This window comes from Mustela nivalis, assembly GCF_964662115.1.
Source record: "Mustela nivalis genome assembly, chromosome: 9".
NCBI classification, from domain to species: domain Eukaryota; kingdom Metazoa; phylum Chordata; class Mammalia; order Carnivora; family Mustelidae; genus Mustela; species Mustela nivalis.
The window spans coordinates 23277883-23848941 of NC_139028.1; the positions used below are offsets into that span (position 1 = coordinate 23277883).

At 48.2% G+C, this 571059-nt stretch overlaps 6 protein-coding genes and 3 long non-coding RNA genes across 31 annotated transcripts in view; 5 read left to right on the forward strand and 4 right to left on the reverse strand.

Moving 5' to 3' along the window:
* Nucleotides 1–9184: 9184 nt before the first annotated feature.
* LOC309840471 lies at nt 9185–13915 on the reverse strand. Its single transcript, XR_014298616.1, has 4 exons — nt 13707–13915; nt 13416–13520; nt 11107–11229; nt 9185–10990 (listed from the first exon to the last, which is right to left on the reverse strand). It is a non-coding gene; the product is annotated as an uncharacterized lncRNA (long non-coding RNA).
* Nucleotides 13916–37316: 23401 nt separating this feature from the next.
* Nucleotides 37317–62631, reverse strand: TRIM29 (tripartite motif containing 29). Its single transcript, XM_082684222.1, has 9 exons — nt 61699–62631; nt 53624–53719; nt 52606–52839; nt 51201–51399; nt 48496–48597; nt 46079–46171; nt 44253–44348; nt 41383–41459; nt 37317–38476 (listed from the first exon to the last, which is right to left on the reverse strand). The coding sequence occupies exons 1-9, from the start codon at nt 62500–62502 to the stop codon at nt 38414–38416; spliced, it is 1764 nt and encodes a 587-aa protein (XP_082540348.1). The 5' UTR covers nt 62503–62631; the 3' UTR covers nt 37317–38413.
* Nucleotides 62632–127336: 64705 nt separating this feature from the next.
* OAF (out at first homolog) lies at nt 127337–145216 on the forward strand. Of its 2 annotated transcripts, none has more exons than XM_082682533.1 (4): nt 127337–128125; nt 141526–141660; nt 142777–142957; nt 144142–145216. In XM_082682533.1, exons 1-4 carry the CDS (start codon nt 127859–127861, stop codon nt 144405–144407), a joined length of 849 nt encoding a protein of 282 aa, XP_082538659.1. In that variant the 5' UTR covers nt 127337–127858; the 3' UTR covers nt 144408–145216. The 2 variants fall into 2 exon arrangements, with proteins under 2 accessions (XP_082538659.1, XP_082538660.1); XM_082682534.1 differs by lacking the exon at nt 127337–128125 and adding an exon at nt 135852–139399 and having other exon boundaries at nt 139629–141660.
* Nucleotides 145217–154577: 9361 nt separating this feature from the next.
* Nucleotides 154578–231262, forward strand: POU2F3 (POU class 2 homeobox 3). Of its 4 annotated transcripts, none has more exons than XM_082682530.1 (13): nt 154578–154708; nt 161317–161385; nt 186002–186036; nt 212163–212267; nt 213448–213550; nt 215840–215922; nt 218192–218374; nt 218791–218932; nt 220529–220665; nt 222344–222505; nt 227685–227751; nt 228853–228985; nt 229943–231262. In XM_082682530.1, exons 1-13 carry the CDS (start codon nt 154681–154683, stop codon nt 229980–229982), a joined length of 1287 nt encoding a protein of 428 aa, XP_082538656.1. In that variant the 5' UTR covers nt 154578–154680; the 3' UTR covers nt 229983–231262. The 4 variants fall into 4 exon arrangements, with proteins under 4 accessions (XP_082538656.1, XP_082538657.1, XP_082538658.1 ...); XM_082682531.1 differs by lacking the exon at nt 154578–154708 and adding an exon at nt 160618–160664; XM_082682532.1 differs by lacking the exon at nt 154578–154708 and adding an exon at nt 161134–161175.
* Nucleotides 206724–219360, reverse strand: LOC309840451. Of its 2 annotated transcripts, none has more exons than XR_014298604.1 (3): nt 219215–219360; nt 209024–209141; nt 206724–208614 (listed from the first exon to the last, which is right to left on the reverse strand). It is a non-coding gene; the product is annotated as an uncharacterized lncRNA (long non-coding RNA). The 2 variants fall into 2 exon arrangements; XR_014298605.1 differs by lacking the exon at nt 219215–219360 and adding an exon at nt 212161–212227.
* Nucleotides 231263–237081: 5819 nt separating the features above from the next.
* TLCD5 (TLC domain containing 5) lies at nt 237082–245286 on the forward strand. 5 transcript variants are annotated; one of them, XM_082683699.1, is made up of 3 exons: nt 237082–237553; nt 239647–239835; nt 241396–245286. In XM_082683699.1, the coding sequence occupies exon 3, from the start codon at nt 241500–241502 to the stop codon at nt 241932–241934; it is 435 nt and encodes a 144-aa protein (XP_082539825.1). In that variant the 5' UTR covers nt 237082–237553; nt 239647–239835; nt 241396–241499; the 3' UTR covers nt 241935–245286. The 5 variants fall into 5 exon arrangements, with proteins under 5 accessions (XP_082539825.1, XP_082539826.1, XP_082539822.1 ...); XM_082683700.1 differs by having other exon boundaries at nt 237421–237553; nt 239661–239835; XM_082683696.1 differs by having other exon boundaries at nt 237472–237553; nt 239636–239835.
* A 2682-nt stretch (nt 245287–247968) lies between these two features.
* Nucleotides 247969–394666, forward strand: ARHGEF12 (Rho guanine nucleotide exchange factor 12). Of its 9 annotated transcripts, none has more exons than XM_082683680.1 (41): nt 247969–249081; nt 316057–316080; nt 317560–317645; nt 319241–319297; nt 330831–330929; nt 332416–332465; nt 335287–335344; nt 337698–337876; nt 339103–339180; nt 339371–339490; nt 341084–341224; nt 346115–346189; nt 348443–348535; nt 350368–350478; nt 350774–350872; nt 356866–356908; nt 357217–357322; nt 357757–357894; nt 358390–358422; nt 358754–358868; nt 359752–359857; nt 361222–361437; nt 366559–366691; nt 367177–367212; nt 367550–367704; nt 369440–369586; nt 370774–370859; nt 373011–373136; nt 374784–374898; nt 376808–376908; nt 380196–380273; nt 381767–381842; nt 382385–382552; nt 383403–383490; nt 383995–384081; nt 384197–384276; nt 384577–384810; nt 387244–387711; nt 388516–388832; nt 389900–389969; nt 390536–394666. In XM_082683680.1, the coding sequence occupies exons 1-41, from the start codon at nt 249050–249052 to the stop codon at nt 390544–390546; spliced, it is 4635 nt and encodes a 1544-aa protein (XP_082539806.1). In that variant the 5' UTR covers nt 247969–249049; the 3' UTR covers nt 390547–394666. The 9 variants fall into 9 exon arrangements, with proteins under 9 accessions (XP_082539806.1, XP_082539807.1, XP_082539810.1 ...); XM_082683681.1 differs by having other exon boundaries at nt 359755–359857; XM_082683688.1 differs by lacking the exon at nt 247969–249081 and adding an exon at nt 289066–289199.
* An 18008-nt stretch (nt 394667–412674) lies between these two features.
* Nucleotides 412675–571059, forward strand: part of GRIK4 (glutamate ionotropic receptor kainate type subunit 4) — a 410487-nt gene continuing 252102 nt past the window's right edge. The window contains exons 1-4 of one of the 6 annotated variants that reach the window (XM_082683690.1): nt 412676–412871; nt 464366–464551; nt 531143–531247; nt 536932–537063. In XM_082683690.1, coding sequence (XP_082539816.1) covers nt 536982–537063 — 82 coding nt within the window. In that variant the 5' untranslated portion in view covers nt 412676–412871; nt 464366–464551; nt 531143–531247; nt 536932–536981. Of the gene's footprint in view, nt 412872–464365; nt 464552–510124; nt 510147–531142; nt 531248–536931; nt 537064–571059 lie in introns of those variants that run through there. The other 5 variants (XM_082683693.1, XM_082683689.1, XM_082683691.1 and 2 more) reach the window with 5 other exon arrangements.
* Nucleotides 484507–488232, reverse strand: LOC309840979. The gene is made up of 2 exons (XR_014298880.1): nt 487927–488232; nt 484507–484759 (listed from the first exon to the last, which is right to left on the reverse strand). It is a non-coding gene; the product is annotated as an uncharacterized lncRNA (long non-coding RNA).

Consider the following 571059-nt stretch of genomic DNA (forward strand, 5'->3'; position numbering starts at 1 on the left):
GTGGTCAAATTCATATCCCTCTTCAGTCTCTGGCCCCCTGCCCCTATTGCATCTGCGGGGGCTGCCTTCGTGTTGCCATGGCAACTGGATTCCCAGGGAGGCGGCCATCTTGGGACAGACATGCAGCCCCAAGATGAGGCCGCTGGAGACAGAGGAAGGGAGTATCCTGTAGGGAAACCGCACTCTCTGGGCTTTTGACTGTTTGAGGCTGGGGAGAGGTTGAGAAGAGACTTAGGCCTTGGTGGCCCACTGCTCTGGGGCTTTTCCCAGCTTGCTTTGGTGAGGGCAGCCCCCCTTGCCAGCACCTGGAAAGAGTGTGGAGGCTGAGAGGAGGCGAGACCCTCTCTTCCCTCCCATCTCCCCAACGGCCCTCTCTGGGAGCTAGTGTAGGCCCGGCCCTGCGCACTGGGTGGTAATGTTGGGGGTGAGGGGTGGGCTGGGAAGGAGAGGAGCCGGAGTGACAGCAGGGGCTAGGTTTCCATGGGGGGGCAGGGCGGCTGGCGGTGACGGGGATCAGGCCGGGTGATGGAGGTGTCAGAGCCCACAGGGAGGGCTAGAGCAGAGCTAAGCTCCACAGGGGTGGGGGGTGTGATTTACCGGGGGGCTCAGGAGGGATTGAAGCGGGAGACCAAGGATTTGCTGCAGAGCCCAGCGCCCTGATGGAGGACTGGACGTCTTGATGCCCAGGCCAAGACTGCCAGCGCAGGGACGGGGTGGAGGCTGATGAAGCACCTTGGCAGGCAGGACTGGCGGGACGCATGCTCCGGGGATCGAGCTGAGGGCTGAGACCATCCGTCTCTGCCGAAGCTGCGGTGACAGAGCCTGCCGGCAGAGGGCCGGCCAACAGGCGGGCCCAGAAGCACAGAGCTGGCCCCGGAATGCAGCCCCCAGCACATTTCGCCCTTAATGTTCAAACCAATTCCAGGGCAGCTTTTCTCCGGAAAAGGAAGCGTGGTTCAAAGAGAACATAATGAATTGGCTGAAATAAATAGCCGATTAGTTGCAGATAACACCAGAAGCTGCAGAGCACAGGGGACAGCCAGAAGCCCCGGCATCCGCCTCCCCGGTGCTGGACACAGCCCGCCTCCAGCCCGAAAGTGGGTCCTGAAGCCCGTGGGCTCGGATAGCAGCCCTTTGCTGTTGGGACAGCCCCCCTGGCCATCACCGAGGGGCCTGGCCTGCTGGGGAGAAAACACAGTAAAAACATCACATGGGGATGGAATCCAGGCTCTCGACCTGCCAACTTAGACCCCCTCAATGGCCTCTCTGCAAAAGGAGATAAAATTAAACTAATATCTGCCCTGAATGCTCCCGGGGCCTTTTCGAGAATCCAATGAGAAAACGCTGGTGTCTGTTATTCATTAGACATGGGTCCCCCTTAGGGGAAGGGGGTCTGTTTGGCTCATTTTTGGACCCCCCCCATAACCTAATGCTTGGCACAAGTATCCGTTGAATGTTCTTGAATAAATGTGGACCATTCACTACCCCAGTGGTACCCCCTAGTCCTTCCCAGGTAAGAGCTGGGGGTCCAGTCTGGGGACATTTGGTTGTGACACCGCTGGAAAGCCAACCTCAAATGATGTTGGGATTGGTCCTGCTGGTGAGTTAGCCATCGCTCTGTCTGCCCAGGAGATAGAGGATGGGGAGTTATTTAAACTTTGATGGAGAAGGTGGGCCATGAACTAGATTTGCCTTCTGCAGTCCAGGAGCCTCGCGTCGAGAACAGAACTGGGCTCTACCCCTCGGGAGCTCCTCTCTCCTGGTCTTTTCCAGCTTTCTGCTTCGGAAGCACAGATGGGGAGGGATAGGGTCATTTTGTGACCTCCATCTGCTATTCAGTCTGATACTTGGAGGCCATACAATGTATCAATCATCTTAAGCTGCAGACGCACTCCACATTAATTATAATTTGGAATAACTGGGAGTTGAGTTAAGTGGCAGTTGACTAGTTGACATGTTTTGTAGACACGTAATCAAACATTTATTAATTTTGATTTTGCAGTTTTCTTTTGGTGTCGTGGGGCCAATCAGCTCTCTTTTCAGGTACCAGATGCTTCTGGAGATCCTTCACTTCAGAGGACCCTGGTGCCCAAGAGGCTGGGGGAAGGGGGGACTGTCTGGGTGCCGGACACCCTATGTTCCTCCAGAAAGGGGAAAAGCAGCACAGCCTGTGGCTTCAGCATTTTTTTAGGAAATAGGACACATGCCTCTGGGCCTATATGCTGTGTGACCCTGGGCAAGCTGTGTGACTTGTCTGGGCTTTAACTTGGAAGCTTTTGAAATAGGGTTTGAGAAACAGGGATGGAGGCTACAGGCCTAGGGTGGTCCTTGGGCCTTCTCTCCCCCAGATCAGAAGATGTGACTGTGAACCTGTTGTGGGGGCTCAGGGCAGAGTGGCCTGTACAACTGCAAGATAAGCTAAACACGGGGTGCCTCTGTGGCTCAGTGGAAGAAGCCTCTGCCTTAGGCTCAGGTCATGATCCCAGGGTCCTGGGATCGAGCCCTACATTGGGCTCTCTGCTCAGCGGCGAGCCTACTTCTCCCTCTGCCTCTGCTGCTCCCCCTGCTTTTCTCTCCTCTCTCTCTCTTTGTCTGTAATAAATAAATCAAATCTTAAAAAAAAAGAAAAGAGGGGCGCCTGGGTGGCTCAGTGGGTTAAGCCACTGCCTTCGGCTCAGGTCACGATCTCAGGGTCCTGGGATCGAGCCCTGCATCGGGCTCTCTGCTCAGCGGAGAGCCTGCTTCCTCCTCTCTCTCTGCCTGCCTCTCTGCCTACTTGTGATCTCTCTCTGTCAAATAAATAAATAAAATCTTCAAAAAAAAAAAAAAAAAAAAAAAAAAAAGAAAGAAAGGAAGGAAGGAAGATGAGCTAAACAAGCCTGCTTCCCCGGGGAGACAAAGACCCTGTGGGGGGAGCGTCAGGAGATGGTACAATGGAACTGGGGTCTGTCTATGGCCTTTTTAGTCTCCAATGACCCTCACCAGTCATTTTATATAATTATTACCCTGCTTCCTGTCAGTCTGCACACAAAGGACCTGGCAAGTTGGGGCTCTGGTAATGCAGTGTCTTCTCTCTGACAGCAACTACATGTGGCTTTTCCACACCACAGCCCATTCTGCAATTCTCTGCAACCAACCGCGCGTCCTATAATTCAACCCTATTGTGACACTAACCACCCAGAGCTAGCTTCAGACCCCGCAGGTTTCAGGACTCAGTCCCACGAGACTGCCCCCACTCAAACACCAGTCACAAAAGACCTGGAGGCCACCTGTCCTTCTGACTGACCTGCTAGAAATCAGGGGTTCTCACAACCTCGTCTCGGGTGCAATCATTCCACAGAATGACTCACAGAACTTGGAAAAATGCTTTATTTATGCTAACAGTTTAGAAAGAACACAGCCAAATGGCAGAGATGCTCAGGGCAAGGTCTGGAGAGGGGCCGGGAGGCCGAGCTTCTGTGCTCCCTCACCCCCCCATTTTCCTAGTACATGAATGTGCTCACCAACCCGGAAGCTCTCCAAACCCTGATGGTTAGGGGGTTTTATTATGTTTTTAAGATTTTATTTATTTATTTGAGAAAGAGGGAGACAGAAATAGCCAGAGAGAGCACAAGCAGGACGGAATGGGAGACGACGACTCCCCAGCTGAGCGGAGAGCCCGATGCGGGACCAGATCCCAGCACCCTGGGATCATGACCCAAGCCAAAGGCAGACGCTTAACCCACTGAGCCATCCAGGCGCCCCTGGTTAGGGCTTTTTATGGAGGTTTCAGGATGGAGGCATGACTGAGTAGATCAATAGCCACTGGTGATTGGAACCCAGCCTCCAGTCCCTCTCCCCAACCCAGATTGAAAATTGTGACCCTCTAATCCAGGCTTGGGCTTTCTGGCCACTAGCCCCCATCCTGAAGCTGTCCGGTCCCCCATACACATTCCAACCCAGCTGGAGTCATCGCGTCAGCACACAGCACACACATTCTTATCACTCAGGAGATTCCAAGGGCTTTAGGATCTGTTGGCCAGGAACCCTGGACAAAGGCCAGAGGTTTTCTTTTTATTTTCTCTCACAGTCTTTTTTATTATACCACAAGCAACTTGCTGTGTTATCCTGCAGCCCTCAGAGGGAGGACAAAGTGTGGGCCGAGCTTGGGTTTCTCAAACAACCCTGCAATGCACATCTTGGGGCCACCAGGCAGACCCCAGGATTTTTTCCCAGATGTTTTCTAAGCCGGCTTCGTCCTGCACGGCATCTGGTGAGTCAGGCCCGAAGATAAAAGACCTAGAGACCCATAAAGGAGAATAAAGATACTCTCCTGTCCCCTTTGAGCCCCTTTCTCAAGGACCTGAGTGTCTGTCCTCCTCTGTTTCCATGTTTCTGGAGCAGGACCCGCTGGTTCTCTGACAAATAACACAGCTAATCCCAGTTTTCCCAGTTCACCTGGCCTGGATGTCATGATGGGAACTTCTCTTCCTCCCCTTCCCACCCAAACATGCAAACACTCTGTCTCCCCAGAGTGTGGAGAGGACAGAAGAAGCTTCTGGGAGTGTGTGGACAGAAAGATGAAAACACACTTGGCCCTTGGTGATTTTCCTCTCTGGGTTTTATAAGCCAGTGCAGTTTCCGAGTGAAATCGGATCCATGTGGGTCCTGATTCATTTGCGCACTGGGGAATGCTTTGTGCATCAGAGAGATGGAGATCCCAGGGGTCGCTTTTAGTTGATTTAACAAATCCCTTTCAAGTTTTTATTTTTTCATTAGGAAGCAGAAGTTGCTTGTTCCCAAACTACACACGTACACACAGGCACATACACCCCTCCCCCACTGGCTTCAAATTCTCTACCTCTCCAGGTCCTGCATCCTGGAATGCCCCCAGGAACCAAGAGTTAGGGGACACTTTTCCATCTCTAGCACCTGCTGAGAAAGAGCCTAGGAAAGAAGTCTAGGAAGAATTTGCAGGCACTGGGTGGAAGGAGGCAGCTGCCCTCCAGCCTGGGGAGGCTGGCACCCAGCAACCTCACGACGGTGGTGGCTCCAGGTCCAAATCTCAAGTCTGGGTTCATTTTCAGTTTGGTGGGAGGGCCCTGGGCTAAGAACAAAGACCCAAAGGGGATGAGGGAGCCCCGAAACACATTCATGTCTTGTGTCCTGAGTGGACCTGGGCGTGCTGCCCTGTGACAGTCTCGTCCTGACTGTCTAGGTGAAAGTGCTCTGCGCACGTCCCGCTGTGGGAGAATGAACTTGGCTGGGAGGGGAGGAAAGCAGGATGCTGGGAAGGTCTCACCTCTGAGGCCTGGACCGCGCAGAGCAGCACAGCACTTCCATCGCCCAGCAAACCACAGAGTGAGGTCCCTCTACTTTCTGCATCAGAAGGGAAAGAATCAGAGCAGCTTTGACGGGTTTTCAAATTGGTGGGTGTGAAAACACACCCAGACCTTGGGCTGTGAAATGTGTCATTTTCATCTGTGCAGTGTGTATCCACTGACCTCATATCGTCCCCAAAGCTGGGGGACTTCCTCACCTCCTCCCTGCAATCTAATCTGCATCTGATTTGCTGGCAGACCTCAGACCCACCCGCATCTCTTGGAGCCATTTCCTTCCACTTAGGAGTAAAGGGTGATGCTAGGGAGCGAGGCTGATGGGAACAGCATTCACCCCGGTGGCCGGCACTCCTTCTGTCTTGCCCTTTTAGGACCTTGCCTAGCAAACACGGAGGTCCCTAGTGCGCCGAGATTTCCAGGCTGCCTCTGCGGCACCCACAATTCAATCACACAACCTGTCTGTGAGCATAAAAACGGATTTTCTCTTCTAATGACTCCCTTAACTGAGCTGATGGCTGCCCTCCCTCAGGGCCCTTCGGGCAAGAGTGCGGGAGAAAGATGGCCCTCTTGCCTCTGTATCCCTCAGCCCCTCCTCCCTGCCATCTCTTCGAAGCAGAGGTGCCCAGATGGACACATTCCTTGAATGGGCCCAGAGCAGGGAAGTGGAGAGAATGCGCTGAGCGACGGGAGGTGGGCTGCGTGGTCCCCACGGGGCTCTCCCTCTCCTGCCAGCCCCATCTCGGTTCCATTAACCTTGCTCCGCGTGCGCTGTGTTAATGGGCTGAAAAGGACAGATCACCCTGCCAGCCTGCCGAGAGGAGGGGCTGCGACTTGTTGCCAACCTTCCATCAGCTCGGAGATCAGGACTCAGGGCACAGGCAGGACCCGGCTTGTGGCCTGGCTCCCCAGTGCTCCCCGGATCCCTGCCCCAGGACCACGTGAAGGGCAGCCCGGCGCTGATGGGGCTGGAGAGAAAAGTCCTGCCCTGGTCTCAGAGCCCCTCGTCAACACCAGGGGAGATTCAATAATGTCAACTTGCTAAGGGCAGTAGGAGTCTTGGAGGAGGAATCCCTTGATGGACGCTCCCACTTCTGCTGAGTAAATCTCATCATTCGCTCGACGCTTGCGGAGAAGAGGAGGCTGTGGGGTAAGTCTTCACGGAAGCCGTGGGACAAGCCATACAGCAAGGTGAATGTCACAGGCTTGTGTTGTGCAGAGACCCAGCATGGGTAGGGCCTCCAGTGCCCTGAGTTGGAGATTTCTCCTTGCCACGTCTCTTGGAGCCATCTCTGAGGGTGGGGCTAGACCCAGTTTTGCTAATTGAGGCCGGGTCGTGGTCTCCGTGGACAAGGAAAGAATAAAGCCATTGGCATGGGCCAGAGAAGTGAGAAGCCACAGAAGAGAAGGCAGGGAGAGTCTGGAAAGAAGAGCCATCAGCGCTGGCCGCCATGGGGCCTCGGAAACAACACCCTGAGGGCTACCCTATAGCCCCTCATCTCACCTCGTCTTCCTGTGTGAGCCCCATGCCCCAGCTCCTGTCCTGGGATGTTACCATGAATAACCCTGTAGTCAGTCTCCAGGTTCTAGATAGGCTCTGGATAAGCTGCGGAAATAGCCCTGGGCTTCCCAAATTGACCTGATTCAAAGTCACATGGCCAGTCTGTTAAACCTACAGATTCCTGGGTTCTTTCCCGCACCAAGGAACAGAGTCTCTAGGATGAATCAGTATATGCACTTTTCACAAATGCCCAGAGGGGGTCTTCCAGCAGGTCCGGGAAGCACTGGCTTACCCTCATCCTCCATCCGTCCATGCGAGTCAGCTGAGTTGAATGCATAAAACCACATTGCTTCAAAAAGAAAGGGAGATGCCCCTGTAGGGGCGCAGCTGGGCAAAAAAACAGAAGTTGCACGCATTTCTGACCCCTTCTGTTCCTCCCCAATTCCAAGGATAGTCCAACAGTCGGAGCAGTTTCCCCCAGGATGGATATGATACCTGTGACGCTCCCAGGACCAGGAATTCACCGCTGCTGGCCTCCCGTCTTCCGTGGTGGGAAAGAGGAACATTCCAGTTTTGTACTAACTCCACTTGCCACCGTATTTCCTTTTCCTCTTCTTCAGTGGTAATAGAATTCTTAGTGGAACACGTAACAGCCCAAATAAAGAATACATTCCCAGCCTCCCTTGCAGGTGTATGTGGCCACACAACTAAGCTGCGGCAGTGGGGTGTGAGCGAAAGTCATGTGTGCAACTGTGGATCCAAGCTCATGGAAAAGGGGGGATGCCCTGCCCTTCCCCTTTCTCCCTTTCTGGTTGGAACACAGAGAGCCATGGGGAGGCATCTTGGTTCCTATGAGCAAGGGTATGTCAGTCAGGGTTCTCCAGAGCAACAGAACCAATAGGGTGTGTGTTTGTGTCTACACACATATGTGTACAGATGGACGTGTGTACATGTGTGCATATACATATATGATTAACATATATACTTGCATATACAGACATACATTATATATTTACTTGTATATATGAATAGACACACCCATAAAGAGATTTATTCTAAGGCATCGACTGCTGCAACTCTGGAGGTTGTTGACAAGTCCCAGGATCTACAGTCTGCAGGCTGGAGCCCGAAGAGTGGAGGGGTTCCTGGCTGAGTCTGCAGGCCCGAGATCTGGGAGAGCTGACGGTGTGCTTCAAGCTGAAGGCTGGCAAGTTCGAGGCCCAGGAAAAGCAGTGCTTCGGTTCAGGTCTGAAAGCAGAAGACCAATGCCCCAGCACAAAGGCAGTCGGGCCGGCAGGAGGGATGCCCTCTTACTACAGGGAAGGTCAGCCTTTTGTTCCTAGTCCGGCCTGCCGCTGAATGGAGGAGGCCCACCATGTTAGGAAGGGCAAATCCGCTCTACTCAGGCTACCAATTTAAATGCTGAATTTATCTGAAAGCACAGAAACACCCAGAATAACAGTCGACCAAACATGTGGGCACCCCATGGCCTGATCAAGTTGACACATCAGATTAACCATCACCACGGGCGACTTTAGGCATGCCGGAGAACAAGACGAAAAGGGTCTAAGTCCCTATATGGTGACACTCCCATACCAGCTCTGTGGTGGGAGAGAGAAATAAACTGTTTTGTACAAGCCATGGTCACTTTGGATTCTGTTATAGCCCACTGTAGTTGACCCTGTATCTTAACTACGGGGTCTCAGTGTAATGTCCACCCACGAAAGCAGCTGTCCCACTTTTATGGTGAGACTCAACCGTCCCTAGAAAGTTCCCCCACATGCCTCCTGTCCAGGAAGTGTCTGACCTGCACTTCCTAGTCCTTGTTCCAAGGGGCAGGATACTGGAAAAAGGAGTTGCCTCCTATGGGATATTCAGTGACATGCTAGCATATTCTATTACCAGCAGATTTAAAAAAAAAAAACCTTTCCTATATTTAAGTTATTTTCAGTAATAATCATGAAATGAAACTAATAATAAAATACAGAAAGGAAACACAAAGAGTAAAAATGTTCTTATATCAAATTATATATATGTATATATATAATTAGTCCAATAAAGCAATAATAATATTTTAGGTAAATAATTTTCTAATAATTAATAAGAGAATTTTAATAAAACCCAAACATTTGCAAATGGTGCAATTTAGGCCATACTAAATTGCACCAATGTTGTTACATTTTATCTTTTGGAATGATTCTTTATCTTTAAAGCCATTAGCAATTAATATTTTTTAAAGAATAATAAATTTGAATTTAAAAGATAATTTTTAATTAAGCAAAATATTTCATCTCTTAAAGTTTTTTTTTTTAAGATTTTTATTTATTAATTTATTTGACAGAGAGAGATCACAGTAGTCAGAGAGGCAGGCAGAGAGAAAGGAAAAAGCAGGCTCCCTGCTGAGCAGAGAGCCCAATTTGGCAGGGGGCGAGGCTCGATCGCAGAACCCTGGGATCATGACCTGATCTGAAGGCAGAGGCTTTAACCCACTGAGCCACCCAGGCGCTCCGATATATTTCATCTCTTAAAAAAAAAAAGAATGGATCAAAGGATTTACGAAATTTTCATCATAGTCGTCATTACTGGCAACAGTGGCATTATATTTTGTCATCAAGTATTGGCTAAGATATTCTTTCCATGCCCGTGCTATTCTAGGCCTGGACAATGAGCAGGGAACAAAACAGAAATCCCTGCCTTCACAGAGCTCGGTTCTGAAGGGAGAGACATGGGCAAATGTGGGAGTGAAAAGTGCTGAGAAGAAAACTAAGTCAGATTCAGGAGGTGGGTGGTGACAGGGGTGCTGTTTCCTCTGGGGCAGGGGCGGGGAGGTCTCTGTGAAGACGGGGCATGGCATAGGAGCCTTGTACCCCATTCCCTACCTCTCCAGCTCAGGTCAGGCCCCCTGGAATCCAAGCCCACAGGCCCTGAGCTGAGCACCTGTTAGCAGGAGTAATGAGCACAAGGGGACCTTCGTGAACCCCAGGGCCCGATTACCCCTGAGTTCAGACACACGTTGCGGGGAGACAGGGGGAGGGAAGAGACAGCCCCTGCCTTCAAGGGCACGGGCAAGCACAGGAGGGAGGGCATAAGGCATGCACCCAGGAGCAGAGGAGCAAACACTAATTAGCGTGATGCAGACTGTCCATCTGTCAGGCAGGCTGCCTGGGCGAAGGGGGAGAATCGGCGGTGTCTGTGGTGATTCCACATCCAAGCACAGGCCACATGTCACAGGCTTCCTCATTCAGCAGGTCAAGAGATGGTTCCACTAACCTGAATGCCCACATCTCAAGGCTCCAAGCTCCCAGCTGTGCAGTGGCACAAAGATCAGTCTCTTAGGGTGCCACTGCTCCCATGGAGCGCCGAGACTCTACGGGGTAGTCCCACATGGGCTCAGAGCCACTCCGGCCTTGTTCTCTGCACCCACCACCCAAGTGCCAGGGCCAGCAGCACCCCTGAGGCATTACTTTCTGGGCTTCTTTCTACTGTGAGTACCGTGATACGGCCAAGTCCACTGACACTGGAGTGAAGGCATAGGCTGGAGACAGGGAAGGCGGCCCCTGATTCTGCCAGCACTGGGGAAGCCGAAACTCAGTACTGAAGCTCTCACCAAGTGAGAAGGGAAATGCTCCCGCACAGAGAGGAAGATAAATGTTCTCCAGTTAGTCAAGCAGCAATTCCGCTCCCCTGGACAGGGGCGGGGGACGGCCTCCACCAGGGCCCCCATCCTGGGTGGCCGTGCCAGAGCTCACAGTCCAGTCCAGGACAGTCCCTGCTCGGATGTGCAACCCGCCCCTGCTTCTCCCGCAGTGGCAACGCTGACTTTGCAAACAGGGCGAATGTGTCTGCTCGCTCAGTCTCGGGAGGTCACACGGCAAGGGTTCCTGAGCTCCCACGGGCTATGGATATTTCCGTTCAAGGGCACGCATTGCTCCTTTATCTCTAATCACACACGTCAGCAAGGGGCGGGGGCAGGAAGATCGAAGCGTTAACCCTCCCCTCTGAGGTGCAGGACTGGAGCCTGAGTCTGGCTTACCGTTCCAGAACCTTTCTCACGCGGGTGGGTTCGTGGAGTGCCCCTGACATTCTCTCACGTGATCTGCTTTCCTTTGGGTCTCATCCCCCACACGGCTCCCTCTAGCTCCCCTGTCCATCGGCTGTGTTTGCCTCCATCCTCCTAGAGTAGATGAGATTTGTCCTCAAATCCCTGGAAGGTCCTGGCCTTTCACATACATGTTGGGAGAGCCCCAGCCCCTGCCTCCCCCAACAAGTCCAATGGTCAGAAACATTCACCTCCAAAAGGAGGGGCGGTGGCACCATGTCCCAGCCGAGGCCAAGATGCTCAGAAATGTCCCGTTGCCCATGATGTGCATTTAGCTTACAAAAGGGAAAGTCTCCACAGTGGGCGCTACCATCCTGAAAAACAAAACGCCTTTAGGGACAATCGTTTGAATATACTCTGGCATGTGCACACAGTGCCTGGCAGCTGTTAAATAAAAGGAAGACGAAATCACTATGAATTGATAGGGAGTGATTTCCAGACGTTATTGTGTGGGAAAGCCAGAGTGCACAAGAGGGTAGGTGGAATGCTATCTTTTGCAGGAGAAATAAGGGAAAATAAGAAAATGTACATAGATCAGTTTAGGATTATAAAAGAAATGCAGGAATGTTAAACCAGAAAATAATGAGGTTGATTATCTGCAAGAAATGGGAAGGAATGGTGCTAGAGATGGACTATTTGTCCCTCCCCAGCCGGATTTTGTATGTTGAAACCTAATCCCCAACGGGACAGCCTTAGGAAGCAGGGCCTATAGGAAGGGAGGAGGCCGTGGGCACAGAGCCCTCAAGATTGGGGAAACCCAACAAAAAAGACCCACAGTCTATGAGCCAGGAAGCAGACTCTCACCACACACCAAAATCAGGTGCAGCCTCGATCTTAGACGTCCAGCCTCCAGAACTGGGGAACTAAATTTCTGTTGTCTGTAAGCCACTCAGCCTGTGGGATCCTGTTAGAACAGCCTGATTGGACTAGACAGAAGGTTATGGGAGAAAATGGTATCTCAGGGTGTACCTTTTTTTTGTTTCAATAGTTTTGACTTTTGTAAGCATGCCCATCGTCTATAAATTCCAAAAATAAATTAAAATGAGTAAGAATGGGGAAAAAGGAAAAGACAGAAACAAATGAACCTAATTATATTTCAATATAATTATATTTCAATACAATGATGAGGATCATAACCACACTGAAGGGGGAAAAGAGAGAAAGAACTAATCCTAGTAACTTATAAAAGTAGTTTTTGACTATTTACCCTCAGTCTGGGGCAGGATAGGGTGTGTGCATATGTGTGTGTGTGCGTGCACATGCTTATGTGTATTGGGGTGTGTTTTGGGGTGTGTTTTAGGGATAAAGAGCCACAATGTATGTAACTTACCACAAATGGTTCAGAAAAAGATGATGGGTGAGGATATCTACAAATAAAACTATGTGTGCATATAGTATTTATAGAGATATATGTGTATTTATAGACATATATTATATATGTATATTATACATATGTATGTGTGTATATGTATATATACATATATGTATGTGTATATCTAGACAATATATACATAATTACATCTCTGTATATATATATAGAGTATATATATACATAGTAGATATGTATATAGGGTAAACTGTAGTTTATGTATATAGGGTAAAAGTAGATCGGGTAAACTGTCAACAATAGGCAAATCCGGGGTGTCTGGGAGGCTCAGGCAAGTTAAGCATCCAACTCTTGGTTTCGGCTCAGGTCGTGATCTCAGGGTCATGAGATCAAGCCCCGTGTCAGGCTCTGTGTTCAGCACAGTCTTCTCCTTGAGAGTCGTTCCCCCTCCTTCTCCCTCTCCCTCTGCTCCTCCCCCTGTGCCCTCGTGCTTTCTCTCTCTCTCAAATAAATCAATAAATAAAATCTTAAAAAAAACCCTAAAACTGTTAACTCTAAGGAGAGGAGGGTTGGCTTTCTATTAAAAATAAACTACAATAGGTAAATCTGGGCAAAGTGTATAAGTGGATGTTCTTTGTATTATTTTTAGGTTCGCGATTCTTGTGAGTTTGAAATTCTTTGCAAATAAAATGCTTAAAAATACCCTTATATTTGCATTGCACCTGACTTTTTTTTGGCAAGCTCCACGGCGCTGGTCCTTCTCATCCTCCTATCCACCCCATGAGACGGCAGGACATGCAATGTTATTCTGTGTCCCATTTTACAGAGGGAGGTAATGAGTCCCATAATTCTATTTCCGTGAGTTTATTACTCAGGCTTTTGAAACCCAACACGGGAGTCCGCTTCTTCTCTGAACCCCTAGCCCTAGTGTCCTCTCCCGTGGCACTCTAGCGGGGCCTCATTCGCTCTCCCTCGGGCTGGGACACACACTTCAGAACGGCTTGCATGTTCTGTCCTTAGGTCCTATTTGTTTCTGTGTGTCTCCCTAAAGGGCAGGGACCAAGTATTGTTCCTCTGACCCTCAGCCCCCAGCTCTGGGCCCAGCCCTGAATGCCGGCTCAGTAAGAGGCTGTGGTGATGAATGAAACCTCCTCTTATTTGACCCAAACTCACCTCAATCAAGTCTCAAAGTGAGCCTTTCATCGTGGAATTGGAATTAAGTAGGATTCATGTTAACACTGTCTTGGCCGGCCTACTTCACAGGCTCCTTTCTCTTTCCTGCAGGGGGTTACAGATTAAGGGTAAGTTCAGGCCATATGGACACAGGATGGGGTCCCCCCGCCCCCAGATACAGTAAGGAAGAGCTTCCTAGTGAAAGTGGTCTAGAGGGGAGCAGAAAGCATCAAGTTCAATGGATCGCATGGACAGAGGAGTAGAAGTCTGAGGGGGGTGAGTAGGACCTACCACTGCCGGAGTCCGGGTTCCGCATGAGTCCAGGCTTCAGCCCTGAGGGAAGTGGGAATTTTGGTGGGACAACATTTAACACAGTCTAGGTGACCGCCTCCTGCACACAAGCAGCCTAAAAAGTAGCCCAAGGGAGACACACTGCATGCCTGTCTCGGGGAACATGAGGGATCCTTGCTTTCCTGAGTCAGCATGCGTGGAGGATGGGCGGCTATGGTCTGTGGTCTTCCCAGCAGAGCTCTGTACGGAGTGTGAGAAGGTAGAACTTCAAAAAAAAAAAAAAAAAAAAAAACCAAAAACCCTGGATTTGAGATAAAGCTAAAATCTTATTTGAAAGGATTTGCTTTCGATTTCATTTTTTTAAATGCATTTTTAATAACAAGAGTTTTCAATCAAAAAGGGGTATTTGACTGCTTGGAACAGCAGTGGGCTCTCCCTCAATGTAATTTGGATCTTTTCCTAAACCCACTTCCTTTGCTTCTGCCAGCTCAGATCTGTCTTTAGTCAGTAACCCACAAAGCCTGTCATCAGTGGTGTGGAAGAAATTCAGTTAGGAGCCTCCGTAAGTACATCCCGAACCCATCCCTGTAAGGCAAAGAGAGTAAGTTCCCACTCACGGGGCACCAGCTAGTGACATCACACAGAAACTTTAAATGTTGGAGGGGAATGGACCCTGGGTCATGTGGGCCCAGCTGTCCTCTCACAGCACTGAGACCCACAGGGCCAATTTTCTGGACCACCCATGGGGATGGACATGTTCCCACCCCCGCGGCTGACTTGTTCTTCTCATTGAACAGGATGCCGGACATTCTTGGTTTTCTGGATCATGGAAGAAGCAATGAGCACTCCAATCTGATAGGCAAGCTCAGGGACTCTTGTATTAACACTCCCAAGGAAGCCAGGGAGACCAGAGGAACGGCTAACCCCTGGGGCTGGGCTGCTCTGAGTCAGTCTTGGTTGGGCCATGGAAGTCAGTTGAAGGTCAGAGAGCTGGAAGCCTCAGACCTCGAACCAATCTGAGTTAGACACAGCAGTTCTGCTCGGATCCCTCCAGTTCAGAAGGGGGAGCTGTGATCTAGGCCTCCGGGGAGAGCAACAGTGTCTATGTGGTGGAGTGGCCAGGGAGAGGAGATGGCGGCAGAGCCAAAGACAGCCTGTAGGACTTGAGAGAACCTGACCAGGGCCAGAGCCTGGCTTTCCAAGCTGCCCGTGGCTGGCAACCTTATGGAGGGGGCAGGAGATGGGGTGAGGGTCGTACCAAGATTGGGCCAAGTCAGCCTCTTCGCTCTTGGGTACAAACGTGTGACGTGTTCAGTTCAGTGTTTTCCTATAAATGTTCCAATCCTAGCAGAGTTTAGATCATCTGGTAATCATAGGCACCTTTTCCTGTCCTGGGACAAGGACAGAGTGAGGACCTAGTCGAAATTCGATGTATTCTCAACACAGTGGCCCCTAGGATCCTAGAAGAGCTCTCCTCTGTCAAACCTCCCTATGGCTTTCCATTTCTTGGACATCATTTCTTGGCCCCATTACTTCTTGGACAGCATCCCTTGTGGCTCCCCCAGTTTGTGGCCTCATCCCAGCCAAGCAGGCCTCCCGCCTGCCCGCCCCCAACTCGCCAGGCCTGGGTGCTTCGAGCTTGCTATTCCCTCTGCCCGGGTCTGCTTCGCCCAGATATCCCCAGGGCTCTAGCCCTCACCTCCTGTAGTCTGCTGAAGCACCGCCCTTTCACAAAGCCCCGCCCCGCCCCCCAATTTAAAATTGCAACACCCCTGCACTCCCTATGCCCCTCCCGGAGTGCAGACCTCATTTCCCAGCTGAGGCACTAGGTGTTGAAATGATCCGCTTGTCTGCTGGGCTCCCCAGTAGAAAGTGAAGCTCTTATGGTTGGAATTTTTGCCTGTTTCACTGACCACTCCCTCATGACATCTAGAAGAGCGCCTGGCACATCGCGAATACACCAAAATAGCCACAGAATGAATGACGGTGACGAAGGGGAACACTACGGGCTCCTAGCCTCACCCGCCGGAACGGCCTGGCCCCCATCTGACTACCTTCTAACAGGGCTCCCTCCCCCCATCTGATCATCTTCTAACAGGGTTCCACCTATCCTTGGCTTAGCTCAGCTCCTGGCTCCCGACCCTGGCCTGCCTTTTGCTCTCTCTGGCCGCCTAGCCTAGCTCAATCCTGTCCCATTCCCCATGATGACAGAGGGGCCGAGACACATGTGCCCAACCTCAGCATTTGCCCATTTCCCAGGGCAGTGGGTCCACCTGTCTCTGTAATAACCTTTCTTGATTTGGAGGCTCAATTAGCAGCTCAGTCCCTCTGGCCTCTTTCAAGCAAAGCAATCCCAATATCGTGTGTGTGTGTGTGTGTGTGTGTGTGTGTCCTGCACCATGATACTCAAGCAAATAAGCCATCAATTTGGTCACAGTGGTGACCCTCTAGCCGCAAGGGAAGCTACCTCCAATAGAAGGCTTTTCAGGGGGCAGATAGGCTTCCTTCCCTATAAAGGCCTGCCTCGTAACCCTCCATCACGGGAAATCCTGGCCAAGGCCTCCTCCCCAAAGACTCATCAGTGAGCCAACACAAAAAAAGAGCCCCTTTCTGAGCCTGCTCCCTAAATCAAAGGAACGTCTGCTTTCAGAACCATAAAGTACGTGATGACCCAAAAGAGGAATTCAGTAGACACATGTCCCACTCTGCCCGAGCAATTCTTTCAAGGCTCACCGATGTTAACATCCAGAGCTGGTGTCTAAACAGCCCCGCACAGACTCAAGGATTCCTCAAAGCAGTAGAGCAAAACAGAAACAGCAGCCATCTGTCTCTTGAAATCTTCTAGGAGGGGCACCCTGTAGCTGGGAAGCCAGGCGAAGGCAGGTTTCCAGGTGGAGATGTCCCTCACTGGGTTCTGGGAGCAGGCTCTTTGGGGAGGCCTTCCTCCGAGGCTCTGGGAGGGAAGCAGGCATATTTCCCACCCACTGCCTGCCCCCCCATCACGCCCCCTCCCCCGCCGCCTCATCCAGCGGTCACAGCCGTGCAGGACCCGGCGGCACCCAGAGAGTCTGCAAGACTGCTGACGAGAGAGATCAGATCCAGGCCCAGCAACGGCCCCAATCATTCTGGGCCAAATTCAGTGGAAATGAGACACTTTTCAAGAACAATTTCTGGGTAAGTGGTAGAGAAAATAAGGTCACCCTGAACACAAGGAGCAGAGAAAAGGAGCAGCCCCACGAGTGTGCAGATGGGTCCTCGGCCCTCTGGGGGGCGGTGGCAGCGGGGGTGGGGGGCACGAGCCCCGACCACAGTTCCTCACACGCCTTCAGTGTGGAGGCACCGGCTTGGACAATGACATGTGTGGGTTGTCATGACGATGAAATTGAAACTGGGATAAACAATAGCCACTCAGCCCACAGCCTCACCTGTGAGCTGACCTGTCATTACGCCAGCAGCTGCCGGGGACGGCGGGGGAGGGGGGGCAGTGGAAGGGTCCCCCTGGCAGGCATCAGGAGATGAGCATCTCAGGGGCAGGCTTTCATAACAGGTGGCCAAACATGTGGCTGGAAGTCAGAGGGGCCTTTTTGCTCCTTCTTGGGCTCCAGTAGGGAATCCAGTGGCCTTCTAGAAAAGGTCCCTGGAGCCTGTGGAGGGACAACAAAGCACAGAGAGTTAATGCAAGGGGCCCAAAGACACACAGCAGGCCTCAGAGAAGGTGAGGAGCTGGCGTCTCATCCTAAATTCAAAACCTCGGAAATCGCTCATGGCCAGCAGTCGGGTGGTTGGGGGTTGGGGGGTGGGGGGTGGGGGCACTTCGGAGGCTCAGCGGGACTTCCCGGCATCCCTCTCTGAATGGACCAACTTGAAACTGAATTATCCTCTCTGTTAGAACTTGAAAATCCCTCGGTGGTCCCAAGGCAGATGGAAATGCAGAGTGCTGTGGCACTGGGTCCCACCCTCACGGCTGGCTCTGTGCACCCTGGACTCCCAGCCTGAGCCCCCACCCACATCTGCAGGAGCTGAGCGCCAGGAAAGAGAATTGAATATGCCCCATAGGGCTCAACTTGGCTTTAAAAAAATGGTATTGTTATTTATATTTAATAGGGCCTTCAGAAAAAGCTGCAAATCCTAGGGCATGGCAGAAATGTAAATGCTAACTGATTGTTATTCTTACAGAAACTTAGCATTCAAAAGTTTAATCATCCTCATTAGCATAATTTGGGTGACATCAGTCCATAACCTTACCCTGGAGTTGATTATTTATGGCGCCCTGAACAGAAGTCGAAAATTAACTTTGATTTAATGTAACAATTCCATCCCCAGTATAATTCATGATGCAGATACATTTGTCAAAAATAAATCAGGCTGCTTCGCCCATCTCAGAACAGGAAACCCAGAAAGGAGTAGAAAGAGAATCCCTGATCTTTGGTTTCTGTAGTTGTTCCGGCTCGCCCTTCCCCTCCTCAAGCCTGCGCCTGCCCTGCCCGGGGACGGGCTTTGGAGTAGGTGGAGGATGTTCTGTGTGCAGAGAGATTTTTGCATGAACACAGACGGGCAGGGTGGGAGTGGAGAGCCCTCGGGATGGACATCTTGCTTCTCCTGAGCATTTTATATCCAAGTAAGCAGTTTTCTAAGAAGATGCAATGAGAAAACAGCACAGGAGGCTAGTCTGGGGGGAAGGCTGTGTTTGGAGTGCATTACCTAATGCCTCGCACGTGTTTGAGTATACCCTTTATCCTGCATTCCTGTGCTCAGTCCTCACAACAGTGGCTAGGGCCGATGGAAACTGAGGCCGGGAGAAGTTAAGCGACTTGTCCACATCCCACGGCTGGGAGGAGGCGCTGCTGGTCCCAGAATGCGGGTCTCCCAGCACCATCTGTCAGCAGCTGGCCCCGGAAGGCGGAGTGCCCATGCACCCCGTCAGGGGTTAGGGCTGACAATGGGAGACCCTGCTCCCAAAGCAGACAGGAGTCATCCTCAAGACAGCACCAGTTTACCAATTTCCAAGAACTCAGAAGGGGCATTCACTACCCTGCTTTCTAGAAAAACCCAGAAAATATAGGTTTCCCACCCATGCAGCAAAAAGTACTGTATAGAACCTCCCCAGAGGGTAGGCTCATCGCCGTGCTGGAATCGCCTTTATCCCACTTCACATAACTTTGCCTCTGAGATGTCCCAAGCTCTCTGCCAAGGAAGAAATATCTGGCCACGGGTGGCCCCAAGGAGCCGGGCTGGCATGGCTGTGCAGGTTCTTCCTCCGTGCTAATTCTCTGTCTGGACAGCTAAAGCCACCCAGACGTGCCAAGTTTCAGTGTCAACAGGTTTGCCTGCCAGTACCCAGCATCCTCTGCTTCCTCTTGCAGGCACCTAGAGGCCGCATGGTGCCAGCACCCCTCTCCGTGCCAGGCAGCGCCAATGTCTCCTCTCCATGGGCAGCAGAGCACTGTGCCAACAACCAGAGCCTTGGCCAGTGACTGGCAGGAAAGTGACCAAACTCAGATGATGCTGTTTGGCTCTCAGGCTTCTGCGGTGGAAAAAAGAACCGGCTGAGAAGAGGTAAAGGCTGTTGGCAAACTATGAAGTTTGGGTTCTCTTGTTCCCAGCTTAGCAGGGATAGTCATGAGCTGGCATGGTTTTACCTTGTGTGAGTGTGTGAGAGTGTGTGTGTGTGTGTGTGTGTGTATGCACACACGTGTCCTCATGCTTAATCCCGTAGCTTTAACAGTTCCAAAGTTAAGAGGAAACCAGGCCACCTGAAATTAACTTAACACTGTGTGTCAACGAACCAAATTAAAATAAAAACTCAAAAAAAAAAAAAAAAAAAAGACAAAACTGCAGCCAAAAGATGCATTGTGAAACAATGCACCCAGGGCCTTGGATCCAACTGTGACCAATCTCGGACTGGGTCCCCAAGATGCCACAACAATGAATTGATTCATCCAATTAGAACCACCAATTCGTTCATCCATTTCAAATACCCACCTGATCCCACCAAGGGGGGAAAGAAAAAGTTAGTTGTTAGAGCTTTTCTTAACCAAACGCTCAAAGCGTTGGCTGAATTTGATGTTTTTACCAAGTAAAGGTTATGATGCTTTGGACCCACCACCGCTGGGGTGTTACTTTGCTCAATGGGAGGCCACTCCTGCTTCTGTGTCTGAAGATGCAACGTTGATGATCACAAGAATGCTTACAGAGTGCGTCGACAACCAGCCAATTCTCTATTGCGTACTCTGTGTATGTTCTTCCCAGTAACTTCACAGCTCTAGGAAATCTGTATTTTTATCATCCCGGCTTTATTTTTTTAATTAATTTTTTATATTTTTTATAAACATATAATGTATTTTTAGCCCCAGGGTTACAGGTCTGTGAATTGCCAGGTTCACACACTTCACAGCACTCACCGCAGCACCCCCCCCCAAAGTCCATAACCCCATCACCCTCTCCCTCATCCTGACTTTAAAGCTGAGTAAACTGAAGTTCAGAGCAGTTGAATAACTTGCCTAAGGTCACACAGATAGTAAGTGACATATTCAAGGCTCAGACCCATATCCATCCAGTTCCCCCTTTACACTTGCTTACATGGATGCAGTTGTCTCCCAACTAGATGGCAAGCTCTAAGGCCAAGGGGTCTGGGTTCCCATATCTAAACCAGCACCAGCATATGGGCCCAGAATAGGCTTTCAATGACTATCTCCTAAGTCAGTAAAAGATTGAATGTATAAATGAATGAGCCCCATCATCACTATGTCATGAAACCAAAGAGCTTCATACCCGCCCACTGACCCAAAGCCCCCAGCACAGAGTAGCTAAGGATGGACATTGAGGTGCAATGCTCCCGGGGTGGGGGGCCAGGAGGGAGGGGTGCCCATACCCTTTGCTTTCTGCAGGGTGCAGGAGCACGGAGACTGCCTGCCGTCTTGTCTCCTGGATATCGCTCTCATCACACTGTGGTGCAAGTTTCCCATCAGCCACACGTCTCCCTGATAGGCGGCTCGTGCTTGATGCCCATTATCGTGGCCTAGGCAGCCACGCTCCGTCTTCACAAAACGGCTGTGAGGCCTGGAGAGCAGATGGCTTTGGCGACCTTGGCTATCGAGCCAGACAAGTTTCTACCTGAACTTTGGCTCAGCCAGTGACTGGATGGGGGAGCCAGAAGGGAGATCTAGAAAGGAAGGTGCCTTCGGGTTTCTCGTTCCCAACCACAAAGAGCCAGGGAAAAAGGGACGCACTAATGACAGTGGGGAAACCGCAGTGGGAATATATACCTGTTTTGGACAGATAGGACGGATGGGTCTCCCATTCATCCCCTTGCTTCCAGGTGTGCCTGCACACAGCTTACCTGGGACAGACCTGTTCTTCCAAAGCCCCCAGACAGGAAACTCTCTGATGTCATATCGATCTGCCATATTCAGAACTGCGGTCCCTCCTTCTGGGCAAGGCCACAGGAGTGGGGAAATCCAACAATCTGACGATTCCCTCCAGGGCTCAGGGTAGAGCCAGCATCAACTCTCAGCCTAGCTTCTCAAAGTGTGTGTTGTTACTAGGGCTGTCTTCAAAGACCCTGACTGTATACATCCGTTCCTTCTTGCTTCTCCTCCAAGGACAAAAGATACTGAATAAAGAAGAAGGCAGGCTTAACCTCTCCCTTGGCAGGGATAGGAATTTGCCAAAGTTGGGTCGGAGCAAAAAGTTTGCAAAACAAATACCCTGGGCTTGCAAAATGCTTTATATTTGACAAAGCATTTTCTCACTGGAGCCCTGCAGCTGTGAGATCGGAAGTCCATATTACAGATGAGAACACAGAAGCTGGGGGGGGGGGTGCTGGGGGGGGCTGCCGGCTAAGTGTCAGGTCAAGATCATGGGGTCCTGGGATGGAGACCCACGTTGGGCTCCCTGCTCAGTGGGGGGAGGGAGGGTCCTGCTTCTTCCTCTCCCCTGCCCCTCCCTGTCCCACTTGTTCTCTCTCTCTCAAATTAATGAATAAAATCTTTGGGGGAAAAAACAAAAGAACACAGAGGCTAGGCCAAGGCCACAAAGGTGTTCTAAGCCGTGTTTCCTCTCCTCCTTACCTAGGTTCTCGGCCCCTGGAGAGAAGGAGGCAGCCGTGCTCACAGACCACATCACCAGCGTATCGCGCATTCAGGAGAAGGACGCACGTGGTTAAGGCTGCTGTGTCCTGCTCGCTGTCCACTCTGTGAGGGCTGGGGCACATAAAGGGCCTGCCCTGCTAATTCTGCATGCCACCGGGAGCTCAGACAGGTAGTGGAACGTTATTCTGGGTGTGTCTGTGAGGACGGTACAGGAGGGGATTACCATCTAAACCCCTAGAGGGAATCAAGCAGACTGCCCTCCCCAGCTTGGGTGGGCCTCAGGCAATCAATCCAAGATGGAAATAGAACAACAGGGAGGAGGAAGAGGAAAGCCCCATCTCGTGTGCCCTGGAGCTGGCATTTCCATTGTCTCCTGCTCTGGACTGGATGGAAACATTGGCTCCCCCTGGGTCTTAAGCCTGGCAGGGCTGGACCGAAGGCACGGGCTCCCCTGCAGGTCCAGCTTGCCCCCTGAGGACCTGGGACTCATCAGCCTCTGTGATCATGTGGGCCATTTCCTTACTGTAACTCTCTCCCTGTTTTGATGTATCTGCATCAATGCCTACTGGTGATTTCTCCAGAGAATCCCGACACTTAGAGGGTCCTAGATGGCTCTGAGTGGGGAGATGAGCTATAGGGCCCGGCTGAGCAGAGGCAGGCCGGCCTCCCATCCTGGCATTGATCAAGAGAGGAAGTGTTTTCTGCTCTGCTGCAAGGACTCCTCCTCAGAAACTGCCCTTTCTCCCACAAAGCATTTCTTCAAAAATATTTATTGACACATGCCTTGGGGCAGGCACTGTTTTTGGAGGATGGGTATATATCCGCGAATGAAACAGACAAAGGCCCCTGACCTCACGACACTGAGTTTCCATGGCAAATGTAATAAGGAAATTAGAGAATATATTACAAGGTAAGAAATAGTCTGAAAAAATTAAAGATCGCCCAGGGTGAGGGGGACCGAGTGCGGCGAGGTGGGGGACAAGTGCTGTGTTGGCTGGTTGATCAAGGAAGGCCTCGGGGGAGTGAGGTTGAGCTGAACTAAAAGAGACCAAGGAGCCAGCCCAGCAAAGACTTGGAGGAAGACCAGTCCAGGCAGGGAATAGCCAGTACAAAGGCCCCAAAAGGAGAGATGACTGGCGGGCACAAGGAATAGCAAAAAGGCCAGTGTGGTAGGCATAGTGAGGACAGGGCAGGCAGGTGATGGGGATGAGGTCGTAGAGGTGGGATGGCACAGGGTCACCAGAAAGCCTGGAAAGGGGAGCCTCGGCAGGGCTTCCAACAGAGGAGGAGATGATCTGCTTTAGGTTTTAAAGGGATCTCTTTGGCTGTCTCCGGACCCCTTGTGCAGGGCGGTCAAGGATAGACGCAGGAAGTTGAATCAGGAGGCTCTTGCCAAAATCCAGACCAGAGATGATGGTGGCCTCACCCCAGGTGGTATCAGTTGTCGTGTCCAGAGGGAGTCAGACAGCAGGTAAAGAGGCCCCCCCGCCAGAGCAGAGCAGGCAAGTTCTCATCTTGGATGCTTCTGCTCTCTGCACAAGAACATGCCCTCCAGACAACTTTGTCCCTAGGTCTCCCTCCAGAGGATATCCCCAGTCCCAGCTAGGAAGAGTTTTTTATGGGCAGAGTTGGGAAGGATGAAAAGGTCACACTCCATCCTCTTCCCAAACATCTGGAGCAGCCATTAAAGCTGGATGGTACCATTCAAGTCCTAGAACCAGGTGGTGGTGTGGGGGGGGGGCGGGATAGCCGTCAGTGGTGTGCCAATACGTGTTTTTGCAAAACTCGTATCTGTGGCCAACCTGTGGTTGCAATTGACAAATGAGAGCAGCTCCCACCTGGGTGTTGGTTGCTATTTGCATTTACATTAATGGGTAAAAAGAGAGAAAAACCACAAAGATGTTCATTGGGAACTTTTTTCTGTTTGTCACCGATGTGAGCGACTTCTTCCCTTGAACTGATAATAGTCTTCAATTGCTGCAAGAATATTTCCTCGATTTGGGGTGCCATTTAGAATGTAATAGCTACACACACAAAACACTTTTAAGTTCAGTCTGCATTATTAAGATTTTTCCCCATCACTGTTTAAGTCTAAACAAATAACAAAACAATGAATGGAGACCTGACTCAAAGCGTGTGCTAATTTCCATGTTGTGAAGACTCCCACTCTGGCTGATTTCAATCCACCAACGTGACATTATTGAATGCGGGTTTAGAAAGAGATGCTTAGCCATGGGCCATTATATAGCGATTCCAACATACAGATACAGTTGATGTAAATAATCTCAGGAGCACAGATAATAGTAAAATGGATTGGGGCACCTGGGTGGCTTTGTGGGTTAATGCCTCTGCCTTCAGCTCAGGTCATGATCCCAGGGTCCTGGGATGGAGCCCTGCATCGGGCTCTCTACTCAGCGGGGAGTCTGCTTCCCCCGCCCCCTGCCTGCCTTTCTGCCTACTTGTGATCTCTGCCTGTAAAATAAATGAATAAAATCTTAAAATAATAATAATAATAATTAGGACTTAGTAATGAGTTTTGAGTATTTTTTACCTCTGTGTTTAATATAACTTACTCAACTGTAAGTTCATATAATTTAATTTTTAATAATGGCCATGTTTCTCAACCAGCTTGCAAAATCACTGAAAGTTGAACAATCGGCCCTTGTGAGCCAATTCAAGGCCGCCCCAGAGCCCCGTCAGCTGTAGGGTGCTTTTTCAGATATAACCCATCTTCCCTACCAAGAGATCCGGTAGCTACCTGTCAAACAGACGGGGCAACTGAGGCAGAGGGGGTGAGGTGAGATGCCGCTGAGGTCCTAGAGCAGGGGCGGCTCCAGGGAAGAGTGGCAGGTCCCGGGGTGGGGAAGGGTGCGGGGAATCCTAGAGAACCGCAGGCAGGTTCAGACCAGGACGGTGAGGTCCCGGAGGTTGTGGGTGCGAAGGAGCTCAAGCCCATGTTCCCATAACCCCCACCCGCACCCCCTCCAAGCTGCCTAGGCCAGCCTCTCCAAAAGGGATCTTCTCAGTGAATCTTCATGGAGAGGCAGCCACACCCACGTTGGAGGCTGTGGTTGATTAACAAATTAGCGGCAAATCACTCGCCAATCAACATACATAACAAGTTCGTCCCTGTGATGGAAGATCTGGCCGTGTCAGCCTGCTCACTAAGGCAGCCTGTGAGGATCCGGCCCCGGGGAGTCAGGTGGAGTGCCCCGCCTTGTGGGCTCAAGGAACTAGTGTTGTAGGGCCAAGAGAGGGGTCGAGAGGCAGGAGCTGCACTGGCCTGGTAGGACCTGCTGTCCCTCATGGCAGCCCCCACCTCGTCCCCCTCAAGCCCTCAGAGTCCTGTTTCAGCTCCCCAAGTCCCTTCTTTACTCCCCAGTGCCCGCAAACTTGACCTTCTAGGTCTCCAAAGTGAGAGTTGTGGTAGCCATGCCAGGCCCTCCCGAGCTCCCCACGCCCACCCAGGACTTGAACATGAAGGGAGAGCAGTGTGTCGTCCCAAACAACCAGAAAGGATGAGCAGTGGCCTTGAGCACACTCATGCTGTGTCTGGCTGAGCTCAGATGCAGAGGGCACGGCAGGTGTCCTCAGGTTCTGGATCCTGTAAGAGGTAAAGGCTGTGGGGAGAGTGAAACCAGGGCCTGGCCAGAGAGTGGCCCACACCCCAGCTTCCAACCACCCAGCCCAAGCCGTCTCTTCTGCATCCATTAGCTGTGTGACCATGGCAGGTTAAAAAACTTCTCTGAGTTTCCAGTTTCTTTGTGTTAAAAAATAAGTTCATAATACAATATATCTGTGGAGTTCATAAATTGAATATATGGCCTTTGTTTGTTGTTGTTTCTAACTATCGGCCTGTTTGCCTGGGAAACACCCACTCACTGGCCCTGTTTGCCTTCCCAGAAGTCCTTGGTCTCCTGCTTTGCCAGTCTTGATGACGGCTTGGGAAGAAGCACCCAATGTCTCCTGGCCTCCTGCTCCCCACTCCTCGGTCCAGAAGCTCACTCCCGCAACAGGGCTTGGAATCTGGGTTGCCTGTAGCTCACGCCTTACCATTGATGGCAAAGCAGCAGGAGCTCCACACCGGGGTCTGCATGGCCCTGAGTGGGCCAGCTCTGCCCACCCTCCCGAGGTCCATGCTTTCCCGACCTTGGGGATGAGGGAACACATAGGCCTGGGAGTCCCTCGGACCGTGGGTCTCGGAGCTGGTTCTGATGCTGAATGGTTACTGAACACAAGCGAGCAACGTGGCTTTTCTGCCCCCAAGCCTCCCTCCTGCCTTTTTCATGAGGGGCCGTGTGGACGATCAGTGGGGACCCCAGAGAGGACTGCCTGCCTGGGACTGGGGGTGGGTCTCCATCCTGCTCTCCCCTCCCTGCCCGTCCCACTGCCTCCCGTTTCCCAGCCACTAGGGAGAGCCCAGCTCCAGAAAGGAGCTGAAATCAGGCCCAGCTCAGCCTTGGGCAACTCCTGGAGGGGAGAGGCAGTGGGAGGTGAGCAGCAGATAAAGAGAGGCCTACGCCAGAACGGGAAAGTAGGAAGGCAGAGCTGACGCAGCACCCGGTCTGCGAATTTCTGCCATAAATCACTCTCAGGAGTAGCCTGCGAGCCCTCCCAGCTGGAGGGAGTAGAGTCTAGAAATCCTGGATTCTAAGCCTAGAACATTCTTGGGGAGCACTGGGAATCTTGGTCAGCTCATTGTTCTTGCTGCCTGCCTCAGCTGACCCACTGCAAAATGCGGAGCGCTAGCCCCCTCCTCTTGGGCTCTGTGCAGAAACGATGTCCCCAGGAGCGCTGAGGTCCCCACACGGAGGTGTGTACAGAAGCAATGGGGTTGTTACTAGTGATTATCGTTCCTGACAGCATTAGTGGAAAAAAAAAAAAGAAAAAAGCCACACCGAGCTCAGGAACATGCTTGCTCTAGGGTGTGGAATCATAACTCATGTTTATGTAACGCCTCACAGCATGAAACCCCAGTCAGGTGTATTTTTCTCATTTGATTCCCACAACAAGGCAGCAATGCAGGTAAGGCGGAGATCTTGCCCCTGGTTTTATAAATGGGGAATGTTCAGTCTCTGGAGGTAAAGGGGCTGCCCCAGGCCACCAAACCAGGTCATTTGGGGGAGCAGGAATGAGAACCCACCTTTCCCCTTTCCACTGCCTCAACACGAGACACTGGGAAACAGGGAACAAGCCGCATCCTGGGAAGGGGGGGCGTCCCGGGACTTTGGGGTCCAGGTGTGGCTCCCCCATGTCCTGCTTACCAGTGGAGTGGCCTTAGCTACTCCCCAGTATGATGGAGGTCACACAAGCAGTCCCCGCCTCCTGGTCCTTGGATGGGTCAGGAGAAATAATGGGTCAGGGGCTCAGCAAACTCGCAGAGTAAATGCTCAGTGAACACCAGCAACCGACTTTCTCATTCTTCAGCTTTAAAGAAAGGGAGGTATGCCCTTGGTTTGCTTGCCAACTAGAGGCCGAGGGTTGGATAGGGTGACTGCTCCCCCCCACCCCCACCGGTTCTCTCCCCATTTGAAGGGCCCAGAAAGTCATTTCCATGGTCTTTCTTGCTTTCCCCTGGCGTCCCCATCCTGGGGGCTCCACAAAAGCTGGCATCACCACAGCGCCAGAGGACATCACCACGGTGATGGGCATCCTGAGCCAAAGCAGAGGGAAGCAGGGATCTAGACCCTGGGGGGTTAAAAAGCTTCTGCTCTCACCCTGGGTTTGGAGCTGATCTGAGTCCATGGCAGGCCCAGGAAAGATCTGCTGCCCACCAACGCCATGGAAGGGAGGAAGCTTGGGGCAGTGCCAGGAGCACAGGCTCTAGGTCCCGGGTAATCTGAAAGCTAACTGTGCCTCGGTTTCTTTAACTGTAAAGTGGGGTTATAGTACCATAGTGAGGGTTGAATGAGTTGTCTGGTAAAGAGGTCCCCTCCCTTCCTTCACTGTGGAGGCCAGATTGAGGCTCAGGAGGCCAGACCAGCAAGCAGAGCTAGATAAAGACCCGGCTCTCTTTCTGTGAATGTCACTGGGTAGGGTTCCCAGGGCTGGGACCCTCTCTCAGGTGGGACTGACAGGGGACTACGCAGGGGCCTCTCCCACTTCTTCAGAGCATGGCAGCTGCCTCTGCCTTTCAGGATGTCCCCACCCACTGGACACTATGACGCTCAGACGCTGCCCTGTCCCCCTCCATGGCTGCCTGAGTGCCCTGGTCCCTGGCCCTCCTCCAGGTCCCCTTGGCCTCCATGCCACACTTGGGCATCGCATGTGGCCTCCTCCTGCCGACCTCACCCCTGCAGCGGGCCAGCCAGTCAGGTGACGTGTTGTGAGACTCCCAGGGCTCCCCTGTTAAGTGGGGTACTTTAGCTTGGGTTCTGTGTTTTGGTTTTGCCCAGCTGCGTCCGTGCGGTTAGATTAATCCCATTAGCTAGCGGGTGCGGGGCTACCTGCTGCTTATCAAGAGTGCTTGTGTGACTCCCTTCTCATATGCAGCCACCTTCCCCGGGCAGAGATGCCTCCAGTTTTCTTCCGCCCACGGGTCCAGGGAAAGGTGTGGGCGTCCACTGAAGAGGCTGCCGGGACCACCCGCGTTCATCTCCCCCAGACCCACTCAGCAGCCGCACGACCTCTTCCTTCCTCAGCCCCCACCCAGGGTCCCACTTTCATTGAACAACCTTGGGTCTGCGGTATCTTGGAGTCTAGAAGGTTCCAAGAATGTGGGAACGGCTGCTTTCCAAAGCCAGCAGGAGGCAGGTGCTCCGAATGTTTGGGGACTCACGCTGACTCTCAGTTTTCTCACCTGTAAGATGGGGTGAATGATACTGGTTCCCACCTAAGCAGACGCTTGCCCTGAGGGTGAAATGAGAGTGTTTGTGGCACTTTGACAGGAGTTAGTGCCTGAGGGTCTTGTCAGGCACAGGCCGGGCAGGGTGCCGCAGGCATCATCGGAAGCAGAGTTGGGCCCTGCTGTGAAAGGTAAGGAACTGGTATTATTCCCATTTTGCAGATGAGGCAACTGAGTTCCAGAGCACTTGCTAAAGATGTGTGACCCCAGACCCGTGGGATTCTGGAGCGGAGAGTCACAGCGGAGTCATGCCTTCCCAAGGTCGAAAGTCAGGGTGTGTTGAATGAATGAGTGACCGCACTGACAGGGACATCCCACCGTGTCACGAAGCAGTCTGCTCCTGCTGGATACTTAGAGTTTCTGCAAAATTCTTTCATTGAGTAAACATGGTCTTCCCCCCGGCCCCTGTTCTGCCCCATGGCAGTCTCCTGATGCCGAGGGGCTTAGCTCACCACGGGGGAACTCCACTCCTGGGATCCAGCGGGGGCCCCTTCCTCCCCAACTCACAGCCTCAGGCACAAGCCCAGGCCTGCCCAGGGACCACGGGGCTGAGTCCCGGGAGCAACCCTCTCCCCCTGGGTGCAGAGAGAGCCAGATCCCCCTCCCTCGGGAGCAGAGGGGAAGGCCTCTGCGGGGAGATGAAGTTCTCGTCACACTGATGTGGGAGCCACGGGTACTGGCTTTGTAACCCCCCTCAGACCCCGGGCCAGGTCATGGCAGGAGCAGGACCCAGGTAAGAGTTGGTGGACGGGAGGGGGTGCCCAGCGGGGAGACGCTCATTCCGAGCAATCCCACGCTTGGTTAGCTGTGCCAGTGACATTGCTTCAGAGCTGACCAGTTGGGGCCCAGGGGCTGACCTGACTAGAGGGCCGTGACACCCAGTCTCAGGCCACGAGGCCTCTGTAGGACTTGGGGGGGCAGGTGGGCCGGGGAATGGGGGAGGGCTCCAGGGCCTGAGCCTCCCCACCCCCCACCAAGGAGGGCCACCTGCCTGTTGTGAAGCCAAGCAGGGGAGCGCCCCTGAGTCCAGGCCCCCCAGACAAGGTGGGAAGCCACCTGCCCGCAGGAATCCTGTTGCCCCCGCCGCCTCACCCCCTCAGGGGGCCTGGGACTGGGGGCCCCTTCTGTCTGCCCTTTGAGGCGTCAGGCTGGGTGTGACAGGCTGAGAATCCTCCCTCCTGCCTCTGGGTCTGAGACCCTCCAGGGTGCCGAGGCATCTCCCCCAGACACGGGGAGCACTGAGAGCCATCCGTTCTAACAACACCCGCCAGTCAGTGTGACAGCCGTGAGCCTGGGGCGGGGGCGGAAGGTGGCCAGGGAGAGCTGAGTTCAAATCCTGCCCCTGCAGGTCACTTGACGGCCCTGGCCTCAACTTGCGTTTCTGTGAACTGTGAATGAGTGATGCTGACTTCACCACGTCACAGGAATCCTCCAAGCCAATCCCAAAAGGCAGCACACCCTGTGGTTCTATATGTTTGGTGTTCTTGAAATAGCAAAATAAAAGAAACAGAGCTCAGGTCAGTGGTTGCCTGGGGTCAGGTAAGAGGGGGGAAGAGGAGGCAAGGAACCCCACGGAAGGACAACAGAAGAGACCCTCATGGAAAGAGTAGAAATCAAGTGGGCACCCGAGTGGCTCAGTCCATTAAGCATCTGCCTTCAGCTCAGGTCATGATCCCAGGGTCCTGGTGTCGGGCTCCCTTCCCTGCGCAGTGAGGGAGTCTGCTTCTCCTTCTACCACCCCCCACCCCTGTGCTATGTTCTCTCTCTCTCTCAAATAAATAAATTTAATTAGATAAAAAGAGAAAGGAAACCAAGGAACTGCTCTGCCCCGGGACCACATCGCCGTCCGCAGCCTGCCATGATAGCGTACTGAGGTTTTGCAAGACGGTGGTACCGGGGGCAACACGGGATCTCATTGTGTTATTTGTTACAGCTGCATATGTGAATCTTCAACTGTCTCCAAAAGCTCCATTTTTTGAAAAGAGTTATTTTGTGTCCAGCAAAGAGTGAGTATCTGTAACATTGCTCTCCATGCTCCCCATCCCCTCGGGTTCCTCTCTGAACCGATGTGGCCTGGGAACTGGCATCCTATAAAATGATCATAGCAAACGGGGAGGGGGAGGTTAGAAGAGCCTGACTAGGTGTTTAGCATCTCTTTATTTCCCTGCCTACCTTGAGTGCCTAATAAATGCAAGTCAACCAGTAACCTCTCAGGGGAGGAAATAAAATGGACTTAAAGCAAGAGATACTTAGGATAGACACAGGGTGGACCTTGGGGCCACCTTACAGGCCCGTCCGAGTCCCCGCCTGGTTGTGGGACCGTGGGGCATGTTGGGGGAGGGGGAGCAGGCTGCGGGTCCGAGGACAGCAGGGCGACACACTTTAATTAGCACAAGAGTCAATTACATCGGACGTAGAGCGCCCCGACTTCTCCCGACGGCGTGGGGAAAATGGAAGCCTAGCATTTTCAATTTAAGGTTTAGTTAGATAATACCTATTGGTGCCAGTAGATTACAGAGTGGATATTAAATCCTGCAGGATTTGGAATCGGAGCGTACAAATGGAATCCGTAAGTAGGGGGAGGCAGCCGGAAGGAGCTGGCACTCTGTCCTCAGCTCAGGAAAAAGCCTCTCTGGGAAAGCACAGCCAGCACAGACCTGGGTCCTAAAGCTCCTACCAGGGGCTCCAGGATGGTGATAGGGGGCTGGGGATCATTCTGGGGGCTCCCTGAGCAAACTCTTCTCACGTTACAGTTGCAGACGCCAGGGCCCCAGTGCACCCCACATTTTAACCTTCAGAATCGGAACTCACACCTCAGCTCCATCCAGCCCTTCCTCTCCACTCCATCTGGTCAACTCCTACATGACCTTCAAAAGGGCTCAAGCCTCCCGCCTCCAGGAAGCCCTGAACTCCACTTGGATTCTTCCCTGAGCCCAGGGAGCCTGGACTTCGGGGTGTTGCCTTCACCGATGGTTATCTTCTTCAAGGACAACCTCATGCCCCCCCACCCCTTCGAAGGGAGTGACATGATCGACTCTCTGGCACCCTCCCTCCCGGGTGCACAGGGAGATCCCACAAACACGGGCTGTGCAAATCAGGTGCTTACTTACATTACATTCGTATTGATTTTTGGACAGCTGATGCATTTTGAATATGTGATACATTCACAGCATTTGGGACTCAAAGAGTCCAGAAGGATCTGGGGCAGAAGTCTCCCTCTACTCTGCTCTGCAGAGTCCCAGCTTCTCCCCAGGGTAGCCAGTCTCTTGTGTATCTCTCCAGACTCCACCCTGCAAGCAGTTGGGGACATTCGTGTCCCCCTTTCTCCACAACAGCAGGACACATCCGGCGTTATCGCCCCTCACCGCCTTTCTTGGTCACTGTTCTCCTCCCTGTCACTGGGGATATCTACAGATTCCCTTCATCTTGGAACCAGGCAGGCCCCGCAGCTCCAGGATGGGGAGCCACTGGGACAGAGGGCTGTGGGGATGGACTCCTCCGTCCCCCTCCTCCCCCAGATGGGCATGATGATGATCAAGACACCTTGAGATGGCCTCTGAGCTGACCTGGAGCAGCGGGCTCGGGAACGTGGATGCAGGGCCTCAGAGCCTTGGGCCGAGCCCGTGCGATGGCAGCAATGGTGGCCATCACGGTCGGATGACATCTCTGGCAGGCCCAGCATGAAGTCTGGGGCTCAGCGAAGAAGGAGGATATAGCAGCTTATTAGTTTAAGCAGGATGAAATGTGTAAATTAATTACCCCGGCCACCCGTGCATGTAGCAGCCGGCCCTGCACGCGGGGAAGACAAGCATTAGCTTCGTTCCTGCGGGCTGGTAACCCTGCCAGCTGCCACTGGGAGGGCCCCTGGCCGCCCATCTACCCGGGGGGAGGCAGGACCCCAACTCAGCCGGCCCCGAACCAGAGCCAGCTGGTCCTGCCGGATGAGCGGAATGCTCATCCTCAGGGAAGGATGATCCCTTCCCTGGGATGCTGAGCTTGAATTCTGCCTCCACCAGCAGCGAAAGCAGGGTTTAGCAGAGAATGGGCAAAGGCGGGGGTAAAGGGCCCGCCCTTTGTCCTATTCTCAGCACCTGAGCTCTTATTTATCAGGTGACACAAAGTGCCAGTCACTCTGGTGACCCTTTACTAGCTTCTTCTCATTTGATCTTCACAAAAACCCCAAATGGGCTCTATTATGAACCCCATCATACAGGTGAGAAAACCAAGAACCAGGAAGAATAAAGAACTAGTTCTACTGATCCAGCTGCTCACTGGCAGTGTTAGGATTCAGATTAAGGACTGCACCCGGCCTCCCAGGAAGACAGACAGGCAAGGGGCGGTCTCTGGGGTCATCACCCAAACGCGCCTTCTCTGCTTCTAGGCCCTGTGGCCGGAGACCTTCCCGCGCCATAACCTGCACAGATGAGCCGTGGCTCCCCTCCCCCTGCAGCTGGGACGTGTTCTCCCACCCAGCTCCCCGCCCCCCAGGGGCCTCCTGCTCTCAGCCAGTTCCCCAAACTGCCCCGTCCTCCTATACCCCTTGCCCCCATGTCTCCACCTGTTCCTCCGCCCGGAATGCCACTGGCACCTCCACCTGCCACAGTCAGCCCGCTCCTCCACGTCTCTGGCTGCCATCGTTGCCCAGCTGGACCGTCACTCTCCGCTCTAGCATCACCCCCATCCATCCCAGAGCACTCTTCTTAGGGCACTGAACTTCACCGGCCTGCAGTGGCAATGCCACCTTTACAGGAAACCCCAACTCTTCATGGGGTGCTGTGTGATGGGACCCTGCCTGCCTCACTGCCACCCAATGTCCCCTCCTCAGCACCCCCAGCCGGCTGGCTCCTGCCCTCCCCACACTTGCAGAACACACTCTCCAATGCAGGTCCCCTGTTGGACGATCTTGCAGAACACACTCTCCAATGCAGGTCCCCTGTTGGACGATCTTGCAGAACACACTCTCCAATGCAGGTCCCCTGTTGGACGATCTTGCAGAACACACTCTCCAATGCAGGTCCCCTGTTGGACGATCTTCACCCCCAGGTCCACCGCCCCCACCCACCAGGAGAACCCTCCTCCCTCGGCCCTGCTCCCCATGGTCCTCTGCAGGGTGCTTATCGCATCCAAATCAGCCCATGTTCATTTATTATGCTTGGCTTCCCAAATGGGCTGTAAGGTCCATGGAGAGCAGTGCCTCCTGTCTCCCCATGCTGAGGTCCTGGCACACCATGAAGATTTGGGACTCCACGAGGAAGCCCCCTCTGTCCCACCATCCTGAACCCTCACCCCAGCCCTTCTCTCACCTGGCCTTGCACAGTGGACCCAACACTGGCCTTCTGGTCATCCAGTCCCATCGCCCTCTTGGCAGGTCCCCACCTGAGCCATCAAAGACCCACAGCCTCACCTCCCAAGGAATAAGCATGAGTCCTTCTCAGGGACAGGCTCTCAAGGCCACGCCTTCCACCGACAGCTCCGCCCTCGCCAAGGGGCCAGTAAGGACCAGGGTTTGCTGCCCATCGAGGGTCTTAACATGAGGATGGAACCAACCTCAGAGAAATGCAGTTTGCCCTCCAAGGCCAACCATGAAAGCAGTGGAGAAACAATTTATCAGGTCACTTAGGATAATTTCTTCACCACGTACGAACCAAAGACCTCCCCATCCTCCCCAGCCTGGCTTCTGTCCTCCCTGGAGAGCCCTAGGGACTGGGGCATCGTTCTCAGCCCCTGGGGAGGGTTCCTGCCTCCCCACCACTCTCCCTCCTGCAAGATGGGTTAGTGATTCCCACGACCCTCATCCCTACCCCCTCCTCCTTGCATTTGCCCTTCTCAGCCTTTGCCTTGGCAGGGTGATGGATTAGGAACCAGGAGCTGGCACGGCACCCAGCAATTAGTGTTTATCTCCCTCATTTATGTGGCTGAACAACAGCTCGTTTTCAAACTTAATAGTCAATACTCAGAAAGATAAAACTGCCTGGGTCCCTCCTGGGAAGCAATTTGAGGATTTGGTGGTAAGACCCCGCCCCCTCCGGACAGGCGTTCCTGGCCCCAGCTTTTCCCCTTCTAATCTCCCCGCAGAGTCCACCAGGACAAGATACAGATCTCCCCACTGTGCAGTCAGGAAATCTGAGGCTAAAGGAAGTCAAGGGACTCTGGTTCTTAGTATTCTCTTGTCTTGGATTTTGAGGACTCTGACTTTCTATGTACCTACCATTTGGCTTGGTGGCCTGCCCTGTACAGATTACCCTCGACGTTCAGGGGTTGCAGAACTCAACCTGACATGCCCACCAGGCCCCCTCCCTCGGCATGCCCTCCTGCAAGGAGAGCCCAAGGGCAGCAGCCCGCCACTTGGAGGAGACCCTTCCCGTGCCCCACCCTGCAGCCCCTGTGCCAGGCGGGCAGGGTGTGGGGCGGGTGAGCAGCAAGCCTCTCGTTCTTCTTGGCAGGGGGACTGCCGGCCTTGTAATCACACATTCCACAGTCTAGGGCAAAGTCTACTTAGCTAATGCACAAGGAGTGGAGAAAGGGGCTTCCCTTGTGGAAAGGCTGTGGGGCCTGGGTTCTGACAGCAGCTTGGGGAAGGATGCTGAGGGCCCATAAACTGAAGTGAAATGCTGCCACCTCCTGGCTAGTTCTCAGACCTGCAGGGAGCTGTGGGGCTGGTTCCGGCTGGAAAAGAGGAATCACGAGCCCGCCCCCACTCCCAGCCACCTATCGGCTGATGTCCAAGGGCGAAAGATAAAGAGGCTGGAGAAATGGAGAAAGGAGCTTGGTCCCAGGTTGGGATGCTGTCATTGCTGCTCTTGTTAATGCGACAGCCATAGTATTTACTCTCAATTACTGAGCACTTGCTGGGGCCAGGTGCTTCCCACGTTGTTCTTGTTGTTTTTGTCCCCAGCAATCCTCTAAGATGCTGTTTGCTTCCGACAGGCTGGGTGGTTTGCCGAGGTCACACAGCTGGTGAGTGCCACACGCAGGATTCTGACTCAGGCAGTCTGGCTCCTAACTGTCTCCCAAAGTCTGAATTCCAAGTGTCAGCTCCCCACAGGAACGTCCTGATACCCCCTCTTTGGCGCCCCTCCCCCATAACTGCTTCTTAGTCTCCAAGGCCTGCCCATAGGCCCACACCCTTCTAGAATAAAAAAGGAACACCCCTGACGACATGGAGTCCATATTGCCATGGGTCCTGGAGATCCAGGCCCAGAGCAGGACTCAGATGCTTCTAAGGCTCCCCAGCAGCCCCCCACTCAATCCCCAGCCCTATCACCTTCCCCCCCCTCCACCCACCACCCGCCCTTGTGAACAGAAAAGGCTTCTTCTTGGGGAGGGGGCCCAAGCCTGACCCACAGAGTTTGGCGCTGAGGAGGGGCAGCTGGGGGTCCAGGGAATTCAGCCGGACTGGGTCCCTCTCCTTCTTCCCTCTTCTGGAACCAATGGCTTTGGGAAGGGTCCCAAATGTGGGGGGCCAAGGTCTTTGCCAGAGAACAGGGCATCCCTGGAGTCTAGGAGCATGACCCTCCTCCCCATCACAGCCACAGGGATTGCAGGTCCTAAAACAGGTCCAGGAGGGCGCAGGGCACTGAGTGCTGGCCTGGGGGAGGTGCTCCAGAGAGCATCGCTCATGGAACCAGACCCGGGTCAGGGGCTGCGGGGAACAGTAGCCAACCCCGGGGGACACTGTTCTCCCGGCTCCAGAGGGCAGGCACGGAGGTGGGGGAGCATGCTGGTTCCATGGGAAGCAGCCTCCCTGACAGTGCTGCACCGGGTCTCCTCCCCTTCCTCTCCTCTCCTCCCCCCTCCTCTCAGCCCTCTTCTTCTGGCTCCTCCTTTTCATTTTCTTATTCTAAGGACCCCCTCCCCAGCTGAGAAGCCTGGCTACTGGCCCAGCAGGGTGGGGAGAAGGAGGAAGAAGGGGGTTGCCCCTCCATGATGCACCGGCAGCTAGCTCATTTACTAAGGGGCAGGGGAGAGGGATGCTCCCCTGGTGTGGTTTGGCCTCAGGTAAGGAGCAGAGCTAAAAAGGACAGTGAGAATGAAGGAGCCTTGGAGGGGAGGTCCCCAGCCCCACCAAGGAAAGCGTGTGTTTTAATTGCATCCTCTTTCTATCTCTTCCAGGTCATGCTTCCTCCTGTCCTGCTTGCCTCCTCCAGGAAGCCTTCCCAGACTACCCTTCCAGGCCTCTCTGGGCTCCCAGGGCCTGGACAGCCTCATCTCCTTCTTGCATGCCCCAAGCCCAGCAGGGTGCTGCCCTCAGGAGCCTGTTGATTCTCCTGCCAGGTCTTGAGTGTGGGGTCCCCCAACCCAGGAAGCTCTCCCCACCACGGAGAAGCCCCTGGTCAGTCTCCACTTCAGCCTATGTACAGCCACTCCTGGGGTCCTGCTCCCTGCTGGGGATGGGGGATGGGGCATTCTGAGCACACACAGCCCTCAGGGTAGTCAATGCACCCCAGGGTGCCCCCATCCTCCCTTCTGTTCCCTGTCAGCTGATGTCCACCAAACAAAGATCCAGTCTCCTGTACGTCACCCCAGGGGCTTTGATGGGGTGACAGGGAGACTTGAAGGAGCCACATCTTCTGGAGGAAAGAGGAGAGGTGACCCCACACTAATCAGTGTTGGGAAAGTGTTCAGAAGGGCTACGGGCAGTCCCACTGGGAACATGTTTGTTTAATACAAAAGAAGTCGGTGATCAATGGTTTATTCAGGAGGGGAAAGCCCAAGCTAAGTGTCCCCCTCCCTGCCCCTGGCCAGCTGGCCCCGCCCCCTTGTCTCCAGGACCCTTGGAAGGGATGGTGAGAAGAGGAAGGGCCCCACATTGCTGCTCCTGCTTTGGTCCGCCTCTAGGCCCTGAGCCCCATGACGGTGTGCCACATGGAAGGTAGTCAGAGGGAGGAGGGAGACGGAAGGGGGCAGTGGCTGAGGGGGGCTGGTGGTGGGTCAGCCACCCTTAGAAGTAACAGCAGCAGTTACCTGGAAATTGCAAGTGACCAGCCGAGACCCAATGTCCCCGGCCTGCTCACTTGCCATCACCAGAGAGGACACAGAACAATGGGATGGCCCAGGACTCCATGGGGGAAATGACATGTCCCTTGGGCAGCTGGGCCAGGAGCTATTTTCATGGATGGATCCTATCACGTTGAGGGAATTGCTTATCCCAGCAGGTAGAAGAGGGACCTGGCTTGGCTAAGACCATCCTTGCAGCCAGGAGAGCCCATCCCCAGGGCCTCAGACTCCATATGGTTACGGTGACACCCGACACGGTCGGGATGATACCGAGATGCTGAGAGGTTCCCCTCCACCGTGGCCCCAGGCTGCGGGCTCCGCCAGGCTGGGTACTTAGGGCCAGTGGTCTGCCGGGGCCGGGCTGCTGGGAAGAAGGTGGGCCCACACGGGTGGGAGATGGGCAGACTTCTACAGACCACATCCTGGGGAAGGAAGCTTGGAGAGAAATGGCCAAGAGGCCTCAAGATGGCAGGGGATGGGCGGGAAAGGCAGGCTGCCCCCATGTGGGCCCCAACAACCCCACCCAAGAGAGGGCAGTGGGTTAGGGGAGAGAAGCCCACCTATCTCCCACCCCTGCGATGGCTGGCCTCTGAGCACAGGAAAGATGGTGGCCATTAGAAGTCCCAAAGCTGGAGAGGAGCCTGGATGGGGCCCGGTTGAAGGCAGGGAGCAGAGGGGGGCGGCTCCCTTCCACCCTGATGAGCACAGTAGCAGGAGCAGCAGGATCAGCCGGGGAGGGCAGGGGTGCCAGGGCCTCGGTGCTGCCTGTCTGGAACTCACGGGGCCTCGTTGGACCCCATCCCGTTGCCTTTGTTGACATAGAACGGCCGGTAGTGAGACTGTCGGTTGTGGGAGGGAAACAAGAGTGGTTAGGGAGGGCAGATGGCAGTGGAGCAAACCAACCAGACCTGCCCGGGCCTCACCTCCCCCCCAGGGAAGCAGCAGTCCTCTGAACTCCCTAGCAGGTTATGGGGCCCGTGGCCCAAACCACAGGCTCTATCTACTCAACGCTATCAGTCTCCATGTTCATAGCTCTTTCAGAGTTCATTGCTGCCATTCGGCTGGTGAGCAGGAACCTCAGCTCCTCATCAGACTTTCTCTCTGTGGCCTAGGAGCCGCCCCTACCCCAGCACCGCCCTAGCTCCTGGTCTCATATATTTTCTCCTCTCCAGAGCTGTACCCTGTGTTACAAATGCTTTGTATGGAAGGACTCATGGAGTTTTTACAGCTACCCAATTAAGTGGGTTCCTATCATCATACCCATTTCATAGACGGACAAATCGAGGCACAGAGAGGCTAAGCCACTTCCCTAAGGCCACCCAGCTATTGAGTAGTGGATCTGGGATTTGAGCCCCCATAGTCTGGCTCCCAAGCCTCCCCCGCACCCCCCTCTCCTCCAACAACCCTACCCACATCTCCAAATCACTCCTTGAATCCCAAGGGCCACAAGCATTTGCTTCTGGTCTCTCTGCGTGATTCCCCTGACAGAGAGGGTTCACAGAAGGCAAAAAACTGCCCAGCCCAACACAGAGGTGGGCTCCCCAACTCCATCCTTTATCCTTGGCCTCCCCAAGGCCCATCCTTCAGGGAGCGGCCTCAGCACAGAGCCAGAAGCACCTTCCCACCAGCCTAAGAGATCAGCCTCCAGCAACCAGAAGGCCAGATTAGCTGCTGCTTAGTCTATGTGAGAGCGCTCAGCCCTCCGCGGGGCTCTGGAAGTGGCTTTGTGCCTGAGCTGGGTCCACTGATGCCTCTGTAGGAGACACTGGGGAGGTCGGTCGCCCCTGCCTTCAACCTTGTCTGCCCGGAGATGTGGTCACCTAGCAGCTCCTTAGCCATATCTGGCCCAGAGCAGGGCCTGGGGGGCTGCGGGATGCAGCGGCTGAGTCCTTAACTCGGACCTTGCTTGGCCCCCTTAAGAAGTGACTGCAAGATACAGAGGCACCCAGGCAGGAGAAGGCTACAGCCAAAGCCTCAGAGTTACTCAGTGGCGGAACGGGTCTGGACCCCAGAGTAGTCAGTAAGAGCCCTGGAAATGGCTCACACCTTTCTTTCTGGAAGGCTGGGTCAATAGAGCAAACCACAGGTCAGTGAATGGTGCTGTCCCGTGAAGAGCCCAGAAGTGACAGGTGGGCAGAAACAGAATTCCAGGGCATCTGGGAAGGATGCTCTCCTGTCTCCCCAGCCTGCCCTTGTCCCCTCCCTGGCTCAGGGTCACAGCACGTCAGAGGCTCCCAACTCCTGTTACAGTTGCGAGAACAGCAGCAGAGGAAGTACAGCTCACGGGAGGTCACACAGCAGGTGGGTACAAAGGCGACGGCCACATCCCAGGCATTCTGACTCCCAGGACAGCCTCCCTCATGTGCTAGCACCTGCCTCCGTTCTAGCCAGAACCCTGCCCTGCCAAGCAAGTGTCTCCAGATGGTAATGAGCTTTCTCTGCTGGGACCCAGGCCCTGGGAGTAGAAGAGTGTGTGGTAGGGAGGGCAAGGCCCGAGTCCAGGAACAAAACCCCTTTTTTTCTCCCCATATCTGCTTTCTGCAGTCCTGCTGTTGCGATGCCCCTGGGCCCAGGTACAAATTACACACACGATCACTTAGCTCCCATCACCAGCAAATTAAAGATTTTCTCCAATTAATCCAGCCCCAGTCGCCGGGGCCTGGAGCAAATCACCTCCCCACGATATGACCTCCAAATGCAAAGACAGGAGAGAGCTGGGGACTCCTGCCCCTGTCCCCAGCCAAGCCCCTGCTGTCACCCATATCCCAGGGCAGCTGTCTGACTCCCTCAGCTCCAAGAGAGAAGCATTCAGGGAGGTGGAGGCGCAGCCTGTGAAGGAAGGCCCTGCTCAGGGAGGTCCTGGGTGGGGGTCAGGTCAAAAGGGCATTAGGGGGGCACCTGGGTGGCTCAGTGGGTTAAGCCTCTTCCTTCGGCTCAGGTCATGATCTCAGGGTCCTGGGATCGAGCCCCACATTGAGCTCTCTGCTCAGCAGGGAGCCGGCTTCCCCCCCTTCACCATCTCTCTCTGCCTGCCTCTACACCTACTTGTGATCTCTGCCTGTCAAATAAAATCTTTAAAAGAGGGGGGGTATTAGGGATCCCCGTATCTCAGCACTGCATTACAAGACTGCAGAAATAGAACCTCAGAGAGGGAATCCCCTAAGCTGGCCAGACCCTAAGGCCATGGTCTCCTCTAGTGTGGTTCTTCAATTCCTGGTTCAGGTGCGTTAGCCACTGAACCCTGAAATATCTCTGTTCCTGACTTTACTGCCTCTGCCTCACCATGCTATCGCCCCAGTGGCCTCTGTGTTGTCAGAGCTAGGGAATGGCCCCAGGAAGGTGGCATCACTAGGACGTCCATCCCCAGGACGGAGAATTTCACATGCCCGGAGCTGATGGGGACACAGTCCTCATTCAGCAAGTATAGTCACCCGGCAACAATTTGCCAAATGAAAGAATCAGGGATGCCCACTTTACAGATTAGAAAACTGAGGCCCAGAAAGTGCATGCTTACCCAGATCCACTGACTGTTAGCCCTGGGTCTCTGTTACCCTTTGCTGAATGCAGGATGCGGGAATTCAGGCCACTGCTGCCCCCTCCCTCCATCCCATGGCCCAGAGAGGTCACATCCCCCCATCACCTCCCTTGGGTGACTGATGACCAGTTGCTCCTGGGGAGCCCTGTTCCGTGCCCATTCTGGAGATGCCTATCGCCAGACAGGCTGTCCTGGCAGCCCATCACTCACCAGCAAAGTCTGCTTGCCAGATTTCCAAGTCTGGGGCTGGGCCTTGGGGCTCTGGCTCCTGATGAGGGAAGGATAGCCTGCAGAGACAGAAGGCGCCGGTCGGAGGGAGCTGATGTTGGCCATCAGGGCCTCCGGGGCCACAACAGCAGGGGTGCCATCTCCAAAGTGACCACCAAGCTCCAGCCAGCCCACTACCAAGTGCAGCAACCCCTAAAGAGACCTGCAGCAGCTGGGGGTGGGGGGTGCACCACGGAAAATCCTGGGGAGGCTGGCCAAAGGGGGGAGGCACCAAGGCAAACAGAGGGAGGAGGAAGAGGCCAGGTGGGCTGGGCCAGGTGGTCCTGGACCGTGGCCCCCAAATCTAGGTCAGAATCACACTACTTCACAAGGATTTCCCCCCACCCGCCCTGAAGGTTCACACCACTGACCTTTTCCCATGAGCACAACCGGCTAAGGTATCCACCAGGAGGCGCCCTTTCCGAAGGCCCGTGCTGGATGGCCAGTGTCCCCGCCTTCCCACAGGTCTCCTCATTAACCCTCACCCCGCAATCAGTTTGCCCTGAGCCGCACCACCAGGAAGCAGCAGTCAGGATGTGAACCCAGGTTTGACGGGGTACCGAAACCCACCCTCATGGTCCTGCCCAGCTCCAGGGCCTCTCGCCTGTTCCAGGAGCTGGAGGCTGGGGCCAGGGCCAGGCCGTCATTTGCCATGTGGCTAAGGTCTTAACAGATAGCAAGCCCATGGGGCCCGGAGCACGTGGGCCCTGTCCGGGCCTGGTCCTCCTGCCCACCGTGCTCCCCTTCAGCCCAGCGGGATCTGTTATGACCTCTGGCCCACAGAACCGTGGAAAGCACCCTCTGTCGCAGTCATCAGCCTGCAGGGACAGGCCTTGGGGCCTGGGAAGGAGCAGATTAGGACCCCAACAGGAGAAGCTCAGAAATAAACAGGGTCTGCCCTCCTCTGGGGCAGCCCAGAGCCCTGTTCTGGCCGCTCTGAGGGAGGATGAACCGGCCTGGCTGGCCCTTCCCTCCACCTGCATTTAGCAAGAAGATGGAGACAGAGCAGAGACTCAGGTCTCTCCCTGCATCCGGGGGTGGGGGTGGGGGCACCTTGGCAAGAGAGGGTTCCATGGGTCCTGAGTGGGAGATGGAGAGAGGGGGGAATTCAGATCTCAATTCTCAGTTCCCAGAAAGAAAAACCCATGCCAGCTCCGAGAGAGGTGAGGAGGGGATGGGGATGGGGGTGTGGTCCCGAAGACCAGCCTCGTGCAGCAGGCAGAAGTCCGAGGCAGGGGGGGCTAGGGATGGTGCCAGGGGAGGGGGGAGGCATCCCTCTTCCAGCAACTCTGGGGAGGAGGGCCAGGATGCCCTAGAAGTGGCAGAGAGCCCCAGAGGGTGTCCCACCTGCCCTGCTGTGGGAGAGAGAAGGGGAGGGAACACAGGCCGGTACCAGGATTGTTTTTAAATCGCCCACTGCCGTCCAGTGGTTTGGAAAACTCTGTGGTGGCCTGTCCCAAGGTGGTGAACTGATAGGGGGCTTTCCCAGAGCCTGCTGGGAGAGAGAGAGGCATTAGCAGCACACCCTGGTCTGGGAGGGGCCAGCAGGAGTCACACCTCGCCCTGGGGCCTGCTATGCTGGGAGCCCAGCCAGGCCACCCTGAGCATGCGCTCTGCCTCCCTCTAGGGTTGCTAAGGTTGCTGGGTAGAAGCTGGTGGGGGGGCCATCCTCATGGGCGGGGCTTCTGCTTACACACAGGCAGGCCCCTGCCCAGAGCACCCCACCATCCAAGGCCAGTCCCAGCTGATGTAATGAGCTGATCTGTGTGAAGGTGACCACACTGTCCCTGGGCTAGTCCTCAGGGGCTCAGAGTATTTGAGGAGGGGCTCTCCTAGGTCAAGGCCCTCACCAGGGCAGGAGGTGAGTTGGTACAAGCCTATGGAGAGATACAGGGGAATGTGGAAGCTCCAAATCACACTGGGGGATGACCGTCTTCCCTGACCCGTAGCCTCTGATCTGGGCTTGACCAGAGTGCAGGGAGGGACCGCTGGTAGCCAGAGCTTGCCAGGCCTAGCTTGGGGAGAGGACATCCCCCGGGGTCTTATAGGCTGGGACCCTCCAGTCATATTCACCTTCTAAGGTGAGCAAGGTGATCTGGTCCTTCCAAGAGTCCCTGCCCTGGGGATAGGGTGGGATTCTAGCCTGGAAGGGACAGCTGAATGATAAGTCGCCTTCCAAGGCCACTGCTTGGGGGCCTGCCTGCCCGGCCCTCTCTCCTCCCTCTCCCTGACCCTGGCCAGCCCCTGTACCCTCGCTTCAAGGCCAAATGGCTCGGGCGCCAGAAGATAGAATGGCTTACACCACAGCCCACAGAGCTGTCCCTAGGGCCCTTCAGAAGAGACAGGAGGGGCCTGGCCCACTCCGCCTGGTCTGGGGAGCGCAGTCAGACTCGGGACACTTTAGACATGATCTAGTCCTGCCTCTCTGAGAAAGGGCCTGACAGGACTCAGGATGTTGGCCGCTGGTACGCGGTCACAGCCTCTAGAGCCAACAGAGGCCGGCCGGCGAAGGCTGAGCAGTTAAGCTTTCTGCAGGAGGAGGACTCAGAAGTTAGGCCCAACGGAAACAGGATGGGGGTGTCAGGGGAAGGGGTCTCCCGAGGTTGGCGTCCCCACCTCCCTGACCACGTGGATCACGGTTAGGGCCCAGTGTTCGCTGAAACCAGCCCCAAGCCCAGCCTTCCCCGACAGCTGAGACCTCTCGGGCCAGGGTCTGTCCCTTCCAGGGAGGGCAGCTGGTGAGGGAGGGGGCGGAGGCCAGCACAGAGCTTGGAGAGACACAGGAAAGGCCGGGCAAGGTGGGGAGAGCTCACCTTTCAGGGAGAAGGAGGAGCTGCCTTGGACTGCGGGCCCATCATCTGAGTTCTGGATGGTGGAGGAGTATTCCCAGACCCGGGAGGTGTAGTTACCTGGTGGGGCACAGCAGGAGACGTGAGCCCCCCCAGCACCCCCGGCACACTTCCTGCCGATCCTTCCTGCCATCAGAGTTGTCCTAAACCACAGTGTCCGCTCGTCCCTGCCGTACCTCAAGGCCCACCGTCCTCAGACTCAGGCTCCGAGTCCCTTACCGGCACACAGCCCCCCTCACTACCTCCACTTTCTGGCCTCACCTCCTCCAGCTCCGCCACAACAGCCCACCCTGTGCCCTCTGAGCTCGCGGCACACTGGGCCCCCTCTTGCCTGGGGCACACGCAGCTTCCCGACCAGCTCCCATCCTTGACAAACCTGTTGGGCCCTCTGGCATCAGTTTCCCTGTCATCTCCCCCAAGTCTGTGTGTGCCTCAGCCCCAGGCCTCACGTCACTCTGCTCCCCTGTTGTCCCCCTGAGTTACAAGGGCAAGTTTAATTGGGGGCAGGGGACACGGCTGTCTGGCCCAGCATCACATATCCAGCGCCCGGCGCATAGCCTGGTCCCTAGAAGATTCCATTGCACAGATGCTGGGTGAGCGCAAGAACAAGTAAACAAATAAATAGAAACACATGCTAAAACTTGGGCACAGAGGCAGCTGGTTCAAGTCCTGAAACTCTGCTTGGAAAGCGGAAGAGGCTGACGAGGGTCGCTTTGGGAGGACGTCCCTGCAGTCTAGAGGAGAGAGGCAGCGGGGCGGGTGCGGGAGGAACAGCAGGAGCCCCACGAGGACACTCGAGTCTGGGGGCTTCAGATCCCCCCACGGACGACACCCCTGCCCTGGGCTGCCCTCTCAGCAGCCCTGAGCCCTGGGGCTCTCCCCAGTCAGCTCACTCCATGGCTGAGGGCCCAGTCCTGGTTGATGGTCCTCTCCCACAGCCGTCTGCAGGAGGCGGGAGCCTGACACTGGGGCTCAGTGGTCAGAGGGAGCTGGGGCGCTCTGCCCGCCCGAATGTGAACCCCTGCCACGGGGACCTCCGGAGTGAGCTCATCCACCCAGATCTCTCATAGCCCATGCCTTCACTGAAGAGGCCCCCCAACCCCTCCTCAGTCATCCCAGGGCCATGTCTGGTAGAGCTGCCCCAGGGGAGCCCTCCCTGCCCACAGCTGGCTGGCACCCCAGATCCTCCAAAAACCTGGGTCTTCGAGTGCATGGTCATACACTTGGCACAAGGATGCCCTCGGTGCGCGGGACGGAGGGGCGTCTGTGCTTGCTTGGCCTCTCTCCCCGAGGAAGCCAGGCGTCCCACCTTTCACCTTTTCTAGGCCTTAAGGGCATGTCCCTCGCCCGGCATCACTACGTCCCATCCCAGATCTCCAGGGGCAGCCCCACTTCCTGTCCTGCCGTCTGTCCCATTTACAGCTACATTAGTCTGTTTTAAAAGTGATTTCTCAATGCAGACGTGCACCCTTCGGTAAAGGGCCCCGGTCCTCTGTGGGTCCTTGTGTTGCAACACATACTAAGGGAAGCTTCCACACTGAAGCCCCACTCCGGGTTTCCCAGACTCACCCTCAGGGATTTCCAGGCTGCTTCTCCGCACCCTAACTAAGGACATCACACACACACACACACACACACACACACACACACACTTTGAGCTCAGTAGGACTCCTCCCCACCTGTCTCTGGGCCCCTAAGCCCATCCCAGCGCCCCACATCCACCTTCCACGGGGGAGCCCGTCCCCCGCCCCCAGCCTACCTCTCAGCCCCATGCTGAGTCACTCCCTCACCTTTGGTGCCATACAGATTGTTGAAATTCTTCTGGTTGGTCTCCTTGGAGAGGCGGCTGGGGGACCCCGGTTGGTACGATGTCCTGGCCCCACCTAGGAAGGAGATGAGGGGTCCCCACTGTGGAGAGCTGGGTCTCCTTCAAGGCAGGCCCACAGCTTCTGACTTAAGGGGGTTACGCGGGACTCCTTGTCCCCAGACGGCGCTCACTCCCTGTCCCCAGACCCGGGTCCCACCACTAAGACAGCTCGTCTGGGTCTAGATCAGGCAGCCGCTTAATCTGCGCTCCAAATCAGGACACTTAAAGGTGAAAGACTTTTAGTAAGTACACAGGAGCATTAGGTGTAAATCTGGAAGCTTCTGCAGAGACTCGGGGTGCATGGTTTCCCTATGTGGGCGGCCCTAAGGATCACCAAGGCCTGAGAAGCCCACACCCCCCAACCTGAGCCAGGCCCTGCATGAGAGCCCAGAGGCTGCGAGGTGGTGTCCCTGGGACGAAGGAGGATGGTGGCAGCTGTTGGGGGGTACAGGTGCGGGCTCGCCTATGATGAGGAGCCAGGGGCCACAAGTATCTCCCGGGTGCTTCCGCCACCAGGGATAAGACCTCACATTGCTCAGGAGCCTCCAAATTCGGATTCTCAGAACAATCTTGAGAGGCTGGCAGAGTGGGCTCCATACCCCCACTTCACAGAAGAAGAAGACATGCTTTCCACATGTGTCTGGGTCCTTCCATCAGCTCCTCCCTCCCACCTAACAGGCACCCCACTCCCAGCTCTGGTCTGCTTCTTCACGGAGCACCCTGCCCCTCCTTCAGGGGCTTGGAAACCAGCCTCCGCTGGGAAAGGTCACTGCACAAGCCCACTGCCCCGGAGCCCCCAGACTCATGCCAGGAACCCTTGGATGGCCTTGTCTCCTGATCCCCTTTTGGACTCTTCCTGGCCCTTCCCTTGCCTCTACCCTGAGCCTGGGAGCTCCCAGAGGGCAGATTTCCTCCTTCCTTCTGTCCTCAGTGCAAGGGCAGGGACACTGGATGAACCTGTTTCTTCCACCTACCAATGTCACTGCCTGACTCCGTGATAAGCTGAAAGCCTTCCTAGCATCTGAGCTGAATTTCTCTCCTCCCAGATGGGGGTACGGAGGGGACAGTGACCTGCCCAAAGTCCCCAGGTGCTGGCTGGAGGGCAACATCCTGGCAGGTCTGTACTCTTCCCTCTAACCCCACTGCTCCTCTGCTCCCCTCCCCAGGACCTGCAGGGGGAACCCACGCCCCTCTCACTCCCCGAGGGAGCTGAGGGAGCCGAGCAGGGCCCAGCTGAGGGGACCAGTGCACATCAGGGTCCTCACTGGGGAGGCTGGTTAGTGCTACTCACCCGCTCAAGGACGGGACCCCAAGAACAGCGCCCTGGGAGGGGAAGGGGCCAGGCTGGTGGCCTGACCCACACCAGGAATGTGGGGCAGGGGGGACTTGGGTGCCCAGGTGCTTCCCCAGGCCTCTGTCGGGGCCCAGGTGTTGTTTTCACATTGGGTGGAGCTCAGAGATTCCTCCGGCTGAGCTCATCTCTAACCCCGCTGAGCTCATCTCTAAAGCCCCTCCGCCCTTCCCATGGTGTGTGTGTGTGTGTGTGTGTGTGTCTCAGAGGTGTGTAGATCAGTGCTCAGCCTGGGGGCTCCCTGGTCCCCAGATTCTTCCCCACATCTCTCTGTCCCCTTTCTCCCTTTTCCCCACAGCCCCACTCTTCTGAAGACCACCCCCACGCATAGGCACGCCCCCAGGAATGCACCCCCTCTCTCCGAGGGCTGACCCGCCTGGCACGCCCACCCTTACATAACGGGGCGTTGTTGCGGTTTGTTGCTGGTGCAAAAGAACGCAACAGGCTTCCCCCAGGGCAAAAACAGGCAGGCTCTGGTCTCTACCTCCACCTAGGCTGACACAAGCTGGGACTGTCCAGGGCCCAGAGAGGAAGGCCAAGGGCCAGGCGCTGTGCCAGGAGGAGCGGGGAGGAAAGGTAGACCAGCCGTCCGTCTCCCTACCCTAGAGAGGCAGAATGGCTCTGGAGGGCTGGCCCTCCCCCAGGACTACAACAAGGCAAGTGGAAGCAGAACACAGCTCAGGCTCAGGCCCCGAGGATCACTGCTGGTGAAAACAGCAGCCTGGAGACCCGCTGAAAGGAAAGGGAAGCATAGGACTTATTGGGACTGGAGTCAGGGACTGGGGAGGGGGGAGTCAGGAGGTGCCTATAGTTTATCTCCAACCCAGATGCTTCTGAGGGAGGAATGGGGCACTGTTCTTGGGTCCAGAGGGACAGCAGGTGTGCACCCGGACTTCCCCGGGCAAACCCAGTGACGGTCACTCTGGCAAGGCGGAACCCAGCCAAGTCCTGAAGTCGGTGGCCCCGAGGGATGGGGCACTCTCTCTTACTCTTGGGCGTGAGGTACATGGAGTATCTCTTCATGGTGTCAGGCGCACTCCACTCGTTGCCGTAGCTGTTAGTGTAGCTGCTCATGTAGCGATGGTCAGCTCCTGGGAGGGACAGAGGCCGGCCATCAGAGGGGCAGGTGGAGAGGAGAAGGGGGGCCCTGGGGGCAGCCCTGGTTTCTGCTGAGTCAGCCCACAGCCCCTCTGTCCCAGGCAGAGGCGAGGTTCTCTGAGCCCAGGGAAGGCCATGCCCTGCCCAGCATTCCCTCTGCTCCTGAACCGCTGGGAGGTGAGAGACAGTTGGCAGGGAGCCAGCTCCTTCCCTGGACTGACCCTTCTGAGTAAGACCAGAGGCACAGCACTTTGCAGTTGACAAGGTACTACTGACATCCCTTTCCTTTTTGCTGTGTACGCAACCCCTGGGCTGGAATGGAGATCCCCACAGGACAGACCAGGAAACTGAGGCTCGGGAGGTAGGTGAAGCCCCATGTCACATGGCCAGTAAGGGCAGAACTGGGGTGTGAGCCCTCATTCCTACTTCCTCACTTTGTCCCAGCCATGTCGGCAGCCCAAGGGCATGGAACGAGGTTCTAGTGTCGGCCTCCTCCAGGGCCAGGGATCCAGCTGGCTGAGCAGAGGCACGGAGAGGGGAGTAAGCTGCGTGGGGCGGGCACTGACTCCCCAGCCCACCCCAGCCACCAGTATACCCCCAAACCCAGACAAATCGGTGGTGCCACGCTTGCCTTCCCCAGCTGCTCCCCCCACTCCATTCCTTCCTCTTGTGACTTCTCCTCCTCCTATGTTCCCTCTGCCCTTCCCTCTCTGTCTGCCCTGGACAAGAGAAGGAATGAGTGGCTCAGGTCCTTCTCCTTCGTCTTCATCACCTGTACCCAGTAGGGGCCTGACATACAGTAGTGCACTCCACCACAAACACATCTTCTCCTGGGTGTTGCCCGCCCCCCCCCCAACCCAGTGCTCCCTGCTCTGACTGCTCCCCAAGCTCAGGATGATGGTCAGACCCTGGGCCTTTGGGGGTAGGACTAAGTCCCTGGTCTGACGGGTAGGCTGTCATCCAGGAGGAGAGGAGGTCTGACTCACTGGCCTCCCATTCCCCCCAACCCTGCCCCTAGCCAGACACACTCCCAACAACAACACAGCAACAACCAGCAAACCAACATGGAGGCCCAGGGCCCCAGGCACAGGTGCAAGGCTGCTGACATCACAGCACCCATCCTGCTCCTGGCAGCGCCTCCCTGCACACCTGGCACAGGGCACGGGGCCACACTTGCTCAGAGGTCATGGTCAACACAATCATTACCTAGAAATGACCCAGTGGGCAGGCAGCAGGCAGTCTTGCGAGGCTCATGGGCCAGCCTGGCCCAATCACAGCCATCCTCATCTGTCTGCCCCAACCTCAGCAGAGGGGCCCCACCCATGGGTTTGTACCCCAGGGAACGTGATCATCACACTCCCAACCGCTCGGCCCGGCTGCCAGCCTCAGCAACTTCTCCGCCAGGAAGACCTGGGAGGCTGAGTATCAGCGCGTGAATCCTAACCACGTCCCCCGCTCAGCCGTGTGCCCTTTGAAAAGCTACTTCTCTGAGCCTCAGCCTTCTCATCTATGAAATGCAGTGCATCCTGCGGGGAAAGTAAGCCACAGCCAGCAAAGAGCTCACACAAAGCCAGCACACTGGGAGTCCTCAGTCACTGTCAGCCACCACCGCTAATGTCAACACCATTATCATCTGAAGGGCCTGAAGGCCGCTGGAAGCAAACGACTGTCTTGCTGCAGTGGCTCATGGATCCTCAGGTGTCACTGAATGTCCCTCACCTTTCACAGGGACACTGGGTGATGTCACCATCACTGAGATATATAGAGGTCCCCCCTAAAGCCCAGCATATCAGCACACTATTACCCCCTTCTCATCCCCAGAGAATCACCTTCTCTGCTTAGAGACAAAAGACAGGGTCTGCCTCCTTCGGATGTTTGGGGCCGGAGGTGTCCTTAGAGCCCCGTGTTGGGCATGGATCACCGAGTGGGGCCTTGGGGGAAAGTGCTCCCACTTAGGGCCCTAAAGGGACTGGGCTGGGCTGGTGAGAAGAGACTTAATGGATTAGTTTCTCAGATGAGGAAGCTTTCGGTGAGGTGATTCAGTTGGCCTCAGTGGGGGACAGCGTGACTCAGAAGCTGACATCAGGGAAGCCGGTGAGTCACTGAGACACATGGGTCCCATTGTCCCCAGCCCAGCCTCTGGGCTCAACACCACTCAGTGGGACCATGGTGACAGGCAAGGTCTCCCTCCCAGCACGATGCAGTTCTAGGTCATGTCTACGGGAGTCCGCAAAATCACCAGGTTAGCACCTGGCCCTTACAAGTGGCAGCCTCCCCACAGCTGCTGGGTTGGGCCCATAATCAGATGTAGCTTGGAATGAAATTAATCCTGAGTTTGAGGGATGACCCACAGAGAGGAGGCCTTTGTGCAGCCAGTGCCCAGATGCTCACTGCCCTTGGGAGCCCATGTAACACAGCATAACCTTGGCAGCCGGTTCAGTGGAGGGTTACAATCCCTGAATCCACCTTGGGTAGGACAGGTGGTTCGGAACAATGAGGAGTCGGCTGGCTAGATGCCAGCCCAAGCATCAGGGATTGGCACTTGGAAAGCACCAGGTGCCCATGGCCATGGGACCAGCCCATAGAAGAGACCTACCATTCTCCATGTGGTTCCTCTCAATGAAGTTACGGCTCAGGTCTGCCTTGCACATCTTCTCAACATGGCGCATGCACACGTTGAGCAGGTCATCCTTGAAGTTGCCAAGTGACTGTCCCAGGCCCTCCCCCTCCAGCAGAACATGGTAGGTGGGCAGAGGTGGGGGGAGGGAGTAATTGCTCATCAATGCACCAAATTCCTACCAAGGAAGGAAAGAAGCCATTAACTTCCTAGGTCTTTAGTAGCTGAGGGGACACTTCTCTGCAGAGAGCTCTCCGTCCAGCTGGAAGGGTCAATGCTGGGAGCCTTGTGGTTCTAGACACAGCTGGGCTACCAACTCACCCCACTTGTCCTCTTATGTTTCTCCTTCTGTAAAATGAAAGGGTTTGGCTAGATGCTAAACTCCACTAGATGCTAACATCCCTGATGGTGTTAGTAGTCATATATGTGACTCCATGGTTCCTACCTCTTCAATTGGACACGTTGTTCTATTTTACAGGGGTTTCTGAGAGCGACACAAGCTGGGACATCTTGGGGAGTGAAAGCACTAAGGAGATGCAAGGTATTTCTAGAACGTTTGGGATCAGTCACGGTGCTACGTCCACCTTTACATACCACACTTAAAGTCTGCCTCTCACCTCCCCTCCCCCCTCACCTGGAGAGTCCCTCCTCTTTCTGAAACCTTTATGGGCCTTCAAGACCCAGTTCAAATTCCACCTCTTCCACACAGCTGTGTTCGATTACTCCAGCACACTTGCCCTTCCCAGAGCTTCCATGGGCACTTATCTCCGGAACCACATGCTTTATCATTTAATTACATACTCTTCTATATTGCTCCCTAATTGTACATGTCTTATCTTCCCAGCCGGATTGCAGCTCCTCGGGGGCAAAAACCATGTCTTCTACTTCTCTATTCTCCACAGCACCTACCAGAGTCCTGGGGCATGCAGCAGTACCCAAAACACTCTAGAAGCTGGATGAATAGACAAACAGGTAAGGTCAAGGATCACGCCTAGGCAGCCCTTCCACACCATGCCTCATACCCAAAGCAAACCTCACTAATCAATCCCACAACTCTTTCCTACTGAGCCTGGAGCACTATTAGTACATATCAACTGAAGCAGGTACAAGGTCATACTTGTGTGCCTTCTTTAGAGGAGGAATGGAAATGGCTTAGATGGAAAAATTAAATGGGCAAATGGAATGGAGCTTGGAAAGATGGATGGATGGATGGATGGATGGATGGATGGATGGATGGATCATGGTAGATGGATGGATAGATGGATGGATGGATGGTAGAGGGATGGATAATGGATGGATGAATGGTAGATGGAGGGATTGATGGAGGTTCTGGACAGTGAATGTAAGGACTGAGGGATCGAATGGTGGGGGAGTTGCTTTGTACCTGCAGAAACAACACCGAGTCACTGATGGTTTGCATCTGCTCCCTGGTCTGCTTGTCCTCATGCAGCACCTTGGCCCTCTCATCCAGAGCATCCACGATCACCTTCACCTGGCCCACGGCATCCTGCTCCCGCTGCTCCAATGCGGCCCTCACTTCCTCCTTTTGCTTCTCCAGGTCCCGCACCAGGTCCTGGAAGTTTTGCTCCAGGATAGCCTTCTCACTGGTGGTGAAGCTCTGGGTCCAGAGGGAGAGGAGAGAGGAAGGAGGGTTTCGGTATTTTAAAAACCTCCTGAGTGGGATGTATCTTTAGATTCCCAGCCCAGAGCATTTCCACTGCCCCAACCCAGAAAGTCTGTTTGACTAAGGATCTCATTCAAAGGCATCTTTGAAGGATGCCATCTATGGACAGAGATGGCCAGGTTCATTCACAGTCCACTCTTCTTTATCTGTGACTCCTCCCAGGGGTGGGTTGACTTGGCCATCATTCCAACCTTAGGCGACTCCATGGACCCAGAAGACCCCCCCATGAGTCAGGTGGTGCTCAGTAAACCTTGACTAGCACCAAACAGCATTCAGAAAGTGAACGGACAGGCTGTTGATGGAGCCAGGGTCAAGAGTCAGCGATCTCAGATTGTGGTCTGCAATTACTCAAACCACGGCAGACACACAGGCAGCCATCTTGGCCCCAGCGAAAGGACAACATCACGCCCTTGGTGGCTAGGTGGTCTGCTGGGCAGAGTAGACAACGGAGCACACTGGAGGACACACCGGAAGACAGGTCCATCTAGGGTCTTTATTTGCTGGAAGGGAGCCTTAGCGGATGGCGGGATCACACATGAATGCCCAGCCTGGACTTAGACGGGGAATTGGTGGGGATGCCAGAGGGGTGGGAGAACCCAGAAGAAGTAAGTGTGGGGCATAAATGGGGGGCCTGGAGCAGGAGAGAATGCCTGTCTCCTCCCAGGTAGGATAGGCGGGGTGAGCACACAGCGAGGCCAAGGACCCGGGGGCTGCTCACCTTGATGCGGTCCTTCTCCTTCTGCCACTTCTCAGCTTCATCTTCGATCTCGATGATCTTGAGCTGTAGCTGTTCCTTTTGTAGTGATAGCTCTGTCTGCAGGGAAGGAGGCAGGTTGGAGAAGTCCAGGGAGAGGTGGGAAAGCAACAGAGAATCAGGGAGTGGGCCCGTGCAGGGAGCCAGCCTGGGGAGGGCTCACTCCTTAGCCCTTCAGCCTGTCTTCAGCAAACAGTCCCAGGGACCTCGGATACGCCAGGCCCCACGCATGTCACCAGGGATCTGGCAACAGATCAAACACTGTGTCATGGTAAACTCGGGCCTCCGGGGCTAGGCCATCCCAGCCAGGTCTTTAAAAGGGCTAAACCTTCTGCCAGGTCCCTCCACCCAAACTGAGCAGGACGGTTAGTTCATTTATGGGGTTCCCACTCCTCTCAATGGACCTGAGGCCACTAGGGAGAGGGAAGGAAGCTCCTACCTCCTTCAAGCTTTGGGGAGAAAGGGGACCCAGCCCAGCTCAGCCCAGCCCAGCCCAGGGAGTGTCCCGTGGCAGTGACAGTGTGCAGCGTTTCTATGCCATGACGTGGAGCCTGTGTTGCAAGCCGGAGCCCAGGCGGCAACCAGCAGGGACTCCGTCTGGACAGGCACAGCTATAAACCTGTTTATGGGAAAGGGAGTGCAGTCCGCAGTTTGGGCAAGATGGGGACTTCTGTTCAGGGGCCCTGAGGGAGGGGGGCTGGTGGTAAGCGAGGCAGTGAAAGGAGAAGAGAGAAGACAGATTCCAGGGATCTCCACGCAGGGGAGGACGCAGGCTGCTGGGGTCTGGGGGCGGGGCCACAGAGGACCGATGAGGGGTTCATGGGGAAGTGAGCTCTAATGGATATGGAAAATATGGATAATATTATTCTTCCATTGGAGAAATGCCTTCTCTGGAACGCAGCTACAACAGAGAGAAAGGGGAGGCATGAAGCTATGGCCAAGGTGATTCAGGCAAGCCAAGAGCCACCTTTGTGTTCTGCGGGGGCCCCTGCCAGGGATCTCAAAGCCCCTTCCAGCTTGGAAAGACTGGTGGGTGATCTCCACCCCAGAAGGCTGTAGGGTGCTCACAGTCTCCCCACTACTCTGGGTTTTGAGCAGAGTTCCACACCATTCTCCAGCTGTCCCTTTGAGGAACCCTCAAGAAAAGTCAAGACGAGGAGGCCACAAGCCACTAGGAATGGGAGCTCTGTTGGCAAGGAGTCCTGCGCAGGGTACGGACGGGTCGCACCTCTGGAGGGCTCCACCAGGCTGGCGAGGTGCTGACTGGGGTCCCTCCCCAGACACCAGGGAAGTGGGTTGGGAGTGGAGAGAGCTTCCCTGGATTTCTTGGAAAGGGTGCCCAGAGGATCAGGGAGCTGGTGGAGAAGATAGGGAAGGCCCAGGCCAAGAACTGTAGAGGTCCTGGACAGAAAGCCCCTGATCCCACCCTGCACCCCCTCTCTGCCCCAGTCCTGGGCTCTCCTGGCAAGAACACTCCAGGTTCTCAGGAAGCATCTGGCCCACCAGCAATGGGCTGCAAATCCGGCAACATGGAAAAATGCCATCACCAGAGATGGAAAATGACTGTCAGGAGGAAAGCAGTGAAAGGAGAGAAGGATGGGATTTGGTCTGGTTTCTGGAAAAAAGCTGGGGAGAAGTCAGGTGCCGAGAGACACAGTGCTGGGAAGGTGGAGAGCCTAGGACAGAGACCCCAAGACACAGTGGGTGGCAGATCCTGTGGCCTGGAAGGATCTGAGCCATAAGGAAAAAGCAAACAGCTGGACAATGTGTCTCTGCCAGGCACCTTGCCCATCCCAGAAGCTCTCCTAAGGGAAGCCCCAGGTCAAGGGGACAGTCGGAAGCCATCCTACCACAGCTGGCCCCTCCTGACTTGGCTGGAGTAGGGGTATTGGCCCCTGGGTTTCTCGCCCCTACCTCATCACCCCCAGAACAAGGCCTGATGGAGAGGAAAGCAGAGGACAAAAGTACATTCACCCCCAGCCCCCGGGGCCTGTCCAGGCGGGAGAGGACAGCCCTCCCATGAATGAGCATGGGGGATCCCAGAGGGAGCCCACCCAGAGCTTGGGACTGGGAGTCCAAACAACTAAATGCAGTTACCACCATTTCCAAGCAGGTGGTCTCTGCAAGTGACTTGACTTCTCTGGGCCTCGGGGCTCTAGCTTTCATGGACGTAGTAAGAGGACTGCCCCTCACCCCCCACCAAGGCCATGGGATGAGCTGGGAGCCAGGAAAGGAAGCTCAAAAAGTACCCAGCACAGAGAGAGCCCCGGCCAGCGATCTAGCATCTCATAGTGTGGGGGACCTTCCATGGGCTAGGAGCTGTGCGGGATGCTCTCCCTCCCACCAGGCTTGGGAGAGAGGGTGCCGTGTGGCCAGCATGCCCTTGGGGCCCCAGGGAGCAAGGGAGGGTAGGCAGGCGAGATCTGGAGAAGCCTCGGAGGTGCTCAGCAGTGAGGGCGGCAGGTGCCGCGGTACTGGCATCCGGGGACACTGTGTACGCTGCCAGGATGCAGGGAAAAGTGTGGGCCCAGAGGCCTGTAGCGTGGGGAACTGAGGCCGGGAGGACCCTGGGGAGAACAGAGCAGAAGGAGGGGAGGGGATGAGGGTTGGCTGACCTTGCCAGTGGGAAAAGGTACAACCAGAGAAGGTTAAGGCCAGCGGAGTCATGTGGAGTGAGCAGAGGCGCTGGGGGCACCTGCCAGGAGCCATGGGAACACCAGGTGGGTCGGGCCTGCAGGAGAGAGTCTCCCGCGGATTTGCCGGCCAAGAGGGAGTACAAAGGAAGGGGATTAGAACAAGGAAGAGTCCAGGGCAAGGGCCCAGGAAGTCAGACACTGGGGTGGGTGTGTGTGTGTTGGGGGGGTCCGTGCTGCAGAAGAAAAGGAGGGAAGCAGGCAGCAGGGCTTGCTGAGGTGTGGCGAGGAGGGCCGGAGTGTTGGCCGGTGACCCGGGAGGGAGGAGGGGAGGCCGCTGATCTGGAATCCTGGGAGGGCAGGGTCAAAAGCGGAGACGCACTGTCTGCAGCAGTGGGCGGAAGACAGGGTGGAGGAGAGAGTTGGGCACTGGGGAATTCGGACACAGGCTGGGAGGGGGCCTCGCAAGACCAGACTTGCAGGAAGGCAGGCCCTGGGGAAGGGCCTTGGAGTGGGAGCTAGCTCCATGTGGTTACCACAGTCCCTTGTCCCCTCTGGGATGAGGGCTCCCCTCATCGGAGGAGGGTTTGGGGTGAGACCCCTGGGGGGTGTATCTAGCATCTGTGTGGCTCCAACAGCTCTTCCATGCTAACACGGCTGCGCGAAGCTGGAAAAGGCGGGATGTGGGAAAAACATAACATAGGAAGCCTGGGTTCCTATGATACAGGGATTCCCCCCCAAAATACTGGGTTCTCCCCCAAAACCAGGGGGAGGAGGACACTAATTGTATGACTGAGCACCTACTATGTGCCAGCCATTTTCTTCTTTCCTCTGCAAGTGCCGCTGACCCATTTTACAGATGTAGAAACTAAGGCCTAAAAAAGATGAGCAACTTTTGCCTGAGCTTTCACAGCTGGAAAGCCATTAAGGCCAAGATGTCACAACAGGACGCAGATCTCATGTGGCCTCTTAACGTCTAGGCTCATCTCTGAATCTTCTAGGACGTTGTCCGTCCCCTTCACTTCTGCTAACTGAAGCCTGCCTAGGCTCCTCACCCCACAGATGGTATCGTTTGGCTACCCTGTCTCTTTCCTCGTCACCCCTCTCCCCGCCCCCACACCCTCTTTCTCGCCCCCTGAGGTCCCAGCTCTCTCTCTTTCTCTCTCCCTCCTCCCTTGGAATTTTGAGGAAAGCCCCGATAGCTGACGGGGCCTCAGCTCCCCACCCCTCCATCGCCGTGCATACCTCCCTCCTCTTTTCCTCCCACTCCGGGTTCCTTCCCTCCACCCTGCCCAGGCCTGTCCCTAAATGCTTCCTTTGTTCCCTTCTCCCACACTCGTCTGGTTGCCTCTAGCTCTGCTGCCTGGGATGGGCACCAGGAAGGCCATCCTGCCTGCAAATCCTTCCGGCCTTGGGGGAGTGGAGGATTCCCTGAGAGCAGACCGAGGGCACAGTGGTGGGTCGCAGCCAGTCCGGTGGGCCTTCGGCCGCAGATGCACCTGAACACTTACCCGGACAGGGGTCACCTGCATGGCCTGCAGGGAAGGGGGGGGATGGGGCCGTGATCTTCCTCAGGCTTGATTTAACCGCATGGGCCGTTGGCTCTGATATTTGCCAAATGAGGCAGTTAATTGCCAAATTTGTACTCTCAGACAAATGGTAATTATCTGGATAAGAATCTGAAATGCTGGAGAGATTTCCCCATTTCCACCCAGATGTCAGATAGCCCCGTACTAGTCTGCTAGTCACTACTAGTGACGGGGGCTCACAGTCCCTTCTGCTTCCTCGGGTGCTGGGACAGGGACCGGGCAAAACCAGGTAGACAGACTAGCACCCAGGCTGTCCTCAGACTGGTGGTGGGCCCTTGAGAAAGTCAGCCCACCTTTACCAGGCCTTGATTTCTTCCTGGCTACGTTGGACAAGATGTCTGATTCTCAACCTGGCTATTCATCACCATCGGCAAGGGAGACTTAAAAATCCAGATCCCAGGCCCCAAGCCCCTAATGGGAAGCTCCCGGGGAAAGGCCTAGGCAGCTGCGTCTTGATTCTCTAGGTGATTCCAATCTGAGGATGCCCCCCTCCCCCGCCCACCACAAGCCCCCCCACTGGGGAGCCTGCCATCCTGTGAAAACAAAGTGTAAAAGGGTGCAGAGAAAACAGCCATCAGAAGAGTCAGAATCCGGGGCACCAGGGTGGCTCAGTGGGTTAAAGCCTCTGCCTTCGGCTCAGGCCTTGATCTCAGGGTCCTGGGATCGGGCCTGCTTCCCCCTCTCTGTCTCAGCCTGCCTCCTGCCTACTTGTGATCTCTGTCTGTCAAATAAATAAATAAAATTTTTAAGAAGAAGAAGAAGAAGAGTCAGAATCCCGGCTTGGCCTCTCCGTGCTGGGATCCTGGAGAGGTCTCTTGGCGTCTCAGGGCTTACGTCCTCGTCTCTAAAATAGGTACAGTAGCCCAGAGCTGTGGCACTGTTGTCAGGAGTAACAGGTAAACGGTTGGTGCTCTGTAGAAACTGGAGCGTCTCCTGCTGCCTGCCTGTCACTTTCCTCCCATGCCTCCTGTCTCTGCACAGCTTACCAGATAAACTGCTTCCCCTTCAGCCTCCATGGAGGTCACCCCTCTCTTCTCTCGCCCACCCTGTCCCAGAGCAAGAGCCCCTCCAGCCCCCGACAGGATCCATCCTGACTCGATGCAGCAGGAAAGACTTGGGATAGACAGAGGGATGAGCCCAGAGACAGAAAAGGATGGAGATGGATACAGACATCCAGCCTGGGGAATGTCCAGAGGCAGGGGAGTGGACATCAGGGGGACCCCTTCTAACATTTGGAGTGGAACCGGAACATTCTGGCCCTGGATCCACCAGAGGAAGGGTAGTCACGCTTCCACGCCAAGTGGCCTTTGCTCCAACACGGCCCCCGCTCAGAGGCTACAGGCAGAGCCGAAACCCAAGGCCCTGACTGTCATCTGCAGCCTCATGCAACCATTCGAGATTGGTCCCGGATGACCTCACCAGGGCCTTCACCATCTGACCTGCTGAACAGGTTCTGGACAGGGCTCCTTGCAAAAACCTGTGTGTGGGCTGATGTTTGGGTCTGTAGGGGATGCCTCCAAAGGATGCCAGGATTGACACGCTTATTCCCTTCCATCAGTCAACCCACTAACCCTGCTCTGTGCCAATGTTCCCCATGGCCGACATTCCAGCAGAGCCAAGCATGGACAAACAGCTGTGCTCCAACTCCGTCTCCTGGCCGCCCTGCACCACCCCCATCTACCCTTACACCACTGGGGCGCACACGCACATGCACACACTGTCTAGCTCCCACTGTTCAAGTCCCTCCAGTGGATCAGACATTTTCCCCTCAAATCTCCGATAGAGCACATGTATCCTGAATCCCATATTCTCGGTGCTCTTCCCCTCAGTTACTTTCAAATATTGGAAGAGAATTAGGGGACTCCTTCCTTATCCTCCACAAGCTTGGACAGGTCCCTCACCTCTCCCGGGTCTTCAAGGTGAAGGAGGAGACCCAGGAGACTGCTAGGACTCCACCCAACCTGCCTTGCCACCCGCTACGATTTGATGTTGATCGACAGCTGCTTCTGTTTAACTGGGCGGATGCTCCCCAGGCTTGTTTGTACCTCTGAGCTCTACCTCCTGACCTACATCATGAGCCCTCAAGGACGAGGGCTCTGTCTCAGAGTCCTACGGCAGCGCCAAGCACCAGAAGGTGAACTCCAAGTTCCAGGTGCCTCCACACAGGGCTGCCCAAGACTCTTCCCTCCTCCAGAGGCACTTGGGCTTTGGTTAGGTGATACTCTGGTTCCAGACACAAACAGACAAATAAGCATGTATATTGCTTGCAGGAGAAGTGGGCACCTGAAGCCACTCAGCACCAATCTGCCCTCCTCCTCATCCCTGACATTCCCAAGAATCCTGGGACTCCACAGGGGAACTTGAAGACCACCAATGTAGTCCAGCTCGTTGGGTTCACACATTGGGAAACCAAGACTGAGAGAAGAGAAGGGACTTGTCCGTGGTTGGATGGCTAACTAGAGGCAAAAACCAGGTGTGGAACTCGGTCGGCTCTCCCTGAACCCAATCGGAGGCTCTGCAGCTTTTTGGGTTACACCGGATGAAGATGACTGCCCCCTTGGTTCTGTTCTCGTTTCCCAAGGAAGCTCCCGAAGGATGGGTTCCATGGCCCGGCCCCGTCACCATCTCTCAGCCTGATGCTTGAAGCTAGGATGGGGTCGGGGCACCAGGGAATCAGGAATACCTTCCAGAGCCAAACAAGACCCCTGACAAGGATCTTTGAGTCTTTTTCCATTTGTAACCCATCTCTGCCCAGGGGTGTGGGCGAGGGGTACAGGAAGACAGTCAACAGCCAGCTCTTGGTCAAGAAGGCTGGACGGGGTGGGGTCCTGGGCTGCCCTATTCAAAGAGGTAGAGAGAAGCTGACGAGGAAGGCCAGGTCTCCTGCACTGAGCACCAGAATGGTCACCCCAGAGGCGGGCCGCCCACGACCGCCAGCTGTGTGGCTGCTGCGGGACAGCAGGCTCAGCATCTGTGGGGCAAAGGGTAGCAATCCCAGCTGAGCCTCTGGCCCAGAACATCCTCTCTCCCTGTACAGCCCTTTCACAAGCCTCTCCACGCCTCTGCTCCTCCCCAAGGAGATCCAGGCATGATCACACGGTCAGCTGTCGTGCAAATGCACTGCATACCCCATATATAAACATATGCACCAAACAGCCACCCGCACATGCAACACACACACACACACACAAGTCCATCCCACCCACACGCAAACTACAGCCCTCCCCAAGCAGGGTCCACTGATAAGCTCGTGCCCCTACGACCACACACATGAAGCACACAGAGCCAGTGAAGGGGACGGAGGAGGCCTTTGGGGAAGTCGAGAGGCTGGCGGTGCGGGTGTGGGGAAGAGTGGGAACGGATAAGCAGCAAGGAGCCCTTGCCCTACAAATGCAGACTCTAAAGCCTGGGGAACAAAAGAGTATTTAAGTGGCCCCCAAATTCCCTTGTCCTTGCCCATGACCCCTGCCCCAGCAGTCAGTCCTGCTCAGGTGGCACAAATTCTCTCTCCCTAAAATAAAAAAATAAACAAGAAGAAACACTGCTGCCAGGCCCAGAGCCCAGGGTTGAGCCCGGGGAGGGGGGGTATTCTCTAATCTGACTTGAACTTATCCTGTGATCTTGGTCAAGCCCCTAGTCATTCCCAAGCTTCTATTTGCTCATGTAGGCAATGCCCCTTCTCCTGAGGTTTAGGGAAACTGCCTCTGACCCCCAGCCTGTGCGCACAGAGGGCCGACAGATGGATTCAGAAGGAGCCAGGGACAGTGGAGACTCGAGGCCCAAAGCCCCCAGGAGCACAGATGCCCCCGTGCATTACCTCCTTCTCTGCCTTGGCCTCTTCCACGGTCACAGTGCTGTGATTCTTGTGCTCCTGGAACATGCAGAGGTAACAGATGCAAGTCTGGTCCGTCTGGCAGAAGAGCTCCATGGTCTTGCCATGCACAGGGCACTTGCGAGCCTCGAAGTCCCGGATGGGCTCGAGCAGCTGGTGGTCGCGGAAGGCGGCCCCCTCCAGGTGGGGCTTGAGGTGCAGCTCGCAGAAGGAGGCCTGGCACACCAGGCAGGACTTGACGGCTTTCTGCTTGTTGCCGATGCAGGAGTCACACAGGACCTCCTCAGAACCCGACTTGGAGCGCAGGAGGGGGCCGCCGTCGGCCCGGGGGTAGCTGTTCCGCCGGGCCTCCCCAGGCTCCACGATGGATACCGTGGGCTTTCGGGGCTCCGAGAAGATGGACTTGCGCAGCTCCCCCTTCTCGGCAAAGGAGAGGGGCGGCTTTCGGCCAGCCCCCAGCTGGAGCCCGGCGTAAGGGGACCTCTTGCCATCCCCAGAGTCCATGCTGAAGTAGCTGGAGCTCTTGTCGTCCACGGACTCCACAAACTGGATGATGGGCCGCCGCCACTCGTTCCCCGAAAACAGGGAGCTCTTGCCCTCCCCTGGTTTCGGGGCGCCGCCCAGGCTCTTGCCCTCGGCCGCCTCCCCGCCGTGCCCATTGGTGGTCTTGGCATCTTGGCCTTCGGCCTTGGCCCCGTTCTCCAGGGTGCCGTTGGGGCCTGGGGGGCTGCGGGCATCCCGGGCTTCAGGGCTGGCCCCATTGCTTCTGGAGGCATCTGAGGCTTCCATGGCCGGTCACTCGGCGAGCGTGTGTTGGGACTTGCTGGGGCCACAGGTGGGTGACCTCTCGGACTGGCGTCTCCGCGGGGAGTGGGCCAGGTAGCCAGAGCTTAGGGACACACCTATAGGGAGCAGGGGGAGGAGGTGGAGGAGGAGGAGAGGGAGGTGGAGGAGGCGGGGGAGGAGGTGGGGAAAGAGGAGGAGGAGGAGCAGAGAGGAGGGGCAGCACGCCCGAGCCTGACACAACGGGCTGGCCAGCCCCGGGAGAGCCAGGGGCACCTCCCAGAGCCAGCGGAGGTGAATTATACAGGAGGCCACGCCCTGCACATTCATACCTAACCTGATTTCTAAAGGACGTGGGTTTTCTTTCCTCCCCTGGTTTAATTATTTTCCACAGCTCAGCAGCCAGTCGGCCTCCTACTTTCCAACGCACCTTCTCCTGAGGAAGTGGGGGACCTCTGTCCTCACGGGGGATCAGGCTTTGCTGAGCCAAAGGACCCCTGGGGCGAAGGCCTGCCGAGGCCCACAGGACAGAGGGCTATTAATTGGGTCACACAAGCCAAATAGCCTTATAATTGGCGGGCCCGAATTTCAGAGGAGAGGTTTCCCACCCTGGGCTGAGAAAGGGGGGTCTGGTTGGCTTTCGATTCTAACTTCCAGGCGTTGTCCTAGGTCTGTCACCTACAGGGGCTCCTTTCACCACCCCCCCCCCATAACCTGTTCAATTATCTTATTTCATAAATGAGAAAACTGAAACTCTACGCAGCTCCCTCATGGGCCTCAAGTCAAGTGGTGGGGCAGAGATTTGAACCCGAGACCTTTGAGCTGCCAAAGTCCCTTCTTTAGCTAGGGTGTCACGGAGTCTCCCAAATGTCAAGGGCTTCTAGAAGCCGTGTCTGGCCCAGCGGCCCTGACGAGATGCATGTGGCCCTTAGGTCATTTCTTTTTTTTTTTTTTTTAATTGAAATTTTTTTCATATTTTTAAATTTTTTTTTACTTACTTACTTTTATCTTAATTCCAGTTAGTTAACGTCCCGTGTGATATTCGTTTCAGGTGTCAAATTTAGTGATTCTACGCCTCCGTCAACACCCTGTGCTCCTCACAACAAGTACTCTCTTCCCCCACCCCCTTTTTCCTCTTCCCCGTTCCCTCCCCAAACGCCCGTTTTTTTTAGGGAAGCGGCAGTTCTCTGTAGTTAAGAGTCTGTTTCTTGGTTTGTCTCTCTCTCTCTCTCTTTTTTTTTTTTTTTTTGTTTATCCTTCACTGGTCTGTTTTGTTTCCTAAATTCCACACAGGAGTGAAATCATATGGTGTCTATCGGCCCTTCTGTTACTGCCTTCCGAGCAGGTCAGAACCTGTTTGGACCGAAAGGACAGAGCAACAGTAATGAGGGGAATGCAGGCAGCGGCAGGCCAGGCGGCGGAGGCCCCAGGGCCCAAACACTTCCCTCCCTTCCATCTCCACAGCAGTTTTGCTGTGTGACTCAGGAGAAAATCCGCCTGTCCTCTCTGGGCCAGGCCACAGGCGACACCCTCCGACAAGCCACCGGTGAAGTGTAGCACTCTGATCACCTCAGAGGCCAGCTGTTGGACTTTGACAATCACATACATACAGACCTCAGGGAGCAAAACTGGGAAAAAACTGCTCCTGCCGCTTTCGCCCTCTGACCCCTGCAGGAACACCAAACCCTCTGCTCTTGCCAAGACAGGCCACCTCATCGCCTCTGGCTTCAACCCACTGCCATGGTCCTGGGGAGCCAATGCCCCCATCGAGGAAAGGGCTGGATGGGGCCCAGCTGGGGCGGCAGGCTGTGGGCTGTGTGGAGGGAAGTTTCCCTTCCTCCCCTACCATCCAGGTCAAGTTCTGGGATCCCTGCCCCTTTGGCTCACTAGGCTGAACTCGCTAATCCTTGGTGACAACAGCCCCTGGAAGCAGGAGCAGAGACAAGCTTTTCACAGAGCAGCCAGAGTTTTAAGAAGAGGTGTCGGGGGTGCTGGAGGCAAAGCAAGTTGGCTTCACGGTGGTGGTGTCCCCAGACCCCCACTAAGCCCCCCTTGTTTATACACACTGGTAAGTTGGCTAGGAATTCCTGGGGCCTTCTGGGGTGGAGAACCCTTTCTCCAAAACTCAGGCCTAATTCCCATAGGCTCTTGCTTGAGGTGTGGAGGGAGAGGGAGAGCAAGAGAGATACTGGTCTGTTGGGTGGGGAGATGCCCCACGAGAACGTCTCTTCCCCCGATAACGTCTCCCCTACCCCCCCACCCTCTTCCTATGAGAACAGCCTATGAAAAGGAAAGCAGGGTGGGGTACATGCCTGGCTCAGTCTGCTAACAGTCTGCTTTCAGCTCAGGTCACGATTTCAGGGTCCTGGGATCGATCCCCGAATCAGGTTCTCTGCTCAGTGGGGAGCCTGCGTGTCCCTCTCCCTGTACCTCGCTTGTGCTTGCTCTCATGATCTCTCTCAAATAAATAAAAGGAATGTCAAGAAAGAAAGAAAAAAGGAAAAGAAAGAAAAGAAAAAAGAAAAGAAAAGAAAAAAAGAGAAGAGCAGGGAGGGCATGAAGAGCAGGAGAGAAACTCCAGAGGGTTCTGGTTCTGGATCCACAGCGACGCTGGCTGAGCCTGTGATCCTGCTCTAGGGGCGTCTCTGCTATTCCTTAGAATCCGTGCACCTGTCTTCCCGAAGTCAGGGCAAAGACTTTGAGCCTTGGGCACAGGCCCACACAGAGCAGATGCTCAGAAAACATTTGTGGACGGAGGGATGGAGAATGGATGGGGGGTTGGGAGGGAGGAGGAGACCGCTGGCATACGGGATGCGATCCTTGCAAAGAAAGGGGAAGAAGGAAGATGGGTGGGAAGGAGGGAGGGAAGAGAAGAGACGGGGAAGAGGAAGGAAGGGGGTGGGTGGGTAGTAGGTAGGGGAGGGTTCTGACAAATTTTAGCCCTGGCTCGTCCGGGGTGAAAAAGCACTGGTCTGTAGCATTTGCCTATTTCTCCCACCCTGACCATTTCCAAGCTTCCAACACGAGGAGTTCTGGAAACAGAGCCACGCTATGGGCTCCCAAGCCGGGGTGAGCGGGCTCCTGCTTATCACGGAGCACTGGTGGCTGATTGAGGGAGATAAACCGACAGCAGGAGGGAAGGCGGAAAGACGGATGCCCTACAACGCCGCTCTCGATTGTCCTGAGGGAGGAAGACAGGTTCAAGGGATTTCAAGGAGACGGAGGCCAAAGTTGATTGATTTTATCGCTTCCACGAGGCTTTCCCTCCGGCACGGGTCCCCCAACGATGGCTCCCAGCTCTGAGCTCCGTCCTGCTAGAGGCATTTAGCTGACCACACAACGCCGTCCGTGATTCACTCATTCCCACAGATTTCCTGAGCCTCCTTCCACGTGCCAGGTGCTAAACAGGGACCGATCCCATGAATGAGTCCCAGGCCTTGCCACTGGGAAGCTTACAGTCTGTCCGGAAGGGGAAGGAGTCAGTCATTTGAGTTTGGCGAGAACAGAGAACGAGAGACCTCTGTGTGTGAGTGGTTTGGGCTGCCCAGAAGAGAGCGGTCCAGGACAGACTGACAGAGGCCAGTCCCTCCCAATAGGCTAAGTAGGGCTCCCTTCTTGTGCCCGGAGACATCCTGCCCACCAGTCGGAGGCAGTATTTGATGTGACTCAGCAGATACTTATTTGACTCAATTTGCAGTCAAGGCTAGTGGACTGGCTTTTGGATCCTGCTGACCCTGGAGGGGGAGGAAGCCCAGACCCTTCCCTTCCTTGGTTGACTGCTCCCTGCATATGTCTGCTGGGTGGTATAGTCTTCAGGGGGTCCCCAGAATCCAGGGGCTGAGATGACCTCAGGGGAAGCAACCAAACAAATAACATCCTTCCCAGGCTTCCTGGAGCCTTTGCACTGTACCTCAAGCCCATCAGCCCGGGGGGGCTGAACCCGAGAGGCAAGGACTTCCAGCCGCCGGAGTAGTCAGGTCTGGGATGGGCAGTGAGGACCATCCATGGGAAGTGATCGCCCCCTACCCCAGGCTCCTCCAGACTCCAGCTCTGCCCTTTGTGCCCATCCACGGACCTAAGTACACTCAACCTTACTGGCCCGGGGCCCACCCCTCTGCAACTCCAAACCTAAAATACACATTTCCCAGTACCCTGCCAAGCCTCTGTGTCATGTGCAAACTGGCAAAGAACCCCCCAGAAGCCAATGACCCACCACCGTGTCTTGGGAGAGGGGGCTGGCAGCAAAGGAACGTTTTCATTTCTAAAGGCCTTGAAAGGAAGGGATCCCATGAACCCCTCTGTCCCTCATCTCCCATCTTACCCTGTTCACCCTCCAGCCTCACCTAAAGCCCTCCAGCTACGATGCTTCTCCCTACACGAGGCGCAGCTGGAATTTGGCTGTGGCCCCCACCCTAGCCCTTGCAGGTGTTGGGGTGAGAAGAGCTGGAAGGTGTGGCCTCCAGACATGTGTCCTGATGGAGCTGGGGTCAAGTCGGCCTCTTCAGACGAGGCAGGTCCAGCCACCCCCCATGGAGTCCCTTTCTCCCACGCCCACCTACCAGCCAACCCCAAGCTTCTGCCCAGGCTTCTTTCATGAGGCATCTCAAAGCTGTTCCCCTCCTAGAAGCCTCCCCTGATTCAGCAGGTGCCGCGGCCTCATTCGGCCTCATCCACCCACAGGTAGTGCCTCACTCCATCACCAATCACCTTCAGATGAAAGGAGGAACCCCTGACGAGGAGGAAACTCCTCTGGCTTCCTTGGGATCCCAGGGTTGGGCGGGAGCCACTGCCTCTGAACAAGACTGTGTCTAGAAACGTCCTCTGAAGGACTCGCCAGGGAGGAGACTTCCCCAACCCCCTTCAGCCATGCCCGGCACGCTGGGGGACGGTTCCCTGCTGGAAGTTCTTCTTGGAGTCTAACTTAAATATTCTATAAGGAAGGCTGTTGTCGATGAGGAACAGATCCTCCAGCACAGCAAAGGACAAGATAAGGGGCCACTGTATCCAGGAGGGGACGGATCTAGTCCAGTCTGAGTACTTCTCTGGCTCTTTTGACTATCTGGCCTCTCTGTCCTAGAGGACTTCTAGTTGCAAAGAGCAACAAGAAGCCTGCGGTGGTTCAAAACTTTACAGCAGTAAGAAAACTCCGGAGGTCTCACTTTCTCATTTCTGCTATCCTCATAGTGTGGGGTTTATCCTGAAATCGAAGGGTAGACTGTACATTAAGAAGTCTCTAGATTGGGTGGTACTACTCCCGCTTTCAATCTCTCTCCTTAGAAGAACTTTAAGAAAAGGACCGATTTCTACCTGCGTACGTGGTTCCAGGCCTCCACCTGTGGGGGAGGGGGCGATGGAAGGGGAAGGAGCAAGTGCCAGCCTGGGGTGCAGAAGAAATGAGCCACTGTCCCTGCCTTCAAGAGCTATTGGCCCACTGGGTCTTCGGGATGCAAGCAACAGTCTTCTTACCCTTCCTCCTACTCCAAGGGCCCCTCCCTTGCTCCTTCCAGGCCTTTTGCCCCCTGAAAAGACACTGGGTCTTAACTGTAGCTCTCAACTTAGCAGAAGCAAGGAGGGGCCTCACCAGGGGCCGCTGGTCAGGCCTGGGTCTGGTGACATAACCCTGACCGAGGACCCCTTCAGAATGGGGAGGGCCACAGAGGGATCTGCCATCCCAATGTCCCCTGGCTTGGCACCTACCCAACACTTGCCCAGACTCTGGAAAAGGCCCACTGGATCAGGCCGACTTCTTCCCGAGGCTCCCCATCGACACCCATAAAGGAGGGTGTGACCATTAGCTTTATGTGTCAGCCTGGTGGAGCTCTAATACCCAGTTATTTAATCAAACACTAATCCAGGTGTTGCTGTGAAGGGATTTTGTTGACGTGGTTAATACCTATAGTCAGTTGACTTTAAGTGAAGATTATCCTCTATAAAGTGGTTGGGCCTCATTGTATCAGTTGACAGGCCTTAAGAGTCAAAACTGAGGTTTCCTGGAGGAGAAGAAATTCTGCCTCAAAACCGTATCAGCAGCTCCGGCCTGTCTCTCCAACCTGCCAGCTAGCCCTCTGGATTTGGGATTTAACCAGCTTCCACAATTAAATGAGCCAATTCCTTGGATGAATCTCTTTATATAAATATATTATCCTGTAGGTTCTGTTTTTCTGTGAAATCCCGGCTGAGTCCTACCATAGCCTGGCTCTGGTCTCCTGGGGGCTTCGAGAGGCTTCTCATGAGAAGGGCCCCTCCATCAGGGCCTGAGGGTGTCGGCTGTCTGGGGGTGCAGCCGGGTTGGGGTGAAAGTAGCATGTGGGATGGGGGGGGCAGGGTTTGGGTGGAGGAGCCCTGGGACTCTCTCGGTGTGTGAATCTGGGCAAGTTACTTAATCTCTTAATTTCCTGGCCTACAAAATGAGGCCAGTCACAGCTCCTTGGCAGGACTGCTGAGCGATTTAGGAGGTGAGATTTGTGAAAATGCCCAGATGATGCCCGGCTCACAAGAACAGCTCGACAAGTTTCTGTTTAAGGAAACGTAAGCAGAGAGGGCTTTCCTCTGCTGGAGGAGGAACGGGGTGGGGAGGCGGGTAGCTGTCTAGGGGACCCTGGGCTTCCTTCCCCTCTCCCCCCAGCCTGGGTGGGGCGAGGTCTTTAAGCCTCTGTGCCTGGCTCTGCCCCGTGTTGCATCTCCCAGGTACCTTCCAGCTCTGAAATTCTATGATTATAGGGTTGCACCCCACAGAGAAGGGCAGTGAAAATAATTAAAGACTTGGAAAACACAACCGGAGAGGAAAGGGTGAAGGCGCTGGGATTATTTAGCCTGGAGATGGGTGGCTTAATAACACCCTTCTTAACCAGGGAGGGTTATTTGGATGTGGGTGCTGGCTGGCCAGCTTCTCTCCCCTTCTCCAGAGGGCAAACAAGAGGAACCAGACGCATAGCACAGCTAAAGGGACTGCAGTCGGACAGTGGGGTGTCTGTCTCCCCTAGGCTAACATCTACTCCCTTAGAAGTTGGGGGAGGGGTGGCTGGGAGAGTGATTTGCAGACCTGCCTTGTGGTTGGCCATGGATTGGGTGACCTCTGGGTTTCCTCCCTGTTGTTTGATTTCTGGAAACTAATTTCCCCAGAATTGTGAAAGCTAGAAGGAAAAGAAAAACCTGAGAGCAGACTGAACAGGTGTGGTGAGGCCGGCCCAGAGGTTAGGAGGGGGTCAATCAGTTCAAACCCCACAGAGCAGGGACGGTGATCAAAAGAAGTCTGTGCCCTGAGCTGCTCCCAAGACCTCAGAAGGCACCTGCCTTCCCCATCCCCCTCCCACGCACATTCAACCCAAACCTGCCCAGGTCCCGGCAGTGCTAACATCTCAGAAAGACATTAAGGAAAATAAAATGCACTTTTCATCCCGAGGTGCAGGAGGTAGCTCTCTCTTCCAAGGAGCATGTAGACATGCCCAGTCCCCTCCCAGACCCCTGAGCTTCTTCCCGATCTCCAATATCAGTGATGATACCAGCTACTATTTCTAACTAGGGCAGACTCTCTGCCCCGCACATTGCACAATTATCCCTAATTTCACAACTCTCCGTGGTATATGGTACATGGTGCAGCTGAGGACACAAGAAATAGAGGCCCAGAGAGGTGAAGCAATTTGCCTAGAGTCACACAGCAGAGCTGGGACTCAGACCTGTGCCAACCATCCATGCCACACCAATCTTGCCTACTAACCAGTGAGATAGCATTATCCCAATCTTACCAACAAGGAAATTAAGACTGAGAACTGGTCATGCAGACACCCCAGCTGCCAAACCTGAACATTTCCCCCCAAAAAACCTGAGGATGATGGAGGGCACCTCCCCGCTCCCCGCTAGTCTGCAGGGTCTCTCACCCCACAGAGGGAGGTAATCGATCCCTGTAAAAACTCCCCAGTGTATGGCAAACAAAGGTCACTCATCTGTCCATGGGACAGAGTAATATAAATAACTAGTATTCCTATCATTGTTTATTAAACATTTACTATGTAGTAGGCACTGTGTTCAGCCCCGAACATCGATCAGCTCACTCAGTACTCCCATAATCTCACAACGCGGGGACTTTCATTCTCCCCATGTTCCAGAGGAGGAAACTGAGACACAGAGAGGTTAAGTCACTTGCCAAAGGTCACAGGGTTAATAATTAACAGAAGTGGGTTTTGAACTCTGCAGAATACTGATTTTAGAGTCGCACAGCTCCCTCTGTGGAGTCCAAAAATCCCTTCCATGTCTTCCATGTATTTTCAGGCTCTATTCCACCCTCCTGGTTCAGGGGTGGGGGAGGCCCCTCCCCAGGAGGAGGCTGTGAGCTCAGAGGGACCCTTCCAGCCCTGGCAAGGTCTGGCTTCCTGGGGATGGCTTCAGCTGGGGGCATGACTGAGCCCACAACTGGAACCAGAGCCAGACTCCCCTCTCACAGCACAGTCAGACCCGTAGCTACAGCCACCACCAGAACTAGACCCAGAACCAGAACCAGAGCCACATCCGGGGTCAGAACTGCGACTGGAACCAGACACAGAGCGCCAAGCAGAGCCAGACCTGGAGCCAAAGCCAGAGCACCCCCTGAAAGGCAAGGGGAGCAGAGGAGGCCGCCTGACCCCCCAGAGGCAGAGGCGTAAGTCACAGGGAAGAAGTTGATGTCAGGTGTACCTGAGTCACTACCTAGCCTGAGGGCTGTCTGGAGGGAGAACTGGTGGGAGGAGGATGTGGAACAAACTGGGGAGCACCCCAGCACCAGCTCAGCACCATCCCACTCCAGTGCTGTGCTGTTCCAGGGAAGCCGGACCACCTAGGAGTCCACCAATTCCAGGCAGCGGCACCAGTGCCCAGGGGAAGGGGGGTGCGCAGGGCAGGCTGGCTGTGGCTGCTCCTGTGGGGGAACAGTCCTCCTCTCCTTGCCAGTCCCACCCTTCATGCTCAAAGTCTAACCAGACAGAAGTTTCCAGAAGGCCCTGCCACTGAGGACTCACCCTGGGGCTGTTTCACCTGCTGCTGCTTTGCCACTCCACCCACTCTGGGCCATGTCTATGGCCACCAGTGTCTAAGTCAGTGCTTGGTACGCAGTGGGTGCTCAGTGAAGTCCTGTTGAGTTCACGGATGGTTAGAACAGAAGAAAAGAGAGAGCGGACTGCAAGCGTTCCAGAGCCATGCCAGGCACTCAGCTGGTCGGGGGCAGGAACAGTCGGGGAACAACGCTAACCACAGCACAAGGCAGTTACCCCGATGGAAGACGGGGTGGGGTGGGGTGGCTCCGGAAAGGAGATGGACTGGGGCGCAGGGCTGGGAACCTGGCTCGAATTCCCCTCAAATCTGACAGTTTTCAGGGAGGCCGGGTGAGGAGACATGTCTGGGCAAAGGCAGCCTGTCCGCCCTGATACAGAGTGCCAGCTCACAGAGGGCAGTGTGCAGCACGGGCGGCCTGCCTCTTCCCAAGGCAGGCGGGAGGTGGCAGGGCCGTGGAGGCAAGAGAGGAGAAAGCAGCAGCGCCTTCCATAATCTCCCCAAAGCTGGGCACTTTTCCGCATCAGGACCCAGACCGCAGCCAACGGGAGCCAGGGGCGGAGGAAGGGGGGTTAGCCAGGCAGGTGAGAAAGGGAAACGGAGGGAGGAGGGATGGAGGGCAGCAGGAACGATGTAGCAGAACAGGAATGCAGCAGAGAGCAAGAACCCCAGTGCGGAAATGAGAGGGAGAGGGGGGCAGATCAATGGGAGAAAGCTCACGTGAAAATGTATTTCCCAGCCTACAAAACCCTCCCCCCAGCATTGTCTCCCATGAACGCACAACAGCCCCGAAAGGCACAATTATCCTTTCCTTTCCTTTTATTTCACTTTTTATTATGGAAAACTTCAAAAATGCACAATGTAAACATAATAGTCTAATTGAGATCCCTAGGTTCCCATCACCCCACTTCAACAATGATCAAGCTGTGCCATTCTCTGCATTTCCACTACATTTTCACCCACTCAGTTTTTATTATTGACATTGCTATTTTTTAGAAAAATTTGCATACATTAAAATGTACAAATATTAGCTGCGAAATGTTGATAAATCTTTCATCCAAGTAACCCACATCCCTGTCATAATATGTACGTTACCAACTCACTGGAAAATTCTCTCATGTTCCTTCTTGGTCAATCCCACTACCCACCTCCAGCCCAAACGAATCTCTTTTTTTAATCATTATTATTATTACTTAAGATCTTTATTAACAGGTGCTTGCTGTTTGTTGACTTTTTTTTAATTAACTGTAACTTTTATTACAAATTAGAAATGAGGTTCTTAAAAAAAAAAATCTCAACTTGACCAGATATAAAATGATTTTTTAAAAAACCTTTAAAGATATATTGAGAAAAACCAGACTTTAAACATGCACATACACACACACACTTATTGATTACTAAAAAGAGACATCTTTAGATAAACACAATAAAAACCCCAAGCTTCACAGACATCCCAGATAGTTTCAGTTATCCAGACAACGGGGAAAAAGCATGCAATTTGAGGTCTTCAGGTCCAACCTCGTACATTTCTTATTGCTGGAAGTTGATGTTCATTTCCTCCTATTTGACAAACTCAATGATGGTATCAACTGGAGGCTAGCATTAACTAGGTCCGCCCTGCTCAGCCTCAGGAGGGATCAGACAAGGAGATGAATTTTTAAGAGTAGAATTACCCAAAGAGTAGGTGTATGTTGAACTTCATAAGGAACTGTCAAACCTTTTTCCAGAGTGGTTGCACTGTTTTGCACTCCCACCAGCAATATGTGTGCATTCTAGTAGCTCTACAGCTTTGTCAACATTTGTTGTTGTCAGGCTTTTAAGACTTAGCCGTTCTAGGGGCATCCAGCTGGCTCAGTTGGAGGAACACGTGCAGAGGTTGTGATGTGCATCCCTCTGATGATTAAGGATGTCAATCCATGGTTTGTGTGTTTATTGGAATTCACACGTCTTCTTTTCTGAAGGATCTGTTCAAGTTTGTTGTCTATTTTTAATAGAGCTGTTTGCCTTTTTATTATTGAATTATAGGAGTTCTTCATACATTCTGGCAATAAGTCCTTTATTAGCTATATGTTTTCTGACTATTTTCTCCAAATCTGTGGCTTGCCTATTAATTTTCTCAATGGCGTCCTCTTATCAGATTTATTAAGGCATAATTCACATAAGATTCGCTGATTTTAAGGGAACAATTCAATGAGTTTTTAACAAAAGTGTGATGTTCTGGAACCACCATAAAAAGCAAGATGTAGAACTCCAAAAAGCTCCCTGTGTTCCTTTGTAGTGAATCTCACAACCCAGCCCTGCGATACATCAATCTACTTTACGACACTACAGTCCTAACTTTTCTAGAATGTTGTATAAATAGAATCTTGCAGTATGTAAGCATTTAGGTGTGATTCTTTCATTCAGTATAATGTTTTTGAGATTCATTCATGTTGCCTATATAAGGAGTTCCTTTTTATTCATGAATAGTATGCCATTGCATGGATAACCCACAATTTATTTATCCCTCACCACCTGATGGACATCTAGGTGTTTGCATTTGCAGCTAATATAGATAAAGCTGCTGTGAATATTTACACAAATTCCTTTGTGTGTTTATTTTTATTTCCCCTGGGGAAATACCTAGGAGTGGGTTCTTTGGGTCATATAATAAGAATATGTTTAACTTCAGGAGCCCCTGGGTGGCTCAGTTGGTTAAGCCCCTGACTCTTGATCTCAGCTCAGGTCTTAATCTCAGGGTTGTGAGAGAGAAGAGTATATTTAACTTTATAATTAACTAGCAAACTGGTTTCCAAAGTGACTATGCCATTTTGCATTCCCATAAACTTATACAACTTCCAGTTGCCAACACGTGATAGAATCAGTCTTTTAAAATCTTAGCTATTCTAGTGGTGGTATAGTGATATCTCTTTAATTTTAATATATGTCTATCCAGGGATGAGTGACATTGAATGTCTTTTCATGTGCTTATTTGTCATTTGTTTATATCTATCGATGAAATGTTTTTCTAAATCTTTTGTCCAGTTTTTAATCAGGTAGTTTATCTTCTTATTAAGTGGGGAGAATTTTTTTTTAAATACTCTGGAGCCAAGTCATTTATCAGGTACATGTTGCAAATAGTTATTACCCCACTGCCGCTTGCCTTACCAGTTTTTAAAATTTTATTAACACATAATGTATTATTTGCTTCAGGGGTACAGGTCTATGAACCATCAGCCTTACATAATTCACAGCACTCACCATAGGACAAACCCTCCCCAATGTCCATAACCCAGCCACCCTATCCTTCCCCCACCACCTCCAGCAACCCATAGTTTGTTTCCTGAGATTAAGAGTCTCTTACATCTTCTCCCCCTCCCCAGTCCCATCTTGTTTCATTTTTTCCTCCCTTCCTCCCATGACCTGCCCCCACCCTGCCTCTCAAATTCCTCATATCAGAGAGATCATATGATAATTGTCTTCTCTGATTGACTTATTTTGCTTACCATAATACTCTTTAGCTCCATCCACATCGTTGCAAATGGCAAGATTTGGGGGTTTTGATGGCTGCATAGCATTCCATTATAGATATACACCACATCTTCTTTATCCATTCATCTGTTGATGGACATCTAGGTTCTTTACACAATAGTTTGGCTATTATGGACATTGCTGCTATAAGCATTGGGGTACACGTGTCCCTTCAGATCACTGCATTTGTATCTTTAGGGTAAAAACCCAGTACTGTGATTGCTGAGTCATAGTGTAGCTCTATTTTCAACTTTTTGAGGAAGCTCCATCCTGTTTTCCAAATTGGCTGCACCAGCTTGCATTCCCACCAAGAGTGCAGAAGGGTTCCCCTTTCTCTGCAACCTCACCAGCATCTGTCATTTCCTGACTGGTTAATTTTAGCCATTCTGACTGGTGTGAGGTGGTATCTCACTGTGGTTTTGATTTGTATTTCCCTGATGCTGAGTGATATTGAGCACTTTTTCCTGTGTCTGTTGGCCATTTGCATGTCTTCTTTGCAGAAATGTCTGTTCATGTCTTCTGCCCATTTCTGGATTGGATTATTTCTTCTTTGGGTGTTGAGTTTGATAAGTTCTTTATAGATTTTGGATACTAGCCCTTTATCTGATATGTCTTTTATGAATATCTTCTCCCATTCTGTCAGTTGTCTTTTGATTTGGTTGACTGTTTTCTTTGCTATGCAAAAGCTTTTGATCTTGATGAAGTCCCAATAGTTCCTTTTTGCCCTTGCTTCCCTTGCCTTTGGCAATGTTTCTAAGAAGAAGTTGCTGCAGCTGAGGTCGAAGAGGTTGCTGCCTGTGTTCTCCTCAAGGATTTTGATGGATTCCTGTCTCACATTGAGGTCTTTCATCCATTTTGAGTCTATTTTTGTGTGTGGTGTAAGGAAATGGTCCACTTTCATTCTTCTGCGTGTGGCTATCCAATTTTCCCAACACCATTTGCTGAAGATACTGTCTTTTTTCCGTTGAACATTCTTACCTGCTTTGTCGAAGATTAGTTGGTCATAGAATTGAGGGTCCATTTCTGGGTTCTCTATTCTCTTCCACTGATCTATGTGTCTGTTTTTGTGCCAGTACGTTACTGTGTTGATGATTACAGCTTGGTAATAGAGCCTGAAGTCTGGAATTGTGATGTCGCCAATTTCGGTTTTCTTTTTCAACATTTTCAACATTCCTCTGGCTATACAGGTATTTTCTGGTTCCATATAAATTTTAGGATATTTGCTCCATTTCTTTGAAGAAAAAATTGATAGTATTTTGATAGGGATTGCACTAAATGTGTAGGTAGATTGCTTTAGGTAGCATAGACATTTTCACAATATTTTCCAATTTATGAGCATGGAACATTTTTCCCTTTCTTTGTGTCTTCCTTAATTTCTTTCATGAGTACTTTCTAGTTTTCTGAGTACAGATTCTTTGCCTCTTTGGTTAGGTTTATTCCTAGGTATCTTATGGTTTTGGGTGCAATTATAAATAGAATTGACTCCTTAATTTCTTTTTCTTCTGTCTTGCTGTTGGTGTATAGAAATGCAACTGATTTCTGTGCATTGATTTTATATTCCGACACTTCACTGAATCCTGTATGTTTTGGAGTGGAGGCTTTTGGGTTTTCCACATGAAGTATCATATCATCTGCAAAGAGTGAGAGTTTGACTTCTTTGCCAACTCGGATGCCTTTTATTTCTTTTTGTTGTCTGATTGCTGAGGCTAGGACTTCTAGATCTTATGGTTGGACAGACCCTTTAAGCATGACATTGTGTCCTTGCTCATCTCTTATTATAGTCTTTGGCTTAAAATCTAATTTAATCTGATATAAAGATTGCCACCCCAGCTTTCTTTTGATGTCCATTAGCATGGTAATTTTTTTTCCACCCCCTCACTTTAAATCTGGAAGTGTCTTTGGTTCTAAAATGAGCTTCTCACAGACAGTATATCAATGGGCCTTGTTTTTTTCATCCATTTCAGTACCCTGTGTCTTTTGATTAGGGCATTTAGCCCATTTTCATTCAGAGTAATTGGTAAAAGATATATATTTAGTGTCATTGTATTGCCTATAAGGTGACTGTTACTGTATATTGTCTCTGTTCCTTTCTGGTCTGTTACTTATAGGTTCTCTCTTTACTTAGAGGATCCCTTTCAATATTTCCTGTAGGGCTGGTTTGATGTTTGCAAATTCTTTTAGTTTTGTTTGTCCTGGAAGCTGTTTATCTTTCTTTCTATTTTCAATGACAGCCTATCTGGATGTAATATTCTTGGCTACATATTTTTCTCATTTAGTGCTCTGAATATAACGTGCCAGTCCTTTCTGGCCTGCCAGGTTTCTGTGGATAGGTCTGCTGCCAATCTAATATTTCTACTGGTGTATGTTACACACCTCTTATCCCAAGCTGCCTTTAGGATTTTCTCTTTGTCACAGAGACTTGTAAGTTCTTCTACTAGATGATGGGTTTTTGACCTATTTTTATTGATTTTGAGGGAGGTTCTCTGTGCCTCCTGGATTTTGGTGCTTGTTCCCTTCACCAGATTAGGGAAGTTCTGTGCTACAATTTCCTCCAATATACCTTCTGCCCCTTCTTCTTCTTCTGGCATCCCAATTATTCTAATATTTTTTCATCTTATGGTATCACTTATCTCTCGAATTCTCCCCTCATGGTCCAATAGTTGTTTATCTCTCTTTTTCTCAGCTTCTTTATTCTTCATCGTTTGGTCTTCTATCACTAATTCTCTCTTCTGCCTCCTTTATCCTAACAGTAAGAGCCTCCATTTTGTTTTCTTTATTGCACCTCATTAATAGCTTTTTTTATTTCAACTTGGTTAGATTTTTGTTCTTTTATTTCTCCAGAAAGAGATTTTGTTTTCCAGAAAGGGATTCTCTAATATCTTCTAAGCTTTTTTTTAAGCCCAGCTAGCACCTTAATAACTGTCATTCCGAATTCTAGTTCTGACATCTTATTAATGTCTATATTGATTAGGTCCCTAGCTGTCAGTATTGCCTCTTGTTCTTTTTTTGAGGTGAGTCTGTGTGCCTCGTCATTTTATCCAGATAAGAATAGATGAATGAGAGAACAAAACACTAAAAGGGTAACAATGACCCCAGAAAAATACACATTAACCAAATTGGAAGAGACCCAAACCTGAATCCGGAGAGAGAAAAAAGGAGAAATAAAAACATATATGTATATTAGACTGGTGAGTAGAACAGAGCCACACTTGATATGGGGTGTATTTTGGTCATTAGAAGAAACTGCATCCCAAAACTTTAATGAAAACATATATATATACAAAAATAAGGGTAAACACGATGAAGGCATGGAATATGACTGTAAAGATGAAAATTTAAAAAGACTCTAAGATGGGAATTGATAAGAAGTTGGTTGAAAAAAAAAGGGGGGGGAGGAAAGAATGTGATCAGGTTGGAGACTAGAACAAAGCCATGCACTAGATTTAGGGTATATTTTGATCTGTTAGAAGAAACTGTATCCCAAAATTTTAAAGAAAGAAAAACCTATGTGTACACAAGAAATAAAGTTAAATACAATGAAGGGATAGAATATGACTATAATGATGAAAATTTTAAAAGATTTTTTTTTTAAGATTTTATTTATTTATTTGACAGAGAGAGATTACAAGTAGGCAGAGAGGCAGGCAGAGAGAGAGAGAGGAGAAAGCAGGCTCCCTGCTGAGCAGAGAGCCCCATGCGGGACTCGATCCCAGGACCCTGAGATCATGACCTGAGCCGAAGGCAGCGGCTTAACCCACTGAGCCACCCAGGCGCCCTTTAAAAGATTTTTTTTTAAAGGTATTGATAAGATAAAATAGTTTAAAAAGGTTAAAATAGGAAAGAGGAAAAATTTTTAAAAATAGAATAAGAAAAAAATAAAATTTATAAAATCTAACTTTGAAAGACTAATGAATCATGGGGGAAAAAACTCATGAATTCTATGTGTTGCTTTCCCCTATCTCAGGAGTTCAGCAGTTCTCATTGATTTCATTGAACTTGGTCTTGGCTGGATGTTCTTGCTGATCTTCTGGGAGAGGGGCCTGTGGCAGTGATTCTCAAATGTCTTTGCCAGAGGCAGAATTGCACCACCCTTGCCAGGGACTGGGCTAAGTAATCTGCTGGGGTTCGCTCTAGGGAACTTTTTTTCCCTGAACACTTTCCATAGAGCTGTGGAGGACGGGAATGAAGATGGCGGCCTCCTACTCTCCTGCCCCAGAGGTGCTGATTGTGCCTCACTCAGAGTGAGGAGTGTGCCTCACCCAGAGTTGCACACTCCTCAGTGTGCCCTCAGAGAAAAACAGTCAATCCTTCCCATCTCCCTGGTCTCCCAACGCACTCTGAGCTCACCCAGCCAGTGACAGAGCGTTTCTATCTCTGATATATGGTCCCGTTTGGAGCCTTGAAACCCAGCAGATTCTTACCGTGCACTCCCACGCCATTCTTCCCAGAGGAGGAAGGAGGGGGTGTTCCGGGATCTGCCACTTGTGGGGTCTCTGCTTGAAGAACAGTGGCCTGACTGTGCCTTGGATCATAGTTTAAGGAATCCTGAGCTGAGAACCCCTCCTTGGCTCCAACCCTGTAGTCGGCTTCCCTGCTCTGATACCTGGCAGCTCGGCTGCACTCAGAACAAAGCCATGCACTAGATTTAGGGTATATTTTGATCTGTTAGAAGAAACTGTATCCCAAAAGACCCCCGGTCTTTCTGTGACCCTGCAGGTCCTGAGACCACACTGTCCCTGCAATGACCCCACCCCCGCTTAGCCTCTGGAGCGATATCCCTCATAGGAGCAGGGTTCTAAAAGTTCCAATTTTGTGCTCCAGGGCTCTACTGCTTGCCAGGAGCTGGCCCTTCCCTCCATGGTCTATTTTCCCATATATCACCTTGGATTCATTACTCCGCATGTTCTATCTTCCAGAAAGTGGTCGCTTTTCTGTTCCTAGAATTGCTGCTCTTCTCTTCAGTCTCCTGTTGACTTTGTCAGTGTTCAGAATGGTTTGATAACCATCTAGCTCAACTCCTGGGACACAATATTTACGTCTCCTGCTCCTCCGCCATCTTGCTTCTCCCCCACTCCTTATGATTTTTTAAATGTGCCTTTTAAAAAGCAAAAGGTTTTCATTTTGATAAATCCAATATATTGGGGTTTTTTTCCTTGTAAGGTTTGGGCTTTCTGTGTCCTATCTAAATCACAAAGATTTTAGGTCTTTGATCCTCCATTTCAAGTTAATTGTTTATGGTATAAGACAAGGTGGGGTTTCTTTTTGTTTGTTTGTTTTGGGGTTTTTGGTTTTGTTTTTTGTTTTTGTTTTTGGTTTTGGTTTTGGTTTTGGTTTTTTTTTTTTTTTTTTGGACATTTAGCTATTTCTGCAACTATTTGTTGAAAAGACTGTCATTTCCCCCACTGAGTTACCTTTGTGAAAAATCAATTAACCATTTATGTGTAAGTCTGTTTCTGAACTCTCTGTTCTGTTCCACTGATCTAAATGTCTCCTCTGTACCATACTACACTATATTAATTACTATAATTTCACTGTAAGTCTTGAAACCAGGTAGTAATTTCTCCAACCTTGTTCTTTGCTTTTCATATATATTTTTTAACTATTATAATCCTTTGCATTTCCATATGGATTTTAGAATTGGCTTGTTAGTTTCTCAAAACACCTGCTGGGAGTTTGGCTAGGAGTACATTAAATCTGTAGTTCAGTTTGGGAGAAAAGACATCTTACCAATATCAAGTATTCTGTCCACATACATGGCATATCTCTCTATTTAGAACTTCTTTAATTTCTGCAACCAGTAGTCTGTAGTTTTCAGCAGGCTGTATACATTTTGCTAATTTGTCCCTAAGTACTTCACATTTTTATGCTATTTTAAATGCTATTTTCAATTTAAGTTTTCCAGTTGTTAATTTCTAATATAAAGAAATACAACTAATTTTTCTAAATTGAATTTGGATACTGCAACCTTTCTGAACTCACTTATTAGTTCTAATACCCTAGCTTTTTTATGGGCTCCTTAAGATTTTCTAAACAACAACAAAAAATCATGTTGGCTATAAATAAAGACCATTTTGGATCTTCCTTCAAAACAACATATCCTTTATTTCTTTTTCTTAAGTGATTATGTTAGCTAGGACTTCTAGTACACTGTTGAATGGAAAAGTTATAATGGTAGGGGGCAGAGGGGATGGGTGAAAGTGGTCTAAAGATACAAACTTCCAGTTATAGTATGAATAAGTTCTCAAAAAGTAATGCACAGCATGGTGACCTTAGTTAATAATCCCATATTATATATTTGAAAATTGCTAAGAGAGTAGATTGTAAAAGCTCTCATCCCAGGGAAAAGAATTATAACTATGTGAGGTGATGGATGTCAACTAGACTTATTGTGGTAATCATTTTGCAATATTTATATTTATCAAATCATTATTTTGTATACCTTAAACTAATGCAATGTTATATGTCAGTTGTATCTCAATAAAATGAGAGTGGGAGGAATAGTTATAACAGATGCCCTTGCCTCTTCCTGATCTGAGAGGGAAAACAATCTCTCACCAAGTATGATGTTAGCTGTAGGTTTTTTGTGGACGTCCTTTTCTCAGATTGTGTAAATTGTCTTCTATTTGTAGTTTGCTAATATGCCTTGGTGTCGTTTTTCTTATTTTTATTCTACTTGGGTTCATTGGGGTGTTTTTTTTTTTTTTAAGATTGTATCACAAGTAGATGGAGAGGCAGGCAGAGAGAGAGAGGGAAGCAGGATCCCTGCTGAGCAGAGAGCCTGACGCGGGACTCGATCCCAGGACCCTGAGATCATGACCTGAGCCGAAGGCAGCGGCTTAACCCACTGAGCCACCCAGGCGCCCCATTGGGGTGTTTTTGATCTGCGGTCTTATCTGTGGCTTTTCATCAAATCTGGAAACATTTCAGTCATGAATTTTTCAAACACCTTTTTCCTGTTTCCTTATGAGACTCAAATTACATACACGTTAGATTGCTCGCCATTGTTGCATAGATCGCTGATGTGCTATTCATATTTTCCCCAGTGTTTTTCTTGCTGGGCTTCGTTTTGAATAATTGATACTCCTGGGTCTTCAAGTTCATTGCTCCTTTTTTCTGTAGTACCTAACCTGCTAGTGATCCCTTTCAGTGTATTTTTTATTTCAGATTTTACATTTTCATCTCTGGAAGTTCTATTCGGATCTTTTTATATTATCTCTTTCTCTCATATCATGTTTATGTCTTCCTCTACCTTCTGGAACCTGCACAGCATCTTTATAATACCTCTTTGAACATTCTTATTTGCTAATTTTATTGTATATGTTTTTCTGTTAGTTGATTTATCTCCTGATTATGGGTTGTATTTTCCTAATTCATTTTATGCTTAGAGATTTTTATTAAGTGCTAGGCATTGTTAATTTTATGTGTTGGGTGGTGGTTTTTGTTGCTCGCTTTTAAGTAGTGTTGCACTTTATCCTGGTGCACAGTTAAGTGACTTGTAAGCAGTTCGAGCCTGTTTAAGCTTCATTAAAGTGGACACATAGCAGCCTTTAGACCAGGGCTAATTTAGCCCCACTCCTAAAGCAATACCCTGAGCATTCTAGCCAATGTCCCATTATAATATCTCTCCACTCTGACCAGACGGAGCATGAGTTCCAAGTTCTGTGTGGGCTCCAGAAATTGTTCTGCTCACTCCTTTCTGATGACTCTTTCCCTAGTTTGAGGCCATTTCATTTCAAATATTGTGGATCAGTAGCCAAACACTGAAGGGTTCCTTCCACTGATCTAGAGAGCTCCCTCTCTGTAGCTTCCTCCCCTTCAGCACCCCACCTCCAAGTCCACCACCTTGACTCCCCTAAACACCACTTTCTCCTCAATTCAGTGAGGACACAAGGCTCTATTTGGCCTCTCACTCCCTGTTCTGTAATCTGGAGGCTGCCACCAGGAAATAAACTGAGGTGTTTGTAAGTTTCACTTCATTTGTTCCCCTTCATTTGTTCTCAAGGATCATGGCCCTGTGCTGACTGTTGTCCAATATCAGGAAAAACTTTAATTATCTATCTTGTCCAGTTCTCCAGGTGTTTAAGGTGTTGCAGTAGATCTGGTCTCTGTTACTCCACCATGTTGAAAGCAGAAGTATCTATTGATAAACACAGTTTAAGTTGTTATTGTTATTTAATGAAAGCTAATTTATTATTTTTTCTTCTACAGTTATTGATTTGTGGGTCCTGTTCAAGACTTCTTTGCCTACCTTCAGATTTCAAAAATATTTTCTCTTATGTTTGTGTTAAAAAACAACTTGATAGTTCTAATTGCTATATGTAGGTCTATGATCCAAAAGACTCTAATTTTTTATATAGATGGTATAAGGTTCAGCAGTCAAGGCTTATTTTTTTTCCCCTAAAGATGTGCAGTTGTTTCAACAACACTTGTTGGAAGGGTTTCTTTGCTCTATAGAATAGCTTTGATACCACCATCCAAAATCAATTAACCGAGTAAGTACAAGTCTATTTCTAGAATCTCTATTGTGTTCCATTGATCTATTTGTCTATCCTTATGCCAATACAACATGGCTTTGATTGCTACAGCTTTATAGTAAGTTGTACAGTGATCTACTATAAATTCCTGAGCTTTGTTTTTCTTTTTTAGGGTTATTTTGGTTCTTTTGAACTTCCACATAAACCTCAGAATAAGCCTATAAAATGCTACAAGCAAAGCCTTTTAGGATTATTATGGGAATTATATTAAATCTACAGATTAATTGGACAAAAATCACATTTTATCAATGTTGAGTCTTTATAAATGTTATATATCTCTTCAGTTATTTAGGTCTTCTTTTTTAAGATTTATTTATTTGAGAGAGAGTGCACATGCACGCTCACTGGCTCATGAGTAGGGTAAGGACAAAGGGAGAGAAACTTCAAGCAGACTCCCTGCAGAGCACGGAGCCCAACTCGGGGCTCTATCCCAAGACCCATGAGATCATGACCTGAGCTGAAACCAAGAGTCCGACATTTACCTGAATGAGCTGCCCAGGCACACACAGGTCTTCCTTCATTTCAGCAATGTTCTGTAATTCTCAGTGCACGTTCTTGCCTATGTTCCATTAAAGACTTTTCTAAACATTTTGTTATTTATAATAAAAGGAATTTTTTCTTTTCCGATTTTCTGCTGCTAGTATGCAGAATTACAATGTGCATGTTTATTTTTTTAATATTTTATTTATTTATTTGACAGAGAGAGATCACAAGTAGGCAGAGAGGCAGGCAGAGAGAGAGGGAAGCAGGCTCCCTGCCAAACAGAGAGCCCAATGTGGGGCTGGATCCCAGGATGCCGGGATCATGACCTGAGCCAAAGGCAGAGGTTTAACCCACTGAGCCACCCAGGCACCCCACAATGTACGTGTTTAAATTGTCCTCATATCCTACAGCTTTACAAAATTCACTTATTAGTTCTAGGAAGGTTTTTATCCATATAAACTGTTACATCATCTATGAAAACATGCTGTTTTACTTCTTCTTTTCCAATATTTATATCTTTTTATTTCTTTTTCTCACCCTTTTGTAGTGACTATGATCTCTAGTAAAGTGTTGAATAGAACTAGTAAAACCTTATGACCTTATGGAGAAAGTGTTCAGTCTTTTGCCAGTAAGGATGATATTAGCCGTAGGTTTCATGTCATGCCCTTTATCAGATTGAGAAAGTCTCTTATTTTCCTGGTTTACTGAGAGTTTTTATCATGAATAGGTGGGAATTTGTCAAATATTTTTTGTGCATTATTGAAATAATCATGAATTTTCTCCTCTAGCCTGTAAATGAGGTGGATTATAATAATTGATTTGCAAATATGAACTGGACATATAGTCAGATATATTTTATATATTGTTAGATTCAACTTGAAAATATTTAATATGTTTTCCACATATTCATATATATTATTGGATTCAATTTGTAAATATTTTGTTAAAGACTTTTGTATATATGGAGTTTTTTCTTTCTAACTTTTATTTAAATTCTATTAAGTTAGCATACCGTGAAATATTGGTTTCAGGAATAGAATTTAGTAATTCATCATTTACATACAACACCCAGTGCTCATCATAAGTGCCCTCCTTAATGCCCATCCCCCTTGTAGCCCATCCCCCACCCACCTCCCTCCATCACTCCTCAGTTTGTTCTCTGTCTTTAGGATTCTATTATGGTTTCTTTCTCTCTCTCTCTCTTTTTCTTTTACTCCCCTCCCATATATTCACCTGTTTTGTTTCTTAAATTCCACATATGAGTGAAATCATACAGTATGTTTCTTTCTCTGACTGCCTTATTCCACTTAGTGTAATTCACTCTAGCTCCATCCATGTCCTTGTAAACAAGATTCCATTCTTTTGGTGGCTGAGTAATATTGTGTGTGTGTGTGTGTGTGTGTGTGTGTGTGTGTGTGTGTGTATAAACTTATACACACCACATCTTCTTTAGCCATTCATCAGTTTATGGACTGGGTTCTCTCCATAGTTCGGTTATTGTTGATAATGCTGTTATAAACATCGGGGTGCATGTACCCTTTAAAATCTGTATGCTTCTATCTTTTGGGTCAATACCTAATAGTACAATTGCTGGGTGGTAGGGTAGCTCTATTTTTAACTTTCTGAGGAACCTCCATACTGTTCTCCAGAGTGGCTGCACCAGCTTGCATTCCCACCAACGGTACAAGAGGGTTCCCCTTTCTCTGTATCCTTGTCAACACCTGTTGTTTCTTGTGTCATTGATTTTAGCCATTCTGACTGGTGTGAGATGGTATCTCATCATAGTCTTGATTTGTATTTCCAGATGTTGAGTGGCATTGAGCATCTTTCCATGTGTCTGTTGGCCATCTTGATGTCTTCTTTGGAAACATGTCTGTTCATGTCTTCGGCCCATTTCTTAACTGGATTATTTGTTTTTTGGGGGTGTTGACTTTGATAAGTTCTTTGTAGATTTTGGATACTAGCCCTGTATCAGATATGTCATTTGCAACTATCTTCTCCCATTCCATAGTCTGCCTTTTAGTTTTGTTGATTGTTTTCTTCTCTGTGTAGAAAGTTTTATCTCGATGAAGTCCCAATGGTTTATTTTTGCTTTTGTTTCCCTTGCCTCTGGTGACATGTCTAGTAAGAAGTTGTTATGGCTGAGTTCAAAGAGGTTGCTGCCTCTGTTCTCTTTTAGGATTTTTGATGGTTTCCTGTCTCACATTTAGGTCTTTCATCCATTTTGAATTTATTTTTTGTGTCTGATGTAAGAAAGTGGTCCAGTTTTGTTCTTCTGCATGTTGCTGTCTGGTTTTCTCAACACCATTTGTTGAAAAGACTGTGTTTTTTCCATTGGGCATTCTTTCCTACTTTGTCAAAGATTAGTTGACCATATAGTTGTGGGTCCACTTCTTGGTTCTCAATTATCTTCCACTGATCTATGTGTCTGTTTTGGGGACAGTACCAGACTGTCTTAATGACTACAGCTTTATAATAGAGCTTGAAGTCTGGAATCATGATACCTCCAGTTTTGTTTTTCTTCTTCAGGATTGCTTTGGCTATTGAGGGTCGTTTGTGGTTGCATACAAATTTTAGGATTGTTTGTTCTAGCTCTGTGAAAAATGCTGGTGGTATTTTGATAGAGATCACTGTACATATGTTTATGAGAGATAGTGGCCTATAATTTTCTTGTCTTTGTCAAATTTTGTCTCAAGGTTATGTTGGACCCTGAAGAGACTTGAGAAACATTCCTGCTCACTGTATTTTCTGAAAGACTTTGTGTAGCATTTGTATTATTTCTTCCTTAAATTTTTGATAAGCAGTGAAGTCTTCTGGGCCTGGTATTTCCTTTGCGGAGAAGTTTTCTGTAACAAATTCAATGTACTGAATAGGTATAGGACTATTTTGATTTTCTATTTCATTTTATGTGTGTTTTGATAGGCTTGACACTATAGTAATCAAGAACTAATGGAGTGGCACAATGGCCAAAAAGGAAGAAATAGAATGTTCCCATGAGATCCAGCAGTTCCTGGAGGACACCTATCATATTTCTCCTAGGGGAGAATAGGGGGCATTTCAGGCACTAGGAAAGCATGTTCTATTGAAAGACTGGGAGAATTCACTGGACCTCACCAAGGACTTCCTGGTGACACTTTACAACAATGGATGAACCATCCTGTGTTTTGGGTACAAACTCATAGAGAAACCTCAAAACTTAATCAGCATCCCAGAGAAGCACCATATTTGGTAGACCCAAATATGGTACATGCTTTGCAATCATTATGGTAATAGCTCACTTTCCTGGTACAGGTGTGTGTGAGTCTGCCAAATATGGTGCAAGGTGCCTTACAACCTGTGAAAATCTTATATACGGCATTGATACCATGCTTCCTAGTTCAGTCTCCTATGAGTTTGTTTATCATGAATTGGTTTCCTGGAACCTCCAGGCATAGGGACAGAATCAAGCTTCCCGCTGTGAAAGCAACGGACAGACTCTAGATTTCAGTGATACCCCTCCTGCACACACACATACACACAGTAGGTCCTGCTCCCTACCTGATGTGGGAGCTAGCCAGGCACATGGTGGCTTGAGACGGGTACAAGAAAAGAGGAGGGGTTGGACGACGGGCTGAATCCCACATGCGTATGTCGTCTTGGGCACGGCATCTGTGTGACCCTGGCTGATCACCGCCCTGAATGTCAGGAACCTCCTGCTGCACCCCCCACAGCGACTCTGGCCCACCGCAGTTCATTCTCCATTTGGCAGCCAGAGGGAACTTTCGGTAACATAAATTTGATCGTGCATTCACTGCCTTCCTTCACATGCCTACCTCACCGAAATCCCTTCACGACTTCCCATTTCTTTCAGAAAAAAGATCCAAGTCCTCAAGATGGTCCAAAGCCTGAGAAGTCCTGCAGGGCCATTGCAACCTCAGAGAGTAGCACACAGTAGATGCTTATTGAATGAATGGCATCCTTAGGCGACAAATGCTCTGAATGCCATCTTAATACCCCCTCAGTCTGTGGTGCAGATTAAGCGAGTAACTCCAGTGAAAGTGCTCCCTAAAGGGGTAAAAAGGCACAAAGTAGTGTGCGTCTTCATTCATGAAGCAGGGCCTGGGAAGATGGAAGCAGAAGGGATGGGCCTGGACGCGCGGGCGCCCCCATGTGGCGAGACTGGGCCTGTGTGGCAGCGGAGGCGGCTGGGCAGTGGGAGGGTGGGAAGCCAGAGGTGCCCAGGCTCTCAGCGCTCTGGGCCTGCCCTGGCTCGCTGGGCTTTGATGACAGCTCCCTCCCCCTGCCACTCCCCCGCCCCACCCCCACCCCCACGCCCGACAAAGGCCTGTTTCATGCCCAAAGCTGGAATGGCCTCTGTGTCTGCCCTTGGGCTCCCGGCAGCTGGCGAATGGGGGACCTGAGTTCGGTGTCTAGTGAGCATGTGGGGGTGTCAGGGGCCTGAGCTCCAGAGGTTCTTCCGAGCATGGGGGCAGGGGAGTGGGGAGGGGAGTGGGGAGGGCGAGGCCTGACCTGGGCGAGGAGGCTAAGGGCTGTTCTGGAATCCACCATCCTGCTGGGTCACAGGAAAGACAAAGGTAGTACCTGTTCTGAATGGCAGTCCAGCTAGTATCTGCAGGTACCAGGCTCTATGCCGAGCCCCATTCATAAATGTCTTGGTTTCCGTCCTTGGGTCTGCTTCCCATTCCTAACACCAATGACGACCCATCACAGCACAGGATTGGAAAGGCTTGCCAACCAGTTCAGGGAGTGACCCATGAGGCCAAGCAGTCTGGCATGCTGGGGCCACGTCCTAGAATCCTTTATCCATCACAGACTTGCAGGAACATGCCAACACGTAGACTGTCACACTGTGATGGGTCCCCACAGTGGGGAGCCAGGGAAGCAGCTGGGGCCTGTGTGCTAAGATGCTGGCCTGGGGCCCTGGCCTCTTGGGGCTGGTTCTAGCCTGTTCTAAGGTGAGGTCCCATCCTGGTTCTTGGGGACGGATCCCAGCCCAACCAGGCCATATCCCCCTCCCAGGGACGGGAATCAAAGCAGCCCCCAACCCCTAGCCACCTCTTCTGCCCAGCTGGGTCCAGAGGAGGAAGGGAGAGCCCTACTGTCCCTTTTAGGGGGAAAAGAGAAAGCGAGCGGTGGTAGCAGAGGCAGCTCTCCTGAGCACAGCTCAAGTGCCAGAGGGGCTCACAGATGCACAAGGCTGCGCTCCCACTCTTTTCATGAACAATCCCCTGGCGATCTTCCTTAGAGAACCAAGAACTGTGCGAAAGAAAAGTGGGTGCCATTGGGAGCCTGCTACATAGTCCCGGTACACAGGGAGGGCCTCAAGGAAGGCCAAGGCAGGAGGGGCCAGGTCTGAGAGTCCTTGGAAGAAGCACACCCCGCCCCCAAGCCCTAGCCTGGAGACAGGGCAGCCGGAGCAATGTCTGAGCTCTGGGATGCAGAAGGGAGTCCAACAGCCCCGTCTCAAGCTGCCCTTTGCTGGTCCTGTCTTGCCCAGTTCACTCGGATTCACCAAGCCTATGATCTCCTCCTAAAATGGGAGGGAGACACCCCACACCTGCTCCGGGAGCCTGGTCCTGGGTGAATGGAGGGGAAGTGTCAGAGAAGGGAAACAGGAGGACTGGCAACCCACCTCTTCCCACCTTGGGCTCTGCCTTTAGTGGCCTGAACTGGGCTGGCCAGAGAACGAGGTGTGGCCAGTCAGCTCTCTTGCCACCTCCCCTCTGCCCACCAGCAAGATGAGCTCTAGTTCCCACCTACTTCATCTCAGGAATAAACATAGGTGGCAAGTCCCCTGCTTTTCATGGGGGAGAGTGGCAGAAAGCCGTGTTGAGCCTGTGCTCTGTAGCACAGCGGGCTACAGAAACAGCGGGCCTGGCGGAACCCCTCTACAAGCGGCCAGCCTTGATTTGGCTCCTAGCATGTGCCAGATGCAAGGAAAAACACTTTCCCCACAACCCTGCAGCAACCCTGCGAAGCATCCCATTTCACGGGTAAGAAAACGGAGGGTCCAAGAGGTTGGATAAACTGCCTCGGTCATGCAGCTGGTAAATGGCAGAGCTAGAAGGTGGACAGCCCCACACTGAAAAAGGCGTTGGACCTCCCAGAGCTGCTGTGTTGAGCAGATGAGATCTCAAGTGGAACGTGCCTGCCCCCGCGCAGGTGTGAACTCAAATAAGGCTCCTCCCCGTTTGGCCCTATCACCTCAAGGGAACCAGACTGTGGTTCCTCATTCTGACCACAGGGTGTCTCCACGCCCCTGCTCAACCAGCCACCCCAGGGCTCTGGCAGCATTTGACCCAGCCCTTCATGGGACTGGCCTGAATCCTTCCTTCCGGCTCCTGAGTTAGCAGACTTCCCTCTTCAGTCTTCAGGGGAGATGGGCCCTGTGACTGTTGCAAGCACATGGTCTGTCACACACACCCCCAACACACACGCACACACACACACACACACACACACCAGCACCTTACTGGATTGAGCTGAGTGACCTGCAGCAGAAGGTGTCCCTTTCTGTGTGACATACTGTGGACCCCTGGGTGGTGGGTGACCTCCTCAAGTTCCCGCACCTCCTCTGTGTCTTGTCAGCAACTCAAGAATCATGGTGCAAGGAGCTTTTAGGAAATCCTATGTGTGTATGTGCTTGTGTGTGTGTGTGTGCACACATACACTCACACCATGGGCCTTGATCAGCCTGGAAAGAGGCACATACCACCTGCTTCAGCAACCCCTCCCCAGTCCGGCCCAGTAACCGGTGACCTGGGTGCTACTTTCTAGTCTCCCCCAACCCAGATTCTCATCAACTTCTCCCTGGAAGGGTAATTAGAAGAGCCATAATTATCTCCCTTCTGGAAGATTAAATGAGGTTAAGTAGGTGAAAAATATTAGGTAAGATTTTTATTACAATTTAAACGTTGGTTGCCAAAGATAGGGAAACTGAGGCCCCACTAAGCCACACAGCACACCAGTGGTGGCCTCAGGGGAGAAGCCCAGGCCGCCTGATCCCAACCTAGCAATTCTGCCAAGAAATCACATTTGGCGGTGGAATGGTTCCCTCTGTGTGACCGTGGTGCTGGGCTCTGCAAGGGGAGCAGAAGAGAGATCTGGGGGGAGAGAGGAAGCCAGGGATGAAGGGGTTAAGGGGGCCTAGAGCTGGATGGCTGTAGGCTATTAACAGACCAGTGGGAGAGGAAGAGGCCAAAGACGGAGTCTGGCTTTGATTAGGTCCCAAGGCCATCTGGAGAGTCAGACTCTGGAGATTGGCTGGTTTTATAGCGGGCAGATGGCATGAATTACAAGGGCTTTAATGGGAACGGGGACTCTCCCCACTGGGGTGGGGCCTCTTCCCTAGCAGCATGAACCCACTGCACCCACTCCCACCCCTGCTGTGCCTTCCTGCCCACAGTACAGGACCCCCTCCTCCACGCCCAGCAGTGCCCACCCCCTGATGAATCTGGGAGGCTGTGCATCCCTCAGAGCTGAAAGACACCCTCTGCTCTCTCTACAGAAGCCACCTCAGCAGGTGGTACCAGCCAGGAGTCCCCATGCCATGGGTGAATGACCATGTGACCCAAGGAAGTACGGGCAGCCTGCTTGCCCCTGAGCTAATGGCAGACCTCAGACAGTGTCAGCCATATCCCCGAGGGTGAGTAGCTCGAAGACCATCCTACCCAGATGCTCCCACAGGGGCCCAAGGCCACACAGTAACCACTCAGCACTGGACTTGAACCTTAGATCCCCAGCTCTTGAACCTGACCCTTTTTGCGACCACACTGCAGCACCCAGCCTCTCTGGGTCTCGGTTTCCCTTCCTACCCAACAATACCTGTTTGGCCTCCCTCACAACTGAAACAAAATGAAGTGTTGGCTGCAAAAATAAAAAAATAAAAAAAAAAAAAAGGCTTTGAAAAGTTAGATCCATCACGCAAATGATGTCAGCATGTTTGCAGTTGGGTGGCCAGAGCTGGGAAGCCCCTGGAGGCAGGCCGGCTGGCAGCTCTGTTCCGAGGAGGCCCAGCCGACCCCTCCCCGGCCCTCACAGTCCCCCTTCAGTGTGGCTCTGCTCAGGGGAAGCAAGCAGGGCTCAACCCAAGCAAACGTCATTACAGGGAGGGACCATTCTGGAAAACAAAAACCAAAAACAGCCCTCTCTTCCCACATCTCCAAGCCAGAGATGATTTCTCATCACCCTTGGGGAAATTGTAACCCCCTGGTGTCCCAGATGCGGAAGGGGGAAGGATGCAGGGTTGACAACCCATTCTCCCACCACTTCGGATATAATCTTGGCTGGCCAGAGACGGGTCTGAGGAATGCTTCCCACCCGGAGGTGTATTTCTCTGACACCATTCGTCTTCTACAAATCGACCCCTTAGATTTCCACAGATGTGTATATAGAAGCCTGTCCATTACAGTTTCGTTTGTAATAACTAACGACTGTCGTCCGGGGATGGGTCAGGACGTTATAGTACACACATACTGCATAAGACAAGCAGAGAATGAAATATATGTATATGCATATGTAAATGAATGTATATGATCTCTCAGATACACTGTCACAAATGAGTCCATGGTGGTGGGGTGTAGATTTTGATCTTGGGATCATGATTTCAAGCCCTGTATTGGGTAGAGAGCTTCGTTTTATTTTATTTTATTTTATTTAAGATTTTATTTATTTGTTTGACGGAGAGATAGAGAAAGAACGCAAGTAAGCAGAGCAGCAGGCAGAGGGAGAGAGAGAAGCAGGCTCTCTGCTAAGCAGGGAGCCCAATGCAGAGCTCAATCCCAGGACCCTGGAATCATGGCGGCAGCTGCTTAACCAACTGAGCCACCCAGGCACCCCGAGAACTTACTTTTTAAAAAGTCAAAGAACAAGTCGTGTATGGAAGAGCATGTACAATATGTTCCTATTTACAATTAAAAAAAAAAAAAAAAAAAGGAGATGCCTATAAAGCACAGAAAATTTCTGAATGATACGCAAACGCTGTGACTCGTAGTTGCTTCCCAGTTGGGAGGCAGGTGGTCTGTGGTAACAGAGGACTTACTTTTCAGTATCTTCCTACTTTAACATTTCTGTAAGTGCTGCTTATTCAGTTAAAGGAAGAGAGAAAAAAGGCAGTCTAGAAAACTAACTCCTTGGGCTCGACTACATCTCTCAATTCCACCGCCTTCCCATTTCCAAGTTTTACCCCTGCTTCCCCCGTAGCCACAACCCCTGGACACACCACCCTTCATTCTGTGAAGACCGAGGCCTCCCTTTCATGCCCAGCTGTAAGAGGCACACAAGGACCTCAAATGCTTGGAGGAGGGAAATCGCCCCAGGTGGGAGCCGTGGGAGCAAGCCAAGGGGCTTGGTTTCCCATTAAGTGCTGGAAGGAGTGGCAGTTAAACACCAAGCTTCAAAGAGCCTAGGATTTTCAAAAATCGCTTTTGGGGAATATGCATCTTTTATTGGAGGTGTCAGACATTAATGAGAGTTCTGGATCTTTCCCAGCCGGAAGAGCCCTCTCCCTCACTTCCCCACCCCTACTCCTTCCAGCAACCAGCTAGCCCCCCTTCGATGAACGGAGAGAGCCTGAATGTTCCAGGGGTATTCCTGTCCCACTCCTCAGGCCACCTCCCTCCACCATCTTCCCTTCTAAAAGAAGGTGTGGAAGCTGAGAGGATCCAAGGGGAGAGGAGTGGGAACCCAAGGGAAGGGCTGGGGGGCAGGTTGAGACAGGGGCAAAAAGGCCGGCCTTGCTTACCTGTTCCTTTGGAAAAGGTTACATGGCCAATGACTAGGAATTCTGAGGCCTGCCCTGTGCCAGTTGGATGAAACACACAAATGTTCCCTCTGAGAAATCATCATGCTCTTAGATATTTTGAGATCCTTAAACAGAATGAATTATGGGACCCCCATTTTGTCTGAATACGTAGAGTTACAACTGAGCCTTACTTGACCACGTTGTTAATGCTAGCTCATTTCCCAATCTTGGAAATGCACCTAGAGTGTTTGAAAAGTAAGCAGGATATTCAAAATAGAGGGATGTCTGCCAATACACTCTGAACAGAGGACGCCACAAAAATATTTGTAGGACAAATATATGCAGAAGTGAATGAGTGTCTCACCTTTATCTTTTTTTTTTTTTTAAGATTTTATTTATTTATTTGACAGAGAGAGATCACAGTAGACAGAGAGGCAGGCAGAGAGAGAGAGAGAGGGAAGCAGGCTCCCTGCTGAGCAGAGAGCCCGAAGTGGGACTCGATCCCAGGACCCTGAGATCATGACCTGAGCCAAAGGCAGCGGCTTAATCCACTGAGCCACCCAGGCGCCCCTCACCTTTATCTTTATTCACAACATGAAGACCTGAGATTAAGCATTAGAACTTGTACATTAGATGATGTTAAATATGTAAATTAGACATTAGAAATTACTCCTGTTAGGCACTGGAACCTCTGAAAAGACTATACCATGAATTCTTAAAGGAAAGGGTCCTTGTCTTACTTATCTTTCAATAAAGGATGTAAGGAAAAGGATGTATTGAAAACTTATCTTTCAATAAAGGATGCAAGGAAAGGTAAGTAAGATCGATCGATCAATGGATGAATGGATGGGGGGGAGGGGTACATAGTCTCATGATTCCTGGAGATACAGGATAAGTAATCTATATAAGACAATAAACAATATATCAATAGCTAGTCTGGGAGCGCCTGGGTGGCTCAATCAGTTAGGCATCTGCCTTCAGCTTGGGTCATAATCTCGGGGTCCTGGGATCAGGTCCTGCACTGGGCTCTCCACTAAGCAGGGATTGGCTTCTTCCTCTGCCTCTCCCTCTGTGTTTTCTCTCTCTCTCATAAATAAATAAAATCGTTTTTTTTAAAAGTCTACGTAAGGCAAGAAAAGGAACAAGATGACCTATGGGGTGTGTTTCCAACCCAACTACGCACAGCTAGAGTGAGTATCCAGGAGTATCTGTACCTAGACTCCGAGCATCTGATGTTTCTCAGGCTTGTCAGAAGTGACTCCTCACCAGCCTACGAGCAGCCGTGAGGGAATTCGGTCTCTTCATTGAGTGGGTAGGGCGCAGTGGTCATCGCCAACACTCTTGACCCCTGGATCCCTCTTCTGCTGCCAGTAACCACAGTAACTCGACCTGGTAACCCACCAGGAAGTGGTCCTGCAGTTTCATCTCAGCCAAATCCCCTGCGAGAAGATGGGGAAAGAGTTCCGTCCTTTTCTCGGTGCCTTCTTCCCAGAGAGAGCCTCAGGTCAAACAGAGAATGAACATGGAGATATGCAAAGTTTATTTGTTCACTTCTGTCAAGGATGCAGTAGATCTTGACAGCCATGCAACCATTAGAGGAAAGTTAACTTGTCAATTTCCAAATACCAACAAAGAAAGGAGGCCTGCCAGTCACTGGCCTTGAGGCACACTTCTGTCTCTTCCTCTCCAGATCTCTGTCTCTCTTCTCAAGTTCCCATTCTTTCCCTAAAGTCCCTTCCTTTAAGGACGGGTGTCCCTACTCCTTCCCTCCCCACAGAAAGCCTTCACATTTATGGCCTTGAAATTAGCCAGATGCTCATGAAGACTGCCCACTTGGCAGCCGGTGCTGGTGGGTCTCCCATGGGAGAGATGTGGCCAATATCCTTATTAGCCAAGAAGCAAGCATGTCTCCAGTCATGGTGAGCAATTGGTCTTTTCTCAGAGCCAACGCAGTCTGGTCCCATAGGAGGAAGGGCTATTTTTCCTCTTAGCTTGTCTTTGACCCTGCCCTTATAAAACAATAACCCCGGCATTAATTTACCTAAGAGAGCATCACTCATTCCTGAGCTTGGCTTACAGCAGAAGCGTTACCACATCAGTGGCTAAGTGTTCTCAACACCTAGAATGACTAATTAGATTCCTTCTAATTTCTAATATTCCATTGATGAAAGGTGGTGGGGCCACCAGGTAGTTCATTCTGCCATAGTAAGAATTATCATCTAGAATGGTCCAACCAGCTAAATCCTTTCTCTGACCAGGGTATGGAGAGGATACTGTTCCCATAATACCACCAGAGGGACGTTCGTGGGGAGTGGGGGTTGCATCCAAACATCCCCTTTTCCCCGGGGGGTGTTTACAAATGACGTGACCCCTTACAGTCTGCCAAGTGTGTTAACTCGCACTATCTCTTCTGGTCCAACTCCTGGGAAGATGATAGTATTGTTATCCCTATTTTCCTGTTAAGGGAAAAGCAGCTGAAGTTCAGAGACTTGCCCAAGGTCACAGAATTGATAAAGGACCAAGTCAAGCCAGGAACACAGGCCTCCTGACCCCTCCTGCTTCTTCCACTTTACCTTTTTCAAAAGTGTTCCATTTCCACCCAGGAGCCACTGCTAGTGCAGAGATTGTGACTGTGCATGGGAAGAGTTACTAAAGCATTTCCTTCTTCCCGAGACAGGGCAGGGTGCTGAACGTCCTGAAGCTGCCGAGAAGCAAACGCGGCAGGCATTTCTGATCTTCTAATGCCTGGAGGGAAAACAGGCCATTACACCATCTTACACCATCGAAAAGGAAGAGAGAGGAGGAGGCGGAAGAGAAGGAAAAGAAGGAAGGAAGGAAGGATTGAAGGAAAAAAGGGAGAGAAGCAGGAAGGGGGGGAAGGAAGCAGGGAGGCAGGAAACGGAAGGGAAAGAAGAGCAGGCCGGTAAGCGACCCTCTAAGGGTCTGCGGAATCACACACACGACCCTCTAAGGGTATCTGCGGAATCACACTCACTCCCACACACAGAGCCCACAGACACTGAAACACGCGCCCCGCGCCTCTGTATGAGGGGGTCATGGAATGAGCACAGGCTTCAGAACCAGGTGGACCTGGTCCGTTTCCCAGCGCTAACGTTACTGGCTATGGGGCTGCAAGTAAATCACCAGACCTGTCTAAGTCTCTGGTTTCTTCATCTGCAAAACGCGGGAAGTCAAGCCCATCCAAAGACGGGGCAAAAGGCTCAAGAAAAATGTGGAGCCAGAGGCTGGAGGAGAGGGGGAGCAGGGGAATCCGCGCAGAGGAAGACAGGGAGGCCCGAATGGGAAAACGTTCGAGAACCTCTGATAAGCATCTAAGAGGTTCTACGGAAGAAACCATTCTCTAGAATTCACAAACCCCAGAAGAAAGTTCAAATTCTTTTCTCCTTACGATTTTGATACGAAGCCGAAGCCCAGCTCCCTCCCTCTTGAGAATCCTTCCCTTCTGTCCCCACCCTAATGTGTCTTCCTGGCTTGGCCAGCGGACTCTCCCAGCTGCCTCTCCGCGGCCATGCTCCCTTCTGCCCCTGCTCCAGCTCCCCTGCTGGAACCAGAGCCAGCTTTCCCCAGACGGACAATCCTGGGACAGACCGAGCCTCCCGACCCCCCCTGGCCTCCCCGCCGGCCCACTGCAGATGCAGCAGCCGATGGGAAGAAGGCTCACGCGCAGGAGGCCAAGGCTGGACTGGGAGATTTCAACCTGGAATGAAGCTTTTGAAAAGATCCAGGGTTGGGGCACCTGGGTGGCTCAGTGGGTTAAGCCGCTGCCTTCGGCTCAGGTCATGATCTCAGGGTCCTGGGATCGAGTCCCGCATCGGGCTCTCTGCTCAGCAGGGAGCCTGCTTCCCTCTCTCTCTCTCTGCCTGCCTCTCTGTCTACTGTGATCTCTCTCTGTCAAATAAATAAATAAATAAATAAATAAATAAATAAATAAAAAAGATCCAGGGTAGGAGGAAGGACCAGGTCCACAAAGGCCAAGGGCAGAATTGAGAGGCAGACACTGAGGTTACTGAGCCAGCCAAGCTTGGCTGAGTCCAGAGCCATGCTCCAGGACGAAGGGAGGGAGAAAAGGTGCTGAGGCCCAGAAGACGCTGCGGGCCGGAGAAGGAAGCATGGCATGGGTGAGGTAGATGGTCTGCAGCCACAGAAGGCCCTGGGCATCCACGCGCTGGACTGAGTAAGCAACCCAAGCTGGAGGCGTGGAGAGGGCAAATGGGCCTGGAACAGGCCTCTTCAGAAGCAAGTGCAGCCCCATGGCTGGGTAGGACAGAGACCAAGGCAGCTCCATCAAGCACACCCCATGAGAAGCTCAGGCGGTAGCGGGCCTGGCTTTCTTGCCCCGTTCCCAGCGAATGATGCCCAGGGCAGCTTTGATCCCTGCAGCGTGGCCCAGCATCATGGGGGCGGGCAGCCTCTGTCCAGGGAGCCAGCCCCTGTCTTCCTCTGCTGCCTCATTAAAATGGACCCTCCCTCCCCACCCCTTCCTTGTGCAACATCTTGAGCTCTCCTCTGCCCCCGGCTTCCCCACGACACCCCACCCTCACACTCCCTCTCCTATTCCAGCCCGCTGAGATCAACCGCTCAGCCTTTCTTTCTTCAGCCTGAGTCAGCAGGCAGGCAAGCTGTCCTCCAGGCCTGGAAGGGCAAGAATGGACGCCCTTTGAAGGCTTCTCCTTGACAGCCTGCTTCTCGTCCCGGCTGTGTGATCTGGAGCTTTCCACATCACCTCTCTGTGCTTCATCCCTGCAGGGAAAGGACAAAAGTTCTTGCCAGCCCCTATGCTCTGCAATTCTTCCACAAATATTAGCAGAGCTGGGACTTCCTGCTTTCTAGACACTGAGCCAAGGAGGCTGTGAGGCAGTTGTAGTTCGGAGAGGCTAAACTGATCACCCAGGATTGCACACACAGCTGAATCTAGACCCTGATCTGTTTGTCTCAGGCTGGACATGCAAGAGCCTCGATGAACACTGGCTGGTGGGCTGCAGTGAATGTTCTAACAATGGCAAGATAAGAGAAACTCAGTGGGGTCGGCTGGCTAAAACAGCCCGGGCTCCCCAAGGTCTGGAGCTTTAGTGATGCTCCCCCAGGACGGAAGATCCCCCCAAAGGAGGCTGAACCTACTCCCAGAGTCTCTGATGACTGCCGTGCACCCAGCCTGGGCTGTCTCTCTGTCCCATTGGAGAAGCACAGCTGTGCAGATTGGCCACAAACACCAAAGCTGGCAGGGATTGGTGGCATATGGGGACACCCACAGCACTGCCTTCTGGGTGATTCCAGCCCTGCAAATAGCCCTTTGGGTCCTCGTGCAGGAACGGGAAGGGGAAGCCAGCTCAGCTCTTGCTTCCTTCTACAACACCCCAGACTCCCAGAGCTTGGGGCAGGAGCCTAGGCTTAGGAGGTCCTGGGCTCTCTGGGCACTGAGTCAAGGCCTCATTCAGGGGAAAGTTGCCTCCACTGGGCTTGGGCCTCAGCTTTCTCCTCTTAATTGAGATAATGACCCAACTCTCAGGGCTGCTTTAGCTTGAAAGGGGCTTTGAGATGCTGGGATGAAAGGCACAGGACTTGAGTACAAAGCCAGCGCAAACTGTCGGGGGAGTGGGAGGCCTGGCCCTCGGCCTCCTCCAGCCCCCGTGCTGAGTCACTTCCTCCTTCTTGCTTGGATTTCGCCTCCGTAATCCGGAGACACTGAACTCTACTCTCAGGACAGTTAGGGGGTGGGGAAGGGTGGGGTGGGGTGGGGTGGAGAGGTCTTTCCAGAGGGCGTATGCAGGACACAGGCCAGGCATGAACCTCAAGCCACCATTACTGCCCACACACACACCCCGCTCCCTAGGAGGTGTGCTGGTCTGGATGCTGATGGGGAAGCTGCCACGCATTTATAGCATTATGACTCTCTTCCCCTGCTTGGGGAGGGTGAGGCAGCTCTGGGATGGGCACCCTTTTGTTATACCTGAAGAAAGTAAGGAACAAAGAGGTAAGGAGGCTTCCCCAAGGTTTCCCAGCACATCTGAGGTGAGAACAGATCTGAAGCCTTCTGACCCCCTGTGTCATTCCCCCAGAGGGTGGCCAGACCCCGAGTTACTCATTCTTTTAAATATGAGGTTCTCCTCTGAGCTTCCTGGCCCCATGCTTTGGGTTACCAGCACCTACACTGGCTTTGCCTTCAAGGAATGTCTTCTCCTTAGTATATGGAAGCATCACTAGATATTTCAGGATAAAAAACAAAAATCCGAGTCTTGATCAAGGGAGTGAGGTCTTCCTGAAGCTCTTCTGAATGGAGAGGTGACCTTGCCAGGGGCAGGATTCTGGTGTTGGCCTCTGCCCATGCACTAGAATTGCAAAGTCCCCCAAGAAAGGCTCCTTCTGCAGGCCTTCAGTTGGCCTCCATGAGACTGAGCGCCCCAAGCCAGGGGGCTTGGGTTCCCTTTACCTGGTGAAACTCAACTCGGCCCCCTTCCAAGAGGCTGGGTCTCCCATTCTGCACTCCCACAGAGAGATAACATTAGCCAGACCCCACTCTGGGCCAGTCCTGTGCTACAGACAAACACTCCTTGCCCTTAAAGAAGAAACACGAGTGGGCCACCAGAGCAAGAGAGGGAGGAACAGACAGGAGCTGGTGGGGAAGGCGTTGCAGGCATCGCGCTTTGGGGGCCGAGGAGGAGGACTCAGTGAAAGCCCACTTTGGCACTTTGGAACCAAGTGTTCCCCTTTTCCTTGTTTAGGTATCACCCCCAGTTCGAGGCGGTGGCATCCCTTAAGCCAGCGGGACCTAGCTGAGCCCAGATGGCGCTCCGGGCGGTTCTCCCCCTGTGAACTTTCTCATCCCGGGACATCCAGAGAGTAGGAGTGATGATACCACTGTCAGCCAGCGGTTCGTGGGCTCACAGCCCAGAGCATCTACTTCCGGAGGACTGGTTACTCCCGGGACTTTGCAAACCTTGCTTGTTAGGAAGCAATGGGAGGGGTTTGCGTGGTGGGGAAGGAACTCTGGGAAAGGAAGGCAAGGCTGGTGAAGGCCCAGAACCACCAGCTGAGGGGGATTGTGCAAGGAATTTATGGGAGGGCTTTCCAGGTGGCTGGGGCTTGGGTCTGAGGCTAGGAGCTGCCTGCAGTGACCTCTCAGGTCTCCTGGGGCTAGGACCGGTCTGGAGGCTGCAGGCGGCACACAGGACCCAGAAGGAATGAGTGTGAGGGGGAAGCCCACAAAGGGTTTGTTTTTCCTATTTTTCTGGGCCTGGGGCTCTCTCCTCCTGGCACTGGTCCTTCCTGGGGCCCCAGCTTCAGCTTGTTAGTTTTAACTGGAACAATTTCCTTTGAACTCAGCTTGAATTAGCATCACCATGGCGATGGATCCCAGTTTTCAGGAGTCGACCTGGTCTTCACCCCTCAAGCAATTAGCTCCAAGGAGTAAAGGAGAAGGAGGAGGAGGAGGAAGGAAGAAGAAGAAAGGGGGAGGATGGGGGGGAGACACCAGGAGGGAGGGGACTGAGGTAAAGGAGGAGGGGAAGGATCACGGAGTAAGGGAGCTGGGTAGGGGTGAGAGAGGAGGAGGGGCGTGGGAAGCTGGAGGGCGCAGGAGATGAGGAAGTGTAAGGGAGTTCTCTGAGCCGCTACTTATCTGAGCTGCCTCTACTTCTCAGCCCTTCCCGGAGGGCTGGGCTGCACCTGCCTGCTGGGAAGCAAAAAGGTCTAGAAGAAAGGGAACCAGCATCCGTACCTTCCACACGTAGCCTGGCAAGCGAGGCACACGGTTCTTACTTTCTTAGGGCACAGCCAGCAGCTGAGTCCAGGGAGCAGTCACCCCCAGGCATTAAGCCCAAATCCTGCAGGGACCAGACCAGTCAGAGGCAGAACAGAGCCTCCTCCAAGGCTGAGAACTCAGGTGGGCTCACAGACCCCCACACTTAATTGCCCTGTGACCTCTGTAAATGGCTATGGGGGACAGGGTCCAGTGCGAGGACTCCGCTGGCTCTGTGGTCTCTGTGAGGTCATTGCTGGCCTGCTTGTCTGCTCCCTGGCTGGTTTGGGAGCTTCAGGATGTTTTAGTCATTGGTGAGTTCCCAGACGTGAGCACTCAGCCTGACACACATTAGGCAGGGAGTCAGGGTTTTTGCAAATAAAATAACAAGTGGATGAACTATTGTGTTCATTTGTTTGTTTTTAATGAGTGATGAGAGCAAGGAAAGGGGCAAAGCAAACCAGAATCCTCCAGAATTTGATGGATTGAGATTCTCTCTCTTGCCCCACCTCCTCCAGGAAGTCCTCAGGGACTGATCACTCCTCCTGCCACCTCCCCAGGCTCCTCACCACCGCCCCCCCCACCCCCCGCCCCAGGCCCCTGAAATCAGCCCCATCATTCATCCATCTCCCCAACTAGGTCGGGCTCCACAAGGACGGGGACTATGCCTTGTTCTCCAGCTCCTTTTGAAGAAAGAAAAATGTCAGTCTCTTCTCAAAAGGAGTCAGATGGGGGCACCTGAGTGGCTCTGATGCTTGAGGCTCTGACTCTCGGTTTTGGTTCAGGTCCTGGTTTCAGGATCTTGAGGTCCAGCCCCGAGTCAGCTCCCTGCTCAGTGCAGAGTCTGCTTGACTCTCTCTCCCTCTGCCCCTCCCATTCATGCTCGCTCTCCCTCTCCCTTTCTCAAATAAATAAATCCTAAACATATTAAAAAGGAGTCAGATGGGAAATGTGCCCTGTGGAAGTCTGTGTGGGACCTTCTGAACTGACCCAAGGAAAGACCCAGGTGTACATCTTGGGCTCAAGAGTGGCCTCTAGGGGATAATGACAGCCTGGGCCCCCCTGGCTGGTCTTGAGGATGGGCTGAGACAGAGCTGGGGAAGCCCCCAGCAGGGCCCCCGGCCTGCAGGAGAGCTCAGCCAGCCTTGCCTGGTATCACCTGGCGTCCCTTTGAGTCTGGTTTCCCCCGTGTAAAATGGAAGTAAAATCCTTTCCTGGCATCTTCTTGTCACCTACCCCCTGTCCCCACACAAAGGAGCACCTTTCTTCTCTGCCGCCCTCTATCCAGCGCCATCAGCATGTCCATCGGTCCCAAGAACTGCCCTTTTCTCCCTCTGTCCGCATTTTCTGGCCCTCGGTTCCCTTGACATTGTTCTGCTTGCTCTCCCAACCTCCCTCCTGGCCTTCTGGTCTCCCAAGTGTGCCTTGGGCCTCTCTGTCTCTTCCCCCCTCCCCTTTCCTCCTCCAAGGCTCATTATAAAAAAGAAATCTTTCTAAATACGCCAAAAATGCACTCATCCCCCACGGACCCCAGTCTAGCACAAAGGGCTGGTTCTTTCTGGCTGCTTCATGTGGCCTCCTTCTTGCCCACTGCCTTTGAATCGTGGCCTCGTTCACATGACTGGAAGGGCTAACTGGGGATTTTCCCATGTGGCCGGGGGCGGGGGGGGGGGGGGGGGGAGGGATGGGGGTGGGAAGGCTGGGAGGGCCTGGAGTTGGTGGCAGGGGGTAGAGACAAGCCCGCTAGGATCGTCCCCCCGAGTTTGGTTTATCCTCCAGGGGAGAAAACTAACTGCTCGCTTGATATCATGAATGAGTCCTTGAAACCTGAAGAATTTCACTGGGTTTGTGGGAAGGATTCAAGTTAGAAATCAGGGATTTCTAACCAGACCAGGATACCAGGTGGAGTGGAACGTTTCAAGGACAGTGCCGAGTTGGCCTTTCCCCGGGCACAGGTTGCCAGTCCTTTGGCCTAGAGGCGGAGGAGGGGCTCCTCTCCACCCTTCACCCCCACCCCCAGCACTCTCGGTCCACAGGAGCACTGAGCCAGAGGGCAAGCAGCCCCTCCCCTCCAAAGCCAGGATGACCTTGCTCAGGAAAAAAAGACAACTGACGCATTCAGGAATGGGAGAGGGAGACCGGGGCAGAGGAGGGGGTATCTGAGGCCTTCTGCCAGGGGCTCTGTCTGAGACAGGCCCTGGGCTGGCTCGTCCACTAGCCACTTCATGTCCAGGCTGGAGAAGGCATTCCCTGCCCTCATGTCCCCTGTGGATTTCTGAATTTCCCACTGTCCTTCTAGCACTCTCCCTCGCCAACCTCCGCTCCCCTCCCTTCCCCACCCCACCTCACAGCCTCCGGGCTGCTGGAAGTCAATGGTGTTCCTGAGTTAATCAAAAACTCCTGTACTTTGACCTTGAATCCAGGCCATATTTCCTTTGTCCCGGGGCAATGGGGTCAGCTTGCTCTGCTCTGGCTTCAATAGCGCTGGCAAAGTAGAAGGCAGGGAGAAGGGAACTAATGTTTAGCAAGGCCTCTTGCTCCTGCGTACGGGGCTGGGTACTCAGCGGATGCTGACCTCACAACCATGCTACTGGTGGGGAAGGGCAGCTAAATACAGACTCCAGTTTGCACTGAGAGACTGAGCAGCAGGGACCCCTGGGTGGCTCAGTCAGTTAAGCCTCCGACTCTAAGTTTCTGCTCACGTCATGATCTCAGGGCCATGGGATCCAGCCCCCACGGGGCTCTGTGCTCAGAGGGGGTCTGCTCGAGTTCTCCCTTTCCCTCTGCCTCTGCTTGCACGTGCTCTCTCTCTCCCTCTTTCTCTCAAATAAATAAAACCTTTTTTTAAAAGAATTTATTTATTTATTTGACAGAGAGAGAGACAGTGAGAGGGAACAAAGGAGGGGGAGTGGGAGAGGGAGAAACAGGCTCTCCGCTGAGCAGGGAGCCCGATGCAGGACGCGATCCCAGGACCCCAGGATCATGACCTGAGCCAAAGGCAGACACTCAACGACTGAGCCACCCAGGTGCCCAAATAAATAAAATCTTTAAAGAAAAAAGGAAGAAAGAAAGAAAGCCTTTCTTTCTAAGGTGCAAAGCCTTACAGAAACTTGCCCCGATCTCACAAATATGAAACGAAGGACGGAGAACACCTGGAGGTTTCCCGTGGAGTTCTGAGGGGGTTTCCAACCGTGATTAGGTTAGAAAGCCCTGTGATTGTCCATCAAATGTGGACAGGAAGCTGAGTGTGGCTGTGATGTGGGAGCTGGGAGAGAGGAGTGGGGTCGGTGCGCTGCCTGCACTTGTGGGCAGAGGGAGGGCCCCAAGGGGGATTGGGAAGGCCCACAAGGTTGGACATTTCTTCCAAGCTGGAGGCCACCCAGATGGCCCTGTGTACAGATGAGGGTCAAAGAGCACCCCAGGCCCAGGACCCCACACCAGGAGCTCTGGGGCATCTTGGTCTGGCTTGAGATCAGGAGTCTGGGACACATTGGTGGAACGTTCATTCGTCTTATTCACATGGGGGCCAGGTGGGGCCTTAAAATAAGTGCCCAGCAAAGCAAGGGGCACCTGGGGAGCACAGCTCTGTCTCTCTCCCCTCCACACCCGCAACCCCCCCCAGCCACCCTCCCTCTGTTCCTCCTGCCACTGCACCAAACGGGTCCCTCCTTCCCTCTGAGGCCCAGGGAACAAGTCAGGTCTTTCTGCTTCTTTCCACTTTCTCTTTCCCATTTACCTCTTACTGTCTCCCACTTCCTCTGCCTGCTCTCCTCCCCCACCCCCATCTGCCCTAAAGAGCAAATTCCTATCCTGACCGGGGAAGCCTTGCTGGAATCTTGGGAGGCCTGATTTGGCTAACCCAGAAGAGGCAGCCACTGCAGATCCAAGAGGAGGCCTGAAGGAATGAAAGGGGCAGAAGGAGGGGTCAGCCACGGGGACAGATGCGGTCCTGGCAGGGGGAGGGGGAAGCTGGCGAGAGGAACCCATGTAGCTCCTGGAGAGATATAGGGTGTAGGAACCAAAGACGCAGGTCAGGATAGGGGGTCCTCGGGTCCCCTGCCCTAAGGAGAGGGCCCACGGTGGTGGTCAGGGGCTCTGGGGAGGCACTTTGGTCCCAGCTCAGCCCGCCGGGGTGTCTGGTGTAGGCTGCATCGAGAAGCAAAAGCTGAGAAGAGGGGCGGGAGTCAAGGGAGGCTGGAGAGTCCACAGAAGGCAGGCAGCGCTCAGGGGCTCACTCAGGCTGGCCACTCACCTAGCTCTCCCCCAGCCCCGGCTGAAAACAATCCCAAGCAGGGAAAACAATCTCAGCAGCAGGGCTGGCTGGCTCCTTCCACCACAGGCCCACATTAACCCTTGCACTGCTGGGCAAAGACCTTCCTCTTCAGCCTGCCCCACCCAAACCCCTGCACAGCTCACCCCAGGGTTCCTAGCAGCCCTGCACCTAGCAGCGCCCCTCTGCCTGCTCAGCCAGCTCCTGGAGCACTGACCCCTTCCCTGTCCCCAGTTTGCTCCACACGGGCCCTGCCTCGGGGACTCCCCAGAGCCTGGCAGTCCTGCCTCCCCAGATGGCCTGAGCACTGTGACCCAGGAGGGGAGGTAGCCTGGGCCTAGAGAAACCCTAGAGAGGGTCCAGAGTGTCAACGCAGAAGGGCCCCTCCGCAGGCCACCCCTTCCTGGTCTCCCTCTGCCCTTTGCAAGGAGACCACTGAGGCCCCGGGGCACGGGCCACACAGGCGCTGAGGGCAGCTCAGGCTGACCTAGGAAGGAGGAGATTCACGGTGCCCAGAGCCAAAGAGGAGGGGAGGGGCAGCCTCTATCAGGGAAAGAGCAGAGCACTGGGGAGGACGGGGGCATTCCCAGGCCTGAGAAAGTACCTGGCTCTTCCAGGGGAGGGCAGGCCTAGCCTGTTAGCTGCAAGGGCGGGTGTAGCCTGCCGCGGGCACTGGCGCGGGGTGGGTTTCTGTAGGAGGCTGGAAGTGAATCACACCTTCTATGGCGCAGCACGTCCGCGTGTGGGGGCATGAGCCAGCGTGTATTGTCCTGCGTGGCTGCGGGTAGAGGCTGCGGGTAGAGGCGGCACACACGCATGGCGGGTCGCAGGGAGCCGGCCTTGTGTGTGTAAGCGGGCCTTGGCACCCTGAGAGGCTGTGCTTGGGAGTGCTCTGTGTCCCGTGAGCTTGTGCGACCCGGGCTGCCTCCGTAGCCCCCCCGCCACGCTGGGTCTGCACGTGTGGGTGCGCACACTGGGAGCTGCAAAGGGCCGTCCACGGGGAGCACCCACCGCGTGTGACCGTCGTGCACACAGGGAAGCTCCGGTGTGCTCCGAATCTCAGAAACTCCAGTTCCTGCCTTTCCAGCTGTCCCAGCTACAGGCACAGATGTGCGTGCAGCTCTGCAGCAGCCATAAACAGACCTCCCAGGATTTTTCCAGAGGAAGCAGAAATATTTTGGTGTCTGCTCTGGGCAGTAGGCTTGGGCGGGAGTGGGGATGGTGCTTGAGGATAGGGCTTCAAAACCAAGGGATCTGAAATCAAAGGAAAGCTGAAGAGCCAAGGGTATCCCCCAAAAGGCCAGCAGAGAGGGGCGGGCTCTGGTGGCTTCCAAGCTTTAAGAAAGCCCCAGCTACCACCCAGGAGAGCGAGGTCCCCACTGCCAGGGCCCCCACGAGCCCAGCCCACCACTGCTCCACCTCCCCCCCCCCCCAGTGTGTGATGGTGCGGAGTCCCTCGTGGGGCCCCAGGCGAGGGCGCCACTGCCTTCTGGAAGATCACAGGAGCGCACTCTGGACCCTGCAATGCACAGACAGCCCACCAAGGGAGACACCATCTGTGCGCATGCACCAGCCACTGCTGCCGTGCGTCTCACATGCCCAACCACACATGCCACCACACACACACACACACACGCACACACTGTCACCACACACGGACACACACACACGCCATCACCACACACACACACACACACGCCATCACCACACATACACACACACGGACATGCCATCACCACATACATACACACACACTCACCATCACCACACACACACACACATGCACAGTCACTACATACACACACATACATGCCGTCACCACACATACACACAGAGGTGCCATCACTACACCCACACATAGTCATCACCACACACACATGCCATCACCACACATACACACCATCACCACACACACACATGCAGTCACCACACACACACATGCCATCACCACACATACAAACACACATGCCATCACTACACACACACACCATCACCACACACACACGTGCGCCATCACCACACAAACACAACTGCCATCACCACACCCACCCCATCACCACACACACGCACATGCCGTCACCACACATACACATGCACAGTCACTACACACACACACACACACACACACACTGTCTGCCCATACTTCAGACACAGTCCCACATACCACATAAACACTCCCGCTGCGCACAGACTCAACAATGTACTCTGGCCAAAGGCACCGCCACCCCCAGCACGCAGTGATACCCACACATGCAGCCCCGACTCTTCCTCAGAGTACAAATACCAGGAAAATTTTCCCCCACTCCCATGCTTGGTTCCAGACCTTTTCAAGCCAAGGAACAGGCATGATACTCTTCTTAGGCTCCTTGTCAAAGCAAACTATTTAAGAGTTTAAAAGAATTTGACTTGTTCCTGTCTGAAAATTACTTGGATTGGTTTAAATCCCCCATCCTCGGGGATGAAATTTCCCATTTAACTATGCCCCTTCCTCCTCCAGGGAACAGAAGTGGCTTTCTTCTCCTCCAGTGAGGGGGCGCCGGCCCCGTGTGCTCTAGGCTCTGGGGTCATTTTCCCAGCAGTTCCTCTGCACTTGGCATGTGCTGGACAAGTGAGAGGCGCAGAGCCGGAGGCATGATTTCTCTACCCCCGGGGGGGGGGTGCTTATAGCTCAGCTGCCAGAAGAGGGGACTCCACTGTCTGAAAGCCACTGTGGCCTGGCCAGAAGGCAGATAAAAGTCTGGAGGCAGGCTTTCTGGGCCGCGCTTCCCAGTGCAGGCCTTGGGGGTGGGGTGAAGAACTCGGACCCCCTCCCGCCCCGCGTCACCCTTGTCACTGTACTCACAGCGCTTACCCGAATTTACCTTGCTTACGTGAATATCTGTTTGTACCTGGCTTCACCCTGTCATGTAAGCTAAGTGAATGCAAGTCCACTCCACTTAGAACAGGGTCTGGAGCTCTTTCAACAGTGGAAGGAAGGAGGGTAGAAAGGGAGGGAGAGAGCCTCGAGTGCCAGGACGTGGGGGCAAGAGAGGTTCGCCTGGCAGGACGAAGATGGGGCCAAGCTTTGAGGGCCAGGCAGAGGAAGGGGGACTCAGAGCACAGCCCTAAATGGGGTACCCCTGGGTTTGCAAGCAGGATATTGGTGTGAACAGACCAGTGGGCCTCTAGGCCAGCTACTAAAGTACAAAACTCCTTTTGACTGTGGGGCATCTGGGTTTTATAGGCAGCTCATGGGTAGGTAAGCTATATAGTAACAGAATTCAAGTATATGACCTCTAGTGTTCGTTTATACCCAGACCTATTATGGCATGAGTGCTGACATTATGGGGGGTGGGGTGGGCAGACAGAAACAGATCCTCAACAAACAAGACAAACTCAGATAATCTTCTCTCAGTAGCTTCACCCTGAGACACACAAACAAGAACCAGTCTTAGATGGAGGCAAGTTATGAGACAAAGGTCTTATCTTGGAGAAAACACATTTATACGGGGAAGCTGCGTGGGTGCCTTAATCTAGCGCACGTGAGGGGTGCGGGAGCAACACGCTCAGAAGGGAAGTGTCTTAATCACTCACCCTGTCCTGGGAGCCCCCCCCCCAGCCCCCCTTTCGAGTATGGGCAAAGCCAGGGTCCAGGGCTCACTGCTGCTAGGGTACGGCTCGTTCAAGTTCAGGGCCAAAGAGGAGGTGGGAGCAGAAAGAGAAGCCTTTTGTGAGCCAGCTACCTGCCCGCTTTCCCGAGGTGGGATGCTAGGGGGAGGTCTCCCTTTTTAAGTTTTGTCCGATTGGAGGGCGGCTTTATCTCAGCAAACACCACCCAAGAAGGCCTGGAGGTGTAGGTGGGCACTGCCCGGGCATCTAGCCACCTCTGTGGTGTGTGCTGAACTCCCTGACACTCCCTGACAGACCCGCCAGTCCTGCTGGAGCCATCTGAAGACTCCCAGCCCCGGAGCAAGAAGCTCCAGGGACACTAGAGAGGCTGCAGAAACAGAGAAGGGGGGCACAGAGTCCTGTGTTCCCAGGGACACCCTACTGGAGCACAGCATATCCCACGTCCTTTGGAGTCAGGTTGAGTCAGATGCCGCGGGGCACCCGGAGGGAAGGGAAGAAGGCACTGGATCAGAGAGACAGAGTAGGGGTGGGGGCATGCGCTCTGGACTCTGAAAACTGGATGCCAACCGTCCCTCTGCTATCAGCCTGCCCTCCTCCCCCCCCCCCCCCAGGTCACTCTCGCTCTCTGTTCCCAGTCTCCTCATCTGTGAAATGGAGACAACTGTCACCAGCCTTCCTGCTTCCAAGGGAAGCCTCAGGGATCAGATAAGGCGGGAGACAGGAGTCTGCTGCTCACCCAGAAAAGAGGCCACTCTGTCCTGCCTGTGGCGGGGGAAGGGGTAGCAGCAGGAGGGACTAGAAAGGCCCTGCGCTCTAATTAGGAGACTCCTGTTTCTCCAGACTGCTGGGCCTGAAGGCCAGCTCCACCTCCCCCCCAGCTAGGTGGCCTTGAACCAGACAGCTCAGCTCACTGGGCATTAGGTTTCTAATCTTTAAATTGGGAGAGAAGGAGCTGACACTAAGTGATCGTTCTGCTCGCTGGTCCCTCCATCCCCAGACTCTAGGGTCTGAATTCTCCCTTCTCCCATATCTGAACTCTCAGCCAAAAGGAGGCTGGGGAAGGGGAGGTGGTATCTGGGCTCCCCGTGAACTCTCCGCCCGCTGGCTGCTGAGCATGGCTGCCGACGGGCACAGAGCACAGGACTCATCAAGTGCCAGGAAGAGCAAAGGACCCAGAGAAAGCCTACAACTCCCTCTTATACAGTGGCAAGAGAGGGGGGCTGGGGGTGCCCACAGGGGAGGCTCAGGTGTGACCCTGGCCCCTTGTCCTTTCTTCTGCACTGCCTTCCAGGTCATTCATACACCTGCTGCTGCACCAGACCTTTGCAGAGCCTCTCCTACGTGCCGGGCGCCATTCCAGGGGGTGGGAATCCAGGAACGTGTTCACAGCCCCGTGGGGAACGAGAGTGGTAAGCAGATTGTGCCCACCAGCGTGAGCAGTGCTGGGAGAGCGGCACGCACTGGGCGCCGTGGGGCACGGAGCAGGACCTGCACCCAGCCGAGTGGGACAGCTCTCTCCTCCGACACGGCAGTCAGCCTGCGGAGATGATGGGAAATACAGAAATTGCTTCATGCCCCACAGCTTAGGGGGTGGTAAAGAAAAAATGCCCGAGAGAAAGGTTACCGGGTGGGATAATTAATGTTTTGCTAAGGAGGAAAATAGTGTGTTTCGCTCAGCATGCAAACACCTCAACTAATAAACCACTCAGAAAACAAGCGGAGCCCTGGGATTTTGCTCACAAAGACTTTTTTAAAAAGGAAAGAAAAGAAAAAGACGGTAGTCACGGTCGTACCTCTTTTGTGGCTGAAAGAACGTTCCCTACCAGGTGTGGAAAGCGGGGCCCAGCCCTGGAAAGGGTCTCGCTGCTGTTCCTTGCCGAGGGAAGGCCTCCTGCGTGTGAACCCCACTCCCCGGCTCCTGACCCGGGCTGCCATCGTACGTCGAGGGGCTGGGTCTGTTTTGGAGGCGAGGGGAGTTTCTGGTGGAGTGTGTGAAGGAACAGAGATTTCGGATTCCTGAGGGTGTATCCAGATGCCACTTTCTGACCCCTGCCTCTTAGCCTTCACCAGCAAGGTGGCATTGTCTACAGCTGACACTCACAGTGGAAGGGCCGGTTTAATAGGAAAAGGGAGAAGAGTTGTTCTTGTTTCTACTTCTACGACGTGCAAATATATATTCAGAATCTTCGGGCGACAAGGCAGGCTCAACATGAGCCACTTTGCAAAGGGAGGCCAGAGCCAGACAGGGGACGCCAATTCGTGCTAAGATAACCCACCAGAACCAGGGTGGTGTCTGCCGTCTTCCCCACGGGCCATTCCAGGGCCGTCACCTCTCAGGGGGACAGCTGTAGTCTTAGGCTTCCCTCTGGAACTGGAGCTGGGCCCCAAGAGACAGAAGCTCAGGAAGAGTCCGCTTTCCATAGCCATCTCCAGAATGATCGGGGCATTGGGGCCTAATCCAAAAGACGGGGTTGTTGCTTTGGCAGCAAGCTGACCTTGAACTCCCCCTTTCCTCCGTGACTATAACCAGATCAGGCCCCAGAGTCCAGGCAGGGGACGAGTCCTCCGCGGGGTGAGGACCAGAGACGCCTCAGGGTCCCTTTCCCTTCGCTGGGACAGGGGCGGGCCTGGGTCTTGCCGACCAGCTGGAGCATGGGTGAGCTTCTCTGTGTGCCAGGGGAGATGCAGAGCCAGGAGTCCCCACCACACAGGCCTCTAGGGAGAGGATTCCGGGTTTGCCGCTGTGGCTGCCTCTGGCTGGGGCGGGAGGTGTTTGCGGCTCTGGTTCCAGGACCCGTGGTCAGCCTGAGGTCTTCCTCCACCAGAGCTGCCCGCTGTCCCCTTGGCCGTCAGAGACTGTCACAGGCGGCGGCTGCTCTCCCCTCTCTGCACCTGAGGTTATGAGTCCCTCCCTCTCGTGCGGGTTCGCATCCCTACCTGAACACGGTCTTTGGCCGGTCGGCTCTCTTCCCTTAGACCCCACAGGTTAGGGTCAAGGGTCTCCTCCACATTCCCTCCAGGGGGCAGAGAGTGTCCCCCAAGTCACTGTGGATCCGGATAAGAGCCCCCAGTTTTGCCCGATACTATCCGGTCTTGACAACTCAGTTAACCTTTCCTCAACAATAAAGAAACAGAAATATGTTTTCCATAGATTTATTATCTGTTATTTACCATCCTCCCCTCACCTCAGAAAGGATCATAACCTTGGCAACGCAGCTCCCTCCCTCCCTAGCTGAGGGGGCTCTGCAGGCACTGAGCTGTGAGCCTCCCAGTGAGGGCCTCGTGCCTGATGGGGGCTCTGGGCCCTGTACCCCAGCACCCACCACTACAGCCTCCCACCCCAAGCCGAATGCCAGTTTGCAAGAGGGAGCTGACTTCGCTTATAGCAGGGAGCGAGGAGTCTGCATTCCTATTTGGGCTCAATTCTTACTTAGAGAGCACCCCTCCATACCCCCCCCCATTTTTTTAAAGGGTGGGGAGGACAGAGGGTGAGAGAGAGAGAGAGAGCACGCGCATGCCTCTCAAGCAGACTCCAGGCTGAGCGTAGAGCCCAAGGCGGTCTTCATTCCCGTTACTCCTTCTGGGGCCTTCGCGAGCCCATCCCTTCCTGTGGCAGGCCGTGCGTCATTTTGTGAGGTGAGGAAAAGGGATCCCCGTAGCCTTCGCACACCCCTCGCCCAGATGGCCTGGGATACTCTGGTCCCCGCCTGGTGACAAAGCTTCTCATTACCAGATTGGAAGTGGGTTTGGTGTGCTGGCAGCGGGCCCTGAGCCCCTGGACGCTGTCCTTGGAGGGGGCTTTGGACTTGGGCCTGGCTTTCTCAAGAGGTTGAAGAACAGGAGTGGGCGTGCCCAGAAAGGAGATGGCACATGGGGTGCCCCAGGGTGCTTCCCGTGAGTGCCTTGTGTGTTGGTGAGCCGCGTCCTGCTGGTGAAGCCGGTGGCCCTACTGGCCCACACTCCCCCAACCCCCGACCCTCAGGAGGTCTCTGTGGCCACATTCATCCACCATCAGCCTCCCTCCCCGGGAGAGAGACGTGCCCCAGAAGCACCCTTTAATCAGCAGGCTGCCTGCACCCGCTCCGTGACTGCCTGGCCCTCCGAAGACATGAATCATCCTTCCTTCCCCAAGCCCGGCGTCATTTCTGGGTGTTTTGGAAGCCTGGCTGTCCTGCCTTTCCTTTCGACTCATTGTCCTGGACTGCTCCTCTAGGCCATTTCGCCCAATTTAACTCCTGCTTTTTTCTCTCCTCGCCCTCTTTCTCACTAACCCTTTTTGGTCGGAGGGAGCGAAAGAGACCCTCCGAGGAAATAGAACTTGCACCACCAGTGCCCTCTATGGCCGGGGAGCTCGTGGAAGGTTCAGAACCGGTGCTCCACTAAGGGTCCAGACCAGCGAATTGTGCCCCTGCGGAGGCTGGCCCGTGAGGCTCCTAGGTGACTTGGAAGCGGGAATACTCACGTCTTGGAGCGAGCCTCACCCTCTCCCATTTGCCTGAGGGGCCGTCACAGAGGATCAGGAGGCTGAATTCTGGCAAAACCGTTCTCACCACTCACCTGAAAACTGGTGAGAAAGGCATTTCTTTTCTTGGGCCGCACGTTGGAACTGCTGAGACCCCGGCAGGAGCCCCCCACCGCCTCTGCAATTTAATGGGCCTTCCAGGTCATTCTGACGTCCATGAAAGAAGAGCACACGGGAGTTCCCCCAGCCCACGCTTTCTCCTTCAGTCCGCCTTCAGGCGAGCATGGGAGCCTCGACCCTTCCTCAGAGTTGAGCAGCCTCCAGCATCACTGCCTAGGGGTCTTACAGAGCAGAGGTGGGTGTGGCCTCCCTACAGAACGTCTTGGTTGTGGGTGGTGAGGCACGAGTCCAGAAGGATTCCAGAGGAAGGTTCTGGAATGAAGAATCTTCCTTATTCCTAGGCACCAGGAGACCAGGGCTGTTCCACACACCCCAAGGCAAAGGAGTCCTGCTTCCACTGTATGCAATACCATCTGTCCCAGAGTAGACCTCCTATGGCTGCCTCATGTCCCAGGGGAAAAACCCAAAGCCCAGGGGCAGGGGGTGGGGGGGATAAAAAGAACCAAAGTTAGTAACTTGCCCGAGGGGGTCTCAGCAAATTAGTGGCTGAACCAGACTCAGGGCAGACTCAGGCAGAAGGGAATGGATCTGAATGAAATCCCAGCCTCTGGAGTTACAGGAATTCATCAGTCCATTTAGTCATTCAACAAACAGCATCTTCAGACGGCCACACAAAGCCCCTTGTTGACCTTTGCCAAGCCTATGTGGCAGGGTGACCGTTCCCAACGTTCTGATGAAAGGACTACACTTCCAAAGATGCCCTCACCCTCCCAAGATCGACGGCAAGTAGCCAGGTCAGGATTTGAAGCTCAGAATTTGACCCACAGCTTATTTCTCCCATGAAATAATTCTAATGGCCAATGCCAGCTTTTCTTCTCACCCTTGAGAAAGCCCAAGTCCCCAGTGGCACCCCCCCCCCCACCTCCTTCCAGGGACATAAGCCAGCTCGGCTCCCAGTGCCAGGACCAGCCGAGAAAGGGCAGAGGAGAATCGAGCAGAGGGAGGGCTTTGGCTGTGCCCTTACACTTGGCTAGACTCGAGCCTGCCTAAGACCTCCACCCCACTCCCTGAGCCTGGACTGCCTCCCCACCCCCAGTTCAGAGACCTTGGGCAGGGCCCCACCATTAGTTCCAGACACCACGTCTCCTCTATTTATGGGTTTTTTTCTTGAGCTTCTGTGGTTCTCCCTGGATGAATGCCCCCTTTCCCTGGATTTACAGCATCCTCCTGCGGTGGGGCTGATGTCACTTTAATGAGAGTTACAGCTGCCTTCCACTGTGACTGCCACATTCCAATTTACTGCCTGGCCTCTAGGAGCCCAGCAGGACTTCTCCAGGGGCAGCAGCAGCGGGAGGGGTGACCTCGCTCCCTGGCCTGGGATGGCGATGGAGGCTGGGGACACTGAGATCTCTTCCTTGGGCCTGCAGCCCACCAGCCCCAGCTCTGAACTAGGGCTCCCAGCTCCTTGGTGGACCCTGAGCCCCAGGGAATGGTCGGAATTGGGACCACAGGGAGGGATAGGGGCGTGGTACCGGCTTTACCCCAACTCTGGAGGTTTGGGAAAAGAGATTTCTCAGCAATCCAGACCCCTTCTCCCCACACCCACCCCCGTGAGAACCAGAGTGCTGAACTGGAGAACCAGAGGGCAGAAGAAGGTGGAGGCCTTCACAGAAAGCCTGTTGTTCACTAGTTGAATCCAGATGTGGACTGCGGGGAGTCGGGGGAGGAGGAGGAAGAGGGAGGGGGTGCTGGAGGCAGGCCTGAGGGAGGAGAGGAAGGAGGGGAACAGGGAAAGCAGAACTCCTAGCAGGAGTGTCTGGAATGCCCTGGAATTAATTCTGGCTTTTAGTGCCTCTGATTAGGGGTCTACAAGCATCACCCCAAATTGGCTTCCAATGTCCCTAGTTAATCAATATGGGACAATGTTGCCAGCAACTCAAGGCCCTACAGAAGAACTGCTACCACTCGTATGTCCTAACCTTTATCAGGTCCCTGTTACTGTGCTGCCGAGAGCTCCCACTCTGTGGACTTTCCCCTCTGCCCTGCACCTCTGCCGCTGGCCCAGCTGTGGAAGTGAATGCCCGGACCTGAGCAGGAGGCAGGGGTGTGGGCTGGGAGCTCAGAGCACTGAGTGCAGTACTTTTAATGCTCACGTCCACCTGATGATATAAGAATTATTATACCCATGTTCCTGATGAAGAACTGAGGCTCTAAGTCTTAGCGGTTGGTCACTTATCCAAGATCACACAGCTCGAAAGTGGCAGAGCCACGGTTTAAACTTGGGGCTGCTTCTACTGCCCCTGCTGTGCTATACATTTTGGGGCTATGGCATTTGCCAACCATTAAGCAAGCCAGAAATCTGAGGGAGGCCGACCAGTACCATCAACCATCCAGAGACCCCCAGTTCCTAGAAATCGGAAGTCAGCTCCAATTTGTCCCAGAGTCATGCCAGAGATAAGCTCCCTGGGGCAAGCCCTTGGCCTTGTGGTGTGTGTGTAATGCCCCAGCCAGCTTAACCCAGTCTCATGCTCTTCTATGTGGGAGTCATCTCCCCAACAGGGAGATCAGTGCTGTCCTGGAGGGCACAGGAGGGGAAGGACCTATCCCTGCCCTATGCCACCTCCCTGTGGCATCGCCCTTTGCAGGATCAGGAAGTCCACCATCAGGTCCAAAGTCACAGCTGAGAGAGGGATCCAAAGGCTGCGGCAGCATGGACATCTCCCTTTGCCAGCCCCTCTGTGGGACCCAACAGAGTGAACACTTGACCCTGGGCAAGAGGCCATGGCTAGGGCGGGGCCCCAGGGAGGTGTGAGTGCAGAAGGCCCCAAGAGCAGGAGCAGGTGCACAGACTTTGGAATCAGATGGCCTGAGGTTTAGCCCTATTCTGCCACACTAGCTGCGTCATGACCTTGGGCAGAACATTGTATCTCACTGAGCCCCTCTGCAGTGGGTAAGTCCCAGTTCCCAGCTCCCGGAGTGCAAGTGGGTATTAAGGGGGATAAAGATAAAGTATCTGGGCCAGTGCCTGCCATGTGAGTGCTCAAAATATATTAGCCGGGGCGCCTGGGTGGCTCAGTCATTAAGTGTCTGTCTTTGGCTCACGTCATGGTCACGATCTGGGTCCTGGGATCGAGCCCCAAATCGGGCTGCTCCATGGGAAGATGCTTCCCCTCTCCCACTCCCCCTGCTTGCGTTCCCTCTCTTACGGTCTCTCTCTGTCAAATAAATACATAAAATCAAAGAAAAAAAAAAGATGTTGGCTCTTACTGGTCTAGATCCTATTTCTCCTGTCACTGCCAAAGCCGGGCCCAGTCCTTATGCTTGCTTGGGAAAGAAAGGTCCTTTTGGATGAAACCATTCCATTTCTCTAGGACTCCCCAAACCTCTCATTCCAAGGACCCAAGGGACCGTAGAGGTATTAATTAGCAAAGCCTCAGGACAGGCCCAGGCGGCGAGGGAGTCTTGTTGACGTTAATTGGTACTATCAGATCTTTGCCCAGTGAGGACGGAGCAGTGCAGGCTGAGACAGGGTCTCCGCCGTTGGGGTTCGCAATCTGCCCGAGACTGCACCCCTGGTGCCACGGCTGTGGTGGGTGGAGAGGACAGGCAGCTCCTCCCTCCCTCTTCCTCACAGGGCCAAGCAGGGGAAGAAGGACAAGGGAAACGAAGGAAAAAGGAGGGTTGGGACCATGTTCTCAGGCCAACCAACACTCTCTGAGTGCAGCCATGGTGCAGGGACTTCACGCACACCAATGCCAAAGGCTATGAAAGATGCCAGGCTCTAGCAATGGCTTTGGACTTGTTTAATGAGCCCAGGAAGCCTATTTAAGATGCACAGTCCTAGGCAATGCCCTCAGTGGATGAGCTGCAAGGGTCTGTATTTTTAACAAGCACCCACAGGATTCTCATGAGGCTGGTCCATAGGACCACGCTTGAAAGAACAATCGTCTGCTGTCTATGTGTCCAATATCAGTGCAAAGCCAAGCACACAGTAGGAAGCAGTAAATGCTGGCTGATGGAATGAATGAACGAACGAGTGAGGGAGCCAAACAGATAGAGACTATGAATTGCTCTGTAGGGCCTAAGCCAAAAAGTCTGATTTCCCCCTAAGAATTCCCTCCCTCAGGGAAGAGGTGAGTCCTGCATCTCCGGTTATCATTCCCTTCTGTGGGTGGGACCAGAATTTTCCTACTCAAGTTGCAAGTTGCCAAATTCAAAGAAAAGTTCTAGAACATTCAAAAGAAACCCCACTGAGTCCCTTTTCCACCTCAAATCTAGCCAGATACGTCAGGGATCCCCGAGGATTCTAGTTCCAGAAAAATACACGCAAAGGTTTGCCTCTAATTTCCAGAATTCTGGACCCCAAAGCTATTTGCAGTTAAGGATCCCTGCTGGGGTGTCCTTTGATCTGTGAGTCATTGCTAACAGCAGGGAGCTGGACAAAGAGGAGGAGGAGGGTCTGGGCAGAATCTGGGCAGAATCAGAGTGGCAAGGGCGGGAAGCCAGGGTTTGGCTTGGGTGCCGTGGCTCCCTCACCCTTCTCCAGGAGAGCTCAGGGGCACTCAGGAGCAGCGGGTTGGAGCTGGAGTTCTGAGGGGCAAGAAAGAGACAGGAAGCAGCTGAGGTCACCCAAGAGTGTTACAAGGTGACACCCCACACTTGCTCCAGGACCAGAGGACAGGGAAGGCAGCAAAGTAAGGGGAAAGGAAAGGTTCTATTGGACTCCATTTGGGGCAGACACTGGGCTCATGGTGCCCTGCATCACATTTCGACCCTATTAGAACTCACTACTGTAGGAATGAGTATCCCCGTTTTACACAGAAGGGAACAGACTCTGCATACGGGCAGGGCTGTCTCTGGCCCAGTTTCCACACAAGTAGATGGAAGGTCTGAGATTTTAAATTCAGATCCAACAAACACCAAAGCTGGAATCCCTCCCTAATCTAGGGTCCTGGAACAGACTCAAACTGCAAACCCCCTGGCTGCCAGAGGAACAATTCCTGCTCTCTGTCCTCTTCTGATGCCATCACAAGCCCTTCCATGGGCCCCCTTCAGTTATTTGCAAGAAGTGATAGGGAAATTCTGAATGGGCTGTGAGCACCAGGTTCCTTCCCCTCTGCTGTCACCCTGATGACCTTGACCTGGTCCCCCCACCCGCACTTCATCCCAGGTCTTGGGTTTACAAGCTGCTCTGGTCTTCTCTGACTGTTCAAGGTCACTGGGGCAACCACAAACACAGAGAAGGGTCTTCCGGGTCTCCAGTTTCCAGGAGGCAGAAAAATATTTATTTTTTAATGAAGAACTGTGTCATTGATATTGGCACAGGGACCTTTAGGAGGGACAGGAAGCAGAGCCTGAAGCCCAAGACCTTGGAGTTAGACTTGGGTTCTAGGTCTAGCCCCACTCCTTTCTGGTGTGACACTGGGCAAGTGTATTCACTTCTCTGAGTTTCAATTTCCTCCCCTACTAAATGATTAATAATAATTGTCTCCCAGAGGTATTAGAAGCATGAAGAAGATGAACCCAAAGACCCCAGGCTCCCAGTAAGCAACCCGAGCACACACGCAGCTTCTCCCTGTTTCGTTTTTAATCAGTAGGGTATTGCAGGGAGGTACTTTGAAATTTCAAACAGGAAACAAACATAAAGAAAGATAATTTTTTAAAGCTGGGGTTGATTGGGCACTCTTCAGATCTGTCAAATGGAACCCATAAGAGTACCTACCTCAGGGGCGCCTGGGTGGCTCAGAGAGTCAAGCCTCTGCCTTCAGCTCAGGTTGTGATCTCAGCGTCCACATCAGGCTCTCTGCTCAGCAGGAGGCCTGCTTCCCCCTCCTCCTCTGCTGTCTCTCTGCCTACTTGTGATCTCTTTCTCTGTCAAATAAATAAATAAAATCTTTAAGAAAAAAATAGTACCTACCTCAGAGGGTTGTTTAGGATTTGATGAGAATTCACAAAAAGCCCATGACATTCTCTAATGGAATATTAGCGTTTGTAAATGATTCCTATTACTGATCACAGTCTCCAGATTTGCACAGATCACCATACATAGGCGAGAAAAACTGTCCACACCAAGAACAAAGTGGAAAGCTTAAATTCAAGGAGATTTGTGTTGTACATTGGAAAGAACTTTCTAGTTGCAACTTGCGTGTAATTAAGTCCCCTCCGGACATTTTGGGGTCCTTTCCCTTCACGGACATTAAAAGAAAGATGGAACACTGTCTCTGGGGCAGCTAGATAAGGCACCAGCAGGAGGCAGGGCTTAAAGCTCATGTCTGGGGCACCAACGTTGGCAAAAAAGCATTGTTCTTACTCATATTATATCGATGCATATACGAGTCATATTCTGATCTCCTTCTAAATCTTTTCTGCAAGACAGTAGAGTAGAAAGATAATAACAAATGACTAGAGTGAGCTATCAACGATTTACACCATGGCATGTTCTAGAACTATTAGAAAAAACATGTGAACCGAGTCGATATATTGAGATCCATGGGTGAAATAATGCTGAGAAAAACAGAATAGAAGATAGCATGAAGTGCTAACTTTATAAAAGCCACAAAGCTCAGAAGGGTATTTGGAATAAATACCAATCAGGTTTTGGGTTTTTTGGTTTTTTTTTCAATCAGGCTTTATTTTCTCCCCAGTAGCCCAAGGCCATTTTAGGCATCTTAAATATATGTATCTGTAATGGGATGATAGGTGAGTTTAGGGTAGTGGAAATACTCTAATGTTGTAATGGTGGATACACGTCATTATACCTTTGTCAGAACTCACAAAGTGTACCATGCAATGCATAAACCCTAGTATGAACTAGAGGTGGGCTATAATGATGTGTCCATGCAGGCGCATGATTGTCTCTTATGTGAGAGATGTTGATAATGCGGAGAGCTGTGTGTGTACTGGAGCAAGGAGTAAACAGGGGTGTTCTGGTTTTCTTTTTTTAAGTGGGCTCCACTCCCACATAGGGCCTGTGCAGGGCCTTGAACTCTCGACTGTGAGATCAGGACCTCGGCTGATGACGTGGCTGGGTGGCTCAGTCAGTTAAAACATCCAACTCTTGATCTTTGCTCAGGTCTCAGTCTCACACTTGTGAGTTCGAGCCCCTTGGTGGGCTTCATACTGGGCACATGAAGGTTACTTCAAAAAAAAAAAAAGACCCAAGCTGAGATCAAGAGTCAGATGCTTAACCCACTGAGCCACCCAGGTGCTCCCAAGAATGCTCAATTTTCTACACGATTTTGTTGTGAACTTGAAATTGCCTCAGAACAAAATTGATTAAAGCAATGTAAAGCTCTGTTGGGATCTGAATTGATAATGTATATATTATCATACTGCTTTCCCTTCAATAAACAACGGATCTTTCCATTTGCTCAGAAACGTAAACCTAAATCTTAGAAAAAAAAAGAAATCATCAGAGTGATGGTGGTTCTGAGTTTCTGGTTTGGAGAAGGGAGAGAGGGCACCCCCTTTTCCATCAGATAAGGAAGAGATGTGATCCCCACTCTTGGTCCCTACTGGGACCTGACCCTCCCTCTCTGGGTAACCCGAGGCCCTTCGTAGGCCATCCTGTCAAAACCCCAATGATACCAACAGCAGATGGGAGCCAGAGCACGCCAGAGCATGCGGTAGGGACCCAGCAGCAACTTCAACAGGCAAAACCAACGGTTCTGGTCCGAAACAGCCCCCATCCAGGCCCAACCTTTTCATAGCCAGCTTCCTAATGAGCAGACATGACTTCTTGTCCCAACCATAATGTGTTCATAAACTTTGTAAGAGCAGTAAGAAGCTGGGCTAAAAATCAAACCAATTTTTTTTTAGTAATAAATTTTTCTCAGGGCTTTGCATAAAGGAAACAACACTGAGCCATGAAAAATATAATAGATAGAAATCACACAACTCTGCCCGGCCCCCTCCTCTTGCTGCAAGCGTACTAAGATCTCTGTTGGAGTTGAGGGTATGGTTCCCCAGAGCAGAGGCAAGGCTCCTCTTCTTTAAGGTCTCTAAGTACACACCCTTGTGATGGATTCAACGGGTGTGAGGAGACAGGATGCCCTCAGGGACACTCATAAGTGCCTGCTGTGATCTGGAGTATACTCTGTACTTCTTGTGGTTTTCCAGGGGTGGAGAGCACTACCGGCAAGTGCAAATGGCCCGAGGTCTTCTGTTTTCATGAGGAGGCCCAGCCTGTTACCTGGAGGGCCCCATTCTCCACAGACCACACACCACTAAGATTGTTGAGAGCAGGGACCTGTGCTCTAGATTTTCTTCCCCACAGCAGAGTGCCAGGTACCTGGGGCTATAGAAGACCTTATTTTTGAGCATCCTGTATGGACCAGGCTCAAGAGCTCGAGGTAGTTACAAAGATGGGTCAGATCCAGTATACCCTGTCCCCAGCAATGAAATGGAAACCCCATGTGGGGGTCAGAGAAGGAGGCTAGGCCAGGCTCCAGAACACTAGACTCCTAATTTGAGCAGCGCCCCTAATAGCTGGCCCTGGTTCTTTTGTGTCTTTGGTTCAAGTAACAGAGACTGTGAAATCATTACAAAAAAAGGCAGAAGTTGCAGAGCTACCAAAAAAGTAATCTGAAGGCTCCTCCCCCAGCTTCCCAATCTCAGTTCACTGTGCCACCCACTGCCCAAGCCAGAACCAGAAAGTCATCCTTGACCCTTCTCCTCCCTCATCCCCAAGTACAAAGAAATAACAAACCTCATTTCCAAATTCTACTTCCAAAGAGCAGCTCAAGTCTGACATGTCTTTCCATTCCTATTGCTGCCACCATGGCGCAAGCCACCATTATTGCTCATCTGGACAGCTGTAATCCACTTCCAGAACGTTCTTTTTAAAATGCACATCCTATCACAGTGACTGCCTACTACTCTTAGGAAAACAAAGCCCACATCCTAGCATTGCATGCATTGCCTCTGCCAGACTCTCCTGGATTACTCAGAGCTGCTCTCCACACTCATCACTCCTGGTGCTTGACCAAGTTGCCAGGGAGCCCACCAGATTCAGGTCCCATACACAAGCTGTTCCCTCTGCCTGGGACCTCGTCCCTGCTGATCCATCCTGATTCATCATTTAAGTCAGCCTAGACATTGTTGCTTTCCCAGGCCTCCTGGTGTAGGCTTGAGTCCCTGCTAATTCTTCATGGTACCAGCTACAACAATTGTAATTTAAATATTTGCTTTCACACTTACTTTGTTAACCCTGACTCCCCTTGCAGCTGTAGGCTCCATCCGAGGGTAAGGAATTGCTGCATCTTCCTTAGCCCACTGTGTAACTATAGCATCTAGCCCAGTAGTGCCTGACCCTAGATGAACTGATGGATGGAGGAATGGAGGGAGGGATGGATGGAGGGATGAATGGGTGGATGGTTGGAGGGATGGATGGATGGAGGGAGGGATGGTTGGGGGGAGGGATGGTTGGGGGGAGGGATGGGTAGATTGATGAAGGTATGGATGGATAGATGGATGGATGAACCAGTGAGCATCCAGATGGGGGAGCAGAAAAGGCCTCCTGGAAGAACTGGCATGAAGAAGAAGATGGTTAAGTTCCAGACCTTCTAGAAACACAGGCCTGGAATCAGAGCAAGACGTACCTTATCTTCCAGCTCTGATTATTCAAGCTTCCTTTTCCTTTCCTGAAAGTCACTGATTCAGCCCGACTCCATCTAAACTTCCCCCTCTGCCGGGTTTTCTGCCTGGGGAGAACGGTTGCTCACCTAGCTGTCCTGGCCTCTCTTTCCTTACCACTCTCTACCCCGGCCCGCTGCCTCTCTAGTCCACTTTCCCACCACACCCTTGGGTTTATGTAACTGAGTCATTGTGCGATGCTGTAGATCTAATTTGCACTTCTGCTTGGGCAGTGAGGTGAGGCGCTTTGCGGCCTCGAGAGGCAAAGGAGAGCAAGCACCCCACCGCCTCCCCAGTTCCTCCTCAGAGGAACTCGCAGGTGGCCAACCCAACCCTATCTGCGGAGGCCCTACCGTAACCCAAGCCAAACGCCAACCACAAAAAGAAATTGAAAGAAAAATCTTTCTACTGCTGCAAAGACAAGCTCTGTATCACATTTTTCCCCCTCTCTGGATAGAGGTGACTGGTTCAGTTTCCTTTTCAGACTTCTACAGGACCCTGTTGGCACCTGTCTTCTCCATCACAGATTGGAAGATGGCGACACATTTCTCTTCCTACCAAACTGAGGCACTGTAAGACCAAAAAGCAAAGGGGAGATTCCTCCCACTCGATGGCTGGTGGCCCACATCCCAGGTGAAGAGCGATATAAAATCGGAAGACCTAAAGAGAATACAGAGAAAAAAGTGTTCTTGAACGAGTGTGTGTGTGTGTGTGTGTGTGTCTGGAAGGTGAGCCAAGGGAGGAGGGGCTCGTGTGCAGGCCACACTGGGATTTAATATGTGATACAATGGGAGAGAAGGAACAGCATTAAGTAACGATAGCCATGGTTTACTGGGCCTTTACTCTACGCCAAACACATTGTGAAGTGTGTCTATACCATCTTTCATGTAACTGTCAAGACAGCCCAGGGGCGTAAGCATCAATAGGCCCATTTTACAGTTGAAGAAACAGGCTCACTGAATCACGCAGCTCATGAGTGGCCAAGTTCCAGGACGGAGATCCCGATGTCCCTTGCTTTGAACCACTACTCGCAACTGTTCTCCTAGGGCGACAGATAGGAAAAGAAAGGAAATTGGTTTATGGTGGGGCAGAGGGCTTGAGATTAGACATAAAGAATGTTCTGACAATGAGGGCTGTTTGGTCGTAGTCAGGGTAATTAGGCTTGTTAGAGCTCTTCCTCTGAGGGCCTTTACTGTTACAAAGAATGGATGCTTCTATGCCTGACTGGTTTAAGGGACACACTCTGTGCTCCAAGCATGGGGGCTGGCCCATTTGAACAATATGACAGCCTGGCTGGGGTACAAGACAATGACACATGAAACCGTTAGATTATGGGGGACGATAGCGCAGGGTGTGTGCCTGAAGGCGGCTGGCGGCAAGCAAGGGCCATGGCAGGCACATATTGCTCTGTGGTCAGGTAGACCTATGTTTGAGTCCCTGCTGGACCTCCTCCTCGTGTAACCCTGAGAACATGACTTAACCTCTGCAAGCCTCCGTTTCCTAGCCAGTAAAAGACAGTCTAAGAATAGAGCCTACTTTGGAGAGTTGCCATGAAAATTAACTAAGATGATACACGTAAAGTGCTTGGCACAGAACTTGCACATAATAAGGATACAATGAATGGGAGGTGCTATCATAATTGTTATTGAGGGAGTCCAGAGGCCAGAGAGAGAAGTACAGAGCAGAGCTGTAGGTCAGTAGATGAGAAAGCCTTCCTGGGAAATTCCGGTTTTGTCTTGGATCTTGAAGAATGGGTTGGGTAAAATCAAAAGGAAGGACTAGGGACAGAGATGGAGGTTCACGTGGTGGGGTGAGACTTCAGATTCTGTATCTTAAAAGAAAATTCTAATTTGGTCTGTGGTTAAACTAAAGGAAGAAGCTAATTAGGGCAAAGGGATGATAGAGGAGATGAGGTTTTCTGTCTTTGTTCAAACCCAGAATTTGAATAGAGGTAAAGACAGCCCCTCAGAGACTCAAAAAAAAAAAAAAAAAAAAAAAGAAGAAGAAGAAGAAGAAGCCAGACACACAGGGCTTTTCTGCTTACTTCCACGATCTCACTGGGATGAAGGGGAAGGGGCCTGGGAACATGGCTTGGGGCAGAGTGGGTGATGGATGAGGACAGGCCCAGAAATAGGGGAAGTTAGGAAATGTGGGTGAGGCCCTAATGACCCTGTGGACTGACTCATGTGGGAAGACCCAGCTCGAAGGCTAGACAGAGATGAGTAGCCTAGCAGGCAGGAACCCTGGCCATCTCGGTCCTGCCGGCTCAGGGTGGGAGGGCCCAGGAGTGCAGTCTTCATGCTAATCCATTATTCTCTGACAGCCTGCCTTATCTCCCTGATGTGAAGATAAACTCCTTAGGGGCCAGAGTAGTTCCCCAGGAAAAACCTTGTTTGTTTTAGATCCTCTCTGCTCAGCCCTCTGTCAAGTACTGACTGTCAGACCTCTTAGATCAGCATCACCTGGGCTTTTGTTAAAAATGCAAATTCTCAGGGTTTTGTTTTTGTTTGTTTGTTTGTTTGTTTGTTTTTGTTTTTTTTCCCTATCAGTGTCTGTTTGGCTAAATTTAGGGACCCAGGTGTTTGTTTTGTTTTTAACAAGCTCCCTGTTGATTCTTTTGATAAGGCAAATTTGGAAGACACTGAGTTAGATAATCTCTTGAATCCTTTTCAGTCATATCAATGCAGGTGGCAGAGTATAGCAGGAAGAGCCCTAGGTGGGCAGTAAGGAGATTGGTTCTAGGCCCAACCTTGTAGTTCACAGGGTTGGGGCCTGCTATGGGCGCCCTCACAGTACCCAGCTGTCTGGGTACCCCGTGTCATCTTTGGTACTAATAAGAACACTGCGCTGGGGTGAACTTGGAAGGAAAGGAGGCCAGAGAGAATTCAAATCTATGATCAAGATCTAAGAAGGAACAGGGGGACTGAGACTAAACACAAGTGAAATGGACATGGGGAACAATAGGTTCTGAGGTTTTCCCTGGGGCTTTCTGTTCCAATGGAATTGGCAGGACATCATAAGTCTCAGCAACTCCCACTAGACACAGGGCAACACATAGGCCTAAAGAATTTTTAAAACGTTCCCAAAGCATACAGTTACTCAGAGGAAGCAGGAATCCCAAGCCCCCTTTCCCTCATCCTGGCCACTGTTGGGGTACATCGCAGGGCAGTCATATTTTCTTGGGACTTGTGGGAGAAACCCCTGTGGGTCAAGCGCCAGTGCCCTGAGGCGCTAGTCATTTTCCTGAATCTCCCTGGATTTGCTGGGAGGGAGGATGGGGATCTGGGGAGGTGGGCAGGACTGAGGACAGGCCATGAATCTGGCTAGCGGGGGAGATCGGACTGAAAAGAAAAGGTGCCCTCGAGCTCACAAAATGGGGACAAGCCAAGGGGCCCGTCCGAAGAGGTGCCCTTACTTATCAAACTATCTCACCAGAGAGATGGCAAAGCTGGGCGAGAACATCAGCTCATCCCTCCAAACCCAGGGCAGTCAAAAGGCTGAACGAGAGGTGAGGTCTGATTTTGCAAAAACTTTTTAGAAATTCGCTGTGTCAGAGAAACTCAAAGACCAAACAAAACCCCTAAAACACCAAGCCCGATTATTTCGTCCACGTGGCACAAGAACAAGCCAAAGAGGGGGGGCAGGGGAGGAGGAGGGGGAGAAGAGTCACCCGTCCCGCCCCTGCTGGGAGGACGGGATTTGCCGGGACAGCTAGGTCGCACGGGGCGCGGCAGGGGGGGAGGGAGATTGAGAAAGCCCTTTTCCCACAAAGCCGTTGTGCGGCGGTCCCCCGCCCCCGCCTCCTCCCCGCGGGCCACAGCCGGAGTGCGGGGAGCCGCCTCCAGCCCTTTAAGGGCCGAGAGGTGCGCGGTCTCTTTAAGGCAGGTCCTGGTGGTTTCTGTTTTCCGAAGGAAGTGACGGGGGGTGGGATTGAATGAAAAGTGCAAAACAGAGTCTCGGAGCGCCAGAGTCGGGGGCCGCGGCAGTCGCGGCGCTGGGCCGGTGGGCGGGCGCGGGGGCCCCGGGAGCGCCGCGTCCGCCTCGGAGCCGCCGGGGGGCGCGCGGCGAAGCGCAGCCCACGTGCGTCCGCGCCAAGTCTCGGGCCCCCAGCGCCTGAGCCCCCCGAGGAGCCGCTGCCACGCGCCCTGAACTAGCCGGCAACTTCGCGCGAAGTTTGGCAGCGCCCCTTGCCGCACGCTCGCGGCCGGCCGGGCCCCCGGGGATGCGCCCGCCCGGCCGCCACGGGGTCCCCACGGCGCCCCCCGCGCCGCTGCTGCTGCTGTTGCCGCTGCTCGTGTCGCAGCTCTGGGCGGCGCGGGGCGTGGGCGCGGGCCCGGGCGCGCCTGCTGAGCTGCGGGTCCGCGTGCGGCTGCCCGACGGCCAGGTCACCGAGGAGAGCCTGCAGGCGGACAGCGACGCCGACAGCATCAGCCTCGAGCTGCGCAAGCCCGACGGCACCCTCGTCTCCTTCACCGCTGACTTCAAGAAGGTAAGGCACCCTCGCTCGCCCGGCGGGACCCAGGAGCCCGAGCTTCCCGGGAGTCCCGGTCGCACTGAGGCCTGCAGGTGCAAGGCGGGCCAGGAGAGGCACAAGACTTAGCCAGCGTCATGTCGTGGGGCTCTTGTCTACACCCCTGTGCAGGCTCCCCAAAGCTCGGCTCTTTCATTCTGCCCTGGGGGAATTCCGCTCCTGCCGGCTCCAGCCTCTGGCCCCTTTGCTCTGGGTTCGCAGGCCCCTGCTCATTCCCACTCCCTGATGGCAATGGCCCGTTGCCCATTTCTCTTTCAGGTCTCTCAGAACCCTCCAGGTGCTGACTCTCCAGAAATGCTAACTCCCTTCTTGGGGTAATTTGCCTCTCTGTTCTAGAGGAGAAAGTCCTGGGCCAGCAATTAGAGATCACGGGTTCTTGCCCTGTGGTCTTGGGCAAGTCCCTTTCCTTCTCCGGCTTTTCTTTGTCACCTCTGTACAGGTCAGTGAGGTGGCTCCAGGCCTCTCAGCCCTGACGTTTTGGAGTCTATAAACCAACCCTCTTGTTTCGCTTTCCTAGAGTGGAGACATGGAGGGGGGCGGGGCGGGCATAAGAGTGGATTGTCCCCTGTCCCTCCAGAGCCAAGGAGATGCTACTTCTCCTCTCTGGTTCAGAAGGCTGGAAAGCTTGCTGAAGGACGACCTGGCGAGAGGCCCCACAGGAAGTCCCCACTCTCTGGGAGAGCTGCCGCTCCTTACACTGCCTGGCCAGACAGCTGGCCAACCTCCATGTTTTGGCCCAGATTGCAAGAAGGGGGACAGAAACCAGCCTCTACTCAGTGTGTGTGTAAGGAACTAGAAGGAACCTTGTGGAGGGACTGGAAGGTGGACCTGGCTGGCCCCGAGGGTGGTTGGGGGAAGGGAAGGCAGTGGAGGGACTGGGGGATTATCAGCAAATGGGCCTGGAAAGGTAACGAGGGACTAACGGTGACCCAGCAGCAGGAATTCTGGAAGGAAAGAGGGTGGGTGAGATGTAGGTACTCAAAGGGAGTCTCCTGCTGTACACACACACACACACACACACACACACGTACACGCACCAGCCCCTTTTCTGCTAAGAAAGAGGCCCTGTCTCTGGGGGACTGGAGAGGTGGGGACAGATAGATAACTGGACAGCTGGAGAAGCTCAGGCCTGGCCCAGGCCGCTCTCCCTCCTCCCTCTTAGAGAGTGGGAGTTGGAGAGGAGATGGGCAGAATTTGGGGAGCCAGTAAGGGACCCAGCAAAACTGCTATTGAGAGCCTGGGCCGGGACGGAGGGTGGGGGGATCCTGTGGACAGTGGAAGTAGGGCTTCACTGCTCATCTGTCCCCAAACTACTGAATTACCACTGACGTCGGACATAGGTAGACCATGGAGTATTGGAGGGTGGTCACGGTGGGAAGACTTTATAGCCCATCCTTACTGGGCAGGCACAAGCTCGGTTCTCCCATTCAGGCAGGGGCCTGGAAGGGTAGCCAGTGTGGAGAGAGGGAAGCTGACGGGGATATACCCGCCTCCCCATACCCGTACTCCAGGGAAACTTTGTCACTTGTGTTCTTTTCCGGGAAATCCCAGTAGGGGCTGGACCCCTCAGGAGGCAGTGGTCTAATCTTCCTCTCTAACCCTCCACTGAAGCCCCTTTTCCTTGAGAGTGAGCCTCTGGCTGAGCCAAGAGCCTCCTACTTTTTTGCCTCCTGCCCATTGTTCTATGGCATCTGGAACCCTGGAGAGAGGCTTCCCCACTCCTGGGACCTCTCAGGCTGTGGCTAGGATGCAAAGGCTAGGGCTGAGCTTTTATAACCCCTGGCTGCAGCATGAACGATTTTATTGCTCGGCCCTGTAGGCAGGAAGAGGGGGGAGCCCCTGTGGCAGTGGGGTGGAGGACTGGGGCCTGGAGCTGAGAGCATAGCTGGGGGACAGACGGCCCAGTTAGAGAATCCATTTGGAGCGGATTGCCAGAGTCCCATTTTAATCCCTGCAGTGATTCAAATCTCCACCCAGGTTTCCAAAGTCTACTTTTCAGGTTAGCCTCTGACCCAGAAGCTGGCATTTCACACCCTCTAAGGCATCTCCAATTTCATCAGCAAGGGCAGGACCGGGAGCAGGGTGGGGGGGTATGGAAGGTGCAGAGAGGAAAGCCCACTCTGTACAGTCTCCCCAGCTCTGGGTTGCTCCACTAGCCTGGGTGGAGCAGAATAGTCCTCACGCCTGCCCCAGGCTACTGTCTACGCTGGCCAGAGCAGCTTCTATATGCAGATCCTTCTGGGGGGACTCCTGGGCCACTCTCCTGTGGCCCACTTAGTTCCCAAGGCCTCCATGTGCTCCTCGGTCTTTGGCAGATTTGCACAAGATTCTATCTGGAAGGAAGGATTCTTCCTATGGGAAAAAATCATGGGCATTGTGTTTCTTTTGTGTAGCAAACATATTTCGGGTGCTTTGGGGAAATGCCCTAGTCCACTTAGGAAAAGCGACGGTTGCCCTTTTCTCACCTTCGGGATGTAGTCCAGGCTGAAATAAACAGACCTGGTTTAACCTGGGCAGGGTACTTGATCTCAGCAGGCCTTCTTTTCTTCATCTGTACAAGCGGGGGAGGGGGGTGGTGGTGATGACAGTACCAGTCCCGTCACTATCAAAAGAACCAATCAGGTAATATGTCTGAAACACCCACTAGGCATTGGCGGCTGTGCTAAGTGCTTAAGAAATAGAAGACCGTGAACTTTTGTAATCGTTGCTCACATCATATTTCATCGTGGGTCCTCCCTGCTGAGCTTGGACTCGGACAGGTTGAAGGACAGACCCAGAGTCCCACACAAAGTCAGCCCTAAGCCTGGAAGTGCCTTTAGGCTCTTACCGTAGCCTTTTTGAAGCACTGTGTGTTGGAGCTCTCCAGAGAAGCAAAAATGACAGGACATAGAGCAAGAGCTAGAGAAAGAAACGTTGCAAGAGATCGGCTCCCATGATTTTGGAGGCTCAGAAGCCCGGCGATCTACCATTTGCAAACCAGAGGCCCAGGGAAGCGGGCAGTGTGGTTTCAGCCGGAGTCTGAAGGCCTGAGAAGCAGGTGCGTCAGTGACCGAGGGCAGAATGTGGACATCCCAGCTCAGGTAGAGGGCACGTTCGCCCTTCCTCTTTCTCTTCTACCCACACCCTCTCCAGACTGCATGGTACCTCTCACACTGGGGGGCCTATCGTTTTGACTCATTCTGCCAGTTGAAATGTTCGTCTCTTCTGGAAACACCCTCACAGATCCACCCAGCTGTAATGTTTTACTGGCTCTCTGGACATCCGTTCACCCAGTCAAGTTGACACAGAAAACTGTCACCCTCCACAATTTCTGGCCAGCCCCTCTGAGCCCAGAGCCGTCATTCTTGTTCTGCCAAAATCCAGGGAGCTGTGGGCAGTGCCCCTGGCTGGAGGCATCACAGAGCCCTGGGTCTGGCCCGTCCTAGCCCCAACCCCAGCCCCTTCTCTCCAGCGCCGCCCCCCCGCCCCACCCCCTGTAGCTCCCCCCTCCTCCAAGAGGCAGGGTTCTAGCACTGTCTGGCTCTGCTCACATGGCCACGGCCACATCATAGGCGGTTAGAGTACTGAGTAATCCGCTGGCTGTAGGACATGTAGCCCAGAGCCCGGGGAACGGTTGTCAACTTTGCAAGTAGCTTGGAGCTATCAGTGGCCATCCCTTGTCACTGCGTGCCCTGCCCCAAGGCTGCTGACCATCAGGCAGATGGAGCTGAAGCTTTAAAAAGAAGCTCTGGGGCTCATGGCCCCCAAACTTCAGGGCCCCATTAGAATCACTTGGAAACCCCCCATGCCTGGGCGGCCCTCCCCAGCTACGAACTCTGCTCTCTGGGGGCAATATTGTTTTTTTTTGTTTTGTTTTTTGTTTTTTTTAAGGAGGCCCCAGTGATTCCTGTGGGCAGCGAGTTTGGGAACCACTGGCGTGGCTGCTCCAGGGAAGGGGAGGGGACTTGGAGAAGGGCCCAGGTTAGGCTGTTAAATGAAGGTAGAGCCCACACTCACCTCTTTGCAACCTGTCATTCTACCCACAATAACCCTAATGTGTTTGAAGCAGCGGCTAGGCGTTCGGCCTCATTCCACATGCCCTCAGTACACAAACTGTCATTCACAATACACACCCACTAGGCCGTACTCTCCTTTATAATCCGGGTCCTGTGTGTGTAATTATACCTGTGTGTGCGTGCTCACCGGGCGTATCGAACAGGGGGCACGTCACCACCCCCAGGCTCTAACCGGGCTTTTTGTCCATCAGCCCTCTCAGTCTTCCTCCCCCGAGCCGGTGTCCCCATCCAAGTTCTCTTTCCCCTTTGTCCCCCAGTCTGAATGCCCAAAAGCTGGGGGAGGGGATGAGTCATGTTCCAGGCGGCATGGTTTGGTGCTGACCGGATGGGTAGGGTCGGGCCAAAAGATAAGAGAAAGTCATGTGCAACTGTTTCTGGGTGGTGGGTACAATTTGGGGGCGGGGAGGAAGAAACCACAGCCTCCAGCAATGCGCCGGGAGGGATCCTGAGGGGCTGTGGGCTGGAGCCAAGATAAGGGGAGCCATATGGCGGTGTGGGTCAGCCCAAGGTTACTCTGAAGGACCCAGGAGGAGTGGAAATGTGAGCCCTCGGTTTCCTGACCTGAGCACCAGCCGGTGAGTGGGAGTCAAAGGAAGGAACTGCCCAGAAAGCACCAGAGTCCCTGCCTTGGGGGGCTCCTGGTTGGGGTAGGGGAGCAGCGTGGGAAGCTGCATGCCATCAGAAGTCGTCTGGAAGATGTGGAATGTGCGTATGACTGTGCCGGGGCCAGAGGCTGTTTATTATAACCAGATCATCACATCCCACGGAGGTCAGATAGGAGAAGTTTTTAGACACCAGTCTCCCGCTCCCCTTGCCTTATGTGAGGTCCCTGAAACGTAGCAGTTTGGAACACAAGCGTGTGATGGATATATGTTGTCTTTGTGGGGAACAGAGGGCAGCAGAGATGCTCTCAAGAGAGGCCCGGACGTCTCTGGAGTCCAGAGCTTTCCTCTTAGGAGTTTATGAGAAGTCATGAGATGCAATGACCTGTCTCTTGTCCCTGGAGCCTTCAGATCTACCAGCAGTCCCTCTGCCATGTTGGAGGAATTCCTCCATGGATCAGGGATCAACGGGCTTGCCTGAAGGTTCAGACGTGCTCCCTGGGGTCGAATGCCAACGTCAGGGGAAGTCCTAGCCAAAGATCCTAGATCAGGCAGTGAAGACTGTCCCCTGGACTGAGGGAGGGGTGCTACTGAAAATAAGATTGGGGGAGTCAGAGGTGGGGCTCTTCCCTACCAGGCAGCCCAGGCTGCAGAGAAGCAGTGACGGCAGTGGTTATAGAAAAACTCAGGACAGACTCCTGTCCCCAGGAAGACGGTGCAACCTCGTGATGGGACATGCACGTCCCCAGATCTCACCCGCTGGGTGGTCGCTTGCTGTTGGTTGCTTTGATGCACAGTGTCATCTGAGCCTCCCTGCTGCATCGTGAGGCAGGCGTTGCCCCATTCTGCAGGTGTGCAAACTGAGGCTCTTTGACAAGATTGAGTAGCTGGTGATCCTGGATTCAGACCCAGGGATCCGTCCACTGTATAGTGACTGACTGTGCATGGTACCATAAGAAGGCTCCTTCCAGAAGGCTAAAGTAACCTGAATTGAGGAGGGGAAGGGAAGGAGCCTGACAGAAAACCTTAATGCAAGGGAACAAACCCTCCTCTGTACAGACTTGGGCTGGACCCCTTCTCCCATAACCTATAACCCCCTTGGCATGAGTCCTGACCCCTTGGCAGCTTTGTGCCCGAGACTCTTGCGCTGGAGGGGTGGGGACGCGGGGACCATTTGGAAGAGATCTCCCCGAGGCTCCTGAGCGTTCACTGTGTACATTAGTCCGCCCTTTCCTGGTCAGGCGACTGGACAAGCCACTCACCCTCTCAGAGCCCGAGGCTCAGACACGGCACAGGCCGGGAGGAGATGATCTGGTGATGCTCCCAGGCTGTTGAGAAGCCAGGTCTAAGAGGCGGTCACACAGCAGAGGCCAGCAGAGGCACAGGAGAAGTCAGGGAGGAGTCAGGTAACGGGGCCAGCCCGGTGCCCCCCACCAGATCTCCTTCCTTGCTGGGAAGCACAACATTCTGGCCCCTTTATTTCCCCTCTAGGGCCCAGAGCATCATTAGAACCTTCCATCCAGTAAGTTGGCAAGTGTTGAAGTGGCTGCCGCTCGTGCTTTCGATAAAGGGCAGGGAGCAAGGGAGGCGCTGGGGCTGAGAATCTGGGCGAGAGAGAGGAGTCGGGAGCCCCATCTCAGGAGCCCTGAGTCAGCGGGACAGTGGGGCACAGTTGATCCACATAAAGCCTCACATTGTTCCCTGGGGCAGTTGGAACAGTAGTGACCTTTGCGATTTGGCTGACAGAGAACTGGGGGCTCAGGGGGCTGGAGCAGAGCAAGTGGCCACTGCTCATGGCCTGTGGCTGCACTAAAACCCCTTAACAAGAAGCTTTTGTCCCAGGGCAGCCCTGAGGGGTTACAGGCTCCCGGTAACAGGGCCAGCCTGAGTCCTCGGGCACGGCCGTGGGAGTGGGCTTGGGCTGGCTTTGGGTCAACTCTGTTCACCTCTGTTCCTGCTCAAGGACACTGGGCAGAGTCGCCCAGGTGCTCCCATGTCTGCCAAGGGGCCAGCAGCATGGGGTAGGAAGGTGCTGGTTCCTGGCTCCCTCCCCTCATCTCCGAATGGGGCCCCTTCTCTGGCCATGAAGCAGCCCCAGCCTGGAGCACCACGGGGATAAATATTTAGATTGGCTCAGGCCAGGCCGTGGAATCACACGCTGTGCTGGGATGGGAAGGAGACAAAGACGTTCCCAGGGCCCAAGAGCGAGGAGCAGTGGGGTACAGGGGTGCTCCGCAAGAATCCCGAATCCCAGAGAGAAGACCCCCAGCCTGGATGCCGGGACAGGGAGTGGTGGAGTGGCTCCCCATGCTGGCCCCTTTAGTCTCCGATTCCCCGATTCCCCGTTGGAGCAAGCAGGCTCTCTGGAGGAGGGGGCTGGGTAAGAGGGTGCACGAGGGAGTGCTTGAGGCTCAGAGAAAGGGGGGAGGTGGAGGCTCCATGGCGGGGGGGGGGGGGGGACGACGACGACACACACACACACACACACACACACACAGAGGGAGGCAGCTTGTTCCTGGGAGCAACTGTGGGGCTGGGAGAGACAGGAGCAGCTGTGTGTGAAAGAGATTGTTCGAGAAGCACCAAGTACGCAAGAAAGACGACAGACGTGTGGTCTGTGAATGGTGGAAAGCAGGTGGGCATCCGCGTGCTTGAGCCAGGGTTCCGCTGGACTGTAACATAAAACCTCAAGGGCAGCCGAGGCAAGAGAGAAGTTTGTTTCCTTCTCCGGCATCTACTCTAAGACTGCAAGTCAAAGGCTGGGAGAGCAGGGTGCCCGCTCCAAGGTCTTCCCCCGATGAACTCCCAAGGGGCCTCTGTGTGCAAGCGTTGCTCCTTCTCCCAGCAGGAAACTTCCCCTGGGGCCTCTCCCCAGGCAGGCTGCACCTGGGCCTGGCACAGGATTTCTGCCATTCTGGAGCACAGGGCTGGGCCCCTGTGCTTCCCAGAGCAGCTGTGGTCTGTCTTCCTAGGTGTTCACCTGGAGCCCAGGGAACAGCTGGGTCAGCACCGCCTTCTCTCTGGGAGATGCAGTGGGTCTCCGAAGTGCAGCCTGGCAGGGGGTGAACCCAGAGAAGGACAGTGTGTGCACCAGGGCTGACGGGGGACGGGGGGCTCGGAGGAGCATAAGGATCACTGGACCATGAGTCAGGAGGTCCAGCTGCTGGTCCTGGTTCTGCGCCCGCACGACTTCTGAAGGTCATGTCCCCAGCCAGAACCTCGCTGGGTCATGAACCAAGTGATACCTCGAACCTGCTAAAAGCCGAAATGACAGCGGGGGGCGGGGACCACCAGCCTGTAGGACTACCAGTCTTCTTGATGGCAGCTGAGAGAGACCCCAGAGCATGCGTGCAGGGGGCCTTCACTCAGCTACGAAGCTTTGAGCTCCAAGCTCTGAAGTTACTGCCTACGTCAGGTCTAATTTCTGCGCTTGAACTAGGGGCAGATTTTATGTGGGACCTGGATGACTCGTTGCCAGGGCAGAAGATGCCCTGGAGGAGGACGGGGTCCTCTATGAAGGTACTTAAATCAGGTGCACACTGGACCGACACAGCTCAAGTTTTGGATCCAGCTCAGAACCCACCAGTGACTTCCGGTGATGGGCTAGCTTGAGCTCAGACTCCTCGGCTGGACTCTCAGACCCGCTCTCCGGCCCCTCCTACCAGCCTCTTCCTCCGACACGTTTGCCCTCCCTCACCCCACCCTGTCCCTGGTGGTTTGCTCAGGATGCTTCCATGCTCTCCTTTGTGTGCTCCTTCCTCCGTCCATACATTCCCAGGCAAGTACGGAGCACCTGCTGTGGTCTAGGGGCAAGGAATCACTGCCAATAAGATGCTTTCCCAGCCTCAAGGAGCTGAGTCTGGAAAGTACGGCAGGAGATGGCCACAGACCACTGAGCTTGTGTTGTCGAGGGTAGGAGCTGGGCCTCCTGAGTCTGCTGGCAGGTGGGTGAGGGCAGCGTGGGGAGGACAGGCTAGAGGAGGGAACGCATTGGAACCGAGCCCTGAGAGATGATAGGCAGAGGGGGACAGGGCAGCCCCAGCAGAGGAATCAGCTCAGGGACAGGCCCAAGGCCTCATCACTTCTGGGAACTGCCCGCCCTTTAGTTCAATGCTCAGGGAGTACAAGACAAGCTGGCGGTGGCAGTGGAGGCCAGCCTCAGGAGGGTACGCTTTAGGGCGAGGGCAGAAGGAGCTTCCAAAGGGCATTGGGCAGATCAGTAACAACGTGGAGGGACAGATTGAGTGGGGGTCTTAGGAGAGCCTCCCATTTCCCTGTCTTGTGTAAATTCCTCTCTCTCTTTGCTAGAAAGCACCCCCCATCCTTGGACTGTCTGGGACCCCTGAAGTGTCCCTCATTCTGGAGAATTCTTCCCTCCCTTCCCACCTCCCAGTCCCTTCCCTAAGGGGACAGCAAGTGCCCTTTCATCCATCCTTTGCCCCATAGCACTTGTCATAAACCTCAACCCCAGGCCTTATGTAGTGCACTGACTGTCATAGGAAGTCAGCCTGTCTATGAGCTCCTTGAAGACTGGGGCCTCTGCCTTGATCTTGGCCATTTTCCCACTTAGTCTGGTGCCTGTGAAGCCTGTGCCCTATGTAATGCTAACCAGTGCTCTCTCACAGGTTTGCAGATTCCCTACAAGCCCCAGAGGAGTCCCCGGACCTCTCTGGGCCTCAGGTGCATCTTGAGGAGAACAGTCTTTGCTCCTGCTTGGACAGGTCTGGAGGCGATCACAGCTGGAGCCAGGCCGAGATCACAGCGATACTAGACAAAGGGTTCAGCCCACTTGTTCTGAGACCTTTCACTCATTTTCTCCTCACAGTAATCCCTGGAGGTGTAGGTATTGTTAGTTTAACTCATTTAACAGATGTGGAAACTAAGGTACAGGGACATGCATTCCCCCAAGGTTCCACGGCTGGTGTCCGCAAAGCCAGCATTGGAACTTAGGTAGTGTGGACACCAGAGCCTTTGCTCGTGACTACCAGGCCGTCCTACAACCTGTCTGCTCCTGAGCTTTGCTTAAAACCACGAAGGATGTCAGCCCGTGCTCGTGACCTCCATGGCATAGGAGCCTCTCCCTGGTGCGCGGGGGTCAGGCCTGGTCCCGGGAGGCTCTGCGGCTTCCCAGTGGGCTACACATTCCCAGGAGCTCACACAAGCAGTAGCCTTCTGCCATCTCGGGAGTCCAAGCCTGAGTCCTGGACCTCAGAAACCTGCCTCCAGTGCCAGGACATCCCCAGCTGTGCCATCTGCCTTGGGCACGAGGCCACATCCGGGTGATTCATCCCAGGGCACCCTCGGGCAAGGAGGAAACTTGGGAGCCAGGCTTCTTTTGGCCGGGGCCTAGCATCTGGCCAGATGTTTACTGAAGCAGGGAGACCTGTCCCCCTGCCCTTTCCTCTGTGCTGGGGGGAGAGGGGCCCCTGGAACCTTGGCAGTGAGTCAGGTGTAGAGAGTAGAAGCTAGGAGGGACACCGGCCAGGATAATGGAGCCAAGTAGGTCCAGAAGTTAGGGGTGGCCCCTCCCTCCCAGGGTCAGCAAGTGGAAGGTGGTTTTTGTGGAGAAATAGGGCCAAGAAGACTGGAGAATGTATGGTCTGCAGAGGTTCTGGGCAGGCTGGCAGGTGGGACAGAAAGGTGACCTGGCCTCGGGAACCCTCCTCTCTGTGTCAGACGATGGTTCTTGTTAGTCACACGGAACTGTGAATGCCAGCTGCCACACTCCCAGGGCAGGTCTACACAGGACTTCCAGGCATGGCTGGAAAAGGAAACTGAGTTCTGATCCTGGTTCTGCCATTTACAATAGTGTGGCCAAGGGCAGACCACCGCACCTCTCTGGGCCTGGGCTTTGGTTTCTCAAGCCACCGAGGACATCTGGGAGGCAGTGGGGCCTTGTGGCCGAGAGAGCGCAGGCTTGGGAGTCAGACTGCCCAGGGTTAAAATTCCAGCCTCATTTCCTCCTAGTCCCATGACCTTGAGCAAGTAACCCGTTCCCAACTAAGTCATAATCATCCTCCCTACCTCCTGTTGTAAAGATTTTAAACAGGACAATACATCCTATTTGACTCATAATAACAATGACTTGTCCCTTCCAGTTATAAACTTCAATAAATCCGTGCCCTCCATAGGTAGATCGTCTCTGTCAATGAGAAATCCTCAGTCTCTGTCTTTACCCACCGTCAGATTCCCATTTTGGTATCATTTTGCTGATGTTGCCAACATTGTTGTTTAATACAACAGAGGGGATATCCCTGAGCAGAGAGACCACTCCGCAGCCATCGGACCCCAGGGTTTGGCATGTGGAGGTGGCTTTGGAGAGGACACTGTGACTGTTCCAGATAAGTCTCTTTTTTTTTTTTTTAAGATTTTATTTATTTATTTGAGAGAGAGAGAGAGAGGGATCACAAGTAGGCAGAGAGGCAGACAGAGAGTGGGGGAAGCAGGCTCCCCGCTGAGCAGAGAGCCCGATGCGGGGCTCCATCCCAGGACCCTGAGATCATGACCTGAGCCGAAGGCAGAGGTGTGACCCACTGAGCCACCCAGGCGCCCCATAGATAAGGCTCTTTTAAAGAGTCATTGCTGAGGGGCGCCTGGGTGGCTCAGTGGGTTAAGCCGCTGCCTTCGGCTCGGGTCATGATCTCGGGGTCCTGGGATCGAGTCCCGCATCGGGCTCTCTCTGCTCAGCAGGGAGCCTGCTTCCTCCTCTCTCTCTCTCTCTGCCTCTCTGCCCACTTGTGATTTCTCTCTGTCAAATAAATAAATAAATAAAATCTTTAAAAAAAAAAAAAAAAATCTTTAAAGAGTCATTGCTGAAAATCCCCGGGAGATAGATGTCAGCTCCCGCCCCACCGGGTCCTGCCAGGGACACCCAGCTGACTCCAGCCTTCAGAGGGGAAGTCTGGTATCGGGTCTCACCTGGCAGGAAGTGAGCCCCAAGTGGAAAGCACAGGAATGGGCCAGCCTCCAGTCGACCCGAGCGAATGAAAGATCCGGTGGCCCAGGCTGGCAGGGCGGGGAGAGTCCAGCCTCATGGCCCAAGAGCGGATTTCCTGTCGAGAGGAAGCTGGGGTTCACCCGAGCTCTGATTCACCTTCCCCACAAGTCTGGCATCAACAAAACCCTCAGGGGGACGTTCTCACCAGCTGGGCCTCAGTCTCCCTTTCTGCACTATTGGTGGAAAATCTTCCCACACATGCCCACACCCTCCTTGTCCTAGAGATCATTTGTAGTAAAAGGAATCAAGAGAAACGCCCCTGGAGAGGCAAAGGACTTGACAAGCGCATGCGGCTTTGTGGGATGGTGGCAGTGACGGGTTCCAGTCACCTGCAGGGAGGAGATGCCCCCAGCGAGCCCCTGCTGAGCACTGGGTCGGGGTGGACGTTCTTCTAGGCCCTGCACACTCACTCAGTTTTCACCACAACCTGACCAGCTAAATGCCTCAGTGTCCCCGTCTTACAAGTGAGGCTTACAGAAGCTGGAACCTATGGCTGGGCCCTGGCTAATACGTTGCAGAGTTGGGATGCAGCTCCCCCTCGTTGTGTTACAGGAACCCAAGGGAGCCCTCGGCCCCCATTTCAGAGCACGTGTACTCTAGTGGGCGCTCAGGAAGCCCTCCGAGAATGCGGGCTCTCTTAGTGGGTGAAGCCAGGGCACGCGCATTGAAAGATGCACAGCAAGCAAGGCTGTGTATGCCCAGTGCCAAGACAGGGCCGTTGGGACAGTGGACAGGGATGGTCATTATGGCCAGAGGACCTCCCTGGCCAGGGCGGGGTGGGAGGGTCTTGACAGATTTAGACCACTTCTGACTGGGACCTGCTGACTTCTCACTGGAAGCAGTTAGCCTAGTCCAGAGTTGGGTGAGAGCACAGGGTTCCAGCAGCCAGACTGGGAGGGGGACCCCATCCTCCCCTGCGGCCCCTCTCCCTCTGCTCCCCTCCAGCACCCCCCGCATTCATGCAATGCCTGAGGAACAGGAAAGAGCCATTGGCCTGCTGGTAATGCCATTAGTAACCCCATGGGAAAAGGGGAAGTGGAGAGGGGAGGGGAAAGGTGAGCCACGCCTGTCTGTCTCGCCAGAAGTTGGCAACAGCTACAGCCAGCCAGCGTGGTGTCTGCCCTCAGCCCCATCCTGCGCCCCCTCCCTCCCTCTGACGTTTGGGGATGGCCAGGAGGCCGGCTGATCAGAAACCCTGAGGCCTTTTGAGGGGCACCAGTTTCCGGGCCTCCCGAATAAGAATGTCTATGAGAGGAACTCTGGGATCTAGGCTTGTCAGAAGTTCAGTCCCTCCCCTAGTACGCCTGGTCCAGTTGTTTATAGGGGCTGTGACCCACCCTGATCTGGGTGCCACAGGGGTGCCACCGAGGGCCCAGCTGTGAAAGAACCAGGCACCAAACAAAGGTGCTGTTTCTTTTCAGGTGAAATTCTGTACTTGTAAAGGGCTCTGTTTGGGAATGCTTTCCGATGGTTCCCGCGGTGAGATTTGCCAGGAGGCTTTGGAACATCTGGGATGTGTTTCTTTCAAGTCATGGGTTTAAATGGGAAAGAAAAAAATTCCTAGGCCAGCAGGAGGGAAATGTCCATTGCAGGGCAGGGTCTGGGCCTACGTCCTGTCTGAGGCCCGAGCATAGAGCTAGGTGGGCTGCGGGGAGGCGCCCACCCGCTCCAGCAGGTCCCCATCCTCTTGCCCTTTCCCATCAGGATGTGAAGATCTTCCGAGCCCTGATCCTGGGGGAGCTGGAGAAGGGGCAGAGTCAGTTCCAGGCACTTTGCTTTGTCACCCGGCTTCACCACAATGAGATCATTCCCAGTGAGGCCATGGCCAAGCTTCGACAGGTGAGTGCTCGCCTCGGGCCTGCCCCGGCCTGGCTGCTGCCCCGCCGCCGCCCCCCCACCCCTGCTCCAAGCCCTGCAGCCAGCCTGGCCCCAAGTCTGGACCCTACCCCAACTTCAGACTCCCACCCGGCCCCTGACCCACTCTGGCCCTCTTCCCTGGCACCCCACTCTCACCCTGTACTCCCCAGCCCTCTGATTGTGCCCTAGGCCATACTGAACCCCATCACCCAGATCGCTAATCTGCAGGGCCCCCCCAACTGCCAGATCCCTCCAGTCCCCTAATCTCAGATCTTCCCCCTTTATGGTGAAGGCTGGGGGCTGGAACTCTCAGGTCAAATCTACCACCACTCCTCATCCAGGTGACATTGCAGGAGTGACCTCGCCAGCAAGGCCTTTCTTTTCTTTTCTTTTCTTTTTAAGATTTTATTTATTTATTTGACAGACAGAGATCACAAGTAGGCAGAGAGGTAGGCAGAGGGGGGGGGGGGAAGCAGGCTCCCTGCTGAGCAGAGAGCCCGATGTGGGGCTCGATCCTAGGACCCTGAGATCATGACCTGAGCCAAAGGCAGAGGCTTTAACCCACTGAGCCACCCAGGCGCCCCAAGGCCTTTATTTTCTTACTGAGAAATGAGTTCTGGGAATTAAACGAGCTAATACACACTGTGCTCAGAACACTCCAGCCTGCTGGCCTGTGCCCCAACCCTTCCTGGACCCTGGGCCTCTCCCCAGCCTCACCTAAGTTCCAGAACCCTCCAGCATGGCCTGTTCGAGGCCCTTCCCAGAGACCCCACCCCCTGCATGTTGGAAAGTCTGGGACCCCAGAGGTCATCTGCTTTGGGACAGCTTGCCTGGCTGGCCACCTGCACCACCCCCATCCACTGTCAGAATTCCCCGTCAGCCTCAGACGTCAGCCGGTGGCCAGCCAGAAGGGCTTGGCTCTGCCCTGAACATTGGTTTCTCCACCAGGTGGAGGCGATGCTTAGCGCCCCTTGATGGCCAGCCTGCCCCAGGGCTCTAAACGCCACCAGCCTTGGCTTGCCTGACACTTGGGCACCAAGCAAGGGGTGGGCAGAGCATTCTGAGGCCGGGTGGGAGCGGCTCTTCTTCTCCCCACAGAAGAACCCACGGGCGGTGCGGCAGGCCGAGGAGGTGCGGGGCCTGGAGCACCTGCACATGGACGTCGCCGTCAACTTCAGCCAAGGGGGCCTGCTGAGCCCCCACCTCCGCAACGTGTGCGCCGAGGCCGCGGAGAGCATCTACACTCGCCAGGAGGACGTCCGGTTCTGGCTGGAGCAAGGTCAGCGGGGTGCAACCACAGTGGTGTTGCCTTGGCCAGGATAGAGAGTCGGGAGATTCGGGAGCTCGGCAGAGGGTCCCCGAAGCTGGGCTGGGATTGGTCAGGGCAGGCTTCCTGGAGGAAGGGGTGCCCATGTGGCTCTTGAGTGAGCCAGATGAAAGTGACCCTTTCCAGGTAGGGACATACAGAACTGTGACTTGCTAGGTCCCATGGAGGGAGATACCCAGGCAGAGCCTACCTTGTTCCTTCCCTTAGTGAGAACACAGATGGGACATCCATCATGGAGGGAGGCCCAGGTTGCAGGGTCCCGGGGGCGCCCAAAGACACCCATTCCTGCCCGCCCACCTCTGCTGTCCCCTCGGAAGTCAGCACCTCTCCTTTCTTTCACGTCTCCTCTGGTGTAAGCAGCTCTCCACCGAGCTCCTTGAGGGCCCCGGAGTCTCTGTGGGCTCCCTGCCTTTAGGCCTGTGTGGCTTTGCCGCCAGTACCTCTCCTGACACTGTTCCCAGCACCGTCCTCGGGTCCTCCCTGTAGAGGACACCAGGAGATAGCACAGCTCTAGTCCAGGTCCCTGGTCCTTCTGCCCAGCCGGCTGAACACTGGGCAAGTGCCTGCCCCTCCCAGGGCTCCCCTGGATTTCGAAATGCCCAGAGAGCTGTGCTCATGCCCTCCACACACAGCCCTCCCTGGTGAGCTGCACCCCACATTGTGGTGCAAGTCTGAAACGGCCCCCTGCCCCCCGGGGCTGGTCCCTCCCACGGCCACTGAGCCGATGTCAGGGGCCAGGTCACCACCATCTCCTTCCCGCACCCATGCATGTGCCCTGGCCACGCTGATGTCCCGGCACGTTCGTGCTGGCTGCCACCTCCTTGAAGCCGCCCTCCTTGACTCTCTACTCCGTCACATTCTAGTAGAGCGATGTTTCTAAGCATAGGGCGGCGTTGCCACGCGCGGAAGCCTTGAAATCAGATGGCCTGGGGTTCCCTTATCACTCCACTCCCTCTGTGACCTCAGGCAGATCACTAAACCCCTCTGGGCCGGGTTTCTCATCCATCAGCCAGGAGACCAAGAACGGGTACTTGGCTCCTCGGGTTGATGGGAGGCCCCAGGAGGCCATGCAGGGCCAGAGCGTGGGTCTGGGGGGGTGCCCTCTCCCCCCACTGACCCCCGCCTCTCTTTGCCAGGTGTGGACAGCTCCGTGTTTGAGGCTCTGCCTGAGGCCACAGAGCCCTTGGGTCTGCGGCGCTGCGGGCAGGTGGGGGACAGCGGGAGGCCATGCATCTGCCGCTATGGCCTTAGCCTGGCCTGGTACCCGTGTTTGCTCAAATACTGCCACAGCCGCGACCGGCCGGCCCCCTACAGGTGCGGCATCCGCAGCTGCCAGAAGAACTACGGCTTCGACTTCTACGTGCCTCGCAGGCAGCTGTGCCTCTGGGATGAGGAGCCCTAGCTGGGCGGGGGGAGAAGACGGTGGTCCCTGAGGTGGCTGCTCTGGGTTCCCCGCTCTTCCCCAGGCCACCAGAGGGGGTGGCACCCCTCCCACGGATGCCTTATTTCCCTCGATCGCCTGGGAGCCTCTGGCTTCATCACGTGAGACTGTGAAACGGGTGTGGCATGGCAGGGGTTAACTCATGGAGGCAGCCCCACCCACCCACCCACCCTGTGCCTCCCTTGGGGACAGAGAGAAGGGGGCTCTCCAGATTTGCCCCCTTCCCCTTAAGCTCCCCCTGAAGTGTTCTCTTTCAAGCAACCAAAATGTGATGGCCCGTGACTCTATTTAACTCTGAAGGTTTCAATCCTGGAAGGTGTCTGTGCTTGTGACACCGACCTACACACACACACACACACACACACACACACACACACACCTTCCCCGACTCACCCATCTGGAAGGAGCCGGCCCCTCTGCACCACCCAATGCCCACCAAGGAGGGGATCCCCGCCCTGGAGGGGGGGTTGCCAGGGACCGTCGCCGTAGCCCCTACACCATACCACAGCGCATTCTTGTCATTGCTGGCCTCCAACGCGGGGGCACGTGAGGACCTCCCAGCCCGGAGACAAACCATATGTGCCTTTCCCTGCCGACCCAGACCCTGTGGGGACCACAGGCACCAGCGTCCTGCACTCTAAACGGAAAAATTTTTGTAAGGCTCTGGGGTAGGGAGGGAGCATGAAGTACGAGGAAAACTTGAATCCCAGATTTTTAATGCAAAGTATTTATCATTTGTACCAGAAATAAAAGTTTAAATTTTTATTTGACTGACAGGGCACCGTGCAGAGTTCTGAAAGCACTCCTGGCCGATGCTGCCACCTGGTGTCAGGAGTGTTCCATTACATGACCGGTGACGCTGCTTCGGACACCTTCCAAGGCATCTGCTGTGCTCAGGCCATTGCGCAGCGGAGACGGGACCCAGGGGGGCGGGGAGGGGGGCGCAGTTTAGGGAAGAATAAGACAAAACTGCACAGAAGAAGAGACAGATATAGATGAGCAAGGGAGACAATAAAAACCTAAACTAGATTAAGGCAAGAAACAAGGCATAGACTCCAGAACCAGACTTTCAAGGTTCAAATCCTGGCCTTGATTCTTCTTTTCTGCACAATTTTGGGTCAGGCTACTTTACCTCTCTGTGCCTCAGCTCTCTCAGTTATACAATGAGCTTCAATGTGTGGCTGGCGTGGGTTCACTCACGGGAAGCAACCAGCACGTAGCACTCGCTGTACTCGCCATTAATATCGTTAGTGTTCATGGTCTTAGTATCCTCACCTGTAAACCTGAGACAGCTAAACCAGGCCTCTTGAAGGCCTCTTCGCATCAAAAGTACCGTCCAGTATAAAGAGGCTGTGATAGGAAGTGCCAAGCTGGGTGCTAGAAGGCTTCTGGAAAGGAGGGGTGTGCAGGCTGGATTTATCAGGAGACTCCTGGACCAGGTGGGCTCCTGCTTGGAGCAGAAGGATGGTAGGTACTCAGCATGTGGAGGAGACTGAGCACAGGACAGGACAAGAGTGCTACAGGGGGTGGAAAAGTCCCAAGTGTCCCATAGGGGACTCCTGAGGAAGGAGGAGACGAGAGAAAGAACCCCTTCCTCATCAGCCTTGGAAAGGGAAACAGGATGTCAGGACAGCCCTCCCTTACTCTGCTCCCCAGAACAAGCCGCTGCTGCTCCTTGAAGCTGTACAACCCAGAGGGTTGTGGTGGGAGCCAGGCTTACTTGGCCACGGTCAAGTTAGGGATGGGCGGGGAGACTTCATTTCAGGCAGGTATGTCTCTTCCTGAACCCGTTTCCAAGGACCAGCTTCAGTGGTGCCAGCAGCCAGGGAGGGAGGTGTTCCTCCCCGGGGCCCTTTCCTCCTTCCCCTGCTGCCCAGTCCAGGCCCTCAGTCCTGCTCTGGGTCGGGGAGGGGGTTGCTGGGAGAAGGCACCGCCCTCGTCCCATCCTATATGTGCCTTATTTGCTGAGGGTGGGGTCCCCAGGTCATATACCTTTTCTCCTCACTTTCAAATAGCCTAATTAATAAGGCTGTTTTTTGAAGGGTGCTTTTCTAATCTTCCTTGGGAATGACTAGCACCCCCCAGCCTGCCTTTCGCCTGCCATGAGGGGGATCTGGACCCCGTTGTCACCACAGACTACCCTGCCTGGTCTTATGGCACGGGATGGGAATTATGATTCCCTGAGCCTTTGGGTTGATGCCACACTCAGGCAAAGCCCACGCCCCCTCCTTCCAAGCGACTCCCCCCCCCACCCCGCCCACCACCCTCCCCACCCCCTCGCTGTCAGGTAGCTCCAATGCCAACACTGCAGTCACTTCTCTGGCGAGGGTCTCAGGGGTCCGTGTACCTCGAAATCCCTTGAGAGCTCAGCTCATTAAATACCTGTTCAGGGTCAGCTATTTGAGAAATGCCCAGATAAGGCTTTACTTTCCTCAAGACGCCTTTGTCCACTTGTGAAAACACTCAGGGGAGGTACTAGGTACCAGATCTACGACCAACACTTATTTCTCTGGTGTTTCCGAGCTGATGAAGTGACTTTGTATCCGTTAGCTCTTCTGCTCCTGGTAGCGATCCTGGGACACTTTAGGAATGTGGCTCAGCAATAAAATTATGTGACTTGCCCAAGGTCAGACAGCTGCTTCGAGCGCCGTTGGGATCCAACCCTCAACCTTCTGACTCCACATACCTACTAACCCTAATGGGCTTATCAGACTGGCCCCCTGGGACCCCAGAGAGCACAGCTCACCCGGGGGGTGGGGAGAGGGGGAGCAATATGAGGTGGGCAGCACCCCCGAGGCCAGTCCCGCAGTAGCAAGCCCTGAACATATGGGGGTGTGCCCACCGGTCCCGCATGACTGGAGTCGGCAAGAACAGGCTCCTGCTTGCTCCCTTTGACCACGGTGTGGAGGGCTCAGATGGGAGGCCAGGACCCTGGGTCTCACTGGAACCTCTTCAACACAAAGAAGCCACAGGTGGCGCCAGGCACCCCCGGGCAGGATCACCCCAACCTGGGCTGGGCCTTGCTGTATGTTCTTTGGGTTTTCTTCAGGCTCCTTTCTCTGCAAACTCAAGGTAAGTTCTGTCCTAGAACCTAGATGAGGTGGGTTTTACCACCGAGGAATCTGGCAAAAAAACGGGACAAGGACCCCTCCTAAGAAGTAAAACTTGAGGGTAACAGTCCCTGTGAGAATGAGGGTAACAGCCTCATCCGAGTTGTGTGCATTCGGGGGTGGGCTGCCCCCCCTCACCAGCCCCTAGTTCCTCATCTGCAAAGAGGCGGCTGCCTCGCTGGCCATCAGCCTGTCCTTGCTGGCTGGCATTCTGCCTCAGATCGTCAGGCCTGTGGCTGCCGGTGCCCAAATTGTCCGTGACTTGCTCCTCCAAGCCATGCTGTAGAGAAATGCTAAAAACGGAACGCTGCAAAACCCAATATTTGGTAGAGACTGACAGACTCCCCTCCAGCCACGGCTGTCCCAACTTACACCCTCCCCAGCAAGTGCACGAGAGGCCCATTTCCCCACATTCCTGCTGCAGCAGTCGGGGTTCTCTAGAGAAAGAGAACCACTAGGATACACAGAGGGAGAGATTTATAGTAAGAAATTAGCTCATGTGATTGTGGGATCTAGAAAGTCCAAAATGCCAGCAGTTTACGCAAAAGTGGATGTTGCCATCTTGAGTCAGAAATCTGCAGGGCAGGTCAACTGTCTGGAAATTCAGACAGCATTTATGTTACAGTCTGAAGCCGAATTCCTTCTTGGGGAAGCCTCGCTTTTTGCTCTTAAGGCTTTCAACTGATTGGATGAGGCCAACCCACATTCTTGAGAGCGATCTCTCTAAAGCACACCGATTGTAGTTGTCAATCACATCCACAAAAATACCTTCACAGCAGCACCTAGATTCGTGTTAGACCATGGTTTAGCCAAACTGACATGCGGAACGAACCATCACACCGGCTATCACTTGATCTTACCACATGGTGTTGGCCACTTAGACCTTGAAAAATGTTAAATAAAGAATTCTGGGGTCTCCTCTCAGATCTCCACTATTGACTGAAGCCAGGTAGCAGGTAACGGCCCTGCGGATTGTTCCGGTTGCCCCCCCCCACCCCATTCATTCCCTACCCTCTTCTGTTCTGCTCTGTGCCCCAGGACACCAACCTGCGGATGGGCCTCACCTGGGCCCCTTTACCCCGTGCACGGCTAGTGAGGAGCCCCGGAGATCAGAGGGCAGGACGAGAGGGATTTCCAGGCATATATCCCTGCTCCTTCCTGCTTCTGGAACACACCTCCGCACTGGCTTCCTTGCTCCAAGCTCCAGACCTCCTTGGGCTCCTAAACCACGATTTCCTCCTGCCTCTTCAGTCCCAGCCTCTCAGAATCCCAACTCCCTGGTTCCCTTCATCCTGCTCGTGCCTCCATGAATAAGAAGCACCTTCGTTAAAGGCTGTCCTCCATGTTGCACTGACTCTGTTTCCCGCAGAGACCCTTACTGCTGACCACCGCACTCCCTGCTGGAGACCCAGAAGAAGGGACTGTGGGATGGAAGAAAGCAAAAGGGAGGTAGAGGAGCACACAGACTCATGTGGCAGGGACTGGGGCATCCCTTCTTGGGGAAGAGCCCAGCTTCAGGGGGCTTTAGGGGGAGCGAAGGAAGGAAGGCAGGTCACAAGCCACCTCAGGCTCCAGGCCCAGGGGGTGTGGTGTCCACCTCCCCGGTGGTGACTGGCTGCCCACCCCCAGGGCCCTGCAGCAGGCCCCCGGAGCACCCCTCCATGTTTCAGTTAGAGGACGTGGTCCAGTATCAGGAACTTGCGTTCTCTGTTCCCCACTCCACAAGCATCACCAGCTTGGGAACCTCCTGAGGACGGGGACAGTGTCTGGCCTGCATTATGTTTCCAGCCCCTAGCTTAACCCACAGTGCCAGTGGGTACTCAATACACACTCCGAATGGATGAACGGGGGAATGGCCCCTGACCTTCTATGCATTGAGGTGTGGGATTGCATGTAGCTCGGGAGCCCCAGAGGGCACCATGGGAGTGGGGCATTTTAACCAGCAGAGCTGTCCAGCGACAGGATGGCCACCAGACAAGGCCAGGACTCCTGTCACTGCATTGATGGGGCTAAGGCTGGCTGACTCAAACTGGGGTTCCCCGGCAGTCTGACCTCCGGTGGGAGCACAGGCCAAAGACCCAACCGCATGCTGAAACCGAGATTCAGTATCTCCCACCTGCCTGGAACTGGGGCCCTCACCTGAAGTCCCCCAGCCACGGAGGGCATTCAGGGCACCACAGCCCTGAGAGCTCTCCAGTCTGGCGGTAAGGACGCTCAAGCCAAGGTCACACGCACCCCATCACCGCAAGAGGGCGCGCTGGCCTTAGACTTGCCCCGAGCGTGCGGGAGCTCCCGGAGGCTTACCTGGTCTGAAGTAGACCGACAGAGTCTGGAAAGGACCAAGGCGGGGTTCTGCGGAAGGGGTCATTGCAGGGGCAGACCCAGGCCCAATGCAGTCCCCAAGACCAGAATAGCTCATTGCAAGACAATTGTTATGCTGTTTTAAAATCAAATCCGTATGATTACTATATTTCAGAACCTTCAAGTGCAAGTGGGCTGTGAGTTTGTGTGAGCTCCTCCCTTTAGAGTTGAGTGAAGGCTGGCCATAAGGGTGGGGAGAGCATGTCTCCGGCTGGGGACTCAGCATTGGGGATATGGTGGCAGGGAATAGCTCAGGGTCCTGACTCCCTTGTCCTCTCTGGTCCCCTCCCCAGAAACAGTGGCTTTATCCTGGTTCCCAGAGCACCTCTCACTCTGTCACCTAACACTACCCCCCTGCCCAGCCCCGTCCGGCAATACTACTCCTGGCAATGGAGCCATCAGATTGCCTCTGAGCTGTGATTTTAAAAGAGGCCTGCAAGTTCTTCTTGGCCTCTACTACCTTCCATCTGCTCTTTTGGGAAGCCTGAGCTGGGATCATTCCATTCCCTGTGGTTGCCTCAAGGCAGGGAGCTGACCCCCACCCCGTACCCCCACGCTCTGGGCCCTGCAGCCCATCTGGCAGACAGAAGGAGCTAGAAGGGACTTGTTGTTTGGTGGCCTTCCAGGACGCCTGGCTCTCCACCCTTCTCCCAGCCCTGACAACTCAATCCAGCTGACATGACAGGAAATGAGAGTGAGCAACAGGGCCCACAGCCAAGAAGGCCACTTCTCTTTGTCAGGGCGGAGAAGGGGACCGGGGGCTCACCTCCCTCCCCAAAACACCTTCTCTCAATGGGAGATAGTGCATCCAGCAATGTGTCTGAAAGGCGAGGCTGGCTCCTGGAGACTTCTGTTCTGGAAGCAGAAGCAGCGGAGGGTATGCTCAAGTAGAAATGGGGCCTCAAGAGCTAGTGACTTCCGAGAGGATCAAATGTCACTCCAGGAAGACCAGGAGGACCTGGGATAGAGTCAGCGTTGATCACAGTTTGGGGACTACATGATCCTGGAGTAAAGTTTTGGCTACTCTCTGGAAATTGTCCTCCAGCTGTTGAGAAAGGGTGGGGGTGAGGGAAGCAGGGGGCCCTCATTTGCATTTCATTTGCATTTCATTTGCATGCACCTCTTTTGATGTCCAAAGGCAATGAAATTTCCTGTCCTTGCTTCTTTTTCCCTTTCTTTCTCTGTTCGTTTTCTAACCTCCAGGCAACATCCTATCTCTCTTCTTTTCCCCACAGCTTTTCCTCTCCCAAGCCAAACAAAGAACAGGGAGTATTAGGTCCAGAGGGTCCAGAGGGTTGGCACTTTCCCCTTCCCCAGGATCTCCCATCTGCCCAGAACTCAAAAGCTGGTTTCATGGAAATTCTGAGTTCTGGGAATGAGGGAGGGTTAAAAAGGTCTTTGCACTCCCATCCAGTTCATCTCACTGAAATGATCAAGCAAGTCCGAGAGGGAAGGAAGAGAGATTGCCCAGCTTTGCCCATTGCCCCATATTTGCCTGCCACAAACCCACCCATCCTGCTAAGACTCTGGAGGACCAGATGAAGGAGGAGCAGAGGGAACGGGAGGGTCTCAGCTCTGCGGTGACTTGTCCACTTGCTCAGGAACCCTGGGCAAGTTCCACCGTCCCCACCCTCTGCGGCCCTGGGTTCCTCCTATGAATGATAGTCTAGATTCCTTTCACCTGGAATGACAGAAGAGAAGGGGAGGCTCCAGCACAGACCCTGGAGGGTAGGATTAAAAGTGCTAGCTTTAAGGGCGCCTGGATGGCTCAGTGGGTTAAGCACCCAACTTCAGCACAAGTCATATTCCCCGGGGCGAGTCTGAGCCCCCTCCCTCCTCAACAGGGAGCCTACTTCTCCCTCTCCTATCCACTTGTGCTCTCTCTAGCTATTTATGTCGCTATCTCTGTCTCTCTCTCTCTCAAGTAAATAAATAAATTTTTTAAAAATGAAAAAAATAAAAGTGCCAGCTTCAGAGTCAAGCAGACCTGTTCTAAACCCTAACTCTGCCATCTACTAGCTGCATTAATTTCCCTGACCATCAGCTATAAAAGGTGTCTCAAAGTCGTGTCTTCCTTCTAAAGGTGTGCTCAGTAAATAAGAAGGTGCGTGCCAGGCGCACTGCACCTCTTTTGGCAGGTAGGAAACACTCGATATTTATTGAATGAATGAGTCCAGGGATGAAGGTGAGGTAATGTCTGTCACCCTCTCCCCACCCCCACCCCCTCACCCTCCCCTCCTCCCACCCGGTCTGGAATCCAAAGCTGTTCTTCCAACTGTGAACCTTCAAGGTCCCACCTCTGCCTCTATGGTTTGCCATCCACAAGAGCTTCGCCCCACCTCATCCCCAAGGCACCAGAACCCCAGCCTGCTTGAGCTAGAAAGTCCTTGGAAGCCATAAGTCACATGCCACCACTGCCGCACCCCCACCCCGCCCCAACCCCCGGGCTTCTGGAAAACCAAAGCCCAGAGAAGAAAGGTATTCTGCACATGAAAAGAGAAACAGCAGGTCCCAGATGTGGTGGTCAGAGACTCAGACCTTCGTGTACACAGCCACACAGATGTTATGCAAATGGAGATCACGAGCACATGGGGGTATATAAACTATGGGCAGGCATGTCTCTAGCTTGATGGCAGGTGAAATACCATTGTAGATAAGAAAGGGACCTCAGGAAAGGAGCCAGACCCGGAATAGAGGAGGGAAGGGAAAGGAGGGAGAAGAGGAGGGAAAGAAAGGACAGGTTAGATGTGTCCTGACAGGGGTCCCTGGGCTCAGGAGGTCTCCGAGAAGCCTTTGCTGATCTCTTCCCTCAGCCAAAGAATCAGGAAGAAAGTCCTCCTCTCTCTTGCCAAGAGGGGAAGAAGAGAAGGGGATGTGACTGGGGGAGGGTGGTTTGTATGACCCTGAACCAGTACTTACTGGGCAGCTCCTACCCCTCCACCACCTCTGTGGCACCCACAGAGTCCTCCCCAAGCCTGTGTGTTCCTGTACTGTGCTCCGTGTTGGGGCGGGGCCGGGGTTGGGGGTGTAGCCGGGGGAGGGGGCGTAGCCGGGGGAGGGGGCGGGAAGCCAATTAGTTAAGGACCTGGAGGGAGGACAAGAAAAGCCCCACAGAACCTGCCGCAAGGACTATGAAGCACACTGAAGTGTTATGCTAATTTAGTCCAAGATCAGATCACTTCCAAGTTCAGAATGGAGGGGGCATTTGAACTGTGCTAAGGAGTAGTAGGCAGTGTTTCAGATCAGGAGCCCTGGTTCTTACTGGCTGTGCAACCCTGGGCAAGTTACACTCTCTAAACCTCATCTTATCCACCTGTTAAATGGAAGTAATAAGAGTCCCATTTACAAGTTGTTATGAGGACTAGACAAGATCGGAAGCCTTTAAAGTGTTGGTTAGCACAGTGCCTGGCACAGAGCGGAAAGCTCAGTAAATGCTGGATATTATAAGTGGGGTTATTGGGGTGGGCGTGGGTAACGTATCAGATGGAAAGAGCGCCATGAACAAGGCAGAGAGTCAGAAAAGCTCAGGACCTGCTCTGTGAGCAGGAAAGGGTCCTTGAGATGACGATGAATGTAGGTTGGTAAGGACACCTATCTGAAAGGAGGGCAAGGTCCTGTGCTCCTGTCAGCCCATGGCTCTCTGCGCTTACAGACAGGTGGTCCCTTGGCCTTGGCACCACTTCCTGGGACCTAAAGAACGGAGGAGAAGAGTCAGGAGAACTGAGATGATGAGTCTTTGCTGGGTGCTGCAAAGAGCACTGGAGGGAGAGTCCAGAGAACTGACTGAGTCAGACTCCGGCACTAGGAAATGGTATGCCTTTGGCAAGTCCCTTCCCAGCTCTGCAGATGAGGCAGGGGGCTGTCCCCACAATCCCTGACCCTGGTAAATAATGTTCACATCATCTTCTCAGAGAGTCTCAGAGCCACTTGGGACCTGGAGGACAGGCAGGAGACAATGTCTTCACCTGGAAAATGGGATAATACGCTGGGCCCCATCTAGTTCCTAGGATATGGGGGGCTGGGGGGGTTCAGCCACCGGCTAAACTGCATGTGGATAGATTCGGTTAGGAGGAGCACCCGCTCCTTTTCACAGATGAGTAAACTGAGTGCAGGAAGGTGAAAAGCTTTGGCTCTTGTCACACAGCTCCTAAGCCGTGGCTAGAGAGCAAAGCCAAATTCTTTCCAGAACACCCCCACGGCTTTTCTAAACACTCTGAGACTCCTTGCACTTCTTACCCTTTGGGAGTCTGTCCAGAGAGCAGCTCAGGCCCCAGCTTGATAGTCCATCAAGGGTTTCTAAAAAGGGCGAGCTGGACCAGGAGTCTGGGGTGCTGTGGGCGCAGGTCAGGAGAGCCTGAGGGGCCAGGTTAGGGCAGACAGGTGTTCCGCAGGGTCGGCGGGACCCGCCCCCGCAGCAGCCCGTGTCCCCCTCCCCAGGTCCCCAGCTCCGCGTATGCAAATCACTGGTTTGCATGGGCCCGGGGCCAGGCGCGGGGGCCTTGCCAGGGGGCGTGGCCGGCGGCCCCCGCCCCGCGCCGCGTGCTCACCTGGGGAGTGTGGCAATCCTGGCCGTGCAGAGCGCTGCCCGGGCGGGAGCAGCGGAGCGCGCGACAGCGGCGGCGACGGCCCCGGCAGCGGCTTCCACGGCGGCGGCGGCGGCGGCCGGGGGCGGGAGGAAGGAGACCCTGGCTTTCCAGGGGGCCCGGCTGGGGCAGTCGCGAGGGGCCTGGGGGGGCGCTGGATTTGGCCCCGGCTGGGGCAGGATGGTGAATCTGGAACCCATGCACACAGGTGAGGGGCGGAGGGAGTGAGCGCTGACAGGTGACAGAGAAGGGGCGAAGGGGGGCGAAGGAGGCGAGGGAGAGGGGCGCCTTTGGGGGGGGGTCTTCTTCCCCAGCGACCAGGAGAGGGCAGTGTGGATAGCGGGTCACCCAGGGGCCAGCGATGTGGGTAGGTGGATGTCGGGGGACCCTGGAAAAGAATGGAGGTGGGGACTAGGGGGTTGAAGGGTGGGAGGCTTCTGAAGCCTCGGATCTGGAGAGTGGCAGACTGTGTGGGACTTGGGAATGCAGAGCTGTTGCAGTCTGGCTGAAGTTGCTCTGTTCACTGATCGCAGAAGGGTGGCTCGCTCACTCAGCCAGGGGTGTGGACCTGGGAGTGCATAAGTGAGGAAAATACTTGTATCCACATGTTACGTGTTTTGTGTCTCGGTCCTTTATGTGAAGTGGAGGCAGAGTGGGCATTTGTAAGGTGTAGTGGGGCTCTAGGAGAAGCAAGTGGGACCTGGCAATTGCAGAGACACACCTGGGGCAGGTGCAGTGTATTGATTAGGGCTTGTGGAAACGTGTGTCCCTGTGTATCAGAGGTGAGTCTACTGTCCTCATGTGTGTGGGGCAGGGGGGTGGTGGAGCAGACCCCATGTGTGAATGAATGCCTACCCATAGGTTCTGTGGTTTTTGGCAGTACTGTAGGCTTCGTGCTGGGGAATCCGTGTGCAGGTGTGGGTCAGGAGCTCTGCGGGACCCTGAAGGAGGAGCAGCCAGACACATGGACCTGTGAGACTATGGGATAGGTGCTTCCATTTCTGTGTCTCAGAGAGGGTGGTGAGAGGTATACTCTCTGCGTTCCATGTCCCATGGATTCAGGTACTAAACTGCCCTTTCTTCAGGGGAAAGAAGCTAGGGGATGCTTTTCCAGGAGTCCATTGCCCCTGTGTGAATGGTGTGTGGGCATGGCGTGAACCAAGTCCCCTCCACTCACCCTGCTGGTCCTTCCTTCCACAGCAGGTTAGGACAGGAGCTGCTAATCCTGAACGGTCACGCTTGGTGTTAGGGTGGGCCTCCTAGACGTCTGAGGGTTTGAGTGGAGAACAGACACAAGGTGTAGAAGGCTACAACTGATTTGGCCATTTCAAAGGAGCAAGTTGCTTCTCAGAGTGGGAGGGTAGCACCACATAACTTTTATTTAGGATCCTATTTTATTAGGATTTAGGGCTGTTGATGGGAATTTTGTACCTGGACTCCTTTCTGGAAGAGGAGGGAGGAAGAGTGAGGAGAGACAGTTTTCCTGATCCACCCCAAGGAACAGAGGCATCTGGAGGCTTTGGCCCTTCCTGGGGGAAAACAGGCAGCAGCAGGTGCATGGGGAGCCCCAGGGTCTCCAGTTCCCCAAACACGGTCCTGATAGGGCTGAATGACAGTCAGGCTCACAGAGAGGTGTTGACTCTGCATGGATCTCCAGGTGCCAGGACATGCCAGAAAGGGCCAAGGGAGGCCAAAGGAAGCATCCAACTGGGTGTCATCCAATATCTGGAGAAAGTCTGTTTCCAAACCCTGTGGCACCAGCATGGAGCTGGGCGTTCCTGGGGGCTGTTCCCCTGCTCTCCCCACTTCACTTCCCATCAAGAAGGCCTGGGCTGGAGGGGGAGCAAGATCTCAGAAAAGTGGGCCCTCGGCAGGAAGTTCTTTAGGGACAAGATCAGAGACTTCCTAGGGGGTTTCCACTTCATTGTCTATGGGAGGCTCCCACTCTGGGGGAAGTGGGAGGAGGTGGGACAGCTGAGACCCAGCAGGGAAATGCCTAGGGGCTGAGAGGATCTGGCAGAGAGGAGAGCATCCCCCCACACCCAGGCCTTGTAGGAAACTCCAGGCTGACACCTCCCTCACCGTCTCCTGGAGACAGGGGCTGTGAATGCAAAAGGGGAGATTGAGCTAAACCTAAGGGAGGGTTCCCGTCTACCTTGGGTGGGTTACCTGACTCACTCGTCTACACTCACTTGCTGCCCTTCCCCAGCCCACTTCTTTAGTCTGCCTGCACCACCCTGAGAGCCCTCTCGGTCTCGGCCCCTCAGTGGTGTCTCGTTCCCCTTTGGTGGCACCTCAGACGGATCTCTTGTCTTGGGACTTTCTGTGGATCTCTGACGGGGTCTCCATTTGAGGGCTTTCCTTGCTAGGTCGTCTTGGGTTTTTCGGTCTGAGGTCATCCTGTGGGGTCTTTCAGTGTGGGCCCTGCCATGGGGTCTGTGAGGGAGGGTCCCTCTGTGGAGTGTCTCATTGCAGGTTCCTCTCTGGAGAAACCTCAGTCCAGGACCCTCTTGGTAGAAATTTGGTCTCTTCCGAGTCTTATCTCCCCCTTCCTCCCCTCACACACAGTAATTCTGTGTCCTGCTGTTTCCTCACAAACAGCACTTTACCTGTGAATTTCCAGTCCAGGGCCCTTGGGGACTCCTCCTCCACTGATTTTACTGGAACAGTTTGGGTGAGGGAAAGAGAGGGAGCAAGAGTACACAAAACAGGGCACAGGTTCTCACGGGGTCCCACACTCAGGTCCACGAGCTGTGTGTCGCCCGAGTCGGCCCATCTTCCACACAGGTGATTTGGGTGCAAGCCGTGACTCAGGTCAGCCTGGGGTCTGAGCACTTTGTACTTTATAGAGCATTTCTCTCCAGAAGCATGAACACCTGAGCAGGCATGAGGTCACCAGACACGGGGGCACCCCAGCCAAGGTGTGGGGGGAATCCCTACTCCCAGGTCAAAAACAGGCAGAGGGGTAGACAAGAGTCAGACAGACAGCTGGGGAGGGAGAAAAGAGGAAAACAGAGGGAAACAGTGGGAATCTGGCCGGAGGGGAACACCTGGTTGGCCTCAGGGCATCTTTTTTTCTGTCTTTCTCCTCACTGTGAGCTGTTGCCTATCAAGGTTGGGATCAAGTCTCACAGACTAATACCAGTTACAGCTTGGGAATACCATTCAGGTTGGAAGGCCTCATTGTGAGAGGAAGTGGCTTCATCCTGAAGAAGTGACAGAAGTCTATTCCAGGAGACAGTTGGAGTCACGACTAGCTCAGAAGGAGGACTGGTGGGCCCGTTGGTTTCCTTCTGGTAGAAGTGCCCCCACTGGTGAGCCTGTGAGGAAGGGAGGGAGTCAGGAGGCAGCTCCAGTCCCTTCAGAGAGATGAAGATGGACAATAGGAGAGAGAAGGGTAGGCTCCCTGCACCCCCACCCCACCCTGCCCCGGCATAGCCTTCAGTACAATGGGCTCTGGGTGTTCAGTACAATGAGGACTCTCTGTCTGCAGCCTGGGGAAGCCTTGGACTTTGCTCCTTCAGCCTCACAAACGCATCCTGGTTCACGGATGTGTGAAGAGAGGCTGCTGTGGGTCAAGCCAAGGCACAGGGAGGCAAGGCCAGCAGCCGGTGTCTTGCCCCAGCTTCAGAGTGTACAGGTGCGGGGGACGCAGGTGAGGGTCTGTGTCTGGAATCTGGAATCTTACGCTGAGCAGCTGAGCCTCCCCAGGGAAGGGAGTGATGGCAAGAAGCCTACTCAGTCGCCTGCCTGTCGAGATAAGAAGAGCTGAGAAGACGAGCCCCACCCCACACCTCCCTTATTCACCCCTGGCAAGTGCTGTCAGACAGGCAAAGGGCTATGGCGTCTCAGGGAGTTTCGGTGTTGGCCCATTTTCAGGCTGAGACCCAAGAGTTCGTCCCACCCATCGGCCTCAGCCTCCTACCCACAAGAACTGGTTCTTAGTCTCTTAGCATCCTGTGGGACTTAGGAAAAGCTTCTGTAGATCATCTCAGCCTGCCCCTCCATCCAGGCTCCAATCCCTGTCCAATCCCAAAGTGTCACCATGTCACTCCCATAATGGGTACATCAAAGGAGAAGGTGTCCTGGCAGAGTATGGGCCTTTGCCTCCTTCAAAAGTCAGTTTTAGACATGATTAGAGTACCTTTAAAGCTAATTCAAAGGCTGAGTGAGAGATGGCTTTTGGCTATATTTAAAGGCGATGCAGGGAAAGGGTGTCAGAAGGGAGTCTGGGTTACAGGCATGAAATTGTGGTTTAGCTAAACAGTTACCCTTCTTAAATATCAGGAATTTGAAATAAGTTGATTTGAGAATCTGGTCATCATCCCAGCATTACTGCCTCTTAAACCCATACAGTCCTCAGGAGCTCTTTCCCCCTGAAGTCAGAATTTGGAGAATGCCTATGGCTTCCCAGGTAAAAGACAAATATGGTAGTGCTGAGACAGAAAACCAAAGCTATTTCTTGTTCTGGAAGAAGGGGACTAACCCAGAAACCTATGTACCTCTTTAGTTCATTCTTCTATGGAGAGCTTACTTTGCGCCAGGAACTGTGTTAGGCACTTTTCATTCAGTATTCTGTTTGCTCCTTAAAAGAACTCTGGGAAGTATCATTAGTCCCAATTTTTGTTTTTAATTTTTTTAAAGAATATTTCATTTATTTATTTGACAGAGAGAGAGAGAGCACAAGCAGGGGGAGCGGAAGCAGGCTCCCCGCTGAGCAGGGAGCCCCATGCAGGGCTCCATTCTAGGACTCTGGGAGCAGGACATGCACCGAAGGCAGACGCGTAACTGACTGAGTCACCCAGGTGCTCTTCGTTATTCCCAAATTTTAGATGAGAAAACTGAGGTTCCTATATGTGGCCAGGGTCCCCCACTAGTTAGCCATAGCGCTGGGATTAAATCCAGGTTTGTGGGCCACCAAAACCAATGCTCTGAGGCCACTCTAGGCGCTACTGAGGCAGTTTAGAAAACTGAGGGGCCCGTCTCTGCCTTTTTCCCCAGCGCCGTTGAAGAATCTGTATAGGGGAAGCGTGTGCTGAGCATATCTTTGTTAGGCTGTGCCCAGCTCCAGGGCTCCTACGAAGCAAAGCCCATTTCTCTATGGGAGCAGAAGGTGAGGAGCAGCCGAAGCCCTTTACGACTGTGTCCGGGGGACCCACACTAGTTCTGCATATTCACGTATGACTGCCTCTCTAGAAAGTCTCAAACTACAGCAGGAAGGGCTTAGGTTAAGCTCAAGAAATGCCTTCCTAAATGTAGTACAGTGGAACAGGCGCTGCCGTAGGGTGGCAAGGTCTCCCCTAGAGGTCTGTGACTGTGCAGGACGCGGAGCACCAGGGTTTTACCTGGGAGTCCTCCCTTGGTGGGTCTCAAAATTATTCCTCAGATCACAGTGGCTCCCATGGCTGCTTACTCCATCCTGTTTCTGGAGTGTTCTAAGAGCTGGAGAGCCCCTGAGCCTCGGTCTCTGTCTTGCTTGGCATGGCAGTCACCCCTCCCACACCGCAGTCACTACACCCCCAGGGGCCATAATTTAAATCTCTGCCAGAACCACACACATCACTGCCCGGGGTGGGGGGGGGGGAGGTTTCTCCCTGCTTTTCCCGCTTTTCCCCGGGTGGAGGTCCACCCTTTTCCCCTCATCCTGATCATCTCCAGACCTCGGGCGTCCAGACTGCCAACTGCCTGATTACCTGATGCAAATTAAGACTGCATGCTCAACTGGGATTGGCTGGGGAGCCGGGGATGCAAATTGCCTCACCAAGACTTTATCTGGTTTGAAAGAGTTAAAGTGCTGCCCCAGAGAAGAGGGTGGGGGTGGGGGTGGGGGGGTCAACACGATTTGAATAAAATATTCTTCTGTCTTTAACGGCTTCAGTATTTGGGTGGTTTAATAAGGAGAGGAGCTGAGAGAGTGAGTTAGTTCAAAGTTGCCTCTTTGCTTCTCTCTGCTGATCCTGGAGGAGACTTAGGGCCTCTTAGATGGTGGCAGCTGTCTGTTATGGGTAAATGTTTAATTTATTGAAATGAAGCAGGGCAGCGAGGCCGGACCAGCAGCACTAGGGGGCTGAGATCAGGCCTGGTGTAGGTATTCTGTCTCTGCGGGGCACTGACCCGCCCACCATCCCTTTCTCCCTGAGCACGTTGAAGGAGTAGGAAAGAAGGTAAGGATCCCCAAAGGAGAAGGATCTCCGGAGGGCCACACAGGAGCTAGGGTTTGATCCCCAGACAGTGGGCTCACCTCTGAGAACCAGACAGAGAGCAGGGGCAGGAATTGGGCAAGAAAGGTGAGAAGGGCAAGCCTGAGTTCAAGGGTGCTCTTACCTCCCTGGGTAGGGTTATTATGGGGAGGAGTAGCAGGAGAGGGGAGACGGATATTTCTTATGCTACTTTGAAAAAACAAAATAAATCCCTCAAATCCCAAAGGCAATGAGGATTCAAAATGGGAAGCCGTCCCCACCCGCGCCCCACCCCGCCACCCCCACCTCTCCGTACCCCTCCCCTTGTTAAATTTTTACTAACTGAGCCTGGTGATTGAAGGAAGTGACAATGAATGATGCAAAAGGTGAGAGATCCCACAGTAGCAGCAGAGAAGGGGGAAAGAAAGGCCAGGGAAAGGAGGCGCGCCTGGGAGGAGGGGATTTGTGCCCTGAGCTTATGAATATTCTAATGGTTGTATGTTCGGGAATCAGGAATTTGAAAGTCTGATGGTTGTTGTAATTACACATTCATCTTTGCTGTTTAGTTAAAGCCACATATGTCATAGCAAGAAAAATTGTGACCTGTTATTAAAATCAGTTTGTGTTTTCCCTGCAGATATCAAGATGAGTGGGGATGTAGCCGACTCCACGGATGCTCGCAGTGCCCTCTGCCAGGTGGAGACAGGTAAGGGTCTTCTCTTCTGGGGAATGAAGCCAGAAAGCACAGCTGGGAGCATGTTGTTGCAAATTGTCATGGAACAATACGGTATCTTTTCTTGCTCCGTCTTTCAGCCAATCAGACCCCAAAGCTGGGTCTCCGGCAATGAAGGAACTCCCTTAGAGACATAGGATGTGACCCTGAAGTCTTCGAACAGTAGATAGTGGTCTAAAGGGGGCCTAAAGCTCCGAAACAAGGCTAGGAAAGGGCCAGATCCTGAAAAGTAAAATGGAATCAGGAAAGTTAGGAAGGAGATCAACTTCTTGATGCTCCTTTCCAACACCTGTGGAAGCAGCGGGCTGTGGTCCTAGCCTCTCTCACTGAGAGAAAGCACTGTGTGTCTTCTGTAGATGGGGACCGAGGCCTTTTAACCCCAGATTTCTCAATAGGCCCTCAAGGAACTAGCCCAAGAGGCCCGTGCACAAGCTTTCCTCTTCCAAATTACATGCATGTGGGTGGTAAAGAGACCCAGAAAGAAAGGCTCGGAGCCTGGAAGAGGACTTTGCTTTGTGAAGAAGAGGACGAGGGCAGGAAAGAATTGAGAAGAAAGTTTCATAGCTCTCTGCTTTTAACTCCACAGTCCAAGCTTTGCTTTGAAAGCTCCATATAATTAAAAAGAACTTAAAGAAACATGAGTATAAATTGTAACACCACCAAATAACTTTAATAGCCTTCCAACAAGACCTCAATTAGTCTTTCATCTGGATCATTAGAGACATAGAAATTAGAAGTGGAAGAGAATCAATGTCCCCCAGAGCTAAACTCTTTTCCCAAGTCTTCAGGTGCAGTCTAATCCCATTCTTGAAGCTTGGGTCAGGGGCAAGATAATTGGGGGTCCTGGGGAGGGCATCTGCAGGACACACTTACCATAAACTTTTCTGCTCCCCAATTTAATATTAAAACAATCCAATTGTGCAGGTAGCAATACACATGAAAGCTGTGGGTTCTACGTCTTTCTCTGTGAGTAGCGATAACTGGGCTGAGAGAGTGTGGGCCAGTTGTGCTCATTTTTCAATTGAGTTAATTGCTGAGTATGTTATACTGAGGGTCTGTGGAGGGGAATACTTGTTCTCACCAGCGGAGAACAGAATTTCCTCCAGCCTGGAGAACTGGAGCAAGGCTTTAAAATCAGTTTCAGCTGGGGTTGCCTGGGTGGCTCAGTCGGTGAGGCACCCAAGCCTGGATCTCGGCTCAGGTCATGGTCTCAGGGTTGTGGGATCCAGCCCGGCATGGGGCTCTGTGCTCAGCATGGAGTCTGCTTGGGATTCTCTCTCTCTCTCTCTGTTCATTGGCTCTCTGTCTCTTCATGTCTAAATAACATCGTTAAAACAAAAACAGAAACATAAAATCAGTACAGCTGGTGAGTGATAGGCAGTCCCTAGCTCTGACACTCTGCCCTGGAGAGGAATCAGACTCCAGAATCCTCTATGCAGGAGACCCTGGGCTGCTCTTTCCTGGTAACAGGCTGGCTGGAGCCAGTTCTGTTCACCTGGGCCAGGCATACTACCCCAGGTATGTGCGGACACAGCTAAGAGAGTGGCCATGTGGCAACAAGACCACACTGGTATTCTGCGACTAGTTAAGCAGTCAAGTCAGGGTAACCATGCTGGGAGTGGGAAGGAGCTACATGAAACCCTAAAAGGTGAGCCAGGAGAGAAAGGGAGTTCAGGTCCTGGGTGGGGGTTCAGAAGATGAAGCTGTTAGAGATGATTCGCCCAGGTTCTGGCCTCTTCTCTGGAACTCTGCGAGCTGTGCGTAGACTAAGCCGAAGGAGAAAGAATCCGGACATAAGTTAGCACTTTGGGAATCTGATCGCCATCCCAGGTTACTCCCAGTTCCTTATGTGACCTTATCCCAGCCACTTTGCCTCCTTAGGAGGCAGGAATAGATGATCTTTGAAGGGTATAGATTTAAAATCACAGCTTAGGGCGCCTGGGTGGCTCAGTGGGTTAAGGCCTCTGCCTTCGGCTCAGGTCATGATCCCAGGGTCCTGGAATCAAGCCCTGCATCAGGCTCTCTGCTCAGCAGAGCCCCTCTGCCTGCTGCTCTGCCTACTTGTGATCTCTGTCTGTCAAATAAATAAATAAAATCTTTAAAATAAAATAAAAGCACAGCTTAGCTGCTCCCCGGCTGTATGATCTGCTAAGTTAGCTTAACCTCATCTCTTCTGTAAAGAGGGGCAATTAATGTCACTGAGATGATGTTTAGAGCCCTTAGCATAGCGCTTGACACATGGCAGCTCTAGTCATCATCACATCCAATGGCATCGTCGAGGACCTATGATTCTGTAGTTTGCAGAAGGAGCAGTGTGGCTGAGCACTTTGTGACCCCAGGTAGCTGTGATGCTCTTCTCCCGTTGGGTCAGACCAAGTGGGTCAGCCTCCGAGGCTGGTTTTTCTCATTTCCCATTCAAGAAGGGATTCTGTGTGGGTCTTCCTCAACTCCAAGACCAAGAAGTCCGTGCTCTTTTTGCTGTCTGGAAACTTCTCTGCCCCTAGAGTCTTCCCTTCTAGGGACTCAGCGCAGTGGCCGGTTAACATCCATACTTAGGTGATCAGCAAATTACTGTATGTTTTTAAGGGCAAGAAAAAAGAGGTAGCTAATTAAAGTAACCAAACTTCCTGGAAAGTCATTCTGACTCATTTTTTTTTTACAGAGAAAAGCTTATTATGAGTCACAATGGTTACCAACTTGGTTAAATGGCTTCCTTTGGATTTTTAAAAGGCAGATTCCCCTTCCCAGCAGTGCGTGAATTAGGGGGTGGTTTGTCTCTGAGTTTTAAAGGAACTACAAACAAAAGGTGACCTAGAAACCCCCAGCTCTCTGAGAGCACCCTCTGTGTTGTGTGAAATCCCCAAGGGGCACCAGGGTTGGGAGCTGGGAAAGGGAAGTCATTTCCCTACCCACACAGGCTAGGACTGCGAAGAGCCTCCTCAGGTGCAGACACAGACCTCCTGGCTGGTAGACACCTGGCAGGCATCTCAGTCATTCTTCCCTTTCCTCCTGCTTGTAAGGAGCCGAGGCACGGAGAGACACAGGACAGACTGAGTGCTCAAGGCCTCCGAGTGTCTTTGCGGCAGCACGAGCCCCCACAAGAGTTCCCAAACCCCTGTTCAGTCCTTCTCCCCCACCCTTGCCCCCCACCCCCAGAGGACTGGAGCCAAGTGTTTAGATATCCAAATCATCAGCTTTTCTATCCTTTCTTTTAGTTCCCTGACTGCTTTTTCCCTTCATCCTTGAAGCTGACAGCATTTTTTTTTTCCCTGTTCTCAACTGAGCGGTTGATAAGACAATGCAGGCTTACCCACATTTTGAAAGCTCCCGGGGCTGTGACTGACAAGCCCCGAGTGCCCATAGAGCTAACCCTGTGACTTTTGACCACACGGGTCACAGAGTGGCCTCAAACAGAGGACAGATACGCTGGGCATGGGAAGAAGGAGAGAAACTCCGGCCACATTCACGTAGCCCCTTCCCCATACCTGAGGACAAGGACGTGGGCCTCGGATTTCACAGGCGTCATCGCATTTCATTCTTAGGATCTGTCTTGCCCAGGATTTTACACCTTCTAACCAAGAATCAAACTCAGGCCTGTCTGACTCCTAATGAGGTTTTTTGTTTGTTTGTTTGTTTTTAAGATTTTATTTATTTATTTACTTACTCATTTGACAGACAGAGATCACAAGTAGGCAGAGCAGCAGGCAGAGGGGCTCTGCTGAGCAGAGAGCCCAATGCAGGGCTCGATCCCAGGACCCTGGGATCATGACCTGAACTGAAGGCAGAGGCTTTAACCCACTGAGCCACCTAGGCGCCCCCCCTAATGAGACTCTTATCTTGGCTCTGCCGTTTGCTCCTTGCAGATTATTGGGCAAAAGCTTCCCCACCAGGACCTTTTTTTCCTCCCATAAAGGAAGGATTTGGGCTGGGTAATCTCTAGGAGCTGAATCTTGAAAACAGCGCACATGTTCCGCTTTTCCAAATTCCCTGCTATCGTGTCCCATGTCCTGCGTTTTTGGAAAGGCTTCCTCAGAGCTGAGCCCTCCCTCTCCGGTACATCACCCTCAGCTTCTCCCTGGTCCCTTCTTCCCAGTTGCCTTCTTCGTGTTCCCTTGGACACCACCAGCCTCCTTGCTCTGTTTTCCTCTGAGCCCTCTCTCCGACCTAGCGGGTTGTCTCACAACCAAGAGCCAAGGAGCACGCTAGTGTAGACCCTGGGCTCAGAAAGATGAAGAAACCATCCATGTCCTCAAGGGGCTTTCCTTCTATCACAAGAAATCATGGTGGAAGGGATGAGGGTGATAATTGTGTCTAAAAGACCACATTCAAACACCTAATGTGTTCGGCTTTTGTAACAATTCTGTGTGGGTTTGTGTCATCATCCCACTTTGAAGTTGAGGGATTTGAGGCTGATTTTCCCAAGATCTCATACCTAGCAAATGATATAGTTAAATCCGGGTCTTTCTCGTGACTTTCTACCCAAAGATGGTGGTGGGAGACTGGGGACCAACACAGGAGCCAGTGACAGAGGACACAAGAGACTGGTAGCATCAGGTGCCAAGATGATGGAGGGGAGGCACCAGCCGAAGGGGCTGGCGGGAAGCCAAACCCCTGAAAGGTGGATTGGTATAGTCCAAGAGCCAGAAGCCTGGTCTGGGGCCAAAACATCCTTGCTGGGGGAGAGCAGGGACTCCAGTGAACTGGGGAGGGTGAGAATCTGGCCTCAGAGAGAATTTTCTCCTTCCCTTCTCTCATCCTGAGCCAGCCTCGCTAATGCACTTGTCACCACCCCCACCAACTCTTTGATGGGACCCTGGGGTGGAGTTGGCAAACCCAGATGATAGTGGGGCAAATTCCTTGGCACCCTTGTCCTGCTCGGAGATATGGGAAGGAAGAATTCTGTGAGGGGAACCAGGGGATGACAGGGAGCTAGAGATGAGGGAGGGACTGAGCTTTGTCTGTTGTCCTTTCTGGCCATTCATTGTCCTGTCGGTGAGGCAGAATGGCTAACACTTGCCCCCCCTTCCAGAAGGACCTCCAAGGCATCTTAGCTCTTTGGGAATCCTTTTGCCCTTCACCCTGTGAACTTCCAACATGGCATCCAACATGACCATGAAGGCGAGTACAGATAGGCTAGTGCCTCTCATAAGGAAGAATGAGTAACTGACCCAAGACTAGAAAGTCCTTCTCAACCAACTCATTCCTCACCATCTCCACCCTCCTGAGTCCTCAGCAGCTAAGGTAAAGAAACTGTGTCTCATCACAACCAAGAAGTGAGGTTCTAGGCAGCAACAGGCAGAAGCCTTTTAGAGATGCATATGGCTTTCAGTCTGAATACATATAGAATAAAACAATTCTTTCCATGACAGAGAGGACAGCAGAAATCTAGGAAGCACTTGGGGTGGGGGGGGAGTGAGGAAGAGTCTCCCACTGACAGCCCTTTTTAAATGAGGTGCTTGTGCACACACACCCGCCCCTTTCCTGATTAAATGACGGAGTGGGTATGAGTGTGCTCCGCAGAGCGTACACCCTGTACAAAGACAATCCATCATTAGGTTGATAATTACCAGAAACATTCAGGAGACAAGACAATGCTCTGTCACTGAGCGATGTGGGCCACATCTACTTGTGCCCTAGACTTGAGTTTCCTCATGGTAATAGGGGGAGGAGGGTGCTGGAAGAGTAAAAGGAAGGGGATGAACTAGTGGTCTCTAGGACTTGCACCTGCTGGCACTGGTCCTGCCCCTCCCCGTGTACCTGCTCGGTCCCTCACCTCTCTTGAAGAGAAAGAGAAGCCACAGCCCTTTCAAGTGTCCAGGGGAGACTGAGATGAATTTTTTTTTTAAGATTTTATTTATTTATTTGACAGACAGAGATCACAGGGAGGCAGAGAGGCAGGCAGAGAGAGAGGAGGAAGCAGGCTCCCCACTGAGCAGAGAGCCCAATGTGGGGCTTGATCCCAGGACCCTGAGATCATGACCTGAGCTGAAGGCAGAGGCTTAACCCACTGAGCCCCCTGAGATGAATTTTTGAGGTTGTAAGGATTCTGCAGTTGGAGGGATTCTTGTCCATGCCTCTCTCTTCCTTTGGTGACATTTCAAAACCATCCCTGGAAAATGAAGGAATCTCCTGGTGTTAAGAGGTATTTTCTTTAAGAAGAGCTAATCCCACAATTTCTCCTGGCCCCCTATTCTTGTAGGATATATTCCTTAGTGCCTAGAAGTCCATTCTCATCTCTTGCCTGAGACCCCCACACTGCAGCATAAGCCTGTTGCCTCTTGTGATAGTCCTCTAAACCAGAACGCTTCCAGTGTCTGTGAGAGGGAGATTAGAAGGAACGAACTCACCACCCAGCCTTCAGACCATGGCTCCGTGTGCCGGAAATCCCGGGAGAGCAGCTTGTAGTGTGAGGACTTGCTGATCTGACCATAGCAATCTGAGAACCCTCCCAAACAAAACAGCCACGGCAAACTGCTCTCACCTATACCAGCCTTATCACTCACAGACTCTTACTCATTCGTGATTCCCAAACCCAAGCCCCCAGGGAAAACAAGGCAGGATCCTGCTGCCCAGATGAGCCCTGGTTGGCCGGGTCAGTCCTGCCTGGCACCATCCGTTCTAACTTTTGGAGGTCTCTTGAAGGAAGTGGCTCCCACCACCCTTGCCTCCCATCTTTACAGCCCCCAGAAGAATGTGGACAAAGAAAACAGGCCCAGTTGAGGCGGGGGGCATCCACGTGCTGTCACCATCCACATGGTTTCCTCGGTGGGCATTCCTTAGGGGGCACTGCCTCTCCAACAATCTGGGGTACAGGATCTGTTCCACTTCTGGTCTATCACAGACCGGCAAGCGGTCCTATCGCACAGGACAGCAGGTCTACCCACCACACATTCAAGCCAGTCTATACCTGCCATCCACAGGAAAAGCCCAGTCATCACATGCTTGGGTCTCTATTAACATTTCTAAGTTCATTCTCTGTGTTTGTATTATCTGGTCTCAGACTTTGGCACACAGTTTGCAGAGCAGCTCTGGCTGTTGGAGCACACCTCGAGGGACCCCATCTTAGAGGGGTTGGCATCGTGTGTCAGAATGTCCCTGCCCCTTGGCATACCATGAGCCATGGATGCATCCAACCTTCGGTATATATATATCTTTTTTTAAGATTTATTTATTTGACACAGAGAGAGCACAAGTAGAGACAGGCAGAGAAAGACGGGGAAGCAGACTCCCTGCTGAGCAGAGAGTTGATGCTGAGCTCGATCCCAGGACCCTGAGATCATGACCCGAGCTGAAAGCAGATACTTAACGCACTGAGCCACCCAGGCCTTCTGTATATCTTATGATCTTCTTCCCATGCCTCCCCTCCCACTGTGGGTATCATGGGTGTGATGCCAGAGAGATCCAGTAGGAGAGGTGGGTCCCAGGCTGTCTTCCATGGGCAGGGAGTGCATGACAACCCCCCCCCAACACACACACAGTGGGAGACTCAGACCACTGCCACTTGCTGGGCCTCAGTCCTTCAGTAAGGCACCCCACATCTATGCCCACCCCCGCCCTCCCAGGTGTGAGTAAATGCGTTTGGTCTCTTGGGTCCACCCTCTTCCTCCAGAAACAATTAGGGCATAGAACACCTGGTGTGGAAAAGTGCTGACCAAGTGGAAAAAGAATTTAAAGAGAAAGGAGTTACTGAAGTAGGATGCCTTTCAGGGGCTCGAAGGCAGCCCAAGTCTGGGCAACTGAAACGCAGTCCTACCGCGCCCCTCCATAGACCCGCTCACGGACTCGCACTCATAAAATCTCCACCTCCGAGCCCTCCGGCCCATGGAGGTGCTCCCACTGGCAGTCTTCCCTCCTGGCAGAGGCTGCTCTTTCAAAGGCAGCCTGGAGATCCCGGGGGTGGGGTGGTTGCGAACTCTGCTGGAGGGGCCGGCATTTGCTGGTGGGTCCTCTATTGAAATCACCGCCCCTAGGAAGAGTTTTGCCAGGAATCACCCATCCATAGGAAGAGTTACTGAGAGGGAGAAGCAGCTTTGGGAGGTGAGGAAGGGGATCAGACCTGAGTGTCCTTAAAAGGGAAGCTGCGGGAGGTCACCCCAGCTAGGGCTGGTCCTCTCCACACACACCCGCCACGTCCCCCCTACCCCCCTCCCCAGTCCTGGAGCCCAGGTATCCAGCTGGGCAGGGCAGGTTTAGAGAATGAGCAGAGTCCTCACAGTTGGTAAATTTAATTTCCAAGGACTTCAGCCACTGACATTTCTGTCCCTTTCTGCCTCCTCTGGGGGTTGGTGCTCCCTGGAGGGGTAATGGTGCACTTCTGGGGTAACAAGAGGGCCCTGGGAGACTCAGGGAGGGCAGGCCTTTGTGCCAACCCAGGAGCATGGGAAACTGAGCTACAAGCATCTCCCAAAAAGCACCAGTGCTGTTGACTCAAAAAATAATAGGTGTTAATTTGCATGGCATTTTACATACAGGTTCCGTGCTGGGCTTTTCATCTCCCACCATGGTTCCATGGAAGCCCCCTAGATCTCCCCTCTCCCGCCACCTCCTTTAGGGGGCCTTTCTGTGTCCTCTGGACTCCAGAACATCCCCCGCCCCCCAACACCTAGCCCATCCTTGGATTAGCCCAGGTCACGAAAAAACTCAGTTGGTCTTGCTTGGATCGACTTGGTCCATATTTGCACCGGGAAAGCAGGCAGGTGGGCTGGCAGGTCTGGGCCCCGCTGGCCAACTCCATTAGTGGTGCCCCCACTGCCTGCTATGGGCCTCAGTGAAGCCCCTGGCAGGGGGCTTGCCTACCCCCTTCCCACACCTGCTCGAACTGGGAAGAGGAACAAAAAATCTAAGCCAGAGAGCCCAGAGAGGTGCTGAAAGGAGAGGAAACCCAGTGGTTGCTATGACGATGGGGTCTTGGCGCCCAATTTGCATAGGGCGATGATTTCCATACTGCAGGGTGAATTTCCATATCCCTGCCTCAAAGCCTGTTGGGGCGGGGAGGGGGAGAGAGGAGAGGTCATTTGAAATTCAAATGAGGATGATTAAGGTTTTCTTGAGGAGAGAAGCTCGGACAAAGGGGGTGAAGCCAGCTGGCACATGTCTGCCCCAGGCTCAAAGTTATCAAAGGGAGGCGGCACTGGGGCTGACTCCCTCCCAACCCGCCTCCACAGGCGGTGAAAGAGCTGACCGAGGTCAGGCTGGGCTGGGTGTTACTGGCCTTTGCCTCCTGGGAGAACCTGGTAGGTCCCCCTCCTGCCCCTGGACTCAGTTTACCCCTCCATGTCCTGAGGATGCTTGAGCTCAGAGCAAGAACACACCATTGAGCGTGTTCTACTTCCCGACTTGAGCCTCCTCCCTCTGGTGACCACAGACTGGTCATCTCAGTTTTTCCACGCATGAGATTGGAAAAACAATCTGTACTTTCTTGTTTGGCTGCGGAGACTTGAGGACAGACGGATTCTAGCCTCTGCCGTCCACCTGAGCTCTTAGACAATCACTTCCCATCCTTTGGCCTGAGCGTGCATTGGATGACAGGTGTGACCTGGAGGGTCTCTGCAACCACTTCTGGCTCTGAGATTCGATGGCGTGAGAGCCCTTGGATCCTCTGCACACACCAGTTACTATTGGAATGATGTGAATTGCTGCACCTCTGTCTGCAGCTTGCCAAGGCACAGTCATGGGGGAGTATAGACTTTGGAACCAGAGTCTGTGTGCGAATTCCAGCTTCTCTGCTTACTAGTTTCATGACCTTGGGCTACTTACTTAATGGTTCCCTGCCCAGTTCCTTAGTCTGTAAAATGGGGGTAATAATTGTACCTATCTCATGACGTTGCTGTAAGGATCGAACGGGTCAATATTTAACTCCAACACACTTACCTCTGTGCCCGCCGTAGAGTAATACTGTTTGCTAGTATTAGTATCAGAGGCATCAGGTGGCCACACAGTGGGGCAGGAACTCAGCAGCCAATCCAGGGAACCTGTCTGCTGAATAGACCTGCCTATAATTTCATTTGCTTTGGCCAAGACGCTGTTGTAGCCACTTGTATTTTGGAGTGGGAAGCCTGCTTCAGGGTAGAGTCCCAGGAGCAGCCCTCAAAGCTACGTGGTCACCCCACTGGGCACCTGCCCGGCTAAAGGGGTCAGTGACCTCTAGCCCTGAGGGCTTCTTCTATGGCTCCTGACTCAAGCCCGTCTTTATTTCTCAGAAAAGAGAGAAATGTCAGGAGGAGGGGAAGGAGCAGGTAGAGAGACCCTCTCCTCCAGGACCAGTGCTAAGGCACAGGCCAGGTGTCATGATATTAGATGACATTACTAGTTCTGGAAAATCTAAAGGCCCTTCCTTCGAGTTTCTACAGCAACCTCATATGAGGCTTCATCTGGAGATAGGGCGATGTAGTACGGACAGCCTTGCCCGGTGGACAGACTTGGGCTTGAGTTTCTGCCCAGTGATTTGCTAATCAGGGATCTTGGGCAGGCCAATGAACCCGTCTGAGCCTCCTTTCCTCATCTGTGAAATGGGGATAATGAAAGCACCTACTCATAGGGTGCTTGTAAGGGTTAAATGCTGCATGTGTATAAAATGTTTACTACAGAGCTTGGTGCGTAGTAAATGCTCAATAAATGTCAGCTACTAATTATTCCTTATTATTTGAAAACAGTGTTCTGCTGCCAAAATGTTTGAAAATGCTCTGATCTAGTCCTATTCTCCTGTTTTATGGGGGGAGAGCCTGGGGTCAGAGAAGGGGAATGACTTTCCCAAGGTCACAGTGGGGATGTGAGAGGGAGGTTTCTTTAGGAACACTTTCCCCCCACCCCAGAGGCAGTATTCTCTATCCTTTGTTTTTGTTATGTCCTTTCTTTGCATTAAGCCTCTCCCCTCTCTCTCCTCACCACCCCTCCCTCTGAGGTGGCCCCTCCAGCCGCAGAGGGGAGGAAGACCTTACTCTACTGGAGGGAAAGCAGAGAGAAAGCTGGTGGGCTCTGGGCTCTGGGCTCTGTAGGGGGCTGTGTGACCTCTAACAAGCCCCACCCTCTCTGAGTCTCTAGTCACTGGTGGAACCAGAGTGCTGTCACTCCAGCCCTGTAGACCTCACAGGCCGGTGGCATGGGGATCTAATAACGACCAGGAGGGGGAAAGGCACAGCACAGCAGAGGAGCAAAGCCGGTGCATGTCACCGTGATCAGTGTGTGTTGGCAAGGACACTGGCCCTGGGGCCAGAGCTTTGAGGTCCAAGTTCCTTCCCCTGCCCTCCCCCGCCCCACCCCAAGTTCTGGCGCTGGGACCCAGCCTCGGTTTCCTTGTCTGTAGAAAAAGCTGTGAGGAAGGAATGAAATGAGAGTCTCCTGGTGGCAGATTTTGGACCTGTAAGTTGTTCCACAAGTGTGAGATAGAATCTCTTGTCCAAGCTTTCCTCCTACGCATGCACCCCTCTGAGCCGCACAAGGACCTCTGTGTGCACGCAGGAGAGCCCAAGCCCAGCTGTGAGGCCCCCTCGGGCAGCCCCTCCTTTTCTTCTCAATCCACGTCGCTCTGCTCTGGGAAGAGGGCTAGCATAGAGCTGCTCCGTCTCCCGTACTTAAGGCTCTTTGAACCTCTTCCTTCCCAGGGCTGGGCCAAGAGCAGAGTGCTGCTGGTCTGGAGTTGACCCCCACGGGTCTCGCGCAGAGTCAAGGGTGGGCATCGGAGCTCCGGGGATTGGTTCCTGCTGTGCAGCTTCTTACCTGTATGATCTTTAGCTCATCACTCGTCCTCTCCAGGACTCAGTTTCCTTACCTGGAAAGGCCAGGGATAGCATTAGGAGTCTCTATTCCTCTTAAGCCTGAAATACTTCTGATCAAAAAATCACAGGCAAGGAGATTCTCTGAAATGTGCCCACGAGGGCCACCAGAACCTTGGCTTGCTCACAGAGTTCTTCCCTTGGAGCTGGAGTTTTGTTTTCCAGGCTCAGGGGACTACGAGTTGAGACTTTGGCGGGGACCTGGCTCTTCTGGCCGCATTCCTTGCCGCAGGGGCCTGAGTCCCTGGCCTGTTTTTCTGGAACGTGGTGCGTTCACCCGGATGCTCCTTCAGTGTGATTTCTGACAGTGTTGTCCCCTTTGGGCCAGCAGGAGGTGAGGGGGCCCTGTGGGGGAGCCCTGGGGAGTCCCATCTACCTCTCAGGCTGAGAAGCAGTGGGGATTCTAGGGCCTAAAAGATGAGAAGACCGTATGCTGAGCCTTTCATTTATCAAAGAACATCATGACAGAGGGCAGAGGAAGCTGGGCTTCCCTTCCAGCTAAGGGGGTGCCGTGGAGCCCCTTGTGTCCTCCATGGCTCGGCCCCAGGCTCTGGATCTGTGGGAAGGGACCAGAAAACAAGGCTTCAGGGTTCAATCTCACAAGTGTGTGTGGGGAGAACAGGCGTCAGGTCGCTCACCTGGGCCATGTCACCAGGAATCCCTGAAAGGTTTGCTCTGTGGCTCTTCCTTGGGGTAGAGAGGAAGGAGTTTAAATCCTGAGCATTCCCAGCTCCACACATGGCTGGAGGTCAGGGGGACCTAAGAGGGATCGTCCTGTCCTGGAGTGGCACAGGGATTTCTTCAGGACAGCTCTTTCTGACCATCAGCGGCTGTCACCAAAGCAGGGACATTAGGACAAGGAACACGGTGCAGTGATGCATTTGTGGTGCTTCCCTGGGCTTGGCTTGCCCCCACACGCATGTCTGCCTTTGCTCCCTCTACCCCCAGAGGTAAAGTGACGACCGAGGACACCGAGCTAGTGGGGAACTGGGAGTCAGAACTGTCCCGACCCCTGAGCTAGGGCTCTGTCTCCTCTCCATCCCAGGTCCTGCATCCCATTCTTCTGGGGTTTTCAGGGGGTTCTCCTCAGGCTCCCCCCTGGGCATTTCCTCACCCCTACGAAGGAGATGGCAGGAATGCAGACAGAATTTTTTATTTTAATATTGAAGGGAAATTGAAGGCTGCGGAGATTAAGCCTCCTGTCCCAAGTCCAGCGTAGAACAGCCTTGGCAGCAGCCCTCAAGCTCAGTTTCCCACGTGTTCTCTGTATAGAACTCTGACCATTAGGCAACACTGCCAGTTCCTTGGAGGAATCTCAAGTAACAAAAAAGGTGGGCATGGTGTCTGTGGGGCACTGGGGGGAGAAAAAACCCTGCTTTGACTGGTTTAAATGCCTAATGCCCGTGCCGGGAAGTCTCCCCTGGTTTGCTCTGGGAGCCGGCTGCCTAGCAGTTTCCAAGGTCCTGGGAGCTCTAATCTTGGCTTCCCCAGGAAGTCCCCACCTGGGACTGCCAAGTGGTCATAAAGTGGTCCTGGAAGTCTTACTGGGTTATACTGGGTGCAGAGCTGGTGAGAAGAGAAGCCATCCAGAACTGGGAGAGGTTCAGCCCCATTGCCGAGCACCCTGCATTGTTTACCAGGCAGAAGTGAAAAATCCTGCTGGGACAGTTCTCTGTTCCTGTGCTCCCACCTCCCTCACCCAGAGAATTGCTCCCCAGGCAGACTCACATCCCCGTTCTGCCAAAGCTATGCAAATCAGCAGGCTCTGCTGCTCTGAGGTGGGAACTCAGAGGGCTGGTGCTGGTGCAGCTCCCAGTGTCTGTTGTTGGCCCCCTGGGGTCCTGATGGGTCATACCAGTCACCTAACCTCGCTGAGACTCAGTCTCCTCATCTGTGAAATGGGGGTGAATAATAATGTTTCATCTTCCCAAAGGTAAGGAACTTGCCCCCATGATCTCCTGAGGTCTCCCTGAGGCACATGACCCAGCGTTTCAAGGTGTTGGCTCTCCTCCCGCTTTCTTTCTGGAAGCCTCATGGCCCAGAGATTGCCAGGGGGCCATGAGAACCCAAAGAAGCTTGGAGAGACCCCAGCGGGGTGGCCCTCCCAGCTTGGCATAGATCTCACCCATTTGCTCCCAAGACCTCCAAATGGGGGAATTCTAAAGCCACCTTCTGGAGCCCTTTCTGCCCTCCCCCCTTCCTTCTGTGTCTTTATTTTTTGTTTGTGTGCAGAACAAACAGGACAGAGGGAAGTGGTTAGAAGAGCTCATTGGTCCTTTGTGTGTCTCCTTCTGCCTATGCTGCAGACAGGGACGGTTTCCGGGAGGGGAGAAAAAACCCTGGTGCATTTCAACCAGCTGCATTGAGTGGAAAGACTTCAGAGATGGAAGGAATGTTAGAGGTTCCCTGAAATCCCCCTCTTGATGTCATCAAATTGTCGCTCAATTCAAAAACCACTTCTGTAGCATCCCTGGAAACAGGAGCAGCCCCTGGTTGAATATTCCTCGCAATGGGGAGCCCTCACGTTGTGAAACTGTGAAGTTTCACTGCTGAACACATCCGCTTTTCACAAAATTCTTCCTCCTACTGCGATGAAGCCTGCTTTCCAGCAGCTTCGCCAGTGGCCCCACTCTTGTTCTCAGCTGCTGCAGGCTACGTCCCGTGCACTTCCATGCCAATATTTGGAAAGGAAGGAAAAGTCCACTGAAACTTATTTAAGCACTTACTATGCACCAGGCACCGTGCCAAGTGCTTTCCAATGTTCTCTCGTTGAATTGTTTTTATACAATTTTTTTATTTTGCAAAACCTCAGACGCGTGGAAAAGCTAGAAAACAGGTAATGAGCAGCCATGTACCCATCGCCTGGATTTAGTAACTGTCAAGATCTCGCCACACTTGCTTCATCCATTTGTTTCTGAAATCCTTTTTTTTTTTTCCTTTTCAACTTTTCCTTGTGGGCATTTTCAAACACTTGTGACAATAGAGATGAATACAATGAGCCCCCATACCCTCATCGCTTACTCTCAACACCCATCACACGTCTGCTCTTCCTGCAGCTGGAATATTTTCTTATACATTCTAGACATCGCAACAATTCCATCCTAAATATGGCAAGGTTGCAGCTGTAAAACAGAAGGATCTTTTCTTTCTTAACTACAATACCATTATCGGACGTAAAATGAATTTCTCATCTAATTCTCCTGGCAATGCCATGAAGGTTTTATGTAAAGGCACGTATTGTTGTCTCTACCGAATCTCCTTTCCTCATCTGGTGTGACATCTGGGCCCCTTTCCGTCTTGGTCCTCATGCTCTGCATCCCAGTTTTCATCAGCCTGGTTCATCCCTTTTCCAAACTGACGCTCTGTCCTAGGCACAATGCTATCACTCAGGAGTCTGCCTTGATCTGCATCTCCATTAACGCGCAAGACCGCCTTGGCTTTTTAAGCAACGACACTACACCCGTGTCACCCATTTTGGGCTAATATTGAGCTCTGGCCAGCTCAGAATCTCCCTTTCTGTGGTTTCTTTTCCACGGGGGATGCTCTTAATGCCAGTCTCCCCTCGTGTCCCCTCCTCAAAAGGTTTATTTCCAAATCATGTCTGCCAACAACAGAAATGAGAATTCTATCTTCGTTTTTGTTTTTCTTTTTTTGGCAGAGGAGGCATATCTGGTTTCTTTCAGAGATTCGGCCATTCTCAAAATGTAACATAGAGGGGCGCCTGGGGGACTCAGTGGGTTAAGCCTGAGCCTTCAGCTCAGGTCATGATCTCAGGGTCCTGGGATTGAGGCCCACATCGGGCTCTCTGCTCAGCAGGGAGCCTGCTTCCCCTCTCTCTCTGCCTGCTGCTCTGCCTACTTGTGATCTCTCTCTCTGTCAAATTAATAAATAAAAATTTTTTAAAAAAATGTAACATACAGAGGATAGACATTTCAGTGGCAAAATGCCCGATATTCTGCACGCCTGAATTACTGGTCACGATATGTATCAGCTATGGTTATTGCTGATGTAGTTTGAAGGGGGTTATTGCTATTATTGTAAAAGCTTTTTATGAGACTTCTCATTGTAGCATGTGGTATGGTTTCTTTTTTTTTTCTTTCAGCTTTATTGACGTGCCAGTGATCGATAAAATTGTAAGATATTCACAGGGTACGTCATGCTGATTTGATATGCGTACACACTGGGACACGATCCCCTCCATCTGGTTAACGTTTACATCTGTCTCCTCACCTATTTACGTTTTTTTGGTATGTGAGAGAACGTCTCAGTTCTACTCTCAGCAAATTTCCATTATACAGTCGAGAGCTATCGACTCTAGTCACCGTGCTCTGTATGATAGCCTCAGACTTTATTCGTCTTAAAGCTGAGCGTTTGTAGCCTTTCACCAACCTCATTCCTGTCCCCCCCAGCCATCAGCCTCTGGCAACCACTTTCCTACTCTCTCACACTCTGTTTCTAGGAGTTTGACTTTTTTAAAAAAAATTGTTTTGAGATTCCACATGTAGGTGATACCGTGTAATACTTGTGTTTTTTTTTTTTTTAATTTATTTGACAGAGAGAGATCACAAGTAGGCAGAGAGGCAGGCAGAGAGAGGGGAAGGGAAGCAGGCCCCCTGCTGAGCAGAGAGCCCGATGCGGGACTCGATCCCAGGACCCTGAGATCATGACCTGAGCCGAAGGCAGCGGCTTAATCCACTGAGCCACCCAGGCGCCCCAATACTTGTGTTTTTATGTCTTATCTTATTAAGTCTTTTATTAAGACTTATGATCTAAGTCTTATTTCACTTAGCATAATGCCCACAAGATCCATCTATGCTGTCACAAATGGCAGGATTTCCTTTTTTTCTCATGGCTGAGTAATATTCCAGTGTGTGTAGAATAAATAATCTGTGTGATTTTATATATTCATTTTAAAGATTGTATATATTTCAAGGATTTTACATATTTACTTATTTATTTGCAAGAAAGCATGAGCCAGGGAAGGAGGGGCAGAGGGAGAGGGAGAAGCAGACTCCCCACCAAATAGAGAGACCTATGTGGGACTCGATCCCAGGACCCTGGGGTCATGACCTGAGCCAAAGGTTGTTGCTTAACCAACTGAGCCACCTGGGTGCCCCTGCGTGTGTGTTTAAATAAACAACATCTTTTTTATCTATTTACCTATCAATGGACACACGTTGTATCTGTATGTTGGTTATCGTGAATATTGCCATGGTGAACATGGGGTTGCAGATATGTCCTTAATAACATTGTTTTCATTTCCTTTGGAGATAGACCCCAAAGTGGGATTGCTGGGTCCCCTGTAGCAGACAGTCTTCTAGTTAGGTATTACTCCGGGCAATTTGACTACTTTAATGGACTACCCAACATAAAGTAGAAAAGCAGAGTTCTGGGCTAGTATATTTGTTAAAACAGAATTCCCTAGTTGGAAAAAAAAAAAATCCCTAGTTTACTTTTTTTCTGTTTCATTTTGTTGAGGTAAAAAAAAATAACATAAAAGTTAAACAAAAAAACATAAAATTTAAACATAAAATATACCATCTTAACCATTTCTGAGTATAAGTTCAGCCTTCCCTTTTATATCTACAGTTGGTTTTGTTTAACTGAAGCACAGGATCTTACATTTATTCCTGTTACATTTTACCTTGTTGGTTTTGGCTTCCTATTAGAACATGCCAAAATAGTTTCTAATCCTGATTCTGTCCTCCAGTTTTCTGCATTAATCTCCCTCCCTGCTTTGAATCACTTCCAAATTCGATCAGCATTTATTTACCTAAGCTGTTGATCAAAGTCAAACCCTTGGTTTCTGTGTGTCCCACTGGATGCAGTGCCTTTTTTTTTTTTTTTTTTTTTTTTTTTTTTTGTTAATGTAAGCTCTAGACCCAACATGGGGCTGGACCTCAAAACCCCAAGATCAAGAGTCACATGCTATGCCAACTGAGCCAGCCAGATGTCCCATGCAGTGTCTATTGGGAACACCGTATGAGTATAGGAGTTGAGAAATCAAACTTTGGTCTTGATTCAAGTTCTCTGAGGCTGTGTGTCCTCTGTAAGGTGCTTCCCCTCTGAGTTTGGGCTTTAGTGTCCTTCCAGTTCTTCCTTCTGTGTGTCTGTCCAGCTTTGTTTTTTCCTGCAAGTGGCTGCCACCTTCCAAAGAGGGACCCAGGGCCTGGAAGTGTGATGTGTTCAAAGTTTTGGCAGATGGTGGTACTTGTGACTTTCTCAGGTTAGAATCAAAGATTTGTTTTTGGAGAATTTCCTTAGTCATTTGGATCAAACCCATGGTCATTCAACACCTACTGCATACTGGACACTTTTAGGCACTTGAGGGACAAAATGAATACGACTTTTAATAACCCTGGCCTCTAGAAGCTCATGATTTCTTGAGAGCAGCAAACACATGAACCACTTGGTCTAATAAATGGGATATATGCAATAAGAGATATAAATAAGAGGTGTGGAAACACAGAGAAAATCCCTTATTTGGCTTTGGGTAAGTTTCATGGAGGATGTGATATTTGAGTTTGGTCTTAGTCTTTCTAGGGAGAAAAGGACACAGCACATGCAAAGTCCCTAACATAAGACCAGGCTCAGTCTGGGTAGAGCCCAGGATGTCTGGAGCCCAGCTCTACAACTGGGTAGTGCCTCCCAGCTCAGAAAGCATGGTCACCCACTTTCTGTCATTTGAGCTTTACTATATTCTTGGAAAATGGCTGGAATGAGAATTACAACCTTATGCCATTGAGAAGCCTAAAAATTGGCGCTACCTGTCTTGACCAAACTGCCTGGGGGTGATGGAACCAAGGCTTGAACTTCAGTCCTCTGACTTCAAGTCCAGGCTGTTTCCAAGTACACTCCACAGAGTACTGAAAAGGGGTAGAAATAAGAAATAAGAAATAAATTAGAAATAAATTTCTGCAGTCAACAAAACCAAAAGGCAGGGACGCCTGGGTGGCTGAGTTGGTTAAGCAGCTGCCTTTGGCTCGGGTCATGATCCCAGTGTCCTGGGATCGAGTCCCACATCGGGCTCCTTGCTCGGCAGGGAGCCTGCTTCTCCCTCTGCCTCTGCCTGCCACTCTGTCTGCCTGTGCTCACTCGCGCTCCCTCTCTCTCTCTGATAAATAAATAAAATCTTTAAAAAAAAAAAAACAACAAAAGGCAACTGACAGAATAAGAGAAGATATTCACAAATAACATATCAGATAAAGAGCTAGTATCCAAAATCTATAAAGAATTTATCAAACTCAACACCCAAAGAACAATAATCCAATCAAGAAATCCAATCAAAGAAGACATCCAAATGGCCACCAGACACATGAAAAAGTGCTCTACATCACTCAGCATCAGGGAAATACAAATCAAAACCACAGTGAGATACCACCTCACACCAGTCAGAATGGCTAAAATTAACAAGTCAGAAAATGACAGATGTTGGCAAGGATGCGGAGAAGGGGGAACCCTCCTACACTGTTGGTGGGAATGCAAGCTGGTGCAGCCACTCTGGAAAACAGGATGGAGCTTCCTCAAAAAGTTGAAAATTGAACTACACTATGACAGCAATTACACTACTGGGTATTTACCCCAAAGATACAAATGTAGTGATCTGAAGGGGCACGTGCACCCCAATGTTTATAGCAGCAATGTCCACAGTAGCCAAACTAGGGAAAGAGCCCAGATGTCTATCAACAGATGAATGGATAAAGAAGATGTGGTATATAAACACACTGGAATACTATGCAATCATCAAAAACCCCAAAATCTTGCCATTTACAACAATGTGGATGGGACTAGAGGGTATTATGCTGAGTAAAATAAGTCAATCAGAGAAAGACAATTATCATATGATCTCACTGATAAGAAGAATTTGAGAAACAAGACAGGATCATAGGGGAAACAAGATGAAACCTGAGAGGGAGACAAACCATAAGAGACTCTTAATCTCAGGAAACAAAATGAGAGTTGCCAGAGAGGAGGTGGGTAGGAGGGATGAGGCGTCTGGGTGCTGGACATTGGGGAAGGTATGTGCTATGGTGAGAGCTGTGAATTGTGTAAGACTAATGAATCACAGACCTGTACCCCTGAAACAAGTAATACATTCTATGTTAATAAAAATAAATAAATAATAATAACGTTTTTTAAAAAGAAAGAAATTTCTGATGCTTGTGGACCACTATTTCATCTAATATGATTACTACATCCTCTCCTTTCTCTGCGAAAGAGGAGCACCTACTTTACTCGATGAGTAAATCAAGTCCCGGGAATGGCTCACTAGTCATCTCTCAATCTAGAGCATTAGCAGTGGAATCAGAACGGAACAGGAATTGCTTTGGAGAGATGAGCCCTTCCTAAGTGCCCAGCACTGAGCTATAGAGCCATCAAAGCTCTGTTGGAGTGTCGTGGGGCTGGGGTCCTTGGGAGGGTCTGGCCAACCAGGTACCTCATTCACTTAGTTGGGATTCAAGGAGGACTAGGTATAGATACCAATGCAGGTTAAGAATGAATTTGATGAGAAGAAATGTCCTCCCCAGGCTCCAAGTGCAGCAGGTGCAACCTCATGGTAAGAGGCCTCTTGAGAAAGGCCATGGATAAACCTCTAGGCAAGAAATATTGTTCATTTTGTTGGCTGGTGAGTTTTAAAATTAAACTCCAAATTCTGCTTGCTCATCTTTTCCATTTTGTGGTTCTCATAAACAACATGATAATTGCATTCACAGTAATCAAAAGAGAAGACCTTCTTTAACTGTCCACAAAGCTGATGACCTCCTCCAAGTCCAATCATTTTGGCCCTCCACTGTTTCTCTCACTGTATTATTACCTCCTTCTGGAAACATCTCTTATCTCCCAGTCACCACGCTTGACTGGTCTTCCTCCTACTCGAGGGCCCACTCTTTCTCTGCCCCTTTTCTGGCTCCTCCTCCTCATACCAGCCTGGACTTTTCTTTCTTCTTCTTCTTCTGGACTCAGTTCCTTTGTAACCTGGTGGAGTCTTGTGGCTTCAAATGCAACCTATAAGTGGGTAACCACCCACATTATACTACTGACCTCACACCTCTTCTGAGTCCAAACTCACTTCTTCTCCTCTCCTGGGATATCTCACTGGCACCTCGAACTTACCTCATTCAAAAACATAGCTTTTGACATTCTACCAACAGCCTACTCTTCCCTGAGTCCCCCCGTCTCTGGTAATGGCACCACCAATTATTCCGTCGAGAAACCTCAAACCCTAGAAGTCATCCTTGATTCCTCTCCTTCCTTGTGCCGCACCTCTCATCCATCAGTCAGTGCTGTCGGCTCTCAATTCAAAATGCATTCTAAATCCAGGCTCTTCTCACCACCTCCACTGTTACTGTCCCTCCCACTCCACTGCCCTTTCTCATTGGGGTCACTGTAATGCCTCTCAACTGGTCTTGCTTCCTGCTCTCTAACCCCCTACCAGCTCCTCACCACAGGTTTAAGCACTGAAGTTAGATCGTGTGACAACTCTGCTCAAACCCTCTATCACTTCCTGTCGTCCTTCAGCTTTCACCACAACCCATCTGCCAGATGCACGTCATCTTGCCCCTGATTACCCCATTCTTCAGCCATACCAGCCTCATTACCATTCCTCAGCATGCAAGCCTGCTCTTGCCTTCGGTCCTGATACTTCTGTTTGGAATGATCTTCCTCAGACCTTCGAAAGGTTGGGTCCTCACTTCATAGAGTGAAATCGTCACCTCACCTCAGTGACCTTCCCAGACCACCTGCTTATGAAGAGCCTCTAACACACCCTTCCCCTGACAAAGTATTATTGTTCTCCACAGTAATTATCTCTAAGTGAACTTCTATATTTGTTTTCTTATTCCTTTTATGTCTCTTCAACTCCAAGAGAAGTCAGGGACTTCTGCTGTCTTCTCCAGGATTGTATTCCCAGCACCAAGAACAGTGCCTGGTACCTGGTGTGGGCTGAGTAAATGCATGTTGAATGAATGAATTTGCTTTTTTGTCAGGTTTTAGAATTACTCCTTATTAGGCCAACTTTACAATGTCATGGAAGGACTTTTTTTTTTTTTTTTTAAGGTAAAAGCTCCTTAAAAATAAAATCTAGGACTACCTGGATTATCTAGCAATTCCATTTCTGGGTATTGATCCAAAGAAAGTGAAGACACTACCTCAAAAAGATTTCTGCCCTCCCATGTTCAATGCAGTATTATTTATAATTACCAAAACATGGAAACAAGCAAAGTGTCCACTGGTAGATGAATAAGTAAAGAAAATATGCCGTGTATATGTGTATATACACATAGCATGGAATCTGGAACATTATTTGGCCATGAAAAAGAATGAAATCTTGCCATTTTTGACAACATGGACAGAACTTGAGAGCATTATGCTAAGTGAAATAAATCATAGAATGATAAATACCATATGATCTCACTTATATGTGAAATCTAAAAAGCAAGCAATGAAACAAGGAAAAAAAAACCCGAAAAACAAGCTCATAAATTTAGAGAACAGATTGGTGGTTGCCAGAGGTCGGGGGGGGGGGGGGGGGATAGGTGAAATGGATAAAAGGTGTCAAAACTTCCTGTTATAAAATAAGTCCTGGGGATGTAATGAACAGCATGGTGACTATAGTTAATAACACTGGATTGCATATTTGAAAGTTGCTAAGAGAGTGGATCTTAAAAATTCTCATTGCAAGAAAAAAACTTTGTAACCATGGACGGTGGTGAATGTTTGCTAGAAGTACTGTGGTGATTGGGTAGTTCACAATGTATACAAACGTTGAATCACGTGGTTCGCCTGAAACTAATATTGTATGTCAGTTACACCTCAATTAAAAAAAAGATAAAAGCAATTTTACCTTTAGGTCTATCTTTCTATGTGCAACTGCTTTCAGACTGTGAGTCCTTCCTACCTTTAGCTCCCCTTGCTGATTTTATATATTAATCGATCTCAAAATCAGACTGCTATCCAGAGGAGGTCAATCTGTGTCTCTCTGTAAGCCCTTCTCATGACCCACCCCCCCTCTTCATCTCCTGCTCTCATCTTGCTGGTGCCCTCACAACCATGCAGGAAGGGACACGTTTCCCCGTCCTCATTTAGAACAGAACAGAGCAAGGGGACTTAAGTTAAATCTCCAGAGGATTCTCTTAGATCCCATTCATTCTTCTACCAGCATTTCTTGAGACACTGGGCTGTGTTAGAAACCATGATGGCCACTGAGAATGGATGTCATGTCCCCCCTTTCATGGAACTCATAGTCTAGTGGGAGAGAGAGGCCCACAAAAAAGGAGTCCCATCATGTGCCATGTGGTGGTAGTGGGGGCTCCTGGGGTCCAGAGCAGAGAGGGACCAACCAACTCTGTGAAAGGGCGTGGTGCACAGAGGTGTGGAAACAGGACAGTCTTGGTGTGTTTGTGCATGACCTCTGGGTACCTGGGAGGGAATATGCCAGATCCTGAGGGACAGTTCTATGGGGCATTGAGTGTTGTGTTAAGAAATGGAGACTTTATTCCTAAGTTATTGAAGATGCAATGAAAAGCAAAAGAATTTTCTGATTGAAAGTTCTGAATTCATTCGCTTGTTCATTTATTCTTTCATTCAACCAGTATATTTTGAACTCCTGTTACGTACTAAACTAATCCTGCTGCTAGGCTCTGAGTGTATGGTGTTTAGTAAATGCTATTGCAGAACCAGCAGCCATGGCACACAAAGGAAGCTTGTTTGGTGGCTTTTGCCATAGAAAGGTTTTTTGGTTTTTGTTTTTTAAGATTTTATTTATTTGACAGAGAGAGAGTGAGAGGGAGAGAGTTCAGGCAGGGGGAGGAGCAGGCAGAGGTAGAGGGAAAAGCAGGATCTCCACTGAGCAGGGAGCCCAATGAGGGGCTTGATCCTAGGCCACAGGGATCCTGACCTGAGCCGAAAGCAGATACTTAACTGACTGAGCCACCCAGGCGCCCCACAGCCATAGAGAGTTACAGAAAAGGAAACTATTGGAGCTAACAATGGAAGCAAGTCCCCAAACAATAGGTATATATTTAAGCAAATTACAGTCCCCAGAAGGGAATATTAGGGAACCATTAAAAACGATGTTTGCAAGCATAGGAGGAAAAAAAGATTTATGGTGCCCCTTAATAGTATAGGGGATATATTAATGATGTTCACTGGGAAAAGCCGGGTGAAATTTATACAGGGCAGTGAGTATCAGTGAGGAAAAACAAGCATAAGAAGAGACCATAAAATATACAAAAATATGAATTACAGCTGCCCCTCAGCAAAGTGATTTTTCTGCTGCTTTATACTTTTTCTGTACCAAATATTTTCCTCTGTTAAGCACACACTTACTTGTCCCACCATAACTTGTTCCATTGTGAAAGGAAAGAGATGAACAGACAAGAAATGAAAGCCAGAGCGGGGGAAGCAAAGACAGACACCTGCCTCAATGACATGACTTAGGTGTCCTCTCTCTAGGAGGGTCAAGATGGGGCAACTGTGTTGGGCTGAGGACCCTCGGCTGGTCATTCCTTGCTTAGCCACGACAGTCTGTGCTCTGTCTGAGGGAGAGCAGCAGAACACACACTCCGGGATGTCAAGTACAATCCCGGGTGACTCTGGGTGACCTCCGACTAGTCAGTCTTCCTGGTAATCCACCTCCCTGGAGAAGAGTTTCCAAAGACCTCTCCAGGAAACAGGATAAGTAGGAGGATCCTGGCTGCAGGGGAAGCGGGTGTTCTTTTTCAAAAATCTAGACAATCCCCTCCCCTCATCGCCATTTCCCTCTAACTCTCCTCTAACTCTGCTAGCAACTCATATATTTTCATTTTTATCTCTTTCAGGAAATGACCGAAATGGCCTAGATTTCAACAGGCAGGTAAGGTGTTTCAGAAACAAAACCTTTATTCTATAAATGGGGGTGGGGGGAATATATTTATATATTCTACAAATGGGTAGGGGGGGGGCGGCCACTTAGACCACATCAGGTGTGGGAGATAGAAGAAGATTATGTCAAGGTATTTATTCATAGGGTCAATAGCTTTCTGGCTTGGAAGGAGCCTTTTGTCCAGCCCCTGCCCCAGGCCACAATCTAATGTTGGGGTCTCCGCTACCCTATCAACATAGAGTGCTAACAAATGGAGCATTTGCTTAGGGTTGAATTCTAGCCTGATGTGATGCAGAATCTGAGACCACAGCTCTCTTCCCATCATGGTGTTTAGTCTGAGTTTCCTCTTGAGTGAGTTGGTCCGCGTGGACCAGTTGTACGGAGAGGACTGTATGGAGGTACCAAGGATGAAGGACCTGGGACCCTCAGGGAACTATGACTGAAAGGGGAAGACAAGGAACCAAACAGGAGGAACAGAACAAGAGGGCCCGGGACAAATTATATAATCTGGCTCTGGGTGGGGGTGGGGGTCAGTGTAGACACAAGCTTGGCATCTTTGAAGAAAACCGAGTTGTGTGGGGTTTGAGTTAGTCTGGGCAGGCTTCGGGTGGAGGCAGGTGGTGCTGGACAGGGTGTGAGATGGACGGATGTGAAGGGAAGGATGGAGCAGAGGGAGAGGATTTTCCCCTTGAGATCAGGGGCTGGAGGGAAACTGAGGGACAGGGCTCGGACAGGGCGTGGTGCCCCAGCAGATGTGGGAGGGTGTGTTGGGGGGAGGAAAGCGAAGGTGGTCTGAGTTTTCTCCGCTGAAAATTTAATCAATTTCCTAAATTTGGCCAAGGTGGGTAGGGCAGGGGTACTATGCCAGGTGTGGGAATACAAAGAAAATTAAGACAGGATCTCTTCCCTGGAGGAGCGTAGCATGGGGAGAGGGAGAGAGAGAGAGAAGGAGAGGGAGAGGGAAGGAAAGAGACTCCTCAGGGAATAATCATATTACACTGGCATCCCTGCTTTGCTAGAGGTGTGTAGAAAGCCTGGTGTCCAACAGAAGAGGAAAGAGTTCATTTTCCCTGGGAGATCAGGGTAGGCTTCATGGAGGAGGTAATATTTGAATTTAGCTCGAAAGGGTGAGCAGGACTCTGTCGGGCAGAGAAGAGTGTGATGGGACGACAGAAGATCCAATGTGTGTGGGAGGGGCTTTGGAGAATCATTGTTTCCTTCTTGCTGATATTTTGCGTCCAAGTTTAGGTGACAGTCTGAGGTGGGACCGGGCGTGTTGCCCCAGCAGATGTGGGAGGGTGTGTTGGGGAGAGGAAAGCGAAGGTGGTCTGAGTTTTCTCCGCTGAAAATTTAATCAATTTCCTAAATTTGGCCAAGGTGGGTAGGGCAGGGGTACTATGCCAGGTGTGGGAATACAAAGAAAATTAAGACAGGATCTCTTCCCTGGAGGAGCATAGCATGGGGAGAGGGAGATTAGACTCCTTTATCTATAGTGATTCAAAGTCACTACTAATGTTTCCTAAAGGGCTGGGTCCTTTCTGGGTCTATCCTTCATGGTCAGAGAGAACAATAATCTGGAGTCCAAAGCCAGAACCTCTCAGGCAGGCCCTTTCTGCGTTTTGTTCACTGTGGAAGTTGGCTGACCAGTGGAGGCCAATGACTCTCTCTGTACGCGAGGTCTAAAGCAGAGGTTTCAGACGTAGCTACAAGGAAGGACGTGCCGCCAACTTGGTTTATGAAACACCGGAAGAGCCACCAAGGGAAAAAGACAGTAGAATCAGCTTCTCAGCCATGGTCTTCGCATATGAGACACATTCTTCTCTCAGGGATAGTGTTGCCAGGTTTGCTTTCAGGGCGGGAGGATGGAGGAGATTCCCAAGGATTCTGGGATCCTGAAGGAGAGTCCTAAGCAGGCTGGGATGGGTCCTGTGCGCTGTGCTTTCCACTCTGAGAAGGCAGGATGGCAGCCTGGGACCCCCATGCGCACCCCCTCGGGGTCCCAGGCCCTTAGGAGAGGATGCATGGGGAGGAGTTCATTCCACACCGAGATGTGACCACACCAGCCCAGGCCGGAGGTGGCCTGCTCCACAGGCCCAGTGGGTTGAAGTGCCTATGTGATCTTTTGGAAGCTTGAGAAACCTCTGTGCTTGGGACAAGGCTGGGGGCAGCCCCTCTGGCCCTAGGCAGCCTCCAGAGAGGCCCCTGACCCTTTGAACATCTTTGGGGGTGTGGTTTCTCCAGCAGGCAGGAGAAAGTGTGCTGGCTTCTGCCAGGAGTGGGCCTCACTTGAGTTTGCTTCACTTAGCATGGGGATGGGTTATTCCCTCCTCCCTCCCCTGGAAAGGCTTTTTGGATTTCTCATTACTGACAAGAACAGACATGACAGATCTCTCCTTTCAAGAACAGGGGAATTTTGGAGAAAGAGGCTCAGCCGGGTCACACTGCTTTATACTCTTACGCCAGAGCACTCCTCCGTTCACGCGTGTATACATCCATGCCCCCTCCATGCCCCCCCCCCCAAGGCTCCTCCCTGCTACCTGCCACTCTGTCCCTCAGTGCCATCCGACACGGACACCCACAGCTTCACATTCATTCTGGCTCCCCGCAGACCTATGGGGGGGCCCCAGGATCTCTCAAGCCACTGCATTGATGGTCATACCTCCACACGTCACCAGGAGGGAAGTAAACCAACATTCGCTGTCTGCCACGCTCTATGCAAGGGGCTTTGGGTACTTTATCTCATCAAATTCTCGCTCTAAACCATAGGTTAGTATCCTCATTGGACAGGTGAGGAAGGGGCCTCCCAGGCAGCCCCACCTTTTTTTTGGGCAAAGGATTTGGGAGATTAACTGATGTGCTGAAGGTCACATGACTGGACAACCGGCAGAGCTAGGACACGAACCCACATCCCTTGGACACCAGAGCCCATCTTTCCCATGATGCCCTGCTGCATCCTTCTCTACATTCTCTCCGCTCTCCGCTCCCAGCACACACGCCATCCTCAGGGAGAGGCCTGGGACCCAGAGGCTGAGTGTGACCTCACTGTGACTAACTGGGAGGAAATGGGCGGCAGAGGGTGTGGAGAAGGGAAGAAAGGGTGGTTGTGTAGGAGCAACCTGGTATGGTACAAAGAAGGGGTTGGCAGATGCCGAGAGCAAAGGATGAGCTGCTGCCCTTGGTGAAGCCCCGGCTGGGAAGCCTCAAGCCAGTTGGTGCAACTGGGAGTTGCAACCAGGTCTTGGCTAGACAGTCCTACAGTTGCGTGAGCAAGGGATGCTGGCTCATCAGGAAGTTTTTCGAACTGAGCCTGTTCACTTCCTGGTCCCAGGAAAGCAGCCTGAGCCTGTGTGGAGAATTGTGGGAAGACCCAGGGACCCAGGGCCAGTGCTGCCTGCTGCCCCGGGAAGGATGAGCAAGTGGAGAGGCAACAGGCTAAGACCAGATCCCTGGCCGGGAAGGCGGGTGTCCTGGTGCCAACGTGTTTCTCTACCTCTCCCTAGTCGTTGCCCTTAGACAAACCCCTTCATCTTCCTGGGCCTCAGTTTCCTCTCACATACAGTGAAGACGTTTGCATGAGGAGATCTCTCAGTCTGTCTGTTATGGCCCCTTGTTTTTTCCCTGCCCTATTCCGACTGGTTGGCTTGACTCCCACTCTCCTTTCATTTCTTTCTCTGAAGAGAAATAGGGGAGACTATCTGACCATTTTTTCACCCTGAGCAGGAGACTGTGGGGGGAAGGAAATATATCCCATGATATCTTTCCAGTCTTTATGATTTTGTGTCATCCAGTGAAAAGAACCATTTGAAATGTAGGGGCAGAGGCAGAAGGACCCAGCAGGCTGGCTGTGGGGCCCATCGTTCATTCTTTGAATATTTAGTCATTCTGAAGCTTTGGGTAGAGGGTGTGAGGAGTAAGAAGATAAGTTACAAAACTGTGCAGTGAATTCTGTGAGAAACCAGTAGAGCTGGGCTCCTGGATTCCTGCCCGAGGATATCATCAAAGAGATGGTGTCTGAACTGGGAAATAGGGGAGGAGTAAAGAATTTGACTGGCAGAGAAGGGTGGCAAGAATATTCCAGGCATAGGAGCCCATGAGGGCTCACTTGAGAGAGGGCATGGCTTCAGGGGAAGTGTGAGAAGATGAACACGGCGGGAGATGAGAAAGGTGAAGTTAGAGTCGTGGGTCGGGCCAAGTTGTGAAGAACTTTGAATGCACTGCAAGGAATTTTCTCTTGTGGGCAGTAGGGAGCCACTAGGTGTTTTCCAGCGTGACTAGTTTCATTTAATGGAAGGGCATTAGAGGGGTGTGGGTGAGAGGGGAAGGAAGGGTGAGGAGAGGCCTGATGGAATGCTGTTGTGGTAGGAAGAAGTGGGCAAACCTCAGGAGAAGGATGAGAGCAAAGAGGTCAAGCACGTGAACACAGAGTCAGACCGCCTGGGCTGGAAGCATGGCCGTGTGGCCTTGGGAAAATTCCTCACCACCTATGTTCCTCAGTCTCCTCATCTGGAAAAGGGGGAGAATAATGGTACCTATCTCACAGAGCTGTTGCAAGTCAAATGAGAGTGTGTGTGCCTTTTAGGTAAGTGTCTAGAACATGTATACTGTGTAAGTATTTGCTATTTTTATGACCGTGTTAGGACGCATTGGAGAGACCCAGATTTGAGAGAGAGGGAGACGGTCTCTGATGGACAGTCAAGAGGATTTTGGCAACAGCTTGGACTACATGGCAAAGGAAGGGTCCAGCATAATTCTTAGATTTCTAGCTTGGGATGCTAGGCATTAGAGAGACTGCAAGCAGAGCTCAGGAGATCGGGAGGTAGAACAAGTATGTCCAGATGATGGGAGGAGCTGAAGGCAGAGAACGGGCTATAGGTACCAGTAACACAGAGAGAAACTGGGATCTGGGGCCCAGGGGAGAGGTCGGGATGCATACCAGGGAGTCACCACTGAATTGAAGCAGTGGGAGGGAGGGTCCAGGTCCCCTGGAGATGGTGTGCAGAAGGGGATGGGGACCCTGGGAAGACCTGCAGAGGAATCACGTGTGGAACGGGCTGAGGAGTGGGTGCCTGTAGACGAGATGAACAAGGAAGATTGGTCAAAGGGATGGGGAGGAGAGCCACACCCACAAAGGAGAGATCTTCATAGCACGGGGGAGAGCCACAGTGTGGAGGACTGCAAAGGTGTTGTAGGGCCTGAAGCTTGAGCACGGGTTCACATCGTGGTGTCTGTGCTAAGAGCAGATGCCAGATTGCTGCAGGCGGGGGGCGAGCTGGAGTTACGGAAATGACAGAGACGTGCTCATGCGGTGACAAAGGGGTGGGGTATTGGCCTAAAGTGGAGACAGTGTGTGGGGAAGGCTTTGGAAGATGAGGAAGACTTCGGTGGGTGTGGGCGTGTGGCGGGTTAGGAAATGCCATCAGCATAGGAGACAGAAAAGAGAGAATGCGGACAGAGGACAGACCCACTGGAGGGTGTAGCCTAGGAGAGAAGCAGGACTCATCTGAGAGGGTAGCAGGACTGGGTGCCCTGTTGGTGAGTTCAGAAGCCCAGGGGACAGCTCTCTGTCACCATTGCCCACTCTTTGGACCAACAGCTACCTTCAGAAGGACGTCGGAAGGTAGAATTGGCTTCCAGGGGCTTGGAAAGTCCATGGGGACAGGGGCACCCTTGGGAAGCCTCATGCTATGCTGTCCTGGTGACTCCTTGCTCCCCACGGGCCACGAGTTTCTGCCAAACAGATCAGAGCAATGTTTCTATGTGTGTTGTTGAGTGCCATCTTGCTGGATGCTAGAGTTCTCTGAGGCCAGAAGGATATCGGACGCAAGTTGGCAGGTGTCCTCGTCCCTAAGCTTCCTGCCACCAAAGCTGAGAATCAGTGGCTGGAGGTTTTCTCTCTGTCCTAGGCTTGACGGCTTTCTCAGCTCACCTGCACGAATAGATGACTGCCCCATGCCCGCCATGCCAGCTAGCTGGGAGCAGTTGCCCCCGCGTGCCCCCACACAGCATTAAGCTTTACGTTGGATGGGATGTTCCTTCTTTCTGGAGCGTGAACCACCAGGGTTTTCTGGCTGCTCCCAGGACGTGTTGATTTGTAGTATTTAATCGGCTCAGTGGGGCGTCTTCTCTAAAATTCTCTAAAATCAACAAAATTCAGCCTAAGGGAATTAGGAGCCTCTGAGGGTCCAGAATGACAGAAAGACTTCTCCGGGGGGCCCACGAGGGGAATGCAGGCCAGGACAGACCAGGCTCTCGGGCTGGCAGGGGAGGGTCCGCCGGGACGGCACAGTCAGCACTCTCCCCTGGGCGCTCAGGGAGCAGCCTCGGGAGAGCCGGCACCAGAGCTGCCAAGCTCCAGACAGCAAGGGGAGGAAGTGATTGACCAAGTTCGACCATTTCATACCGTGGACCCTGACTTCCCTGGCTAGTTAGGAGTCAGAGGGACTAGAACATGGGTCCTGCCCAGCCAGTGGGGAAGAAAATGCAGGGGAGGGAAGGGAAGTCCCCGGCACTGGAATATTCATGCCAGTGGGGCTGGTTTTGCAAGTCTCAGCCAAGCAGGCACACGTTGCCAGGCAGAGGTCAGGGTGATGAGCTGGGGGTTGGGGGGGCTCTGAGATCCCCCTGCAGGACCCTCAGGGGGTGGGGATTAAGGATGGCAAGGCTGTCGATCCTCTGAGGCTTGTTTCTCTCTGCAGGGCACTCAGCTTCTGGTTCCATGCTTCCAAGTGGAGACGGGATTCCGGGGGTGCGGGGGCAGGCTAAGAGACAGAAGAAGATGAGAAGCCAGCAAACTGCATTTTGCCCAACCTCAAGTGTTGAGACGTAGCATCCTTCATTTTTACCCCTCTGAGGTGCCGAAGTAATTGAAAATCAAATATAGGAGCCTGGCGGAACTGTGTTGGGGATGTGATTTTGATTCAGGGCCACAGTGGGCTTCCAAAGACCTTATTTCAGGATTAAATTCAGCCACGAGGCACAGGTAGATCTGGGGGAGGACAGACCTTAAAGTCCCCTGCTAGCCAACAGGCAGGTCTGAACAGAGGGACCAGAAGGGACCAACCCCCACACACCCACTTCCTTCTAAAACTGTGGTTCTCAGCCTTATCAGACCCAATGTCCCTTGGAACGAGGATTCTAGAAAGCCCCCTGAATCTCCTAGAATGGAATTTATAGAAAACACAAGTAAACAACCACAGGGATGCTCTGATCCAAATAAAAGAAGGAGAAAAAATTTAAAATAAAATAATAGCTATTTCAGCAAGCAAATCCTTGGGTGTGCTCCCGGGGAAGGTTCAATGGGCTAGTAGCAGGCTAGTGCCCAGGCAACAGACACAAATACAGACTGGTAATGGTATGTTCTATTGGCAGCTCAAAAGCCATGATTTTCCAAAATGTTAACTCTCCTAAGATAAAATTCACACCAAAAATGGCATCCCCAGAAAAAAGCCAGTGCCTATTAAAAGTATACAAAAGATACTTGGTACTCATATAACAACAACAAAAAAAAACCCCCAAAAAACTGGGTACTGGGCTTTCAGGATTAGAGGCAGGCTGCTCCCTGACACAGATGTCCGATGGGGCATTTGGAAGTTGAATGAAAGTTGCCTGGAGCATAAGTGCTTCTCATTCCCTCCCCTTCTGCATTGCGGCAGGTCTAGAGTGCCTGCCTTCTGCCCAGTAAATGCAAATCGAGCCTCCCCAGGAGCCAGAAGAACCACCCACAGGTTTCAGAAAACGATTTCCAGGTTGGCCGTCATCCCCAGTGAGGATAGTGGACCCACCAGGGAGACAGGTCGCTTCCACCAGGAGAGCAAGGTTTACCCGTGGCTGCGGTCCTTCCACGGAGAGATCCAAAGTGGTGGAAAACAGAGGCTCTGCGCCCTGTTGGGAGACACCCCAGAAAGAACACACCCAGCCTCTGCCCTCGGAGAACGGACTTGCTATCCCGTGAGAGAGGCAGGTCTGAGAAATTCCTAAATATGTCAGAACAAGGGCCATGTCAGGGGATAAGCTGGGCTCGTAGAATGGCTTAGGTTGTTGTACCTCAGAATTAATTTGCAGGCAGGAGGTGACGGGTACGATTCAATTCCTTTCTCCAGAGGGATTTCCCCACTGTGGTCAAGATAATACAAGAATAATTGTATTTACTGGATCCTGCCCGTGTGCAGGCACCGAGTACAAAATCCATTATTAGCTATTATCATAGTGCCAAATATCCCTTATTCCATTTAATACTTTTGGCAACCCTTTAAGACAGATGGGATCATTCCAGGTTTAGAGATAAGGAAACCGAGGTGCTGAGTGGTTAAGGAATTTTCCCACAGTCACGCCGTCCAGAAGTGAGTTAAAAGCCAGGCCCGCCGGACTCCAGATGGCCCAGCCTTGCCCCCTCCACGGCCCGGCTTGTCTTGAGGGGGCATCAGACAGCGGGGCTGAGCCGATGGTACTGGTCCTCCTATTCCTCATCCGAAGCCGAGAGCAGTGAGAGTGTCTCCTTCCTAGGCATGTCGTAAGGAGTAATTACGGCTGAGATTTATAACTCCAAATAGTTTCTGACATACGGTAATCGACCCATAAACATTAGCTCCTATTACTTTCTGATGCACGAGAACCCATAATTTTCTCGTCCTCTCCTCTCCCTGTGTGGCTGCGGAGCTGGGCTCGTACCAGTTTAGATGAGCTGCAGATGCTACTAGAATGGTAATTCTTTTCTGAGTTCCCTGAGCTCTCAAGCTAAGCCCCCTTCCCCCCAACCCCAAGCTTGGGTGGGAAGCCGTGATAAGTGTCTTTGTTTTTAGAGAGGTGGGAACTTGTCTTCCTTTGCCAGCCACACTTGGCTCTCTCTGGCCTCACGCGCAGATGTTTTCGCATGTGTGGCCCCGGGCGTCGGCCCCTATACTGGATGGACCAAGACTTGTTGAGAGCAGGGTGGCCAGGCGCACATCGGAGTGGCTGTGGATTCTCAGGAGGCCTGTCCCTTGTACACTCCAGGTTACCCGATGGTGCCAACACCAGCGCAAAGCCCCTCTGGGGCCCCAGCCCGGGCCCTGGCTGGATGGGGGCACAGAGGTGGGCTGTTTCTCTCTGCGCAGGTGTGGGATGGAGAGCAGCGGGGTGACGAGGCCAGCATCCGAACCCTCTGATTCTGCAGGGATACGAAGGAGGACTTCCCTTGGGATCTCAGTGAGCTGCCTTTGGTGCATGCAGACTGCTGAAGGGCCAGCCCCTCCCCCTCTCAGGTCAGAGTATTTTTGGAGCAACCATATTGAAAGGGAAGCTGGATTTGGCCCCAGCTGCAGAAGAAGCCAATACTTCTGAGTCCTCGGCTTCATAGCCCCACTGGGTTGAGTCCTTCATAAGTAGTATCTCATTTAAACCTGTCAGCCCAACCCAGGACAGTAGCTTTTCTGCTCTTCATTTTACAGATGGAGAAACTGAGTTTCCAAAAGGTCAAGGGACTTGCTTAGAGCAGGATTCAAACCAAGGATGATGGAATGTGTCGGGCACTTTACATAGAGTTGTATCTTGTTTGCTCTTACTTAATTCTTACGACAGCCCAGTGAGGTGAGCATTATTATTCCCATTAGATAGCTGGGGAAACTATAAGTCAGAGGTTAAGTAAGTTACCCAAGGTGGGGCTCAGATACACAATAGGTCTGTCTGACTGTACCCCGCTGCGAGAGAGAGCGAGTGAGAGGGCGCTCTTGCAGGTGAGAGATGACCTCATGTAACCCAGAGACCCTCGTTTGACACCCTTACAGTACTTTTCCACATTTCCAGAGCCTTCTCACTCATCCCGGCTGCTGCAGACCTCTCATGGCCGCGGCTTGCCAGCTAGGATGGCAGAGATAGCATCTGCCGGCTCAGGGAAGGGTGCCAGGTAAAGGGTGGGGTGAAGAAGGGTTCCCACCCAGAGGGTTCCCCTGGCCCCACGAGAAGCACCCCCTCCCTAGGCCTGTGCGTGAGAAGGGTACAGGGAGAGGAGTGTTTGCCTGGGTATGTGCCTGCAGGGTAGGGGTGGGACCTGGCTTTCTCTCTGCCCCCGAGTCACAGGGCTGTCAAGGCAGCTCTAGTAACCAAGAAATTACTTCTCCCAGACTCCCAGCTGCAGCTGAAAATACACTTTCTCCATCTCCAACTTCCTTCTCCTGGTCCAGCCCCGAGAATGGCTTTGGAGGCTGCTCCCAGGGCTCAGGAGCTGCTCCTATCTATGTAGCTGTTCAGTTCCCTAAAATGGTCAAGGGACTTGCAGGTAGGTGGTCAAGCCAGGGTGTATTCATGAAGCTTACCTTGATTCAGCATCTCCTTGCTAACAGGCGCTGTGTTCAGTGCCGTCTGCTGTCTCCAAACACAGCTCGTTCTGCTCATTGCAGCTGCCCCCCACCGTTCCCGTAGCCCCCCCCCCCCCGACCTCCACTGCTTGGGATCATAGCAAGTGTTAGGACTCCCCTCCCTCTGCCCTGTGTGGCTACTAAAATCCCCTTAGCTCACAACCCCCACGGATCCTTGGTTTACATCCTGTTTTGCTTTGGTTTCTTGGCCACTCCTCCCCAGGGCTGGCGCCCAGATTTTGCTGGTATGGACTGATGCAAGTTTGTCCCTGCTTTGAGGCTCACAGATGACAGTGTGCTGGTCAGAGGTCCAGCTCCGGCTTCCCACAGACCTGGATTCGAATCTTGGCTCTACCAACTGGCCCTGTGTCATCTGGTCACTTCGCTCTCTGCCTCAGTTTCTGCCTCTGTAAAATGGGAGGAAATGATAGCAGGAATCTTAGAGCATTGTTAGGAGGAGGTTTCAATGAGATTTTTGAAAGGAAAGTATCTGGGACACAGTAAATGAGTAAATTGGTGTTGTCGCCGCAACACTGGCCTGGGGGCCGGGGTTTCACCTTTTTCCAGATGGCAGTTCTGTTCAGTTTCCCCCAACCACTGGCCTCCCTCTGAGGTTCTTCCCTGTGCCCTGGGATCTGACTCAGCCTGTTACTAGAGCAATATAAGAAAAATATGCCAGAGGGGCACCTGGGTGGTTCAGTGGGTTAAGCCTCTGCCTTCGGCTCAGGTCATGATCCCAGAGACCTGGGATCGAGCCCTGCATGGGCCTCTCTGCTCAGCAGGGAGCCTGCTTCCCACCCACCTCTGCCTGCCTCTCTGCCTTCTTGTGATCTCTGTCTGTCAAATAAATAAATAAAATCTTAAAAGAAAAAAGAAAAATATGCCAGACTTCGTCTCTGCCAGGTAAACACAGGCCTGTCTCACAATCTCACTAAACCTAAGAGGGAGGTTCCTGATATGCACTAAGTCCAAGTTTTATAAACTAAATCTTATTTTTCTTCACCAAGAGAGCCTGCTATTTAAAGGAATACTAGACTGAATTTTTTTTTCCTTTTTTTAACTTAAAGACTGTATTTATTTATTTGAGAGAGAAAGAGAGAGAGAATGAGCAGGGGGAAATGAGAGGGAGAGGGAGAAGCAGACTCCCCCCTGAGCGCAGAGCCCTACATGGGACTCTATCCCTAAGATCATGACCTGAGCCAAAGTCAGACACTTAACAGATGGATCCACCCCGGGCGCCCCTAGACTGAATCTTTTCAAATAATGAAAAATGCCTTTTTACAGTCCATTAGAACCAAAGGTCATCTGTAGGATTTATTTGCTTAAAGTGAGTTATATATTAATTTGTTCCCCTACCCCCACCCCGGTGACATCTCTCAGAGAAGGTATGTGATCCTAACAGGAACAATGTTTCAACTTGACCCCATCTTCCTGGGTGGGCTCTTCTGAGGACTGGGAAGTAGGTTTCGTAGACCACTTGCGTAGCCCGTAAATGAAGCCTGGAAAGATTTGGACACCCAGTCACTGGGGGTAAATGTGGATTTGTGCAGCAGGCAGGGGTGGGGTGCTTCTGTGCCCCCTAGCTCTGGATTGGGACCCTCAAAGAGAGGAGTTGCTAGCGCGAGAGCTAGCAGGCCGGAACAAGTTAATAGCACTCTGCCTGCCTGGAGAGACAATGCAGCTGCCCAAAGGCAAGGTCTCTTCCTCTCTGACATGAACCAGAGCAAACTTCCTTTCTGAGGGCTTGGTGCTTCCCCTTTGCACTCAGCCTGGTAGCACTGAGGGCAGATTCCTGGTTAGCAGGGCACTTTCCAGAGTGTGGCCTTGCCCAGGGGCCCAGGAGGGACGGACACTTTTTTGGTATAAAGCAGGAGGACCCAGGGGTTGGCCTTTGCCCAGGATCGGGCAACCTAGCAAGGGTCTAGCATTGTCTGGGAACACTCAGGCATGCTTTGGAAGGAAGAGGATCCGAGAGTCCAGCTTCCCAAGAGGTTGTCAGGTTCCCTCTCTCCCCGATCCCAAAGACATCTAAGTACTGGATGCTTCAGAGAATCAAGGAGAATCCTTTTCGAGGGGATGGAGGTGTACAGAAGGTCGAGAGGAAAGAGAATTACAGACATCCTGACTGTTTGGAGCGAGCTCTGGCACCAACGTTTACCACTCTCTCTCACATACACACTCTCTCCCCCTCTGCCCCTCCCCCCACCATCAGGCTTTCATTCACGTTTCCACACCCAGCTCAAATGTCTCCTTCTCCAGGCAGCCCCCCGGGGACACCCCCTCCAACTTCTGTATCTCAACAGCCTCCTACTGTGAGTGGGTCTCCCTCCCGGACTGGACTGTGAACTACTTGAGGAAAGGCTCTGCATTTTTATTTATTGCAGTAGAGCAGTGCCTGGCAGTGTGGACATTCAGCAAGTGTGTCCTAAATGAACAGATTGAGGGATAGTCGGTGTGAATCTGTCTGCCTCGCCACCCATCCCTCGGTCCTGAGTGCCATGAGTTCTGGTCTCTCTGCTTTTTCAGGGCCTTCTCTTCCTCCTGCTGCCCTGCTCCCTGTCATCTTTTCCTCAGCAAGTGAGTCCCCCAAACTCACCCCTTTTCCCAGGAAGGGGAGCTTGTTGGGATTATGCGAATAGAGTCATGTCGTGGGCTCCATCCAGTCCCGGATGCATATTTCCTAACGCTGCTTGCTGGCTCCCCCCCCCCCCCCCCCCCCCCCCCCGAGCCGTTGGCTGAGGCCCAGTGTTTTAAACTCTTTGAGGTTGGGCTTCAGCACCAAGCCACTGAGCCCAAACCAGAGCGGGGGGGCCCCCTAACAAAATGCTCCTTGGGGGAAATGAGGCTCTCCTGGGCCTGCCCTCTCCTGGCTGGTTCTTGGAAACGTGGGGGTTGGGTCATCCAGTGACACCTGAGAGCACTGTGACTATTTTTCATCAGCAAATTTGGGACGATCCTCTAACCCCAGAGTGAGTCAAAGATACACTGAGTCTGAGAGCCAAAGGGTCCCATAGGTCAGAAGTGCCCTGTTCCTGGAACGGCTCCCCAGATGGCTAACCATCCCCCCTGCCCCAAAGGCTTTTTCTTCCTCCTCCCTTCTACCTTGTATGTCAAGACACTTACTTATCCATGATATAACATCTTACGGCTAAGCTTTGTTTTAGTGACATGTTAAAAGGAGAAAATGGAGCAAATTTTTATAAAGCTCAATATATTCTGTTTTTACCATCTGAGATTTTGCTTTTTTTTTTTTTTTTTTTTTTTTTTTTTTTTTTGGTGTTTAAGTATTAATTGTATGTAATGGAATGCTTTCACACCCCTGTTAGACGGCCCTTCACCCCATGTCTGCCAAAGCTCACCCAGGGTTTCCGGCCCCACTACCCAAAGTGTAGCCCGCTCCAGGGTTGGGGGCATGGCACCGTCAGGCCATTTTTTTCTACTGTTAGTCAACCTCCCCTGTGGTCATCAGCTCTGGAGTAGTCACTCTGCTTGCCTTAGCTCCAGAGCTCTCGTCCTTCCACTTTACCTGACAACAGTTTAATATTTGAGAAGAGCTATCACCCCGAAATCTCGCCCTTGACAGGCGGATATACGGAAGTACCCAAATGATTCCACATATCAGGTTTCTTTCTGAAAGCAATGACACACATAATACAGGAATACCTTCTGGTTGTAAAAAAAAAAAAAAAAATTAATAATAGAGATGAAAAGGAAGACTTTTGATCCCTGTCCCATCTCAGCCCTCTTCCCAGAAGTAACTCCTGCTCCCTGTGTGGTGCGAATACGTCTAAAAGACTTCTCTTTCTGTGCTTGCAGGGACATGGGTGCAGATGGGAATGTAGAAATGCTGGTGGGTTTTTAAAAAATGCAAATACGTGTCCATATACAAGTATAAAATATACTGTGTATATTCTTCTGAAACTTTCTTCTTCAACATAAAGATGGGATTTATAGATTGTTTCATGGCAATACGTATCGTTATCTGATTTTTGTTAATGACCACGTCACAATCTATGTTCCAGTGTAATTTTCATTTTTATTACCCTATCAATGGACAGGAGGCCATTTTAAGGATTTTTTTTTACAGAGCTCTCATGACCTCTTTGAACTCCTATGTGCCTTGATGCCTTTGCATATACATATATTTTGCTGTACCAATCTTTAAGCGTAATATCCACAGGTGTGCAACATTCAATTGTCAGATGACATCTGGTTATAGGCCAGAGCACAGTGGGGTCCCTTGTTCATTCACTCATCCATTTCCTCATTCAACAAACTTTTACTGAGCAGGTACTCTGTGTTATGCCCTGTGTTAAGCACAGACAAGCCTGTAACCCGCCCCTCTTCATGGAACTTACACGGTCAAACAGGGGAACCTCCCTCGATCCTCTGTTTCCGTTAGGAGCGCCTAGCCTACAGATTGTTTTAAAAGATAATAATATCACACTGTCAACTTACATGCTCTTAGAATTCATTAATGTCTCTCCAGTATTTTTAATATTAACTGTTGTCTCAACTTGTACAGCTAATTTTCATATTCTAAGTAAAGTCTTCTTCTATTTGCTCCTACGTTTTTATCTGATTACTTTCTTCCCATCCTTCCATAGCTTCACGCTTTTTTTTTCCTTCTTCTTCTTTTTTTTAATCTTGATCTCTTGGGGCCGAGGACCAGGTAGTGCTGCTGCCTGCCCCTCATATGGACATTTATGAAGGCTGTAAGCTTCAGCTTCATCCGATTTACGGATCACATTCTTAGCAAGACCGGACCACGCACAGAGTCCTATGGCATGCCGTGGGAGACGTCCCTCCTGGATGGCAGTGATCTGTTAATGAGTCCTGTCTCCACCATATGACCCGATCTTGACCTTCAGGGTTATACAGGCATGCCTGTATACATGGGTCCCTGTACACACGCTTACAAAAAGTAACAATGGCGTTCGCCTGACCATCATTTCAAGGAACCCTATGGGAAAGGAAATCAGCCGACTTTGGCGTGGCTTTTTAAGGCTGCGTGATACAGTGGAAAGACGGTTCTGGATCCAGTCAGGCCTAGGTTCATTATTCCGCCTCTGCCACTTCTGGTTGTAGGGCCTTTGGGAGGGCATCTGACTTCTCTGAGACCCAGTGTCCTGTATTCTAGGATTGTCGGAAGCATTTCTGCATCAATCCCCCCACGGATCTAATCCGCACCTACTGAGTAACAGGTTATCACGCTCTGCTGGGCAGGCCAGAACAAGCAGGACCGGTCTCTCGGTAATGAACGTGCCCCATCATTATCTTCATGTTGTCTGGGGGGGCAAAAGCAAGGAACACCTTCCCTGGAATATATTGCATAGACATTTAGCCCAAGTTCTTGAGACCTGGGTAAGAATCAGAAATTATTTCCCTTTCCTAGGCAGGGAAACGGATGATTAGGGAATCCTTTGACTCACGTTCCCTCAAACTTTTTTTTTTTTTTTAAGATTTTATTTATTTACTTGGCAGACAGAGATCCCAAGCAGGCAGAGAGGCAGGCAGGGGGAGAGGGGGAAGAAGGCTCCCTGCTGAGCAGAGAGCCCGATGCGGGGCTCGATCCCAGGACCCTGGGATCATGACCTGAGCTGAAGGCAGAGACTTTAACCCACTGAGCCACCCAGGTGCCCCATCCCTTAAACTTTTTATAACAAATTTCATAATTGCTCCCCAACCTTAGAGAATGTAGCTTATACTACCGATTGTGGGGGTTCAGCCAACCATTGTCCCTGGGGCCCCATTCCAGGCTAATAAGGGTAACAAGATAGATATGTACTCAATAAAATTTGAACCAAAGGGTGAGCCCGATGTTAAGGGGAGCTCCATAGAGCTACCATATGGCTTTCTTATCCAGAGAGCCCGAAGCCTTACCTATTTAGGACCCCACTAAGGATAAGAAGGGAGCAAACCAAGTTCTTTCTCAGAGCCTGAAATTTTTATTTTCGAAACAGTTGTAATGAGCTTAATGATCTGTTTTTTTCCAGCCCTCAGCAAATAAAAGCTGCAAATTTGAGCTGGAATACGGGCTGCTAGAACCAAACATACCAACAGTAGCAGATAAAAACCTGGTGTGAGAAAGGAGTTTAAAAAGGAGAGTTGCGAAAAAACTCACCCACAAAAAACAAAAACAAAAAACAACAACCACCAAAAACCCCCCGAAAAACTACTGGGGGCTACTGGGGGCTGTTTAGTGCCTCAGCCAGCAGAAGCCAAACACTTTGTCCCCCTGAGGGCATGATCGCTTTTAAAAGGAGTTCACAATTATGACTTGAGTCATTCATTAAATTATCTTTTAGGTACTCTTCAAGGGAAAGTAGAGCCATTTATATCACCTTTAGCAAGATCTCTATTCATAATGAAACCAATCAATATCTATCCCGAACTGAAATATAAGTCTTTGGAGCTGCAAGGGGATAGATTTTGGGACTGAAAATCTGCTTAAGTGGGAGGCAGGTGAGGAAGTTCCGGATTCGGAACGGGTGCTGGATTTTAGATCCGAAGACTTGGGTTCAGCCATGCACTTGGGATAAATCTTGTACCTTTCTTCAACTTTGTTTCCCTCAGCTGTAGAATGGGAATAACAGCACCCGCCTTTTCAATCTCGTGAGAATATGCTGAAAATCAACCCAAGTTGTGTGTTTGAAAGTGCTTTGTAAACCAAAGAACATCATGGAAAGCTCTAAGGGAGGTCAGGAGGCCACATCCCAGGCGGTGCCTGCTGGTAGACATGACTCAAGATGCAAGAAGGGAAGGATCTGGGTTATTACTTATTGCTAAACACACACTCACACAAGGGAATATCCGCGCGCGCACATGTGTGTATGTGCATTGTCATCACATGCCCTGAAACCTCTCAAGTGTTCCCTTTCCCCAGGCAAAAGAAGAAACTCTACAACAAACTTTAACACCTCATAAACTAAAAAGTTCAACACGGATACATGACATTTGGAATGCTTCCTGTTTTCTAATCTTCTTTTTCTTCTCATTTGAAATCAGTAATTAGCTTTTGAAAATTAAACATTGCAGAACTGTGTGACCTCACAAGCACACGCTTTCTGGAACCCCAGGGGGCCTCCAACCCATCATCCAGCAGTGGGGTTGACCGTGGCCTTTCAGACTGGTGTCTGGTTGGCTCTTTCGGTCCCGCAGGCAGCCACCAGGAAATTCCCGAAATAGACCACCCTTTGTTATGAAGGATAAAGCTTCAGGGGTAGAAGTCTATTTTCTGTCAGCAGATCTCTCCTCTGCTGTGGTCCTGCTGTCATGGCCTTGGGCTCCTCCTCACTGGTTCTCACTGGGATGGTTGCACTCTACACCTTTTTACCAGTTGCCCTGCTTGCGTTATAACCTCTTCCAACACACACTCCATACCACTGCTGGCATGACGGAGCCAAAGACAGTCTCTCTGTGCTATTCCCCTCGATTCCAGTTACACTTTGCCCCCAGAGTCCAGTCTGAATTCCTATGTAGGGCGCACAGGCCTTCTAGGAGCCCTGGCTGCCTGCCCCCACCTCCCTCTCCCCAAACCCACACAGCAGCTGCTGAACTGCCTTTCGCTCTCGCCCTCTGCAACTTTGGGCAAGCTTTTCCCACTGGTCTTCCCTTCTTTGCCTTCTCCTGGTGAGCCCCCTTCACCATTCAGAGCTGCCCAGAAGGACTTTCCTTCTGTGGGGCCTTCCTTACCTCACTGGCCTTTCTCTCTAGCCATGCTCTGCCCTGCCACAGTGAGTGACAGCCTCTCCACACAACCACTGTGCACACTTCTGATTGCACGAGCATTGCATAGTAGCTGCTTCCTTACTGTGAGCTGTCTCCTAATTCACCTGGGAGGCCCCTGTTCATCTTTGTGCTGCTAGTTCCCTGAAGTATACAGTAGGCGCATACTAAATGCTTGTCCCCTGAACTGGGAAGAGGGACTTTATGGGAGAGGAAACCTGTGTTTCAAGCATGCCACATAGGAGACCATCTTACTCCACTGCTATTGGAGCAGACCCAGTGTTGGAGGGCCACAGGGGGTGCCTCACTTTATTTGGGGGTCCCACAGGAATATAAAAGACAAGGATCTCAGCCTTGCTAGAAGACAGTTCTCAAAGATGAAAATTATCGGGGAAAAGCGCTTACTTTCATAGATATCCAAGGCTCCGACTCTCAGAGGCAGGCTTCCCTATGCCAGGCAGCTCCCAGGAAATGCCAAAGAGAACCCCATTCAGACTTGTGGCAAGTGTTACTTTCAATAACTGTGGAGACCCCACATACATGGAGAAGTCCCAGGCTCCCCTCATGGAAATGTTTACACCAACCATGCCCCACGTGTGAAAACAACGTGACACACAAAGGAGGCAGGGATCCACAGGCACATTCTGGGTAGGTAAGTCTGGTGTTGGGGGAAACCCAAAAGGGTTGCCTCACAGAACAGTACAGACAGACGAGGGAGGGTCTGGAAGTAAACGACCCAAGTAGAGAGTCCGGCTCTGCTCTTCCTGCCAGTCTGACAGTGGGTACATTATGTGTTCTCCTAACTGTGTCTGCATCTGGAAAAACGTTTGATAAGGTTTTTTTCCACCATTGAAATATCATGAAGAATAAGCCATATATTTAAAAGTGCTTTTTAATCTCTAAAGTGCTAAAAAAATATTATGTTCTCTCTTTCTGGAGCTGAAGTTCTTGGAACTAATCTGTAGAGTGCTTTGCAACCACAAGCTGGTGCTATGTGTGTGTGTGTGTGTGTGTGCTTGTGTGTGCGTGTGCACGCACGCGTGTGTGTGTCCAGGACAGCAGGACATCTGCCCTTCCTTACGTTACTTTCCTTTGGAACTCAGAGTAAAATATTCACTGGGATAGGGATTTCATGGCCGGCCTGGACCTTCTCTTCCCCTCCCCACGTATCTTCCTCATCATGAGGGCGCGGGGAGGAAAAGAGCAAATATCTAGTCCCTGGAGTGAATTCCTACATGTCAAGGAAATACAGAATGCCGGTTCCCAAGCCAAGTATGTTCGTACTTAGTAGACGTGTGCTTTATCTGGATGTAAACCTCACCCTGAGAACCTGGGGGTGGGGGCACTGTTTTCTTTTGATGAAATGTCATTAGAATAGTGGGATTAAGGTTACTGCTAAGTAACATGACAGGAGCCGGGGCAGGCGAGTACCGCGCCACCGTGCCATGGAATGGACTGATTACTGAGTGGGCAGTTAGGAGACCCGTCCTGATGGGAACTGGCTTGCCCACAACTCTAGCTGTGTTGTCTCGAGCACCTTATATTTCCCCACTCTGGGTTTCAGGAATCATAGCTATAAAATGAACTGTCTGGACCAGGTGATAGGTATATTTCCTTCCAGTTCTTTTTTTTTTTTTTTTTAATTTAAAGATTTTATTTATTAGAGAGAGTGAGAAAGAGAGAGCGAGCACACGAAGGGGTGGGAGAGGAGCAGGGTGTGGGGCAGAGGGAGAAGCAGACCCCTACTGAGTAGGGAGCCTGATGTGGGACTCGATCCCAGGACTCCAGGATCATGACCTGAGCCGGAAGCAGATGTTTAACTGACGGAGCCACAGAGGCACCCCTCTCTCCAGTTCTAATGGGGAAGGGAATCAACACTTGCTGAGTGTCTGCCTTACCCCTGGCATGGTCTGCATGATGCTGCTTTGGAGGGTCCATGATTCTAGGAACCCATCACACACAGTTGAGTGTCAGGTTTATGGAGAACCGTGGAGTCAACTTGGGTTGAAATCTCAGCTTTATTATCCACACTATGGTATCCTAGTGTGACTTTAAGCAAATTTCTTAGTGGCTCCAAGCCTCAATCTTTCCATCTATATAATGGGTATGGTGACAAGCATACTTTATGCTCCCAAGTGTGCTCCCACTCTCTATTATATATTGATTGAATATTTGAATATTAATTTGAGTAATTAAATTGAATTAATTTGAATAATTGATTATTAATATTATATATTGTGAATTTCTTAAGTAGATTCCATCTAGCCTTTTTCCCTCCTTTTGTGGAGAAACAGTCTAGGCCTAGAGAATGGAACAGAATCACTGAATATTAGATCATGCAACAAGTTAGAATCAGGGATGGAACCCCAAGGCAGGACACATGGTTGACCCTGGGCCTTGTGCTTGTTCTCTGGATGTCTTTTTTTTTTTTTTTTTAAATCATCCCCTCTCCTGGGAAGGACAGCAAAATCTGTCCATGATGGGCAGCCCAGGTATTCACCAAAGATCTGAGTGTCATGGCAAATTACATTCACTCACCAGACACCTCCCAAGAATGGCCACTGGGCTCAGGAACCATTTTCAGGGTTTGATTCAGAAACATGCCCAGCATTTCCCCCACCCCCCACTGTACCTCTTGCCTCCCGCACTTTCATTTATTTGAGGGCAGCGCTGCTCTCTGTGTGGGCAAGTCAACCGTTCTGTGGAACTCCTCCCTAGACCGTAGTAGCTCTGGGCTCTTCTCCACCAGGTGTCCTGGGAGAACAAGAACAGTCTGATTCAAAGGGGATCAGGGTCAAAAAAGAGAGTTCCTGTCAACCCACGGGAAGGGAAGGCCACAGGCATCTCAGGAGGGCACCGAAGGAATGAGGTACAAAGTTGCTCAAGTCCTAGGCACCAAAGAACATTAGCGAGGATGCGTCCTCGGTGAGGGCACAGCCCCTTCCCAGAGTTATTAAACTTGAATGCATGGACTTATGTGCCAGAGGGAGAAGAAAACTTTTATGGGTTTAAAATGATGGGGTTTTTCACACATGTGTCAACACTAGCCATGCTAGGTCCTAAGAACTGAAGCCAAAACATTAACTAACATGACTGATAAGCTGGTTGCATTTCTAGAGTAGGCGCAAGCCAGGAAAACAAGGATGTGTCTTTGAAAAGTTTCTTTCCAGGAGGTGGCAACTCCAAATGGCCCGGGCTTCCTAAGAAGCTATTAGCTTATTCAAGGGTCCCCATCTCTTCTCCGCCTTTGTCTAGAGGTTTGATGCGGTCAGGAAGACGATCCCAGTGTCCATGGGCAAAGGGGCATCTAGGCGGGTCTGTCGTAGGTCTGACTAGAGACCAGGGAATGGCTGAGGCCATCTCCCCAGGCACTTCCCAGAGGCCTCTGAAGAGGCAGAAGTCTTGGACTCCCAGGGAACAACCAAGAACTATGGAAAGAGGAGAGTCTCCCAAGCGAAGATACAGCCAACATCTCCTGGGGGAATCTCAGCCTTGTTCACAGAGACAAGTTACCTGCCTGCCTCCTTCCACCACTTGAAATATATTCTTAGGATATTTTCATGAGCAACGTGTTCGCTGCCAACCCTTTATACATCAGTTACAAAACAGAAACTCTTCCTTACTGCTCGGGAGAAGTGTAGAAGGGGGGGAGAAAGAAAAAAAAAAAGTCTTGCCTGTAATTGAAGGCAGGTTGGGAGATGTTCACGCTTTGAAATTCTCCTTCTTGTGAAATGTTTATGAAACACTTTCCACAAACGAGTTATGCAACCAAGACAACAGCTTTGATCGTCTGCATCGCCAGTGATCTGTTCATTAGCGTTGGGCTGTTTCCCCCAGAGAGAACCATGTGAAACTGTATGGGAGGGGCTAGGGAGGGGTACCCCAGCACCCCCTTGCCCCATCACATGACCCCAAAACAGATGGTTCATAAGGAGGTCCGCGGGGTTGTCTGGGCCAGAACACCACCCTTGCCATCACCCACAGTCTATGCTGTCTCCTCTTCCTGGGATGTCTGCCGCACTGTTTTGTAGAAAGAGCACCAGGAGAAAGTCAGAGGATCATTCCCTTAAGGGACTTATGCCAGTGTCTTGTTATGTAACTTAATACCCATCTCTGAAGCTCTCTGGGCCTCCATGAGATGGGAAGGTAAATACTCATCCCTACACCCCCGCCCAGCTGGGAAGAGAAACCAAGTAGGAATGTCTGAAGGCTTCTAGCTCCTTAGAGGGGGCTCTCTCCTCCCAGAAGGAGGCTACTGCTTTCTCAAGCAGGTGATGTCAGGGAGTTCACTGGGCTTAGAAAAGCTAATCACACGTGACGACTTTTTACCTCCCTGGTCAAAAGCCCAAGACTCAGGGTAACACTTGTGCACCGCACAGTGGGCAGAAGAAAATCCCGAACTAACAAACCTCATCTAATACGCGGACAGGATGGTCAGTGGCCGGGACAGGTTGAGGTCCTCTGTGGCGGCCCTTGTCCCACCATGGGAGTAGCCCGTCCCGAGCAGGACCTGGAGAAAGATTTCATTGACATGAGAAGAACCACAAAAGGGACTCTGGAGACAGTCTTCCCGATTCCAGGCAGGCTGTGGGTTTGGTTGGGTTTTCACAAGTAAGGGGGAAATTGGATTTTCACCCAATTTGCCTCAGGTTCTCACATTAGAAGTCAATGGGATTCCAACAGAAGCCTCTCTATCTCCCCATCCAGATCCACAACCAACACCCAGTTGCCTGGAAAGGCTCCAATCTTTTCCATTCGACAGCAGTGAAAGGGATTTTTTGATTTGGGAAGGGCTTTTGTTCCTTAATTTCGGAGTTTCTCAGCCTGTGGACTCTTAAAGAATTGTCAGAGTATGCGGAAGGCTAGAAGAGCCCTGAATGTGCCTTTCCCTGCTTCCTCCCCTTCCGACAGCCACCTACCAGAACAGAGGTTTTAGAACTTATCCTCGAAAAAGGAAATCTCCTTTAGTGTCTCTGGATTTGGTTTGCGTAGGACTCTTCTCTTTGGGGGTTACTGTCAGCAGCTCACACCCAAAGGCTAATGAAATATGAAAAATGAAAGAAGAAAAATGTTGGTGAAACAGAAAGTCAGGAGAATGACACACGAGTTGGGACGTTGGGGTGGGGGGGATTGTCAGAACGCCCCGGATGAACGCCCGAAGGGAATTTCTGCTATCAGCCGCTTCATTTTCAGAACTGGGAGGTCGGCCATGCCCCTAAAAGAGTTTGGAGGGCAATTGATCCAGGAAGCAGATGAAAGGGTGCGTTTTCTTTTATGATGGCGCTGGTTTCTGAAATTAAGTGTTGCAGGAAGACCTGGCACTGATTCTAACAGATAGCACACAGGTTGGAGGCAAAGCACATGTTTTCAAGCTCTGTCATAGCTGCACCTTCTTATCTCCATTGCGCATAACGAGTCTATAAAGGAACCCTGCCACTTGCCTCGGAGCTGGCACCATGCCAAGCCGCCCCAGGTGGTTCCACGGGCGTGGCTTTGGCTGCAATGCTCAGTGTTCTCCCTCCGTCCCCCTTCCTCCATCCCACCTCACCTATCGTCACCCCTCCTCCACCCCCCTCCCTGCTGAGATGAGGGATGTGCTGGGGGATGGGAGAGGGCTCTAGAAGGGAGATGCAGGGAGGGAAGGCCGGCCCCCAAAGGCTTTGCTTCAGTAAAATCTCTTCGAGCCAATCTTAAGGGTGGCGGTGGTGGTTGGTGGTGGTTTTAAATAAGTGGTCTTATCATCTATTCCTAGCTTTTTTAAACCTGCTAACAAATGTTTCCCTGGAATCTAGGATGTGAAAACTCTAATTTCTAGGGGAAGAACTAGGACACCAGAGCTTCTTAGATGGAGATGCCAAGCGTGGGTGGGAAGAGCTGAGGGGCACTGGGGGTAGGGATGGGAGCTTGGAAATCCCTCCTGCGTGGCCATGCCTTCAGAGTTTTTCAGAAAGTCTCAACTCTCTGCCCCTCACTGTGCTACTTCCAGTTGCTTTCCCTTCCTCCTCTCTGCTTCCAAGGCTCCAGAACAGGTCTCTTTAGGTGAGAGAAGAGGGATTTGGACAGATGGTCCCTGAAAGAAGCCCCCTCTTACCAAATTTGGTGTAACCCTGGCTTGTTGGTGCTGTGTAGGTGTGCTTTACCTAAGAACGTCACAGCAACCTGGGCGAGACAAGTCTGCCCAATGCCCCGGGGAACTAGAACTTGTAATTCCGTCTTAGGACTGGAAGAGAGAAAGATCATCTAGAGTCATAGCAGATGGGAGAAAATGAGTCTCCTACAGGCTAAAAGATGGTTGGAGGTTACCTAGTGAGCTAAACTCCAGGTTAGGACTTGGAAGCAGGGTCTAGCTCCCTGCTCCATGTTCTCCTGACTGTATCCTGCTGGAGACTGTAGAGAGATGGGTTCTCTTTGTGTCTTTTATTCGATTAACTCGCATAAGTTCCCACTGTGTGCAACGCACCGCATTTAGGACACTAGCTGTTTTCTTGGTCTCTGATGTCACTCAGTAGGGTCTTCCTAGCTCTCTAGCCAAAGGGAAATCTTCCTTTTGTGATCCAAAGTCCATTTCTCTGCAGTGATGAAGCACAAATGTAGCTTCACCTGAACCTTTAACTTGGGTTAAACTAAGACGGGAGAGATTCTAGGATGTCAGTGACATTCCCAGTGTAGACCAAGAAAGTAGTTTAAGCAGGACATCTGTGGCCAAGAATTTCCATCAGAGGGTCTCCCCAGTGTATTTTAAAAGATATGATCTAGAGCCTATGGTCTTTGTCATATTATATGAATTCAGTCACTTGGCTCCCCCCTCCCCAGTGGACTTCCCGAAAAGCTGCCAGAGGGTAGTTGTTCTCTGGGTGGGAGGAGGGGTGGGCACAAATGGTGTGTCCTGCCCTGCCCTTGGACACCTGGGAAACCCACAGAGGGGTGCTTGGTGGAGGGAGGCTAGAGAGGGTTTAGAAGCCATCGCAGGCCCTTCGGGCTGCAACTGCAGTAGTGAGTGACTGTGAGGGAAACATGTCCCCACCTGTAGGGAGACAGGCAAAGACTGTCACCAAAGCCACATGGGTGAGGAGGGCGGGCGGCAGAAGCAGCTTAGCACACAGAAGATGGCTAACTGTGGAAAACAAGGGAAAGGGGATAGAGGGGAAACTGGCTCCCAGACTTTGGGATTTTGTGGACCAGAAAAATAAAACACAGTATGGGGAAGATTGATAAAGGGTTGCCTTTTTTTTTTTTTTAATAAAGTGGGACATTTTTATTTATTTTATTCTTGTTTTTAAAGATTTATTTATTTGAGAGAGAGAGAGAGTGCAAGCAGGGGGAGGAGGAGAGAGACAATCTCGAGCAGTTTCCACACTGAATGTGGAGCCTGACACGGACACTTGATCCCACCACCCATGAGATCATGACGTGAATGGAAACCAAGAGTCAGACACTCAACTGACTGAGCCCCTGTGCACTCCGTGAGGTGGGGAATTTTTAAAATACTGTTTAGGGGTGCCCGACTGGCTCAGTCAGAGGCGATATGACTCCTGATCTCAGGGTTGTGAGTTCGAGCCCCACATTGCGTCTAGAGATGACGAAAGAAAAAATAATAAAAAATAAACAAAAAATCAAACCCCGTTTAGATTCAGCATCATTTCACAAAGGAAATTCTAACATCTCCCCCAAGGGGGAAAAAAAAAGAGCATCAACTCAGAACTCAACAGAAATGTTTATAGTCATTGCAACATACTTATTTTTTCTCATCTCATGGAGGGAGAGGGTAAGCTGCCCTCTGCACCGGCACAGCCCGCCGAACGGTACTGGGGGCAGATCGATCTGTGAACCCCTCCCCACCTGCTTACAGACTGTTCCTCCAGAGGGCCACTCGCCTCTCTCTTAGCCGTTGAAGGGCACAGGCAGGCAGGACTATCAAGCTGCAACCCCGTAGGCACCCAGCTAGCTTTGGCCTTGTCACTCATCACCTTGACCTTCTCCAAGCCTCCCTTTCTGCCTGCCAGGGGTGGCGGGGGCAGAGGCCCAGAACTGACACTCCCCTACTGTCTCCACTTACAGATTAAAACTGAGGACCTCGGCGACTCCCTGCAGCAGACCCTCTCGCATCGGCCATGCCACCTGAGTCAAGGAGCCACGATGATGCCTGGAAACCAAATGTCCGGGGTAAATGCCAGCCCATGTCAGGGAGCCCAGATAGTCTCAGCGGGCCAGTGAGTTTAACTGAAGTCTTTTGCAACATGTCTCACCTCTAGACCTGGCTCTCAGTGAATCTAGATTGGTCTGCAAAACCGACCTCCAGGGAATGTGAAGAAGGGATGAAGGCCTGGGGTGGGGATGAGAAGACAGGAGAGCACTCTTAAAAGGGAAGCCTGGCTACCTCTACCTCCCTGGGACAAAGGAGAGCTGATCCTGCCAAAACAATGGACCTAGCAGCGTTGGGGCTGGTGTCTGCTGGCCACTTTGGGGGAGCCCTGTGCTGACAGCCACTGCTACAGACATAGAGTGGTTCTGTCTCCAGTGAGCCCACTCTCCTCCCTCAAGCTTTTGCAACAAAGCCAAACCAGAACAGAGTGCTGTTGGGGGAAGAAGGAGGCACCCTAAAACAGTAACGACAAATGTCTGAGAGGGCGGATGTCCCTGTGGCCAGCCCCCCTCTTGCTCTGGATAATCTGGGGAAGAAATACCACCCCTTTTCTAGAAAGATTTAAGATTAAAATGAGCATCCGTTCCTCTCTTCTTCATCTTTGTGCATCGAGCCCTGGAGGTCTGGATGCCCTAAGCATTGGGATTGGTATCTCCATGGTGGGAGCTGGTGGGAGGAACTCGGGGCTCATGGACTTTCTGTCTAGTCAAATTTGTTGCATTAAGACCTGATAACTTGCTCCTTCCTCCAGGAGAGGTTCAGACCCAGGAAATGGCCTAGATATGACTTTCAAGTGACATGAGATTAAAACATACAAAATTGGATGATTGGGATTACCTGCCATTTCTAGGGCGAAGCTCTGAGAGATCGGTAATCCTCAGCCCGTGCCTCTGACATTTATAGTCTAGTGGGGTTGTGAGACTGACAAACACAGATGTTAAATAACAAAGCAAGGTTTAACTATGATGGGCTGCAAGGCACTGCTTGGCCAGGCACGGGAGCTGTAACAATGCCAGCATTAATGGAATAGCTACTAGGTGCCAGGCACTTGAGCTACGCAGAGGCATAAGGCAAGGTCACAGCCAACAAAGTCTCTGAGTCTGGAGACCCCATGGGACAGATGGGCAACAGGCAGAGGGAGCCAGCATCCCTGGCGTGTAAATTCTGTGATATTTGTGTGTCCCTCCCCCCCGCATGCAGGACATGACCTCCCTCCATCCGCTCCAGCAGCTCGTGCTCGTTCCTGGCCACCTACAGTCTGTATCCCAGTTCCTGCTATCTCAGACCCAATCGGGGCAGCAAGGTAAGAACCCTGGCTGGCGCCTCCCACACCGGCCAAGTCCAGCAACATGCCATCCCTGCTTGCTGGATGAGGGAGCCCAAGTGTGGGGCATGGGGTGAGTGGCTCACCCCTCTGACCTTAAGATCAGCTTGTCTACTTCAGCTCCCGGGGAAGGGATGCCCACCATTGCCCCTCCAGGCAGAGGAACCTTCTCTGCTTCTCCCTCTCATCTCCCTCAATTTCCTGGTCAGGACGGACTGGGGTACAAGGTAGCCAGGAGCTGGGGGCACGGGCAGGGGAAGCGGTACGGGAAGGAGGAGTTCCTGGAGATCTGCGGAGCCTGCCTGTCTCTGTTCCTTGGAAATCCTTCACCTCTGAAAAGCTGGCTGTGACTGTCTGGGTAGAGCTGCAGCGCCACCCAGAGGCTATAGAGGAGGTTTTCAGGTGTTCTTTGGCAGGGAAATTACTACCAGAGAAGGTCTCCTTAACCAAGAGCAAACAGATTAGAATACTCATAATAACAGCTAGTATTTCTTGAGCATAATATGCCAGGAGCTCTGATGAGTGATTTTCCTGAAATTTTTCAAAATCACCTCGTGCAGTAGATAGCCATACTATGTCTCCAGTGGCATAATAAAGTTCCATAATAATTTCTCTGAAACCTGTGTTCTTGGCCATTGCCTTGTGCTGCCTCTCCCTCTCTCATCTCTACCAACTAGAGCCCGAGGGGTGGAGGAAGTAGGAGTTTTCCACCAGTGTACGAATCCCAGGTAGAGGTTTTGGAAATCCAGAATCCAACTCTGTCTTCCATCTCTAGCACTTGCCTAAATTACAGTCCCTATCCCTAGGCTCCACTGCATCTCAGAACATTTTTATAATGATGAAAAAGAACATACTTGAACCTTTACATATCTATTTTAGCCAAGCAATGTCTATCATACTCCTAGAATAGGAAAGAGAAGGTAACAGTTAATTCCATTCATCTTTAGAAGACAGTGATATCAAAATGGCCCAGACGTAGACATATAACTAATGAGGGCAGTGTATGATGCAAGGGGAAAAACAAATAAACAAACAAAACCCCCCAAAATTTGGAGTCAGAAAACTCATTGGTTAATTTTTTTTTTTTTTATTTTAAAAATCACTTACTAGCTGTGTGTCCTTGAGAAAGTTAACCTAACCTCTCTGAATAAAAATAGAGTAAAATGAAACAAAATGGAATAATAGTAAAATATAGAATAAGAGTAAAATTCTACCTCACAAGGTTATTGGGGGTTATTTGAAATAATGCATATGAAAAGGCTTTATGCATTTCAAAATGCAGTATACATGTTAGATTACTATTGGTATTCAAGCATTTGACTCCCAGTTCAGAGCTCCTTATAAGAGCTTTTTGTTTATTTTAATAAGGAAATATTCAGCCCTGACTTTTACAGACTGGGGAGCATAAAGGTCGGCATCAGCAGCTCTGTACATCAGTGGCCCAGAGCAGCTTAGCGAGGACAGAGACCAAAGGTTCGGGTTTGGGTTCAGGGATTGGGGTGACCTGCCCCATTGTCTGCTTTGGTCACTTGATGGCTCCATTTCCGCCATGAGAGCAAGAGCTCCCAGCTGTGGTCCTTCCTAGAGGGAGGTCACCATCATGACCAGCAACCAGGCAGAGCCCTTCATGGACCATTTTCTCGGAGAGGGAAGGAGAAAGCGGTCCTCAGGCAGCACAAGGAACAGGGAGAGGCCATAGCACCAGACAGAGCTCCCAGAGGCTTGGCCCCTGGTCTTCCCTTCTCTCTCTGCCTTTCCTCCCGAGTATAAAATGTCCTCATTCTGCCAAGAGCTTTTGGCCTGGCCAGTGCAGCCTTCTGGCCACATCCACTTGGTCTGGCATCCTTGTAAACTTGCTCGGGCCTTCGCAGCCTCCTTCTACAGGCACAATGGAACTCGCCAGCTCCTCCGCTCCAGCTGCCTTTCCTTCCCTGTCAGATTTCTTCAGTCCTGGTTATCAGATCCCAGAGCAGGTTGCCCTGAGCCTCCTTAACCCATGCACCAATCCAGGCTGGCGGGCAGGCAGAAGGACTGGTTTGGGGATCCTGCTTACATATTTACCCCATGTCTCATTCACCTCCACCTGTGTGTGGCAATGCCAGGGCCGTGGCTGTAGGGGCCCTGTTCACGGGGCTTGGGGTGGGTTGAGGGACCTGATGAGGTCACAGGGGGTGGGGACAGTTATCTTGGTTCCAGAGCTGTGGAGCACGTCTTTCAGATGGCCTGGATTTTATTTGTTTGTTCCTTTGTCCCTCCCCTTTCACCCAGGTCTGCAGCCAAATCTTCTCCCCTTTCCACAGCAACAAAGCTCTCTCCTCCTCCCGCAGACTGGGCCTGGCCTGGCGTCCCAGGTAAACAACCACATTCTTCCTGTTTCCTCCAGGGATGCCTTGGCTCTTGACAGAGCAGCTCAGTGGTTTTCCCCCACCCCCTGGATGGGGGCATTTACCCCGCTGGGAACAGGGACTAGCAAGGGATTATCCCTGTTCACACGAGAGGAATGCAAGCCACGGCCATGAGAAGTGACTGACCCCCATCACCTGGGGAGCCAGAAGTAAAGCCCAGAGATGTCCGCTCCTGGACTCTCCTGCTCCACAGTGCAGGCCCTCCACTCTGGCCTGGATCGGGCCCTGGCTTCACTCAGTCCATGAGGACCTGGGGTCTGCCAACTTTCCAGGGCAGCCACAGGGACCGTCAGCCCTGCCACGGGTGCTCTCAAGCCCCAAGGAGGAGACCGGAGTCCCACAGGCCTGATGTCCCAAGACCACAAGGACACAGTCTCTCACCTCTGGGTCCTTCTCGAGACCCACTGCTCTAGACTGCCTCCTGCAGTGTGCATGTGTGCAGGTCGGGAGGTCTGCCATCTGCGAGAGGGGCAGCTTGCTGAGCTGCCCTGTTTCACCCAGCGCCTGGTTGCCAGCTGGTTCCTCTGGCCGAGGCAGCCTCGGGCCAGGAGTGTGACTTGCTAAGAGCAGCGGGAGCCGGACGGGACCGGCCTCTCCTCCCCTCATCTGGCTGTCCCCGTGCAGTTAATAACTGGCACAGCTCAAGGGACAGACATGCAGATTTGCGGGAAACAAACTGCAGAGGCCCAGGGTCGCTATTCCATGCAAAGATCCCCCATGGATCACTCAGGGCCCCGGCTCTAAAGGGCTAGAGAGGCCAGGGAAGGCGTCTGGAAGGGGAGAGGGTGCCATCTAGTGGCGGTAGGAATGGGGACGCCGGAGTCCTGAACTCTTCCACTCCCGGAGGACTCGGAATCTCATCATAGACTTAGGTCTAGAAGAGATCTTACATGGGCCTAAGATCCACTCTCATATCTTAAAATATTAAGAAGCAAAGAAACTGTTCAGAAGGTTATTAAGATTGTCCCAGGCAGCAGTAACAAGGGACTTGCTTACAGTCGTAGCAGTGAGAGTAGGGAGGAGGGGGCGGACGGGGAGATGTTTGGGGCAGTTGAAGGAATGCAACGTGGCATCTGATTGGATGTGAAAGGGAGGGAGAAGAAGCCCTAGCAAAGAACTCAGTACTTGTCGGATTAAAGAACAAATGAATCAAGGAAAAGAAGTCTCAGGAGGGCTGAGGCTTTTCCCTACAAAATAGGATCAAATCCATGAGGCTTTGGAATCATCCTCTTCTAAAAGATCCTTCACCAGGGAAAGGAGTCCTTCACTTCTCTCTGGTCCTTTTCCCTGTCTCCTCTTAAGGATGCCCATCTGAGTAGTAAATCTGCATGCCCTGGAGGAGTGAAGGAGGAAAGTTCACCCCAGTCTAGGAAAAGAGTCAGCTGGGAAGGGGAGACAAGAGGGCTGACGTGGACCAAGTTGTCCACGTGGGCAGTGGCCCGGGGACTGGACAGGATGCCTGGCCTCCTTGGTGTGTGCTCTGCTCCTTGTGAAGTGGTGGATGTCACTCCTGACCCCAAAAGGGCAACAACATGGACTCTAGGTCTTAGGATCTATTTCTCTGTGAAAATAAACGGAAGACTCTCTCCTGACAACCATAAATGAGATCCAGGTATATTCACATGGCACTGGAATACCTCCGATTTAAAAACAAACAACTACAACAAAACACTCTCATGAAGGAAAAGGATGGGTTAGAAAGTATAATGGCAGTCACAGGAGTTTAAAATTCTATGGAAATTCTATTAATATAACAAGTCTCAGATGTCCTCTGTTATCTTCAGTCAACACCTATTGAATGCCTGTTCCTTCCCTTTTTGGAAAAGAACAGGCAAGGCAAACAACCTTTCTCCCCCTGTCCCATTCTGAGATTTGTTTTTGGAATCTTTGTAAACAAACCTGCTAACTCCTTTTATGGTGGAAAACTGAAAGAAGGAAGTTACCTGCTCAGAGTCAAACAATGAGTCATAGCCTAAAACCCAGAAAGGCCACCTCCCTGTCTTGCACTCCTACTGTCTCTACCCAGCTATTCTAGCTATTTGCTGTCCCTTCATAGAAATCCTCAGTTCCCCCTTCCACACCACTGACAAAATAGGTATCAAGTGTACCCAGGGGTCTGTTATCCTCTAAGTGGGTCTGTTAGTACGCAATACCAGAAAACGCCATTTGATTGGTTGACTATTTGTGCATCTGTTCCGTATGTGTTCCTTCTTAGGCAATTGGGCGCCCAGGGTTGCCAGGATCTTCTTTAGAACCTCATCTGGAAGCGTCCCCACATCTCCCAGTGCCCAAGCATCTACCCAGCTCTGGAGGGGCTGACGAGCCCAGTGATCTGGAAGAGCTGGAGAAGTTTGCCAAGACCTTCAAGCAGAGGCGCATTAAGCTGGGCTTCACTCAGGTCTGGTTTGCAGGGAGCCAGAAGGAACTGGGTTGAGTGAGTGGAGACGGGCTTCCTGGGTGTACGTTTCAGGAACAACCTGAGGTTCGGTGTATTTGGGGCAAGCTCATCGTGTCCCTATGTCCCAGGGAATAGGGCACAGTTGTCAAGGGTGAGAACACTGAGGACACTGATGGGGGACAGGGGAGGAATGAGAGAGCCAGGCAAGGTATTAGGCACATGGGCACGACCCACTCGGAGTCTGGGGCAGGAAATGAACCAAATTCTCCCTCGGAGAGGGAAAACACCTGGAAAGGAGCCAAGAGGTGATGGGCGGGTGCTTGAAGGTTCTCTGTGTGCGTGGTTGGTGCTAGGATGGTGGGACAAAGAAGAGAAGCCTGTGTCTCCAGCTCCTCCCTCTCGATCCCCACGTATAGGGAGATGTGGGGCTGGCGATGGGAAAGCTGTACGGCAATGACTTCAGTCAGACCACTATCTCACGATTTGAAGCCCTCAATCTGAGCTTTAAGAACATGTGCAAGCTCAAGCCGCTGCTGGAGAAGTGGTTGCATGATGCAGGTAGGTGGCAGGGACACAAGGACAGCTGGTACCCTGGGAGGGGGCCAGGGACCTGTCTGTGTCGGGGCTTGAGGCAGTCACTGTGTAAGACCCATTCTCCTCCTGAGAACCATTTGAGAAATAAGACATGGGAGACAGGCAAGTAGAGATGGAAATGTCAGCTGACATGTCCTTTGGAGGACATGGCATTAGGTCATGAAAACTTGGCCCCATTCCTTTTTCCATGAGAAACCCACCCAGTCTAGACTTTAGGACAGCTCTCCAAAGTGAACAGTTACCCACCTTGCTCTCTGGACCATGTCTTGATTAGGAATATAGAAGCGTGGGTCCTCCAGGCTCTCGTGTGGGAGAAGGGGAGGCCATAGACACAACACAAGCCCTTTGTCTGGGTCGTCTTGAGTAAAACTTCAGAAAGCAGGGAGTTACAGTGAGCTGGACAAGTAGGGAAAGCTAACAGCAGGAGTGAGGTTGGCTGGATTCAGTCCACAGGGTGGCCTGAGAGGTGTTCCTGGGGTCAAGGGCAAAGTATGTGGAACAATGGACAGATGAGTTTGGTGTTGTGGGGCAGTGGAACAGGGCTTCCGCATGGCACTATGGATCTCATGGGCCAGGGCATTCTTTGTTGTAGGAAGCTGTCCTCTGGACTCCATGGTATTTAGCAGTTATCTTTGGTCTTTACCCCCAGATGCCAGCAGCACCTGCCTCCCACTAAAACGTGCACAAATGTCTCCCGATACTGCCAAATATCTGCTGGGGGTTTGGGGGGTACAAAATCGCCCCAGTTGAGAACCAGTGGTGTAGGTTGAGAGAGAAGGTAGAGAGACCCTGTGCCAGGCCGGACTCTGGTCAGTAGATACACATGGATGAGTGGTGACTGTGGAGAGAAAGTGTTGGGGGGGGATAAGCAGCCAAAGGGGTTACCCCCTCAGAAGTCCCTCTATGTGAAATGGGGGAGGGGCAAGGAAGCTGCCCCAGACAGATTGCCCTTAGGCAGCTCTTCTCAGGGCACTGAAGTGAGAGAGACGACCAGAGGCGGTGAGGATCACTGGGAAGGTTCCTTATTGTTCATTTCTAGTGTGATCCCCTCCCTGATGCCTGTGTCCTTTGTGAGGGGTATCCCGGCCCATCGGTCCTCCCTTGGCTCCAACACTTAAAACACTGAAAAAAAAAATGACTTCCACGCCATATTCTGCCACCGAGTACCACTGCTTTTATCTGCAAACGCCATTTCCCATTTTACTCAGTATTCAGGCATCCCTGGGAAAAAAACAGACTCATGAGTGTTCCTTGTAGGATCTCTGCCTGCACACACTCACCCCTAGCCAGCCACCGATGGCCAAGTGTCCCTGAACCATGACTGCAAACACGGGAGGCACTGGCGTGGGAGTCGCGGAGGACCTTCGCCCAGACCTATGAGCAGAAGCAGGACGCTTGGCCGGTCCCAGTTCACCTGTAGGGGGAGGGGGTGGGTCTTGAAAGAGCCACTGCACAGCTCACCAGGAAGCGGGGTCGGACCTCAAGGCCATGAACACAGAGCCTGGCCCAGCCAGTGCGTTCTCTTCTCTGAACTTCCTTTGACTTTCCGCCTCCTGACAGAAACCTCTCCATCAGAGCCCTCGATGAACACCCCCAGCTCTTTCCCTAGCCTCAGTGAGGTGTTCGGTAGGAAGAGGAAGAAACGGACCAGCATCGAGACCAACATCCGCCTGACTCTGGAGAAAAGATTTCAAGATGTGAGCAGCTCCTCCGGGCGGGAGCGGGTGGGCTGATGTACACGGTTGGATGAGCGGGCACACTCAGGGAAAGGGTCGCAAAGCAAGCACACACACCCCTGCTGCCCCCTATGTATGCCCATGAAGGGAACTGCCAACAACTTCTCTCCCCATGGACCCCTCTTGCCCTGACATTTTTTGGGGGCCTAATGTCCCTCTCACTGGGAGTCTTAAGGGATGACATCTGGGGTCCCAGAAGAGGGTGGATCTCTTGATCCAGCTGTGGCATAGCCAGGCCACCGTATATAATTTTTTTATTTTTTCTTTAAGTATAGTTGATGTACTATATTATGTTTCAGGTATGAGACAGGCATTCCACTGTTTTATACCTTACAAAGTGCTCATCATGATAAGTAGAGTTACCTGGAATTCTTTACTTTCTATGCATTGATTTATATATTTTTAAAATTATATATGTAGTAAATGCTCATTGTGAACAATTAGGAAAACCCAGGGAAGTAGAAGAAAAAAACCTGCCATTAAATGGCATCTACATGTCTTTCCTTCTCTTTCTCTCCTCCACGTGTGTATAAATGCTTGTGATCATGTTATACGTACGTTTGTTTGAACGTGTAGCAGAAGCATTTTCCTGAGCCAGTATGTGGCAGCTGATAACACCAGCTCGTGCCCCGTGGAAGCTGGGGAAGGGGAAGAGGGGGAAACAGGTGCATCGAAACAGCTTCTAGTTGGGATCCCTCAGGTACCAGCTTCCAGAGCTTCGGTTCACACCACACAGGGCCCTAGAGGACGTGCCATTGGCCTCATTTAACGTTGTGTGCCTGGGGCCTTCAAGACTGCTGCCCACTCCAGCAGATCCGCCAGGACATCTGGCTCAAGGATTCGACGGGCTGCTTCCTGCTGGCAGGATGACAAGAGCAGGCTTTTCCTGCTGATTAGGTTTCTGGAGCAAGGGAGGGAGCTAGAGGAAGGAGAGAAAGGGGCTGAGATCAAAGATTGGGTGGAAGGAGAGGATGGAACAAGAGAGTGTTTAATATATATAATAGATACATTATTATATTGATATATGACATATACATTATTATATTAATAGATGATATTTAATGTATAATATAATAGATACTTTATATATATATATATATATATATATATATATATATATATAATCCCCACAGTCTGGATGGATCCACATGCTTTGTCTTTATTTTTTCCTATTTTGAGGTAGGACAGGAAGTTGTAACACAAGAAAGGGATATCGGGGCATGAGGGGAACGTGGGTTTCGGGATTCTGCCTGCCCTGCACAACTCAGCAGCAGACTCCTCTTTTCAAAACTCCTGAAGGGAGAAGTGACAGAAGGGGAGAACATTGATGGCTCCTCTGTTCTGTGGCAGGCCCCACGCTGGACAGTTGACACACCCTTTCTTGTTTTATCCTCACAGAGATCCTCTCCAGGAGATATTATTCTCACTTCATAGGTGTAAGACTGAGGCTCAGAGAGGTTAAGGCAGTTTTCTAAGGATCCACAGTAACTGATAAAGCCAGTATTCCATCCTAGGTCTGATGCTATTCAGTCCATCTCTTGTTCTATCTTGTTTCCTTGGAACATCCGGCCCCCGTCCCCGATTCTTGACCCTCTTCCCTTTTCCTCCTGACCACATTCTATCCGTTTGGTGTCTGTAGAACCCCAAACCCAGCTCAGAGGAGATCTCCATGATTGCAGAGCAGCTGTCCATGGAGAAGGAGGTGGTCAGAGTCTGGTTCTGTAACCGACGTCAGAAGGAGAAGAGGATCAACTGCCCTGTGACCACACCCATCAAATCACCCATCTACAACTCCCGCCTGGTGAGTGCCGGGGACCAAGCTGCCACCAGGCACTAGGGGGAGGGACAGGAACGGTGCCTGGAGGACACCATGCTGGGGAAGATGGCAGTCAGGAGTTCCAAGCGGCTTGCCATAAATAAATAAATAAGCAGAAAGATGCCACCTATAAAATCTACAGCATATAAAGGAGAATAAAGAAGGGTAAGGAGATTGAAAATGCCTTTTTAACACCGAGGTCAGAGAGGACTTCCCTGGTCAGGTGACATTTGAGTGGAGCCCCAAGTGTTGAAAAGGAAAGAACTTTCTAGAACAAAGGATGTTCCAGGCAGAGGGACGAGCAAGTAAAAAGAGCTGACATGTTTGAGGAAGAGAAGGAAGCCAGTGTGGCTGGGGCAGGTTGAGGAAGGAGGAGAGAACGGGAGGGAAAGTCAGAGGAGTAACACAGAGCAGACCACCCAAAGCTCATGGAGGTCACTGAAAGGACCTTGGCTTTGAGTTTGGATGAAGTAAGCCACTGGAGAGCTAGGAGTGGAGAAGTCTGAGCTGGCTGAGGTGGGCTGCCGTGTGGAGAATAATCTAGAGGCAGGACACAGGTGAGGAAACACAATAACCAGGCTGTGCACAGAGGTAGCTTAGGCTAAGACGGTAGCCACAATGGAGATGAGAAGTGGTTGGATTCCGAATACACTTCAGCCATGGAGCCAGCAAGATGTGCTGTCAGCTCAGATACGGAGCACAAGAGATGAGCCCAAAGGGTTTTGGCTTGAGCAACCGGTGGGAGGTGTTGCCATTTTTTTTTTTTTTAAGGTGACAAAGAATGTCAGAAGTACAAATATAAGGGAAAAGACTAAGAATTTGGAACTGGTCAGCTTAAGCTGGACACTCATCTAAGCATCCAAGAATTGGATGAAATGCCAAGTAGACAGTAGTATCAATGATTCTGGAAGTCGGGGAGAGGTTAGGGCTGGGAATAATCTGCAATTTAGGGAGACCTGGAAGTAGGAAATATCTTCTCCATCCAGGGAGAGGTGGTGCCTAGAGGGTAGAGGTGGGAAGGTTCTTCATCCTTGGGGATGATGGGGTTGTAAGGTTAAGGGAATTAGGACAATGACATTGTCCTCAAATCTTCCAGCACTCAAAGATGGGAGAGATTCAGCCTTGTCTGGGGTGTCTCATACAAATGACACCATTGTTCATTCCTTCATCAAACATTCCTTGACCATATACCATATATTGATCTTCATGTAGAGTGCTGAGGGTACACAAATCTGTCCCCTGTCCCCGGAGGATCTTGCCACCTAGCAGAGGAGACAGACAAATAAACAAATGATAAACCACATGATAATTTCTCAAGGAGAACTTAGGGGTTGCAGGGAACAAAGCCTTGCAAGGTAGTGGTTAGAGAAGGCTTCCCCAAGGAGATAATTAATACCTGAGCTGAGTCTAAAAGGACAAGGAGTGAAGAGGCAAATAAGGGTGGGGTGGAGTTCTCATGCGGGAGAGTATGGGAACCGCAGGATGGAGCAGAGAGAATGAATGCATGACACGTCCCCGGAACTGTAGGTAACCACCTGTCCTGTGAGGGATGTTGAAAGATGAGGCTGGACAGGCAAGCAAGGCCAGACTGAGGCGACTATGAGCAATGCCAAGGACTGCGAAGACTTAGAGGAGTCTGAAGGATTTTGAGCAGACCATTGGCACCATCAGATGTGCCTGCAGCGTAAAAGGTGGTTTGAGAGACAGAGGACTGGTTGTAGGGAAACCAGCAAGGATATGTCTGCAATTACCCAGGAGAGAGGTATTGAGGGCCGAAACAAAGCTAGCGGGTAAGAATGAGGGGCTCTGAGAGACTCAAGAGATAATTAGAAGGTAGACTTATTAGGTCTTGGGTAATGAATGGGAGATTGGGTGGGGGGCAGGGAGAATGATGAAGGAAAGGGAGTACTCTCAGCTGACTCTTGGCATTCAGGTTGGGCTGATGGGGCAGGAGTTATGCTATAGATGTGACAAGCAAACACAAGGGGACGAGCTGATTTGGGAGTAGGTGGAAGTGATGATTCCTGTTCTTTATATCCTTATAAGGTGCAATGAAGCCTGTGGGACACCCAAGTGGGAATGTTTTTGGGTACCTGGAATTATGGGTCAGAAGGTCAGGAGAGAAGGTCAAGATGGAGACATGGATCGGGGAGTCATAAGCATAAGGTGATGGTTGAAATCTTGGGGGAGGAGGAGCTCAGTTATGGAGTTTGCACAGGGGAGCCAAGAGAAAAGTCTAGATCTTAACCTTAGGGATCACCAGCATCTGAGAGACAGGTACAGGAGGAGGATCAAGGGAAGACACTAAGAAGGAGTCTCCAGAAGAGGCAAGACATGGTGGTGAAGATGTGAAGAGGCAGTGAACCCCTCTAGGAGGGCTCTGGGAGCCCAGAAGAACACGGATCAAAACCATTCTAATTAGAATGGGGTCTGGGAGGGCTGACCCCCTAATCTGTTTGCAGAACAAATTAGAAGTTTGTGAGAACAGTACCCCAGGCTGGAGGAACCATCTGTGAGAAGGCACAGAATTATAAAACAACATGCTGCATTTGGAGAATCACAAGCACTTCCATCTGGCTGAAGCGAAGGCTTGGGGACTGAGAGGGGTTGATGAGGGCTGGCTCACGATGGGCCATAGATACTAAATTACCCTGCAAGCTCTAGGGAACCACTGAAAATTGGAAGTTGGAGGCAACATGATATTCATTCATGGTTCCTTTCTTAAATATTTATTGCATACCCACCAAATGTTTGGCACCGGGACACGGTGGTACACAGGATGCCTGAGATCTCTCTGCTGGCAGTCTGGCAGGGAAAGCAGACATTGAACAAAGGTTCTCTGGGATGAAATCTCCAGAGGAGGGGTAGGATTTAGAGGATCTAACCTAGGCCAGGGTGTCAGGGGCTTTGCTGAGGAATGACGCTCAAACTAATGGCAGAAGCATAAGTAGACAGTCATGGGGTTGGGGGTGCACAGGGAGGAGAGAGTGCAGGGAAGAACATTCTAGGCAGAGGAAAGAGTGTCTACGAGGGCCCTGAGGCTGGGCAGGGTGGAAAGAGGAAGCGTAGCAGGCTGGAATGGGCTGGAACCCAGGGAGGGAGAATGAGGAGGCTGGAGTGCTGGGCGGGGTGGGGGTGAGGTTCTGTCAGGCACATTAAGGAAATGGAACCATGGCAGAGGAGCATTGAAATCTTTAAACACGGGGCTAGGGGAGGTAGGTCCTCATTTTGGTTCAACCCCAACCCAGGACACCCACATGGAGAAAAGCAGTGGGAAGCATAGAGGAGCTGGGCAGGGGCCTGATTCCTTCTCATCGTTCAGGCAACAAGTATTGACTGAGCACCTGCAAAGTTCCAGGCACAGTAGCAGACATGGTAGTAGAACGCCATAGGCATCATACTGCGCCTGGGAAGCCAGCAGCCTAGTTCCGGAGAAAGATGTTAAATAAGTAATGACCGTTCATGCTCGTGATGTTATAAAGGAAGCAGAGAGACAAAGTGTTCTGACTCTGCTGCTCCTCAAGTCTCCTGGAGACAGCCTCGTTGGGGCTAGGACATAGTTTCTTCTGCTCTGATACGAAATGATCTCCGGGATATACAGTTAAGCCAAAAAAAAAAAAAAAAAAAAAAAAAAGAAATGGTACCAACCACTGTGGGCAGAATGCTACCATTTATATAAACAATTAAAAAGGGGGAGCCATTTTTACCAAGATATATATATCTGCTTACATATGCGTAGCCTACCTCCAGAAGGAAACAGAAGAAGCTGGTCACAGTGACTAAATACATTATTTATTTTAAAACAACAACAAATGTCATGGGTGTGCCAATAGGGAGGGGAGGAGGAGGAGGAGAGGGAGAGAGATGGTTGATAACATCTCTTACCACGGGGCCTCACACCTGTCCCCACCCTTTGTGGGCCCCCTGCCTACTGAGGAGGCTTCTTGTACACGGGCAGGTAAGTGAAGACAGGAGAACTGTAGCTGATTAGTTGGGAAATGAGTACATGCTGCATCCTGTTGCGAAGGGATGATCCAAACCAGGGAGGGGAGGAATCCCAGCTCCCCCGAGCAGAACTTCTTTCCAGCGTCCTTTGAAAACATCGATCGGACCTTCTCCTATCGGCGTGAGAAGAATGAAGGGGAGGCGAGGTACGCCGACTCCAGCTCAAATGAAGAAGAGGACAGTGTCCAGAGACGGTGGATGGCTTCCTTCAGGGGAGGAAGGGAACGAGCATTTAACAAACCTGGCACTCTTTGCCAGGCGTTGAATTGGAAGCTTTATGGACGTTATCTTATTAAATCTTAATTAAAAGGAAATATAAGGGAGGTATTACCTCTGTTTCGTGGATGAGAAAACCAGATCTCAGTGGGGTTAGGTCACTTGCCCAAAGTCACATGGAGCATTATGGTGAAATCAGGGTCTCACCCCTCGATCTGCTGGGCCCCCAAGTCCATTCTTTTTCTATTACATCTTGTTCTAGGTTGTGCTAAGGTAGTAATCTCAAGGGTTTAAACTGAATCCTCTTAAGTCCCTTCCCAATCTCAGAGTTGATGAAGCTGTGAGGTCTCCAGGACCAAATGAACAGTTTCAGGGTCCAAAGTTCAGCACCCCCCCCTCCAGTTTTTTTCTGGGGAGTGGAGGGTCCTCTCCTGTATCAGACTGGGAAGCCTGGAACAGGGTTGTCAGAGCTGGGCTCTGCTGCCCTGAGCAAAGGGATCTTTTATTTAAAAAAAAAAAAAAGAAGAAGAAGAAGAAGAAGAAGAAAGAAAAAAAAAAGGACTGGGGACTAGCGAACATCTAGCCAACCGATAGTGTCTGCCCCAGCAGGAGTCCAGAGGTGGCACCTCTTGTTACCCAGCACTCAGCACCGCAGACTCGCCTGGCCATGCTGAAGAGCCTTGCCAGGGGCCACAGCAGGGAGGACAGGGCCTGGTCTCAGCAGCAGGCCCCTGCCAGAGCAGGCTGGAGCTGGAGCTGAAGCTGCACATGGTCCAGAGGCCTTCTTGTGGAAGCGGGATAGAGCGTAGGTTTGGAACAAAGCAGTCATCAAGAAAGCTGAGCCCTGCTGTTTGCACTCTGGGGGCCCAGCACCCTGGGAGAAGCACTCAAGTTCGGACAAGGGAGCAGACACAGACATTTACAAGCTTCTGTTGCCTTTCAGGTCTCTCCCTCTGGATCTCTGGGTCCCCTCTCTGTCCCTCCTGTCCACAGCACCATGCCTGGAACAGGTGAGCTTTGCCATGGGGTTTCTGAATAGCTCCAGAAGCCCTTTCAACAGGGGGACAGTAGAGGTGAACAATAACTGCTTAGGTCAGCATTCCTTAAATGTCTTTCAAAGGCTATGAAAATCTGTGCTAGAAAAGAAGGGTTCCACCATCGAGTGAGTTTGGGAAATGCTGAAGAAGCCAAGTTGAAAGCGTCTGCTTTCTGTCTCATTTGCCACACTTCTCCGCACCAGAGTGCACTTAACAGCCCTGAAGGAGCTGTATGGAAGGCAGGGTCTTCCAAGCCAGTTTCCTATAGAACTCTACTTTTCAAAAAGTACGTAGAGCCTTTCAAAGAACGAGGAAGGTGACCATCTGTCTGGATGTGCCCAGGGCAGTCAGTGTCTGCCTCTTGTCCTGACCTAATGATCGAGAGCCCAGCTTCCCATTCCTCAAAGTCCCTTGGCTTGCTTGGATGGTAAGCTATCCGTCACCTTACTCACAGAACACTGTTTGAGAAATCCAAAAACGAGAATCCAAATCTGCCATTTCCAGAAGACAGAAATGTGTTTTGGGGAAGTGAAACAAGGCGCCACGGGCCAGGGTTAGTGAATGGCCAGGAACCGAGACTTGGGTCTCCTCTCTCCTGGCTGTGCTCTTTCTAGAAGACTGTGCATCTTTTTTGTGGAAATGGGCACACCAGAGAGGCTGTGCTCTCAGATTCTCTTTCCCTCCTCTGTTCTCTGTTCTCTCTCTCCCTCCTCCCCTCCTTTCCGAGAGCCCTTGTTCTGGGCCCCTCCCATCTCTTGGTCTGGGGCTACGTATGCCCAGCCCAGGGTGTGTCCTGGAGTAGGATGATTTTGGCATCTGTCCTTTTGCATTTGGCAAGTCTTGGACCTGCAGAACCAGCCACACCGTTCTCCAGGGCCCGTGCTGGGAAGAGCATTTATGATGAGAGCCCTCTGGGGCCGGGTGTTGAAGCTAATGTCCCCGGAGTGGGCAGATGGGTGGGACAGAGGGAGGAGTGGGAGTTCTCTGGGGAGACATGTCTGAGGGCCATGTCAGGAGGTCCCAGGACCCAGCAGCATTATTTTCCCCTTGTTTTTTGCCTCTGTTCATCCTCAGTAACGTCATCCTGTTCCCCTGGGAACAACAGCAGGCCTTCGTCTCCTGGCTCCGGACTCCACGCCAACAGCCCCACTGCATCTCAAAATAACTCCAAAGTGGCAGTGAGCTCCTCCAGTTTTAACTCTTCGGGGTAAGGTGGAGGAGAGAGTTCCGTGACATTCTAGCAGGGTCAAGGGACATGTGAGATGTTGGGTCCATACCTCTGAAAAGAAAGCTTGTCACAGGACTGGAAAGGGGAGTGGGGAGACGGGTGGGGGTGGGGGGGCTGTGTGGAGAGCCAGGCTGGACCATATCCCTAGGGAGTGGGCTTTAAAGAGAAACTTCGGCCAGTGAGCAGTCCTGGCAAGGAACTGATGTCAACAAAGCCAAAATTTCCATCCTCACTGGGAGGGTGGAAATTTCCAAACACTCCTATTAGAAAGGACCAGGTCCTTCAGTGGGCTTCGGAGCGCTCCACTTCCTGCCAGGAACCCTGTTCTCGGGGTGTTCTGACATGAGCCTGTGAGCCGGAGCTGTCCGTGTGGCTGACAGGAGAGAGGAAGTTTTGCTGTTCCCCGTCTGGAGCTCCTGCCTGTGAGGCAGTGAGGGCAGCGGCCTCGGGGACCCAAGAGTCTGCTCTAAAAGCTATTCTCAGAGCAGGTGCCTTGAGGGAGTCTTCCCTGACTCAGAACAAAGCAGAGGTTTGAAAGTTAGACGTTACCTTGTGGGAAGAGATTAATCCACTTGACCAAAACCAGGCCATTCAGCAAAGGTAGCCAGCCCTTACTGGCCTACAGGTACACAGTGCAAAATATTGGGACTCCTCAACCACTCCCACCAAAAAAGAAGGAAAAATCTATATAATGTATGTTTTAAAAACGTTTTGAGATAGAAGTCACACACCATAAAAATTACAATCTAAAACGTGAGATGCCTGGATTTTAGTGTCTTCACAATTTTCTATAACCATCACCATAATCCAATTCCAGGATGTTTTCATGACCCCCAGAAAGAAACCCCATACTCCTGTTAGGAGTTCACTGCCCATTCGTCTCTTCCCTCAAACCATTAGCAGCTTTATGGTGGACTTGCTTTTCCTTCCTTCCAGATCTTGGTACCGATGGAATCATCCCACCTACCTCCACTGAGACCAAAAAGTTTCTCGGAATCCACCTGGCCCTGTATGCCCCCCTGGAAGGAAGGGAATCATGCCCTCTCTGAATGGACAGATTACTGTCAGAAGAGTGGAAGAGAATCCCCACTGCCATCCCAAGTTCTTGGTTCTTCAGGTGTGAGGGCCTCCAGAGATCCAAACTGTGACTAAACCATGTGCTGGCTCCCAGTGCTCTTGAAACACATTCCCCCTCTCCCCGAGGTGTTCCCTGTTTTCACCTTCTTTCCCCGTGCTCCAACCCTCTAGCTCTAAATACTTCCCATGGTTTCCCTGTGGCAGTCGTCTTTCCGAGAAAGGATACCTTGTCATTATTTTCCAACTCATCCATGGGCTTCTGGGGACAGCGGTTTGACTGGTGTGCCAAACAACCAGAGGAAGAGATTACGGCTTGACTCTGAACTTGGCCACAATCGCTGAACTGATCTCTAAATTCTGTGAAAAGATTGGAATCTGATGTCTCCACCAAATCCCGGATGCTTTCTGTTGAGCAAACCTTTCCGACCGAATCTTCATTTTACTCCAGGTTTTCTGTAGCCCCGACCCCTTTTCTAGAACCGAATCCACTCATGATGGCCTTCTCCAGGTTCCCTCCTTTTAACAGAAGGCCGAGCCACCCTCAGTCCCCTGGGCGCATTTCTCTGCCCATAGGTGCTCTTCCGTGTGCTACACCTGCTCCAGAGTTCAGGAGTGTTATTCCTTCTCTCCTTCCTTGTCCTTATCTGGTCCCCCCGCCGCCCCCCCCCCCCCGGCTGCAGGAGGAGGAACACAAAAGCAAACATGTAACGATTATGTTGGCAGATTCCCTGTATATAGCCCCTTCTTGTGTTTGCAGCTACCTTCCCTCCATCATGTGGAATTTTCCAGCAAAATGTTTAACTCAGGTGTGAATTTTGAAGATATCTCTGTAATATTTTATCTCCTTTTTAAAAAAAGAGAAAGAAAGGAAAAAAAATGCCAAAGTGTGAAATACTGTGCTAGCTTCCACAAGAAGAGTTCCCACATGGGCTGGGAATGTTTGTTGACTTCTCGGGAACATTATCTCTAGTCTCCTTCTTTGTGGGCCAGTGTGTAGAGAAGCAACATGAAGCCGTTCCAGCAATGGTAACTTTTTTTTAGGGAAAAAAAAAAAAAAAAAGAAAAGAAAAAAGACTGTATATCCAAGAAAATGTTGAGATTCTAAGGAATCTCTCTGTTCCTAAATAAATTTGTATAGTTATGATATAAATGATTCCACTATTGATAAGAAAAGGTTTAGATCATTGTTCTGTGTCTTTTCTTGAGGGGAGGGATAGGAGTGCATATAGTGAAACGGGATTGGGGGAGCACCCAGCTGGCTCAGTCAGTAGAACATGCAACTCCTGATCGCAGGGTTGCCAGTTCGAACCCCACACTGGGTGCAGAGATTACTTAAAAAAAAAAAAAAAGGGAAGGGGGAAAATGTTTCAGGTTGGTATATTAAGTCTGTTACTCCCCGGACTGATATGCTAAAGATGACATACATACATTAATACAGGGCTTCAAAGAGTTCAGGGTTCTTACTCTTTTTGACAGAACTATCTTGAGGGCAGAGTAGCAGGAAACTGGTTGAAAGGGAGAAGATTTTTAAGTGGGAGGATGTTAAATGTTTAAGACCAAGTCATTCAGACTTTAAAGCTGGAGGCAGAGGCTGAAAAGCTCATATTGCAGATATCCTGAAGGTCAACTATTAAATATTCACAATGGGAAGCAACAGGTATGTAAAGGAAAGCATAATCCAATAATCAAATATATTTGGCTTTTGAATGCACTGTGACTTTTGCTGAGGGGCTGAGGGACCAGGAAGCTCTCCCGGTGGTTTTTCTTAGGTTAATAAAAATTTCAATAGCTACCATTCCTGAAGGATGACCTGTGGGAAAGGGAGGCCCTTCAAAAATGTCAAGGCTCATGGGGAAACACTGAAATTGGGATGAAACATTTGTTGTGAACAATATCTAAGTGCAAAATCTCTATGTAAATAATTAAGACTTAACTGTTTCCGGTGTTTGGGCCTTATATTCAGACTAATATTTCATGTCACGAAGCTGAAGAAGGAAGCCAACTTGTAGTGGTTGCTGTCTCAAGAAAAGATCCAGTTGGAAGGGACTAGGTATGCGGCCAAGAGACAACAAGAGGAGCCTTTGGGACTCATTTAAATCTATAAAGGGACAGCTCTGTGACCCAGGAGCCCATGGGTAGTTACATTGTCCATAATGCTGGTTTTCTCTCCCTTTCTTTCTTCCTTCCTTCCTTCCTTTCTTTCTTTTCCATCGCTGGATGGGTACAAACCACATACTGATTTTCATTCATTTCATCTTTAAAAAAGTTTTATTTTTTTAGAGCCGTTTTAGATATACACCAAAATTGAGAGGAAGGTACGGAGATTTCCCATACATCCCCGCCCCTTCACATACATAGCCTCCCCCATCATCTACTAGAAAGTACTTTTTTTTTTTTTTTTTTACCAAGAAAGAATCTACATTGACATACAGTGATTATTCAAAGTTCACAGTTCATCTTAGAGCTCACTCCTGGTGTTGCATGCGCTGCAGGTTTGGACAAAAACACAATGACCTATACCCATCCTTGTAATACACAGGGTATTTTCACTGCCCTAATCCTCTGTGCTCCACCTGTTCGCTTCTCTCTCCTACAACCTGCAACCACGGATCTCTTTACTGTCTCTAATAGCTTTGCATTGTCCAGAATGTCCTATAGTTGGAATCATAGTACATAACCTTTCCAGATTGGCTTCTTTCACTTAGCAATATGCATTGAGAATTTCTCCATGTCTTCATGGCTTCATAGCTCATTTCTGTTTAGCACTGAATAAATAATATTCTATTGTCTGGATACACCACAGTTTATGTATCCATTCCTCTACTGAAGGACATCTTCGTTGCTTCCCAAGTTTGGGCAATTAAGACGAAATCTGCCCTAAACATCTCTGTGTGGGGTTTTGATGTGGACAGAAGTTTTTAATTCCTTTGGGTAAATGCCGAGGACTGTGATTGCTGGATCATATGGTAAGAGTATATTTTGTTTTGTAAGAAGCTTCCAAACTGTCTTCCAACAGAATGTGGCTGCACCATTTTGCACCCCCACCAGTGTGTGGAGTTCCCGTTGCTCCCATCTGCCAGCAGCTGGTGTCACCAAGTGTTTTGGATCTTGGTCATTCTAATAGGTGTGTAGTAGTAGCCCAGCTGTTTTCATCTGCATTTTCCTGATGACATGATGTGGGACATCGTTTCGTGTGCTTATTTGCCATCCATATGTCTTCTTTGGTGAGGTGTCTTTTCAGGTCACTGGCCCATGTTTTAATCAGGTTATTTTCTTATGTTAAGAAAATGTTAAGAGTACTCTATTTTGGATAAAAGTCCATTATCAGATGTGTCTTTTGCAAATATTTTCTTCCAGTCCATGGCTTGTCCTCTAATTCTCTTGAATTTGTCTTTGGCAAAGCAGACCTTTTTAATTTTAATGAAGTCCAGCTTACCCATTATTTTTGTCATGGCTTGTGTCTTTGTTGTTGTTTCTAAAAAAACATTACCATACCCAGGATCATCTAGGTGTTCTCTTCCTGAAATGTTTCAGTCTTGCATTTTACATTCAGGTCTATGATCCATTTGGAGTTCATCTTTGTGAAGGGTGTAAGGTCCGTGTCTTGATGTGTTTTGTTTTTTGGTTTTTTTGGGGGGGGGGTTGCATGTGGATGTTTGGTTGTTCCAGCAGCATGTGTGGAAAACACCGTCTTCTCTCCTTTGTATTTCCTTAGCTCCTTTGTCAAATATCAGTTGAGTCTGTGTAGGAGGGTCAATTTCTGGGCTATTCGGCTACGGTTTCTATGAAAGAAATGCAGAATTGTAACCTCACTGCTCAGCCTCCAGTAGCTTCCGTTATCCACTGTCTTGGACCACTGTTTAACAGTCAAACCTGGGAGCAGGACCTGATTTACTTTTCTCATATGCATGATTCTATAAAATTCCAGCAAAGTTTAACCAAAGGTTGGTTAGCTTCCTCAGCAGCTAATTAGACACAAGAGAATCTATGGGCAAAAACCAGTCACTGTCCAGGCAAAAACAAAAAAGAAGAATTGCTCCGCTACTTTTCAAAATTTGCATACTTCAATTTTTAGTTGACTCAACACTGGTGGGCCCAGCTGTGGGCTTCCAACGCTAAGGAATTGTGGTGAAACTCAGAGAATGAGCTTAGTTCCAGGACTCAAGTTAAGAGTCTCTGCTTTGAGGGCGCCTGGGTGGCTCAGTGGGTTAAAGCCTTTGCCTTCGGCTCAGGTCATGATCCCAGGGTCCTGGGATGGAGCCCCACATCGGGCTCTCTGCTCAGCAGGGAGCTTGCTTCCTCCTCTCTCTCTGCCTGCTTCTCTGTCTGCTTGTGATCTCTGTCTGTCAAATAAATAAATAAAATCTTTAAAAAAAAAAAAAGAATCCTGCTCTGAGCCCCTGGGTTTCAGGCTCAGTGCCCCTCCTCCCTGTACACTCTGCATGCACCTGCTATCTTTATGTACTGTGTTTGCTGATTCCTCTGCTTCACCTAGACTGTGGGAAGCTCCTTAAAGTTGAGGTTCTTTTTATCTCCATGATTAGCACTGTGCCTAGTACTGGGGCACCTGGGTGGCTCAGTTAGTTAAGTGTCTTCCTTTGACTCAGATCATGTTCTCAGGGTCTTTGGGATCCAGCCCTGTGTCAGTCTCCCAGCTCTGTGGGGAGTCTGCTTCTCCCTCTTCCTCTGTCCCTCTACCTGCTTATGCCAATTAATATATAAAATCTTAAAAAAAAAAAAAAAAAGCCCTAGCGCTGTGCCTAGTACATAATAGGCAATTAAGATTTTTGAAAATTAAGTTCTCTCTCTTTTTTTTAACCTTTGAATGACTTTTAGTGCCCTTCACCGAGGCTAGGAGCTGTGAATACCTAATAATACAGTACACATCTATAGGGGGTTCTTCTAGTCAAGGGCAGGCAGTATATCTTGGTGGTTGAGACCATGCCCTCCAGAGCCATATTGCCTGGGTTCATACTCCAATCTGCCTCCTACTAATCATGTCACCTTGAGCAAGTTCCTTGACTGCTCTGTGCCTTAGTTTCTCACCTATAAAATGGGGATAACCACAGTAACCATCTCATAGACCTGTGAGAATTAAATGTTAATAATGTATGTAAAGTGCTTGGAACAGTGCCTGGTACAATAAGTGTTGACTGTTATTATTGTGATTATGATCACAATTATTGTCATTATTATTCCAATAAATTGGTGGAGAGTTTCCTGTTCCCTGCTCTCCCTTATAGCCCAGAACTTCTTGCGGGGGAAGGGGTGCCACTGTAGAGAAATATCTGATTTGGTAGAACAAGGGTTATGGCCAAACATATATAAATTAGTAAATTTAATCCAAGGTAATGAAGCTTGCATGAGGATAAAATAAAGGCTCAATAAAGGCTCCAACAGAAGAACTGGCATTTATCCGCCAGACTTTAGACCCCTAGAGCCTTTTAGTACGCCTTTCTTCCCTAGAAAATGGTGGCAGCAAGAAAATGCTTCCAAATCCAGATGCTAGAAGAAGAAAACTACTACAACGATTAAAAGCAAATGGGGAGAGTTGATATTTGCATACTTTCCATTCAGTGAAATGGATCCTTCCCTGTTCTGTTTCTCCAGGCTCTCATTACTTCTTATCTGGTCTGTTCCAACCCATTTGAAGCAGGTTGTCTTCTCCATTCGCCTTACAGGGACTTCCGCTGAGTGCATAGCAGTGATTCTCAACTTTGGTTACACATTGGAATTCTGAGATTCTGTGTTTCTAACAAACTCTCAGGAGCTGCAGATTTTGCTGGACTACTGACCACACTCTGAGTAACAAGGGCTTAGAGAACATGGTAACATTATATCCCCTTGCCCAATAACATCAGAGGCTTCCTGTTACCCACATCATAAGATGCCTCAGCCTGGCTTCTCAGGCTGGCATCAGAGTCACTTAAGGTCCTCTGACAGCAGTGGTTCTTAAATGTGACTAGTATCTGAATGACCTGTGGGTTATGTTTTAAAAGATATGTATTCCTGGCCCCCACATTAAGCCTGCTAAATTATACTCTTCAAGATACAGCCTACAAGGGCATTTGGAAGACACATCCTACATGGTGTAGAAGATCAGCAAGGTTTAGGCTCCAGTCGTTTCCAATACACTTTTCCAGGCTCATTTCCCATTCATCCAACCATCGAACATTCATCACATCTGCCTCCTACCAGGTATTAGAAAAAACAAAGATGAAAGCAGTTTGGTCCTTACTCATGAGAGATTAGCAAGATAAATGTCAAAAGTAGATTATTAACTACTCCCCAGCTATGGTGTAAATGCTCACATCCCTACCTAACGACTTTGCTTTTTAAGACTGTCTGGGCCCCTCAGCATCCCGTTGTCACCCATCCTAATAAACGAATCCAGATACCCTCTTTACCCCATGTGAGCCACGTGTTTGGTCATTTCTTCCAGCTGGCTTTCCTTAGTACTAAAATAGAGCTCAAAGAGGAGAAAGGAATTACCAGAAGTGTCACCAACCACAATAATTAACATTTTTTAAAAAAAGATTTTATTTATTTATTTGACAGAGATCACAAGTAGGCAGAAAGGCAGGTGGCGGGGCTAGGGGTGGGGTGGGGAGACAGCTCCCCGCTGAGCAGAGAGCCCGATGTGGGGCTCGATCCCAGGACCCTGGGATCATGACCCCAGTCAAAGGCAGAGGCTTTAACCCACTGAGCCACCCAAGTGCCCCCACAATAATTAACGTTTATATAATGACTTCCTTGGGCCCGCCATTGTTCTAAGCAGTTTACATTGGTAAAGCGTGTAAAATTCTCACAACAGCCTTATAAGATGGCTATTACTACTATCCCGGTTCTGGGTTTGAGAAAACCGAGGCACAGAGAAGTTAAGCAACTTGCCCAAAGACACAGAGTCAGTAACCAAGCCGGGTTTATTTTTAAGTCTTATATTCTACCGCCAAGTTCGTAACAGGGCTGTCAGGAAAAGGACTAATTTCTAATGCCCGGGCCTAAGCCCTTTCTGGCAAATCAGTGATTGGTGTCCTGGTTTCGAAACTGAGACTCAGTGCCTAGTAGGGGGGCGAGCCCTCAGTGACTGGACGGGCGGCCCCAAACTGCGGGGACGGGGGACTGGATGGATAATTATACAAACAAACAAACAAACAAACACGCAAACAAGGGAGGCAGCCTGCGGGTCTCACGTGACCACTAGGTCACACCCCGCTATCTCCCCCCATCCCAGCCGGGTGCGCTGGAGGAGGACCCTCCGGCTCCCTTTAGGGACTTCCCCCGTCCAGCTCGGGTTCTGGTTCTGCGCTCCGTCCTCCCAGCCACAAGGTGCCCCCAGACCCCCGGCTCCTCTTCCGCCGCCGTCAGAGCATCGTTCTCTCTCCCTCTCTCCGCCGCTTCCTGCTCCGGGAATCCGCGCTCTGAGCTCTGGGGCCGAGGCGCCCGAGGCTTCCCGGCGCGCTCGGCCAGGTAACAGCGCGGCGCGAACGGCCGCACTCCCGGCCGCTGGGCTGGGTTCGGGACGAGCACGGCCCGGTCCGCCCGGCCCACTGGCGGGGAAGGAGGCGGGCAGATGGCCCCGCCTGGCAGCCGGGGGACCGGGGTGGGGGTGGGGCTCTTCCTGCCCGGGGTCGCGGGAGGCCTTGGCGGGCGGGAGGCCGGAGGTCCGCACAGCGCCGTGGCCCGCGGGCGGTGGGCGAGTCGGAGGGAGCGGCGCTCGCGGTGCCCGCGGGGCGCCCGGGTTGCCGCTCGCCCCAGCCACGCCTGCTCCGCGGCCGCGAGCCAGGTGGGCCCGCCCAGCGCTCCTCCTCCCGAATCTGGCCCTGGAACGGGAGGAGCGAGGACGGGAGCCTTGGAATTCTGAGCCGGATCGGCCACCCCAATACCCTTCCGTTCTTTTACCCAAAAGTGGGGGTGGGGAGGAAGAAAAGAAAAAGAAAGACAGAAACAAAAGCGGAAATCCAGAGATGGAGTGACTTTCCCAAGGTCACAGACTTGTATCTGCCCCTTACAAATGTCTATTCTTTTATTTAAATGTTTGTAAATAGACTACTGTTTTCTCTGTTCTGCCAGGGAATTAGGATTCAGGGAAGAGGGCTCTAAAAATACTAATCAGCAGATCCAAATGAGCTGATCCGTATTACTGGCCGCTGACCCTGGCATTTATAAGCGAGAACGGTTCTTTTCACTCTGGGTACTTTGTATTTCTGGCCCTTGCTCTGGAAAATTGGCCTAGATGTTTTACAAAATTTATCTCAGAACTCCTTGTCAGAACTGGGCCGGATTAGAATTTTCAATCCTCTTTTCTTCTCTCTTACGTTTTCGTCCTTTTTTTTTTTTTTTTTTTTTTTTTAATGGAGGCTCAAGAGGTGAAAGTGATTTGCCCATACTTTTATTCTGATTTAGGGGCATAGACAATTGGAACTCAGGACTGTGATTGATACCTGCTGTTTTCTTGAATAGAAACCTGATTTCAGATGAACACTGTGCAGAACTTGACCTTGGTAAAGCCCTCTGGATAGCATTCTGGGGAGTGGTTGTGTATTGAAGTGTGTTGGTCCAGGGATACTATTTCACATGTCAGAATAGGGTTAAGCAATAAGGGTAGCCATGCAGAAAATTCCTGCTGAGATGAGACAGATATCTGAAATGTTTTTGACTTTTTTATTTGTACTTTAAATAGAGGAGCTAACGAATATTAATAACAATATTTTGGTTACTTTAAGATTTTAGACCTGGATGGCTAAATTGACTCACAGTCATTCTTGGCTTGGTATACTTGTCATTCGTAAAAATTTCAGAGCGTAGCTTTCTGACTTTTTTGGTGTTTATCTGATTAACTGCCTTAAGGATATATTTTATATCTCAAACAAAACTTTCCCACTTAAACACCTTCTGCTTCTGCCTTGGTCAGTCTTTGAGTTGGGTTTCAGAACTGAACAGAACTAGGATTTTTTTTTCCCCTTCCGAAATGCCTAGACTCCGTTAAGTTCCCTATTCAGGTTTACCTCAAGTTTCGATTTTAATTGGTAAACCTGTGACCCAAATCCAAACTTCAGCTGAGTCAGTATCAGCTTCAAACCACATGAAACCGCTATTCGTCATATGACCTCTTGCAGAAACCACAGGTGGTGGTACTGTTTTTTTCACGAGAGTGTCTTATTGGGATTTTTGAAGCGTGAGCACATTATCTAATATGTGTATTGTATTACTCACGTTCATCCAAGGTCAGTCATCACTGGCAGGTTATTGTTGACATTTACTCATCGTAACAATATGATATGTTATCATCAGGCAGTCTGCCAACTCAGAATGCAGTTCCTGGTTTTCGGTTTAGGGGTTTTTATCAGTTATCTCTAAGAAACATGGAATCAGAATCACAACCACGCTTTAATGAACAATTCTTGGCTGTGTTGATATGGAAGAAGTATTTCAGTGAAAGCAATGTTTTTGTACTATCCTAGAGTAGGAATGAAGATGATACAATTGACCCAATGCTGTTTTCTTAGGGTGCATCCTTTGTTTTTTCTGGTTTTGGTCTTTTCATCATAGGATGGCATTAGCTCTGTGTCCGCAGGTGCTGTGCAGCCTGGGGGGCTGGCTCTCACTCTACATCTCTTTCTGCCGCCTGAATAAGCACCGAAGCTTTGAGTGGAGCTGCCGGCTGGTGACGTTCACCCATGGAATCCTCTCCATAGGCCTCTCGGCTTATATTGGCTTCATTGATGGCCCCTGGCCTTTTACCCACCCAGGTAGGTGGGAGACATTAGAGGATTTTTCCCTAAGGGGTTTATAATTTGGGGGATAGTCTTGAAAGGATGGGACATTTTCACAGAATTTTTACAATATTGGAGAATATTGAAGAATAATTACCTTTATGATTTGTATTGGGAGTCTTCTTTTTTTAAAAAAAAAAAAAGATTTTATTTGTTTATTTGACAGACAGAGATCACAAGTAGGCAGAGAAGCAGGCAGAGAGAGAGGGGGAAGCAGGCTCCCTGCTGAGCAGAGAGCCTGATGTGGGGCTGATCCCAGGATCCTGAGATCAGAGGCTTAACCCATTGAGCGACTCAGGCCCGCCTTTGTTTATCCTCCTTAACTGTGATGTAATAATTTGTTATGCATATCCTATCATTTAATTGGTGTCTTGTTATTTATAGCACCTATATTGATTTTTAAACTGCTAGATGTGCAAGTATTACCTCCTTAGAATAAAAAAGGTTGTATCCCCTTGAATTAGTTTTCTGGGGCTGCTGTCACAAAATGCCACAGACTGGGAAGCATAAACAACAGAAACTTATTTTTTCACAATTCTGCAGGCTAGAAGTCCAAGTCCAAGTTGTTGGCTGGTTTGGTTTCTTCTGAGGCTTCTCTCTTTTGCTTGCAGGTGGCTCCCTTCTTGCCATGTCCTCACATGTTCTCCCCTTTTCATGTGTCTGTGTCCTACTCTCCTCCTTTTATAAGGACATCAGCCATATTGGATAAGGGCCCATCCTAACAACCTCATTTTAATTTACCTCTTTAAAGGCCTTCTTTCCAAATACAGTCACATTGTGATGAGTTGGGCATTAGGGCTTCAACATAAGAATCTGGGGGGTACAATTCCGACCAGAAGTCCCCTAGGATCTGATTGTTTTTTTAATTCCTTAGGTTCCTTTTTTTTTTTTTTTTTAATTTCCTTAAATTTCTATATTGAGCTTCTGAGGTTTTCCCAGAACTATTCCAGCTGATATGAAAGCTGCTATTAAGCTGTATGTCTTATATGAAGGTTTTAAAGAGATTTGAACATTGAGTCCTTGGACTCATTTTTCTTGGGCTAGAAATACACTAACTCCTGGGGTTCTTTCCAAGGCCCACTTTCAAGAAAGGTAGGGCCACCAGTGCCCGGCAGTCTAACCCATTACGCTAAGAAATTAATCTGGCATCCAGGGCAGAATAACTAAAAGAGTCTGGAAACAGACCTTTAAAATTGGTTAAATAAATAAATAAATAAATACAATTTTAAGAAATAAAGAGAAAGAAGCTGTAGGGTTTTAACTAAAAAGACAAAACAGCTCAATTTTATGCTGCTCTGTAGAGAGGACACTGGGTGCTCAGATCACTCATTGAGATCCGGTTCAACAGAATAGCATTTCCCGGGCCTGTGATATAATTGGGCTTAATAAAGACCCGGGTTTTAGTTTTTAGTCTTTTGTGGTTGTCACTCAAATGCATGTGCCTGCCTGGTTCAGGAAAGCTTGGGAAACATTGGACCTTGGTGCAAGGCATCAGGGTCTAGCCATTCAGTTTGCTTTTGTCTCGGTTTATTTCAGGCTCACCCAATACTCCTCTCCAAGTGCACGTTCTGTGTCTCACCTTGGGCTACTTCATCTTTGACTTGGGCTGGTGCATCTACTTCCAGTCCGAGGGGCCCCTGATGCTGGCTCACCACACGCTCAGTATCCTGGGCATCATCATGGCCCTGGTGCTCGGGGAGTCAGGCACAGAGGTCAACGCGGTCCTCTTTGGAAGTGAGATCACCAACCCCTTGTTGCAGATGCGCTGGTTTCTCCGAGAAACAGGCCGCTACCACAGTTTCACTGGCGATGTGGTGGACTTCCTCTTCGTGGCCCTGTTTACCGGAGTGAGGATTGGTGTAGGAGCTCGCCTCCTTTTCTGCGAACTAGTCTCCCCCAAGCCCAGGTGGTTTGTGAAGGTTGGGGGAGTAGCGATGTACGCTGTGTCTTGGTGTTTCATGTTCAGCATCTGGCGCTTTGCATGGAGGAAAAGCATCAAGAAATACCATGCCTGGAGAACCAGGCGGGGCGAGGAGCGACAGCTGAAGCAGAATGGCCATCTCAAAACGCACTAGCCATGACTTTGTCCAGACAGTGGGTCAGGGTTAGTCGGCCGCAGGACCCAGGTCGGAGATATGGTGTTACAGAACCATGCTTCCAGTGAAGTTAGGTTTCAAAAAAGGGCTAAACCTTATCAGTTCAACCTTTGGTCAGTCTGCAAATGGAGCCCATACCAGTATTAAAACACGACTTCCACCATAGCACGGTTGTAGAAAAGCGAAACTACGTGGTGGTAGTTGTGAGTATGTCACTGTGAGGTGAGCAATGCTGCATTCCTTTTAGTTCCTGGTGTCCCTGGGTCCTCTTGTCTCTGGGATGCCCGATGGCTAGACAGCTCAGGAGGGAATTTGAGAATTCCTTTGAGAATTGACTCCTGAGCAAACTCATTCCTGCTTTCCATGTAGCAATTTTTTTTTTTTAAGATTTTATTTATTTATTTGACAGAGACACAGCGAGAGAGGGAACACAAGCAGGGGGAGTGGGAGAGGGAGAAGCAGGCTTCCTACGGAGCAGGGAGGCCGATGTGGGACTCTATCCTAGGACCCTGGGATCATGACCTGAGCCGAAGGCATACGCTTAATGCCTGAGTCACCCAGCCACCCCTCCAGGTAGCAATTTTTTTTTTTTAAATTTTATTTATTTGACAGAGAGAGATCACAAGTAGGCAGAGAGGCAGGCAGAGAGGGGCAGGCTCGATCCCAGGACCCTGGGATCATGACCTGAGCCAAAGGCAGAGGCTTTAACCCACTGAGCCACCCAGGCGCCCCTCCAGGTAGCAATTTTAAATGAGGTCACCCCATTTACTATAAAGGGAGGGACTTTCAGGAAGAAAATGTCTGACATTCTGAGTATCAGATCAGGGAACTGGTTATGCTTACACAAAGGGAAGAGCAGAGAAAAGGAGGGGGTGAAACTGGCGGTGGGGGTGGGTCACTTCTTGAGGACCCCCTATACCAACTGTTGAGGGTCCCCAAGACACCCCCAGGTTTAGTGCTTTGCTTGGAGGATTCCCATGACTCAGAATGTAGTCAGGCTCCTAGCTGTGAATAATTACAGTGAAAGGGTACAAAGAGAGCAGCAAAGGGACAAGGTGCCTAGGGCGGAGTCCAAGGGAAACCAGGCCCAAGCTTCCAGAGCCCTCTCCAAAAGTGGGATCACCCAGGATGTGCTTAATTGCTCTAACAACAGTTTGTGGCCATATGTGTAAAATATCCAACAAGGAATCTCATTAGATGCTCAGTGCCCAAGTGTTTTATTGGGGCCCATGCCCGGCATGGAGCAAAATTCCTGACTCTCAGCAGGAAGGTAGGTGTTCAGCTGTACCATATTGTTTGCACAAACAATTTAGGCACAGTGGGCCATTCTCAGCAGTTGGTGGGGGGGGGGTGCTCCCGAAATCGAAATCGAAGTTCCTAGATGCCAGCCAAGGGCCAGCCTTGCAGGTGGGCTTTCCCAAGGACAGGAGTTCAGGTCTGCCCTGTTAACTCTTTCCTGCATGAAAACCAGAGAGCTAGGGCTTTGGATGAGAGATGAATGAGATGTGGACAGATTTACCAAGTCCTGTTGTACGGGTTCTGCCCTACCAGGAAAACCATGCCAATTCTCAGGGCTTTTGTGCATTAATCTCCCAGGCATGAGAGACTGGGAGTGAATTCCATAGGGATTTACCATGTGGATTCCACAGTGCTTGAGATGGCAGTTCAAGTTTCAGTTCTGCTCTACATACTGCAGACCAGAACCAGTCAAGTGTGCTGGCCGCAGGGTGATGAGGCTAATTTTTAAAATTTCATATACATTCCCTTTAGCCCTCTAAACTACCTTTTCTTTTCTTTTTAAGATTATCTATTTGATGGAGAGAGGCAGAAAGGCAGGCAGAGAGAGAGGGCGGGGGGAGCAGGCTGCCTGCTGAGCAGAGATCCCGATGCGGGGCTCAATCCCAGGACCTCGATCCCAGGACCCGAGGATCATCACCTGAGCCGAAGGCAGAAGCTTAACCCACTGAGCCACTCAGGCATCCCTTAACTACCTTTTCTTTTCGCTGAAAAAGGCGCCCTTCTCTATGGATAAAATATGACAAGGGCTGTCTTGGAAGGGAACAAAGTATTTCTTAGTCCAGTAGACTCTAATCTCACCCAAGGAAAGCGAGAAATGTGAGCTTAGAACGAGAGGTTAGGAATCCATACTTTCTGGGTTCTTTTAACTAATTTGGCTACTCACTTGCCAGATCGATTGAGCAGGTCGCTTGTGTACTCTTTGTCTCGGGTTTATACCCCGTTGTGAATGAATGAAATACCCCATTGTGTATTTCACAGTAACACTGGCATTTTATTAAGGGGTATCTTTAATGTAGGACTTTTATGGAAAAAGAAATTAAGTATTATTTATTTATTTATTGTTTATTTATTTATTTGATTAATGTATTATGTTATTTAGACCACTGGGGATTGGTATGCTCAGTTACTGAGCAAATGTGTGGGGCCACTGAAGGCTAAGCCTAAGTCAGTAGAAAGTCTCCACCCATTCTATGGTCACTGGTAATACTAACTTAATGAGTGGTCTTGAAAATGGAAGTCAGTGGCCAGACGTGGTGGAGCATTGGAACTGCATAAAGTCATCGTTGCTCTGGCAAAAGCAGCTTCCAAGGCATGTTAACAGTGGGTCTTTTAAAAGGACTGTCATCTGGTTAACGAGGTTTGCTGCACATGGAAATAATCGGACAGTAGCGTCTCCGTCTCGTCTCTTCTGTGATCAGGATCCCCAGAAGGCTGGTGAGAGTCTTTCCAACAAAACTGTGGTCGAAGTTGGATGCTAGGGAATGCTGATTTTAGCAAAAGCCTAGTAAAAAAGAGTGGCTTGGCGCAGGAGCTTAAAAAAAGAAAAAGCTGGCTCTTGAATTTTGGCACAGTGCAACCTGTTCCATACCAGACAAATGAATAGGCTTAATCTGGTACCAATTTTTTTTTTCTTTTTACTCCTCAGAAGTGAAGGGATTGCAGATCTTGCTGTTTTTGGGGTACTCTGATGGGAATATACTTGGGTGTCTTTTGGAATTTGAATAACCTAAATAATAAGAGAAGAAAAATTGTTCATTTCAGCTTTTCTTGATGTTTTAACTAGTAACTATGAAGGAAACTCCCTGAGAGAAAAATGGGACATGAAGGTGAGTCAGCAGTTAAGATGCCGGGTTTCTACGTCACAGATAAATGAAGGGCTAATTAATATGTGATATGGTCCAACAAAATGAAGTATTTTACTCATTTGCCTTTGGATTACTATGTAATAATTCCTAACACTGCTCAAGAAAGATTTATATTTCAATGAGATTTGTACTAAATTTTATAAAAATAAACTTTTTTATCAACCCAAGTCTGCCTTTACATCTTTATTGTGGTTTTGCCAAGAAGTAAAATGAAAAGAATTCTTCTGGCTTGTAGAAATGTTGATCCATATTTATACTTATCTGTGAAATACCTCTTATCTGCTCTTACCACCAACCACTCCTAATAACTGTTTACTTTCGGGGGCAACAATCTACATACAGGAAAAGATTGCCAGAGAGAGGAAGAAATAAATTTCTTTATTTTGCCACCTGTTTGGGTAGCTGCCTTGAATTATTTATTATATTTCTCTCTCCCAGGGGTAGAGGGAGAGAGAGAATCTCAAGTGGATTCCCTGCTGAGCATAGAGCCTGGCAACCTGTGGGCTCAGTCCCACAATCCTGAGGTCATGACCTGAGCCAAAACCAAGAGTTGGATGCTTAGGCACCGCGAGCATTGCCTTGAAAATGATGATGTTGAATAGGCTTCATGAAGACAAGGTCCTCAGCTCTCTCAGAACTGTGTTTAGAATGCCTAGAACAGTGTTAGACATACAGTAGGTGCTCAATAAATGTTGAAAAACGGATGAAGATACGGTTTAGAATAACCACCCTCTGAGGGGGGTAACCTCAAAGCATGCACCATGGATTGTGTCACCAGTGTCATTTTTTTTAGGTTAAGCGACTAATGACCACGGGCACTGTGTTCTCTTAGATTGGTGTGACTCTCCTGAAGGCATTCTTTACATATAGCCTTTATGAGTCTAGAGCTACAAGAGCTCTAAAGAGCCTTTCAAGGATGTTTTTACTCTTAGAGTAAAGAGATTTTCATCATTGAAAAAAATAGTTCTGGAATGAATAACCACTGGCTTAATTAAATCCTTTGCTTACCATCTTCTGAAGCTTTCCCACAGCAAATGCCTTCTTTGCTCACAGCTAGAACTTTGGGTCTGCTTAAGTTTGGAAAGATCTTGAAAGCAGCCTGCCAAGAGGTTTTGTATGCAAGGAAGAGAGGTGAATTAGGAAATTTTCCCAGTTTGTTTTATTCCTGAAGCTCAAGTAGTGAGGCATTCTCGAAGGGAAGAGAAGAACTCATTTTTTAAAGGCATGATTTGATGACTCATTGGGTCCAATTAATTTCATACCTACCCTGTAAATTATTAGAATCTGGCAAGAGGATTTAGTATGTTTAAGGAAGATATACGTTTGGGGATAAAGTTTGCATTTTGGTCATTTTATGTGGCTGGATGGAGCTCTTTTCAGTTAATATGCAAAAAATACGCAATTTCAGTTCTCAGGGTAGAATTATGCTAGGGTACACCAGCAGGTGGCGATGTATCCTGGTCTGATCATTAGGAAAGTGGTTTGGAACGTTAATCTGCTGCTATTCTTTCCCAAAATAAACATTACAAAATTAGCTGGCTGTGCCCTGAACTTTAAAAAAAAAAAAAAAAATCAAGCAATAAAAAGAGTCATCTTTGGCCTCTGTTTATCTTTTCCTTTTTTTACCCCGTTCTAACGTCAGCCTTAGCTCATGCATCTATTCAGGGATAGTGATCTTTCCTTGAACTGTTACAGGTTGACTTTTAGAAACAGCATTGTTCAGAGGTAACTGTTTCCCCTCTCCACAACCATTGTTTATTAAATTTGCTTTAACTCTTGATTTCCACAAAAATGCTGAGAACCCTCACCTACCAATACAGGTTTAAACCCATTAAGTCTGAAAACAGGTAAAGCGACAGTCACTTTGACATTGGCAGGCAGAACTGAACTTTTTGCATGCGGTACTTAAATTGCTACACTATGGAATTATGCAACCATAAAACTAGATGGATATCTAAACGTACCCGGTAGGAAAAAAAAAGAAAGAAAGAAAGAAAAAATATGGGAACTCTTCAGAGAACTGCTACTCTTCCTACTGGGTAAATACACTTAACTTGCTGCTCCCATTTCTCCCCACGGCAAGCTTGTGAAGTCGCTGTGGAAAGCACCATGCTTTCTCCATTTGGAAATCATACATTTCATTTTGCCAAGGCAGAAGCAGCCTTAAAGCAATATTATACCAAGAAATCCTGGCTCCAATTCCCACCCTCACTCCCCCGCAACCGCCCTCCCCACCCCCAGCCCCACACACCTCCCTCCTCTAATGTTCCCCAGCAGCCAGGAGTGGTGCGCGGCGGCCCCTGCCCTGGGATGTGGCCAGCAGGTGCCCAGGTGAGCGCCCAAGGCCAAACCCTCCCTTCGCTGGGGTATGCTGAGTTAGGGACCGTGTCCCGGCACCCGGACCTGAGCTCTTCGCTTCCATCAGTCACGAGCGGTCTTTAGGTGTTATCAGAAAATAAGAACAAGTACATTCCATTAAGAAATAAACGTATCCAGGGCAAGGGGTAATTCCCAAAGAGCCTCTCATCCCGGACGCCTCCGGTCCGGGAGAGCGCTCTTTGGCGGTGTCCGGAGGTAAGCCGAGCTCGTACACGACACACTCCAAAGCACAGCTCCCCGGCACTCACCGGGCCCCGGGGCCGACGCTGGGTGGGTGGGACTCCCGGGGTGGGCCCGTTCCCCCCTTCCCCCGCCCTGCAGAACTACTTTTTCGCTCCCCCAAACAGGACGCCGGCGGAGGCGTCCGCGCGGCCCTGGCGCGCAGGAAAGCGCGGGGGAGACGAGGGAGGCCGGGCGCCGAGGGCGGCGAGGGCGGCGGGGTGGCCCTGCGCGCCGCGGAGGGATCCCGGGTGAGGCGGCTTCCCGAAGTCAGAGGGGAGGAGGCCAAAAAAAGTCGGCGGGGGAGGGGAAGCGCGAGCTCGCGCTGGACGCGGCCGGGGCCGGGAAGACAGAACCGGAACCGGAACCCGTGCGCGCGCCTGCGGTCGTCGCGCGGCCCCCACCGCCGGCGGCCTCCTCCGCCCGCCGCGCGCGCTCCCGCGAGGGCCCCAGGACCCGGCGAGCCGGGCCCCGCGCTCCGAGTGGTCGCTGCCGCCGCGCTGCCGCCGCTGCCGCCGACCTCCGGGGCCGGTGCTTAGAGGCCGGGCCGCACGGGAACCTCCCGCCCCTCGCGGGAACGGCCGCCTACCGGCGCGTCGGGGAGGAGCCGCCGCCGCCGCCCGTGCCGACTGCGGAAGAGTCCGGGCCTCCCAGGGATGGGGAGCAGCCCGCGGCGCTGAGAGACCAGGTTCCTGTCACCTCAGGCTAAGGGACCCCCCTCTCCCGGCGCCCGCGGTCGTCCCAGCGCCCGGAGCCTGGTGGGGGCGGCGAGGAAGACGAGAGGGGTCCCCCGGCCCGGGGACATGGAGCCGCGCGAGCCTGGCGCGGGACGGCCCGAGACGCGGCCGAGGCTGCGGCCACGAGCGGCCGGCAGCCCTCGATAGAGAGCGAAGAGCAGAGCAGCCGGCCCCGCGGCGGCGGGGACTCGCAGGCCCCCGAGACTCCGGAGGAGGAGCCGACACCCCAGCCCCGAGCTGATCCCGCCCCAGCCCCCGGAGGGATTCCCGGGCCCCTTCCCCTACGGCTCGCCGACTTCTCTCCGTGACGAAGTTTTCTCCTTGTGTCTTCCCGAGGATTGAGCTCTAGCTCTCGAACTCGCCTTCTGGCAGTCTTCCTCGGTTTGTTTTGGGAAATAACCTGTTTTGCTCCGACCATCATCCCCTGTCCGCCACCCCTTCCAGTGGGACGTTCTAGATGACTGAATGGAGTTTTGAGTTGGACTTTTGTGTCCCTTACGGAGTCGGGCCTGATCCCAGAGCACTGGGGGTGGGGTGGAGGTGTTACTGTAAAATGCAAGTTGGATAAAAGGAGGACCTCTCGCCAAGGGCCCCAATGAGTGGCACACAGTCTACTATCACCGACAGGTTGGTATGAAGCTCCCCTTGCGCTTAGCTTCCCTGGATTCGGCCTGACCTAGCAGAGACTCCGTGATTGCCAATTGCCTTTGACCAGTGAAGTTGACAGGCTTAGGAGAGAGGGTTGTTTGGGAGCTCTGCAATTAGTCTGGGGTTCCTGCCAAGTTACCCAGTTGATTGAATTTGGAAATGTAGCTTTTTTCTGGAGAGAAACTTTTCTCCAGATTCTCAGCGAAGGGGTAGGTAAAGCCATGATTGTGGGTTTTCTGCCTGTAGCGGGCATTGGGATTCTGTACTTATCTTGGAACCAGAGAAAGGTCATTTTGGGTGAAGGTCAGTTCCCGAAGTCGGCTGGGGTATTGGTGCATCATTGGTTTTCTTCCTGCCCTGTAATTCTCTGGACACTGTTAGATTTTAGGAATTGCTGCTTGTGAACTTCGTTCCGAGGCCACTACATGATGATTTTTGAACTTGATCTTCTTTCAATACTGAGTTGCATAGCGTTCATTATCTAATAATTTTCCAGAATGTTGAAATTACTAGTAAGTCACAGGCTCTTGCTGGATCAAAAAAGGGGGAGGAAAAGTCATGGGGCTTGATTTTAATTGCTGCATTTTTAGTATTTGCATTTGCATCGAAGGGATACAAACCCTAAGCGAATTAGATGGTACATGGTAGCATGGCAGGTGGATTTGTTGAGTTCTGTGAGTCCTTTCTACTGCTTATCTATGTTTCCTGGTGGTTGGTGAATTGAGCTAGATTATGGGGTTTAAATGGAGCTTCTTAACTCTTAAGGGTTATTCTTTGGACTATTAGGTTAAACAGTAAATTCCTTTACTGTGTTTAATTTCTCAATATCATTATGACATTGTATGCTGGTTCCAGATTTCAGTCAACCTTTTTTTTTAAGTCAGCATTCAAACTATTACACCATTTTTTTTTTTTTTAAAGATCAAATAACTGAATGAAGGGGCCAAAGAAAGCACTTTGATGAAGAGAGCAACAACGGTGCTTCTGCAGAAAATAGTTGAATTTCCTAATAAGAGTTTCACCGAAACATCAGACTCATTTGTTGATTTTAAAAGGGCCAAATTCCATTATCATACCATAACAGCTACTCCAGAAACAGAACTTCCTCTTCCTGTTGATGCTTTCCAGTGTCACGTGAATGTTCACCTAAAAGATTCCATTAAATATTTAAACTATATTCTTTGTGTAATTTTTATCTTATTTTATTTATTTGACAGAGCACAAGTAGGCAGAGAGGTAGGCAGAGGGAACAGGGGAAGCAGATTCCCTGCTGAGCAGAGCACCGGATGCTGGGCTCTATCCTAGGACCCTGGACTCCTGACCTGAGCGGAAGGCCGCTGCTTAACCTACTGAGCCACCCAGGCGCCCCTCCTTGTGTATTTTTTAAAATGCATTTTAGTTTTCAACTTTTCTGATTGTACCCAAGTAGCAACAGTGCTTATCCTAATTTCTTCAGGTTATCCCTATTCCTTTTCCTTTCAGGGTTTTTTGCTACTGAGAAGTCACTGTAATGGGTGTGTGGGTAATTGTTTTTATTTTCCTGGTTCATTCAGTTCTCGCCCTCTGTGTTGAGCCTTTAGATAAGAATTCTTATTAGGATCTAATATAGTATTGGTAGTTTTTATTGTGATACTAGGGGTGCTTAATTTTGTAGAATCAAAACCTGGGGTCACCAGCTCATGTCACATGAAAATCACCTGATAGCACCCACATAATAATCTTCTTCCTTTCTGCTTCTCAGAGATTTGCTTCCTTTTTTTTTAGTATCATGGAAATAAAATCTTGGGATTTGGAATTTTTTAATGAGTTAGATGAGATATAAATATACAGTAAACATGCCATCAGTGAAGGTCTGTTCTTTGCCAGGCCCTGTGCTAGGCACAAAGGATTAAAAGACGAGTATTCTAAGTGTAAGATGAATCTGCAAATTGGTTTGGGTATTAATATCCTTGAATTAGTTCAGGTGCTGGTTGATCTCACATACTTTTCTAAACTGAAAACAAACAAACTTCAAAAGCCGCTTAATTTAATATGCATTAAGAGAGTATGGATACCTGTATCCTAGGAATTTGTGCTAGTTTTTTTTTTTTTTTTTTAAACAAGATTATTCTTGGGTGACTGTTACATTTTCTTTAAACACATATAACTCTGCAAATATCAAGCATCCATTTGCTCATTAGGAGAGTAGTTGTCCCTGATTTGAATATATGTTGGGGTGAAATCTGGAAGCCGTGGTGTAATGTTATTTTTTTCCTAGTACGTTAACCAAGTTATGAGTATACTGTAGTTCTTAGCTTCTTCTCAGCTCTGTCTACCTCATCCTCTTTTCTCAAGGTCTAATTCCAGTGTACTATAGGTGTATTTTGCTGATACTAGAGCTATTGGCAAATTAACAGTGCCAGTGTAGCTTTTTAAAGATCCTTTCAAGTTTGAAGTACTGTATGTGGTATGGCTTTGTTTTGTAGAGTGTGCAGACCCACCAGGCCAGCTGTGTGAGTTAGAGTTCTTTCATTGTGGTGCTTCTGACTACAGAGTCTGTCTGTCCTCATTTGAAATCAGACTAGCTGGTTTTGGGCGTTGTTCTGTTTTGCAGTTTGTGGCAGGCGACACATGGCTGAACAAGATAAGAAGGGTTTTATTCTTGTGTTAGGGACGTGCTGGGGCTGGGATGGAATTCAGCTATGTTTAGGCTCTGATTGGTCACTGTGGATACTCAGAACTCTGTTATATCCTGTTATTATTTTACAGTTAAATTAACACATTCATTTACTCCCTTCTCTTCCTCCTCCGTCTTCTACTCTCCAGATCCCTCACTCCCTCTTCCCTTCTTAAAAGGTGTAGTCGTCAATTTAAAATTCAAACTATGTTCATGGTAGCTACTGTTTTTATGTAGTATATCTGAATAGTGGTTTTTTTTTTTTTTAATCTAAGCAGCTTATGAATACCATCTAGTGTCTTGCTTTGTAACTTCTGTGAGACATATAGTTTTCCACTTTTAGAATCAGCCCTAATGATTGAAGTGGTAGAAATATCTGATTGCTCTTCTTCAGTTTGCACTGATTGTGTATTTAGTCTTAAAATATATCCTAATTGTTTGCAGTCCTCTTAGACGCTTATCTTCTGTCCCTGACAATTTAGGGGTCTTATGGCACTTGGAATTTCTTCTGAGAGATAGAGAAGGGAGAATCCTCTTTCAGTGGATTCCCTAAATGATTTCAGACTAGATTTTAGAAAAGTGAATTTTCAGGGACGATACAGGTGGGATTTTGTTATAACAATAAATGGATCTTTGGTCTAGGACTTAGGGATTTTGTTGTTTTGATTGGTAGATAAAGGTTTTCGGTATGTTGGCATTTTCTTAGTACTGAGTTCACATGTAAACTTGTTTAACTTAAGCAAACTTGTGGTGAGTGTGTAAAGCTGTGACTTTATATGCATATACACAGTAATTGACATTTTCATCCAGGTTACCTTTTCTCCCATCATTGCCATATAATGCTTTTTGATTAAAAAACAAAACAAAACGACTCCTGTATGTGTGCTATTTCAGGGTTGTCTGAGTCATCTGCAAACTTGAGTTATTTGTACCGTTTATTTGTAAAGTCAGTCATTTGATAAATACAAAATTGAGATTAGGGACCAGGGTCACAGTGCTAGCTTTATTTCGGTTTAATGTTCTTCCAGTGCAGTGTAAAATCCTCATTCATATAGACATGCCATAGTACATTTACTTGAATATGTTTACATGAGTCAACATGTAGAGTAATCTTTTAAAAAAGTGCAGAGCTGTACTCTTCCTGATTAATGGCACATTTATAAGATGTTCATATTTATTTGGTGAGGTGACAAAAGAATCTATCTGAATCATTGCAAAAATATGGTAACCTGGTAATGCTGCTTAACACATTGGTGGCTTCTCGTTAAAATGTGGGAGATAACGTTAATACATTTTATTTATTATAAATTATATTTATTATACATTTATTCTTATATATTTATCTGTATGACTATAAATACATTTTATTATAAATTTTAATTAAGTTTGCATTTTTAGTTTAAAAAGTGATATTTGAGGCAGACATTTATGAAACCTATAGATGGTGGATTTTACATCTTTTTCTGAGGAGCATTATGATTCGAGAGAAAACAGAACATCTTTGAGTAGACATATGTGGTGTCCTCTTCTGAAAGCCATCTGGAAATGGGTATGAATTGCTTACTAAACTGATACAGGTCGAAGAAAGCAGAATATTTTAATGGTTTTCCAGAGGTTATTGGAGAGACTCTTACATCCTGGTCATCTGACAAAATTATGAGAAATGTTTCTTATCATGTAATTGCTTATCTCCTAGAAATAGACAGTGTCACATTTTCAGGAACAGATTGCTGGAGCATAACTTCTTTTACTCTCCTTTGTTAAAATTTGATGATGTTTTAAAGTTTCATTTGAAGACCTTCTCTTTTCCCTTTTAATAACTGAAGAGTCCTCAAAATAGTGGCATTTGAACCGAAAGTTTAAAATGAGCAAAATTATAAATATTTTGTTTCTGAGTAAAACGCTCTGGCGTATGTAAGAGTATCTTATTGTAGTGTAATTCTTTAACATTTACAGTGTTCTGACTCCCCATAGGGCAGATCATTACATTTAGGCAACTCATGCCGTTTAAGTCAAGATGATAAAACTGGAAAGGAGAGACCCACGATTTTAACCTAGATTTTCTGACTCTCAAGTCCCCCACTCTTTAGTTGTAATTATTGTCTTTCTCTGTGTTATTTTTTTTTTTCCTGTCCTACTTTCCTTCAGTAATTTTCCAATCTGGCCAAGTTAGTGCCGGATTTTTCTCTTATAGGATGTTTTCTCATACTTTATCTGTTCTAGATGATCAAGCTCTGGTCATTTCCTCACGAGACTGATCAACAATCTGGTAGATCTAGTCCTCGGGAAATTTTTCTTGATCTTTAGCTCAAACTTTTAATTTGTCCTGTTACAAGTATATACTTGCTGTAGCAAGCTAAATAATGCTGTTGTCCCATTTTATGTTTATACAACTCTAAATGGTTCAGACAGTTAACCAGCACCCTTTCCCTATCCCCACCCTATCCTTTGCTTAGCCAAGTTTTATGTTCTGTTGATTTGTTGTTGAAAAATCATCCTGTCCCTCTTAAAGTTTTATTAGCTTTCCCCCAATTGGTCTCCTAGTGCAAAATTATTTTTTCCTTAGATGTACTCCTAGGGCAAAATGTAGTATTCTGTATTTTATCTTTACCCATATTCTACAGCAGCAAGTTCCAACTTTAGTTTAATGTAATCAGAGGGGCTAGTTTTCTCTAGGCCTAGCCCAAGATTAAGGCTAAAGAGATTCTGAAGTTCATTTTAATTCACTTTTATTTTACTTTTTTGCCACTGTGTTTATAAGAACTATTACTAATTATTAGAGACCATAAAAGAGGGAAAAGGTGCATATTTAAATTATAAAGTACATAAGATATAGAGCTCTTCAATATTTTGATCTTTTTCATTGAACTGGAAAGGAGAGACCCACGATTTTAACCTAGATTTAAAATTTAGGTTAAAATTACTTAAATAGATGTCTTTGTTCTTTTGTATTTTGCTAGCAGTTTTGTTTCCTCAAACTTTAGGACTTTAGAAACATGCCAAAGTTAGGGCATTTTTCAACTTAGAATATGTGGAATACCAAGATAGCCGTATATGAAGGATTTTGTGAGGCAGCTTCTAACTCCCAAGAGAACCTTATGAAGCTAGTGACTTAGAATAATTTTTAGTTTTTGATTCAGTGGAGGTAACATATGATGGTCTGAAGGTCAGTGGCTTTGCCTAAATTGCGTAAGCGTACATTGTTGACTTTCAGTAGAAGAAGAAATACACTAAGTTTGCCTTATTTAATTAGCATGCACCAATGTAGCTGACAGTTTAGATTCATACCAAAACAGGATCTTTTACTAATTCAAATGCTGAATCCTGGTTTTTGAGATCATAGTCACATGATAGGCCTGGGTGGCTTCCCGGTGTTGAAAGGCAAGCAAATCTAATGGCCAACGAAAAATTAGATTTCCTGTCTTGGGACTATGAGTAACAATTCACGAAGAAATTCACAAAGGAATGTAAGAAAACCTGGTTTAGTTAATGCTTACAACTAATTAGCCACTTGTTAACATTGCTTTTTCTTTAATGTTATAATGTCTATTGTAGTCATTTAAAGATACTGCTCTGAGACTACAGTTTTGGTCAAATATTTCGTTCAAATGCTCATTTGAGGTTCACATCCTCAAAAGATCAAAGAGGATTTTGTAGATCTTCTTTGTATTCAGAAATGTAAATTCTACATATATTGTTGAAAAACTGAAGATTTCATCAGCATCTGAAGAAGTTATATGTGAAATTGATCACATAATGCAGAAATTGGCTATATCTCATCTAGAAGAATAACAAATCCAAAATACAGATCATTCCCAACTTGCAGTGGTTTGACTTTAAGATAATGCACTGACAATATGCATTCAGTAGAAACTGCACTTAGAATTTTGAATTTTTATATTTTTCTGGGCTGGTGGCATGCATTACAACACACTGTCTAGACAACAAAAAATATACTTAAAATCATTCTGTTATCTGTATAATCTATTTTTTTACTGTCAGTGCAGTATTCAATAAATTACATGAGATATTCAACAGTTTATTATGAAATAGGTTTTGTGTTAGATGATTCTGCCCACCTGTAGGCTAAGTAAGGTGAGTGTTCTGTGCGCGTCTCAGGCGAGGCTCAGCTATGATGTTCAGTTGGTTAGGTGTACTAAATGCATTTTCAACTTAACGATATTTTCAACTTACAGTGGGTTTATTGGGACATAAGGCTGTCATAAGTTGAGGATGATGTCCATACTTAAGTACATATAGGAAATCTCATGAAGGGGTTTAGACATACCCTTCCATAGATTTTAGATGGGTTATCTGCCTGTGTTCCAGATGCAGGCTGGTATGATGTGGTTTGCCCTGTACAGTCTCTGTGGTTTACTCAGAGGAAGTGGTTCTTGTGGGTGAAGGTCTGATCTTTTCAGAGATTGTTGGTGGCACATGCACCGTCAGCTTATTTCCTGTTTTATTGGCTGTTTGGGCAAGACCTTCCCGGAGCAAGTACTGCTAAGGGGTATTTAAATATTTTGTAGTGCCAGGATAGATGGTTATAATGTATAATATCTACCTCTCAGGTGATATGAGGGTTAAATTAATGTTTGTGAAGTGCTTTGAGATCCTAAGATGAGTAGTGCAGACATGTTCCTAATCATGTTTGTAAGTTACTGCTATGTTCAGATATTGCTCAAATTTAAGGAAAAACATGTTCATGGAATAAAGTGTTGCTCTGTGGACCTTGACTTCTGTAACCATTCAAGTGTTGTTTAATCCCTGTAAGAGTCATGGTTAGGATTTTTTCCCCTCTTTTTCCTTTCCTTCTAACTTTATAATTTTACCCTACATGGGTGAGCTTAATGGAGTAGATACCTTGTCTATAGTCCTGGTTAAGGCTTTTTCACAAAACTTAATGTTTCAAGCATGCTTCCTCACTAATTTAACTGGCATACTGAAATAATAGAATTTAGAGAATTTCCTTTGAGATCCGTGGTTGTACCACCCATACACAAAACCTTTTATTGGCTTTGCTGGAAACTTAAGATGAACAAACTGATCAAATTGCACATGTCATAATTCTGATTTATTTTATTTATTTATTTATTTATTTTCTTTGCAGGTGTAGCCTTTGCCACTAAAAGATTAACAATGAATATTTTTTGGGAAGAGGCTTTCTTTAAATACTGTCAACTAAGTTTTGAGTTCCTCAAGGGTAGGATGATAGTTCTTAGTCATTTTTTAAGTAATTACTATTTGCTTTATTGTATTTTTATTCCTTTTTTAATATTAAAAAGCATAAGGAAGATAGCGCAAATTATTCAACTACTCAGACGATGTTGTTCAGATTTTAAAAATCTACAAGAAAATTCAAGTAATATATAATGGTAATAATGAAGTTTTCCTCTGATCTTACCTCTATCCCTGTACACCTACCACTTCTCATACTCTCCTCAGAGGTAACCACCGTTAAGTTTTTTGGTCTGTCTTCCAAAACATGCTTCAAATATAGCAGCCTGTCATTTTCATATTCTCTGTATCTACCCCATAGTAGGTATATCAGTTTCTGCTAGGTTGTGCTGCCATAACAACAGCTTCAAATTTCTGTGGCTTACAACACTGGTTCATTGCTTGCTTCCATTAAACCTTGTCAGCTGTGGATTGGCGGCATTTTTGGAACCCTGGCTGGTGGGGCGGCCCCTGTCTGTGACACATCATTTACATGGCGGAGGGAAAGAGCAGGAAAACTGAAGCAAACATGCAGGGGCTCTTAAAACTTCTCCTCAGTTGTGGTGTAAGTGAATCATTCGCATGTCATTGGCCAAAGCAAGTCATATGGTCAAACTCATTGTCAGTGTGCCAGGGATGAATACTCCTCCCACAGGTGGCACTGCAAGTCATATAATAATGGGTAAGGGTGTATAATCCTTTTAAGGAAGGGAAGGGGAGAGTAAAAAATTAGGAATAGTAACATAGTCTGCCACAGGAATGCTTAATAAATGCTTGTTAGATGTGTTGTTTTGAATCTGTGTAAGTTTTTTTAATGGAGTATTTCAAACATACACAGAAGTACAGAGAATAGTATGAAGAACTTCCATGTTCCCATCATTAGCTTCAATAATTATCAGTGCATGGACAGTCTTGGTTCATCTGTTTCCTTGCCCTGCTTCTCTATCAGATTATTTCGAAGCAGTTTCCGGATATTTCAGCCATACATATTTCACTAAGTACCTCTGAAAGACAAAGTCTGAAAGTGTGACTTCCTTTAGTAAGTTCTTACTGTCTAATAGTTTGAGGTAATGGTACTAGGAACTGACAGGAATCAAGTAGGAGAGGATGTTCATGGAGTGCATCTGGAATTTGACAGCCAGAAACCTGTTTTGATTTCATTTTGAATATTCCTGGAGGAGGCTTACAGGAGAATGTCATCTGTTTCCCAGCACCTCCTTTTCTCCACTTCAGAGAGAGAGAGAGAGAGAGAGAGAGAGTGTGTGTGTGTGTGTGTGGCAGAAGCAGGTAATTAACCCCTGGAAAAAATAACATTGCAACAGATTTGATTTGCAGGAGGTTTCATTTCTCACTGAGCCTCTGTTGGAATGATGCCAACTGAAAGGAATCCCAGCCCTTAATGGCTCTGAGTCTTCTGGGAGTTCCTGGTCAGTGATGTTATTTACTCTGAAGGAGAAACATCAGAACCATTTATAAAAATCGTATATTCACCTATCCTGTTTGCTGTGCAGAGAAAGGCTCGATCAGTCTTTAAGGAGATCGCTAAGATGATCTAAAAGTAAGGAAGAAAAAAACATAGAAGTAAGGAAGAGAGTCTAACTTTAGTTTAGAAATAATTAAAGACGCTTGCCACTCCTCAGGTTATGGACTTAAAGAGGGACTTAAAGCCTCCATTTTGAGTCAGTACTTTATAGATGTTATTAGCATGCAATATAATACAGTAAGTTTACTTGTCATTTCTTCATTGTGCGTCTAAGATCAGCAGCCTCACAGGAAATTCTTCGGGGAAGGGGTGTTAATGTAATTAACAGTGGGAAGCAAATTAAACAGATAGAATCCCTTCTTCAGTGTGCAGATTGGCAGGTGACAGTGAGGTGATCAAAGAGGATTTATACAGACTGGTGAATAAATTATTATATATAACATGATGAAGGTAGTTTATTTTAGTATAGTACTACTAGCTAATTGTGCTTTTTTGATGGGCCTCTTTCACTGTGCCTAGAGACACTTAGGTTAAAATTGCCTTTCTAGGTATCCAAATGGTTTTTTTTTTTCTTTAATGAAGTTATTTGTTAGTCTTATTTCAGGATCCACGTAGTAACTGCGGTAGAAGATGCTTGGCTTGTAAAATCATTGGCTTGTAAATACAATTTTTATTTAATTATGAGTTTTTCTTGGCATTGAACTGATTCTGGGTTTGGTTGCTTGGGACAATATAGTCTATTTAAAATGTAAATAGTTTTTTCCCATGGAGACTAACTCTTGGACTTGGCCATTGTTCATGTTATTTTTCTGTTTTATCACAATAGAAAAACATTCATTTTCAGAGATGATAATGTATTGGTACCTTTGTCAGAATAATATATTTGTACTTTGGTTGCATTTGTTAGTTGCACAAATTGGGGGAAAGTTTGTGGTTTCCAGTTACTGTATTTACCTAGAAGCTCTAAAGATCAGAATTCTTGAGACAGCATTTATTTTTTTATTTTTTATTTTTTTTAAAGATTTTATTTATTTATTTGACAGAGAAAGAGATCACAGTAGACAGAGAGGCAGGCAGAGAGAGAGAGAGGTAAGCAGGCTCCTCGCCAAGCAGAGAGCCTGATGCGGGACTCGATCCCAGGACCCTGAGATCATGACCTGAGCCGAAGGCAGCGGCTTAACCCACTGAGCCACCCAGGCGCCCGAGACAGCATTTAGAAGTAAGTTGGGTGTGTTGTGTGGATGTGACTAGTAAAAAAAAGAGAAGCTTCTCCCATGCAATTATTGCATAATAGGATACAAGGTACAATTCTCTTTCCAAAAATAGGACTTAAGTAAAATTTTATATGAATAAATATTAGCAGTTATATTAATTTTTAGTCCACTGGCAGAATTCTTTTTGTCTTTGCAGAAATTAAAAGTCGCTATTAAAGGAAAAGACATTTTAGCTCTTAATTTTACATGTGTGTGTATATATATTTTTACATGTGTGTATATATATTTTTATATAATATATGCATATATATATGTGTGTGTGTTTTGTTTTGTAAAAGAGAGCAATAGAAGAGAACTGATTGAAGGTGATGTAGAAAAAAGAGCCTCCTGGGCTTAGTGTGTCTGACTTGTTCTGCTTATTATATCTGGGAGACCACAGGCAAACTCTCTGAACAGCAGTTTAGTTTCCTCACCTATAAAAATGAGGGTAACAGTACTTACTTTGCAGAGCCGTTGGGAAGGTCAAGTGAGAATGTATTTGAGTACCTATAACAGAAGAGGTCAGAAGTTAGAGTAGCTGTTACTGTTTAAATCTCTGAAATTAGTTTGGCTTTCTTAAAATCTGATCTATGTGTGTAAAATGATTTTTGAATTCACATGTATTTGCTACTGCTACTGTGACAGTGTTTTCTCCTTACTGTGATAGTATTGCTTATCCTTTATATTTCAAATTGTAGGTTGTTTTTAGAATTAAGATACATTTGGAAGTGAGGAATAGACAAAAGAGAGACAGTTATTTCAATTCAGACTGAAACAGTAACCCTTCTAGTTGCTAAACTGGTAAGAATTGGTAAGGCTTGGCAGTAGACGTTCAAATCTGCCTTTGATTACTCAGGATTTGTCCAGTTCTGTCTTTACATCATTACGTCATTTGATTATTCATTTATTCGGTAAATAAGGAATGCCAGCTCTGCATGTATTGGTAAAGTTACTTTGAGCTCTTGCTACCTGCTGATTTATATTTAACAATTAAGAAATTTACCTGTAAGAGTGATATCCGTTGATTCATGCTGAAGATTAAGGTGAGAAGTCGTGTATTTTGGCAAATAGTGGTATGGAGTTATCAGTAATGAAATTTAATCTTACTTTCCAAATTAAATTGTTCTGTCTCATCCTATTATGTTTCCTTTTTATTTTTCAGTTTAATTATATTTTGGTAAGTTACCTAAACTAAAGTGAAAAGGGCAATGTTTTCAGTTGAAATTTAAGAAGCTTTAGGTGTTCATTGCTTTTAAAAAGAAGAAATCACATTTTATTTATTAGGTATTGCTTTAGTCACTATTTGAAGAGAACCTTTCTACTAATTAGCTACTTCTTTGAAGGTATTGGCAACCTGTTAAACCTATACTTTGTACCTCCAGTGGTAAATATGTTGATTGGATCAAAGATTCTGGAAACTACAATAGTTTGTTTAGCCTGATGACTTGCTGCACTAGCTTTTTATACTTCAGAAGGTGGAAAGATGACTGGGCGAAAAGTAACACCTTAAGGTAGAGGAAATTTGGAAATTTAGTCTTATAAAGAAATTCGGGATGTAGAAAAAGATTTCATGTTTATTGAGTATATATTAAGTGCTAGGCACTGTCCCAGGAACTTTCTGTGCATCATCTTTTTAAATCTTTTAGCTGTGTAAATTAGATATTGTTCTTAGGTTAAAACAGAGAAAAATGAGGCTTTAAGACATTCACTAACTTGCATAAGGTCCCCATGGTTTCTAAGCAGAAGAGTTGGGATTATGGTTCCAATGCTCATTTTCTTTTGGTCTTCTGGTCTCAGGCTTACCTATACTGAATAAATTGGCTCATCTGGATCAGTCAGTTGATCTTTTGAATCACTTGAATAAAGCTCAGAAAGTAGATTTTTGTCTTTCAACAACACCATTAAAGTGTTGTCTTACATTATAATTTTATAACTATATTTTATTCTTTCTATTTTTTTTAAAGATTTTATTTATTTATTTGACAGAGAGAGATCACAAGTAGGCAGAGAGGCAGGCAGAGAGAGAGAGAGAGGGAAGCAGGCTCCCTGCTGAGCAGAGAGCCCGATGCAGGACTTGATCCCAGGACCCTGAGATCATGACCTGAGCCGAAGGCAGCGGCTTAACCCACTGAGCCACCCAGGCGCCCCTATTCTTTCTATTTTTAATCACCTATTTACTTACTCCCTTTTCCAGATTTCGGACTTGGGGAATTTTGTCTCATTTCCTCTAAAGAATGGCTACATTGTGTTATGGTTTCTTATTCATGGCTTTAAATATACACAACATCTGTAAACACTGGACTCTTTTGAAGCCTGATATACATTGCTTATAGATCATTTTCCTTTATAACTATTCTAAAGTTCTTTTAAGAAGTTTAAGGTCCATCTAAAACAAGTTTTGTGAGATTGTTTTTGTTTTGTTTTGTTTTTGTATTGTAGGCACACAGAGTAGTAAGGAGGGACTTAAAGAACTGTTATACTGAGTATCTAAAGAGGAAGAAAAGGCAAAAACGAATGATTTTAATGCGAGGTGATCAGACCTTTGTGAAATATAAATGATTTAGGTATATTACGTTTAAGTTTTTCCTAAGCTAGAGTCTTTGGTTAAGTGGCAGCAGAGATAATATTTTCTCTTTGAAGACTTCTTGTTATAGTAATGATCTTCCCTTTATATTTTATCATTCAGTTTATCTTTTATACCACTTAAAGAAATATGTAAATATCCCTTTTATTTTAAAGCTTTAGATTTATCTTCTGAGCCATAAAAGTTACTTTTTCTTCATTTTTTTTCTCTGTAAAGACTTTTTTTGTTGTTACTAAAATTCTACGGCATGAATCATTTTAGTTCAGCCACTTTTTATGCCTTAACATTGGAAGGAAAATTTGTCTAAGAGATATTTAAGTGTATTTTCTAACCTAATCTTTTTAAAGTTTTGTTTTGTTTTGTTTTGTTGTTTTGCATTTTCTTAGTAACCTCAGAATCTAGAACAGAGATAGGCAGATAGTTGATTTTAAAAAAAAGACTACAAACTAAATTTTTTATTGAATAAGTACTGCTTCTAGGTAGAGAAAGAGTAGGAAATTACAATTTGAGAATTTTATTACCAGGTTTAAAACCCACAGAGAGGATGCATGCAAAAAAGCAATGCCCTTTGAAGCATTCTTATGGATGTGGAGACTTTTCTAACCCTTAGGGAGATCTACAGACATCCGCTATGCTCAGTTCTGGGAAGCTGCTTTTTCCCATGCTTGGAGCCTCCCTGTGGGGTAAAGGTCTGTTAATTTTGCATAAATATTTACCATATCTCATTTTAGCTAGCATTGCTTCCTCACACTGCTAGCAATAAGGAAACCTTTGCTTATCCAGCTTGAAAAGTTTACTGTTCTCAATATGACTAGTCTGGAGTATGTTCCGTTATTTTCTGAGGGTTGCTGAAGTTAAAAAATCAGATTGGAAAAAATAACAAGGAGTTAAATAACCAATTCATAGTCTGTACATAATCTGGTTATTATAGAAATATTTGCCCACCCTTATTTTTTTTTTTTTTTTGTATTTAAAAATGAGAAGTACAACAGTGTAATTCACTTCTGTCTTGGCATATTTTACAGGTCAAATTATTGCCACTTTCTTATATGTATTTGTATAATGCTAGTAGTAGTTTACATCTATATTTATTACACTTTTACAACTGTTTCCTAACAGTAACATACAGTTCCTGTTTGCCAACCATCATTCTAAATGCTTTGTAGGTATTACATTTCATACATATAACAACATCACTAGGCAGTTAGCATTCCCATTTTACAGATGAGGAGAAACTTAGATTCAGAGGCATTCATTGATTAGTCCAGTATTTCCCAGGTAGTACATTTTTGAAGCCAGCTTTCTAATGTAGGTCTTTTGACTCTTGGTTCATTGTATTTGCTACTGCACATAATTTGGGGTACCTATCATTTTCATGAAGTTAGTATCCAAACACAAATAGAAAGTATAAAATTCAAATATAAGAAGTTTCAGCCAAAGAAGGTTACTTTCTTATTATATAATTTACAGCAACAGCTTCTAAATTGTGTTCCAGAGAACATCAAGAACAAAAACAAAATTTGTATTTCTTTAATAGAAATATAATTTTTTATTTTGCTATATTGTCTTTTGATCCCTACATTGTCTCAGGCACTCAAGGCAAAAGATAGAATATAAAATGGAATGACTGTGTCATCCCCAAACTTTTGTTATTTAAAAAAGGTCCAATCTATTTTATTAGTCAAAAGCAGTCCAATATTTGCAATTTCATATGATTTATCCTGGGAGCTTTATCAGTATGAATACATCTTAGATCTTGTCATTGTTTGGAAGGAGTCTACTTTCAAATTTTTGTGTTTTTCTATTTCTTACCTTCTCTTCCTTCTCTCTGATGCCCTTTTGCATTACTGTTTTCCTTCATTGTCATCACCAGGCTTCTCATCTCCTATGTGATACCATCTAGAGCCTCTCCTGTTCCTCAGTCATTTATTTCTAGTTGAGTCTTTTTGCCATTCCCTGCACTTTCCTGACCCCATAGTAGTCACTCAGTAGACTCTCTAGATTATCTATCATTTTTCTTTAGAGTGGCTTAGCAAAAATTACTTCAAAGATGATACCTTCTATTTTGACCTTTCTCACTGTTTCTTTACCTATCTCAGAGGTAGTAACCCAACCATTAATCTCTCCATCCAGAATATATTTATTGAGTAAAAGTTATGTAATAGATAATATTTTATACATATAATAATATTTTATACATCTTATTTAACTTAATTTTCATAACGACTCTGTGAAGTAATGGATTTTTTTTTTTGAAGTAATGGATTTTGTTGTAAAATGTCCATTTGACAGGGTCAGAAACAAACTCATAATAGAGTTTAAGTGGAATGCCTAGTGAGTGGGAAAACTGGGGTTTTAGTCTGAATTTGTCTATCTTTGCAACCTGTTTTCTTAAATACAATTGCTATACTACCAGGTACAGTCAGCATTTCATACCAGTAGTGTGAAAAGGGAAGGTGGTGAAAATGAGGACTTATCTGGTTTGGGTGTGGGTGTTGGTACAGTTTGCCAAGATGGGAAATATAAAAGGGAGAGGGCACAATTTTGTTTTGTTTTATTATTTTTGTTCGGTTGACTGGATAGATGGAAGGAAGGTTAGATAAAGACTGAGAAGACAACAGATAAAGGAAGCGGCAGATTTTTGTTTAGCGTACTATAGTAGTTGTCTAAAGGTTATCCCAAATCAGTACCTATACTTGCACTATCCAACATGATGGCTTTAAGACACATGTGTTCATTTAAATTTAAATTAGTTGGAATTAGGTAAAATGGAATATGTAATTCTTCAGTCACACTAACCACATTTGTGTGTTCAGTAGCCACATGTAGTCAGTGGGTACTGTGTTGGACATTAGACATAGAACATTTTAATCAGGGACCCTGGGTGGCGCAGTCAGTTAAGCCTCCAGCTCTTGGTTTCCATTCAGGTCGTGATCTCAGGATTGTGAGATCAAGCCCCATGTCAGCTCCATGCTCAGCACAGAGTCTGCCTGTCCCTCTTTCTCTGCTCTTGCCCCTTGCTCACTCTTTCTCTCATATAAAATCTTTTTTAAGAAAGGAACATTTTAATCATTGCAGAAAGTGCTGTTGGACACTGCTGCTAAACATTTATTATTTCATACTGTTTGCTGTGTTCAAGTCTAGGAGCAACTTAGCTGGGTGGTTCTGCTTTGAGGTCTCTAATGAACTTGTAGTCAAGATGTCGGCTACTGAAACAAAGGCTTGAATGGAGCTGGTGCATCTGCTTCCAAGGTGACTCACTCACATGCTGGGCAGGTGAGTGCTGGTTGTTAGTTGGAGGTCTCAGTTCCTCCTGAGGCAGACTTTTTTCCATAAGGAATTTTGAGCAGTCAGAAGTCACACTGTCATTTTTGTACTAGTGGGTAATACTGATCAGTTCCATTCAGTGTGGGGAAGGACCTATACAGAGTGTGAATTCCAGGAGGCAGGAGTCACTGGGGGACATCTTAGAGGCTGACCACCATAGGAACCTATGGAATATCCAGGTGTAAATGGCTCATGGGTGACATAGGTGTCATCTATATAGAGGTGAGGGCTTGGCTGCTGCTATTGTGTTTGTGATGGTAATTAAAGTAATTTAAATAGGTGAGTTCAAAAGAATTGAGATTACCTGGGAAGGATGGCCAAAATGACATCTTGGGGGAGGAGGGAAGTGCTCTCAAAGGCTATTAAGAAATGGCTACAGAGAATCAAGGCAGTGATTACAGAGTAGTAGGAGGAGTACCAGGAGAGCACTATATATACAAAAGAAACTTCAGGAAGGGATAAAAGTTGGAAGTAATATGTAATTAGCCTTACTAAATGATACAAAGTATTTGAGAAAAACATAGGAGAGTTATTCTTCCAAAAATTATGTATTAAATAACTATACAAAGAACCAGAAAAAGATATGTAGAGAGTAAGATAAAGTTTCTAATAACTTATAGAGACATACCTCTGAGATACTGTGAGTTCAGTTCCGGATCACTGCAGTAAAGTAAATATCATAATAAAGCAAGTCAAATGAAATTTTTGGTTTTCCAGTACATACAAAAGTTATGTTTGCAGCATACTGTACTCTGGTAAGTGTGCAGTTGAATTAGGTCTTTAAAAAAAAAAAAAAAAAGTACATGTGCTCGCTTCGGCAGCACATATACTAAAAAAAAAAAAAAAAGTATATACCTTAACTGAAAATACTTAGTTCTAAAAAGTGCTAACCATCATCTGAGCTTTCAGCAAGCCCTAATCACTGATCACAGATCAGTATAACAAATATAATAATAATGAAAAAGTTTGAAATATTGTGAGAATTACCAAACTGTGACACAGACACATGAAGTAAACAAATGTTGTTGGAAAAATTTACCAATAGACTTGCTTGATGCAGGGTTACCACAGACCTTCAATTTGTGAAAAATGCAGTATATGTAGAGTGCTATAAAATGAGGTATTACTGTAATTCAGTCTGAGACCATGGTTAAGCGAAGTTTTCTTGGAGGAAGGTAATATGTTTTTGAAAAACCTTTTCAAAAGGTAAGGATGTTTAGGTGTGGGTGTGTGTGGAGGTGGTGGCGGTGGTGATATGGATAATAGAATGGACATTTGAGACAAAGTATGTTTTTTTTAATGTGGAATATTGCTAGAACATGAGATTTGTGATGAAGCAAATTGGTGGAGAAAAGAGACTGGAAGGGTAATTAGAGTGGTCTTAAATGCATGATAGGGAACTCGCCTTTTTATCTTGTAGGCTCTTTTTTTCTATACTTAAATTATTTGGATACTACATTAAAAATTTGCCATAGTCTTATAATCACTGAACTATCAGTTACTTATTTTTTTAAAAACAGAATATCACGTTTTATTTTTTATTTTGCTTGTAATTTTAACATGCATTGTTGTAATATGTTTCTTAACATTGCTTTTTAGGTTGAAAATCCATTCCCAAAAGAAAGTTTATTTCTTATTATAAATAGAAAATCAGTATTTTGTCACTTATAGAAGGCAACAGGAGAAAATTATGTACTATTATTAAATTTGTAAAAACTGAAAATGAAATATGTAGTGCATCCTTTGATTTACAGATAGGTCTGCCTCAAAAATCAGTTCCTCAGTGAGAAAACTGGATGTAGTCAACAGTGAAGGGATATTTGTTTGTGCATTGCTTGGTGTATAGCTAAGATGAGACTTAAGATCATCAGGACAGATGCGTTGTTAAAATTTTGTTGTTAATAAATACCAAGAAGTCCAACTCTCAAGTATTTGTGTTGGAAAGGTCAGAAGCTAGCAAATGGACAACTTTGATCAGCAGTTATATACTAATAAATATTAGGTCTTTTGTTCCAAAAAAATCAACTAAAGGAATTTTTAGAAATATCTTCTGAATGTGTCAAGTTATTTATTAGGTGATGTTTATGAATTGGAAAAAGAGGCTCCTCATCTACTTTTTGCTGCCACTCAGTTTGGGGAAATTCTTGTGAAAAAATATCAGATCTTTCAAGGATCTTTTATAACATTCAGAATATTTTCAGTAGTTTTTCAGAGGAGTCCTCAAGTTGTCCTTTCAGAGAAGAAGAAAAATCCAGCTCACATATCTTGTGATTCTAGTTTTGCAGTTGTTCACTTTTTTTTTTCTACATGGAATACTTAAATTTGTCAGCATAAATTTAAGTTGTTCACATGAGCAGATATATTTGTCAAGATGTGCTTATTTGCAGAGCTGGTCTCAGTCACGCATATGATCTCACAAATTGAAGATTTCTTCCAAAATATTTGAAATTCTTCCTGCATCTTAAATGGATGTGTGAAGACATTTCCACTCTTTGTGCCAGACTATACATAGTTCCAGTTTTGAAGTTAAGATAGGAAATACACTCATAAGATTTTTAATGAATGTTTTCGAGCTGTAATGCTGACGGAAACCATGCACATAACTGTGTTAGAGATGCCGCAAAAGTGCCCAGGAAAAGTATCATTCCTGATGTTAAGATACAGTTTTGAATGTCTCAGTGTGGCTGGTTACAGTTAACGAACTGTGGGAGGAAACGTGGTAAAGATGGGTGGTCATTTAGGAATTCATGAAGTCCTGTAACATCCAGGGTAGCTAAGCGTGATCAAGTCATGTGCGACAAATGTATTTAGGAAGAAGAGAGAGGAGAAGCAATAGTTCAATCTCTTGGTCAACTTTAATCTAAGGGACTCACTCCATTTCCTCTGTAGAGCATAGTTTCTATGTGTAGTGGGTTACATGCTTATGTGCAGGAGGCCACTTCATAGTATGTCTGAATACTTCTGCTTCCATTTGAACTGCATAATCCCAACCTGTTGTACTTGTATTGGAATTAGTTTAGTTAAATATTATGAAAACCAATGAAATATGAGCATAAAAAAGGCATTTCTGTGACAACTGAGTTGTGTGCACTTTGGAAATGCAAGTAAAGACCCGTCACTAAAGAAATTGCTGTCCTATTAGATGTGACTGAAAAATAACTCTTAGCTATTTGGGAAAAAAAGTAGAGTCTAGTGATCTAGTGAGTATTTTTAGTTTCTTGCTCCACTGTAAGGAAACTGAAACAGGAAATAAATCATGGCTGAGGTATTTTAGTACAGTTTATACAAGAAAGATAATAGGGCACTCCAATCAACACATCCTTAGTTAAGGAAAAGGCCTTGATCCTACATTTAAAAATTGGTAAATAAATGTACACCTACGTATTTTATTTTACTTTAAGAATTTTTATTTATTTATTTATATGACACAGAGAGAGAGAGAGAGAGAGAGAGAGAGAGAGAGATCACAAGTAGGCAGAGAGGCCAGGCGGGGGTTGGTGGGGAGCAGGCTCCCTGTTGAGCAGAGAGCCTGATGCCGGGGCTCCATCCCAGGACCCTGAGATCATGACCTGAGCCGAAGGCAGAGGCTTAATCCACTGAGTCACCCAGTTGCTACTACACTTACCTATTTTAAATTGAAATGAAGCTTCAGGTATATATGAGTGTTGTGTTGTGTTGTTTTGTTTTGTTTAACACTCCCTTACTTTAACTGCTCTTTTCCATTAAATAACCAATGACTAGTACCAGTGAATTGAATAGGATAGTTTTTACTCTATGGCTAAAGGCATGTCATGACTTCAGGAGATTTGGAGAGAAGGAAACATCTGAATGCTTCTTTTTCAATTGTTAGCGTTCCTACTTCCAAGAATGCTTTATTTGTATTTCACTTTTACTTTTTTAAAATTTAATTATAGTTTGTATTTTTTTGTCTACTGCTGCCTTACATTTTTGGCAAATAATATTGACTTTTTATTTATAATAGCGAAATAAAGCTTCTTCTGAAATGAAAGCAATAGTGCTTAAAAGAAAGCATTAAGTAACTAATAATTCAGGGGTTATATGACTGGCAGATCAGCAAGGCAGTTTCAAAGTGTGGGAAACAGTAGTCTACAGGTTAAAGCCAAGTTCCTTAACATGCACTTAAGACCATCATGATAAGGCCTTTGTCTGACTTTTCCAGTGACCTGTCTCACCACTTTCATTTACCCAGACAGACGTCATGTTGGTCAGCATAGGGACAGCCTCGGCTCAAGAATTGAGCCCAGACCGGATCCAGAAGATAGATAGTTGGGAGGGAATTTGATAGCTCCAAGGACAATGCTTTGGATGGAGAAATCATGGAACTGATTTTTCTAGCTTTGCTGAGCTTGTCTGCCTGATTCACTTTTGTGTTCCATACCTAGAAGGCAGTATGCAGCAAATATTTGAATAGATGTCTGTGAATAAACAAGTAAACTCAAAGTAAGAGTTTTAGTATTTTATAGCAGAAGGCGTAATCTTGAGTACCAAGCAGAAAATTTCAGAATAATCTCTGAGCCCATGCCTTGCTGTGTCAAAAACTTTATCTTTTTTCTTTCTTTCTTTGTTTAGTTGTGATTTAAACAAATAGGTCATGCCAGGGAGGACTGTGCTAAAGCAGTGTTTTTTATACTCTGCAATTGAGCATATAAATGGGCTTTAAACTTTATAGAAGATAATTTGGCAATATAGGTCAAAGGCCTAAGAAATATTTAAACCTTTTTATTTAGTAGTGCTGATTTTGATATATATCTCAAGACATTAAAGGAAATGAAGCTTTTGTTGTCAATTTTTATGCAGAGATGTCAACCCCACCATTATCTGAAATAGGAGCGAGGGGAGGAGGACCCAGTCTAAGTCTGGTGCTCTCAGGCGGTAGAGCTAGAAATCCTAATGGCTAAAACTGTCAGGACACCATTGTTACTGTAGGACATTTAATAGAATATTATATATTTAAGAACTGAAGACATTTTCAAGTAGATTTTAATGGGAGAGCATTCATGGCATGTGAAAAGTAGGAGATAAAACTTCAAATATAATGCCAATTATGTTTTTAAGACATATATAGTGTTTAAAATTTAATATATAGACTTCTAGGTCATATCCTAATTTTTAAAATGTTTCTGGGTTGTGGGATTGTGGATGATTTTTGCTTTACTTTTTATATTTATCTGTATTTTCCAGGCTTTCAGTGAGGAATATGTATTGCTTTTATAATTAGAAATGTTTTATTTTCAAGTGAAAACTTGACCTAGTTTTTATTTATTTCTTTGATTTTTATTTTAATGAAAAACTAAGGTAGTCATCTGAAAGATAATTAGAGGGAAGTAATTATTATTATTAATTTTTTAAAGTAAGTTCTAGGCCCAGTGTGGGCCTTGAACTCATGACCCCAAGATCAGGAATCACATGCTAGACCGACTGAGCCAGCCAGGCATCTGAGTGGGAAGTAAATCTTGAGGTTAGGAATGCAGTTGGGAGGCCTCTGTGGGGGACAGAAGTTCCTGCAAGGGGGCACTGGTGATAGGGCTGCAGAAGAGTATAGTGACCCATAAGATACAGGGAGTAAAGGAAGATGAAGGCTCTAGGAAGCCCCTGTCGTTGGATGTTTAATGTAAATATAAAAAATTTGAGATGAAAGTTTGGCTCTTAAAAAATGTATTCTTATTTGGGAATGTATAGATTTCATGTTAACAACTTCAGGTTCTGTTTTCTTTTCTTTTCAAGATTTTATTTATTTGAGAGAGAGAGCACACGCGCACGAGAGAGAGAGGGCACAAGCAGGGTGGGAGGGGCAGAGGGAAAGAGAGAAGCAAACTGCCTTCTGAGCAGGGCTGGATCCCAGGACCTGAAGATCATGACTTGAGCTGCAGGCAGATGCTTAACTGACTGAGCCACCTAGGGACCAGATTCTGTTTTCTTTATACTTATTTAAATCTTCTATGTTGTTGAAGATGCTATTTCCAATTTGTTAAGGTTAAGAACAGATACATAATAGGACTATGAAGATAATACGTTTCTGACATCTCTCACCCTGCAGATTGCCAGTCAGTGGACCTGGTTGTCCTGAGAGGTGTTAGCTGACTTGCTTGCTAATGTATGCATCACTCTTGAAACTATAATCTTAGTGAAAAGGGATACCTCCCAAGTAAGGAAGGATAATTTTTAGGTCAAAGTGGGGAAATTATGTGTACCCCTGGCAGCATTTCCACCAACAACAAAAGAAGCAGGAAGAAACCTGCCAACTGTTCCTCCATTGCCAAGACTATGGAAAAAGGGTCTGTTAAAACAGTATCTTTCATGATGACTCCAAATTTAATTTAAATTTAAACGTATCTGGGGGCGCCTAGGTAGCTTAGTCAGTTGGGCATCTGCCTCTTGGTTTTGGCTCAGGTCATGATCCGAGGGTCATGGGATCGAGCCCCGTGTTGGGCTCCGCACTCAGCACACAATCTGCTTGAGATTCTCTGCTTCTCCCTTTGCTCCTCACCCTGCTTCTGCTCTCTCACTAGCCCTGTCACTTTCTCTCAAATAATAAATTAAATCCTTAAATTTAAATGTATCTGCTTAGGAGAGTTACATTAGATTTCTTATTTAAAAATTTTTCATGCTGCTGTGAGCAACAAAATAACACAGTGCATGCTCTTGTGTATCAAATATGAGGTTCCTTATTTTTCCACAAAAGTATTAGCTAATCTCTTCCCTTTTCTGACTGTGAGCAGCAGGTAGATTAATTGGACCACAGTCTGACCCTCCAATCCTGACTCCAGTTACCTAATTCTAAACTTACCTATCATCCTTTCTTGGAAGTCCCATGATAACGTATATTCCATATAGGCAGATAGAAACAAATAGAAAAGAAGAAAATCTTAGCTGGGTACTATTACATTAATGGCAAAGTGGAGTTGGTAGTTTTGGGAAGCTTCATTGCTTCTCACTTTCAGTAGTTTGACTGCGTCTCATTCTTTTGCACAAGTGGGAATCCCACATGGGAAGGAAAGAATATATGGCTGATCTGCAATTCTGCTATTCACGTCTCAGAACTGTTGTGATATGTGAATACTTTTGACACTTTTTCTGTAGTTTGGGGGTGGAAATATGTCAGTGGGAGTTGTCTAAGAATTATAGAGGAGCACAGAAAGATTATTTCTGTTGTTTACATGCTGTTAATAATTTTAAAAAATGTGTTGGAATACTTTTTTAATGATAAAATAAGATGCAAAGGTTGCATTGTAGAATAGAGAAGAAAACTTAGGTGGAAAGTACAACTTAAGATAGTATCTTTTATTTGAAAGCATTTTTATGGAAGAGAATCAGCATTTGTTTATTACCTGGTGCATCCTAAGTACTGGGCTACATACATACTTACATCATTTAATCCTCACAACATTACTATAAAGCAAGTCCTTGGTTTAATCATTTGTGAGGAAATCGAGGTCCATTGAAGTTCAGTAAGCTTCTTAGGGTCACCACCCAAAGCATTGAATGGCTGCGCCAGATTTTGACCTCAGTCTGACTGGTACCTGAACCCGTGTGTTTTCCTACCTGTGTTTCCCTTTTTGAAAAGTTTTATAATAAGTATCATCTGGCTTCCAACATTTATAATACAAAAGTGTTATTCTTTAGCTGCTGAAAAAGTAGAATTGGTTTTGTCCTTGGTTTCTGGCTATTTTCATGATAGCAGTGTGATCTTAGATGGTGACTAATGACTACAGAAGTGTACACACAAATCTTCTGTTTTTAGTTGAAAAATTACAATAAATTTCAGAGATAAGGGACAGCTATTTCAGAACTGGTGCTTGCAGATAAGTTATAGAGACTTTGAAGTCAGTGACCTGGTGATATATGCCCCTTTAAATATTACATTGATCATTGCATCAACTGGACTGATGCAATTTTAACAAAAGTAGGGTTTTGGAGGAATATAAGAATATTCTTTTCAGTGAGTTAATTCTAAATTTAAAAAAGGAAAAAACCTATGCTTTCTCAGTGTTATTAAATAGAAGCCTCAATTAGCTGTAACATCTGATTCTATTAGTTTCTTTTCCTCTCATTTTACTTCATTGTGAAATATGTCAAGCATAAGACAAAAAAGAAGAATATAATGTATATACACGCACCTCTCACCTAGCATCATCATTTTGGGGGGAAGGGGAAGAACTAAAATTACAGGTAAGGTTGTATACTTTTCCCTAATCTTACTCTCTTCTCTTTCTCTGTGGAAGTAGTAGATTTGGTGTTTATTGCTCTCATGCATGTTTTTATGCTTTTTCTATACAGTTACTACATCTTCACACATTATAGAGCTTTGAGGGTCATTTTTTTTTAACTTCATAAAAATTGAATTCATATTGAATATATTTTGCAACTGGTGTTTTTAGTTATTAAAACATGATTATGGTGTGAGGTAGAGATTGTTTTACTTTTCCTTATAGGTAACCAGGTGTCTTGCCCCTTTTGTATAGTCTGTTTTTCCCCCATTGATTTGGTGTGCTAAATTTGTCACTATATCATGTTTCCATATTTTTTGTGTTTGTCTCTTAGCTTTTTGTTTTGTTCCACTAGTTTGACTGTTTTTTGTTTTTTGTATTTTTCCAGTTTCAGAGGTAGAATTTAGTGACTCATCAGTTGAATATAACACCCAGTGCTCATTCCATCAAGTGCCCTCCTTAATGCCCATCACCCAGTTACCCCATCCCCCGACCCAGTAACCCTCAGTTCACTGATTTGACTGTTTCTTTACCAACACCAAACTGTCCAAATTACTTGAGCGTATAAATAGAGTAAGTCTCCTTACCCAGTTCTTTTTTCAAAATTTTCATTGCTAATCTTGGCTTTTTCTTCTCCCATATAAATTTTGGGATCAGCTTGTCAGGTTTCATCAAAAGCCTCTCTGGATTTTTTTATTGTAGTTGTATTCTTTAGCTAAATTTAGGGGAAATGAACAACTTCATGTTATCATCTTCCTGTACATGAACAGTTATTTCTTTAGAAATTTCAGGTCTTCTTTTGTGTTCTTTAATAATAATTTGTAATGGGGCATCTGGGTGGCTCAGTGGGTTAGGCCTCTGCCTTCGGCTCAGGTCATGATCTCAGGGTCCTGGGATCGAGCCCTGCATTGGGCTCTCTGCTTGGTGGGGAGCCTGCTTCCCCCTCTCTCTGCCTGCCTCCTCTCTGCCTACTTGTGATCTCTCTCTCTTTCAAATAAATCTTAAAACATAATAATAATAATTTGTAATTTTATTTATTTATATTTTTAAAGATTTAGTTATTTGACATAGAGAGAGACACGGTGAGAGAGGGAACACAAGCAGGAGGAGTGGGAGAGGGAGAAGCAGGTTTCCCACTGAGCAGTGAGCCTGATGCGGGGCTCCATCCCAGGACCCTGGGATCATGACATGAGTCGAAGTCAGATGCTTAATGACCGAGCCACCAGGCACCCCAGTAATTTGTAATTTTATTCATAGAGGTCTCAGAACAGCTTTTGTTAAGTTTAATTCCTAGAGCCTTTTTACTACTGTTAGTCTCCCTCTTTTTCTTCCTTCCCCTCCCCTTCTTTCCTTCTTCTTTGTTCCTTTCTTTCGCCCTTCCTTTTTTTTCTTTTCTCCCTGGCACCTCCCATTCCGGTCTCCTTTCTTCTGTCCTTCCTTCATCATCTAATACTTTAATTTTATGTTGTCTTGGCTGAAAGCCCTGTTTAAGGTAGTGTGGTATAGAGAAAAGCATATGGGCATCAGAATTGCTCGAAATGAATCCCAGCTTTGTCCCTCAAAGATATATTAACCATGTCAACTTTTCTGTTGTGTCATTTGAGCCTACCTCTCCTAATCTGTATAGGGAGTTTCATACTTTCATACTATCTACCTTACAGGTTCAAATGAGATTAGATAATTTTTCCCAATTAAAAACTTGAGTTTTGCGAAAAAGAGTGATTTTTTTTTCTTTTTTTAATTTAAAGAATGAGCAGGAGGAGGAGTAGAGGGAGAAGGAGAAGCAGACTTCCTGCTGAACAGGGAGCCAGACATGGGGCTCGATCCCAGGGCCCTGAGATCATAACTTGAGCCAAAGTCAGAGGCTTAACAGACTGAGCCACCCAGATGCCCCCAAAAAGAGTGATTTCTAATTGAGAAGGAGTCCATTTTCCACAATCAGACTATAGGTATTTATTAAAAGTAATACTATTGGGGCGCCTGGGTAGCTCAGTGGGTTAAGCCTCTGCCATCGGTTCAGGTCATGATCTCAGAGTCCTGGGATCTAGCCCTGCATTGGGCTCTCTGCTCAGCAGGGAGCCTGCCACCCACTTGCCACCTCCATCCCCGCCTGCTTCTCTGCCTACTTGTGATCTCTGTCAAATAAATAGATAAAATCATTTTTTTAAAAAAAGAGTAATTCTATCAAAGAAAAATACCTTGAATACATAAACTTATTTTAACTTTTAAAAATTATTATTTATTTTTCTTTTAGGTAGCTCCACACCCAGTGTGGAGCCCAACCTAGGGCTTGAGCTCATGACTCTGAGATCAGACCCGAGAGCTGAGATCAAGAGTGAGACGCTTAACCACTGAGCCATCCAGGCACCCCTAAAAACTGTTTTTAATGCTTGTACCCTATATCACATCCCAGAAGGAGGTGAAGTGGTTTATAGTAAAGAACACACATGTACACACAGATGCAGACAGTTCCCAATTAAAGACATTAACAAGTGTTTACAGTGATGGAAGTGCAAATATGACAGTTATGAGGGTTGATATGGCCATTGTGGGTAAGCCTCTCCCCTTTCAGGATGCTGTGGGTTAAAAACTTAAAAAAAAAAATAGGAGACACTTAACTCTAGGAGATGGGTGGAGGATGGGGTAACTGGGTAATGGGCATTAAGGAGGGCCTGTAATGTAATAAGCACTGGGTGTTGTCTGCGACTGATGATGACACACTAAATTCTTTCGCCATATAATGTATTATATAATAATATATATATTTATGTAAATAAATACATAGATATATTGTATATTATATAAATAGTATTATATATCTATATATTTATATATTTATTGTTATAGTTAATATATTTATATATACTATATATTAACATATATAAATTAATATATAATTATGTATATAAATATATAGTATCTATATAATATATATTATTATATAATACATTATATGTTAATTGGCTTGAATTTAAATAAAACAAAATCAGGATACTGTGGAAAAAAATATATATGATTTGGCTCTTGGTGGGTATATTTTCTCCTTTGTAACAAGTCAGATTTTTATTATTTGTCATTAACTTCATAAAAAATTATTATTCACATAGATTTCAAGACAAAAATGGGTTGTGTCTCCTGCAACAGTTTTAATAACAAGTTATGAGCAACTTTTTAAAAAATGTCTTTTCTAATGACCTCTAACAATAACCTGAAGGGATGAGATGAACTCACTAAAACTATCCTTTGCATGGACTAAGCTACTGTTGCTTGGATATTTTATAATTCATAAGGCACAAATTTGGAATAAAATCTAGAAAAGTGGTGCTCTAAACATTTTTATGTTACCTTTATACTTTTGAATATTGGAATTTTTGGTGGCATCCTGAAAGGCACTAAAGCTTTTAAGAGAACTCTAGATACCTAGTAGTAACTACAAAGTAACCACTACTGCAGTAAAAATGCCTTGTAAATTACAAAAGATTCTAAATTACCTTATTATTTAAGCAGTCACCATTAGAAGTACTATCTGGGCTTCAGTAGAACTGTTTACTGGTCTGATCTGCTGATAATGTTTTCTTTTGTATTCAGTAAGTAAAATTCTCATATATTCTAATAGAGATAGCATGTTTAACATGGGCTTGATATTATTTAATACCTCTGAATTAAATTTCTTTGTGCTTCACTACACACTATGTCATATACCAGCCCAGTACAGAGTTCTTTCTGGCAGAACTTTGCCCCAGTGTGTTAACTAATCAGTTTCCTTTGCAGGGTTCAATCTGCTGTCAGATACACTTGATCTTCCTAGGCAAGTGAGCAATATAGAGTATAGGAATCCTTTCTTGGTAACTCCTTGCATTTGAAAGATTTCTTTATGGGAAACTGAAGTTTGTTTCTTAGCGATAGGACAGGGTCTCAATTTTTGTTTTGTTTTGTTTTGTTTTTCAATTTTTGTTTTCCCCCACAAAATTTTCCAAGTTTTGATAGAATTTTCAATCAGGTATGTCTGTTTTCAAATTATGTCTCTACCGTTTGTTAGCTGAGTGACCTTAAAATTACTTGGCTTCTCTGACTTAGCTTTTGTCTCTTTATCTATATTATCCACTATAATATCCACTTCAAGGGATTTTGAACAATATTTTTTTAAATTATTAAATTGTCAGTGGTTGGTAATTTTTTGTTGAAGGGGGAATCTAGCTGAGGTACCTACCTCTAGAATTAAAAACAAATGCAGACACAAACAAAAGGCTCTTCAGGGTGAAACTAGTCCCAATCATTTTTTTTTTTCTGTAGAAGTATATGTAAAGTACACATTTATGTGATTTTATAATGTAAAATTTTAGACATACATTAAGTTAGAATAGTATAATGAACCTTCACATGCGTGTTAGCAGCTTCAGTACTAAAATTAAAGTTTTGTTTTTTTAAGATTTGTTTATTTATTTGAGAGGTGGGGGAGAAGCAGAGGGAGAGGGAGAGAGAAACCCAAGTCCACTCCATGATGAGTGACGAGTGCCTGATACAGGCCAGATCCCATGACCCTGAGATCGTGACCTGAGCTGAAACCAAGAGTTGGACGCCCAACTGACTGCACCACCCAGGTGCTCTTAAACCTATAGTTTAATCTTTTTCAGCCATGGAAGATGATATAAAGAGACAGGTTCCTGCTCTTCACCCATTTGCTTGATCTCATTTACCAGATGTAGCAACCATTAAGTTGCTTTACACAAATGAAATTGTATTTACTGTTTTGTAACTTGAAGTGTTCATTTAGCAATATACTTTTAAAATATATTTTATGGGACGCCTGGGTGGCTCAGTTGGTTAAGCAGCTGCCTTCGGTTCAGGTCATGATCCCAGCGTCTTGGGATCGAGTCCCACATCGGGCTCCTTGCTCAGCAGGGAGCCTGCTTCTCCCTCTGCCTCTGCCTGCCATTCTGTCTGCCTGTGCTCGCTCTCTCCCCCCCTCTCTCTCTGATAAATAAATAAAATCTTTAAAAAATAAATAAAATAAAATATATTTTATTTCTGTGTGACTGCCTATGCTTTTTGGCTGTACCATATTTTATTATATAGCTATATAATAATTTCTTTAGTAATGATAGGTGGTGAGACTTTAGGTGGTTTTTTTCCCCTTTCTATGTTTCTTTTCCATATTCTTTTCAATGAACAACTGTTTCATTGATAGTGATGAAAATTAATTTGAGAACATACTTAAAATATGAAAAATATATTTTTATGGTTAGCCATAGTCAAATGTTTTCCTTTTATTATGCTGTCATTAACCACCACCTCCTGCATGTCTCCTATGTCCTTCTCTGATGGTCATTTCAGAGTGTAACCTTTTTTCAGTGTAGGAGAGAAGCTTTGACTTTTAGATGTGCTTTTTCTCATAAAAATGAACTGCATGGTTAGAACTTTAAAAAAAAAAAAATGTCTGTAACCGTTCTGCAATTTTGACATTGCTGGCATATTTTTTCCTTGAGTAAAGAAGAAACATTCACTCCTTTTTATTTAAATCACCCATAAAGAAGGGAGGTACTTCTGGAGATAAAGTTGGGATTGTTGTGTACAGCTAAATATGTATGTGAGTGTTAGGATACTTGATAAAAACAGCTTTATTGAACTTCTGAGCATTTCTAACTGATTTTTCTGCTCAGCTCCAAAGGTACAACATGGGACGCCTGGGTGGCTCAGTTGGTTAATCCTCCAATTCTTGATTTCAGCTCAGGTCATGATCTCAAGGTTGTGAGATCAAGCCCTCCATCAGGTTCCAAGCGCAGCATGGAGTCTGCATGTCCTTCTCCCTCTGCTCCTACCCCTGCCCTTTGTCAAATAAATAAATAAAATCTTAAAAAAAAATACAACATAGCAGAAATTACCTTCCCAAAATGCAAAGTTAACTTTGTGAATTTTAGTATGACAATCAGTTTGTATGTAGTTGCAATTTTAGAAAAAAAAAAAAAGGATTTTTTTAAAACACATTTCTCTTGGGATAGTGAAGATTTAATAGATGGCTTTAGCAAAGAATATGCTTTTGTGAATAACTGATTACATTGAATCATACTAGTGACTAGTGACTAGTGACTCAAGTCACTAATAAAGCTCTATTAAGTTAAATCTACATATAAAGCACAGATATTGCAGACTGAAATTTCAAACATTTTTGGATATCTGTCCTCCATTGAGGGCACTTAAATAATTTGCTTTTACCCAACCAAATCTTTTTCAGATTTGTAAAGGAAACGAAAGAGATTGGTATTTCACTTTAGTTTCCCAATGAAGATTAAGAATGAAAAGATAAATGAGTCAAGGGACTGAGAGAGAAGCCTTCCTTTAAACTCAATTGAGCATGTTCAAGATGACCCTCTCTGTTTCTCCTCCCCCCATTGTTAGCCACTGTATTTCTCAGATTTTAAGCAAAATTAGTCTCCTCATCATGGAAACTGTGAACATTCATTAACAACTGGGTTTCACTTTGAAATTTATACAGCAAACACCAAAGAATGAATTGTTGTTATAATCCATGGGAGTCTTGAGATTGACGTCAAAACACCAGTACAGCTGTGTAAGCAGTGGGAAGAGTATTTTTAACATCCCTGTTAGATCATCTTTTGACCTTTCTTTTTATGATTTCTCTTGTTCCACTAAGTAGTTAAAAGAGAGAGAGAGAGGAAAGAAAAGCTTTATAACATAATTTCCTACGCAAGCTGTACTGATGTTCTTTAAATTAATACCTGTACAATCTTTTTTCTTGATTCTCTTCCTCTGCTTATCTTTCCTTTCCTTTTCCTGTGATGGTCTAAGTTCTGCTGCTGGTGATTGCCTTTTTTTATTGGTAGTGGAGGGAGGACAAGTGTTTTTTTAGCAGTTTATTTTATAGAATGGGTTTAGATTTACAGAAAAATTAAAAAGCTAGTGCAGAGAGGAACATGTACTTTATATTTGCATACAGATTGTCCTAGTATTAGTGTATTACATTAGTATGGTACTTCTGGTAAAATTAATGACTGAGTTTTAATACATTATTATTCATTAGGTCCAAAGTTTATTCTGATTTCCTTAGTTGCCCTTATTCCGTATTTCCTTTTTCTGTTCTAGGATCCCATGCAGGATACCACATTTCATTTAGTTGTCATGTCTCCCTGGGCTCCACTTGGCGTGACGGTTTCTTAGACTTAACCTTGTTTTTGGGAATCTTGAAAGTTTTGAGGAATACTGGTCAGGTAGTTTATAGTGTGTCTCCCCATTGAAATGTGTCTGTTTTCCTCATGACTAGACTGGAGTTCTGAGTCGTTGGAAGGATGATCACAGAAGTATAGTGCCGTTTTCATTACATCATATTAACACAGTTTATGACTGTTGATGCCTTTGATTACCTGGCCGAAGTAGGGTTCATCAGGTTTTTTTGCTGTTGAGTGTTGTAGTGTTCTGTTAAGAATATCCTAGTTAGGTGAATTGCTTTGCTAATTGCTTGGGCTTTAAGTATTGAAGTAAGTCATCATATTGATATAGTGTTCATCAAGATGTTAAATATTTTTATAGATAACATGTCCAGAGCTAAGAATTAAATTTTTAAAACACTAAGCCTTTCAAGTTTTATTTTTTTTTTATTTTATTTTTTTTTTTTTTTGATCAAGTTTTATTTTTGAAATGGATTTATTTTTCTGTGGAATTGTAAAGATTTTATGTTTAAAGCAACAACTTAAGTTTTATATTTTAGGTAGAGAGTTAGAGAAATTAGTCAGTTTATCAGCTGTTTAAATTATGGACTTAGGGACACCTGGGTGGCTCAGTCAGTTAAATGTCTTTTCTGGGTTTAGGCTCAATTCGTGATCTCAGGGTCCTGAGATCAAGCCCTACAGCAGGCTCCGCACTCTGCTTGTCCTTCTCCCTCCCCCTCTCGTTCCCCCACCAAAGTGTGTGCAAGGGTACATGCTATCATGCATACTTTCTCTCTCAAATAAATAAATAAATTCTGGACTTAACACTATTTTTTTTATCTTTAAAAAAATTAACTTACTTTGGGCTGCCTGGGTGGCTCAGTGGGTTGAGCCTCTCCCTTTGGCTCAGGTCATGATCTCAGGGTCCTGGGATCGAGCCCTGCATCAGGCTCTCTGCTCAGCAGGGAATCTGCTTCCCCCTTTTTCTCTGCCTGCTGCTCTGCCTACTTGTGATTTCTCTTTCTCTCTCTCTGTCAAATAAATAAATAAATAAAATCTTTTTAAAAAATTAACTTACTTTGAGATACAACTTACCTTCGATAAAGTTCACTCATTTTCGTTGTGTATTTTGAAGAGCTTTGACAGTTTTTAACTAACACATCCGTAACTAAGATGCAGAACATCTCTATCACCCCAAAAAGCTCTCTCTTGCATCTTTTCATTTAGTTTTCTACAACCATTGATCTGGTTTCTGTCACAAGAGTTTTTGTCTTTTCTAGAATGTCATGTAAGTGCTTCATACAGTGTATGTAATCTTCTTATGCCTGTCTTATTTAATGTTTTTTTGATTCGTCCAAGTTGTTGCATGTTGTGGTAGTTTCTTTTTCTTGCCTTCATATTCCATTGTCTGAATATGCCAGAGTTTCTTTATCTACTTATCTATTGATGGACATTTGAATTGTTTCCAGTTTGGGCTATTTTGAATAAATCTGGACATTGGCACTTGTGTTTTTATGTGATTTACATTTTCATTTCTTTTTGGTAAAAACATTGAAGTAGGATTGCTAAGCTATATAAGAAACTGCTGAACTATGTTTTCCAAAGTGACTATCATTTTACATTCTCACTAGCAGGATAGGAGAGTTTCATTTGCCCCACATCCTCGTCAGCACTTGGTATTAACAGTCTTTTAAATTTTAGTCATTTTCGTGAGTATGAATAGCCATGTCATTGTATTTTTTTAATTTGCATTTCTCTTCTTAATGATACTGAGGACTTTTCATGTGCTTTTTGATGTTTTCTTTTGTGAAGTGTCTGTTCAAATCTTTTAAAAATTGGCTTGTCTTCTTACTATTGAGGTGTAAGTTAAGAGTCCTTGATCAGGTATGTGTTTGTGGCTTGTCTTTTTATTTTCTTAACAATGTCTTTCAAAGAATAGATGTTTTAAATTTTGATTAAGTTCAATTTGTCAACTACTTCTGTTAAAAAAAAAAACAAACTATAAAGTTACTGCTTTTTGGATCCTACCTGAAAAATCTTTTTTTTAAAGATTTTATTTATTTATTTGACAGGGAGAGACACAACAAGAGAGAGAGCACAGGCAGAGGGAAAGAGGGAGAAGCAGGTTTCCCGCTGAGCAGGGAGCCTGATGTGGGGCTCCATCCTAGGACCCTGGGATTATGACCTGAGCCGAAGAGCTGAAGGCAGATGCTTAACAACTGAGCCATTCAGGCTCCCCACCTCCACCTGAAAAATCTTGACCTAAGTCAAGGTTGCAAGAATTTTCTCCTAATTTTTACTAAATTTTACTCCTAGTTTTTAGTCCCATGATATATATCAAGTTAACATTTGTATATGGTGTGGGGTAAGGATTAAGGGGTGTGTGTGTGTGTGTTTTGGCATATGCTCCAGTGCTGTTTATAGAAAAGACTATTCTTTTCCTGTTGGATTATCTTGGTATTTGTGCTAAAAACTCCATCAGTCCTCTACATATGTGTCTATTTATGCTCTTTCTATATTTTGTTCTTCTAATCAATATACCTGTCCTTGTATCTTGAGTAATGCAGCTTTATCTTGAAAAAAGATAGTGTAAGCCGCCTACTTTTGTTGTTTTCTGAAAAAATTGTCTTGGCTTTTCTAGGTCCTTTGTTTTGAATGGATCTGAATTTGAGAATCAGCATGTCAGGGTGTGTTTTTTTTTTTTTTTTTTAAATGATTTTTGAAGATGACTGTGTCGAATGTAAGTCAGGGTTAGGAGAATCAGTGTCCTAACAATATGGGTCTTCTGATTCATGAGCATAATCTCATTCTTCATGTATTGAAGTCTTTTATTTCTGTCAAAAAATTCTGTAGTTTTCAGTGTATACGTCTTGCATAGTTTAATTCAGCTCCATATGTTTATGCGTTTTGAGGTTATTATAAATGATAATTAAAAATTAATTGTTGGGGTGCCTGGGTGGCTCAGTCATTGGGTGTCTGTCTTCTGCTCAGGTCATAATCCCTGGGTCCAGGGATCGAGCCCCACATGGAGCTCCCTTCTCGGCAGGGAAGCCTGCTTCTCCCTCTCCCACTCGCCTTGCTTGTGCTCCCTCTCTCACTTTGTCTCTGTCAAATAAGTAAATAAAATCTTAAAAAAAATTTCTTAAATTGTTAATATGTTGCTAATAGATAGAAATATAATTGCCTTTTTATTTTTTTTAAGATTTATTTATTTATTTATTTGTGACAGAGATCACAAGTAGGCAGAGGCAGGCAGAGAGAGAGAGTAGGGAGTGGGCTCCCTGTCGAGCAGAGAGCCTGATGCGGGGCTTGATCCCAGGATCCTGGGATCATGACATGAGCCGAAGGCAGAGGCTTTAACCCACTGAGCCACCCAGGCACCCCAATATAATTGCTTTTTGTATATTAATTGTGTGCACTGTTTTTTTGCTAAACTTACTCTGTTTTTTTAAAATACAGATTTCTTTGGATTTTTTTTTTTTTTTTTTAAGATTACTCATTTTAGAGAGAGAGAGAAAGAAGGCATAAGCAGGGTAGGGTCAGAGGGAGAGGGAGAAGCAGGCTTTCCACTGAGCAGGGAGTCTGGTGCAGGGCTCAATCCCAGGACCCTAGGGTCATGACCTGAGTTGAAGGCAGCCACTTAATCGACTGAGCCACCCAGGCACCCTGATTTCTTTGGATCTTTTACATGATTATCATGTCATGTGTGGTTAAAGACAATTATATTTTTTCTTTTCAGTCTGTAAGCTTTTTATATATTTATTGTCTTATCTCTCTGGCTAACATGTTAAATTGAAATTGTGAACATAGACATGTAGACATCCCTGCCTTGTTCTTAGTTTTGGAGGGAAGGCATTTAATTTGTTACCATTAAGTGTGATGTTAGATGGTTGTTTTTTAGATGCCTTTTATCAGTTTGGGGAAGTTGTCTTCTATCTTAGTTTGTGAGATATTTTATCATTAACAGGTGTTGAATTTTTTAAAAAAATCTTCAACTAGTGAGATGATCATATGGTTGTTGTCTTTTTAGACTGACATTACAGTGAAGTACAGTGAATTTTAAATGTTGATCCAATCCTGCATTCCTGGGATAAACCCCATTTGGTCATGATGTATTATTCATTCTGTATATTGATAGATTTGGTTTACTGATATTTTGATGAAGATTTTTACGTCTATGTTCATGATCCTGGTTTTCATTTTCTTGTAATATCATTGCCTTGTTTTGATATTGAGTGTAATGTTGGCCTCAGAGAATGAATTGGGAAATGTCATGTGTTTTCAGAAAGAGTGTATATAGGATGTTATTATCTCTTCCTTTAAATGTTTGTGCCAGTCACTGGTGAAGTCGTCTGAGCCTGGAGTTTTATTTGTGGGAATTTTAAAAAATATTTTATTTATTTATTTGACAAAGAGAGAGAGATCACAAGTAGGCAGAGAGGCAGGCAGAGAGAGAGGGGGAAGCAGGCTCCCTACTGAGCAGAGAGCCCGATGCGGGGCTTCATCCCAGGACCCTGAGATCATGACCTGAGCCAAAGGCAGAGGCTTAAACCACTGAGCCACCCAGGTGCCCCTATTTGTGGGAATGTTTTTTAACCAACAATCCAAGTCACTACCTAAGAACACCTACTACTGACTTTCTATTATATACTAGTCATTTAATAACAACTTTATTTTGGAATAATTTTAGATTTACAGAAAAGATGTAAAGATATTGTTGAGAGCTCCCATATACCTTACATTTAGTTTTTCTTGTTGTTAACATCTTGCATTAATAGGCTCATCTATCAGGACTAAGAAACTGACACTGGTGTTAACTAAACTATAGACTTTATTTGGATCTCATCAGCTTTTCCATTAATGATCTCTTTCTGTTCCAGAATCCAATTCAGGATTCCACTTTGCAGTTTTCATGTTTCCCAAGTCTCTTCTGGTTTGTGAAAGTTTCTTAGGTTTTCCTTATTTTTTATGACCTTAACAGTTTTGAGGAGTACTGGCCCAGGTATTTTTTAGGATTTCTTGTAGTCTGGGTTTGCTGCTGTTTTTTTTTTATTATTAGGGTTGTGCATTTCTGGAAAGAATCTCTTTGGAAAGAGATGAAGGGCTCTTTCATTTTGTATCAGGTATATAATATCTACATGACATCCATATGACCTCATTGGTGGTATTAACTTTGACCACTTGACTAAGGTAGTGTTTGCCAGGTTTCTCCCCTCCAGAGTTACTCTTTTTCTCTCTCCATACTCTGTTCTTTAGAAGCAAGTCACTTGACATCCAATCCACTCTCACAGGAGGAGGAAGTATCTGCATAGATGATTTAGAATTCTTCTGTAAGGAAGATTTTTGTGTATTCCTTTCTTTCTTTATTTATTTATGTCCGTGCGGACTACTGTATATTTATTTTATACTTTGAGTTCTAATCTGGTACTATGTTTTTATTTTGTTATTCATATTGTTCCAGTTTTGACCTTTGGAAAGGCTTTCAGGTTGGCACTTGCCTCTATCTTTTTTGTTTTTTGAGTACTTCCTTATTTTTGGTACTCTAAGATGCTCATTTTGTATTTTCTTTGCCCTAGTTGCAGCCATTTTCCCAAGGAGTTATGGGTCTTTCTATAGGAGAATGGTAGTAAGAAACAAAACTGTGGGTGCTGGGTATGCTCATGGCTGTCGGGGTGCCATTGCTTTTAAGGCCTTTCAAGGGACAGAGGTAGGTAACCTATATGTATATACCCATGTATACACGTGTATCTGTAATTGTTTTTGTATCTCTCTGCATATATATTAAGCATGAGTTCTTACTGGTATATCTGATTTTAACCAGTACCACAGGGTTCACTCTAGTCTTCCTTTCTTGTTTATGTGTGAATTTCACAGTGAGAGACCTGGCTCCAAGCATATATTATCCATTTACTTATTTGTTCAGCTCCAGTGTACATGAAAAGCTATTTCAGGTCTGTTAGCCTATGTACGCATGAGAAACAGACCTTCCAATTAGAGTCTAGTATTTATTTTGGTCATTAGCCTTATAATTTCCAGTAAAAACATCACTTTCCAAAGTTAGTTAGGTCAGCTCGTTTCCCCCCCAACCCCCTTCAGTGTGGTTGTGTCATAATTTGTAATGCAGTTAGATTCATTTATTATGGTTCTACATTTCATCTTGGAGTATATTGGTTGATGGATTTTTGTTGTTGTTTGGTCAACATTCATAGAAGCTCACTCTTCAAAATGTGTAGTTCTGTGGTTTCTAACTAAGGAGTAGAGTCATGTATCCACACTGCTCGTATCATAAGGAAAATGTCCTGCACCCTAAATGTGTCCCTGTAGGTCCCGTTTGTAGCCAACCACCTTCCCCTCCACTAATTCTTAGTAACTGCTAATGTGTGTTTTTGTCCAGTTTGGTTTTAATTTTGCTTTTTCCAGAGTGTCCTGTGAATGTAATGATGAAAATCTTTGAATTTTGTACCTGACTTCAACATAGCAAAATTCATTTAAGATTTTTCCATATTATTGTGTGAAATGATATTTCATTCTTTCTGAATTGAATAATATTCCATGTATGAATGTATCATTGTTTATCCATCCCCCCACTGAAGGGCATTCTGGTTACTTCCAGTTTTTAGCACTGATGAGTTAGTAAAGCTGCTGTAAACATCACAGATGGATTTTTCTGGAGACAAATTTTGACGTAATTTGGGTAATATACCTCAGAATGCGATTTCCGGGTCACATGGTTGTATGGTAAGTTGTATCACTGCTTCTCTATTAAGTACCTATAAATCATAAATTCAGTAAATTTGTTAATATTGTCCAAGGAAAGCATTAAAATCATTAGTCTCTAGTTTAGCATACCTAAAAATCTACTCTAACCTTTGGTTCTTCTTTATTTGTTTATTTTTTCACAAACTGCATTTGCCAAGGTGTGGTTCCGTGGAAGCTGATTCTTCATAGATCACTAACTGTGACTGTGATTTCTAAGCAAATTCACAGAACCCTAGGCTGTAATTTAAGCGAGTGCCATGATTACTGGGTTTTCACTTAAAATTAGATATATTCAGATGTTTTAAGGAATATGTTTTATCAAACAAAGAATATGTTTGTTATTCATTACTAATGTACTGATCCCAGAAATTACGTGTGTGCAAATTGTCAAATTGGGTTGATGCTTCAGGAAAGGAAAATAGAGGCTAACGAGTCTTAGTGTGGCAGTGCCTTTGTTGGAGAGCAGTATTTGAGGCAAATTACTGTTTTAGCAAAATTACATGGCTTCCAGGGATTAAATTGAATGAGTGTGTGTCTCTGTCCCTCCCTTATTGTACTGTAAGTGGCAGGGATGCAAGTTAACAGAGTGCCAGACATCATAATGCCTGGGGCATAGTTAGAGACCAGGGAAGATTTACAATAATCAAACACAGACAAAGTAGCATGAAGAAATTTCAATCCTCCCAGCCTTGCTTACAAACTTAATTAGGCTTATTGGGGCAGAAAGTATTTTTCCTCCTCTCTTTTTTTTATCTGTTTCTCCTCCATCCCCACTGCCTGTCCCAGATTGTCGTTGAAGGGGTCACACTACCAACAAAAAGAGACCTTTTTTGTAAATCTTTATTTATTTGGTCAGTTTGCCTTTAGGGAAAGGAGCAGGAGCAATAACAAAATTTTAAGATATTTGGGCAACTCCATTTTTTAAATAGAGACACTCTGTTTTTCTAAAAATCATACTTTATTCAGGAAATTCTGAAGGAAATTAATTTTTGTGGCTCTACCATTAGAGCTTTTACAAGAATTTTTAATTTTGTGGGAGCTGCTTGGCCTCTCCCTTAAAAAAAACTTGTCAGCTAAATCTTTGCTTTCTTTATCATTTACGTATTTTTGTGGTATAACCTAGAGTCGTGTTCATGGATGCTGTTCTTTGCCTTTTTCCTTTAGCAACACAGTGTTGGGCTTCGGGTGATGATGGTAGACGACTGGGGGGCGGGGGGGAGAAGAGGTGGGGTTTCTTCATATCATCCCTCTTGTGGGCAGTAAAATCATCCGGCAAATGCTTTTCCAAGGATGTCGAGTGTATATATAAAGGAAAAACCTAAGGTTGCTAAGGGAGTGGTGTTTTGGTGAGAATTTCATTCTCTTTTACTCCATGGAAACAAGCCTTTTGAGCTTTTACTTGTCTGCTGATTTGTCCGGTGATCCAGGTAATCTATAGCAGTCTTTGTTTTCTCGGTGGTGTATGAAATGTAGCAAAATGGTAGAAAAATAGCTTCAGTGAAGGGGATGTACCTGTCACAGAGGAGCAAGATAGAAAAAGGAAGAGGAGATTTTACATTGTTCATTATTCTTAAAATATTTTCTAAGGTTTTTCATGTTCTAAAAGCCTAATTTGACATAAAGGAAGAAAATTTCTAGTTTTGAAAATCTGCTTTAATTGCTTAGCTTGAGAACAAAGGTTTTAATATCCAGCATTGCAGGGATATTTGTATTCAGAAGGATAGGAAGCACCGTCCTTCTTTTTACCTTTTTAGAACTGAATTGACATAACTTCTCTTGAATCTTGGCGAGGGACTTTGATTTATTATTCTGTAAATTGTGATTTAATTATCTGAAGCTTCAGGATGGTGGTTTCCCTTTGATACCCAAAGGACCTCCGATGGGGTATGGGAGGCTAGGATTAATCCTACAGTGGGGGGAAGGGAGTGTTTTTATAGGGTAATCTTCACGATTGTTTTTTCATTTGAAACTAAATACAGTCATTTGGAAAAGGTTATATCCTTGGAGACGAACACTGTTATCAATTTGAATTATTTTATCCTTTGTTCGGTTTGTGGTCTTTTTGCCTTTGTCAGCTAAAATGTTGGTTATAAATATGAAGAAGCTGCCGGATTGCTATGTGATGGCATTGGAATTGCCTTCTGCTTTTTTTTTTCCTCCCTGCATTCATATCTGTGAATACAAGAGCAGAGGCATGACTGTGAAAAGAAGTGGTATAAAATGCTGCAGGCTTTTTTGTTTCGTCCTGAATGTGTTTTTCATAGTGGAAGTTATTTTCTTGTGGACAGAAGGATTCAGGACCATAGTTTACGACACTAAAAAGTGCACTGCAGACAGCTCTGTTTTGAAAAGACGGCCTGAAACCATTTTTAAGCATACTCTGAAGCTTTCAGTTAATTTGATCATCTCCATCAGGGTGATAGGAGTTATCTTACTGTTTTGAAAGCTGGTTGACCCCTTAGAAAATTAACAAATTAACAATTACTTATTGAGTCTTTATATTATGTTCTGTGCTTTAGATATGTATGAGGGCTATAAAGAACTCATGTATATGATGTACTATTTTCAGTGCTAGGATACGAGTACTGGTTATATATTCATGCACTAACGTGTAGGTATTTTTACATAAACTACTACATTTAATCCTCATAACTAGTCACAAAATTATGACAGCCCCTTTTTCTAGTGAGGAAATTTATATTTTGAGAGATTAGGCAATATAAACAAAACCATGCAGCCTAGGCCAGTCAAGTCCCAAAACTCTTACCACTGTTTCCATATGAGCAGAGTAAAACATTTTATCACAATTATTTGACAGCATAAAGAGTGATACCAGTGGAACAAATGGGAGCTGGGGATTGTAATTTCTGCCAAGTACTGGGTGATTCTGTAAAATAATTTAACATCATCTATCAAGTGTGATATTGGAGTAAGTCACCTTAAAGTTCAGCTCTAACATTACGTGATTCTGTTCAGTGTAAGAGATTTTCATGTGTGGCTTATGGAAACAAGCCTCATTAATGGGTTATTACAATGTGTACCACCTTATAAGTTATTAGATTATACATTTATTTATTAAGATCATCATTGTCGGGGCACCTGGGTGGCTCAGTGGGTAAAGCCTCTGCCTTCGGCTCGGGTCATGATATCAGGGTCCTGGGATCGAGGCCCACATCGGGCTTTCTGCTCAGCAGGGAGCCTGCTTCCCCTTCTCTCTCTGCCTGCCTCTCTGCCTACTTGTAATCTCTGACTGCCAAATAAATAAAATCTTTAAAAAAAAAATCATCATCGTCTGTTGTCTTTCTCTTCCCTTTCCCCAGATGTATTACAAGGACCTAGGTTAGTACCTGATTACAGAGTATATGGTAATAAATTTACGTATTTAGTAAAGGAATAATTGAATGAGAAATAGGCTTGTATAGTACATTGGTAATATAAGTGACTTTGTACATTTTAATACCAACACATTCTTTTGGGGCTACAATTATTTTATTATTACAATGATCTTTTGAAGAATTAATTACTGTGAGAATCTTGAAAAGAAGACAACCTATAAAATAATCAAATTTAGGGAAGTAAACTAAAGCTTTCTGAAATTTCTCCATACTAGATTATTGATAGTATAGAACTTGATGACCATAGGCTTACCCAATATTATATTTAAAAATACTTTTCTAAAGCATTATTGGATGATTCCACATAAGCAAACAAATAAACATAGTAGCAAAGTTCCTTTTTGATTTATCCTTAAATTTATGTATACTCTCACATGCTATTAGTTTACAATGGGTAGAAAATATCCAGACCATTGAGTCTTTTACTTAAGATATTTTTTGAAGTATGATACAGTGCTTACTGGTAGTTTTGGTTCATTTGAACATGAGGATTTTTGAGATTTTAACAGGTGTATTAAGGTATCATTGTTGTATGAGAAACTATTTTTGTTTAAAATACACAGTTTGCTAGGTTTTGATATTTGTATGCACCAGGGAAATGCTCTACAATAATTAAGATAATAAACACATTCATCATCCCCAAAAGTTCCCTTGTGCCTTTTGCAGTTCTTCCCTTTGAATCCTCCCACCCGTTACCGGCTACCACTGTTACTATCATTATGGATTAGCTTGCACTCTCTTGAGCTTTATATCATTTATATCATGGTATAAATATATACAGGGTATGTGTTCTTTTTGTTTGACTTTTAAAACTCCGTGTAATTATTTTAAGATTTGCCCTCGTTATGTGTATCAGTAGCATAACTTTTTATTCCTGAGTAATATTCCAGCATATGGATAAGCCATCATTTGTTTACCCATTTATCTGTTGATAGTCATTTGGTTGTTTCAAGTTCTGGTCTATTAAGAATAAATTTACAAGTGTTTGTATGGACATATTTTTCATTTCACCTAGGAGTAGAATGGCTGGATATGTGGAATAGTATATTTACCTTTATAAGAAACTGCTAAATTGTTTGTTAAAGTGGCTGTATTGTATTGTTTTTACCAACAATGTTCCAGTTGCTCCACAGCCTCACCAATATTTGGTATTGTCAGTCTTTTTAATTTCATTCATGTTAGTGGGTGTATAATGGAGTCATGTTGTAGTTTTTATGTGCATTTCACTTAGTGACCAGTAATGTTGAACGTCTTTCCATGTGTTTATTAGTATTTGTATGTTTTTCTTTCATGAATTGTCTGTCCAAGTCTTGTTTTTAGTTACGCTTTTTATAATTGAGTAGTAAGAGTTCATGATACATTCTGGATCAGAGTCCATTGTTAGATATTTATTTTGGAAATATTTTATTCCAGTCTTTGATTTGTCTTTCCATTTTTTTACTATTCTCTCTTTTTCAATAGCTTTATTGATAATTTATTGATAATGTAGTTCACATTTCAAAGATCAGAAGTTTTTAACTTTGGATTCCAGTGATTCAGTTTTTTCCTTTTATGGATTGTGCCTTTGGTATATATATCTAAGAAATATTCTCCTAATCAGTATTTTCTCCTGTGTTTGCTTTTAGAAGTTTTATAGTTTCAACTTTACTTTTAAGTTTGGAATACATTTTGAGATAATTTTATAATACGGTGTGAGGTATAAATTGAAGTATATATTTTTTGCATATAGATATCCAAATATTCCAGCACCATTTGTTGAAAAGACTAAATTTGCTTTTGTACTTTTGTCAGAAATCAGCTGTATCTTATACATGGGGCTCTCTATTCTGTTGATCTGTTTGTCTTTCTTGACCCCAGTACTGCACTGTCTTGACTACTGTTGCTTTATAGTAAGTCTTGAAATCAAGTAGAGTTGGTCCTCCTGCTCTTTTTCAAAGTTGTTGGCTCATCCGGGCCCTTTACATTTCCATATGAACTTTAGAATCAGTTTATTCATTTCTGGAAAAAAGCCTGTTGTGATTTTGATTGGAATTGCATTGAATCTGTAGATCAATTTGTGGATGAATGACATTTTAGCAATATTAAGATTTCCAGTCCATGAACATGGCATATAGCTCCATTTACTTAAGTCTCAGTTTTTCTTAGCCATGTATGTTTTCAGTTTGTAGGTCTTACTACACATCTTCTGTCAGATTCACTCTATGTATTTAATATCTTAATGTTATCATGGGTGGTATTATCTTCTCAGTTTCAATTTCTAATTGGTGCTAGTATTTTATATGCACTTCTGCATATAAAATATGCACTTCTTTGATTATTGATTTTTGAATCTTGCAAACTTGCTGAACTTACTAGTTCTAGTAGGTTTTTTGTTGATTTCATAGAATAGATAGATCATCATGTAATCTACATAAATATAGTTTTATTTCTTTTCCAATCTGGATGCCTTGGTTTTTGTTGTTGTTGTTTTTTGTTTTTGTTTTTGTTTTTTTGTTTTATTGCCTTACTGTACTAGCTGTCATAGTACACTGTTGAGTAAAATTGGTAAGAGGGAACAACGCTATCCTGTTCCTGATCCTAGAGGAAAAGGCTTCAGCTTTTCACCATAAGTATGATGTCAGCTGTCGATTTTTGTAGATGCCAGTAATCAGGGTAGGGTTTTTATGAATGTTTATTGCTCTAAGAACTAGAAATATAATTGATAATACTCTTGTTCAAATTAAGTAAAAAAAAATAAAGTAGAAAACACCACATTTATATTTTTAAAGAACAAAGACTTTCAGTATTTTTTAGTATGGTAATACTCTTTTTAACAGAGAATTCTACAGGGGCGCCTGGTGGCTCAGTCTTTAAGTGTCTGCTTTTGGCTCAGGTCATGATCCCAGGGTCCTGGGATTGAGCCCCACATTGGGTCCCTGCTTGGTGGGAAGCCTGCTTCTCCCTTTCCCACTCACCCTGCTTGGGTTCCCTCTCTTGCAGTGTTTCTATCTGTCAAATAGATAAATCTTGAAAAAAAAAAAAAAAGAATTCTATCACTGCCAAAATTCTGGCATTGTGAGAGAAGTTACAATTAAACAATTTTTTAGTATTTTCTCTGCTCTGTAATAGTTGTGGCATAATGTTGAATTCAAATATATTATAAGGACATGATGAGGAAGTAGAAATTGTAGATATATAGTAAGAACTATAGGGGCACCTGGGTGGCTCAGTGGGTTAAGCCTCTGCCTTCAGCTCAGGTCATGATCTCAGGGTCCTGGGATCGAGCCCCGCATTCGACTCTGCTCAATGGGGAGCCTGCTTCCCCCCCTCTCTCTGCCTGCCCTCTGCCTACTTGTGATCACTCTTTCTCTGTCAAATAAATAAATAAAATCTTTTTTTTTTTTTTTTTAAAGAACTTTAAAGTACAGTTGGTCCTGACCCTTGAACAACATGGGGGTTAGGGGCACTAACACTCTGTAATATTATTTTTCATGTTTATTCCTTCTTCTTTATTGCTTTTGAAATCATTTAGATCCTCGTCATTTTAAAAATCTGTGCTATTACTGTTTTCTAATTGGTTTCCTGGCCCAGGCCCACGATTTCATTCTTCATTTTGTTTCCAAGGCGATATTTCTAAAATACATACTGGATCGTGTTACTGCCTGGCTTAAAACCTGTCTGTGTTCTGCATTGTTGCTAGCAGTGGTTCTTTGGAGGAGACCTCTTTTTTAATGGACCTCTTTTGAGACTGTCTTTAGAGATTCCCTTACCCCATAATGTTCAGTACCTCTGGAAGCTGAAGTCTGGGTTAAGAGCCTTTCTATTCCTCTGTGTGGTATATAGTTCCCTCTGCAGACGTTATTACTCTCCCCCAACCCAGCCTTGATGCTCCAGCCATTCTGAGCTACTTGGATTTTCTCCAAACACACCAGCATATGCTTCTCTTCCCTTGCTTAGAATTTCTCCACGTGCCTCTTTTCCATGGTTGAGTTATTCATTCATTCAAGAAATATTTATTGAACACCTTGAGGAGCTGTGCCAGGGCTGAATTTACTGTGTACTCATAGAGCTGCCTAATGATATAAACCAACATTAAATATAAGATAATTATAAAATGTGTTAGAGAGAACAAGGTAATTGTGGGAGACAATAACAGGAGGAATCTAACTGAAACTAGGGAACAGAAACCAGGAAGGGCCTTTCTGAGGTAGCAACCTTTAAGCAAAGGCCTAAAGTATATTCAGGAATCGGGTTAACAGGGAGAGGGTCCCAGATCTAGCAGCATGCAAGATAGCCCTTCTTTGGGGAAGCATGCATGTAAAGCACTAAAGGAAGGCCACTATAGCTGAAGCATAGTAAGCGAACAGGAGAGTGGTAGAAGTTGAAATTAGAAAGGTAACAAGAGCTGTATTTTTTATATCTGGGTCTTGCATGTCGTGTTTTGGTGTTTGGATTTTTTTTTTTTTTCCTAAATGCAGTGTGAAATTATTGAAAGAACTTAAGCAGGGGAGGGACACACTAAGATTTGTGTTTTGAAATTAAGCGGTTCCTGTATAGGAAAATGAATTGGGGGATGTGTGCACGAATATGAAAGGCAAGACCTGTTAAATTATTACAGTAGTCTAGGCTTGGGGCAAGGTGGCTAGCTCTCTAAGCCAGCAATGGCCAAGGTCAGAAATAAATAAATCTGAGATATCTGTTGAAGGTACAGTCAGTAAAAGGCAATGATGGATGTTAAGGCCATGGAAAAGGAGACATTTATTTTCTGTCTTCAGGTATATGGTATATAGAGTGAGTGCTCAGTCAGTATTGTTGGGTGGGTGGAGAGTTGGGTATATTGAGTTTGGGGAGGGAGAGGCAGTTGTCTTTGATGACTTCTAGATTTCTGACCAGATCAGGTAGGCAGATGAAAGGCTGATTGTTGAGATGGAGAAGCAAGTTTTGAGAGGCAGCATAAGAATTTAGTTTCGGGTTTATTGAATTTGAGATACCACTGGTATATCTAAATGCGTATGCCAGATAGCAACTCTTCAGAGCCCAGACGATTGAGGAAATCCATTTGCCTGAGTCTAATGCCCATTATATCATTAGACAAATATTTCTTGAGTACCTGCTCTGTGTGTAGCACTGCCCTGGAATATAACAGTGAACCAGAGATTAGGGACCTCATATTCCTGCAGGTGGGGGTATTGAGTGGGTGCGTAATAGAGTAGATGATCATTTTTTATAGCATTTATTTTTTGAAATACTGTGTGCAGGAGTACCATATAGGGTATAGTGAGGATACAGAGTTAAGACAGATTCTCTACTGAGGAAATACTAATGTTTCATTGAATGTCAGGAGGGTGGCTTTTGTTACACTATTTGTTAGTTTCTGTATGTTAACTGACCCAGTGCTCACCCTCAATCCATTTACCATGGCTTCTGCTTTCCTGAGTTCTTCATTTTGAGAATATTTTTACTGGGTGGATTTTGTGTTTAAGTAGGGTTTTTCCCTCTTCTCCAAGAAGGGCTCGTAGGTGCTTTGTTTCCTTATTTCTCTACAGATTCTTTATATCTTAATTTCCAGTATGCATAAAAACTTTCTAAAAAAATTTAGATGTTATATCACTATTTTCTCACATTGGAGTCATATCTTGTGGCGTATGGAGTCTTTTTGCGAAGTCTCGAGGCTGATTTAATCTTTCCCACTTGTACATGACTTAAATTTTTTTATCTAGGTGTTCATATAACTATTCTTTAAATTTTTATTTTAATTCCAGTTAGTTCACATACACTATTTTATTAGTTGCAGGTATACAGTATAGTAATTCAACAGTTCCATATATCACCCTGTGCTTATCACAACAAGTCCTCCCCTTAATCCCCATCACCCATTTCACCCATCCTTTTAACCCCTCCCTCCCTCTGGTAACCATCAGTTTGTACTCTATAATTAACAGTCTCTGGTTTGTCTCTCCCCCCCCCTTTACTTATTTGTTTTGTTTCTTAAATTCCACATATGAGTGCAATCATATGGTATTTGTCTTTGACTGACTTATTTCACTTAACATTATTCTTTCCAGCTCCATCCATGTCATTGTAAATGGCAAGATTTCATTCCTTTTTTATGGCTGAATAATATTCCTTTATAGATATATGCCCACATCTTCTTTATCCATTCATCAGTTGTTAGACACTTGGGCTTCTTCCATATGGCTCTTGTAAATAGTGTTGCTGTAAACATAGGGGTGCATGTATCCTTTTGAATTAGTGTTCTCGTATTCTTTTGGTAAATACTCGGTAGTGTGATTGTTGGATCATAAGGTAGTTCTATTTTTAACTTACTGAGGAAACACCATGCTGTTTTCTACAGTGTCTGCACCAGTTTCCATTCTTACCAACAGTGCATGAGTGTTCCTTTTTTTCTATATCCTTGCCAACACCTATTGTTTCTTGTGTTGTTGATTTTAGCCGGTCTGACAGGTGTGAGGTCATACTCACTGTAGTTTTGATTTGCAGTTCCCTGAAAGTAAGTAATGATGAGCATCTTTTCATGTGTCTGTTGGCCACCTGAATGTCGTCTTTGGAGAAATGTCTGTTCACGTCTCCTACCCATTTTTTAATTGGATTATTAGTTTTTGGGGTCTCAAACTTTGTAAGTTCTTTATGTATTTTGGATACTAACCTTTTATCAGATATGTCATTTGCAAATAGCTTCTCCCATTCCACAGGTTGCCTTTTAGTTTTGTCGGTTATTTACTTTGCTGTGCAGAAGCTGTTTTATTTTGATGTAGTCCTAATCGTTCATTTTTGCTTTTGTTTCTCTTGTCACAGGAGACAAATCTAGAAAAAAAAATTGCCTTGAATAATGTCAGGAAAAATTACTGCCTGTGTTCTCTTTTAGAATTCTTATGGTTTCTCTCACATTTAGGTCTTTAGCGTTTTTTGAATTTAGTTTTGTGTACAGTGTAAGAAAGTGGCCCAGTTTTTCTTCTGCATGCTGCTGTCCAGTTTTCCTAATACCGTTTGTTGAATAAACTGTCCTTTTTGCATTAGATATTCTTTCTTGCTTTGTTGAAGATTAATTGACCATATAGTTGTGGATTTATCTCTGGGTTTTCTATTTTGATTTATTAATCTATGTGTTTTTGTGCCAGTACCGTGCTGTTTTTATCCTATAGCTTTGTAGTATAACTTGAAGTCCAGAATTGTGATGCCTCCAGCTTTGCTTTTCTTTTTCAAGATTGCTTTAGTTATTCAGGGTCTTTTGTGGTTCCATACAAATTTTAGGATTTTTTTTGTTCTAGTTCTGTGAAAAAATGCTCATGTTCTATAACTCTTTACTTAAAAACCTTATATCTTTATAACTTTAGCAGTGTACTTATTAGTGTTGATTATTTTCTGTTTTTATAGTATGGTGTGTTGTTCAGAATTCACTTATTTTGTATTTGGGGGAATTTTTCTGTTATATTTTTGAATATTATTTTTTCTTGTATAACGCATAGTGATTAAGAACAAGAACTGTAAGGTTCATGTATCAGCATCTCTGCTTCTCTGCTTACTAATTGACCTTGGGCAAATGTCTTAATCTTTCTGTGCCTTAGTTTGTTCATCTATAAAACAGGGATAATAATAGTATTTACTGAGGATTAAATGACTTAATACATGTAATATAGTTATAACAGTTACTGGCATATGTTATATGCACAGTAAATATTAGCTGTTATCATTAACTATTCCATTTTTCTGTTGCTTACTGTTCTTTTCTGTGTTCGGAGGCCTGTGTGATTCACAGGAATGTTCTTGAGGTCACAGGGTTCTCTGTGTTGTGTTCTCATGGCAGGTGCTCTGACTTTCCCTCATTATCTCCACTTCACTCCAGCAGTATCATAAGCCTAGGAATGTAGCAGCATATTTTTGTTCTTTGATTTTACTTCCTTCTGCTGTCCTGGGTCTCTCTATAGGGTCCCTTACTCCCTTATTATACTGCTACACTGGATATTGACTTCCTAATCATAGGACAGATAGATCTTCATTTCAGATCTGTGATCCTTATGTTTCAAGAAATGGGTTTCCTGTTCAGGTCTACCAAAAATTTTTTGGTATAGATTCAAAATTTAGTAGATTTGGCAAGTATGTTTTGTAGTTAATGGTTTAAGGTTATAATCATGTCCTTTCATAAAGGGTAGATTTTTTTCCCCTTCTATTTTTGCTTTTAGTATTGAGGAAGCCTGGTAGAGTAAAATTGTCTTTATTATCTTTCATCTTTACCTGGAATTGAATGCATATTTATTGAAACAACCAGTGGTTTGTGAGTGTTGTCTTGAAGAAGCACATTCAGGTGGAAACTGGTTTCCTTTATGATGTATAACTGGTAAGTTGCCTATACGGCACATATATATTAACTGAATTCTCCACCCAGCTTTGGGATTTGGAGATGCAGATTCTATAAGATTGGGAGTTCTTTTGTAACCAGTTCATGTTGGCTTATCTTTGCCTGCAGCTATATAAAGGTATGAATACCTTTCTAGCTAAATATTTTATAGTTATACCAGATCTAATTTTCTGATTCTCACTCATGTGAAGACTTTTGATTAACTATAAAAAAAAAACTATGCAGGGGCGCCTGGGTGGCTCAGTGGTTTAAGCCTCTGCCTTCAGCTCAGGTGATGATCTCAGGGTCCTGGGATCAAGCCCCTCATCAGGCTCTCTGCTGGGCAGGGAGCCTGCTTCCCCCTCTCTCTCTGCCTGCCTCTCTGCCTACTTGTGATCTCTCTCTGTCTATCAAATAAATAAATAAAAATCTTAAAAAAAAAAACTATGCAAAGGGAAGAGAATGTTTTGTGGTAATGCAGTAATCTAAAGGTTGAGAACCAGGGACTCTAGAATGTGAAGGTTTGAATCAAAGGTCCTCTGTCTACTGGTTATATAACTTGTATATGTTACTTCTGCCTCTTTGATCCTCACATTTTTCTGTTGTAAAAAGAGGCTAAAAATGGTATTTATCTCTTAGAATTGTTGTTAGAATTAATATATGTAAAGTACTTAAGGCAGAGACTGGCATTTGTTAAGAACATTTAGTAGAACTAGTTAAGTAAAGTTTAGCTATTTTGTTTTAACTGTTAATCATTATTCTTATGAATAATGGAGGGCATATATTTGGAGCAAATTGCCTAGCATAATTTGTAACTACCCAGGGTAACTTGAAGGTATTGAGTGTTTCTCAACTAATCATTCTTACCAAATGAGTATTTTTCAGGGAGTCCAACCCTAGGAAATATGCAACAGCTTACTGTTATTCTTCACCTAATATACAATTATTTCCAACCAGTTCATCTCCTCTTTAAATACAAGTTCAGTAGAATGTTTTTTCCTCATAAGAATTCAGAAACCTTTGTTCTGATGATGAGCTCATTTAAATTTGGGTTTGAGCACTGATAGAAAACTAAGCTGGTTTCCCTTAATGGGGAATCTGGCCATTCATCCTCCTTCACCCTCCCAGGGTAGAATTTTTTTCAGGAACTAAATAGCTTTATCTAGCAGGGTCTTCCTGCCATTAGCAGTGGAACAGTACAAAGGCCACATTGAGCATAGCTGCTGGGGAAACCCTTTTTCCTTCTCTGGCCTGTAAATGCTGTTCTGTCTCTCTGAAAAGCCCTGACATCAGCTCTTGGAAAAATCCAAATACTTGTGTTAGAACAGGACTGAAACACTTGCCTGGGCAGACACTAAATGGCTGAATGGCTGAACTATAGTTCTAAGTTTACCAGATGTCTCTCAGTCATGTTATGGTTTAAAAAAAAAAAATTGACATCTATGAGTTTCAGACATTATCTGGAGAAATTAGGATAGAAATGATAATTTAGCAACTTCCGTCCTTATCCTCATTTTATTCTTTTTAAAAAATAAAATCTAACTTTGAGATAATGTGGAATTCATACACAGTGGGGACAGAATATAGCAACGTTATAAAGTTTGTGTAGTGTTCTTCATATATTAGGTGCTTCATAGGTATTTGATATTTGGGGCAGAATGCACTGTTACTGTAAACAGACTGAATTTGACTTTCTGGTGTTCAGATGTGTGGCATATGAAGGTTTATTCATTCACCAGAGTGTTCCTTTAAAACATCAATTAGGTCATTTCTTAAAACCCTCCTGTTTTCATTATACTTTGAATAAAATCTGAATTCATGGACATGGCTCACATTCTTACGTTATCTGGCCCCTCTCTTATCTGCTAATTTCATCTCATTACTACTTTCTTGGTCATTTTCTATGCTCAAGCCACAGTGGACTTTGTATTTCTCAAATTAGTAAGCTTTTTCTCCATTGTGATCTTTGTCCTATTACATTTGCCTATAGCTTTGTGGCTGAAGATCTTCTCATGGCTGGCTCCTGCACCTCATTTAGGTCTCAGCTCAAATGCCATAGAAGTCTTCTTTGAATAAACAAAATTAACTCAGTTAGTCACAGTCATGTATATTTTATTTTTCTCATAGCACTTACCACTGTCTGAAATAATCTGGTACAATTATTTGTCCAGTCTGTCTTGTAGAATGTAAGCTTCTTGAGAGCAGAGGTTTTATCTGTTCTTCCATGTAACCTCTAGTAACTGGAACAGTACATGACACTGATTGCTGTTTATGTAACTTAGTGTGTTTTTGGTGGTCTATAACTGGAAAGCTAACTAGTAAGGACATTTATTGGCTCACATAAGAAGAAGTCCAGAGCTGGGTTCAGGGATTTTTGATCTCATAGCTTACCTGGGTCAAGAGCACAGGTTCTTTCCAGTTTTCCACTCTTGCCACCAGTGTCAGCTTCATCTTAAACTAGTTTTTAATGATGGATGTTAAATAGTAGTCAGGGCTACTTGCTTTCTCATTTCTGTCCAGTGGGAGCAAGGACAAGAAGTTTCATGTTCTTTCTTAGGAGTAAGAAAATACTTTCACAGATGCTTTTAGCAAACTTTGTATTCTCCTTGTCTCTTTCTGAACCAATCACTTACTCAACAATGGACTTACCATTCAGTGCCAAAAAGCCCAGCTCTGTTGGTGCAAATGGAGTCCGCTTCCCTTGGATCATCAAGCTCTGAGAAAAATGGTAAATAACTGAATAAAATAGGGGTGAAAAGGATGATTGTGGTCTGGATTGGTAATCATTTATGTCTTCCATAATTCTAAATAAAAGTATTTTGAATGAATGAATTCATTTAGTAAATACGTATTGAATTGTCTAGTATATGCTCAGCACCGTACCAGTAAATTAGAATAAAAAATGGTCCTCACCTTCAAATAATTTAAAGTCTAATGAGAGAGATAAATTAACAGTATACTAAAATTATTTTTAAAAAATCAATTTATTAAAATAATTTAATACAAATAAATCCAAAATAAAGCAAAAAAAAAAAAAAGTGAAAAGGGGAGATAAAGAACAGATGAGACAAAAAGCAAATCACAAGATGATAGACTTAAACCTATACATATCAGTAATCACAATAAAGATAAATGGTCTAGGGGCCCCTGGGTGGCTCAGTGGGTTAAGCCTCTGCCTTTGGCTGAGGTCATGGTCTCAGGGTCCTGGGATCAAGCCCTGTATAGGGCTCTCTGCTCAGGGGGGAGCCTGCTTCCTCCTTTCTCTCTCTCTTTGCCTGCCTCTCTGCCTACTTGTGATCTCTCTCTCTCTGTCAAATAAATAAATAAAATCTTAAAAAAAAAATGGTCTAAACACTCCAGTTAAAGGCAGAGATTATCAGATTAGATAAAAAGGAAAGCCTAACTCTGTGCTACAAGAAATACACCTTAAACATAAAGACATATAGTTTAAAAGAAGATATGCCATGGTAGTATTAATCAAAGGAAAGCTAGAGTGATACATTAATATCAGATAAAGTAAGCTTCAGAACAAAAGTATTAGGGTTAAAGAAAGTCATTACATAATGATTAAAGCATCAAGTAAAAAAGATATAACAGTTCTAAACTTTTATATAGCTAATAACTGAGCTTTAAAAATTTCATGAAAGGAAAACTGATATAACTGATATAACTGCAAGACAAATCCCCAATTATTACCAGTGAGTTCAATATCTCTCAATAATTGAAAGAAGTAGAAAATCAGTAAGGGTATAGACTACTTAACACTATTGACCGGTTTGATCTAGTTGTTTTTATAGAACAAGCTATCCAACAACATAGTACAGGTTCATTTTTTTTAGCACGTATACATGGAATATTTATTAAGATAGACCATATTATGGGTCATAAATAAATTTAAATAAAAGGTTTAAGTCAGGGGATCCTGGGTGGCTCAGTGGGTTAAGCATCTGACTTGGTTTCAGCTCAGGTCATGAGCTTGGAGTTGTGGGATCAAGCCTTGCATCTGGCTCCATGCTGAGTGAAGAGTCTTGTCTTAGATTTTTGTTCCCTCCCCATCTGCTCCTCCCCCCCTTGCATGCTTTCTCTCCTCTTTTTTTTTTAAAGGATCAAGTCATATAAAATATGTTCTCTGACCACAGTGGAATTAAATTAGAAGTCGGTAAAAGAAAGATCTCTGGAAAATGCCCAAATATTTGGAAAATAAACAACATACTTTTAAATTACCTGTGGTCCAAAGAAGATACTAAAAGGGAAATGGGAAATTATTTTGTACTGAATGAAAATAAGAACACAATTTATCAGAATTTGCAGGATGCCACTAAACCATTACTTAAAAAACATTAAACTCCTTTTAGAAAAGAAGAAAAGTCTAAAGCCAATGACATCAATTTCTGTTTTAAGAAACTAGAATAAGAGCAAGTTAAAACCAAAGTAAGCAGAAGAAAAGAAATGATAAAGATCAGAGTAGGAAGTCAATGCAGTAGAAACAGAAAAGCAGTAGAGAAAATCAATGAAAGCAAAAGCTGGTTCTTTTGAGAATAATAATAAAATTGTTAGAATTCTAGCCAGGCTGATCAGGAATAAAAGAGGGAAGACAAACATTACCATTCTCAAGAATAAAAGAAGTGACATCACTACAGATTCTACAGATATTAAACTGTTCATAAGGGAATATTATGAATAGCTTTATGCCAATAAAGTTAACAATTTAGATGAAATATGGTTTAGAATTTTATAAATTCCACCAATATACAAACATGTGTATATAACTATTACATATATAAGAACATATAAGATATACATATGTACACTTACACATTGGTAAGTGTACATAAATATACATTTACATAGTTGTATGTATATATACACAGCTACATACATACATCTTTTTAAAAAAATAGTTATTTGAGAGAGAGCACGTACCAGCAGGAGAGGGGTGGAGGGAAAGAGAGAAGTGGACTCCTCTATTGAGCAGGGAGCCTGATGTGGGGCTCTGTCCCAGGACCCTGGGATCATGATCTGAGTTGAAGGCAGATGTTTAACTGACTAAGCCACCCAAGCACCCTGAGAAGATATTTCTTCATGTTAAAAAGTAGAAAACCATTGCTTTATAGGAAACTTTACAGTTTTGGAAAGGTAACAGTTTCATTCTTCATTCCCTTGAGGGAGAGGAATTGTCTTGAAAATATATAAAAAATAGTATTAGTAATGTAGACCTATTTAAAAATTAACATCAGTAGTCTTATGTATCAAAAGTGTATTAGGTATGATAAGTCACATCTAAGGGAGAAAATAGAACAATGTCAGTTAATTAAAAATGAACTGAACTTTGTAAAGCAGTGATTCCCAATTCTGGAGTGACATAAGAGGAATGTCAAAATATTTAAAACACACTTTCCTCCATGTTTCCAAATTCAGTGCTGTGGTGAACCATTGTTACTGACTGATAAGAGTGTACCCTGTACATTCTATGGTTTAGGGCCAAGAAAAACCCTTGTGGAAAGTGTGAAATAGCATGCATAGAACTCATCTTCTCACCTTTTCCCACAGAATTAGAGGTCTTTTTTCCTTTGTGCTGGTTTGAAAGTTTGGGGTATTCAGATTTGGCATAGAAAATGTGATTTAAGGGGCACCTGGCTGGCTTAGTCAGTTGGCTGTGTGCCTTCAGCTCAGGTTGTGATCCTGGGGCCCTGGGATTGAGCCCTGCATCTGGCTCCACACTCAGTGGAGAGACAGCTTCTTCCTCTCCTTATATGCCTGCTAGCCACTCATCTTCTCTCTCTCTCTCAAATAAATAAATAAAATATATTTTTAAAAAAGAGAGAGAATGTGGTTTCATGATAAACTAAATGGATAGTTAAGAGGAATTGAAGAATTGTTAATATTTGATGCCAGAACCAAAGCATTTGTGAAGAGAAATCTCTAGTTTATAGCCAGAAATTGCATTATAACATTAATTATACACATAGCTAGTAAAAGTAGTTTTAATGAAAAATAATTTCCTTAGAAGAAAATAAAATATTTTTATGAATGTGGAATGTGTGTTACATAGAAGATTTAATTGTAATTTTATTGGCTATGATCGGTTCTTTTGTTATTAGTCTTATCTTTACTGATACTAGTCTTATCTTTACTGATATTTTATTTTTATATAGCCTGTTTTATTTATTTATGGAGCTATTTCACCAACTGAGGAGTATGACATAAATTTAATAATATGTGACTAAAGTACTCATAATGTATTTCTTATGTAATTTAAAAAATTATAAGTAGAAAACATGGAGTGTGAGCAATCCTTATTCTCTTAGAGTTCTTCTGGAAAGTATATGAGGTTTTTTATTTGTTTATAAGAAATAGGCCTATGTAGGTTTAGTTCAAGGAAATTGTGAATATTGGAATTAGGTTTATACTTCTCTGACTCCCTATTTTTTTGGCAAATCCTTGTCTGTTCAGCTTTGTGGTATAGATGGGATGGTGAATTAGCCTTCTTTGTATTCAAGTTCTGAGCATACCAAGTACAATACCTGAAGATAAATAGAGCTGTTGAATAATGCTCAGTGATTTGGGTGTTAGTGTTAATTCTGTTTTTCCTTCTCCTAAGATTTTCAAAATAGGATTCCTATTCTTGTAATTGTGTTGGCATTTGGTAAGAAATGTTTAGGAACATTTAGGATAAATGCATTGTAATTTGTTTTCTTGTCGAATTGGTATTCCTTGCTATGGATGCTATTTTTAATGGATGTTTTAGATTTTTTCTTTAATAAAAATGGAAACTGCAAATATATCAAATATGTGCTTTAAAGTGATACGTAAGAATTTACATTTTGAGTAGAACTTTTTTATATCATAGAAGATACAGTGTTATTTGAAATTTTATATTTTAATTTTACATTTTCATAAAATTCTCAAGTTCAGGTTAGTGGTGGAGTTTGTCTTAATGACACCTCAATACAAAAGGTGAAAGCCAACTAAGACTTTCTACTTTTTCAGAAGGACAGTTGTATCCTTTGGCAAATCTGCAGAAAGCAGTTTATCCTAACAAATTTTGCACAGTTCTTGCTTCAGTTTACAAAATTTGAACACTCAATCTTAATGTACTTTATATAAAATTTTCTTTTTTAAGATTTTATTTATTTGTCACAGACAGAGAGAGTGCACAAGCAGGGAGAGCAGCAGGCAGAAGGAGAAGCAGACTCCTGGCTGATCAGGGAGCCCAGTGCAGGACTTGATCCCGGCACCCTAGGATCATGACCTCAGCTGAAGGCAGCTGCTTAAAGACGGAGCCACCCAGATGTTCCTATAAAATCTTTATATAAGTCTTTATATAAATATTTATTTGAGAGAGAGGGTGCCTGCATATGTGCACGTGAGTTGGGGGGAGAGCCGCAGAGAGAGAGAGAGAGAGAATCCTCAAGCAGACTCCCTGCTGAGCACAAACCCACACAAGACTGGATTCCAGGACCCAGAGATCATGACCTGAGCTGAAACCAAGAGTTGGCTGCTTAACCAACTGAGCTACCCAGGTGCCCCCATTCTGTTTCTTGAAGTAGGCCTGCATTGCTATTAATTGCCCTCTTACTAATTGCTTTTGCTGTCTCCCAATAATTGTTGTGTGTTGTATTTCTATTTGTAGTTGTCTCTAGACATTTTTTTTATTGCTTAGATTTCTCTGATGACCCTGTGGTTGTTTGGTAGCATGTTTAATCCTATGTTTGTGTTTTCTTATTTTCTTCTTGTAATTGATTTCTAGTTTAATAATAATGTGGGGGGACAAGGTGCTTGATGAGATTTCAGTATTCTTTAATTTATTGAAACTTGTTTTGTGGCTTAACATGTTATCTATCCTGTCAGTGTTCTATATGCACTTGAGAAGAATGTGTATTCTGTTGCTTTTGGATGGAATGTCCCATATATATCTATTAAGAACATCTGGTTTAATGTGTTGTTTAAAGTCAGTGTTTTCTTGTTAATTTTCTGTGTGGATGATTTATCTATAGATGTCTACCATTACTGTATTGTTGTCAGTTTCTTCCTTTAGGTCTATTAATACTTTATTTATTTTGGTATTCCTATGTTGGGTGCATATATATTTATAATTGTTGTATCATCTTGCTGGATTGACCCTTTTATCATTACGTAATGCTTTTCTTTAACTTATTAAAGTATTTTTGGGGGTGTCTGAGTGGCTTAGTTGGTTAAGTGACTGCCTTCGGCTCAGGTCATGATCTTGGAGTCCTGGGATCGAGTCCCACATCAGGCTTCCTGCTCGGCAGGGAGTCTGCTTCTCCCTCTGATCTTCCCCTTTCATATTCTCTCTCTCTCTCTCTCAAATAAATAAAATCTTTAAGAAAAAGTATTTTTTAAAGATTTTATTTGAGAGAGTGTGCACAAGTGGGGGGAGGGGCAAAGGGCGAGAAAGAGGCAGACTCCTTGCTGAAAGTCATGACTTGAGCTGAGGCAGACGCCTAACCAAATGAGCCACCTGGGTGCCCCAGAGTCTTTATTTTAAAGTTTATTTTGTCTGTTACAAGCATAGCTACATAAACTTTCTTTCAGTTCACATTTTCATGGAATATTTTTTTTCTCCCCTTTACTTTCTATCTCTGTGTTACTTCTGAAATTAGTCTCTTGTAGGCAGCATATCTCTGAGTCTTGTTTTCTTAATCCATTCAACCACTCTGTACTTTTTGGTTGGGGAATTTAGTCCATTTACATTTAAAGTAATTATTGATAGGTATGTATTTATTGTCATTTTATTAATTGTTTTCTGGCTCTTTTTGTAATTCCTCTCGTTTCTTTCTTCCTTTTTCTTCCCTTTTGGCTCTATAACCTCCTTTAGTGTTATGTACAGGTTTCTCTTCATTTTCTTTTGTGTATTTACTATAAATTTTTGCTTTGTGGTTACTGTGAGCTTCACAAATGCATCACAGTTTTTTATCTTATGTGACATCAAAAATAAACATGGGGAGTGTAAAAATGTAGTTTTAGAATGTATTCAAATTTAAGCTGTCATCAACTTAAAATAGACTGCTATATATATAGATGTTATTTGTGAACCTCAAAGTAACCACAAAACAAAAACTTATAGTTCTTAGTGAGTTCTTATAAAAAAAAATTTTTTTTAAGAACAGTTTAATGATGATGGACTCCTTTAGCTTTTGCTTATCTGAAAAATTATTTATCTCTTCTTCTATTCTGAATAGTAACCTTGCCAGTAGAGTATTCCCCCACCTTCAACACACACACCCATAGCATATTCTTGGTTTGAGGTTTTTTTTCCTTTCAGTTCTTTGAATATGTCGTGCCACTCTCTTCTGACCTGCAAATTTTCTGCTAAAAAATCTGCTGATATCATGTGGGATTTCCCTTGTACATAATAAATTGTTTTCCTCTTGCTGCTTTTCAAATTCTCTTTTTAACTTTTTTTTTTTTTTAAGATTTTATTTATTTATTTGACAGAGATCACAAGTAGGCAGAGAGGCAGGCAGGGTGGGTGGGGGATGACAGGCTCCTTGCTGAGCAGAGAGCCTGATTCAGGGCTTGATCCCTGGGATCATGACCTGACCGGAAGGCAGAGGCTTTAACCCACTGAGCCACCCAGACGCCCCTTATCTTTAACTTCTGACAATTTAATTGTAATGTTTCTTGGTGTGAATTTTTGGGGGTTTGTTTTGTGCCTTCTGGACCTGGATGTCTGTTTCTTTCCCTGGGGTAATGAAGTTTTCAGACATCATTTCTTCAGATAAGTTTTCTGCCCCTTTCTCTCTTCATCCAGTGGGCTGTCTCACTCCTCTAGTGTATTTTTTTAGTTCAGTTACTGTATTCTTTTGCTCTCTGTCCCCTTTTTGGTACTTTCTTAAATATTCTCTTTGTTGACATTCTCACCATGTTCATCTCTTCTCCCAAGTTTGATGACCATCTTTATGACTATTACTTTGAACTCTTTAACAGGTAGATTACTTATCTCTGTTTTATTAAGGACTTTTTCTAAAGTTTTGTCTTGTACTTTTGTTTGCCACCTATTCCTGTCTCATTTTGTCTGAGCCTCTGTGTTTGTTTTCATGTATTAGGCAAAACCTTTCTGAGTCTTGAAGGTGTGGCCTTCTGTAGGAGATGACCCATGGGACCCAGAGGTACTGTCTCCCTGGTCACCAGAGCCAGGCTCTCAAGGAGCATCCCCTGTGTGTGCTGCACATGCTTACTGGCTGTGGTGGTGCTGTGATGGTGGCGTCAGGAGTAGAGGCAGGTGTTACCCAGCTGCGGCATAGTTAGGCACTGAATTGGGATTACTAACCTGCGCTAGCAGGTTAAGGGGAGGTTGTAAAAATTAACAAAGTAGCATTAGCAAGGTAGAATATGACCACAAAAATGGTACTTTCCAATGTTTCTTTTCTTGGAGAGAGTCCCAGCAGGTTCCTGAAGCTCTGGCAGTTGCTTTAAGATATGAGTAATTGGGCCTCCTTCACATTTGGTCTAGGAGCTTTTCAAACTGCTGCTTTTGGATTAGGTCTCAGGGCGAGTGAGTCAGCCTGCAAACCTTCTAAGAGTGGGTTCTCAATTCCCTACATTTCTGTGGTTCTCCAGGACTTAATCCCTGTTTATATTAAGTTTGAGGGGCTTATCTCTCTGGTGCATGACCCAAGGGTTGAGGTGCTCGATGTGGGGCACAAACCCCCTTGCTCCTCAGGCAAAAAAAGTTCCATTTTTTTGAAATCCCTTCTGATTGTGGGTCCCTGTGCCTGGGGTGGGGTGTTGGCAAGAGCATGTCTCTGCCTCTCCTACTGGTCTCAAATTGGCTCTTTTATTTTTTGTTGTGAAGGCACTGTTCATCTAGTTTCCAGAACTTTTTCAGAGGAAATTGTTGCATGTTAGCTGTTGAATTTTTGTGTCCATGGGAAGAGGTGAGTTTAGGATCATCCTACTTGGCTGTCTTGAACCACTTCTCCAAACAAATTCTGAAATTGGGAATTGTGAAGTAAGATTAAGGTTTAAACCCTTATTTACTAAGCAAAATAAGTCGTCAGAGAAAGACAAATACCACAGAGATTTCATTCATACGTGCAATTTAGGAAGCAAAACAGATGAACACGGGGAAGGGAAGGAAAAATAAAATAAGGTAAAAACAGAGAGAGAGGCAAACCATAAGGGACTTTTAACTCTAGGAAACAAACAGGGTTGCTGGAAGAGAGGTAGGAAGGGGAATGGGATAACTGGGTGATGGGCATTAAGGAGGGCACTTGAAGTAATGAGGGCTGTATACTGAAATGAATGAATCACTAAATTCTACCCCAGAAACTAATAATATAGTATATGTTAATTAAATTGAATTTAAATAAAAAATTTAGTTAAACAAAGATTTAAATCCCTATCAAATGAAAATTATGTATCATCATTATTTTGCCAATTTTGAGATTATTCTGTAGAGTCCAGTTTGTTTATTGTTTATATTTGTTTAATGATGCTAGTATCTCATATAAGCATTGATTTGATATTTTGAATGGTGTTGAGTGGAAAGAAGATACTTAGTAGTTTGAGGTTTTCTTTTTTCTGGCAGTTCCCTTTGCTTCGTTTTTTGAAGTGAATAATTGGAAGTCTAGAAAGACACTGTATAAGTTAATGATGATACTCATTATCTCAAAGCAGAATTATTTAGAGACCTTACAGGAGATATTGCCTAAAGTAATACTATTTCAGGTTGTCCATGAGGAAAGAAGAGCCTATAATAAATAAGATGTTATCTTCATTGTGAATTACTTTTCCCAGTTCAGAAACAACCAATATCTGATTTATAATATCTGGCAGAGGCAATTAAAATAATTTAGAATTTACTGTTTGATTTGTCAAAGTATGTCTAGGAAAGACTAAGGATCGTTATGTGTTAAGTTCTTCAATAAAAGTAGCAGTATCCTAAGTTATATTTAAGAATTTAATTTGAGATTGTCTTACGTTACATTCTAGTGAATCGTTTTTGGATTTTACACCAGAACTGAGCTCCCTGGTCCTTCTTTCTGTGGTTTTGTATTGCAAGGTCCAGAGGTTTAAAACTAATAACAACACCATGAAAATTCTCGAGTCATCCTTTCAGCTGTAGCTTCTCTTTGAGTCTTTATGATATAACTAATGTTTATGCCAGCTCTGCTGACAGCTTTTCATGCTTTAGATCTATCTCCCTATAAAAAGGTACAATGGTGGATAATTTTTGGATTTTTTTTTTGTTTGTTTTTTCTGTAGTTTTTAGTTCTTTTAGTGAGTGTAAGCTAGACCAGTTACAAATTGTAGGTGGCGAAAGGATTTATGACTGGTATTTTTGGAGAGCTAGGAGTGTTAGTGGTCATTACTACTTTTGGCTCTATGAATCTTATTGTCCAGAGATCTAAAGTTTGAATTAAGTTTAGCTGAAGTCAGCAGTATGTTCTGAATCCCTATACTTAAGGGTACTTAAATGCCCTTTTAGCTGTTTTGTTATTTTGTGAAAAGCGATACAATACTAGAGCTAGCTGGTTCATATTACATTGGAGTAGTTTCAAACTTTAGTGTTATGCTTCAGGATATTTAAATTATTTTCTAGAAACAGATGAAAATAAAACTTGATTTATATCCAGGACACAGAATGCCGTAATCATTCTTGATACTTTAAAGGAGATGGGAAATAATGGACTCTTGCTAAATGGTGGGTATGGTCAACACAATTTCACAGGCTTTAAAAAAAAAAAAAATCTCTGACCCTACTTGCTAGGAAAATGAAAAGTTTAGTTGTAACCTGATCTCCCTGCTGAACAGAGGGCCCGATGTGGGGCTCGATCCCAGGACCCCGAGATCATGACCTGAGCTGAAGGCAGAGGCTTTACCCACTGAGCCACCCAGGCACCCCTGAATATTGTTAGTTTTTAAGTTTATTTTTCTTTTCTATTTAATTTGAAGTTAAGTCTCTAAAGCTCAGATTTTATTTTTGTTCTGATTAATAGTTAATAATAACTTAATGGTTATTAAGTGCTAGACAGTGCTTCTCATTTAATGCTTTGCATGTTCTAATTCTCAAAACAAATTTGTAAGGTAGGAACTAGTATAATCACTATTTTCCAGAAGATTTTTGGAGAGCCTGAGCACCTTGTACAAGTGTTAAAGCACCTTTTAAATTGCAAAACTAGAATATGAACCTCATTATTTTTTTTCTGAGGAGCCCTTGTCCATGAGGCCTTGAGATCACATGCAGTTTTCATTGACTGTAACAGTAATGGAATCTGTATTTTTTTGCATTGTTGTTTGTCATCATTTCATGCGGATTGAGCCCTAGACTTCTCTTACCTGTAGTCTGTTTTGCAGAGTTCTTTGTCTAGAAACTCTCCTCACTGGCATGAATTTCAGTAAGCTAGTGCTGTATTTCATGGATTCCAAGGTGCATGGGCTTTTTATCCTGCCTTTTAACATTGCTAAGATCAGGATGTATCTTACAATGGAATTATTGAGAATTCTAAATTTAGTAGCTGACATTAACAGGCTAATGAAAACTTGCCCACTATCCAGTGTAGGTAAAATATCCTGAACTTAATTCTCCTCTTTGCAGTCACCCCTTATAAAGAACCATCCAGACTCCCAAATTCTTCATCAAAATTAAACCTGAGGAAAAAACATCTAATACCTTGAAGGAGATAGAGTAGGAATTAAGGTTTAAGTGTGGTATTTCTATTTTTTTCTTTGAGGACACTTTCTTTCAGGAGTAATATCAAAGGCTTTTTTCTCATAAAAAATTATCTATAAAAGGAAAAAATGACTTCTAATAAGCTATATATTATAAGCAAATATGTGTTAACAAAAACCTTGATGGCCGTTTGTAATGTTTTTAATCTAGAAGAAATTCTGTTTAACAGTCTTAAAGGGATATCCCAATTAGAAAGTCATGTATATGTATGTATTGTATAGTAAAGTGTGTGTGTGTGTGTGTGTGTGTGGTGTTAAACCTGGCGAAAACTGGAAGTTTTACTAAAGGAAATACTATTTATTGGGTTAGGGTTATTTATTTAAGTACCAAATCACAACTCCCTTTACACTGTAATAACATATTGGGAGGAGTATGCAAATAAAAACTTTGAGGAGGCTTCTATATATTGCTTCCTGGGCTTTAATATTAGAGCTCAGAACTTATAAGAAAAAGGCATCCTGAGTCAAGTGAGTAAATATAATCATGACCTTTAAGGCTCTTGGTTAGAATTTGTGGCATTCAAGTGTGCTTAGTATAGGTAATCGAAAGTAAGGGCATCTAGTGATCTTATCCCAATGGCTCTAATTTCTGACAGCATTTTCCTTTTGAAATTATGGGTCTTCGTATTCATACTTGAGCTTCGTCTCATATCTGGAAAAATACACACATATGTAAATATGCACAGACATGTTCATTGTTGACTAAATGTCCAAGTGATTGATATGGTATTTTCAAAAGCCAGATACAATTTATTAAGGACTTCCAACGTAATTCAGCATTCAACTACAGCTCTTTTCCACAGATAGCTAACCAGAGGAGGTTGTTACAGTTGTATGATTGGGTTGCAGAATGGACAGGGTCTTGAAAATAGACGATTTGGGGGCCAGAATTGTTTCTTCAGCCTAGTGTTGGGCTAATTGTGGAATTTAGTGATTAGAGAAAAAGTACTGTATTTAAAAATTTGTGTTTGAGAGAGGCTCTTCACGTGTACTTTAAGAATGTAGTAAGTCGACTGTGTTAAGCGAATTTTACTGTGCAGTAGTCCTTGTTCATCTTTTCACTCCATTTTTATCCTCCTCCTTCCCCTCCCTTTCCATTCCCTCGTAAGAGAAGGCAGCTCAGGAAGCTGGTTTACAACCATAGTCTGGGAACTTCCGGGATTCTTTACCAGAATCTCCCTGGATGTTGCAGGCCCTGACGCAAGCAGCATTGTTTTGGGGTAGGAGTTTTTATAACCGCTATCAGGAAGAGTGGCTAAGGTTGCTAACTGCAGGTATTATCCTTTGTAGAAACTCAGTTGGGAATTCTTTTCTGCCAGCTCCTATGTTCATGTCTAAATTAAAAAAACAGTCCCCCCGCCCCACACTCCCCCAGCAAGTAAGGATGGACTTCCTGTTTCTGAAAATTTCGTGATTTTTTGTAATTGGTCTGTTCTCTAGAGCAGTTTACTCTTTTTTTTTTTTTTTAAAGATTTTATTTATTTATTTGACAGAGAGAAATCACAAGTAGACGGAGAGGCAGGCAGAGAGAGAGAGAGGGAAGCAGGCTCCCTGCTGAGCAGAGAGCCGGATGCGGGACTCGATCCCAGGACCCTGAGATCATGACCTGAGCCGAAGGCAGCGGCTTAACCCACTGAGCCACCCAGGCGCCCCGAGCAGTTTACTCTTAACCCAGAACCTCTTTTCCTTGTTATCCCTGACTTTGTTGTGAGTGAACATGCACTTCTTATGAAAGTTTTTAGATTCTTTGTATTTTTCTTTGGATCAATTCTAGTTTTTATTGGAGTTAAAGGGAATGGTAATTAAACTTGTACTTTAGAGGTTTTTTTTAAAACTAAATTGTCTCCATGACAAATAAAATAATCATTTAAGTTATCATTGTTTTATGTTTGTTTCTTACTGTGTTTATTAATGACCTTTTTAAAAAAAAAAACAGTTTTATTGATACTCTTAATAAGTCCCATTTTTGTTACCCAGGCTAGATAATCTTTACATAAAATGCCATCAGTTGTGGTCATTTCTCAAATAACAGATCTGATGAAAGGGGAACGGGAGGAAATCTGAAAACACATGTAGACTTAGTGTTTATGTGTAATGTCAAATTCTTATCAGGAAGCCTCCAGTAATATTTCTTTCAAAAAAGGCAACCAGGAGGAAATGCAGTAGTTCTTAATAGCATGTAGACCGGAAGAAAGAAAAGATGTACCCTTTTGTTTTCTACTTTTGGAACATAGTCTTAGTAACTGGTAGTATTGCAATGGTATTTTTTCTAGATTTCTGTTATAAATGCTAAACATAAATGAGAATTGTGATTTAATTATGATCAAAGGGTAGTAGACAGGTCAATATAGCAGTACTCACCACCCAGATATCTTGGGGAATGGGGAGAGAGGATGGACAGGAAAAAACTTTCCTTGCTAGGGAAAGTGAATATAATATTTTAATGGCAATATATTTCTCTTTGCCTTAGTTTTTTAAAATCTGCAAAATGGAAATAATATCTTTATAGGTATTTTTTAGGGTTAAATGAGATAACACTTGTCAACAGTTTAGAATAGTGCTTAACATCTTGTAAGCCCTTTGTAAATTTAGCTGTTGCTAAATTTACAGATTTTTAAAAAGGAGAACCCATACTCAGTGACAGCTCATGGTAAATGCACCTGCAATTTAAGATTTAACAAAGGAGTTATTAAAAAATAGCATCCAGCTTTTTACTCCAACTGTTTGCCGAATCTTGCTTTGGGAAAGTTGCACAAGGTATATATCTCTTATTCTGCTTTAGTAGAATGAATAAATTTAATAACAGTCTTATAAGTGAAATAACTACATCTTCCCTTTTTTTTTTCTTTGTTTCAGGTTTCCCCTCAAAAAACCTATAAGGTAAGTTGTTCAGTTGCCCTTCATACGCGTTGGTTAAATCTTAATTAGAAGCATTCCTTTGAAATTATGGCGGATTTTTATGGCTTTTGAAAATGTGGGTTTAAGTAGTTTAAAATATCAAAATGTTTTACAAATTTAAAATGTAACAGGTGTTGCATATTTTTTCTGGAAGGGAGCATTGTTTTGATAACATTTTCAATGTTTTTAATATAAGCAATTTAAAAGTTTGTTCAAATTGATAGTTAAGGTCACTCCCTATGAAGAAATTTAATTTTAAAATCTATTGTGACTGTTTTCAGTTGTGAGTAGCTTGGGGAGTGTAAATGGCTTGCCAATTTTTGATGTATTTTATCATGTGGGTAATACAGCTGCCTTTAGTTAATGAACTTTGTCAAACTGAATCAGTCTTAATTACTTTAAGAGTAAAGGAAAAAAATCCCAAATGTTCACATACGCCTATGCTCACAGCCTTATCCCCATATGTATTCATATCCTGGGATGAAATACCTTTTCCTCAGTGCTTATTCTCACTGCTCTCTCATCCTAATTGTCATGAATATTATTTAGACTGTAGGTAGTATATCATTCCTAATTATGTTAGTACTTTTATCATTTTAGTGACAGCATGGTCCAGGATACCGATGCTAATCTTGGCATTTCTGTTAATTAGTATTGTATATATTACTGTGAGGGTCTTATTTGCTGCCCTGCTATTATCTGACCAGTATAATTGGGTAGGACATAGGAAGAATAATAATTCCAGTGTCATCTGAGTCTGCCTGACTTCTGTAGCTAGAATCTAGTGAGGCTTGCCTAAAACCAGTCTTTCTTTCTTTCTTTTTCTTTTTATTATTCTCACCCATGCTGCATTTACACTAGTGATTTTGAACCTGACCATAGTATATGTAGGGTCAGGTCGGGCAAAGTGTCGAATTACTTTCAGACACTGTTTTTTTACCTGTTCAGTGGAAGTCATAGTAACCTGTGAAGGCCACTGGAAGAATTTAAGTTATTTTATTTTATCTTTAAAGATTTCATTTATTTATTTGTCAGAGAGACAAAGAGAGAGAGTACAAGCAAGGGGGAGCAGCAGGCAGAGGGAGAAGCAGGCTCCCTGCTGAGAAAGGAGCTGGATGCAGGACTTGATCCTAGGACTCTGAGATTATGACCTGACCAAATGCTTAACCAATTGAGCCACCCAGGCATCCCAAATATAAGTTATTTCTAAGAATAAAATAGACTTAATACTACATACTACTTTAATTATTTTTAAGCACTTTTTATAAGCAAATAACTAGATTATTTATTACACATACCATAGACTGAATTTAAAACTTCTTGAAAAATATAGGTTAGATTTATGAGGATGTATAAGGTAAACTGAGTACTTGGATTCTCTTGGTAAGACACACTTGCAATTAAATTTTTATTCGCTTGATTTGCTTGTAGTAAATATTTGACTGCTTTACTTTAATTTAGGCATGGGAGTATTTTGAACCGAGAGTCACCAACAGATAAGAAGCAGAAAGTTGAGCGCAGTGCATCACATGATTTTGATCCTACAGGTAAAGCACTGTTTGTTCTTCCAAAGAATATTGAGTGTAGTTTAGTTCAGAATAATTTGGCTTAATAAGCTACATAACTACCTGAAACACCCAGGAGTTCTTGTTTGATCTGTTTCCGAACTCTTCCTTCCTCTTCGATGATAATATCAAACCTGTGCTTTGGGGATGAATGCAAGCATTTTTAACATCAACGCTATGGATTCCGCTATGGAAGCATCATTGTAGAGTGTATTTTATTTAAAAATAATGACAATAAAAATAGTCATTTATCATAATTGGAGATTCTAGTCAGACCAAGGACTTAGTATTAAAATAAATCCTAAGTGTGATCTGTAGTAGATCTCATAAAATCAAAGCTCTAACAACTGCAGATTTCTGTAGTCATTTAAAAATTCGTGTGTGACCATAGTAAGTTGGAGTATTAGATAAAATCCAACTTCAGGGATTACTGATCATCTCACTTTAGAGTAAGCAAATGAATAGAGACCCCTTTTTCTTCAGTCAAAAATATTCTGAGTGCAGAGAATCTTTTAAGTAGTGTTGATCTTGTCTAAGGTTTTCATGCTAGTGAACTTCTGACTATTTATATTCTTAATTTTATACAAATAGATTGAACTCCTCTTGTACAATATGGGCTTTTGCTTCCTCCTTATAAAGTCAGTCAGTATTTAATTTATAAAAAATGCTGGATAATTTCGCTTTTGTCATTTGAAACTAATAAGTGTTCTTTGTGTATATACTATTTTACTCTGTTGTATGTTCCTATGACAAAAGAGTATAGTAGGTAATCACTAAGGTGATTAATAAAGAGTATCTCTTTAAGACATTTTTGTCTAGAAATACAGTTTTAATAGAGTGTATTTTTTGTATCCAACTCAGATGTCTCATATTTTCATTGTAAATGGTTATTTTGAAAAAACATTATAAACATTATTCTGGAAGGGAAGAAAAGGAAGTGACTAGCTAGTAATTTACTTGCATCTTGGATCATAGGTAAAAATGAAATCCCAGTCATCAGTTTATTTAGGCTTGGGTAGGGGGGTGCGTACAACTTCTGGATCTCCATTAAAAGATAATTTTTAAATTCTGACATATAATTTTGACATCATGGGGCTCAGAGGCTTTTATTAATATGATTAGTTATTATTCTTGCTAATGAGTATCTGCCCTAAGTTCATATAAACCTTAGAGTCTTGTTAGATTGACTTATCCTGTATTACTCCTCTGTGGTGTGCCCATCTCCAAAGACAGGGTCAGTGAAGTGGTATGCAGTGCTTCAAAATGAGATTATTACAGCTTTTAGTGCTTTCGTCATCTCTATGATTGTCAGATGATATATTTTGTAGACTATTCATGTGTCATGTTGTTTGAACACATTTTTATTGTACTGTCTTTTCTTCGATAAATCTTTAAAAGATGTCATTACTTGTGCTGTTCATGACTGTTCTAAGTGCTATCACCTGTGATGTTCATACTTTGTGTTTGCACGATTTAACTTGATCATGATTCATTCCTTTTTTCCCCCATGAATTTTTCCCCTTACATTGGTCTCCATATTTTCTATATCTCTCTCCTTTTCTCCCGCTCTTGTGCAGATAGCTCCTCCAAGAAGACAAAGTCTAGTTCAGAGGAGAGTAGATCCGAGATATATGGTAAGCTAATGTAGCCAATTCAGCCTTGCACCTTTGGAGCTTGCTTCATGCTGTTTACTTTTTTGTTTTTCTTTTAAATAACTTCAGCCTTCCTTGTGTCTGCTCTGCATGGCATGACCTACTGCAGGGAAAGGGAGCCTGGGGTTTTAATCTGGCTGCCACTGGGAAGCTTAAGGTTGCTAGAAACTAACATCATAGAGTAAGAGTAGGCCACATGACCCATCTTGTCTTTCATCTTGTGTCTGATGGGAAAGTGGTGATGTCTGATATTATTGAGTTGGGCTCTTCCACTTAACATGAGTGGGCTTTGAATTCTTGGCGTCTTCTTCCCATGTCCCATTTGCTGAGTTTGGATCACGTAGAATTTCATGGCACCAGTCTTTACCTCTAAGCATAGCACTGGTGTGACTTAGAGGTGTTACCAGTTCTTTGGAATTTTTATTTGATTTCTTTTTATTTGTTTCTTTTTATTGGCCTCATCATCTGGAAATGTTGTTCATGTATGATTTACCCACAACAGCAAAAATACCTTAAGTATTTTATTTCTATGGCTTGAAGAATTTGTTTATGCATTTCATAAGTGTCCCTGAAGCTTATTCTGAATGGGCAAATGTCAAAATGACACCTTTTAAAAATAATTTTCATGAAGAGCAGGTTTAAACTGAGTGGTTAACTTTTGCAACAGATTATTGAAGCACTAATATTTCTAGGCTGTGCCCTGTCTTCCAAAGATAATATAAACCATGTCTGTGAAGTTCATACATGTTTTTCCCTTTCCTCTGCACAGTTTTACCTGCCCTCTCTTCTCTTGTTTTGGCAGCCGATTAGTGCCTTGAGAAAAGTAAATAGGAGAAGCACTTCTTGGAACCCAGACTTTTAAAATAATCTCTGAAAGACTAATAAGTTATTTCTTTTTAAGAAGATTCCAAATTTGGCCTCAAAGGAAAACCAGGTTTTCTCTAAAAGAGGCAGAAGTCTGGCATATGGAAGTTTCCCCAGATATACGTGTTTCCTAGCCTGACATAACATGAAAGGAAAAAAAAATATATGAAAGTGCCCCGGCCCCCCAAGACATTTTATAATTTATATCTCCTGACACTTGAACCCATAATATCACATACTTTTTAATATTATGAGGCTTCAGTATTTGATTTTAAACCAGTTATGCTTCCATGTTCAGTAAATATAGTTCTTTGCTTCGGTTTTTATGACCAGTGCCTTTTTGTGTATAGAGAAATCTTTTACAGTAGGTCAAGAAAAAATGTGTACCATGCTGTATGGCATGGCAAATGTATGTTTTTTCTTCCTTCCAAAGTTATTTGGCTCCTCCTAAATAAGAAATAGCTTCCAAATTTCTCAAGATTCCGTCTTTCTGTTCTATATAAAGAGCTTCCTATGGTTTATTCTCTCCTTAGAAATGTGAAGACTATCTTTATTCGCTCCCTCCTTTTCTGGTAGCCTTTGCAATGTTGTATTTCACCTCCCCCACCATTTTCCTAGATCTGTGGTATGAATGCAAAAGCTTGGTATTTGCTTTGGATGCTAGGATGTTTACTTTGGATGATAGGATGATAGGTATGTATGCAAAGGCTTGCTGTTTGATTTGGATGTTAATATTTCAGTGATAGGAATATTGATACTAGTTCAGACATGCCATTCGCTTGTTAGTAATAGAAACATTTTAAGTGGTAATGGGGAAATAAGGTGTGGCTTCTTTGTTTCTTGAAAAGCCTTGAAATACCTTTTTTGGAAGGAACTGAGCCATGGGTCTTTAAAAAGCTCTTCTAAAAGGGATGACTTGATCAGAACAAAGTGAGCATGCTAACTAAAATCTCTTTGACATTACAAATGTTTTATCACCTGTGTGATAAAACAGGTGCTTTATCACACAGCACCTCAGACTTTGCCTCAGACTTTGTGCTTCTACCACAGATGGAAAAGAATCTTGGGAAGGAGGGGTCAAGAAAAAGCTTGGAAATAATGGGATATGACTGAGTAGAGTCACACCAACTGCTGACATTTTCTTAGTGTAGCATCTCTTAACAAGCCCACTTCTAAGTTTTGAGATTTTATACTGTCTTGGGGTAGAATTCACTAGCTCAATACTTCGACAAATGCTAGTTCTTCACTTAACAAAGTATTTATTTTGAACTCTCTTTGCCATTTTTAGAGCTGTTTTTGGTGAGATAAATTTACTTTGCTCATTTTACAAGAAAACTAAGTGTTTGTTTTGTATTGACTTCTTTTGTTAAGTTTCTGCCTGGTGCAGTAGGTCAGTATTATTCCATTTCTCCTTATTTCTCCCTCTACCTTTCGGTGTCTGTTGACCATGTTCAGATTATGTTTCTGAGCTACAGTTTCAATTATACTTCATTTTATATTTTTCTTATGAATATCATGATGGAGAAATTTTGTGGACTTTGTGGGACATGAGAGGGTTCATGAGGGCATTTGGAGTTTGATAGCAGCCTTTTCTTGCCTTCTGTCCTGGCTTCATGATTCTAGATTCTAGATTCTAGCTGACAGGATTATACAGAAGAAAGTAAGCCAGATCTTTCTGTAACTATCTAATCTGCTGGGGCTGCTATAACAAAATACCAGAGACTTGGCTTAAATAACAAAAATGTATTTTCTCTCACTTTTAGAGGCTAGAAGTATGAGATCAGGGTTGCAGGTTCGGGGGAGAGCTCTCTCCTGCCTTGCAGACGGCCACGGTTTTGCCTTGTGCTCTCATGGTCCTTTGGTGCAAGCGCAGGTGGAGAACAGTCTCTCTGGTGTGTCTTCTTCTAAGGACACTGATCCCATCATGAGGGCCCTACTCTTAGGACCTCATCTAATTCTAATTACCTGCCAAAGCCCCATCTCCAAATACCATTGCATATTAGGGGTTGGGACTCAGTGTATGAATTGGGGGAGGGGAAGACCCAAACAGTAGTCGGTAACAAAAGCACACTGTTAGTACTTAAACTATCCTGGTTGGTTAATTCAGAGTATATATATTTTTTAAATTTTTAATTTTTTATAAACATATATTTTTATCCCCAGGGGTACAAGTCTGTGAATCACCAGGTTTACACACTTCACAGCACTCACCAAAGCACATACCCTCCCCAGTGTCCATAATCCCACCCCCTTCTCCCAAACCCCCTCCCGCCAGCAACCCTCAGTTTGTTTTGTGAGATTAAGAGTCACTTATGGTTTGTCTCCCTCCCAATCCCATCTTGATGCAACATGGGGGCTTAAGTGTATTTTTTTTTTTAAGATTTTACTTATTTATTTGGGAAAGAGAGAGCGCAAGCATGAGAGAGAGAGAGAGAGAGAGAGCATGAGAGGGCAGAGGGAGAAGCAGACTCCCCGTTGAGCAGGAAGTTCAACGTGGAGCCCCATCCCAGGGCCATGGCCCAGGTCAAAGGCAGACAGACGCCCAACTGACTGTGCCACCAGGTGCCCTGCAGAATGGACTTTTAAAAAACTCTTACCTTTTTTAAGTTCAGCCTTCTCAGATGTATAAAGGTTAAAGTCCCCAAGTTATTCTTTCTGCTTTCTTCTTCAGCCTGGCAGAGAACACTCTAAACATGAACCTTCTGCGTCCTCTTAAGTCACTCGCTTCCTGACCTCTTGCAGTCTGACTTCCCAACACATACTATCTGGAAGGTGAACCAAAAGATCCTAGTTGAAAATCTTTGAACTTTTTCCAGTTCTCACCTTCCTCTGAACAAACTGGCAATGCTGGTATCCTTTATTTGGTTTGTTTCTGTAATAGTACATTAATCTGGTTCTTTCTTCTTTGCGGCTGTTTTGTCTTTCCTTTACTTGATTGCTTTTCCCCTTCTTATAGTTGCACACATGGTCTGTGTTTCTGTCCTTGGTCATTTCCCCTGTGTCCAGTCTTGTATTTTATTTTTTTATTTTTTTTAAATTTATTTATTTATTATTTTTTTTAATAGTCTTGTATTTTAAACTGTTTACTGAATATTTTTACTCTGACCATCTTTCAAATTTAGAATGACCAATGTACAATTCATCCTTGTTCCCTGTGGCTAGAAATCAGTCTTCTTCGTGATCCTGATTCTTCTCATGGCACCACCATTCTGACACTCACCTAGTCTCATTTTCTTCAAGTCATCTTTGCTCCCTTTCCCTTGTCCTTGGGAGTCAAGAGTTGGCCAGGTCCAGTGGGTTCTACCATCACATTATCTTCCATCCCTCACTCTCTTGGTTCTGTCGCCGCTGTTCTGTTCAGTTTTCCATCACATCATAAGACTGTTTGCAGAGACTCATAATTTTGTTTCACTTCGATTTACTTTGATTCACTTCGATTTCACATTGATTTAATTCCTTTTCTCCGTTCTACTCTCTCTGTTAGATTAATAGGATTAAAGTAAGGATTTGGTCATGCACTTACTAGGAAAGTATGAATAGTTAATGAAGATATGCTATAATTTGTTTCTAGTTTATCATTCTGCCTTAACCCACCTGTTACTTCTACTACCATTTACCTAAAGGTACCAGCCTCTCCTCCACATTTTCCCTCTCCAAGTATGGCTTGGTATTCTTTCTTTGCTCATGCCATTCCCATTGTCTTGAATGGTTTACCTCCTTTAACTCTCCATCCTATAAGGCCCGGTTCAAACACTGCCTCCAACACAGGGCTTTCCTGGGTTTGCCCCTCTCCTCTGTGGTCTAACCTTTGACACCCGGCTTCGTATCTAGTTATTTGTGTTTCCGTCTGCCTTTGCATCTCGCATAATGCCTGAAACAGTGGAGGCACTCATTTAATGTGTTTTGAATGAATGATTATTGATGTCAGAATGAAGTATTTTAATAAGGAGAACTGATAACATATGATGTTGGCCCATCGTGATTGAATTTTTCTTCTCTTCAGAAAAATTTCAAGGTAGAAGAAAACGTAACTTAGAAAAGAGACTCACTGCTGGTAATAGTCTAAAAGAATGAAATCAGCACACTTGGAAGTTAAACCTTCCTCTTGCTGGCAGCATTGTGCTTTTAGAATCCAGAAGCTTCTTAATCAAAGGATTATCTGAGGTCTTCTCATAAAACATGTATGTCTGGCAGCAGTTTAAAAATGAGCTGTTTTTATGAGGTTGCACATGATCTTTCTCCACACCCTTCCCTGAAGCTAATTCTTGAGAGGTGAGACTTAGAGAGGTTTGGTCATGTAATAAAATGAAAGGTGAAGAAAGACTGGTGTGCTTTCGCTAGAATAAATGCCGTATAGAAGGTTCAACATGTTGCTTTGCATTTTTAACACACCGTTTTCCATAACTTGCTGTTTGGTACTATTATTGCTTTTTTTCCAGGAGTGTATTACCGTGAAATCTGAGAGTACTTTCTCCTCTTTTTCAGAGTACCTTTTTTTTTTTTAAAGAGTAATTAATTTATTTATTTGAAAGGCAGAGATTACAAGGCAGGCGGGGGGGAGGGCAATGCGGGTGGGGGAGCAGGCTCCCTGCTGAGCAGAGAACCTGATGCAGGGCTTGATCCCAGGACCCTGGGATCATGACCTGAGCCGAAGGTAGAGGCTTTAACCCACTGAGCCACCCAGGCACCCTCAGAGTACCTTTTTATGACTTCTTCCCCTGCCCACTCCAAAGCCTTACAAAGGCTTAATTTTTTTCACTTTCAAATACCATCCTTGGTAATTATCTTTTGATTATGAAATAGTCATTTTATGTTGGTTTCAAATACCACACTGTCAAAACAAGAAAAAGAAATGCCCTTTATTATAAAGAGAAAAAATTTAGGAAAGGATAGTATTTATATAAATTTTATAGAACATTTTTACTTCACTGATGATGTGAAGCATGAGATCTATTATTAGCTTCCAGGAGAAATAGCATAATCCTTAAGAGTTAGGAAATAAAAAATGTATTTGTAACTAGAGATGTTATTTTAGGGGAGGTGGGAAATCAGATTGTTTCAGTTAGAAGTTACGTAGGGGAAGATTAGTGTCCTTCTAAAGGTATTTCTCTACTTTGCATGGTTTCAGGGCTATGATTTTACTTTTTCCAAAAAAGTGATTGGGTATGATTTAAAATTTCCTATATCCAAAATAAATTCAAGTTTACATAGGAAATATACATTTACCTGTCACATGCCAGGCATTATGAGAAGGGCTAGAGATACAAAGATAATAGGATCTGTAACTGCTTTCTAGGAGTGCAGTAGCACAAAAGAAGAATCTTGGTACATTGTGGTTAAGTACATGAGATGTGCACTTGTTAATCTGTACTCCATGTGCCCTTAGAAAGTAGAGCGTTGTGACAAAACAATCTTCTAGCACCATGACCAAGTTTCAGGGCAGGTTGAGCATCGTCATTATCTTACTTATCAGACACTGTCTTCACACACTGTGCTTGGATGCAGCTCCCATCAAAGTGATTTGCGACCATATAAAAACTCCTATTCGGGGGTAATCACATTGTATGGTAATTCTAACAGACAATAAGGCATTTAGCAAAACCAACCAGCAAACCATCGACTATATGTATATGTGTGTGTAAAAACCAGATAAAGTAAAAATGGTGGAAGATGTTGGTTGGTTGGTTTTAATTACTGAAATGTGAAAGTGGCTATTTTGGAGTTAGGGCTCCGCTTTTAACTTTCCCTTCTTTCATAAACCATATGGGGCCTGTTATTTGTCCTATACTCTGGTCCTTCGTTAGATACAGCCATTTCCCTACATCTTGGTTGTCGTTTCCTGCCAAGATTTAAGTTCTTAGAGGGCATTAGAGGGCACAGACCTGTAGTGGTTTTGTCTTCCTCACAACACCCACAGACTGCAGTGTTCAATAACTGGTGGACAGATGTTTGATGCAGATTTGCTAAAACAAAAAAGTGGATTTTGTTTTTCAAAAAGGGCATTTCAGTAATGTGATAATTGAGTTCTTGGTGATTTTAGTGTTGGTGTATCAGTAATTTCAGTGTTAGGGATGTGAAAGTTGGAATTTATCCTCTGTGGTGGGTTAAAACAGTTTCTGGTCTATAACAGAAAGGTAGAACATTTCTCTCCAGGGGAAAAAAATAAAGCATTTTATTGGCTTTGAATGGGAAGGAACATAATAGATCTAAGCATTTGAAAGACTAGATTTCTGAATTTTGAATGGCATGGTAGCTTAGTTTTTACTTAATTATGACCCCAAATCCAAGTTTATGCAGGTGGCATAGATTCCTAGGACAAAATAGTACCATCAGTTTGAATTACATAGATTCTGAATTGGCTGTATACAGAAGGCATGTTTTCCTTTTGCATTGGTCTAGTGGTTCTTACGATTCTATATGATCTTATATGTCAAAGTACATCAAGTTCTTATATTAGCAGAGTTAGAATAATAACAAATGGACAATATAGTGGGACTGGGGAGAGGAGAAAGATGAATAGGATATGCACAAAGCTCTTTTTCTGTTCCTCCTTATCCTTTGTTTCTCATTTCCTTTTGATGTAGAATTAAGAGGGAAAGTTATCAGGCTGGACAGTTTTGAATTGTAGAAAACAGGTTTGCAAAATTCTGAAGTAATCCAACTACATTTATTCAATTTTTAGCAGTTTGTTATGATCCTGGGCATACTTGCTCAAATGGACTGTGTCCAGTAACCTACCTCTCTGAGCTTCCATTCATCTCCAGACCCACCAGCTTATCTAATTTTTATTAATTCATGAGCAACTGAAAAAAATTTCCTTCTGTGTCTGAACACTTGCCAGTTCCTAAAATAAGATAGTGAACAATAATGGAGCCCCTACATTCTTGAAGCATATAATCTAGTTAGTGGATAAAAACAAATGGGTATCAATTGGGAATGATAATGTTACTAGGGGAATAAATAGAGGGCACTGTCTCTAAGGGATTACCTAATCTGGTCTGGGTATTGAGGAAGAGCTTTCAAAAGAAGGTGATTTATTTCTTCAGGCCTTCTTGCTATCTCCTGTATTCTAAAGTTGCCTTCTTAGAAGAAGCCCTGCCCATAATATATTCTTGTTTGTTCCTTCCCCATCCAAAACTAATTTGCTTGTTTGTTAAAACAAAGTTTAGACAAAGGCATAAATAAGGACTGATCATTTTAAGGATCATTTGCATTAATGATAGGAGTTGTTTTTTTTTTTTTAAGGTTTTATTTATTTATTTGACAGAGAGAGATCACAAGTAGGCAGAGAGGCAGACAGAGAGAGAGCAGGGAAGCAGGCTCCCTGCTGAGCAGAGAGCCTGATGTGGGGCTCGATCCCAGGACCCTGAGATCATGACCTGAGCCGAAGGCAGAGGCTTAACCCACTGAGCCACCCAGGCGCCCCTAATGATAGGAGTTTAACATAAAAGTGTTTTAATTGATGGAATGGATAGATGAGTAATATATTCCTGAACAGGAAAATCCAAGGGCATTGTAGTCCTAATCATAATAGAATATTTAACATTTATGAGCCCTTATTTGTGTCAGGCATTAAGCTAAATACTTAATATATATATTATATACAAGTGAAATACACAAATGTAGAGCACGTAGGGGGTGAAGAGGCAGAGGGAAAGGGAGAGAGAATCTTGAGCAGATCCCCATAGAACATGGGCCCGACACAGGGCTTGATCTCACAATCCCGAGATCATGACCTGAGCCAAAACCAGGAGTCTCTAATTCTTATATTTATTGTATTATGTACTAAAAATTAATAAAAAAATCTTCTTGATTTTATGTATTCATACCCATTCTAGTTATAGTTTTTCCCAATTACTTGAAGGTTGCAGCATTACATCAAAGGTTGAATTCTGATAGGTTATCTTTAGGTTATCTTTCCTCTGCCCCCATTACCATTTACTATTTGTGGGTGAATTTGCTAATTCAAATACTGTTTGGTGGGGCGCCTGGGTGGCTCAGTGCATTAAGTGTCTGCCTTCGGCCCGGGTCATGATCCCAGCGTCCTGGGATCGAGTCCCATGTCTGGCTCCTTGCTCAGCGGGGAGCCTGCTTCCTCCTCTCTCTCTATCCCTTCCTGCTGCTCATGCTCTGTTTCTCTCTTTCCCTCTCTCTCAGACAAATAAATAAAATTGTTAAAAAAAACAACAACAAATACTGTTTGGTGTGTCATAGTCTCTAGAGTTGAGGGCTAACAAATTTTGATGTGAAAAATCAACTTTCTTGAGGTATAATTTACATAAAATAAGATGTAGTCCTTTTAAATGTACAGTTGGATGAATTTTGGCAAAGGAATACACTCTTATATAACCTTTACCTTAATTAAGATATAGAACATTTCCATCACCCCATAAGGTTCCTTCATGTCTCTTTGTGGTTATTCTCACCCTTCCTCTCCACTTGTCTGTAGGCACTACCCTGCTTTTTGTTACTGTCCTTTAGTTTTGCCTCTTCTCCACTGGAATCATATTGTATGGACTCTCTTTTGTATCTGCTTTGCTTAGCATGATGTTTTTGTGATTCATCCATGTTTGTTGCATGTATGAGTTATTCCTCTTTTTCCTTGCTAAGTAGTATTTTGTTATAATCGATATATAGCAGTTTGTTTATCTATAATCTGTTGATAGACTTTAGAGTTATTTCTGGTTTTTGGCTCTTAGGAACAAAACTACCATGACTGTGTGTGTAACCAGTCTTTATGTAGAGATGAGTTTTCATTTTTCTTTAGAGTGAAATTGCTGGGTCCTATGTAAATGTGTACTTACCTTTACAAGAATTTTCTAAACTGTTTTCCAAAATGTTTATACCATTTTACACTCCCACCAGCAATGCATGAGCGTTCCAGTTGCTCCACATCTTTGTCAACATTTGGTATTATAAGTCTTTTTATTTTTAGCCAATCAAGTTAGTGTATAGTGGTTTCTCACTGTGGTTTTAGTTTGCTTTTCCTGATGACTTCAGATGTTGAGCATCTTTGCATATGCTTTTTGGCCATTGAGGTATGTTTCTTTGTACTGCATTTACTCAAATCTTTTGTTCTTTTTTAAGTAATCTTTATGCCCAACGTGCAGTTTGAACTCACAGCCCCAAGATTAGGAGTTACACACTCTACTGACCAAGCCAGCCAGATGCCTCAAAATCTTTTGTTCTTTTTGAAATGAGTCTCCCATTATTGAATTATAGAGTTGTTGTCTTTTCAGTATAATCTAGATACAAGTCCTTTATCATATACTTGAATTATGAATATTTTCTCCCACTTTGTGCCTTGCCTTTTCATTTTCTTATCCGTGTCTTTAGAAGAGCAGGTATTTAAAATTTCCAGTCCAATTTCCTAGTTGTTGTTTTTTTTTTTTTCTTTCATGGTTGCTGCATTTTGCATCCTAAAAGACCTATCCTAATGTCTTGATTATTTTCTCCTGTATTTTCTTATGAAAAGTTGTAGCCTTTGTGTTTAGGTCAACGATTTGCTTTAAGTTAATTTTTTGTGTGGGGTTATGGTTTGTGTTTTCTGTACTATGATCCCCTTACTCCAGGCTTTCATTTGTAGTAGGCTCACAGACTTGTGACATTTCATTAACAGCAAGAAATACATGTATTCATTAATATGTGGTCTTCAACGTAATCCTTTGTTTTGTACATCAGGCTTATTTAAAAGGTCATGCTCTTTGTGTAAAAATTGTTATTTTGAAGAAATTTTTATTTTCAGAACATCAGTATACTTGCATTATTTTACATGTTTTATATATTGATTTTTAGTGAAACACTTAGATTCTGTAAAGCTGAAAGTACTAAATCTCTGGCTAACACAGAGTTCAGGATCTTCAGATCTTGATCTATGATCAAACAGCCCTGGGTACTAATCAGGGTTCTATGATGGGACATTCCTAAACCTTTGGTTGTGGTCTTCTTTCTTTCACCTTGCCCTGACTACTTTTGTTTGCTGTTTGCTAGAAGGAAAACAAAATCTCCTGTAGGAATCAGGTAAGTATGTGAAAGAGAGTTGGTTGAGCTCAAGGGTTCTTTATCTTTCCTACTTTTTTGTCCTTTGTTTATTTTTTCTATGAGCCCAGGTCTTTCTTCTCTTTGAACTTGTTCTTTCTCTTTTTTGGAAGAGCTCCCATGCTCTTCATGCACCTCCCTTCTTTAGATAGTCTCTTTTTCTAAGAGTGAGATTGGATTTCACTAGGATTTACCATGGGATGCTTCTAGCCTAACATCCCCAAATGTTTGATTTTCTAGGGCGTGAACACCAGTTAGAGCACCTGAACAGAGGGCAGTGGGGAAGGTTTCATGTTACAAATAGTAGAGATGTGAATAGGCCTTCCGTCTCCTCTCTAATACTTCATCTTTTCCACTTTGCCATAGCTGTTTTTAATCTCAGAGCAATTCCACCCTGCCTCTCCAGTGAGAAACCAATACATTTGACTCTTGGTGATAGTCTCGTATTTGTTTTGTTTATGGGGTTAGTACTCTGGTTTGTGATACGGGTTTCACGTACCACCTTGTGTTTCTCCAGATAGAATGTAGGTCGTTACAGTTCATTACTAATATGTAATTATGTCTTTTTCTCTCCCATTTTCTCTTCTCTCTTTACCCTGCGGTTCTTATGCAGGTCTTGTTCAGCGCTGTGTGATCATCCAGAAGGATGACAATGGATTTGGGCTGACGGTCAGTGGAGACAATCCAGTCTTCGTACAGTCTGTCAAAGAAGGCAAGGCATTTTTTAAAATAGTCTTGTCACTTGGGAGCAAAGAGTAAGAAGAGAAAAGCTTAATGTCTATTGCCTAGAATAAAAGAATCATATAGATTGCAGGTCATATGGCCTGTTTTGTTAAATTGGTCTTTAGTGTCCTAGTTATAGGCATAAATTCACCCCAATTGATTTTCTTTGTATGCACTAGAAAGAAACAGTCTTATTACAGTTTTAGAAACTGTTGCTTTATACATCATCTCTCTTAGAGAAGTTTGTGGAATTTTATTTCTTCATGGCACAAGAGATATTTGTTAGACCAGATTAAAGAAATGGTTATGTGTTCCAAAGCATCCACATTTCACAAAATGACAATAATAATATGTTCTATTACCATATGTTGAGTACTTTCTTTATATTGGGTGCTGTAATTTGAGGTAGGTATTTTTTATTCCCATTTTACAGGTGATATTGAGGTTTAGAGTGGAAAAAAAAAACCCATAAAATTAATCCATGCATGGTCAAACAACTAGAGAGTGGCAAAGGCACATGTTTTTAACCATTTGGTTACTCTGCCTCTCTTTCAAGAAAATTAGCAGTACAAGACACATGAAAAAGTGCTCCATATCACTCGGCATCAGGGAAATACAAATCAAAACCACAATGAGATATCACCTCACACCAGTCAGAATGGCTAAAATCAACAAGTCAGGCAATGACAGATGCTGGCGAGGATGCGGAGAAAGGGGAACCCTCCTACACTGTTGGTGGGAATGCAAGCTGGTGCAGCCACTCTGGAAAACAGCATGGAGGTTCCTCAAAATGTTGAAAATAGAACTGCCCTATGACCCAGCAATTGCACTATTGGGTATTTACCCTAAAGATACAAACGTAGTGATCCAAAGGGGCACGTGCACCCGAATGTTTATAGCAGCAATGTCCACAATAGCCAAACTATGGAAAGAACCTAGATGTCCATCAACAGATGAATGGATCAAGAAGATGTGGTATATATACACAATGGAATACTATGCAGCCATCAAAAGAAATGAAATCTTGCCATTTGCGACAACATGGATGGAACTAGAGCGTATCATGCTTAGCGAAATAAGTCAAGCAGAGAAAGACAACTATCATATGATCTCCCTGATATGAGGAAGTGGTGATGCAACATGGGGGCTTAAGTGGGTAGGAGAAGAATAAATGAAACAAGATGGGATTGGGAGGGAGACAAACCATAAGTAACTCTTAATCTTACAAAACAAACTGAGGGTTGCTGGGGGGAGGGGGTTTGGGAGAAGGGGGTGGGATTATGGACATTGGGGAGGGTATGTGCTTTGGTGAGTTCTGTGAAGTGTGTAAACCTGGTGATTCACAGACCTGTACCCCTGGGGATAAAAATATATGTTTATTAAAAAATAATAATAATTTTAAAAAAAAGAAAAAAAAAGAAAATTAGCAGTACATGCAAATGAATTATGTTTTAAGTAATTAATTTCTTTTACAGATGGAGCAGCCATGCGGGCTGGGGTACAGACAGGTGATCGAATCATCAAGGTAAGGAAAAGACTATTATGGAATTTATTATGGTAGATTTAAAAACAGCATATATTAACCATATTTTATTTTTTTCACTTGAATTCTTATTAAAAGCAGTGCATTGTATGTATTTGTTGACTATGAAAATATTCATTTATTTTAAAATTAATATTACTTTTTACTGAAGGGCATAATAAAAGGCATGAATAAATGGAATCATGCGTATTCTTAGATAGGAAAGTAACTCACTGTGATAAAGATCATTTCTCTCTAGTCTTATCTGTTAGTAAGAAAATCTCATCAAAATATATTAATATGTACCCCTGGGGAAAAAATATGTGTATAAAAAATAAAAAATTAAAAATATATATTTTAATATGACTGGGGAGATGTATCATTATTTGTCAAACTGATGAGTCTTCCAAATGAATTTTACAGAGGTATAAGAATAGCTTAAAAAAATGTTATGTATATGGGTATTGTGTGAGATGACATGGTAGGGATTAATTCAAAGCAGGTTGAGGCCTAGGTATAGGCCTATCAGTCCAGAAACAGGCCTTGAATTCTGAATAGTACGAGAAGCGTGGATTGGTCAGTCATTACTCTTGAGATGGTTGAGTAATTTGAATACTTAAAAAATTGAATCATTACATAGGAAAAGGCACAATGAATATGTATTTACAAACAACTATCTGGAAAAAAGTATTTGAAACTTACTATAGAGTAGAATACCTTGTAAAGAGCCCTTTTAAATTCCTAAGAGAAGAGTAAATAAATAGCCTAATAGAAAAAAAAGGCAAAGAATTAGGATATGTCTCACTACACTTATAACAAAGAAATAGAAATTAAACTGACAGGTGAAGGGGGGCCTGGGTGGTTCAGTTGGTTAAGTGTTGAACTCATGATTTCAACTCAGGTCATGATTTCTGGGTTGTAAGATTGAGCCCCACTCTGGGCTCTGCATGGCATGGAGTCTGCTTAAGATTCTCTCTCTCCCTTTTCTCTTCTTCCCCTTTTCTCTCTCCTTCTCTAAAAAACAAAATAAAATAACATAAAATAAAATGTAAAAATATATTTGGTTGTCAGAAATTTTAAACATTATTGATTGTATACCTTTGGCATAGTTTTTGTATGGTAAAATGGCTACTCTCATAAACTTGTCAGTATAAATTGGGTAGAATCTATTCGGATATAAATTTGTGAATATGTGTCAAGTGATATATATTTTTTAAAAAATTGTTTCAAGAGAGAGAGCAGGGGAGGGGCAGAGGGAGAGGGAGAGAAGGAGTATCTTGAGCAGGCCCCACCCCCAGCATGGAGCCTGCTGCAGGGCTGGTTCTCATTACCCTGAGACCATGGCTTGAGCTGAAACCAAGAGTCAGACACTTAACTGACTGAGCCACCCGGGTGCCCCCAAATTGTATACTTTTAAAAAGTATATAACCTTTGACCAGCCACTTTGCTTTTAGGAACTTACCTAAGGAAGTAAGTGTACAACTGTGAAGCGATATATGCACAGGGAAATTCATTTCATCTTTATCATATTAAAAATGTGTGGGCATGTCTGGGTAGTACAGTTGGTTAAGCCTCTGACTCTTAGTTTTGGCTCAAGTTGTGATCTCGGTCATGGGATCAAGCCCAGCTAGGCCCCGGGTTCAGTGAGAGTCTGCTTAAAAAGATTCTCTCTCGGGACGCCTGGGTGGCTCAGTGGGTTAAAGCCTCTGCCTTCGGCTCAGGTCATGATCCCAGGGTCCTGGGATCGAGCCCCGAATCGGGCTCTCTGCTCAGCAGGGAGCCTGCTTCCTCCTCTCTCTCTGCCTGCCTCTCTGCCTCCTTGTGATTTCTGTCTATCAAATAAATAAATCTTAAAAAAAAAAAAAAATTCTCTCTCCCTCTAACTCTGTCCCTACCCCCTGCACTCACTCACTCACTCTCTCTCTCAAATTAATTAATAATTATTTTTTAAAATTTGTAAATAATGCAAAAGTGCATAAATAAATGGAGGGCTAGAAAAAGAAATTACATTTCATCTACAGCTGTTAAAAAGAATAGATTAGGTCTGCATGTGTATCTATACTGAAAGATAACCACATACAACAAAGAAGTATTTATCTGCAGGAAAAAAGGCAGTTATAATGTATATGTCTGTGTTTGTGTATCTGGTGTGTTTATGCTAGAATAGTGTCTCAGAGATTAAACTTTGTGTGTAACATTGATTATCTCTGATCGGCATGATTAGTATACTTTCACTGCTACCTTAGACACTGATATATTTGACCTTGTAAAAATTAGTATTACTTGAAAAAGAAAAATAACGTTGGTTCCATGTTTGGTATTTTTTCTTAATTTTGTTTAGTGGAGAATTTGGATAACATTTCCTATAATTAGCCTAACTGAAAATTAATTTTCTTTGTAAAGATTGGGTCATGGTTGGAAAACTTCAACTAAATTGCATATTGTGGAAATATTGTTTTTTTAATCTTTTAAACTGATTTTGACAAATCAGTGAATTTGCAAAGAGGTCTTTTTTGTTTGCAAGAGCCCTTCACTGTGAAGGACTTGTAAAACCTGTTGCATGGTATCTTTTGTCATTTTTCATGGTAAGTTATAATGTTGTTTAAGTCAAGGCCTTGTTTTGGATTCAAGTTCATTTTCTTGCAGAGTATATCTTATAGAATAGCAATAAAAGTGAATATTGAACCAAATATATACATACTTTAATATCGTTCTCTGTACTATGTTATATTATAATGGGTTGTATTATGTATAATAATTCCTAAAGTCAATATATCTATTCTTAATGGAATGTGTCTGACATGCTATTATCATTTACTTACAGGTGAATGGAACTCTGGTGACTCATTCAAACCATTTGGAAGTGGTGAAGCTAATCAAATGTAGGTGAATGTTATTCTCAATTTTAATTGGTTTCTGAATCCCTTAAAGCAAGGATCAGAAAACACTTATGTAATAAGCCAGAGAGTGAATATCTTAGGATTTGTGGTTCCTATAGAGCCCGCATTGGGCTCTCTGCTCGGCAGGGAGCCTGCTTCCTCCTCTCTCTCTGCCTGCCTCTCTGCCTACTTGAGATCACTCTGTCAAATAAATAAATAAAATCTTAAAAAAAAAAAAAAAGAAAAAAACAGTCTGTGGGCCGGATTTAGTCTTGGCTGGAGTTCGCTTTAACCTTGCATTAAAGGAAAGTCTTAGGTGAAAATTTTTAATTTACTAATAACTATCTTTTGTTCACTTTATATATGTGGTTGATTATAATATCCTTGTTACTCTTGGTAATATAGAAAGCATATATTTGAAAGAAATGCCTGAGTCATCTGAGGGGGAAGAGATTGAGAATTCAGATGGAATGGCCCAGATAAACTGAAATGGAACTTTAAAAGTCATCTAGCATAGTCATGTTTCCTCAGATAAGTAAATCATTAAATAAAATCCAGGGTAGTGATCTCTTGGAAATCTCTAGAGTTAAGAATTTAGAATCTTCTGGATCAAATTCTTCCATGGTAGACTACAAATAATAAATAGTTATTTATAGCCAAGGAGAAACACTACTATTTTATTTAATCCTATTTTTGTTTTATAGAGTGGACATCTTTCGAATAATTTCATAAACTGAATTCTTTCTTGGCCATCTTACTTTTGAACTAAAGCAGCCCCTGAATCCTTTTTACCTTTCCTTCGGAGGGCTTTTACCTTTTACTTTTTGTCAGGGCTCTAAATGGTCCCTGCGATCTCATAGTTCTTCACTTTAGTACTTTTTAAAAAGAAATGGGATGATCAAAATTAGACCCCCATTCTTGAATCAGTTTGATTATTTATGTAATGAGATTGTGTTTTATATATTTTTATGTGCTACATACATATGATGGTTTATGATTATAAATAAATGTATGCCAGATAACTTTTGCAGAGTATAAAAGATAAGATTATTTCTTTAGATTTTTAGGCTATATATTTTACTCATACCAGTAAATTTTGCTCAGAAAAAGTAGATCCTAGCATTATAGCAGATAAGATGCCTTATCCAATATTGAGAACCTGGCTAAAAACTTAAAGTAACCGCAAAACACTGTGAGCATCCAGAACAGATCTAAATTTGCAGTGCCTCACACCTGTGTACGCTACTTGTGCTGGTCCCTCATGCTCTACTCTGTAATGCATACTCTGGACATAACTGAAGAAGAAAAGGGAAGAAATAGGAAGCTAGTGGAGGCAAGTAAATATAGGTAAAGTTACATACATATATATTTACATATTTATATATATATATACATTTATACATATATATTATAGATATGGGATAAGTAAGGTATAATAGATGACTTTCTGACAGAGCAATACAATTGAAAAACCCTAAAAAGTTTATGTCTCTCAAATTCCCCCAAATCATAGTATTTGTGACCAAGTGTAAAAAAAAAAAAGAAAAAGACTTAGAACCTCAAACACTGAAATAATTGACAGTGAGTTCCATGGGCAGTTAAATAGGGAGAAAAGTGTGAAATAAACATATTTAGAAATTCTACTGAAAAGTCTTAGAGGGAGATTTTGTCATTCAGAGGTCAGTTATCTAGAAATATCCTTGATTTAGAAAGTCTCCTTTCTTCTCGATGCTAGATAAATAACGAATGTCTGTTGTCGAGTCTTTCTGGTCAGGGTTGGTTTTGCTTTCTGTACTTTCTTCCTCCTGTAATATGGCTAGTGAAGTTCTGTCTTCCCCACATTTTAAAAATAATTCACTACTCATTTATTGAATGTTCTTCTCCAATTTTCGTGGGATATTATTTGTCCTACTCATTTTTTAAAGTTGATTTAAAATTCCTTCATGATATTCTATAAAATAGTTAAGCCCTGCCTAATTAGTATCATCTCAAAATAGGATGATTTCTTAAATTTACGTTAAAAAAGTTAATTGAACATAACCATTAATAGATGGTTGCTGTTAACTCACCCTTCCCTAAATTAAAGAGATTATAAATTTTATTTGCCTTCATGTAATATCTGATCTTATGAGTAGTAATTTGCTATCCAAAAATGGCATTGTTCTTTTAGATTTGGGGGGGAGGTCATAAAAAAGCAATGACAAGTTGGATTCTTTTTCTGTGGAGCAGTGGTTAGCAGATGATCAAACTTGTTCACATAACTGGATCTTAGAGAACTGTCAAAGAGGAAGTAGAGAAATGCCGTAAGCAAGAGTTTGACAGTGTTATTTTCCTTCCTCTCTCTCCTCACCACAAGCTGGTTCCTATGTAGCTCTCACTGTTCAGGGACGCCCGCCTGGGTCGCCCCAGATTCCACTCGCCGATTCTGAAGTAGAGCCATCAGTCGTTGGACATATGTCTCCCATCATGACATCCCCTCATTCACCTGGAGCATCTGGGAACATGGAGAGAATTACTAGTCCTGTGCTCATGGGGGTAAGAAGGGGAAAACTCTTAAATGCCTAGTTTATAATGATACCTTTACTTTATATTAAGGGTTTTGCATAAATTTAAGTTCAGAATACTGGAAAGTCACTTCCAAATATAAAAAAATCAACATAATAATCTGAAATGATTAGTGTGTTGGGATAGCAGATTGAATTGAGAAATATTTAACACCTGCCATATACAAAACAGGGTGCCATTCACAAAAATAAAATTAAGATACCCTATATTTGAGGTCCTTGGTTATCTTAGAATATATATTTTAAGGGGACGGAGGTTTGTTTATTTGTTTATTGTTGTGTCCCCAGTTGGCCTGTAGTAGATATTTAAACCCTTGTTGTTTGAGATAGAATCAAGAGAATACGAGTAATTACAATATCAAGGCAGAATGTAGACTTTATGAGGGGAGAACTATTAAGCTCTGTGACAATTCAGAGAAGGGAGGAAGCGCATCTGGTTGTAACAAGGAAGGACTTCATGGAAAGCTATGATTTGAATTGAGCCTTTTAAGCGGTAGCATTTAAGCGGTGGCAATGGGGAGGAAAGAAGCCCAGGTAAAAGAAGTAGAATAAAAGAGAAAGAGCCAAGAAAGCACCAAGTGTCTGGGGGAAGTTCCAGGACTCTTGTTTGGCTGGTGCCTGTTAAGGATTTAAGTAGTGGGAGGTGAGGCTTGAAAAAAGTAAAACTATTTATTTTGAAAAAATCCCAACTACAAAGCTAATTTATATGTAACCGAAGAGATAGTAAGAATCCACTAAAATTTGTGGGGAGGTGGAGTGGGGGGCAGAGAGTGATGTGACTGTAGCGGGAGTTGAGCAAGCTAATTAGATCAAGTATTACAGGTTTGTGAAGCTTCTAAGAAGAGATGGTAGAGAGGAGTTAGGGAGCTGTCTTAATATTTCAGGCAGGAAGTGCTGGGAATTTGAGTCATACATGCGGACCGACAGTACAGATCCAAGGGATGGCCAGTGTAAGATATTATTCTTGTACTAAGGTGACTTCATTTCTCCAGCTAATATCATTATTTAATGTTTTCTTGAACCTCGTTTAATAAAAGTGAAACAGAAGGGCTGAAATCCCCCTGTAACCTTCCAACTTTGAGCGCTGTGTCTCCCAGCCTCTCTTTGTGACCGTTATTTATTTTAGCTTCGCTTGCCCTGTATTGGTTGGTTGGTTGTTGTTGTTGGTTTGTTGGTTTTTTTTTATCTCTTTTCTAGGAGGAAAACAATGTGGTTCATAACCAGAAAGTAGAAATTCTGAGAAAAATGTTACAGAAAGAACAGGAACGGCTGCAGGTACTAAATTAGAAATGGGACTGTTTACAGGCCAGTGAATATGAGTGGGCCTAGTGGAGTTGGTATTTGTTGCGACCACAGCTAAGCAGTGTTGTAATCGATGCCATCCGCTCTTTTATTAAGAATGGAATTTTTCTCTTTTTCCTTGACATAAGTAATTAATTCTCAAAATATTTCTATAACTTTTCAGTTATTGCAGGAAGATTACAACCGAACACCTGCCCAAAGATTGCTAAAAGAGATCCAAGAGGCCAAGAAACACATTCCTCAGCTGCAAGAGCAGTTATCCAAAGCCACAGGCTCTGCTCAGGTAGCATCATTGTTAAAAGTGCTACCCAACTTTTTGCAGGAGATTTTTCTTCTGGGAATGTGTTAAAGAATGTTGCAGTTGCCTTTTTTAAAAGTTATTTTTTTCTAGCATAGGCGGAGAAGATGTCTTGTGTAGCATGTTACAGAATCAATGATGAGCTAAAGAAATGTGGGCTTCTGATTCTTCGTTTGCTCATGACAATCGTATTTCTTTGTTCCACAATCATTTTAAAAGGAATTGAGTGCTTTTGCTTTGATGTGACAAACTACTAAAATGTATTTAGATACATATGTTTACATTTCAAGGCTCATTCTCCCATTTTCAAAGAGAATGGCAGTTATGTTTTTAAGTAGGAACGTAAGATTTTGTAAAATGGCAGGCATTATGCTAAATACAGAGACAAGTATTTTCTCGCTTATCTTCATAGCAACTCCCCAAGATTAGACACTACTGTTGTTTGCCCCCATTTTACATATGCAGTTAGAGAAACTCAGAGATATTAAATAATCTGTCTGAAGTCATGTAACTTAAAAGCAATGGAACTGGAGCTTAGACCTGGTCTGATGAGTTCATGAGCACTTTCACATTCTTAACGACTGTATTTTTCACTGAAATTTTGAACTAGAATTAAATAGAATTTGTTATATCAGTATAAGTTATGGAGATGATGTCTCATTAGAAACTGTAGCCCAACCAGATTTCTATTCTGTAATAATATTCAGGTTAGGGATCTGAAAAGCTCCTTATATCTCATCTTAAAGCAAAATAGACATATCCCTATACCATCTAAAATGGGTAAAAGGTGTTGATTTATTGTGCTCCCTGAGTCTGTGAGTGAAAGCCATAGTTTTGTAGAACTCAAAGGATTCTTTGAGATCACGTAGCCTCATCGGCTTGTTTTAAAGTCAAAAAATCACGTGTTTGAGAAAATTGGAGTCCAAACAGGTTAAATGACTTAGACGAGGTCACACAGCTCTACAGTCTCTTCTGACTTCCTGGTTCAGTGTACTTTCAGTTACACAGTATTTAGTTTTTTCATTACTTTCAATCCCATTGGGTATATGAAATTTTGATTATTATGCCTCAGTAATGTTGACAGTTTTATGTTATAATTACTGAGTGAAAACGACATTCTTCTTCTCTTCAAACAATAAAAATGTGGTTCCTGGTTTAAAAGCCTGTATTACCTTATAGCACTGTGTCCCAGAATTGGCAGTTTATTGAAATTCTAAAGTGTTGGGAGGCAGTTAACCAGAAGTTCTAGTGTAATAATCTTTACTATAATGGGCAGAATATATAAATTATATAATTTAACCAACTATTTTATATTTTGCTCTATTCAAAAGTTTGAACTCTTTTTCTCCTTGCTTAAATAGCACTTTCCCTGTCTTTAAGATCATGCCATTTTAGAACCACAGAATTAGTAGTTATTTATGCTTTAAATCTCTAGAGGTTTAAGCATTCTTGATCATATCAAACTGGCTAGATTTACCAGTCTCCATTTAGATGACAGTGTAAGTCTGTTTCTTTATGCAATCAGTAATGAATTTTTTTATTGTGTTGGTGTGTGTGTGTGTGTCTGATCCGTTTTAGGATGGAGCTGTAGTTACATCCTCCAGGCCTTTAGGTGACCCACTGCCAGTCAGTGAGGCGGAAGCTGATCCTGGTGATGGACTAGGCAGAATTGATTATAGCAGTGGAGACGCTTCTCGGCCCAGTAGTGACAGCGCAGATGTAAGCGTTCTACATCTTGATCTTGTTTTCTTCTTCACAGCTCCTTTCCATATTGGATTTTAAGTTACGTGAATTAGAGGTGTTCTCTTACTACTTTCTTTTTTTTTTTTTTAAGATTTTATTTATTTATTTGACAGAGATCACAAGTAGGCAGAGAGGCAGGCAGAGAGAAGGAGGAAGCCAGCTCCCCGCTGAGCAGAGAGCCCGATGCAGGGCTCCATCCCAGGACCCTGAGACCATGACCCGAGCCAAAGGCAAAGGCTTTAACCCACTGAGCCCCCAGGCGCCCCTTACTACTTACTTTTTATCACCCCCACCTTTCACGCAGCAATTTGATGAGCAGAGTTCTGGACACTGTTGCCTGTGAGTTTTCAATTCCAGAGTTCACTTTTTCCCTTAGATACACATTGTCTGTTTCTTTTGAAGAGGTGGAATTTCCCAGCAGGCCTCTTGTTTGTGGGTTGAGAAGTTAATAATGCTAGTGGTTTTTTTTTTTTTTTTACTGAACCAAGAGGCCAACTGTTGATATCTTTAAGAGCATGTTAATATTCCATTTGTGGTCAGAGTGACTCAGTCTTGAATCATGGGGCACTTTGCCATTACAAAGAGGAAAAACCTTAGTCCTGTTAGATAGACTTGAGTTAATAGCCCTTGTTTAGTAACACTTTCTTGATTAACCCTCAGATTGCCAGATGAAGATGGATATTTGTTAGGAAGATCATAAGAAAACATTTCAAGTTGATTATGATGTACCACCGTAGTTGTATGAATACTTAATCAGCTAAGTTCACTGTTGCTTACTCAACAATCCTTTGTAAATAGTATGCAGTAGTAGGAATAATGACTTAAAAATAGATCACCTCTTTAAAAGTGAAGAAGATAGTCTAAACCAGGGTTTGCAACTGTGGATCATGGAATCAATGTAGTGGGTTGGGACTAGCATTAAAAAAAGAAAAGAATAGGAAATAGTGCTTTGCAAAATGTAGATAAGGTAAGTGCTACTTCTTGTGACTTTTGTTAGATACACACATACATGTACCTCTGTATGTTCGCATGCTGGTTGACAGTATAAAATTTCTTATTGAAGGTCGTGGTAAAAAAAGAATTTGAAAGCTACTGGTCAAGCCATCATTCAGGCCACTTTTTGAGGCTTAGGCCCAATGACTCGGAACTTCATTCAAGGAAAATTGAGGATTTTGGTAGGGGGGAAGGAGATAATGCTAGCAGTCTTATGATTGGATGGGTTGAAGGTTTTAATGAGAAATTTCAATTTTGACTCATGAGAAAAACATTTATTGGGCATACATACCACCTACTGTAATGAGTGTTTTGCATTCCTTGTTTTAGTTAATTCTCATAACAGCCATATGAAGTAGTACTATTGTTAACATAATTTTACAGAGAAAAAAACTATGGCCAAAGGGAGTTAACTAATTTGCTAACTTACCCAGATAATATGTGATCTGTCTACATCTAGCTCTAAACTATCAGTACTCTAAATATAACAAAGGTATTGAGGAGTAGAAATGCATAACATTTTGGGAGAGCAGTGAAAATGTTATGGTATATTAGGGTTATGGATGAAATGGCTAGAGTTTATCTTAGAAACAAAGGCTTGAGTTCAGGTTGTAAAAGACTTCACATTGTTCTAACAGTACTGTTTTTAGGGCTCCTTTTTGCATTCTCCTTTTAGATTTAGTACTCCTTTTCTCTGTTTTTGTCTCTACCATTAGATAGTTTCTTAAGAGGACAGGGACAGTCTTATTTGACTTTGTCTCCAAAGCCTGGCAGATCCTACAATTAGGAATTCACAATAAATGGTACAGAAGAAAAATTAGAATTTTATCTTATATTTCAAGGACTGTTAGGGTTAGGGTTAGCCTTTTAAATTCTCCCAATAATATTAAAGAAGCAGTATCACTATTTTATAGATGTGGAGAATGAAGCCAGGTGAATAGTAAACGAATGTTGTGGAAATCCAGGTGAGAGAAGATAACAGTGCTGACGAGGATAGTCACCGACTGCATGACAAACTAGTTTAAGTCCTACAGGCGTCTGTTTGAAGCTAAAGATGTGCTGCTTTTAGCTTGTGGATCTCCACATTTCTTCCATGCGTTTCTTCTGCTCACTTTTAAAAAACAGTCTTCTTGTAATGTTTGTGATACCATTATTATTGTAAAGCTCCCTGCTATGCTCCCCTCAGAGAAGACTTTGAAGAACACCCCCACACCCAGTTCTCACAACAGAAGCAGGTTCACCACAGATCATCACCTACAATCTAGAGCCATCTGTCTCTGTGATTTTTGTGAATTCATGGCTAATGTTTTTAAAAACTTACTGTGGAAAAATTTTAAGCCTATTCAAAAATAGAGACGAGCATAACAGTCCCTGCTATGTACCCGATCACCCAACCTCTGAGCTTGTCATGGACAAGCTCTCCAATTTGTTATGTCTTAGTCCCTCGTTCTTCACACCCTACAGATACCAGAGTATTTTCAAGTAAATCCGAGGTATTATTTTATTAATCTCTATTCAAAAATAGAGATGAGCATAATAGTCCCTGCTATGTACCCGATCACCCAACCTCTGAGCTTGTCATGGACAAGCTCTCCAACTTGTTATGTCTTAGTCCCTCGTTCTTCACACCCTACAGATACCAGAGTATTTTCAAGTAAATCCGAGGTATTATTTTATTAATCTCTATTCAAAAATAGAGACGAGCATAACAGTCCTTGCTATGTACCCGATCACCCAACCTCTGAGCTTGTCATGGACAAGCTCTCCAACTTGTTATGTCTTAGTCCCCCGTTCTTCACACCCTACAGATACCAGAGTATTTTCAAGTAAATCCGAGGTATTATTTTATTAATCTGTGTCTTTAAGAGAAAAGAAGACTTTTTCAAAAATACAGCCATAATAACATTATCATAAAATCAAATTTCTTAACATGCAATTTGATTACCCTAATTGTCTCATAATGATCTTTCTGCAGTTGGTTTATCTGAGTCTGGATCTAGTCAAGGTCTTCAGCCTTTGGTTCATAGTCTTTTTTAATTTGTTACCTCCTCTTTTTTTTTTTTTCCATGCTATTTTTTTGTGACAGAAACTGGGTAATATGCCCAGTAAAACAAACACATTTTAATTGTATTTTCATGGTGTTGTTTAATGTGTTCATCTCTGTATATTTCCTGAAAGCTATTAGTGAGATCTGGAGTCTCGATCAGATTAAGAACTGTTGTTTGGCAAGAACAATTCATGGGTGGGACTGTGTACATCCTGTTACATCACATCAGGAGGTGAATGTCTGGTTGTCTTTCTGTGACTGTAGATTTGTTTAAGGTGTTCAGATGATGTCAGCATGGTTCCTACATAATCAACTTTTCCATTAAGCTTTTATGTAACGTTCTTACCAGTCATTGATGATCAAAATGCCTGCATCCATTATTTAATTAGTGGTTTCAAAAGGATGATATTACAATTTTGTCGTTCCTTATGTATTTACTAGTGGAATTATTTTACAAAGAATTTTCTCTTACTAGCTTTTAGGTTACCCTAAAATATAGCTTATACAGGAAATGCAGGATAGATACTAGATTCTTATCCCTCTATGTATCTGTTTCCAGAGGAGTCAGTACCTTAACACAATCTAGCAGTCACTAATGCGAGGGGGATTGTGTATATACATGTGCATATATATAATATTTGAATTCGTAGACTTTAACATATTGGCTTATTTTGTTGTAGTCCATTGCAGTCATTACTTTTTATTGTTGCTGAAACTATCCCTCTTTTGGGCAGTGGGAGCCCTTTCGGGTTCTCTTCAGTATTCTTTTAACGTGACATCCCAGTAACTTTGGTAGCTTTCTCACTTTTCAGTGTGACAAGATTATTCTAGCTCTGTCTTTTGTATCTCTTGTCCAAGACACAAAGTCCTCCATTTCTCCAGGTGGGGCTTATATTTAAAGCTACTATTGTCTTTACCGTGTGCTGTCTTGGTATATGTATAAAGAGCATGCACCTTCCCTATTGACATTCACACAGAAATCCCCTGTACCTCATTTTCAGCTGCTCTCTGAAGAATGGCTCCTTTGCTTTGCGGTGTTCTTTATCATCCAGAATTGAAGTTCTGCACATGATATTGTTGCTGGTTTATATTAGGACATCCCAAACATACCATACAAATTTTATAGGAATCCACAAATCACTTTCACATGATACTCACAGAAACATAGGCAGAGGCTTAATTTTATTCATATAAATAGGCAAGAATGCTTTTAAGTTGCATAGAAAGAAGAGTTGGTTGGAGCGCCTGGGTGGCTCAGTGGGTTAAGCATCTGCCTTTGACTCAGGTCATGATCTCAGGGTCCTGGGATTGAGCCCCACATTGGGTTCTTTGCTCAGCAGGGAGCCTGCTTCCCCCTCTTCTCTGCCTGCCTCTCTGCCTACTTGTGATCTCCCTCTCTCCCTGTCAAATAAATAAATAAAATCTTCAAAAAAAAAAAAAGGAAAAAAAAGGAAGAAGAGTTGGGAGCAGAGGGGTTTGAAAGAGCTGGATAAAGACAGAGTTTGACTTTGACATAATGAGTTTGAGGTACATAATAAATCTGGTTAGGATTACTTGGTAGAAATTAGCCCACAGGCCTGGAGACAAAGTACAACTATTCTCTTAGTGTGATGCTATTTATCAACATGAGATTAAAACAACTGAGAGAGTATGTGTCTTGCCAAAGTCAGGAGAACAGATAGTAGAGCCAGGTATTTAGAAAGATATTTAGTGGTTTCAAATACAAATGTGAAATTCAGAACCCTATTTTTTTCACCCTATTTTTCCTTATCCCTTTTTGGTAAGCCTGTTGAAATGAACTGAATGTCTTCTTTTTTTTTTTTAAGAGTCCCAAGAGTTCCCTGAAGGAGAGGATTTGTCTAGAGGAAAACCCAGAGAAGAGTGAAGCGATTCAGGACCCTGTGAGTATGAAATCCATGAAATGGTGGTGCTTTCTTCCACTGTCCTTCTACTTCAGTGACAGACACACCTGATATTTGTGGGTTGGGAGAGAAAAGCTTAAATTTATTAATAAAGAGTTGGTAAATGGAGAGAGCTACTCCATGGTATTTGATTGGCTTTAATGTTATTTTATTTATTATAGTAAAATACACATAAAATTTACCTTTTTGTAATTTTTGACTATACAGGTTTTGTCATTAAGTTATATTTTCACTGTTGCGCAGCGTTGCCATATCTTTCTCCAGAGCTTTCTTCTCTACTCCAACTCAAACTCAGTAGCCATTCAGCACTGCCTCCCCACTATCTTCAGGACTGGGCCACCACCATTTATTGTAAATTTGACTACTTTTGAGGACCACATATGAGAAGCATCATATATGTGTTTATCCTTTTGTGACTGGCTCATTTCATTTAGCATCATGTCCTCAAGGTTCACCCATGTCATAACTTGTACCAGAATTTCCTTCTTTTTTAAGGCTGATAATTATCCACTGTATGTATAGACCATGTTTTGCTTATCCACTCATCTGTCGGTGGACACTTGGGTTGTCTCCACCTTTTGGCTCTTGTGAATAGTGCCGCTATGACCATGGGCGTACAAGTATCTGTTTAGGTTCTTTTAGTTCTTTCGGGTATTTATTCAGAACTGAAATTGTTGGATTTTGCATATTCTTAAGTAAATACTTTTTAGCATTCTGATTTTGTTTTTTACTTAGATTTGTATCAGGTTTTATAGTAAGAGATTTAACAGCATATCGTGACCCATCCGTTATTTGCTACATAAGGACTATTGAAAAATCAGATACATCGGAACAGCTATAAATCAAAAGTTGTCTGAAACCACTCTAAACACATTTATCTTGTTTTACCATTTTCTTAAAAAAAAAAAAAAAGACTAAAGCCTGGGGTTCAAAAAACAAGTAGTAAAAAAAGCAGAAGCAAGTTTAGAAGATGCAGATACAGAGACTGCACTACACTTCAGGAGGGGAGACCACAGCTACGGAGTATTTTGTTTATAACTGGATCGGTGTGCATAGCTTCAGCTAAAAGCTCTCTCCAGATGACCTCCGAATCAGGAGAGCCCCGTTCTCCTTGCTCAGCCCGACATCTTGCATCAGCCATTGTCAGCTTTGAGCTGAGCACACTCTTTCCCTAGATCTTCCCAAATTTGTATTTCTCTTCTTACTGCATGGCCTTTGATTTTAATATTTGTGATCTTTAGCCATCCCGTATTTTTTTCTGTTATATGCATTAATGCCCTCACACCAGCATTTTCAGGCTAACTCCAACTTCGTAAATGAGCTGACAAGTGGATGAGCTGTTGCATGGGAGGGAGATCTGCCAGCCTACAATTTATGTTTGCAATTTTGGTTCTTTGTTTCTCTACAAAATGATTTTAATTTTGTGTGATTACTTGGAAATTGTGTTGCATTACGCCAGCGATTTTCAACCAGGAGTGATTTTGTCCCTCAGGGAGCATTTGGCAGTGTATGGAAACATTTTTTATTGTCATGACTGGGAGGCTGCCACTGGCACGGAGTGGGTGGGTAGAGACCCAAGATGCTGCTCAACATTGTACAATGCACAGGACAGCCCCCACAACAGAGAATGATCCAGCCCAAAATGTCAGCAGTGCCAGAGTTGAGAAACCCTGCATTATGCACTTACGAAAATGAGTTGAAGAGGAAAAAACAGGGTTCAGGGACAGCTTTCAATTATGCGATGTTACTAGAAGTCTTTGTATTAACCTCTCTCCTCACTTCGTCTTACCATTTTTACTCTCATTTTTCGTTTGTCCTGTGGTCTTCATTCACTTTTCTTACTCTGTCTCTTTAGAATTGTAATTATTTATGTAAAGCAACTTTCTGCCTGTGACAAGGTTTATATGAAATGAATGGAGTACACACAGAGTGATTAGAATGAGATATCCATCCAGGAGTGTAGTGAGCAAAAGGTGTTAATTATTTCCAGAGGAAATGTTGTTTTTTTTCCCCTCTCCAAGGAACAGTCAATACTGTTGTGGTTTTCTTTGCTAAAGTGATTCATTGCCTTGAAAATCTGAGAACCACTTCTTTGAAAATAAAGCACTTAAAGAAAATAAATAAAAAGGAATCCATTTTAGTGAACCATTTCCTTTTGATGATTTGGCTTCATTCTTTCTCTGATTTGACCAACAGATAATTTTTCTGTTCTTTTTCTCTAAATGTTACCAGGATACTCAGTCACTCATCGGGAGTCCCTCTCCCCGTGTAGCGCCTCATATTATTGGAGCAGAGGATGATGATTTCGGCACTGAACATGAACAGGTGATGACACTTTATTCTAAAACACAGATTGTTAATTCTTCAACGTGTTTGATTTGTTGTGAAAATGAATGCTTTTTGGAGAATGAAATTCTGTTTTTAAAGATTTAAGGCCATGTCTTAGAACTAAGATTGTTTTATTGCTTGGATTGTTTATTTTAACTTTGATCAGTAGAAATGACTTCACTTTTAAAGGTGATAAGGAGTGATTGACTTACACTTAAGTACTGCATTTTAGGAGAGGGAGTATAATTGTAAATGTATATTCTTTTGGTTTAAAATTCCAGTTGTTTATTGATGGCGCACAGCAGTATGAGTGGCTTGATTCTTGTACTTGTAACCCCTAGTCTTCCTAATAAATAATGAAGTCACTTACTATTTCTGGGGCTTTTTAAAATAACTTTTTGGGATTTTCTACATAGATTTATTTCCTTGTTTACTTTGTTTGTTTCCAGTTTGTTTATCTTTTATTTCTTGTGCTTACCTTGATTGCACTGGTTAGGACTTCCACTGTGAAATTGAATTGGAGTGGTGAGGCAGGACATTCTTGTCCAATTTCTGACCTTGGAGAGAAAGATACTTCATTTTTTATCATTAAGTGAGATGTTAGTGATAGGTATTTTGTAGGTGCTTTTTATTAGGTTATAGAAATTTACTTTTCTATTTCTGGTTGAGAGTTTCCATCATGAATGGATGTTGAACTTTGTTGAATGATTGAGATGATCATGTGGCTCTTTTTTTTTAAATTTATTTTCTTAACATGGTAAATTACGTTGATTGATATTAGCATGTGGAACCAGCTTTGCATCCCTGAGATAAACCACAGTTGGTCGTAATGTATCTTCCTTTGTATGTGTTGTTGGATTCAACTTGCTATTATTTTGCTGATGATTTTTATATTGGTTTTAATGGGGGATATTGGTTTGTCGTTTTCTTTTTTTACACTGTCTTTGGTTTTGATATTTGGGTAATGCTGGCCCCCCGTTCTCTTTTGGGGGGGATTTCATTTATTTAGAAAAATAGCGAGAGTTGGTGAGAGGGACACAGGAAGGGGGAGAGAGAGCATCCCAAGAAGAACCCCACCCCCAACCCCCCTGTCCCCAGCACAGGGCCTGGTGCTGGGTTCAGTCCCACTACCCTGAAATCATGACTTGAGCTGAAATCGAGAGTCAGACACTTAACCAGCTGAACCACCCAGGTGCCTCTAATGCCAGCCTCTTAAAATGACCTGAGAAGTATTCCCTCTTCTTGTATTTTCTGAAAGAGATTGTGAAGAATTGGTATCATTTGTTTAGATTAACTTTCTTCTCTAATTTATTTAGAGATGTGAGAACTTAAGTGGAAATTGTCATTCAAGGTTACTTTAGGTTTAACTAGTAGTTTTCTGTACTTGCTGTCATTAGGGAGCATACAGTGCTTCTCAGAGTCGTCTTTCTTTAAATAATACACCTCCATGTCATACCATTTCTGCATTAGCTCAAAAGAAAAGGAAGATGTTTATTTCATTAATAGGCAGAAAACCTCCCGTTTCTTTTTTAGAAGTGTCGTTGATGCTGGTGTTTGCATCCTGATATATAGACATCTGAGCTTCTCCATCATCGTCTTCTAAACTTGCGTTCTCCTAAGATAGTCTCTCTTCCAACCTATTTCTAAGAGGTTATTAATTTTCAGGGGAAGAGATTCCATAAGGCTGTGTGCTAATACGTTCCTGTGGAATTTTTAAAATCTTGTTTTTTAGGGTAGGTCAGTTTGGGTAGTTGTGTTTAACTGAGCTTAACCTTACATTTTGCACCTGTGTGGTAGAGTTCTTGATGTATGCTTACTTCCTCTTCTAGATCAATGGGCAGTGCAGCTGTTTCCAGAGCATCGAACTGCTGAAATCTCGCCCTGCTCACCTGGCTGTTTTCTTACACCACGTGGTCTCACAGTTTGACCCCGCTACACTGGTAACGTTTTCCAATGTTTAGCCGGTTCAGAGTTCTTACACTGATTCTCACACCATAAAACCTCTCACTTTTGCAAGATGAGTTTCTAAACATATCAGGATAGATACGTAAGATAGATAAAATGCAATTAATTTTATTTTTTTTAAAACTTACTATATTTTTAAAAAACATGGTAATGATGACATTCCTTATAGTGGCCTACTTGTTGGAAACTTTCCTACTTGAAGATCTAGCAGGTGACATTTTTCATGATTTCTCCCTTTTTCTCTCTTTTCCATTTCTTCCTATACTACAGCTCTGTTATCTCTATTCAGACCTATATAAGCAGACCAATTCCAAGGAGACTCGTCGTGTCTTCCTTGAGTTTCATCAGTTCTTCCTGGATCGATCCGCAGTAAGTTACCAATTAATACACAGTCTTTGCTGTGGTGCATTGAGTTATTGAACTCCTACTTCCAGTCTTCCTTCCCCTGGTTTTGGACTTTACTGTTTTGGACTTTCTGATGTTTGTACTGTATCTTAGTTACTGATTACTCTTGACCGCTACTTTCATCATTTCTAAATGAGTTGCAGACTACGGTTTCTCACAGTAGGTGTTAGGGGTTATGTATGTATATGTGTGTGTATATATATGTGTGTGTGTATATATATATATATATATATATATATATATATATATATATATATATGTAGGAGTTTATACATGTGCATAATGAAGAGAGTGCAAAAGAGAACACAAATGATATGCATACAAATGTGTTAGGATCCAAAGGCTAATACTTGCATAATGAACTCCGGTTGACCTCTTTGAAGTTTGAGGCACAAGTTTAACTAAAAAGTGGTAGAAAAGATCTTACATAATTGGTAATAGTTTTTTATTTTACCAGGAGAAATCTTTATAAGGTTTTTAAACTACTGAGTGTCATTATTCTTAGCTTTGCTGTAGGGTAAGTCACAACCCTTAATGCTCCCTGGGCCTACCGCGGCTTCACTTCTCTCTGATGACCCACCTTCCCTCTCCTGGAACCTCATCGCTTCCTCTCCTGTCGCTTCTCAGCAGAGGACCTTGCAGTTTCTATGAGAAATTTGAAGTTTCTGTAGAAGAACTTCTACCACATATACCCCCTGGCCTCATCACCCTCTGCGCTCTGGCCTTTCTCCTGAGGCCGGGGAGAGCTTGCCTTCTTTTCTCCAAGGCCTGCTCTCCCCCGCCCTTCACCTGGGTTGTATTTCCTTCTGCTTGCTCAGCTACAGGATCCAAGCATTTGTCATCCTTCCCTCAAGCATCGGCAATTTTTTGTTTTTTTGCAGAATCGCTCACATTAGCATGCAAACATCGTGAGTTTACCTAAAACAGACAAACACAGAAACAGTCTGGCTCCACTCCTCCCTCCAGCTCTTGCCCCATTTTCATTGATTTCCTTTACGAAGTTGCCTCCATTCCTCCCCAAGGTGGAATACACTCACCTTCTCAGGGAGGTCGGCCCTGGCTAGCCGCTGTGAAGTTTTACCCCTTCTCTTTCCATCACCTTTACTGTGTTATTTTTGTCCATAGAACTTTTATTTCTGTATTTATTTTGCCTCTGTCCCTGCTCTTCGGCCCTGAATATAAAGCTCCCCTGAGGGCAGATATTTTTGTTCTGTTTGTTCATTGCTGTTTCTCCAACATGGAATAGATCTGGTACAGACTGATCACTCAGATGTTTATTAAGTGAATTCATTAGGGTTCTGATTATACTGCCATTATTTAAACTATTACACATTATACTTAAGATAATTTACTTCATGGGGGCGCCTGGGTGGCTCAGTGGGTTAAGCCTCTGCCTTCAGCTTGGGTCATGATCCCAGGGTCCTGGGATCGAGCCCCGCATCGGGCTTTCTGCTCAGTGTGGAGCCTGCTTCCCCCTCTCTCTCTGCCTGCTTTTCTGCCTACTTGTGATCTCTGTCTGTCAAATAAATAAATAAAATCTTTAAAAAAAAAAAAAAGATAATTTACTTCATGGAAAAAGGACCATATATTGAAATATGTTTGACTTTTATATTCCTTTTTTTTTAATTGAAGTACCATTGACATTCAGTATTTTATTAGTTTCAGGTGTACAACATAGTAATTCAACGATTACATATATGATGCTTACCACGAAAAGTATAGTTATCATTTGTCACTATACAAAGTTATTACAGTGTTGTGGACTATTTCCTGTGCTACACTTCTCATCCCCATGACTTATTTTTCTTATAAGCTTTTATTTTAATTCCAGTTCATTAATATACAGCATTATGTTAGTTTCAAGTGTACAGTGTTAGTGATTTAGCAATTCCATGCATCATCCAGTGCTCCTCACAAGTGCCCTCCTTAACCCCCATCTCCTATTTCACTCAACCCCACCTCCCTCCCTCTGGTAACCCTCAGTTTGTTCTCTATAATTAAGAGTCTGTTTCTTGGTTTGTCCCTCTCTCCTTTTTCCCTTTGCTCATTTGTTTTATGAGTGAAATCATACGGTATTTGTCTTTCTCTGACTGACTGACTTAGCATCATACTTTCTGACTCCATTCATGTCACTGCAGATGGCAAGACTTCATTCTTTTTTATGGCTGAATAATTTCCATTGTCTATATATGTACCATCTTTATCCATTCATCAATCGATGGACACTTGGGCTGCTTCCGTATCTCGGCTATTGTACATAATGCTGCTATAAACATAGGGGTGCATATATGGCTTTGAATTAGTGTTCTCGTATTCCTTGGGTAAATATCCAGTAGTGTGACCACTGGATTGTAGGGTAGCTCTATTTTTAACTTTCTGAGGAACCTCCATACTGTTCTCCAGAGTGGCTGCCCCGGTTTGCATTCCCACCAACAGTGCAAGAAGGTTCCTTTTTCTCTACATCCTTGCCAACACCTTTTGTTTCTTGTGTTGTTGATTTTAGCCATTCTGACAGGTGTGAGGTCATATCTCATTGTGGTTTTGATTTGCATTTCCTTGATGGTAAGTGATGATGAGCATCTTTTCATGTGTTTGTTGGCCATCTGTGTGTCTTTGGAGAAATGTCTGTTCATGTCTTCTGCCCATTTTCAAATTAGATTATTTGGTTTTAGGGCGTTGAGTTTATAAGTTCTTTAATATTTTGGATACTAACTCTTTATCAGATATGTCATTTGCAAATATCTTCTCCCATTCCATACGTTGCCTTTAAGTTTTGTCACTTCCTTTGCTATGCAGAGCCTTTTATTTTGATATAGTCCCTGTAGTTTATTTTTGCTTTTGTTTCCCTTGCCATCTAGAAAAAGACTGCTACAGCCAATGTTAAAGAGGTTACTGTTTATGTTCTCTTATAGTATTGTTATGGCTTCAGGTCTCACATTTAGATCTTTAAAATGGTTTGAATTTATTTTTGTGTATTCTGTAAGACACCGGTCCAGTTTCATTCTTTTGCATGCTGCTATCCAGTTTTCCCAGTACCATTTATCGAAGAGTCCTTTTCCCATTGGATATTCTTTCCTACTTTGTCAAAGATTGGTTGACCATATAGTTGTGGATTTATTTTTGTAGTTTTTGTTCTGCTCCGTTGATCTGTGTGTCTATTTTTGTGTCAGTACCATATTGTTTTAATCACAGGATCTTTGTAAATATAACTTGAAGTCTGGAATTGTGATACCTGCAGCTTTGCTTTTCTTTTTCAAGATTGCTTTGGAGGTTCAGGTCTTTTATGATTCCATACAGATTTAAGAATTGTTCTAGGTCTGTGAAAAACGCTGTTGGTATTTTGATTGGGATAGCATTTAATGTATACTTTGCTTTGGGTAATATAGACATTTTAACAGTATTTGTTCTTCTAATCTTTGAGCGTGGAATGTCTTTCCATTTCTTCTTGTCATCTTCAGTTTTTTATTTGTTTTCAGAGTACAAGTCTTTCACCTCTTTGGTTAGGTTTATTCCTAGGTATCTTGTTATTTGTGGTGCAGTTGTAAATGGGATTCTTTTCATAATTTCTCTTTCTGCTGTTTTATTATTAGCATATGTAAATGCAACACATTAAGTAGGTACACAATACAAGTACCTTGATTTTGTATCCTGCGACTGTACTGAATTTGTTTATCAGCTCCAGCGGTTTTTGGTGGAATCTTTGGGTTTTCTGTATATAGTATATCTTCTCATCTGCAAATAGCGAAAGTTTTACTTCTTCCTTACCAGTTTGGATGCCCTTATTTCTTTTTGTTGTCTGCTTTTTGTGGCTAGGACTGCAGTACTATGTTGTTTAGAAGTGGTGAGAGTGGGGGTGCCTGGGTGGCTCAGTTGGCTAAGTGGCTGCCTTGGCTCAGGTCACGATCTCAGAGTCCTGGGATCGAGCCCTGCATTGGGCTCCCTGCTCAGTGGAGAGCCTGCTTCTCCCTTTCCCTCTGCCTGCCTCTCTGCCTACTTGTGCTCTCTCTCTCTCTCTCTCTATCAAATAAATAAATAAAATCTTAAAAAAAAAAAAGAAGAAGAAGAAGAAGTGGTGTGAGTGGACATTCCCCTGTCCTGTTCCTGACCTTAGGGGGAAAGCTCTCAGTTTTCCCCCATTTAGTGCTGTTAGCTGTGAATTTTTCAAATATGGCCTTTGTTGAGGTATGTTCCCTCTAGACCTGCCTTAAGGAGGGTTTTTATCACAAATGGATATTGTACTTTGTGACTTTTTAATTTAATTTTATTTTTTTAATATTTATTTATTTGACAGAGAGAGAGAGATCACAAGTAGGCAGAGAGGCAGGCAGAGAGAGAGGAGGAAGCAGGCTCCCTGTCAAGCAGAGAGCCTGATGGGGACCTTGATTCCAGGACCCTGGGATCATGACCTGAGCCAAAGGCAGAGGCTTAACCCACTGAGCCACCCAGGCACCCCACTTATTTATTTTAAAATTGCACGTTTGTACCTCTTAATCCCCACCACTTATTTCACCTGTCTTCCACCCCATTTACCCAAAGCAGCCACAGTCTGCTCTGTTCTTTTTGTGTGTTTGTTTGCTCATTGGTTTTAGCTTTTAGATTTCACATAAAGTGTAATCGTTTGGTATTTGTCTTCTCTGGCTGGACCAGTTTCCTTAGCATACCCACTTGGTCCATTCATGTTGTTGTGAATAGCTAGATGTTGTTTTTGTACGGCTGAGTAATATTCCATTATGTGTATCTACCACACCTTTATTCATTCATCTGTCAATGGACACTTAGGTTGCTTCTGTATCTTGACTATTGTAAATAATGCTGCGATAAGCATGGGCTGCATATATCTTTTTGAATTAGTGTTTTCATTTACTTTAGGTAAATCCCCAGGAGTTAATTTCACATTTCTTAAGAGCTCCAAGCTAAGTCAGATCTTTATTTTGTTTATTAAATTTATGACCATTAAAGTGTAAGAACCCTGATAGATTTATTTGCTAGTTATTCTTTTATACTACTAGTGATATTTATTTCATATAAATACAGAAACAAGCATGTAAATCCTTTTTTGCATTTGTGCTAACAGTACTTCTAGGATGGTTAATTTGAGATACTGTGTGGCAACTTCAGTTAAAGAGAAAGCTTTGACATCTATTTCACTGTTCTTCAGAAAAATGTTAGAGATCTTAATTTTCAGCAGTGACTTATTTTCGAATGTAATGTTTTAGATCTTACAGGAATTATTTAAGTTCTGGAAGTAGATGACTTAAGTAGATATACAATACAGAGTAAGCACAAAGAGGTTAAGATTATTACTCTAGATGCAAAATAATTTTTTTCCCCGAGACATTTCCCAGATTGATGAGAGAGAAAAGACAACTATGTGGTAACGGGACCAGAAACTGCAGTTATTATGGGGGAAATCTGAGCTAAGTAGAAGTTAATTATGACTCAGTTACCTTAGTTGGCACAACAGTAAAAACTACAGGTGGTTATTGGCAATTTAATACTCCAAAGCCTCAACATTGACATCCAGTACCTCCTCATGGGGGTGTGAATGTTGTGAGGGTTCTTTAACTTTACTTAGGAAATTACTGGCAATATGTGGGCAGTAGTCTCAAATACAGCAAAAAAAGTCATGATTATATGTGACTACATTTTTCATACAATATACACATAATTTAGGTTTTAGCCTAACTATTGATTTGAATGATGTATAACTGAGTGTTCTAACAGTGACTACAGATATTTCCCTTATAGCATGATCCTTGGGGAAAGGGGGTTTTTCCGAGTTTAAACAGTGGGACCTTTTAGAGCTGTGACATTCAGATAGGATAAGTGAACTTATATCTGCATGTGAGCAGATAGAGCTATCCAGGTCACATCTCTTCACTTTATCCAAGTACTTATACATGCATCTTGGAAAGTCCTTATTGGTGTTTAACTTTTTGTTTGCATTTTTGTTTCAGCACCTGAAAGTTTCTGTGCCTGATGAAATATCGGTAGATCTTGGTAAGTGTGGAGCGTCAATATCCTGGAGAATTACATCTCTGTAGAATTGTAGCTCAGCTCATCTCTCAAGTTTTTATTGGTCATGTGGTGACCAGTAGGGCATCTGAATCACAACGGAAAGAGAGTTTGTAATACATTTAAAGGATAGTATATGAAATCTGCATTATTAGGTAAAATACATAAAATGTAGTAAAGACCTTCTCTTTGTCCTTCTCCAGGTTTGCACCAAATAGCATTGATATGTTGCCAATTGTAATGCACAGAGTATACGTTTAAATCACATAACTCCTTGCTTTTTCTTTATGCAGAAAAAAGAAGACCTGAGCTTATACCCGAGGATCTACACCGCCATTATATCCAAACTATGCAGGAAAGAGTCCACCCAGAAGTTCAGAGGCACTTGGAAGATTTTCGGTAAGCTTGGTGGGTGATATAAGCCGGTATGGTCATTCTGAATTAACCTTCTTTTTAGGTGGGAAAAGGTTACACGTTAAGTCCTTGGCCTAGCATGTAGTCTTCATCACTGTGATTAAAACATAAATGAACACCTGGAGCCAAAGAGCTGGTGTGGTGCTGAGTTTGTAGTCCCCATTCCACAGGTTTTCAGGATTTGAGCTCACTGCTCTTCTAGGCCAAGCGTGCTCCCTCAGGATGTGTGTGTTCTGTGGAGTGATCGCCCTAGAAGTCTTTTTCTCTGGTGTCCTAGGTGACTGGGGCCCCAGGATAGAAAACCGTGACATTTTGCCTGTTGCTAGAAACTCATAGCTGTGGAAACTCTGGTGAAGCATCTCCAGAAGGAGATCATTCTTCTGTAGGCCACCTCAGGAAGTTTGTCCTGTTCCCTCCAGGCAGAAGCGTAGCATGGGGCTGACCTTGGCTGAAAGCGAACTGACTAAACTTGACGCGGAGCGGGAGAAGGACCGGGTAACTTTGGAGAAGGAACGGGCATGTGCGGAGCAGATTGTTGCCAAAATCGAAGAAGTGTTGTAAGTCCCAGAAGTATGTGTGGACGTGTCCTCTCTCCTGAGATGCTCGTGATGCTTAGAGCGCACTGTGAGCAAACTCAGAAGGGGTGTTGCATTGTGTGTGTGGAGTTATGTACTGGGGTTTTAATGTTAAAATTTTTAATTTTGCTGATGGTTTAGAAAAGTTCTTGTGTTCCTTCGTCTGGGTATTGGTAAAAGGAGTAACCGTAATCTGCAACAGATCAAAAACAGGTCAAGCACTTTGAGTGGTTTCTGTTCATAGGTTTTGAAACTGTTTCAGGCCAGAGAATATTGACAGTTGATGACCTGAGTGAGAAAAGCCTGTGGTCCCTTGAGGGGTTTGAGTTCTTTTGCTGTTTTATGCCCAGTGATAGAGATTGAGGGTGGCCCAAAGCACCTGGTACAGTTTCGTTGTTGTTTCGGGTATCTGAGTTAATTAATAGCAATTCTTTCATTAAATGTCAGTATTTAATTTTGAAATATTTTTATTTTTAGGATGACTGCTCAGGCTGTAGAAGAAGATAAGAGGTAATATAGCTGGGCTATTTCCCCCCTAGAATTTTTTGAAAAAAAGAAACCTATCTTTTCTCTTTTAAGTCTAAAATTAGAATACCTTTCTTATAACTTCAAAATTCAGACTGTCTCCCTCTGGTGGCCTCAGTTTTATTTGACTGATATTCTAGTGTCTAGAGTAAAATCTTTTTCGATATGCAATGAATAGATATCTCCTTAGTTTTTTACTTGATGAATGAATTCTAAAGATTTCAGCATTGGAATCCATTTTGAAGCCATTTGATATCTTTATTTTGTCTACCCTCCCTTCTCAGAATTCTTATTTGACTTCATCCTTTTCTTCCAGTTCAACAATGCAGTATGTTATCCTTATGTACATGAAGCATTTGGGGGTAAAAGTGAAAGAACCTCGAAATTTGGAGCACAAGCGGGGTCGGATTGGATTCCTTCCAAAAATCAAGGTAAGACTGCATAATTACGTGTTCAGGCCTCCATGCTTCTCGACCCAGGCTACAGTGCTGTCCTTCTTACTTAGTCCTTACTGTTTCAGCAGGCTAGCGCTAGGCCTGCGATAGGTGTACGATATGGCCTATGTTCTCAAGAAACTCAAGAAACTGGGGCACCTGGGTGGTTCAGTCATTAGGCATCTGCCTTCAGCTAAGAACTGGGATCAAGCCCCACATCAGGCTCTCTGCTCTGCAGGAAGCCTACTTCTCCCTCCCCCCGCTCCCCCTGCTTGTGTCCCCCCCAACTCCCCATCAAATAAATAAATAAAATCTTGTTTAAAAAAAAGAAAGGAAACTAAGAAGTCTAGCAGAAAGTCCCAGCATGTAAAGTAATGGTGAGATGTGTGAGGGGTGCACATGGCACTTTATACAGAGTACCATCCCCACCCTGTCACGGCCTTCATCTTTCCTTGGATGGCACCTGTCACAGTTTGTCATTATGGATGTGTCTGTTTACTTCTTGTGAGGCTGTGAAGCTCTGTGAGGCCGAGGGCCTCCTTCATCGTATCCCCAGCTGTTAGCACAGCGCCCTCACACATTAAGAGCTTATCAAGTACTTGCTCAACGGATGGATGAATTGGTTGGATCAAGCTCCCGATAGAGGTGCTATAAAAGCACCTCTTGGTTTTCCAAAATTCCCAGCTCTAAAGGGGTTGAAAAGATATCCCGAGTTTGGTGTGTGCCTGGTACCCCATGCCGACCTCTGCCGTGCGCCGTGTGTGAGTGTCCTTCACTCCTGTTTAACCACTGCTTCCAGCTGCCCATAGAATTGTGTTTGTGTGTTTGAAAGCCACAAAGGAATCTACTCTGTTATGTATCTCTTAACCCTCAACTCTAGCAGAGTATGAAGAAAGATCGAGAAGGCGAAGAAAAAGGGAAGCGCAGAGGATTCCCCAGCATCCTGGGACCCCCAAGGAGACCAAGCCGTCATGACAACAGTGCAAGTATGTTAAGTCAGAAGAGCGATGTTCTCACCACCGCTCACCGTCTTCCCTTCAGAGGCTCAGTTAGCTAGATGAATTGCTGGAGAAAGGTGCTCTTGAAGTGTTCCCACTGAGCTCCCGATGTCCCTTGTTTGCATTCGAGGTTGTCTCCTCATGTGGGAGATGTGGGTATCTTAACCATCTTTCGTGGCAGCATCCTAGCAGTCGTCCATAACATAATTTACTTACCTATTCTGATTTTGTTTGTATTCAGCTGCTGTTTGTTAAATTAAAAAAAAAAATCATGCACGTACTTCTGCACCATTCTTGGTTTCGTCTTCCTGTATACATGTTACTCCCTCTCCACACTTCTGCAGTTTCTCCACCTCTCCGCTGTGCTTTATTTCCTAACCTCCCTCCACTCAGGCCTAATGGAGAGAGATCAGCCCACTGATCTGGGGAGAAATGGGGAGGGTGGTACCTCAGGGAGGGAAATCAGGTCACGTAGTGGTCTTCAACTGGGCAGCACCATGTCTGAAAATATTGGCTAGGTCGGAGTGGGGGTGGTATTGTGGTACAGTGACAGTGGTCGTTACGCACCATGAGGAATTCATCAGATACCAGTAGTACCCCTTGTTGAGAAACACTGAGAAGAGGAAGGCAATTCTTAGGAGGTTGAGGAGAATGGAATACCTCGCATATGCTGACCATGAGTTTCAAGAGATGTAGAAGAAGGATTTAGGAATGAGGGAAGGAAGAATTTTAGGATTAGGGATTTCCAGAGCTGCGTGAGAGTGTGCGGTGATGTGGGCGATGATGACGTGTGTGTTTTCGCCTCTTGGGTTCCTGATGTGAACAGGTGAACAGGGTTATTGAGCCGGCTGCAACCAATCTCCGTAGTCTCTGAGGCACGTTGTGCTGATGTTGAGGAGGGGAGTGGAGGCCTTGCCATGAGCTCACAGAGCTAACAGGCTTCATCCTCACTCTCACAAGTGAATGCAGTTCAGTGTGCCTCTGTCTCAGCATTCCTGCCCCCACCATTGCTCTCATCTCCTTTTCTCCCTCCTGTCTTTCCCCCTCATCTTCCACCTTCTCCCTTCTCTTCAGCTCTCCTTTACCTTCCCTTGCCTTCCGCTCTTTCTTTCCCTCTTTCTTCCTTCCTCTTCCCTTTCTTCTCTTTCTTCCTTGCATTTGCGTGCTCTCTCTCTCTCTCTCTCTCCTTCCTTTCTTCTGCCATTTCTTGCTATCTATCCCTCACTCTGCGATAATCCATATTTTCCGGGGCCTGCCATGTTCCAGACCTTATTTTTAGATCCTTTACATCATCTTTTTTTTTTTTTAAGCTTTTTTGAAACACAAGTTGTTAACTCTTGCTTTCTCTTCAGTTGGCAGAGCCATGGAGCTGCAGAAACAGCGGCACCCAAAGCACTTATCCACACCCTCTTCTGTGAGTCCTGAGCCTCCGGACCCTGCTAAGTTGCGCCAGAGTGGGTTAGCAGGTGAAGGAACAGATGTCGGATACCTGCCAGCCAATTCCATGTCCTCTGTGGCAGCAGGGGCCACCCTTGCCCAGGAAGGAGGAGGGAAAGAGAACGATACAGGTAAGCTAGTGCTGTAGTGCGACTTAACTAGCTAGGTATTGAGATTTTACAATAATCACTCTAAGTGAGAAACAGAGTGGCACATTATTTTAATTAAGAATGCCAATTTGATTTAATTTAATTTCACATTTTAATGTTCTACAGCCAGTGATAAATCCATGCTGAATGATAATTTTGAGTTTTCGTCAATTCAGAAATACTGACTGGGCTCTCTGTCAGGCATTAATTTTGTATCAGATGTTAGCACACAGTAGTTACACAGAGATTCTAGCTCTGTGCCGCTTAGTCTCATGGGGGGATAGTCACATACATAAAAATTGAAATTGTGCCAGACTTAGTAATGGGAGAGAGAAAGAGATTGAAGATGTAGGTGACAGACTGTATATAACTAGTAGGACAAAGTTTTGAGAAGGAGAGTGGAGATGAAAGGCAGAGTATATGTGAAGGTCAAGGTTATTAGCAGAGAGAGAAGGCTTAGTGAGGAGGGCAAGGGGACTTGTAAGAGTAGAGAAAGATGTGAAGTAATTATAGGTCATTGGGAAAAGAGCATATTACCATATTTCTTTGTACTTGTCTTAATGAGTTTCTTAAGCAAGTGAACTGGGCGAATCAGTGATTTTATTTGGAGACGTGAAGGCCTATCTATGTTAGTGATTTTGGAAGCACTTCAATTTATGGTATGACAAGGTCAAGGATAAAGCTGTGGGAGTGGTCACTGAAGAGGCCTAGGTGAAGTTATTAGAGATGAAGGAAGTAGGGAACCAAGAAACCAGGAGTTTGAAATACCGTAACGTCCCCGAGTTTTGAGGTCACCTCATGTGATACTAGCAGGGACAGGAAGACCATGAGCCAGCAGCCAAAGGTTCAGTATTGCTGGATGATTGTCCTGAGGAGGGAGAGCATATGATAATACCTCGAAGCGAGAGCCTCAGTGCGCCAAGGCATTTTTATAAGAAAGCAAGATAATGGTCTAAAAGGAGTATAGAGGAGCAAGGGTATCTGTCTCATCTCCACCCTGAAGTACACACTGTATGTTGGAAACATCTGCCTCTGTTTGAGAGTGCTGTAGCAGAATGGGCGGTGAAAGGGGGGGCATGGATTTAAAACAAAGAAGGAGGGGTGACATTTATAGGAAAATCTGGAGGTTTTGTCTTATATGGAATTCTGAAGATGTTGGGTTGAGTACATGCTTGAATTCATGGCTCCCAGCTCTCACTGAAATGAAAACAAGGCAGATAGGTAACCAATAGCAACTAAATAAAAAACACGAAGAGAAAGGAAGTAGAAGAAGGGAAGGTGTTACCAAGCAAGAGATTTCAACAAATTTGGGGGAGATTAGAAGTGGGCAGTTGGAAGGATAAGACAACATAGAGGAAGCCAGAGTCCATAATTCTGTTCAGGGAGTCCCAGGTGGGAGCCAGTCTGCCCATTAGAATCCCGGAGAGACTTTGGGCTCCGAGTTGGCATGTCTTATAGAATGCATGAGTAAGAAGTAAAGCTGGAAATAATGAATTAATTGAAGGTCTGTAATCAAAACAATGATGTCAGAAGTTCCTGATCCGTGTATGGTAGAATATGAGCCATCCATCATTTATGTACCAAAGAAAATGCATGTGCTCTCTTCTAGGGAGTTGAATGAGTTGTGTAGAAAAGGTAAGTCCTCCATGATACAGTGCCCTGGAGTTCTAACATAAGGGGCCTAAAGCCTGACACTAAACATGCCAGGGTCTTACCCTGCTCAGAGAGCTCCCAGCTGAAATGGACGAACTTCATATAGCTGCAAAGGAAAGCCCCAGCAGCTTCCCAGTCTTGCATTCTCAGATAGGAATGGTATGACTCACTCAAGGCAAAATTTGCTTGTTAGAATCAATACCTAAGATAATACATAATGCCAAGCTTATTAATGACATAAAAAAGAGAATACAAAATAAACAGGAAAACTGACCCTAGCAGAAAACAATAATTTGGGTAAAAGACAAGAACTTAAAAAAAGTAACCTCTATATTAGACAGTATACTTGGGGAAATTTTAAAAATTATTATATCTGTGAAACAAGAATAATAATGCTATGAAAAAAAGTATTCAGAGACCAAAAATAAATGTCTTAATATAACTGTTACTACAATACAATACAGTAACTACTGTATTTGTTATTAACTGATTTCTGATAAACTACCTCAAAACTTTGTAACTTAACCCAAAAAACACTTAATAGTTCACATTTTTGGTGGCTGAGGAACATGAGAGCATCTTGGCTGGGCAGTTCTGTCTGTCCTGTGATTGCAGTCAAGATGTCAGTCAGTCATCCAAAAACTCAGCTGGGGCCAGAGACGTGCTTCTGTGCTCACGTAGGTGGCTGGTGGTAGAGAGGCTTGGCTCCCTCCTGGAGGCCTTGACTCCTCACCATATGGGCTTCTCTGTAGAACTGCTTGAATATTCCATGATGCCATGGTAGCCGACTTACCCCAAAGTCATCCAAAAGAGAGAGCAAGAAAGGAGCCCCCATACCTTCAATGACTTCGTGTCTGTGGGCGCACATTTTCACTTCAGCAAGTTAGAAGCAGCCCCTAAATCTAGCTCACGCTCACGCAGGGAGGAATTGGGCTCTGCCCCTGAAGGGAGGGAGGAGTAGCAAAGAATTTGTGCACATATTTTCAAACCACCACAGCTGCCAAGAGTTTAAAAAAAAAAAAAAAAAGCCCCTAAAAATAAAGTCAAGGAGATATTTGAGAACGTATGTCAGAAATGTTGAGAGATAGAAATAGGAGAGAAAAGAGTTGTGTAGCGAGCCACTTGAAAGGTCCAATGTCTGTCTCTTTGATGAAAGATCAGCAGAGGACATGGAGGAGAGGCAGTAGGAGAAATTATAGAAGAAACCATCTTAAAGGGAAGACTTGTATTCAGACAGAAAAGGTTGACTGGGAACCACCTATGATGAATAATAACAACGGTAATAAGAACAAGAGCCATACCTAGACTATCTCTGGAAATTTCGATGCACCAGAGATAGAGAGCCCTGAAAGCTTTAAAGGGAAGAAAAATGGGAATTATGCCGCATCTTATTTCTCATTCTCACACCAGGGGCTAGAATACAAGGAAGCCAGGCCCTGCAACTTACTGGGAGGAAATTATTGAACTTAGAATTCTGTGTCCATCCAAATTACCCATCATAAATGAAGGAAGATACAAAGACATTTTCAGATATGCCAGGATTCAAATGTTAACTGAAATGCACCATTTCCTTGAACATGATTTGAAGACACACACTCCAGCAAAATGAGAGAGAAATGAAGGAAGAAGATGTTACGGGGTTCAGGAAATAGTGGAAACATCCCAGGAAAGTGGTGAAGGGCAGGCAGGTCTTGGACAATAGTTAGGTCCAAGGGAGCAACTACTCCAAATAGGAACACAAGGACTAGGGAATAAGAAAAAGGGATTTTAAAGCAGTTTTGTAGTATGATGCACCAAATGCAGAAATCTGAGACTTGATAAAATGATAGTGCTTTGACAGCAATAAAATAATTTGAAAATGCTAAGGAAAAACAAAGTTGTTCAAGAAAGCTAAGTCATGATTTAAATGTGAAACAAAATATACCTTTGGAGATTACTCAGCTTTGGCCACCATACAAGGAAGGAAGGAGGGAAGGGAGGACGGGGGATGTGAGGAAAGGAAGAAATGTAAAACAGAATAAAAAGTGGCATAATCTTGAAATAACTGATGGCGTATTTGACCTTGATAGAATGAACTTTCTATTTCAAGTGACCCAAGAGTTGCATCATTGGACCAGCAGAAAAGGAAACATAATCCTAACTAACATACCTCCTGACCTGGCAGGAATAATATGTATGTGTAATAAATTCTGTGTTGTATTTTGTGTATGACCATATGTAGACTGGCAGTAGTCATGCAAGCACTCTGGGTTTTTAGACTTTCAGAATCAACCACATAGGCAAGGCACAGAATATTTAGTTGTGGCCACAGATCATAGAAATGTAAAAAGTCCTCCTAATGACACAAGTAAAAAGTGGTGGAAAGAACTGAAAGGTAGATGGAAAGAAATACAATTAAATGGAAGGATATGGGGGCACCTGGGTGGCTCAGTGGGTTAAGCCGCTGCCTTCGGCTCGGGTCATGGTCTCAGGGTCCTGGGATCGAGTCCCGCATCGGGCTCTCTGCTCAGCAGGGAGCCTGCTTCCTTCTCTCTCTCTCTGCCTGCCTCTCAGTGTACTTGTAATTTCTCTCTGTCAAATAAATAAATAAAATCTTTAAAAAAAAATAAAAAAATAAATGGAAGGATATGGATATTAAATACCTAATTTGATGTAGAAGAGAGTTAACTCCTTTATGGAGCAAGTATAGATAAAACTCTGTCATTTAAACTTAGGTAGTAAGCATTAATCCAACTGGGAATAATAATATCATTAAACACTGGGAAGAAATGGAGGAAAGTGAAGGTGGGAAGTATAAGTGGACAGAATCCTCAGAGGAGGAAGAAATAGATATTACCTAGAGATAGTAAATTAAGAAAAAGAAATATGAGGTTATTATTTTGAATTAGACCACCATAATAAGCAAAATTTAGATAAAGAAGGTTGGCACAGGGAATAGAAATGTTTTTCCTCATCATATGAGGAAAAGATTTTATTTATTTATAAATAAAAAGATTTATTTAAAGATTTTATTTATTTATTTATTTATTTATTTATTTATTTGAGAGAGAGTGAGTGCATGTGCATGTGCATGCGCATAGGGGGAAGAGTCGGGGGAGAGGGAGGGACTCTCAAGCTAACTCCATGCCCAGTGTAGCACTCCACGCGGGGCTCAGCCTTACGACCCTGAGATCATGTCCTGAACCGAAACCAAGTCTCAGGCTTAACCGACTGAGCCACCCAGGCACTCCAGTGTGTTGATTTTTTTAAAGTTGCTTAAAAATTATATTCATGGTGGTTTTTTTAGGGCATTTTAGAATGTTGTATAATGAAATTTTGGTTGTGGCTAACATGCAGTTGTTTAAATAAGAATGTGTCTGTGGATAGGCTGAAGTTCTCTTTGGGGAATTTTTTGGGGGGAATCATTATCTTCATTAACACCATCAGAGTGTCCAAATTTTATCTTCTCAGGATCAAAACAAGCTGGAGAAACAGCAGCGTCTGGAGACTGTGTGGACAGTACCCCTCGGACTCCCAATACTGTCTTTGATTTTCCACCTCCTCCCCTAGACCAAGTGCAGGAGGAGGAGTGGGAAGTAGAAAGGTAATTCAGTGGTATCTTTGGGGGCAGGGGAGGTTAAGAACACTGAAGTTCCTTCCATATCTTGGCTATTGTAAACCATGCTGTAATAAATTTGGGGGTGCATATATCTTTTGAAATTAGTGTTTTAGTTTTCTCTGGGTAAATATCCAGTAGTGGACTTACTAGATTGTATAGTATTTCTATTTTTAATTTTTTGAAGAGCCTCTGTACTGTTTCCCACAGTGGCTTTACCAGTTTACATTCCCTCCAACAGTGCCCACAGGCTCCTTTTTCTCCACATTCTGACTGACATTTGTTATTTCTTGTCTTTTTGATACTAGCCTTTCTGACAAGGTGATATCTCATTGTGCTTTTGATTTGCATTTCCCCGATGAGGAGTGATGCTGGATATCTGTTTGTCTTCTTTTGTGTTCGGGACCGTTGGCATAAATTTCTTGATTACCATTTTCTTTTCGTGTTAATTCTTTTGTTCTCCATTGTTTTAGGGTGACTGAACATGGGACACCAAAGCCCTTTCGAAAGTGAGTAATCCTAAAGTAGCTTTCATTAAAGGCATATTTTAAAAAATATATCTTTGTTCTGAAACATCCTAGTTTTAAAGGAAAAGAGAACATGTACACAAATCTGTTAGATAATATAAAAGAAAATTCTTAATAAACACAAATCATTCAAAGGATATTTATAGAGGTATATATGACACATGTAAGTCATTTGGCAGGAGACGGAGATGTTTTGGCCCTATGCTAAGTACTACTTCAGAAATATGACTTATGTACTTTAATATAAAAACCTGTGCTATTTCCCATTGTCTATCTGATGTCCTCAAATAGAATTCATCGTGTTTTTTTTTTCCATCAGGTTTGACAGCATAGCTTTTGGAGAAAGTCAAAGTGAGGATGAACAGTTTGAAAATGACTTAGAGACAGATCCACCGAATTGGCAACAGCTTGTTAGTCGAGAAGTGTTACTGGGACTAAAGCCTTCTGAGATCAAAAGACAGGAAGTAATTAATGGTGAGTTTAATTATTGTTCACATACAGTTGAGTTTTATTAGACTAAAACAAGCCCCTGAGCTTTGCAGTTTGCTTCAAAATTTCTGCAAGCCTCTTGTTCTATACAAAGAGAAATTAAACTAGATAGATGATCCTTGAGCTTTCCAACTCAAAATATGCAAATGATTCTGTGATTCTTAATAATGATTTAAGAGGAAAAGGTGTTTAGCTCTCAGGATATTTAAGATTCATACCGTTATGGATCCTGACCAGTCATTAAGACAACCTTGGTCTGTCGCTTTACTTTCATGCTAAGTTATTTTCATGCACAGATTATAAATGAGGAAGCTCAGGCTCAGGGTCATTGATTGAATTAATCAAGAGCATACAGCTAGCTGATAAGTGATAGGGAGAAAACTGGGATTCAGGTGTCCCTTTATCCTACTGCAGTGTTATTTTACCCTAGCGTATATGTGACAGAGATGTGGGTGACATGAACGCTGTCTTCAGGATGCTATTTAAATAAATACTCTTCCTGGGGCGCCTGGGAAGCTCAGTCGGTAGGCATCTGCCTTTGGCCCAGGTCATGATCCCAGGGTCCTGGGATCAAGCCCCACCTTGGGCTTCTTGCTCCGTGGGAAGCCTGTTCTCCCTTTCCCACCCCCCCGCCTGTGTTCTTTCTCTCGCTGTGTCTCTCTCTATAAAAACAATAAATTTAAAAAATCTTAAAAAAAAAAATACCTTTCCGGGGCGCCTGGGTGGCTCAGTGGGTTAAGCTGCTGCCTTCGGCTCAGGTCATGATCTCAGTGTCCTGGGATCGAGTCCCACGTCGGGCTCTCTGCTCAGCAGGGAGCCTGCTTCCCTCTCTCTCTCTCTGCCTGCCTCTCCATCTACTTGTGATTTCTCTCTGTCAAAGAAATAAATAAAAAAATCTTTAAAAAAAAAAAAAAAATACCTTTCCTGTGTCTAGTAACTTTGAGGCTAGTGAAATAATAAGTCTGGCCTCAGAAATGAGGGTTTATAGGCAAATTAGATAACCAGAAGTACTGTTCTTTCTGAAGAGGGCTCAATTGAAAAGGGTATATGCTGTTTGGGCTTACAGCTTTCTGATGTTGTAGCTGTGATTGATGGGTAGTATTGTGAAAAGACAGGTTTTTGCAGCACGTTGTCAACTTTAATATACAGAATAGTTTTGGGGTTTTGTTTTTTTTTTTAAGATTTTTTATTTATTTATTTGACAGACAGAGATCACAAGTAGGCAGAGAGGCAGGCAGAGAAAGAGGAGGAAGCAGGCTCCCTGCTGAGCAGAGAGCCCTAAGACCTGAGCCAAAGGCAGAGACTTTAACCCACTGAGCCACCCAGGCACCCCGGGGTTTCTTGTTTTAAAGATTTATTCATTTGAGAGAGAGCAGGAAAGCAGGAGTTGGGGGAGGGGCTGAGGGTAAGGGGGAAGAAGACTCTCCCCTAAGCAGGGAGCCATCCCAGGGATCATGACCTGAGCCACCCAGGTGCCCCCAGAATAGTTTTGAATGATATTTTTCATTTGCCAACATTCAACTTTTAGAACCAGTATGCAGGAGGGTCTCATGGAATCAAGAAAGTGACATGAGAGATACTACATCCTTTCAAAACTATAAATAATTATTATAGAGCTCATTTGCTGCTTAATTCCAGCTAAAGCCTGTGTTTGGTCTCATGGAATTACTTTAAATGAGGTAATATTTCATATTTCCTTTTTTTTTTTTTTTTTGCTTAGAACTGTTCTACACTGAAAGAGCTCATGTTCGAACACTGAAGGTTCTTGATCAAGTATTCTATCAACGAGTATCTAGAGAAGGAATTCTGTCACCTTCAGAACTACGGAAAATTTTTTCCAACTTGGAAGATATTCTTCAACTTCATAGTAAGAAAAATCGACTCTCATCTTTGTCCCTAATATTTTTAATAGAGGAAGGATTGTGAGTATATAAAAGCACCATAACAATAAAATCTTCTAAGGGTATTCATGTTAGCATTCCTGAAATTATATAATTATATGTGAGCACATAACATAAAGAAGTGATCAGATGGTTGAATACCTCCCTCCCTAGACACCCACTGGCACTGTCAGCCTTTTGTATATAAATTGTTACCACAGGACTTAGGGTCTAAACTTAATGTCTAAGATGAAAAGTATGAATAGTTAAAATTACCTGTGGAAATTTCTTATCAATTACAGTGTATATGTTTTTAAATATATATATATATATCTCATATAATTTGTGTGTGTGTGTGTGTAGTATATGTAATAGACAGTGTATAATTTCACGATGGGGTAATTTTCAGGAATTCTTTTGTTGTCACTCGAAATGCTTGAGTAAATACATAAAAATTCTACCTTGCTGGCTTTCTGTGGTTATAGTCATCTCAGACTTCATAGACACAGTTCCTCTCTAAGTCACTGCTTCTCTGTGATCCTTAGTTCTCAAGCTTTCTCTCGTCAAGGATGCCGTCACCACCTGCCAACACCTGCCTACCAAATTGGTGCCTTTTATGTCTTTGTGGGTGATCTTAGGCTTCACCAGCATGCGTTGACAAGTTCAGGTTGATTATATCCACTGTGCACATAAACATTTTGAGAGGAACAGTGGACAGAATCACCTGTTCTAGTCAGATTTCTTTAGGAGCATAGTTATAATGGGGTCTTGAAGTTAAATACGTATTTGACGTAGCTATACTGTATGTAATGTGCACATAAACATTTTGAGAGGAACAGTGGACAGAATCACCTGTTCTAGTCAGATTTCTTTAGGAGCATAGTTATAATGGGGTCTTGAAGTTAAATACGTATTTGACGTAGCTATACTGTATGTAATGTGCTGGTTTCCACGTTGTTTTATGCTTTGGCATCTGTTTTTCAGATAGAGCTCACAGATATCTGTATGCATAAGAATTGTGTTCAGATTTGTATTTAAAGAGATTAGAGGCAGCTAAACTACTATGAAAATCCTTTTTTTGGAAAATTTTGGTTTCTCAGTACAGACAGTAATGCAGACCAAAATGAGTGTATGCTTAATTATTTTTCCGTTGTCTCCCCCGCCCCTCGCTTAGTTGGATTGAATGAGCAAATGAAGGCTGTTCGAAAGAGGAATGAGACCTCAGTTATTGATCAGATTGGGGAAGACTTGCTGATCTGGGTAAGGAAATTGGCTATTTCATTTTAATGTTTCTATAGACACTGGACGATCAGATTCAAGGTTGAGTAACTAATCTTTCCAAATATGCAAACTCATCCATTTTGCAAAGCTACTGTAAAGATGAAAGGGGTCTAAGTATGTATTCTTGGAGTTAGTATCTTTTTTTTGTTAATATTTTTTAATAAGTGCTCGTTTGAACTAAGTTCTCTTTTTTCATCAAATTCAGGATATTAATCTCTGTGTTTTAATGAATAGAGAGTGAAATGAATCTTGATAAAAATAACTTAACTAACATAGAATTTTCACTGTCTTCTCTTGTCCAAATTTCAGAATTCTGCTGTAAAACATTAAACAGTTGTAGATCCAGAGCTACCATCACAAAAGTAGGAAAGTGAGAAGTACTTAATCTTTTTCACAGTGTAAGGAAAGAGCTCCAAGACTGCCATAGCTGTTTGTCCCATTCTGTTCTTCTGTCTGACTGTTTGAGAATGTACCCCGCGGTGTGTACACTGTTCAAGGTGCTTGGGAGATGGGGGCAATCACAGCGGACATGGCAGGAGCCACGTGCCTGGGTGGCACTTAGAACCAGCAGGAAGACAGTCTTTGGTCCCTTCAAGTGTGATAAGAGTTAAAGAAAGGGAGTGTGCAGGTTCTTATGGGAAAATACAATAGAGAGACCCACACTAGGATGTATAGAAAATTTTCCCAGGGGAAAGTGGGTCTGATCCAAAACAAAAAAATTTTTTTAAGATTTTATTTATTTATTTATTTGACACAGAGAGAGATCACAAGTCGGCAGAGAGACAGGCAGAGGGGACGGGGGAAGCAGGCTTTCTGCCAAGCAGAGAGCCTGATGTGGGGCTCGATCCCAGGACCCTGAGATCATGACCTGAGCTGAAGGCAGAAGCTTAACCCGAGGCACCCAGGTGCCCCGGTTTGATCCAAAATTTTAATGAAGGTACTATAGTTAAGGCTGTGAGTAATGGTGAAGCATATGACATAGTTCTCAGAAAGTTAACACAGGTTGCACAGGAACTGTTCAGATATGCCCACGGAAATTGACTTCATTATGCAGATTGCTTGAGGAAATGCCACAGATTTTGGTAACTGTACAATGATAACTTTTTATAAGATAGAATACTAGAAAATTGACGAAAACAATGTTCAAAATACTTCTTTCATTGATGTTAAGATTATGGCTGAGAATCTGCTAATCACATAGGAGATCTTCTCTCAGCCTAATAGGAAGGATCTGGGGATCACAGTCCACTCTCATCTTGCATTTTTTCGGCTTTCCAAGGCATCTTCTCGAGGCCCGTCTGGCATTATTGTTATTAAGGAGATTTAACTTCCTTAAAAAACCTAGCTTACTCTATGGCTACTTGGTGATAGTGTGGCTCATTTTGTTTCTTGATCTCAGCATAGCAGTGAAAGTTGTAACTGAGTTCTCTTTGGTGGGTAGCACACTACTCAACTTGAAATAGATTTTTTTTTTTTTTTAAGATTTATCTATCTATCCTTTTTCGAGAGAGGGAGAGCATGAGTGGGGTGAGGGGGAGAGAGAGAGAGAATCTTGAGCAGACTCTGCACTGAGCATGGAGCCTGACTTGGATCTTGATCCCAGGACCCTGAGATCATGAGTTGACCCAAAACCAAGAGTTGGATACTCAACCGACTGAGCCACCCAGGTGACCCTGAAACAGAAAATCTGTAGTATGATACAGTAAAGCATCAATTAGAATCCCACTGATTTTCTTCCTGGAGCTGTTAGTAACTTTTGTGAAGCTGTCAGATTCTAAGAAAATCAAATATTAATCTCAGTCCTTAAGCCTTTTGTGTCTCCTGTTCGCCCAGTGTTAACTTTTCTTTTGTTTAATTTAGAAGAGGTCTAGACTGGAGAGGTAATTAGTTGTGGGAGGCTGTGAGCAGGAAAACATTGGAATGTGATCAGAAAAGGTCTGGTTGTGTCAGCATCTGACCTTCTTAATGGAAAAACACTGATAGTTCACAGAGATATGTAGGTCTCCGTTTCTTGTCACTTGAGAGCACTTAGTGGAATATTGAAAGGATCATGGTTGTCTCTCACTTTGCCTGGCCTTACATAAGCTCAGTCTGCCATTCTTTGTTGTGTTCTTTGCATTCTTGGCACAGTTCAGTGGACCAGGGGAGGACAAGTTGAAGCACGCTGCTGCTACCTTTTGCAGTAACCAACCTTTCGCCCTGGAAATGATCAAGTCTCGTCAGAAAAAGGATTCTCGATTCCAGACCTTTGTGCAAGTGAGTTGAGTGAGTCATGAAAGAAAAAAAAAGAACTTTTTTTTTTTTTTTTATCAGAAAGAGAATAAACTGGGGGAATTCTAAGACTAAGATTCTTACAAGGATTATGTTAACCCTCTTTAAAGCCATACGTTAGCTCTTAAAATTCCTGGAGAGTATAAGGGTTATTTTGCAATGGTAAATAATAAAGAGTATATGTCAGGGTTAAAATATTTGACAGAGAAGTCCGCCTTGCCGTGGAGATACTGTCAGGAAATGTCCCATGTAAGCTGTTACAATAATGTGGTCAGAACATGAGAATGGGCTCATAACTAGCCTGGAGAAGAGTGTGCCAGCAGTCATGCTTATTGAGGTGTAGGTATTGGTATCTATCAAGGGTCAGTAAACTGTGGCCCACAGTTCCTATCCAGCCTCTTGCCTGTTTTTGTGGGGTTTTATTGGAACACAGTGTAGTAAGTTTTTACTGTGGTAGAACAAGTTACCACAAATGTAGCAACTTAATGCAAACGTATTATGTCACAGTTCTTGTGGTTTAGAGGTATAGATACTGTTTGACTGGGTCCTCCCTTCATGCCTGCACCGGGCTGAAAGGAAGGGGTCAGCTGGAGCTGCAGTTCCCCTCTGAGACTTGGGGTCCTCTTCTAAGCTCCCCGGTAGTTCACAGATTTCATGTCCTTGTAAGTGTATAAACAAGACGGCTGTCTTGTCGTTGGCTGGAAACTGCTCTCAGCTCCTAGAGAATGTCCGTATCTCTCTCACGCGGCCCCGCAGGCAGTTTACAAGAGAGTCATTTCCTTTCTCACAAGCCAGAAGGATTGTGTCTCTCTGGCAGCTTTCTTGTGAGGGCTCCTCTCATTAAGTTAGACTCACCTAGGAAACACTTTCCTTTCTGATCAACACAAAGTTAACTGATAGTAACCTAATCAGATGAGTGATAACCTATCATGTTCACAGGTTCTGTCCACATTCCGGGGGAGGTGATTATACAGGGCGATTCCCACTGGAGAGTGGGAATTGAGAAGGCCATCTCAGAACTCTTCACTGCACATGGCCACGTTCATTCATTTACTTACTGTCTGTGGCTGTCTTCGTGCTAAAACAGCAGAGCTGAGTAGTTGTGACAAAGATGTATGGCATGCAAAGCCTCAAGTATTTATTGCCTGGTACTTTACTAAAGTTTGCAGACCCCCTGTTAGAGATGAGCTGGGGTACATCCAGCCTAATAATCTGTTGTACCTCCTTGGAAGGGCAAGTAACAAATCAGCCGACTAACTTTTGGTAGGAATGCCAATCAGAGGAAAATGAATATGTGAAGATAAAACTGTGTTATCTCAAGCAAGCAATTCTTAGCGTTGGTTATGGATGTTCTCAATTTTTGCTTAGACAGGTAAGAAAGAAGCCACTGGCTTAGTGATAAAGGCTCCCCATCCCCATTATGTGAGTAAAGGAGAAAGCAGAAATATAGAGGTGCCATGGTATACCTTACTGTTTTAAGTCTTGATTTAAGGCTTAAGTTTTAAGTCTTGATTTAAGTCTTCTTTTAAGTCAGAACAGTTGTAGACCCATCCGTGAGGAATAGATGGCATGTGATGGGTAACTATAGTCCTAATAAGGATCACAAATTCACTTATTTTATTTTAATTTTAGGATGCTGAGAGTAATCCTCTGTGTCGTCGTCTGCAGCTGAAGGATATCATTCCTACCCAAATGCAGAGACTTACCAAGTACCCTCTTCTGTTGGATAATATTGCCAAATACACAGGTATTGCATTCTCACTGAAATTAAAAAGCTTAGGAACTAAACAGAAAACCCCATGTCCTGCTAAATAATCTCTCGCTGCATCCCGGTGCTGAAGGGTTCAATTTCCAGAGTCTGGCAGCATTTTCTTTTTTTTTTTTTTTTTTTTTTTAAGATTTTATTTATTTATTTGAAAGAGAGACAGTGAGAGAGAACATGAGTGAGGAGAAGGTCAGAGGGAGAAGCAGACTTCCCATGGAGCTGGGAGCCTGATGTGGGACTCGATCCTGGGACTCCAGGATCATGACCTGAGCCGAAGGCAGTCGTCCAACCAACTGAGCCACCCAGGTGTCTGGCAGCATTTTCTAACAAGATCCAATCTAGTCTTCATGAGGCTGTTTGATTTAAGGTGCTCCATTAGAAGCACATTAAATATAGCGTTTGACAAACTACGAATCATGGGCCAAATCTGGCTCATCACCTATTTTTGTAAAAAGTTTGGTTGGAACATAGTAATGCTCACTGGTTGATAAATTGTCCCTGACTGCTTTTCCCCTATAACGAGGAGAATTAAGTAGTTGTGGTGGAGAGCAATTTAGCTCCTCAGGGGCGCCGTGTTGGCTCTCTGGCACTTTCCAGACTAAGTGCACGTTGTGTATGGTTCTTCCTATAGCGTATAGGAATGTCATGTTTGCTTTGAAGAAGTCTTATCCTGGCTGCAGAGCTGCTCTGTGACTATATATGCGCTTCATTAAGCCCGACCAGCATGCAGCATGTGTCACCCCTGCTCTCCTGTTTCGAACTGGGAAATGAATCCGAGTTTCTCAGCTGCGCTTCAGGGTCTCATACTCAGTTCTCATTCATAATTTAATGCAATCAAACTCCTGTTTCTTACACCTGAGAATTTGAAAATACTCATACACATTAATTTTTATACTTTAATATACCTGTTGAATAGAGGTAGGCTGCTGTTCAGACATTGTAGTTTTAAACATTCTAGTTTTGGCATTCTTTACGTTGTAGGCCTCAGTGTAATCTCAACACATTCTGGTGAATTTCATCTTTTAATGATACAAATGCTATAATCTATTTTCTTTCCTTAAATGTAATCTCAAGGGGCTTATGGGTAGCTTACTTGGTTAAGTGTTTGCCTTCAGCTCAGATCATGATCCCAGGGTCCTGGGATCAAGCCCTGCACTGGGCTCCTTGCTCAGAGAGGAGTCTGCTTCTCCCTCTCCTTCTGCTCCTCATGCTGCTCTCTCTCTCTCTCTCAAATAAATAAATAAAGTAATGTAATCTCAAGTTCAAAGAGACTTATTCTGGAGTTCTTTTGAATTGTGTTATCATTAAAAAATTACTGCTTATCAGGTCCACTAGACATAATCACATAGGCTCTGCATCAGGAGAGATTCTAGGTGGAGAAGGGGCCCCATTCAGCAAGAAGATACAGGGTAACATACTGAGAGTATTAAGTTAGTATTAACATAGTGAGAGTATTAAGTTAGCAATAAGTTAGTACTAAGTTAGTATTAAGTTTAGTGTTAAGTAAGTCACTGGAATCTGTGAAATAATAATTGAATTACCAAGTTATAATGTGAATGAGACCCACTCCCTGGGGGTCTGGTACTTGACCTAAAGCCTAGCTTCTTGAACTTGGGATTCTATACAATGGCTTCTTTTTAAAGATGAGTATTTGTGTGTTAATGTACTGTCATAAGATGTCTCATCTGTCCAAAGATTATCTGAATTGGGATTCTGCCATAGATTTTAACCCCGTATAAAAATATTCAAGGTCATAGTATATTCTTCTAATTGGTGACATAAAATGATATCTCACGTACATATATATTTATATTTATGTTCCTTTCTGATTTCCTTTGTTTTACATCTGGATTCCGCCCCCACCCCTGCCCCACCCTGCTGCCATGCTCAGAATTGCCAATGGAAAGGGAGAAGGTGAAGAAAGCTGCAGATCACTGTCGTCAGATCTTAAATTATGTAAATCAGGCTGTCAAGGAGGCAGAAAACAAACAGGTAAGAAGGGGGAAAGCAAGAAGATACAGGGTAACATACTGAGAGTATTAAGTTAGTATTAACATAGTGAGAGTATTAAGTTAGCAATAAGTTAGTACTAAGTTAGTATTAAGTTTAGTGTTAAGTAAGTCACTGGAATCTGTGAAATAATAATTGAATTACCATTACATGATTGACAGGTGGGGCATTTGGTAGCTGTTCATGTAGTAGGTGGGTCCAGACCAATTTGTGTAGAGCATCAGACTTGTATTTGGCTTTTTGAGCATCTCCAGCTGCTTGTTTGCTCTCTCACTCGTCTGCCCATTCAACAAATATTTCTAGAGCATCTGTATGGTGAGTGGGTCCTGAGTGCAGGACATAGGGTGCTTAAGTAAATAAAGTAAGTGCCCACACTGAGCTTATTTTCTAGCAGGATAGAAAGTATTGAGCAGATTTTAGTGCAAGTATTTTATGTGAGTTGTGATAGCTGCTATGAAGGAGAATTGGGGGACGCCAGGAAAAGATGTACCAGTGGGGGGGGGTATGGGGCGAGCCTGGTTTGAGGATGTCAGGTGGTGGCCATTGGAGGAAGCTTTCTTCAGGAATTGACGTTTAAGCCAAGCTCTGAAAAATGAATGGAAATCAGAAGAATGTGGTAGGGAACAACCTTATAAGTAGAGGGAACAGCATGTACAAAAGTCCTGGGGTAAAAAGGAAGCATGGCCTGTTTGAGGAGCTGAAAGATTAGGTGAGTGTGGATCATGCCTAAAAACCATACTCAGAGTAGTGTGAAATGAGGTACAGTAGGTCAGGGATCAAGTCATACAGGGTCCTACTGTGGACAGTGTTAAAGATTTTGATGTTGAAAGCAGTAGGAATTCATTATAGACATTTAAGCAGAGTGGTGTGTTCGTTTTTTTGTTGTTGTTTTTTGTTTTTGCCATTTAAGTACCACTCGCACCAGTCTATGGAGAATGGGTTGAAGGGGACAGAAAGGGGGTGAAAGAGCTCAGTCTAGTCTGTTGCAACAGGTCAGGGCAGATGGTGGTGTCTCAAGAGACGCAAGAATTGGAGAAGTTTTTAGAAGGTAATTGATAGGATGTGGTGACTGATTTAGAGAAGGATTTGAAGAGAAGTGATGGTAGCAATAAGTCCCAGCTCTCTGGCTTACACGTTTGGGTGGACGGGCTGAGGGAAGAAGCCCCAGATTTGTGGGGCAGATGCAGAGTTAGGTTTTGGTTAGGAGGTGAAAATGTTGGTATGCGTTTGGCTCTACGGATCCACCTGTAAGAGGACTGTGCCGAAGAAAAAAATGTAAGATTGTGAGCATATATACAAATAATGGGGTCCCTGGACCTGGATATAATTTCTTAGGAACCAAGTGATGACAGCTCTGTTGATGAGGCTGTGGGAAATCAGGAGCTTTCAGATGTGTGGTTTGGAGTGTAAAATGATAAAACCGCAGAATGCATTTTGTAGCTAAATTAAAAATGCACATATTCATACATCGCCCTTTGACTCAGTGATTTTGTTCTGGTAATCTACCCAGGAGAAAGGGAGATCTGTGCTCACAGACTTGTATGTTTCTAGCGTAAAGCAACTGAGGGTATAGCCATAAACTAGTATAATAAATTCCAGCAATAAAAGGGAATGAACTACTGATAGACACAACACAATTGCATCTCACAAACGTGCTGAATGAAAGCAGACAAGAGTGTGTGTGTATATAGATACATAATTGTATCTCTGTGAACTTCTAGAACAGACTAATCAGTGGTGGGAAAAAAGGTCAGAAAAGTGGTTGTCACTGGGCATGTGGGAACAGATAGTGACTAGGAAGAAGCATGAGGAAACGTTCTGTGGTGATGGTAATTCTTCGTGTCTTGCTAGGAGTTTGATTGCACAGGTGCATGCATATATGATAACTTGTTTTGGAAAGGTTCACTTAAAATACATACAGTTCACTGTATGTATATTTTATTTTAAAAACAACTGTTAATAAATATCGAACTCTTGTTAATGATCTGCACACTAAAATGTTTAAAGGTAAAGTGTGCTTCCATTTGTAAGTTATTTTGTAATGCATTCAAAATATGTGGTGGATTGGTGGATAGCCAGAGGAATGAACAGACCTGTGACAAGAACAAATATATCAAATACGACCCAGAATGGAAGTGTGGGTGTATAGGTGCTCACTATACACTTTCAGACTTTTCTGTATACTTGGACATTTTTATAATCTTGGGGAAAATACACATACACTTAAATCTAATCGTTATTTCTTTAGAAATTTATCATACAGGTGTATCTACACATATCTATAAAAATATATGTTTTAAAACCATGCTATCCCAGTATTTATTTGTTATGGGAGAAGATTGGAAGTAACTCTCATGTCCATCAGTAAAGTGTAGTTAGATAAACTGTAGTTCATTCATAGGGCTGAATGCCACATGCCACTTAAAGAGTGAGTTCTCTCTGTATGTGTTAATGTAGAGCAGTTGCCAAGATTTATCGAGAGATACACACATACACAGATGTGTATGTGATTGTCTTACCATATGAGTAGTACATGTATTAATATATTTTGTTATCCTATCTTTTTTAAAAGGATATATATGCACACAACATGTACAGAGACAAGTATACTTACATATATGCACATATTCTGTTTGCTTAGAATTTTTCTCATAAACTACCTAAGAAATGAGTATTAGGGATTGTTTCTTTAGAGAAAATTGGGGGTAGAGAGGCAAGAGGACAGGACTGGAGGGAGACTTCATTTTCACTGTGCACCTTATATTACTTTCCAAATTTTGTACCATGTCCATACTTACATATTCAAAACATAACCATAAGCTAAGTTAGAAGTCAGTGAGTTTGAAAAGCAGATTGAGTAAGAACATCCAAAAAGGGAAGAGAAAGACTAAGAGGGTGTGATGTCTCCAAAGCCAGGGAAAGGGGGTGGTTTGATTAAGAGTGAGCTGTAGGGTGGCTGGGTGGTATAGTTGATTGAGTGCCAACTCTTGGTTTCAGCTCAGGTCATGATCTCAGGGTCCCAGGATTGAGCTCCTTGTCAGGCTCCGTGCTCAGGGCAGAGTCTGCTTGAGCTTCTCTCTCCATCTCCCTCTGCTCCACCCGCCTTGTACTCGCTCGCTCTTTCTCAAAGAAAGAAGGAGTTGTCAGTTATGTTTAGTGTTGCAGAGAGCTCTGTAAATAGCAGGTTAAAACATCGACCTGGGTCAGATGTATAGAAACCTCTGATATCCAAAGCAGTAACCTTGGCTCCACCTCGTCTTAATTTTCAGCGTTTAGAAGACTATCAGCGTCGTCTGGATACCTCCAATCTGAAGTTGTCAGAGTACCCAAACGTGGAAGAGCTCAGGGTGAGAGATGGTCTAATCGCAATTTTAATAAAATGCAATTTACTAAATACCTGGCAGATTACTAACATCTCAGAGGGGCATCCATCAGCTGAAGAAGTTCTTCTATCATAGATTGTAGTTCTGATTCTGTTCTTCCTTTTCAACGCCTGGTCTATGTGAAGATGACTTTAGTCTTTTATTAGAGGAATATTTTGTGTAAAACTAACTTTTTGTAACAGGAACTTGCAGGGGACTTAAGGAACGTTAGTTGTTTAATTTTGTTGTATTCTTATAGTTTGAATGAGAGTAGGGGTGCTTACTCTGGGAACTTTCCAGACTATTGAGTAAAACAAGGTAATAATTTTTTCATGAAGCTCTTCAAAAGCAGAAATGTTGAAACCATTACAGGAATGATAGTAAAGTATTTTGTAATTGCTATCTCTGTCATGTGGGGCTTTTGTATTAAGGAACTACTTAGTATTTTCAGTCTTTTTTGTACTGTTTCAGTAGGTGATTGTTTTGGTAGATTTATTTAGTGGCTAGTAAACTAGACTTTTTTTTTTTTGAAGATTTTATTTATTTATTTTGACAGAGATCACTGATCTCTGCTGAGCAGAGAGCCTGATGTGGGTCTCGATCCCAGGACCCTGAGATCTTGACCTGAGCCAAAGGCAGAGTCTTACCCCACTCAGCCACCCAGGCGCCCCTAAACTAGAGTTTTATATGATATATAGCATCTTACCAAAAAGCATGCTTAATATGCTCAACCCCTTCACTTCCAGAAAATGAGATTTTTCTAGAGTTATCTACACTAAGAGATGATTCTTTGACTAAATTATTAGTTCTTGGGGGCGCCTGGGTGGCTCAGTCGGTTAAGCATCCATCTCTTGGTTTCAGCTCAGGTCATGATATCAGGGTCCTGAAATCAAGTCCCACATGGGGCTCCGTGCTTAGCAGGGAGTCTACTTGGGCTCTCTCCCTCATCCACTGCCCCTCCCCCCTCAAAGAAGAAATATATCTTTAAAAAAATTTTTTTTTAATATATGGAGCAAGGTTAATTACTGCCTGGACTTTTTCATGGGTACTATTCCTTAGAACTTTGTTTGGAACTAGAGCTTGGGACTCATAGGCCTCTTACAGATAAATAAGCTATGCACCATCCTCATTTAGTTGTTCATTGGAAAATTAGGGGACAGGCTGTGAATCTAGTGGCCGAATGTTTGCAGCTTCGTTTTCATAGACAATTATCATGTATTTAGTGTGAGATTTAGAAGGCAGCACTCTTGAATGTTTTTCTACAAGATACCTCTAACTTAGGAAATTATATGCAGCTTACTGTAACTTGATCTATATTCCATATTCATTCCATATTCAATAGTTGGCAGATATACCAGTAATGATAGTGAAGGTAAATAGCTTCTTTCATATGAAGAATTTCTTGAAGAGACTCTCTGGAATATCCTGTCACTTAGTGCTTGGAAATAATTCGTGTGTAATTCTCTTTATTTTGGCAGAATTTGGATTTAACAAAAAGGAAGATGATTCATGAAGGGCCATTGGTCTGGAAGGTGAATCGAGATAAAACTATTGGTAGGTGTAATGTCCGTCAGTTTTGGGGAGAGTGGAGGAACTAAAGTTCCTTCAGGTTAAAGAGAAGAGACAGCCATTAATGGGTTTCAGTGATAGGAGTGAGTGGTGCTGCCCTGTTCTTTTTGCAGAAGATCCGCTTATGTTATTTTATTCTAGGTGAAGTGCATTAAATATTCACTGAGGGCCGAAGCAGAAAAGTTTGACATGATTTGGTCCTGTCTCCAGCATTCTTATATTCTAATGAGCTTTCTAATAAGCTTTCTTTAAACCACTCCATTTAAAACTATCTCTGGTGAGGAATCATGGTTTTGGTGTTTTTTGTTTTTTTAGAAATTTCTTGTCAGTCACAGACTGACACTTTGGTGTGTTACAATATAAAAATGAATTATTAAAAAATGAAACTAAGAAAGACAATAGCAAGCCAATCTTTAAAATGTATTAGATTTAACAGGAATAAATCTTCTCTGTCAAATTGGTATTAAAGTTTATAAAACACATCTCAGTGTCTATGCTAATCACCTTCTCCCTGCTTTGACTTCCAGATCTGTACACATTGCTGCTGGAAGACATTCTTGTATTGTTACAGAAGCAGGATGATAGACTGGTGTTAAGATGTCATAGCAAGATTCTGGCATCTACTGCTGACAGCAAACACACATTCAGCCCTGTCATTAAGTTGAATACAGTGCTGGTCCGACAAGTGGCAACAGGCAAGTATGTCCGAGGAGTGACAGCGACCTCGGGTTCATTGTGAAGTTGCACAAGATAGTCAGTATTGGTCAAATAGCCCGACTAGTGGACAAATGGAATGAAATGATTTATTGCTTAGAAAGTAAATTAAGAGTTTATACCCCCCCTAAAAAGAGTTTATACCCCCAAATTATTTGGGAAGCCTGGCTTCTCCGAGCAGTTTTTTGCATTGGAAAATTTCCTGCATGCTCCTTTGATCTTTATTCCTTAGTCAGATCATGGACAGGTACCAAGGAAGATTTAGATAATCTAAATGAAAAGGCTTTCCTTAGAGTTGTATGTTTTTTGATTTGTGATAAAAGAGCAAACAAGCAAAAATGGAGAGGTGGGTGTAGTTCGGGATTTTGGAAATCCATTTAAGTTAGAAAATTATATATTAATCATAGTAACAGTGGAATCCTTTTAAAACTTATTAGTTCTGTAACAGCAAGATAAACTGATAACCTCTTTTCTCTAGTATTTATTGAATATTAAGTAACTGTTTAGCAAAAGGGCAATTCAAAATAAATGCGAAAACATCATAGTGCTCCTTAATTCAGATATACAGCCATCTCCTTGTTTCTATGAAGTTACTGTGGAATACATGCTAGTTTTTATGATCTTGGTTTTATTGAAGTATAATATATACAATGTAGCATATAGTAAGTCGCACTGATTTTAAGTGTATAGCTAATGAATTTTTACAAAGTGAGCTGATTAGCCTTTACCCAGATAAAGTGTGAAATAAACCAGGACTCTGGAAGCATCCTTCATGGCCATATTCATATTCATATTCATATGTTAGAGTAATTTCTCTCTTATTTCTTCCAGATAACAAAGCTTTATTTGTCATCTCCATGTCAGACAATGGAGCACAAATTTATGAGCTGGTGGCACAGACGGTTTCCGAAAAGACTGTGTATGTATTAAATAGAGCTACCTTGCTCTAATAGTTTTTATTATTCTCAATATGTTATTCTATAAACTTAACTTGGTTTTTGTAATAGTACTTTGGAAACCAAAAACTATATTGAAACAAGCACTTCCCATATATTCTTTTCAAGATGTTTTTCTAAAAACGTGTTCCCTTTTAGTTTGATGTTCCTTATTTTGATTCTGTATTATTGCAATTATCTTTTCTAAGGAAAAATTCTCAGAAGAGTCAAGTGAAGTTTTTTGATGTTCAGTGTATCCATAATGTTGTTTGTTAGGTTTTTCTTTAAGGTGCAGCGTTTTTTATAATCTCTACCTAAGAACCAAAATATAGACACTCTCTGGCGGAAGGAGGGTTTTTTGTTGGATTGGCTTGATGTGGTTTCTGGTTTGTTTGTTTTTGTTATTATTTCTTTCTGAGTGTATTTAAAGGGCATCTTTATTCCCCCTCTCCCTTTTGGATTTTGGATCCTTTCGTAACTTCCTGCAGCTGGCAAGACCTAATCTGTCGGATGGCTGCCTCAGTGAAGGAACAGTCTGCAAAGCCCATTCCGTTGCCACAGTCATCGCCTTGCGAGTGAGTCTGCCTCCGCCTCGTTTTGGTCAGGAAAGGAAGGGATGATCCTTACATTTCATTGTGATGATGTTTAGGCACCTCACAAAGCTGAAAGATTGTTTTCTTTCTTCCACAGAGGCGACAACGATGAAGAAACAGCTCCCAAATTAAAAGTGGAACATCACAGCATTTCGGTCCCTGGTCTGCAGAGTCCAGGTAAACTGATGTGTTAGCTTAACCTGGAAGAATGGAGTCTGTGTTTTACTTGGGAAAATGCAAAGAAACTTGAAGTCTTTCAGTTTATGCAGATTCTCGCGTTGGCTGTTTACTTTCACAAACTTCGCTTACGAGCCTTGTGTGCACCCTAGTAACGCCACTCTTGAGTGTGTTTTCCCTAACAGCCAGCGGTCTCTGTCCTCCTGTGGTTATTCTGTTCCAAGTACTGCCTGAATGCTTCACGTTAAAAATTAACCGTTTGTTTAAGATCTGTTCTGCTTTTTCTGTTCCATTGGACAGACAGAGATTTGGGATTAGAGTCTCCCTTAATATCATCAAAACCTCAGTCTCATTCACTGGGTACCTCTGGGAAATCCGAGGTAGACGATCTCTTTGTGGCCGAGAGACAGTTGGTTAAGGAGCAGCAAGAAGACGGGACTCTGCAGGAAGCCGGAGCAAGTTACCAAACCCCAGGCCCAGACCCACACTTGCCTGCCTCAGATGAACGGTGGGCACTGGATGCACTAAGGAATTGTAAGTTTTGTACTTGTGAAGGACCCGGGTTGTGTCATGGACTGCGCAGCCATGTAGGGAGAATCCAAAGAAGTGGGAACTCTGACTTTTCCCTTAAAGAATTTTACCATCTAGTTGGGAAGAAGATAGAAAACCTCTCACTGTTTAACCAGTACAGGTGTGTCAGAATTGATCTGGTTTTGGTAACAAGAGAGGGAAGCATCAGGAGACAAGGGAGAGGTGATTATTACCTTGTAGAATGGGTAAGACTCAGGTATGTAGAGAAGGTACAGGTAAGAATCATGGCAGGACCAGAAGCACAGAGGCAGGAGGCCCCGAGAGTGCTCTGAGAGTGGCGAGCACACTATACTAGTGCAGAGGGTGGGAGAGAAGCCTAGAAAGGTAGGAGATGGGATGGTGAGGCCAGCCACTGTGAACCTTAAACACCACATTGAGTCCTCTGGGTTTTAAGGATGGCACAGCACACGGGGCACCTGGGTGGTGCAGTTGGTCAAGAGTCCCATTCTCAGTTCAGCTCAGGCCGTCATCTCAGGCTTGGGAGGTTGAGTTCTGCAGTGGGCTGTGCACTGGGCATGGCGCCTGCTTCAGATTCATTCTCCCTCTCTCCGCTCCTTCTGCCCCTCTCTCCCTCTTACACAAACACACACACACACACACACACACACACACACGTGCTTGCTCTTTCTGAAAAAAAAAAAAAAAAATGGTGCAGCATGTGTTTTGAGGGCTTTTTCAAACTACAGATATTTTTCTAGTTTTCTGTAGAGATTGTGGTACTCTCCACTCTAGCCTGTCCCCTCTGTCTGTCTGTCTGTCTGTCTCTCTCTCTCACACACACACACACACACACACACACACACACAGTGCACACCCACAAGGAGGGTGGCCCTTGCCACTCTTACTAGCTAGCCCCCGACTCTAGCCTGGCTGAGAATCACTTACAAATGGGAGCCTGTCCCATCTCGCAGGTGTCCCGGAGGAGGGGAAAGGCTGAGAAGGGTTGCTCTAGCTGCCGAGAACCATTTGAAGTTTTGAAGCTAGGGTATGACTAGTGAGAACAGATGGCTCAGGCTGAGAGGGTGGAAAGGTTGGGGTGGGAGGAGGCCAGGAGGGGGAGGCTAGTGTGAAGGCGCTGTGGTGGGCTGGGCTTGAGGCAGAAAGGGTTTGGGCTGGAACGGTATTAGAGGAAAAAAAATCAAGTGAGGAGGCAACAATTACTTAAAATAATCGACTTGGTGCAAGGGCAAAGAAAAGGGAATATTTAGATGATTTCCATGTTCTTGTCAGAAATCAAAGTCAGAAAGGATTACTACTGCCCACTGCCACACTTTCTTTTTTTCCCCCTTTTTCTCTTTGCCAGAGATTATGGGCTCAATTTTAAAACTGGCAGGCTATTTTAGTGGAACTAATGAGCAGGAGGTTGGAGTTTTAAGACTGGAGCTTTGGTGAGAGGGTCGGGGAGAGCTAGATTTGAGTGTGAGAGCCGGGGGCATGCACAGCATCTCTTACGAAGTGTAGTTAGAAGGACAGAGGGCCAAACACTAGTGGAGACCTTGTCAAGAGAAACAGGAGAAAGAATTTAAGGCAGAGTTAAAGGTTGGGAATTTCATGTTCTCGAAGATCTACTATATTGTCGATTCCCCTGAATGAACAGTCAGAATGCTTTCTGATGGTTTGACTGACAGAGTCGCAGTGACTCTGTCATTGTATGCGTGGCCTCATAGCATACACCTGCCCATTGAAAACTGAGTTGCTTCTCTTTTCAACAGCCTAGGGAAGCTGAGCCTCCAGTTAAGGTCATTCTTAAAAACTCATTTTAAAAAACAATTTAAAAAAACTCAATTTAAAAAGCATTTTCTTATCCTTTGAAAGTATACATGCTACCAAATCATTGAAAGTAAGTCTCATTACAGGATAGCTTTATTTTCTTCACATTTAAGGAGATTCCTTGGCATATTATAAATGACAAAATAAATATTCTGTATTTCTAATAAAATTAGAAAAAATAACACCTGTGTATACAGTGTCTGCTTCTGAGAAAGCAAAACTTCGAGGGTTTCTTTTCTAGCATAACACAGCTTTTTAACATCGTTTTAAGAAATACCTTTGGGGTATTACTCAGGTTATATGGAAGAGAAAAGAGAAGCAGGCATGGTACTGGGGATTTAGCAGTACCTCCCCATTCAGAAGGCTTACATCTTTCCAAGTCTTGTTTAATGTTAAACTTTCTCTAGATGGTGCCTTATTTCATTTTTCAATATAAAACAAAAACAAAAAATGATCCCACGAAATTAACATTTTGACTCTATGTTACTAAAAAGTTACTTACCCTTAGAAATAATGGGTGACTCCACAAACTAATTTAATTCCGGCAGTCTGCGGTTATCATTGTGAATGTATGGTTTTTTCCTCCTCCCTCCCTAAATCTTCCAGTGGGCTTGCTGAAGCAGCTGCTCGTACAACAGCTGGGTTTGACCGAGAAGAGCTCCCAGGAAGACTGGCCACATTTCCCAAGATACAGGACAGCGTCTTCAGGGGTGCAGACAGACAGTGGAGCCCAGAACTCTGAGAACAGTAAGGCCTATCCTCCTGGCGAAGGACACATGCCCTTTAGAACTGGAACTGGTGACGCTGCCCCTTGTTACAGTCCACGGACTTCAGCTGAATCTTCGACTCTACGGGATTCAGTGGTTCTGGCATTCCAAGATAGCCAGGCAAGTAACATTTTAGTAATGGACCACATGCTTAGGACCCCGGAGATGCCTCCTGCAGAGCCCGAAGGGAGTCTTGATGAAAGTGGAGAGCACTTTTTTGATGCCCATGAAGCACACAGTGACGATAATCCATCAGAAGGTGATGGAGCAGTGAAGAAGGAAGAGGATGTTAATTTGCGCATCTCAGGCAAGTTTCTTTCACACGTGAACTTGGACTGTGGTTGCTATTACCTGTGCTGTGTGCTGAGACAGATGTTGTTTGGGTATCCACACATGACCCGCTGTGTGCGTGTGCGTGCACATGTGTGTGCATGCACGTGCATGTGTGTGTGTGTAGCCCTTACTTTTCCCTGCGGTAAATAATTACCGAATCTGCTCCATGCCATACCCCATCCCGGGGCGTGGGAGATACGGCATTGACTGAAACACAGAAAAATCCACTATCCCTGTGAAGCTTAAATACTGGTGAGGAAAGAGTCAAGGTAAATAAGTAAACCAACAGATGTCAGATGGTGGGAAGAATTAGGAGGAAACGTAAGTGAGACCCAGGGGCAGACAGGGTGATGAGGAAGAGGGCCTCTGTGAGTAGCATGGGAGCAGAGCCATGAGGGCAGTGAGGGCAGAGGCCGTGTGGCATCTGGGAGCAGGGGGTACAGCAGAGAACTGGGGCACCCGTGCGGGAGATGAGGCACGAGAGCTCTGTGGCTGGGGAGGCGGTGGCAAGACCACACAGGGCCTTTGTAGTTTCCAGCTTTTAAGATGCCAACTGATCTGAAATAGTTTAGAAGTTACATAAAGTTTGCTAAGTTTCGCTTCAGCCTGAAGTGAGAAGATTCTGATGTACTTAAAACTGAACTCTGGAAGTGAGGAATGAATGGCTCTTCTCCCCCTCTGTTGGCTTTTGAGGTTGTCAGCGTAGCACCTCATCTCTGTTCCTTGATGTGAGGAAGGCAGCACGAAGCTCATCAGGCTGTTCTGTGTCTGTCAATAGGAAACTATCTGATTCTCGATGGCTATGACGCAGTGCAGGAGAGCTCCACGGACGAGGGGCTTGCCTCCTCGCTTCCCCTGCCACCCACGACAGGCACCCCCTCCATGGACTCTGCCCGCCCGCAGCAGCACTCGCCCCAGCACACCCATTCCGACGGGGCAGCTTCACCATTCAGCCCCGAATTCCTGGTCCAGCAGCGCTGGGGAGCCATGGAGGATTCCTGTTTTGAGATCCAGAGTCCCCCCTCTTGTGCAGACTCACAGAGCCAGATCATGGAGTACATTCGTAAGATCGAGGCTGACCTTGAACACTTAAAGGTACCTCAGACCTCAGTGTCCTCAAAGCTTGGGTAAAGAAACATGTTTCACAGAGACGAGGTAGAGAATGACCAAAATGCCGATGCCAGTGACCTTGTTCATATTCTAGATTTACTGTTTTCTTTGACCATTACTTGTGAATAAACTTGGATAAAAAGCCAAGATCACGGTGCATCTGGTTGCCGATCGTAAGAACAGAAAACTTCATAGTACCATATAGATGGCATGGTTGTGTGAGGTTCTCGGTATAAACACCCTAATATATTTGGGGTGATTGGCTGGCCTGCCTGAGAATATGTGAACAGCAAGCCAGTGACAGGTGGGGCTTGTGTCATTCTGAGAGCTTCTTCTAGGAAATGCTTTCACTTACTAAAGATCCATGAATTGTTAGGTGATGTCGGTAGTTTCCCAGATGCTGGGACACACAGAAGTCGGCTCCAGTGGCTCCCATGATCCCAAGAGCTGGGCACAAATGGGGTTTTGTGAATCAGAATTGAGGTTGTCACTGTACCGGCCGCTGTTTCAAAACTGACTTCCGTGGTGATTACTGAGAAAAGGACTTTATCTTACAAACTTTGTCGTCAGTAGACACAACTGCTAGAGCCCAAACGTTTTTTTCATGACTTCATTTAATTAGAGGCTTTAGGGACAACATTGAAAGTGTTCTTAACCTTTTAGCTTAAGACCAGTGTCCCTTAGTTTAGTTTTTAACTTCCCGTGACACGTTTTCCCTTCTTCATGTGAGTGTAGCTGGTGTCATCCAGGGGCTGATGAAGTATCTGCTGGGGGCAGGTTGGCTCTAACACAGCCCGTGTCACCTGTGGGGCTATTTCCAGGGTGATTCTGGGGGTAGGAGAATCACCTTTATGGGAGAAAGTTTTAAGTGACTCACTTAAGGGAGGTGAAAGGAATGCGGTTCACTTTTCTCCCCCACTAACAAAATTCTTCACGACGTTCATGTTGAAATCTAGACGTGCCTCCTGGTAATATGGGAAAGTTTGCCTTCCTGTTTTCATAAAGAAAAATTACAATGTTCCAGTGACAAACCTGTGGGTCTTATTTTACAGAAGGTGGAGGAAAGTTACAGCACACTTTGCCAAAGGCTGGCTGGATCAGCCCTCACAGACAAGCACTCAGGTATGTGAAAATCGTGGATTCCCGACTCTCGAATCATTCTGCCTGAACTGTACATCGAATGAAATGATTTGTTATTCTTTAAAGTGGAAACCTTCTGAGATTCCATTTCTTTCCTGTCTTTAAAAAGCCACTTGTTTCCAAACATCGTAGGTCAAGCAGAGGCTTAGTCTGCTGACTAGGCTCTTCCTGCCCCCTGAGGCGCTGCCCTTGTCAGTTTCTGCGCCAGCTGTCCCCCCCCCCCGTCCCCCCCCCCCAACCTGTGCAAGAGCAGGAAACAGGGTGGGGTCGGCCTGGTAAATCCTAGATTCCTAAGAGATTTGCCAGTGCTGCTGTGAGGGAGGCTCATGTCTGTCCTTCGGTGTTGGTCCTGACGGTAGGAGCACTGTCTCCCCGTGACTGCAGATGGATCTGTGTTCAGTGCAGCAGTCTGTCCACATTTGCTTCCCTGTTGTCCAGTGAGGCCTTCCCGATCCAGAAAGACGTACCGAGACCCGCAGGTGTCAGACGTGTTCTCGGGGCGTTCATTTGTTCTTAATTTGATCCCCGCGTATCTTTATTCTTCCCAGATAAAAGTTAGAGCCGCATGTCCTGGAGGTGACTGATGGTTGTTGGACTCTGAGCATCGGCCTTGTGGCACCCATCCCGGCTGCACCGAGGACGCAGAGAGTGTGTGACAGAGGGTCTGCCTGTGAAGCCCCTGGGGGCGGCCGTGTTCCCTGGGCGCCCAGAGCGGGACTAGTTCCTCACAGTCCGGCAGCTGCACGAGTCTGTCAGGGAGGGAGTCCTGACTCTCGCTCTGCTCTCCGCACTATCGGAAATTCATTTTGATTCAGAACAAAAAACCAAATGTATAGAGCTTTGGGTGTAGGATATGAAATTTTACTTAGACTTAAGAAAAAGAGAAAATCAGATGTATTTATTTGACTTCATTCCGTATTTGAAAGCACATTTTAATTTTTATTTTGCCATGTTTTGTTTTAATTGAGTAGTGAGAGTTTTGCCCTTTGTGTTTAGTACACCCAAGGGTCAGTTGCTCCTGAAGCCAAGAGTTGCGGTGAGGTATTAGGAGGCTGGGTAGAGAGGCGGAGAGGAGGAAGTAAGCCGGGGAAGGGAGGAGCAGCCAGCCTCCACGAAACTGGATTCCATGCCCTCTGCTGTCCTGGAGGCATCATCTTTGAGGGGCACCTCAGAGGCACAGTATGCCCATGGCTCCTACGGTCAGAGGTCTGGAGCTGTGTGCTGTCCAGGTGGGCGAGAGTCAGGTGGGCTTCCTCCCACCCGAGGCAAGCACCTGTCCTCTTAGCTGGGATCCACCCCCAATTAACAGAAAATCCTCAGTGTACTAAGTAGCAGGCACTTGAAAATGGTGTGTTTTCTTCTGTTGTCTTCTTTTCTATTGAGGGTAGGGATTTGGGAGGGAGAGGAAAGCAAATTTTATTTTCTTGGCTATAAATTCGTTATTCTTGGTATTGTTGCATTTTTTGTAATTATACATTCGACTTGGGCACTTGTGTAAAATTATCCCTGCAGATTGAGCAGGAAAAACCAACAAATGGAGAAGCTTCAGATGGCGGCAGGGGTGGGGGTGCGGAGGAAGGGCGGGGCGGGAGCGGGGGGTGGGGGGAAGAGTCTGGGAAGGTTAGCTAACTGAATCACTACTGAGTTGAACCATGGCTGTCATTAGCCACGGGTACTGCTGAACACAAGGCCAGTAAAATTTTAGTACCTGGAGGTTTGACTCTAATATTAATTTTGCACTGATGGTGCCAAAGGGCTCTTTGAGTTCAGAGGAGAGCCACGAGCGGAGTGGAGAGGGGGGCGGTGGAGAAGGCCGAGCTGCTCATACCAGCCCCGGAAGCACTTCTTCTGACTTCACTGCCGGAGCTTTCTCCACACTGGTGCATGACTGACCTTAATTGCAGACCAGAGCATACACTGGAAACTGTGGGCAAGGGGTTGCTAACTGCCTGCTCTAGAATGAACTGTAGTATGGGCAGCACCCGACAGAAATCAATGTTTCAGAATCGTGACTTGAGAACTCCTTCGGTTATATTGGCTTTCTGTGGTTTTCTTTATGCATCGGGTATACATTGTTTTAGAGTATGTTTGCCAACTAGAGCTCAATCATTTGTCAAATCTTCAAATTCTCTTCATACGCAAAGTGTTCCTGCACTGCTCATATCTTTCAGGAGTGTCCTCTGAACCCTGTGGGTAGCCAGGAGGTCGTTAATACTCTTCCCCTGTACTCCCATCGCAAGCAATTAGGCTTCCCTACTACTTTCATAAACACCACTACCACTTAACAAGCTCATGTGTGTCCACATTCCTGTTTTCTGCCTTTTCAAACCTGACCTAGGTTTAAGTAGCCCAACTTGGATCGTTGGACCTCATCTCTAAATTAGAATGCCCTTTTAGTTGTAGACCAAGTATCAGTTGAATCAGAATGGGAGTAAAATTTGTAGAAGCAGGAGCTAGTAAGTGAAGCTTGGGACTTGAACTTTCTGTATCTCTTAAGAGAAACAGGTAGAAACGGAATGATTACGTGCTGCTGGAAACAGGTAGTCACTCCCAGCTGAAAGGGTAACATGCTTGGAGCCACATGACCCCAGTGTCCTCAGCTGGCATTTATTTAATCAGGAGAAAGGTAAATTAAAAAATAGAACTTTCACCTTAAGTTCACACAGTCCAGGGTAGTCACGTGATTCTCTAGCACTCAATTAAGAAACTTCAGGTTTCTGTTCTAGCTCAGCCAGATCTTGTCCTTAACAACAATTTGTTTTTGTTTTCCTGCGATTAAACCTCTCCTTGGAACCGGGCTAACTGGAAAAATACTTTGGCCCTAGCTCTAGTACTTCCAAATAAATTCATATCTGGATTTTTAAATGAAGACCCAAAGCAAAGTCTTGAGTCTGAAAAGATGCCACAATTTTCCATGTTCTTTTTCTCTTTAACCAGCCCAACTTCTCCCTCCTCCTTCCCAGCCTCACCTCCCACACCCTCCTTTTCTTTTGGCCCTTGTAATCACATCCACTTTCCTCTGATACTGTATAGGCCCTTTAGGATGATGGAATTAGATATTCCTCCTCTCTCTGAGTGACAGTGGCCACCATCAAAGCTGTTCTCTCAAAGTTACTTGACTAGAAGCTGGATCCCAGGCTGCTGAGCAAAGCAGCCTCCCCAGAGCAGGAGAGCTGGGTTGTAGCCACTAAAGTGGCCTGCCATAACCCTGCGCTCTCTTCTGTGGGCCTCATGGCTTCTTTGGTATTAAGTGGCAAATTACATTTGGAGTGTCTCCTTCCTTCTCAGAGAACAGAGTTAATCAAAGCAAATCAGCAAGCCCCCAAAGTGCTATAATTTAAAATCATGATTACAGCCCTAGAAGCCATATATTTTGCATACTTTAAAATCAGCTAGCTTGGACTGCCTGAGTTGTCTTGACTTTCAGAAGCTAAACTGTAACTCTTTATTATTTTGTACCGTAAGAAGGTATATTTCATTAGCTTTTTTGGCTTCCTGTTCCCCAAAACAGCTTCTAACCACTGTTGGAAAGGATGTGGCTCTTTATCTTTTTTTTTTAGGATTTTATTTTTAAGTAACCCTGTACACCCAACGTGGGGCTCAAACCCACAACCCCAAATCAGGAGTCACGTGCTCTACCGACAGAGCCAGCCAGGCACCCCAAGGATGTGTCCCTTTAAATAAATTATTTAAAGGTTTTTATTTGCTTTTGGAGGAGAAAGGGGGAACCTAATGTGATTAAGGAGAAAACCTTATTTTTTTTCTTCTTTTTAGAAGGTAAAATAATTCTTCCTGTGAGTTTTTATTTGCATGCTTTTTTTTTTTTTTTTTTTTTTGTGATGTTGGTAAATTTGGTGTATTACATGGAGCTTCTATATTTCAAACTGGAAACTGTCTTCTCTGAAGGTGGTGTATGATGTTACTTTTGAGCTACTAGAGCTTGGGTCAATATTTCCTTCCTTATGTGTCACAGAGGACATCACTGAGAAGTATGTACAGAGGACCTCAAAATAGAAAATTTGGCAGGACCCCCCGGTCCTCTTTCTGCTGGCTACTTTTGCCCCCCTCTACCATTAGTGTTTTTGTTTTGTAAATCCTGTTTTCTTCCAACTGTCCCACCCCTTTTCAGTGATCTGCAAAATTGTCCTTTCTTCAAGAAAAGAGTTTCTTTTGCCTCGTTCCTTATGCCTTCCCCACTGGTACTGATGGTTTTGATAATAAACTTGTAGAAAAAAAAAATGTACCTCGTAGAAGGAAGCCCTGTCTGCCATTTCCAGGTGCCAATGGCTAAGCAAATGTCCTTCAAAAGTGATAGCTGTAATGTGCGCACTATTGGTTATTTTTAATAAGCCTCTTCCTACTAGAACATTTTATTTTCCTTGTTCACCATACAATCATGTACTCTTTAACAGAAATTACTTTTAAAAAAAATCTGGAACTATCTTTAAAAAAAAACTTTATTAATAATCATGTATTTTTACTGATCACATTTTGAAATGCCTAAAAGACTTTATTGTTCTAATTATCCAGGTGTACCTTTGTAAAATAGCTCTTTTATGAATTAGCTGATAAGGCTGTATGTTTCTGGAACAAAATATTGGTCATCTAAAAACTTTCTGTTTTCTGGGGTCTGGGAAAATAGAAAATGAGAGTTCAAATATTAAATATGCTTAAAGGAACCAAGGATGTGACTTTTTATTTATATTCTTCTTGATCTGTCTTATATAAGTTGCCCTGGAAGAGCTTAGGCACCAAGGAGGCCTTGATTAATCTCACTGGCATTGACCGTCCCACATCCCCCTGCTTGTGAGAGCGTCTTTACTAGGGAGACAGCCAGCTTCCCTCTAATGCGTGAGCTTCCGTGAGGACACCAGCAGCTGGGAATGTCACTGTACCTGTGGCAGCTTTATTGAGGCATAGTGCATGTGCAATACAATTCACTCCTTTAAAGTGTACAGTTCAGCGATTTTTGGTATTTTTTTAAATTGTAGAACATAGACACATAAAATTTGTCATTTTAACCATTTTTAAGTGTATAAATCAGTGGAATTCATGATTCACTTGAAAATAACATTGGCTTTCTGCTCCCCTAAATGAACATCTGATGTCTTTATTACCAATTCTTATCCCCAGTGCTGGACTAACTAAAGTAGCAACATTTCTATGCTTTTACGGATCTCATTTCAACTCTGAAGGCTTGCTGAGTTTGACTCTTGGGTTTGTTGGTTTTGACATAGAGGTATCATCTGACTTATTCATCGGATGCTATTTGAATTTTCAATCATTCAGAGGCACATTTGGCTGATAGCTTTAATAAGCATAGCAAAAAAAATGCTTCGTATTTTGTAGGATTTTTTTAGTTAAGCCTTTAAAAAATTAAGGCTATTCAAATAAACGTTGCGAAAATTAACCTGTTAGTAGTTGCAGTTGTGTTGATGAACATAGCTGAGGGGGAATGAATACCTCCTCCACTGCCACTTTCTCCTGGATGGCCGTCTTCTAACAGGAGCACTGTCTCTGCATGGAGCAGTTACTGGCACTTTTGGCTGTCCTCTTCCAACCTAGAGGACTGGTTCACCACAGGTTCAGTACAGTCTTGAAAGATAAGAGGATTGATCCTGATGAGTAGTTGCTTTTCAATTGAATATGGTGTCTTCCTATTATGATGAATGTCCTAAAACATTACAGATAAACTAGATATAGGTGTTTCCCATTTCTTTCCTGCTGTGTCAAGTATAATCCGTCCTGCTCACGCAGGGTGTGTTTGCTTTGCTGCCTGTTGTTAGTGAGACCCCATTGGTCCCTGAGGGTCAGCTGAGAACTCGGTGTGAAATCATTCGAGGTAAGTAGAATTCTCTTTCTAGTCTAAAGTCTTTCCCCCTTACTTGATTAGGGTGCTTTCGGACCTATGTATAACTTAAGGCTTCACTTACAGCATTTTATTCCAGAGGATCCTTTTCTTTGTTCATGGGACCACCAGATTGGGGCCACCTGAATGTACTGTGATCAAAAACAGTAATTAGGAGGCGCCTGGGTGGCTCACTTGGTTAAGCACCTTCCATCGGCTCAGATCATGGTCCCAGGGTCCTGGGATGGAGCCCTACATCAGGTTCCCTGCTCAGCAGGGAGCCTGCTTCTCCCTCTCCCTTTGCCCCCCCACCTTGTGTTCCCTCTCTAGCTGTCAAATAAATAAATAAAACCTTTAAAAAAAAAGATTAATCAGGGTACATCTTGGTAATAAATTTTTTTTGGAGAAATATCTGTACAGATCAATTTTTTTTCCTGCTATCCTTATTTTAAACGGAGAAGGGCAGCAGTGCTCAATCCTTTTGATCTCGGGGTCAGTTCATACTCTTAAAAATTATTGTGGGCCTCCTGGAGGAGCTTGTATTCATGTGGGTTGTATCTACTGACATTTACCTTATCAGAAATGAAAAAGAAGGGGCATCTCAGGAGCTCAGTTGTTAAGTGTCTGCCTTCAGCTCAGGTCATGATCCCAGGGTCCTGGGATTGAGCCCTGCATTGAGCTCCCTGCTCAGTGGGAAGCCTGCTTCTCCCTCTTCCACTTCCACTTCCTCCCCCTCCCTCTTCCACTCCCCCTCCCTCACTGTGTCTCTCTCTGCCAAATAAATAAAATCTTTAGAAAAAATTTTTTATTATGAGAGGAGAAAAACAGTAACAAAAATTTCATTTAAAAATAATCACAAACCCATTACATGTTTTTAATGAAAAATTTTATTTTCCACAATAAAATTATTTATGAGAAGAGTGTTTTATAGTTCCTCAAATGTCTTTAATTGTCTGTCATAGTAGAAGACAACTGGATTCTTGTATCTACTTTTGCATGCAATCTGGTGTGCTATGTTGTTTTGGTTCAACTATTCGAAGAAAGTCCAGCCTCACACAGACACATATTTTAAAAAGGGATAAGTATTTTAATAGCCTTTTCAGATGATTGTAGGTATTTTCATACTGCACTGAAACTAGACAAGTGATAGTTTCTTAAAAGAGCAGCAGTGTGGAATCTGAAGCCACATCAATGAAATTTCATACTTTGTGACACTAAAATCCATTTTATACTTTAATACTTTTTTATACTAAGGTCCATTTTATACTTTCAGTGTGTGAAGAATGGCATCTTTGACCTTGCATGATTTTGTAACATCCTGTATCGGTAATTTGGAAAATACTGGCTTCCTGAGCTATGTAGTCAGGCCTTCAAAGGTTTGGACACATTTCTTTATAACAGAATCAAAAGCTCACATGTATTGATATCAACAGCTGATCTCATTGGAAAAGTCTCACGGTGGTGGACACATTTTTCCAAATTAGTAGTTTAACGAGAATAGTTGTGACTCCCTGTATCCCTGAAAGTCTTGGGGACCAGCAGAATTTGCAGACCATGCTCTGAGAACTGGTGGGGGTGATGAAAAGAGCCTGAACAGTTGGATTCAGTTCTGCTGCTCACTGCTGCGTGACCCCGGGCAGATTACCCCCGGGTAATCAATGTCTCTGAAGTTGGTTGTGGTGGTGTTTTTTCCTAGGATTTACATACTTTAAGCAGGAAAGGTGAAAAATGATTAATGAATTTAAAATATGTAAATCTCTCTCTTACTAATGCAGCTATATTTCATGTTTTATAATGGTCGTGTGCATTTGAACTCTAGGCTCACGTGTGTGTGTGCGTGCACGCATGTGTGGGAGAGAAGGAAGGAGCGAATGTATGTTCATATTTAAAAACTTGGTTGCTAGTCTCTATAATAATATACTTGTTTAACCTAGTTCTTCTTTTAAATGGGAAGAAAGAAAAAAAAACGGTGATTTAGTAAAAATCTTGTTTTGTTTTAAGTTTGTATTTAATTATTTCTGAGAGAGAGCAAGCATGAGTGGAGGGGAGGAGCTGGGGGAGAGGGGCGAGCAGAGACGCCATTCAGTGGGGAGCCTGATGCAGGGCTCAATCCAGGACCCCGACATCATGACCTGAGCCAAAGTCAGAAACTTAACTGACTAAGCCACCCAGGTGCCCCAAGAACCTGGTCTTAAGAAACCTGTATATTGGATTTGTGCTGCTTTGGTGCTGCTGTTACAAGGGGGTGAGTGGAGTGTGGTCATAGTAGATGTCCCAGAAATTTCACCATCGTGTAACTAGTGGTTTTTATCTTGCTAAAACCCTCTTCAGTTTGCAGTGTGCTGATAGCAGGGTTTATCTTCTAGTTTAGCTACATTTTGGTAGTTTGGAAACATCTTTATTTCCTTAAAATATATGAGCTGCTTACATTTTTAATTAATGGGAAACTGAATTGCGTTTAATGAGACTGTTTTATCTTCCTAAAATTGCATATATTGCTGTATCTACTGCAGGAAAGAGCATAAGGGATTTTCTTCTTCGTACGCACATGTGAATAGGAAGTTCATATACCTTTTCTGGAAACCACAGAACCTGTAGCCCAGACATTGTGGCCTGAAGAGCGATATGGGGCAGGGTTTCTGGGGTTTTCCCTGTCTTCCCCTCCTAGCTGTAGGGAGAGAGCCATCCGTAAGACCAAGCAAACAAGACCAACCCAACTTAAGTCCTTTCTACTCTCTGCTCTCACTAGCTCATTGTCTAACCAGGAACGAGTCATTTACCTTATCTGGACCTCCGCTCTCTCATCCTCTACTGAGGAAGTTTGGTGATGGTTCTCTCTCCTCTGGTCCCTTCCGTCCTGACAGTCTGTGAAGCTGGTGACATAGGAACACAGAGGCACAGCTTAGCGGTGGTTCGCTGGTCAGTCCCAGGTGACCTGTAGCCCTCCCTGGACTTGTGTGTTTCTCCAAACAAGAGTATGATGTTCTTGTCACTCACTGAAGTCTATCCCTGGAAGTTTCTGTTTCTCCTCCTCTTTGGCCTTTCTTCTTTTGATGGCGTCATCTCGTTGAGTAGGACCTACAGTCTGATGAGGCGTTATTTACATTTTTCCTTTTGTCTGCATGAGATGCTGCTGGTTTACAAGAACCTTGAGGGCTTTCGTAGAAGCAGATCTGACATTTCTGGTTCAGAGGAGACTTTTTGAGCATTGGCTGAGGAGAGACTGACAGATCCTTTTTTTTTTTTTTTTCTTTTTTTACATGGAACATTTCTCAAATTTGCGTATCATCCTAGCACAGGGGCCCTGCTAATCTCTGCATCTTTCCAATTTTAGTATTTGTGCTGCTGCAGCGAGCACAAGACTGACAGATCTTACCTCCATTCCCACTCCTGTCCTGATGGATGGCCTCTTCCAAAAGGTTTATGAAACTTGGCGAATTCAAGGAAGTTGAGTGCCTGGAACATGAGGCAGCTGGATTGATTATTTAGCCTGCAAATGCACCATCCAAAAAACTAGTCCAGCCAGCAAGAATAAGTCCCGGAGACCTTGGAAGCTTTCATGCAATCCAATATTTATAAACAGCTCAAATGGAAGGAAAAGAGGCACAAAACTGTTTCTATGCCTTGCCACCTATGAAAAGTAAAAGCCTTAGATTTTCTCGACCTTTTTCTTCTCCTTTTGCGAAGTGGCCTCTTTGAGATAGAGTCTAACTTGATTGGGCTGTCAGTGACCTTTGGCCCAGATACATATGGAGCCTAATGTTTGCTTCTTGTGACATACCTGCACTCTAATAGGAAGGTGTGGGATGGTTCTGGAGCTGTAAATGTGAGTGATGATTGATTGACTTATTTTCTCACCATTTTCCATCCCGTTTCTTCAGAGAAGAGCCAAACTACCATTTAGGCTGGGCACACGTGGGCTGCCTAAAATAACCAGGAATCTTTCTATCTTGGGGCAGAGTACCGTGGCAGCCGTGACTATAGGGTTGACTGACTAATTGGTCAGCTTATTCCTAGCTTTGTTTCAGAAAACGAAGAGTTGGGAGGAGCAAGGTGTTTGAAGATGTTTTTTGAGGGGGGAAAAAATAAAGTAAAATATTAGCCTTGGGGGAAGGAGGCAAAAAGTCAGGATTATTTATAGTATTTGTTACAAGGGCCTGTGGTTCTTTTCCTTCTTTCGAACTGTTTTTCTGGTTTACTCCTTGCTCTGTTCCCACCATCACCAGGTCGTTTTGTACATGGGGCATCTAAAACCCCAGCATGAGCCCGAGTTCCCACTCTGGGGTCATGCCCCTGGCTTCCCATCCTGTTCCCCCCAAATCCACAACTTTCCTCGTGTCCCTTGCCTGCCTGAGAGCCATAATGGCCTCATGGGGACTGCTGTATGCAGACAGAACTCTGCTTGCTTTCCGAGATGTCCACAATTCATTTGGGCAACTTGCTTTCCCTCTCCTACCCAGTCACCCTTCACCCCAGTCAGGCATAGCCTTCTCCCTACCCCCCTCCTCTTGCCTCCAGGTGGTCCTGCCTCAACCTTGGCTCTGACACCAGCCTAGAACGGACCCGACTATCCATGTCTTGCTCATCTTCCCAACCTCCCTTTTTTCATTCTCTGCGACCGCTAGTTCCCGTTCACTTTGCCCGATTCTTTCAGCCGTTGTGGTTCCCCCCGTGTTCCACCAGCCCCCCACATTGCCAGTTAGCAGTGCACGCTTATTTGGGTGCGTGCTTTGCAGAGCAGTGTAGCACATCCTGGGGAGGATCCAGCAGCAGGGAGGAAAGCTAGCTACATCCGTGAAGTAGCTACGGTTCCCTGCTCATGAAGTACATGGCAGGCGCCATCCCTTTATGTGCCTAACCTCTAATCTTCACAAGCACCCTGAGAGGTAAGTGGCTTCTTCTGTCCCCACCCCCCACCACCTTTTTTTTTTTTTTTTTAATAAAAGATAACTGAAGCTTGTGGCCGTTCTGATGTCCCTAGTGGAATAGCTAGGATTCAAGAGGAGGTCTGGCTTCCACCAAAGCCTTGTCTTTATGACCTGCTGTGGAAATGGTTTTTCCCTTAAAGGAATATTTACAATCAAATAGCGAAGACAAGTACACGACTGTCGCTTTCCTGCCTCTCTCCCTTACTAAACCGCAAGTTACTTACTCTGGACCAAGGGGCAGAAATTTGCATTTCATTTCAGCTGTTTGATCTTGGGATGGGTTTGGACACAGCTGAACATAAAAAGAATAAATCCAGCAGCTGAATCACACTGAGCAGAGTAGAAAGGGGACAGGTAGTAGATGGGGAAGCTGGTGGAAAACTATACTAATGACCAACAAGAGGCTTGAAATCAGTGGTGACAGAATAGGGGAAATGGTAGAGTCGAGGCAGGGTTTACAGATGTTGGCGTGTGAGTTACGTGCAGGAGAAGAAGGGGTTAAAAAAGAAGAAGACTGTTTTGTGCACCTGAGAGATTGGTGTTGCCATTAACCAGAGTGGGGAAGCGTGAAGGAGGGAGGCTGCAGGGGAAATTAGTTCCATTTGCCACGTGGAGTTTAGGCAGCGGTCTATCAAGAGACACGTCCGCCAAGAAGCTACAAGTGTGCTCCTGGTGCCAAACTGAACTGAGTCCCCCATGTTAGTGTCCTGGCTGGAGGGAGAACAGGAGCCCTGCATTCACAAAACCTCAGAGTGGAAAGCACTTTGCAGTCCATCCGCTGACGTACCATTTAACAAAATGGCGCGCCCACACAATGGAATATTATCCTGCCATTAACAGGAATGAGACACACCACCACAGGATGTTCCTTGGAGAATTCACGCTGAGTGAAGAAGCCAGTTATGGAATACCACAGATTGTATGATTCATTTACATGGAATGTCTAAAATAGGTGATTCCATAGAAACAGATTACTGGTTGCCAGAAGCTGGGAGATGGGAGAATACGAATGAGTATGGAAGGATCACAATGTTCTGGAATTCGATGATGGTGACAATACAACCTTGGAAATACACAAAGAACCATTGAATGGTTCACTTAAAAAGGGTGAATTCTATGGTATGTGAATTATATCTTTAAAAAAAAAAAAAGGAAGGAAAAAAATAAGTACCTCAGAGATCGCCTACTTTGTTCCCCTACTGAGTGATTCAAGGCTTTCATCTGTTCCCTACTTACATTCCTTAAACATGCTCAGCGGCTCCTGCCACAGAGAACTCACTCTCCGTATACCTCATAGGGTTGTGCTGATGAAAAAGAAGGAAGAAATGTGAAGTATGTAGTACCTAGCACATAGTCCACACTTGATCAATGGCAATCCTTTTTTTCTTACTTCTTGCCTGTCCTTTACAACACAAAATCCTAGCAAGAACTCCATAAGAACATACATGTATTCGGTCATCCAATTGCCTAAAAAGCCTGTAGCACCAAGTTGAAGGAATGACCTTGTTGGAATAATCTGTGAAAACATAAGGTTGGTTAGTGGTCTTGTTTTTTAAGACTCTCAACGGGGATGGAGCGCCTGGGTGGCTCAGTGGGTTAAAGCCTCTGCCTTTGGCTCAGGTCATGGTCTCAGGGTTCTGTGATCGAGCCCCGCATCGGGCTCTCTGCTCAGCGGGGAACCTGCTTCCTCCTCTCTATCTGCCTGCCTCTCTGACTACTTATAATCTCTGTCTATCAAATAAATAAATAAAATCTTAAAAAAAAAAAAAAAAAGACTTTCAATGGGATCTACCGACACTTTGACAGCTGATGAGGTCAGCTGGCTAGCAAGCTTATTTTCCCCTTCATGAGGCACGCACCCACTGTGGCCAAACATCTGAGGCACTGTTGGATGGGGACAACGGTGTGACCTCTCATTAAGATGTGAGGGGAGCTCTGTATTTAGTTTCAACGTTTCACCCCCTGACCCAAAATGCCAATGATATTAAGAGTAAGATCAGTGTTTATTGGAAATGAGGCAGCTGACCCAAACTTTCTCAATAGTCCTCTGCTTTTTGGTAACTAAAATAGAGAAAGAAACCTAATTTGTAAAGGGAGTGAAAGTAATGAGTTGCTTCCTAGATTCTTACCCTGATCTCAGACTTTTTCTCCTGGTTTTGGCTTAGGTCAGGCAAATATGATGAAATGATAAGGCACAAAAATCCTAGGCAAGAGACAGTTTATTTAGGTTCAATCATCTAGAAGATTGGGACACCTTTTACAAGCCATTTGTTATATGACATTAGCCCAGTGCAGCCCTCGTGGTAGCTGATGTCTGGGTAATCTCTTGGATTGCTTCATAAAACACTGTAATAAACCCAACAGGAGAAGCCCTCAATAGCTTTGCACCAAGGGGGCATCCCTCCTCCCACCTCTTGTTCCTTCTGCTTCCTACTCCCCACCCCCTCACCCACTCACGATACTGGGCAGCTGAAACCACGGAACACCAGGGTTCCTTTCAGAGGAACAGAACAACCAAAACGTCCCCACCTGCTTTTTTAACTGGCCAGTTGGTTTCCTGATTTCACCAGTGTGAAGCGTTTTTCCTAATCGATGTTTTAACCTCCTCCATATTTATTCAACTAGGTTGAATATACTCTATTAAATGGAACTCTGCGGATGGGAAAATAAATCTGAATTTCGCTTCTCTGGAGACATCATAGTATTTCTTATTATCTGAGGTTAGTGTTTTGCTAGGATATTAATGAGCTGTTTGCCTGCTGGGGAAGTCATTGCTTCTTCCTTCCTTCGATCGCCAAACAAACGGTTTTGAATGAACTTGGAAACCAAGCTTAATTTCTTGATTCCTCCTCTGAATCTCGTTTGAATCTTGTTCACTGTTCCTTGCCGCTGTAGGTCATTTGGTGCTCCTATATGTCCATTTCTTCTGACCCTTGCCACTGATAATAGGATTAAAGCCTCCACTCTGTTGCTTTTCATTTACTTCAAATTATTGGTGGTTATGTGTGCTGTATTTTCTTTCTTTAGACCCAAGGTATAATTAGGGAAGAGAGCTGGACAAAAGAGTATTTTTTTTCTGTCGCTCACCATGGTGTTGGGTGGAAAATGTCCAGTTCTCCGGATAAGATCCCAGCCGGTCCATGTCTTTTGTGACAGTTGGGGGAGGGACTTAGCTACGTAAATCCAGGCGTGTGGTGGTAGCTTTTTTGTCTTATTTTGTGTTTAATGAGATTCTTCAGATATTGTTACTTCGAAGTACTGTTTCTATTTTATCTAACACTCATTAAGTGTCACCCACGTGCTCATTTGCACACGAAGGATTGAGAATCTAGAATGCTTGCGGGTTTAATTTCAATGCTGGTGACTAAAAAAATATGTCTAATGGACAGTGTATGTCATCCTAGGGTATGTTTTCCAAATATTTTCTATAAAATTAATACATATTAGACCCTGCCCCTGGGAAAGATATCTATAAAACAAGGCACACTGGAACATACTTTAAAAGTCAGATTGATCTAAAAATGAGATTTAATTTTTGCTCTTGTTTTGAGTGATTGGTTGAATTTTCTAGCTATTTTGGGTTTGGGTCTTACCAGTGTTTTCCATTCTATAAAGAACGTTTTGGTCTTTGCATTTGGCCCAAGGCAAAATGGGTGGCTTGGCTCAGTTACAAAGAGCAGAAGTGTGGACTACAGATCACTTAATCAAGAGGTGACATAGCTTTGTTCCATTAAACATTTTGTTCCTCAGGTTCTATATGTATTACATTGTTGTGGGGGGAAGGCACCGGGCTGGCTCAATCTGTAGAGCGAGCAACTCTTGATCACAGTGTCGTGAGTTCAAGCCCCACATTGGGCATGGACCATACGTAACATAAAAATGAATGTGTAAAGGAAGAAAGGAAGGAAGGAATGTATAAAAATAGATAGGTATTACATCAGGATGGCAGAGTAGTTATTAAGATAGAACTGTAGTGGAAGGGGAGTTTTCTGGCTTAAAAATCAGAAGATACACAGGTTCTCTGCTCATCGGGGAGCCTGCTTCCTCCTCTCTCTCTGCCTGCCTCTCTGCCTACTTGTGATATCTGTCTGCCAAATAAATAAATAAAACCTTTAAAAAAATCAGAAGATACAACTTGAAGGCTCATTGTTGACTATGACTTGGGTGATGTTCCCATCTTTGAAAGGGGGCTAACACCACAATTCACATGGCTATGATGAGAAACACGCATCTCTGATGGCAGCAGCAGCGAGAGCACATTCTAAACTGTGAACTGGGGTGCAAATGTCACTTGTCAGAGTGACAGGGAGATGGCCCAGGGACCTACATCATAACAGAATTGAAAGGTACGTATCGGAGCGCCTGGGCAGCTCAGTGGGTTAAGCCTCTCCCTTTGGCTCACATCATGATCCCAGGGTCCTAGGATCGAGCCCCACATTGGGCTCTCTGCTCTGCAGGGAGCCTGCTTCCTCCTCTCTCTCTCTCTGCCTGCCTCTCTGCCTACTTGTGATCTCTGTCTGTCAAATAAATAAATAAAAATCTTAAAAAAAAAAAAAGGTATGTATCTTGAGAAGTCTTTCTATGTGAAACCTCTATGTTTGGTTTTTCATGAGTGGGGTGCAGGGGCAGCGATGGGAGCTGGGGACTGGAGTTATGGGGGTGGACTCCCACAGAAGGGCCTCCCCCTGCCTCACCAGAAGGAGAGAGGGGTCTTCCGGAGGGCCCGGACCACATCTCCTCACACCTGCCTCCCCAGCACCTAGGACAGCGCCTGGCATCAAGCAGGCAGTGAGCAGAACGTTCAGGAAAGCCCGCTGAGGACTGGAAACACCCCAGCAGTAACCCTGTTATGAGACAACCTTTCTCTCCTCTGCCCCCATCCACTTTTTCATCCAGCTAGACCGTAAAGCAGGTCCTGTAAGAGCATGAGAAGACACAAACCTTGTCTCTGGGGGTTAGGAGAGAGAAGACCTACATTCTACTCTGGTTAGTAAATGTCTAAATATTTTTGTATAGGTATTTTTGCCTGGGTCTGCTTTTGCCTTTTTTTTTTTTTTTTCAGTTTAGCTTCTCTATTTCTCTTTCCCCGCCAAATTTTGAAGTCAACCTTATCACCTCCACAGGCTCCCTAATTAGCATTTGAAAAGCAGCGCACTGCATCAGACTGTGGTCGGGGGCAGGGCAGGATAACTTGGAGTCGATTTGTATTCCAAAGAACAGGGTATTACTGTGCAGGGCTGAGCTTTGCCCAAGTGCTTAATGCTTGAAAATGCATGAAGAAAACCATCCTTCCTCTAGCAGGTGGTACAGTCTGATTCCAAGGCATAAAATCTGTAGATATATTGAGATACATCTTCATTTTTCTCCACTCACTGTTTTCCTTCCTGAACGTGTATGCATGTGTGCACATTATAAGTCATTTAAAAAACAAGCACGATGTTCATCTATTCAAACTGGTCTTATTTGGGAACTCTCGTCCTGTCTTGTAAATAGATTTCCTTCTTTAACAAGGCCATTAATGCTATTTACCTAGTAACACTTGAGTGTATCAATCATATTAATTTCGTCAATAGAGCATTTAAGTGATTATCACATTTTCTAATATTAAGTATCTTCACTGCATTTAAGAAAAAGTGCCCATGCATCTAAAGAGAAAAGCCCAAACACATAAGGCATGTGTTTACTTTCAACAATAGGAGTTACATTTCTCCAAAGATTGACTTTTTTTTTTTTTTTTTTTTGCCTCGGGCCAAAGAGACAGACTGAGAACCCAAGAATTTAGCGATGGAAGGTACCTCATTCAACCTCCTAATCCAATGCTGGAATCCCTTTTCTGGCAGTCCTGGCAGATGGCCATCCATCTGCTTGTATACTTCCAGTGTCGGGGAGCTCATTATCTCCTGAGGCAACTCATAAATTCTTTCTTATTTGAGCTAAAATCGGCCTGTAACTTCTACCCACCGGTCTTGGTTGTGAAGCAAATAGGAAAGATCCTCAGTGTTTGAAAACAGCTACCACATCTTCCTTTAGTCTTTTTAAAATGAAGAAAACTGGATGCTTCTAAATTAAGACTCTCACCTGGAATCTGGAAGAGTCGGGACGTAAACAACCGAGTGTTAAACCATGCAGTACCCGGTACAAAACTTGGGCTGCAAAGCCGCTAGCGGGTAAACATCTCTTCTATCTTCAAGCCTGGCCATAGCCCACTGCGCAGTAGAGTTCTGGAACATAACTCATCCCTCATTGAGCTAGGAGTAGTAAGAAATCTGTCCTGGGCGAATAGCAATCCTACTATCTTATTCTTTTTACTATTCTGAATTCCTTCAGAGGGCACAGGCTCCTAAAAATTGCTGTGAGATAAAACGTAAAGGTTTTCCTTTAGAAGGGAAAATTAAATGCACCAGAACATAAATTTTTGAAAGTAGGAACTATGTCCAGTTTTTCTTTCTTTCCCCCTTAGTGCCTAATATCATTCCTGGCAGATGGAAGCTGCCTGCTGATTTATGGTTTTATTGAGCTGAAAAAGCGAAGCAGCCAACATTATGTTGAAATATACATGTATTTGGGAATGCACACTAACATCCATCTATCTATCTACCTATCTATCTGTAGAGAGACATATATATACAAGCATATGCACACACATCTTTTTTTTTTTTTTTTTTTTTTTTACCTTTACACTATCCTGAGGTCGTTTCATAGTAATTCATGGTAAGACTTAAAGCCACAATGCAGGCAAAGCTGTTCTCTGGATAAGCTGAAAACCCCAGCCACCTGGGATGATGTGAAAAGTGGCATCTTATTTACTTATTTTGGCATCTTATATATTTCTTAAAGATTTTTTTTTTTTTTTAGATTTTACTTATTTATTTGACAGATAGAGATCACAAGTAGGCAGAGAAGCAGGCGGGAAGTGGGGGAAGCAAGCTCCCTGCTGAGCAGGGAGCCCGACATGTGGGGCTCGATCCTAGGACCCTGAGATCATGACCTGAGCTGAAGGCAGATGCTTTAACCCACTAAGCCACCCAGGCGCCCTTTTTAAAAAGATTTTATTTCTTTATTTGAGAGAGAAAGAGAGAGAGGCAGGGGGCAGAGGAAGAGGGAGAGAGAGAGAATCCCAAGTAGATTACCCATTGAGCACAGAGCGTGATGCAGGGCTTGATCCCTGGACTCTGAGGTCAAGCCCCAGACTGTCACCAAGAGTCAGACACCCAAACGACAAGACCACCCTGGGCCCCCCTTGGCATCTTATTCTTGCATCCCGAGGTGGTTGCACTGTGAACGCAGACCCTCTCCTGTGTCCTCTCACTGCTAAAGCGATCAGGCTTTGCTCCCAGATACAACAGGCATCCCCCCAACCCCCACTTTCCTTGTCTTCCCTCCCTCTTCCTCCCTCTCCACTGTAGAGCTTCTCCAGTCACTCTTGTTCTTGGAGCTCGAGAAGGACAACAGTGAAAGGGTGAGAAAACGTACAACTTCTTTCATCGTTTGCTTTTAGCCCTTCATCCAGTTTGACTTAAGTGGGCTTATCCCCTTCTCGCAGAGGTCTGTGCCCAGTCGTCCTCCACGCAGGACTCGCCCTAAGCCACAGGTGCCTGCTGCTGGCCTCCACCCCACCCAGCCTGCCGCCGAGACCGTGAGCACGCGACGGAGTCCACTGTATGGGAAAGATGGCACAGAGAATACCTGATATCAGAGTGTGCCAGAACTGTGACAAGAGATGACATTTTTTTATGTGACTGAACCCCAAGAGGCCAAGCCCTGGATTTGTCTTATTTCCTATTTCGTCTCCAGGGCCTGACACATAATAGGCACCAAAGATTTCTAGAAGAACAAATTGCCATGATGGCTTATCTCCTCTGCGCAGAAGTAAATGGAAACTGAGACACGGGGTGGAGACGACTTAGGTTCTCAGGTTGGGAGCAGAGCAGGCCTACAGGAGGAGAGGCCAGGGTATTCCGATCAAGGAGGATCCCCGTTTTCACTGTAATTTCCGTGTGAGCAGAATCCTGTATGCCTAGACTAATGAAATGGAGAGAAGAGAGGTTGGAGGAAGGAGCTGCATCAGAGCACAATTGTCAGGCTACGGCCATACCACCCTGAACGCGCCCCATCTCGTCTGATCTCGGAAGCTAAGCAGGGTCGGGCCTGGTTAGTACTGGGATGGCAGAACACAGTTGTCAAGGGGAGATGGGGCTTTTTCACCATAGACATAGTCTTTACAGTCAGCGAGGCTGAGTGACGTGCCGCCGTGGGGCCTGGGGACTGTGTACATCGACACCCACAGGCGCACATATCTGCTCTGGGCCGACACTCAGCCACAATGTCATTAAGCAAAACCATGGCTTAGCATCTCTTCTAAGGCAAGAGAAGAAAGAAAAAAAATCAAAGTAAAATCAAAGAACGATTCTCTTTCTCATTTCAGTTCTGCTTCTCAGCTGGTCCTGTTAGACATTCTCCTTTAGGAGGGAACCGTGTATCCCCCAGACAGGCGGCAAGAAGGACAGAGAATTATGTCGTTTAATCTGGAGTAGAGTGCGGTCCTCCAGCGGGGCTGCTGCGTTTGACCCCGTGGGGCGGTGAGGATGCTCGGCCAGCCCTGAAGTTGAACCCTACGTTCAGCTTAGGTCTGTAAAGGCTGCAAGCTTAGCGGGGACCAGTGGTTTACACTGCCCATCAGGAAGTCTCATCTGGCTCACGGAGACCAGCGACAGAAGCAAATTCGATTTGCCAGAACAGCAGACCTCACTAACCCCTACTTCATGCTGGTTCATTCATTCAGCACATTTACTGGGCACCTACAATCCCAGGCATTCTGTTGTTAATATAGATTTTTTTTTCAAGTCTGTATTCTCATTACGAGCTTGGGATTAACCTTCAAAAGGATCTTTAGAAAAGAGGTGGTAGGTAAATTTAAGAACAACTGTTCTGCTCTGTGGGTATACCTGAGGAAAATACAAAGAAGGAAGAAGCTAAAAATAAATCCAGGGGAACAAGTCCGTAGTCTTTAAGCGCACGCAGACACGAATTGAGTAAGTAACGATTAGCTCTAATAAGTGCAAGAGAATTCTAGAGAGGGGAGCAGCTTCTTGTAGGAGGAGATTCCTAAACTGAGTTTTGGGTGCATGTGTGTGTGCGCGCTCGTGCACATCTGTGTGTGTGTGTGTGTGTGTGTGTGTGCACAGAGGGGTGTGGTTTAGGGACCTTCCGGGCCGAAATCAATGTTAACGTTCACAGAATGCTCACAGAAGCATAAAACAGGAGGACCAGGGAACTGTGGGCAGCTTGGCACTGATGGAGCAGGAGGCGGGCAGTGGTGCGCGATCCGTGGGCTGACACGCTGTGCTGAGGTGTGTTGGACTCAGTTTTACTTTATAGGTCACATGGGGTCATGAAACGGTTTCAAGTGGAGGTGCTAAGCAGTCATGTTCGTTTTAGATCCCTCACTTGGGCAGCCATTTGTGGGGTGCTAGGGGGCCGATCTGAAGGCAGGGACATCTGTTAGAGGCTGCTGCTAAGAAGTGGTGACAGGGCGATGGCATGACCCCCGAGGTCAAGCATGCAAAAGTCACCTGGTCACTGGAGGCCTCAGTTGGCCCTACCGATGCAGTGGGCTCACTAGGCACTTGTGATGAGCCTTCACAGGGACCTTTGGAAAAGACGGTCAGTAAAGTTAAGATCACGTGTTCTTTGCTGACAAAGGAGGAAGAAGCTATCAATAAACATGGGAAAACAGACTCCTTCCTGTGCACTCCAGCCCCCAAAGAACTCAGATCCACCTGACTCCCTCATGGTGCGCAGGCACTGCTGAACCCTGGCTGGGACAGATGCTTCAGTTGAGGAGTTCGGGGGGGGGGATCCCCATTTCCCAGCTCCTCGGGAATCCCCCAAATGGTCTGGACTGACCTCCGCAGCCCATCCCCAACCCCAGCTGAGCTGGGGAACTTAGCCTGTCTGGAATCAAGTTCTGAGGGACAAGTGGCACTGACATTCAGGAAAAAAGAATGCAGAGAGCAGTGAGTACTCCAGACTGCTCATCAACTGAGAGCAGAAGAAAGGAGGTTGTTGTCCCTTCACAAACCCCAGCATGGAGCTGCCGGTGGGCTTTTCTGGCCCTGCCACCCACCCCCCGACTTGTAGAGGGACCCTTGCTTCTAGGGTTAGAGCCCTGAGGGGCAAGACAGACTCATCCTTGCAGGAAAGGGAGAAACGGGGGCTACCTCAGACCCATCAGCAATGTGTCTGACCTTGTCCAAAGCTCCTTCCCGCCTCCTTGGTTAATAGGATGAGCTCACCAGGCAAAAGAATAAGATGAAGAGTTTCACTCAGTATTTTTTCTCCCAAACCCTTAAGCTTCTATGGTCTTACTGATCTTGCATTGTTCCTGGAAAAGGGGCCCCGGGAACCATGCTTGGAATTTCACAGTTGGAGGTCCTTCTAGAGATTATTTAGTTTGCTTTTCTTGTGTTTAGAGATGTGGAAACGGAAGCAGAGGGTCTTGAAGTCTCTTGCATCAGATCCCAGGGATCCCTCCAGTGTACTTTCTGCTGGGCTCAGGGCAGTCCTTCTGCCCATTTGGCAAATGACACCCAGACTGAGGGACTAGAGCTGGAATTAGAACTTCCTTCTGTGTAGCCTGTTCACCCCTGTGGCCTGCTTTGCCGGCTTCCTCCTCTGCGGAAGGGGCCCAGTTTCACTTTGCCAATTGATGTGAAGGTGATTGGAAAGACAGTGTGTACCTGCTGTTGTCGTGGTACACAGTTGGTGCTAAATAATGTCCTCCCTAGGGAGCATGATCCCAGCCAGCGTGGGGAGGTGGGGGATGGGAAGTTGTGAGCCACACTGCTGCCTGCAGTCTGGGTGGCAGGGAGGTGGCAAGGGCCGGCGGCCAACCCTCCGTGGGGAGTGCCATGCCAACCAGTGTTCTGTCCCTTCAAGCCTGAGACCCAACCGCCAAGGCTGAGAACAAACTGTTCACCGAGGGTCCCATCAGGCTGTGGATGTGGGGGCTGCAGCCCCGCGGGCAGGAGGGCTCTGTGATCGGTTCGGTTGTCAGCCAAGACCAACGTGTGTGGTAGAAAAGAGGGACCGATGTTTGCGGACCTCACAGGGCCTTGGACCTCCGTCCCCAGCCTCCTCCTGGGCGCAGCTGCGCTGTAGCAAACAGAGCACCCACTGCGTGTCAGACGGCTTGGTTGCCCTCCCGGTCCTGCCTCTCGCTACCTCGCTCACTTGGGGCCCTGGGCTCTGGGCTGGACTGTGCTCCTCTCTTAGCCTTGGGGTCCTCATCCGTTATACGAGGAGATAGTTCCTCCCAAGATGTTTGTACTCGTCAAACAGCGCCCTGGAACCCAGGCGCGGGGTCTCTCTGGCTTTCTGGACAATTCGCTTTCCGGTCCCCGCACGGAGTCTCCAGCTCCCGGTCTTCGCCCGGCCGCAGTCTCTGGCAACCCCGCACGCTCGTCCCCCGCGCGGTTCCCCCAAGCCCCACAAGGGGGCGCCCTTTGCCCGCCGAAGCTGGCCGGGCTGTAACTCCGGGGGCCGGGACCGAATGCCCCCTCGCGCCGGGCGGTGCGGGCCGTGCCCGGGCGCCTCCCCCCCACCCGCCTCCAGGGCACTACACCGCAGCGCCCGCCTCTCGTCCCGCGGCCGTCCAGCTCCGCGCGCCCCTCGCGCCCCGGCCCCGGCCTCCCGCTCGGCCTCGGCCCCGGCCCCCCCGGGCGGCGTCAAGTTTGCCTCCGGCCGCCCGGCCCCGCTGCCGGCCCGCTCCTCCTGCGCCTCGGCTCTGGGGCGCGCCGGACGAGGCCCCCCAGCCGGCGCCCGGGGTGTGCGGACTGCCCGCCACCCGGCCCCGAAGGGGCGCCCCCCCGGCCGGCGTGCGCGGGCCGCCGCAGTTCCAGCGCTGGCCGCCGGGCGGCGCCCCGTGCCTCGGCCGCGCTCCTCCCGCGCTGCCCGCTCCCCGCTCGCTCGCAGCCGGACACAGACTGCCTTCAGCTGCCGGCGGATCGCGCTGGGGCCGCCGCGGCTGCTGCGGAAGCAGGGAGAACCGGAAAACAACAGCCCGGCGGCCCGGCCCCAGCTCAGCCCCCGGCGTGCGGAGCCGCCCAGGTAAGGGCAGGGCCCGCCGCGGCGCCCCCCAGCCCGCCTCTTGGGCTGCCCCCGGCGCCCCTCGCGTCCCGGCCGCGCGGGCCCCGCGCGCACCCCCTCCCGCGCCCGTCCCCCCGACTTCTGACGTCTCTGCCTCTCCGCTCCCCCGGGGCCGCTGCCCCGCACCCTTCCCTGCCCCCCGCCCCCACCGCCTCCCCGGCGCCCTGCCTCCCTTCTCCCGCCTTCAGCCCGCCGGTCCCCTGCCCTCGGATCCCTGCGTCTCCCGGGCTCTGGACCCCATCGCTCCGCTCCCGTAGTTCCTCCAGTCTCCATCCCCGTCTCTCTCCCTCCGCAGCCCTTCCCCGGGCTCGCGATCCTCCCGCGCTGGTCCTCCCCTTCCCCTGTGCAACTCCCCGCCCTGCCTCTGCCCCCTGCAGGGATGCCGGCCCCTGCCCGCCGCCGGTGCGCTCCCCCAGCCGCCGTCACCCCTGCTTCCCGCCCGGCCCCGGCTGCTCTGCCCCATCCCGGCGCAGCCCCGGAGCCCACGAGGCCCCCCTCCCTCTTTGCTCGCTGCCATCTGCCTCCGCTGCCCCCTGCCCCTGCGCTGGACTCCGGCCACCACCACACCCCCACCCTCCACGCCGGGCTCGCTTCGGGGGACCGGCGTCCTATCAGAAATGACCCTCTTTCCCTGGACTCATGAGGCTCCCACCCACCTCACCCTAGTTCACCCGAGTGGGAAGTGAGGGAGAAACTCTGGAGACCTGCATTTGGGCGTGTGATGGGGGAGGGGGCTGAGGAGGAGGGGGGGGGAGGGGAGCTGATTGAGATTCTCTCCGGTGAGGACTGGCAGAGCGGTGAGCTGCTCAGACCTGGCCTGGGTGGAGGGCCGGCTTGCGACAGCTGGGACAGGGGTTTCAAGGCACTGAGAGCACCTGTGTCTCTTTCCCTGGCTCCCTGGAGCTGAAGAAAGTGAGAGAGGAGGAGCCGGAGCCCGGGGAGAGTTGGCCAGTGGGCGGGGGCGGCGGCGGTGGGGGGCTGGGCCGGGGCCCTCTGGCCAGCCGGCCTGCCTGGCAGTGGTGGGGCGCTGCAGCCCGAGCTTCTCCCCCGCTGGACCTTTGGTTGCACAGCTTTTGGCATCTCTACTTTACGCTGCCATCTTCCTCCTGGTGCTGTTGTCTGGTGATGCCAGGAGGTGCCACCTCCCTGCCTCCCTCCAGTGGCTCTCCTGGGCATGTCTCCCAAGGGCCTGGGTTGTCTGGAAAGAAGAGGGGAGCTCTGGGCAAGGCCGGGGCCCCTCCAATACCAGACAAAATGGTCCTGGGGGCTGGCCCGGAGTGCGGAGCCCTGCTAGGAGCAGAGAGCTACCTTCACTTAAGCTCCCGGTGGGTCACCTGGGTGACAGTGACACTTCCAGGAGCACCTGCCAACGGCTGGCATCCCCTATGACAGAGGCTGTCTGGGTTGGCAGTGGACATCCGAGAGAGCTTTGTCCCCCGAGTGTCTGTGCTCCTGTGATCTGGCGCGAGGGGCCTGGGGCGGTCAGCTGGGTTCCGCGCCCCCCATCCACCCCCAGCCTGGGAAGGAAGCCCCAGGAACTCCACTGGGCATCGTCAGGCCGGTTGTATTTGCTGAAGCTGCAGCCCATGCCTCATCATTAATCAGGTTTATTATTTTCCTCACTGGCTGGATGTGTTCCTCAAGGTCGCGACCCTTTGGAGAGTTAATCTAATATGCACACATTACAGTGTCTGGGTTTGTTTAATTTTCCGTATTTTGTTCATTTCTTGCGGAGCGAGACTTCCGTGGGGAGCTGTGGCCCGGGCTTGCCCACCAGCCTCCTGCCCGCCTGGCTGGCTCTATCCCCTAGCCCTCCTCTGGGCCTGCCACCTGAGACCAGAGGCAAGGCTGGTCCCTGGAGGTCTTGGCAGTGCCTGGTGGGGAAGGCGGGGTAGTGAGTGGAGGGGCGCCGGGGAGGACATTCTGGTTTTTCTTTGTTTATTTCCCTCTCCCCCCTCCCTCCCCCAGGCGTCTTGATCATTGGCTGACATTTTCATCAGCACCAAAAGTTCTTCCCAGAGCCTGGGTCTGTGTCCCGGTCTGGCTTTCCAGTTTGGTTTTCCCCGAGGATGGAGAGGAACTTTGGAGGAGTGGGAGAGAAGTGGGGGCCGTCATGAGGGGATGCGGGGGGGGGGGCTCCTGGAGAGTGGGTCTGAGCCAGACCTGATGGGAAGAAGGAGGACCTGTCCTGGGCGAGGGGAGACACTGCTGGAAAAGCAGAGGAGTGGGGTGGCAGGGGCGGGTGCTGTGCGGCGGGTGGGGGGTGGGCCGTGGCAGGGAGTGTGTGGGAAGAAAGCCTCTGCCGCTACTTCTGCAGAGTACGAATCCCTTATGTGTGTGATGAGCGCCGCAGTTTTCCAAATGCTTTTTAGGAGAATTACTTCATCTGATCTCTACGAGGGCCCTACAAGCATCTCATCTGCACTGTCGCCCTCTAAGGAGGGATCACTGGTTCCCCCAGGTTCTGAGATCCAGAGAGCTTAGGTGACCTGCCCAAGGCTCTGCGGCCACACAGGAGGCCTCCGGACTCCCAGCCCAGTGCTCGGGTCTTGCTACTTGTTGCTGGAGAAGGTCTCTGCTGCTCGGCCCTCCCTCTCCCTGTCCCGAGCTTCATTTCACCTTCACCTTCTCTAGGGTCAGCGCCACACTTTCCCCTCCCCGCGGGGGCTGGCTGGTGGTCCCCACTGCCTTCCCCACCAAGGTCTTGAATCTGGCTAATTCTTGGCTCTGCATTCTCAGCCCTAGACTGGGGGCTTCTGCACATGGCGGGGGTGTGGGGGGGGGCATGAGGGAGGAGGATGTCCCGCCAGCCCCATGCTTCCTCTTAACTGCCTCCCACAGAGAGTTCCAGGTTATTCCAGACACTGGTCTGGAAACCGCAGACCCCTAGGCTCTGTCTTCCTCCTCTGTCTCCCCCACCCCACTCCTTATCCCTTTGGTGTTCAGTTCTTTCCAGCGCTTTTGCTACCTGGCCTGACCTTTCCTTTAGTACTGCTACTGCCCCATGCTGGACTCAGCCCCTGGGTGATGGGGACACAGGCTCCAACGTGGGTGGCCTGCGGGCTCTATGTCCAGGCACCCTGCTGCCACACCTGCTTTCCCAGAAAGATGGCATTTGTAATGCGTCGTGACCAGGTCTCAGGAGCCTCAGGGCTGTCTCCCCCCCACACCCGCAGCTCCTGGACTCTGTTCGTGGGGGTAGCTGGAGTTTACGGGCCTCCTCCTGTGGCCATGCTTTAGGCCTCTGGACCTGATCCCCTCTCTGCCCCACCTGCCCTCGCCCCAGACTAAGGGACGGGCAGATCTGGCTTCCTGTCTTCTTGTCACTCTCTGGGTGACTTTGAACAAACTGCTTAACCTCTCTCAGCCTCATTTGTCTCACCTGTAAAATGGGAACCATCTCCCCTGCCCGAGAGGCTAGTTGTCAGCATGGCTCTGTTTGTGTGGGCACGTGATCTGTCAATGGGAAGGCCACATGGAGGGCTCCTGTCACCCTGCCTCCTTGGGGTGATCTGTTGGTCTCCCTGCCCAGAAGGCAGGTCCCTTAAGGCCTTTGCCTGGTGCCTGAAGTTTGTCCTTCCGTGCCCCGGTTTTCCGCACCCGTGCTTATAGAGGGAGTGGAAGAAATAGTTGTTGCTTGATGATAACATTTGGTTACATAAAATAGGGTATGCCTTACACTGAACAAACCCAACACAAAAAAGCAATTTATGCCACGGTAGCAGGCCAAGGTAAATCGTGGGAAGGAAGGAGGGAATCGGTTTAGCACCGCACACGCCGCTCATTGCACAGTCACCCCAGCTCCATGTTTACGGATGAGGAAAGGGGGCCTACGGGGAGCCCTTCTGAGCCCCGCCATGGTCCGGGGAGCACTCCAGAACCCCCCCTTCCTTCCCTCATACGTGGGCTTAAAAATGGGAGGGAGAAGCCTCCTTATGGAAAGATCTGATACAGGTTTTCTTGGAACAACTCAACACCTCAGTCATTTACATAAGCAGCGTTTGGGTCTTTGGGGGGTCCTCAGTGAGGCAGGGCTTAGCGAAGCAGGTTAAGGATTTGGGGGGCAGCACAGGAGGATGCCCCCTGGATGGGACTAGGAGGGGTGCGTGGATGTGCTCAGGCTGCCGTGGACGCTGGCGGTCTGATGGGGCTGGAGGTCAGTGAGGACGGGGAAGGACTTAGCCCGTGAGGAGGGCTGCCCAGGCGGAGTGGGGGGGGGACAGGGGTGGCCTGAGGGGTGGGTGATGGGTGGGGACGGACTGAGGGGTCCTGTCTTCGGGAAATCAGGGTGGCAGGCATAGGGTAGAGCTAACAATTCAAGAGGACCTTGAAAGCCAAAGAGAAGAGGTTCACTGGCTGCCTGGGGCTTGGGGGGTGTGGAGACTCCTGGGCAGGCCGATAAGTGAGGGCCCAGAGAGGGCTTGAGGGCTGGGGGCACTGGCAGCAGGGGAGGGGTGCATTTGAGTGGCATTTCCAAGGAACAGCAGAACGTGAGGACAGATTGGAAATAGCAGACGAGGCAGCAGAAAGTGTCGCCGAGAACTTAGAGATTTGGAGCCCTGGAGGCTCCCCAGGATGGTAATGCCACTTCAGAAACGGGGAAGCCAGAAGGGGAAGCAGGCCTGAGGGAAAGCCGAGGAGTGTGTTCCCAGAAGTGCTGGGAGGCAGGTGTGGGCCCGGGAGCATTTGGGGAGGGAGCCTGGGTGGCCCGTGGACTCCTGCTAGAAGTTGCTCCCTGTCTGTTGCCTCCAGGGGCCCCCTGGGCTGAGCTTCCCTCCAGACACGTTCACAGGGGTGTCCCCAGTGCCATGCCCTGGGCAGGTGCTAAATAAATATTTGTCTTATTAAAGTGGCCCCAAATGTTTGTTACTGACATTCCTGGTGGAACATGGTGGGTGAGGAGGGGACTGGAAGACTGCGGGGGACCTCCGGCGTCCGGGAATGGGGTGTCTTGGGGCTCCCCCCGCCGTCAGAATCCAGGCTACTTCTTGCTGCCTCAGTTTATTCTTTGTGACCTCTGTCATCTCAGACATATGACACACTCCATCTCAGGGACAGAGTCTCGGGCAGGCTCCCTGGCAAAGGGAGGGGGTGCGGGGGGCGGGCACGACCCCCACGACAGGGCACCACAGCGGCGGCCTGGGAGAGGGACTGTGGAGTAAACATATGTTTAGAATTAGAGTTTAAGGGCCGGAGTTAAAGAAGAGGATTTAATAGAATGAGAAATCAATAGCCCAGAGGAGGTTAAGATGTGTAAGTGAGAGCCTGGCTACAAGGTGCACTTAATAAAAAAGAAAATTTTAAGAAGAGCGGAGGACGGCTCCACGCTGCGGGGCGGCTAGGGCAGTTGCTTCCATCCAGCCCGGAGGCTCCTGGGTAGGGAGACTGGGTTTCAGGAGTGTAGTTCGGCTGTCCCCTTTTGGGGGCTGCTGTCTGTCTTTCTGGGTGGCCGGGGTGCGACACCCCTGTCCCTCCCCCAGAGGCTGTGTGGGGTCGTGGTCGGCCACAGCTGGCTCAGATTGTGCAGGATTCAAGTCCCGGCTCCTGCAGCTGTCCGGCTGTGAGCTAAGGACCATAATAGTGGCCAAAGGAACCCTCAGCAGGTGACTGAGCACCCACGAATGGTCACAGTTGTCGCTGTTACAAGTACGATTACGTTTTCATCTTCACAGAGTCTCTCCTAGCCCCGTTCGGCTCATCCGCAGCTGCGGAATGCTGTCCCTGGCGAGGCTGGTGAGACCGTGGGAACTGGGTGCGGCCCTGTGGGCCTCGGTGTGGTTAAGTCACTTGGTCCAAGTTGCAAGGTGGGCAGTGGCAGAGCTGGGGTGTCAGCCCGGGGCTCCAGGCTCCCTGGCCTGTATCCCTCCTGGGGGGCTTTGTGGCCCTCCACGCAGGAGCGAGAGGACAGGCAAAGAGAGACGTCTGTAACCCACGTGGTCCTATCTTGGCATCCGAACAAATTCGGGTTGGTACTGACCGGGAACACCTTAGTTCTCTAAGGCGCTTAGACCAGGAGCCCCTCATGGTCAACGAAATGGCCTGTGTGTTTGTGTCTGGGGATAAGCTCACATTGTAGGTAAATACAGTAAATATTTGTTAAGTGGACAGATTAGTTGACAGCAACAATTCCTATGGTCATGATAATGGCGAGTATTTTTCAGATGCCTCTCCTATACCAAACACGACACAAAGTACTTTCTATATAGTAACTTCGCTTATCCCCTTACTAACTTTAAGCTTTGGGATACGGTTTATGGTACTATGATTAGTTTAGGTTCTACTTAGCCTTCTGTTATACCCATTTCACAGGCAGGGAGGCTGAGATTCGGGGAGATGATTCATTAGCCTAAAGTCCCATAGCTGGTAAGAAGCAGAGTTGGAATTTGTACCCAGGCGGTCCAATTTAAAAAATATATATATTTTCTTGTTATTAAGTAAACTCTCTCCCCAGCACAGGGCTCAAACTCACGACCCTGAGATCAAGAGTTGGGTGTTCTACCAGCTGAGCCAGCTGGCGCCCTCACTGTCCTGTTCCTCATCTCATAGGCAGGGAGGCCAGGCATGGGGGATGCACAGACCTTCCACACACTCTCTGGCTTGTCTTTCCTTGACCTGATTTCTTTGACCTCCCGAGAGAGCGGTCACTGGTACTACTGGGGAATCAGGGAAAGGCTTCCCTCCTCAGAGCTCCTGCGCGGGCCCTGAATCATGGGCCAGTCTCTTCCCCCACAGAGGCCATCCAGACGAGAGCCGGGGTGGAAGCTGGAATGAGGCAGACAGGAACCGCGGATGAGACTCTCTCATGACATGAAAAGTTTGAGGATTGGTGGCACTCGGGGGACACGTGGCTCCTTGAGGTTGCAGCAGTCCTGCCCTGCCTGGACCATTCCTTCCAGTGTACCGGGGTCCAGCCGGCTGGCGTGCGAGGCTGCCTGCATCATCAGTTGGGGGGTCTCGCTGGGGTCTTGGACTCTCAGAGGCATGACGGGGTAGCTCTGGAAGAAATCTGTTGGGACACTCCTGTCACAGTGGTGCTTTTTCATCTTTCCAGCATCTTCCTTGGCCTCGTTGTGTTCATACAATCACGACAGAATGTCCCCAGCAAGGTTGGTGATGGGATAGGAATTCGGGGATGTCTTTCTGGAGGCAGCAGAGACTTTTTCCGAGCTAGAGAAGACTGGAGTGGACGTAGGGAGGGCCAGAAGGGACCCCCTGGAGTCCTTTCCTGAGGGTGGCTCTGCAGTTTCTCACCAGCTGTTTGCTGCTCCCGAGTTTCCATCAGACGATCAGCCCTTATGCTGAAGCCGCTAATGCCACTTCCTGGTGGGTATCCCATATTCAGCGCTTACAATATTCTTGATGATTTCGCCCTTGCCCCAAGGATCGCTCTCAGAGGTGGACAGAGCTGCTAGGTATGATCACCTCAGACTCCCAGAATTTCCATAACTAGCTGAAAACCAGTGTTTCTCTATTGAAGGCTTAGATTGGGATCCAGGAACCCTGCCCCCTGCCAGGGGCTCTTCTGAAGGTGCCTTCTGAAGCTCACCCGTGGTTCTTGCAAATAGTGGAGGCAGTGGTCCCTGGGCGCTCCTGCTCTTCCCAAGGTGGAGAATATTCCACACAATAAAGCAACGTTTGTCCAGAAATGATGATGCCTATTTTATTGCTGGGAAAACTGAAATCCAGGGAGGGCATTAAAAACCAGTCTTATCCCTGGACCGAACTTGAACGCATTCATTCAGCGTCCTACCTGACACTCTCCTCTCGTCTACACACAGAATACCCACTGGCTAGTTATCCAGCCCCAGCTGTCACCTCTCCCCTTCCTCCTCTTCCTCCCCATCTTCTGAAAGCTGACTTTATTGAGCACCAATTACATTCTAGATGCTTTACATGTATTAAGTTGATCTACCGACAACCAACCCCAAGAGTGAACCGAGACCCAGAGAGGTTGTGTAGCTTTCTCAAGTTGACACACTAGAACATGGTAGAGCCAGGACGGAAATTTGGCTTCCCGGGCCATGTCCTTGACCACTCCCAAGGCAGCCGTGAATGAGGGGAGATGTGAGAACACCCAGCCCGCTGTCAGGCATACAGAAGGGGCTCAGGAAATGCTAGCGATTTTCTTCAAAAAATACCAGAAGATTTTTACCTTATTCCCAAGCCAAATCTCCTTCCCATGGGTCCTCATTCTGCACCTCTCCTGGGAACCCCATAAGGCACTCCTGCCCCCCTTCCTGTTCAGTCCTCGGGCTGTGAAGACACCTCATGAGCAGAAGCAAAGCCAGCATCCAGGCTCTTCCTCGCTGGGTTTCTGTCCAAGACTCCCTCCCCCACACCAAATCCCTGGCTGGGAAGATGATGGGGGGCGGAGCTCAGAGAGGTCTGAGGCTAGGACTCATGGACAGGTAGTTGCCTGATCCTTGGCCACAGGGCTGTGCGGGCAGCTGCCACACATCCATCATAGGACACGTTTCCGGAGCACCTCTGGGGTTCCAGGCGCAGCCACGGGCTGGCACTGGGTGGGCGCACCCCATGGCTGGGCCCTTACACTATGCCCGCACAGATCCGGAATCTGCCAGAGGCTACACTGGGTCTTGGGTCCTGGGGGTGGAGGGCTTAAGGCCTAAGGTGACTGCCTGCTCCTTTGGGCTCCTCTGAGGTCCTCTGAGGCTAGATGATGCTGCAGCTACCCCCCGCCCCCCGTGAGGGCCAGAAAGTTCAGGTGACCCAAATCTAGGAGTACAGAGTGGGCAACTAGATGGAGAAAGCTCCCCATTTATTTGAGCTAAAATAGCACCATCCCGTTCGCCTTTGAAAAGGGAGAGTCCTGCCAGAGTCCAAAGTAAATAGGCTGGAACATGTGGTCGGCAAGGTGGGGTGCGGATTGGAAGTAACAAGGCCATGGGCTCTGTAGGCAGCAGAGAGTCAGCTGAGAGAGCGCATGTCCCTCAGTACCGGCTGGCTGCTCTCTCTGCCCCTCTGCTCCTCTTTGGGGAGGGGGTTAGTCCTGGGGTGAGGGGGATGCTGGGGCCTGACATGCTGGGACAGAACCAACCTCTGTCGCATGTTCCCAGGCCAGGAAGGGCTGCTGCTCTGTGTCCGTTGTCTTGTGTCAGTAAGCCCTGCCCAGGGGTTATTTGTTCCCTCTGACCTAGTAGTAACTGCCCAAACCCTCTCTGTGTCTTCTCCTCCGTGGCCTGTGCTTCTCCGAGGAGCCAGTAGGTGTCTCTGTTCAGCCTCCAGCCCCGAGCAGGGGAGGCACTGGAGCTACTCACCTAGGGGAGGGTCAGGCCACACTGATGCTGCGGGGAGGTCAGCAGAGGTCATCACATCTGTCTCTGCTGCACTGGCTCAAGGGCTGTCCGCTTCTCAGCTTTGCATTCTCAATGACTAGGACAGCCCCAGTACATAGTAGCTGCTCAATAAACATTTTGCGGCGTGGATGGCTGCGTCTGTGAGCTCCTTGTTGGCCGAGGCTGTGGATGGGGGAGCCCTCCGCTGTGCTGAGCCCTAGCTCTGGAAAGCAGGGATGGGCTGCTTTAACTCACAGATGTGGGCGGCCGAAGAGTTGGTTAGTTGTGTGGATCTCAAAAGACATTTTCTCCTCAGACCGGGGGGTGGGGGGGCAGGCGGTTAGCGTGACCTGTCATGAGGCAGAACAAGTACGAAAAGCAGCCTGGGTTCTGCCTGGACCTTGACCCTAGGTACACACTTCACACTGTCCTCAAACCCAGCTGAGCCCTGCATGAAGGGCCGGGGGGTGGGGGGACTGGACGGGGCTGTCTTAGTGAGAGCAGGGGTGGTACCCACAGGTGAGGGGCCCTGGCATGAGATCAGAGTGGGGGTGCTGTGGCTCCTGTGAGTCGGGGGGAGGGGCCATGGGAGCAGGGACCTCCAGACACCCAGTGTGACCTGGGCCCCTGTGCACTCTGGAATTCAGGTACTTGCAAGTAGAGTCAGCGGGGCGGGAGGGCGGTGTGCAGGGAGGGGTGTGGGGAATGCAGGAAGAGGCTGCCTTTGTGTGGAGACCATGAAAAGGGGCCCAGGATCTAGGGGATGAGAGGAGGTCTTGTTTGATATTTCATGCCCTGGATCCCGGGCCCTGATCATGAGCCACGTGGAAGCACAGCCTCAGGGACTCTGGTCACCAGCTGCTGGCCATGGTCATCCGAGGCCACTGAGTCGTCCCCACACACACCCCCTCCTGTGCCCATTTCTGCTGATGGGCGGCGGTGCCACAGGACTGAGCTGAGAGGGGTCTGCGGCTGAGTGTGGGCTCCTGGGACGGGGCCCAGTTCGCTCTGTGTGTGCTGTGGGCACTGGGCAGGATGAATTTGCCAAGTGAGATTTTGGCCGACCATCTCATGTTACAGATGGGGAAATTACTCAGAGAGGGGAGGCAGCTCACCCAAAGTCACACAGCTTGCAGAGTCGGGATTTCCCTGACCCCTGGTTTGTTCGGTCTCGTGTCTCTCTGACTTGCAAGGGGCTTCTTATCAAGCCAGGGGGCCCAGTGCCCTGCTTCCCTGCTCGCCCCACCTTTGGCTGGGGCCCTCCCCAGCTTCTAGCCAGCCCCTTCCTGCCTGGGCAGGGTGTGGAATGATCCACAGAAGTAGGCCCTGCTCTCTGGGAGTCGTGACTCCAAACAGGGTATGGAGGAGGGCCGGGCAGAGGCACCGCCCCCCCCCCCCCCCGGCTGGGGGAGGAGCGAATCAGTCACATCTAATAGAAGCCCATCTTAAATCATAAGTTGCTTCCTTTTTTTTTTTTTTTTTTTAAGATCTTTTTTATTTATTTGAGATAGGGAGTGCAAGAGAGCTGAAGCCTGGGGGCAACGGCAGAGGGAGAAGCAGGAGAAGCAGACTCTCCCACTGAGCAGGGAGCCCAATGTAGGGCTCCATCCCAGGACCCCGGAATCATGACCTGAGCCAAAGGCAGACGCATAACCAGCAGAGCCACTCACGTGGCCCCAGAAAGTGCTTTCATTAGATCCTGTCTGACTTTATTTATATAAGATTCAGGAACAGGCAAGGTAATCTTTGGTGATGGAAATCAGGCTAGTAGCTTCCCTCGGAAGGGGGCGGCAGGGGGCCCTGGCCTGGGGACCACTGGGAACGCTTCATGTCTGGATCTGTGAACCCAGCGAATGGAAAGTTCCTTGGGCTCTTCGTGTGCGATGCATGTGCACTTTTCTTTTTTTTCTTTTTTTTTTTTCATTTTTCAGTTTGACTTTATTCATGTGTTTAAATATTTAAGATTAGTAAATATATCTATTTTATTTTTTATTAATTAATTTATTTTATTTTTTATTAATTTATTTATTAATGAATAACAGTATTCATTATTTTTTCACCACACCCAGTGCTCCGTGCAATCCGTGCCCTCTATAATACCCACCACCTGGTACCCCGACCTCCCAACCCCCTCATGTGCACTTTTCTATACACATATCATATGGTCAATTTTAAAAGTTTTTAAAGTGGTTCTCATGGCTAGAGTCTGGTCACTCGGCAGAATGTCCCGGAGGAGAGCTAGAGTGACATTAATGGAAATAGCAGGTGGTGTTTGCTGGACACATTTTAGGCAGTGTTGCTCGTCATTCATGTGTATTTTCTCATTTAATCCTGATAACCAGCCTCATTTGACAACACTCAGAGGAGGGACATAAATGGCCCAATGTCACACAGCCAGCCCCCAGCAGAGGCAGGCCCAGGCCAGGTCTGACTGCAGAGCCGGCCTTGTCGGCAGAGTACAGAGGCCTCCGGAGCTGCCCTGACCCCCTGGTCCATCTGCTTACGGTGGGGTGGGGGTGTGGAAAGCGGCGGGGAGCTTCCTGGATAGTGTTGTCTTGGCCACTCTGCTATGCCAGGTAGCTTGTGCCGGAATGTTGCAAAACAGCCACAGCTGCCCGGCTGGTCCCAGTCTGGAGATGCCTCTAGAATGGAAGTGGACGGGCAGCAGGAGCCGGAAGGGAGGCAGTGTCCAGAGAGTCGCAAGTGCTGCTGGTGCTGTAGGGGTCTCCGAGGGGCACTGCCGGCTGGTGGGGATGGGGCCCTGTGGAGGCTGGGGCGAGGGCAGATGATGAAAGCCTCCAGGGCAGATCCCTGCCAGGTAAAAGAGGGAAAACCAGTATTTCTCCCAGCATGGGGGGGGGCGGGGGGGGGGAGCTGATCTGCATAATGCAAATTCCCACACTGTCCCCGCCAGCTGGGGGGTTTGCATCTTCTCGGAGACCTCCCTGCTCCCTGGGAGAAGACAGGAGGAGCCAAGGCGCACGCTGGCATCTTCCCCTGGGCTGGGGGCTGAGAGGACACTGGGAAGTCAGGCGCTTTTGTTGCCTGTCTTACTTGGCGAAGCAAGTCAGCCTAACTCAGACTAAGCCACCCTGACGTGTGGCCTTGTCAAGGGGGAGAGAGGTGTCATTGTGTTCGTGTTTATATGCAACTGGCAAACCAGACAAAGCCTTATTGTTGTCCAAGGTTTCCAATCAGATGGGGAAAAAGAGGGCCCTGGCTTCATTCCTGGTGCTGGAGGGCTTCTTAGCCAAGGACCCTGCTCACCTCCTCTGGGAGGCCTGCCCTGATTAACCCCTTCAGTCCCTTCCTATTATATCCCAGTCCTCAGCAAGGATGTATATATGCTGGGAAGGGTGTAAGTACATTATCAAAGTTTGATTGTTTAGGGTTGATTTTGTCTTCAGTCTATTTCCAGTACCTTTTCCTATTACCCACTTTGACTGGAGGCTGGCTGAGGACAGAGAGTATGAGGACCTTTCCTTGGAGCCTCTCCTTGCGATTCCCTCTTTGAGCAGTTGCCCATTGAGCCCAGCTGGCTGACTCGAGCTCCCTAGTGCAGCTTTGGCTCTCTACCTCAGGATGTTTGCACATGCTGTTTGCCCTGCTTGGAACCCCTTCCTCTACCACCTCTCCTCCTCTTGCTTTGCTCCTGCACATGGACTCTTTTGGGCAGCCCTTCCTGCTGCCTCCTGCAGCCTGAATGAGGCCCGTTTGGGTGCTTTGAAGCCTCTAGCCCTCCTTCCCTTTGGAGTGCTCCCCACACCACGTTGTAACTGCCCATTTAAGGCTTGGACTCCCTGACTGGGGCCTGAGCTCTGGAGAGCCAGGGATTGGATTGGGCTGTTTGGGCCACTTCTGGGATCCAGGCCCTAACACAAAGCCCCGCACGCGGGAGGGTCTCACTGCATGTTTGTGGAAAGAGGTGAGGCACTGAGTGCCAAAGAGAGATGAGAGGTTCCGGAGCTGCTCTGTCGGGAGCCCACTTGCTGGGCCTGCCCACATCGGAAGGGTTGCCCTTGTCTGTGGACTCCTTCCAGCTGAGTCTGAGCCCCAGAGCAGCTGCTAGAGGCAGGCATCAAAAGCCCAGCCTGGGCACCAGGGATCACATGGTTTTTGCTCTGCACCGAGTTCCTGACAGCGGCGCACAGAGGTGCATGTATTCCACAAACATGCCTGGATGCTAAGCGTTTAAGACCCCTGTGGGGACTAGGGATCAGGAAAGGTGCTGGCCCTTATTTATTCATCCATGGAACCAGGTACGGGTAATTTCAGGTATCGTGCAGTTCTTGGTAAGGAGAACCCTTCCTCCCTCATACCCCTCACGGCCACCGCCCCCGCTGTGTGCATGTTTGCCAGCTTGCCGATGTAATAATACTCCCAGCAACTCTGGGAGGCGAGTGTTATTGACCCATTTTACAGACGAGGAAACAGAAGTTCAGAGTGATTACGCTGACATGTTTGCTTCATGGCGCTAGACTGGTAGGTCGTAGAGCTAGGATCCAGGTCTTCTAGCATGCCCTGCCACAGCTGCCCTTCCTTCCAGGCAGCTAAGTGCCCTGCTTAGGAATCAGGGAGCCCCAAGTGCAATTCCTCAGAGCACCCCCCCCCCCCCCGCTTTCACTTGGCGCCTGGGAGTCCATGACCTTGGAAGGGCCTGTGTCCGACCACAAAATGCAGGTGGGAGGGAGACGTCTGGCTTTGACAAATAGTCCTGTGGTCCCAGGACATGCAGGGCTAATTCAAGTGCAAACAGTGTATTAGTATTTATTACTCATGCTCCACTGCTAATAAAATTTGAGTTTTAAAAATAATGGTGAGCAAATGAATTGGTCGATGGTCTGTGGGAAGAGGAAGCAGGGAAGGATATTTCATGGAGAAGAGTGACGGGGGACTTAGCTCCAGCAAGTTCCTTGCGGGGAGGGGTGGGGGGGTGCATGGGAAGGACTATTGCTGGGGGCAGCTCTCCGCTCGCTGCCCTGTCCGGGACATTGTTCATCGGCATATTCACATCTGTCGGAGAGCCTTTGTCGAAGGTGGCGGCATCTCCAGGCTGGGTGCCTATCGCCCAAAGAGCCGTTTATATATATTAAACTCCGAAATTTGGAAAGGCACTTCCTGCAGGGTCCCGTGCCCGTGATCCAGGGGGTGCCCCCACCTCCAAAACCTGAGTTGGATGAGCAGGCTGAGCTCTGCCAAGCAGGGCAGAGACCTAAGGAGTTCCTCAGACAAACGAAGGGACATACCATAGGCTCTGTGGTGTTTGAGGATGTGGGAAAAGGGGCAGAGGACCCCAGGTGTTGAGGGGACTCAGAGCTGGGTAGCACTTTGGAGTGACGAGAAGTCTGATGGTCAGACCCCCTCCCCTCTGCGGGAGGCAGCACCCCTGTCCCTGTAATTCACTGGTCTTGCCTGTGTCTCAGGAGCATCATGGGCTGGAAAAAAGTATAATTTAAGAAAGAGAAGACTTGCTACTGTGTGACTTCAAGCAAATCATTTAACTTTTTGGGGACTTAGTTCGCTGGTCTATAAAATGGGAATGCCGAGGCCTGCCTGGCCCGTCATGGGATCAAGAGGGAAAACAAGGCTGTGCAAGCAGAAGGGATATGATGGGCCATCTGGTGTTTGGAGACAGTGCTCACACGCTCCTCAAGAAACTGCTTTGCAGTTTGGGCTTTTGGAAGGCTTAGAAGATATGAGGGGACCTGGGGTCTGTGTGTGTAGGTAGTACTTACAAGAGCTTTCGGTACCTATCTGTCAGGAGCAATAAAGGGGGCGTGGCATTTTCCTCCCCTCACCTTCTTGCCCCCCACATGGACCTGTTCCGTAGTGCTGTCCCAAGTAGGGCTTAGACACCCAACGTCACCGTGCGCTGGAGTGAGCGCTCTGCCCACATGCTGTCCAAGTCTCACCCAGCCTCGAGGTGGGCACCAGTGTGATCCCATTTTATTGGAGCGGGAAACTGAGGCCCGAAGCAGTGAGGGGCCTACCCAAGGTCACAGTTAGAATTGAGCTCTGCCCAGTTCCTTCAGCGCTCTGCGCCCTCAAGGTTCTGGCCCAAGGATGTCATGCCGAGGGTTGCATCAGTGACCTTGGGGTGACCCTGTGGAGTGGATGCTTTCTCTTTTTTCTCCTGTGTACCCCGAAAGGGAGATGTGCCCTGTCTTTGGATGCCCTGAGCATGAAGATGGACTTCATTGCACCTGGCAGGTGCTTTGCCTTCAAAGAGCCTTGGGCTGCAGTGAGCAGGACTTCTGAAGGCCGAGCCAGGGTCTGTGGCCGCTCAGATGCCTGCCTGATTCTGATTTTGCCCTCTTGGAATCTCTGGTGGTTCCTCTCCAGTTCTAGAAGTGACCCGGCCACGTGCTCTGAACATCCTTGCCCCAACCCCTGGTCCCAGCTCCGTGCACCTGCCCGGGCCCACCCTTCACCCCAGGATGAAGGTCTGGCTGTCCCAGTGGGGTCTGCCCCGGGCGCGGGCACAGTGGCCCTGCAGGGTTTGCAGGGAGCATCCCACCCCCTGGGAGGCATTGACTCAAGATCTCCCCGGAGGGGGAAAGGGTATTGTTTAGACATTTTGTGTAAATTAGTAATATTGTAACTGTTAATTGAATGTGCATCGATTGCCTGTCAGAGGTTTGATTTAATCTGTCCTTCCCTTCCCGGTCTCAGTCGACTGCTTCAGTGGTTTGCTTGGTCTCGTTTCTCTTTCTCTAATGTGGACGCCTCCCCGGCACCCCCAACCTTGGTCTCATTTCACTGGCTTCATAATGAGCATCTTCTGTTTTCTGGCACTGGCCTTGGCCTCCCTGCGGCCACCAGTCCCTCCCAAGTGGATCCACACGACTTGTCCCTCAACTAGGGTTTTCTCAAGTATCTGGAGACCCAGTGAAGACAGACTTGGCCTGGTGCCTTTCTTTCGGGATTCGAATGCTTTGAGATGTTCGGAGGTCTGGAGACTTATGGGATGAGTCCTGGTTTTGCTGATTCATTCGTTCATTCATTCATTCATTCATTCATTATTTGGGGAGGCATTCACTTTATGCCAGGCCTTATGTTCAGCTCTCAGGGAACACATTTCCGAGTTCAGCATTTTGTAGTGAAGCTGGGGCAGTGGACGGATAACACTGTGCAGCGTGATGGGCTGAGGTGGAGGCCAAGGCACCGAGCCGGGGGTGCACAGAGAGGACATGGAAATCAGACGTGGGCAGCAGAGGAGAAATAATACCTGTAGTACAGCTTGAGCTGATTTCAGAGAACAAGTATGTCTGGTAAAGAAAAGGTCAGAGGCATCTTAGGCAGAGGGAACAGTGTGTGATGGCTGGGCCAGGGCAGGAGCTGGGGGCAGAGGTGGCCAAGAATAAGGCAAGGGGCTAGGGACGCCTGGATGGCTTAGTCATTAAGCATCTGCCTTTCGCTCAGGTCATGATCTCAGGGTCCTGGGATCGAGTCCTGCATCAGGCTCCCTGCTTGGTGGGAAGCCTGCTTCTCCTTCTCCCGCTCCTGCTGCTTGTGTTCCCTCTCTTGCTGTCAAATAAATTAATAAAATCTTAAAACAAAAAAAAAGGCAAAGGGCTAATCACAGTTACAGTGGAGCAGTTCCTAAACATCGGGCCATGGCTAAGGGTTTTCCTCAGATTATCTAGTTTGTACCTATAGCAATCCTGCATGCAGGGGCCAATAGGGTCTTTCATCTCTGCAGTGGCAGAGCCTGGATCCCATGTGTCCTTGGTGGGAATTCAGGGATGCTGCTTCTCTCAGACCCTGCAGCTGCACGGCGGTTGTCTGGCCCCGGATTGGTGTGCCAAGGGTTGGGTCAGTGACCTTGGGGTATCCCCACAGTATAGCTTATGAAGGGTCTTATGTGTGTGCACTGGAATGTGTGAACTGTATCCCAAAAGCTGCAGAGAACCACTAAGAAATTTTAAACAGAATAATAGCTCGATCAGATTTGTTTTTAGAAATAATCACTCTTGCTGCAGGATGGAGGAAGAAGGGGATGTGACCCGGAGCGCAGGCACAGAGAGCAGTAACAGTGTGTCAGTGACCCTGTGCAAAAGCTGGTGCCGCCTAAGGCAGGCGGATGGGTGTTTGGGCGGTGTGGAGGACACAGGGCACCTAGGGGTCGATTGTATATGGGTGAGGGGTGCTGGGTGAAAGGCAGGTGTTCAGGTGATTCTCAGATTTTTTTTTTTAAACGAGAGTTTACAGAAATTTATTTTTCTAAAATACATGAATACATCTCATCCAAATAAAGTCCTGTCAAAAGCCAGATTATTACCTGTTCCAATTTCCAAATCAATGCAGTATATCTTTGTTGATCATGGAAAGGACTCATGCCCGTGTTCCTAACATGAGAAGACATGTGCATGGCACGACATGCTGGTTCTTTCTGCCCACTGACTGGGAGGCTCGTATAGGGCCTGGATTTCACACTGAGGACCATAAGCTGATACACCATCACTGACATTATTTAATAACACTGTTTCCCCCAACACAGAGAAGATGCATATGAAAACTACCCAGGGTGAAAAAGAAAGCCTTGTGGTACTTCATACCCTCTCAATGTAACTGCAAGGCTCATTAGCTACAGAAATTCCTCATTAACAGTTACCCCGGCCAGGATGGGTGGCTTCTTCTTCCCCGTGTTACTGAGACGTAATTGACAAACCTCACTGTAGAAGTTTAAGCCGTCCTGCTGTCCAGCATGGATATTGTGGAATGATTGATTAATGAATTTAGTTACCACCCATCAGCTCATAGATACAATAAAAAGAAAAGACAAAAAAAAAAAAAAAGCAAAAGAATTTGTTTCCTTGTGATGAGAACTGAGGACCAACATTCTCAGCAGCTTTCTGTGTCCTACAGCCGTGTTAACTGTGGTCATCGCCTCGTACATGGTCCCCCAAGGACCAAATTGTCCCATAACTAGAAGTTCGTATCTTTCGACTACCTTCCTCCAATCCTCCCTCCCCTCTGCTCCCCAGCTCTGAGAACCTCAAGCTGGTCTCTTGTTCTGTGAGTTTGGGTTTTTGGTTTGGGTTTTATTTTTATTTTTTTAGATCTCACCTAGAAGCGAGATCATACGGTATTTGTGTTCCTCTGTCTGACTTGTTTCACTTAGCGTAATGCCTTCAAGCTTTATCCATGTTTTTGCCAATGGCAGGATTTCCTTGTTTCTCGTAGCCGAATAATATTGTGTTGTATATATATAGCACATCTTCTGTATCCATTCACGTGTTGATGGACACTTGCACTGTTTCCATGTCTTGGCTGTTGTAAATAACGGGGCAGTGAACGTGGGGGCGCAGATAGGCCCTTGGCGTAGTGTTCTCATTTTCTTTGGATAAATTCCCAGAAGTGGGATTACTGCAATATACTAGTACTCTTTTTAAGGTTTTGAGGACCCTCCATAGTGCTTTCCACAGCGGCTGTACCAGCTTGCACACCCACCAGTAGTGCACGAGGGCTCCCTTTTCTCCACATCCGCACCAGCTCTGGTTGTCTCAGACTCTTCTTTTGGGGCAGCTGGGCGTCATTCACCAAGGCCTGGTGTACAGGGAAGGATTGGATTGCCGTAGAAGATGATGGACTCAGCCCTGTTGTAGACTAGCTAATTTGCAGCGACCATGGTGATCTCCAATGGACAGTTGAATATGCCCACCCAGAGCTCAGGGCAGAGGCAAGGGCTGGGATGCAGATTTGGGAACTGAGGCAATGGGGGACACATGGGTTTGGAAGAACTCCCCGTGAAAGACATTTAAAAAAATATATATATTTTATTTATTTATTTGTCAGAGAGAGAAAGCACACCAGGCAGAGTAGCAAGGAGGCAGAGGGAAAAGCAGGCTCCCCGCCAAGCAAGGAAACCAATGCGGGACTCAATCCCAGGACCCTGGGATCATGACCTGAGCCGAAGGCAGCTGCCCAACCAATTGAGCCACCCAGGCCTCCCCCCCGCCCATCATGAAAGACATTTAATGATAGAAGAGAGGGGGGCTGGTGACGAGCTCTGAAGACTGTCTGCTTGGAGGGCCTGAGTCAGGGAAGGAACCAGAAGAAGTAGACAGAGGTAGAAGAACCAGCAGGAGAGAAGGGTGTCTCAGAAGGCAGGGTAGACATGGGGGAATGGTCCCGGTGTGGAGTGCTGTAGAAAGGTACATACGATAAGGCAAAAGCAAACACTGTTTAGGGGTTTGGCAGCTCAGGGGTCCTTGGCAACCTTCCTGGGCGAGGATTGGATGGGTCAAGGGGAGGGGGAAATTCCAGGAGGGAAACGGTGTTGGACAGGACAGGAAAGGACTTTTGACCGTGGCCTCTGCAGCCTGGCCAGGAGGAGAGGAGAGACCAGGAAAAGTGAGGGCGAGGGCAGAGGTTCAGGGAGGGCTTCGCCAGCCCGAGAAACCCGACAGTTTACTGACTGAGGAAGATCAGCAGAAGTAAAGCTGATGGTGACCAACCATCAGTTGCCCATTCAGGGCTCAGAGGCTTCCTGGGACTCAGACTAAACCTGGGATGATCCTGGGCAAACTGGGACAGTTGCTCATTCTAGGAGAGTTTACTTTCACTGGTGAGCTGGTCAGTCTTTGACAAAGGGCTTGTGTGGAGGAAGCCCTGATGCATAGTATTTACTGAATGCCATGGTGCGAACACCCTTGCTATGGTGTGAACACCCTTGCTATGGTGTGAACACTCTTGCCATGGTGCGAACACCCACACCAGAATTCATTTTAAGCTACCAGCATGACATCACTGAAGGCAGAATTGGGAGGTCTCGTGAGGTGGTCTGGGCTGGCTCCAGCACACAGCAGAAGAGAGCCAGGGGGAAGGGCCTGCAGGGCAGGAGGGGCTTCCCCTCAACGGGGACCAGAAGGAGGAGGCAGGACTCTGGGTGAATTTCAGAGCCGTCAGGAAAGTAAGACCCTGCTTGGAGGGGGCAGGGTGGGCCAGGGACCAGAGGTGAGGCTGGGAGGGAGCCTGACCTTTGGGGCAGATGCGGTCAAGGGCGAAGGTGAGAGTACTGGAGTCAGTGCAGGTTTGGGGAAAGAAGAAACAACCGCCAGGAGCTGGGCGGCCCCGGGGAGCCAGGTTCAACATGAGGCAGAGGCCGTAGGTGGGCAGCCAAAGGCACTTTTGGATACACATGTCTGTGCCGTCATTTGGCTGCTAAGAGGGACAATGAGGGGACTTTCCTGCCCCACGGGTAAGGTTAGGGTGAGGTACAGCAGCACTGGGCCAGCCTGGGGAAGCAGGAGAGGCCCGTGGGGGTGCCCAGGAGGGAAGCACCTGGTCAGGCCTGGCCACGGGTTCAGAGCCTCTCTCCTCAGCCATGCCCCCCTTCTGGCTGCCGAGCTGAACACCTCGTTCGGGAGCCAGCCGGCATCCCGGGACTGTCCAGGCTCCCGTCGGTCACAGGGCTCAGCTTGTAGAGTCCCTCTCTGCTCCCTGTGCTGCACTTTGTCTCTGCTCTTGGGCATGTTTTGGGGCTGACCCAGACAACAGGAGGCTTGGCTGGTACCGCTCGAGTTCTGGGGTGTGGGGATCCAGCACCGTGGCCTCGAAGTCCAAAGGACATGGGTTTGAGTCCCAGCCATCACTTAAACTCCGTGGGCCCCTGGTCCAGAAGCTTAACTTCTCCCAGTCTCAGCTTTCTCATCCATGAAAGAGGAGTAACAATAGTCCTCGCCGCAGAGACCAGTGAGGATTCGATGAAATAATTCACGGAAAGTGTTGGGTGCCATGCTTGGGGGCGCAGACTTTGCTCAGTTACTGTTAGACATGATCGCTGTGAACGGGTGTCTGTTCCCGCTGTGACCGCACATGCTCTTTCCTGTCTGCATCTACCTCCTCAAATGAACAGGAGGGTGTTGGCTCCCCGTCCCTCCCCTCTGCTCTACTCCCTCCCTCCCTTCCTGACTCCTCCCCACAGCACTCACTTCCTGCTAATATGCTATATATTCTACTGATTTTATTTATCATTGGGTCTCCCCTCACTAGACTGTAAGCTCCAAGAAGGCAGGAATGTCTATGTTTTGTTCACTGCTTTATCCCCAGGATCAGGAATAGTAGCCTGTATACAGTAGGTATGAAATAAGTATTTATTAAATGAATTAATAAGTGAAAGCCTCAAATAGCCAGCAATCTTTATTCTTTTTTTTTTCTTTTTAGATTTTATTCATTTATTTGACAGAGAGAGAGAGAGAGAGAAATCGCAAGTAGGCAGAGCAGCAGGCAGAGAGACAGAGGGAAGAAGGCTCCTGCCTGCAAACTTTATCCTTGCTATTTGTGTCGGCTCTTAACTTACCCGTTCCAGAATCTTTTGCTATTTATAAAGCCTGATCTGGATGGTCTTGCTCTAGTATAGTGCAAACAGGTTGCTGTAGGACCAGGAGGGAGGGGACAAATCATTCTACCTGAGGTGAGACTAGGATACGATTCACCAAGAAGATGATGCCGCTGAACTAGGCTTTGAGGGATGAATAGGAGTTTCCTGAGTGGGCAGGAGAGGAAAGGCTATTCCAGGCAGAGCCAGTAGCAAGAACAGAGAGAGGCACGGTGATGTAAAAGTCCTTGGAATGTCTGTAGAAGAGTGAACAGTATCTGGGTATAAGGAATGTGATGCCTGCCAGGAGCTGGAGGAGATGCAGTGGAAGGCTTGGGATGGGGTCTGGCGATGTATGGAATCACACCTAAGAGAGGCAGACTTCATGGCCAGGCTGCCTGGGTCCCCGTCCCAGTGCTCTGGCTGCCAGGGGCACGCTTCTATTTGCTATGAACTGGGCATAAGCACAGTCCTCACCTGTAGGGCTAGAGTGGGGATTAAACGGGTAAAATATATGGAGCACTTAGTACCTGAGCAAAGTGATATAAAATATTAACTATTATTATTACAGCAGGAACTCCGCGAATGCTGAATTTTTTATATGCGCATTCGTGCACATATGCTCACATTTGCATTGCCACTTGTATGCATCCCTTGCTCCTACATAATGAACAGTCCTTAAGATACAAAAATGACGCTATAACCTGCCTTCAAATCAGCGGGCACGGTTTTAATTTTTCGGTGGTAGGCATGAATGTACATGAATACGGTATTAGTGAGCTCGGCCGGCTCCTCCCGACCACAGGGCTGCATTTATACCTTCGGGGGGCCAAAGCCAGGAATAAATCTGAGACCCAGACAAACAAAGGTAATCATAAAGTCCTTCTTCGAGGGGAGGAGCGGAAGATTGTAAATGCGATTCTGGAAGCATCGCGTTGAGGAATCGCGGAGAGGGTGAGAGGTGCCGGAAGTCTGCAGACGGGCAGATGGTTTCACAAAGGAGGAAAAGGCAGATTAAAAAATATTTTAAAGCAATAAGTGTTATGGCATTTTCCTCCAACATCTTGAAAGAGTTTACGGAGCAGATGGTTTTGGAGCGCTGGGAAAACAAAGAGGTGCTCACCGGGGCTGGTAAGGGTTCATGAAGAACACACAAGGTCAAGTCCCATGTCCCGTTCCTTTTCAAAATCTTGCCATGTTTCAGTATCTTAGACATGGGTGTCTTAATGTCAGGGAGCCTTAAGCCATGTCTTGATGGTGTCTTTAGAGATAAGATGGAAAGCTATGAAAAAAAAAGAAGGAGGAGGAGGGAAGGAAAAGCTGTAAACCGCCCAGTGGTACAGACAGTTGATCTGTAGCTGGCGGAACAGTCCGACCCAGGGCATCGAGGAAAGACCAGGCTGGACCTGGAGAGAATCCACAGTCCTCTCTTTAGTCATTCAGTTGCTCACGGTTTTGCGTGACGGATGTTAAGTGAACCATCCCCGTAGGTCTCTAGTACCACGGGTGTCATCCTCGGCTCCGTCCTGGTGACATATCGATGTCTTGGATGGGGATAGGAAAGGCAGACTATTGAATTCACACATAGCACCAGGCTGGCCAGGAAAGGAGCTACGCCGCTGGCTGACATAAGCAGCGTGTAGAATGATCGATAGGCAGAACGATGAGCCCAAACCAGAGGAGATGGAATTAACCAGGAGCGAATGTGAACTCTTGCATATAGATTTAAAAAAAAAAAAAAATCAATCGCCTGAACACAGGATGGGGAGGCCTGGCTTGGCGTCCTCCAAGGCAGAGGACTTGGCAGTGGGGCTGAACACGGGCTCTGTCTGCCCAGGGCGTGCTGAGAAAAGCATCACGTGGTCAGCCGCAGGGCATGTTCCCCCCCCCCCCCCACCTTAGAGCATGCTCATGGATGCAGGGTGCCTAGAACCCAGAGTCTCATTCTGAGACATGGTTGATAAAAGCTACCCTGTGTCCCCGAGCAGGCCGGCGAGATGGCAAGGGGCTGCAGGGAGGTTAGAGAGAAGACGCAGAACGGCTGCTCGGGACATTGGAAGGTTTGCGGTGTGGCTAACGGAGAGGGCCTGACTTCTTTGTGTCCCTCTCCCTCACTCTTTGCCCCGCCAGTGGACATAGGACCCCTCCTTTTCTTTCCCACGTTTCTGTCATCCTCTCCCTACCTGGCTCACGGATCCTTCAGAAATGATGGAGGGGAAAGCAGGCGGAAAGGCAGGTTGTGGACAGCAGGGGAAGCACCCGGCTGGAGAAGTTTAAGTGCTCTTGGGTCCTAGCTGTGGAGCAGGCTTCAATACAGTCACTGTTCTTGATAGGGAGGTCGCACTGCTCTTTGCTGGGCATGAAGACAAGGGAAATGCATGTGTACAGATGAGATCTGTGGGATCTCTGTATTGCCTGGGGGGGGTTCTACCTGGAAGGAAACGCCTTCTGGAAGTTCTTTCCAACCCTGGGGGGAGCATTTAAGCATTCTTTCTTCTCTGGTTCCCAAACACTTTGTGAACCGCTTCTCTCAGGCACATATATGTATGTGATACATACATATGCTGTAGGTGTGTGTGTATATGGCGTATGTGTGTCTGTGTACGTACATTCGTGTGTATTTGCAAACTACGCCCCCACCACACTGTGAAACCGCCTTCTCCTAGTTTCAGCTTCCGCCGTGGTCCCACGCCATGCGCAAAGTAGATGTTCAATAATGAATGAGAGAATCTATTGCAGAATAAATACACATTCTTCTGTGTACAGGTTGGAAGGCGTACTCACTCGTTCCTAAAAACCACCCTAACAAACCAACCTTTGCATAGGTTTCCCTTATTAGGGGGAGGGACCCAGGCTGGAGGGCAAGGATATATATTTACATGTCCTACAGCAAGGAACCCCAGGGAGGTTCACGTTTGTGATTTATTGCCAATGACAATGTTTAAGTAAAAACCTTGTCTTAATTATTTAGCTTTAATAAACAGGAGCGTGTTTTGATGTCCCCGCCGCAGACTTTCATATATCACACAGCCATAATGAGGGCAGAAGTCTTTCTTTAGCGATAGGAAGAAACAAACATCAGCACCACCCACCGTCTCTGAGGCTGCCTGCGTCCCTCCGGACGTGTGTCTTTCTCCAGGATGGGTCTGCTTTCCTGGACAGGTCTGGCATGGCACTGGGTCAGGGGGAGAGGGCTTGTTTTTGGAGACGCTGTCCCTTCCTGGGAAGAAAGAATGGAGCCCAGTAATTGGTTATGGGCAGGTTCTTGTAAGGGAAGTAGACACTGTCCTGTGGACACCCCCCAGTCCCCACCCCAGTCCACACAGGGCAGGCGTGTCTGATCCCACACTGTGAGGTCAACCTTGTGAATGTCTCACTCTCCCAGGGACAAGCATATCCAGCCTCTGCAAATCCTTGGGACTTAACATTCCAAGCATATTTTCTCTTTCTTTCTCCATGAGTTAGAATCAATTTTCACATTAGTAATGAAACTCTGTGTATTGCATTAGCCATTATCATTGGCTTCCTTGCCGCTCTGGGCTGGCTGGGCAGACTGCCTCAGGTCCCTTATCCCCCTGAAGTATGGAGATAGGCCAGGGGCTGCACTTGGCTGCTTGTCTGAGACCTTTAAACTGGCAGCCTATCTAGTCAACCTCATCGCAGAGAAGAAGAAAGTCAGGAGGGGAAAAAGAATGGGTTTCCATCCACAAGTCGGTGTAATCTGTGTACACAGATTATAGGACGACAATGCTGAGTCCCAGCCAGGGCTCAGGGCTCCGACTGTGTCCCAGGATGGGCCAGGGGTCCTCCTGCAGGTGTCAGAGGGAAGGCCAGTGACCTCATTGGCCGAGGGAGGGATGGGCAGGTTAGAGGTTTCTTCTCTGCTTATTCTCTGCGCTGGGAAATCCCAAGTAAAGAAAAGGAAGCAGCCCAGACTAACTGCCCCTCAAGCTCCTGGTGGTCCCCAAAGCCAAAGCCACTTCTGAATCAGGTGAGAGGTGCTCAATTCAGGCTGTGGCGGTGGGTAGGAGGTTAGCACCTGGGGCTCTCTGCCTAGGGGAAGGCGCCCTCCGGCGGCGGGGGGGATGGGGGGAGGATGTGTCCCTGAGGGAGGAGAGTGTAGCTCTCTTACAGGGGTTGGGGTAGCTTCTGGGGGCCTGTGGGATAGTCCTGGGTCTTGTGTCCCTGCGGTCTGGAAGAGGTTCTGGGTAAGAGGTCTGGCACATCGCAGAGTGGACCTCTGGGGAGGAGCCGTGAGTGTCTTAAACTCTCCGTGGTGATCGTCCCTTACCTTGGTAGCCCACTAGGGGGTCACCAGAAGAAGCAGTTTTGCAGTTTCCTTTGCTTTTTACAACACCACCATGGGAAAGAGTGCTATTCGCCTCTCTGCAGATGGACTCCGAGTCCAGTGCTCTGCCTGGGATACACAGCTGCCCCTTGTGGCCATCTGCTGTAAGCAAAGCTGGCTGGGGACCTTACTTGAAGTATGGTAGGTCCCACAAATCGTATTTGATCTGGAGCTTAATTTGAGCTGCCATGAACAAAGTTATTATCCATGCCAAAGTGGTTAAATATTTAAAGCCATGTCAGCTTCTCCTGACTGAACAGGATCCCCAAACACAGAAGCTAGACGCCTCCCCTGGGAGTCAGACGGTGGGTCTCTGCAGGGGCCGAGTGTGATGGGGACTTCCGTGGGGTTCTGTGGAGCAGCCCAAGGGCTAAGGAGGCAGCCAGGTAAAGGGAGTGAACAGCTCTAACCTACCTGGCTTTCAAAGCCCTTCCCGGGCGCCCCACCAAAAGCAATTTAAAAATTCTTGAGTTTCTGTGGGGCTAGGACTTGGTCATAGGTGGGGAGAATGTGACCACACAGGGTGGGGGAGGGGGCGAAAATGGAGTGCAGCTCGGGCGGTTTGTCAGGGGCCCATCCAGGCCTCTGGGGAGGGATCACTGGGGTCCCAGGGGCTTGCTGCCTGTGGGGAAGAAGCAGGGCTCTCTACATGGTGTGGCATGCTGCTTTTGGGGGGAGAACCCAAACCACAGAGCGCAGGCTCTGAGCCAAGAGATGTGGCTGTGTCGCCGGGTTTCTTCCTGAAGGCACTTGTCTGTGGTTTATAACCTGGGGTTTATCAACGTGTAGGGGTCCCTGAGAGGGTTCAGTGTTGGGGTACAAGGTCAATAACATTCATTAGGTTCTCAGGGAGGTCTGTAGCCTCAAAAATCCTAATAACAACCCGTCTGCTGTGTAAGGCCCTCCCCAACCTGCCCTGTATTTTATCTACCCCAACCTCCCAAACTGGGGTCTAGGCATAGGATTTAGGTAAAATTTCTTGAACGTTTTATGCTAGTTCAGGCTCCAAGGTCTTTGTTGGTGCCGCTCAGTGTCTGCCTCCTTTTCCACCTACCGAACTCCTGCTCATTCTCTGAGACCCAGCTCAAGCCTTTGCTGAGCCGTTCCTCTGGGCAGAGCCAATGGCGCCCTCCTTTGACACCCCGTAATCCTTAGCCGGCTTTCCTGGAGCACCTATCACTCGGGTTGACACTGCTGATTCCGGAGTCTGTTTCCCAGAAGACTGGAGGCCAGGGGTGCCTTCCACCTTCAGAGGAAGCTTTTTGAGTAGACCTTCAGTGCAGCGTGGTAAATTGACCTAAGCCCCTTCAACCACGTTAGAGCAGGCTAAGTTTGAGTCAACGGGGTGACAAGGGGGACATCTTGTGGGTCATCAGAACTCTGGTCCTAAAGTAGGGGAGCAAGGTCCCGGCTGGAGCTGGAAGGTTGGGGATAATCACCTGCCTTGTCGTCAGGGAAACCATGTTTGGCCCATATCACCAAGGGAGTGGAAAGAGGAAGTGGGAAGAACTAGGACCTTGTTGAGCACCTTGTTGAGCACGATGCAGGTTCCCAGGTTGGGGTCAGACATGGCACCCGATGTGTCTCATTTAATCACCACAGCAACCCAACGGGGGGAGTTCCTGTTTTCTCTCATTTGGGTGTGTGGAAACTGAGGCAGAGAGCTGGCACAGTTTCCAAGGTCACATGGCTGGTCAGCAGTGGGGTCAGAACTCAACTGCTGTGGTCCGTCATGAGGCCAGAGCACTACCGTCTCCCACGGTGTTGGAGCTAGAGGAGGTCTGGGCCAGGCATGGTGGGGTAGCCCGCAGCTGGGGCTCCCCGAGGCGGGGCTCATCCCTCGTCCTGGCTGTGAGGAAACCTCCCGTTGTTGCTAAAAGGACTGAGGCATCCCAGACCTGCAGCCAGCTTATCTCGTCTTTAGAATGTTCTTTTGGCTGCAACTATATTAAGTTAATTGAAGGTTATTTTCCTAAGATGCTTTTTTTCCCTAATTATAAAATGATACATGCTCATTGAAGACAGTTTAAAAATACAGGGAGGCAAATGTAAGGGGGTGGGAGGCATCCGTCACCCTACTGTGGAGTAGTAAGCACCGTCAGGTGCCTGAAGACACTATTTTTATTAAGCCTTCTTTACACATGAGGAAAGCAGATTCCGAGAGGTTAAGTAACTGGGTGAAGGTCACACAGCCAGGAAACGATGATGGCTGTCATAGACGCAGCTGGCTCCAGGGTCCCCGCTCTTAAACTCCTCCTGTATTATGTGAAGTACCAACAGCAATGAATTTTGAAAAGGAGGAGTTGAAGCTGTTTACTGGGTTTTAACTACTCAGAACTCCAGAAATCTTGATTATAATTGTCAGGTAGGGACCACCGGCTCCAGGAATCTTTAGATAACAACACCTAGAGGGTCTCTAACTCAAGCTCTATGAAGACAGAACAAGAGTTATTGGGAACCACCGAGCTGCACTCCGTCACAAGAAGTTCACTCGGTCGGCGCTGTGTGATGACTGAGGGATGGAACAGTGAGGGGCGTGGCTCGGGGCCACTTCACCTGTGGGCCCCATGTTGTGGTCCGGTGTCCCACAGTGTGACCTGGGTACCCTTGGGTTCTCCCCAAGGTGGCCCTAAGGCCAGTGACCCAGAGGTCTTGGTCTTCTTGGGTTGGTTCAGGTGTTGGCCCTGAGACACAGCCGTTCTGTGTTTCCCACGAGGTACCCTGGGGCCGCATCCTCCCCGGCGTGCGGGGACACCAGGCAGGAGCCCTCACTTGAAGACTGCCCCTGACCGCTGCCGCCTAGCCATATCGGTTTAATTGATTCATCCCCAGTTGGCAGGGGTTTGCTCGTGGATTTCTCAGTCTTGCACCCCGAGAAAGATGGGCTAAAACTAGATCTGGTCCAGAGAAGTGATCGGGAGTGTGTTCCAAGGAGGTCGAGGGGGTGGAGAGAGGGTGAGCCGTGTGAGAACAGACAGGACAGTTTGGAATGACCCCCTCTGGAATGGCAGAGGACTTCCTGAGGGACCGTGCCTGCCCACCTCCTGCCAGGCGGGGGGCTGGACGGCTTCTGTGCCTTCCGTTCCACTAGCCTGATTCCTTCTCCTCAGAGATCCACTCAGAGCAGGGGGGCTGCAGCCTGGACGGTCGTCTGGCACCTTGAGGGGGCTGGGCCCAGCGTGTTCCCATGGGAGTCCTGTCCCAGAGTGTGTAGAAGGTGGAGGCGGGAGTCTGTGGCCCACACACGGACAGTGCATGGAGACGGCCTGGGTCTTGAGTGCCTCAGTGAGTCACTCCCCTTCTTGAGTCAGATACCCCTCCCCCACCCCCCACCTACCTCCCAGAGTCCCCTCCCCCCCATGTAGCTCCTAGGACCAAGGATGGAATTTGTGGCAGGCTTCAGGCCTCCCTGGATGGGACATAAAATGGAAATGCAAGAAGTCGATGAAGCATCTTGCTAGAGGAATCAGATGCCACTTCGATCTCTAATCTAGGCTCTGAAGCCGAGCACAGCTTCCAACCGGCGAGGGCTCTGCCTGGCTGTCCAGCTTCAGGCTGTTGCCTGCAGAGCCCCGGGAGCCTCCCCGGCACCCTGCCTCCTGGCTCTGGCAGCTTTCCCTCTGTGGGCTGGCATCTGTTGTGCCCCGGGCCCTTGTGTGGCCATCCCATCTACTGACTGCCCTCCTCTGCCCGCCTCTCCCCCTCCTCCTCCTCCTCGGGAGCCTGCACAGTGGTCTCCCCCTTGGAGCCTGGTCTGAAAGTCTTCCCTAGAAACACTCATGCCCTCCATACCCCGGGCATGCCCCCATCATCTGAGCTAGTTTGTTTTGACATCTCTCTTTGCAGCTCAACTGTGGGCCCTGGGACGTCAGAGACCTCGCCTCCGGCATCTCTGCGCGACCAGATTCTAGCACGCAGTGACCTCAGCAGGTGGCTGCATGGCTGGAGGGACAGACAGACAAATGTGGGGAAGTGGGGTCACACCAGCCTGAAGTGTCACACACACATTCAAGACAGTAACCAGATAAGTGGGGGGTGGGGTGGGGAAAGGCTCTGGGGTGGGGGTTGGAGCTGGGGAGACCAAATAGGGAAGACTTCCTCCTATTTCCAGCCCGTCAGAGATGGTTTTTGTCCTAACAAAGACGCATCGGTTTTCTACATGGAAAATCAGAAGATCTGTCTTCGGGAGAGACCACAATTCCATGAGCTTGTCATTATTTTTTAATTAAAAGACAGCAACTGCCAGTATTTGGTAAATTCAGCCTCCTCCCTGTGGGTCCACTAATGTGCCGAATTTATTTTTTATAAGAATCTGTTACTGAACCTGCTTGGTGGAAAGAGCCTCGTTAGGGCTTTAAGGAACTTCTCATTAGCGGGATAAATGTGCCGGGTGCAGGGGGAGTGTGCAGCTCGCTGCTGCTGGGCACCGGCCAGGGTGAGCAGGCTGCCTGGCCTTATGTTGGGGGGGACTCCTGAGCCTTCCTGCGGGAGCACACATGTGCTGGGGGGGCACCGGGGAGACGCACGGGTAGGCATCCCGCCAAAAAGTCTTGCCTGAGTCGCCCCCCCCCCCCGCCCCCATTACCTGGTGCCTGTACGCAACTCAGCCCACTGGGAATGCAAGCCTGCTGGACTCCCCAGGCCTGCCCCATCTCCCCCTACTCCGCCAGTTCCCTGGAGCTCCCTGATGAGTCAAAATAGCCATCGGCCGTGTTATAAGTGCTGGCGGTGGAAGGGGTGTAGAGGACCCAGGGCGTGGATATCCGGGTGATGGGCCTCTAATTCTAACTATGCGTTAGGGGTGGGTGAAGGTACACAGAAGACACTGATGCAAAGCGTTGATTCTTCTTCTTCTTTTTTAAAGATCTTTTTTAAAAAATTTATTTATTAGAGAGCATAAGAAGGGAGTGGCAGAGGCAGAGGGAGAAGCAGACCCCCTGCTGAGCAGGGAGTCTGACATGGGGCTCCTTCCCTGGACCCCAGGATCATGTCCCAAGCTGAAGGCAGACACTTCACTGACTGAACCACCCAGGCAGACGCTTCACTGACTGAACCAACCACAGAGCCTTGATTCTGAGGTTGAATTGCACAGCGGGGAGTGGAGATAGGAGGGGGGCAGTCTGAGAAGGGCCCAGTGTCTCCTGGGCTGGACATCAGGCTTGTGGGAGGCAGGAAGGAGAAGCGGCTGGAGGCGGCCTCGTTCCTGATTGTCTCACTGGGGGGTTTAGACATTCTCTACTGGGGCCCCAGAGACATGACACCATCCTGTTAGTCTCTGGGGAAGAGGGCTCTGCAGACGGCAGGGAGGATTCTGAGGGGGAGAGAGGAGGGTCTCTGGTGCAAATAGCCGAAAACAGAGGCAGGTCCCTGAGCCACCTGCCCCAGCCCCAAGGCCCATTCTGTTGTCAGCAGACTTCTTCTTTGGGGCCAGACTTTGGCGTGGAAGCACAACTCCAAAGGAACTTTCTAGGCCTGAGAAGCATTGTGTTAGAGGCAGAAGGGGCCCTAAGGTCACTCCCACAGCCCCTTCATTTTACAGACAGGACACAGAGCCCCAAGGTGCTGGGATTCATCCCAAGTCACTCAGAAGAGGGGGCAGAGTTTGCAGGGAAGAAAGGGCGCTCTTGGCCAGGGGAAAACCTCCACTCGGGCACATGAGCCTGTGCCCAAATAATGCCAGTCAGACAGGTGTGGGGTGGTGCACAGCTGGAGGCAGGCCTGGGTGTGGTCTGGTAAGTGGTCTGGTCCGTGGTCATCTGGTTCATGGCCAGGTCTTCCCTCTGCCTCGCTTCACCATCGCAGGCAGCCGTGGGAGCCGCGGGCTCCGAAAGATGCTCTTTGTTTCTTGGCTAGTTTTCACAGAAAACACACGTCCCCATGGGGTCCCGTTAGATGGCAGTTGTGAACAGACACGAAGTGTGGTGAAGAGAGAGTGACACCTTCACGGGGAGCTGCAGTGGCACGTGTTGAAAGGGCTCTTTCCTTCAAAAGGACGCAGAGAAGGAGAGAGGAGAGGGAGGTATGCCAGCACCCCTGCCCTGAGCCTGGGAAGGGGGACATGCCCCGAGGGCAGCTCAGGTCCCTGCAGGAGCCCAGAACAAGAAAGGGCCAAGGCTGAGGAGGGTGGTGTTGGGGCAGCCGCCAGGCTGGGTGCAGAGGAGGAGCCCAAGAGGCAGGTCTCTCTGAAGGGAAGGCAGACCGGGGAGATCTCTGAGCGGATAGAGCCCCTCGGGACTGAGGACTCCCCCTACCCCCAGCTGCCCAGGCTGCTGCTGCTCCTGGCCCATTGTGCCATTTGGAAAAGGCAGCCCTGTAAGGGGAGGGATGAAGATCCGAGCTCTCCCACAGCTTCAGCCGTTTTGTGTCCATAAATTAGCTTCTCTCACGTAAGCCCATTTGAGTTGGGTTTTCTGTCGCTTGCCTGGATTTGGTTCTCAGCACAACAAAAGCTGCGAAAGGATTTTGAGCTGGGGGGTGACGGGCTCTGATTTCTATTCTAAAAACGTCCCTCTGGCAGCCATGGGGACAAGGAACTGTGGAGGGGCAAAGATGAGAACCGGCGACCACTGAGGCGGCAGGAGAGGTGGCTGAGTCACGAGGGTCGGTCACAGAGTGGCGGACGCCGGGAGTCCCGGTCCAAGCTGGGACAGCATCAGCGGGTCTGCTGCTGGTGGGCTGGAAGGATCTGGGGCACTGGGGTGTGGACCGGGTTGCCGAGTGATACTGGAGAGAAGAGTGCGAGGAAGGTGTGGCTTGGGGGCAAGGGGCTGGGGGTTCTCTTTAGAGCAGGCTACATTTGAGATGCCGGTGATACCACTGAATACGGAGGTATCAGGTCAGCGGTTGGATGCGGGCCGGTTGCCCAGGCTGGAGGTCCGGGCTGGGGAGTCGCCAGTGATCAAGAGGAAAGACAGTAATGTGGGGAGAAAACAGAAACACTGAGGAGGGGGAGAGGAGTGAGGACAGAGCCCCGGGGAATGAGCGCCAGGCAGAAGTGGAGAGACCAGCATGGAGGGGGAGCAGTTGTGGCCAGAGAGTGAGGAGGCCAGGGCCGTGTGGTGCCCAGCATGGCAGAGAAGAAAGGGCCCCGAGAAGGGGGAGAGGAGGGAGTGGTCAGCCGCACCCACGGTGCAGAAATGCCTGCAGGTTGGGCAACATGGGGGCCCTGATCAGAAGCCCGGCCGGAGCGACCAAAGAGTGGACAGGAGGAGAGGGCTGGGGGAATGAGCACAAGAATGTCTTTGAGGGGCCCTGTGAGCAGGTCCGTGGGGACAGGAGCAGCGGCGGGGAGGGGGTGGGGGGGATGGGAGGGGACCGAGGTTCTAGGGAGCACATTCTATTTCTAAAGACCAGAGGTGGCAGAGCACGTGAACACAGGGATGGGAATATGGGGTCTGGGGGCCAAAAGGATAATAGGGGAAAGCGGGTCACTTCCAGAATGAAGGCCTCGAGAGAGGGAGGGGTTGGAAAATGAATGGGAGAATATTTGCGTGGATGACGGAGAAGGTGACGACAGGCAGAGGCAAGTCTATAGATTCAGTGGGGGATGTTAGGGGGTGCCTGTGTACTTGTTTTCCCTGTGGACTTTGGGGGGCAAGGCCATGGGGTACAAGGGACGGGCGAAGGTATAGAATGCCAGTCTGGAGGGGTTGGTGTCACTATACTGGGGATCTATGGAGCAGGGTGGTCACAGGGCAGTGATGATGATGAGTGCCTGTTGAAAGCTTGTGGCTATAAACTACAGGGCAAGTGGGCAGCCGGCCATGTGGGGGTGTCTGGACACATTCCAGTGCTGGCGTGCGGGCCTGGAGAAGATGCTTAGTTGAGAGCAGGTGGATGCGGGGTTTTGCCAGGTGAGAAAAGGTTAAGAAGGAAGGTGCAAAGGTTTGGAGCGTAATTTGCAAGGGACAGATTCTAATGAGCTATGATTATGCACATCCCCAAACTGGAGAGAAGACACGGAAAATGCAGGTTTGGGGTCATCAGGGTAATAGGCAGTGGTGAGGGTTTTGACAGGTGGCCAGGGGTGTGTGTGGGGTGAGGAGGAGGAGGGCCAGTGACCAAGCCCTGAAAGCCAGCATTTAAGGGGTGAGAGGGAGCCTTCTGGGGAGACAGATGGAGGGAACTCAGGCAAGGTGGTGCCGTGGAAAGCCCAAGGGAAGAGAAGAAGCTGGGACCGACCATAGGGCTTGCTTCTAGGCAGTCCCGGAGGCCGGAACTCTTCATTTGAAGGCCACCCAGGGCCACGTGAGAAGGTTTTCAGAGGAGAGGTGGTGGGGTGGGGGGAGGTGCTGGCCAGAGCCAAGAAGGGAAGGGAGGAGACGGGAAACAGTGAGTAGGGTCAGAGGATCAAGTGTTAGATACAGAGGGAAGTGGATCCGGGTCTAGAGAAATGAGAAATCGGTTAATTTTCCAAGAAGCTGTAGGGAGAGAAGTTATGATCTGAACTCGGGGTTATATTTGGAACCAGCAAACAGCGCCTGGCTTGCAGGGCCTGGAGCTGTGGAGGAGAGAACCCTCTGGACCTGGTGGGGCGGGGAGAAGTTAAAAGGGGTCAGGGGGATGGACCAGGAGTGAGGGCTGGCGCTGCTGGATCAGGACCAGCTGAGGAGCCGCACCTGTGCCCCGAGGTGTCTCACCCCTCTGGGGGTGCTGAAGTAGATGGAGCTCTCCCAACCCCTGCTGAGTGTGGGAGGGGCCGAGGGAGGGAGGACTCAGGAGGGCCAGGCCCCAGGGTCAAGGACGGGCCCCAAGAATTCACTTTGGCGAGCTGGGCTGGATGCGGGGATGCTAATATGACGGGAATGTTGTAGGTTTCACCCCCAGCCCCCACCCCCACCCGTACCTGCCCCGTGAAACTGACACGCACAAGGCTCTAGGAGTGAAAGAAAGGTGGATGAATATTGAAGTTAAAAACCTAGGGTCTAGCCCAGATGGGGCCAGCAATGATAGCTGTGGGTTGCATGAGTGTTTTGAGCCCAGGATTTCACTGGCAGGGACAGTTTGTGCTTTAAAACAGCCCTGGAGAGTTGGGGGGATGGTGGGCAATTCGTTTTTCTCTGCCATGAAAGCCTCTGCACGTCTCACAGCATGTTCTGCCCTCTCTCTTTGTATCAGGGTGGGTGGTCAGGGCTCTGCGTGGGAACACACTGTCTCTCTGTCTTGCGACCCCTGCAAGGCCTTCTGCCTCCCCTGGGTTTTCTTTTTCTCCAAGTTTCTCTTCCCACTCCCCCAGCGGGTGTGCGGTAGAAAGTCAAGGGGGAGCTCTGGGTCCCTCTTCCTCCGCAGGCTCCTGGGAGGGGCTTGGTTGGAGAGCCCCTGTGCATCTTTTCATCTCCTGGCAGGTGAGGGAGGTGCTAGGCTTGAGGGTGCGGTGAGGATGGCTCTGGCGGGGGTGGGGAGGGGACATGGCAGCCCCGTTGCTGGGAGGGTGGGCCCCTGAAGCCCACTGGGTGGGGTGGTTGCTCCCACTGCCTGGGAGACCGCAGACTGCTGCCCACACGTCTTCCTGGCCGTGCACGCCTGGATCAAAGTGAAGGTGTCACTGTGTTATCCACCCATCCTTTTTTTAAAGATTTCATTTATTTATTTGACAGAGACCATAAGTAGGCAGAGAGGCAGGCAGAGAGAAAGGAGGAAGCAGGCTCCCTGCTGAGCAGAGAGCCAGATTCGGGGCTCGATCCCAGGACCCTGAGACCATGACCTGAGCGGAAGGCAGAGGCTTTAACCCACGGAGCCACCCAGGTGCCCCGGTCCACCTGTCTTTACCACGGCTTCATGCTTAGCTCCTGCAGATGGATCGACAAAGCCCCAGAAAGCACCGTGTTCGATGCTTTTTGCAGGCTAGGACCTCAAATGCAGAGCCCGGCTAGTGGCTTCCTGTTTATTCCTTAGGTCCGGGAGCCACGGTGGGCTTTGGGGTCAGATGAGAAGTGGAGAAGCTTCCCTGCGGCTGACAGCAGCCCTCGCAGGTCTGGCCTTTGTTTCTCCAAGTCTGATTTGCACTGAGGTTGCTATGAAAGCTTTCTGCTGGGTCGGCCATTTACTCGAGTAGCCTGGCCAGCACTCCTGACTTTCTCATCTTCCCTTGGTAAGATTCACGGCGGGACTGAGGCTGCTGCCAGAGGCACACAGCGGGCATCCTTCTCTCTCCCAGGCCACCTGCCTTCCCTGCCCTACCCACTCCTAGACGGTTGACTTGGCGGCTAGCATCCAGAAGCATCCAGGGTCCTGATGGGGAAGTAGGGGAGGGGCAGAGAGCTTGGCCCCTGCTCTCCTGCAGTTCTGTGGCCGCCCAGGAGAGCTGTGAGTGGCACCAAGTATGCAAGTTCCTTTTATATCTGTCCCAACCACTCTGTCATCATGAAAGGCCTTGGGGTCCGTTCCCACTGTCCCTGTTATAGATGCTCCTGCCCACTGCGAATCACGGCCAGGCTGAGGCCACTCGTCTCAGGGGCAACAGAAATTGCTTTGCCTTGGATTTGATGATTTGGGCAATGACAGTGTTTAAATGGGCACTTCCTGCTTATGTACGGGTCATATTTCTAGTGGTTTATTTACAAATTGGCTGTTGGCTACTTGAAACGAGTTCTTACAGAAATAGGTTTTCAGGTGATGCTTAGGTTTCCAAGCCGGTGCACAGAGGGCTGTTCCACCGATCAAAGCTAGGGATCTGATAGTTGCAAGCGTCCGGTTATAGGTCAAGTTTACACTGAGGGAAGAATAGGCAGGGGTGGAGGTAAGCCTGGGTGAAGACGAGGGTCACTGACCCTGGGTCTACGGAAGAACGCCATCAGGCTGGGACATTCATTCATTCATGATTCCTTTCTTCACCTCACACCCATCTTCAGCTCCCCTTTGCTCCATCCTCAGAATATATCCCAAATCTAGCCCCTTCTGCTACCTACCACCACCCTGGTCCCAACTGCTGCCCTCTAGCCACCTCTCTGCTATGTGCTCCACCTCCCACCTAGTCCCTCCCCACCCCCCACAGCCAGAGTGAAGCTTTTAAAATGCAAGTCAGCTCAAGTCTTTTGCCAGGATCACAAAGAACTCAGTCCAGGAGGCAGGAGACTGGCACCCACCCCTCCCCCCTCCACCCCAACCATTCCACTTACCTTGGCCCCTTCCACCGCGAAGTCGGGGTCAACGTTTCTCGGGCGCCTGCTTTCTTTTGGAGCTGTCCGGTTCCCTTTTGTCCCTACATGTTCCTGCTTACTTCCTCAACATCCTGCATGACCTCTGTCTTTGGAGCGGGCTGACCACCTACCCTTTGCTTTAGGATGACAAAATGGCACCTCCCTCCTCTCACCGGCTGTGTATACACCCCAGAGGGCAGGAGGACAGTTTTCTTTCTTTCTTTCTTTCTTTTTTTTTAAACTCCACAGGTTCATAACTGCAGTAATTCATCTCTTCTGCGCTCCTTCCTTAATTGTGAGTGGCAGTCACGTTCCCGCCCCCGTGTCAGTTTAGCTCAGCTCCATGCACCAGGCTTCGGATTCCTCCTCATTAGTCACCTTCCCTCCCTCCCCTGCATCTCACCACCCTTCCCTCCTGGGCCCCCAGCCTTCTCTTCCTGGGGTGAGCTGATGCCCCACCTTGAGCTGACCCATCAAGGCTGCATTCTTTCCCCTGAAGGCACCCACCTCTAACTCCCACTGCCACGTTGGCCTGATAGGCTCAGGCTGCCCTGATTCTCAGGCAGGCAGCTGCTTCTTGGAGCTGCCCCAGAGCAGCTTCCGAGGCGGACTGTTCTCTCCTGCGGCTCCATCAGTGAGTTTCTGGGCCCTGTGTCACGGCTGCATGGAATCTGGGACTGCAGGAGCCCCTGGGGGTAATTATGCTCTTCTCTTGCCCTCTGCCCTTCCCACCAAGGAAGAACCTTCTTCCCTGGCCAGGGACTGTCGTGTTCAGCATCCTTCTCTTGCATCTGCCGGCAGGCTTCTTGCCGCGGGCTCCTGTCCTTGCATCAGGGGAAAAGACAGCAGTATGTCCTGCTGCTGGAGTCACCCGCCTCTGGGGCTGCACCTCCCCCCCCCACGCCCATCCCATGCTTTTCTCTCGACCACTTGTTTACGTCTTCCCAGCCGCTCTGCTGTCTGGGTGATGGGAGCACCCAGCCAAGACAATCTGAATTAATTTTGCAAGTAAAATTTCATCAGACGACCTATCAAGCGCTTCACTAAATCAAGACATATTACATCTCGTGTGTGCCCTGAGCCCATTTATCATGAAAGTCAGCCCCTGAAACGCCAGACAGGCTTAGGCCAGGAAGGAGGAACGTTCTTCTGTGAATTGAGAAGGGTCTTCCTTATCTCTAGATGTGTGACCTGGAGGCCTTTGCTCTGTTCTTTTGCAGAGAAGGCACTGTTGATCGTACTTGAGATTCAGGGTCAGATGACCCTGAAACAGAACCCCTGCTTTGATGCTTCCTCACTGTGCAACTCTGTGCAAGCTGCTTAACCTCTCTGAGCCTGTTTTCTTGGGTGTGAAATGGAAATCATACCTACCTTAGAGGGCTGTTATGAAGTTAACTGAGATGAGCCTCCATGAAGTCTCTGTATGATAGCATGGGCTGTATGAATGTGCATTCCTTTCCCCCATACGAGGTAAGTTAGAAACCCCATGGATGTTTTGGTTCTGACATGTTGACGCGGAGGTATCTGCATTCGACATGAATGATAGGAAATTAACAAGCAAGTAGATGCTTTGCAGGTTACAAGGACGAGTATGTAGTTGACAGAAGGGAGGGAGATGGCTTCAGGGTAGTTCCTGTTAACACAGAAAGAAAGTAGGCAGAAGATGTCACCTTCTAGGCATGGTATGGATTCTGTAGGTTGGTCCCTCTTTTGTGTCTTTTTTTCTCGCCCTGACTCATCACCTGTGAATTGCTGTTTTCACAGAGACCTCTGAGATCTTGATAGGACCTCACTACGGTGATGTTGATGGACCCTCCCCTTTCTGCTTTGTTGTTTGACTTTGTTCCTGTCACCTTTCCAGGCAGCGGTTGACTAGAACCATTTAGAAGCAGGCAAAGGGAGATAGAGACATGTGTTCTCTTATCTGCTGCCAACTTAGGTTAGGACTCCTTCCAGAGAAGTCTGGGGTGGTGACCCTCATGGGATGTGGCCAAGACCCCCTTTGTGACAATTCTCCTCTAAGCTTGGCCTCCTGGGAGCTGGGAGAGTGAGGTCCTGGGCTCCCCAGGACTGGTTTTAGAGGGAGCCCAGGCTCCCTAGTTCCCTCTGCCTTCTCGTCTGCACATGCAGGAGGCACGTGGGCACCAGCGCTGCTGTGAAGGTCCCCCATATTTTGTTGGGGGCCTACCTGTGTTGCGCCTTGAGCCGAGAGGGCCAAACAGAAGAGTCTATCTGTCCACCAGGAGCTCCCAGTCCTGACTGGCACTGGTGGTGAAGGACAGAATGAGTTACGGGATGTAACTTATTTCTTTAAGAAGCACGATTGGGGCGCCTGGGTGGCTCAGTGGGTTAAAGCCTCTGCCTTCGGCTCAGGTTATGATCCCAGGGTCCTGGGATCGAGCCCCGCATCGGGCTCTCTGCTCAGCAGGGAGCCTGCTTCCCCCTCTCTCTCTGCCTGCCTCTCTGCCTACTTGTGATCTCTATCTGTCAAATAAAATCTTTAAAAAAAAAAAAAGAAGTACAATTAAAAAAAAATAAATAAAATACACACACACACACACACACACACACACACACATTTTATATATATTTATATATTTTAAATATTTCCATGCAAGTAGACCTAAGAAAAGGATCACTAATGTGCCTCTCTCTCGGACAGAATACACAGAGCCCAAGCTGGTCATCCACCTCATTACTTATTAAAAACATCAGCTACTACCCGGATATTCTGGGTCCCACACCAAGTGGACCCGACCTGCTCCGTTCTTTACCCATTTTGTGGTTTTCACCTCTCCTTCTTTATCAGTTGCTTCTTGCTGTTTTTGCCAGCCTGCCTGCCTCCCTTGTGTTTTGCATTTAGTAAGAATAAACTCTATTAGCATTAGGCATACACTAGAGTCTGGAAGGGTCTCTCTTGTTTATTTTGAGGCATTGTTGTTGTTTTTGAGAGAGCTAGAAAGCTCGGGGATGGGGGTTGGGAGTGGGAGGGAGGGGAAGAGGGAGAGAGAGAATCTTAAGCAGGATCCATGCCCAGTGTGGAGAATGACGTGCGGCTCGATCTCATGACCCTGAGATCATGCCCTGAGCTGAGATCAAGAGTCAGATGCTTAATCAACTGAGCTGCCTAGGCGCCCCCCAACACTGAGCTTATCAGTGAGTTTACTTAATAAAATAAGAAATGAAATCTAATGTGTCATAGTTGTATCACTAGAAAGCAAGAGAGTATTTCCATGAGCTCTACAAGAGACAGTATGGCCGTGGGTAAGACTTAGTCAAACTGGGGCTCCCGTTTCAGCCCTTCCATGTACTAGTTGGGCGATTTTAGATTACTCTCTGCCTCAGTTTCCTTGCCTCAGAAATGGGATGATTATAATGGCTGCCTCACAGACTAGTGAATTCAATGACAAGACTGCTTTTAAACAGCTTAGCGCATATCCAGCCCATAATGAGCATGGGGATGTTAATGACAATGATAAAAAAAAAAAAAGAGCCAAACCGTCTGATTTGGTGGACCTTTGTGTGTGGGGGGGTGTTTCTGGGGGCCATCCCTCCCTGCCCAGGATTTCCTCCTCCTCCTCCTCCCCCTCTTCCACGCCTCTCGGAAGCTCTTTATTTGGTCTCAGTGCTCGATGGATATTAATGCCGAAATGTTAGGGTTGGAGATTTCCACAGCCTTTGAATAATAGGCATTTGGAAAATTAAATATTTCTGTCAAGGAGGCCATAAATCTTGGCTGTTTAGGAAGGTGAGAAATTAAAATTGCAGAACAGCTGGGAAGGGAGCGTGTGGTCCAGCCCCTGTGTGTGGTCTCAGGATGAGGGTGGGTGGAGCCCTGGGCTCCCAACTGCTTTGGAGCAGGGACAGGAGCAGGGACAGGAGCAGGCCCGAGGGGCAGAGACAGTCAGGAGAAGGTTGCCTGTCGCAGGTTCTCAGCCTGGCAGACTTTGAAGTTCAGATGGTTTTGATGGAGGCTTCCTGCTTTGTGTTCTAGATCGGCATCTGGCCTGCTCCTGCTGGGCTTTAAGCCATCTTCTCTTCTTTCCCTCCCACTAGGGCTTTCCTGCCCACCAGCTAAGTGCCCCCACCCCCCTCCCCTCTCAGAGGCAGCATGCGGCACCACGGACAAGAACTTGCCTTTAGTTCCTTCTGCTGCTGGAGAGCCACCCTGAAAGGGGGCAGCCCACTCTGGGTGTCCCCTGCTCCGGCAAAGGCAAAAGCTGTGATAGGGTCTTGTGTAAAAGGGTCTCCCGGACCACACAGAGGGGGCAGTGCACGTATTCCCAGGGGTCAGGAAACAGCAAAGACAAGAAGATAAGAGGTTGGATAAGGGATAAGCAGTTGGAACATTCCTGATATGCCGGATACCTAGGAAATACAAGTACCAGTGAGAACAGACTGTCTTACCTTATATTGAGCATTGAGCTAAATTCTTTAAACACATTAATTCATTTAGCCTCAAGAGTCTTAAGATAATATTGTTACCTGCTTTAATAAGGAAGCTGTGATTCAGAAAAATGAAGTGACCTTCCCAGATGGAAGAGCTGAGAATTAAAACAAACCCACATCTGACTTGTATTTTTTTAATATGTATTTTTTCAGATTCTGTTTGTTTATTTGAGAGAGAGAGTGAGTGGGAGAGCATGAGCAGGGTGAGGGGCGGTGGGAGAAGCGGACTCTTCGCTGAGGCGGGAGCCCAATCTGGGGCTCGATCCCTGGACTCTGAGATCATGACCTGAGCCCAAGGCAGACGCTTAACTGAGTGAGTCACCCAGGCGCCCCCACATCTGACTCTTAATCACTTTGGATCTCTTGCCAATAAGGCCTTGTTGAAAATTCAACAGGCAGTCCAGCCTTGTTCCTAAGAAGCTCAGTCTAGAAGGAGAGCGGGTGAGTATATTTGAGGATGGATGGGCAGGGAATAGGGAGGGCTTCCTGGAGGAGGTGATGTTTAAGCTTCGTCCAGAAGGATATACAGGAGCTAGCCCAGGGAAGAAACAGTAGTAGGGTGTTGTTGAGCCGAGGGAAGAGCTTCAATAAAGCTATGAGTGAGAATCAACTGAGTGAGAGTTTGTGTCTAGGTAACAGGAAGCAGTTGGAACTAAGGTACGCAGGACAGAGAAAAAGCCAGAGAAGTAGCAGAGATGAGACATGAAAGGCCTTCTGTGTCACACTTAAAAGACACCAGGAAGCCACTGCAAGGATTTACCCAGAAGGGAACAGGTTGAGATCCTCTGGGGGTGGTAGGACCGCTGGGTAATAAGAAGCAGAAAAATGAGGCTGTGGCAGATATCTGTGAGAACTGATGTGGGCTTTAACTGAGGCCTGCACATGGGGCAAACTTGACAGACTCTCTTAAAGGCAGAATCAAGGGGACTTAGTGCCCATTAGACATGGGGGGGTTGCCATGTGTAGAGAAGGGAGAAACCAGGTCTGAGGGGCCAGCTTGGGCAGCCTGTCCCCTCATACGTGTGGCCCACCTGCTTGGTGGCCATGGGGATCCTCACCATGGACACAAACCCCGTGTCTGGCCTTGTGTGAATGAAGGGGACGCGTTCCCTGGCTGTGGGATGCATGTGACCATTGAGATGTCAGTCATGCCGGCAGGGGCCCATCTGGCCCAGCTTCCACCTCTTAGTTCCCTCCAGGCAAACCCATTCTTTGTCCCTTACAAAAGGAAGTAGGTTCTTCCTGTATTGGACATATGGACGGTGTCATTACTGGCCTCTTTTCCTGTATGGCCTAGGGCTTGCTTGGCCAGCCAGCACTGAGCTTGGCCCTAGCTGCTTCTAGGTTCCTAGCATATGGCCATGGGGAAGGCAGCTGTCCGGAAAGCCCCCTTGTCTAGGAGCTCTAAGATCCAAGTTCCCCTACACTCCAGCTTCTCAGGGCTCTAGAGACTACCTTCTGGGGCCTGGATGAACTGGTGCCCAAGAAGAAGCTTGTGAAAAGGAGATAAGACAACCCCTAGATTTCTGGGTTTCCTGGGAAGAAAGCAGGGTAGGTGGCAACCTTCCCTTTCTGGAGTAAAATGTGAACTTTGAAAATCTGAGGACGGGAAATTAAGTTCAGTCTTAGGCCAAGCTAGCTAGGCCAGGGGCTGAGAGGGGACAACGGCAGCCTCCCGTGGTTTAAGGGCGGCATGGGTGGGCTTTGTTGCCGACCCAGATGGCTTCTCCTAGCTTAACAGGCCAAAGCACTTAAGGGATTCTAGCCTTTGGGCCTTTGGGCCTCCATCCAAGGAAATTAGATGTGGTGCTCCTGGTTATTCAGCTCTGAATCCCCCCACCCCCTTTCCTGCAGAAGAAGCCCACCTCCTGTTCAGAGAATTTATGGATCCTTGTGTGCCTGTTCTGTCCCTTCTGGCACCTGTCACACCTGGGACGGGTTATGCCATGGGGACCTACCTGGAGCACCAGCCACCAGTCTGGCTGGACTCCTGACCGAAGCCGGAGCGCCTGGCCCCATTATCTGGCCCTTTAGGAGGAAGTGTGCCAGGCCAGGCCAGGCGTGTCTCATGATTAAATACAAGCTCCCAGGGAGCCTTTGAAAGGCTGAGTCGGGGGTTGGCGGCGGGGCGGGGTGGTCGTCCTCATGGTGAGAGAACAAGTGCAGGGAGAAAGTCGGGGTGGGGATCGGTGATGTCCAGGAGCACAGGATTCTCCGTGGCCGGAGGAAGGGACCCGGGGCCTGGGCGTGGATGGCGGCGGAGGCGGCGAGCCTGGTGTCCCCCGCCCGGCCCCGTCTCACCACGTGTGCCGAGGCCTTCGTTACTCTGGCAACTCGCCCGGCTCAGAAGGCACCCGGCAGCTGAATCCAGCCCCTTGTTACGGGGGAAAATGCTCTCATTGAAGCGCCCGAGCGGAGCTTCTGCCTTTTATTGCGACCGGCGCCACCGGCTTCCATTTGTAAACTTATTAGTGTGCGCGCGCGGCCAGGGGCCCGGGAATCCGGGCGGCGGCGCGGGGCGACGGAAGGGGGCGACGGCCGCCGCATGCTAATCAGGGGCCGGGCCCAGCCGAGGGGTGGGCATCGGCCGCCCGCCGCGAGCGCCCCAGCCCAGGCGTTGCCCTGGGCCCTTCGGTCTCCGCCGATTTCCTGCCCTTGCGCTAGGAGTGGAGTCGGAGCCGCGCACGGGTGGGGAGCGTCTTGGGACCCAGAGAGGAGACCGGTGTCTCCCGGGAGCAGACCCCCTGTACCCCTACCCGACACCGGGATGGGGCGGCTCCCTCCCCTGCCCCGGGGGTGTCTCGGTCCCCAGGCCCGGGGCTCCGCGCAGCCCCAACCCCGTGGGCGCTAGCCCGGCCCGCGAGGGGAGGCCCCGGCGCCCGGAATGATAATGCGCCCGCGCCTCCTTATTCTGAAGGGGCCGGTGGTTAGCCGGGAAGTGGGGCCGGGCGCCCCGCTCCCAGAAGGCTCCCGAGTGGGCTGACGACCAGAGCGTGGGCCTCCCGGAAGCCGGCTGCTCTGGACCCGTCCCCGGACTTCGCACAAGGGCGGCTCTTTGTTGACAGCGCCCCTCTCTCTCCACCCTCCCCACCGCCCCCGGTTTCCTTCTCCCCGCCTCCCCCTTTCCGGTGATCGGCTCCACGTGGGGGCGGGGCGGGGGGGGGCTGCCTGAGCGGCGCCCTCCCCCCTCCTGTCCATTCTGCTGGGGACCCTTCGCCGGGGATGTGGCGCAGGCTCCTGGCCGAGGCGGTGACGCTGGGGCAGGCGTGGGAGGACCGACTGCCGAGCCCACGTCATCTGGCCCGCGAGGAGCGCTGTGCTGCTCTCCTGCCAGCGGGCGGAGGGGCCTCGCCGCCCCCGAGCAGGGCCACCGGGCCACCAAGGGAGCGAGGCTTCGCTTGCCTCGCTTGCCTCGTCGCCACCAGCTGCTGACCTCATTAGGGCTGGCATCATGGAGGAGCGGGCGGTTAAAGGACCAGAAGAACTGGAGCTAAGTGGCTGCGAAGAAATTGACAGCCTCCCTGGAAACTCGCTTCCCAATGAGCGGCTGCATCCCTCCTCCTTTAATTAGCAGGAGGGAGCTGGACAAGTTGTTACAACTGCAGGGAAAACGATAAAAGATGGCTTTGTATTAGTGTGGCAAATTTTATTAAACTGAGAGAAAGGGTAACTGAAACATGACAGCCGTGTGTGGAGTGCCTCCTGAATTTGTAATAACCCAATCTTGTTCTGAATCATCCCTGCGTTGGCAAACGGAATATAAAGCATTTAACAGATCCAATATTGTAGGAGGTACAACAGAGAACAGAGGAGTGGGAAAGGACAGGTAGGGGAAGAGGGCCTCCAACCCAGGGCAGCCTTGGCTGGTTAATGAGACTCGAACAGAAATACAGGGTCTGGCTCCGGAGTTTGTCTTATTAATTACTCCTGCCCCCCCCTGGCTCGCTCTTACATCCTGGTGTTTCCACTTATAATTCAGAGGTAATATCTGGCCACGAGAGAAAACTTAACTAATAGCACATTAGTTGGTAGAGAATGGACAAAGCCATCTTTTCCTAATGGGAGTAGAAAGACAGGGTGTGCCTGTGGTTATCATTTTGATGATAGACATGTGCGTGAGGCCCAGACAGGTTAAGTCCTACGTCCAGGATTTAGTAAATGGCAAGCTTGGTCTGGCACCTGGGTCCGGCACCTGGGTCCTTCAGAGTCCAAAGTCTGTGCTTTGCCTGCTACCTTAGGTCTCAGATTTCAGCTGACAATTGAAAAGGGGGAAAAATCATTTGTAGAGGCCCTTGAGTGAGGAATTGTAGCTCTTGAACTCTAGGGGAATATCAAGATCTCCTGATCTAGGCAAGATACTATTTACTCTGCTTTTCAGAAGAAGTGATTCTGCTCCAGAGATGTGAAGCCACTTGTCCAGGGTCACCCAGCCGGGAGGTGACTGAGGAGGGAGACCAGACCACACGTTCCTTCCTACTGAGTAAAGCCTCAGATGTCCAATAATTCCATGCTTATTAAAACAGGGTCTATTTAAGATGATTGCGAGCTGAATCTGCGGACTGAGCCTGACTGACTCCTGCCATTTCCTCTTCTGCCGTCCTCAGTGGAGACAGCAACGTACATCACCGTCTTTCCTGTTGCTCCTCCTGGACTCGAAGGCTGGCATTTAAATCTGACCTCTCCCCTCACTCACATTCTTCCTGCCAAAGACTGAGCTGGACCCTCTTGGGGGTTTCACTTCCCACTCTGGAGTGATTAACATGTCCCTTCTCCCGGCACGCAGAGGAAATGAGCAAAGCACTTCTGTTTGGAAAAAGAGAGAGAGAGAGAGAGAGAGAGAGGACAAAAATATATAACACAACCCCAGGCTCCAGTTTGGGTTTGCAAAGTGGAAAACAAAACAGAACCATTTCCCAGGTACTTTTATGTTATTGCCTCTATAATGTGCCCAAAAATATTTTCCAAGTGATTCATCTACAATCCAATAAGAACAACGGCTGTTGCCATTCGTGGGAAAGAAGCTGGAGAGCATTAGTGAGCCATTTTATTTTATGAAGGGGAAGTGGCACAGGTGTTTGGAGCCATTTGCCTGAGGCTTCGAGGCCGGTGCCCAGGGGCGTCTGTAGCTCCGGGCGGGGCAGCTGGCAGAGGTGCAGGTTGGCTGAGGCACCAAGCAGACAGTACCCTGTGGCTAACTCGGGACAGGGCTACCCAGGCTGGAAGCTTTCAACTTCAGCGCACTGGCCTCTCGCCACTCAAAGATCTCTTTGTCGCCTGCCGACTTTCAGAAAGTATCATTAATGGTAATAATTCACATTTGTAAGGGACTTTGTAGTTTCCAGGGCTGCCATTTAGCCATCATCTGGTGTGATCCTGAAACTGAAACAGATACCGTCATCCCCATTTTACAGATGGGAAGACTGAGGCTTTGAAACCTTTAGTGCTTTATTCAGATTAAGAGGCTCCCTTCCCCACAACCTCTCTTCCCCTGCTGTTTTTGTATGTCCCTGCCCCTCTTGCGAATGCTGGGGATTTTCTGTTGAATTCTGATGTAGAGCAGGAGGTATGGGCTTCTCTAATGGGTAATGCTGCACAGTGTCCGTCCCTGGGACAAGAAGAAGGTTGTTAACCAAGAAACAGGAGTGGTCAAGGGAACCTCAAGGTGGCAGGGGAGAAACTCTGCCAGGCCCTACTCTGCCAGGCCCTACCCTGAACACAGACATGGAGGAAGCTGGGCATAGGAAATGGTGCTTCTCCAGACAGGTGGGCAGGGCCCAGGAAGGGTAAAGAGGGAAACTCAGAGTGGTCTAAGGGGACCACCAGAGGCCAGGTTGGATAGATGAGTGACCCTCTTGTTCCTTTCCTCTTCTTATTTCCAGGCTGGTAGAACGGTCTTATTGAATCATTCCAGTCTCATTAGTTGTGCATTTTGGATTAAGGCAAAGGACGGGTTTGCAGCAAAGCAATAGTGAGGGGGACAAGATGAAGCTTAGGGGACAAAGGTCAGGGAAGAAGGAGCCTGCTGCCTGCCTCACTGGAAAGCCTCCCTCTCCTGCCAACCACGGAAGGCCAGGGTTTGAGGAATTTGAAACCTAATCGTCCACAACAATGTGAATTTACCTAACACTACTGAACTGCACACTTGAAAATGATTAAGATGGTAAATTGTATTTCATGTAGTTTACCCATAAGAAAAATAACTAGTTGTAAGAACTGCTCATAGTTGATGAGTCAAAGGTTTATGAGGGTTCTGACAACAGACAGTATTTCTCTGCCCTACCTTTTTCTAACCCTTCAGCCTCCCCTCTTCGAAGCAATGGCTTTCAACTTTTTATCTCTTTCTTCTGACATTTACATATCTCTAGAGTTCTAAATAATGTGTATGTATCGTTTAGTCTAATGCATCAATTATATTATCTATTGACTTTCTATTTATGCTAATGAGGATTTAGTTCTCTTCTGCTAAGTCCCCTCTGATTCTTACCCTCGATGTAGGGTATTTAAATTCTCGTTAAATCAATATTCAGGATTTATACTGCGCCTATTTGACTGTGATTCACAGCTGACAATTATATTATGGTTATGTTTCTTTTCTTTTTCTTTTCCTGACGTTCATAACCTTGTTTTGTTTTGTTTTGTTTTTTGCTTTAATTTTCTCTGTATTTACCAAAAGCCTCTGAGAATAACTTTCCTGAAGGTCAGACTCATCAGACCATCAGTTTGTTCCAACACGTGTCTTGGAGACTTCGCTTTTGGACGTCACTGTCGTGTCCAGTTGGCTTATGCCTGGGCCTATGGCTCGGCTGTGATCCCCGGATGTTCCCTGCTCTGGTCCCAGGAAATCCCTTTGCCTTTCTGTTAAATACATGCCTTCTTTCCAGGGTCTTGCATCTTCTTTTTTTGGCTTGCTCCATTGTTTGGATGGAGTGCATTTACTGGGAGTTTTCGCAGGTTTAAAAGATGCGCAGTGACCAAAGGCCTGGTGAGGACAGGCCACGGTGTGGCGCTGTACACACCGGACTGGCATGTTCCTCACCTGGGGCACAGCAGCCTCCTCTCCCCTGGGTAGGATCTCCTGCTTTCTGTAGCCCCTGTGGTCTTTCTTCTTATCTCTTCCTCCTGCTGAAGGATTTTGAATTTTAGTAAGGCAGGGCCTTCACCCATGTCCCATTAGTAAGGGACAGAACGGTGACTTGAACCCATCTCCATGGCAAGCATGGCCATCTTGCTTCCACTCTGCCTAGAAAACTTCCCAAGGAAGGCAATGCTTTAGGAGGGGAGGGAGGAGGCAGCGTCCTTCAGCAGGCCAGCCAAGGCCTCCCAGAGACAGCCCCGCAAAGGAACCCATCTCCATGGGTTCAAGTCCAGCATCTTCTTCCAACTGAGCTGTGATCTGTACCCCTTCTACCACAGCAGAACCAGTGCTCCCAGGTCCTTGCCACGCACCAGCCGTCAGGCCTCATGCAACAGACCTCACCTCTAATTCCCTTCCTCTTTACCCAGTTCCATTGTGGATGCATGTCCCCAGCCCCCTGTGCCCCTGCCTGGCCCCTGTCCAGGGAAGGCATGGTCCCCCTGACGTGAAACCCCAGGGGCTATAAGATGACCTGGAGGTTTATCCTTTTCTGGGTGGCTGGTCTGCTTGGTGGAGGGGAATGTGGTTAAAAGGATCAAGGTCTTCCCTGCCTCCTCCCTTCATCTGTCACACAGCCCTGCTCAGGCCCCTTTGAATTGGCAGGATGTCAGTGGAGGGGATCCCCTGTACGACATGCCTGGTCGCCTTTGCCTGGAAAAACTCAGGTCTGAATCAAACAAGGGAAGGCGTAGCGCATTGGGGAGAGAGTCAGGCTCCTCTCCATCAAGTCTGTTGTAACTCAGTAGGTGAGAGCATGTCATGGAAGCAAACAGGGCAGGAGAGCCTGTCCTTTGCGGGGCTGTCTCTGGGAGGCCTTGGCTGGCCTGCTGAAGGACGCTGCTTCCTCCCTCCCCTCCTAAAGCATTGCCTTCCTTGGGAAGTTTTCTAGGCAGAGTGGAAGCAAGATGGCCATGCTTGCCTGAAGTCATGCATAAGTAAAATCCACAGATAATTCCCAAGCTCTGCTTTAGCCATTAGTTTTCATCTTTCTTGCCACAAAACCTTTCTCCAAACTGCTAAGGGAGCAATGCTGATTGATTTGTGCCTTTCCCCTTTATGTTTCCTCTGCTCCCTCTGTCTGCTTCTGATGAAGATAGAAATTAGCTATGAAATAACCCAAGTAAGGCCACTTCTTCCGCACATAGATAGACAAGCAAGAGTCTTCAGTAATCCATAAACTAGATGATCAGGCCCAATGCCATTTACTGTTTACTTATTCATTTATTCATTCTATGCTGTTTACCCTATGCTGTTTACTCATTCATTCATTCACTCCGTGGAATCTTCTTGATTGAAGAACATTCTAGGCTCTGGGGTGATGAAATCATAGCATCTCGCTATCAGAGGTATTTAAAGTGCATTTGCAGGGGCACCTGGGTGGCTCAGTGGGTTAAAGTGCATTTGCAGTAGCGTGACCTCCTACAGACTGTAGTCACCCCAAGGCCATGAACCTGGATGGATTTGCTCGTTGGGTATGGGGTCCTCTGGGTCTGGCTTGGATGGCAGGACAGGCCGTTTGCTCAGAGTGAGAGCCCCGTAAGTGTGTGTTGTTGATGGTGATGCTTGGCCAATAACGCTAATCCCACCGTTGTCATCAGGGGATAAATCAGTCCTCGCGTGTATGAGAATTTCCCCTTGAACGTGTTTCCAAGGATGCTCAATCACACGTTTTATGGGTTCCAAGAGCTGAGGCATGATGAAAAGGGCCTTGGCAGTTGGCTGCTGGGGAGAAGTTGAGCAGAAAAGAGGGAGTCGGTGAATTAGAGCCCCGCTGCTCACCCATGCTACCCCGCGGCCGCTGAGGACCCTGGGCCTCCGCTCGGTGATCTTCAGCTCAAGCTTGCGAGTTCTTTGGTGGCCGCTCCCCTCTTGTCTCTCTGGGTGGGAGGAGGAGGTAGGCGTGGGGATGGAAAGTTGGCACCAGAGTACGTGGGACTCAGAATGGTTGTGAACAAGTGTGTAAGAGAGCAGAGGAGGACCGGGCAGGGGAGCGGCTGGGACTGGACTTGGACTCAGCAGGCCGTGGTCCTGGCCACCGAAGACCGCATGTGTGTGGCCGTGAGTCGGGAACCAGGGAGCCGCAGAGGTTGAGGGCTTGGGGCTCAGGACCTGCTCCCAGCCCCTTCTGTGTGGAGGTGCCCCAGCCTGACGGCTAAGCCTGCGCTCACACTCCTGCTTCTCAGACTGAGGCCTGGACAGAAGGACAGAAGGACTGTCAGTCCAAGGCCTGGACATGGCTGATGGCGAGGTCTTGGTACTTCAGCTGACCCTCCTCCACCGACTCAGGGATTGGGGGCGTCACAGCCCTGAGAGCATCTCCTGTGACACATCCTCTCCCCTCCAGGACCAGCCCCAGGGCCTCCAGGACAGAGTCCCCGATGTAAGGTTTAGTTCTTTGTTACATATTTTCTCTGCAACCTTATCTCAAGCTTCTGAGAACAAGTCAGGAACGTCTCCCATCATCCGAGTGTGCCCTAATGTGGGCCAGGCGTGTGACAGGGGCTACGCAAGTGCTGGGCGGACAGAGCCGGGGCTGCGCTGCGTGGTTGTGCCAGAACGGATGGGGGACAGTGCCCAGAGATGGTGTCGCCAGGCAGGATGGGCCGTCATGGTTCTGGGTCTTCTTCCAGGGAGGGGAGGCCAAAGGGATGGAGATGATGGTGAGCAAACACTAGAAGGGTGCGTGTTCTGCCCCGGGGCCTGTTGGAACGCCTTACACAGGCGCCCTCATTTAATCCTTTTTTTTTTTTTCTCATTTAATTCTTAGTACAGCCCTATGAGGTGGGTGTTCTGATTATGCCCACTTCACAGATGAGGAACTGGAGACCTGGCTTACTCCCGTGCGCCCTTCACATCTCTTCCTTGGCAGAGGCTCGAATTCCCTCCACCTCCCTGTCACTGCATTCCTTGCTCTTCCTGGCTGTTTGCTTGTCCTGCTTCCCCAGGACTGACTGTAAGTTCTGTTTGCACAGGACAAGGCCTTTCTTGAACCCTTGTGTTGAACCCCTGGTACCCGGCAGGTGGTTGGTGTGGCGTAGATGCCCAGTGCATGTGTTTGAATGAATGGATGAATGAGTGAATGAACAGACCGCAGGAGTGTCCCTTGCTCTCCACTGACGCGTTCCCCCAGGCTGCAGGCAGGGTGGTTCTTTCTTCTGTGTCTCCCCAAGGGGCCCATGAGCAGAGGGGTGCCCCAGAACCAGGCCCCTCTGTGGAAGCCGTGTTTGTTGAGCACCTATTATGTGCCCAGGTCCATACTGAGTACCAGGGAAGGGGCCCCTGCCGTCAAGGAGTTTCCAGCATCTTCTGTGGAGAAATCCTTTCCTTTGAATCTCTCCTGTGCTGCTCACGAATAGCCCCCACTTCATCTTGTAGGAGTGGTAGGAAGGGATGAATGAGGGCCATTCTCGGCAGCCTTCGCAGCCTCGGAGGACTCTGTCAGGGCCACCCTACCGCCAGCTAGACCAGCCGAAATGATTCGGTCATGCACCTTAATGCTGGGATCCTTTGCTTGCTTCTTTTTGGGAACGTGAGGTTTTGTTTGTTTGTTTGTTTGTTTCAAAATTGGAAGCATGTAAGTTTTCTGCTCAGCCTGTGGCAGACCAGGGGTCTCTTTCCATTTACTGTCTCCAGTCTTGCCTTGCCTCGCCTCGCCTCTCCTCTCCTCTGCCTGCCCAGCCACTGCCTTGTACCTGGTGTAATGTTCCCTCCTTATTCCGTGGCTCCTCACAGAATCTGACCTGCATCACATCCCTCTGGGTGCCTGGGTCTTCCCACCATCTTCCACGCTCTCCTTCCCCACTGGGACATTTTTGCAGGAGATGCCAAGGGTTTTCTGCATGGGGTGTTCTCCTGAGAGTGTGGACGTGTCTCGGCACGTGCCTCACGCCCTGCCCCAGGCACAGCTGTATATCCAACTCCAGCTCTTGGCGGGTTCTCTGTCCTTTTCCCTCCAGACACCACAAGTCTCTCCGACCTCCTGCTCGGCACCGCAGGGACATTGGCAGGCCTCGATGTCCTTGTGAACTGCACAGTAGAAAGCTGCTGAGGGGACCCTGAGCAGAGCTGCTCAAACGTGGTCCCCAGGGCATTCTGCTGCCGCCGGAAGAGGCAGCTCCTTGTATTTTGAGGCGGCGACCATAGGAAAACAAAGTATGAATGGCCATAATTTCCTGGGCTCCTGAGCAAATTTGTATTTCATTCTGATTATTGAATGTGTTGCCTAATTGTAGCTATAAAAAGAAATAGTCCATCTTCCCCATGAAAGCCTGGTGCTGGCTAATTGTTGTTTAATTAGTTGATTCCAGTGGTCGAGGGGTGAGTGTGGAATTACAATTACAAGTCCTATTATTTCACGGAGATGGCTGAATTAATTAGTGGGACAATAGGATTCCTCATTGTTGACATCTTAAGAATCCACAATAATAACTTTAAGATGGGTTGCAATCATGGAAGTTGGTAATGGATTTGTCTTCTCTGCTGGGTGAGACTGGACTTTAGGAGGACCAAGGCCTCCCTTTTTGTCCCACTCCCAGGGGTTGGATGGGAGTCTGTAGAGGCAGGTGCTCTCAGAGTTTTGGCGGGAGGAAGCAGGGAGGGATCCCACACCTGTGCTTGGCTCTCTCGTGACCTGAGTGGGTGGAGGCCAAGGGTAATGTGAGCTGGGGAAGAGGAGGAGGGAGACGGTCCAGCCAAGAATGTTCAGGGTTTGATTCAAGGTCAATGAAGAACTTTGCTTATAGCTCTGGTGATCACGGACAGCCACGCTGGCCAGGGGCTAGTGGCAGGGCTTTCGGGGAGTCAAGCAGTGACAAGGCCAAGGTCATGCAAGGAGCTCTTGGAACTGGATGGGTCCTCGGGAGCCTATGTTCCCAAAGCTCTCTCTAACTACTAGCCTGCGCTGGGTCAGAGACAAGGTTGGTTCCTGTTTGGTTCCGGATGACCTTCAGCCTTCTGCTTAAAATCTGACCTTAGCTCCTGCTGGGCATGCCCAGGTTGGGGTGGGGAGCTGGGAAGATTCTGCTCCCTCTCCTTCATTGTCATTTTCCGCCCTCTCCCCAGGAGTCACCAGAAGCATCCTCCACTCAGGATATAAAAGAGAAATATTGTACTGTAGCTTCAGCAAGAGAGGTGATAATGAGGATATAGGAGAAACTGTTTATCCAGGTAGTTAATATATGAATCATCCTGAAGGTCACGTGGTAGCTTTCTTTAAAAGAGAGATTCCTACCCTAGCCTCAGCTGCACATGTGGGCACGTGGGCCAGGGTATTGTTCTGCCCGGAATTCTGGATCTTGTTAGAGTTGGAGCCTGGAGACGTGAAGTCTGAGATGGTGGGGTGGGTGGGCTGTGGCCTCTGAGGAGAGTGGAAGGGGGTGAGATCCTGTGGAAAGCACTGAATGGGGTGATGGAGATCTCTCGGATTTGAAGGACCTTCTCCCTTCAGGTTCTGAAGACAGTTACCCAGTGAGAGCTGGACGGAAGCCCTTTCCAGGTGCTTTGTTCTGGGTGCGCAACTTCCCCTTTCTCCCACCAGTGTCCCACTCTGTTCTTCCAGGGCTGGAGGCCTCCTCCAAGGGGACAGAGGGCCCAGGGTTTCTTGGAAGGCACATCATTAAGATTTAATGGGACATTTCCTGCCAGACAGAGGGATTGTAAAATGCGACTAATTCAGATAGCTAGGGGAGCACAGAGTCATTTTGCCTGTCGGCTCGCAAAGGCCAGACATGAAATTATGCCAGTCCCCTGCTCTCCTCTCTCCAGCCCTCCCCACCTCACCCCTGGGCTGCAGCTGCGCTGTTCCCGGAGCAGCTCCTGGACAGTGGCCCACCCCACCGGCGGCCGGGTGTGCCGCACAGCCCGCAGAGGGTAGTTAGCAGCACTGGGAGCTTAATGAGGAATGCCACACCAGGCAGGGTCCAGGCAGCCACAAGCCCCTGTGCAGGGCACACGCTCCTTGGCTCAAGCCCTGGGGACTCCAGCCACAGCCCAGGCAACCTTTTGATTCCCCTGCAGTGGGTGTTCCGGAGCCTGATCTGTGAGGATCCTATCCCTTTGGCAGAGGGAGCTGAACAGCTGAAGGAAGGGAGTTGGAGAAGGGGATGCGGTATGTGTGTGCATGTGTGTGTGCACGCGCCTGCGAGAGACAAAGGATCAGAGACACACAGACAAAGGGAGAGAGAGGGGCCAGAGCGGGAGAAGGAGAGAAATAAGAGTGTGTGTGTGGGGGGGGGCGGAGTAGAAGGGCAGCGGTTGCCTTCCCCAGGGCAGGATCATTTGGTCAAGGCTGGTCTCATCTGTGAGTCTATACCCACAGGAGCCTAGAAATGAGAACAAGGAGGGACAGAGAACAAGGAGTCCCACAGTCCTCTGGGGCTCTCTGCTCTGTACCTTCACTCTCGGGAGAAGAACATGCTGGATTAGATTCCCAGGAACCCCAAGAGAGGAGGGAGTTTAGAGCTGCCCATAGGCATAAGGTGGAAACACCTCTAGAGGTGGCCTCCAGAAGGCTCTGCCTCTTACAGCGGGTGGGACCTCTCTGAGGTCACGTAAATGAGAGGCTGCTGTTGCCAACCTCACAGGGTCGTCATGGGTATTCATGAGACAACACAGCCGGAACTTCTGGGATATACCAGTAAGCTGATGTTAGCCACCTTCCCTCCCTTCTGTGAAAGAGGTGCCTAAGGCAATGTCAGACACAGGCTCGGCTCTCCTCGCAACCTGGTGTCATCAGCCTCTGGGACCCGAGGACCATTCAGGAGCTGCCCAGCAAGACATGGGGCTCGGCCCGACTTGCCAGCTGGCCCCTACCCTGCCTGTCACGTATCCCTTGCTTTCTTGCGTGGCCCAACTTTGCCCATCCCCACAGGTACCCCAAGTGAGAGGTTTGCTAATGCCGCTAGCTTGCTGGTGGCTGGGTTTGAGCCCAGCCTCAACTTCTGGGCTAGTTACTCCATCCAGAGTGGGGCTGAGGGTAGGCCATCTCTTGGGCAGTGCCAGGCCTCCCTTGTGTCTGCAGCTCAGAGGCAGACTCCTTCCTGAGGACACAGCATTTGTGGCATACCTACTTTGTGCCGGGCCCTGCCCCTAGCACCGAGGATTCCACAGAGGCTAAGGCTGGTGTGATGACTGGCTGTGAATGAAGATGATCAAGATGTGATAAATGTCATGATGAAATGAAAACCCCAGAACAGTTGAGGTATGGGGGGTTTTGGGGGGACCTGAGGGGGCATCCTTCTGAGGTGACATTCTTCTGCTCAGATGTGGAGGGTCAGAAGGAGCTCTCCACATAGGTCAAGCCAGAGCCTTCTGGGTGAGGGGAAGTAGGCTGGAGCAAAATCCCCCATGTGGGGCATACTTGGTGTCCTCGAGAGACAGAAAGATGGCCAGAGTGGCTGGCTCATGGCAGACGAAGGGAGGCTGTGTGGCGGGGCCAGAGCTCTAGGCGTGGCCTTGAGGGCTGGGCAAGAATTTGGATTTTACTCTCAAATGAGACAAGAAGACAGCAGAGTTTGAAGTAGGGAGTGACACAGTCTGATTTATATTTGAAAAAAGTGATACTGACTGCCCTTTAAGAATAAATTATAGGGGAGGAAGAATTAAGAAGCAACATATAATAGGCTGGCTTTGAGCTGATGGTGGCTTGGGCGGAGGGCAGCTCTGGCAACAGCAGAAGTCTGTTGGGTGGGATCCAGATATGTGTGCTTCCCTTTTCTGAGGAAGGTACACTTCATGTACATTAAAATGCACTGTGTAACGCGAAGTTCGATGAATTTTGACAAAGACGCACACTGTGTGACCAGAGCCACTCAAGATACGGAACGATCCCGTCAACCCACAAATTCCCCTGTGCCTGTTATCAGCCCCTCCTCCCACCTCCTCCCCCAGGCCCACCACCGATCTGGTTTTGTTCCTGTGGGTTTGCCTTTTCCAAAAAAGTCATGTAAATGGAATCATATGGTACATGGCTTTTGGAGTCTTTGCCCAATCCATTCCTTCCCTTCATGCAATGCATCCGAGAGCACTCTTTGTTACTGCTGGGTAGTATTCTGTTCTATGAAAATACCAGTTTATTCATTCACCTCTTGAAGGACATTCAGGCAGTGTCTCATGTTTGACAATGTCAGGTAAACCCTCGAGTACAGGTTTTTATGTGAGTATAAGTTTTGACTTCACCTGGGTCAACCCCAAGGAGCGGAATTGCTGGGTCATCCAGTAAATGTAAGTGTCACTTCATCAGAAACCCCAACCTGTTTTCCAAGGTAACATTTTGCATCCGCACTTAGCAATGGATGAGAATTCTAGTTGCTCTGAATCCTTGCCAACACTTGGTATTGTCCTTTTTTTAAAAAAAATAAAATGTTTTCCTCCATTCTAATAGATACATAGCAATATCTCCTTATGCTTTTAATTTGTGTGTCCCCAAACGCGAATGATGTAAGTATGTTTTCATCTGCTCATTTGCAATCCCTCTATCTTCTTGGGTAAATTATCTAAGTCTTTTGTACATTTTAAAAATATATTTTAATTATTTGACAGACAGAAATCACAAGTAGGCAGAGAGGCAGCAGAGACAGAGAGAGAGGGAAGTTGGGTCCCTGCTGAGCAGAGAGCCCGATGTGGGGCTTGATCCCAGGACCCTAGGATCACGACCTGAGCCAAAGGCAGAGGCTTTAAACCACTGAGCCAGCCAGGCCGCCCTCTTTTGTACATTTTTGTATTGCTTGTTACTTTTCTTATTATTGAATTTTGTGAGTTCTGTATATATTCTGGATGTACGTTCTTTATCAGAACTGCGATTGGCACAGGTTCTCTCCCACTCTATGGCTTATCCTTTCTCTCATGCATACTCATTCTTGCTTGCTCTCTCTTAAATCATAAGACCAAGGATATTTATGAAAATAGAACAAAGACTAAAACAAGCATAATTCTTTTATCACAGACCAATCCTCTGTTGTTCAGAGTGTGGTTTCAGAAGACAGCCTCTATGAGAATCTTACCTTGATGGACTAGATTTTGTGTTTCTATGTTTTTTAATTATAGTAAAATACACAGAGCACAAATTTAGTATCATAGCCATTTTTAAGTGTATGGTCCCGTAACATTAAATACAGGTACGTTATTATAACCAGCCTCTAGGGCACTTTTCACCGTTCAGAACTGAAATCTTCACCCGTAAAGCAACAGCTCTGTATTTCCTACTCCTCCAGGCCCAGGTGATGACTATTCTTTCTGCCTCTCTGAATCTGGCTACTCGTTAAGTGGAATCATACAATATTTATCCTTTTGCGACTAGCTTATTTAACCGAAGATAGTGTCCTCACGGGTCATCCATGTTACAGCCTGTGACAGATTTTCTTTCTTTTTTAAGGCTAAATGATGTTCTAGGGTATGTAGATGCCACCTTTCCTTTATCCATTTGTGTGTCAGTGGACATCTGATTGGCTTACACTTTTTGAAGATTTTTATTCATTTATTAGAGAGAGTGCATGTGCACACATGCGAGAGAAGGGGGAGAGGGAGAGGGAAAGAATCTTAAATAGACTCCCTGCTGAGTGCAGAGTCCTGACATGGGGCTTATGACCCTGACTGAGCTCATGACCTGAGCCAAAACCAAGAGTTGGACACTTAAGTGACTGAGCCCCTCTAGGAGCCCCTTGCTTATACTTTTTGATTGTTGTGATTAATGCTGCTATAAAATTGGGTGTAAGCATATCTCTTTGAGATCCTGCTTTCAACTGTTCTATATTTTTTTCATTCTTTGGACAGTGCCTTTTGAAGAGCGGAAGTTTGGGGTGCCTGGGTGGCTCACTGGGTTAAGCCTCTGCCTTCGGCTCAGGTCATGATCTCGGGGTTCTGGGATCAAGCCCTGCCTCGGGCTCTCTGCTTAGCAGGGAGCCTGCTTCTCCCTTTCCTCTGCCTGCCTCTCTGCCTACCTGTGATCCCTCTCTCTTTCAAATAAATACATAAAATCTTGAAAAGCAGAAGTCCTTAATTTGATAAAGTCTAATTTGTCAGTTTTTTCTTTTATGGATTGTGCTTTGGTATTGTGTCTGAGTACTCTTGCCTGATCCAAGGTCACAAATATTTCCTCCTACAATTTCTTCTAGGAATTTTATAATTTTATTTTATTTTATTTTTTTAAAGATTTCACTTATTTATTTGACAGAGAGAGATCAGAAGTAGGCAGAGAGGCAGGCAGAGAGAGTGAGAGGGAAGCAGGCTCCCCCCGAGCAGAGAGCCCGATGCGGAACTCGACTCCAGGACCCCGGGATCATGACCTGAGCCTAAGGCAGTGGCCCAACCCACTGAGCCACCCAGGCGCCCCTAGAAATTTTGTAATTTTAGATTTGATTGTTTGGTTCATGATCCATTTAGAGGTATTTTTAAAAATATGGTGAGGGGTAAGGGTTAAGGGTTTTTTTGTTCATTTGTTTGTATTTTGTTTTGTTTTGCAAGTGGATAACCGGTTGTTTTAGGACTGTTTGTTGAAAAGACTACCCTTCCTCCACTGAATGACTTTTACATTAGATAAGTTTTTGAGCTAGGATTGATAGGACTTATGTTTGGGTGTGGAACACGAGGGAGAAAGAGGAATAAAGGTTGACTGAGTTTTGGCTCAAGCATCTGGTAGGATTATGGTGCCATTTTCCAAGATGGGGGAACTTAAAGGAGAACAAGTTTGGGAGTTGAGAGTTATGCTTTGGAAAAGCCCATGAGGCATAAGAGCATTTGGCAAGGAGACAGCTGACAAAGGAGTCTGGAGTTCAGGGCAGAAGTAAAGGCTGGAGATACAAATTTTGCAAGTCACTGGTGCAGAGAGACAGGTAAGCCAACACTGAGAGTGCCATGTGCTGAGTGTAGCAATAGAGCTTTGTGCGAGGGGGGCAGGGCTCTGGGGCAAAGAGTAAGGGCGGGAGCACGGAAGGGGCTTCAAGGGGGCCAGGTGAGTGGGTCTTAATGAGCGAGTGGGAATTTGCCGAGAGAGGACCTGGGGCATGGCACTCCCGGGGAAGGATCAGAATGTGCACAGGTGTAGGAATATGAAGCGCGGGGGTCTTAGGGAACCTGCAGCGTTTGGAGCAGCCAGAGGAAAGGCACCGATCAGGAGGATGGGGCGGGGCTGAGTCTGGGAGAAGACATGGCCAACTCAGGAAGAGCTACTGTGTAGAGAGAAGAGTTTAAACTTCCTCATGGTGACCCAGGGTGAAGCAGTGACAGACTTTCTGCGAGGTCATGACCATATGCCTCTGCCCTCACATGTCTGTTTCAGACAAATAACCAGGGCCCTGGTGACAAGTGGGGACCTGGAGAGAGGAAGGGGGAAGGTCAGGGAGGAGGAGTTGGGTGCCTACGACAAGCTGATGTGTGCACTTGGCAGTGGTGGGAGGGATGGGAGGTTAGAGGGGCAGTGAGGACATTTAGGGCAAGTGCCCTCCTCTCTTAGGGCTCCCTCCTTCTGCACTACAAGCCAGTCTACCCTTCTTCTGACCTGTGGAGTGTGTTTGTCCCTCGGGATCCCTGATTAGATCAAACCCCACAATGTAGATGGTTCTCTGTGCTTTGCAATCCTGATGTGCGGTTAAAATCAAGGCACCTGCTCACTCCTGTCCACTCAGGCCGGGCAGCGAGGGGGGACCAGAGCCAGGCCTCCAGTGGACGGCGGCTGGGTCTGATCCTTCATCCATCGGCCTAATCAGACCCTGTCTGTCCTGACAGGAATACAGATGTGATGCTTCTTTTTCACTCTGTCTGAAATTGCTTTGTAATAACAGTAGGAGTTAGAGAGGCATTTTTATTGATTAAACAATCGAGGCGATCTGTCTTTACAAAACTGAAAATATAGAGGTGTCTCTTTCTCCCTCTGTATACATTACACATGCTTATTTATTAGTGGCAACAGTCTCTGCTTATAATCAAGCTGATGTTTATGATGGGCGCTGCTTTACCACGCCAGGCCGAGATGGTATAATGGGAACTGGAGTGAAAAGAAGCCTAATGAAATGACACTGACAATCACGGGTGAGAGGCCCCCGGGGAAGGCAGCGCCGGCGGGGATGAGCGGTTGGAGGGAACCACGGAGCCATTTTGATGCGGAAAAAAGGATTCTCATAATGTCACATGGACAGAACAACAGGGCTTTGGATCGGACGCCTCAAGGTTTGAATCCTAGCTCTGCCATTTATTGCGTGTGTCACCTGGGAGAAGCTACTAAAAGTCTCTGTCACCCAAAATGGGGATAATGATGTCTCATAGGATGGCCTATGCGAATCACTTAACACAGTGTTAGACCTGTGGAATTAGTACCTCGATCTTTCCAGAATGGGGTTCTAGGTAGGGCTGGGTGTGCTTGGTTTGGTAACTTGGGTAGTGAGCAAGTTCAGAGCTGCTCAGAATTAAAGTTCAGGCCCAGCTCATTCATCTTAGATCCTGCTTGCAAGGCTGGCCTGCCCTCTGGAGCCTGCTGGGTTCCTGGGCCAGGTGCTGGTTAGCTGTGGTGCTAGGGGAGTCTTCCGGGGGAGGGAGCAGGCCGAGGGAGGTGGGTGAGTCACCTTTCCAGTTGAGGGGGTGGAGCGTGGCCTTGTTGGACAAGGAGGCTGCTGCTGGAGCGACTGGCTGCGTCTAAGAGATCTTTCTAATTCCAAACTGATATGGTGTAATTGTTCCAGCCCTGCAGGGCTCTGTAGGAAAACCGCTGGCAGTCGCTTGGCTGCTGGGTTTGCTAAATCGTTTTCCTGAATTCAGTTTATCATCCTCGATTGTGAGCCTCGGCACACAGACCAGGGGCCTGCAGGCTCAGGAGGGCAGGTGGCTGGAGGTGAGCGAAACAGATGTTTGGAGTAGCTATCTCTGCTGGTGGGCTGGATTTGGCCTGCTCTTGGGGATACCCAGAATCCAGAGGGAGGTGAAATAACTTAGGTGGGGTTCTCTGCATGCTTCTGGTCCTCAGGCTTCTGGGTGCTCGGATTTGGGGTCTCTTGGGGCAGGAGCTTCTTGCAGCATGATGTTCTTGGTGTTAAAATGTTAGGGTGAGGTGACCACCCTGCCAGTCAACTGCCTTCCTTACTGCCTGGCAACTGATCAGTAATTGCAAACCTGGTACCCGCTGTGTGTACGCACCAAAGGGGATAGGGTTTCCCTGGAGTGGGTGGCGGCAAGCATTGTATAAAGTCTTCATGGGCTCATCTGGAGTAGGTTTTCAGAGGTCAGGGAGTTACTGTGAATTAACTAACCTAGTGAGGAAGGTCTTACAGCAGGAGTGGGGTTTGCAGGATTCAGTCTGCAGGGTGGTCTGGGAGGCATTTCAGAAGGTCAAGGGTAGAAGCCAAGGTCAAAGTGTCTGGAATAATGAATGGAAGAGTTTGGTGTCAGGGAAGAGTAGGGCCAGTGTTCTCAACATTTTGGCTCAGATGATTCTTTGTTATGGGGGCTGCCCTGGCATTGTAGGGTACTTAGCAGCATCTCTGACTACGAGATGTCAGTCATACCAAACCCCTGAGCCCCCAAGTTGTGAAAACCAAATATGTCTCCAGACTTGTCAGACATGTGTGCAAAGTTGCACCCCTGTTGAGAACTGTTGGTGTAGGGGATAATGAGAGATAAGAGCGAAACATTGGCCGGGTCTTCTGGAAGGGCCTTGGGTTTCTTGTTAACATTGGGATTTCAGCTCAACAACAACAAAAAAATCAGCCTGATTAAAAAATGGGCAAAAGACTTGAATAGGCATTTCGCCAAAGATGAAGGACCAATAAGCATATCAAAAGGTGTTTGATGTCACTAATCATCAGAAGTATGATCAAAACCACAATGAGGTATCACTTCACACTCATTGGGATGGCTACTATGAGAAAAATAAAAGTAAGTGTTGATAGGATATGGAGTTGTACACCATTGGTATACCACTGTGGGAAAAGAGTATGGCAGCTCTTCGGAAAATTGAAAGTAGACTTACTATATGATTTAGAAATCCCACTTTTGGGTGTAGATCCAAAATAATTGAAAGCAGGTTTTGAAGAGATATTTGCACACCTGTGTTCATAGCAGCTCTCTTCAGAATAGCCAAGAGGTAGAGGCAAACCACATGTCTATTGATGGATGAATTAATAAACAAAATGTAGCCTATGCATGGAATGGAATATTATTTGGCCTTAAAAAAGGACGAACTGTCTCATGCTACAACATGAATGAGCCTTGAGGATGTTTTGCTAAAGCCAGTCATAGAAGGATAAATATGGTATGATTCCACTCATATGAGGCATATAGTCAAGTTCCTAGACAGTGGTTACTCGGGACTGGGGAGAAGGGGCAAAAGGGAGTTGTTTATGGGTATAGAGTTTCAGTTCTGCAAGAAGAAAAGATTCTGGGGATCTGTGTCGCAACAATGCAAATATACTTAACACGACTCAACTGTGTGCCTACCATGGTTAGGACGGTAAGTTCTATGATATGTATTTTTTACCACCATAACAAAACTTAAAGGGAGTTGGGACTTTCTTCTGGAAGTAATGGGGAGATACAGGTAGATGATTCAGAGAGGTTTTGCTGTGCAACCGTCTTCAGCATTCTTCTCCAGAACCTTTCACCTCTCCAGTATGAAACTCTGTACCCATTAGATACTAACTCCCATGCCTCCCTCCCTCAGGCCATGGAGTCACCATTCTGCTCCGACTCGATAAATTTGACTGCTCTAGCTACCTCATAGGAGTGGAATCGTACAATATGTGCCCTTTCGTTTCTGGCTTATTTCACTTAGCATAATGCCTTCAAGTTCCTCCCTTTAAAAAACTGAATAATATTCCATTGTGTGGACATTTTGTTTATCCATTTATCTATTGATGGACCACCAAGAGCTTTTGCTCAGTTCCAAACTCCCTTTCCTGCCAAGGGTCCCCAAAGACAGACGCAGTGTGGGGCCCAGTGGGATGGTAATCTGAATGCAGCGGGGAGGCCAAGCGGAAGCCAATGCTTGTTCAACAGCTTGCATTGGAGCCCAAGAGTGACCCCTATCTGGTTATACTACCTTAGTGGTCCTCAGACTTTACCAAGTACCCCCGTCATGAAGAGGACTGGTGAAAACACAGGCTGCTGGGCCCAGCCCCACAGTTTCTTATTCAGGAGAGAGTCAGAAAGTTTGCATATTTATTGAGTTCCCAGGTAATATGTACACTGCTGGTCTGGGAGAGCCACTGTACTATATAATTTTAACTCATTGCCCAGGCCAGACAAAACAGTTTGTAGGCTATCGGTGTTCAGTGCCTGGCCTCTTCCTAGCAGAGCTCAAAATCCTCCCCTTAACCCTGACTTCTGAATAGTGAAGACCTGTCTAGGAAGGGCTTGACAGATTGGAGACACCTGCTTTTAGCGGAGGATAAAGTCTCCGGAACTCCTATTGGCTTAGCCACTGGAACATTCTCAGTGCTGACTACCCCATTCTCTTGAGCCTCTTGAATTAGGCGCAGCTGCTGGAGGACAGTGCTCAGAATGTCTGAAAAAAAAATGCCAGAGGCATTGAGCCTTTGACCTTTTAACTTTGGGAGCATTTCTTGTATGCACTCCCTGCCTGCAGGAGGATCTCAGAAGACAAAACATGACCCTTCCCATAGAGGATCCCCTTGGGCCTCTCACTGCCCTCCTGCCGGCCTTGCCTCTTTGTCCACAATCAAGGCTCTCCTCAGCAGGGCAGAGCGCATTGGTCTCTTTTAATATATATTTCAAAGGTATTGATAGCCTAAAGGGCCGGAGGGACCCATACACAGCCCTGCCTGGGCGGCTGGCATTTTCAGATGTAAGCTTCCGTCTCCTTCACTCCTGAAAGGTGAGAGCAGGAAGGGGCCTCAAAAGTCATTCTACCTAAACCCCCGAGGCCAGAGAGGGAGGTAAGGGTCACAGGGTCATGCAGCCAAAGGGGGGACAGAGCTGGCTCTGGACCCTGGTCTTTCTTACTGATGCATCTTGCCAATTCAAGGACGTACCTATACTGAAGGTCAAGGTCTGGGGCCAGGAGGTTTCAGTGGCCTTTCCATCCATAAAAGAATAATTCCCATTGGCCTTCTCTTCTTTCTCTCTAGTGTTTCAGCTCCACCCAGTCGTCTGCCCCTTACCCTGCTCCTGATTCCTCTCAGCTGGCCTGCCCTTACCCACAGGCCTCAGCACCAGAGTTCTTGGGTTCACCTGGCCTGGGCTGAGCATTTCCTCACAGCCTCAGACTTTGTCTTTCCCGGGGAGAGAGTGAAATCATCCTGTAGCTTCTGCCTTCCTCCCCAGAAGGGGTCCTTGGCTGTGTGGATCAGCCCGGTGGCCTGGGTCTCTGGTCCCAGACGAATTCTTGTATGGATTCCCTGCATCCTGATGTCCGGGGACCACCTGCTGCTGCCTGGCAGTTATCACCTCGCTGCTGTTTTTCTAGGCTGTGCACAGGGCCTGACATATGATTGGCGCTCAGTCTGATTGTAGAGGGATAGTGGATGCACACATAGGCTTCGTTCCTTCCCTTGAGTTGGATTTGGGTCTCAGGAACTCCAAGCCTGACCATACAGTGACTCAGACACGACTGAGTGACCCATGTCCGTGGGATCTTAGGCCCTTCGTGCCACAGGGTCACTTTTCTCCAGGCCCATCTAACCTTTATTTGGGGAGTACCTACCAATGCCAGGCACCTGCTAGGCCGTTTATGTACGTTATTGATTTTCTCAGCAGCCCTGGAGGTAGGTATCGCTGTCTTTATATTACAGTCTGGTTAAATGAAGATGTTGAGAGGTTAAGGAGCTTTTAAGAGCCTTGCCTTAACTCGTCCTCAGCTCTCTCTCTCCCTCCCTTCCTTGGCTTTCTGTTGCCTGACCCTGACCTAAGCCTTGAGACAGTCCCACATTGTGCTGGTAATTGCCAAGAGGCGGTGCGTTCAGCGGTTAAGTCACAAGAGCTCTGGCTTGTCCACGCGCGTCCTTCTTGTCTGGAGGGGTAGACTGAGGCAAGTCATCACACTTGGGGGATCCAGCTGTATCTGAGGACCCGGCTCTCTCCTCCTCCTTCCCAAGCCTCCAGCTGGGCTCTGGCAGGTGGGCCTGGGCACAACTGGGCCCCCTGCTGGGCAAGGGCGCTAATGCATCCGAACAACTCTTCAACTCCAAGTCACTTTTCCCCGTCCTCTTGGTACGGTCTCACGGTAGCCAGAGCACTGATCGTGTCAGGGGTTTAGGTGAACAACATGTTGGAAGGGTGAACCCAGATAATCGGGCTGCACCCCGTACCCCCTTCTGCTCCTCCCTTCCTCCCCTCCGCTGCCCCCTCTTCTTGGGAGTTCCGTGGGTCAGGACACTCACACACAGCTCTCCGCTGTCTTCATCCCATGCGGCCGTGGCGTTTGCCTCTGGACTGAGGCTCACAGACACCCATCTTTGGTGCCAGCAAAGGGCTATGCTTTTGTTTTGCTGGGCTGTACAGTTCCTGAGCTGGGTCTCTTTTTGAGCTCCCCTCCTCATCTGTATTTGCCGGCACAGGAGCTCCTCTTCCCATCAGATGAGTCAGGGGAGAGATCTTGGAAGAGTAATTAATTTGAGCAGATGTGTGTCAGTGTCCCAGGAAATAAGAGCTATGGGTACAAGCCACCTCTGGGCTGCTCTGACCACGAGCTCCGGGAACAGATGGGCCTCTCTTTAGGAAAACCCACGAGGTCAAGGCCGTTGGTGTTACCAAAAGACCCAACACTTTACTGAAGTCTTTGCTGCTACTTTCTTTAAAATCGGAGCTCTTTTAGTTTATGTAAGTGGTTTACAGGTCATTAGGTACTTGACAGAGGGGCTTTAGGGACAGGAAAACTTTATGTTCGAGCTTAAGAACCCGGTGCCAATTACACATCTTTTAGAGATGAAGATGAAGCATCTCAGAAATTGTATGTAAGCCCTGGGGGCCACGCTGTCTGGCTCAGACGGGGCTCCCCACAAACTTTCAGAGATGGTAGGCAGGGATTCCTACAGAAAGGTCCCTGTTTCTCTTCAGGGATGAACTCTGCGCCCCTCTCCCGACCCATCCCCTACTCAAGGCTCCACCCCCTCGGCTGTGGGGGGAGATCACCGGACTGAAAAATCAGAGTTCAGTTCATAACCTTTGAAGATTTACTATCTTATGCTTTTGTCTAGTGGACTCCCTTTCTGCACCCCAAAGCTCCCTTTCTTACCTTCTCTCAGTTGGGACCTCCCTGCTCAGTCCAGCGCCCTCAGGCTGAGCTCAGCATCGCACTCTGGAGCTGGAGGCGGACCCGGAAGGTCTGGGATGGAGCGTCCTCCTCTCTCCACCGCGACCTGCAAGCCTGCAGCCTCTGAGGGCGGGGCCTCCTGCCTGTGCTCTGGATCCCGGCCTGTCCCCTTCTCGCCCACCTCCCCGCCGGGATGGGTCCAGCAGCATATGGGGGCGTGCCCTCTTATGGGTCATCTCGGAGAAAGCCACCTGCCACTGCCTACTGAGACACTGAGCTCCAGCTCAGCTCCTTTTCTTGGCCCAGCGACTGAGAACAATGTGGGCACACTCAGTCCCCACTCCTTCACACCCCCTCCCCCACCAGTCACTCTCCTGTCCACTTCAGTCTGGTCTCTGTCCCCACTGCTCTGCCCCCCACCTCCCAGCTTGGGGAGGCCACGGGTAGCTTTCACATGGCCCGGTCCTGTGGACACTGCTCATCTTGGCTTCTCAACAGCAGGTAACACCCTCTTCTGCTTGGAGACCCTTTCTCCAGGCTCTGGACAGGATACTCCCCTGGCACCCTTCCCACCCCCTCTGCTTGTTCTTCCTTTACTCTTGTCTAAATATTGGGGGGTCCCCAGTGTTGGCCCCAGGCCTTCTCCTCTGTCCTCACTTCTGCGCCCTGTGGTCTTGCCAGGTAAGCTCACTGGTCGCCAAGCATTAAATACATTAGATACATTAAATACATTAAATACTATCCAGTGATGACTTCCAGAGTTCTCTCTTGATCTCTGGTCTTGCAGTTCTATCTGTGTACTCGAATTTTCCATCTGAATGTCCTGCAGGTATTACAAACATATATATGTAAAAACCCAACAACCCAAACTCTTGATTTCTTTTTCCAGATCTCTGGCTCCCTAAATCTTCCTCATCTCAGTAAATGACATCCACCACTTTGCAAGGCCAGAAACATGGGAATCAGCCCTGATTTCTCCTGTCTCACCTCACATCTCCTGTCCCACAAAGTCCTGCCAGCGTACTGCCCCTCGTGTCTCATATTTATACCCCTCTCTCCATCCACCCTGCCACCTACCAGCTGAGGCCTCCATCATCTCTGACCTAGGACCATAGCTTTCAGATTGTTCTCTCTGCTTCCATTTTTGCTTCCTGGTCTTCACAGAACATGGCATTTTAAAAACATAAGATGTCGCATGTTACTCCTCTGCTTCCAACCCTTCAGTGGTTTTAAGGATAATGAATAAAATCCTAACTCCTTGCTGTGCCTTATAAGGCTCTGTGTGATCCGGCCATCCATGAGATTATCTAGCCTTAGCTTATATGCTCTTCTTGATTGGTTGTCCTGCCAGCAACCCTTCCTCCCACCTTCCATTATAGCAGAGGCCCGATTGTGTTCAGACTGGGAGAATTTTTCGTGAAAGAGGTGGTGTTATTTTCAGGGGGAGACAAGCCCTTCCCCCTTCCCCCTCTACTCCAGGAGGTGACCCTGGTGAATCTGAGCTCATCATGGGATGCTGCGACTCCGTGGCCAGTGACTGGCTTCAGGGTGGGTGTGCGACTGGTTCTGTGCCTTAGGACTTTAGAAGTGTCTGCTGGCCATGTGTAGGAAGGTTGTGTTGCCCTCATGAGAGAGTTGTACATAGGGGTGATGCCTCCAGGGTACCCTTGCTGCATTTCAGATGTTGGGTGAGGATGTGGTTCTGGACACCATGAGGGGGGACACTGCCAACACTGAGGGTGGCAGACAACGGGGGCTGGTCCTCAAAGACATGGATGAATGGCAGAATCTACCCTGTGATCTACTATCTCCCTTAAGTGGGAAAATAAATGTCTTTATGGTTCCGGTCACTTTTTTAGGAAGACTTCTGTTGCTTGTAATTGACCCTGTCCTCGCTGATATTCTTCCTCTTCTCACTGTGTCTCACCCTCATTGCCCTGTCAGCCCTTGGACAGGCCAAGCTCTCTCCTGCCCCAGGACATTTGCACATACTGTCCCCTCTGTTTAGAGCCTCTCCACCTGCTTTTCCCACAGCCACTGTTGGTCCATCCTTGGGTCTCTCATCATTCTCACGTCATGGCTTCTTGCCCCTATTATTTTCTTTGCTGATACTCTGATTAGACTCATTTGTAGCTTCTAGAGCATTTTTTTAAAAAAGATTTTATTTATTTAACAGACAGAGATCACAAGTAGGCAGAGGCAGGCAGAGAGAGAGGAAGGGAAGCAGGCTGCCCGCTGAGTGGAGAGCCCAATGCAGGGCTCCATCCCAGCACCCTGAGACCATGACCTGAGCCGAAGACAGAGGCTTTAACCCACTGAGCCACTCAGGTGCCCCAGAGCACTTTTTATTTTATTTTATTTTTTTTAAAGATTTTTATTTGTTTATTTGACAGAGAGAGATCACAAGTAGGTGGAGAGGCAGGCAGAGAGAGAGAGAGAGAGAGAAGCAGGCTCCCCGCTGAGCATAGAACCCGGCGTGGGACTCGATCCCAGGACCCTGAGATCATGACCTGAGCCGAAGGCAGAGGCTTAACCCACTGAGCCACCCAGGCGCCCCCCCCCAGAGCACTTTTTAAAAAAGATTTTATTCATCCATTTGACAGAGAGAGATCACAAGTAGGCAGAGAGGCAGACAGAGTGTGTGTTGGGGGGAAGCCTCGCTGCTGAGCAGAGAGCCCGATGTGGGACTCAATCCCAGGACCCTGAGATCATGACCTGAGCTGAAGGCAGAGGTGTAGCCCACTGAGCCACGTAGGCACCCCTCTAGTTTATTTTTAAAAGTATTTCTTGTGTTTACTTTTTTTTCCCCCTAGACTGTAAGCTCCATAAGGGCAGAGACTGTACGTCTCGCATGCCACTTCAGCCCAGCCCTTACACAGTACCTCATGGAGAGAAGGTGCTCACCTCCTGTGTGTGCATCGATTGCCTGACTGAAGGAAGTGTCTGATCCGTGCTAATTTTCCCGCCTTTATCTTCTACTGCTCGGTGACCTGGCATGCTTTGTGCTGTAGCCCTGCCGATAGGATAGTTTCTGGAACATTCTGTACTCTTTCACCTCCGGACGCTGCATGTGCCTCGAACAGTTCTTTCTTCTCTCAGATACTCCCACTCATTCGTAGGTCTTGGCTGAGATCTCACCTCTTCCCAGAGCCTCCCTCCCCAGATCGGGAGCCTTCAGGATGCCCTTCTGACCCACCAAATCCCTCACCAGACTGTAGGTCCCTAACTGTCTGCCCCTCCCCCCCCCAAGACTGTGAGCTCCTTGAGGGAATGCCTTCTTCCTCACTTCCTTATCACTGTAGCCCTAACACCCAGCTCACAGTAACTGTTCAATCCTTAGTTGCCGAACCGAATCCTTTGACTGACATTTCTGAGTGCTCCCCGTGCGTCAGACATTGTGCTAAGTGTTCAGGATACAAAGGTGAATAAGAAATTGCCTTTATTCTCACATTCTGGAGAGGGACACTGGCCTGTTAACCAGTAAATATCATATATTGTGGTGAGTGTGGGAAAAGGGGCTGTGGAGACTCGGGTGAGGGAACGTGAATTCTGCCCGGGGACAGGGCAGACACAGGGTGCTGGGAGAGCTTCGGAGACCGAGTAGGAGAACAGCTGGAGGGGGGTTCAGGCCCACAAAGTTATTTCCAAAGAGGAAGGGTGATTCTCTGTGTTTATGTGTATTGGTATTTACAGAATGTAGAGAAGGGGCCGGGCTAGGGAGGTATGTTGGTGTGTGTGTGTGTGTGTGTGTGTGTGTGTGTGATAGAGAGAGAGAGAGAGAGAGAAAGAGAAGGGCCTTCAGCAGCTAGGCCTGTGTTTGACCCAGTTCTCTCCTCACCTGGTGCTTCTTCATGTGTCAGTACTGGGTGGTGGGGGACTTCGGGCCCCCAGCTTGGTCCATGGCTACTCTCACAGAGCGGGGGACACACCAACCCCATACCACTCCGGCCTCGGACGACTTTGTTCCTGGTCTCCCTGGTTGCCAGAAGCATCGCTACTCACCTCGGAGGGCTGGTCCCTTTCCTTCTGCTTCTGCTCCTTACCGGCCGGGTGAGCAGGGACAAGGCCCTTCCCGCTGTGACGGGGCGATGCTGCTTCCCAAGGGGGGGGGGTCTTGAGAGGCCTTAGGTGGGCTCACGGAGCGTGCAGAGCAGGGTGGGGGCTTGCAGTGGCGGATCCCTCCTTCCTCATCCCCTCCTGGGCTGGCTCTACCCAACAGGGGTCTCCTTGCCCTGCTCTTGCCCCAGCCCCCGGCTCCCTGGGCGCAGCCTTGTGGCGAACAGCAGAGTCTCCGTGTGACATAAAGGCCCTTCCTTCAGCTGCTTCTTTTTAAACAACAAAAATAAAATTGCCTCTCTGTCTTCCTTGGCTGCCTCAGCCGAACGCCTTGCCAACGTGTTTACATTAAGGGATCGACGGGGGTCCTCTAGGTTGTGGGCTGTGTGTGTTTTTCCTATCTGGTGCGGCTCCCACTTTGTCTAATTTCCTGATACGGTGCAGCATGCTAATTTTTTCTTTTAAAGGTGTGAGAGGGAAAGGGAAATTGCGGCTCTAGACGAGTCCCTCCTCAGCGGCCCCTGTGCAGCCCCCCCCCCCCCAACCCAGTGTCGTGCTCCAGCCCAATTAGAAACCTGCTTGGCTTTTAGGAGCCGGAGTGCCTGCCGACGAAGATTCCTATTCCAGGCCCTAATTACCGCTTGATGGAATGAATAAAGACATTGTGTTTCCTGCATTTTACTTACAGAGTTGCTGATGCAGTGAATGTTGGAGGAAACGTCTCTTTCCTCGGAGAGATTAAAAACCAAGTGCCTCAGCGACTGATCCAAGTGGCTGTTTTGGCGACAGACTCCCTCCTGCCCCTGTGTGGCCTGGCAGTGGAAGCGGACCTGGGGTCCCGAGTGGGATGGGTCCTGAGAGGGACCTGCACTTTCTCCTCTTCTTCATCACAGGGGGAGACCTGGGCTGGATGATCTGAGTACAAAAGAGAGGGTTTATGTAGCCCTGGCTGTGTGTCCCGGGTTTTCACTCATTCTGTCCTATCGCTGTTTTGCGAGGGCTTACTAGCCCCACTGGGCAGATGAGACACTCAGGATCCTGCCTGAGGTCACACACAGCTAGCAGGTGGCAGGATGGTGGTTTGAAGTCAGCCTTGCTGTCGTGCTGAGTTCATGGTCTTTCCGCACTGGCCCCTGGACACTTGCCTGGCCTGTTTGGTCCAGTCTGCCCTAGCCCTGGGTGGGGTGGGCAGCCAGTTCTTTGCCTTGAGAGTGGCCAGCAGACTACAGTGGTTAACTTCCACTGCATAAAAAACCTCCCCCAACCTTAGTGGCTTCAAGCAACAAACTTTATGGTTTTTCGTAGCTCTGTGTCCCCCTGGGTGTTCCTTGGGTTTGCACTAGCTCAACGAAGGCGCGGTCTGGGATGGCCTCCCTCGGTCTCACCTGGGGCAAGACCCATGCGGTCTCTTGCTTCCCCATGAGACAACTCGGGGCCTCTTGTCTATCTATTTCATATGCAGATGAAACGTGGGCACAGATACAGACACCCATCCTTCCTTTGCAAAAAATCGCCAGCGTGAACCCATCTATCTTGACTCATTCACGAGGCGGTGGATGGTTCCTAGCAGTGGAAGAGGGACATGCCAATGGAGAACCCTTTCTAGAGCCTCTGTTATTTTATGTTAACTAGTGTTTGCTTGGCCAAAGCAGGTCACCTGTTGGTGCTCGGATTCAAGAGGTAGAGGGGAGACCCATCCTCTCACTCGGAAGGGCTAGCGCGTCCCATTGCACAGGGCTTGCATCCCAAGATGGGGAAACTGGGATCGTTTTGCCATCTACCGTGAAGGGTGATGTTGCTCAGGAGGCTGTCTCAGCACTCCTGGTCCTGTCAACCAAGGGCTTGGCGAGGGGGACCTCCTGATCCTCTGTATCTGGACAGGATGTCACCAAGCCTGTTCCAAACAGTTGTTTCTTTTCTTTTTTAACATGCAGGGAATGAGAAAGCAACCTCCCGTGATAATTTATCCACATTCTCATAACCGGCTATTATCTTTCATTATTTTTTATTTCTCGGGACCAGATGCTTCCGATGCCTGGGAGTGCATGTTTGGACCGGGTGGCAGGCGCATCCCTGCGCCATGGCCTGTTGCTAGAGCGATGGTGGATGGAACAGCTCTGTGTTGCCTGTCTCCTCATCCTTTCTCTAGGACTCATGGCGTGCCCCGGTTTCTCCATCTGAATTTTACACATTTCCCCCCACTATCTGCGAAACGCAGACCAGAGAGTTTTAGAGGTTCTGAGGAATCAGTGTAGGGATCGAGTCTCTGGGTGTCTTGCCAGCTCTGTCTCAGAGTCTGCATTCCGGGGCCCCCCAGCCTCTCCCCTGTGCCTCCAAGGCCATGGTGACCTGTTTTCTGAGTAGAAACGGTTTCTATGAGAGATCTGTGGAAGCCAGTTCCAAGGCCGCCCGCCTTGGTACTGTCGGGGTGTGGGCCTCATTTCAAGGTTGCTCTGGAACTCTCCTTCCACCAGGGGGAGAACAGGGCAGCAGAAGTAGAAGCTCCTTGGGTCTTTCCCCAGCTTCACTGTCTTGGGTCCGTCACTGTGGGAACCAGTCAAACACAGCAAGGCCCCCCGAGGAGAATGACACAAAAGTGAGATGCTTTGGGGCTGCTTAGCACTATTGGCTGGTTGTTGGTTTTTTTTTTTCCTTCCTGCATTGGCTTGGGCACCTAGCCCTGGGCCTGGCCCAGGAGACACACTCCAGAGGGCAACTCACCCTTCGACCCCTGTGCGGGAGGCCCAAGGCCCCTAGCGGTAAGGCCCCAGGGAAGATGGTAGTGGCAGCTCTGGTGCGGATGGAAATGGTGGCTTCTGGTTGCCAAGACAGGCGGAAGAGAGGGGGTAGGTGAGAGCCTGAGAGTGGGGGCCCTGAGGCTATACCCCTGAAGCCTACGTGCTCTGTCCTCAGAGGAACTCCTGAGGCTCCCTGCTCCGGGCCCTGCCTGCCGGCTTTCCGCACAGCCGTTGACTCCTGGTGCTTGTTCACTGTCAGCCTTTATGGGTCCCATTAGAGCAAGAGAGTAAAAGGTTTTATGAGGGTGGTTTTTTCCCCTTTGTCTTAAAAAAAAAGGTAAAGCGTTTTCCTGCAAATTAAACAAATGTCAAATCAGCTTTGTTTGCCTGAATGGCAGCCTTCCAGAAACAGTGCCTCAGGGTAACCCAGGGAAGCTGGGCTTTCCACTCCCAGGGCCTCCCCAGAAGGCCTGCCTGGTCCTAGTCAGCAGAGGGCTGAAGCTGGCTTCTTCCTGCTCCTCCAGTCAGGGCTGTAAGAGGTCCCGTCCCGCGAGTGGTTTGTATTATTGAGAGTGAAATTGGGGAGGGGTAAACCTGTAGCTTTCTTCACATCCTCAAAGAGGTGCTCAGCCCTAGAAAAGATTAAGGGCTCATGAGAACTGGTCCATCTCCCTCATTATGGACCAGAAGAACCTCAGGCCCACCCAGGCCAAGTGACCCGATTCGAATCACACAGAACCGCAGCAGCTTTTTGTTTAAAGATCAGATCCCCATGTTCAAGGGGAGGGAGGCTTTTTCTCACTTGCGGGCGATTTGCAAAGCAGCTTGTTTCTTAATTGATTGTGTGTGTAGTGGTGGTTCTTTTTGTTGTTGTTGTTGCTGTTGTTGGAATCACTCCCAGAAGTAAAGGGGCTGAGATGAGCAAAATAAATAAGGAATAAACAGGCCCATCGCGTGGGGGAGGCGGGAAGTAAAGCACCGCTGTGAGTTTGGGGGCAAAACTGATCAGAAGTGAATGGGCCACGATAGAGGCGGGGCTGGATGTGTCCTTCGTGCAGCCTTAATGAGATGGAAAAGGAGCAGCATCAATGATGAAAACCTGGAGGGAGTTTCTGTATTTTCTTTTCTGCCACAGCGGGGCCAAGGGGTTCGTGTTTTCTTTAAACGAGGAGCCCCAGGCTTTGGTGTGGCCCCCGACTTTGGCAGGCACCTACAGGCCCGGAGGACTGACAAGGAACTCTAGCCTTCCAGGCCATTGATCCTTCCCTTTGATCTTGCCTGGGTCCCCTCCTCCCAGCTCAGTCACCCGCCAGGCACCCCGGGGCGGCTTCCGTGCGCTCTCACCTTTCTCCTTCATCTGGCGCAGCTCCTTCAATTCCCAGCTTGTACCACTGACAGTCCTGATCCCGGAGCTCCGGGGGGCCAGCTCCCCGCAGATGGGCCCCTCCTCGGTGTTACCACGGACGAGCGCAGCTCCCCCTCTGCTGCTCTCTCTGTAATGATGGGGATGCTGAAAACAATCTTTTGCGATTTTCAACTGATAAGAGTTTTTGCTTCCTGGGGCCGGTCTCTGTTTAGTGGATAAAACAGAACTCTGTAGGAATTGATTGCCTCCCCACTGGCACCTCGTAGGCCCGTTCGGGAAGCCCCAACCCCTTCCTGGGAATGGGAAGTTGGCCGGATTAGAGCCTGCCCAAAGAGGAAGGGGGAAGAAACTAGCTTAGCGTCTTACAGACATTCCCCAGCGCTGACCTCATCGCCACCCCCAGCGGTGGGCATTCATAGTCCATTTTGAAGATGAGATTATTTTCTTTATTGAGGCCCAGAGCAGGAAAGGAGCCCACTCCAGTCCTTTTTTTTTTTTTTTTAAGATTTTATTTATTCATTTGACAGAGATCACAAGTAGGCAGAGAGGCAGGCAGAGAGAGAGAGGAGGAAGCAGGATCCCTGCTGAGCAGAGAGCCCAATGCGGGGCTTGATCCCAGCACCCTGAGATCATGACCTGAGCCGAAAGCAGAGGCCTTAACCCACTGAGCCACCCAGGTGCCCCCCCCTCCAGTCTTGACAGCAGGAGGCTTGACTATAGGACTGTCTGCACCCAAGGCTCATTGTCCCCATGAAAGGCCCATGTGCGAGGGTACCCTCCTTTCCTAACTGTGTTTTCATTGTTATCTTGTTCATGCAAGAAATGCATCCATGCGCTCAGTGCTAGCTCTCATAACAGGGGCTGGAGGCAGAAGAGAAGGAGGAAGAGGGCTGAGGAATAGTTTTTGATGGGGAATCTCCAGAGCAGAGATCACAAAGCGGGAGGAGGGGCTGGGTCCCGTGGTCCTGTGAGCAGACACGCTGTGTCCGGAAATGCTGTTGCTTTGAAACGACTTTGAACGCCTTTGAGCCAGGCAGACATTTTCCAGTGAGGCCACAGGCTCACCTTTCCCTCCTGCCACCTGCCTGTCTGGGTCACACTTATTGTATCGGCTTGGCTGGCTCGGGAGAGTGATTTTGCACATCTAGCCCCAATTCTGCATTCTGTAGCGTCGGATCTGTAGCTTGAAATTGGCCATTTTGGGCATACCCACATCGTAGAAGTCAGCAAACAGGACAAATCAGAGCTTTTTATTTATTTTAGTTAGTGGCTTATCGTTTGTGAGCTCGTGTACCTGCACACCACTACGAGGAGGCATTTGCTTTCGAGGCTTGTTCTAAAAATCTCTCCAATTTGTTCTAGGCGTGTTCGCCCAAGTTCATTTATTTAATTCAGTCTCATTCACATCTCTTAACGACTCTGCATGGTGGAGGTCATCAACCCTGTCTTTGAAGACAAAAAAATGCACGCAGGGTAGGGCCAGAGCTGGAATTCAAAGTCAAGTCCTTTGCCTACAAGGTCAGTGCTGTCTGATGGCTTGGCTCCTTGGTTCTCCACTGGTTAGTGGGTTAGTTTTGCCACCCAGGGACACTTGGCAAGGTCTGGGGACATTTTTAGTTGTTATAGAGAAGGTGGCTCTCCAGGTATGAAGTGGGCAGAGCCCTGAAATGCTACTACAGATGCACAGTGCCTAGGACAGCCTGCAGGATTGATCCAGCGCTAGATGTCCGGGGTGCCAAGGTTGAGGCCCCCTGGCCTAGCTGGTGGTGCCCCTATGCGTATTTCTCTTCCTTTCCTCTCTTGGGAAGAGATGAACTAAGTAAAGGGAACTTTCATCTTGGTCAGGAAGGGGGAGCCGCCGATTGTCCAGCTGAGGCAGATTCCAGAATGGGAGTGGTTCAGCCCTGCCTGGTTTATGTCCAGACCCAGGAACCAAAATAAGGCTGGAGAGGCTCAGTCATCCCTGAGCAGAGGCAGCTGGGCCCTGAATGAAGACATGGAAGGATTTCACAAGAAAAAGAAGTTGGGGAAAGGTGATAATGAGCAGAAAAAGCTCTGTCCCAAGAAGGGGCCAGTGGGATTCTGTTAGCCTTGAAGACTTAAAGACTGAGTTTGGGTAGGTCAAGATTCAGATGAAAGGTTTAGTCAGAATACAATGAGAACCACATTGGTGGTTCCCAAATCTGCCTCATTAACAGAACAGGCCAGGTGACTTCAATAAGGGAAAAAATGTATGTGGCCTGTCCCCACCTGGGACTTAATTGGAAAGACCAGGAGTGGGGTCCAGAACTCTGAGTTTTTGAAAATTTCCAAGGTGGTGGTGATGACCCACCAAGTTGGAGGGCCCCCGGGATAGATGGGTGTGTGGGCTGTGACACGTCAAAATGAGGATTTGAGGGAGGCTAGGAATCAGTAGTCTTCCCTGTACCAGATGCTTGAAGACTTGGCCCACACCGTGCCCAGCTCTGGGCTCACAGTGGGAGGGTGCATGGGCCCCCTGTCCTCTAGGAGCACATGGAATAGTGTTAGGCACAGGCGGCAGAATCTGAGTCTCATTTAACTCACCAGTTAGATAGATACTACTTAGCACAGGGTCTTTGTGAAGAGGAGTATGAAAGCCATCAGCAAGTTCCTAGCCGAGCATCAGGCCGCCGGGAATGTTCTAGAGCTGTGGTTCTCAGTGAGAGAGCTTCCTCTCTTTCAGTTCAAGTTCCACGTGGTTTGAGGATCTCCCCTGTGTCCAGGAGGTTCCAGGCTCTGGAGGCTACTGAAGGGAGGAGCCCTGGTCTTGATCATCAAAGAGCTTAGAGTCTGGAGGGGAGGCACGTGTGGAAGGCCCTGAGCTATCACATGTAGAACGCCAGGCCCCGTGTACAGAGCAACGTGTGTCCTACTTTCCCTGGGTCTGGGGCGAGAGTGTACAAAGGCCAGGGGAAGGCACTTAGAGAGAATTCCTGAGGAAGTTGCTGGATTTTTGCAGGAGGAATAAAGTTCTTTAGACAAGGAAGGGGCAGGAGGCATGTAGACAGCCTGCACGGAAGGTTTGAGCATTGGTGGTGGCTGAGAGCCGGTGTGTCCGGGGTTGGGGGGGTGTCTCCAGATCCCATATTCCAGAGTCTACAGGCCCTTCATTCTTCCCTCACTTTCTCTCTCCCTCCCTTCTTATCCTCCTGGGGAATGGCACATCTCAGGTGCAGACACTTGAAAAAGTTCATCTGCTCAGCACTTGATTTATCGGTCAAACCTTCAGTAACCGATTTCCAGTCTCATAAAATATTAAATACATCCATATATTGAATATCACATTTTGATATGTTTTCACGCCTCATTTGCCACCGACGTCAAGGACAGACTCACATTTTTCATGGCATGGGGCCCAGATTTGTCCTCGTACGGTGTTTTATTATATCCCCTTTCCCAACCCTCCACTGCGGACCCGCTGTTCCTCCATGTCTCACTGGGGCTGCCACACTGACAGCCTAGCTTGGCTTGGACCTTCACAGGCCCAGGGCAGAAAGGCCACATATATCATCCCCAGGAAAGGTTGTTTACATAGCACCGTAAACATCTGCAGAAAGGCAAGGCCTCTGCCAGTCATCTCCAGATCCTGCATCAGACAGTGGCCAAGCCAGTGGCAGAGCCTAAGGGGAGCTTTACGTTCATCTTCCCACCCATTCCAGTTCTTAGCTTGCAACCGACGTTTACTGAGCACCTGTTACATTGTCAGGTTCTGAGCTAGGCCCCGGAGATTTTAAGATGATATACCATTGCCTCACCTTCAAAGAGAAAGGTATGGATGCCATTCAGGGCACGAGAGGGCCACAGGTGTGCAGAGAGAAGCGTGTCATAGGGACTGTGAGGGTGGAGAGGAAGGCAGGGAATTCTCTCGTGGGAAATACGGGGAGGCGATGGGCGGCAGGAAGGACTTCACAGGAGTGATCCTTGAGCTCAGTGTTTGATGAGGAGTATATGGGCAGAAGGAGCAGGGAGGACACGGACAGGCCTTGGAAGGGTGAAAGATCCTGTTCTTGAGTTGGGAACTCTTGGTAAGGTTGGGAGGGCGTGCTCAGGGTAGAGTCCAATGAGGCTTGAGGGTGGACAGAGGTGAGGACAGATCATGGAGCATCTCTGAAGCCATGAGGATAAAAGGCTCATGGGCTTTTTGGACTGTGTCCTCTAGACAGTGGTCTCTTCTCCAGGGTTTCAGGCAAGAGAATGCGGTGATCAGATGCATCACTGGAGATGGTTTCAAGCAGGACAGGCCATTTGGAAGGCTGTTTTTCTCAGCTAGGTGGGACACCATGAGGGTAGAAGCAGGTGTAGGAGCAGGATATCACTTTGAGGCATGTGGGAAGTGGGCTTGACATTGGTGATAGAACCAGGATTGGGTGGGCAGTGAGGCAGGGTTCCCTCAAGGGCAGAGCCTGAGGCCAGGATTTAGGTTGTAAGAGGTTTGTTTAGGGGAGGTGACCAATGGCAAAGCGAGACAGGGAAGGGAAGGGATCCAATGCAGGGAGAATTAAAGAGCAGTTACAGCTACAGACACATGGGTTCAATCCCACTGGGGTCTCGCAGAGACAGTGGGGGAACACAGCTCCAACGTATCCCACCCAAAGGACCAGGAAGTTGGGGTCCTCATCATGTAGTTCCCACATGGCATGGGCTCAGGTTGTGTCTGGGTTGAACTCCCCAGCCCTGCAGTCTGCAGGAGGAAGGCCCCCTGGACTGGGAAGTCCAGGTACTTGCAGTATGGGGATGGTGCTTGCTGGGGATGGGGGCAGGGCCCCGCCAACACCTGTGTGGTGGGGAAGCGAGAGGGGCACGTCGAGAATGATTCCCAGGACAACTGGTTGGGTGGTGATGCCATTCGGAAAGAGAGGCTTTGGGAGGAGTAGTCATTTGGAGGCAGAAAGAGGAATGATGAGTTCGGTTTCGATGTGTTGAGTTTGGGGGGCCACGGGGAAGCATCTCATTGGTGCAAGCAGCTAGTTGATGGGATCTGGAATTCAGGAGAGGGATATGGGCTCAAGACACGGATTTGGAGTTCCTTTGGGTGGAGATGCAGCCAAAGCCATGGGGTCAGAGGAAGTCATGGTATCATAAGGGCTAAGAGGAGAGAGCTGGGGAACACGAGCATTGACCGAGGAGGAAAGCTCAAACGCCACCCGAGGAGTAACCGGAGAGGTAAAGGACACACAAAATCAACCCAGGGAACCAAGGGAGGCAGTTTCCAGGATGGACGTGGTTGGAGGCGACAGGAGCTTCTGAGAGAAGGTGTAGTAAGGTGGGACAGAAGGCGACCGTTGGGCAGTGAGGGGGTCATGGGGCCTCTTGGGGGAGCATTTTCAGTTGAGTGGTGGGAGCAGAAGCTCAGAGAGAGGCAGCTGTGTGAAGTTTATGAGCAAAGAAGTGGCAAGGTCAATGTGGCGTTTTAGAAGATCATTCTGGAACTGGCTTACAAGATTGGAGAGAGGGGAGGCAGCGAGGGGGCTGCTTCGGGCGTCCTGGATCCTGGCTTGGAGTGGAGCAGTGGCCTTAGGAAAGAGGAGACAGATGGGCGGCAGCTTGCGAGGAAGACCTGATGGGGCTCCAGCTCGCTAGGCTGAGCGGGGCCCGTTTGCGGTGGCTCTCCGGGCCAGCCCCGCCAGTCACCCTCGGCTGGGAGCCTGCAGACTCTGCCGTTATCATGAGCGTGTGTGCGTTCCGGGGCTGAATGCTGTTCCCATTAATACACATAGTCGCTGCCCTCCTCCTACCGACAGGGTGACCTTGGCCATGCCCCTAACCCCTCTGAAGCTCACAGCTTGGAGAAGGCAGTGAGGCCTGCCTCGCCCACCTCCTAAGTTATGGGGCTCAAGTGCCTGATCTTTTCAAAGCACTGCACAGGCTCGTGCGGGCTTTTAACTAGGGACAGAATGAGCATTGGGGTCTGTATCTTTGGAAGGCCCAGGACGGCGTCCACTGACCCCGACCCTGCTGCCTCTAGCTCTGTTTCTCTGCTCGCTGGGCTCTGAGCCCCCAGATGTCCCCTTCTGGAAGCGGCAGTGTGTGCTGACCTTGGATGCTTCCACCTCAAGGTGGACAGGCCTGGCTGGATGGCAGCCTGTGGACAAAAAAGTGACCTGCCAGCAGGAGCCCTTTTCTCTCTTCCCTCTTCAATTCAGGGCTGGTCTGCAACCCACTGGCAGGGAGATGATTGAACCTGATTTGCTGAAGTACAATAGCAAATTGATTTTGTAGCCACCAGCGCCTGTAACGAATTCCGAGTGAAGTTTGGAGAGCGCCATTGTGGGGTAATGACATTTTAATTGTGTGTCATATTTAGTCTGGCTACAATTTGGAGGCCTGGGGCAGATGCCCAACCCCACCTCCTCCCTCCCCCTGTAAGCCCAGTCTGGTTGTCCCTGATCGGAGGTTATATCCCCTCTCCCAGCCATCTTCTGTCCCGGGGGTTTGGGCGCTGAGCAGCTGGGGGCTGACACTGGGGCCAGCTCTGGGCTAGCTGGCTCCCATGTGCCCCCGTCCTTACTCATCCTTTGTCCTTCCTTCTCTGCTTCTTCCTTCTTGCCCTCTTTGTACTTCTTTGCAGACCTGCCTCCTGCCCCCTTGCCCTCCTATCGCCTTGCCCTCTTCCACATTCTGGTTTTTGCTCCTTCGTTCCTCTCATCCCTCCTCTCACCTGCTGTGTGATCTTGGTCATGTCGCTCACCCTCTCTGAGCTACAGTCCTCTCACTTATAAAACCAGGTGGTTAGACTCGGTGGGGTTGGTTCCTCCATTGTCCCTCTCTCCCTCCCCCGTGCCTTCTCCTCCCTCTTTGGATTTCTTCCTCTCACTTCTTGGCTTTAGTTGCATTTTCTTATGACCAGCCTGCCTTTAGGCCAGGCAGCCACGCTGTCGGTGGGGAGCAGGACCTTCCCCTGTCCACAGTACAGGTGGAGGCCCAGGCTGCCTTTTATGGCCTCCGAGCTGTCCACAGGAGAAGGATTTAGGAGGCAGCTGACTGCTCCCCTCCCCCAGAACAGCCAAGTAATTGAAGAAAACATGAATGTTAATGATGCATTTAGCATTTGGAAGTTAGAAGGGTGATTAATATGTTGTAAGTTGTATATTAACACCTTCACGGTGGCATAATGAAGACAAAATATACACTTGGAGATGAGATTGTTTATTCTTGTGTGCAGCACTCCTGGATCCCAGCCCCTTAAGCCTGAGAAAACACGGCGTTGCTGTGTGTGTGCTCAGGAGAGAGTGGGTGGAGGAACAGCTTTCTGGCAAAATGGGTCCTGCTAGTGGGCGGTCCCTCCCACCTGTCTCTCACCTGGCCCCGGAGCTGGGAGCTGGACGCGGAGGGCGGGAGCATGGCAGGCAGGGACCTGGGGTCAGCGGAGGACCAGATGGCAGAGAACATTGTCCTTGAGAAGCAGCCTGTCCAGAGGAGAACGCAGTGTGTTCTTGGTGACTCGTGGGGCGGATTCTAAGTCTTTGGAGGAGCAAACGGATAGGGTACTCTCTTCAGATGTGCAGAGAGGGTGAAGTGAGGGAAGATGATGGACATAGGAACCCCCTGGGGCATCTTGAGCCTCAGGGACTTGGCCGTTTGCCCACCCTGCTCTGAGGTGGTCTCCTCTCCTGGACGGGGGGATTCTTGCTAAGTCACAGGCTGGCCCACGTGAGACACACTGATGGGACACTCTGACTAGCTTCTTGTCCCCTGCCGACGCCTCGGGCAGGCCTTTTCGATGAGAGCCAGAGTTGGAGAATGTCGGAGCGGGAATTCTCGAAAGAGCCTCTAGTCTCCATCTCATGGCTGACCCTTGGAAGTGAGGCGCAGCTTAAGGCAGAACGGGGAGAGGGCTGGCCCCTTGCTTGCTTCTCCAGGGTGCCAGACCACAGTGCTGAACACAGGAGCTGGGGCCCCTTGACCAGGTCACTCTTTTTGCTGTGTGGACCTGTAGACCACCCAGTTATCCAAGGGGCCAGGGAAGCGTCCATTCCTGACCTCCCCTCCCCCCACCCCATCCCCCCACCGCTACCCATATTCCAAAGTGCGGAACAGTGGGTGGATTTGAATCTCAGTGCAACCTGTATGGCCGTGAGAAAGTCACTTCCATCTCCCGTTCACTCAGCGGGATAGTAATACTTAAGATCCGGCACAGTTGCGAGGCTCACTTGTATCCTGAACACACACACGCAGACGCGGTTAGAATCGAAGTGTCTGTGTGGATGGGGGCGAGGGTGTGCGTGAAATGTCAGGTACTGTTTTGGCCACAGAAGGGAGCTCCCTCAAACCGATGGTACTGAGGGTGCACTCTAACTCGTGGTCATCCCCGATCGCGTTCCTGGCTGCACACCTGTGACTCAGGATTCAGCTTAGTCATGTCCTCTGGGCCCATTGCCTTGCTGGCCACCCTCCCCCCATCTGGAGTTTCCCCCCTCGTGTGTGTGCTTCAGGCATTTACCCATCTGTCCTGTCGCTGCAGCGTGCTGGTCTCCTCCCCCATCTGACTGTAAGCTCAGTGAGGGCAGAGCCTGTGCCTCGCTCTCCCTGGCCTCCTCAGTATCATCCTTTGGCAAGTGTTCAATGACCGAATGAGGGATCTAACTGCAGGCCTGGTGAGCTCATCGTGGACCGCAGCCCATGGGCATGAACAGGCCGGCGTCTCGTTTTCCAAGATTAATCCTGCATCCTTCCATGCTACGCAGGGAACAGTGTGCTTTCGGGTCACAGGGTCTCGTCGTAGTGATGGGGAGTCTGAGACTCCGCTTACCTCCTTATGTGGCCAGTCAGGATGTCAGTCCTGCTGCTTTCTCAAGACCTGCCCTGCTCACACTGTCTTTTCTGTACAGACTCCCAGGATACGTGGTTCTTTCTTCTCCTGACGTAGTTGTCATTCTGCCTTATCCTCTGCTCCCTTGCTCACACAGCCTGCGTCCCCCAGGGTCTTTGGGGATATGCCCCATCTCTATCCCCATCAACACCTCTCACCACTTTGAACTCTCAGGGTGTTGGTCTATAACAGGCTGTACTGTGAGTGTCACCTAAATGGTATTTCACTGAATGAACGAATGAATGAATGAATGATTCCTACCGAATTGATAGTGCAGGAGCCCCTCCACCTGTTACCTCATTTTTTGTCATGCTAATTTTCTTACTCATCCAGGGTTCTAAGCTCTCAGAAAGAAAGGATCTTTTGAATTCTGTGTCCTCCCAGTGCTGGGCAAATAATGTTTAATGGGTAATTAGTTGCTCATTGATTTCCTCAAATTCTCTGTCCTATTAAGACTTTTGAAGAAAAAAAAATCTTATTAGCCTTGTTAAGGGCTGACAGCATCTGAAAGAATTGACTGAGCCTGGCTCCCAGTGATGAAACTTGCGGCACGTGGGATTCAACATGACGGGTGGAAATCCTAAGAGTTTTTTTGATCGTTTCCTGACAGGCCCTGATTCCATTAATGAAGGCAAAAGATCTCAGTTAAAGGGAATTATTAGACTTGACAATAGAAGCTGTAAATGCATCCCTCATTAATGACTTGGTTAATTGAGCTGCCTCATCGTGGAGGGTAACTGGCTCTGGGGCTTCCCCTGTGACATCTGGGAAAGAGAGAGATCTCCGCTTGCTCCAGGTCAGGCAGAGACCACACCACAGCTCTGAGCTGCCATCGTGCGTGGAGACCTGAGCTTGGGGCCCTGGTGGGCCTGGGGAAAGAGAAATGACCATTGACAACTTAGATCCCGGGGAGGGGAGAGGGGCCGCAATCACATGACGCGAGGCAGAGGGTCTGTTCCTGAAGAGACAGTTCAAAACAGTCCAGCAAGCGTGAGCGGTGGGGATGCTTGGGGGGACAGTCATTCGAGGCCAGAAGGGCTGGTCTCTGCCAGGTCATCTCAGAGTGTGAAATCCTGGGAGTGGTAACTATTATCTTTACACAGTCGTGCTTAGGAGACAGCTTTGGAGGTTGGGGAGACTTAAGTTTGCAGCCGAGCCCAACCCCTTCCCAGCTGCTTAGCCTCCGGTCAGTCCCTTACTCCCTGTGTTTCTTCCTCTCTTGTGTGGGGTCGCAGAGGAATCACAGGCACACCTTGTGTTACTGTGATTTGCTTCATTGCACTTTGCAGACACTGTTTTGTTTTTTGTGTTTTTTTTAAATTTTACAAATGGAAGGTTTGCAGCCACCCTGCATGGACGAGGTCTTGTGGTGCCTTTTTTCCAACAGTATTTGCTCACATCGTGTCTCTGTGTCTCATTCTGGTCATTCTCACAATATTTCAGATTTTTAAATTATTATTACATTTTATTTATGGTGATCTGTGATCAGTGATCACAATTCCTTGAAAGTTCAGATTACGGTTAGCACAGTTTTAGCAATAAAGTATTTTCTAATTTAGGCATGGACACTGTATTTTATCATGTATTATTATTTTTAAAGATTTTATTTTATTATTTGAAAGAGAGAGAGAGCCTGAGAGGGGAGAGAATCAGAGGAAGAAGCAGACTCCCTGCTGAGCAAGGAGCCCAATGCAGGACTTGATCCTGGGACCCTGGGATCGTGACCTGAGCCAAAGGCAATCCCTTAACCAACTGAGCCACCCAGATGCCCCTGGACACTATCTTTTAGACATAATGCTCTTGTGCATTTAACAGACTACAGCATAGTGTAAACATGACTTTCGTGTGGGCTGGGAAACCAAAAAGTTCACTAGGCTTGCTTTTTGGCGATAGTCATTTTACTATGGGGGTCGGGAACCGCACCTGTGGTAAGTCTGAGGGGCGCCTGTATTCTCCGTATTTTGTAGAAGGAGATGTATCTCTCCATCGGGCTAGAACCTGGGTCTCGTTAATTCATGTCTTAGGCTTTCCACACACGACAGCCAAGGGAAAGGGGACTGTGTCTGTTTAATTAGCTAGTGTTGGTAAGAGCTTTGGAGATACAAAGCTCTCGATATGAGCTAATCCTCTTAATCTTTGTAGGGCTAATGTGTGAATGGAATATACAAGGCAAATAGCACGAGGGGTGGGGGGGGGGAATGGAGCAGGAGTGCAGGGCAGCCCAGAGAGAAGGGGAGGGAGAATGTGTACATGCATTTGCACACACATAACGTTTGTAGGCATGTGTGTGTGCACCTGTGGTTCATGCTTGCCTTGAGGGCGCAGCAGAAATGATGGAGGGGGCATACGGTATTGGATAGGATTTGGGGGAATTGCCCTCCATGGCTTCCCATCACAGAAATTCTGTGATTCTGTGCTTGGTTGGGAAGCGATCCCAGGACTGGGGACAGGGAAATTCCTAAGTTCTGAATGCACATCCGTGTGGTCCAAGGGAATGATGTCAGAGCCTGGTGCAGAGTGGGCTTCCCACTCATTGTCTCAGGATGCCTGGAAAATTTAGGTGTTGGCCTATGGATCCCTCTGGCAACATTGCCTGCCGTGCTATAGCCTGGACTGGGGAGTCTGTGAACCCTCTGGTCTGCTTTGACTTGGTGGCGGACACTCTTTTCTCCCAGGGTTCAGGTTTGGTGTTAAGTTATGGGTGGGTTCACCCTCTCCTCTCTTCCCTCCTCCTCTCCCTAAGAAGCCTCTGCCCGCATCCTCCCTAGCTTCCTTCTTCCTTCCTTCCTCCTTCCCTCTGCTGGGGGATGAACACAGACCCCCCCATCACTGCAGGGCCTGGCCCACAACTTGTGCTAGGCTTGCTCCCCCAGAAGCAGAGGGGGCATAAAGGTGTAAGTGTGGTAGGTACCTTGGAGCCAATCCCAGGAAACAGTCATTTGCCTGAGAAACAAGATAGCAACGAGAAAGCAGACAGTAACACACGTTACAGGTTATCACCAAGGATGCCCAGTGCCCCGTCCATTGTGTCTGCGAGAGAGAGAGCAGAGCAATGGGCAGGATATCCTGACGACCAATGACTGCACATTGTGGCACTGGGTCTGCCTACGTACATGGGCTGCATGGGCTCTAGAGACCAGAAAGTTCTCAGGTAAGCCACAGGTGCCCCACAGCTGGAAGGCCTCTGATCGCTGGTTTGCTGAGTCTGAGGGGCAGTGGGCAGAGCCCCGTGGCTTCTCCTGGTCATTCCGAACTGAGCTGCAGACCAGATCCATGCTTGCTTGACCCACTGTGGGAGGGTAGCTTCCATGGCCATAGCCTGCTCGCTTGTGGATGGCAGCTAGCCTCTAGATTTAGGAGCATTTCTACAATTTTTGTTGCCTGAAGAGCCTGGTAGTGATCACACTTAGGAAAACTGCGAACAAGTCATCGTTTATCCAGGGTTTCCTGTGTGCCAGACGCTGTGCAAAGGGAATCTCTTGCATACCTTATCTTAGTTCTTACGGTATCCCATAAAACAAGTCTCGTGATGCTTATTTTCCATTTGGGGCAACTGAGGTGCAGGTGGTTAGGGGATTCGCCCCTGTTCACACAGCTTGGAAGAGGCAGAAGGGGGCCCCTAACCAGGCCCTTGGTCCTGCCCTGCATAGCTCTCCCGCCTCATCACAGGCTCTGGAAGCTGGTGTATGCCTGTGGGTGGGCCAAGTCTGCGGGCCTCCTTGCGCAGACACCCGATGAAATTCAACTAAAAATCTGTTAATTACCCCCTGGATTATGGATCCATTGGTTTGCGCACCTGGAGGGATGGCAGCTGCCTTTAAACCAGGCTCTGAGGAATGGCCCCGCCTCTGGCCCTTTGATGAATTTGTCTCTGCCTGGCAGAGCCTGGCAGCTGCCCGAGCCCTGATCTCTTCCCCATTCCAGGAAGCCCAGCCATGCCAGCGTCTGCTTGTCACTCTCTTTGTTCCGGGGAGCCTCTGGAGACCTCTCAGGAACACATTCTACCTGTTGGGTCTGGCTGGCACACTCTGCTCCCCAGGGCCTGCTACCATGACTGCCATCAGGCTTCGGGATTATAGCTCACGGACAGGGGACCCCAGGGTCCTCTTTAATTGGGTGCTCGGTTTTCATTTGAATCATACAGCTGAGGAGCCCTGGAGTAGGAGATGTTGATTTAAATCCCACTAATTGCTTGTATGTCTTTGTACTTTTCTTCTCTGGGCCCCAATTTCTTCATAAGCGATGGAATCCTGTATCCCTTCCAGCGCTCTGATCCCTCAGGGAGATGTGGGATGTGACTGGGTTACACAGAGGGAGGCAGGTTAACAGCTGTTTTCAGGTGTGGGTCTCTATTGGGTCACAGCTATCTGCCAGCTGACTTCTCAAGCACCCGGGATCCTTAGAACGGTCCCAGAGGCCTTGGATCCCACCCGTCCTTGGAGCTTGAAATAACTGCTGGCCATCGATCTTCATGGGGATAAGCGGCAGAGGGAAATCGTGGAGATCTGTGCATGTAGTGTAGTCGGGGAGGAGAAGGGCTGTGGACACAATCAGATTTGAGCCCCTGGAATGTGGGCCAGCCCCAGGAATGGAGGGGCCAGTGGTTTGGACCAGACATGATGGATTATACCTGCTGGGCTTCTGGGTCAGTAATCCCTTCACTGAGGAATCCCCAGGTACATCTTAGCCAGAGCTCAGTCATAAGGACAGCACTGGAGAACAGAGCTTTCATAGCGGGGTCCTGGGGAAGAACCTGGTAGATTGTTCTTTCAGATTGGCAATGACAGACATAGGCCTCAAGGAGCCATTATGAGCTTTCTGTTTCTCATCAGATGGAAGCTGGCTACTTTGTTCCAGAAGATTTGACCCTAAGCTGTTCAGCCCGGGTGGATAGAATTGGAGGTTGGCCCCTACAGGGCTTCAGCTGGAGGGCACTGGGATCAGCTAGCATGCCCGAATACCTTCTTCAGCCAGAGCCTGCCTTCAGCCCAGCTCTCTCTGCCTATAGTCTCTGCTTCCCCAAAGAAGACCACAGCATCAACCGAGCACCTGTTAGGGGCCTGGCACTGTGCGAAGCCCTAGGGGATTTCCAGGTGAATGAGACAGAGACCCTTCAAGGGCCTTAGCTCCTGTGGGCAGAGACAGGACATGTGCACGTGTTCCTGGTGCCCATGGAAAACAGCCCAGAAGAGGAGAGCGTGCCATGGATTGGGATATAGGTAAAAATTCCGCAGGATTTACCGGGGTGAGGGGCAGGTGGGAGTGGGGTTCCTCTCTAGGGCAGCTGCAGAAGCAAAGGTCTGATGGCAAGATTGCATCTCTGCCTGGCTTGAATGAGGGGTGGGGGGTATGAGGCTAGGTCTGGAACAAGGACCAGGAATCAGTGGGCAGCTCTGGCCCATGTGTTAGAAGGGAGGCAGAGCTTTGAGTGGGCTGGAGAAGACTGGAGATGGACAAGCACGAGCCCCTGACTCCTGCCCAAGGGCCATCAGAGACCCAAGGCCAGAGGGTGAAGCCAGGGGGATAGCTTGAGGGAGCAGACGGATGGCAGACATGGGGTTGGGATGTTCGGATTTTTACCAGATACCCCTTGGCCTCGGGCAGTGAACCGATGAGCTTTTCTTGCTCTGAACATGCTGTGATACACTGTGATGACCTAGGCAAGTGATTCCAGCACCCCCTTCTGCGTCAGGCTATTTTTACTGGCCTCTGGGTGTTCCTCGAAGTTCCTCTTGGCCTCTGCAAGATGGGTCAGGGGTGGGGGTTCCCGGGGTGGTAGTAGACGACTGTGGCTGGAGCAGGAAAGCTCATGGAGGCCAGAGACTCTCACTGCCCACCTTCTCTGAGCTGCTTGAATGTTGGTAAAATGTTACGTAAAAGGAGTGAACTGTGTTTTCCTGGAAGCGATCTGAAACTTCCAACCAGACTCTCCGAACAGCTAAGGTTTAGGGCCAAAACACGTTCTGTGAGAGCAGTGTTCTGTCTACCTCGCTCTCCCCTGTATTCCCAGACCTAGCTCAGCACCTGAGCCTGTGTGGGCTATTACGACAAAACACCATAGACCAGGCGGTTTATAAACATTAGGCATTTATGCCTCACAGTTTCGGAGGCTGGCAGTCCGAGGTCAAGGTGGCAGTGAGTTCAGAACACCCACCTTTCCTCTACAATCTCAGGGGTGGAAGGGGCAAGGGAGCTCTCTGGAGCCTTGATGACGACTCCGATCCCATCCGTGGAGGCCCCACTCTCATGACCTCGTCACCCCCAAAGCCTCCCCCTTCCTAATACCATCACACTAGGGGTTAGGATTTCAACATATGAGATTTGGGGGAATGCATTCAGTTTATAGCAGTGCTTAATAACTGTTGGATGACTAGATGATTCAAAGGAATTATGGTTCCTTTGGATGGGGAACGCATTAAATGCAGACATTCCTTAGCCCCGTGGAAAACTTCTTGTTCAATTTATTTCGTGTCTCTTTAGCGCCCGCCACGTGCCAAGTATTACAGTATTATTATTGCTACACGTGGCTCCTTCTAGCTGCCCCCACTTACTGGACATCTGTAATGTGCGAGGCATTGTGCTAAGCCCCTTACAAACGTGATGGCCTTCGTCCTTATGACAGTCCAGCAAAGTAGACATCATGACCCCTCCTTTATAAATGAGGCTCCGACCACAGTTAAGTTCCTTGCCCAAGATCGGGCAGTCAGTAAGTACAAAAGCTCAAATTCCAGCCCAAGCCTGCCTGACCCCCAAACCTGTATCCTCAGCCCTTATTTCAGGGCTGGGTGGCTCAGTGCTGAGAAAGAGGCCTCCTCTGGCCTTGTCCCTGTTCCCCCAGATTGGCTGAATTCTCTTTGGCTGCGTGTTACCATGGAGCTGTCTACACAGCCCGCCTGGTCCAAAGCCCCTGGCAGCTAGGAGAGGAACACGGTTGCTCTGAGTCCCAGGTGAGGTAAGGAAAGTGGCCAGGGGTCTGCGGTGAGTCTGGAGGATTGGGGGTGATCCTGAGAATCCTTTCTCCAGCCACGCTTTCTCACAGTCTGTCCTGCTGTCTCTGGTTAGCTGGCTGCTTGGACGCCTGCAGGCCCTCCTGCTAGACAGGATCAGGGGATCAGCACTTGGAGCTGTCAGGGAGAAATATTGGAATCATTTGAACAGGTAATCGTAGGATATTGTGAGCTTGTTCTGTGCAAGGAAAGCTCATTGGTGCAGAAACCCTCTCCCGGATAACCCATGGGCATGGCATCTAAGGGATTTCCTGTGGGTTGGACACAAAGGAGGCTTGTGTAGGGCCCTGCCAGTGGTCCAAAGGCCTGGGCCATAGGAGTGGTATCCGTGGTGCCCTATGGGCCAATGAGAGGTCATGGAGGTTGGAGGTAGCATGCCTTTGCCTTAGCCTGGGAGTTCAAAGACTAAGATCTGGTCCCACCTTGGTCGTTTCATTAACCATGTCACCTTGGTCAAGTCAATGTTCTTTGGGCCTCAGTTTCCCCCTCGCTGAAACGAAGGGGCTTGCTTGCATGGTTTTAGTCCGTTCACTCTATCATTCTGCCATCCCTAGAAGTTCTCAGTTGGGGCAGCAGAAGGGGCTTGGTGCTACCTAACACGGCATGGGATGTGGCTTGGGCCTGTCTTTCCATGTGTCTGGTTATCATTAACCATAACAGCAAATATACCTGGTGGGCTCTGCTGGAAGGGCGTGATTTCATCTCTGCTTCACATGCGGGGTGAGTAACTGGCCCCAGGCCACATAGCCTGTAGGGGGCAGAAGTGAGTTATTTGTCTTCACTTGGACTCCAAAGCCCAGGACCTCAGCCACTGGGCCGGTTTTTCAATCTCTCTGAACACGATCCCTTGCAAGAAATACGTTTCAGAGCCAGCCAACCCAGATGACCCCCAGAGAGATATATTATCAAATTCAGCTACTATGTCTGTGTGCTCTGACAGTTCTGTCTTCACCGCTCTTGGCTTTCTCTTTTTGGGATATCATTATTGTATTAGTTTCCTGTGGCTGCTGTAACAGATGACCGCAGACTGGGTGGCTGAAGACAGCAGAAGTATATTCTGTCACAGTTTTGGAGGTTGGTTGTCCAAAGTCAAGGTGTTGTCTGAACTGTGCTCCTTCCGAAGGCTCGGGGTGGGGGGGGCGGGGAGAATCTGTTCCGTGCTTACCTTGCAGCTTTTGGGGGCTTCGGGCCACCGTTGGCTTTGGACGGTGTCCCTCCAGGCTGCCTGGCCACATCCTCCCCTGCGTGTCTGTCTCTTCTGGATACAGATGATTACGTTTGGGACCCACATGATAGCCTAGGCTCAGCCTTCCCTTTAAGATCCTTAACTGAATCAAACCACTTGCCCTATAAGGCAATATCTTCAGATTCTAAGGATTAATACATGGACTTAGGTTTTGGGGTACCCCTTTTATCTCACTACAATTAGGGACTCGTGAATGGTTCAGCGTATCTCCATCAGTTATCCTCATTCTTCTTCTTGAAGCTCAAATTGTCTCATCCTCAGCCAGACAAAGCCCCTTCTGGTCAGCCCCTTGCTCATCAGAGAGGATCCCAAACTAATATAACATTGTACGTTGATTATACTGGAATTTTAAAAAGATTAATGATAAAATTTACAAAATTAAAACAAAAATTGGACAGGACCTCCATAATCTAGGAGCAGTCCCTTGCTCTCTGGCACAAGCTGGCACAGGCTTACCTGGGCATTCCTTGCCTCTGACCAGGCATTTGTCCAGGTTGCCCTGATTTCTTTCTGTAGTGAGCAGTATTTCTTTTGCAGTATCGTTCATTCTAGTTCATTAAAAAAAGTACTGATTATGCCTATCGACATGATTTCAGGGACCTGCAGTTTGAAAATCACGGAGCTGGGCTCTTCTGCTTTTCCTCGCCCTTCCCACAAGCTTCTATCCCATTTGAATGTGAAGTACCCCAAAGATAGGGCCAGATCTCCAGTCACTAGCTCTCCCTTGGCCCCAAGACACATATGTGTCGGCTTCTAGCCACTAAGCCCCCCTCTTCCTTTCTGGGCTTCACCTCTCTCCTCCTCCCCTCCCCTCCCCGCCTCCCCTTGCTCCCCCTTCCCCGGCTCTGCCCCTCTCTGTCCCTCTCATCCCCCCTCCCCAGCCCCCTCTCCTTCCCCCCTCCCCACGACTCTACCCCCTTCTCCCCCCTCCCCTCCTCAACCCTCTACATCACGGTGGAGCCTCCGATTTGCCATTCTGAGAGGCTAATGTGAAAATTGCTCACAGATGGCACAAACAATGTGGAAAAGAGCCTCTCTCTTCATTAAAGCAACACAGATAGTGTTTTTAAATGATTAAATTGTTATCGCAATAATTATGCCCAAATCCAAACATCTCAATGTGCCACTCCAGCCTCTCATCGAGGGCTCCTGAGGCCCCCGTGGGGGTTCTTGAGGAGCAAAATCTCCGGAGCACCCAAGGACGGGCCGCCCAGTTCTTTCTGTGGCCTTCATCATGGGACCAAATGGACAGAAATCCGGGATGAGGGTTTGTCTCCACGGCAGCCCCTCGTCTCTGACCAGGTGCCCCTAAACTTTGGTCTTTGGTGGCTGGCTGCCTCTCTCCCAGCAGTCTTTCCTTGCTCCACCCCCAGGCTCTGAGCGCTAAATTAGCCCACAGGTGATCCTGGAGGGCTGGTCCTGTCCACCCTTCTGGGCTGACTGCCCCGGCTTCTAGAAGTCATGGTTCTCTCAGCACCCTCTCTGGAGTTGGGGGCAGTCTGTGGAGGAAAGCAAACTGGGTGAAGTCCTTCACAGGACAGACACTCATCTCTTACCCTCCCCAGAGTGTTTGGATTTTTGGAGTGTCTTAGGGATTGCTGGCATTTCAGCCGTCCCTCCTTACCCTTAGTGCCTAGGTTGGTGATGGGGGGTGGGGACACACACACACACACACACTCTCTCTCTCTCTCTCTCTCTCTCTCTCTCGCTCTCAGGTCTTCCTTCCAGGACTGGGAACCAGCTCTGCTTCCCTTCTTGCCCGCCAGCCCCCACCCTGCCTGCTGCCCCAAGAAGCACCAAATAAAGACAGCTTCGGGCATCTGGTGATCTGAAGGGGAGGCTTTGGGTGGAAGAGAGACTTAGTACAGTGAAATACATCCGTGTTAAAAGTAAAAAGTAGCCATCAGGAGACTGCCTTTTAAACAAATATTTAGAGATTGATTTTAATTTCACAGTGTGGTCAGCCGGGAAGGAGATCTAGATGGAGGGCAATAAAGAAGGGAATGGCCCAGGAGCAGCTGCGTGGGAAAGGGGAGTCTGGGGATGCCGAGAGACAAGTGGGTGAATTGTTAACAGACGGCTTCATTTTAGGTTCGGAATTCAGTGTCACTAACACAGGAAATGCTGATGGTCAGCTTTTAAGCTGCTCTCTCCTTAGGTCTTTCTGTCCCTCCCCTTTAACAGGGACAACTCCATCTGTCTAGTAAAGGAGACGTTTCGGTCCGTGTCTCAGTGGACGGATGTCCGACCTGGCTTGTATGTTCTTCTCGTCCCCAGTTCCAAGCAGGGTGCCAGAGACACGGTATCCTCATCCTCGGTGTGCCCGGGGGGGAGGTGGGTGGACCGACCGGCGAATCAGCACTTCCGGGTAGAATGGTCATGGTGGGGGCCGACTGGTCAGCAGGGGGGACAGGGTAGCCTCTGGGGGTGTGGGGAGGTGTCGGTGGTGGCCACCCGTGTCCCACCCCAGCCTCTGATGGACAGACGCGGCTCCATCCCCCTCCCATTCAGATTCTACATCTGATTAAGGGCCCTGACACAATATTTGAAGAAATATGAAAAGCCAAGTTCATCTGCCAGGATAGAATTACATTAAGGAGGTTGAAATTAAAGGCTTTTCATGGAAAGAGATCTCGAGGATAATTTGATGGAAGACTTTAATTACTTCAGAGTGCCCCCCAAAAAAAGATGCTTTCAAGAAGAATTCATTTGGGGGAATCGCATAAAAATATAATGTAGGAGAATCTCTTTGAGTTGTTACAGCTGCTATTGATCTAGTGCCTGTTGGCAGCCCACAAAAGGGGGCTTTGATTCCCTGCCCTCTCCTCTATGTGCTGGTGACAGATGAGGCAAGACTCGGCCACCAGGGGCACCGAGACCAAGTCACGGGAAGTGGGTTTAAGTTACTCTGATGAGACACCAGGGAGGACTTTGAAGCCATCTTGCCTGCTTTAATGGACTTGGTATAGATGCTTCTCTGGAAGGAAATTGATGAGTTTCCCCTGCCTTTGGAAGACAGAGAAGCACATCTTCTGTGAGTCAGGAGGCACTGTCTGGAGGTCGTGCTCAGGGCCACACAGGGTAGTGGTTCTAGGACCCCGTGTCCTGCAACCTGAGCATCTTTCCACTGCGAGACTGGCACTGCTTCCTGGTGCACTCACATCTCAAGCTCATTTCAAGCTGGGCTTTCCCCGGGTGAACCGAGTCCCTAAAACCCACGCGAGTTCGCTCAGTCCATTCCTCCGTCTGAACCCCCGTTTGGATCAGAGCTCAGGAGTGACCAAGCTGCTGCCCATTCTTTGATCTGTACCCACACAGCCTAGAAACCCTTCCCACGGCCCTTTAAGCCTATTCCTCCTTGTTCAGGGCTTTTCTGGAAGGATGGTAGAGTCCACTAGGCAGAGCTCTGTAGGGGCAAACAGATTAGAATGTTTGCTAGGTAGGCCTGTCCCAAAGAAGCACCTGCTGAATGTGATTGGCAGAGAGCCAAGCCTAGCAGCAAGAAACAGGGACGGTCAGCACCCCGCTTCTTGATGTGGTACCTGACGTCTGGAGGCTCTTGTGACTCTTCTCTGGGCTCCCCAGTCACTGGCGCCTGGGAACAGCCCCATCCATGCCGACCTTGTCTTGGGAGCCCCTGGGCCAGTCCTGGGGATGCATCTGGGCTTGTAGGGCTCCATGGCCATCTGCATCGTATTTCAGCTTGTTTACTGTCGTATCCCCAAGGACAGGACCTAGTAGGTGTCTCGCTAATATGGGTGGATGAATGAGCATCACAGAGCTTAAGGGAATCCAGTCCTTTATTCATCAGAAATCGTTGACACTGGCCCAGTTTACTCACGAAACCAACATGAGCTGGGAACCTTCGCTCTCGGTCTTCCCCAGAGGAGGTGGCGCATGGTCTGTGCAGGGAGAGCACTGGACTGAGAGTCATAAGGCTGAGTTCTAGCCCCAGTTCAGCCGGCGTTGGCTCTGTGAACCCCCGTCTCCGCACCACTCTGCCGTGGGGCAGGCGGGCTCTGCTCCCTCCCTCCAGGCTTAGAGAACGCTCTTCCTCTGTTTCCAGCTCTCTTCTTGGCCCTTTGCCTCCCAGAGTCCCAGGCTGGGGGGCGGTGGGGGTGGACTGGACCTGCCCACCTGCTGCCTCCCTGTTGTCCTCACCTCCTGCCTGCTTGCTTTGTATAACTGAGGCTGTGTCAGTCCTCCAGTGATCTGCTGCCCAGCCGCACCCAACCCCAGATCACCTCCTGGGGAGAAAGGCCACCTGTCTCAAGGGGCAGGAGCTGCTGGAGCAAAGCTCTCCATACAGCTATTGTCCTCTTGCCTTCTGGGCTACAAGCAGCATGAGCTTGTGGCCTGGGGACACCTGCTAGAGCTGCCCACAAGAGCCTGAATCATTTGTCCCTGTTGGAGCAGCTAAGCCAGGCAAGCAGAGAGGGGCCCTTGAGAACAGCCCCCATCCGGCTGCACACTCCTGAATTCCAGCAAGGAAGTGTTCTTCAGGTCCTAACATACTCCTTGAAGAATGAATGTCAAGGCACACTCCAAAGAAGACTCCTGAGCTCATGTCAGGGTGCTGCCGGCGATTGCTAGGCCCCTTAATTTCCCCAAGCCTCAGTCTCCTTGTCTGCAAAATGGGCCTAGAATGGTCACGACGAGATGGTTAGAGGCAAAGCTTGTGAAAGTACTTTGAAAAGTATAGCCTTGGGGGAGAGGAGGTAGGGGTTCTAAGAAGGCTGGGCGGAGTGAGGGCGTGCTCCGTGGAGGGGTGCTGTAAAGATGGCTCAGATGTGGGGAGAAACTCAGAGGCTTGGTGAGCTGGTGGGTTGAGGGAGGGTGAGTGGGCTTGGTCTTCATCCCCCGGCCCTTCATCTGACCTCTCCGGCCCAGGCTGTTCATGGATCTGACTGCTGTCTTCTTCCCGGCCTGGAGGAGTTGTTAATCTTGCCCTAGAAATAGATCTTCCGTCCATGACATCAGGAGACCCCAGCGACCCCGACAGCACTCACTGCCTCTTAGCTGCCTGTTCCTTTGGCAGAAAGAAGGAATCTGACTCTTGAAAACCTGCTTACTTGGTGTTCACGGAGCCTCTCTGATGACCACGTGACCCTTTGGGTAAGAGCATCCCTGGGGGATTGTAGGTTTCCCGAAGTCAAGAGCTGGGCTCCCAGCGTCCCCCTGACAACATGCAGCCTGTGCACAGAGGGACCTGTGGTGCAAAAGCCCATGATTCCACCGAGATTGCCAGGTCATCCCTGCACTGGCCCGTGTCTCTGCCAGACAGAGGAGGATGGGAGAGAGCAGCCCCCAAGGCCCTGTGGAAGTCTGCTCCACGGGACCCAGGAGGTCCTGGGAATAAGAGCAGCCTTGCTAGCTGTTGGGATGGAAGGCTTCTCCAGAAAGAGTGAGAAGCCCCCCGCTCAGTGCTCGTTTTTGTTTCCTATACCATGAAAAATAAATGTGAAGTAAAGAGGGTTTCAGGAAAAGATCCATCCCTCTTCCCTCCCGCCCTCCCTCTCTTCCTTAAATATTTATCGAACAAGCTGTGTATGCCTTCCGTTATGCTAGGACGCCGAGCGTGAAGAACATGTCTTCTGCCCTCTTAGGAGCTCACAGTATAGTCAAGAAGATGGAATAACCTCCGAACGAGGCAGTCAGAGTGGGCATGCAGGTACCGATGTGGGTACTGTAGCCGATCTAGATTGGGTGAGCTTGGGGAAGCCTCAGGGAGTTGAGGAGGGCAACATGGAGGAGGCAGCCCAGAGCTGGGCCTTGGACAATCGCGGGGATCTGGAGAGGTGGGGGAGGGGGGAGGCACGTGGTGAGAACAGAACTGGTCCAGGGTGGTGGTTGATGATCTGAGTTTGTATCTGGTCTATACCACTGAATAGCCACGTGGTCTGAGACCAGTCGCCTTCCTACGTGAGCTTCAGTTTCTTCATTTGGAAAAATGGGGGCAGGCACGGTATCTGCCTGCTAGCGCTGTTTGAGCCGAGCCCGTGAGGCCAGATTGCTCCAGAGAACGCGCACCTTCAGGAAGGGCGGCCATTGCTGTTCCCAGGAGCACCGGGGCTGCTCTCTCCCCTCTGCCTTTCCGCTGCTGCCCCTCAGCCTCCTCGTGCCCTCCCAGCCTCCCCACGCTCTCTGCTGGGGCCACAGATGTACCTGATGATGTACTCAGGCCCTTGGCCAATCCCCTCTCCCCAAGCAGGGGAGGCTGGACCACCTCGAGCAGGTGGGAATTAAACCCAGCTTCCCTCCAGCTCTGCTCCTTGTCCTCTCTGGCAGGAAGTCAGTGTTTCCCCGGGACGCTGTTGCTGTTTGTCTCGACAGCTCCGGCCACCTCTGCCTCCCTGGCGTCCTCCCCAACCCCGCCATGCTGGGTGGCTGGGGAGCTGGCCTTTTGGGAGGAGAGGGGGCTGCTTTGCCCTCAGAGGCAGTGTCTGCCCACCCCTGCTGGAGCCTGACATTTTGTCTGCGCCAGGCCAGAGGCCTCTGTGCTAATTGGGCTCTTCCCAGCTGTCCTGGTGTCAATCCGCACCGTGAGCCTGTGGGACCCGCCGTGGACTGGTACAGCTCGGGGGCAGAGGGCCCCGGCCACACAGGAGGGGCACCTGGCGTTTGGGCTGGGGGGGGGGCAGCCCTCCCCAGCATGGGTCTTGGAGCCCACCGAGCTCGTTGTGCCCTCCCCTGGGAGGGTCACAGGCTTCGGAGTGGCTCCTCTTTCCAGCCATCACGACCCTGCCCTCAGCTGCCGCTCACCTGTCAGCCTCTAGGGTGAACTTCTAGAAGGCCCTTCAGCTGGACTATGTGGGAGCTGAACCCCTCGGAGTAGGCAAGCCAGGCCTCCCGGGGCCTGCTCTTTAGCTCAGACAAAAGGCTGCCTGGCCTCTTTGTGATGCTCTTAAAGGGTTCCTGAAACAAATCGAAATGTGCCTGAAGAACGAGGGTGAATCAGAATCTCCTTGGGTTGCGTGTGCTCCTGGCAGCCCTCTGGGAAGAGGGGGCCATCCAGACCTTGAAGCGATACTTCTGCCAGGGTTCTGAGCTCGCAGCCACGGCCACCCTTCCCCGCGCTGCCGAGGGACCCTGCCATCGGCAGAGAAGCCCGCCCCTGACTCCTCTTCCCCAGGTGCTGGGCTGTGTGCAGGGGTCGCTGGGACCCTGTCTCCGGAGCTTCAGGTAAGGCAGAGGCTCTCGGGAGTGAGCTTCTGTTATGGTCCGTGAGTCCGTATCGCGTTGAGCACAGATGAGCTGATGATTTACTCCTGGCCCTTCCGGGCAACACCACTGGGTGCTGGGGGAGGGCAGTGTAGGATTCTGGGAAGTACACCGACCACGGTTCTGGGGCCTCGGCCGTGGGATCTCCGGCGGGGGCCCTTCTCTTGCCAGACCTGCTTCTTCACCTGTGAGATGAGAACACGTGCTCAGGTGACCCCCGAGTTCTTGGAGAAGGGCTCTGCTTCTCGCCTGCATCTGCAGGAAAGAATGAGGTAGGGGCCGGGACGTTGGATGGTCTGGCTCTGGGTCCCAGCTTTGTCATTTACAAGGAGGCTTAGCCTGTGTCTGCCTCAGTTCTCTTGTCTGCAGAATGGGAATCATCCCAGCACCGGCCACTCTGGGCTTTTGGGAGAATTGGTAGAGAGGCACAGAGCACTGAGCCCCGTATTTAGCTCTTAGACAGCACCTGGAACGTGTCATCTGTCCTGTCTGCTCTCGATGCTGGTGTCTTCATTGTCACCATGCCTTCCAGTTCGGACAGTGCTGGCTGTGAGGCTGGTTGGGAGTTCCAGAACACTTTACAGACTTTAATCGGCTCATGAATCACTTGGAGACCTCATCAGAAGGCAGATTCTGACACAGTAGGATTCTGAAATGGAGCCTGAGAATGTGTATTTCTCACAAGCTCCCTGGTGATGCCACTGCCATGGTCCCTAAACCACACTCGGAGTGGCCAGGCTGCAGGTGCATGGCTTGGCCATTGATGCACAGGGTGGGTTGGTGTGTTATCCGGGGCCAGGCCTCCGAGGGGGATGGGAGCCTAGTGGGGTCCCAGAAGAGAGGTGACCAGCTGGTAAGTTCAGCAGCCCCGTCATCATCAGAGAAAGAGAGGGCGGAGGCCTCTGGGGAGTGGGGCATCAGGTCAGGAGAGGTCTTCCCCGCTGATGTCATGAAAGAGACTTTTAAGATGATTCTTGCCGTGAACTCTTAATTTTCTCATAATTTAGAGCTGATTGTGATGATTGCCTCATGAGTCTTGGGCTTGTCTTTCAAATCCTTCCAAAAGCTCTTTGAGGTTAAGGGTCTGTCTCCTATTCCTCTTCACCCCAGAGCTCCCAGAATCTAGCTGGGCTTGTGAGAGGCGCGAGGGACACTTCTGCCTGGAACCTCAGCTGTAGAGCCTGATGGGGTGGGGATGGCGTGAGGATGTGGGCTTTGCGGGTGGCCCCTGCTGCAGGCCAGCATCGTCATGTGCTGTCGTGCAGCTGGTGGGGGCACGTGCCCTTCCCTCGGCAGCCTTCCACATCTGGAAAGATAGGGAGGGCAGAAGCCGTCTTAGAGATTTAGCAGGATTAAGTGCGACAGAGATGGAAAGGACCCAGCTCCTAATGGGGCTTCTGCACCCAGCTGCTCCCATGCTGTCCTCTTTATCTCCATTCTGGGTCTTCATCCATATTCTCAGACGCAGCACGCCTTCTCAGAATTCTGGAGCCACTTAGAACTCCATGCTCATTGCCAAGGTCTTCACTGTGCCTGCCAGGCCTGCCTCCAGGTTAGCTCCAAACTGTGAAAGGTCTAAAACTTGTCCCTCTTTTCCTGAATGTTCTTACCCCTTCTGCCTTTCCTCCGTTCATCTTTTTTTGTTTGTTTTACTTATTTAAATTCAATGGGTGAATACGGGGTTACCATTAGTTTCAGATGTAGAGTTCCGTAATTCACCAGTTGCGTATCATACCCTGTACTCATCACACCCCCTGTTCGCCTTGCTGTGAACTTTGGTCCTGCAGGAATGGTGTTCAGGTCTCGCTGCCCAGGGAGTCCTGGGGGTGGGGTGGGGGGAGTCCCACCAGTCCCCTGTAGCCCTCTGCACTACCACTGGCAGCCCCCAGAGGCCTCTGTGTGTTCATGGTGAACATGCCTTTCTCCAGGGACCCCAGACCCCTTCGTTCTGTGTGCCGGAATGGGAGTACTGCGCTCTGCTTAGCCGCTGGTGGTTGCTGCCGAGGGACATCTGGGTTGAGGGAGTTGCTGCTAATCCTTACTCATTATGCCTGTTTGTAACCCTCTTAGAGTTCCCACGTGGCTGCCTCCTTCCTCATGTGGAACCTGTGAGGCAGGCCCGTTATTTCGCAGGTGAGGGGCCCCAAAAGTCACCTGGGTCACTCAGGAACACAGATGGTGGCACCTCTGTCCCCCCCCACCCGGCTGTAAGTGCCTTGTCTGTTGCCGTGGGGAACAGCCACCCTGGGACCACCCACGGAATGGCGAGGAGGAGCGTCGGCCAAGGGCACTGTCTGTGCGGTGACGATGATTTCCAAGTCTTCTTGGCCTGAGCCTTCACTTAGGATGAAATGCCGTCAGCAGGGTATTATCATAATTGGTATATTTAAAGCGCTTAAATGTCTGAAGCTATGTCGGGCTTGCATGGCCCCCTGAATCAGAGAGGAGCCGCTCCGGGGGGCCGGTCTCGGGAATCGCAGCTCCCTGATTAGGAGCAGACAGCAGACCGTCTTCTGGAATGGTCCCTGCGCCTCTCTGTGCACACCTGCCTGTGTGTGTTTGCGTGTATCTGTCTAAAAACCCTTTGACTTAGAAGTTTTCAGCACAGTACCCCATGTCTGAAGTTAGGCTGCCTCACTTGTCGTTGGTGGGGCTCAATTAGGGACCTGAGAGGCTATTAACTTTTATTACTTAAGAGAAATTCTAAGCATTAAAACTACTGATGTAGCTTTTTCCTGTGAAGCAATGAAAATGCAACGTTGCCTAGGTGAAAGGGGGAGGGCTGGGAGAGGGTATGAGAACTCTCTCTCCCCCTGCCGGCTTCCTGGTGTTTGCTGGTGGGGAGCCAAGAGAGAGAGAAGGGAGGCATGGCTGTGTTTGGAGATCTGGGGGGGAGAGACGCCCCGCTTGCAGAACATCTACTGTGGGATGTGCAAAAAAGGCCACTGGGAACCTCTTTGCTTATGCAGCTGTGTAGCTGTGAGCCTGTGTCACAGGGGAGAGCTAGTATCGCGGTGAGCCGTGCAGGCTCTGAAGGTGGCCAGACGTGGGTTCAGATCTCGTTGCTTCCGCTTGAAAGCTGTACCATGTCAGAGCAGCTGCAGCGCCTTCCTGGACTGTGTCCCTAAAATGGGGCTCTTCAGACCCGCCTTTTGGTTTGCTTGATTGAGAGCGATAGGTATGTGAAGTGCGTCGAGTGGTACCTGTCAGGTGCTAAGTCCCCAATACATGGCAGGAGGCAGCCCCAGGTGCCCTGTGTTTGATGGCACGCTGTCTTTATCTCTCTAAGGTGGTTGGAGTAGTTCACAGACACCCAGATATGTGCTGGGGCCATGGCTGAGGTCCCACAGCCCATGGGGACTCCAAGGTGAAGGTGAGATTCACACCTTTACTGGTTCACACCTGTGCTGCCGCTTTCCACGTGAAGGCAAGGGGAGCCCAGAGAGGCGTCCACCCGGCACACATGGTCTCCTCCTCCTTCAAGGGGCCAGCCCTGGTTTGCCCCCCTGCAGAGCCTGTGTGCAGGGCCCTGCCCCGGGGTTCTGGAAAGAGCCCCAGGTGCGAGACTCCTGCCCGCCGGCCTGCCTCCCCTGAGAGGCACTTGAGAGAGAGAGAGAGAGAGAGAGAGAGAGAGAGAGAATATGTGTGTGTGTGTGTCTGTGTGTGTGTGTGTGTCTTTGGGTCTTTGTTCCCCTGGGGACCTATTCAGGGCTGAGTCTGTCAGACGGCGGACCTGTTGCTATGTCTGGGAAAACCACTGATCTGGAGACAGCGGGTTTGGAAAGAGTCTGGAGAGCGGGAGAGCTTCATCTCCAGAGCTCTCGTGAGACCGTCGCTGGCAAGAGGAGGGGATACCCCCAGCCAGGGAGGGGTTTCTTTCTCCTCTCTGCCAGTCTCCTTGCCAGAGCCAAGCCTGGGGAAAAAAACAGACTGGTGAGACCCAGGGATCTCGAGCAGTCCAAGGGGTTTTTTTCCCTGGTCCCTTATTTGCTTTCAGGACTGAGAAGAATGGAGGCAGCCGGGTGTGGCTGGCAGCTGTCCCCGAGGAAGCCTTAGGTCCTGGTCCCCACGATGCATCTGCTTCCTGCTCTGCCTGCTGTGTATTTTTGTCCAAGATCACAAACCTATAGCAATTCCCACATGCTCAGGAGCAGGGAAATATTTGGATAATTCTTGGAAACGCGATAGAGCTGCCCAAAGGCCACTCAATCAGCTATGTAAATTAAGAGATGTAGGTCAAAATCCTGTTTGTTTTTTGGCAGTATAAAGTTGCAGTCCCTGGCAAGCCTTGCACGGACACACCCATGACACCCGCCACCTCCCCTCTGCCTGGAGCGCCTGTCCGTTTCTGCCGCCCACTCTCCGTACCTTGGGGTAAGGATGCACCCCCTGCAGAAGGTGCCTCCCTCCACTGTGGCTCATGCTCCCGGAAGAAGCAGTATGCTCAGCGTGTCTCACGGTCTTTGGGTGAAGCGATGGCATCGGGGTGTTGAAGGCGCTAGGGAGGAGCCCTCCACCCCACAGCTTAGGTCTCCTTGCTCCTGCCTGGCCATGGTTACTATCTGGAGTTCAGGCAAATCGGCTTTATTAAAAAGGACATCCCCCAGGGAGGGGTCATACTGTTGAACGGCTTTTAGTCATGGACAATTTAGTGTGAATTAATTAATCTGATGCTTTCTGGTGTGACTGTAGATTAAGAGGTGTAGACTGCCGCTTGGAAGGGGCATAGGTCACATGGGTGATTGAGAGATGGTGAAGGGCTTTGAAGACAGGCAGGACCTCTGCTTTGCCAGCTTATCTCTCATTTACCTTAAATTTTTTTTTAAAGATTTTATTTATTTATTTGACAGAGATCACAAGTAGGCAGAGAGGCAGGCAGAGAAAGGGGAGGAAGCAGGATCCCCGCTGAGCAGAGAGCCCGATGTGGAGCTCGATCCCAGGACCCTGAGATCATGACCTGAGCCGAAGGCAGAGGCTTAAACCAGTGAGCCACCCAGGCTCCCCCCACCCATTTTTTTTTAAATGTAAACTTTTTCATGGAAGTCATTCCAGCTTACCAACCTATGAAGAAATCGTTAAGTGTATAGTTTTGAGTTTTTGCAGTGAACACACAGTTATATCCAATACCTGGGTTGAGAAACTGCACATTTGTCCCAGTTGGACCCCCCACAGGTCCCTGTGACCTGAAGGTCCCCACCATCCTGACTCCCAGTACCAGGGCCAAGCCTTGCCTCTTTCTGAAGCGCACGGACGTGGAATCACGGAGCATGCACCTTTTGTGTCTGGCTTCCTTTTGTTCAGTGTTCTTCTCCTTGTGGGATTCACCCGTGTTGTTATACCTTGTTCATTTCATGGCTGTGTTCCATTGTGTGACTATCTTGCAATTGATCCATTCTGTGGTTGGTAGATGTTGAGAAGTCTATTTTTGAATTTCATGAACAGGGGTGCCTCAAATATTCTTGGACATGTCTTTCTTATTTCTCTTTGACCTCTCTGGCTAAATGGTGTTCTCCTGGAGACTTCCTCTGACCTCCACCCCCAGGAGAGCTTAGGTGCCTCTCTGTTAGCCAGCGTACCAACCAATGAAGTCCCCCCCACACCCCCACATGGGACTGCAGTACTCCATGAGGGCAAGAGTGTTGAACAGTGATATTTTCAGCTCCTAGGCTATGCACGGGGCTGAGTAGGTGCTCAGAAGTGTTGGTTGGATGAATGAACAGATTTAGATTTCATGTAGATCATGGTTTTGGCCAGGGCTGGTCCTTATACTAACTGGTCGAAGGAAAGCAGCTTAGGAAAGCTGTATGGGGGCATTGTGGGGACCCACCAGGATCCTCCTTAGAGACAGTGCTGCTCTTTGGGTCCTGAGTGTCCCTGGGAATGGGATGAGTCCAAGACCGTGGTCAGGGGTGTCTGGCTGGGCAAGAGCATCCTTCTCTGGCAGTTTCACAGAGACCCAGAGATTAAACTGATGCCAAATGAGCTTCCCCTGACTCTGTGTCTCAGAGGGCCCCAATGCCCTGGGCTGCCCTGGACGTAGGCCTCTGGTAGCCAGCTGGGAGGGAGGAGTCACAAAGAACAGATGAGAATGAAAAGAGGCAGGAAGGAAGGGAAGAGAGAAAGAAGGAGCGAGAGCGAGTGTAGACGCACGACCAGCAATTTTTCCTTTCCTTTCCAGAAGCAAGGCGTGGGGACAGCCACATAGGCATGGAGCCTGCGATCTCCGGGGAAGCCAGTGACCTCGTGTTGGGGCTGTATTGTTTTCACTAGCAAGTGACAAAGTCGAAGCAGGAGCACGAGCCTGTAGGAATACAATGTCAGGGTGTCCTCCTGGGATGGGCTTTCCTCCCCCTCTCCACAGCCAGAGTGAGTACCTCTCAGGCTTGCTGGCTGAGCGGTGTTGAGCAAGCAGGCTCCTCTTTATTCATACACCTTTTGCTGAGCTGCATAGCAAATGTGCTGTGAATTTCAGTGTTTTAGAGAGAGAGCCTGATACATACGACAGGACTACCCCACCCCCCGCAATATCACGGAGGCTGGTCAAATTCCACACACATCAAAGCTATTTGGGGTGTCTTTGCTGTGTTTCTGCAGTAAACATTACTTCTTAAAGAAGATCCACACCCAGAATAATTATTTCTCGGAGTGATCCGTGGCTAAAGCTGGTTTAATCTATTCGCTTGGCTCAGCCCAGTATTTTCCCTAATGAGGAGTGCCAGAGTGCTTAAAGCCCACACTGCAGAATGCTCCTTCTTTCTCCTGGGTCCCCTTGGCCTGCAGAACCTCACCTCCCCGACTTGACGGCATCTAAATCCTCATGTTATGCGTATATTTTTATTAATTTAACAAGTATGCGGTGCTTACTGTCTTCCAGACCCTCTTCTAAGCTCTTTAACAAATGTTAATTCGCTTAACCTTCACAGCTCTGTGAGAAGGCACATATTTTTTTAACCCCATATTCCTAATGAGGGCAACAAGGCACAGAGAAGTTAAGTAACCTGCACGAGATCACACAGCTAGCGGGTGGAGTTGGAATTTGTTCCCAGCGTCTGCATTCTTCATCGCCATGCTCTGCTGTCTCTCAGCTGTGTCTTCTAAAGTGGCATGATAAGCAGGGGCCTTTTTTCAGGACTGAGAAATAACTTTCTGTGCCTTTCTGAACGTTCTCCAAGCTGGCCCCTTGACCTTGGAAGAGTAGAGGTTCAGCCCCTGGGGAAGAAGTCACAGGCTGTCCAAAGGCTCTGCTGACTTGGGAGCACCACAGTCAGCTGCAAAGGTGACCTTGGAGCTTAGCCCCAAACGGTCTGAGCTCTGTATGGGAGGATTTCAAGGGCCTGCTGTTTATTCTCTTGTTGGACATGCATACCACCGGCATTCCTGGCATCTCAAGGTTCGCTGTCTCTTCCTCCTGATTGTTGGTTCCTCTGTTCTTCTGGGATGGGGTCTCATTCTATCCTCTGCCCCTACCTGCTCCCCCCCCCACCGTCTCTCCTCTGGTGGAACCAATGTCCACACAGTTGCTCATTCTAGAAGGCAGGAAGTCCTTCTTCCTTCTGGTTTCTTCATGATCCAGCTCTATCCTCTAAAGAGGTCTAGATGCAAACATGCCTCTTCCTGCACTGTCTCTGTTATCCTTAACTCTCGCCAAGACACCCATCCAGCCGATCATCCCAGACCCCAGCCGGAACCCTCTAAAACTGTTTAGTTTCAGCCAGAGTGATCTTCCTATAAGTAATTCTGTTAATGTCACGAGTTTACTTACAACCCTTCAATGGCTCACATTACCCTTAGGATAACATTCCAATCTCTTCGCTTGGCTGCCAAAGCCTTGCATGACTGGGTCCTGTGTGCCTCTGGGCATCATTTCTCACTGCTTTCAGATTCCTAAAGATCCCGTTTCTTCTCCCCTTCTGGCCATGTCCGTAGGTGCTGTTTCTTCCTCCCACCACTCCCCTTCCCTCTGGCTGACTCTGGCTTCAACATTCTTGCTTCTGAGGATTCCTCCTGATGCCCCGACTGTGGCATGGGGGAACCCCCCCCCCAGTGTTCCCATGGCAACCAGCCCACACTTCCTCCGGGATAACACTGTGCACCTTGTATATGAATCTGATGACTGCCTGTGTGTTTATCCGTTCGGCATAGTGTCTTGTGTCCCCAACATCCAGTACAGTGCTGGTTTGTGTAAGATATAAAACAAACACATTAAAAAAAAAAACAAAAAAAAATGTTTTAGTGAGCGAGTACTCCATGAAAAGGGTGTTGACCAAGCAGCCAGGAGAGTCGGGTTTTAGAACCTGCTCTGGCACCAATTCTTGACCTTGATGAAGTCATTTTCCCTCTCTGAGCCTCATTTTTCTATCTGTGAGCCGAGGAGCCTGTGCTGTGGGATTTCCAAGGTCCCTTGCTGCATGGAGATTCTGGGATCTGTCTTCACCAGGAGTTGGGTTTTCCCCGACTCTCAACTTCCCAGGCTGTGAAGACCCACCGTCCCCCTGTCCCTTCGCCATGTGCTGTCCCTTCAGGATATGCTGATAAGCAGAGCCTGGCTTCCAGGCTTCAGCTGGGCTCTGATGTGGCCTTGAGTTCTCCTTGTATCCTAGACAAGAACGCCTTGAAATTCTCTGATGCCCTTCTTCTCACTTCATCTTGTTGGCTGTCAGAACATTGTAAATAGGAAGCTTCTAATGCCACCTTTGTGTCTGAATTGTCACGGTAATCAATAGGCCCGTCCTCCGATCTCCTCCAATCTCCGTGCTCCTGAGGCTGCCCTACCCCCAGCAGAATTGGGAAGCTCCTAGGGGCCATAGCCCCCTCTTCAGAATATGCACAGCCTCCTCAGTGCTCTGCGTGTGTCATGTTGATAGCCGTGTACGAGAGATTTCTCGTATTAGTTCTGCACCTTTATTGAGCGCCTGCTGTATGACACGCATTACTCTAGCTGCGTCGGAGGCCCGAGGAACAAAGGAGACCAGATTCATAGGGAGCTTACATTTTAGAAAGCGTGTGTTGGGGCAACCTATATAAATAAGAAACATAAATAAGTCAAAAAGTTACATAATAAACTAGGAGGCGGTCGGTGTTACGGGAAGAAAGGAAAAGTAGAATGGGGAGGATAAAGGCGTCTGGAGACAGATTTGAGTCAAGGCCTGGAAGAAGGTGAAAGCATGAGCCAGTCTTTTGGTGGGAGAATGTTCTAGGCAAAGGGCAGAACCCATGTGAAGGCCCCCCGGGGGGATCGTGCAGGGAGTGCGCGAGGAACCTGGGAACTTGGTGTTGCCCTTCACAGAGCACTCCCTGGTGCATAGTAGGCCTGTCCCCAGGCTTTGTGGGAGGTCAGAGCCCAGGCTGCTGGGCCTGCAGCCAGAGAGGCGACAATTAATCAGAACTGTGCCATGTACTAAATCTTCCCCGGCCCCCTGGGAGAAGCTGGCGGGTCTGATTCAGACAAACTGTTTGCATCCTGGCCCGTCGCTTAGCTTTGTGATCCTTAGAGAATTACCTACCCTTGCTGCGTTTCTGTTTCTTCGTCTTCGCAGGAGGGTTCTGACTAGGGCCTCAGAGGGTTTTTGTGGGACTGGATGGTGGGAGCACATGGAAGGGGCAAAGACACCCGTATGCACAGGGTGCAGAGTGGGTGCCCAGGAACGTCAGTCCCCGGGATGCCCTTCCCTGGGTTTTGGGCAAGACATTTATTTTCTCTGAGCCTCAGTTTCCTCTTCCAGAAATAGTATAGTTATTCCAGTGCCACCTACTGCCTAGACTGTCATAGCCATCAGGTCACACAATGTGGATACTAGTACTTTCAGTGTAGACGGACAGTTTCCAGGGGCTCCGTGTTTCTGTGTGTATGCACAAACGTATGCGCATATGTGTATATATGTGTGTATGATTGTGTGTGTGTGTGTGTGTGTGTGTGTGTGCGTACAGCTCTGCAGGACACAGGTGGGTTTCTTTTTCTTATGATTCATAAAGGCTTCAAGGACAAGGACATTTGTACAAGACCTTATGCTTCACCACACTGGGTGCTCGAATCCTCGTTGCATGAAGGAAATCGTGCCGATGTAAAGGCCCTTTGCTGGAGTAAATGTGGACCTCGATTGGCAGAGCTCTTTGCTTCTAGGTAGCAGGAATGTGGGGCCATTGTGAGTTTTATTTGGAATATATTTACTGGGGGCTCAACTATGTGCCAGGTACTGTCCTGGGCACTTCATATGCATTTCTCATTTAAAACGGCCAACAGCCCGACGAGGTAGGTGCTGCTATCATCAGTGTTCTACAGGGGAGGCAGCCCAGGCTGAGAGGTCCGTGTCTTGACCCCAGCTAGTAAACGAGGGGCCTGGCGTTAGGAGTCAGCCTTGCAGAGCTGATGCACCTGCCTGCCCCTCATGAGTGTCCTGAAATGTCCCTGCCCCTTGTCATGGTCTGATTTCTCAGGAGAAGGAAGAGGAAGGATTGCTCTGGTGGCCAAGCCCAGAGGGAGGTCCCTGCTTATAACGGCACTTCTCAGGGCTTTGGTAGGCCTTTCCAGGAGCGGGGGGGGGGGCGCGGGGGGCGGGGAGAGGAAGGGCTCAACTTTTCTTGCCTGTAAGAGACCGTGAAGATGGTCAAAGACAAGGCTTGTTTTCCACTGTGTACCCCAGTTTGTCCCTTTCTTTTTGGCTTCAGGGTATGTTAAGATCTTGATGGGACTATGAGAGCCTTGGGCTGCAGGCCTCCCGTTCAGATGCTGAAAACCTGGCTACGTGTGTGTCTGTGCACACGCGGTACATGGTGTATGTCTGTATGAAGGGTGCACATGCGGGTGTGTGTCTGTGTGTGTGTCTGGGTCCTTCAAGACCAGCTTAATGGTCCTTGCCTGGACCGTGCCTGGCATCACTAGAGCTCTCTGCCTAGGGGTGGCACTGCTTTTTATCTTGGCTGTGTGACTGCCCGGCCCAGCCTGTGCCCAGTGACGGATGTCTGTGCCTGACTCTCCTTGAAAGAGTGTCTCGTGTCCTATTCACTTTTCCCTCACTTGCCACCGATGCCTAATAAATGCACACCGAGCATCTGGGTGGAGAGATGAATGGTCTTCGTGCCGCCGTGGCCTACGCCAGCTTGGGCGAGCGTATCATTCTACCCCCGGGTGTGGGTTGGTACCTTCCCGTGGGGTGGTGCACTTGGCTGAGCTGGAATCCTTGTCATCCCAGCTCACGGAGGGATATCTGGCCGCGTGCAGCTGACCCAGATGTTCTCCCCTTGCTCTCAGATCTGTGGAGGGAGGGTGCCGGCCAGCCAGCTGTGGTCTGCTGGAAGACCTTTCTTCTGCAGTTCTGGAGCGTTCCCCATTTGGTGCCTGCTGGCTTCTTGTCCCCTTGCCTGCTGGCTTCTCCTTGGGTCTGTGTGGAGAAGGAAAGCGTTGGGAAGTCGTTCCTCCCCATGTTTAATGTCTTCCCTGCCTGCTGTGTCCCCCTGTGCTCAAGTTCCGGGCAATTACCCTCCTGCCGGGTTTTGTTGCTGAGCACAGCAGGTGGGCCTTGTTTGTAATTCACTTGCACCATTAACGCTGGGTTAGCACCATAAGGGCGACTGATCCACTCAGTGCCCCCAGCCCCAGATGCCACTTGATAGCTGGTTGTTAGATTGGCTTGGGGGTCCAGGCATTTCAGAGCTCCCTGAAATGTGTTTTCTCCAGTTGAAAGCAATGAGAAGCTTGATCTATTGGCGGTCACAAAGCACACACCATCATCCACACTAATGGGAAATCTGTACCCAAATGCCACCCCCCCCCCCCAATCACAGTGATTTGGCTCTGGACTATAATAACAATAGTCACAAGAACACAGTAGCCATCTCAGTCAGCTCAGTATCAGGGCAAGCAGGGCACACTTTCTGTTTGCAGCTGCATTGCTAAGGTCATGGGGAATCTTTGAAAGCAACCTTAGGAAGAGTTTTCATTTTCTCCATTTTGTGTGGGGGGGGAAACTGAGGCTTGGGGAGATGACTCACTTGCCCAGCGTCCCTGCTAGTAAGAAATTGAGTCCCGAATCAAGGAACGGTCTGAAGCATACACAGAGCTTTGTGCTGCTAACCTCTGCCTTATGCGGCCTTCCTTTGGGAGGAATTATGTGAAGGGAGATGGGAGAGAGGAGAGATCTCTCAACCTGCCATCCTAATTATTATTTTTTTGTCCCAGCATTGATATTAAGATGAGCCACTGAGCAGGGGAATGATGAGTAGGATTAAAACATCCTCTATAGGTTCACTTTTAATAATTAATTGTACATTTATTGAGCTCCAACTAGGTGGAAAACATTGTCCTGAGAAATCAGACCATGTTATAGAAAACAATGATAAATCATTCATCTGTTCGATCATTCTGAGAGATGGGGAGTCAGACATAGATTCTAGGACAAAAGACAAGGAATAAAATGTTGGTGGGGAAGGTGGAGGAGATTAGCTCGAACAAACCCTAGAGACTGATCTAGAAGAAAATCTTCCTGACTTTCTGATTGCAGGTTATGAAAACATTTTTGGACACATCCTATCCTCTTCAATTTTTGGACAGCCTTGTGCCTGTTTTATGGGAAACTAAGAGCCAGAGAGGCTGGAGGACTGGACCATAATACAGGGAACAGTAGCAAAGTCAGGTTTGAATGCAGGCCTTCTGACTCCCAGTTCACTCATCCACAGAGCCCCTCCCCGTTGAGCCCCATCCAGGCCCTACCGGATGTTTGATGTCCCGTGTCCTGCTGAGGCTGGCTTTGGGCTGCCTTGGGCTCTGCTTTCCTTGGAGATCCATGAAGTCTGTGCTCTTGCCCAACGCTTGGCAGTCTAGAACCTTTCTTTTCCAGTCTGTGGGCAATCCAGTCTAGTGCCTTAATGTTCAGCTGTGCAGGGTCTGTTCCCTCCAGGCATGGCTTCTTCTACAATCTCAGGCTCTCCTGCAGTGGCTAAGTGCCCACTCCCCAGCCTCTCTGCCCTCCAGGCCATCTGGCACACCTCGGTCTCATTGATCTCCTGCAAGCGCAGCTCCAGGATTCACCCTCCCTTGCCCAGAAACTTTCAGTGTGGCTCTTTATTGCCTACACGATAAAGTCCCAGCTCCTTAACCTTGGCATTTGAGGCCTTCTAGAATCTGACCCCTATACTTTTCTGTCTCTGGGTAGTGTGCCTCTGCCAAGCTGGTTAGTCACTGCCCTTTGGACACCTCTTGCTTTTCCTGGTGCCCTGCTAGAAGGTCTTCCTTCCTAAGCAGCATGTGCCTGCACTGTCCAAGAATGCAGCTCACCTGTCCAGGCCTGGGGATGTTCTCCGCCTCTGTTTTCCCAGCGCTTCTTTCTCATTTGGTGACGAAGGCTGCCCTGCCTTGTCAAAGCTGCTTTGTGACTGTGGCGCGTCATGCGTTCATAGGTGTGCTGCTTGTGACGTCCTCCTTTTCCAGGGCAGACAGTGCTCTGGAAGGTTCTGCGGCAGCGTTCTTGGAGGTGTGTCCAGGTCCCATCTGGGTGGCAGCCCCATCAGTAGAGGAGCAATGCTCACAGCCTTTCTCTCCCCTTCTTGGAGAGAAAGGAGCTGGGCTCCCATGGTCATGGTCTGTGCTTCTTTCACCGTGGTTCCTAGGTGGGGCATACGGAGTGTGGATACAGCTCCCTACTTAGCTAAGGAGGTCAAGGTTCTCCCCCACAGTGCTTCTGAGACTATGGGTGCCCCTGGACTTCCTGTCATCCACAAGGGAAGGACTGGACCTCTCTGGGCCATGGCAGAGGGAAAGTGATGGGACTTTGGCAAGCTGAATGCGAGCTGTGCTCTCCTGTGGCTTGTTGCAAATGCAAAAGCCCAAGGCAGCTGCTGGAGAGGGTGTCCTCTGCATCCCTAAGCCCCTCAGAGACCGACTGAACGTGGCAGCCCTCCCACCCCGGGGTCTCTCCTTCAGAGGGAGAGCCCTCCTTTTGCCCAGGGCATGGGATCCAGCCAAGAACCAGAGCTCAGGTGTATGGGGGGTACTCAGAGGTGAGCACTGAGGCTGCGGGTAGCCTGGGGAGGGGGTGGGAGCTGTGGGGTGGAGGACAGGAGAGCGGAGAGTTGGGCTTGGACTGTGGCTGGGAGAGGAGTGTGATCTCAGGCCAGGTTCCAGGGTCAGCTCAGAACAACCGACTCTGACGAGGGCCCGAGCAGGCCCAGCAGTCACTGTGCACTTGAACCTGAGGTGTGTTTTAGCCTCACTATACAGAACAAGGGGACCCAGGTTCAGGGGCTTAAGTAGCGTGCTCATATCTCTGAGCCAGTCATTGAGAAAGTTGGGATTCTTTATTGTTTTTTAAATTATTAAGTAGATTTCTTAATTGAAACAGCAGTCCAATCTCTGAAAATGCACACACACTGTAGAGAACACTTTAGAATGAAAAGCAAGTCTCCTTTCTACCCTAACTGCCGTTCTAGAACCCTCTCCGGGGGGCAACTGGCCAGCAGCCAGTGACTGTTCTCTGCACTCACAGAGCCTGGTGCCAGGCCTCCCCTACGCAGATGGCCGTCGGTGCCAACAGAATTGGGTGGCAGGGAAGAGGTGGATGGACCGTTCATAGGCTCTTGGGCAAGTCCCAGAGATTGTGTTTTGCTTGGATGACTGCTAGAAAAAGTTCAGTTGCTTTGCATCTTGAATGGGACACCACGTGCTTTGTTATGCACCTTTATCTTACTATATGGGGCTCTCTTCTTCTCCCCACCCCCCACTCATCCTCCACCCCGGGGAGAGCCCAGGGGGTCCATCCTGGGCTTCCCCTTGGAATGCAGACACCTAGGGAGAGTTGGTTTGGCCCCTGGTCTGGCTGGCACTTAGAAAAAGAGGACAGGGCCTTGCTTTCTGACCATGGTGTCAGAGACACCAAAAAGCCGATATGTACGTGAAGTGACCGTGAACAGGACAGACTCCACTTCGGCTGGGTCAAGGGAAGGCTCCGGGTCTGCCACGTGCTTCTTCATTACTAACATCAGAGCACTTTCCTCTGGCTTTGACCTCAGTGGTGTGGGAGAGAGTCTGTGTACCATCACCCATGTGTCTCTTGTAACCCATCTTTGGCTTCTGATAGTTCAGTTCTGGTGAACCTCCCCTCCTGCATCACACACAGCCCACCCAGCCGTGCCGGCTCTTTCCAGATCTCCTTATGGAGGGCTGCGGTGCATACAGCTTCACCCTAGGGCATGGCCAAGCCTCTCCAGGACAACCCCTCTCCTCCCAGACACCCAGACAGATCCCAAGCAGGGGAAGAAGAGCTGTGTTTATCTGGAGGTAATTAAAACACTGTCCTTAAAAAGCAGTTTCTCTCTGCATCAGCCTTGTCGCCTGCTCACTCTCTGTTCCACTGTGGACACTCTTGCAAGGTCTCTCTGCTCTAAATGTGTTACCAAGAGCTCCAGCACTGGGCAGTTTTGTTTCAAAGCCTCAGCTCACGTGGTCTCTGCTAGGAGCTCATCTCCCTCAGGACCCAGCCTGGTGGCCTCAGATAAATTCCAGAGACGTTCCTCACCCGTCCCAGCCAGTCTTGCCTGTCACATCCGACGCTGGGATCCTCTTCCTGCCTCCCCCAGCTCACTAAGACCGGTGCTTAACTTCCTATCTTCTCACCTCTAACCACCTCCTTTGCACTGGAAAGCAGATTGGATGCTGTGGCCTCCTCTGCTTGTCTGGGAAGGTGGCTGGGTCCGGAGCCAGGTTCATGGAGGCAGCTGGCTTTAGATGCGGAGCTGTATCCAGAAACCAAGGGCCCCTAATGAGGGAGACGGGATGAAAAATACAAGAGACGGGGAATATGTTTCAGCTTTCCATCCTTTTGGACTCCCTGCCATTTCCAAAATGCACATTGCTGGCTCTCACCAGAGACCTCTGGGTCTCCCCTGGGTCGTTCCTCTGTCTGGGAATCTTCTCCCTGCTCACTGTGTCCCCTTTAAGAGACCTGGCTAACTCAGGTCAAACCTTTTGTCCCCAGGGAAATCTTCCCTTCCCACCACATGAGGTCCTTCTGCCACACACTCCATAGCATCCTGAACTTTTCCTTCATTGTCTGTAATCATGGCATCCAGCTTCTTGGATAGGAGGACACTGTCCCTTCCCTGACTATGAGCGCCAGGGCCTGGACGGTGCCTGCTCGTAGGCACTCAGTAGAAATGTTTGTGGAATGAATAAAGTATCAATCCTCTAGTGTTGTTAAGGATATTTCTATGCTTTGGCCAGTCTGGAGGGAAGGAACAAGGTACACCATTTTGTTTAGAAAGCGCTTTGCTCACCTGTGAAGGAATGCTCCACTCATTTTCTCATTTGGTTCTCTTAGCAACCCTGTAAGGGAGATGGTCGAAGTATAACTTCCCCATTTTATAGACGAGAGGTTAAGAGATGGGTCCAAAGTCTGCTCTTCTCCTCCAGTCCCTGGTTTTTCTCCTCCGCTAGGCTGAGTCTGAATGAGGAAGGAAGATGACCTTCTTCAGAGAAAGCTTCCGGGATGGGGTTGACTTAGAGCAGCGTTTTGGGGATGAGAGAGCTGTGCGGTATTACGTGTGAGAGGCCTGGGAGGCTGCCCTGTTGGGAGAGGCTGTGGATGTGGTCCTGGATGCCTGTGTATAGGGCTGGAGGGAGCCTTGAATAGTGGGTGGAGAGAGGAAAGAATGGAAGTTCTCACGGACTGATTGAATTACAGTTAGAATCTATTGCAACAGCTTTTCAAGGGAGGAGCCCTAGGCCATGGTTCACGCTTGTGGAGATGGAGCTCTCAGAGCTTAAGTGACCAGCTTAAGGACACAGAGTGGCCCGTAGGTTAGGAAGCCGGGGACACTTGCTCTGGCCCCTGGGGAGGGGCAATTCTTTAGAAGTGGATTGAGGGCTTCAGGCTAGATCTACACAGGAAGTGGCTTGGAGGGGAAGAGAGACTGGTTATTCCTCATGTCCTGCTTGTTAGTGTCCGAGAATGGGAGACAGCTGTCGCTTGTCACGTGTCCTGAGTGCTAGCAGATTCCCCTGGTTGCTTTGGTCCTTGAATAGCCACGTTGTAACTCATCCCAACCTCCTGGACACATCTCCTGATGGTAAATCCCAAACACTGAGGACACCTGGGCTGTTCATTTGGCCAAGGGAGACACTCAGACTCCCTTCTCTGTTGCTTGCTTCCCCCGATGTGAAAATCGTGCAGATGGGCCCTAGATCGACTTGGATTCGACTCCTCTTCTTCAACATCATGATAATCATTATAATCATATTCCAACATTTCCTCAAGTACCAACTATGTGCCAAGTTCTGGGATACAGAGAGAAGGCACGTGTAGAGAATACTGAGTACGAACCGGTCTTGGAGCCGGTGGCCTGGTATTCCCGTTGGCCCGCCAGGTGACTGTAGCAGGTCTCACGTAACCTCAGCAGTTCCGGCTGCCACATCGATAGGTGGAGAAAGTGTGAGAATCTGCCTCCCAGGGCTCTTCTGAGGAGCACTGAGGCTGAAACAGTATTCTGCACATAGAAAGTGTATATTCAGTAAATGTTAGCATGAAGTCAAATTCTTAGAGCTGCAGAACGGCACCACTTGAAAGAACTTAGCGAACATCTAGACCTATTCCCTCATTTTCAGAATAAGAAACAGAGAGGTTATCCCCCAGAGCCTGTGAACACTGGGTCCCTGCCTCCAGTCCTGGGGGGGAGATGGAAAACTTAGACATGCTGCCCAACTCTATCAGGCCCCAGAGGTTGATCCTCCCTCAAGGAGACCACAGGGTCTGGGGCAGCGCTGCTTCCCTGACCTGGCCACCCAGCTTCCCTGCACGCTCCGTCCAAGCTGCTGGCTGCTGCTGGGAGTGTCTTCCAGCCAGGGCGGGTCGGAACAGCCGAGAAGCCCACATCCATTTGTCTTGAGGAGCCTGGAGCATCATGAGGAGTAATCAAGATCTTGTTGCCCACAGACGAGAGAAAACCTGTAATTAATCTGGCTGCCCCTCTGATTTCCTCTGTCATCCCCGCTATCAAACACCGTCTGGTGGCTGTCAGCCGCCTCTCGGACCCACCCTGGAAAATCACGATTAATGGTGCAACAGCCCTATGAGGACTGGAGAGAAAGAGAGAGACGGGAGAGGGACTGCTGACACATCAGGAGAGGAGAGGCCATTTAGCTCAGCTGGGCTGGGGGAGGTCCCAGCGGCATGCTTACTACCTGAACGCGGTCAGCCGGCGACATGCTGTGTGCTGTGTGTGTGTGTGTGTATGTGTGCAAACCAGTGGGGGCTGGGGATCTTCAGGCACTTAGCGAGTTCTGCTCAGTGTAGGCAGCACAGCAAAGTGTGTCGGGAAGCTACTTGTGCAGAAGAGATGTTCCCCTGCTCCCCTGGAGCTCATGGTCTGGTTGTGGAGCGAGGTGGTAAGTAAGCACAGATGCTTGGCGAAGGCCTGTGCAGGCACGGGGAGCTGGGCGCTGTCCATGGTGCTGACGGGCCTGTCCTCCTAGCACCTTCCATCAGGCGTCTAAGTGTGGAAGTGGGCCAGAGATGCCTGGAGATTTTAGGGATCCTCTGGCCTGAGGAAGTTCACCTGTCCTGAGATTCTGGGGGGGGGGGGTGGAATGACAAATCAGGTTCTTTCAGAAGAAGTGGGGATGAGTGATTTTTGGTGTTTGTGTGAGGAAACTGCTCCTGGGTAGGTAAACAGTAGAGCCCATCTCCTCCCGGAGCACATCCTTCCTGTGCTCAGAGAACAGTGGGCGTCACACGCTGCCTGCCACCAGAGCTTCCCAGGACAGCCTGTGCCATGGAGAAATGGGCTCTAGATTGTAGGCTCCTCCTGGGCAAGTGCTCCAAACGTCAGTCACGGGTAAAGACTTCATGCTGCCAGAGCCTTTTCCACGTATGTTATCTGACTGGATTCGTTCATTATTTCCACAGATATTTTTGAGTGCCTACTATGTGCCAGCCTGTGCTAGGCATTGGAGATACAGGTGGAAAATTCCAACGTGTTCCCCGCTCTCCTGGTGCTCATCAGCCTGTGAGGTAGGCATCACTGCTCCCTTGTTCCTGACGAGGAGGTGGGCTTTGAAGGAAGTAAGCCCCTCGAGAGTGTTCCTTCAGTAAGGTCCAGAGCCACCCCCACTGGCCTGACTTCCATCCTGGTGTGGCCTGATCAGCAGGGTTATCCCATGTCATCCAGAGCGGTGCCCTCAGTGACACAGGAAAGGGCTACATGTCAACCTTCTGCCCTCCAAGTTCCCAAAAGTCCAGGAGTGAGGCCCAGCTCTGGTTACATGGGGACAAAGACCCCCCAGAGAGCCAAAGTCATGCTTAGATACCTGCTTTGAACTAAAATTCTGCTGGAAAAGAGCAGCAAAAGTGCAAGAGACAGAGATGTTTCAGCTTTCCATTCTCTTGGACTCCCTGCCGTTTCCGAAATGCACACTGCAGGCTTTCACTAGAGGCCTCTGGGTCTCCCCCGGGTTGTTCCTCTGGGAATCTTTTCCCTGCTCACTGTGTCCCCTTTAAGAGACCTGGCTAACTCAGGTCGAACCTTTTGTCCCCAGGGAAGCTTTCCCTTCCCACCACATGAGGTCCTTCTGCCACACACTCCATAGCATCCTGAACTTTTCCTTCATTGTCTGTAATCATGGCATCCAGCTTCCTGGACATGGGAGTGCTGTCCCTTCCCTGACTGTGAGCGCCAGGGCCTGGACAGTGCCTGCTAGTAGGCGCTCAGTTCCTGCTTGCTTCCCTCCCCATGCTGTGATTCCTCTTTGCCCGGATCTACACTGTGATTTCCCCTTAGATTGTGTGACCTACAGCAAATATACAAAATGTACAAATCAATTGGCAATTTATTTCATATTGGTATAAACTGAACATATGTCTTTTTTTTTAAATGACCCCTTTACTGTTTTAAGTAAACTACCCCCAACGTGGGACTTGAATCCATGACCCCAAGACCAAAAGTTACATGCTCTGCTGAGCCAGCAAGATGCCCAAGTCAATGCCTTTTAGATGTCATCTGTTCATTGATTCATTTGGCCAATATTAACAGAGCACCTACTATGTGCCAAGTAGCATGCTAGGTACTTGTCACTGTCCCTCCCATCACTGCTGATGGTTCTGCAGGCAGACAGCCTTCTTGTAACTGGCTAGTGCCATGAGGAAGAATGTTCCAGGTGTGGTGGCAGCATATGGGGAAGAGATCACAGAAAGCCTCAGAAGGGAGATACTGCAGTGAACCTGTAGAAAACTGTCCCCAGGCCATTGGGGGTCCAGGTCACATCCCACGTGGGAGCTCTCATACAGGTGGCATATTGGGAAAATCAGGGCTCAGATTTTGCTGGAACCTGAGGTGCAATGGGCTGGGGGGCAAGGGCAAGTGAGCAGGATCCAGCTCGTGAAGGGTTTGCCTGTGGGACTGAGGAGTTTGCCCTTGATCCTGGAGGCAGGACAGAGTCAGGGGAGACTGAGCCTGGGTATGTCGTTATCATGTTTGCATTTTAGTAAGAATCCCCACCACACAGCTGAATGGAGAACCACCCTGGGAGGGAAGGAAAGACCCAAGGGAGGGAGGCCAGGAAGGCTGCTCTGACCAGAGTCCAGGTCATTGCTGAGAGACATCTGGATGGGGGTGGCATGAGGGTGACAGACCATGGGGATACAGAGACAGTCATGGGCTTTAGGAGGCAGAGCAGTTGGGATGGGGTGATTGATCAGAATGGTGTGTGGGATGGGAACCATCTTTCTGGCTTGGATGATGAGTGGGGTGTGGTGCTGCCTAAGAGGATGGAGGAGAGAGAAGAAGCAGCTGATGGGTGTGAGGGGTAGGGGGAGAGGTTACCCTTTGTCTAGGATGCAGTGTGTCTGAGGTGCTCAGAATTGCGGGACGCAGCTGTATTATGCCAGGGCCCTGGGCATGAGATGAAGCCACACCATGCAGGTGGCAAGGAGCCACAGGAGGAGAGGAGCTCCCCACGGGGGACAATGTTCGTGGGCAGGGGGCCTTGGTGCTGTATCTTCAGGATCGTTTCTTTTTCCTCCCTAAATTATTCAGATACTTTTAGTTGATAAAGGCTGCCCTCTTTGGTTCTAAGACCAGATTCATCTAAACATTAAAATGAAAATAAGACCTCAGATTTCTTTGTGCTTTTTGATGAAGAATCTGCAAGCTTCCTCTCTTGTTCTTATGTACACACAGTAAAGCTATATAAGAAAGGCCAGTGGAGTCAGAGACCTGGCTGTCTGGGGCTTTGCCTCCTAATGTCTAGGTGACCTTGAGCTAGGTCCTTCCCCTTTCTTGGATTCTGCTTCCTTGGTGTGATTGAGATTTTCCTGTGGATTAAAGCAGAAAGAGACGGTGGAAAGAATTTTGCAAACCAACGAGCCTTACAATCATGAAACACCATGGTTCTTTTGATTCCTGTAAGGTTTGGGAAGAGATTATTTCTCATCTCTGTGCCCCAGATCATACAGTCGAGGCCCCAGAGCAGCCCAGGACCTCCGTCCTTGCTGTCCTTATGTGCGGTCTCCAGAGTCAGCTAGGCTTCATGGCCACGAACGATGGGAGGCAGGCCTGCATGGAAGGAGTGTAGTTGTGTCATCAAATAGAATTTACACAGGCTAATCTGACACCTCTTTAGCAGTCTGAATAATAATTACCGAGTGGCGTGCTGATCAGGCATAAATGGAAGGCATTTGACATAAATGATTATAGTTAGTATTGCTTTTATACAGCCTAACCAGATTTTTACAGTTCTTTCCTCTTTGACAGCTGATTCATTTATCCATTCAACACATATTTATTGAGGCTCTAATATATGCCAGGCCCTGTTCTGGGCCCCGAGAAGACAGACGAACAAGATTTCTGCTCCTTGCCCCACCCCCCCTTTGTTTGAGCTTGCATTCCAGTGGGGGGACCATCACTGGACAATCAACTTTATCCATAGCGAGTCAGAATGTCAGGCTTCTCTGGAGACTGTGTGTGCTGTAATTTGTCCTTACATCAACATCCATGAATGATAGGATGGAGATTCTGGGCCTGATTTGCCAACAGCAGAGTTGCCTTTGTCTTAGTCCTTTACCTTTCTTTCTTTTTTTTTTTTTTTAAAGATTTTATTTATTTATTTGACAGACAGAGATCACAAGTAGGCAGAGAGGCAGGCAGAAAGAGAGGGGGAAGCAGGCTCCCTGCCAAGCAGAGAGCCCGATGCGGAGCTCTATCCCAGGACCCTGGGATCATGACCTGAGCTGAAGGCAGAGGCTTTAACCCACTGGGCCACCCAGGTGCCCCAGTCCTTTACCTTTCTTTACCTCTGACTCCTAATAGCAGGTGATGGCTTGAGCCCTTCTATTCATTGAACAAGTTCATCCTGCACACCTGTTGTGTATAAGTAGACTAGGGAATCAACAGCAGGCTGGCACTTGTCCTTGACCTTAAGAAACCCACACTGGTTCCATGTGTGGGCACATGGCAATGTGAGAAATAAAATAAACAGAAATATTTTATTTCTCCCAGCAATGGGAGGAAAAGCTGTAAGAATCAGCATAGGCTGTCACAGCGGCACATAGAGGGGCTCTGGATCCTGGCAAATGGCAGGGGTCGGGGAGAGGAGCATCAGGCAGAGGGAACCAGGGGTGCACAGGGAGCTGCCTGGTACTGGGTGTTGCTGGAACATCAAGTGTGTGATGCTTAAACAAAGACTTACTGAAGTGTGCAACACACACACACACACACACACACACACACACAGAAAAGTGAATATAATCCTAAGTACACAGCTCAGGGAGTTGTGCTGGGCAGGGGGCCTTGGTGCTGTATCTTCAGGATCGTGCCTAGAGAAAGCAACAGGACATTGTCAGCACTTCCAGAAGACCCCACATGCCCCTTCCTGTTACCCCAAGGGTACCCACCAACAAGGCTTCTAACAGTTTTTTATGCTACTTTTCTTAAAAAAAAAAATTATTTGAGAGAGCACGAGTGAGCAGGAACAGGGGGAGAGGGAGAAGGAGAAGGAGAAGCAGATTCTCTGCCTCAGGGTGCCTGATGAGGGGCTTGATCTCAGGACCCCAAGATCATGACCTGAGCCAAAGGCAGACAGTTAACCAACCGAACTACCTAAGCACCCCAGTTTTTTATACTTTTTATAGAAAGAATCATGTCGTATGTGTGCATGTATGCTTCTGTTCCTAGTTTCTTTTGGTCAAATTATGTTCATGAGATTCATCCTGAATCTCAACACGTGGTTGTTGATGATTAATTTTCATTTCCATGGAACCTTCTGTTGTGTGGATATACACTGTATTTCTCTGTTCTGCCTCTGGACAGCTGGGTAGTTTCCAGTTTGGGGAAGTGCAAAGTGCTGCTATGAACATTCTAATACATCTCTAAGACATCTGAGCACATATATTATGTTGGAGATAGGCTTATTGTGGGGTTGCAGTGTCCCTACGGTACTGGTAAAGCTCTGGGTTTCGGGAGCATAAAGACCGGTTTTTCAAATCCGTTCTATCAACTTACACTTGCCTTGGCACCATACAAGAGTTCCAGTTGCTCCACATCCTTGTCAACACTTGACATTGTCTTTTTAAAAAAGTCATTCTGGTGGGTGTATAGTGGTTTCTTACTATGGTTTGAAGTTGCATTTTTTGATGCCCAGGGATGCTGAGACCCTCTTCCAACGTTTATAGGCTTTTGGATGCAGTTATTAGTGGACTGTCTGTTCTAGTCTTTGCCCATTTTTCTGTTGAATTGTCTGGATTGGGTGGGGGAAGGAATAATTTTAATACTACTTTCCTAATCAGTGGTGACCAGGGGCTAGCATATCCAGGTGCTTACTAGCTCTGACTTGACCCCATTGATGGTGTGTGGCTGGCAGGCTGCAGACTCTGTTCTCAGGGTGTTGGTGGTCTCAGGGAGGGGACAGTACCCATGCTGCCTCAGGGGAGGCAGTCCTCTCCAAGGCTCTGGTTTTGACACCAGGCGCATTGGCCCCAGGAGGAATGGAGATTGGTGGAGAAAGGATGGGGAGGGGGTCATTTCCCTCAGGTAGCAGGAGCAGATGCGGAAACCAGCTGATGACCTGGTTTGTGTGCTTCTACCCTCAGTTTTTACTGAGAATGGACCTCTCGATCTGGGCCAGGGAGGGACTGATGGTGTGTAGTTCATTCTTTAGGCCAGGCCTGAGCGCAGCTGCTTTTCCCCTGTTATCTTGGTCTGTGGTTCAGCTCTCCCACCTGAGAGACACGAGGCTAGTTTTACCTGCGAGGAAACTGAGCTGAGGGGTCAAGGACAGTCCTCCTGAAGGCCACCTTGCTAGCATGTGGAGGAGTAGGACTTGAACCTCGCCCCTTCCCCTCACTGCCACCCCTTCCTCTTCGGCTCACTCATGGCTCTTGTTTCTCAAGAGCAGATGAAGGTTTTCATTCCAGTTAGAGATTTCAGAATCGTGGAGCCCCTTACATCATTCGGTAAGAGTTACTCTCCCAAACTCCCAGCTGGATCGGGGGGGCTGGGGTTAGAACATGAGCCTTCTGTGGGCCTGGCCTCAGGAGCAAGGACTAAGGAGCTGGCCTGGAGCTGGCCTGGAGGTTTCCCTGCCAGTGGTTCTGCAGGGGATTGAGAACCCTCCCCACGGGGCAGCTTTGGTCGCAGGGCTGGGTGGGTGGCTACCTGGCAGGGGCGTCAGACTCACCTGCTCCCTCCCGCCGCTCTCCCGCAGAGTTATGTCATGCCCAGACCAGCAGAGGGCTCCATGAGGATTTATAGAAGATGCCCCGCCTCTCGGCGCCTTTGGTGCTGCTTCCCGCGTGGCTAGTGATGGTCGCCTGCAGCCCGCACTCCTTGAGAATTGGTAAGTGGGGCAGCCCAGCTCTGGGGGATGCCCCCGCCTGGAGCCCGGGTGTTCGTGGGGGACATCTTGTGTGTTGTGCCCTCCCTGAGTTAAGCTGGGCTAGCGGTGGGGGTGGGCCGGGCTCACAGCTCTGATCCTGCTGGTGGTCAGTCTGTCCAGCCCCCTTGTGAGGAGAACAGAGACGCGGAATCCCTGTTCCAGTTTGTGGCGGACTCGGCCTGGCACACGAAGGGTGAAGCAGGAGGGTGGGCATGACTGTGGGGATTTTAAATCCAGGGCTGGAGATTAGAGAAGAAATTACCTCTCCTGGTATCTGATCAATCCAAGAAGGCTTCCTGGAGAGTGTGCCTCAGATCTAGTCAGGGAGAGCTCTCAGGGGCCCTGGCCGGCTGCTTGGCAGGGCCCTTGACATGGTGTGTCGGTTCTCCCTGGCCTGGTTCTAGAGAGGGAGGCAAGGCTACTGCAGTGGCCAACATTCTCCCCCTGGCCTTGCTGCTGTGGGGACGCCCACTCTAGGGACAGGCAGGGGCTGTGCTGCTCCCTGTGCCAGCAGCAGCCCTGGTCCCGGAGCAAGGCCTTTCTCCCCTGGGAATACAGGAGTGCCTGGGAAGCCAGGTGCCTCTTCTTCCCCACGACGGCATGAGCCTCATTCCCTATAGGCTCGGGCACTGCTAATGTGGGTCATATGAAAACAGCCCTGACTGCAGGGACAAGGAGAGTTTATGCCAGTGTGCACTGTGCGGTTGGTCCATCTGATGGCCCAGGACTGATGTGGGCTGTCATGGATTGGGGGATTGTGTATATATGGGGAACGGGGTCAGTGTGGACAGGTGGGTTGGGGTACAGCAGTGAGAAGCCCAGGTGGATGGGCTATTGGTCGTAAGAAGGCTGAGTTAACATCAGGACCCCTGGGGCAAGGTGAGACAAGAGCCCCAGAAGGACTCAAATCTAGGCAGCTTCTGCAGATAGGTACCCATGGGATGCCCCTCTTCCCAGACTGGGGTGGGGAGTGAGGGAAGTGGATACTGCCAATAAGGCAGGATCCTAGATCCTAGACCTGAACTTAAAAGTGTTAGAGGCTGATCGAGAGGGAAGGTATCTTGACGCCGAGTCCTAGGAGATTGGCTTTTAAGCCGCTTGCAACAGGACTGGTCCAGAGTCCTAGAGGTTGGCCTGCTGGTGGTGGGCAGGAGGCCCCGGGGGGGCGGGCAGAGGCAGGCCAGAAGCTACGACCCGGGCTAGGCCCTCACCGTGGGCCAGAGGCCAAGCTGCAGGTCTCCGGGCTGCCCCGTGTGGACTCTTGGGCCCACTTCTCCATGCATATGCAACAGTGGCTGATTGGAATCAGAAATGCAGACAGGTGACTTAGTTCTTCCCTTCTCCCTGCCCTCAGCTCACCACTCTGCATGCTTTAAAGCAAGGAATTAAAAACAAAATCTTCCCTCCCTCTCCCCATTCGTTTTTACCGAACTTCAAAACCTAATTTAATTCTGCTTAGGAGCAATGCAAAACGGTTCGTATCCTTAAGATGCTTAATTTATAAGATGCCTACAGTTATTCAGCGTTTGCTGCGAGGTTTTCTCCCCCTCTAAATGAGCGGATAAAGCGGTAACCCATCAATTTCCATTTGTCGCTAATGGGAAGCGGAAAGGGATTGAGCCAGAAACGGCAGCGCCTCACGGCCTTGGCTCTCCTGACACCGGTTCTCCAGGAGGGGAACAGAAAGTGGAGCTGACAGATCCTTCTCTTGGCTGCGACGCTGACAACGGAGGGCTTCAAAGGGACCCCTCCTGCTCCCGCACCCACTCCTGGAGCATTGCTTGTCCAGTGCTGTCAAGATGCTGTTGGCCCTCTGTTTTGGTTCACGCCAGGCCACTTTCAGCCCATCTCCAGCCAGGCGCCCTGCTGGCTGGCAAGGTCAAACCGGGCCTCCTCTCACACAGAGGCCAGGAAGCAGAGTGAAGCCAACAAAGGGACAGAAAAGAAAGGCAAAACCAAAAGCCTGCAATGCCGGGACCCGTTTCCCCCGTCTCCTTGGTTATCCTGGAAGCCAGGAGGTTTTTCAAGTCTTCTGAACCTAATGAACAGAAAGGTGCTAATTACTGTGGGCTCCAGAGGGGATCTGGAGTGGGGCGGGGAGGGGAGGAGAAGTAGGTCAAGAAAACAAGTAGCTGAGCTTGGCAGCAGGCAGCCTTGAGCAGAACGGGCCGAACCGACGCTGGTGGGGCTGGCGTCTCCCGCGGCCCCCAGAGGCACACGGGAAAGGGAGGGCTGTGGTTCCCCTTGCCCCTTTCCAAGGGTCACTTCTCCCTGCATTTGGTGCTTTCGGGGTTCCTCCCAAACTCCTCAGCCTCAGGAGAGATAGCGGAGAGAGTGAGGCTGCAGAAAGGATGAGGAATCCCAGAGATGAACTGCCCCGCCTGCTCCGTCCTCAGCCCTGCTCTGTCCTCAGCCCTGCTCCTCCACCGGTGACAGTGTGGATGTTTGCAAAGAGACGGCCAAACCCATTACGCTGCCCGGGCACTGCTGTTTTTCATTCAAGTGAGGTGCGGGGCGGGAGATCCAGCCAAATTGTCTATTACGGTGCCCGGTGTTTACCCCCCGAATGAGGTTTTGGGTAAGAGAAAGGGATTTTATTTATGACCGTGAGGCTGCCCGCATAAATTCCCCAAACTCTCACACATATGTCAGCCCCCTTCAGTCATCCGTCTTCTGAAAATGTCTTTTGATTTTGCTTCTGTCCCTCTGGGTTCTCTGAGTGATGACTGTGGGAGCCACAAGTTAATAAATGCTCAGAAGGGGACCCCACCCCATCTCTCCCGCCCTCTAGTACTTGGAGGGACTGTCGTCTTCTCTTAGAGTGATGAAGGATTCTGAAGATCCCATTCTCCAAGCCGCTCATTTCACATATGGGGAAGGAGGCCCCAAGGGGATGTTGCAAGTAGGTGGCCGGGCTGGTGGCAGCCCACGCTAGAGCCACTAGTCATTGACCGCTCTTGCCCTGCTCGCTTGGCCCCCCACCTGCAGGCTCACCGGCCGCTGGGGAGGAGATTGGCCACCCGCGGTATTGTCTCTGGTGCTTTTCTTCCACCCCATTCCTGACATTAGCAAATGTTAGCTTTGCCCCGAACACATGAAGTACTCAGTAAGTATTTGTCAGCTTTCTAGACTGCCTCCTGTTACTCGTTCCTTGGCCCCCGTTTCAGCCCCCGTGAACTACTAATCACTGTTACCCAAATAGACCAGGAGGCTTTGCTCTGGGCTTTCCCCTCCTCCCTCCCGTGCAGGGGAGCTGCTCTCCCCATTCTGGCTTCTCTTCCTGGAAAACTGCTCCCACTTTGCCTCCCCCCACTTCCTTCTCCAGAAACTCCTACCGCAACTACCCCTTCTCCCCCCTCCCTCTCCTCCTCTTCCTCCCCCAACACTATTCTCCCAAGCTTCAATGGCTGTCCTTTCTCATGATCTCCCTGTCCGTCCGGGGAGAAATCATCTTTTTCCTGCCATGTTTCCCATTCCCTGGTACTTAACACCTGTTCCAGCACCTGCTGGGTCATGCTCTACTTATCACCAGACTGTGAACTCCAAGGGCAACTAGCCACCGGACACACTCCACGTATGTGAATGGATTGCTCAGATTCAGTCACTGGGTGTGTGGACAGATCCGTAGCCCCTTGCAAGACCACGTTCCCCAAGAACACATTCAGTATCTTTGTTTTAACATACGGTCCTCTGGTCTTGCGTATGCTTGAAGGGGTAGACTGACTGCAGGAAGGGGAAGACAAAGGAGGAAAAGGAGGAGAAAATGTGCTCGGTCTTCTCTGGAACACATAACAAGAATGGGCTGAGGCTCTTCATTGGGTTCTGATGCTGGCTGTGACAGTAGATACAGTGAGTCAACTACCCATTTACCAGTGCCCTCGACAGGTGTTTGTTGAGTACTCTGTGCCGAGCACTGAGGACTTGGAGGCGCGGTAATAATCACCAGAGCCCCTCCCACTCAAAAAGGCCTTCCTCTCTCCCACGACCCGGGCTTCGTAGTTCACGTATATCCGGCAATGTCCATGGCAGAATTAACCACCTGATGTTTAAGATGAAGACAGGAAGCCTTGGGGAGTTGAAAGATCTCACAAGGTCGTGTAAGAAATTGGAACCTATCACCAAAGCTGTCTCTTTCTACCCTGGGCCACCGCAGCTGTACACCTGGAGACATAAGGGTGACCCCATTATCAAAACACACATGTAAACGACACCGTGTTCTACCCAGTAAAGGAATTATCAGAGGGAGTCTTGGCCTTATGTCTTCTCCAGCTCTCCGTGGATTCTTTTACCTGCAAATCATTTCCCAAGGGCACAGAGAAAGTCCATCTGACCAACGGGGAAACTGAGGCCTGGGGAATTGAGAGGCTTGCTCATGGGGCACAGAAGTCCTGATGGGCTTGGGGCTCAGGAGACACATGAGCAGGTTGTGGGAGCAGTTGTGTCTCTCTCAAGTTCAGAGTTTCCTGGCTGGTAAAGCAGCAGGAACCTGGATTTATTTGACGCTCTGCCTTACTAGGACACCCATGCACTTTACAACTACCATTTTTTACTTGGTTGGTTTCCCCCAGTGAGTTCCAAGTCCTGTACAGAGAACATTAAACATAGAATATTCAAATGTTATAAAGATGGAGATAATAAGAGTACTGGGGGAGGGAAGAGGGAAGAATTAAAAACACCATTTTTTTCATTCTCTTCTGCTGTGTATTAAATATATCTGACACACCGAGATCCAAATATACCAGCAAAATTCTGTGTCTTGCAAAGAAAGGATTCACCATGGGTTGTTTTTTTTGTTTTTGTTTTTTTTGAGGAGTGGGCTCCCCTCAATAATCTTACCACATGATGTGATTTATGGAATTTTGATGGGCACGTAACTTGTCATCTCTCTTCCAAACTGAGTCATGCAGGTAGGCAATCAATTGGTCTTTCATATTAGTGACAAATAGAAATTGATGACTTTCTCCTTCATCTGTCATCTAGAGAGGGAATATGGAAAGATTTCTGGGACACAGATCTCTCCCCTGCTGAACACCTTAGGGGATCTGTGTCTGTCTTTATGATGTCTGTATTCCTGGGTCTAACCCAGTGCCTGCCCCAGAGTCGTGCCCACCTAATGTTTGCTAGATGTGTGACCTGATGGCACGGTTTTGAAGGTGGAGCTTGATAGGTCCGTTTTTGGATGTCTCTCTCCCCAGAAATCGGTCAATGCTCAAAAACACCAAACAGTGTCGTTTAACGATAAGTGAGCAACATGCGTAATTAAAAGAGTAGATATTTTACCGAAAGATCAAGACATCTATGTGGGTGTGTGTCTATAAGCATGTGTGCCTGCGCCAGGCTGTCTCTCCCTGCTCCCCCACCACGCCTGCTGCCACACCTGTAGTCGGGGGGAGGGAGGTCAGCTGTGTTTAGGTAGGCCACCCGGCCAGGGTGCTGTGCGGAGTCCCTCGGCCCATGATGTCATCATTTGTCTTCACCTGCAGCTTGCCTTCTTCCAAGAGTGCTACACAGGATGCTTTCATGAAGTCTGAATTCTCTCTCCACCTTCCCAGAGCCCATCGGTGCAGTATGACTTCAGGCTGTAGTCTTTTCTGCTGAGATGTGAGGATTGAGTTTGGTTTGGGTGGGTTTCATGTTACTGATAAAGAAAACTGGGGGTCCCCATTAGGTGAAGTAAGCCAGCAAAGGGCCCCTCCAGCAATGCCACAGCTCCTGACTCCCAGCCATCTGGAGAGTTCTGTGCCATGGTTTGTGGTATGTAATATATTCTCACACCTGTGTTAGCTCAATTTCCCCAGCAACCTGCAAGGCAGGTGGGAGTGAGCCCATCTAATGGAGGAAGGTCCTGAGGTTCACAGAGGTTGTGACCTGCCCAAGCTTCTCCAAGGGAGGAGGGGAGCAGGCATGTCCCAGGTGGGTTAGCAGAGGAGCTCTGGGAAGCAGAGTTGGGGCACAGCTAAGGCGGCGGGGTCCTGAATAGCCTGTTGGCGGTACGTTCTTGCTCGGTGGAACTGCAAGCCACTGGAGGCCTGTACACTGTCACCAAGACCTCCTGAAATCTGGCTGAGCTAAAGAGAATAGGCAAGTAATGGTAGCAAATGTTGTGTTTTCTTAAACAGATCGTGAAGGATCTTTGGGAGAAAGCTGGGAAAGGTCCCAGAAGTAGGGATATCAGAGCCAAGGAATGGGGCTCTTGTTCTGTAACTAAAAGTTCTATTTTAGAGAATAGAGCTGATTTTCAGATGAGTTTTGGTGTGTGGCTGCCTGGGTTCCCTTGTGTTAGAATGGCCTGGTTTCCCTTGGGCTCTCATTTTGCCCCTCTGCACGTGCCTGAGAGGAGCTGCTGCTCTGGTGGGTGAAGCCCAGCCGGGCAGAGACGCACCTGGTCTGGGAGAACAGCCATGACCGTATCACGTCAGACTTTTGGAAACCTGTCTTCAGCTCTGTGAGATGGTTTACAAAAGTCTTGAAATGGGGAGTGACTGGTTAGCAAGCTCTATTTTCTTCCCCCTGTGGTGGTTTCAGGTATGTGTGGGGACGGTGGAAATTATAGAGAGAAATTGGGCTGAGAAGTCAAAAACTGTCCATCAGGCAGACGGGATTAGCCATTCTGGGGACAGAGGCCCCCACAGCTGGAGGTGGCCACAGGGATGGGACAAGGATTTCAGCCTCAAAGCCGGGGGTTGGACATGTTACCTCGAAGGCCACTTTGAACCTGGGATTCTGTGGAAGCATACTTTGGTCTGTGTTCATATGTCCATAGGGAGACATTTCATTATCCTTGTGTCCTCATTAACGACCATCAATAAGGGCTTAGAATGGAGGCAGCCATCTGCTTAACTTAAGCCCTGACCCCATCTGGCCCCAGATGCTTGGACAGGGCAGATAAGACAAGATAGCCCTCCTGATCCTTTCTCCTTAGTCAGTGTAGACCTGTTTGCGTGTTTCCCTTCCTCTTGCGGCCACGAGTCGGGGAGCTGGAGAAGCATGGGGGGATGGTGGGAGCTGCTGAGTGTGTGTGAGCCGAGTGTCCGAGTGCCCGTGGGATACACGTGTGTGCGTCGGCAGAGCCCCCACATCCCGCTCACAGCCTTGCAGCTTGGCTCCAGGAACGACAGTGGTCGCGCTTTCTCTCTCTGGTCTCTGCAGGAGTAGACACACATTCTGTGTCAACTTGATGGGGCCTGGGCCACGGCTGCAGGGGAGCCCTGGGTATCAGGAGGCTGTAGACACTTGTAAGACTGCTCAAGTGTACTGCTGTGTCTCCCTGTGGGTTTCTTTCTATCGAGCTGAGTCATGGCGCCCAGCTGTCACGGCGGCTGGGTTGGTGAGGCCCGTTTGAGCTCACATTGATGAGGAGGGCTGTGGAGAGGGAAGCGAGCCCAGACTGGCGTGGGTAGGGGGTGCTCAGCTTGCACCTCTGTTGGCATGCCTGGGGAGACCATGCTGGTCTCAGGAGGCACCACAGCCCTAATGGGGGCTCTTTCACCACAACTCCTGATGGGAGTTGAGATTCTCTCTGTTAGCATGACCCTTCTCAGAGGAGAGGGTCTGAAGTCCATTCTGAAACTCTACCCCAGGGGCAGACATTAGCCACATCCCCTCAGCTCCTCTCCCTCCTTCCCTCCCTCCATGTGTTGGGGTTGAGTGGCCATTTGTGGTGGGCCACGAGAGGGTCCCTCAGTGTCCCCTCCTCCTGGCCTTTTCCACCCAGACCCTCCCAGATGTCTGTGGCTATTCCAAACTGATGGGTGCATGGAGGGCAAGAGGAAAAGGGAGCCAGATGTGTTCTGGGTAGCACTGGGGTTGGCTCTGGAAGGCTCTGGCATCGTGTGGGGTTGATGCCAGAGCAGGAACTCTAATCAGACTGCCTGGGTTTGCATCTGAGCTCCACTCTTTATTGTGAGGTTGAATGACCTTGGGCAAGCACTTAATATCTCGGTGCTTTAATTTCTTTATCCATAACATGGGATAAGAGCAGTCCCCAGCTCAGGCTCTCACGAGAGTTCAATAATTGACCCCAGAGACAGTCCTTCGAACCGCATCAGGTGTGCAGTAAGTGCCAGGACAGTGACAGCTGGGATGACGGAGAGGACTTTGGGGCCACCCTGTCTCCATCCGGCAGCTGTCCCCTGCCCGGGCCCTAGCTTTTCTGCACTCCTCCAGCAAATGCTATCTTTCCCCTTTTTCTAAAGCCTGCTTTAAATTCATCTTTTTCTGGGCACTGGGACTCCGCACCTGGTTGGGAAACTCTTGCTTCCAGAATTATCCAGGGGCAAGTCGTGCACATGCTCATATGTGCGCTGCACTGTGTTCACTGACGAGCACCCACCTCTCCCTTGTTTGAATTCCATCTAGCCCAGGAGCCTAAGAGCTTTTGAGAGACGGAAGTCTGTCTTCTCCACCCTCAAGGGGCACTTTGCACACTGCGGTGCTGGTCCCAGGTCCTGGCTAAGGGATCCGAAGGGTCTCCCATCTTAAAACGTCCCCAGCCTCACATCTGTCTTCAGCTAACGTCCCATGTCTCTCCTCCCCTTTACACAGAAACTCTGCAAGAGAATTACCGACTCAAAGCTGTCCGCATCCCCTGTCTTCTCACCTCTCCGTGCGGCTTCCTCCCGTTCTAACATCATCCCCACCAGGATGCCCGCCGGACCGCATCCGGTTGTCAGTCCCGAGGCCTCATCTCACTGGCATTGATGTAGCCTCTCACTCCCTCTCCCTGGAAACATTTCTTGCTCTTGGCTTCTGGTCACGCTCCATCTTGGTTCTTGCGCTTCTCGCCGGCTACTCTCTCCCAGCGTCCTCTGCTGATTCCTTCTTGTCTCCCTGACCTCTGGATAGGGATGTGCCCCAGGCTTCGCTGCTGACACACCTCTCTCCTCACCCGCCCCTAGTGATCTCCCTCGGGCTCGGGGCTTTACGTGCGTCTGGCTCCCGTCTTCTCAGCTCCCGCCCCGACCTCTCCCGCAATGCCGGACTCCTGCGCCGACTCACCATCCCCACGTGGATGTCTGAGAGAAACTCAGACTTGGCATACCCAAAGTCAAGGTTTGGATGTTTCCCTCCAGCCTGCCGCTCCTCCTTTCTCCCCCATTCCACACACTGGAATATGCTACCCCCTCTTTTCTGACTTAGGCGCCAACCTTTGGAGTCACGCTGCATCCTCTCTTTCTCTGACATCCTGTATCTTTTCCATCAGAAAATTCTCTCCAACTATACCCAGAGACTAGCCACTTCTTACCACTTCTTTCTTGCTTTCCTGTTCTAAGACTGTATCATCTCGCACTTGGGTTACCACAAAGCCTTTCTCCTGGTTTCTCTGCTTCCTGCTTGCCTGGTCACTTTCATTTATCAAAATGGCAGCAAGAAATGATTATTTCAAAATGTCAGTTGCACCATGTCAGTGCACCTCCCCAGCGCCTTCTCAGCCCAGAGTCGAAGAAAACAGCCACAGGGTCCCATGGGACTCTTCACGGTCTGCCCCACTATTGGGTTACTTTTCCAGTTCCTCTCTAACCGGGTGACTCTTGTTCACCCACACCAACGGCGACCCCAGTAATCCCCTGCCTTTTTCTCCGACGAGGCAAGGACGTGCTCACCTCAGGGCTTTTGCACGTGCTGTGCTCTCTGCCTAACACATGCTCCACCGAGATCCCTGCCTGGTCCATGCCGTCACCCCCTGCAGGCCATGCCCTGCCCCACAACACCCCCCCCCCTTACTTGCTTGATTTTTTCCTTAGCACTTATGGCCACCTGGCAAACCAGTCCTGGTTGTTTCTGCGTCCTCCCATCAGGGAAAGCTCTTTGTTTTCTTCCCTACTGTTTCTCCAGCACATCAACAGTGCTTGGTGTATAGAAAGTACTTGCTGAATAGCTACCGGACAAATGAATGATGCAGCCCTAGGGAGGGTCCCAAAGGAGTGTCCCATACGCCTGCCGTTCAATGGCAGAGACCATGATGGTCTCCCCGGACACAGAAGCTGTTCTGAACAGGTGTTCCTTGTTAGGGACAGTGCAGCAGCCCTGCTGGCTCCCTGTCCTGCGTTCTCCCGTTCCTGCAGCCAACTCCAGGTCCTGGGGCCAACCTCAGTCTCATTCTGAGGAAGCCCAAGCCAGCAGTTAATGACTCAGCATCGGAGTGAATCTTGGCTGCTGGTCTTCCTTTGTCCCCCTCAGATTCAAACACCTGGCCGTTGACTTCTAATCACCCCCACCTGGGTTGCCGCTGCAGTGCCCAAGATTCTGTCTCATTGGCAAGTCTGAGACCTCACTCTGGCATTCAGCAGTGCCCAGGCTCCCCTGGGCCTCTATGGTCAGGCCTTGCTCGTCTCTGTCTTCTGAGAGTCCAGGGGCCTGAATCTGGACCCACCCTCCAGCTGCGACCCTGCCGCCTGCTTCTGGCTCTTTCCTGCAGCCTCCTTTGCTGGCCAGGGTACCTGTCTGTTGTCTGCCAGCAGATGTTCCCAGTGCTGTACTCCGCCTGTCACACAGTCCTGATGGTGGGAGGGACCCCGATCTAACCCATTCTGCTTTGAAGACTGACTGTTGGTCTTTTCTTTCTGTTGAGCCCAAATCTGTGTGTCCGTCTGTGTCTTCTACTTCCTGTCCCAGCCCTGCCTGTGGCTCAGGAGCATTCAGAGCGGGCGTCTGCTCTTCCCAGTGATGGCACCGCTGGGCTCCAAGACACTGTTCACAGCTCCTGGTATCTCCTTTCTTCCAGAGATCCATCATCACTGCCTTCATTCCTTCCTTCTCAGCATCCTGGTCACCCTCCTCCAAATGGGTTTTCTCTTTTCTTCTTTTTCCAGAGTATGCAACCCCCAGATCAGAGGCAGGCCCTCCTCTTAACTGCTTCCAATTGAACACAAGCTCCTGCTCCGGCTCCAAGCCCCTTGTTGGACCCATTCCCACCGAGCCCTGGCTGACCACTCTAGAGGTTAAGGAAAGCCCATCCAGGTCCCACCTCTGCCTGTGAAATGCTCCCCACTCCCCCCACCCCCCTGGCTCTTCACAGGCTGGGCTTTGCTCCCAGCCCCCAGAGTCAATGCTCCTGTTGAGGGCCTGCAGTAGGATGTCCTAGGGTCACCTGTGCAAGGACACCTGTGTTAAAGAGCCCGGGGCTGGAGCTCCACGAAGTTGTGACCCCTGTGGTGTCTCCCCAGATGTGCTTTTCCCCATCCTTTCTAGTATGGGTCTTTTAAGCAGGGAGTGACACAGGCAGGGCAGGGAATGCCACTTGGCTGGCAATGCTCGTAAATTCCCCCTAGTGGCTGGGATCTGACAACATGAGACTTTGAGCTTTCAGCTCATAAATGAAAGAACGGGGATTTTCCCGGAGATGACAGAAAAGGGAAGCACACAGCCTGGGGGGCCTCAGCAGGAAGCTGTGCTAAGGACTTGGCCCAGAGTGACAGCAGCCGCCGGTCTGTGTGGGAGTAGATTTGCTCAGGGTGGCCCCCAAACCTCTAGGCAGCCATCCTGGGGTCTCAGGCCAACAGACCCAGCAAGGGGGCGAGCTGTGCGAAGGCCATCTGTAAGGAATGCTGCTTGTACTTTCTGGAGCCCTCAGGGTTTCTGAACCCAAGGGGACTCTTACCTGGAAATGGTGGTTGATACGAAATTTCCCCTTCAGAGCCAATTTGGACGCCAAGAATGTCCAAGGAATTAAGGTTGTTAAGTGGATGTAAGTAGCATTGGTGGAGATGAGTCAAAGTATCTGTGATCCCTCCTATTGGAGCTCTCCTTATCCTTAATTAGCTTCTTCCTCATGGGCCCAGAGAGCATCGGCTTGAGCAGGACAGGTGGGCAAGGCTCTCTGGGAGGGCTGCCACTGTTGGTTTGTGGTTCCAGCCTGGGGCAGGAGGCTCCCTCTTGGGTCACGAGCCAGCGCCTCTCTTGGATTAAAAATTCATAGGTACGAATCTCCCTTACTGGCTATATTCCTTTAGGCAAATTACTGAGCCTTTCTTGCACTCAATTTCCCATCTGTCCACTGGAGATAGCAGTGTACTGTGGGAGGTTACTGTATTAACTGAGAGGAGGTACGTAAAATACATGGTGTGTGCATCTAGTAATATTTAATAAACAGTAGTTCATTTCCTTTTGTTCCTTAAAAAAAATAGTAATACATTCTATAAAAAGAGCAACAATTTGCTCGACATCGGGGCCAGCATAATTTTTGGATGTTGTCATATGGTAGTGGAATGGGGATGGGCTTTATTGACAAGCAGTGTTGGAACTGAATTACGGTTTCAGCATGTGACCCTGGACAATTACTTGGCGCCTGTTTTCTTCTATAAAAGGGGAGTGACATTACTTACCCTGAGTGATTGTTGAGGTTTACGTGTGATAACTTATGCAAAATAGTTAGCATGGTGCCTGATAATTTATAGGTCAATAAATAATAGTTATCAGTAGTTCTATTAATTATTATTACCATAGTTAATAATCATAATTATTATTACTGTAGTTTTCCATTGCTTGCCATAATGAATTACAATGAATTCAGTGGCTTCACCAAGAAACATTCATTATCTTACAGTCTGTAATTCTGATGTCCAACACGGCTCTTGCTGGGTAAAAAACTACCATGTCGGCAGAGCTGTATCCTTTTTGGAGGCTCTAGGGGAAAGTCTGTTTCCTGCTTATTTGAGTTTTTGGCAGAATTCAGTACTTTGCAGTTATAAAATCAAGGTTTCCGTTTTATTGCTGGTTATCGGTTAAGGCTGCTCCCAGCTTCTGGAGTCTGATGCATCCCTTGGCTCGTGGCCCCCTTCTTTCCCCTCAGAGCTGGGGGTCAAGTCCTTGTCACATGGTAGCCCAGCCAGGGAAGGCTCTCTGATTTTAAGAACTCAGGAGATTATATTGAGCCTACGGGGACAATCCAGGATAATCTCCTCATCTCAGGGTCTGTAACCTTAATCACATCTGCAAAGCCCCTGTTGCCTTGGAAGGTAACACATTCGCAGGCTCCTGGGAGTAGGCGGTGGGCGTCTTTGGGGGCCATTATTCTGCTCTTCTGCTTGGACGGCCTCCAAGATGGGAGGCTGAGCCACTCAAAAGCGTTCTCACGAGCTGTGCCTTGTGCAGGGGGCTGTGAGTGCGCTAGAACCTGTTTCCAGTCTAATCCTTGGCCCGAGCTGCCTGACTCCTATTACGGTCAGCCATTTCGCAGGAGAACCAGGCAACCCAGAACACCAAAGCCAGTGCATTTCCTTGATGAGTGCAGAGAACCCCAGAGGATGGCCATCTGACTATGCCGGCAGTTGTACCGTATGGGGAGAGAGGGCCGGGAGACAGAGAGAGAGAGAGAGAGAGAGACTGTAACAAGAAGCCCTTCATCATGTTGATTTAATGCGTCAGGGTTCTAAAGGAGTAACCTACTAGCTGAGTATTAGCTGAGGGCGTGTCACGCAGGCTTTGCTGGGCCTGGCTTGGAGTGATGTGTTTATTTCCTGCCACAGGGCCCGGAGACAATAACGTCCCCCAGTCTCAGCAGACTGTCTTGTACTCTGCCTGTCATCTTTCCAGAAAGGGACAGATCCTTCTTCCTCTAATGGTTTGAGGAGCACCATGATATAGGAAGGTGCTGCTCTGAGCAAGGAATTAGGAGACCTGGAAGCTGGTCCAGCCTGTCCCTCTGCCTCTGGGTACTTACTGAATGCTGACCGTGCCCTGCAGAGGGCTCACGTCTGTGGGACATGTAGGACAGAGCACATGTTGTTACCGTTCTAAATACAGAAGGGCAGGACTCGCAGACATGAAGGAACCATGGGGCAGTAGGAAACAGGGAGGCATCCAGTGCTAAAGGGTCAGCAAGCAGCGGGGACATGGTGATCCAGGGACCACGGGCACATTGGCATTTTGGGTTTTGTTTGTGCTTCTTGATGCCTCTCCTGCTTCCATCTCAAGCGGGCTTAATGCAAGGATGGTGGGCCAGCCCTTCCAAGGGCCTTAGTGCAGGAGATACAATGACATTTGCGTTTACTGAGCATCTAATATGTGCCCGTCACTTCCTATGGATTATGTATTTAACATTTGGCAACAATTTCCAGAGGTAGGGTTGATAATGGCTGGTATTTAGGGATGGAAACTGAGGCTGGGCGAGACTAAGGTCACTCCTGCAGATCCTGGAGGACCCTGGATTTGAACCCAGAGTATTTTGGCTGCAACCCTGTGCTCTGTCCTCCACACCAGACACCTCCCTTTCTTGCCCCCAGCCCTGCTGCCCGCCACGAAGCCCCCAGGGAGAGGTGTGGGAGAAGGTAGGCATGAAGAAGGTCTGTTGCCCTCACCACCCCCAGGGTCACTGGGACAATTCAGTTTCTTCAAGGAAGCAGAAGGCAGATGCTGCCCCTGAGCCCTCCTCCTGGTCCTACCCTTGCCGGCTTCCTTTGTGGACATTTGGGAGAGAGAAATAGACTTGAAATTGAACCATAGGACTAGCGCTGGAGGCACCTTTAGGCTAAAAATGAGAGCAGAGGCTGCGCTGCTCAGAGGGGACGAGTCTGCGTGCCGCCTTTATTTATAGTCACTTATTTATTAGGTTTCAAATGATGTTTAACCAGGAATCATATGGCAGTGATCTTTGATTACTTATGCGGCTAATGGCTGAACATATATTATGATCGCTATTTATTCAGCCCTGTTAAATGTACCGGGTGTTGCTTTTCCTGGAAGCCACCAAGGAGAGGGCCCAGAGATTGCTTGCTGTGTAAGATCAGCGTGGGGCCCCAGGGGAAGGAGAATGGAGAAGGCGGCTTGGCAGGTGGTCCCAAAGACAGGGCAAGCCCCCCCTCGCCGAAGAAATTTTTATAAAATGGGGCAATTCTTTGAAGTAGAGCGAGTGGGGATGGGAGTGAGAAGGAACACTCTAAAAGGGAAGAAGAGTTTGGGGTGAGATTTGGGTTTTGGGGGGGCCAGAAATATCTAACCTTCTAATAATAGCAACTTTTAATAAGTATTTATTGCATGCCAGGGATGGGGCTGATCAAAATTATTTAATCCTATCATCAGGCCCATTTTAGAGATGAGAAAGCTGAGACTCTGAGAAGTTCAATCACATACCCCAGGTCCCACAGCTGGTGTGAGGCTGGAGGCCTGTCTGCCTCTGGAGACTGTATGCCCATTACACCATCCTGCCCAGCTTCAAAACCAGTACCCTTCTCCTCTTCTGATGAAGCTTGGCTTCTTTAGTGAACAGCTCAGGAAGATAATGGAGAGCTTCTTGTCCCTGGAGCCCAGCAGTGTGGAGACCGGAGTTGCTGGCTTCTCTCTGCTCTCCCACGGTGCTTGACGAGCTCTCAGGATGAGCTTCTAGCCCCGGGGCACAGCCCACCCACCTGACACAGACCTGGGGGGCCACTTGGAGAGGGGCAGGAAAGGTGCCATTCGGGGTGGTGGTAAACATTTACTCAGACAGTGGGACCCCCTTCTGCCTAAGCCGTGGGGCATGGCAGCCAAGAAGGTGGCAGGTGGCAGGTGGCAGGGTCCTGGGGGCTTCAGGCCCTGATGCACCAGGATCCAGAGCCAAGACGTCCCCACCCGGATGTCTGAGGGGAGCAGGACCTGCCTCTCAGGAGAGCTTGGCTCACTGAATGACCCCAAGCCCACTGCTACCACTCCAAGCCCTGGCCACCCTCGCTGTCACCTCGCACTTCCCGAGTGTTTCCCAGTTTCGTCTTTCTAGAAGAAAGTGCAAACTTCTTTCCAGGGTGTCCAAAGCCTTCACAGGCAGGCTGCAGACCTTCTAGATGGCATCATTGCTCAGTATCCCTTCCTCCTCCCCATATCCTGCCCGGTAGCCGCTCACTAGCTCCCCTTCCACCTGCTGGACACACAGGCGTCTCCAGAACATGCTTGCCCATCAGGTGCCTGGGCCTCGGCCCCCTCTGCCTGAAACGCTCCCCCTCTCACCTTGTGGGCTGGTGGGATTTTATTCACATTCAAGGCCTTGTTGACCTCTGAGCTCCTCCTGGGTCACCAGCCTGACCATGTCAGGGACTTTGGCCTCTCCCGTGCTCCGCTTCCCAGGGTGCGTGTGACTCACAGGGACGTGGCGATGGGAGTTGTAAGCACTGATTTCTCTTTTCACCTGCACTTCCTTGGCCTTGCTCATAGCAGGTGGTAAACAAACACTGGTGGAATGAATGAGTAAATGGATGACTCATTTGATCCCGGGCTGCACTGGGGGACGTGTTTGTTCCATGTGGGACGGTATACCCACTGGCTTTGAAAATGGGGACATTGGGGCAGGAAATAGGGACTAAATGAGCTAAGTTACGCATCTTGAAATAGAACAGCAGAGAGCCTGGAACATTCTGGTTGTGGCGGGGAGGAGGGAGGCTGTGAACTGGCTGTCTCAGAGTTTGGAAGGGAGGGAGAGAGACTTGGGGTGGGGGGAGCGCCCTCCCCGTGCCCTCATCCTCCCTCTCATTACTACGTGCCTGTCTCCAGCCTTTCCAGTTATAGTGGGATACTCTGCAGGAAGCCTTTGACCTTTAGAGATGGTATATGCTCGGCCCAGCATCTCAGGGACCCCCTGCCCTGCTTGGCTCTGATGCCCGATTCCCGCCCCCCCCCACCCCCCCACCCCCACCGGGGAGGCGCCCCTGCGCCCTGGGGTGGGCTGGCCTCAGGCTTTGTCACCCTTCTTCCTCTTCCCTCCGTGCCCTTCCCTTCATCCCTGCAGACACAGCCAGCAGCTGGCCGGGGTTCGCCCAGAGGCGGGGGGGCTGGAGGTGAGGGTTCCTACAGGCTCAGGTCAGGTTGGAGGAGGAACAGAGAACCAGTCCATAGCTGCGAGTTGGGCAGCTCAGAGCTTGGGAGGAAAGCCCAGGATGAGAATGAGTCTCCGGCTGTGGCACCTGCTGCCGCTCAGGGTCACGGCCCCTCTCTGGACCTCCATTTCTCAAACCGTGGTCCCCCAGGTTCGCCTCCAGCCAGAGGCCCTGGGCTTCTGGGCAGTTCCTCTCCCTCTCCTGAGGCTGCAGCAGATGCATGTGAACCTCCCCGTCGTCGTCCCCCTCTGCTGTTTCCTCTCCCCTCCCTCTCTTCATTCTGCCCCTCCAAGTATTTACTGTCCACCTGGGCCCAGATTATCCCCTGATTAAGTGCCATTTAGCTGTTGGCTGCCTGTTCCCTCCGTTTTATAGACACATTCAGCATGGCACAGAGGCCAAGGCCTGATTTTGGAGAGGGAGGGTAATGAGAACAGAGCACAGCGGCGGCCCACTTAGATTGGATTTTAATAAAGTTTCCAGCTAACCTAAATCATGCTCGTCACAGGCTGCCTAGAGACCGCAGAGTGTGACTGTCAGCCCGGTGCTGCCTCTCCAGGCTGGGGCAGACAGGAAGGTGCAGACCTGGGGTGGTGGGGGGAGCGCTGCTGGAGGGGGGGGGCCCTGTTGGAGAGGAAGTGCTTGTCCTCAGCGGAGGACCCTCCTTGCGGGCAGGGGCGGGCGCGGTGGTAGAGGGTCTTGGAGGGGAAGCCTATCACCTTCTCTTGGAGCAGCTGTTAATTAGTTGCAGATGATGAGATAATTCATAAAAATTAGCCGTGATTTCCTTCATTGTGTTAATATCGCCGGGCAATAAAACTGCTGTTAAAGATGACTTTTCTCTGCATCGAGGAGCAGGATGTCAAGGAAGAAAACAGCCCTCCTCAGGGGTGGAGGGAAAAAAAGGGAAAACAGGGCCGCAGAGAGAGAATGACAGGGGGAGCGATTTCCAAGCTTTGGCGGAATCATCGGAAAGGAGTCCAATTGAAATGCAAATCCTGGGTGTCTCTGAGAGCACTGGCTGGGAAGAAATGCATTTGGTGGTGTCACCTTGGCGTTGTGGGCCGACAGCTGGGCCTCAGGGAGGGCTTCCCTGGCTGCACGGGGCAGGAGAAAGATGGCAGTGACCAGAGGCTGTGGCTCCGGCTTCTGCCCCCAGCAGCCCCTTCCCGCTGGCCGAGAATTTTCAGGAGAATTCTCTGGAGAGGAGACACACTTGCCTAGGAGGCCTAGGAAGCATGAGCTAGCCTTGACCCCTTCCATCCGCCTGTCTCCCCCAGCTCTGCCCACTCTGACCTGGTGTCTGCTTCTTCAGCGTGCCCAAAGCCTTCCTGGGTTAGGGGCTTCACACACGCTGTTCTCTTTGTCTAGAAGACCAGTATTTGCCCTGCTGCCCTTTGCTTTTCTTTTTCTTCCTTTTTTTTTGGGGGGCCAACTCCTGTTTGTCCCTCTGGTCATTTCCGCAGATAAGCCATTGGACCGTACTTCTGGTTCCTGACACAGTTCCCACATTGTGTACAGGGGCCAATCGATGGACTAAGAATCCTTTCCCTGCTTAAGCCTCTTCCGGGTTGCCTGTTACCTCCAGGAGAAGGTCGCAGCTCACGTGCATGTTGATAGTAGCCGTAATAATTTGCAAGGCCTGGCATCACCAGGTGCTGCAGACGGGGTCGCTTGCACGATGGGAAAGTATTTCCTCATGGGCTGGAGGCTGCAAGTCCAAGCTGCTGGTGTCGGCATGTTAGCTTTCTCCTGAGCCCTCTGTCCTCGGTTGGCAGATGGTCACCTTCTCACCATCGCCTCTCGTGGTCTCTCCTCTGTGCGTGTGCACACCTGCTATGTCTCCGTGCGTCTAAATGTCCTCTTGGCATAAGGACACTGGTCACCAGTCAGAGTGGATGAGGACACACCCTAATGACCTCATGTTAATTTCTCACCTCTTTAAAGGCTGTCTCCCCAAATACTCTGACATATAAGGGGTGAGGGTTTCAATATATGAATTTCAGGGGAACACAGGCCACTTCGTTGTAGTACCCCACGTTTTCTGGCCCCTACGGGGCACATCGCCACCTCCTCTCCCACCACACCCAGAAGGCTTTTGTCCGTAATCCTCTAAACGAAGTTTAAATGTCATGTGTCCGATGCTGTGTTCCCTGTTACATTTTCTGCTCCGTGCTAGTGCTCAGACCCTTCTACTGCGTCATCATGCCTTATAAATATCTTTAGTGTAGGGATGCCTAGGTGATTTGTCAGTTAACTCTCTGCCTTCGGCTCAGGTCCTGATCTAAGGGTCCTGGGACCAAGCCCCACTTTGGGCTCCCTGCTCAGTGGGGAGTCTGCTTCTCCCTCTGTCCCTCCTTCCCACTTGTGTACGTGCGCTCTCTCTCTCTCTCTCTCTCTCTCAAATAAATAAAATTTTTTTTTAAGATTTTTTTTTTTTTTTAAAGAGAGGCAGGCAGAGAGAGAGATGGGGAAGCAAGCTCCCTACTGAGCAGAGAGCCCGATGCGGGGCTCGATCCCAGGACCCTGGGCTCAATCTCAGAACCCTGGGATCATGACCTGAGCTGAAGACAGAGGCTTTAACCCATGGATTAAACCCACCCAGGCACCCCAATAGATAAAATATTTAAGCAAAAATAAATATCTATACCATAGCAGGTTTGCTTATGAGTGTTTCTGGAACTTCTCCTGTTCTTTTGACTAGCACAGAGGAGATATGCCATCAGTTGTTGAATGAGCAAATGAACACATGGGTTGAAAGATCAGAACATAGTTTTGGGTACCATTGAATAATCCAGAGATGATAATGGCCTGAGGTGATGTTGACTTAGATTAGGAGGGGGACAGTGGAGATGGTGAGAGGTGAACAGTTCTTTTTGAAGTTGAATCGACCAGTCTTGGTTGTAGACTGATGTGGAAGATGAAGGAAAGCTCAGGAATGATCTGGTTTCTGGCTTGAGCAGCTCAGTAGTCAGAGGGATCGATTATGAAGAAGGGGAGAATGGGAGAGGGCAACCCTGGTTGGGGAAGAGGGTTAGGAAGGGTGCATTAGGAAAGATTCCATCTGGAAAACAGGGAATTCTATAGGCATCCAAGTGGAGATGTCAGGGAGTCAAATGGAAATAATGTGATATTTAGAAGGGAGGTCTTGGATGGAGATATGAATATGGGCATAATTATTAGTCTTTTAGGGAGAGAATAGTGTGGAGGACCTACAACTGAGCAACCTGAAATGTTTGCTCGGAAAAGAAGGATGATCAAGGCTCACTGGGCATTTTGCAAAAGAGACCTCGTCTAGTGAATCCACAATAAATCACAAAGCTAAAGTATACATGAGGGGGACCTGGGTGGCTTAGTTGGCTAAGCATCTGCCTCTTGATCTCAGTTCAGGTCTTGATCTCAGGGTGGTGAGTTCAAGCCCCAGGTTGGGCTCCACACTACATCAAAAGAAAACAAAAAACAAACCAACTAAAGTATGAGTCTCAACCAGTCAAAATATTTTAACCGGCAAGAAAGGATAGAAAGTTGTGAATTTTGTGTCTGAGAAGCACCTTAGCTAAGGATGCTGGGTTAGCCGTAGAAAAGTAAACAATTTTCTCAAAAAACCAGTCTCTCTTCTGGTGACCAGCGGATACTATGTCCTGCACTGTGGTTTCCCATCCTGTCCTGGATAAAGTACATGTTAGCCCTGGAGTCTCTGGTTGCCAGGCTAGGAGAAGTTGGATGTGTTGGATGATTCTCAAGGGATAAATCATGAAGTTGGATGTGTTGGATGATTCTCAAAGGGTAAATCATGAATGCAGACTTGCAAGTATGAACAGAACTTTTCTAGACCATTAACACTTTCTGGTAAGCATTCTATGTTCCTGGGAAGAAAGAGTGAAACAAATAGTATATGCATTTGATTAAAAAACATTTAATTTAATTAATTAAACTCACATTTAATTAATTTAACATTAATTAAATGTAAGTTACATATTACATGTAATATGTAATAAAATTATAAAATTACATATTACATGAATATGAGTAATATTCATACTCAATATTAAGAGCAAACCGCAAGTCAAGATTCAGAAGAAAAAGAGTAGTATTTGATTCCTGACCTCTGAGAGCTTGTGGAGACAATACTGACACATAGCAAAAATTGAAGAACCATGCCAGACAATCTAATAACTCTAGTGAGACAAAACGTATCTTAAGCGCCCAGTGAACAGTAGAGATCATATATGGTATGAGCCTAGCAGTGGGAGAAGTCGCCCTCGCTATACTGAAGTAGTCAAAGGAAGCTTTTCTGTGCTCACCTGATCCAATTACGTATCTTGGGAGAGTGAATACAGGGTGCTCTGCATGGCGTGTAGGGAGTCCAGATGGAATGGAATGGAGTCTGCTTTTTCATGGAACATGACGTTTAGATCTGCTGCCATCTGTTGGTGAGTGTGAAAAGGAGCCAGGAATCCAGTCCTTAGGCAGTAGAAAGACAAAAGCTGCCACGAGTCAGGTGTTGTTACCTACCTGTCTGGGACAAGTAAGCCTTGGTCTGCTCCATTGTCATTAAAAATATGTCCTGTTCTCCATGCAGTGGGAACGTGGTTCTCAGACAAGCAGCATTGACATCACCTAGGAGGATGTTAAAATGCAGACCCTCAAGCCCCACCCCAGACCTACAAAACCAGTACCTACAGTGTAACCAAATCCCCAGGTGATTCTCACGATCATTCAAGTTTGAGAAACACTGAAATAGTCCTGGTGACTTAAGAATACTTTGGAGACCTCTGGGTGGCTCAGTTGGTTAAGCGTCTGACTCTTTTTTTTTTTTTTAAGATTTTATTTATTTATTTGACACAGAGAGAGATCACAAGTAGGCAGAGAGGCAGGCAGAACGTGGGGTGGGAGGGAAGCAGGCTCCCCTCTGAGCAGAGAATCCGATTCGGGGCTCAATCCCAGAACCCTGAGATCATGACCTGAGCCGAAGGCAGAGGCTTGACTCACTGAGCCACCCAGGCGCCCCAAGGGTCTGACTCTTGATCCTCAGTTGAGGTCTTGATCTCAACTCTGGTTTTGATCTCAGGGTCATGAGTTCAAGCCTTGCGTTGGAATCTGCTTAAAAGAAAAAGGAATCTTTTGGGCTGCTTCCCAGACTCTCCTCCCTGGTAATTCTGATTGGTGGGACAGAGACAAGACTTGGAAATTCATATTTTTTGATAAATATGCCCAGAAGCTGTCTGCCATCTGCAAAGTTTTGAAAGCTCTGCCTCAGGTGTGGCCGTGTCCTTGGGTCAGACCAGCTTTCTCACTGTGCATACATCCCTCTGTAGGTTTTCTCTGCAAGAAATTGTTCAGTTGAATCTTCTTTTAAAGAATGCCGCCAACAAAATGGCACTGCCAACCAAATGGTGCTTTCTTGGTCTTCATCCTCTCATCCTTTTTTACGTCTTTGTGACTAGTACCGTCTTGACTACCTCTTCCTTTCTGATCTCGATTTCCATTTAGATCTTTGTTGATCATGGTTTCCATTAGGCCAGGGTCATCCTCCTGACTCCTTCTCACTTTCTCCTCCTGACTCTTTCTTTGTCTCTTTTCTGGTTATTCTTCTTTCTTGAGCCCTTTATACTTTCCTTACTTTTCTGGGCTGTCTTGTCCACTCTGTGGCTGAAGATACCATCTTTGTGTAAACAGCCTCCAGGTTATCTGCAGTCCTACCCCTCTTCAGCTCCAGCTGGGGGCAGGAGGTCCCACATGTGTGATAGCACCCTCAGGTGGTGGGTCAGTGGGGTCACCCTCAGGCAGGGAGTATATGCACTGTAGAGCTAAACACGTTTATATCTGAGTCCTTCTCTTCATGTGCCAGCTGAAGGATCACAGGTAAATTAATTTACTTTTGAGTCTCCGTTTACCTCTACAGAACGACATGATTAGTACATCCTTCCAAGGATTATTTCCAAGTCCAGTTGGGATAATGGATATAAAAGGGTAACATGTAGTAAGTGCTTAATAAATATTAGATTCTTTTTTAGAAACATTTTTACTCATGATTGATACCTCTATCGAACTGAACTCAATTGTTGGTACCCATCTGTTCTCTTAGCTCTGTGTCTTTGCTCAAACTCTTCCCTCTGCTTGGATTATTTCCAATTTTGCTATCTTTCAGGGCAAGATCTGTTACTACCTTGGCCAGGTCTGTGATCAACTCAGGCCTGAATCAGCTTTTCCACAAAATTCCTGTACTTCTTTAACTGTCACTCTGATGTCACTTTATACCTTGTATTGTAATTATTTGGTTATGTGATATCTTCCCTATGAGACTAAAAGCTCCACTCAGGCCAGCCTATGACCTTACAATAGCTTTATTCTCTAAAAGCCTGAGCACAGTGCCTATCCATTCCACATCCTGGAAGCTCAGATGTTCTGCTGGTGGGAGGCGGGCTGCATTGCCTTTACAGGTGGAAGTTAATCCATTACTCTTCATTACATATACTAGCGGAGGGTGTAGAATCAAAATAACAGACTGTCTTGACATTACTGCTGTTGGCTTTGGAAGGCAGTGAGGTATTTGAGATTCAGATTTACCTTGCTGATTATGTTTCGTCTGGCATACATTAATGTGGGTTTGCATTCCATCAGCATGCACCATCTGGAAAACGAAGGGGATGATCCAGAAGCCTGCTGAGCAGTGGGAGAAGCTAGGTTAGGATTTTCGATTGTCTGGGGATAACCCCCGAGCGAATACTCAACCCCACCCTAACTGAGCATTGGCTGTTTTATTATTATTCCTTTCTTAGCTTTCTCTGGTCAAAACCCTTTGTGACAACGTGGGCATTAGTCAGGGGCACGCTAATCACCTATCAGAGACATAAAATCCTTCTGGTGATGGAGCAGAAACACTTGGTTTTGAATTGATGTCAGACTATTATAATAATGGTGACTTCTATTTGTATAACAGTTGGTAATTTATAAAGAGCTTTCATGTATGTTATTGCATTATAATTTCTTGTGCCCTGAGGTCGACAGAGTAGCTCTCTATTGTATTTGACAAATGGGGAAACCAAAGCTCAGAGAAGTTTGAGTGACTTCCTGGACTCTCTTAGTTAGATAGAGGCAGAGTCAGGGACCACAGCCATGGCCTTTATAGCTTTTTTCACTTTACCATGTTCCTTTCATAAACTGCCACTTTTTAAAGACATTTAGTATTATTCGCTTGTAAAATTTCCAGGTGGTTCTTTTTATAGTTTCTAATTTTCTGGTGAAATTCTTTATTTTCTTCTGTTTTCTACACTTTCTTACCATTTTCCAACAAAGTTATCACGAAGTCCTTTGAACTCTGATATCTGGATCACCTATGGGTCTGTTTCTATCGTCTGTTTTTTTTCCCCCCTCTTGGATTTTGGTCAAACTATTCTATGTCTGGGCATACCTAATTTTTTTTTTTTTAATATTTAATGCCAGACATCGTATAGGCTGTAGACACTGTGACCTTCAAGAGAGGATTTACTTTTCACTCAGCAGAGTACAACCAATGATATTAATCTAATTAAAGACTGAACTGAGTCCCAGCTCTGTTGTGTTTTGATAAGGTTTAATTTACTTCGCCCCTTTCTGAGGAAATAGCCAGCATTAATTGAGGACCTAGGGTGTTCACTGGCTTCCTTCTCTGCTGGGTCCTGATTCTAGTCTTCTCAGCACCTTGAGATGGCAAGAAAACCTGTTTTATAGAGGCTTTCTGCTAAGGTTTTTTTGTTTGTTTGTTTTTTGTCCTTCTGTTCCATTCAGCTTTAGAATTCTGTAGATGACCTCAAGGGAAAACTGGCCATACATTTGAGGCCCCTTACATTTCTAATTTCCTCTTTGTAGTGCTAAGTCTGCCAGAGGCTGTCCTGCCTTTCTTTGTCCCCTAGCAACAGCCCTATGCCAGTGCAAAGCCTGGACTCCCAGCCTCTCATCCTGTGCCCAGAAATGGCAAATCCCTCCAGGTTAGAAGCAGCTACAGAACATTGGCTCACTCCCCCTCAATTTCCCCTCTCTGTCATCCTGTCCTCTCTGATCCCTGTTGCTCCAGCAGGTCTGTGATGCCTTGAAACAGATGATTATTGTATTTTATTTAGCATTTCTACTTGTTCTCCGTGCAAGTATTGATCTGCCACAAACTATCCCATCCTACCCGGAAGTAGAAACAGATGTTTATTATTAACCTATAAAACCCACAGGATTACAAGGGTAATTCTTAGCTTCGGGTCTCAATAGGTGGCCCAGCCAACTGGGGGTGACCCTTCCTTGAAGCATTCACTAGAGTCTCTGGACTGCCCTGCCAGAAGGAGGCAGGGAAATGGATGGGTTGTAAGCACGTGCCCGGAAGGAAGGCATTCATTAGGCTGAGGAATGAGCGTTCAGCAAGCTCTGGAAGCCTCACCACTCCATCAGGTTTCTAATGATTTTGTCAGAGTGTTAATCCCCCGGGTGAGCAGCGGCATTTTGATATCAGCAAACAGATTGTGTTTCAGCCCAGATAACCCAATATGGAGTCCTGCAAGAGAGCTGAAAACAATTCATCATATTTTAATGGGGTGGAGAGAAGCTAGGCAGGATAATTTATACTGGAAATAGGGCAATGGGGTTCACAGTGAGGGTGGGATGGCGGAGAGGCCCTGGACACGGGACCGGCCCCTTCGTGTACCCCAGTGGAGTGTGCTTGTGTGTGTGGGTGTGAAAGAAAGAGAGAAACCATATGCACAGAGTGTGCTCCGGGGATGTGTCCAGTCGGGGCCAGGTCCTGGGAATACAGAGATAAAGAAGACCAAAGCCCAGCTCTTGAGGACCTCACAGTCTGATGGCGGAGGTCGACAAGTAACACAGATGACAAATAACAGGGTGCGAGGTGCTGGGTGGAGCCCAGAGCAGGACAGGGCTTGGGTGGGCCAGGAGACAAGTGAGCTGACCTCCGAAGTGAACCAGGTGGATGGGGGTGTAAGACACTCCAGGCAGAAGGAACAGGTTGAGGAAATGGGGTGCTGTAGTGTAACCGTAACATGCCCACCATTTTCAGAAACAGAATTCCCATTGTCTCTGCCATTGCCCTGGTTGGGTCTTTCTGACCCCTTGCCTGAGAGAACCTTCCCCCTGGTTCTGGTCTTTCACTTCCTGAGTCTGTTGTACACATCAAACACGAGTTTTCTTTCTGGCCTATAGACCTGGCCCCTGCTGTTCACAGCTCCAGAACCTCCCAGGGTTGCTCTTGTTTATCAAGTAAAGTACATCATCTTTGGTGTGTGTTAAGCCCTTTCACCATCTGACCATAACGTCCCTCCCTTTTACCATTCCCCTCTGTACCTTTCCCAGCCCTACCCAGGGCCCTGTTCTCTGCTCTGGTCTTATTGGGCCACTCACTCTTCCTGTCAACAACCAGCATTCTTCTGCCCCCTGGCTTTGTTCCTGGCATTTCTTATACCCGATGAAATTCCATTCTCGACTTAAGACCCAGATCATATGTCACCTTCTCTCTGAAAATGTCCCTGATCTTCCCCATCAGAATGAGTCATTTTTTCTCTGCGTTACCTGATAGTTTGCTCCTTGGTTAAAAGCCCTCACATTTTGCCTGTCTTATGGCTTTTTGTACTCTATTGGCAACAGCCCGACCCACACCGTGGCAATCTCCTTGAAGGCAGGGAGAATGCCTCTTTCATCTTGTAGCCTCCATCAGCCTCACAATGCCCGTGGGTACCCGGTGCTCGATAAATATTTATTGATCGAATGAATAAATGAGTATTGAATGGGCTTTCCATGTGTTTTGCTCCAGGTGTCTCTTATTGTAATTAAAGGGTTTTTTTTAAGTCAATTTCAAGCAGAAAGCAAGATAAATTTTACGTGAGCTTTGAGAAGAACTGTAAAAGGGATTTATGGTTGAGTGGGAGGATCTGTGCAAACAGGTTGGGGAGATGCTCACAGGCAGCGCCGGCTCCCGGAGTCGCTCCAGACCCCTAGTGGAGAACCACGGCTGCCCTCAACAGCCATGGCCAAGGCCTGAGGCCCTCAGGTGGAAGGCAGCCCCCCACCCACCCGGCACAAGAGAAGCTTTGGTATATATGGTGTTGAAACACTGGATAAAAACACTCACTTCTGATGGGGCATGTGGAGGACTCAGTGGGTTAAAACCTCTGCCTTCGGCTCAGGTCATGATCCCAGAGTCCTGGGATCAAGCCCTGCATCAGGCTCTCTGCTCAGCAGGGAGTCTGCTTGCCCCTCTCGTACTGCCTGCCTCTGCCTACTTGCGATCTAATAAATAAATAAAATCTTAAAAAAAACAAAAACAAAAACAACACACTCACTTCTGAGAGAGCGTGTTAAGGGTGTGAGTAGCATTCACATATAATCCTCTGCAGCCCCATGTTTGGAAATGGTCCTTGTGCTCTCAGGCACCTCTGCACCCATGGGGATAGTTCCTGTCTGGCATGTTATCGCACTGCCACCCTGGCAAAGCCCACGTGGGGCTCAGACTGGTGACCTTGCCCTTCTGGCCTTATGCTCCCACCAGCCTGGCCAGATGCCACAGTAGGACCTCACTGCACCGGTCTCTTATTTCCAGAGCGAAGTTGAGGCTGGGCCGCGGGCAGCCGGCAGCAGGAACTGGGACCCTGGCTGTCATGAATCGGATGCCTGGGAATAGGTGTTCATCGTGGAGACTGAGAAGACCTTCTTGGCAGCCAAGATGGGTCCCGAAGGAGCCATTTCTCCCAAACAGAGACAACAGCCCTGGGACCTGTGGCTTTTGCTTTCTGATGACTTGGCACCAACAGCCAGGTGCCGGCTTGTCCCCCCACTCCCCCCACCAGCCGTTGTTCCCAAGGTCCAGATTTAACTTTCTCTTATTTTAGTTTCAGGCCATTTCTTCTTTTAATGGTGTCCCAAGCTGCCTGAAATAATTCTTGCCCTTCTTTTATGTGGCTCTGTCTCGCATATTTATGGGAAGTTATCATGTCCTCGCAGGCCCCGGTTCTCTGGGTTCCATATTATGTGCCTTTAACCTCCCTTTATAGGTCAAGGCTTCTAATTCCTTTAATCATTTTTATTACCTTCCTTTGTATTCAGACTCTCTCCATAGCTTCTTTTAAAAACAGGAAAGCCCAAACTTCAGAGTGTGTTCCAAGAATGACCCGAATGGGGGGCAGCCGGGGACCCCTGTTGTGGAGGCTTTTTTGCTCCTTCCTCCCGATGATGCTCTTGTGTATTTCTTGTTTTATCTTGGCCTCACTATTCTCCAATCATCTACCCTAAACTTTCTCTTCCCATGCAATGGGCTTATTCTCCATGTGGGCCAATTCCTAGACTTGCGATGGGGATGAGGACTCTTTGAGGGTGCCGAAGCTGAGATTAGGAGGGTTGAGGGTAGAAGGAGGCGCAAGGCAGCAGATACCCAGCGCCTGTGATGTCCCGGGCACAGTGTAAGACACGCCATGTAAGGTAGCTCATGATTCACACGCGAGCATATGAGGTATGTGTTCTGTCTCCTTTTGGCTGTTAGGGAAGCTGGGGCTCAACATTGTAAAATAACTTCACGTAGGACGTATAGGTAATAAATGGCACACCTGGGATTTGAACTCAGGCCATGAGATGAGTCCAAAAAGCCTTTCTTTCCACTCGATGCAGCCTCCTCCAGGAAAGTGGGAGAGACGGTTTTGCAAACGGAACATTACAACCCAGAGCAGCCTTAAGGTGAGGACTCTTTTTCCTTTGCCTTCATTAAACCTAGATTCTGGGGGACTAGTGTCTTTCTTCAGGCATGAGAATAGGAAAAAAAAAAAAAAAAAAAGATCCAGATAACAAACTAACTTTCTTTAGCCCTGATGCCTGTTCTGTATCCTGAACTCAAGTTATTTCCGGCCTCTTATGCAGTGGGAAGCCTGTGCTTCCAGCTCCCTTGCCGCTGGCTTGAGGGGCGTATTGGGGATATCATTGTACTACCCCGACCGTACTGCTGAGCTGGTTGGAGAGCATTCTCAATCCTAGAGTTTGGGAATTTTCCCCAGAAGTTGATGTTGTACCCAACCTTTTCCTCCTTCCCACCGGGGCCGCCATGTCTGTGCCCTCCTATGCCCTGGATTGGCCTGAGCACAGACCCTCTGTGGTGGGTCTCCCATCCCATCCTCTCCGAGACCAGCCAGGCAGCAGAGGGAGGACATCACGGCCCAGCATGGCCAACCAGCCAAGGTTCAGTGGTACCGGGTAAAATGGCTACCTTCCTTGTTGCTTGGTGGGAGGTAAGGAAGGGTCTACCACTGTTCTGGTGCCCCCCGCCACCTCCCTGCCTCACCCCATCATAAGAGTAAACACACAAGAGCAGTGCCCCATCAGGAAATGTCAAAGAAAAGGCTTGGCTCTTCCATGATGGAGACACCCCTCCCTCCAGAGCACACTCAGCTCTGGGGAAGGTTTCTGAGGCCACATGGGGGCACATCCCTCACTTCATACCCAACTCTGGTCATCATGCTGGTCTTTGTGCTGGGCGTTGGGGAGACACATGAGTAAGACCTAGGACTCGTTTTCAAGGAGTGAGCAGTCTAGTGGGAGAGATGACACGTGATCCAATCATGATAACTCCGTGTGGCAAAGTCAGGGATGGCGATCGGCAGAGGCAAGGCACCTGCCAGCCCAGAACAGGGGTGGCAGAGACAGGAATGGAGATATCCCCTGAGCTGGGTTTATAAGAAGACTGAAACTGGGTCAGGTGAAGGAAAAGGATATGCCACAGGGGAATAAAAAGTAGGACAGTCAGGGAGGTGAGATTGGAGAGGAATCCAGGGCCAAGCCATGGAGGCCCAGTGTGTCATGTGTGTTGAAGAACTCTGGGATTAACAGTGAACCCTTGAAGAGGGTTTTAGGTGAGGAGAGCAATTTATAATTTAGATAAGTCATCTCGGTGGGAAGGTGGAAGGCATATTTGAGGGTAATAAAATTTAAAAATAGAGACCAGTCAAGAGAAGTTTACAGTAGTCCATCTGTCCATCCATTCATCCATCCATCTGTCCAAGTACCAATCTGTCCATTCATCCTTTGAATCAATATTTACTGAGTATCTGCTTTGTGTTGGGCACTGGGAGAGTGTTGGGAATATAGAGGTAGGTAAGAAAGGCAGAGTCCTGCCCTCTCAAGCTGGTACGGGAGAGGTGAGGAAGCCTGGACCTGTCTTGTAGAGCAGAGAGAGGAAGGGAGATGAAGTAAGGAGTCATTTTGGAGGTCCGCTCGGTAGGATTTGGTCATTGATTGGATGGGGTGGTGGTGAACATGAAGGAGGAGGTAAGGATGTCTCCCATTTTCTCTTCTGGATGACTGCAGGGGCTGAGTCAACCTTGGCATCCCGATTAGGTCTATAACCGAAGGAAAAGCAGAGTGCCTGCCGTGTAGACTCAGCTATGAGACTCAATCACTAGCCCCATTCCCCCTTTCCCCTTTCAGCCCGACTGCCTTTTATTCCTTCCTATAAACGTCCTGGGGCTGCCCCTGGGCGCCCGGGTGGCTGCATGGTCCATCCCCGGAGGCCGGCATCCAGCAGGGACAGACAGTGAGCGGCAGATGTGGGGGACAGCAGGTGGCCACGGACATCTAAGTAGAGACATCCAGTAAACACCGGACACACAGCTCTGAAACATGAAGGAGGGTCTGGATTGGAAGCATGGCTTTGGCATTGGCAGCGGAGGAAACCACGAGAGCAGATAACATGGTTGGTGGGGGGAGGGTAGCATCAGAAGAACAACAATGGACTGAATGTCAGGATACCTTGGCTTGGGTCTCAGATTTGCCATTCATTTGCTGTGTGACCTGAGCTCTTCCCCACTTGGAGAGTCTCAGACACCCTTATCTGTAAAATGAGATCATCAGACTAGATCGGAGTTTCTTTTTTTTCCCCAAACTTGCTTTTAGAGGCTCAACGTTTTGTTCAAATAAAGTCACACACAGAATCCCCATAGGTACACATTGAGCCAGTTGAAGCGGGACAAATTGATGTCGAAGCGGGACATCAGGACGGGGGACTGGGCTCCCTTCTCCCTACCTCCCAACATCCAGCTGTGGCCCCCGAGGGTGCTCTGGGGAGCACACTTTGAGAACCAGAAATTAATGACATTTTTGAGTTCCCTTCCATCCAACACCAGCCTCCTGGAGCCTGATTCATAGGTCACTCGGGTGTGTTGAGGCAGACACGTGAGTCTCCTGGAGGTCACAGGGGAACTCGTGGGAGGCTAGGGAGGAAGAAGGGGCCCGGAGACCATTCCCGTGCCAACAAACTCGGGGTAGTTTTTATCTTTCTGTAGCCTTATTAAAATCCAAGTCCTTTAATTTGTTTCCCTTAAAAAAAAAAAAAAAAGATCGAGAAGCAAAGAAGAGCAACACAGACCATAAAACACGGCAGCCTCCCCCCTAATGATTCCCCGTTCCCTCCTGCGGTTGGAGTTCTTCCTACTTTATCATCCTCAGGCTTGATCACAGGAACCTGATTATTTCCTTTTCCCCTCCAGAGCATTTAGGAAGGTTAAAAAAAAAAAAAAAAAAAAAAAAAAAGCAAGGAAAGAAAGGTCCTGAGCCTCATCTGAAGCTGCTTCTGGACCTCACCCCTCCGTCTCCTGTCAGGGTCCTGTGCTATTTATGGTCCACAGTCCCCACAGGAGGAGACCCAGAGACCCCTGGCTAAGAGCCCTCGCCGACCCTCGCTGCAGCCCCTCCTCCAGGCCCAGGGCTGCGCCTGCAGACACAGGTGGCCAACCTGTGTTCCTACTGTGAGTTTGCCAGCTGTTGCCCGATCCCAGAGGAGCTGTAAATAGAGGCTTGGTGGCCCTGGGCTTGTGCTTGGAGGCATGCCCCCCGCCCCTTCTGACCTGTCGTGGGGTCAGCCGGCTCTCCCTCCAACCAGGGTGTCTGCCGCGACCTGCCATGAAGAGCCTTACGTGGCTGGCCTCGGGATCATTTCCAAGATGCACGGTTTACCCCGCCCCCACGAAAAGTCTCACCCTGTCCTCCCTGCAAAGCCAGAGAGAGGTTCTTAGGCCACATCAAGACATCGGCTCTTTTGGGGTGCCTGGGTGGCTCAGTGGGTTAAGTTTCTGCCCTCGGCTCGGGTCATGATCTCGGAGTTCTGGGATCGAGCCCCACATCAGGCTCTCTGCTCATCAGGGAGCCTGCTTCCTTCTCTCTCTCTGCCTGCCTCTCTGCCTGCTTGTGATCTCTATCTGTCAAATAAATAAATAAAATCTTTAAAAAAAAAAAAATCGGCTCTTTAGCACCAACGGGGCTTGAGGCCATGCTTGTTAGAAATTTCATTTCTGCAGAAGAGGAGGAGAGGTCAACCCGCAGGATCCGGCCTAGAAGAAGGCTGTGGGTGGCGAGGTAGAGATGGGCAGAGCCAGTCCTGCCTCCTTCACGCCACCAGAGCCCTGTTTTGAGGTGGAGCGGCTGCAGGCCAACACCCTGTGTGACCAGCATGAGATGCAGGGTCAGGAGCAGCACGGCCTGGCTACTTGTGGGTCAGCCCTGTGGAAAGGCCTGGTGGGGCTGGCCGTGCAGACCGCTGCCCGTGGGCCGCTCCCCCCCAAGCACCAGCAAGGGTCGGAGGGACTCCACAGCACTCACACAAAGCCCTGCCCTGTGGACTGGCAAAGCATGGGCCTCCACCCTGGTGCCTGGAGGTGCTCTTCTCCTGAGGGGACCTCCCTTGGTGCTCGTCCTTTCCAGGCACAGGGCTCTCTCGCTCTCCCTCGCCGGCAGAGGGATCCGGGCTACCTACTTCTGCAAGATGCGAGCACCTCTGTTACTTGCCCTACAAATGACAATAGCGCTAACAAGATCTAATTGGCTATTAAAGGAGAAAGCAGCCCTGTAGATGCTGCAGGCTAATTAACCCTGGGAGAGCGCAGAGCAGGAGGATGGATCTCTGCAGGGGCTCCGCCTGAGCATGTCTGTGCTGAAGTGTGTTTGCCCCAGGGGCAATCAGGGAGAGCTACGCCCTGAATGGTGGACCTCATGCCACCCACATTGTGTCTCAGAGTCTTGCTCGGTGGGGAGGGAGGGGCAGGGCCCACCCCAACTCAGAGCCCGGGGCATCAGACCAGAATGGAACCTCAGGATCGGGTCCTGTGCACTCATTGTAGAGATGAGGAAACTGAGGTCCAGAGATGAGGTAGGACTTACGCAAAGCTACAAAGCTAGCTGGCTGGTGATGGGGCCAAGATTGCACTTGGGGTTTGGGAAGGCCTGCCTCATGTCCGGGACAGTGTGTGAGGTCCCCCTCTGTCTTGGGGCGTTCAGGGTCTAATGAGGGAAGCAGCCCCTTGAGGGCAGTGTGCAATGTGAACCGAGTAGCAGCGAATGCTGTGCTCTACGCAGGCAAACAGGAGGGCTTCCTAGGGGAGGTGACATTTGAGCTACTTTTGAGCAAGATGATTCTGGAGAGAAATGTCAGGGGAGCGCATATGGCAGAGGAGCCTGGGGAAGCTTGAATTCATTGAGGCCTGATGTGAGAGAGCCGAGGTTGAAGCGGGGTTTTGAAGTCATCTGTCCAGCATGGAGTCAAGGCGCTATCCTGGGCGTGGTGGGGAGTCAGCCAAGGAGGTGACTTCCTCATGTTTCTATTTGGAAGAGACATGGAGGCAGCCAGATGGGCTTGGGCTGTTGGTAGGACAGAGTCAGGGAGAGCTGGGAGGCAGCCTGTGCTGCAGGCCAGGTGAGCCATGTTGAGGATTTGGCCAAGGCCATGGCAGCAGGGACCGACGTGAGGGCCAGGAAGGAGCCTGGGCATGACTCTCAGACCTTGGCACTTCCGTAGTGACCGTGTGAGCCCGCCTTCTCACCGTCCTTGCCAACGGACTCCCCAGCTCATAGGTTCTCACCACCGAGCAGAGGCCTTTAGCGGTCTTCTGGTCAGCATCTTCATGTCTCAAAGAGAAACTGAGGCCCAGTGAGGAGCTGAGATGAGGTGGGATACCCGCTCGTCTGGAACCCTGGTGTCTCGCCCTTGTTGAGTGTGCGTGTGTTGTCTCTTCTGAAAGAAGCTGCCTTCTGCCTCCGCCCATCCTTCGTCACCTTCCTCCCTCAGTTTCCCCCTTGGCCCCTGTGACTGGAGCCCTCCGGTCCCACCCAGGGCCGGCTCTGCCTTGCAGCTCCCCCTTGGATTAAGCCGTCAATCCTGTTCTCAGAGAAG

Bases quoted from the DNA above. Each gene is read 5' to 3' on its own strand.
- POU2F3 (XM_082682529.1), top strand. From the start codon at position 215,461: ATGGAACTCGCCAGCTCCTCCGCTCCAGCTGCCTTTCCTTCCCTGTCA. The intron at 218,375-218,790 runs GTCTGGTTTGCA...CCCCACGTATAG, and splicing joins TTAAGCTGGGCTTCACTCAG to GGAGATGTGGGGCTGGCGAT. The intron at 227,752-228,852 runs GTGAGCTTTGCC...GTTCATCCTCAG, and splicing joins CAGCACCATGCCTGGAACAG to TAACGTCATCCTGTTCCCCT.
- TLCD5 (XM_082683696.1), top strand. From the start codon at position 239,637: ATGGCATTAGCTCTGTGTCCGCAGGTGCTGTGCAGCCTGGGGGGCTGG. The intron at 239,836-241,395 runs GTAGGTGGGAGA...GGTTTATTTCAG, and splicing joins CTGGCCTTTTACCCACCCAG to GCTCACCCAATACTCCTCTC.
- TRIM29 (XM_082684222.1), bottom strand. From the start codon at position 62,502: ATGGAAGCCTCAGATGCCTCCAGAAGCAATGGGGCCAGCCCTGAAGCC. The intron at 46,172-48,495 runs GTAAGAGAGAGT...TCTCCTTCCTAG, and splicing joins CATGTACCTCACGCCCAAGA to GTGGGGCCAGGACATCGTAC. The intron at 44,349-46,078 runs GTGAGGGAGTGA...GTGCCCCACCAG, and splicing joins CAATCTGTATGGCACCAAAG to GTAACTACACCTCCCGGGTC.
- ARHGEF12 (XM_082683680.1), top strand. From the start codon at position 249,050: ATGAGTGGCACACAGTCTACTATCACCGACAG. The intron at 381,843-382,384 runs GTAGGTGTAATG...TTTGACTTCCAG, and splicing joins GAATCGAGATAAAACTATTG to ATCTGTACACATTGCTGCTG. The intron at 387,712-388,515 runs GCAAGTTTCTTT...GTCTGTCAATAG, and splicing joins TGTTAATTTGCGCATCTCAG to GAAACTATCTGATTCTCGAT.
- OAF (XM_082682533.1), top strand. From the start codon at position 127,859: ATGCGCCCGCCCGGCCGCCACGGGGTCCCCACGGCGCCCCCCGCGCCG. The intron at 128,126-141,525 runs GTAAGGCACCCT...CTTTCCCATCAG, and splicing joins TCACCGCTGACTTCAAGAAG to GATGTGAAGATCTTCCGAGC. The intron at 142,958-144,141 runs GTCAGCGGGGTG...TCTCTTTGCCAG, and splicing joins CCGGTTCTGGCTGGAGCAAG to GTGTGGACAGCTCCGTGTTT.